This window comes from Lissotriton helveticus, chromosome 6 (genome assembly GCF_964261635.1).
Source record: "Lissotriton helveticus chromosome 6, aLisHel1.1, whole genome shotgun sequence".
NCBI lineage: Eukaryota > Metazoa > Chordata > Amphibia > Caudata > Salamandridae > Lissotriton > Lissotriton helveticus.
The window spans coordinates 1182198416-1182775131 of NC_136067.1; the positions used below are offsets into that span (position 1 = coordinate 1182198416).

At 44.5% G+C, this 576716-nt stretch overlaps 2 protein-coding genes across 3 annotated transcripts; both read right to left on the bottom strand.

Moving 5' to 3' along the window:
* Positions 1 to 37754: 37754 nt before the first annotated feature.
* On the bottom strand, positions 37755 to 150968 carry KIAA0408 (KIAA0408 ortholog). The gene is made up of 6 exons (XM_078648899.1): positions 150838 to 150968; positions 142804 to 143055; positions 83279 to 83575; positions 83110 to 83189; positions 77828 to 79121; positions 37755 to 38857 (listed from the first exon to the last, which is right to left on the bottom strand). Exons 2-6 carry the CDS (start codon positions 142936 to 142938, stop codon positions 38684 to 38686), a joined length of 1980 nt encoding a protein of 659 aa, XP_078505025.1. The 5' UTR covers positions 142939 to 143055; positions 150838 to 150968; the 3' UTR covers positions 37755 to 38683.
* Positions 150874 to 426586, bottom strand: MTCL3 (MTCL family member 3). Of its 2 annotated transcripts, none has more exons than XM_078648897.1 (8): positions 425786 to 426586; positions 424177 to 424401; positions 363853 to 364011; positions 306975 to 307046; positions 303580 to 304755; positions 229404 to 229675; positions 153263 to 153378; positions 150874 to 151005 (listed from the first exon to the last, which is right to left on the bottom strand). In XM_078648897.1, the coding sequence occupies exons 1-6, from the start codon at positions 426584 to 426586 to the stop codon at positions 229565 to 229567; spliced, it is 2544 nt and encodes an 847-aa protein (XP_078505023.1). In that variant the 3' UTR covers positions 150874 to 151005; positions 153263 to 153378; positions 229404 to 229564. The 2 variants fall into 2 exon arrangements, with proteins under 2 accessions (XP_078505023.1, XP_078505024.1); XM_078648898.1 differs by having other exon boundaries at positions 303580 to 304752; positions 425786 to 425989.
* Between the last annotated feature and the right edge of the window lie 150130 nt (positions 426587 to 576716).

The window sequence follows — 576716 nt, forward strand, 5'->3', positions numbered from 1 at the left end:
CCGAGGAGAATACAGGTGCACCATCTAATATTGCGATCCATATAATTTTTCTTTTAACAATTATATTTGAAGACCTGGGTGGGTGGGTTGGCTCCCAACTTAGAAGATATGAACATTTAGATATCTGTTCATTTGAGTCTCAGGGAAAAAGGACTGTTTGCAATGCATTTAACTGTACTCTGTCATACTCATTCCTTCGTTTCCTTCCACAACAGATTGATGACGAATGGTGTGCTGCTCATTTCTCAGATGAATTTTGTCCTTGTGTAGTGCTTGTCTTTATCAAACCTTTCCCCAAATCACCTTTCCCATCCATTAATCTAACCCCTAGCCCTCTTCCTTTAGGCTGTATTATTTATTGAGGTTGGGTTTAATTGATGCCAGCAATGGACCACTCACTTGGTTGGGCGGATGTGGAGTAAGCAATCTTCTAAGCAATAGCCCACACTGGCCCCATTTACTCACCCGTGCATAAAAAGTGGTCCTTATCTTAGATACAGAATGAAGAATTTCATTGTCTGCATCATTTTGGCCTTGTGTTGCGTAACTGTAAACACCTAACCTAAGCTTGTCCACTTCAGACTTTGAGTCCATTTTGTATGGCTCAATGATTTTGTAAGTTACTAGTAGCTCCCCATTAGCCCAATTACTGTTATTGCTATTTTTGGTTATTGTATCACTATCAGGAATTCTTGTTGTGTCACCATGTAGTAGTCTGGTGTAAATTCTTTGTAAAGCTTTGATCCAACCCACTAACTCAATGTTTTTATTTCCATTTAGTTGCCTACAATGGGTAATCCTTCCCTATTAATCCTACAGTTGCAGCTCACCTAGGGGAAAGTGGGACCTCACTTGTGAAGTTGTGATGCCTTCCCTGTTATTCCTTCATCTATATTTAGGTAAGACAACTTTAGAGGGAAGTGAACTAGTTACGTTTCCAAGTAAGTAACTAACTGCTACTACAAGTAATCTTTTATCTAGGTTGTTGTAGACATTATAGGTCATAGCAGTCTCCCCCCTAATGGTAAAGATTGTTAGAGAGGTATAACTCTATAACTTTGCAGTACACTCTCTTTTACAAGGATATAAACATGCTGCGAAAAAACCCTCAAGGCAGCAGTGGAAAGTAAAAGTAAAACAAACTACTTCAGGCATATATTTTGATAATATAGAGTTTCTCCTTTATTTGTTTACAAAGGAACCTACCCTCTCCACTCACACAACAGGCCCACCCCTCTCCCCAAACAAACTGGACCAAGCCCCAATGTCCCAAAATCTCAAATGTCCTAAGAAACCTAGTCCTAACTACCTTCCCATCCTCTCCCCCCAGCCACAAGAAGTCCGTCCCACCAAAACAAAAAATTAAAAAAGGGCTAAAACAGGGCATTTTGCAATTGGGTCCGAGGCTGGTCCAGGTTCTGCTCGATCATGGTGAGCGGCTCTCTATGGTGTCCAGCTGCTGCAGGATGCACCACAGCAATGGCCTGCTTTTGTCAGTGTGAGAGGGGGTGACAGAAATTGATGTCAGCTAGCTGCAACACCTCCTATGGGATGGCTGGGAGGCTGGAGGGTGAGGGGGACTGGCTGTACTGGGGCCCGACTGCAAGGAATCCATTTCATCCTCCTCTTCCAGGACCACCAGCTGCCGGTATTCTGGTTATATGCAGTCCAGACTCTGTCACCGCAGATAGGCCGCTATCTCCGCCTGTCGGGTCCTACAGGTGGACCAGCAGGATTAGCTATATTGAGAGAAACAAAAAGAAAAAAGATTTTTAAATAATGCTCTGTGCAAACAATTGTTTTAAATCAGTGGGTGGCACAGTAGCAGTACATTGCTGGTCCCCTAGGGTCATTGGAATTTGATGTGTCTATGATTAGGAGAGTCACAAGATCAATTTTGTTTTACCCACACATGCCTTGCTTAAAAAGCACTGACTGTGTGTCAGAAAAGTATTAAGGCAGAATAATACTGGATATAAAAAATGGTGATTTTATGTTTTTTTTCTTCTAAAGGATTTTTGAGTAACTATAAACAGACACCGAGTGGCAAAATAAATTACCTATCCTGAATGACTACGGCATTATGCACTATGGAGTACAAGTTGCGTGTTGTGCTAAAATAATGGAGCTAATGCTTATTGCTAGCCAGCGCATTGGGTATTTTGCTACTGTCTGCAACTGGGGCCGCTGTAGTTGACAATTATCTATTTTTAATTCCAATGGCCCTGCTCTTCTCCAAATGCATTTCTCTTTCAACCTGACTCCAAAGAGGCAGATGAATAATAAATAAAATACAACGTCCTACACCTTACATATGGAATGAAGATATTATCCTGTCTGCCATAAGTAGACTTTAGGGAAAATGATGGACTGCACTATAGGGAAAGGAATGGGCTATATAGCTTATATTTGGCACGTTCATCACAGTTTAGCCCATACGCCAAACTTTACATCAAATCATGCACTACACTTTACTCACTGCACTCGCCCACCACCACATATTATTTCTAAAAAATGCGAATGAGGTGAGCAGCGTGCCTCTCTCAATGGGGACTATCTTGCTTAGTCATTCAAACAATCCAAATATTAATTCATAATTTTACCCATAGCCACTATGATTAAGCTTTACTTTCTCTCATCCAGTCTATCACCAAAATGACAAATACTTTATCTATTCAATATCCCCTCTTTCTTCCAACTATCCTTTCACCCATCCATCCCTTTACCCACCCACGCACCAATTCACCTACCCACCCTATTACTCATTTACAATCTTCCTTTCTTTTAACCTTCTGGTCTTTCATTTTTCCCTCAAACCATCAATGCCCATTATGTGAGTTTCTGGTGAGTTGCAAAAAAAAAAAAAGAAGAGGCCATAATAACTCAACCACCGCTGCAGTAGGAAAAGCTGGGAGGTTCACGGTCATGAATTGACGATGCCCTGGTACTAGCTAGTGAGTATAATAGTAATTGTCAAAAAGCAAGCAATTATGTGACTTGCTAGTGCCCGCCCCTGCTGCCACTTCTCCCCCTACAACTGACTCTCCTCCTGCAGCGGCACTAAAGCCAGCGTCACTGATGGTCTGTAAGGCTAGAATAAAACATTATATATATTTTAGATGCCAGATATGCCACCCCGTAATTTTCTCAATAAAAAATACAACCAAATACATCACTACCATTCAGTTAGCACTGTAGTATCTTCTAACAAAAATATCATTCTGGGCATTTGGTTGGTTCACAATGTTAGCCAAGACAGGGGTGGAAAGCGGGATCAGACTGCGAGGTTCAACGATGACGCAGAGTCTGCATCGTGAAGGGGGTTGACGCTACAGGCCTCCCCACCGGCATGGATCAGAACTGACACATCGCCTACATCCACGAGATTGACGACAAGGCATTGCCTCCTCTGCTCCTCGCATCGAGTCTTCGACGTTGACGAGTGCTCAGTCCAAGGTACATTGTTAGCGGGAACTGTGTGATTCCTGTAGCCGGACTGCCCTCCATTGCAGTTAGCCTGAACTTTGAATTTACCCAGGTCCAGCGCATGCTCAAGTAACACCTCAATGATAGTGACTTCAAAGCACTATTTTTGGTTTATTCTTTAAAAATTAATAACTCTGATTCTACTTATTGGATGTGTAATATTTTGGTCTTGATTTTCTCTTAAAAATATTATATATTTTATAAACCTGTGTTGGAGTATTTTTGTGGTGTTTTCATTGTGTTACTGTGTGTAGCACAAATACTTTACACCTTGCCTCTTTATATAAGCTTGACGGCTCTGTCCCAAGTTACGGGGGTGAGCACAGATTATCTTTTAGTGCGTATCTAAGCTGACTCAGACTAGAGTGATGGTTCCTGCTTAGACAGCACCTCTGACAACAAGAAACCCCAGTTCTAACAATGGGTTTCTGGAAAGAAAATCACAATGGCTCCTATGCAGCTCCTGGTGCTTCGTGAAGCTTTCTGTGTTGCTGCTTCTGAGTCATCCCCAACAGCAATATGCACATTTTAAATGACCGCCATAAGTTTATAGGATGCGCCTTTGCCATTGGGCTATTTTATGTTTTATCCAGCAATCTTTGGTGTGGCTGTTAGTTTGCCTGATTAATATCTACTCAACCATTAAATCAGTGTCCCCATCAAGTTTGCTCATTATTGGCCCTAAGACAGCTTTTATGCCACCAGCTGTGAAGCTAGAGGCCGACGAAAGTCCCAGGAATGCACGTCCAGAGTAGGTCTTACACACTCTAGACAGAGCTTCACCTGTTTACCAGTTCTTCTTCTACTTTTTCGCTACTGCTATTTCTCTGAGAGAATTTAATTTAAAAATGAAGGTGGGTGGTTGTCCAAAATGTAGGAGTCCCTACCCTATACAGAGATGTCTCCACTCCTAACTGGCACTTCTGCAGATCAGCCCCGTGGCTATGCAACACGCCTGCAAGATATTCTTGGAATATTGAAATGGCAGCTTGAAGGAAAATTGGACAGACCCCTCTCTCCATCTAGGCTCTGTCCACTCAGGCCTGGTTCTTCTTTCCAAGCTTCAAAGAAATTCCCCTGTGGAAATTAGAGCCAGAGGGCCTGCCCTCCCATTGACCCATGTAGGAACATCCTAACAGTACAGACAGTACTTGTCAGGGAGGTGCAGCTAACGAGCTTGTGAACATTTCACCATACTCCCTTCATTGCCTAGGAGAAGTCTAGCACCCCCTTGCCCCCAGGATGGGCCTAACGTTCCAAGGGGGACGTTTAACTGCCAACCGGACAGCAAAAGAATTAATTGGTCAAAAAGGGTAGCTCATAGCATGAATTTCATGAAGGCTTGCCTATGGAAATATGGCCAATTTTTTAAGCACATAAACAAACTCAAATAGAGTGAATCTAACTCTTGATATGAGGTCATAACCATGAAATGTAAAAATAAAGATTCTCTATGACTTTTCTGCCTAATGGTAGTCAAAATGTATAGTATAGGAAGACGTTACCCAAACTGTAAAGTCTGTTTAAAAACTACAGATTTTACCCTTCGGCCAAGAAGAAAGGAAAGGTTTCTTTTTGTATTGCGAATTGATGTATAAAGCCACATAGGCCTTTATGCAATTTCATTCATTTTTAGGAGAAGTTCATAGTGGGTGATTTTCAATCACTAAACATAAAATTACACATTACGTAGACTCACTCACAACAAAGGTGTAAAAACCAGAGGTCCAAATGTAACACAAATGGCATGGAGGACTGCTTTCCTACAGTTATATCTATCTAACCTTCATATGCTCCTCATCAAATTCTAACAGAATATGATCTAGCATCCTGAGACAAATGGCACACACAGAATTCAAATTGCCATAATTTGCTAAACAAAAATATCAACTCACTCCAGGGGCAACAAATTGAACCTAACTTGGGCCGCAGGATGATCTAGTATGGATGGATAGTATCCTCCCACTACCTGAACAGATCAATGCCTCTCCAGTTCAGAGTAACGTCCCAGCTAAATAGGCAATGCTGAACGTTCACTCTTACCAGCAGCCTTCAGGAGAAAATGAATCTTCGAACTAGCCTTGTGGATCTTTCCTCTCATTTAAATGCTCAATGCAGTGTTTGTGACAATAATGTATAGTTGGCTATCATTTTAATTCCCTTAAATAGGGTCCATAACACTTAAGGCTTACAATTAGTAATTTACAGACACTGCCAAACTGCAGATCAGACAGGCAAAGAGTGCCTGTAGAAGATCCTATGCTAAATCAGACAAAAAATATAGAAGCTCCAACTTAAAATGTACAAAAGGGTATTGTTGCGTGTCACATGACATTTTCGGAGTGCTAAGGTCCAGAATGCACTGCAGTAACTGTCCTCAATCTTGAAGTCCTTTAACAATCCAAAGTGCTTGACCAGGAGGGTGCCATTGGATGAAGCTTTTACTCACATACATCTTCAATCGAGTAGAATTTGCAAGAGCATGACTTTTATTCAAGAGACTGTTATATTCATCATGGTCTTAATGAGAAAATTTCATTTCCACCACAGTCAAAGCTGCCATCTTGAACTCTAAATCAATCTCTATGAATAGTACTGCCCTGTAGCTGTGCTAAGGACTCTCACCTCCTGGAGAGTCAGTCAGTCAGTCAGTCAGAATATCTTTATTCGACTTTTCCAAGTCATACAAAGAAACAAACACACAAAACATCACATAAAATACATGTTCCATGATTATCTTAAAAGCGACAGACATGCTGCACAATTAGAAAAGCTATATACGTGGTTAAAATATATTTACATTTCATATCAAAAGGAACATTGTAAAACCATTACTTTTAAGGCGAGATTTGGCCGGCAGCTTTCGCCCTTGCTGCGGCCACCAAAAAATTAGCAGTGCAGAAGGAAATGCGAGGGTTTGACAGGAGTTGTAAAAAGAGCAGCGCCGGGCGCACCTGTGTGAAGCCGGCTTCTTTCAGGATTGGCAACAGATATTTTTTCCTCTGCTCATGATACAAACTGCAAAACATTACGAAATGCATTGTGTCCTGCATTGAGAAATGATCGCAGCTACAAGGGGGGGCTAAGTCTGGTTTCTGCCAGCTCTTAAAAGAACCTAAACAAAGATGTAACAGGTTAAATCTAAACTTAGTTAATAAAAACCTGTGGTAAGGGAAAGTAACGAAACTAAGGTAAGGTGCCAGCGAGGATGTGCTAACCAGGAGGCTATGAGCCCACACTGTTGGTTTCATCAATTCGTGAGCCTCACGGCGCACTTCCTTCCTTTCCTTAAAGGACTTTTTTATGTAGTCTATGTCCTGGGCCCTAATTTTCTCAGGGGATGAAAAAAGTTCAGGGCGACCCAGATCTGAGAAAGATTTGGCCAAATACGACAGCCAAGGAATGCTGCTGTGTTTATCAAGGGCTAGGACGTCATGTAAAATTCTATGGTTTAAAGGCAGGTCTTCGTTCAACCACATTTTCAACCACAGGGTCAAAGGGGCTAGGCTCAATATATCAGACAGATAGGGTAAGCCCACCTCTTTGTGGATAGAGTACGTTGGGGTTGACTGCGGTACAGAGAGCAGAGATCTAATAAATCTATTTTCTGCTCTCTGGATAGGGTCAAGATTAACGTACCCCCACAAGGGGGACCCATACAGTGCAATAGCCACCGGCTTACTCTTGTAGATTTTTAAAAGAGCCTCCATGGGCCTAGCTCCTAGCTTGCCAGCGAAGCCCAAGAGCGCTGAGGAAGATCTGATTACAGCCAACCTCTTTGCTCTTATCTGTGGGCCCCATGATCCTTTCTGATCGAACAAAACGCCCAAATAGGGGAATGTGGTTACCTTAGAGACAGGGACCCCTCTGCAGAAAAATGTTTTGTGCCTTTTTTTAGTGCACTCGCGCCCCATTACCATCGTGTGAGACTTAGAGACGTTAACCTTGAGGTCCAAATTATCCATATAAGAACCAAAGGCATCCAAAAGGAGCTGAAGGCCAACGCCAGTTCAAGCGATCAACACGGCGTCGTCCGCGTACAGGAGTGCCGGTATTTGGACACCTCCTGCACGCGGAACATCCGCTACCTGAGACCGCAGATGTTCTCCCAAGCCATTAATGTAGATGGTAAAGAGCAAGGGGGCTAAGATACAGCCTTGCCGTACCCCCTTTAAAGATTTAAACAATGGGGTGCATCTGCCATAATTTGACACTCTAACAGCTGCAAAAAGCTCCTGGTGCATAGTCGCCATGAACATAACCAGGGCTTCATCAATACCCATCTCCAGCAAAATCAACCATAGTTTTGTTCTATTGACCAGGTCGAAGGCCGAGGAGAGGTCCATGAAAGCGAGAAACACGGAACCCTCCTTGGCCACAGTGTATTTAGAGATAAGTAGATGCAGATTGATACATTGTTCAATAGTCCCTTTTCTCTCTCTAAAGCCATATTGTAATTCAGACAACCCGCCACAGCCCTCGACATTTCTCCCTCAATCTGGATAAAAGTACTCTGCCCAAGATTTTAATGGTTGAGTCCAGGAGAGATATGGGCCTATAACACGCGGGATCATCCCGCTGACCTTTGTTTTTAAAAATAGGGACGATGGTAGATATGGCCCACGAGGCGGGGGCATGGTTGCCATTAACTGCATTAAACACATTTGACATGACCTCCGCCCACAAATTTGGAGAATACATATAAAAGTCAGCGGGGACTCCGTCAGGGCCAGGTGCCTTGTGTTTTGTGGTTGCCAAAAGAGCTTTTTTCACTTCTTCGGGGTTAAAGATGATAGGTTGAACCTCCACGGTGGGCAGTGGGACCTCTTTAATTTCTTCTTCCACGCCTCCATAGACGTTTTTAAAGTGAGACAGCCATTTTTCGTCAGTAATCACACAGTCCATGGGTGCATTATTGTCATCAGAGAAAAAGGGCTGTTTGATGATATCCCAAAATCTCCTACTATCCTTCAACACTGCCGCTAAAAGAAGATTGTCCCAGGCCTCGCGTTTGATGGTATCCTTGCGATTCTTTATGGCTGCCTTATAATTTTTCCTTAATCTGGAAATATCATCTTTAACCCTGGGAACATTTTTTAAAGCTACCAACAATTCTCTATGGGCATTCGAACATACGGAGTCAAACCAGCGCTTAGTTCCTGGGCATCCCTTTATAGGTTTTGCTTGAAGGTCCTTTGCCACCTGGACACATATTGCCTCATATGCTGATACTATTTCTTTCCCTTGAGCGCCAGGGTTTTTACAGAGCTCTACATTATCTTTAATTTTTGGGAAGTTTAGTGCATAAAAGTTTTCCGGGATCACTTTGGCCCATTTCACTCGTCTGTCCTTATCAGTGGTCCTCAGGGGTTGTGCAGATATTGCTGAGGTTGGGGGTGCCCCCATCTGAGCTCCCCAGGCCACTTCGAGTAATACGGGGTTATGGTCGCTATGATGACTTGACACAGTGCGATAGTCTGTGGTCCGGCCTAAGATGCCTTGTGAGACAAAGATGTAGTCTATCACTGTTCCATATTGGATACCAAAAAAGGTTGGCATTCTTCGGCCCCATTCGGGTTCGTACAGGTCATAGTTAGCGAGTAGTTCTTCAAGCTCCTGCCCCTCTACAGAATGTTCAAAGTGAGGACCCTTTAAGGCTGCATCGTCATCCTCATTGACGCTACTTCCCTTACATGCTAGGTTACATAAATGAATATTAAAATCGCCTAATAAAATAAACTCATAAGTAAACTGGATATTCTGAGATACTGAGTATAAAATACTGTCTAGGTTAGCAATATTACGACCTCCATAGTCGCTATTCCCAGAGTTATAAAAATTAACATATAGGGTCCTGCTGATATTATTAATCACCCTTTCAACCATTAAGATGTTATCAGAGTCGGTACTGATCTGCCTATAGCTGCCTTTTAGGTCTAAGGAGAACAAGATAACCAAGCCGCCTTTGGCTCTACCCGCTCTGCTGGGAACTGCAGGTTTGGTGAAACTGGTGAACCCATCCCACCAAAGATTGGCGGATGTGTCCCAAGTTTCTTGCAGGGCAATGATGTGATGGTTTGAGATAAAACTCAACCAGGCGTTATCCTGGCGTTTCGCATTTAGCCCTGCTATGTTCCAGCTTATGATCTTACAGGAGTCGGTGGATAGCCTAGGTTCTTTTATCCCCTCCAAATCCCCTTCTGCTATGCGTAGCGTTAATGGTCCCTCATTGATTTCCCCTTGAAGGGGGCTCTGCACCTTCTCACTATTTGGAGTCGTCGCGGCACAAACCTCCATCCGATTTAAAGACGAGGGCTGGTCGAATTTTGACAGCTCTTGAGACCCCAAAGCTTCCTTGAAGTTAGGGTTACTATGGGGTTTGATGATGTTATATCGACCACTTTTTGTTAATGGCGTGATCAGTGCCTCATTTACTAAATCGGCTCCTACATTGAGTCAATCACAGGTGTTTAGGTCAGATAGAGGGCCATACCTATTTCTCGTGCCAAATCCCCACCCAAGGGGGGTAGCTACCTGGCCCTGGCCAAAAGCTGGCATATTCCACATGGGTTGAGGTGTATTTGGGCGTAACCTAAACTGATCATTTCTCATCGGATATATAAACCTATTGCCCTGTCCACGATGATCATAACCCGGGAGGCTAGTGCCCCAGCCAATTATACTAGGTTCATGTAGTATGGTAGGCCTGGTGTATGGCTCATTCGAGTAGTTAGATCTGACTAAATCTGGGTTAGTTGTGGACTGGAAATGATCGTTAGGATATCGAGGTCTAAAATCCCCTCCCCAGCTAGTGATGTTAGATGGTCTCTTAAGGTTGGGGATATTGTGAGTAGTTGCAGACTGCGATTTGCTATAGAAAAATTTAAGAGTGAGCGGGATTATGGAGCCACTACGGCGTTGGGGTGGAAAGATATTAGCCAGAATATCTGGGAGAACCTCTACGTTGGCGAAATTTAAGATAACACAATCCCCCTTAAACTTTTTTGGGTTGCTCCCAATCCAGGGTACCCTCCTGGTCATAATGATATCCCCAGCCAGTTTGTCGATCCCTTGCTGTGCCATATGCATGTTATTAGTGAGCCAATGTAACGCTTTGTCTTTCAGGCCCTGGTTGGACTCTATTTTATCTTGTGTTAAAACAGGAATGTTTGCTAGTACCAGTACCACTGGTGAGGCTTCCAAGATGAATTGGGCTGAGACATCCTCTGGATGCAGATCCACTTTAGCAGCAGTTATGCTAATGGGTAGATCTACAGCTTCTGCATCCTGTCTGGGTACAGGTAGAGATGGGGATAATAGCGACGGCTCTTGTGAGATGGGCAGTGGGTTGCTTTCTATTGGGGTAACCGCCACATCCAAAGCCGCCATGTTTGTGACACAAGAGGATAAGTTCTCCACCTCTTCAACCAACTTGCTGTGTACACCTCCCAACTTTTTAACCTCGGAAGTTAGTTTGTCCAGTTTCCCAATCAGGGGTTTAATTATGGGCCTGATTTTAATGTCTATCATGTCTTGGATCCTGTTGAATAGGTCGTCATCAACCATGCGTCTTGACTCTACATCAATGTCGGGCTCGTCGTTTTTCCCATCACGACGTGGCGGGGGGGTGGCTGGCTTTTTCCTGCCTTGTTGTTTCCCTCCCCGCTTTGCTTGATTTTTTCTACAGGCTCTAACCGCCCGTTTTGCGGGCTGTGGGGGTGATAGAACTTCGTCCGCTATAGCTGCCTGATGATCTTGTTCCGCAGCGGTGTTATCTGAGAGATCTATTAGATCAATTTGTGGGTCCGAGTCGTCAACCTCATTGCCATTAACTTGAGAGGTAGAGTCTGCAAGATTTATAGGGGAATTTTCAGGCGGAATGTCCGCTGATGCTGTACTTAAAACACTTGTGGAAGGGCTTTCTGGGGCAAAATAGGCGACTGGCTCAAGTCTAAAGATTGCCTTCTCTCGGTGTTGATTTTGCTGACCACTTGTACCAGATATGAGTCTAAGGTGTTGAGTGACTCGGTGGGGACAGGTGCCAGTTTCTTCCCCATATTTGCTGCCGTCTATTGAAGGCTGTCTGAGGCTATACGGACTAGCAAAAATTTAGCTCAGCGGCAACAAGTTAACAGACTAAACTCGTCGGCGCGATATTATATGCTAAAATATCAGGCTGTACACAGTACCTTATCGACGCCAAACGGTGGATGACAGAAGGGTGGCCTAGCCTGGCCTTTTCGTGCCTCTGAGGGCCACAGAGGGCCCGCCCTTTGCCCGGGCTAGGCCCGGCGTCCCGCACGCGTCCCGCTTAGCGTCAAGGGTGTGTCTTTGTAGGAGGAGCAGGGGGCGGGAAGAGACTCCAGGTGCGCTCCGGTGATCCTGCGCAGAACCCTGGGTCTCGCAGTCCCGGCCCCTGTTAGAGCAGCCTCACTCACGGTTCAAATGCAATCTTCCGCCCTCAGGGAACAGCAGGCAAGGAGACAAAAACCAAAGTCACGGCTTTAGAAAGGAGCTGCGAGCGGCTCCCGCGAAGCGGGGGCTGCGAGCTGTTGAATGGGCAGGCAGCCAATCAGGGAGGAGCAGGGGCGGGAAGAGACTCCAGGTGCGCTCCGGTGATCCTGCGCAGAACCCTGGGTCTCGCAGTCCCGGCCCCTGTTAGAGCAGCCTCACTCACGGTTCAAATGCAATCTTCCGCCCTCAGGGAACAGCAGGCAAGGAGACAAAAACCAAAGTCACGGCTTTAGAAAGGAGCTGCGAGTCATTAGGGCTTTACTCTTGAATAACTCCACCCGACTATTGTGTGAACAGTGGAAGTGAGAGTGGTTACCCTGCCCCTGAAAAGGATAATAACTTCAACCTAAGTGATATCAATAATGGCCATCACACTTCTCGGATTGCTGGACTAAACACTGGAAATGACGATAGCAAGCTAACTGTCTGACTTCCGTCAGAGGTCCTTCAGGAGTCTGGTAATATGCATTCTTGGCAGTCCGGTTTTTTCCTGAGCCACAGTGCCAATTCAACGCTAGTATATTCTCTTGATAAAATTAGGTCTGTTCTTCCTAGAGATTCGGCCGGAGTGATCCTTCTGAATCTCTACTGCTTTTTATACTATGAGCCATGGGGCAGATTCATCACTTAGAAGAAATTTGGACAGGTGGCACAGGGATAAAAAAATCATTTACTCTCCAGAGTGGCTCCAGACCCTCAGCTTTGCCTTTTCAGGTCAGTTATGTTGGCTGTGTAATGTGGCATGCCACAGGGTACTGTTCCCTGAGATGTGGAAGATTTTGCTCATTACATTGTTTTCTTTTTTTTTAATTCCGAAATTCTTTATTGTATATAGAAAAATATAATTTTACATACAGGGAAGAGGCTTATACATGAGTGGAAGAAGAAAGAGAAAAGAAAATAGGCTGAAGAGGAGAAAGAAAGGGGGAAATAAGGAAAGAAAAGAAAAGGGGGGGGGGCGGTAGTCCGTACTCTTGAGATCATTCGCCAGTTCGTAGTCTCATAGTCTCATAGTTCATATTGCGTCCATTGGTGTTCCATGGCATTTGTACGTCTCTGTGATCAATCATCTTGTGCCCCGCGCCGCCCCGGGGGGACAGTGGAGAGAGATATAGATAAAGTAGGAGATGTGCACGTTGTTCTGTTAGCACTAACCTATTTCAGCAAGCGCCCTCAGATGTGTCTCGTTCACGCCTACGGTGGCTTGTGTGATGACAGGTAGTGGTCTAAGGATCCCCACATGGTCGACTGCTTGTGCGTCTTCGGTGTGTGTTTTGCTGTTATGTTGTCCGCCCCCCTAAGGAACGTGACCCAGTTGAGCCACGCCTGTGGAGCCGCCTTTGATGTGTCCTTCCAGTTAGTTAGGACTATTTTGACTGCGGCTGTCAGCAGGAGATCTATGAGGTCCCGGTCCTCTGTCTTTGTGATTGCCTGGGACGTGAACCCTAGGGCCAGGCTTGTGAGGTCTGTTTGTATGTCTATGCCTGTGATCTCGTGGATAAGTGTTCTGATCTTCCCCCAGAAGTCCTTGATTTTTGGGCATTTTAGTAGGAGGTGTTCTAAGTCTCCCCTTTCTTTATCACAGTTCCAGCACACGTCGCTGTCTCTAATGCCTACGGTGGCTAATCGGGCTGGTGTCCAGTATGCCTTGTGTATCAGCCAGAATTTTGTCTGGTTCAGCGTGGCCGTCACTTTTTTCCGACTAGTGGACCTCCATAGCTCTGCTTTAGCTTCCTCACTGAGTGCTTGACCTGCTGCCTCCCCCCAGAAGTTTATGACCTTGTCATTGAGTTTGGTGTGTTTGGGGCCTAGGATCTTGTAGAGGTGTGCTAGCTGGTGTCCTAGCGTGTTCAGGCTGTTAGCCAGCTGTATTATCGAGGGTGTCTGGGTGTTGAGGTTCGCCTTCCTTATTGCGACTTTTATCTTCAGGAAGTTGTATAGTTCTACGCTGTTTAGGTTGTACTCTCCTTTCAGGGTGTCGAATGTTACATCAGCGCCCTTGTTCTTAAGGTCCCTGGCTGTGGATATCCCTTGGCTATACCAGTCGTGCATGTCTAGGACCGTACCCCTGTATTTTAGGGATGGGTTGTGCCAGATTGATTCAAAGGGCCCTCCTTTGATGCTCGTGTTTAGAAGTTTGTCAATTTTCAGCAGAGCTCGTTTTGTGTTTCTGAGTACCGGGTTGTCTTTGATTGCCGGGTGTTTGGTGGCCGTGAGGAGGGTGATGGGTTTCATGCCTTTTAGCAACCCCTGTTCTAGTGTTAGCCATGCCGGTGTGTAGTCCTGTCTTGGGTCCAGCCAGTGCAGTCCCTGTCTAGCTAAGCACGCCTCGTGGAATCGTTTGAAGTTTGTTATGTTTAGCCCCCCCTGTTCCTTTGATAATCTGAGTTTTTGCAAGCTTATTCTGGCCCTCTTCCCTCTCCATAGGAAATCGTTCAGTATCTTGTCTATCTTTTTGTGGAAGTCATCTGTGTTGGTTAGGGGTAGCATGGCTAGCATATAGTTCACCATTGGTGTGAGCATCATTTTTATTGTTTCTACCCTCCCCCACCATGTTGTGAACTTGGGCGACCATCCGTCTACTTTGGCCTTGATTTTCTGGATTATAACCTGTTCATTATGTTCTAGTGTCGTGCTCAAGTTTCTCTCGAAGAGAATGCCTAGATACTTAATAGGTTTATTTTGCCACGCTAGGCCTGACGTTCCTAGTACTGTACTTGTTGTGTGGATGTTTAGGGGCTTGCATTCTGATTTGTCCTTGTTGAGTTTGTACCCTGAGACCTGGGCGTACCTCTCAATTGTGTCTGTCAGTGCCTTGATAGATCTCTCAGGGTCTTCTGTCATTATTAACACATCATCTGCATACGCCGCTAGCTTAAATTTTTCTCCTCCTATTGGCACCCCAGCTATATCTTCGTTAGTTTGTATCATTGTTAGGAGCGGTTCTATTGCCAATAGGAAGAGGCCAGGTGAGAGTGGACAGCCTTGTCGCGTACCTCTGCCCAGGTTTAGTATGTTTGAGGTGCCGCCGTTCACTACCACTCGCGCCTTGGGGCTGTTGTAAAGCGCCATCACCATCCTCCTGTAGTTGGGTCCTAGCCCGAATTTCCCCATGCAGTGATCTAGATAGGGCCATGAGACTCTGTCAAACGCTTTTTCGGCGTCCAGGGCTATCATTACGGCAGCTTTACTACTCTGGGCCGAGTGGTTGATTATATGGCATAGTAGTCTGGTGTTGTCATGGGACATGCGGTTTTTGAGGTATCCTACCTGGGAGTTGTGTATGAGTTTAGGTAGGTAGGCATTAAGTCTGTTGGCTAGTATCTTCGCGTATATCTTGCAGTCTACATTTATGAGTGAGATCGGCCTGAAGTTCTTCGCCTCTGTCGTGTCCTTCCCTTCCTTTGGTATGACTATTATATTTGCCTCAGCCATTGATGGGGTCATGCGACCTTTGCGGACGCACTCCTCAAATACCTGTTTCAAAGTGGGTTGGAGTGTGGTCAGGTATTGTTTATAGAACCCTGCTGTAAAGCCGTCAGGCCCTGGTGCCTTGTTTTCTTTGAGGCTGGCCGTGGCTTTCCTTATCTCATCCTCTGTGACTGTTAGCTCTAGGACGTCTCGTTCTCGGTCTGTTAGTGTGGGTGTGGCTATGCTGTTAAGGAGTTCCTCGCCCCCGTCCTCTTTTAGCGTGTCGTCTCTTGTGTATAGACCCTCATAGAAGTCCCTGAATACCTCCAGGATGTCCTTATTGGCAGTCTGGGCCTTGTTGTGTTTGTCTTTGATTGCCCCAATTGTGTGCTGCTTTTGTTTCCCTTTCAGATAGGTTGCTAGGTTTTTCCCCGCTTTGTTGGCAGTGCATAGGTTGATTGATTTGTATTTGTTGATCCAGGTCCCTGCTCTTTCGCTTAATATTCTGTTGAGCTCATACTTCAGTTTGGTTAGCTTTGTGAGTGTGTTGTTGTCTTCTAGGCTGGCTATGTGGCTGTTCTCTAATGTTTTGATCTCTTTCTCCAGGTCGGCTATCCTTTTGTTCCTTGCTTTGTTCATTTTCCCTTTTATTGTCATTACTATCCCCCATATGGTCGCTTTAAGGGCGTCCCATAGTACCTCTCTAGGTGTTTCTGGTGTGTCGTTGATTGTCAGATACTCTCTAATTGCTGTGTCTATCTCTGCCTTCGCCGATGTGTGTTGAAGAAGGCCGTCATCGAATCGCCACCTGCGTGTTGGCTTTTCGTTGTGTCTGCCTGATAGGGATAGGCTTATATGTGCGTGATCTGATATTGTTCTGGGTCCTATCTCTGTATGGTCTATGAGGTGTGTGTGTGTTTCTGACATTAGTATATAGTCTATCCGACTATAGGAGTTGTGGGGGTTGGAGTAGAATGTATATTCTCTGGCGTCCGGGTTGCTTAGGCGCCACGGGTCCTTAATCCTCAGTTTTGTGCACAGGTTCCTAAGGATGTTAGGGCTAGTAGTTGGGTAGCGTCTGCAGGGGTGCTTGTCTATTGCTGGGTCCAAGACTTGGTTAAAGTCTCCGGCGACGATCAATAGATCTTCCATTGGTAGGTTGTGTAGCTGGGCACCTATCCCCTCCCAAAATTGTTTATCCTCACTGTTAGGGCCGTATATGTTTGCGACATGGTAGGTCTCTCCTGCTCGCTTGAGACTGGTCACTAGTGTCCTGCCCTGGGTATCTGCTTGGTAGCTTGTAAGAGACAGGTTCGAGTTTTTGCTGATTAGTGTTATTACCCCATTCTTTTTGTTCTGGGCTGGCGATCCCACCACCTCCCCTATCCAGTTAGCTCTTAATCGCGGGATGTCTGCCTCTTCTAGTCTGGTCTCTTGGAGCACATAGATGTCGCTTTTAAGTTTCCTTAGGTGTTCGAGCACCTTCCTTCTTTTTACCGGGCTATTCAGCCCCTTGACATTTAGGGAGACTATTTTGATATCTGACCCTATGCTATTCTGGCCGTTATGTGTCATTAATGCTGCTTTGTGTTCGCTGTGCTGGTGGGCTACCATTAGGCTCTTTTGCTCTCCTCGTCATGTGCCTAATCATGTCTTCATGTTTCCTTTTGCTCCTACTTGGTGCGAGTGTGAAAGAGAAATAAAAGATGCAAGAGTTGCAGAGAAATGAAAGATAGTCAGTAAGCCCATGTACAGAACCCCCCCCTCCCCTTTTCCCCCCCTCCCCACTCCCCCATTCTCGCCTTCCCGCCCCCCTCCCTCCCTTACTTGTAAAAAGGGTGTGCGACGACAAAGTTCCTCTGCTCGCATCATCCCTGAGGTAGAGTTGGTTTCTTCTTTGGCTGTTGGTGTGCCTCTTTACTTCCTTGTCCTTACATTCTGAGGTAGATACGCTGTTCTGTGTTCCCCTGCTGAAGCTTGACGTGTGTCTCTTACTCCGACTGTTCGTTCAGCGGCGACGCGCTCCTCTTTGCTGCCCCTGGGCTTTTGTTCTCCTCCATGTCCTCCACTGCTGGACCTTGCAGGTATCGTTTTAGAGCCTCTGGGCATTCAAAAAACATCGTCTTCCATTTGTCTGTTACCTTGAATTTTGTTGGGCTGACGAAGCTGAACGTGGCTCCTCTTCTCCGCAGGGTGTCTCTTTGTGCCAGGAAGCCTTTCCTTAGCTCCACTGTCGGCTTTGAATAGTCCTGGGTCAATACTATCTTGTTGCCGGCCCACGTTAGATTCTGATTTTTCCTGGCGAAGGCAAATATGGCCTCCGTCTGATTTAGTCTCAGCGGGTTGCAGATTATCGCTCTTGGGCCTCTGCCTGTGGCTGGTTTCCCCGCTGGTACCCTGTATGCCTTTTGTACCTCGCAACTAACTAGACAACTGGAAAGCCAATACTGTGACTTCTACTCAACTGAATTAAACTAACCTGCGCGCAAAGAATTAAACTTAGTGCAGGGAAGTGAAACAAATCACTGATTTAATCTCTTTTATTTTGAGGATTTTTTGAAAGAATAGGTTGGTTGAAATTTTACCAAAAACTTGTACAAATACTACACCATACAGAGGACAATATTCATAAAAATGACATTTTGCTTAAAACAAACAATGAAACCACAACAATTAGTGAAATTGCAATCTTTCATACTAAGTTGATCAACATATGCATACATCACTCACTCTCTCATACACCTCATACATACCAGACTCACTATATAAATGAAATGTCATAAACAGATTGTAGGAAAAATACAAACAATGGAAAAACAGTTTGAGTTATTCAAAAGAAAAAATACCCTTCTTGGATGTATTAGTATACCCGGAAAATGGAGGACTCGTGACTACCCTATATAAAAAAGAGACCGATAAGAATAAGTCGCTCCATTATAAGAGCAATCATCCAAAGAGTTTGAAGGATAACCTGCCCTACGGGCAGTACCTACGAATTAGACGGAACTGTCATTCCAAAGAGGAATTTATGAACAACGCAGCAAAACTGACAGACAATCTGTCAAATAAAGGGTATCCAAAAAAACTCCTCAAGAGATCAGTTAAACGTGCATGGTGGACACCACGGGAGAGTCTATTAGAGAGGAAAACCAAAAAAGAAACAGACAGGATAGTTTTTGTTTCAACCTTCTGCCCAAATTCGAACCCCCTAAAAAAAGTGGTCTCAAACAATTGGCATTTAATTAAAAATTTACATACATCCTTTAATGCCAAACCCTTATTTGCCTTTAAGAAAAATAGGTCAATAAGCAACCACTTAGTGAGAGCGGCCCTCCCCCAAAAAGAGGCCATTTCAATGAGAAGCTACCTAGGACTCCCTCCAGTAGTGGGACATAGAAAATGCGGGACATGCACATGTTGCTCATCCACAGAAGAAGGCTCATTATTTCAACATGGAAAAACCTTTTGGAAACACACTGCTTTCACTAATTGCAAATCACGCAACGTGGTATATGGGATCATATGCCCGTGCAATTTGCTTTATATCGGGAAAACCAACCAAGAAGTAAGATCGCGTATAACGCAGCATAAGTCCCGAATAAAAATGAAAGTGTTGACAGCGCCATTGGTCAATCACTGGATCATGATGGACCACAAAGAAATTGATCTAAAATGGACAGTCATCCTCAAAGTCGACAAAGACCAAAGAGGAGGCGACCTTGACAAGAAATTAATGCAAAGAGAAGCAATGCTAATACTTAAATTTGATACTGTCACCAAAGGATTGAATGAATTATCGGAATTACACAAATTGTTTTAAGCAGAAAAGGCAATCCACAGCTCCGAATCAACCAGGACAGGACACACGTCCAAGAACACTAACTGTAACACCCACCTCTAAAAAACTGAGACCATCGTCTCTAGTTTAATCCATATAGAAATTAATATTTTCATTCACAAACAATCATGTAATTTGAGATGGAGAAGATACGCTCGCAATTTCATCACCTCAGTGGACGTTCCGATCTAAAGATTCCGATGGAAATGACACCGTGAAGACACGACTTCCTACAGTGGGATCAGGGGAACTACATTTCCCAGACACCCAGAGACCAGGAAGCAGAAGAGAAATATCGCTTCCGTCTTCCACCGGCACACAGAGACGGTGTCCCGCGGACAATACAGAGATGGCCGGTGCTGCATACTGAAGGTAAGCCCGACTGAAGCCACGCACTATCGGAAAGTTTTTTCAAAAACGGTTCCAAACTAGACCCGCGAGTAACGAGCGTCTAATGTCTCCGTTTTTTTTTTTTTTTTTAAGCTTCAACCCTGTGATTCAATTCCCACCCGAGGAGCGTGAGACAAGGGTCCCCCTCGAAGGAAGCAGTTGACCAAAATCTTACAAGTAAGCCAGGCACCGCATATGTAAAAAAAGTTTTCAAATAGCAGTTCTAAATTAGACTCGCGAGTAACGAGTCTTTCATGTTTCCGTTTTTTTTAAGCTTCAAATCTGTGATTTAATTTCAACCCGAGGAGCGTGAGACAAGGGTCCCCCCTCGAAGAAAGCAGTCGACCAAAACCTCACAAGTAAGCCAGGCGCCGCACTTGTACAAATTATGGGGTCCACGTTCAGAATACGGGCGCACATTCACCCTCTCACTCATGGTTATGTTTCCACAGAAAAAATCCGGCTATATTACCCCCGTCCACCTTGTGAGTATAACACAAGCAAATTGACGTTAAGCAGCTTTTTCTGGTGTGACAGGTGACTGACGTAGTTCTTTGTCTAAATGTGTATTTCAGCTGGTCATCGTCCGGTTGGTGCATGTGGAGCTCTCGTGCAAGGTAGGAAGCAAGGGCAGGCTAGGGCAGCCAGATTAGACCCTTTTTTAACTTAATGGACTCTGACCCAGTTCTTCTTTTTCTCTCCTTCCAGTTCTGAGGTCCTGATGAGAACCCCACTTAATAGTTAAGGGTTCGAAACGCGTAGACCATCCTTCCGCACCATAAGAACAAATTATTTGTTGTGTTATTTTTGCTAAAAGAAACTGAGTAATAGTTGCGAAAATCTATTTTCTATGGTGTTTTTCCATTGTTTGTATTTTTCCTACAATCTGTTTATGACATTTCATTTATATAGTGAGTCTGGTATGTATGAGGTGTATGAGAGAGTGAGTGATGTATGCATATGTTGATCAACTTAGTATGAAAGATTGCAATTTCACTAATTGTTGTGGTTTCATTGTTTGTTTTAAGCAAAATGTCATTTTTATGAATATTGTCCTCTGTATGGTGTAGTATTTGTACAAGTTTTTGGTAAAATTTCAACCAACCTATTCTTTCAAAAAATCCTCAAAATAAAAGAGATTAAATCAGTGATTTGTTTCACTTCCCTGCACTAAGTTTAATTCTTTGCGCGCAGGTTAGTTTAATTCAGTTGAGTAGAAGTCACAGTATTGGCTTTCCAGTTGTCTAGTTATTTGCATGAGGCTTGGCCTTACTGTGGGAAGCCCACACCCAGTGTTGTTTTCTCATTTTGTACCTCGCAGCCTCTCTGGAAGGTGATACCTGTAAGTTGTGGGATCATCTCCTCCTGCATGACGGCACAGGAGCCTGCCTTATCTTCAGCCCCTTCCGGCACTCCTAGTATTCTTACATTGCCCCTTCTTGCCCTGTCGTCCTTCTCCGCTAGCTGTTTTTGTACAGCATTTGTGGCTGTTCTCAGCTCTGCTATAGCCTTGGTGTGCCTACTTGTCTCATCTTCTACCGAGCTTATTCGGCTTTCTGCAGCTTCTATTCTTGTGTTTGTTTTGTGGAGGTCCGCTCTAATGGCTGCCATCTCAAGTTGCATGTTCTCCAGCTTGAGTTTTGTCTCTCTTCCCACCTCATTGCCTTCGCTCACTTTCCGCAGGATGGTCTCCAGTGTGACAGGCTCGCCTCTTGCTTTGGACGGGGACCCTTGATTGTCAAATTTTGGTTTCTTCTGCTGCTCACTTGTTGGTTTCCCATCACTGCCCGCCATTGTTCTGATGCCCCTTCTTGACAGGATGTTGACCAGCCTCCCTCCCGCTTGTGCAACCTTTGGTGTGCTCGTTAATTTTGGAGTAGGCGGTTGGGCAGCTTGTCTGTATCTGCTCGGTTCCCTGATGTGTCTTGTTCTTGTTTTTGCCTTCGGTCCTGCCAGCGTGCAGGCTGCCCTGTTCACAGGGCTCTTTGCTCTTTTGCGTCTCTGCCTTCGTCGAGGCGATGTACAAGGAGCGCCCGTGGGCTGTTTTGGCGCAGTGGTGGCGTTTCGCACTACAGCTGAGACTTTTAGCACTCCCTTCGCTCTGTGCACTCTGTGCACTCTCTGTGGTGCATGTTTGCTGCCTGGGCTGGTTTTGGCTGTTTCTGTTTATGTTTATGGCTGTTTTAAGGCCGATTTGGCTATGGTTGTTCTGGGGAGGGGGTGCTCGCTCTGCCCGTTCTGACTCCCTGCTGTAGGTGCTCGCTCTGCCCGTTCCGACTCCCTCTGCCTGTTGTCTCACAGGAGTGGCCGATTCAGCTAAAGTTCAGCAAGCTCAGTGTCTCGTGCCTTTGCTGGGGCGCTGTCCCCATTCTCTGACCCCTCTTTGCGTCTAGCGTGTGCTCGGGGGTGTCAAATATCGTGCCGTCCCCTGTTGCTCTGTGCAGCCCCCCTTGTTTCCCCCTTGTCCAGTGTCCGTGAATGAAAATATGCCACGTTTGCTGTTCGCACTAGGTCGCACTAGTTCCTTGCCCCTGCCGGCCCCGTCTGATAATGGACGCGCTGACTGGGCTCCTCTCCGTCTTGCCCTCGCTAGGCTCTCGCCTTACGCTCTCGGCGCGCCTCTCTTCTCAGGCGGCGGTCTCTCTCCTCAGCCCTTCCAGCTCCTAGCGTCAGTCGCGCACCTCTCTTCAGCCTCCGATGGTCGCGCGTCTCCGTCTCCTTGTCCGCTGTCGCTTTCTTGCTGCCTTGTGCCTCCCCTTCCGCTTCCGGGTCACTCGGTCGCCTACCCTCCGTCTTCCGCTTAAAATCGGGGAAGACTTCCGGCAATGGCGCCTTGTAGCCACTTACTTCCGGTTCTCTTGGTTTTGGTCGCCCGACGCTGGAGGCAGCTTGGCTTCAGGATAGGTTGGGGTCGCTTGCTTCCGCTCCTTTCCCTTTGTGCCACGATCTTCCTCTTCTTTTTATTGTTGCTGTGACTAGTCGTCCGCTTGGGCTCATCAGACTTGCCTTATAGTGGCTGGAACCGTTTTTTTAGCCTGTCCTGACAGGTCTCCAGGCGCCGCTGCCTTGCTTCAGAGGTGGGGGCCTCTTTCCTGTCTCTCGCTCCGTGCCTCCGTGGCCTTCCCTTTCTTGCCTCACACCGCCATCTTGCTTCTTTGCGCTGTTTGTGGGTGCTCGGTGGGTTCAGGCGCTCATTTCTCTTCCTGTGGTTGCGCTCTTCACCTCTTGCTCATCTATCAGTTGCACCGATCTTTCCCATGCCTCGTGCTGTCTCTTTTGTTCTTCTCTGTCCGGTTTGGCTGGTTGTTTACCCCTCAGGGATGTGGAGCTGACGGACCTAGACGACCGTCTCCATTGCCGTCCAAGCGACGCCCCCATTACATTGTTTTCAATCGATGTTTTAGCCTGATTTAAGAGCCACATTTAAGAAGACAGTATACCTTGTATAGGTGACACCCCTGTGTGAGTTCAAGTTATAATTATAAGGATTATTCAACAAGCTTTTTTAATTAAACAGGTAGACACATTGGAATAGCCAAATCTAGTTTTACGGTTTTAAGATACACAGCATTTCTTCCACTTGTTATAAACCCTACATGTAAGTTAATAGGCATCACGTAAAATACACCTTTTTAGCATTGGAAATCCTAACACTACCAATGCAACATGTGTAACTTTCATGTAATAAACAGTGTTGAAAATTCATTGGCACTTGCTTGTTAGTACCCAAGCTCACTACAAGGCCTTCATTATGAGTTAGCAGAGCAGTATCCCCGAGGACTGGGGCAGGAGGCCTCTGGCTTTGTTTTGGATCCATGCTCTGGTTTTCTTTGTACAAAAACCCCATAATCAAGTTCAATATTTAATTAGAGTAATGCTGTGAAATGTGGTTCCTCTTTCCATACACACTGTCCAAGTATCATTTCTTTCGAGAAACAGTCTAAAAATCTGGTGGTTCTCAATTTGAGGCCCCCCACGTTGAAACATCAGTTGTCTCAGCGTTAAGAGGTCACTATCAGGGCAAAAGAAATATTAATGTAACATGATGTTACAGACCAATGTGAAAATGACCACACTTGAATTACACGCTACTAGAGTGGTTATGGAGTCTTATGCCCTGCCCAATCAATATGACTTCTGACTTCAATACTAATGCATTTCCAGAAGGTCTCTTCACCACTGTGAAAATCATTTAGATGACCCCAGCCGGAGCATAAGTAACTATCTCCTAAAGTGGAGGAAAGTAACTATCTCTTAAAGTGGAGGACAGTTTGTTGGCTTAAGGGGTCAGTCCAACTGTGATATACCCCTTGTAGACAGCAGTAGGGAATCACTCCTCCCAAACAACTTACCACTGGAACTGATTGCAGCCATCCAAATCAAGGAAAGGGAGGGAAGAAATCACTCGTCAGCACTGCAGACAAAAACAATATGCCAAAAGCCTAAGTACTGAGAATGATAAAAAATTCCACAAGAAAAAGCCTCTGGAAGCCAAAGGCCACACCATATAAAAGGCTGTCACATAGTAATCCCAACTTGCATGCTGCTATTTGCCCATGTCCCTGTAATCATGACAACCACAGGAGTGAACTCTTTCTTTTTTTAAATTCAGATCTGTGCACAGTACAAGGATAGTAATATTCATGTCCAAAGGTACACACATAGGGCCCAAATAGGTATTTAGAATTATTATGCTGTGTAGAGCCACTGTCACATTATGTGAATGGGCAGAAACCACTGGCCGATTGAGGCATTACACATTTATGTTATTGAGCTTCAAAAGAGTAAGTCAAACAACTTTTATTTTATCTGGTGCTGGTAGCTTTTTGTAGAAAGCTGACTGTGTCAGTGGTTTGAAAGATAGCTGCGTTAGGGAACTTGATATGTCGCCTGAAGGGGACTGTGTGCACCTGGAGATTTTAATGGCGACATGGGTTTAGTTAATTTGTGAACATACTTTTTAGGCATTTTGCCCATCATTTGGTTGTTATTGAGAGTTGGGGATTGTGATAGTTTGTAATTTCTTGTCCTTATTTTATATGTTATACTGTATACAAAGTACCAAAAACATTGTTCACTCCATGTCGACTTGCAAGACATTTACATCGTTGTTACCTAACACCAATCAATACAGTCAGCAGGTAGCAAGCATTCATTCATATGTTTTCTAATAAATGCATACTCCAACAATATTTAAGTACTTATATTATCCATGTGCTGTGTCTGAATGATGCACTCTTTAGCACTTGACTTGTCATGTATGATAAAAACCATTTTTGGATGTAATTGATATGTTTGTCAATGTTTTGTCCTTTTGATACATTTGATTGTTAATTAAAGTAGCAAACATTAGGTAGAAAAGTTTGGACATGAGTTTAGTATCTGTATGACTCCCATCCAATTATACCATGTGTTATAGTGACATTTTATATTAGAGGACTACAAATATCTCTGCAATGGTCCCATATCAAGGACAAGTTAACTTTGAAGCCCTCCATATTAGTCATAAGGCAAAAAACATGACATGGTGTCTATCTTATCAATGTGTTCAACGCTTACCTGTCAATGAGGTAACTTACCTTCACTCCATAAAATTAGACAGAAGTTTAGTGGGGAAGATTCCTACATTCCAGATGCTTTTCCCTATTGAACTTTGTCACCTCCTCTCTGACTGGGTTCTGATACACTAAGAGCCCGATTATGATGCCGTAGAAAATTATGGCATCGTAATTGGCTGTTCGGATTCCTCTCCAACCAACCCATTTTGATGGGGTCGGTCGGAAAGGAATCCGAACCGGATTTCCCAATGGCCTCTGACGGACTCGGAGAGCCCATGTGCCATCTGGAAAGCCTCCAGTAATCCCTCGGGCGGCTCTTTCTGCCCAAGGGGTTACAATGGCAGATTCCCACAGCCTTTCTGTGCCAGCCTTTCAGACACAGAAAGGCTGTAGGAATCCAACTCTGGGGGCCCCCAGCAGGGCCCCATGGGTGCAAGGCCGCTGTTGATCCCTTCACCCGGCTGCTGGCACCTTGAGGTGCCTGCCACGGGGTGCAAGGATGAACTGCACCTCAGCTCTTTACAATGAGAGCATGCATTCCGATCGGAATGCATACTCCCAAAATAAAAACAGTGTTTGGTTGCATCGTTAATTGTTGGGTTGGGACCGACGATAGGAGGTCATTCGTTCCCAGTTCCCAAATGATGTCGACGGACTAAGGTCTGTCCAACTTCGTAATCGGGGCCTAAGTTCTAAAGAGCCTTGAGAAGTCATCAGTTCAGCTGTGTCTAGAATTATCCAGTGACTTAAGCATGTGGCAGCTTGGGTCTGTTCTTCAGACTCTATCCTCCCCTTACTGCTCTAATATGACCTTAAATAGGGATGAACACTTTCTTTAAAAATATGTGAAATACATAAAATATTATTTTGGTGTTATTCCACACCACATGCTTTGTTATTCTTGTAGTTTCTAACAAAAGTCTTGGTTAGTTAAATAAAGGTCTTGCTGATACTGGTATTGTTACATTTAATACACCTATGAAAGTACTGTATTTATATAGGTTTGATATTGTGATATTGAAAATGTTCTTCTTTGTGGTGTACATTTTCATGATGTGTGAAAAATGCTACATGAAATTTAATGAGAATAGATCCTTTAATAGTTCAGGTCTATCACTGAAGGAGTTAGAGTAATAGCAGACCCTGTTGATGGTGTGCACTTAAAACTATTTGCAGCATTTAAATGAAATGCAGATTAGATGAGTTAATCAAAGGAAATGTTCAGTTATACAAGCACTGTAAAACAATCATCTTACGCACATTATCACAGATCTGTTTTTAATAACCTTTAGATTAGATCTTTGACTCTTTCTCCAAAGTCTTCTTTTAAAACGTTCAAAGTTTACAGCTTTCAATAGATGGTACACATCAGTATGCTGCAGAACAATCTTATTTAAAGGCCACACGCAAGTTGTTTGCAAAGGTAAAACAAAAAATATGACTCAAACCATTTTTAATTTGTTTATTTTACACATTCTTAACAAGTTTTTAACACACTGTTATGACTTTTGCCCACAGACTACCTTTCATCCAACACCAGACTGTCATCCACCACACTAAGACTATAGTAGAAAAAAGTAATTCAATACAGAATGAAGAAGAGCATGAATGTATGAAGCTCCTAAAGCCACGATAGTCCTAACAATGCTTAAAAATAACATAGTTCTTGCCATATGTGACAGTACTGACCATGTCTTGCAAGATGGTAGGCATCACAATGCCATTCAGCTGTACTGAAAATTATTTGAATCAGAAACTGATGAAAGTTCCCTTTTTATAAATACTGATTGCCTGATTTAGAGTTTGACGGACAGGGTACTCTGTTGCAACTTCGCAAACTAAAAGTCTGCCTGCATCATTTAGAATCAGGTGGAACTTAAGTATGTCAACGGCAGAGACTACACAGTCTTCACCAACAACATACAGCTCCAAAGGTCTGAAACTGTAAGGGCGGTTGGAAGTTATCCCATTTGTCCGCCTCCCCTATTTAGAGAGGGTAGACAAATGACAAGCTTTCCCTGTCCATGATCGCTAGATAAACCATGGCAGTACGGGACAGTCAAAACTTTTTTTTTTTTTAAACACAACACAGGAGAAATCTCCCATGATAAGGAGGTCATTGTTTTTTTTTTCTTTCAAAAAGAAAAGCCTGCTTTTGGATTTTCTTTTTGAAAGTGCAAAAAACCATAGGAATTGTGCCTTATGGCTCCATCATGTTGACAAAACCATCCGTCAAGCTTTCAATGCATTGACAGGAACCGTTGTGAATCCTGTTAATGCATGAGATTTCCGCCAGGCCGCTGGGTGCTCCCTCAATAAAGAACTTTTCCCGGACGCCCGAATGAAAAAATACCCTAACGCCAAACTCGAAATCAGGCCCTGAGTCTCTTACAAAATCATGTAAGAATATTTATTTGCCAGAAAATGGTTAAAAGTGTACACACGCACACACACCTTACTATAAGTGTTTTTTGTTCAGCAAAGGACCCTATGAGTGTGAAGCTGTAAAGAAATAACCTCATAATGAATGGTCAGGAATGACTACATAGACCAAGAATTTACAAGCAACTCCTCATGAATACTACAAGTTGTACTCTTCTACCAATGTAAAACTGGCAAAATCTGACAGGCAGTATAAGTACAGAGGACACATATCAATTCACATAGAATAAATCTACTATCAGCGACAAAGCTGCCACATATCTTCGTAAAGTGTAGGTGTATCAAACAGGAGTATGCAATTCATTGTGTGAACTTTAATAACCACAGTTGCAAAGTGTGGTAGAGCTATACAAAATGGATTTTAGCAGGCCTTTCAAATCTACCATAGACTTGATGTAGTGCCATGGATGCAGAGCGTTAAGGTGTTACTGAGGAATGCTAAGTGCAGAAAGACATTATTTTAGATCTGACAGAACATAACAGTTTAAAGAATTTTGTATTTTGAGTTTGAAAAAGAACCACGTCCTTAAAGAAGAACCCATAACTATTCTGTTTATGAGATAAACTAATATATGTTACTATTTCTTCTTCTTATTATTATTAATGACATAATAGCATGATTCCTAATAATGTGAATATAATATAATATTCATACCACTACTTCTGCCAGTACCAGTACTACAACTAATTACACTACTTTTAATATTACTCGTAATACTACTAAAAATAATAATGATGACCTAAGGAATGTGTCTAAGGACGGGACAAATCCTCTAAGAAATGCAGAGGTTCATGGTCTGTGTTTTAGGTGAAGAAACACAATAAAAATGTATTAAAGCATACTCTTATGTTCTGCAAAATCAACTAAACTAGTAAAATTTTAAAGAAGGAATTGCAGAAATCAGTAATTGAAAGTGTGATTGATATGGTACACCACTGGTACCTAGAAATCCAAACCACACCTTTTCCTATAGGGTCTCAGATAGACACAAGTCTTTTTCAATAATCTGATCTTTGTTGAGCAGAGAGGCGCCACAACAGTTGCTCCAAGATGACAATTGTATATTGTATTTCCTTAGAATGTGAAATTCTTCTACTCCATTGCCAGCTATAAATTAAATGAATCTCGAGTATGTCACTACTTGTGGTTTTTCAGCTCAGATCGTCCTTTCATGGCACCTATATGTCTGCACTAGTCTAGGGTGATAAGCTTATGAGGTATACTTCATAGAAATTGTGGTGTAGAATAAACACAAGACTGAAATTGAAAAATAGAAAAAGGGACTAATATGTAAGAGTTGGTAGAGAGGGAAGGGACACAAGGGAGATCAATGTACAATTTTGAATTACAAAAATACTGCAATACCTAAATGAAACTAGGCAGCATACAGAAATAAAACCTTGAAAGATTTAGAGAGAGAAAAACAAAAACAAAAGCAGACTAACATCAGGAGAAATGGGTTTCCACAGCTCACAACCAATAACGTCAGACAACACTAATGGCATTGCAATTTTCAATATTCGCATATATTTCTGTAATTTTCAGGTAAGTGTACCCATTTTGCTGATACTTCTGGCAATTGCATATACTTGTTTTATCTGCAACATATACAACTCAAAGAATGAGTTACTATCTAGACAAATTCAACATTTAGTGGCTTCAGTTATTTTATCTTTAGTTATATTCTAGTGCAAATATAACGATTAAAATAAAGAGTAAGCAGGACGTTTTCACTCTTATCTTTCCTAGTGTTAACTCAGATGATAAACATGCACTGGTCTTATATCATCATTTAACTTATTTTATTTTTCAGTTTTAGCAGCTTATTAAAACCACTGTACCTGTGAGCACCTAATTCAAATATCAAATCAGCAAACGATGTTAGAAATTAAAGCTCAAAAAGTTAGTGTTTCCACAAATAAACTCAATTTTTTTTATTTTATTGAAATTCTTTTTGATTCATTTTCAACATCATGCAATAATAAATGTTCAGGTTACTTGTACATATGAATTGATTTGATTTGTGTTCTGTAAAAATATTGATTTTAATGTAACGTATGCAATAAAAACGAGTTTAAATGGAAGGAAGATTAATGTAAACTATCTGCAGCAAACTTTCACTTGGGAACGTTTTTGAATGGTTCCACGTTTTGTGAAGAAAACAAATGCCCACTCAATTCCTACTTAATTATTATGTTCTCTTTCCCTTGCCCCAATGCTTTTTAATCCATCCCTTCTTATCCCTATCCCTTCACTCTTTCATCTCTATCTTTCTCACTCTCCTTCCCTCTTTACTTACTTCTCTCACTCCATCTACCGGTCTTCTATCTAACCTCTTCTTTCCTTCTTGATTTTACTTCCTCTTCCTTTTCTACTTACCTTTCCTTCACTAACCCAGGGGCAACATATTGTATCTTGTTGTGGACTTCACACTAATAAACACTGCCGCCAGAATCAACTTTCACAACGAATGAAGCCAGTTGCTACCTGGATGCAAGACAGCTGCCTCAATCTCAACTCGGACAAAACCGAAATAACTCATCCTGGGACCCTCCCCCTCAGCCTAGGATGACTCCTGGTGGCTCGCTGCACTAGGAACCCCTCCCACCCCTATGGACCATGCACGCAACCGTGGCATCATACTGGACTCCATATTTCAATGAACCGCCAAATCAACGCAGTATCCTCATCCTGCTTCCACATGCTCTGCCTGCTTCGAAAGATATTCAGATGGCTCCCCACAAAATCCAGAAAGGCGGTAACCCACACACTCATCACCAATAGACTGGACTACGGCAATGCACTCTACGCCAATGCACTCTACGGCGACGTAACCCAGAAACAGTTCAGGAAACTACAGAACGTCCAAAACACAGCAGCTAGACTGGTCCTCGACATCCTCTGCCGCAGCCCCATGACACAACACCTCTGACAACTTCAATGGCTCCCTCAGCCACATGACACAACACCTCTGACAACTTCACTGGCTCCCTATCAAAAGGAGAATCACTTTCAAGGTCCTGACACAGGCCTATAAGGCCCTATACGACACAGGACCACAATATCTAAACCACTGCCCCACTTTCCACACACCCGCCAGACACCTCCTCTCCACCCAACTCGCCCTGGCTTCCGTCCCACGGATCCACAAGACCAGAACCGGAGGAAGATCCTTCTCCTATCTCGCCGCCAAGACCTGGAACACCCTGCCCCTCCACCTCAGGCAATGCCTGTCGATGACCCAGTTCAGGAAAGACCTCAAGACCTGGCTCTTCGACTGAACCTTCTGTATTTCATTTGTGACCTGGCCGCACAGCTCTAAAATTCTAACAGGCAATGTATGTATCCATAATTCGCAACTTATCTGTTCATATTCATTTTTAATGCAAATCCTCAGTAATCTATACACGTCACTTGAAATACGGAATATTACATGAGGTGTGGTTTAGGCAGTCACACAACTCTGTCCAGCACGCTAAACATCCCCAGAGTTTAGACAACCATTAGTATATCATTGTTCAATAAACACAGAACTCCCCCTCCCCTCAGCGTCTTTAGACCCTCACAGGTGAGTAGCCCTGCTTTACAAACCACCGATTGATCGAATAAACCATTGCTCTCCTTCATGTAAGTCCAGTTTCTTTAATTGGTCCCAGAATGCACTGTTTTGTTAAATGAAAGTTCTTATTGGGACGCAATGTGGTGCGCCCTTGTCAAACACCAAACTAGGAACCTTATTGTAATCCCTTCTCCCGGGTTACACTAATCGTTGCTGCAACACATTTTAAAACAGAACATGCGTTTTTGCACATTTTAGATGCACTTTGTGTGGATGGAGATATCTGCAAACAGCCACCATGTGCTCCCTTATTCAAGGTTGTATTCAATGCCAATAGCTTGAAATGGCACACAGCATGAAAACCCATTTGGATTTAACATTGGCACTAGGCATTCACTGGCCCTTATAATATGCAAGTGAAAGACCCAGTGGTATGATCTTAAAGCAAACTAGCAATTGTAAATCACTATTGAACGATATGCTGGTTCACAAAAAGAGAAGACATAGGAAGCAGGGCGACAGTCTAACGAACAATCCAACTTCTACCACTACATTGGAGGCCAATCACAAAACGAAGGATGCTCACGATCCTTACAGGAATGTTCATAACACAAAAAATAAATCTCCAGGATTTATACATACGGAATCTCTCACTATGAACCCATGGACAGCCAAGCATATTGTTGTAGTACCGCCCAAACAAGTCAGCTCCTTATGTAAAGGAAAGTCAGTGCTGCAACTGGCAGTGGCCCTTTCAATCAGGTGGGGGTAGAGTAACCAACGGTCAGCTGCTCCAAAGACTGTAATGTTTCCGTTTGTTGTACGTTTACTCCATTTTAGCCAACAATCGTTAAGGTCCATGAGAGACACTGGCCAAAGATTAAATTCCTGCAGAGTCTTCATGGGCTATACAATTTTGAGTAGGAAAAGCTACATGCTGAAAATGCACAAAAAACCCACACAAAACACTATTTGGTCAGAGGTTTAAGATGGTGCTGATTTACAAAATCAGGCCACCAGCACTGCTGCACTCCACTGTTATGGGATAATGTACAACAGAAACCACTGTAGGTGCAGCATCCTGTCAGTATGCAAACACTTCAGATATCATGGGGACAGTTAATAGTTAGGGCCATAACGAGCTTGTTCTAAAAAGGGCCTGCATTACCCTTGCATCACACAAAGTGGAGCAAGTCAACTCAAAACCTATAGTGGGGTTTACTAAGCCACCTAAAGCCACCTTGCCTGACTCTGCATGGCTTATTAAATCCAGAATAATGCAAGGCAGCGCAAATTGCTGCTTTGCATTATACTATGCGTTGGGAAGGCATTGTATGGGTGGAGCATGAGCGTTCCCATGCATCCACCCCTAGATTTTTCCGCAATCCCAAATTTATTAAGGTAAGTAAACCTGGGATTGATTCAAAATGGTACGCCTTCTCAAAAAATGCCTAACAAGGAAAAATATTGTTATTTCTCCTCCTTATTTCCTCTTTCTACATGTGCTGTATTATGCAGCACACATAATAAGAGGAAGATGCCTCAAAAAATAGTTTTTGCGCAGGAAGTTGTCCCCTCCTGCACAAAAACAATCATGCTTGTAAAGCAGGCACCCTTTCACCCTGGTGCAAGGGTACCTGTGTTGGCACTAGTCAGCACTCAGTTCGCAAACGAAGGGAGAGAGCACAAATGTGTCATATCTTAGTATGTAAAGCACATTCCTGCTCTCTCCCTGTCACACAACATAGATCAGCAAGTTGTCTTGCTGCGTTGCGTGACTTTTTGATACATTTACCGGCTAGTGGTTAGTTAAACATCATCCTTTCCTCTAACATGTTTACACTCATCCTCAAAATGTACTAAATAGCAATCTTGTGATGTATACCTTTTTTCTTAATTGTTTTCGGCCTGCTAAATCCCGACTCCTAGTCTTCTAAACCAGATTCTTGCTTGGCATGTAAAACATCTACAAGCCATGACACATGTAGCCTCAATTCGATTTGTACATGAGGTACATATTTACCACAGAAGTGTTTAGGGCTTGTTAAGTTGCCAATAGCCAAATAACCCCAAAGAAAAAACTTTCTTCTGCTCTGTAAGAGTTTTCATATTTTAGTTTTTAGTGATTTGTCAACTACATAAGAGTGTCTTCTTTATTTCTATTTTATCCAGTGATTTGCGTTTTGTATCAGGGGTGTGACGATTCTTTATGACCAGTTTACTAGTATACCACATCACAGTGAATTGGTGAGCTTTGAGGCTATGGTTAGGTGGCACGACCTATCGCATGCAAGGGCATTACTGATAAAGGAGTAAGAAGACTGTTTTCTGCACTGTTCATGGTATAAATAATAACGTTCTGAGTGTTCTTATGCTGGTAGCACCTTGGAGCTTGGAAATAAATATCAGCTTCTAATTGATACAAAAAACAGTCCATGTGTCAGCTATATATGTATTATCACAATACTATCAGTGTTTTTAAGAGGTACCTAACTGTATCAAGATAAGAAATCACTGACACCGGGTACAGCTTACAAGTGAAATGATTTCATGAAAATAAACTGCATTTTAACATATTCCAGTATATCCATGGTAATATACATCTTCGATGTATTTGTAGATCTTTCACGTAGGAGAGGTACAAAAAGGAGCTTTTCATGTTTGAAGGCAGCAGCTGTCATTTTATAATCATGGACTTGTAAGGTAAAATGAAATAGTGCAAACCTTTTGTGAACTGTCGCAGCTATGTTACAAATGAGCTTGGCAATGCCTGTGAGCTCTTCCGGCACCATGTATTGGGTGTGAGTAAACACAGTGGAGAATGTATTCCACATGTGCCATTTTATAGCTTCTGTCAGCAAGTGATGAACATGGAAAAAATATAAGTGCATGGCCCAAAGTGTTTCCTAAATGCATGCCACAAGTGCTGCCAAATGCTGGAGCTTCCATGGACCAAGGTGGCTGTCTCCTTTTTACTCCACCTCAAGGCTCTTTCCTTAAGCCTCCTACATGTTTCTCTTTATCTCACTCTTGCAGGTTTTTTTCATCACTGATGTCCTACTGTCTGTGTTTTCTCATATTTCTGTGACTCCTTCTTTCTCCTTTTTGCCTTTGTCTGTCTTGCCTGGGTAAAAAGCCTGAAGATGAAAAACACGTTTCGGTTCACCAGAATGAGTTCTGGTGCCCATCTCCTGCAACCACTGGTACAAATATGCACAAATTACTACAAAATCATGATAGAGGCAGTAAAGCACACAAGAGCAGGAAGAGTAGTTATACATATGAACTTAAATAAAGCAATGATACAAGCAGCACATCAAGATGTAAAAACTGTTTTGAAAGAGAAGGGGTCTTCATAAGAACTTCTTAAACATTTTTGACCACGGACAGTGATTTTGTATTAACTTATCGACAGTGAAAACTTCCCTGATGTTTTGTTGCTTGCAACAGCTGGGTATGCACAACCTTTCCACACGCCAATGCTTTGTGGGAATAACCCCCAGCAGCAAAACTTGCAGTGTCCAAGCTCCTACGAAACCCCAAAAACAGCAGAACTGCTGTAGCTTATTTACTGCAAGTTACCAGCGCAGATTACATTGTGTCTTACTATATGTATGGTAAATGGTGCTGTTACCTAAGAATGTAAGCGTGATACAATGATTGCCCACAAAAATTCTGAAAACAGCCTCTTTATTTAGCAGATCAATATATCCTGCTCACCCGAGAAGAGACAACTTAAGTTCAGAATAAGACCAGTTCTTCAATTTCACAGAAGTCATATGGATCTCTTTTTCTTTCCAGTGAATAAGTAACTGATGTTTTTGTCTAAAAGAGTGTTTAATATCCAGGGGGATATATTAAGGCTTCCTGACTCTGTGAAATTGACCAATAAACTCAAGGTGACATTTGGTCTAGTCAAACGAGCATCTCTTTTTAATTCTGGCCAAACAAGGCAAGATTGATCTATTTTTGCTCAGACTGATATAAATGGCACTCACACTCATGTCCACCTATGTTGTGAAGATTACATCTAAACTACTATCATTTTAAAATATGTAATTTTATTTACATGGTACTGCTGAGACAGTGCAATGAATGTCATTATCGTAAATGACTACAAATATGCATCTACCTAATCAATGCTGACAATTGGTTTTGTCTTACTTTGAGAAAGGGAGAGAAATGTGATTACTACAATAAATGGTTGGATAAAGCATGATTATCAAGTCCCAAAAAACTATAGAAAAAGTAGCAAAACATTAAACTTGTTTCCTATACAATCAGGATTTCCTTGTACAAGTGCACCTTCAATAATACAATTGTTCCACTTGAGTAAATTAAACTGTAGAGTATCACAACAGCACAGAAAGATATCCACTGAAAGGTTACAAGGCAGATTGTTACCATGGCGGACATAGTGTTCCCACCATTTCGAGTATCAGAAGCAATGTATAATTTTAATGCCATACAACACTGAATCCCATTGACTTTGTGTGTGTTGCTTGCAGTTGTAATAAGGCATCTCCTAGAGTGAGTTATCACAGGTTAGGATCCCAAAAGCAGGAATCGAAAGGCACCAATTTACAAGGCTGTTTCCCAACCCACCTTCTGTTATGCTTTGCAGCTTACACTAATGCATGCTTACACTGCAATAAAAGGAAAACTACAGAGATATTTGCATACACAGGCAAGGTAGGTTAGTTAGCAAAAAAGTGCTGTCAATATGTTTTATTTTAAATAATGTCCTTAGTGTTGTAATATTGCAGTTAGAAAGGATTCAATATGGTGTGAAATGGAGTTTATTTTTAAGGTGAGCCATTGTCTATCAGTTAAGAATATGATGACCCTTGCTACTGCTAATTCTGTAAGCAATTTCTGGTTAAAAGGGGCACATAAAAAACGAAAACTAATTAGAGCCTCTTATGTTCCCAGTGGACGAAAGAATCAGGGCGCTTGGCACATGTGGGATAGGTCTCAAAAGAAGACAAGCATAAAAAAAACAGGGTGCTATGAGATGAGCACCAAAATATTCCAATCGTTTGATGCTGATTGTATGTGGAATTATGTAGAAAGAGTCACAGGGTACATGTTTGAGTATGGGGTATAAGCATAGTATGAAACTGCTGAAAAGTAGCAAAGCGCTACACTGGGTCAAAGGCAAAGATATAGTCAATGAGTGATTGGAGAGGTAGCTGGGTGCTAGGGGCAGAAGAGGAAAGTTGATAGGGCTTGTAGTTTTCTTTATAATCGTTAAAAGGCAAATTCTTGCTAGAATTAAAATCCAAATTCTTACTAGAACACATAAGAAGGATGTGCTTAGACGGCATTTAGAGTTCCTGCACTATTTACGACTACTGGTAGCCCCATCATACCAGCTGACAGTAGAGCAATACAGACAGGGTCACCTTGGAATCATCAATAATCATCTCACGCCCCCTCGGGTTGTACTGGATTGTAATTAAGGCAAGCGCGCTGCTTTACATACTGGGACAGTGATAAAGAGGGCCAACATCGCTGTAATGCCTGCGGTCTAGGATTTCTGGCACCACAGCTATCATATGTCCTCCAGCCGGTGATGCAATATTTGTATGTGCTTGCCAGTGCCTCAACGCAAGCTTCCCTCGTTACAGGACTGCTAATTTTACATCATGAGGCAGGGGCATCTCTTGGCTTCTGTATGCTGAATATCAAGGCAGGAGATACACAGACATTGCTGCATTTCGTGTTGATGGCATTCCTAACACTGCAGCTTTCTTTCGAGGCAATGCCCATCTGTCCCCATCTTCATCGCCCATCAAGCTATTGAACGACTGTATTTTTGTGTAGGATTACCTACGGCATCAAGGATACTTTGCTTGCTGCTCTCTGTTTCACAAAACAGATCAAAGAGAACTTGAAAATATATAAACCTGAACACACAAAGAGGCCCAAGCTAAGCCTTAACTCGTTTAAAGGAATGTCTTGCTTCTGAAAAAGGTTAGCATAGCGTAAATAAGACAACTGCCTTCTGGGGATACATATGTTTTTTTTTTTTACGCAATATAGCAGTGTCTCCCTGTGGGTTGAATGCTCACCGCAAATATGTTATGGTCTCAGGTTATTTTTCTGAAACCTGCAAAGATCTACTTAAGCCTTTCACCAAAAGTAAATGACATTAGGCAACAGTAACATCCGTTATTTACAGCACTAAAAAATGGCAGCAGTGCGGTATGAATCGTTACATAAAAAACACAAGCGGTAAGCATTATTCTAACGTATGCAGATTTACATCACTCCTAGACAAGTGCAAATTGACTTTCTTTGGCAGCATAATATTTGCCAAGTCCAAAAAGTTAAAACAAAATTCAACATGTCTCACAATATTATGACTATATTTTACTTTGAGAGATTCGAGTGCAACCAGTATAGTGGCATCAGCCAAGCGCCGATTCTGTATAAGCCACCATCAATAATTGTCCACTGAGCATACACTGCGATAAAGATTTTCAATCAAATGTCTGATTTACCAACAGGAAATAGGAAAACAACATAATAGTTAATCTTTTTTAAATTAGGTTACCTCTCGAAATAGCCGCATTTTAAGAAAATAAAATTTAGAGACAATGGTAGGCAGATTTTGGCGATTAAATTCCCTGTCCAAGAGTCTGTATAAAACACAAAGCAATAGTGTGCACACTGTTGAGAGGAGGCTTAGCACATTAAATCTTGTATTCTATTAGAAGTCTTTTTTTCAAGAATATGACGTCAAGGTGAAAGGTCATCTATCAAACTGCCATCCCCAAAGGGATGGCAACAGAAAGGTGATCAGACCTCTCATATTTGATTATAGTTAAAATCACTGCATTGATTATACAAAATTACTGAGGAAAAATGTGTTGTGGAAAAGGAGGAAGGATAAACGTACTGTCAGGTGTAAACCCACTGAGCAATAGTTGCAGTAAGACAGAGAAGTGATGTTGTTGTGTTATGTAACAGATGCGTCTCTTCGTAAAATCTTACAGAAATTCATTCATGTTGGTAGTGTTATAAATTTGCACCCTGTCATAATATAATACAAAGAGGAAGAATTATTTTTCTAATACGTGCACCTACAATACACACAAACACATTCACATGCATACAAATGGCTAAGCTTCCTGCGCCATGCAGGAACGTCCCAAGATCCTGAACTGGTCAAGAGTCTATTATAATACGATTTTACTCATGTTTACATCTACTCTGAAAAGTTCAATTATTAAACATCGATGAAGTTTACATAATATGGGCAACTCTACATAAAATGTACAGAAGTATAAGAATTCTGCTGATCTTAAAACACTGAAGACTTCTGACTGAAGATTGTGGAGGCCAGGTGTGCGGCCTCACCACCGATTAATCGAACTCCGCGGGAGAGAACGGAGCATGCGCAGCTCAAGGACACAGCGTACATACTGAGGAAAGATTGGCGAAGTCTGCACAGCAGCCGAGGCGTCAGCGTGCTGGAATCACACCACAGAAGTTTGTGACAGGAAGGCGAAAGAGCTGCTGTGTTCACATCCACCGAATGAAAGGGGCGCAGAAGAAGATCTCGGTGCCCATCTCGAAGGCAGGCGTCGGTTGGCAGGACAAGCTGGACGGGAGAACCCTTTCTGGTTGAGCGATTTACTTGGCGAGGGCATCTAAAACATAAATAAATGTAAATGATTTCAACCAATTTCAATATTATGTATTCTGCTGAGATAAAATTCAACCACTGTTTTTTTTTTAAACTTGTGAAGCCAATAAAACGTTCAAGTCTTCAAATAACTGCCATTTCTACATTCCACGATTAGCACATTATTTTGAAGTAATTTGAAGTAAATATATTGTTACAATTCCTGGTTTTACCAGTGGTGGAAGGCAGGGAAAAAAGTAGGGGAACTGTGGGCGGAGAATTAGAGGGCGGGAATAACCCATGGATTGAGTCTGTGGGCGGAGTCAGAGGTGTGGCAGAAAGAGCAAAATATCCCAATTTTTAGTATTTGTTTCCTATTTCGCTCACCGGTTACAGCTTATTACGTTATTTAATTTACCCATTGGATGCACATGTTTAAGGTTTAATATGAGATATTGACATTAAAATACATTCACAAAGTGGGCTACGTTTCCAATCACAGAATGTCCCAAATATCCTTAAAAGTGGAATTGCAAGCCCTTTGTATTCCCGCCATGGAGTTTCTGTCATTAGCACTTCTCCTCCCTTTTTCCACAAGAGCAAAATATCCTAGTTTGCAAATGTTTTCCACATAATTATGGCTCTGCCATATTTGCCACATAATACATCATCTGCTGCATAATCTGACAATTTTAAGTAATAAATTGTTTATAGCTCAAACGGATCAAAAGTTACTAAAAATGTGACTTGTGCTGCTGTGAAGTGGAGGGCCCTTTGCAAAGGTTGAATGGTCACCTTTCTCACTGCTGGGGTTGTATGTTGCACTGGAACTAACAAGGAACAATATTTGCAGAGACTGTTAGCATATGTAAAAATGTCAACATAATAAAGTATCAGAAAATGTACAGCACCACTAATACCACTGTAGGGTGTCAGAGCACTCTACATCACACATATCACACAGAGACAATTAATGATATGTGTGTAAATCACTGTATAGGAAATGTTAAATAAGGCAAAGGACTACAAGGTGGTGGAGTCACATGACAACCATACTAGTAGGCAGCATAGTTTAATAGAAAATTGGTCTGGAGAAACACCAACTCAGAATTTAAAACGTAATACCATGGTTGGGGGTTCTCTTTAATAATCAGAATTGATTTCTACCAAAATGAACCCTTTTTTGCAACATTAGGATAATCAAAGACTGGGGAAAAACCCATAACCCTCTAATTTATACCTTGCAGTTTGCATGCAGCTCTTACATGACAATTAATAGCTCACTGTTCTATGTGAGGAATTTAACTTATTAACTGCAAGTAACAATAGGGTCTCTCTGACAAAAGCAGTAACCCACCGACCTATTTACATTATGTGCACTTTGTGATCTGCATGGTACATGTTATTAGCAGTAGGCTCAGTGACCATCTGTGCTTCCTTTCCTTCCACTAGACAAAACTCCATCGCTCTCTACTGAGAAAATTAATCACTGGAGATATCATGACATTTTTATTGTTGTCAACACATTTTGGAGGCCAGGAAGGAGGCAGCAAGTGCTTTTAAAAGCTTATTATACTTGCAAACACAACGCCCCCACCTGAAGTCATCGCCCGGTGCGGTTGCACTGCCCTAGAGCCACCCTGCTCAAGGGTCCTGTGACCTCAGTGACTGTTGGTGTGCTGCTTCATAGGACTGACTGCAAAACTGGAGGTGAACTTCAGAATTAATTGTGGCGGACAGGCCTTCAATGTCAACCCACACTTGCCACTGCTAGGGTCCACCTGCTGGTGCTAAGACAGCAGGACTTTTAAGATCTTGCGGGGCCTTCTAAGGTCTAGCATGGAAATGTTCTCCCTCAGGGGGAGTGGTCTGGTGGACTGGACATGAAGGCTGAACCTGGTTCCCCGTTCCAAATTCAGCAGCTCTGACCATAGTGCTACATCCTCTTCCCCACTGAACACCATACTGCCCCACTGAGAGGAACTTGCACTGCATTGACCCGCTATAAACACCTGGATGTGACTCATTTCAAATTACGCACTAGACAAGACCAATAGGATGCCTAAAAACAAAATTAACAACATCCTAGATAAAGCAAACACTCATAGGGAATGAAAGATTAAGTAAAGATTGTGAGATGTAAGCAGGAACAACATGGTTACCTTTTTCCTTTTACACTCATTATTCCGAAATTAGTGAGTGCTTTTGTCTGAAAAGTTAAGGCCATGACTACAGGGCCCAGAAGGAGCCCGTTTCAATGCCCATTGCTTATATCCTTACAAAACATAAGCAGTATGGTTTAACAAGCATTTACAATGCAACGGTTTCGCCTTTGCAAAAGTTAGAGCTATTGGCATTGTAAATGACAACATTTTTATTTATGTGTTGGTTTTGAAAACAGATAAATAAATGGCATTGTCATTTACAATGTCAATCTCTCGCAAATGCCACACACACACACACACACACAGAACGCCAGGCGAAACCTAAAAAACATTCCTAATTGTGTGCATGCTTGCTTACCTCTACCGGCCATGTTGCAAGTTTGGAAACAAACGTTCACAAAAACAACAACTCTATGCCTCATCATAAAAGGCGACAGTAGGCTTTGTTGACTGTCATGCACACGTTTAAAAACCGGTAACATGGCAACTTATAGGTGTTGTGGTGACACGTTCACGGTTGGGGGCAAGTATAGTTGTGCACGTGGGGAGCGCAGCAGAAAAATAGGACATACTGACATATGCACATTCGTGACAGTGGCATGTACACATGTAGGATCAGGTGACCAGCACGGATACAGCAGTGTGGCTGACAGGTACATGCAAAGAGACTGTGCCCTACTCTTATGCAAAGACACTAGACTCTGACGTCTAAATATTTAGGAGCCAGTGGCGTGTGATCTGGTAGCACGTGTGGTGAAAGAAGAAATATGAGGCATTTCCATGCGCACAGGAGATGCAGGTACACCAGATGTAAAGAATATGTTGATGAATCGGCATGTATATAGCTGGCAGAGAACAGTACACATAAAGGAGAGGCGGGCTGCACATATATGCACGTGCCCGTTCAGTAGACCTAGGTGAAGGCAGGCTGCATGCAGACACGTGGGGATCTGTGAGACAATGACATGTGCACACACAGGTCAGAGAGTGCCAGCACTCACAGAGGAGACAGTGACATGTGTCCACTTATGCCTCTGGGAGATGGTTACCTATGCACACGAAACAAAGATAAATGAGCATCTATAAGAAGGAAACGTATACCTGTGGCAGGTGCACACTTATGACATACGATTTACTAGCATGCACAGACATAGTAGCAAAGGAAGTAGTGGAGTGCCGTGTGCATGCATAGGAACATCTGAAACAGTGACATGAACAGGAAATGGTCAGGGGCGTGGCTATGGATGGTGCAGCAGGTGCAGTGGCACCGAGGCACGTAGGTGTTATGGGTCCACCGCTCCCAAATTATACTAGTTTTTAATACCAGACCAAGGAAGAGGGGATACATTTACTTTTTGTATTATGGGTCATATCAACGCTCTGCGCGACAAAGCGTGTACATATGTAGGACAGTAGCGTATGAACATACAGAAATATAAAAGACGGTACACGTGCGCTCAGGAGTAAGTAACATGTCCACATACAGGAGACACTGATATGCGCATGTATAGTGGGAAGTGTGCTCATATAGCGGTTCGCGTAAAGGTGAGGTATGCACAGATGGATATAAGAGGTGCACACATGAGAGCATAGGAAGTGTTGACGTGCACATACAGGAGTGTAGAAGTTAATGACGTGTACATTTGGGAGTATAGGGCGTGGTGAAGAGAGCACCGAGAAATACAGTAATCAGGAGCATGTATATACGTAGGAGGCAGTGGTTTGTGAACGTGTACGCATGAAAAAAGCGGTCCGACATGCAAAAAGTAGAGAGGCGCGCGCACACAATACGAGTATGAGAAAAGCGACGTGCACATATCGGGAAACAGACAGGAGCACACACGACAGTCGTGAGCAAATGAATCTTTTGGGGGTGTTTCAGACGGAATGTAGCGCACAGCTCCTGGAGGGGGACAGGCTTTGGCACAGACTAAGCACAGGTCCCTCGCATGTGCACACACACAAACACGTCCTTCTAGTGTTTACAGTGCAATGAAATCCATTCACACACATTGCAGGCCAAGTATAAAGTCATAAGAAGTTTTTATGTTTGTCAATGTACCCATGTCAAATCGTTCTCCTTCATAACTACTCATCAATCTATCTATCCATTCACCCGTCCCTGCTTTTATCTCCCCATCTATCTATCTCTCTCTTAAGCCCGAAGTGAACGTACTCACCGTGAGACCGCGGCGGGAGGGAGGAGGCACGGACAGTGGGCGGGCGGGAGGGAGGGAGAAGGCACGGACAACGGGAGGGAGGGCGGGGAATAAACAAAGGTTGGACAGCATCGAACACGGACAGTGGGCGGGCGGTAGGGAGGAGGCACGGACAGTGGGCGGGTGGGAGGGAGAAGGCACGGACAACGGGAGGGAGGGCGGGGAATAAACAAAGGTTGGACAGCATCGAACACGGACAGTGGGCGGGCGGGCGGGAGGGAGGAGGCACGGACAGTGGGCGGGCGGGAGGGAGAACTTCGAGAAGGCAGGGACAACGGGACGGCGAGAGGGAGGGTGTGGGGGGCGGGACTTAAAAAAAGACCAAGAAACACCCCCGAATCGCGTTTTCACGGGGAAAGCGTGATTGACAGCCAATCTCTTCCAATGGCTAGCCTCCATTTATGGAGCTAGCCAATGGAAGACAGAGGCGGGACCAAAGCCCCATATGTGGGACATAAGATTTCACCCTGGGCGGAGCACCTGCTTCGCAGGTGCTACGGCCAGGGCGAAACCTAAAAAAAGGCATTGTCATTTACAATGCCAATAGCTTAAACTCACGTAAATGCAAGACCTATTGCATTGCAAATGCTCGTTTTTGCAGCAGTGATTCCAGTGTAGCACTCTGTAGCACTTCTCCAGTTCTGGCGCTACGAGGGAGACTGAATCCGTGTAGCAGGGAGTTCAGTCATTCCAGACTCACAGCTGTCCCAGGTGTGTAGTGAAGGAGAACGGACTCCACTCTGCAGCTGCAGTAAGCAGTGATCGCAACACCCTCCACTCGGCGGGACTCGCTGCTGTGGTGCTCTGGATGCCGTAAGAGGCAGCGGGAAGCATCTCGGTTTCTGGGCCGAAACAGATGCGGAGGACTGAGGTCTGGCTGCAGGGGCCCGGCTGTGACTGAATCTGGGGAATTAAGTGCCGCCAAGTGACTGGCTCCAGGAGTACTGATCGCAGTGCCCTCCCTCGATGACTTGGATGTCTGTGCGCAGGGCAGATACCCCCTCCTCTTGTCTTCTGTATTGCACAGCGCCAATGCAGACACTCTCTTGTCTGTGAGCAGTAGAGTCCTGAGAGTAGCACTCAGCCACCCGGTCTGTGCACAGTACACAGAGAAGCTGTTGTATGTGAGCACTAAGAACCTCTTCTGTTTGTGAGTGGTGCATGGAACGGACCCTTGCTGTCTGTGTAGTACAGACTCCTTCTCTGGGCCAGTACACAGTACACAGCGCCTCCTGCCTCTCCGTAGTGCGCAGAGCTACTGTCCGACAGTGAGCAGTGCACAGACTCGCTCTACTCCCAGTCTCTGGGAAGTATTTAGCCCTCTCGTATCTGTGCAGAGTACACAGACTCTCACCCTCCCTCCTTGTGGGCAGTACACCCCCGTGTCGGCGCAGAGTACACAGAGTACCCTGTCCCTGTCTGTGCATAGTACGCAGACACCCCAGTCTGTATAGAGTACATAGAGTCCCCTCTCCCTGTCTGTGGGCAGTACACAGCCCCCACCACCCCCTCAGCCTGTGCAGACTACACCGAGCCCCCTCCTGGGTGACCACGCGGCTCCTCGTCACCTCCTGCAGACGAGCAGCACGCCGCCACTCTCCCCGGCCACGCCGGACTGCTAACCTTCAACCTGGACATTGAGAAGGCCATGGTCTACAGCGGGCCCCTGGGCAGCTACTTCGTGGACTTCCACCTTCCTGACCGGAACACTTAAGTGAGGAAAGGCTGAGCGCGGCTGAGGTAAAGTGATATGTGAACATGAGCGCGGTGGGAGCGTGAGAGTAGACGCCACGCACATCGCCTGTCCGTGAGCACACATGGTTTGTCTCCCTTCGCTACCAAAAGCCACAATAATAGACTCACCAAGGAAAAGCAGCGCATGCGCTGCATACGCTAGGCGAGACCTAAAAATATGTAACACCTAAAACTCTTGTCCTTATGGATTCCATTCATTACAGCTAGCCAAACCGGATTTCAAACAGAGTTACCCCTGCGTACCTCCTAAACGTACACCATCTTCCTGTAGAACTCCCAGTCAGGTGGCTAAAAAGAAGGCCGCCTAGATCTACTGTGAAATCATTTACAGGTTCAGATTACCACTCAAACTTCATAGGCTCATTTTCCCAGTGGACTCATTCATTCACAGTTCCTTTTACGGACTGCTGCATCAAGTGCCTACATGCTGTATACATTAACACCAGACTGTGGATATCACGTACGATAAATGCTAGTACCCCAGATAAGGATTTACCTAATATCCTGAAAAAACAAGTACCACAACAACTACAATTTTAACCGTCCCTTGACTAGGATTTCAGCGGTCTCTTTTGCTCACATTTTCAAGTGCCTCCTACAGTATTCAGAGAGATTTACACACTTTTCTCTTGGGTCAGAATTGACCTCTTAGATTCCCTTGATGACAAAAGCAGTTGAAGGAACGTTCATCGTTAAAGAAAGCAACTAACTGCTTGCAACATATGGCGCAGAATGACCAACAGAAGAAGTCTACCACGGTCAACATCTCTACAAAGCGTGATATTTTTCATGGATGGGAAGGGGCAGGAGGAAACCTGTGTGTGTTGGCGAAACAAACTTCAGTGCACAGCGGCAGATCCTACAATTGTATGAATGTATGTGAAATGCCTGCTAAAAGGCCATGGAAAGAATCAGCACACCAGTGATGCACTACACCTACTAGCCCCTTCTACAAAACAGGCTCAGTCCCTCTCCTGCAGTAACCTGATGCGGTAATTCGGCACCTGACACAAGGTGGTCAAATTCCAGCAGGTTTCATGTAGGAGGGAGGTGGGGGAACAAATTTAAGGCCCCTACTTTGAGTACAGGGCTAAATTCCGATACATGTAGGGATCGGAAATACGAGTTGTGTGACTATTAAAACGCCCAATCCACGTAAAAGACCGTAAAAATTAAGAATTTCATATTTTTTAAACGTAATAAGTGCTTAATTTGATGTGTTAACTACAGATTCTGTGTGTTATGCCCCATATGCAAGGTAGAGCGTAGTACGACGTCCAATGTACTCCATTCTACTTCAAAGGGCCAAGAGGACTGCATACTGTCAGCAAGCAGTGGTCAATAGGAGAATCATCTAAAGCAAATTTCTGCAAGATCAATAGGTAAAAGACGTTCCTACCTTATAACCCCAAGCATGATTTTTTTCTCCGCTTAACTAGCACTGAAAACAAAGAATGCTTTTTTAGACTGGCAAATTCCTTTCCTGTCAGGTGCACAAAGAGACTGCTTTATCTGTTCCCCTACAGGTATGCATTCTTTAAAGACAAGTCTCCGCCCCGCCAGGATCCGTCATACAGGTCTCATATTCCACCACACTGCACAGTCTTCGTGTAAAGACTCAATGCAATTTATGCTTGGTGAGCTGTGCTCTAACCGGTGTATTTACATCACCACTTCTAACTGTGGCAAAATACTGCTTCTACCCCACCTCTTAGAACAGTCTCCTCAAGTCCAGAACAGAACCTTTTTTAATAAAGAACTGCTTTCATAGCTTGTGACCATCACTGCTTTAAGACTGCCATCATTGTCACATCACAAGGGACTGCCCAATGTAATTGTGCCACGTTTGACAACCATGGAAGGCTGAGTTAGCGTTCCCAAATCGCAATCTGCAGCTCAAAGTCATTATCTCACTGAGCTATTATGCAACAGCAACAATAAAACGTGGAGAACTTAGAAAATCAAGAAAAATTAGTGGGTGGCAACTGATTTACCACTGTTTCAACTGCATCGTTTTTACTTCATAACAGGCATAAAAACAAATAGTAGGACTGCAAGAAAGACAAAAAAATAAAACTAGAGAAAAACAACAACCCGACAGCCCCCACAATATACACAAGCGGCATTATCCACCCCAGAAATATCATATATATATATATATATATATATCTATCTATATATATATATATATATATATAATATATATATATATCTATATATATATATATATATATATATATATATATATATATATATATATATATATACACACATATACATACATACATACATATACATACATATATACACACACACACACGGTGGATGTCTTTCACAGATTTCACAGATACATGCTGCACTGCACGTATAAAATGTGAACGCCCAGAAGTCGAGGAATTGCCTACCAAAGATATTGTAGTTTTTGTCCACGATACCGAAGTTAACCACAGACTTCACAACTACTCAATAACTCAAAGTTGGTGGTACCAGCAACCACTCCGGATAGACTCCAGAGCATCAAAAAGTCACATCCCACCACCGCCAACCGGAAATGATACCTTACCCATCTATGAAACGCGCAGTACCAGAAGATCTTGACTCTGGGACCTACCACCCTCCTGCTTAGCTAACAGAACACTGCCCCCTGAAGTGGTCCGTCAAATAGTGGATAAAGTATTCATTAACACCCCCATTCCTAACAATACTCTGTCAACCATGAATCGTGCGAGTCTATTTAAATATTCGCAAAACCATAAGTAAGTGCAACTTAAAGACCGCCATTCCCATATTAGTAAGGCGGCCTACCAAAAAGAACACTGGATAAAGAAATAGCTCATATAATATTCTTCTAAACTGGGAAACTACAGAAACATGGTTTGTCTAATGAATCCAGCCACACGTTGTTGTAATCAGTGACAAAAAGGCAAATAAGTGAAAACTAAAGCAGGGCTAGTAGAGCAGGAATTGCTACCAGGGTGCCTTTAAAGTCGAATAATGGCTCCACACGAGGACGGATTAGCCAGCTGTTGATGTTCCATTCGGTCCTCAAACTGGTGTGAAAGATTAATGTACAATTTTTCAGTAGTAACCATGTGTCAAACCGAGCTAATGATAGCGCGCTTGTGCAAAGAACAATGCAAGCAAGAATAATAAAGGCAGCAGCCATTCTTGTGCATTTTGCACACAACCCACCTTTCCACACACAAAAAGGGGTATTAAGCATATAATATATCTTTTTTTAATACAATCTATCCGCACTTTTAAACTTTCGCCACTGTGTATTGTATGTGCTTTTCTATCTGGCTACGACCCACATCAAGAAATGTGCCTTTAATGTGTTACAACCATATGAAATCAGACCATGCTTTTGGGGTTTACTGTATTTGCAGCCATTAGTCAATTTCGTTCCCATTTCATGCAGTTTGCATCTTAACTGCAATTACAAATTTTGTGGTAATACTACGCTTTCCTGCTACACATTTTGTAAGGTAGAGCCTGGCCGAATTGGTGCACAGAAAATTACCACATAAATAGGGCACGTGGCAGTACCACGTGATCCTCGATCCATGTTACTAAACTGAATGAGCAGGTTACACCCCACTTAATAAACATAGAAGAAAGCAGTATCCGTATTAAACCAAGCTACAAAGGGCCATTTGCTTTGAATGTGACCAGCAGGTCCTTCAAGACGGCTTCAAAAGCAAACAATAAGAGCTATTTCACACACTAACTCGGTGCCTAAGAGGTCCGCCAGGCCAGCCTGCTAAATTACGATGGTCACTCTAGATGCGCCGTTCCTTCATCAGATAATAAAATAAAACTAGGAAAAGTAGGCCTGAGGGAGCATTTTCGGACTTTATTTAGCCGATGCCTTTTTACAAATGCAGATGGGTACGGACTTATACACGGAAACCTATTCCCTTACAGCTCCTAAGAGAGTAGGCCTGCGTATCCCTGCTCGCACCATGTAACAAATTACACGGCTTCTAGGAACTCATCACGCGACAGCACGCTTCGTATGCTGGGCACGGTGCACAGACATAATATCGACTCCAAAATATCGACTGGAAAGAATATCGAGTTTTAAATATCGTTTGGAGAAAATATCGACTAGACAGAATATCGACAGTCAAAATATCGTTTTTAAGGTAAGTGAAGTAATATCGACTGTAAATAATATAGACAGTGAAAATATCCAAGTATATAATCTAGATAGTAAAAAATATAGTTTTTTCAATAATATTTAATTATTTATAGTGTTTTTATGTTATAATATATGTGAAAAGTGTCATTTTTTTAAATAATTATTTTTAATTAATAATTTTTTTTAATTATTGTGTAATTTTATTCTGTAGCGGGTTGTGGGTTTATAGGGGAATAGGGTGGGAAGTAATTTAATTATAATAAATTAAATATGTAAATTTATTAATTGGTAGTAATAATTAATTAATTGGTAATTAAATAATATATGTTAATTATTTACAATTTAATTGGTAATTAATTTAATTTAATTGATTAATTGCTAATTATGTTAAATTAAAGGGGTATTTTTAGGGTTCAGGGTCAGTTTTCAGTTTTTGGGCAAAGGGGTATTTTTAGGGTTCAGGGTCAGTTTTCAGTTTTTGGGTAAAGGGGTATTTTTAGAGTTCAGGGTCAGTTTTCAGTTTTTGGGCAAAGGGGTATTTTTAGGGTTCAGGGTCAGTTTTCAGTTTTTGGGCAAAGGGGTATTTTTAGGGTTCAGGGTCAGTTTTCAGTTTTTGGGTAAAGGGGTCTTTTTAGGGTTCAGGGTCAGTTTTCAGTTTTTGGGTAAAGGGGTATTTTTAGGGTTCAGGGTCAGTTTTCAGTTTTTGGGTAAAGGGGTATTTTTAGGGTGTAGGGTCAGTTTTCAGTTTTTGGGTAAAGGGGTATTTTTAGGGTTCAGGGTCAGTTTTCAGTTTTTGGGCAAAGGGGTATTTTTAGGGTTCAGGGTCAGTTTTCAGTTTTTGGGCAAAGGGGTATTTTTAGGGTTCAGGGTCAGTTTTCAGTTTTTGGGTAAAGGGGTATTTTTAGGGTTCAGGGTCAGTTTTCAGTTTTTGGGTAAAGGGGTATTTTTAGGATTCAGGGTCAGTTTGGGGTTTTTGGGGTATATATACAATATTGCCTATTATTTAATTAAATTTTGTTACTATATATATATGTTTTAAGAAATATGATGAAAAAAAAATATTTTTTTACTTTCATTAATTATTTAATTATTAAAAGTTATTTTAAGTATTGTTAATTATATTTTAGTAATTAATTTTTTATATTAATGTAATTAAACATTGTTTTTAGTAAAGTCGATATTTTTAACAACGATATTTTTGTAAACGATATTTTGTACTCGATATTTTTGTACTTACCTGTTTGTAGATAGAAACTCGATATTTTGTACTCGATATTTTCTCAACGATATTTTGGGTAGTCGATATTCTTTCAGTCGATATTCTTTCAGTGATCCGCTGGGCACCAATGAAAGGCTGCAGGAAATTCCATTTGTTTTTATTCAGCAGTTCATCACCCTCCTGCCATTTCTAAGCGCTGGAAACAGCAAGTGTAACTATCACCCAAACTCGAGTTACAAATTAACGGTTTTGCCATCTTCGGGTTTTGTGCAGCGCTTTGCTACCCCTGCGGCGAGTCTCGGTATGCAAGTGCCTTATGAAGTAATTACAGCTGGCTTTGCTAACCAGCTCCTCCCACCTTTCTACCCGAGGACGGTCACACACAAGCTCCGCTGCCCTGCAGTCCGCCGAAACAGCGAGCCGGGGAGAAGGAGAACAAACACGCCCAAAGAACGATAGGTTTTTCCATTGTCGCAAAAAAAACCAAAAAACAAGTCAGGTCCCGGGCCGGCAGCCAATCACAGCGCGGCCCGGGGAATGACGTCACGGGGGTGTCCCGGGCCGGCAGATTCGGGGGCGTGTTTTTCGTGCTCTCCCCTTCCCATTGGCTGGAAGGTAAAATTCCAGCCAATGGGAAGAGGAGAGGGTGGGACTTTAAAAAAGACCCAGAAACGCCCCCGAATCGCGTTCCGAAGGGGTAATAGTGACTGACAGCCAATCTCTTCCAATGGCTAGCCTCCATTTATTGAGCTAGCCAATGGAAGACAGAGGCGGGACCAAAGCCCCATATGTAGGACATAAGATTTCGCCCTGGGCGGAGCAACTGCTACGCAGTTGCTACGGCCAGGGCGAAACCTAAAAAGATCCCATTCGTGATCGAACAGGTGTTGTACACATTTTGTTTTCCAATTCACCCATCAAGCAGGTATTTCAGTCCCTTCTGGAATGGTGCACTTTCCCACCCAGGGAAAACAACGTTGTTCAAAGAGAGACAAGAAAACAAAAGTAGTGCTCTACTGGCAAACACTGTAAAGTGGCGCCAATGTGTTTAGGTGTGAATAAATCAATATGGCAACCTTGCAATCACTATGTTTTGCTTTAGTTAGTTAGTTAGTTATTTTCCATATTTTGAATGTTTTATTTCTCTCATCCTGAGGCTGCACTTAGAAATTGAAAAATGGCAGAAAAGAGACGTTTCCAGAAAAAGTGTTTTTCTTGTTTGGATCCATTTCACAGGGGAGCAAATAAGCGAAAGGAGGAAAGAGAAGGTAATACCTGTTTCTTGAAGTCTCGGTTTTCACTAAATGAGGAGGAGCGAGACAGGAAGAGAGGGAAGAGGGGGAACAAAGAGAAGGGGCAGGAGAACTGGACACCTTCCTTGTCTTCTCTGGGCTCGTTTCCTTCTCTGCCTGCTCCGCCAGTCCCCAAAAGCCGAGCCTTAACTATCGGCCTTGGCGATTTCTACCGTCGGGGACTCATGTTTAAAATAATAAGGTAGGGGAATGGAATCTTTGAAATTATAGAAGTAGGGGCATGCCGTGCCCTGGCGTTCCCGCCCACTTCGACCACTGGGTGTTACCATTTAGTAATGAAATATCACAATTTATTTACAAGAGTCAACATACTGATACTACAGATGTGACCCCAAAAAAGAAAACATTTTGTAAAGCAGCACCTGTCCTTTTAATTGAGACAACCTGCTTAAAAAAAAAAACGATTCAGAAAGCAAACGCTAGGATAATGGTGCGCTGTTCCTTGCAGGCCACCATTCCTGCATTCACAGCCATTTGCTGGGGTGTCGGAAATTACGACCTGCCAGTTAAAATTAATTAGGCAGGTTGTTTTGCAACCCTCTGCAAATGGGCATATTGCATTGTGACCGTAAAGTACATAGGTCACATCAAGAACTACATACCCTTTGGCTATGGGTTTTCAAATGGGCCATAGTACATAGGTCCCTATCTTCCCTAAAGTTGTGTATCACAACATGGATCACAACACAGGCTTTTCCAGCTCCAGTCGCCTGTTTTAGTACTAATAACCACTGTGTGACAAATTGCATATCTTTAAACGTAAAGGAATATATCTTTTTTTAACTTAGCTGTATATACACACAGTGCTGATGCTTTTTCACATGCCCTGAAACTGCAAGGGTGTGTTGGTAATAGATTGTCAATTCATACATTGTGTAGCATTTCCACAATATTTTGCAAAATCACCATTACGTTGTTGGTGATAATAAAAACGCAACTGCATGGGTTTGTACAGCATGTTGAATCACCCATCTGTTGAAAGTGGGTGTGACCCAGGAAAGCCAATAGGTCTGTCTTTAATCTGCTATGACACACACACATTATTTGTGTGGGACTGTTTTTCAAATGAATACCATATTAACGCCAGAGCTAATTGTAGTATTCTGGGTTTAGTATTTATGTTACTGCACTTCTCTGCATCTAGCTACTCAGCCAGTGTGAGTGTTCCAGGTTAGAATGTGAGTGTGATTGACATGAATGGAATGCTTGTGTGACTGGTATGAGGGTTGGCAGTTGGAGTATGGGTTGAGTAGCTAAGAGGCTGCTCCTGGTGGGGCTGCTTGTTCCAGCATAATACTTCCTGTAAATCTACTTATGGTTAAATAAACATACTTCTCAACTCTACCTCATCTGCCTCGGCTACATCTCTTCATGTATGTATGGACCCAAATACTACATTATTCTTGGCGACGATCTGGAGACTTTCCTGCGCAAAATATGCCTATTTACAAGAGTTGGGAGTACCCTGCAACTGAAGTGGAACAAGCATCTATCATCACAAAGTAACGAACCGCTACAAGCACATAAAGTAGCCCCACCAGTGCCGAACATCTGGAAGCCCTAGTCAAGTTGTGCTGTCAAGTCATCTCAAACAAGGTTTCTGCGTAAAAATCAACGACAAAACTGCCTACATGACGCAGAAGAAACAACATCTGACATAGCACCTTGGAGACAACAACCTTAAGCAAGCATTGTCAAAATTGAACTTAATCTGGAGCCAAGGTAATTGGTGTCTGTCTGGACTAGTGCGTGGAAAATGACTCTTTTTAAAAGACGTTGGATGTGTTACGATCTTCGTGTGCGTGTGGTCATCCGTTCTAGCGCTGACTTTGACAGAGATTTGAACCATGTGCCAGCATTTCCGCTACTTCAGGATAAAAAACGTTTTTTTTTGTGTGTGTGGAAATAATTGACTGCTTTCCTCAGTGACCGTGCTTTCTGTAATTCAGCGGCCGGAAAAAGGGTACTAAATTTTCAAGAAAGACACTTTCAATGTCAAGTAATGTGAATGTACCTGATTATGTCAGCAAGCTAACTGTTTACTTGGAAGCCAGTATTTCCGTTAGTCAGGAGCTCCTTTCCCCTCCTCTGCCGATTTCAAATGGTGACGCAATCGAACCTTGCAAGAGGGTTCAGTGAAGAGTATGCGTCATGTCAGCTGAGCAGCATGTTTCCTCAGTGTTCCACTGTGAGCCACCCAGAGCTACGTGATCAGCGTGCCGTCATTTTCTCGGCACTGTCTAGAAGAGGCTCTTTATACCGAACTTGCACGAGCAGGTTCGCAACATCTGGTGTCTCTGGAAATCGTTTTTATTTTGATGACAAGCTTTTCACTCGGCAGCTCTGGATTCTCCGCTTATTCCTGAAGCGGAATTGAAGGAAGTAAAAGAGAGCTCATGTCAGGTATTTTCCTCACGTTTTCAACTGTGGCGTTCCCATTATGACAGATACATTTAGACATTATGAAAGAGTATATGGAAGGGATTTACAAATTGACAATACACATTTTTGAAGGTGCGAAGCTTTTTGGAGCCGATGTCATTTTAACATGAACCTATTTACTTTATTTCAATGCTCTTCTCATTGGTTACGTTGCCATCTAGTGTCCAAAGTTGGTATTTTCCTTTTGAATTTGAGATCAACTATCTTCTGTGGTTTCTTTCCTTCTCTTCTTCAAGAAATGATTCAAGTCATGCTTGTCTATCAACCCAGTGACAGGCACACCTATGACTGTGATAAATTTTTTTACATCTTTTTTAAGATATAGTATGTTCATTTTTGAAATGTACAAGAAATGTATTGTTTAATTTATGATGGGTTCTCTCACCCTTATGTCTACACTGCATTATGCTTGTGTCACTTTTCATGTGTTTGCGCATAAGTTGTTTAGGGTTCTCTCACCCTCATTTCACTGCTTTAGTTTGGTACATGTGTTCTCCTACACATATTTGCGCAAGTTTTTGTTAAGGGTTCTCTCACCCTCATTTGCAATTTTGTATCCCTATTCTTGGGATGGGTTTGGGTTGTAGTCCCATTTCCCCTCATGGTTTTACCGTTAGTTAACCCTCATGTCTGGGTTATTGGGTTCTTGTCTTTGTTTAGGACTTTTACCTTCTCTACCTGTGTTGGACACCTTGTAGTACGTCTTGCATGCATGTCGCACTGTGCGAATTTCTCTTTTGTGTCCAGTGTGTAAGACGCCATGTGCATCACATTTTCGTTTGTGTGTAGTCATTATTTGGCTCACTTTGTCTTGTGTAAGCTGGTTGTGCTTAACTTCTTACCTATGTGTTGGTTGACACATGGTACTGCACCTGTTCGTGCCGCGTGTGTGCTTGGGTCCTGTCCCTTGTTACACCTCCTTTTGTTTGGTTATGGGTAACCCCATATTTTCTCAGTTCCTCTCATGAGGAGTGGAAATTTTGCCACATTGTGCTGCACCTTCTAGTGCCGCAAGTGTTCTCAGGTCTGTCCTTTGCAACACCTTCGTCTATGGGTAGCCCCATATTTTCAGTGTTCCTCACATGAGGAGTGGAATTGTTTTGCCACATTGTGTTCCTCACATGAGGAGTGGAATTGTTTTGCCACATTGTGCTGCACCTTTACGTGCTGCGTGTGTTTTCTTGGGTTTGTCCCTTGTTACACCTTCGCTTATGGGTTAGTCCCATGTCTTCTTAGTTCCTCTCTTGAGGAGTGGCTTTTATTTGCCACTGTCTACCTTCGTGAAGACGTTTTCTTCATGTTAGGTCTTACTCACTTGTTGTTTGTGAGTTCGTCTCTCATATATAATTTTTCTTTTTCTTCAGTATTTAAGGAGGAGGATGGTGTCAGTGTTAGTGTTTACTGTCTCTTTCTTCCTTCTTTCTTGGTTTTTGTCTGTTTACCCTCTCGTGGTGTGAAGTCCTTCTCATCCCTGGGTTCACGGATAAATATTACTACTGTATACTTTGATTGTGAATACTTTTCTTCTCCGCTCTCAGGTTCCTTTTTGTTTTCCATTTCGAGAGGGAGAGGATGTGTAGTATTCTGGGTTTAGTATTTATGTTACTGCACTTCTCTGCATCTAGCTACTCAGCCAGTGTGAGTGTTCCAGGTTAGAATGTGAGTGTGATTGACATGAATGGAATGCTTGTGTGACTGGTATGAGGGTTGGCAGTTGGAGTATGGGTTGAGTAGCTAAGAGGCTGCTCCTGGTGGGGCTGCTTGTTCCAGCATAATACTTCCTGTAAATCTACTTATGGTTAAATAAACCTACTTCACAACTCTACTACATCTGCCTCGGCTACATCTCTTCATGTATGTATGGACTCAAATACTACATTAATGCTGTAGCAAATGCTCATTATGCTTGCTTCTGCTACGTGACAGAAAGGCCTGATTGCTCTTTGATGACTAGGCAAGTTATCTTCAGTTAGCTTCATAGTGGTGTGAGCATCTAAAAACAGAATAACCCTATTGTAAAATGTACAGGGGTCGGCGGACAGCATACTAGTTGAAACAGTGCTTACATGACAGATGGGGAAAGCCTCATGAAGTGAGTCGCATTACCCATATTTTTAGGCAGCAGTACAGTCTCAGACAGGTTATATGGTGGATTACATGAATAGAACATGCAGAGATGCTCATTGGAACCTTCAACATCAAACCATGGAATATAGTTTAAACAACTAGTAAGCAAGGAAATGTACTGAAAAGACCCTTTACCGACAGTTTATTCATCATTAATTAGAGGTTTTCTCAAACTTGCAGGGGGATCTATATTCCCCATTGACTATTCAATGGAATCCAGGCCATTAGGAGATCCCCATTTGACTAATTTTGAGCACCTTTAAAAAGTAATCAAAAAAGGAATTTTTAGAAGAGAAATGTTTGAACTGTGGGCTTCAGCCCACTCACAGGCCTCATGTTTGCTTGCCCCATCATCTGTCTCATATTCATTGTCATCATTTGTCCCTGGCATGCATGGTCATGCCTCTTCTTGTGTTTAGCCCTCCCCACAGAGCATGGATCAAGTACTTGTAAACATCCACTGCTCCAGTTTTTACGACTATTTTAGGACCAACTTTTTTCTTTCTTTTTCAGTAATCTACAGTGCACATGCTTTTACCTGCTCCATCTCCTCCCACCCGCCCTCATGCCATGTCTTCTAGATCCTTCAATCTTTCCCGATCATTGCTGCTTTTCATTGCCTCCACATCCACCCTTGCATCACTGCTTTCTCCCTCGCACCACCGGTGCTTGCCCCATCCACAAATTACCCCTCTCATGTCACTGCTTTTCCCTTGGTTGCTGCTTTCCATTTACCCCACCTCCTCCCTCCCATCTCTGCTTGCCCCCTTCACTACTTTAAACCTCCATTGTAGTCTGTTTTGTTCTAGTGAGTGGTGGTGTTCTGCCTTTTGTTAGTGTATAGCTGATGTGTTGATTGGAGCCTGTGTGCATGGCTGCTATTATTTGGCACACGTGTAGTCTCTGTTTATTTTCTGAGCGTGTGAGTACTAAGTGTGTTTGTGTTTGCACCAAATGTGGTCGTTCGTCAATGGTGTTTAAGGCTGGAAAATCAGATCTCAAATGAATCAAGTATGTCAGAACTTCTAAAGAACCTGAGCCGTCTGTTGTAATTGCATATTCATGTTTCTCACCTTGCTGCTTCTCATTTCATAGGGTGGTATTCTATTTTCTCACATTTCTCCCATCAGAACACTTTCTTATTTTTTTCGCATTCACCAGTGAAGTGTTTCTGTGCACCATTGAGGCTTAACTTGAATTCTCACACAAAAACCAGACTGAGTCTGGATGTCATCAAGGTCTGCCTGCCCGTCAGTGTCCTTGGCAAAAGTAGTCCTTTTAAAGTGGGTGCAGGTGTGATGTATTTCCTCATGTTCACTACTGTAAACTAGCTTAACACTGTGATTCGTTCTGTTTTTTGTGTGCAGTTTTATATAAAATACCCAAAGGTAGTGGAGCGCTTTACATTAGCACCAGATAATTTTTTTGCAGTTTTATATACTGCCATCACCACCCGAAAGGTGTTGGAGTGCTTTGCAATAGCACCAGTTCCTTTACACAAGGACACATTCATTTTTGTAGGCACAGGGAGATTAAGTGATTTGCCCAGAATCAAGGATGTTAAGCTGATACAGAAACTTAAACCCGGTTTCCCAGCTCCATAGTTGGCAGCTCTGGTTCTTGCGCCACATCCTCTCCCAAGAGGATGTCAGATGGTCTCCCAAGCCTCGGCCTCAAAACCAGATTTTTGAGATTCCGGGCAAATCTCCCAGTGGCTGACTGCATTTGCTATTTGTTGCCTGTCCATTTCCCACCAGTCACTGCTTGCCCTCGCTGAACTCTGTTGCACTGATCCCCTCCTCCGCCGACTTTGTTTTTCAAATGTTTATGTGCAGTTTTATGTAGTGCCAACACCACTTTAAGGGTATTGGAGCACTTTACATAAGCACCAGTTACTGTTTTCGTGAAGTCTTATATAGCTTCAACATCACACAAAGGTATTAGAATGCTTTACATTTGCATCAGTTACTTTTTTTGTGTGCAGCTTTGTCTAGCACCAACACCACCCAAAGGTATTGGAGCGCTTTACATTAGCACCGGTACTTTACACAATGGAACATTCATTTTTGTAGGCATGGCAAGATTAACTGATTTGCCCAAAATCAAGGATGTTAAGCCTGCGCCGAAACTCAAACCAAGTTTATTAGCCCTATAGTATTCAGCTCTGGCCCATACGACAAATCCTCTCCCAAAAGGACGCCAAATAATCTTCCTAGCCTCGGCCGGAGTTCCACTTGGCTAGACAGCGCATGTGCTGCTCGGCTGTCTTGAAGAGACGATTTGTGTTCTATCTGTGGGCTAAAATGCCACTCATCTCCAACGTTAGCATTGCTCTCATATTCTTTGATGCCATTCGTCATGACATATGGGTGTCATTACCTGCTCTTGTGTTCGGCCCTCCCACAGTGTAAGACAAATAGTTGTCTCCTTACACTGCTCCAGGCTTGAGCAGCTATTTTTTCTTTGTTTTCAAGCACTCCATAGGAGTACTTATGTTTTCAGGCCGTCTCCCTTGTACACATACACACATACCACAAAAGTGTATCCGTGTGTACATAAACTAATGCATTTCTTAAAAAGTTGCTGAAACATGAACAGAACATGTTTATTTTTTTACTGCATGATTCGATGGTACTGGAGCGCTTGCTCCGTCTTGCCAGAGCGTGTAAAAGGCCAATGTTTTTGGAGCACTTTAAGTGCTCACCAGTTACATGCTACAATGCTAACCTGCTAACCCAGAGGCTCAATCCTCTACAATGCTACCATGCTAACCCAGAGGCTCAATCCTCTACGGAGGGATTACTAGCTACCCTACTCACGGAAATCAGAGAAAAATTTGCAGTTTCAGAAAGTAACCAGACGAAAATTCAAGCAGTCTGTGAAAAGTTAGAAATTAGAATTAATGACATTATGGAAAAAAAAGGGCTACGGAGACGGCCATGGAGGATTTCACGAAACAAGTAGAAAAAAACGCATCCGAAATTTCAAGATTAAAGGATAACGATAAAGTTTAGAAAATAATGCAAGAAGAAACATCAGGTTCTTGAATGCACCAGAAGATGCGGAGGGAGGAGATGTAGGATCTTTCCTAATAAACCTTCTTAGAGAGTTGCACCCCGACATAGATAAACAGTCCCTAGAGGACGACATACAAAGAGTTCACCGGGACCCCTTTACCAAAAGACCTGTAGAAAAAAAATCTGAGAAGGATTCTAGTTAACTTTACGTCTTATGCACTAAAGGAAAAGATCCTGGCAGGGGGTCTAAAAGTAGGAGTGTATAACAAAGGGGGCTGTCATTCCGCATCAGATCAAACTTTTTGCGCATCACACAGGACAAACAATGGGAATCAGGGAAATCTATGCAAGAATTAAGGAGCTTGGGTGCCACAGCAAATCTACGATTCCCCGCCTCTCTAATAGTGATGTGGAATAACAAAATGTTTAACTTAAAGGATCCCGCAGAGGCAAATGCCCCGATTGCCCAGATAAAAAGCACATGCACATGAGAAACGCTAAAATCCTGCCTGGTTAGAGACAGAGTCTGAAACCTAGAGGTATTTTCGTTATACCTCTAGCATCAAGGGAGGGTTCTCCGGGGCGTGGGGATAGGGTCACAAACAAAATGCAATTTTTTTTTATTTTTGGTTTATACACAGGGTGAGGGAGCATGTGGGAAAAAAGAAAAAAAAATGTCCTCATTTGTGAATAACAGTCAAAGATTTCAAATTGGTCTTGATAGACTTGCGATTTCCTCTTTAAATGTAAGCAGCATTCTTAAAACGCATTCCTTTAATACTTCTGTCTTCTAGGATAGACGCAGTTAGGACAGGATTAGCTAAAAGCATGAAAATTATGTTGTGCAATGTTAATGGTATTAGGGTCCCTTCCAAAAGAGAGAGAATCCTAGAATATTTAAGTCTCCCTGATAGCAATGTATTCTTTATTCAAGAATCACATTTGCTTAAAGAAGAATGGACATCAATTTAAAAAAATCAAAAATGGTTAGAACATTGTATTTGCACAACTCAAACGTGTACAATAAAAGGGGTTGCTCTTTTGTTTAGAAAACCTGCCCAAGCTATGCTTGGGGAGCGCATGGTTGATCTCCTAGGTAGGTGGGCAATCGCTAGGGCTAAAATAAAAGGTTCCTGGCTGACTTTTGTAGGTATTATGGACCTTATTTAGACGACTCAGCTTCATTATACACTCTACTCCTTCAGTTAACTAGTACAAATGACCCTATCATATTTGGGGGTGATTTTAACTTGGTTTTAGACCCTAGCCAAGACTCAACCTCAAGCAGAGCAGTGGTAAATACACAAAATATGAGAGTTGCCTTTGCGTGGAAAACCAAAGCTGACTAGTCTAGAAAGTGGATAAAGGACCTCCGATGTTCAAACACCGGTAACATCATTACGGATGACTCTGGGTTTGAGGAGGCCTTTGTACAATTTTTCCAAAATCTGTATACAGAAGAGAAGGTATTTGATGAAGATTATATGGATGATTTACTTTCAGAGTTAGATCTTCCTTCTCTTCAAAGTAACGAAAAAAGTCAACTAAACCGCCCCATAACTCTGGAGGAAGTTGCTCAAACCATTAGCACTTTAAAAAAGAGGAAAGCTGACGGCCCTGACTCTATTCCAAATGAGATTTATGTTATTTTAAAGGAAGAACTTGTGCCTTTTCTTTCTCAATTGTTGAGTTTGGCCTTTATAGAGGGTCATAACATCCCCATGTCATGGGAAGAAGCTACCATAACTATTCCATTAAAACCAAACAAGAACCCGAGATCCTGTAAATATTACAGGCCTATTTCGCTTTTAAATAGTGACCGCAAATTATACATCCAGATTATAACGAAACACCTGGATAAGGTAATAGGACCACTTATACACCTAGACCAGAAAGGGTTTATGAAAGGGAGGCAGCTTTGCGAATTAATGCATGACTTAAATGGGGCAATAGACATGGCGCAGATGTATAAGATCCCATTAGCAGTAATGACCTTCGATGCTGCTAAAGCATTTGACCGGGTTAGCTGGTCTTTCCTATTTAAAATGATTCAGCGCCTTAATCTAGGGGAAACCTTCTTAACAGCAATTAAAGCCATATATAATAACCCCTCTGCTAAAATCCTCATTAACAGTAATCTTACAAGATCAATAAAAATAGGTAGGGGGACTAGACAGGGCTGCCCCTTTTCTCCTTTACTATATATATTGAACCCCTTGCAAGCAAATTGAGAGCCTGTCAGAATATCATTCCCTTCAAATGTAATGGTTGGGAAAAAACAAAATTGGTCTATATGTCGATGATCTTATAATTTTAACTGGTGACCTAGAGAAATCACTCCCTGTGATATGAGGTGAGTTAGAGAGTTTTGGGGGGGCATCTGGATATCTGATCAATCAACATAAAACAGAATTGATGAAATGGAATACCCTCTTTAGGAGTGATTTCACAAAGAAGGAAATGAGATAGCTTGGTGTTCAAATAGTCCATAATATTGAAAATATAGCCCAGGTTAATTTCGAAAAAGTCACAAAGAAGGTCACATCACAATTGCAATCATGGGGTGCTCTCTCTCTTTCTTTTTTGGGTGAGTCGAACCTCCTAAAGATGTCAATCCTCCCTAAATACACTTTCTTGTTCAATTTTATCCCGTTCGATTTTCCAAAAACCTGGTTTAAGAAGGTGCAAGGGATCGTCTCCAGTTTTATTTGGGGAAATAAATGTCCAAGAATAGCCCTAAAGAAATTTAGAAGGAAAAAAGCCCATGGAGGTATTGCTACTCCTGATCTATACTTGTATTTTTGTGCCTTTCATATAAAGAACTTTAGACAATTGTTGATGGAAAGTTCAACTTTCTCCCCACTTTCTCCCCACTATATAAGGCCCTTGCAACTAACCTCTATCACCAGGCAGGGTTTTTTCTCTTAATATTTGGCCCCCCAACATTTTTTAATTGAAGATTTTGGTGGCAGCAACTAAGCTTTGGTCTCAGGTGAGACGATTCCTGAACATTCCTTATTACAAAGATGCCGCACCGATTTCGGACTCTCCAGGCATGCCGGTCTGTTTGGAGGATGCCCTCGCCGTTCCCCTTCGCTCTTGTGGCATTAATACATGGGGCAACTTGACGCCAAATTATTTTCTTGGCCACATTTCTCTGCGATTTGACAGAATTCGGTTTCAAAATGTAAATATTACCAATTGTCAAGCTGGGTAAAATCCATAAGAAAAGAGTTAGAAGGGAAAACGGACTTGGCGTCAAAGATCTCCACACGCCAAACAACACTGAAAGAAGTGGCAGAGTGGTATTGACTGTTTGTCCAAAATGGAGAAGAGATGCAGGCCTCATTTACAGAGATATGGAAGAAGGACCTGCTGAATGAAGATCTTGAAAAACTAGGGCAAGTATCTATGTCTCTTCTATGGTCTTACACGAATTCTGCACCTTTAAAAAAGAACCATCTCTTCACAGTACATTATTGGACACCACAGAAACTGTCAAGAATGGGGAGTCAGGGGACCAAGAAATGCCCGAAATGTGGAGAAGATAGTGCAAATGAGGTGCATATGTTTTGGCGCTGTCCTGCAATACTTTCTTTTTGGCAGAGTTGGATAGATCATGTCAGGTATTATGGGTCACGAAATAAAATTAACTATACCTTCTATAATTTTTGGGGTACTACCGGGGGATTTAGATAATCGATCACAAACAAAAATTCACAAAGCACTTTTCTTCACATTGATCTTGCTTGCTCGTAGAGAGCTCTGTATTAAATGGTTTTTACCCTGCTACCCTACGGAAGAAGAATGAATCTATTCCATTCAGAGGGTAGCCTCATTAGATCAATCTAGTAAACAGATTAGGAAAACCAAATACTGGAAAATTTGGGATAAATGGGTGGAGATTAATACGCCAAATGTATCACACTAGAACCGTACAGAATATGCACATTTTTGCTCTTCTCCTTTTTGTCTCTTGTTGTTTTTCTCTTCTTCTATTTTAAATCTTCTTTTCCCCTTATATGTGTTCTTGGTCCAATGATTAAGAATATGCTTCATAGGTTGCTTAGGCGGCAGGGCTGCCATCATCTCAAAAAAGAAGAAAGCACCTGTCTAAAGGTAGAATCAGGATTAGGTGTCATTCTCCAACCAAGAGGCTAAAGTTGTTGACCCGGAGATTTATGTTATCTCTCCCTTGTTGAGTGACCAGGGATATACAATACCTTGCTACTTGGGTTGGTTGATGCACTCTTTTCTTGAACTCAAAGCATATTGTGGGTAAATGAGGACTAAAAAAAAACCACAAAAAAAAGGTAAAGATGCAGTCCCATGAACAGAACGCTTTCACAGCATACCTCCGGTTCTTCGGTCGAAATTGCCTGGCGCGTTTCAAAGAACATTCTTCTTTCTCAAAGGCTCGACTTGTTGTGGAATTAGAGATACACCCTTCTTTTAAACAGATACCATGTTTCTAGCTGAGTGTTAAATTATGGTCCATGTAGTGTGCCTCCATTCAAACACTGTATGGATGCACTCCGTAATATGCTGCTGCCTCAAATTAAAGTCCACGGATGGACCTCTATCCATGGGTGCATCATTAATCCAGTTTGTCAATGCCCCTCAAGCAGGTAAGGTCAATCCATCACCATGTGGCGCCCTCGTCCGGGCTGGTGCGTTCACTCGCGGCAAGGGCGGCTGAGTTAAATATAAAGCTCCCAGTGCCCCTAGGGCAGGAACGCACTCGAGTCATTGACTTTTGACAATTTAATGGTAAAGATGCAGTCCCATTAACAGAACGCTTTCACAGCATACCTCTGGTTCTTCTGTCGAAATTGCCTGACACGTTTCAAAGAAACATTCTTCTTTCTCAAAGGTTCACCTCGTTGTGCTATTGGGGACACACCCTTCTTTTAAACAGATACCACGCCTCTAGATGGGTGTTGAATTATGGTCCATATAGTGTGCCTCCATTCAAACCCTGTACCCATCCGAAGACTTTAATTGAGGCAGCGGCATATAACGGAGTGCACCCATACAGGGTTTGAATGAAGGGTAAGAGGTGCAGAAATAGAGAAGAAGGGTGCAGAAAGAGGCAATAGGAGAGAAGAAAGAAGGAAGTGAGGTGAGAAAGAGCCAAGAAAGGTACAGAAACAGGCAAGAGAAGTGCTAAAAGAAGCAAAAGAGGTGTGAAAGAAGAAAGAGAAGTGATGAAAGAGACAACAGAGTTGCAGTAAAACAAGAGACATGCAGACAAAATCAAGAGGTGCAGAAAGAGGCACATGGGGTGCAGAAAGAGGCAAGAGAAGTGCAGAAAGAGGCAAGAGAAGTGCAGAAAGAAGCAACAGAGGTGCAGAAACAGGCAACAGAGGTGCAGGAAGAAGGGTGCAGAAAGAGGAAAGAGAGGTGAAGGAAGAGGGGTACAGAAAGAAGCAAGAGAGGTGAGGAAAAAGGCAAGAGAAGTACAGACAGAGGCAGGAGGCACACAGAAAGAGGCAAGAGAGGTGTAGAAAGAGGGAAAGCGAGTGCAGAAAGAGGTAACAGGTGTACAGAAAGAAGCAAGAGAGGTGGTCCAGGCCATGCCCCTTTCTGCAACTGTACTGGAGGTACCTGGTGGGCTAGTTGGACCCCAGGGACCCTCAGGATTCGAGGGGACTTAATCCCCCAACTTACAACGCGCCAGGGGACACCTTTGCAGAGGGGTGGAGAAAGGGGGCATGGCCTTTGTCTACCTCTCAACAACCCCACTGCGTAGGGCTTACTGGAGGTAAAAGGTAGGCTAGTTGCCCCCTAAAGGACCCCCAACAGTGAAGGGGACTTCAATCCCCATCCAAGAGCGTGCCAGGGAGCGCGTTTGTACAGTGGTGGGCAAAGTGGGCGTGGCCTGGTACGAGTACTTACCAATGCTGCTGTGTGGGACTCACTGGAGGTAATCGTTTGGGAAGTTGGCCCCCGAGGATGTTCTCGGGGACCAACTACCCCTCTTGTTACCTCCAGTAAGTCCCACACAGTGGGATTGCTAAGACGTCTTCAGAGGCCATAGCTCCCTTTCTCTAGCACTCTGCAAACGTGCCTCGTGGAAGACTACGGGATGAAGTCCAATTTAGTCCTGAGGGAGTTTGGAGGCCAAGAATCCCTCCTGGTACCTCCTGTAAGTGCTACGCAGCGGAATTCCTAAACGTTGGTTGGACGCCCAGCACCCTTTCTCCACCACTCTGCAAACGCGACTACTAGTTAAAGTAGCATATTTCTGCACCTCTGATTTAGAGGTAGTTTTAATCCCCCTGCCCTATTATGCACTGGGCCAGGGACAGACTAATTTGCATATAGCCAGATTCTGAGCTGGGATGGGGCAGTGAGCTAAATAACGGTGATGGATCAAGCCCTGATCTTTGAACTGGGTAAGAGTGGTCTGCTTAATTCAGACACCCTGTTCATCACCACCCCCTTTTCTGAATCGTTTTTGGCCACTATAGGTATGGCAGGGTATACTCAGACATGAGTCCCTTGCTCACTGCTCCATCAGGATTCAAGCAAGCCGGGCCGACGAGGCTGAAATGCCAGAAACCGGTCCCCGGTAGCTTGTATCCTTTCTGGTGAAGAATTGGCTTGGTAGTTTGGTCTGCCCTGTTCCCATGATGCACTGGGCCAGGGACAGACTAATTTGCATATAGCCAGGTTCTGAGCTGGGATGGGGCAGTGAGCTAAATAACGGTGATGGATCAAGCCCTGATCTTTGGACTGGGTAAGAGTGGTCTGCTTAATTCAGACACTCTGTTCATCACCACCCCCTTTTCTGAATCGTTTTTGGCCACTATAGGTGTGGCAGGGTATACTCAGACATGAGTCCCTTGCTCACTGCTCCATCAGGATTCAAGCAAGCCGGGCCGACGAGGCTGAAATGCCAGAAACCGGTCCCCGGTAGCTTGTATCCTTTCTGGTGAAGAATTGGCTTGGTAGTTTGGTCTGCCCTGTTCCCATGATGCACTGGGCCAGGGACAGACTAATTTGCATATAGCCAGGTTCTGAGCTGGGATGGGGCAGTGAGCTAAATAACGGTGATGGATCAAGCCCTGATCTTTGGACTGGGTAAGAGTGGTCTGCTTAATTCAGACACACTGTTCATCACCACCCCCTTTTCTGAATCTATTATGTACTAGGGCCTTACAGAGGAGGTCATGCTAATCACAGGGGTACCCCAACGCATAGTGTTCCCAAGTGTATGTATGTGTTTTCACTGTGCTCTAAGTGTCTTTTAGCATAGCACTGGCTCTAGGCCTGGTTAGTCAGAGTCAGTTACCACCAGTACCCGTCTGAAACAGTTGTAGGCACAGGATGATTTTGAAACAAGGCCTCTATCTGCTCCTCTGTTCGTTCTTTCTGCACATGTCTTGCTTCTTCCTGCACTTTTTTCGTCTTTGTGGACTTCCGTTGCTTCTTTCTGCATTTCTTTTTTTTCTTTCTGTGCGTTTTTTCTTCTTTCTTCACATGTCCTACCTCTGTAGGCATAGTTAGAAACTAGCATTTAAAAAACCTTAGAAATTCACTTAAAAAACCATAGGTTTCAGGCATGTTATAGTTAGAAATGAGCATTTAAAAAACCTTTGAAATTCACTGAAAAAACCATAGGTTTCAGGCATGTTATAGTTAGAAATTAGCATTTAACTGATATTGTCATGAGTGATGTAATATGTGGCGTCATCAGCAGTGCACTGCGGGGGCGCGAGTTATAGTTAGCTGAACTAACTATAACGGGGGAATTTCTATGGTTTTGTACAAGTCAAATGTCCAACTAACTATAACGCCCCTGAAACCTATGTTTTTTTTCAGTGAATTTCTAAGGTTTTTGAAATGCTAATTTCTAACTATAAAGTGCCTGAAACCTATGGTTTTTTCAGTGAATTTCAAAGGTTTTTAAATGCTAGTTTCTAACTATGAAAAACCAAAGGTGATGATGGACGGAGCGTTGACAATACAAACACTCACCCCCAGTCAACTGATCTGGGTTTAATCCATCACCGTTCTTTAGCTCACTCCGCCACCCCAGTTCAGACATGGCTATATGCAAATCAGTCTGACCCTGTGCCTTCTGGGAACAGTCCAGCCCGAACTGCCAAGCCATGTCTTCCCTGGACCGGAATCAAGCTTCCCAGGACCGGTTTCTGGCATTACAGCCGTCTTCAGCCGGGCTTGCTTGACTCCAGTGGCAAAGTGAGCAAGGGACTCACGTCTGAGCATACCCTGCCAACTTAGGGCGAACAAAGAAAAACCAAAGGTGATGATGGACGGAGCGTTGACAATACAAACACTCACCCCCAGTCAACTGATCTGGGTTTAATCCATCACCGTTCTTTAGCTCACTCCGCCACCCCAGTTCAGACATGGCTATATGCAAATCAGTCTGACCCTGTGCCTTCTGGGAACAGTCCAGCCCGAACTGCCAAGCCATGTCTTCCCTGGACCGGAATCAAGCTTCCCAGGACCGGTTTCTGATCAGTTGACTGGGGGTGAGTGTTTGTATTGTCAACGCTCCGTCCATCATCACCTTTGGTTTTTCTTTGTTCGCCCTAAGTTGGCAGGGTATGCTCAGACGTGAGTCCCTTGCTCACTTTGCCACTGGAGTCAAGCAAGCCCGGCTGAAGACGGCTGTAATGCCAGAAACCGGTCCTGGGAAGCTTGATTCCGGTCCAGGGAAGACATGGCTTGGCAGTTCGGGCTGGACTGTTCCCAGAAGGCACAGGGTCAGACTGATTTGCATATAGCCATGTCTGAACTGGGGTGGCGGAGTGAGCTAAAGAACGGTGATGGATTAAACCCAGATCAGTTGACTGGGGGTGAGTGTTTGTATTGTCAACGCTCCGTCCATCATCACCTTTGGTTTTTCTTTGTTCGCCCTAAGTTGGCAGGGTATGCTCAGACGTGAGTCCCTTGCTCACTTTGCCACTGGAGTCAAGCAAGCCCGGCTGAAGACGGCTGTAATGCCAGAAACCGGTCCTGGGAAGCTTGATTCCGGTCCAGGGAAGACATGGCTTGGCAGTTCGGGCTGGACTGTTCCCAGAAGGCACAGGGTCAGACTGATTTGCATATAGCCATGTCTGAACTGGGGTGGCGGAGTGAGCTAAAGAACGGTGATGGATTAAACCCAGATCAGTTGACTGGGGGTGAGTGTTTGTATTGTCAACGCTCCGTCCATCATCACCTTTGGTTTTTCTTAGTTTCTAACTATAACAGGCCTGAAACCTATGTTTTTTCAGTGAATATGCACATATACATATATATATATATATATATATATATATATATATATATATATATATATATACATATATATATATATATATACATATATATATATATATATATATATATATATATATATGTGCATGGGCATGGTAAAGACTTGCATTGTAAAATCATGCATGGTAAAGATATGATTGTTGTAATGACCGTATTGTTGAGGCATGCATTGTTATAGGTTGCATGGTTCGGTCACACACCCTGAACAGCAGATGTGCTGCTAAGAAGACATGGCTAAAAGACATTCAAATTGACAAGGATAATAGCTCGGGCGTTGCCGAGACCTATTGACTTTGCCAATGCTTGTTTAAACTCTGTATCCATTAATATTGAATTTGATTCAGCACATGATCTCCTCCTAATTCTGTTGGGTGTGGAGAGGCACTGCAGGATGTCTGTTCATAATGTTTTGCCTTCCTCCCACATACATTCTAGCATGCTTCCATAAGAATTTTATTCACTACTGGTTCGAGAAATAAGGCAAATAAAACTGAAAGGGGCAACTCTGTTGAGTTCTTCTAGCAACAGAGACTTTGCTCACTTGTGAATAATTGATTATATCACTTGCCATGGTTTAGAATACTATTTCATTAAGATTGCTACAGATACTTTAAGCATACCAAATCTCTCTGATAGAAAAAAAGAGTATCCCAGCTTACTAAATGAAAAGCCTTTTCAGCATCGACAATAATCAAAGCTGTTTTATCGGAGTCTGATAAAATATAGTCTTCTGCTTCAATCAAGAGTCTTGTATTACCCGTTATCTGTCTACCTGGTAAATACCACCTTTGATCTGCATGCATCACATCTTGGCCAACCTGAATAAGATGACTGGTTAAAATTTTGGCCAACAGTCTCTAATCAGTATTTAGTAGACTTTTACCTCTACAGGCGGTTTCTGTTAGGTTTTTATCTTGTTTTACATTTTTTACAAAAATGAGTTCAGTATAAGAAATTGAGAATTGGTTTGAGGAACCACTGTGTCTTTATAAAGCTGAAAGAAGGGCTCTTGTATAGTTAATGCCTGGAGTTACCAAACCTCCTCATTGAAGTTATTGCTATGAGGAAAGCAACTATCCATGAGAGGAATTGTGATTGACACCTGTGCATTGGTTCAAATGGTAGACCCATAAGTCTTGTAAGGACTATGTTTAAGTTCCACGCTGGTGCAGGTGGGACTCCTGGTGGTATCACTCTTTTTATTCCTTCCATAAAGGCTTTAATCACTGGCACTGTGACTAGAGATAAGTACTATTGCTTTGTAAGTGTGCAGCTACTGCTGCTAGATGCAAGCAAATGGATGTGTAGGCTAGTCCAGATTGCTGTAAATGTAACAGCAGATGATATTCTGTACAGAAGCATCAAGAGGATTGATATTGTTACAATAGATAACAAATTGTTTCCATTTTGCTGTATAACATGCCCAAGTAGTAGGCTTTCTAGCCTCTTTTAGGATATTCATACAGTCTGGTGGTAATTGTAAATGACAGAACTATATGACTTCAGGAGCCAGATCGCTAGGTTGAGCTCTTTGGATTTGGATGCCTGATTTCTCCATGTCTCTGAGTGAGGAGATTGGAGGTGAGATGCAGCTTTTGGTGTGGAACTACTGACCGCTCCAGCAGGGTGGTGAACCATGGTTGACATGCCCAGGTGGGAGCTATGAGAATCAGTGTGAGCGATGTTTGCCTGAGCTTCTGAACTACCAATGGAACGAATGGGAGAGGCAGAAAAGCGTAAGCAAATATTCCTGACCAGTTCATCCATACAGCATTGCCTTTGGAGAGTGGGTGTGGCAACCTTGAGGCAAAGCTTGGGCATTTTGCCTTTTGCTTTGTGGCGAACAGGTCTATGTGAGGAACACCCACTTCCTGAAAGTATGGGAGGAGAACCCGCGGATGAAGTTCCTACTCATTTATTTGCTGCTTCTGTGTGCTGAGAAGGTCTCTAATCTGATTGTTTATTCCTAGAAGGTGCTCTGCCAGGAGATAAATCATGTGCTAGGCATGACAATTGGAGTGAGTGTGTCCCCCCCTGTTTTTGTATGTAGTACATAGCTGTCATGTTGTCTGGGCGGACTAAGACAGCTTTGCCTATGAGGTGAGTTTGAAAGGCTCTGCGAGCTAGAAACAATGCTAGTAGTTCTAGGTGATTTATATGAAGCCTTTTGTGCTTTAGACTCCACAATCCTTGGATTGTGTGATTGAGCAAGTGAGCACCCCAACCAGTGAGCGTTGCATCTGCTGTTAGAACTATTTGTGGAACAGGGTCGAAGAAGGGCTGCCCTTTTGATACATTTTGTGGGTTCCACCACTGTAGAGAGCGATGGGTGCGGCCATTTACCAACACTAGAACAGTCAATTGACCCTGCGACTGGTTCCACTGATTTGCAAAGCATTCTTGGAGGGGACGCATGTGAAGTCTTGCATGGGAAACAATTACTATGGAATATGCCATCATTCCTAGCAGTTGCATGAAGACTCTAGCTGGTAATGGTTGGTTGTGCTGAAACTCAGTGAGAAGAGACTGAATACTGAGAATTCTAGTTGCATTGGGAGAGGCTAAAGCTTTTTGAGTGTTTATGGTGGCTCCCAGGTAAGTCTGTATGTTGAAAGGATGCAAATGGAACTTAAGGGCATTCACTGCAAACCCTAGTTGGTGTAGCAACTGGATTGTGGTTTGAGAGTGTTGGAGGCACCTCTGGTAAGTGCTGGCTTTGATGATCCAGTCATCAAGGTATGGGAAGGCATGGGTGTACTGTCTTCTCAGATGAGCTATGACTACTGCCAAGTATTTTGTAAATACTCTGGGAGCAGTGGTGACTCCAAAAGTTAGTACCTTGAATTGGTAATGTTGGCCCTCTATCACAAATCTGAGATATTTGCAATGATCAGGGTGAATTTGAATGTGGAAATATGCGTCTTTCAAGTCTAGAGTAGACATGAAGTCGCACTGTTGTAGTAGTGGTAGCACTTGTTGAAGTGTCGCCGTGTGGAAATGTTCCGACAAGATGTATAGGCTTAGTTCTCTGAGATCCAGAATAGGTCTCAGGGAGCCGTCCTTTTTGGGAATTTGAAAATACAGGGAATATACGCCTGAACCTTGATATTGTAATGGTACAGGTTCTATAACTCCTCTCAATAAAAGAGACTGTGCTTTTGTCTGAGTAGGTGTAAATGTTCTGGTGACATCTTGTGAAAACGAGGTGGAATGTTTGGAGGATTGGTGGTAAGCTCCAGGCAATAAACATGTTGGATAATTCCTAACACCCATTTGTCTGTAGTTATAGACCGCCCAATGGGGAGGAATAGTTGCAGTCTTCCCCAGCAGCTGTGGTATAGTCAGGACGAAATGTGGGAAAGTCACTGTTTATTTGGGGAAGGGAATTCCGTGGCGTGCTGCCTTTTCCTCTACAATTGGAATTGTTCCCTCTGCAACCTCCCCAAAAGAATCCTCTTGAAGGGGACAACTGGGTTTTACCCTTGTAGGTGGGTGTATTTTGGTATGAGGGTGTGGTCTTAGACCCTGCTCGGTAAAAGGACCACAGAAAGGAACCTCTATTGGAAGGGAACTGGAGAGCGCCCATGGATTTGGCGACTTCAGTGCCCTTTTTCATTTTTTCTAAAGCCATGTCAAGATCACGCCCAAAAAGATGTTTTTTGTCAAAGGGTGTGTTCAGAATAAATTGTTGGACCTTGGGCTTAAATCCTGAGATCCTTCACCATGCATGTCTTCTAAGAAGAATGTTGGTGTTGACCTCTCTAGCTGGGGTATCAGCAGCATCCAACGCACACCTTATTGACTAACTGGAAATTAGTTTCTCATTGTCTACTAAGTCCTAGGGTCTGTTTCTATGCTCATCTGGAAGATACTGAAGCAGCTGCTCCATTTCATCCCAGTGGGCCTCGTCGTATCTGGCTAAAAGGCATTGCGTATTTGCAATGAGCCAGTGATTGGCCGCCTTTGCTGTTACACGTTTGCCAGAAGCATCTATTAATTTGGAATCCTCATCCGGACATGGCACCTTCCCAGATGTTTGGGAATTAGATCTTTTAAGAGCATTAGATACAACTAGTGAATCTAATTGTAATTGACCCTTTATAAAAACTGGATCAGTGGGGGTAGCCTTATATTTTTTATCAACTCTAGAAGTTAATATGCGAGCACATGCAGGATCCTTAAAAATGTCATCTGCATGCCTCATTATGCCCTTAAGCATGGGAAATGTTTGCAAGGACCTATGTGTGGACACTGAGGTTTCAAACAAAAAATCTTCCTCTAATGTCTCTTTATTTAGTGCCACTCCATGATATTGTGCTGCCCTAGCAATGAGTTCTTGGTAGGCTACATTGTCATCTGGGGGCGATGGCTTGGCAGGGTAAAGGTCCGGGTCGTTATCTGTTTGGGGGATCAATAGTATAGTCAGGCCATGGGTCCACTGGTAAATGTGTACACTCTTCATCAATACCATAATTATCATAGTGAGATTGTGGAGAATCCTGAGGTGTAATATGTAGAGGATCAGAAGGAGGAGAGGGTGATGGTGGAGTGTATGACAGTGGTATATGAAAAGGACTGGTGGCGAAGGATTTCCTCTTTAAAGTAATTTTCTAAGGAGTGTCCTCATCTGGAAGTTTGTATTTTTTAGGTAGTTTGGTGTGTATACAACCTGTATCTGGGTTAATATAGAGTTCTCTTTGTTTCTGATCCTTTTTTGGTGAGACAACGTCTCAATTCGGATCGGACGAAGTATGTTTTATTTTCGTCACCACTGTTTTTGGTGCCGATATATGATGCTCTTCAGATGAGGAAGATTTCGGTTCCTACGGTTGTTTCGCTTTTTTGCATGGAAAGTTTCGGTTCCGAGCCAAATTTTTGCTTCGATACGGATGGTTTTGGATCCAAAGAGTAGGTACGGAACCGCAAGGCTTGACAGTGTGTTTTGGAGCTGAGGGGAGGAGTCGGAAAAGTAGTCTCGGTACGGACCTTGGCCAGATGGCAGAGGTGGTGCCGAAGCCTAGCCTTTATTCTGGGGACATTGACGGGCAGGGGGGTCTTCGGTACTCAGGTGACCCCGTCCTTGTGGCAAATCTTCGACTTCGAGGTCTATCTCGATGTCCGAGCCGGATTCCTGACCAGAGAAGATTTCTTCTTCCTCCACCGCTGATGTCCCCACATCTTCTTCATCAGAATGTTCACCGAAGAGGTTTGTTGTATATTTGATGCTTTGACGCAGCATTTCAGGCCCGACGATCATTGAGAGTTTTCTTTGATCTCAATGATTTGCAGGCATCACAGTCTTTCTCCTTGTGCTCTGGAGACAAGCACAAGTTACACACTTTGTGTGAATCAGTGCACGGAAAGTTCACGTGGCACTGAGGGCACATTTTTTACATGTCCGTTCCATTGACAGAAAGCTGACCCTAAGCGGTTAGGCTCGAAGGCCGTCCACAAAGCTTTCCGATCAAAAGTAGTTTTCGGTGACCGAAACGAAACATGGAGAAGTGGGAACTTGTACGAGAACAACACCGTCGAGATAGACAGGGTTGTGCGTAGAGGGGAACCGAAGAACAGTTTCAAACTGGAGCGCAGCAACACACGTCCGAGCCCGATGGTGGAAAAAACAATCTAACAATGGAGTCGATGCCCATGCGCACTATCACCGAAAGAAGGAGTCACCTCACCTCGTGACTGGAAAGACTTCTTAGAAGAAAAACAACTTGTAAACATGCGGACCCAACACTAGGTGGCAGGAGTATGCAAAGCACATGATCTACAGCTCACATGCCTTGAACATCAATTTATCACCTTACAACAGCGCCAAAATATCGTCTTAAAGATTGAAACAAGAGTGCTTAAAAGATGAGAAGATGCTGTTTTTTTATGGATTTCAGATGTTTAGAATTCCTGAGCATGTAAATGCTGGAAGGAAACTCAGAATTCATTTAATAAGAATTGTATATTGGTTTTTATCACCTACCACGAGGCTCTTTACAGCTTTACCGTATCAAAGTCAGACCATATCCTTATGAAAGAGCTAAAGCAATTTTTGAGACGCCTACTTTTGCAATTGGCAAATGGTATCGTATTAATTACTAAGCTCTTTGCTGAACAGCATAGGGAATATGGGATTAAACTGACTGATACAATGTGGGAGGAAATATCCCAATTCAGTAAATAATCTTTTCATGGTGCCTAATATCGTCAAAATAATTTCTACATGAGTTGGACACATTTTTATACGCCAAAGTTGCAGTCTAAGCTCTTTCTCAACAATTCACCTTATTATTTTTTATGACAAAACAATTCAATAGGTGATTGGTGGCAGAAACTATGAGGCCTAAACTACAAACATTTTGGATCCAGGTCTTTGATGACATCGGTAAAAAAAACAGGTAGAGCTATTAGACATTATCCTTACATAATCTTATTAGGTACCTCTCTTCAAGGTAAGGTCTTTCGAGTCACAATAAAATATGTATAATTATAGATATCTCTTGATCTTTCATTAATTATGCAAAGATGGAGGTCTCTCCTTGTACCATTTATTTGTTGACTGGGAGGGGGAAAATGAATTCAATAATCGTTTATGAATCATTTTATGCATTGAGACTAAACTCTATCCATCAATTTTAAAAGGTTACGAGATATTTCTGTGAATGAAATAACTATTTTTTGCACCTGCTACTATTCTCCATAATATGCTGGTTTGCATTATTTATATATGTTTTAGATTGTGAATAATGCATATTTTCTCCACCAAGATAATAAAAAAACATTGAAGCATGGTTTTCATAAAGGGCCACAGTTGCTGTTGAAACTCTGCTCCTCAATTTAAAGTGAACAAGCGGTTGGAACAGGCACCAGACATGAGTTGTGTGGTATATCAGTAATGAGCTGTGGAGTGCACTTAAGAAATCAGAGATTAGAAGAGTAACAAATTGCATAAGTATAATGCAAATGGTTATAAAGCTAAGTGGGGGAGAAGTTAGCAAACTAAAATTCTGATGAGACTATTTTTCAGAGTAAAAAAAGTTTAAATCAAACATAGCTTAGCATCCACTTGCAGTAGAAATGAAGGCCGGAAAGAGGTGCCTAAGAAAATCCACATGACATGAAACTCCAGGCTGAGACTATATGCATCTAACCTTCAGGGCACTAGGGCTCTGGAATAGAAGAACACATCAATTATGCCAGCCTTACTATAGCCAGCAATTTAGAACAATCACCTGAAGCCATTGCATTAGAATAAGGTTTGTTGTAAAAACATTTGAAAGACTTTAAGGCCAACAGGTTATAGTAGCATCTCCATTACTCCAAGCCCTGGGCATAATAATACATATTGGAATTGATGAAGGAATGTTTCCAAAAAAGAAGAGTACACAGGTGGCTCAGTGAGAATTACATAAGTCTCAGGACAAACAACTGGTCTAGTGCTGATCCACACTGGTGGCTAGTTCAACAGATGAACGGACAATGGGGATGAAAGGTAGCCAGGAGACTTACTGTAATTGCCATCAGAAAGAACATCTTCGCACTGATGCTTCGGAAAAGAGAATAGATGGATCAAGGCCTCTTTGATGAAAATGAAAAAGGGACAGAAGGCCCTCAACAAGATGAGGACAGATGTATTCAATGTTCCTGATTCCATTTATATGGACAAACAAACAAGAGCCAGCGGTTCAACCTTGGTCTAACACAAAAGTCCAAAAGACTCTCATCTTCGCCTTCTCTGACTGAGGCATTGATCACAAATGGCAATTTGGTTTATCAAGCTGCAGATAATTTAATTATGCTGCCATACGAGGATTTGAGCAGTGGCAGTTAAAAGTGAAATTGAGAGACTGCAGGAGGTGAAATGAAGAGGGTCTGTTTGTCAACAGATGCCCACCCTCAACTCTGAATGTGATCCCCAAAACACAGACTGCTTTGGCTTAGTGCAGAAAACGAAGAAATGATGGGATTGTTGATGCCATAGACCCCTCCATACATTCATCATCAACAGAAAGAGGCAAATCAACCTTACTCCAGTGCCCAATACACAGTGCAGCTACTGAAACACAAAACGTTTACCCTGAGCTGCTCACAGACTTTAACTGACCATTATAGGTAAAACCGCTGTGATATTTTCTGTGAATAAGAGGAAAATGAGCAGATGCCACCTTGGTATTTCCACCAATACTCTAGTTATCTGTTCCAAACCACTGAAAAAGTTTGACTTCTCAAAATCAAATGCTAGAGGTCAAAAACATAAAACTCTCAAAATTCATAAAGGTAGCACTTACAATTATCGTTTTAAATGTACCAGAAGTTAACATGCATACACCTCTTAAAGCATTGGGCAATACAATGTTAGCATGGCTACATGACAAAGGTAGGCAGGAGGATTTAAGAAAACTGAACATATTTTTTTATTGAGGAGTGTGAGCCACCCAGAGATAGAAAATATGGATGGAATAATTAAGAAAAAGTCAAGAAGTGGCAAAGAACATTGTTCCTAATTATTAGTAATATATCCACCTTACGCAACAAATCTCTCTCTAGGCCTACCTTTAAATCTCCAAGCGGTGTCCACCCATTTTTCACCCTTTACTTTGCTTTTCTTGTCACGTCTGCTAGCATCCATCCCGATTAACACGGCAGGACCAGCTCCTTAGCCTTCAAAATTATTTTTGCCCACTCACGTATGTACTTGGTACACTTGGACTCACAGCCTACTCAAAACTTGGAGCATGTGCCCCTCCTCTTACCAGGACTCCACCATCCTTGTAGTTATTTCTTCATATTAATTTAAAATGTTGAGGTTGTCCGATGGATGTTATTATATGTATGAAGTGATGCTGGAGGCTCATAGTAAACATTATGTTTTAATGAAAGTGGAAATCTACTTTGAGATTCAAAGAGCATTCCCCTTGCAGGTGGTTTGTTTTTGTCTGAGGAGCCATTTAGCAATGAGGCCAGACGATGTAAACAAACATGCCGGATTTCAGTTATCAAAATTAAAAATTCTGGTTTACCATCAGTTTCAATACACAAATCTCAAATGCTCTGCACATTAACCTAAATTATTTTACTTCTTAGATAGAAATGTAAGGAAATATTCCAGACTTGCTGTATCAACTTTTAAAAAAGCAAACTCTAATGTATCAAACAAGTTTTCTAAAATAAATCAATATTTCGCAATCGTGAATCAGTTAGCAAATTAATAAAATCACAGGCAAAGTAGTTTGACTTATGAATCCCATTACATGGGACCTACATTTTTAATTAAAAGTCAAAATAGAGTTATTTGAATCATACCTCTGGGAAGTTGATTTTTTCGGTTTCTTGCTCACATGGATTCCTGGCAGGTTTGGGTGTGTTTTGAGGAACCTCTTTTGTTGGGTGCTCTGTCTGAAGCATTTCCAGATACTGGTTCAATGTCTCTGTACCTCTGACTCTGAACTCAAAATCCGATTGTGTCCACTTATCGTCAACACCTTTAAAGTGACAGAAAGTAGGACCTGCTGATTTTTCAAAGTTTTTTAAAAGTTTCTCCACTACACCATAATTGGACCTGGAATCAGCAGATCGTGGACGACCAGATAAATTGGTTGGTCTCCAATCATGCTCATGAAGCATCTGTCGATAGCTGCTGCTGCCTTGGAAGCCATTAATTTGCTTTTGATGCCTTGATGCTGTTATAATACCTTTAGAACAAGCTGTCTCCCTCTCCTTACATGATAGCAAGCTAGGATCAGACAATCTAACTGTACCATCAATGCCAAAAGAGTTATCTCTGCAGCTACACAATGGATTGCTGGACATTTCCTTATTAGCCATTAACGTTAAGCACTGTGGACTGTCTGGCAAAGCAATGGTGCATTTTCTAGTTTTAAACACTATCCTGTTAAACTCGTCAGTCTTTGCTGATAGTGTCCCATTACTTAAGAACTCCTCAACATTATTCAGGCACTTCCTGTCTGTGCTACAAGGTGAGCCCCTATTAGCACTCCAGCCATTGATGTGATGCGGACTCACATCACAGATCTTAGTGTCTTTTTCAAACTTGCCTCCACTATGCACCAACTTTCTTTGAGAGACATTTGCATGGCATACAGAAGTAGTACCCTTTTTCTCCGAAAAAGGTGAAACAGAACCCTTTGTAGACTTTTTTGAAGGCATCCCTTGATTTGCCTGTGAACTGGCTTTACATTTGGTGACAAGGTCACTGCTGCCGATGCTAGTCCCTGATATACCCTGTTGAGCAACCCAGTTGGCGTCTAACACTTGTGTGGATACATTATAAGCTTGAGGGGACACTGTGAGCGAGTTTGATAAATGCCAGGATGTGCTCCTCGGTGGAACAGGTGGGGCTTCTTTGTCTCTAAAAGTAGGCTTATCCATGTGGACTGCATCTCCATTGATAGAACTGCAAGGAATGGTTTTCAATTCCGATATGGTAGCTTTCTGGTTCTTCCTGTTGTTGAGTTCTTCTCTTTGAGACATTACTGAAGACAGGCGTTGGACATTGGGAGGCACACAGCTCATCTCACTTTTAATAGGCGTATTTTCAGGTTCTTCATATTCACCCAAAAGTGGATAGGATTTCATTCTGTGTACAAACAAAATGTATATTTTAGGTGTCAACAGTGCAATCATAATTGAATCAACAACACTGTTACAATTAAGGCCATTGCTCATATTAAAAGAACAAATAAACAAGGAGGAGATGAGCAAATATCACATCACAAAATGACAAGAAAGCTTATTTAGTATTTATTACTTTGTGTCACAATATTTTTAAGCATGTCATTTTAATGTGTCTTTCTATAAAGATGGGTTTGATTATGTAGCCAATGTACACTTCATTTTCACAATAACTAATTCCACCAAGAACCCACACATTCCTGAAACTGGATTAAAATACTTTATGTGTATTAAAAGTAAATATGCACTTGTTCATTATACTTTTCAAGAAACACCTTTAACAGTAAATATTATTTCTTGGAAGATAGGTAATATCCCATAACTCACCACAAGCATGACCTGTTATTTCAGCACACAAGAGATCCACTCATATAATAGTGTCATCAGTACAGATGCACATATACACACACACACACACACACATACCTGTGTGTAAATGCGAACACATGCAGAGATTTCCACACCCACCACTGCTGCAACATTCTAGGATTTCTCGAATAGTGAAATCATGAGTTCTTAATAATATGGGATGGAAACGGAGTATGGCACTACAGATGAGATGTACATATCCTCTGCAGAATGATTTGGTAAAACCTCAAAAGTAAACCAGACACAACAGGTCTTCGAACATTAGGAACTCTCATTACTTCTTTTACAAGCATGGTAAATCCTACATAAATTACTATCTAAGATAAAAAGTGATTTAAATTCTCATCTGAAAAGTAATTCTATGTTTTTACACTGAGATGTAATAATTTGGCCCCTTTGGTGTTCTTGACATACGTCTTTAGGAAGCAGTAGCTAGGAACTATCAAGAAGGCTTATGTGTATGTATGACTATATAAAGTGAGTTTCCTTGTGCAAGTAAATAACAATCAGTGTCGACAACTACTCATGGATAGTTTTTTCCTTCACATTTACCAGATAAGATAGGCCTTTAATGTATTTAAATCTTACAGACAAATATTTCTGTTTGTAATGTAGTGGAAATATTAATCTTGGTAGGTAAATATTTAAAAATGAGGATGAGTCACCCAATCACAATAGCTTCGAACCTCAACTTATGCAATTTAAAAATCATTCAAGGGGCCATGACTATCAGCCAATAAGGACAGGGTCGTCATTTGACCTCTGCAGCCCTGCTGACAATGACGAGCACAGGAAGGATAAGGATGACAAAAGCATGTTTTTCTTTAAGTAAAAGAGCACTACAACTACCTAATTGCAATCAACTATCTCTTTATGAAATGAATACACAAGTTAGCCAATCTTATCCTCGCTTACAAAAATCCTTACAGGAAATAATTGTGTTAGTATACATCTCTAAAACACAGCATGACATACATCACATGACCCTCTTCCACACAGGCAGGTCACAATACATGATTACCTTCATACCAATCACATTACTTGCATCTTCCTCGGAAAACAAAACTTTGAGCCTTTCTAACCTCACATCAGCATGCTTTCTGTAAATATGTAGTCAATCAATCTATTGTCTTGGAAGTCACGTTATTCAGATGTTTTCTCTATGATTTGCACATTTCTATTTGAGGTAGGGAATGATCAATATAAATAGAAAACATTCGGGCTTTCTTAGTTGAATGTTCACAATAACTAACTCCCCCTACAAACCACACAACCGTGAAACTGGATTTTAATACTTTATGATTATTTAAAGTAACTACGCCCTTGCTTATATACTTTTCATGAAACACCTGTAATAATAATTATTATTTCTCTTTAGAAAGGTAACCTCCCATAATTCACCATAAGCAAAACAAACTGACCACTTATTTCAGCACACGAGAGACTCACTTGTATTAGAGTGCCACCAGCACAGATGCACATATATGCATATACACAAATACATGCCTATGCTCTTCATACGTCGTTGTCAAAATCCCAGAGTTATAATTCAGGAAGTGCCTTTTGAAACATCTGTATAATTAATTATCCGACGCTGCCTCCTCCTTCTACCTCTTCTTTCAGACCGTAATCATTCAAATCATAACATCTCATGCAATATTATAGCTCCTTGTTCCTATTAACTAGGTAGTTCCGTAGAACTGGTGCTCAGCAGTAGCCTCAAAATGTGTGTCCGCAGGTCCTTCCTCTAAATAAAACCTGCTATAGCCTTTAAAGTTGTCCATTGCCTGATATACATTATTCATCAGTATTGCAGTGGGCCTCCTTTAGTTTAAGATCAATCTCCCACACAGCTTTGCCCAAAATATTTTTGTTTTGTAGGGACCAAATAGAAAGTCTTATTTAGTGGAGGTTGATAGTTGAAATTATTCAGATCCATTCAGCATTTTTCATGTCAGTTAATCATTCCTGAATACAATTCCTTAGAGGGTTGGACAACTGAGTGTTGTTAGAGCAGGTGGTTTTTTAAAGCTATCTTATTTATGCACATTTATACATTTTCATCTTCAATGTTTTTTTCAGATTCAGTTTAGGAGTCTGGGGCTTCCTCTCAATGTTCCTACAGTAAACGAGGTAGTGCCATCATCATCTATGCTAATCTCACCTAATTTTTTGTGAGATCCTAGACAGGCCAGGGAAGTGATAACAATTTTTGTGACTTTATGAACATAACAGTCGCCCCCTCCAATCCTTTTAATCAGGGTGGGTTCCCAACAGAATAAAGTCATCACCAAGGGTTCCCTGACCTGTTTTGCCTTCACTCCCTACATCTACACAATACTAGGCCCCTCACACCCACGGCACCAATACGGTGAGGAACAAAAGATCTCCGATAAAGAGCCCCTTTGTGGGTGCCCGTTGAGCATTGCAGCACCGGCTCGACGAGGAGCAGACCCATGTGATGAGGCATAACACCTAGCTTGCTGGGTGTGTGAGGGTCCTAGTTCCGAAAGGAGGAATTCCCCTCCTCCCCTCCACATAGAGTACACTTTTAGCGGCCTTAATATACCACTAACAAGGAACTCCGTACCTTTCTGTCTTCAAGCCTACATGGAACTCATTGAGCCCCCGTTCGCCAGGTCTCTGATCATTAAATTTCAGATCGGGACGTTGCCGCTCTGCACCATTACTGCGAAGTGGCATCGTCCTTTTTAAGAAGTTACCAAGAATTGCCGATTTTGCAGAGACCACTGAATGTATTGATCATGTATTATTCTTCTGCTCCCAATATCATGCCTCTAGGAGGGCATTTATCTTGCCATTGTGCCACAACCTGAGCGTTGGGGACATCAGAATTGCTACAAGAAAACTCAAGTCCAATCCCTCCCAATTGATTGCTTTAGCTGTCTACCACTTTTTATCCACAATGTGGAGATCTCGACTGAAAAGTACTTTCAATGGTACTCCTACCCTCCCAACCTAAAGGTATTATTTTTACCTCTTGTATGCCTCCTCCAAAACTGCTTTTGTATGCACCTTGCCTGGTTTAAATATGGACCAATCATTAGCACAACACATGAAGTTTAACTGTTTTTAACTTTGTATGGCACTTGTATGTTTGTTTTATCTCTGCCTTTTTCGCCTATTATTATTCCTTGTAGATCTTGTACTGTATTGCATGCGCTTTTTTGGGAATCGCAGAAATAACGTTTCTTTGCTTGCAATGTGCTAGTTTCTAATGCTGACGTGACATAAGGGGAATCCATGTTATTATGCTTACATGATATTGTGTCCTGTGCCTCGCCATATTTCATATGTGCAACTATACTCAATACCACTCGTAGGGTACCGCCATTGGTAAAAAGTGTATCTGGATAAAAGCATCAGAAATAAGTAAATAATAAATCTAAGAATGGTGTGTCATCAACACAAGATAATTCCGCACACAGCACAGCTATTGCCCTTCAGCTCAATAATATCATTCAGAATGCAAACAACAAATACACAGATGATGAAATATGTACCTTCTGCGATTAGATTTCTTTCGAATTTCCTCTTGATAGCTGCATAATTCCTTGCTTACTTTGGCAATTTCACTGAGTGCCTATACAAGAAAGGAGAGGTTATCACCTACGAATAGTAACATTTTGAAAAGTACAAAAGCACTTCAATCCAACAAAGGATCGTACTTACTTGATTCAGTGTTCCATTTTCCTTTTTGGATGCCTTTGAATCACTGCAGCTTTCAGATACTTCATGGCTTTCACAGACCAGGTAGTCCACAGAGAGCTCATGCGTTTCATTTTTTGATACAGTTGGGAGATTTTTGTAGTCCGTGTTGGATAAACGACTGCCTTCGTCGGCGGTGCCACCTTGCAATGTGAATTCTAAACACGGGGAACGTACCGAAAACTCCAATATTTTAGCCTGAATTGAATCATCTCGATTCTTTGCATTGCTCTCCCGCCTTAACTTTACTTCCTGATAAAGCTGCAAAAGTACAAAGTAATTATGACATTAGGAAGAAGAACGAATAAAAGCAAAATTACAAAGTAACAATCATTCAACTCAATGTGGTTCTTGCAGGAATTGGAGCATTCTCGCTGCTTTTAACTGTTAGATTATCATTGCATAGTTGTTGGTGTTCCAAGCAAAGTTGGATTTATCATTTAGAAACAGTGCTTAATTTGAGCCGGTGCTCAGCACCGGCACCTAATTGTCAACACCATACTTAGAACAGTCCACCACCTGGTGGTGCTGCTCATCTAATTTAGAGATGAGCAGATGAACTGTAGTTAAGGAATACATTATTCTTTAAAAATGCTAATACCTGCCTCCCCAGCCATTCCTTTAGCTTTGGGCACCTAGAATAATCTGAAGTGTCGCATTTACCTGCGAGGGAGATGGTTAGTAGTTGTTTGGCAGGGATGACAAGGGCGATGGGTGGTGCAAGCTGCAGTGGCCTCCTGGTCAGAGCCCTGGTACTTAATATTTTACAAATTAAGCCCTGTTTAGAAAATATATATGCCTGGCCCAAGTAAAAAGTTTCCGTTGGGATTGTACAAAACATATTCTGGCAGATGCATCAAGCAAATTACCTCCCGGTAAAATAGCGAATCGGTATAACAGGCCGATACCGAACGCAAAACCAGAAAATGCAATGCATCAACCCCAAATCGGTAAAAAATAAAGAATCGCCAAAAAATCCCCTTGGTAAATTACCGAATCGCAATTCAGACAATCGGAAATAACGAACAACAAAGCTGACCTCGGAAATAACGAATCGCTAATAAAGAATCGCAATGGAATGCATGAAAAATCGCAAATACCGAAAATGCCAAAAATCGCAATTTAGCATGAGCAAAATAAGGGGAATCTCAAACTGGAGGTAAAGTTATTTGAAGGAATGAAGATTTTTATTTTTTTATTTTCCAGGTGCTGACAATCAGTAACGCTTTAAAAATGCCCCTGGAAACCCTGTAAGCCTATCAAAATGGCTGCCCCCTGCGTGCTTGCTAGGAGGAGGATGATCAACGCCCAGGCTCAGCGCAGGAGGATGATCCAGGACAGGGTCTTCAGGGTGCGCATCACATTGCTGGGGCAGACAGAGGAACAGGTGTACGATAAGTACAGACTCAACCGTGCCATGATCATGCGCCTAATAGCAGATCTGGAACCAATACTGCAGCACCAGACCCGTAGGACCAACGCCATACCAGCCCATGTCCAGGTCCTATGCAGCCTGCACCTGCTGGCGTCTGGAAGCTTCCAGGGGGTAATAGCAGAGGCCGGAGGCGTGTCGCAAAGTGCACTATCACGCTTCTTCCACCGGTTCCTAGAGGCCATGCTGACATTCATACATCGCCACACATCACCTTCCCTACAACCCCCCAGCAGCTGACCCGCACCAAACGGGAGTTCTACCAGGTGGCACAATTCCCCCATGTGATAGGGTGTGTTGACTGCACGCATGTCCCCATCTGTCCCCCCTCAGCCATCGAATACATCTTCCGCAACCGGAAGTCATATCATTCTATCAATGTGCAGGTGGTGTGCAATGCTAAGCACATCATAACGGACCTCGTAGCCCAATTCCCAGGGCGCACACATGACGCATACATCTTCCGTCACAGTGGCATCCACAGGCGCCTGATCAACAGTGATTTTGGAGAGGGACACCTACTAGGTACATATTGATGCATCATCGTTTACTCCCTATCTCAACCCAGCAACACCTCAAGAGCAGTGCTACAACAGAGCACACATCAGAACAAGGAATGTGGTGGAGCGTACATTCGGCATCCTAAAGAGTCGCTTCCGAATACTGCACAAGACAGGAGGTGCCTTGCAGTACGACCCAGTGACCTGCTGCCAGATCTTAGCTGTCTGTGCCATCCTGCACAACATCTCCACCCGTAGGGGGATACCCATAGAGGTGGACGGAGAGGATGAACTATGTGCACAGCAACCCCCCCAACACCAACAGGCACATGTGCCCAACACAGCAGAAGGGCAACGGAGGCGGACATATATCACATAGCATCATTTCTGAGACAGGTAAGAAAGAGCCTTCACAACATGATCTGGTTTGCAAGGGTTTAATGGACATGAACACCTGACTGGTGCAGAGAAATGTAACACAAACATGAAGCAGCTGAAATAAATGCAAAACTTAAATTGTCCGTTGTCAACACGGGTGCTGCATGTGGCACTATAGTTGGCCCATGGTTACGTCACCATGGATAGGGAGCCATTGCCACATGGCTACTTGCGTTTGCCACGTACCCCCAGTCTCCTGTCCCGTGACTCCTCCACATCTCCACGATGAGTGTCAGTGGCTGTTGCGCTGCGCTCACTGCGCCTCCTCCTGCTGGTCTCCGGCAAGGAGACACTGCTCACACTTGAGGCTGCCTCACTCCCCTCATCCACTCCCACACTGCTGACACTTACAGTTCCTGACTGCAGATGCTCCACTGCAGTGGTCACTCTCTCGAGGACCCTTGCCACATCCCCACAATAATGCCCTAAGTCCACCTGCAGGGACACGGACCTGCGGGAGAGCACAGCTGTGCTGTTGCACAGCTTAGTGATGGCCCTAATAGTGGAATTTGTATGGAGCATGTTCTGCCTGTGCCTCTGGCGCTCACTTGGTTGGCCTGTAACAACAGCACGTGTCAGTTCCTGCAGGCATAGATTAATGTCATTGTTGCCCTCAGCTACGGCTGTGGTGAGCTCACACACAGCGTCAGTCATGGTGCCAATTCTGTTGGACAGTTTTGTCATGGTAAGATTAATTGCACCCATGTGTCTCCCCTGCAGGCGCTGGACACGCAGCATCCGGGTCTCAACGACTCCGTACACATCTGCCGGATACACTGGTCTAGCTGCAGCCCTACCCAGGGGCACGGCCCTCTGTCTGACACGCTGACGTGCTGCTGTTAGGGTGGTTGGAGTGACGACAGCCTGCCGTGGGACATTTGGGGCTGCTGTACTCTGCTCCGTATCCATCTCGTGCAGGGAGGGGACATCTGCCTTGCGGCTCTGCGGAGTTGTCCGCAATGGTGGTGGTGGAGGTGGGTTTCTTGTCCGCACTGGTGGTGGTGGAGGTGGTGTTATTGTCCGCATTGATGGCGGTGGTGGAGGTGTTGTTCGCGCTGGTGGTGAAGGGGAGGACATGGCTTCATGTCCCTGTGGGTACTCAGCATCGGTCACCACTGGGGTCTCAGAGATGACGAGGCGGCCGCTGTCATCAGATTCCATGGGGGATGCATCTGTGTGTGAAACAGTGCATTGTTATTATTTTGTCATTATATGTGGGTATTGCATTCTTTTGTCTATATAATGTACATATTTGGACTGACATTTGGCCTTTTGCTGCTGTTTTCATATCATTCACCTCTGGGGTCAGACATGCACTCATTCATGTTATGACTACAACTCCCATGATGCAACACTATGGTGTGGGTATGTGCTTTAGGCACGGCTACATGTGCACTGTGTCTGGCATGGGGGAGTGGGCAGGGATTGACAACACGCTGCATATCTACGCTGCCATGCATCTTACCTCCTCCTTCCGCAGCACCAGAGGTGTCCAGTTGGGTGACCCCCACAACAGCTTCAGGTTCAATTGTTGACTCCACAAGGTCCTCCAGGGCTGTGTTTGGTGTCACATTGGCTGACCCCCCACCTGTGCCTGCTGCATCCTTGACCCTTTCAGCAATCTTCTCCTTTGCCCTTTTATGGAGGTCATACCAACGTTTCTTCAAATCGTCAATGCTGCGGTGGGTGACTCCGACAGCATTGACCCTGTCCTTGATGCGCAGCCACATCTTTCTTTTTTCTGCCTCAGGCACCTTCAGGGACAGTTTCCCAAACAGCCTCTCATGTTTGCTGCTGACACACTCAATGAGTATTTTAAGTTCCTTATCAGAGAACTTGCGCTTTCTCTTCCTGGGTGTGTCCTTTCCCTGCTGGGGTGCCTCCTTCTCCATGATCAAATGCTTGGCAGGTCCTGGTTGCTGCTGGTTCTGTGTAGCTCCTCAGCTCCTGTGCTCTGCCTCCTCCTCTGAGATCCTCGGGCACTGAATGGAGCATGGGCTGTCCAACTTCCTGGTTGTGATGTCATCAGCCTGCTTCCGATGCGTCGCGTCTTTTTGCGAGTTCGCAAATACCGAAATCGCATTTACCGATTCGGTATTTGCTAATTCGGTATTTGCTAATGGTGTCTCGCAATCGTAGTTTCGCTGTGGAATAACGATTTTAAGCGATTCGGTAATTATTACCGATTCTCTTGATGCATCGCGGTTTGCATGTCCTTATTAGCGATTCCTTATTTTTCACTAATAAGGACATGGAATACCGATTTTTGATGCATATGCCCCATTGTGGCCTGCAGCAAATGTAGGATCATACATACATATGTTCAGACAAAACATACACTTCATACTAGGTCAGTGTCATATACCACGTTTATCAACACACCCAACGCCCCCTGCTCTGCCATCTGAGAATGGGTGTGTGAAATTTATGTCATTCGTTTTCACATAATTGCATTATATAGTGTACAAATGACAGCACAATTCTGAGAAATTATACTTAATAGCCCAAAGTGCATTTGCTCTTATTTTTAGCGTGAAATGAGTCCTTGGGTCAGTTTTCGGTATGAGGAAGCACTTAAGCCGAATGTGTACTGTTGTTCCCGTGAAATCACTACTTTTTTTACCATGAATTGCACAATTCACTGTAAATTGATACTGTAAAAGGAGTGTAAATACAAAAAGTGACATAATGGCGTCATTTTGGAAGTTTCATATATGAAATGTAATATGAAATTTCCAAAATTACGCAAGAAATGCCAGCATAATTTAAATTTCACAAAGGCCTAGTACGGAAGTAGCTCTTTAAGCCTGTTTTGACAGTGCAGACCGATGCGATCAAAAACGTGACAACAAAAAAAAGCTTTTAGGGGTACTACAGAGAGGGGCTCTGGTTCCACCTAAATGTTGGTTCACCGGAATATAGCATTTTACTTTGGCCCAAAGTTGGGGCTTCCACAGAAGGAGTGCTTAGGTGCTAAGCATCTGTGAGCATTTGCTTATCAAGCTGTGTGAGTCTGGGTTCTTCTTCAAGTCAAGCTTTCGTGTTATGATGCAGGTTTACGTTCAGGTCACCCACAAGCTAGTGTAATGCCACATGTCTCCTATATAATTACAGTATTTGTTCTTCTCTGGCAGCAGAGAAGATGGAAGGAGGGCAGTCAAGAGGAATGTGTAGCTGTTCTGTAGTCTCAGCCCTTCCATTTCCCTATCCCTTTCCATCATCAACTTCAGAGATACCTTAACGAAGAACTCTTTGAGAGAATTGTGTTTTTTCTTTCTAATTCAACCATTAAAGGCTTTTGGGCTGAGAGATGGGCACGTAGAGGCTATCTTTTAGGCTCCTCAGGTCCCATTTGCTTATTTTCTCCCTATACGTTACTGTTCACGGTCCTGTCAATTGTTACTTTGTCAACCCTTATATCAGGAGTAATTACATCACGATAATTACATTGGGAGTACCTTTCCATTACATTGTTTAAGATACGAGGTGCCTTTACTTTGTATTTAAGTTTGTAAGTATTTTTTAATAATTTTCCAATTTCAAAAAGGTTATTTATTTATTAATTTAAAACTATGATTTCTTTTTAAAAATGACAGTGCTAAAATTATGTTTACATTACTTTCAATCTAAAATCACCTTTCTTGAACTCTAAAAACCCCGTACTAACTAACTCTTAGCCCTAACCCTTCCCTGCACCTAATACCCCCATAATACACCTTAATGTTACCCATCTCTGAAGCCTACAAACCTCTTCCTACCCATTACACCCTTCAGTGAACCACTAAAGCCATTACTAACCCTAAACACTACCCATCTCTGAACATTAAAAGATCCTTACAATCCCTTAATACTCACTTACGGATTCAGCCTGCTGAAAGCAGGTGGGAGCTTACGGTAAAAAAACTGTCCCACTTTATGATACTTGTTATTTCTGTTGCCAACTTCCTCCTTGCAGTTATCAATGCTCCTGGTATTGCTGAATCGGGGAAGGAGTTACTGGGTGATACTAGAGTTGTCATTAAAAGCCCTAGTGGTGTCAAGCAACACAACAAATATTACCTTTCGAAGGAGATGAAGAAGAACAGTTTTAGCGACTCAGTGGAAGCACTTTCAGGATTCTGATGGGATACATTCAACTATTTATGCACAGCCAAGCCCTGTTGCATTGTCATTTGAGAGGAATGAGAACAACTACATTAAGGGAGTCATTTACACAATGATGGAGTTTTTTGCTGTTATACCGCGATTCACCTGTAGCATTACCATAACCCATAACCATGTTATCGCCACAAACTTGGATATGGGCAAGCAATGTTTCTGTCTGTTTTTCCGTAACAATTGTATAACATTAGCAAAAGCTTTTTGTGTGTGCTCTAGTAAGTAATAATAGGCACATAAAGCATTACTTTCGTCTACAATAGCATCAATTGTACTGAAAAGCACTTTCCACACAATCACCAGATTGTTTACAAATTCCCACATACTCTATATGACCACCACAGTAGCACACCTGTGACTGTCAAAATACACCAAATATTGGTCCATGACTATTCAAATGTTCATAATAATGGCCTATCTGTGAAGGGTACACTTCCCTTTAAATGTCTGGCTTGACAGCACAGCTGTATGGATGACATGTTTATTACCATATCTTTAAAATAAGCTTTGAGTGGGCTTTGGCTTGGTCTCACTCAGAGGAGCATTACCCTCTCACCTCATGCCTCAAGGAATTCCTTCCATTGGAATATATGAGGGGCTATTCTAGCTTTGAAACGTATTCTCAACTATGCTGTTTGTCACATTCAGTTCTTTTCATCCCATAGGAGTTATACAGAGAAAGTATTATGTTGGCCAAGACAGCACAACAGTCTTTAATGTGATAAACCACATCTATGCATACAGTGTTTGCAAACAGCATTCATGAATACCTGTATTTACATTTGTTGGTACATTACAGCCATAATTAAACCTTGTATTATATTTTATTGATGCCCAGATTTGGTAACTACCTTATACAGTGAAGAAAGTGCATTATGTATGATGACAAGATACTCTCCTATTGGGAATTGTTTCAAGGGCTTTAATGGAAACTGAAACAATCAACAAAAACAAGCCAAAGGGGGAGCACGTAGCTGAGAGAAAGCAATTAGACATTTTCTGGAATTATTGGTTGCCAGCAAGTAGTGAAAGAGGAGGTTGTCTTAATTGAAATTGCACTATCATCTTGAGTGTGACTGGGAAATAAAACAAAGTAATAATGGGGGATGGTGTGCATATTATGGCATGTGTGCTTTGAAAATTACCCACAAGCATGAAACATACTCCCAGATTGTGTGTTTAAGTTATTTTGCATGTAACCTTCCCTGCATAAAGGCCACATTTTTGAGCATCAAATGATTTGAGGACTTCTTAAATTGGAGCTCTCCTAACTGAAATCGAAACTCTACTTTTTGGAAGTTCCATGAACTAGAGAATTGAGCCCCAGAAACAACTACCCCTAGGCTAGCACTCTTGAAGCACGAAACCAGAATATGTTTTTTAAACAAGTCCTAATAAGAGAGAAGGTGAATAGTGAGTGACTCTGATCAGCAGGAACAATAGACCCATACCACCCTAATGTTTGATAATGGAAGCTTAGGGTCTACATAGAGGACCAGTTTCCGACAGGAAAGTAACATGAGTTTTTCATATAGGATGTTCTATTCTCTCTTCTCCTGGTGGGTACATGCTGAAAGTTCTAAAGCAATCTCGTTAATTGACCCTGGAGATACAAACATACAAACCCATAAGGAGACAATCACTTACTGCAGAAAAGGTTGATGAGGGGAAGCAGACATACAAAAACAAAAGCTCAACACATTGCTTGTCTCATCCTAATGCATGATAAAACACATTTTCACTGGAAGAAAATGAATGGATGCAATTTTAGGGTAAGGAGCACAAAACACTGGTCCCCAAAGGGTGAATGTTCTCACGTATTATGCTCCCTCTTTTCAATCGATTCAACTTTGCCTGGTGTGCATGTAGTAGTGTTCTGAATGAAGGTAGAAAATCAGCAGTGCGGCTGAGGAACTCAACCTTCAATTCAATCTGGCCCCACAAGATAAACTTGGAAAATTATCTGGCTGCTGCCTTCAAGAAACAAGCATTTGCAATGCAATAGGTCTCGCATTTACATTATTTTGAGCTATTGACATTGTAAATGACAATGCTTTTTCTGTTTTAAAAAAAAACATAAATAAAAGTAATTTTCACTTACAATGCCAATAGCTTAAACTCTTGTAAATACACAACTGTGACGTCACTACTTTCGCGTTAACCATGTTTATCAGCTGTACAACAAATAAGACAAAACAGCACTCTTTCTGGTAATATACATCTGTACATTCCACTTCTATACGGGCAAGAGCTCCCACTCACCAGATGAATGCGTGTAGCAGATAGCAAGTACTACCATGCCAGCGTGAGTAACTCTTCCAAGCGAAAGTTATACTCTGCGTGTAGTTGCATAGGAAAACTACAAGTCCCAGAATGCAAAGAACAAATCAACATGGGACTGAATGAACTCCCTGTATCTGATATGGGATGAGTATGTTTCATAATAAAGTCAATGAGCAATATATACCAAAGCCTCCATGCTAACAGGTGTGCCTGTCTACACAAACAAAAAGCTACATTTGAATGTGAAACTCTGATCCACTAGTTAACAGCAAAGCTGCAGATACATAAGGCTACAGAAAGAAACAAACACTGTGCACACAACACAAGGGCATATTGGCAAAACTTTTAACTGATCTTCGCGACCCAAAATAGTTTTACTGACATGGATTATCAGTATATACAATTTGCATATAATCTGTTGATGGATTACCATATACATTTTATTAAACACGCCACTCATCCTTAAACGTGGTTTAAAAGTCAAAACTAAGGAAGAGTCAATCGTTTACCAATTCAGCTACAGATGAAAGAAGTTTCATAAACAATTTGGAGACCTGTTGCGCCTCGCCCTCTTTACTTTTATGCTCATTAGCAGAACGCTTCTAAATACACCAAACCCCACTTGACTGAGCCCATCCAATCCCAGAACGGCTTGCAGGTACCGGTACTCACGTTTAACTTTTCACGCAGTTGTAGAACATGTTTGTAGCCCCGCAGCGGCTGGCATGCCCCCGGCGCTGCGCTGCCCTTATTGCTGCCCTGCACGCGCTGGCAGGCGCAGACACCGCATCTCGAGCGCTAGCACGCGCCCTGCAGAGCGCGCGCGCCGATGCAAGTACAGGCCAGATAGCAATCCTGTTGTCAGGCCCGGGCCTCAGCTAAGGTGCTGGTGGCAGCCCTTCATGGGCACGCCCCCTCCCTCTCGGCCCTGGGCAGGACGAAAAGGAGACAGGGTGTAAACAAAAAAGCCCAGTTTCAATCGGAGGCCACCGTTTCACATAAATGATGACGCCAGCCAACGGAAATGAGGGGCGGGGCTTCAAGTCCCCTCCTCAAATCTCATCAATCACAATAGCGCTCGCAGAGCGAGCAGCGCATGCAAACTGCTACGCTAGGTGAGACCTAAAAATGAAAGACATCTATAGCACCATACTTAAAGGAGATCCTGAAGCACCTCACGTTCAGCTTTACTTCTCATCATGCCCCAATATTTACACTAACCATGGACAGACAAAGGTTTTTTTTTGTTGTAAAATGTCTGTGAGATTATAGTGTTATTTATTATTTCACAAAGTTTTTATTGAGAGAGATTGGCAATGATATGAACAGTACATACATGAGCAGATAAAGTTCGTGGTACAAGTACAAATAAAATCGAGCAAGCGATGAAATAACATAAGAGGGGGAGAAAGTAAATAAATATAGAAAAGTGACAATTAGGCATCATATCAGTACAACACGAGAGACTTATTACAGCAAGCAATTATATCAGACTTGCAGCACAGTAGGGTGTATCACGTTCATCCTTTAACACATTGAGAAGATGATTGGGAAAGCAGAATTTAGACATTTCACAGGGGTTTGAAGAGATCAAAGTGAGAGTCAAGTGAGGACCATAGTTTTCTATGTTGTGGTCGCCAGGGGTTAGAAGCAAGGGTAATGTTATCGGCACCCCTGAGATTCGAAACCCAGTTGAGCCAATGGGGGAAGGAGGCTTTGGCTGTGTTTTTCCAGTTGGTCGTTATGATTTTAACCGCCGCTGTCAGTAGAAGATCAAGTAGGGCTTTGTCATTTTCATCTAGAGTGACAGCTTTGGAGGAACCCATAACTATAGTAGCAAATTCTCTCGGGAGAGAAATGTGTAGGGCTTTGTTAATAAATTCAAATATTCTGTCCCAGTAGGTGGTAACCCGGGGGCATTTAAATATTAGGTGTTCAAGGTCTCCTCCCGATTCCAAGCAGTTCCAGCAGGAGTCAGTATCCTTGATGTTGTGAAGGAAGAGTCTTCTAGGGGTCCAAAAGGCTTTGTGTAGGAGCCAGAATTTAGTTTGGGACAGAGTCGGACTAATTTTGTGTCTTGTGGTTGACTCCCAAATTTTGGCCCATTCATGTTCCGAAGTGGGAGTGGAAGAATACGATTCTCAGTAAGATTGTATTGCAGAGACCAGGTTAGATTTCTGTGGTCTTATCATTTTGTACATTCTGGATACCTGATGTCCAAGTTTATCAAGGGCGGATAAAAGGCTAGGGAGTGAGGGGGAAGTGTTGCCCAAGTTTGCTTTTGTTAGAGCGACCTTAACGTGTAGAAAGTAGTAGAAGTCAATGCTCTCGAGTTGGAATCTGTCTTGTAAATCTTTGAATGAAAGTGGTGTTGAACCCTCATAAAGTTGGTGAGGGAAGTGTATTCCCTTTCTGATCCAATAAGGGTTATACAGTGGTTTTCCTCTGTATGTAAGAGTGTTGTTCTGGCAGAGTGATTCCCATTTTGAGTTATGAAATTGATGGGGTAGGGACTTGCTTACATGGAGGAGGGAGTTTTTTGTGTTCTTAAATATGATCCCAGAGTCGATGTTGGGGCTTAGTTTAATGGTGAGGAGGGCGGAGGGGTCAAGACCTTCCACTAGAGATTTTTCTACATGTAACCACACAGGCGTGTAATCAGACTGTGATGTGAACCAAATCGTACCTTGCTTTGCCAGGAAGGCGGTCTGGTACAGTCAAAAGTCAGCCAGATTGACACCCCCCAAGGATTTATCAAGTCGTAGCTTTTTCATGCTGATTCTGGCTTTTTTCCCTTGCCAGAGGAAGGAGGAGATCATCTTATCTAATTTAGAATGGAAGTCGTTAGAAAGTGTAAGGGGAAGCATTGAACCTAGGTAGTTGACCAAAGGGGAAATCATCCTTTTTATAGTCACTAACCGGCCCCACCATGTGATGAACCGCGGTGACCAGCCATCCAGGATTTTTTTGATTTTCGCTAGTGTGGTCGATTCATTATGTTTGAGTGTACTTAATATGTTGTCAGTGAATTCTATGCCTAAATACTTTATGACATCCGGTTGCCAGGCTAGTCCCGAATCACCAAGGACTTCTTTGGTAGTGTGTACATTAAGTGGTTTGACTTCGGACTTGTCCTTGTTTAATTTATAACCGGACAATGCAGAGTATTTGCTGATTGAGGACATAAGACCCTTAATTGATACAGTTGGGTTTTCTGTGGCGATTAAGATGTCGTCGGCATATGCCGCTAGTTTTACCCTGGTGTTTCCGAAGGCGACACCTGTGATGTCCTCATTATTTTTCATGTCGGTTAGTAGGGGTTCAAGTGCCAGTAGGAATAGAGCCGGAGAGAGCGGGCAACCCTGTCTAGTACCTTGGAACAGGCGGAACGGACTGGAAAGTGTCCCATTAATTGCTATACGGGCAGAGGGGGAGGAGTATAAGGCCATCACCATTTTAATGAATGAATTACCCAGGTTGAATGAGCCCATACATTGTTGAAGGAAGGGCCATGAGACTTTGTCGAATGCTTTCTCAGCATCAAGGGTTATTGCAATCATCGGCGTTCTGCAGGATTTCGCTTTTTCAAGTATGTGGCATAGGAGTCTGGTGTTGTCATTCGACATCCTATTTTTCAAGAAACTCACTTGTGATGGACTTATCAATTTGGGTAGCACAGAGTTTAATCTAGTAGCTAAGATCTTGGCATAGATCTTGCAGTCAATATTAATTAGCGAAATGGGGCGGTAGTTTTTGGTCTGTGGGGGGTCTTTCCCTTCCTTGGGTATAACAATTATTGTGGCTTCGCTCATCGAGGGAGAGATACTCCCGCTAGAGGCGGAAGAGTTGAACACAGTTTGGAGTATAGGTGAAAGTTGGTTGTCAAAGGCTTTGTAGAAGGATGCCGAGAATCCGTCAGGACCTGGGGCTTTGTTGTTTTTGAGTGTTTTGATGGCTGTCGAGATTTCTGTGATACTGATGGGGGACCCTAGGTGTAATTTGTCAGTCTCCGAAAGTTTGGGGAGGTCGAGGGCCTCCAGGTAATCCGAGCATGCCTTTAAGTCCAGAGACTTATCGTTCCTATATAACTCTTCGTAAAATGATTTAAAGGTATCAAGAATCTTGGACTGCTTAGTGTGTATGTTATTTGCGGGGTCTTTTATAGAGGAAATGGTTGCTAGTTTCTGCTTGTGTTTAAGATAGGAGGCTAGTAGCTTCCCGGCCTTGTTTCCCTCACATAGTTTCAAGGCTTTGAAGCGGTTGATCCACACCCCTGCCCTTTTACTTGTGATGGAATTATACTCGTATTTCTTTTTTATGAGCTGGTCAAGGGGCTTGGAGTCTTGGGGGTTGGTTTTGTGTAAGGCTTCTAGTGATCTGATCTCCTCCTATAGTTGCTCCAATTCCTTGTTTATCGCTTTGTTGGCTTTGGCTCTTATGTTGATAATAACTCCACGGACCGTGGGTTTGAGTGCGTCCCAGAGGGTGTTTGGGTCCGTGTCAGGGACATTATTTAAGAGTAAGTACTCTTCGATGGCATTAGTAATCAGGAGTTTGTCTTCAGGGTTGGTTAGTGTTTCATCATTGAATCGCCATCTTCTGGGCGGTCTGATTGAGCGGGAACCTGCAAGTTTGGTGTGAATGCAGGCATGGTCGGAAATCAGTTTAGGGGCGATGTCAGTTTCTTCGATTAAGTGTGCAAACGTGGAAGATATTAGGATAAAGTCAATACGCGAGTAGGAGTTGTGGGGAATGGAGTAAAAGGTGTAGTCTCTCCCCTCAGGGTTTTGGAGACGCCACGAGTCTCTAAGGCAGTATCGTTCGCATAATCGCAGGAGGGCCTCATGCGAGCATGAGGGATGAAATGCGCATTTGGATTGCCTGTCTAGTAAGGGGTCTAGGGGGAGATTGAAATCGCCCCCCACAATCAGAAGGTCGTCCAGAGGGATATGTTCCATCGAGCGAGACACTGAGTCCCAGAACCCGGGGTCGTCTGAGTTGGGGCCGTATATGTTCACTACGTGTATGGGGTCTTCATCCCTGCGCAGATGGAGAAGCGTGGCTCAGTGGTTAGAGGCGGCAGACCCGGAAGCTGAGATCGACTGTGGACCAGGGTTCGATTCCCCGCCTCGGCGGGTCTCGGGCTCAAAAAATTCCACGGACTCGACAATTCTCGCTCTGGTGCCTACTCAACTCACGGGGTCACACTCTGCGACTCTGGGCAATAGCTTGCTTAATCTCCACAACGGGCCCTCGCGGCGGGATGCCTGGCTTTCACCTTGTGGACACCCTGCCGGGGTTTCTCACAGGGGAATACCAGGACGGGTTCCCTAAGCAAGCGCCGGGACGCTTACGGGCAGCTGTGCGCTTTACAAGTCTAGCACATTTACATTTACATTTACCAATACCCTCCCTTCCGCGTCGTGAGTGTGTGATACCAGTGTTATGTTCGCTTTCTTTGCTATCAGGGTAATTACACCCCCTTTTTTGTGTGGTGCAGGAGACAACAGTATATGGGAGGACCAGTGGACGTTTAGCAATCGTGTGTCCTCTTCCGATAGTTTAGATTCCTGCAGAAGGATAATATCCCCCTTAGTTTTGGCGATGTAATCAAGCACTTTCCTTCTTTTTACAGGGTGGTTAAGACCCTTAACATTTAGCGATACAATCTTGAGGTCATCTGCTATAGAATTAGTGTTAGACATTGACAGGCAAGATTATCGCTAAGCGATGATCTGGCGGGGGGCAATGTATTGAGTCAATTATCCCTGTGGGAGTCTGTGTGCTTTTGCGACAACGCGGGGACAGATTTATTGACATGTCTACGGACAAATCTAGCGTGCGCGTGTTGTACCTGTAGGGAACAGACATAAAAAGGGACCAAAAATAACATATGGTGATGTATAAAGCTCTAAAGTACTGACAATTTATATCTGCAGAATGCTCTCTCTTTTTCCCATTACCCATGCAAAACCTCCCATTCCCCCCTCCCCTCCCCCTCCCCCCCAAATACGTACGTAGGGAGTACGACGACAGTACCCAGCTAGGCAAAACAGGAGTATTATCATTAACAAACATTGCTCAGCATTTCCCATGCTAGAACGTATGTGGGTTGAGATGTCGAGCTTAAATGTGGCAGTGGGTATTATTTTCTGCAGCAGATAACAGGAACAATAACAATACAATAACAGACCAGGAGCAACTGGTAGAATTGTGCCTACGAACATTGTAAATAAGAGTAGATCCAGCTAAACATTGTGCTAAAACTACTAAAACCGATATACTGGCACTAAGCTTCCCTTAGCAATGGCAATTATATGGCACAGAAACATATAATACTAAACCAGGAGCGAGTGTTTGCGTTGCGTACTAGAAAAGCTGTAAATAGGGGTAGAACCATCTAGCTATTGTGCTCATAACTTCCACTACCTTGTAGAACGGAGGAGAATATCTAACAACATTGTCAACATTGTCAATATGCATGGAAGCGATAGGACGATAATGGATAATGGATAATATGACATGTACTTGGTATTGTGAGTGGTCGGTTAGCAACAGAAGGGACCAAAGGAAAGCAGTTACGACGTAGCATAAAATACACAGTGGTACGACCTGGAGAGGACAAAGTGTCGGTTGACAAAGTGTCGGTTGATCTGCACCTTGACCGGATTGTCACGTGGTCTTCCTTTTATTGGATGGGGCATTTGATTGGTCCATTTCCTGAGGTGGGCCATTTTTCAGGTAGTCTTTCAAATCCCTCGGGTCTGTAAAGAACTTCGGGTAGCCATTTAGTATGACTCTGAACTTGGCGGGTCCTGCAAAGGAGCAGGGTATGCTCTTGGATCTGAGTATGTTGCGGAGTTCGAGGAACCCCTTGCGAACTTCCACTGTGTCCTTAGAGTAGTCCTGCGTAAAGATGATCTTCTGCCCTTCCCACATGATGGAGTGGTTCTTTCTTGCGTATTGTAGGATCATTTCGACATGCTGATATCTGAGTGGCTTACAGATCATTGGCCTGGGACCCCTCTCGCGGTTAGTAGTGAATGTGGGGATTCTGTGCGCCCGGTCTAGCTCCAGACCGTGCGGGAATACAATTTTGGTGATCGTGGGGATCCATGCTTCCAGGAAAGCCACGCAGGAGTCCGCATCTTTTTTCGCGTTTTCCGGTATCCCAAAAATTCTAACGTTCCCTCGCCTGTTGCGGTCTTCCAACTCAGCATTTTGGCGCCTGAGGATATCAGTGGTGGATACAAGGCGTTGTATTCTAGCAGCTGACTGGCGTGAGAGGTCCTCTACATCGCTGATGCGTTGCTCCGCTGTTCCCAGCCCTGATTTTAGGTCATTCATATCAGCTCTAATAGCTGTTAACTCTAGCTGCATAGAGTCCGTGTTCGCTTTGGTTGATTTGGAGATATCGGTAAGGTCTCCCAACTTTTTCAATATCATTTCCATCGTGGCCGCCATGTCAGCTCTACTTTTAATGGGGGAATCGGAAGTCTGTGGTTCAGGTTTCACTTTCTTCGGATTGTTCTTGTCATCTCTGCCCGCCATTTTGAGAGTGAGGACTGAGGAGAATCTTCTAGTTACCCTGTCCAGGAGTCTTGTCAGGGGTTATCGTCGGTGGGCTCAGACAGAGAGGTAGATACAGGCTGCGGCTGCGTGGCAAGCAGTGATGGCTAACACCAGGGGGTGAGTTGGCCAGGTGATATCACAGGGGGATCCTCAAGGACCCACAAGGAGATCCACTCAGAACCAGGCGGGCACGAATAAGCAGATGACCCCCTTAGTGCTGGCAAACTGGTTGGCTCTGTGTCTGTAGGTGAGTTGTCCCCTGATCCAAGGCCTGTCAGCTTGCCAGTGTTGCAGTTGAAAATAGGGATTTTAGATGAGCAAGCCTGAAACAGAGACAGAGTGAGGTACTGGCTAAGGACACACTACCAGTATGCTTTAAAATCGTGATCCCTAAAGATCGATGAAGCCTCACAAAAAGCAGGCAGGAGGTCTTCTCCTTGATATTAGAGGAGAACCGCTTCCCCCAACAGATGTTTAGTGGCTATTAAAGTTAAAATAAAGTTCGGATCGTTTTCCGATGATGGCCGCCATCTTGAGGTCAGGCGAGACGGGCAGGAATCAGCATTAAAATGCTAGGTTTGCGCTGATGTAATCGCCTCTTACCGGCATGTGAGGGATTCCAGCGTTGTTATTAACATCCCCGGTGGTGTTGGATTTGATCCGTTGTGGCGGGGTAATAGAGCCCGAGGTGGTAGTCAGGCACCGCTGATGTGACGGGGCGCCGCCATTTTGAAGGGCACCGATGTCGGCGCGTGGGCGCTCTAAAAGGCAGCAAAAGTCCTCGTGAGGTGCGTTAAGAGTGGCGATCAGGGCACCGGAGGGCTCCGCGAGGCATGAGGCATCGGGTCCGTCGCTTCTCCCGCTGTTCAGGACGGTGAGTCAGCTGGGAACCGATGAAGTCGCTCTCCCGAGTTGCGGAGCTCGAGGTTAGGCGGCCATTCACACTGCCGTCCAAGCCACGCCCCCCGATTATAGTGTTATTTAAAGGCACAAGTCTGCTGTGTCCCTCCTTTGTACCATCTAGCAAAGAATGCCACAAACTGATCAAAAAGAAGCATAGACTTGGCTTCACAATCAGTACACACTTACCATCTTATTACACGTTATATTCATAATTACAATAAAATTGCTTTCTAATGTTTAATGCACGGAGGCATGCAACAATAAATGAACATGAAAATGGAACCTATGTGTACTACTCTGTCTTCCTTCTCTGGGTCGAATTGTGAGTGCCCTGCAGGGGAGGTTCATCCTAATGGGCAGAGGTGCGTCTGCGAGCACGGCAGGTAAACACAGATTAATAAAATGTCCATTACCATTTTATTATTCTGTGTGCCGTTGGACTGTGTTGTAGCGCAATTGTGAAGGAGGGGGCAGGGCTGATTCCTCCGGATTGCAGGATGACATGGCAGGTGTTGAGTGCAATGTCAGAATGTCCGGCTGTCTACAGCTGGACAATCTGACATGCGCACTTCAGAGCCAGTAATACAAGCACTGTAAAACAGCTGAGGGATTGCAGGCACAGACCCCTAGCCTCAAAATGAGCAATGGGTTAGCCTGCTCTAACCAAGCCCGGTGCTGCTCCAATGCTGAGATTAGCTCCAAAATTGGTTGGATTTGCTGCAGAAAGATAACCAGCTTCCTTCCCTTTCTGGCTCGTCTGAGAGAGACTCCAGCCAGCAGCATCACAGTGAGTTTTCCGTGCCTCACCAATTTAAAAACTTTGCCCCTGAAGAAATGTTTCTGCATTTTACACGTTTCTAATTTAAATTTGATTGGATTTCAGACCCTCTGTGATCCACAACGCTTCACATTTAGGGAACACATTCATGATTCAGACAAGCCTGGTTTTGAAACCTAAGTCGTCCCTCATTGCGGTGACAGTGCCTGCTTTGTACACCAAACATCTTTGTTTGCGGTCCACTTCAAAATGCTACTCCCTGTAGACTTAAAACGTGACATAAAACATTCCGTCAAAGGAGCTAATCCCTCATTTGCTATCGAATATACCCGCACATTTTACCCCAAACATGCTGTAGCAGCCGGACCACTTTATGCCCAAGATTTGTGGCACTGTTTGCCCCCCACCCATCCCCTCAGTCTCCAGTTGAGAATATCTAGTGGCCATAGTTATCCGGGTCCCCACTGAAGTCCATAGAGATGCTTCACATTGCTCCTCAAAACCATGGGAAGGACTTGGCGTACAAGAAGAGTCCACTGGCAGGGGGCCCCTCACTGCACCCTAAAAATAGCACCTGACCTGCAAATTTCCTACTAAAACAGATATCCCACTGAGTGGACACGGTTAGACTGGTGACCTTTAAAAGTTGACCACCGAGGGCTGCGACTTCCCTGGGGTTGGAGATGAATGAGGGCTGCACGCTTCTGAGAATAAAGCTCCTCGCAACAGACTGACCCTCTGAGTAAACACCGCTATATCTCTCTCTGTACTATATCTCTGTACATATATTTTAAAACTCTGCTCTGAGTATATAATAAGCTAGTAGCCGTTAATCCTGGAAGTCAGATTACTCATTGGCGCAGCATTTAGTGGAATGTGAGACATGTAGAAGATCGGCGAACAACTGCGGGACCCGAAAAATACGCAGCCCGGGAGTTCAGAGATTGGAGAGTCCCTCCCACTAACGGTACCAATCTGTGACATGGATCCCCGGAAGCAAAAACAGGATGGGATGATTGGCAGAGCGGGGATGCATGCCTCTTGTAGGGAGTGGGAGATTGTGCAGCAGGTATCAAAGGCAGGTGCTCCTGGTCAAGGACCCCCTCTAGTAGCAGGCACTCCAAAGTCAAGGTGTATCAAGGAGGACAGAAGTGTGTAAAAGTGGCACCCGAGGAGATTTGCTCATCATTGAACCTCTGCACAAAATGCATTGGTAGAGACATATTTTATTGTTTTAATTGCCGGGATATGGAGGACGTTGGGGGGAGGAGGGGGTTGCAAGTGAGGGCAGGTGTTGTCTCAAAAGTGACAGAAGGTGTCACCTCTCACTCAAGACAGAGCCAGAAGGAACCACAGGTCCGGGGTAGTCAATGACAGCGGTGTCCCTCTGGAGAGGGCGAGAAACAGGTGGGCGCTAGATGAATGTCTTTGGTGTGAACCTCTGGGTCCGCTCCGCCAGCATGCATGAGATCATCCACAGAAGCACCTGTGGAGTATTCTACACTCAAGAGCTGGTCTTATGCCCTGGGCACAGGTGCCGCTCTGGTCCCAGACACCGGCCACGAGGTAGCACAACTTTATATAGTACCAAACCCGCAGCCAGGGCCGGATTACAGGATGCTGACTTCGGATGCAGTTTTTGGTTTTAAAAGCACCAGCTTCCGCGTTCCTGGCCTCCGGCAATTTCCAGGCAACAATAAAAATGTCAAGATAACTCTGGTGATTAATACTATTCCTGGAAAGAGATTGGAGTTGTATGTAGTGGAGATTTTGAATCATGGTAAAGTAGTGCAGAAGGTTAATATGCCTGCTGCAAAGAATGTTTACCAAGCAGATCACAAATTGAATATAATGTAAATAGGTCAGTGGGTTACTGCTTTTGTCAGAGAGAACCTTATGTTATTTGCAGTTTATAAGTAAAAAGTCTAATACAGAACTGTGAGGTATTAACTGCCATTGAAGAGCTGCATGCAAACATGTTGTTATGTTTAAAATTCTGAGTTTGTGCTTCTTCAGACCTAGCACGCACACAATACTGCCTACCAGTATAGATGGCATGTAACTCCTACACCCTGTAGTCTTCTGTCTTACGTAACATTTCCTATACACTGATTTACACATGTATGCTGCATTGACTCTGCATGTGTTTGTGTGATGTAAAGTGCTTGTACACCCTACACTGGTATGAGTGGTATAATAAAACTAATCAAATGCATCTAAGAGAGAGTAGTTTTGAATACTTGAGGGGTACTGTTAAAGGTTGGTAGTGAAGGAATCAGTGGCGGTGGTGGTCATCGGGGGGCGCCAACAAACACTGCCGCACCGGGCGCCACCAGTGCTAAAGCCGGCCCTTCCAGCATCAGCCAGTCTACAACACAGCCTGGGATGCCCCTGCCGGCGAGCACCTATCCAGCACCACGACTTGGGACAATTAATGCATTTTAAAGCCTGTAAAAGACCTAGCCCAGCTCGAGGGAGTGTGTGTGTGTGAATTAATGCACTTAACATTAAGAAACCAGCACAGTTTAGTCACAACACATCAACCCACAATGGCTATTTGAGACAGCTCTTCTGTCATTGCCCTATTCCCAGACAGGTCAGCCCAAGAGAGACTGTTAGTTTTAGGCTCAGTGTTCTACAGTGTAAAACTGATTTTTTTTCCCACATGCGTCACAATTGAGTGCTTCTGGAGCGGCGCGAGTGGCATTAGATTATCAAGGATTTGGTTTGCTCTACACCAGTTAAGCTGGGGCAGTGCCAGCAGATTCATTGGCAGGCTTGGGAGTGTGAAAGGGAGGACTGGGTGTTTGAAAGGAAAGTTATGATGGGGCAGTGCCAGTAGATTTATTGGCAGGCTTGGGAGTCTGAAAAGACACGTTCACAATGCTTTATTAACCTTCTTGCTTTCTCAAATATGCTTGAAAATGCGCCACTTGCCCACCTGTGATAGACCTTAAGACCAATCCTTATCTGATCGTAAAACCTATCAATAAGGGTGGAGGAATCGTCCAGATGAAAAAACTTGATTATCAAAAACAATGAACAAATTTACTTTCTAATGTCAGACAATGTGGACCTTTAACTGAAGGCCCTATACCTGACTAATACTAACTAATGTCTCTTACAGATATATTGTTACACAAGTAGTAACTTGTGCATCTGAAAGAGACACGTTAGTATTAGATTCCCTACCTTAGAATAGATACCCCAGCAATACCAACCCCGGTGGTGGGTCTGCGAACCAATAATCACACCAGAAAGTCCTGGAGGACAGAACGGCCAAAGAAGCCATCCCTCCGGACTTGGCTGTCCAGGCAGTAGTGTCTCGCAAACGTGTGGAGCGATGCCCACGTAGCTGCCTGACAGATGTCTTGTAAGGGCACTCCCCGGCCCAGGGCAGTTGTAGTCGCCGTGGCTCGGGTAGAGTGAGCCCGCAATCCAACAGGGGGCTCCTTTTTAGCCAAGGAGTAGCATGCCTGGATACACAAGATGATCCACCGAGAGATGGTCCTCTTGTGCACCGCTTTCCACTTCTTCGCGCCCACGTAACCAACAAAGAGTTGGTCATCCACCCGGAACTGGCGTGTGCGATCCAAGTAAAATGAGAGCGCACGTTTTGGGTCCAGACGGTGGAGCCGCTCTTCCTCTTTAGAGGGATGCGGTGGCGGGAAGAAGGTTGGCAAGGTGAAAGACTGCCCGATGTGGAAGGCCGTGACAACCTTGGGCAGGAAAGATGGCTTAGTACGCAACACCACTTTGTCCGGATGGACAGAAAGGAAAGGTGGAGTACAAGAAAGGGCCTGGAGCTCAATCGCTCTCCTGGCAGAGGTGATGGCAACCAGGAAACCAGTCTTCAGAGTTAGAAGGCGTAGAGGACAGTTGTGAAGTGGCTCAAAGGGAGCGCACATCAGAAATGTAAGAACCAGGTTCAAGTCCCACTGAGGCATCACAAAGGGAACAGGAGAAAACGTGTGTGTTATGCCCTTAAGAAATCAATTTACAATAGGGGACTTGAACAAAGAAGGTTGATCAGGCAGCCTCAGAAAGGCTGAAAGGGTAGAAAGGTAGCCCTTGATAGTGCCCAGAGCAGAGCCCTGCTGGGCAAGAGAAAGAAGGAAGAGAAGAACCTCAGAAAGAGGGGCAGCAAGAGGATCCACAGCCTTTGCTGTGCACCATGCCACAAATCTGTTCCACCTGCAGGCGTATACCGAGTTTGTGGAGGGACGCCTGGCTGCCAGAATGACGTTACAGACTTCAGGAGGCAAGTCAAATGGCCTCAACTGTCGCCGCTCAATCTCCAAGCATGGAGGTGGAGACTGGACAGGTTCGGGTGGAGGACCGTCCCCTGCTGCTGCGACAGAAGGTCCTCCTGAAGAGGCAGACGAACCGGGGGATCGACTGACATACTGAGTAGCTCTGGATACCAGTACCTTCGAGCCCAGTCCGGAGCCACAAGGATGACATGGGCCCGGTCGTGCTTGATCTTCTTCAGCACTCTGGGCAGAAGTGGTATAGGCGGAAAGGCGTACAGTAGACCGCAGCTCCACTCGCGATGAAAAGCGTCTCAGAGCGAGCGCCGCCTTGGAAATTCCAATGCGCAGAACTGATGACATTGCGCGTTCTCTTCGGTGGCGAATAGATCTAACCAAGGCTCTCCCCATTGCTGAAAGAGGCCTTGCGCCACATCCGAGTTCAGACGCCATTCGTGATCCATCATGCACCGACGGCAGAGCTCGTCCGCCCTGGCGTTCAGAGAACCTGCCAGGTGTTGAGCCACCAGGGTCACGCCCTGGCGTTCCAGCCATTGCCAGAGGCGCAGAGCCTCCTGGCAAAGGGTCCACGACCCCACCCCGCCCTGTTTGTTGCAGTACCACATGGCGGTGGTGTTGTCCGTGAACACCTGCACTACACGCCCCCGAACAGAGGGGAGGAATGCTTTCAGTGCTAGACGAATCGCCCGTAACTCCAACAGGTTGATGTGGAGCCGGGCCTCCGCCGGAGACCAGAGTCCTCTGATCTCCGCCTCCCCCATGTGGCCTCCCCAGCCGAGGAGGGATGCATCCGTCACAACTACGTGCTCCGGTTGGGGAAGGGAGAGGGATCTGCCGCTGACCCAATCGCGGTCCGTGAGCCACCACTGCAGCTGTCTCGCAGTGCCCTCCGAGATCAGGACGTGGTCGGATAGGTTGCCCTGATGCTGGGCCCACTGAAACTTCAGGTCCCACTGCAGATCCCGCATCCGCCACCTGGCGTGATGCACCAGCAGGATGCAGGAGGCCATCAGCCCCAGAAGCCGCAGCGTCAACCTGACCGAGACCCGGAATAACGGCCGAAAGATGGGAATCAGAGCCTGAATATCCCAGACCCGCTGTTCGGGTGGATAAACCCGAAACCGCGCCGAGTCGAGAACCGCTCCGATGAAAAGGAGCTTCTGAGAGGGGCACAGGTGTGACTTCGGCACATTGATCGAGAACCCCAGCCGGTGCAGGAGATCTGCCGTAGTCTGGAGGTGGCTGACGACTGTCTGGGGCGAGCCCGCCTTCAACAACAAGTCGTCGAGGTAGGGGAAGATTGAAACCCCTAACCTGCGCAGATGAGCTGCGACCACCGCCATCACCTTTGTGAACACCCGTGGGGCGCTGGTAAGGCCGGAGGGGAGCACGGTATACTGAAAGTGCTCGTGGCCAACCGTGAACCGCAAGTAGCGCCGGTGGGCCGGCAGGACGGGGATGTTGAATTAAGCGTCCTGCAAGTCCAACGCTACCATCCAGTCTCCTGGGTCCAGGGCAGCTAGGACCTGAGCCAGTGTCAGCATTTTGAACTTCTCCTTCCGGAGGAAGCCGTTGTCGTTCCTTAGGTCCAAGATAGGGCGTAGGCCCCCTTTGCCCTTCTTGGGTACCAGAAAGTAGTGGGAGTAGCAACCACACCCTACTTCTGGCCCAGGAATGCGCTCGATGGCCCCCTTGGCCAAGAGGGCCGTAACTTCCTCCTGCAGAAGTCGCAAATGATCCCCCGATACACGGTGGTTCTGCGGTGGCATGGCTGGAGGAGTCGCCTTGAAGGGGAGGGAGTAGCCCCTTCGGACGATTTGCAGCACCCACCTGTCCGAAGTGACAGTGCGCCAGTGGAGGTGGTGATGGCGAACCCTGCCCCCCACTGGCGTCACATGGGCCTGAAAGCACGGACTAGGAGGGTTTTGAGGCGGATGCTGCGGGGTAAGGTGAGGACTGACCTCGCCGTTGTCCCAGACCGCCGGGACGGCGGTTCCCATGGCCGCCACCGCGTTGGGTATTACCCTGCGGAGCGTGGCTGGCAGCACGTGTGGGTACACCCCTTCCGTGTCCACGAAAGGAATGAAAGGCAGCCGATTGCTGGCGTGGGGCCGAGAGGCCCAAGGACTTGGCTGTAGCCCTGGAGTCCTTAAAGCGCTCGAGCGCATGGTCTGCCATCAAACGGCATGTCCATCAACGTGTTCTGGACATCGGCCGAAAAGTTGGCGGACCTCAACCAGGCGTGATGTCTGACCGCCAACCTCGTTGTCATCGCTCTACCCAGTGAGTCGGTGGTATCCAGCCCACACCGTATAGAATATTTGGCTGCATTCCGGCCCTCCACAAGGGCTTGGCCGAGTTTGACCCGTACCTCCAACGGACACTCTGGCAGCACTTCCGCAACCGTATCCCACAGAGAGTGGGTGTAGCGGCCCAAGAGGCATGCGGTGTTCGAAGACCGCAGTCCGAGACTAAGGGACGAGAAGGTCTTTTTGCCGTACTGCTCGTACCTCTTGGATTCCCTGTCCAGCGGTGCCGACGGGAATGCGGTCTGGGAATTGGAGGCCTGGATGACCAGACTCTCGTGGGTAGGGTGGGTGGACAGGAAACATGGGTCGCCCGGTGCTGGGCGGTGGCGTCTGGCCGCGTTCCTATCTACGGGCGAACCCGTAGCGGGCTTGGACAAGTGCCCAGAAGAACGTCGGTCAAGGCCTCATTAAAGGGCAGCAGAGGCTCGGCCGAGCTTGACTGCGGTTTAAGGACCTCAGTGAGGAGATTAGTCCTCACGGCCGCGACGGGGAACTCAAGGCCCAAGGCCTTGGCAGCCCTCATCAACACCACACTGTAGGTTGCCCCCTCCTCCGAAGCCACGGTAGGTGGGGAGACAAAACCAGTGTCTGGAGAGGTGTCCAGGCCACTGGCCTCCCCAAGGTCTTCTGCCCAGTCCTCATGAGACTGACACTCTCGGGTCAGAGGGTCCTCAGACCCCTCCCAATCCCCTTCATCACCCATCTCCTGAAACTCAGGGTTCTCAGCTAATGGGGCCTGCTCATAGAAGTGAAACTCCCCAAACGACGTCTGGAGCGGCGCCCATCGGGGCCGTCCCGACGTCGGAACAGGAATGAAGGGGGCATCGGGGACGGCGCCGCCCGAGGACGGCGCCGGAGGCGACACCTGATGGTCTGATGCCGGGGAGGTCGTAAGGTCCACCGGCGACGAACCAGATCCCGAAGAAGGTCTAGCGGCGTCCCGGGGCGCCGGGCCCGAAGGCGCCGGTGGCGCCGGGACAGCTGTACCCTGCGGCGCCGGGCTTGAAGGCACCGGCGGCGTCGGGATAGCGGGAGCCTGCGGCGCCGGGCCCGAAGGCGTCGGCGGCGTCGGGGCAGAAGCACCCGATGGCGTCGGGGCCGAAGCACCCGACCCGCTAGAGGCCCCAGACGGGTCCGCTGGGCCCGAAGGCGCCGCGGAGCCCGTCGGAGGAGAGAGTTTCCTCATGGCCATGAGGAAACGCTCGATCTCCTCCGGCGTCGCGTTGAACCCAGGGACCGGAGGGTGTGGAGCTGAACGCGGCGCCCGCGACTCCGACGGAGCCGCGTGGGCGGTGTCACCCGAACCCCCTGTAGTGTAGTTCCTATCTTCCCAATAGGCTCTGCGCATTGGAATAGTACCTACAGCAGTAAAGGCCTAGGCCAGACGTTAACTAGGTCTACTACTGTCGATGCTAGACTTAATTTTTGGGTTTGCCAGCTAAGCTCAGAGTTCGCTAGAAACTTTCTCGAATGTTCAAGGAAGGATTAACTTCCCTGATTAGACAAGAAGGGATTTAGTTTCTGACAACCATAGAACATGACAACTTTGCTCTCCCCTAATCAAGAGTCAATCTCGAGAGTCGTGTGAGCACAAGGCAATTATTTCACTCAGTCAGTACGTGCATTCTTAGTCTCATCAGAATGTAGAGAAAAGGAAGAGACGGGCGTGTTCAATAAAAGGTGTTATTTATTGATCAGTCTCTTTTCTCGTACAAGAGAAATGGATCGATATTATTGCGATACTTATAGTTAAGTAAAGTGCATACATTAGAAGCAATAGTATAAAATAATACTGTAAAAACATTGATATGGTTTCTGAGCCATATGATGTTTAAAAATGATTAAAATATATTTACATACACATATACATTTGACTAAACGTACTCAACTGGTGTTTCTAAATACGCCTACCCCGTGTACCTGACCTGAGTCTAATGCGTGGGCGGGAATAGAAAGTTACAGTTTAAGTTAAGTTTGTTTTTGCCAAGTGAATAACTAAAGAATTCTCTAGGAGGGGTTATTCAGTTCTGTACCTGGAATTTAGGATGAATGAGGAATGGTATCTCTTTCTCTGCTCTCGATATTCCAGGCTGCCTGCGAGGGCTACCCGGAAGCGCCGGTGCTGGGTCTCTCGGCTTGAGATAGCAGCGCGTCTCTCAGCGCGTCAGGAAGGCGGGGCTGCTGCCTGCGGGGTCTGCTTCTGCTCTTGGCTTCGGCAAGTGTGGCTGCTCCGTCTTGTCACCACGCGTGTGTTTTGCATAGGGCAAGATCGGCAATATTTATACCTTAAAGGTGCCGGGATTGACGTAAGGATGGACATAGGTACGTCAATAAAGATGTCATACGACTTGCTCGTTAGCACATTCTTTACTAAAGTTCTCTGTGAAATCAAAACAATGGCCGCACGGATTATCCAGGTTGTCATAGGTTTGATTTGTTATGAGAACGTCGTATGCCTTATCAGGGGCTGGAGGAATATCGCTTGTCTAATTAGATCTCAAGCGTTATGACCTAATCAGATAACACGTTCCTGTGCCGTAGTGTGACTGCGTCAGATAACGGTATCTGCATCATGGGGAATTTCTTGCCTCATGGGCTGACTGATAGTTAACTAGCTAGGTAGTTTAACCAGAATAGGGTCAGGAATAGGGGGATCGATTCAGAACCTATAGAAATACACGACACCCACTCCACGCTAACTATGGTCATATCTACTAATCTATGCATAGTATAACATAGTACAACATACTATAGAGTATAGTGTATACCTTACCACCCCAAAATACATAAATGCATTTTGAAATTTTCAAATATACTGAAAAATTGCAGTCATATATATTGTATGCACTTAAGCTATGAATCAAATGCAAAAGTAAACACGCATTGTTATGCATTATTGTTTGTTGGTATATGATAAATACACATGAAATGGCTCTTAATATGGCTATACAGAAAAAAAGTCGAAACCATTTCATCACATAAAATATATTGTGAACATACCAGCGGGCAGCTAAAGTCTATATAAAGTCTATAAAGAATTAAAAAAAATAGAAATCTTAGTTCTCTAGGAATAGTTTCTTACTTTAAGCAGAAGATCAGTGTCCCGGGAAAAAATATATAGAAAAATATTTTAGGGGCTTGCTGAAAAAAGTTGCTGTCCGTGAACTGGATTGTAATTGTTCATGTGACTTTATTTTTAAAGTTGAAGGCCGAATTCAGGGAACGCCGTGTGCGAGTTTACTCAAAAGTCTCTATTTCTGTTCCGGAGAGAACATCATATCATTCAGGCTTTCGAAAAAACTGTCAACAGCTTCATGGGAAAGTTCCACTAAGTCGGAAATAGGGGTAACCATGCATTCATGCGCATGATTGTCTCCATTGACATTCTGATTTGCATTGCTGACAGAAGGTCGTACCTGTTCGATGCTGCTTTCATCTTGAACTTCACTACTCTTCAATCGCAGTGGTGAAGATTCCAGGAATGCCGTCATCAGAATTGGCAGCCTTTGAGGGCAGCACAGTGCGTGAACCTTGGTAGGAACCAACAGTGTATCTGCATCCACTGGCGCATCCGATTGTAGCGTCAGACAGGTGTCTAACACGCATTCTTCTCCGCATAGCAGACACCTTAGTACAGGTAAAACACATCTTTGCCACATTGGTCGAAATGATAGAAACCAAGTCATGTTTAGGTCTCTAAGCCGGGAGAGTCCCAGGATTTTTGATATCCGGTCCCGGTATCCAATGGCTAGGATCGTATCTTCCATTGTCGTGAGATTTTGTTCTGTGACATGGGTTGCCATAACGAAAAATAAGGACTAGGAATAGGATTCCTGCAATTAGTCCTAGGATCAGGGGAAGTCCGCCAAAAATCGAATGAACGAAGTCTGGAAAAATACCCAGTATGGCTTTGAATGGTGTTAATGCCATCGAAAATACTGTCTTAAATACCTTTGAGACCCCTGTGGTATCAGAAATATTTAAGATTTCGCTCAGGATTTCCGCGAAATGTACGGGGGAATTGGTTGATAATAATGTATGTATCTCTGCAGTCGTCCTTGCGACTTGTAGATCATACGTTTCTTTAGATGACGTGAGCCTTGTAGGCGTCTGAAGAAGCACTGTTTTCATTCTGCTTAAAGTGTCTATTCGAATAGAAGTAATTTTCAGACCGGGCCATGCCCTTGCCTCCCTGTCTGGAAAGGAGCTGGGGAACAAAGAACGTCCACAGCACTTGACCTTCGCCGTCGTAGTGACGAGATAAGGAGTCCCGGGCATAAGACTACAGCATCTGCGGTCTACAATAAGAATGTAACTCCCATTATAGAGTCTTTGAAAGAATGGTTCTATTTCAGTTGCAGGTGCGCCTTGCTGGTGACATGAAAGGTTGTATGAATTCCCTTCACAGGCTCCGTGCAAACTAATACCGTTACACAGAAGCGTGCCGCTCAGTGACATAGCACAATTGTTGCCACTAAGAAACACTCTCTGTCCTTTGTTACTGACACATGCATGTGAATAGGGCAGGTTCCAAGTTGTTTTAAGGTACCCTTTTCCCAATTTCTCGTACATGCCAGCCTGTATATATTTTTGGCAGTATTGAAACCTGAAGGTTGAGATTGGAATATTTATGATTCCGTGTATTATCCATTCACTGACAGGTCGTTCTGACATTGTCATTGGTAATCTTTCTAGTTTTTCAATGCTCAAGATTGTATAATCAGCACCCTTCTGCGCCATACCGATTTGTCTATCAGTAAGGTTAAAGATTTGGAATAGTGACGTTGTGTTGATTAAACGCCAAGGCACATAGCCTGAACGCAGATTTTGTAACGTCCAACCAAGCTGTACAATAGAACGCAATTGTGACTGACCATGTTGTAATAATAGTAAGTCTTGCGATAATATATCGATTGCTGAAGACACAATGCTGTCCAATGAAAAAATTCTGGAGGACAGAGTCATTAACCCATTGTCCACTACAGAAAGTGATTTTTCCAAATTAATACGGTCAATTTCCCGTATTCTTTCTGCTGTCTCAATTTGAGTAACCTTCCAGGCCTCATTGTATGCTGCATATACAGAGGCTGCTATGAAACGCTTATGACGCTGTTTGCGTGGTCCCAGTATGAAATCACGCAAGTCAGCACCATCAGTAAGTAAAGTTAGGTGTTGCTTAATTTCAGGCAGTGTGGAAGTTTGTAGCCATTGAAGGCATAATTTGCCCACACTGTAGGTTGTTATTATCCCTGGGTGATGTCTTTGGGGATATCTAGGGTCTGGCCTGGTCATTTTGAAACCCTGTGTTTTATTCAGGAATCTATCTTGACAGTTATTTGTATCTGTGGGCCAGATCAACCATTGTTTCCAATCAGGATGTGTTCTGTTTTGGTTAAGTATATGGTTTATGTCTATTCCTTCATCTGTATCAGAGTTATTGCTAAACATTGTTGGCTTTGGAATAGATAGGTTATTTAAATCTTTGATTTTTGCTAGGCCAAGACAGGTGGTTTGTTGGACGGTGTCATTTAAAAATATCATTTGTTCTGGGATCATTCAGGCTCTAAACAAAGCTTCTAAACCCTGTACTTGCCATTCTTTTGTACCCCAAACACTTTTCAAATCAACATGTTTGTCCCAATAATCAAATCCAAAAGTATTCATTTTTTCAAAGAAAGAATCCGAATATATCAATTTTGTGTTGGTTATCATGGTTTTCATCCCTGTCTTGTTTGACAATTTGTAATAAAATGTTTCAGCATTAGTTATGTTAAAACCTGAAAAATATGAATATTTGTCATATACGGTTCTAGAGCTCCCTCTTGGAGGTGTAGCACAATGTTCCCATTGATTATAACTTAAAACATTTCTAGGTTGTGCAGATTTATGCAAGAAATGGTTACCATAGTGGTTATAGCAATACATACTATCATAATTTGTAGAACCCTGCAAATAATCATGTTTTGTAAATTTAGCAGACATTACTAAGTCAGACATCATATTGTTAATACTTTCAAAGTCCCAATCATCAGCAAATGAGTTTGGTTTTGCAAAGTCACTCAAAGAGATCTTGATTTGGTGTGGATATTTCAGGATCTCGACCGGACCATAAATTTCATAGTCAGTGTTGTCCCAGGCTACCCCACCAGGTATTGGAATTGCTGTGAAGTTGGCTGAAGAAAGTTCTGAAGAAAGTTCTCGTTTCTCGACGTGTGAAGATGTGTGTGGTTTGAGGACCAAGTTGATGTTCTGACTTGCTGTGTCCATTTTAGCATATTTTCCCTCAATGAAGCGTCCCAAGGTAAATACCATGATGAGCCAAAGTATGAGGATAAATGCACCAAAACCCACCCAAAATTCAATCCATGGAGAAATCAGATATGTTTCTTTTAGTTGTTTCAAAAGTTCCTTCGCTTTGTCTTTAAAGGATTTTGATGATGGCTGTGTCTTTTGTTCGCTGAAACCGTCAGAGGAATCATCGAAGTTGATGAAGTAACCGGATGCAGTTCTGTCAATTGTTCCAATTGGTTCAGGATTTTTGTTTCTTGCATTTTCACTTGGTACTTCTGTATAGATTGGTGTGTCTTTACTAAATGTCTTTATTTGGGTTTTCAGAGGTCTAAGTTCTATTGCATTGTTGCATAGTCCTTGTTGTTCTTCTGTAGGCGTTTCGAATGTGATGAGCCTCTTTGATAGGACCTCTGTACTGGTAGCAAACCTTGGTGTTCTGCTACTTATTGGGAGTCCACTTGGCCTACTGTTTGTTATCGGCCACATGTTGTGGTTTTACCAGGTCGATGGATACAACTCGGTTCTCCTTTTTTCCAGCAAGTGGCGGTAGTACAACTGATCTTGTCCCGTTGACAGACAAGACAGGAACTGCTTTTCTGTAAGAAGGCCCAAATTCCTTCTTTACCGCGATCTTTTCCCTGACTAGATCCCCGACTTTTGGAATCCAGACAGGTCTTGCTGGGACCGGTGGTGATTCTTCAGTGGTTGTTGGCTGTTGTTTCAACTGTATGTTGCTCAGGTCTTTTCTTGTTTTGTTTAAGTCCTGCAAAGTAGCCAAACGGTCTTTGACATCAAAGGTTTTTTCTATTACCACTGAAGTCTGACTATCAAGGTCAGAGATCAACATCCTAGTTCCGAATAATAATTCGTACGGACTGAATCCCTTCAGAGAATTTCTTGGCAAGTTATTTAGACTACGTTGGACACTTATTAGATGTTTGACCCACCCAGCTCCCGAACCTAATACCTTTGCCGTTATAGATTGCTTTATGTCACGGTTTTTTCTTTCAACAATTCCGTTCCCCTCAGGGTGAAATGGACAAGAGTACCGCAATTGCACGCCCATGCTGACCATGGCCTCCTTATAAGCCCGAGAGCTAAAAGCAGGACCATTGTCCGAATGCAGAATGCCAATTGCGTATGTGCCGATAAAGACCCGCAAATCTTTTATAACAGTTCTGGCGTCAGCCGTTCGCTGGGGCCACATCCATATGAATCTCGTGCATGAGTCCACTGCGACCAAGATATATTTATAGTTACCGTCCCTTTGTAAGGGACCGCAGTGGTCTAGATAAACACAGGCTAATGGTTTATCCGAGATTAGAAGGGGCGTCTGTGCTGGACGTCTCACAGTTGATACTTTCATTTTTTGACATATTTCACATGCTAGAACATAGTTCCTTGTTTGTCTTCTCATTTGCGGCCACCAGTATCTCTGTTTTAATAATGATACTGTGGCTGAGACGCCAGCATGGGTAGAAGCAAGCCCTTCGTGTGCCGCTATTATTAGTCCTAATCTGTGTTCCATGTTTGGAATTGCCCTATCCCCCACTCCAGGGATTTGAGCAAAAGGAACATTGTTTTCATCTGTTATGTATGAGTACTTTAATGGAAAGCCTTTAGGGAGTGGTTCTATCGAATCCTTTTCAGAAGCGCTGACAGCTTGTAATATTTCGCTGTCTATTTTTGTTTTTGACCGGGTGATGGCAGCTACGGAAGCCGTTTGCACAGCTGCCTTCGCGGCCTCATCAGCCAATGAATTCCCTGCAACGTGAACGCCATCACGTTGATGACTCAGTGTATGTATCACGTGAGTCTTTGGTAGTTCTTTTTGTAAAAGAGCTACTTGTTCCCATAGCATTTTATGCTTGATTGTGCCTCCTTTCGCATCCTTGAAACCATTTTGAAGCCAGATCTGCAAGTATTCATTATAAGATTGAACGCAATAATACGAATCGCACACTATGAGTGTGGGGAATTCTCGATCGGTATTTTCAAGCGCCATCTTGAATGCTAGTAATTCAGCTCGCTGAGCTGTGCAATCTCCTAGAGATTGGGTCTTAGTCAGGGTTGGTTTAAATTTCCCTTCGTGCCAACGACCTTTAACAATCGCGCACGCAGCACTGTAAGCTTGTTTACCCCCTACTGCGGGTTGTGCTGATCCGTCTGTATATATTATACAGCCGTATTGGTCTAGAGGCAGAATTTTGGTTGGCAGAGGACATTCGAATTCATATTGTAGAAATTCTTGTGTTTTTAAGTAAGGATCAAATTCGTACACCACGTCTGTTGCAGCAAGAGAGTTAGCCCATTGTATCCATCTCGGATGGAGTGCTTTCGCATTTGGAATGCTTGCCTTTGTTACTGCCTCTAAGGCTGGTATTGGTGTCACGATTATTATTCGTTTACCTTGTGCCAGGGCTCGTTCTTTTGCTATAGCTGTCTGTGTTGCTGTAAGAATTTTTTCCGTTGGGCTAAATTTCATTTCAGCCTTAGTGTACAAGTGCGATTTAAATGCAATTGGTACCTTATCTCCCTCATTAGAGGTTAGGTATGTGAATCCGCATCTCCCTGGGATGACTCGGATCACAAGGTTGCGTGTATTATCACGGGTTTCTAATTTTGTTTTAATTAGCATGTCTGTTTGTAAGGATCTCAAAATTTCTGTGTGAGTTTGAGTCCAACTGGATCTTTTAAAGTCTGGTTTAATTAGATCGTAAAGGGGCTTGACCCTTTCTGCGTAATTAGCAATGTAAGTTCTTCCGAAATTTAGGAAGCCTAGAATTGACTGTAGGTTTTTTAGTGTTTTAGGAGCTTGGATTACGGCACATTTCTCTAGGAAATTGTCTGCCAGGCTTTTGCCTTCACTTGATAACTCATATCCTAAGAATAGGACCGTCAGATGGGCAATTCTGGACTTTTTGAAGTTGAATTTGTAACCCTCTGCAGCGAAACCAAGTATTATGGTGTTCACTCTTTTCAAGTGAGTTTCCAAGTCATCATCTGTTAAGTAAATGTCATCGACATAAGATAATGCTTCATCATCATATTGTTGTAGTAATTCTGTTACTCTCGCTGAGAATACCCCCGGGCTATTCTTGTACCCCTGGGCTAACCGACAGAATTGTTTTTGAGTGCCATTTACTGAGAATGCAGTTAAATATCTGCTCTCTGGTGCTATGTTTTGACAAAAGAATCCGTTGGAGATGTCCAAGGTTGTTTTGTATTTTTTGCGCACTATGTTATTCATTAGTGCAGCACTGTGTGAGTTTTGCACTGCAAAAGTTTTGCAACATGTGTTAAGGTGTCGGTAATCCAAAACTAGACGGTACGAATTGTCTGGTTTGGAGACCGGAAACAAAGGATTGTTCATTTGTGAGGTGCAAGTTTCAATCACCCCCTGGTATTCTAGCTGATCTAGTATTTCATTTACTTGTTTTTTAGCTTCTTGCTTAATTGGGTACTGCCTTTGTGCAGTAGGTTGTGATTTTAACTGGACTTTGTGAGGAGGAGAATCCTCATCCCATCCTACGTGATTTTTATATAAAGCAGGTGCTAAGGCCACTGCCCACTTTCTAGCAAGTGTGTATTTTTTATGAATCGGTATTTGATTCGAGAAGGCAGGCATAATTACTTCTTCGCCATGAGGGCACTCCCTGACAAACTCTGGTGGCCAGTCTTTTTCAGCTAGAAGGATGTCATAGCCCTTGGATAGGTTATCCCAAAATAGTCCCCTTATTTTCCTAGTCTTATCTCCCTCTATACGTAATGTTATCTCGTATATCTTGTGGGGCTTGCTAACTCTGGTATCTGCAGTTTCCACTTGAAGATATTCATTCGTGTCCACTGTCTCCAGATGATTCATAAGGACTTTGCGAGCTATGCTCACCTCTGCTGCGCTGTCTAGCATTGTCTGAGCCCACTCTCCGTTTTTCAGTTGTGTCCTCAGTATTCTCGGCATTGTTAACTACCTTGATACTGGCTACCTTCTTTTTTGGAAATTGTGATTTCTTTTTCAGTTGAGCAGGTTCCTTGTCTTTGGACTTGGCGTGCTCTTCTGATCGTCCTCTTCTTTCCGATTTCTGCGAGGAATTCTGAAAAGATTGAGAGGGACGTGTATCAATGTCTTGATATCTATCAGGTTTTTTAATATTATCCCTATTTCTAAGGTTATATCTATTCCCAGAGGGTTCACTCTGAGGTGACCTTTGTCTCGGGTTTGGAGATTTCTCTCTTCGCCTAGGAGACCTTCCTCTGGACTGGAATTTCTTTTCTTTAGGATTGGATTGTTTGTTCCCATCCCAGTTCTTTTTTGGTGAATTATTATTATTATTAAAAAACATTTTTTCTGGACTTGTAGTCAGTTGCGGTTTTACTGGTATTCCACCTAGACTATCTCTGCCTAGTTCTTCATAGGATTTTTCTATGATTCTGGCAATTTCAGCTGGTTGGTCTGCTATATCTGTCTCTTTTAACCTCTGGCGGATCGCCACGTTTGCTGCTTCACCCTTTATGTTGGCTAGTAATATAGCCGAGACCTGCTTGAAGTCTTTCAGTAATTTCATACCAAGAGTTAAAGCAGGTTCTGGACCATATTCATCTTGAATTTGTTTTAGCACATCTGGTATTACCGAAATGGATGGAACACCGTGCGTTTTTGTGTAGATGGAAGCAAAGACTGTACCCCAAGTGTCACAGTCCTCAATGTGTGGTGCGATTCCCATTGGGAGACATATAGTCAGAATCCTGTGTTTTTCTAGCGGGGTGGTGTCAGGAAACACCGCCTCTATTTGGGTGATTTTCTGTGCCAACCAGAATGGTATCTGTTCCCTTTTAGCTGGAACCTTACCTAGGCAGGATTGGATGTTCTGTGGTGTAATTTTATTTGTGTTCCCCTGGTGAGGGGTCAGCTGTGGAAGTTTAATCGCTGGCTGAATTGTTGAAGTCCGCATTACATACTGAACTAATTGTCTGTGAATTTTTAGTAGTTGTTTTAGCTGTATTAATAGCTCTGGTGCAGTCATCTCGTCGATGTCTGGATGTGGTGTGTATCCGGCTAAGACCGGCCACGTTGCTCCTGGTCTTCCTAAAGGACCGAGCCTTGTAATGTGATTATTATGTTTTAGGGCGCCATCAAATAAGAGCAAATGCTCTTGGAATTTGAGTGGTACTTCCACCTCCTCGAAAGGAGTGTACGTTTCAGGAGGTTCCTCTACTTTGTAATAGTGGAAGTACTTTGTTACAGCATTTGCTGCTGGAAAATGTATCCATGTATAGTATACCTCTGTCTGCCGATATTCGTGTGCCTCAATTACGAATATGACTGTGCCACCTCTAGGTGTCAGTCCATTTTCTATAAGTTTTAAGGTTATAGATCTCCTTTTGGCGACCTGGATGAGTATTATATCCGGGTCTGCTGTTTGCATGGTAGCATCAGCATCTGCTATTTCAGTAGCTAATCTAATTGCCTCTCTTTCTCCATCACTGTCTCCCATTCTACTGACAGGATGGTATTATTTTTGTTTGCAGATCAGGTTTCTTTATGGAAACAGAGATTAGATGCACAATATTCTGGAACTGTTTTATCCTTCAACGTTGACTAGACCAAGAACCATACATAGGAGTTCCCTCCTGCGAGGTTTTGGAGGATATAATAACCTTTCACCCACTCCAGACGTCTTTGGAGTATTTGGGAAAAGGGGTCTGAGTGAGAAAGCACGACTGAGTTACTCTAAATGTCTTACGTTAGTTTTATCGCCCTTTCCAAACGCGTTGGGCGCCATGTAGTGTAGTTCCTATCTTCCCAATAGGCTCTGCGCATTGGAATAGTACCTACAGCAGTAAAGGCCTAGGCCAGACGTTAACTAGGTCTACTACTGTCGATGCTAGACTTAATTTTTGGGTTTGCCAGCTAAGCTCAGAGTTCGCTAGAAACTTTCTCGAATGTTCAAGGAAGGATTAACTTCCCTGATTAGACAAGAAGGGATTTAGTTTCTGACAACCATAGAACATGACAACTTTGCTCTCCCCTAATCAAGAGTCAATCTCGAGAGTCGTGTGAGCACAAGGCAATTATTTCACTCAGTCAGTACGTGCATTCTTAGTCTCATCAGAATGTAGAGAAAAGGAAGAGACGGGCGTGTTCAATAAAAGGTGTTATTTATTGATCAGTCTCTTTTCTCGTACAAGAGAAATGGATCGATATTATTGCGATACTTATAGTTAAGTAAAGTGCATACATTAGAAGCAATAGTATAAAATAATACTGTAAAAACATTGATATGGTTTCTGAGCCATATGATGTTTAAAAATGATTAAAATATATTTACATACACATATACATTTGACTAAACGTACTCAACTGGTGTTTCTAAATACGCCTACCCCGTGTACCTGACCTGAGTCTAATGCGTGGGCGGGAATAGAAAGTTACAGTTTAAGTTAAGTTTGTTTTTGCCAAGTGAATAACTAAAGAATTCTCTAGGAGGGGTTATTCAGTTCTGTACCTGGAATTTAGGATGAATGAGGAATGGTATCTCTTTCTCTGCTCTCGATATTCCAGGCTGCCTGCGAGGGCTACCCGGAAGCGCCGGTGCTGGGTCTCTCGGCTTGAGATAGCAGCGCGTCTCTCAGCGCGTCAGGAAGGCGGGGCTGCTGCCTGCGGGGTCTGCTTCTGCTCTTGGCTTCGGCAAGTGTGGCTGCTCCGTCTTGTCACCACGCGTGTGTTTTGCATAGGGCAAGATCGGCAATATTTATACCTTAAAGGTGCCGGGATTGACGTAAGGATGGACATAGGTACGTCAATAAAGATGTCATACGACTTGCTCGTTAGCACATTCTTTACTAAAGTTCTCTGTGAAATCAAAACAATGGCCGCACGGATTATCCAGGTTGTCATAGGTTTGATTTGTTATGAGAACGTCGTATGCCTTATCAGGGGCTGGAGGAATATCGCTTGTCTAATTAGATCTCAAGCGTTATGACCTAATCAGATAACACGTTCCTGTGCCGTAGTGTGACTGCGTCAGATAACGGTATCTGCATCATGGGGAATTTCTTGCCTCATGGGCTGACTGATAGTTAACTAGCTAGGTAGTTTAACCAGAATAGGGTCAGGAATAGGGGGATCGATTCAGAACCTATAGAAATACACGACACCCCGTCCGCATCGCGCGAGCGTCGGGGGGAGTCCGCAGAGCGATGACGCCTCTTGGACTTCTTGTGCTTCTTACCTGATGACGACTTCGACCCGGAGGAGTGCGGCCTACTCTCGGAGCTGTGGTGGCTCCGAGCCCGCGACCTGTCCCTCGACCTCCCGTGGGTCCGAGACCTCTCGCGGCGCGGGACCGACTGCCGGAGTTCGAGTCGCCTGCGGGACCGCTCCCGCCTGGCTTTCGAAGAGAGGGCCCGGCAGTCGGAGCAGGCCTTGTCGTCGTGATCGACGCCGAGACAAGTTAAACACAGGTGGTGAGGATCCGTGACCGACATCGTGCGGTCGCAATCCTCGCAGTGCTTAAAGCCGGGCATCCCTACTGGCACCAATCGGAGTCGAAAGACTTCGAGAAATGATCAAAAAACGATCAAAAAGTTAGCCAAAAATTGACTAGGGTTACTGCTTTTTCCAGATCTGCGCTTGCTGGCGCGGAAAAAAGAAGAACTGACGTCAGCACGCGGAGGCGGCGTCTAAGTACTCCGACGACGTCATCACGGCGCCCACGACGCCGACGACGGACGCGGAGCCGCAGACGACGCCTACCGACGCGCAAGGGTACTGCTACGCAAAAGTTTCCGGATCCAGTCTGACGCCTGGGGATATTCTAAGGTAAGGAATCTAATACTAACGTGTCTATTTCAGATACTATGCCACCCAGTTACTAGAAGATCTTAAGGCATGGTCTGACAATCTTAACCTAATCCCGGCTAACCAGACGGGTTTCAGGCAAGGCTTAGGGACGACGACGAACATCTTAGGTCTATCACTAATTGCGAACAAGTGCAAGCAGAGGAAATCACATCTTTACCTCTGCTTTGTAGACCTAAAAGCAGCCTTTGATAGTGTCGATCGTCACCTCCTGTGGAAAAAGCTGCGAGCCTGGGACATCCCTGACAGGGTATTAAAAGGCATATTGCTATTTTATTCAAATACCTGGCTAAGGATCAAGGTGATGGGTCCAGGCTATCGAGGAAGCTGCCGACCACCAGAGGCTTAAAACAAGGGTGCGTCCTGGCCCCACACCTTTTCAATCTGTTTCTATCAGACCTCTCTCAAAGGCTGGACAGTATTAACTCCCATCCACCAAAGCTTGGTGAATTGAGGCTTTCGCATCTTTCATATGCGGACGACGTGGTGTTAATAAGCTAAACAAAGATCGGTCTACAAAGATGCCTTAATGAAATGTCATCTTATATCTCAGAAAATAAACTTGAAATAAACACATCCAAAACTAAAACTATGGAGATTGGTAGCAAAAAGCTAAGAAACAGACAATTTGGCTTAATGGAACCCAGCTAGAGGAGGTAAAAAAATACAAATACCTAGGCCTCTATATTGACAACTCTAAAAACCTCACGGAGCAAAAAAAGTATGTGTCTCAGAGAAAAAGTGCCCTAACAGTTGCCTTCAGTTTACTGGCTAAAAAGCTGAAGGTCCCTCCTATAAACCCTTGCTCGCTGTAATGAAGGCAAAAATCCTGCCAACTCCAGCATAAGCCAGCGCTGCCTTCCATGGCGAGGATGGAGAGCTAATAAATAAACTAATAGCTTCCATCTACAAAAAAGTATTCCACATACAAAGGTCGGTCCCTCCAGCCCAGGTCCGCCTTGAATTTGGTCTAATAAATGAAGAAATAGGAAGAATGTATGTGACTGTGAAAACCTGGTATCGCCTGAAACTAAATGCAGCCACTTCAAAAATCAACGAAGCCCTTTGGTGTGAATTAAATAAGGATAAAACTTCTCCTTTTAATCAATACCTCTGCAAATCCCTCTCCACTACATGCACAATGGAATTATGGAACAAAAATTTGCCGTACCAATCTTTTAAGCAAGCTGTAAATAAGGCGTCAAAAATCCATTCATCTCTATTGGATAAAAATACTTTTAGATCAAGGTCGCATGCCAGGATGGTGTTAAACCACTATAAGTCCCTTGCACCGGCGGCATACCTGAGCAAAACATTTTCAATTAACGTAAAAATGCAACTTATGACACTACGTTTTGGAACCTTACCATCCTTGGCTGACCAGCCCGTTTGGTTGCATACAGGCCCCAAATCATGCCGGTTGTGCAACTTCTACAAAGAAGATTTTATCCACGTAATCTGCACATGCAAGAAACTACAGGAGGAGCGAGCGATCTTTTTAAAAAAATGCTTCAATGAGAGGGGCATTAGATCTTGCAGAGCTGCAATAATGGCGTACCTAAACCCCTCTGATCCCCCATTGAATGGCAGATTGATTAAATTTCTCAAAGCGTTTACAAAGCTGTGCTAAAAGGGTCGGAAGCAAGGCCAAATGAGGGCTAACTCACGGCACTGACTTTTTTTCTTATTCTACTAACAATGGACATTTTAGATACCCTATGTAGAGATGAAGTGACTGTACATCTAAATTCTTGTCTTTTTAACCTTTAGTACAATACTATCTTTTATTCGCTTTTTGGTTCTTGTTTTAAAATTGTTATGGTTTTAATTAACTAAACAATAAACATTACTTACTTACTTACTGCCTCTCTAATTACTATAAGTATGGAATAATTTTCAAAATGCCCCTATTACTCAGTCTTATTTCTTATTCAAGTTAAAACAGTATTTTTGTGTTTTCAGGTTGCCCCTATTAACCAGTCCCATGCTTCTCTCAAGTTAAGACCATTTCGTACAGTATTGAGGTAGGAAATATACCACTGTTCTGCATACCAGGATTTATTGAATGGCTGAACACCCGTAACAATTAGCTGAAATTCACATCTACAATATATAAAACCACACTTGACTTTCTCAATGTGATGATTTTTGAGGAAGACATGACCCTAAAAACAAAGACCTATTACAAACCTACAGCCAAGAACAGTCTCCTTCCATTGAATATCTTTCATTCACAAACTTTACAAGAAATCCTAAAGTAGAGTCAATTCCTTAGGATACATCGGAACTGCAGTAATCTAAAGGATTACAAGACACAAGCACAAGAGCCAACACAGAAATTGTCAGAAAAAGAATATCCCTAGTGGATGATTTGAAACTGTTGTAAAAGAGGGAAGACCCGGGGTCAAGATAGTCTTCTCGAACCATCACACAGACCACAGGATGAAAAGGTCCTTACCTGTGTTACCATACCACTTATTGTTCAGCCTCGAACCTGTTTCATCTGCTTTTTTTTTTTACAAGGGGCACACTGATCAGACTTGAGTTTGGCCTGGTCCAACAAAAACTTGAGTGCATGGCTGCCCTGGCAAAGTATTTTTTCCTGAAAACAATAGCTGCTGACAACACCATGAAGACACTTAGAAAATTGATTTTCTTAAAATCCAATAACTCTAGGTCAATAAATCTGAACGCTGCAAGAGAGTGCTTGCAACTCGCAGTGGAAAACTGGAATACAAATTTTATCAGCTACCAAAGCATTAGATCAGCAATAAAAAAGCAATGCATGAACGCTCAAATGAGTTGGACATGGAAGCTCTTCACGTAAAGTCCCTACATGCCACTCTAAAAATGCCTCACAGAAACCACACAGCCAAGATCCATCTACAACAGGAGGTGGGGAAATGGGCTCTAAATCAAATCTTATCAGCAAGATTAGTGGCACTCCCAATTAAAGAACTGAACCTGACTTGGAGATCCCTTGATAACATCATAAAATGCAGATTAAGCAAGTAAAGAAAGGAATTCTTGGCACATATATAACTGTTGTCCAGCACTATAATTCGCCCGCCGAACCATACTGAGGCCAATTTTTTACAACAGGGCACCAGTTTGACTGGAGACGCAGTCCGCCTCTTATATTCCCTGAAATCTGTGTCAGATGTAGGCACATTTGGGAAATTCATATCTTATGCCCACTTTGTGTTAAAGGAAAAAAACACGAATCTGTCCCTCTCCATCCTTGGCCACAGAGCAATAAACTGTTTGAAGCAACTGTCTGCCACAAAGTATCTTGCATTTTAACCTTTGTATTCGCAAACACAGATATCAGTCCCTTTTCAGTCCTGGCCTCTGCCCAATGAGCTGTACAAAGTAACAGCCTGCCACAAAGTGCCTCGCACCTTAAGCCTGGTTTTTGCACTAAAGATCCAAACTGCTAAGGATATTAACCACTAATATAGGTGCCTTCATTCACTATACACTCTGAACTTATTCCTCTATGCACCATCTAGTGGCCCGTATTTTATATAATCTTCTTTTATGCAGTCAACACACTAACAGTTTTGGCATTTTACTATATCCTTTTATTATGAATTGCACATATATTGTCCTGTTTTTATAATCACAGGGTATTTTAATTGTATGTTTTTTTTATTATTTGTACTTCACAAACTTGTAATGGTTTTAAGTAATCACACAATAAACTATTCATTCATTCCTCTTCTATACCCTATTCTGTGAACAATTTATAGCAATAGTACAGGCCAATTATGGCACTCCATAGAAAGCAGGATGAGACGGGGTGTCCTCTCTCCCCACTTGTATTTGTGCGAAGTACTGAACCCCTGGCAGCCAAGGTGCGTGCAACTCATTCCATCCAAGGACAACCATTTGGATCAGTAAAACGCAAAATCTCGCTATTTGCAGATGATGTGTTGTTGCCACTTACCTTCCTGCAGTCCTCCCTAGCCGCCAAGACTGAACTTGCAAATTATGAGAAAGTGGCCGGTTTCCGCATCATTCTACATAAGTTCTTCCTTTTAAATTTGACAGTGCCCTGGCAGGCTCTGTTAGTTTCCACTGGGCCAAAAATGAAATCACCCCTAGAGTGGCTGACTTGTACCATGCAAACTATCCCCAAATTGTACAACAACTAAAATCATTCTTTAAGAAATGGGCACCCATGTACATTTCATGGCTTGGATGAATCCATGGGATCAAAATACGTGTCTTACCAAAGCTACTATACATCTTCCATGGGCTCCCCTTTGAAGTAGACCTCAGCTTTCTCCCTGCTCTATGATCTCTAGTAGCCTGCTTTATCTGGCAAGACCACAGGGCCCATCTACCCTACAAGTTGATACGGCTCCTGAAAGATTCCGGTGCTTTGGACCTTCTCGACTTTCATCTGTACTATAGAGCAACACAGTTAAGGGTGAATTCTGGATGGTCTTTAAGAGGATCCGACAAACATTGGCTACACATGGATAGAGCAATGGTGGGTAGATACATATGGGATGTCCTGTAGAAACCGAGGGATGGATTGACCCACTAATGCATATCTTAGTACACCGACTAGAATGACTCTTAAGGTGTGGGATAACGTGAACCGAGCATCGGGGTGGGCAACATTCTCCTCCCCCTTTACCCCATACACTTTAATCCAGCCTTTCCACCTGTGCTTACACCAGGGCCCTTTGACCTCTGGATTGTGTGACAGGGATATCTTATCTAGGTGCACTGTTTAAGCCAAAGATACAGCTACATGGCAGACACTGTATATAATAATAGCATTTTTTGTATGTATATCACTGGAATCCTTTGTTGACTTACAGTCATTGTTTTGGAAAATGCTCTTTAAGCTCAATAAAGAAAGTTTGACAAAAAAGGTTTGACAGGAAAAAAAGGAAGGAATAGGGGCGAAAAAGGAAGGTAGGCAAAAAGGTAAGGAATGAAGGCAAAAAGGAAGAAAGGAAGGAAGAAGGAAAGAAGGCAAAAAGATGAAGAAGGAAAGCAAAGAAGGAAAGAAGGCAAAAAAGAAAGAAGAAACTAAAGTAATAAAGAAACAAGTCAAAAAAAGAAAGAATAAAAGAAAGAGGGAAAGAAGGCAAAATAGAAAAAGGAAAGAAAAAGGGAAGAATAACAGAACGAAGACAAGAAAGAATAAAGGAAAGAAGGCAAAAAGAAAGAAAACCGGAAACAAATACAAAAGAAGGCAAAATAAATAAAGGAGGAAAGAAAGACACAAAGTAGGAAGAAAGAATAAATGAAAGAAAGCCATAGAGAAAGAAAGGACAAAAGAAAGAACGAAAAGATAGAAAAAATGAAGGAAAGAAAAAGAGGGAAAAAGACAAAAAGAAAGAAAAAGAAAGGAAGAAAGAAAGAATGAAAGGTAAAAAAAGAAAGAAACAAAGAAAGAATGGAAGGAAAGGAGGAAAGAAAATGAAAGCAAAAAAGAAAAAATGAAAGTCAAAATACAGAAAAGGAAAGGAAGAAAAAAAGAAAGGCGAGAAGGAAGGAAAAAAGATGAGAAAAAGGAAGGAAAGAAAATGGTAAGGCAAAAAAAGAAAAAATAAGGAACAAAAAAAGGAAAGCCAAAAAAGAGAGAAGGAAAGAAAGAAAGAAAAAGGAAAGACAAGGAAGAAAGAAAGATGGAAAGAAGGAATAAAAAAAGGAAAGGCTGCAAAAAAGGAAAAAGGAAAAAAGGAAAAAAAGAAAGAAGGAAAGAAAAAAAGAAAGAAGATAAAAAGAAGTAGCCAAAAAGGGTTCACAGTATAAAATATTGGATACTAACACCCAATCTATGTTTAAATAAAACTATTGCAAGTGTGCTGCAAACATAACACCATTAAGTTTGGTTTTCTTCCTGGGCAAAGTTTATCAAAGAACCATTGATGAAACCGAGCAGCAGTGGCTCCTCCTCTATGGCGGAGGAGTGTCGCACCCCCTGCCAGCAACCTCAAAACTTGAAAAATAAAACAATAATAAACCAGGTTTATTACCGTTTTATTTTTCAAGTTCTATGGACTGTGTCTTGTGGGCGGGGCAATTGAGGAGTTTGGCCGGCCATCTTAGGACGGCCAAACCGACATGGGCACTGAGATGTCTCCAACCCAAGCTGCGTTGCCGAAACAGAGAGAGAAGGCAAATGCTCCCAGTCTCTTTGGGAGTGCAAATAGAGGGTGCTCAGGCCAGTACTGATGCTACTCTCATGCTTCCAGCAGCATGAGAGCAGCATCTGAGTTCGCTGCAGAGAAGTCTGAGAGCCTGTGCTGCAGTGGAGCCAGAAAAGAGCGGCGATGCAGCGGGCGGCAGGAAAGTTCTTTTTGTGTGGTTTTTTTTTGTTGCATTTTCTGGTCTTCCACCCCCTCTCCCCCACCTGCCCTGACCCTCTGCCCTGACACTAGCCGCTATTGAAACTGAGTCCATGTACACACACAATACAATATGCTGTCAACAGTAGGAGTCCACTTTAAAAGGAATTTACAATAGCATTGGAAAGAGTCAGGAACTAAGCTGGAATGTGCCTTGTGCTCACTTCAAATGCTTCCTCCTATAACATCTGGCACCAATCGCACTAATGGAAACTCCTTGTGCATGGAAGTGCATCTTATGAAGGAGCAAAATGCAGTCACTCAAAGTGGCGTTAACCAGAGGCTTAAGTAGGCTGACCCATTGCCCCATGCTGTACACCGTAGTGGGCGGAAGCAAAAGGGGAATGACACAACGACAGACCAATGGGTGAAGAGAGGTGGCTGAATGCCCCTTTAAGTATATTATGCTTATTATTTTAGTAAAATCAAAAGTTCTTGGCTAACATCAGGCCTAAACAAGCATTTGCAATGCAATAGGTCTCGCATTTGCGAGAGTTAGAGCTATTGGTGTTGTAAATGGTAATGTATTTTACCTATGTGGTGTTGTGAATGTGTGTGGTGTAGAGTGGAAATATGTGTGTTGGCTTGAAATTGTTAGTTGTGGAATTGTGTGGGGTGGTATTGTGCGGTGTCTAGTGTATTTATGTTGTGGAATTATGTGGCATGGTGAACAGATAGTGGTGAGTGGTGCAGAGAATAGATAGACAGGAAGACATAGAGTGATACGTAGTTTGTGCACAAAGTGGTGAACAAACACCAGATAGAGGAACAGAAAGAGTGTGTGAGAAAGAGAGAAAGAAGGGGAGAACAGGCCGCAGACATATAAAGAGGGAGCGTGTATATACGGAAAAGACACTCTAAGAGGAAGAGGAGAGCGTGGTATTTGTGGGACAAAAACGTTAAAAAGGCACAGGAAAGATATTGTGCTCGAAGACCTTAAGAGAACCACATGAGGGGGCGGAAGGAGTGTGGGAGAGAGTGAAAGAGAGTGGTGAGAGATGGCACGAGAGAAAGAGTTAGAGAGGGACAGGTGGAAGGGGCACTCGGGGGGGTGAAAGTTGAGCTATCGCACAGCCCGAGGAGGTATAGGAAGGCAGCATGTATCAGCAGGCTGTATACAAAGGAGATAGAGAGGGAGGGATAAGAGGGGGCAGTGGGATTGCGGGATGAGTGGGGGTATTTGGAGTGGGAGGAAGAGATGAGAAGGGCAGTGGGTGTGTTGTGGAGAGATGATAGGTTTGGTGGAAGTGCGAGGGAGAGATGTGTTGTATTGGAATTATTTGTAGTGGCATTTTGTGTGGTATGGAATTGTGTGGTGTGGAGTTGTGGAAATATGTGGCATGGTGCGCTGTAGAATTATGTGGATAGTAATTGAATAGCATTAAGTGTAATGGAATGATGTACAGTTAGATTGTGAGTTATGGAGTTAATTATGTGGGATGGTATTGTGTGTTGAGTTTTGACATGTTGTGGAGTTGAATTATGTGGTGTGCTGTGAAATTGTGTGGCAAGATGTCGAAAACTGTTGTGGATTGGAGGTATACGGTGAAGTCTGTGCTGTTGTCTATACATAGGAATTTGTGCTGGAGGATGTATAGCGAGTACAAATGCTACACTAGGCACTACTGGCTTACTGTTGTGCAATTGTGCGCTGCTAAATACCATGGAGAACATTAATAATTATTGAGAGGATAAAGAAGCCGTTAAATGGGATTACTCAACTTCCAATATAAAATGTATACTAAAATCATGAAATGCATTTCCAAAGAGTGGCATAGATGTTCACCTTATCCGTTTTACAAATGTAGGTGTAAGCAGTGCTTACCCTCTGTCCTGTTGGCGCACAATGTGTGTAGAGGCAGGATAGTGCAAAATTAGACACACATCCGGTGTAATGCAAGTAAAGGCCTAGGGACGCTTGCTGACACACCCAGTGCTTGTAAGTATATCAGCAGTGTGCACTCACCTACATGTATGCATCTGTTGTGGCTGAATGTATACTCCCAACTAGTGCAGTGTTGGGATGGTGTACACTTAGGCACCTACTTAGTATGAACAGAACTTAGTCAGTACACACGGAATGACATACGCCTGCTGTTTGTAATTTATTTGACTGTCTACACACCCCTACTGCGAGCAAATCTTGTGGCTCTGTTCACACGCTTACAGACACACACAATAAGTGACGCATCCCTGCATATCATCAGGGATGCGCCACTTATTGTGCGCAATGCCTCCGCCACCATGGATGCGCCGCATTTACAATGTGGCGCACCATGGGGCAAAAACAGCACAGATGCGTCACGCATCTGTGCTGTAAAGGTGGCGCGTTGGTGGAGTTGCGTCGCAAGCGCGAAGCAGCTCCAGCAATGCTCTGGGGGGCCCTATTCTTACAATGCTTCGTCAATCCTTACGCCTGCTTCAAGCAGGAGCAGGGTTTTGACGCAGCATGGGCCCCAAAGTGACTGAGTGAAATCTTGTAGATTTCACTCAGCCACTCTTAGGAAGCATTCCTGCGCTGGTACCCCCCCCCCCTCCCCCTGTGCAGGAACGCCTCATTCTGGCGCAGGATCTCCCAGATGCGTCACGTTGTAAATACCCCGCAGCATGGCGCATCTTTTGCGCCGCCGCTGCGTCACAAAAGTGACGCAACGGTGGCGTAAAAGAGGTGCAAGGGGCTTGTAAATCTGCCCCGTAGTGTGTGCATGTTTCATAGACACTCAGCGTACACAGAGCTAAAGAGGTGTTAACTTGTGCCAGTGTCGGGCTGTGTGCACTCTCACGTTCTTAAACACAGTGCATGTAGGTATTCTGAATGGGTGCAAATCAAGCACCCAGTATGCCCCGCAATGACAGGTACACCCACCTTGTGTTATACACAGTTATACACACATTATTCCCAGAGGACTGGAGAGGTGTTAACTCACAAGCACAAATTGATTTGTGCCAGTGTTGTGACTCTATGCATCATCATATTCGCACACCCAGTGTATGCAGTTATCGTGACTGTGTGCAAATCAAACACCCACTGTGCAATTGCAATGGCAGGTACACTCACAGTGCCAGCATTTTTCCTGCTAGTGTAAACACTTGGGGCAGCGAACCATTACTAGCCACACAGGTATTATACACACAAAGCACTCTGAGAAATCTGCCTCTTCTAAAACTTTGTAAATCAGTGTACTTGCATAATAATTTGCATTTAGCTTCCATTTATTTTTACACTGAACACGCTAATTATTGCAGCCGAGAGAGTGATCAGGATGCAGGGTTTCTGTTTAGAGTGCTTCTGTGACAAGTCTGTGCAGCAGAGAGAAGGGGGCCCAGAGGTTAGGCAAATGTGTGTTGTTTTTCAGGGGCGAATGGAGCGCGACTAAACTTGCAATGTCACCATACTCTGACACCCGCATAAAATACCTGTGTATATTTCACAAAGCAAACAATTTTCATCAAAATGATATTTTACTGCATTCTGTTACACTTCAAGTGTTTATTTTAACCACTTCTTCCCCAATGTCGTGCGGGATGTCTGAGCCTCGTGTGACGTAAATCTCTGATCTCTGTCGGGACAGATGGGTTCTTGAGGCGGCAGTCACGCGAGGCTGGAAGCGCTGGAATGTTTGCGCCGTCTGCTGCGGTGGAGGGCAAGCCGGAGCACACAGCAGTAAATGTTGTTGACTAGGCAGTACTGCCCGCATTGCATTTAACCAAGTCTTTCCCAAAGAGCAGCCAGGGATGGGTTCAGGGAGCAGGGCGCCACAAAGTGCCAAGAAGTACTGTGCATGGAACAGGGGGAGGTGCAGGGTACGGGAGTAGGTCTGATAGCAGGGAACGGAAAAGGGAGCAGTGACATTAGCTGGGTATAAAAGAGGTGCAGGGGCTGCAGGGTACAGGAGTAGGGTGGAACAGCAGGGACTATGGAGCAGACAAATTAATCAGGGTATAGAGCATGTTGCAGGGAGGGCTGCATGGCCCGTGAATACGGTCTGATCGCAGGGGAGGGGAGCAGGATATGAAGCAAGCGGGCTGCTGGGTAGGAGTACGGTCGGGCAGCAGGGGATACAGAGAGAAGAAGGGCAGAGGAGTATTTTATTTATTTATTTTATTTATGTGTTTTTATATAACGCGGACTTTACCCGGAGGCGTCAGAGCGCTTCACAATAGGAACAGAATTGATACATGAAGAGGGCATAAAGCATGTGCGCGGTCTTCTTGCCAGTGCTCCCTCATGGTCCCCGTGATTTCTGTGCATTGGACACTGCTGGGATTTCACCTTCGTGCTTTGGCAAAACGCTGCCATCATTGGGCGCATCCATCACCAGCAGCCTTCAGCGCCGAGAGTAAGTGAAAGTGCGCCGAACCGTTGTGGCCACGTGGAGGCACGGGAAAGAGGAGTCCAGGCGACAGGCGCGTGCACATGCCCTGTCCTGGCAGGCATGCCGGAGAAAGACAGGGAGGGAACCAAACAGGCTTCCCTCCCAATTGAAAGCAGGGATTTGGCAAGCGCGCCTATCCGACACCTAAAAAGACAAGCACGGGCTGCAGCCAGTAGGCCGGAGCAACTGCGGGACGGCTTTCATGGTAAACAACAAGACGTGCGCGTGAAGAACACTGCCGTGGGGCGGGACTTTCGTTTTCTGCTGGAAGCTCGCGCCCACGGAGTGGCTGGCCAGGAGAGGAGCAGTGGTGATGCGGGCGGGGCTCCCATGCCCGAGGGTGAGCCCCGTGGTGGCGGCTGAAGTCCGGAGTTGCGCCCATGCGGTAAGTTGGGCTTAGATGTAGTGGGGGTGGCAGCAGTGGGTGGCGGCAGGGGAGGGGGGGTGGGTGTGTGTGCGCGTGTGTGGGTGTAGCTGTGTGTGTGCGCGTGTGTAGCTGTGCGTGTGTATGTATATTGTGACTGTATGTCTGTTAGCTGTGCTTGTGTATATGTGGGGCTGTGTGTCTGTAAGTGCGTCGTGATGCATTGTGCCTGCATGTGTGTTTGTGCGCATGCGTGAGTGTGGCTGTGTGTGATTGAGAGAGGCTGTGAATGTGAGACAGGAGATGGGCACTGCGCCGTGCGCGCCCACGAGGAGAAATCGGCGCTCGTGCCCATCCCCTGTCTCAGATTCCCAGGAGACGGGCGGCTATAGTTGTCGAGCTGGACTCTAGCATGCTTCGCATGCTTTCTCCAGCTCGACCTAAAAAGTGTAACATAAGCAATGCACGGAATGGGCACACACATGGATAAAACACATCATAGCACAACAAAAGCAGCATACATAAATGTTGAGCTATTGGCTAAAGACTATACATTTTGCACTTTCTCCCTGCAAAACAGTTCAAGGACAGAAAACGCATAATCACAACAACTGTCTGAGGGCCACAGGAGTATGTGAGCTTAGTATGCTAAGAGATGAAGAGACATGAACAAAATTGAAGTCCATATCTTCAGAAGCAGATGTCATTTTCTATGAACAACACTGTATATGTACCATAAAGGTATTTTAGCTTGATTTCGTCGCACATACAGTAATTTAAATCACAGGGGTTGGACCAAAACTTGGGTTGTTTGTAAATAGATATCTAGACTATTATAATGATATAGATCTTACCTTTCTGAATGTGCATTAACTCATTCAACATAATTTATGCTTTCAATATTTACAACTTATTTTGAATGATTTTGTATACATGCATATTATTCCAAAAGTAGAACAAATTGTTTAAAACTAATAGAGATTATAATCATGAACATATGTATCACCATCCCATTAATACCACATTATCCACTTGCATACCAAAGATATTTCTCTTTCATTCACATTCAAATCACACACTTGGGTTCACATCGTCAGTGAACATTTTTTGTTAATATAGCTGCGCTTGAAAATTGTTCTGTAAATTTCTCAACTAGGACATTTATGTACTAAGTGTTTCCTAGCTTAAAACTTCACAGGATGTTAGTTCTTTCTCAACTAACATATTTTAATAATAATAATAATAAGGGAGTTTTATAAAGCGCGCGGTTACGCTCAGGTAGCGTGTCCCTGCGCTAAGACAGACAAAAACTCATACAAGCAGGCCGCAGAGTCAGCTAGAGTTATCGTGTGTAAAGATGTGTTTTTAGCTTCTTCCTGAAGTCGGCTTCAGACACTTCTAAGCGAAGGTCCAAGGGTAGAGCATTCCAGCCCTTCGCCACCAAGTAGCGAAAGGATCTGCCTCCCATGCGAGCCCTTCTCGTCCTGGGGACCTTTAATAGGCCACCATGGGAGGAGCGCAGCGCTCGCGTAGGTTCGTATCTGGAGACCAGACTCTGGAGTGGTGCTGTTGCCCTCCCATTACGTATACGGTGACAGGTACAGAGGGCCTTAAACTCCACCCTGCTCTTCACTGGAAGCCAGTGAAGAGTCTGAAGGGCTGCTTTAGAGGCCGATCTTTTAGGAAGCTTCAGAATGAGGCGAGCTGCCGCATTCTGCAGTACCTGGAGACGATTTAATACCTTACTGGTTGCTCCTAGGTACAGAAGGTTGCCGTAATCTAGGCGCGATGTGACGAGGGCATGTACCAGCGTCCTGCGGGCAGACATGGGAAGTAGATCTAAGACCTTCCGCAAACTTTTTAGGACGCTGAAACAGACACCCACCACACGGCCTACCTGAGGTTCAAAGGACAGATCAGCATCAAGCCAAACTCCAAGATTCTTGGCTTTCCGACAGGGGGTTGGAACCTCACCTAGACAAGAGGGTCACCACGCCGACGACCACACAGATGGGCCACCCCCCACCACGAGCACCTCGGTCTTATTGCCATTCAATTTGAGGCAATTGGCGGACATCCAGGTTGCCAACTCCTGCATACAGGTTCTGAATTGGTCCGCCGCAAGACCGGGTGCACGCGATAGGGAGATAGCCAGCTGCGTATCGTCGGCGTAGGATACTATGTGCAAGCCATGACCCTCCACAATAGAGGCCACCGGGGAGACATATAGATTAAACAGGGTGGGACTCAGGGACGAGCCCTGGGGCACGCCCTGTCCCAAACAGATCTCCCCGGAATAGCATTCACCCTGGCGGACCTGGAAGCCTCTCCCCGTCAGGAAGGACTGGAACCATCTAAGTGCAGTACCCGATATTCCTCCATTATTCAGACACTGTAGCAAGGTGGTATGTGCTACAGTGTCGAATGCCGCACTTAGGTCCAGTAGGATGAGGGCCATGGTCTGCCCTTCATCCACCCCTCCACTGCCATCAGGAGCGCCAACTCCGTAGAGTGACGGAGACGGAAACCAAACTGGGTGTCATGCAGGAGGACAGCCTCCTCCACGAAATCCATCAGTTGTACATTCATCACTTTCTCCGCCACTTTAGCCAGGTAGGGTAAAAGGGAGCTAGGTCCTCTAATTTTTCGAAACTGATGTTGGATTTCTTTCTCAGGGGTAGAACCACCGCCTGCTTCCAGTCTCTAGGCACTATCCCAGTCTTAAATGACAGGTCTAACAGGTGCCTGATGTAAGGTTCCAACACTGGCAAGCTGTCGGCTAGCCGTTTAGGCGTAGTGGGGTCCCGAGGGGATCCGGACTTGATAGATTTACATATCTTTAGGAGGTCCTCCGGGGGCGGGGTAACGAAGTTAGTCAATCTGTATCTATTCCCCCAATCCCTCGGGATTTCCACAAACTCAGTCCCTGCCATGAGATGACTAGAAAATGACGAGTAGATTTTAGTTACCTTCTCGGCGAAAAAGTTTGCGATCTTATCGCAAGATTCCGCCGAGCACTCATCTGGGGCAGTCGCTAGTGTCCCACACGAGAGAGATTTATAAAGCAGAAAAAGCTCCCTCATGGAGTTGCCAGCCTCACTGATTCTGGTGGCATAGTGTACAGTTTTAGACTTCCTAATTAGTCCATGATAGAGTTGCCTCTTAGTTAGATAAATCTCCCTGGTTTCCGTTGAAAAGGCCACTCGCCATTGCCTTTCCAATCGCTTCAGTGCTGCCTTTGCAGCCCGCAGCTCATCACTGTACCACGGGGGTGGTTTTCTGAGTGCGACCACCTACTTTAGCACGCGAGAGTGGAGCTGTGCAATCAAGTGCCTCAGTGATACGTTTGCAAAGGTTGGAGTTAGCGGTGTCCGCATCATCCCCCCCTGGACTCCCTCCTTTGATGAGTACCGCACAGAACTTAGCCTGGGAGAAGTTTGCCCATCTCCTCCTAGAGTGGTATAGTGGTGCTGGCACCAGTGATCTTGTCCCGGGAATGCGTACGGAGAATGGTACCAGATAGTGGTCCGACCATGGGATAGGGATGGGAGTCATAGCTTCTACATCCCCCAGTTGACAAATATAGGGTCTAACAAATGTCCCAGCTGGTGAGTGGGACCACCTACTATCTGATTCAGTTGGAGGTTTCCTAGCGCCTGGCAGAGGTCCTTGGTGGCGTTGTCAGTGGGGTTAATCAAATGAAGATTAAGATCCCCTAGTACCAAGATTTTGTCTCTGCGCAGCGCAGCCTCCATAATGCCTTCTACTAAACTCTCCCCAAACCGAGCCATAGGGCCAGGGGGTCTGTAGATAAGGAACCCCTTCAACGTACAGCCTTCTTTTACTTTAACGGTGAAGCTCCCCGTCTCACTATCTAAGATGGGGGAAGTATCCAGTTGACATCGTAAGCTATGCTTAGCTATAATGGCGATACCCCTCCTCTACCAGTGGATCTATCCTGCCTATGCATGGTGTAGCCCTCCGGTAGTGCTTCTAAAGCATCAGGAGTCGAATCTTCATCCAACCATGTCTTAGTGAGGAACAAAAGATCCCACTGTCTCTCAGTGAGTAGGTCGTAAAGGTCTAGTCTGTGCTTTCGCAGGGAGCGTACGTTGAGCAGACCACACGTCAGGGTAAGATCTCCCGATGCCAACTTTCTACCTAAGTCATAGGAGAAGTGGCAGTATTCACAGGCTGTACTATCCTCTACTCGCATCGTATGTAAGCATGTGTTAACAGTGGTATTGCGGAAGTCCAACAGCTCCTGTCTGCTCCACCGTATGTGTCCCACCTGATGGACATAAGGTCTGGCCCTGGACCGCGCCCAATCGCGGACGGGCGCAGACGGGCTTGCCTTTGGCGCGCCTTCGGCGCACCGCCGGCGCGCCCGTCCGCTGCGCGGCCGGAAAAGGCACATGACTTAAGTAGCAAATGGAAGGGGCATGGCCTGGTGCAGAGTGGGCGTGGCCTGGCCGGGGGGGGCTTCCCCGGAATGGCGTCGGTGTTAGTAGCAGCCCCGCAGCAGCGTTAAGATCGGCTGCGCGGGAGGATAATGTGGCAAGAATGGGAGGTAAAGTGCAAATGCAATCACAGGTAAAAACACAACAATATAGTTAAAACCTTTGTTGCTCCCGGCTTTCCGCCTCAGGAGTTCGTGCTATCTGGCTACACGATGTATTAAGCGCGCTTTAAAGGCTCGGGGGCGTGGCCTGGCGCAGAGTGGGCATGGCCTGGCCGGGGGGGCTTCCCCGGAATGGCGTCGGTGTTAGTAGCGGCCCCGCAGCAGCGTTAAGATCGGCTGCGCGGGAGGATAATGTGGCAAGAATGGGAAGTAAAGTGCAAATGCAATCACAGGTAAAAACACAACAATATAGTTAAAACCTTCGTTGCTCCCGGCTCTCCGCCTCAGGAGTTCGTGCTATTTTATGTTCCAAAACAACATAGGAACTCAATCACACCTTAATTTTCATATGTTGACTTTCCAGAAATAGAGATATCCACTAATACTGTTTGTTTATAAAGCAAATGTTATATTTTATTACAACATGACTATTTATAGTTCTGCCTCATGGAATGCTGAATCTCTACACTATCTTCCATCTCCACTGATCTGAAAGAGAGGCTGCCTTATTCTCTGGTTTATTTATTGGGTGTTAATAGCTTCCAGTAGTGATGGATTGTCTGAATTCACCTCTGTACTGGTTATACCTATGGAGGGGGACAGTGTTCCCTGATTCGATTAGTTTTAATTCGGGTCTAGTAAACTGGATAAACCACATCCATTTACAGATAAGAGAATACCCCCTTTACATTTAGAGAGAGTAAAATGTGTGCCAGTGCAATGGATACTGCATAAGGGTTATAGAAGTTGCTGCTAATATTACCATTATTAATTAGGAATATGTGCAATCCAAACAGCTATTAACACATATTTTAATAAATAAATTAATTTATATTAATTATGTTAAATATAATACTGACCCTAACCAAGCAAAATTAATTTTGATATCTACTTCTACAGTATATTTGTGGTTTGGCATGAATACATGCACTCCTCTCTATTGGAACAAGCTCCTCCTGCAAATAAGGATGTGTCAAGATTTGTGTACATTTAAAAAAACTCATAAAAACATGGTTGCTTTAACCTGTTTTTGCACTTGTCTTTTTGGTTGCCAAGCACGAGATACACCTTGGGGTGTGAGTCGTGCGCTTATAATAAATAACATAACACAACATGGGGAGAGGAGTTGGCCTAACGGCTAGGGCGGTTGACCTTGAATCTGGGGAACTGGGATCAAGTCTCCACAATGACGCTGAACATCCTGTGATTCTGGGCAATCGCTTAATTTGCCAGTGCCTAACAAAAATTAATGTGTCCTCATGTAACGCAACTAGCGTTATGTAAAGCGCTTTAAAACCCGATACCTTCGGGTCAAGTTTGCGCTATATAATACTCTGTAAAGTAAAAAATAAAATTAATACCTAATGCATTTGCCACTAATTTAACTGTAGTAGGACCATTGATTAACTCAAGGTTAGACTGTGTTAAACTCTATCCTAAGCTGCTCTAATCAACCTTGTTGCCCTCAATGCAAAGGTATGAACTGACAACATTTTATTTATCTAAAACTTCCCCCGCTAGCCCATTAGTGTGGAAATATCTCGCTTATAATTTCAGAAACTTCTAAAAGACTTCATATTCCATTTCTAAACTTCCTGGTCCTCAGATGACAAGGTGCTTAGTGCCAAGAGGCAGTTATGTTTGTGGTAAGTGTATCATATGAAACTGTCAAACTAACTTGCTTATTCAGCTTAGACTTACTTTTTGTTTTACTAATATTTGTCAAAGCAAGGTGTTTGTTGGTTGCCCTGTTTCCGATTTATTGATCAATGCTAAATTCCCATCTGTTGATTGGCATTACCTATCAAATGTAGATCAAATTATGTTTTTGGAATGTGTATTATAGGAAAACAATGTTAATTTGTTGTTTGTTTATGTGTGTTTTCAAGAGTTTACCATAAGTCTATATAGTTGTTTTCAGGAAAAATATCCCAATATAATTGCCAACCGAGCTTCAGACCTTCAAGGGGTTCAAATGTGTTTCAGTCAACACAAGGGAAGGTCTTTTTTCTCCAACACACACAGGCAAACTGGAATTCCTCCTTGTCTTCAGCATTCGTCACAGAAGGGTTATGTTACTTAACCTGTAAGCATCTGTTCTTAGCATGTAGAGCTGTAGATTCACATGCTTTGCATACTCCTGCCACCTAGTGTCTAGATGTTTGCAAGTTGTTTTTCTACCAAGAAGTATTTTCCAGTCACGAGGTAAGGTGATTCTTCCTTTCTGTGATAGTGTGCATGGGCATTGAATCCACTGTTAGATGAGGGTGAGAATAGACTAAACAAGTATAGTATAGTGATGTCCATGCATGCAGAATATGAATAGTAGTAACAATTGCAACAACCATAGGTGTCACAGGCTGAGGGAGGGCGCATGTGAATCTATAGACCAGTTGCTAGGAGTGCTGCAGAGGGACTGAAATCGACAAGCATAAAGATACACTATGTACATTTCGTAACTGGGCTAGAACACGCCCATAGTGTAATTTTCCAGGCAGGTGCTGCTAAGCAATGGAATACAAGAAAAAAAAAACAATCTCAGTGCTCATATCTTACAGAAAGTTGCAAAATCCAAGGTTGTTCCAGTTGGGTCCGTCACCAGACAAGTGGCAGAATGCCTTTATCTAGTCAGAAAGGTATGCGCTAATAAGAACAGGCTATTTATTAGTTAAGCAAAACCCAACCTAGCAGAGGCCTTTTCTCAGAAATAGCAAAGGATTTGTTTCAATCATGATTCAAAATGGCATCTGAGGAAAAAAAAGCACCTTACCTCAAACCTTCTCACTCAGAACCATGGAGAAATCAGACATCCAAACCCCAAAGAGCTCAACCTAGCGATTTGGCTCATGAAGTCATAGAATGTGGATACCTAAATCTACCATCAGATTGCATGAAGCAAGAAAAACCATGTCTAGAGCATGCTATACAGAAAAGTAACAAGGTTTGCTATATTTTGCAATAACCAACTAATTGAACCACTCGATGCTTCTATACAACAAATCATTTGGTATCTATTGCATCTGCAACGTGCATGCCTTGCATACACATCCATACGCGTACACCTCGCAGCAGTGGCTGTATATCTTCAAAACAGACAACTCTTATCATTGTTCAGAGGGCCAGTAATTAAAGCCTTTTTGGAAGGCCTTAAAAGAGAGATACCACCAAAGGTTCCACCTGCACCTGCACTGAACCTTAATATTGTTCTAACAAGAGTGATGGGTCTACCTTTTGAACCATTGCACAATTAGCCAATGCAGTTCCTATCTTGGAAGATTGCTTTCCTAATTGCAATCAGGTCACTAAGATGTGTCAGTGAGCTTCAGGCATTAACATTAGAAGAACCATTCTTCCAACTCCATTGAGAAAAAGTGGTTCTTCGCACTAACCCAAAGTTCCTTCCAAAAGTAGTCTCTGATTTTATTATCAACTTGTGTCAGACCATCATAAGTGCCAGTGTTGACAATTAACTACATCAGATCATCACACAGCAATATGGCTGTCCATGTCTATAAACGATGATACCCAGATTCATGGTAGCACACCAGATTTGTGCCTTAAAATTACAAGCTTGAAACACACACTTTACTGGATTAAGTAGACCTATCCATGCAGCAGCAGCAGCATCTGCAATAATTCCTCTTTCCAATTACAGACAAACTAGTTTAAGGGACAAAGTATTGCAAGTCAAACTAATTTTAAGTTGAGCTTCAGAGGAGCACACTCTCTATCCGGTGGCCTGGAGAACAGGAAACTCTCTCCTTATGCATTTTAGTCAAAACACAAGGACTTTGGTTCATGCCACAGTTGTGTTTTCTTTCAGACAACAGATTACAGCAATAACACAAAGCATTAGCTCTTCAACAAAAGTCCTACAGCTCATGCCGTTAAACTGATGAACTATGTCCTCAACTGGACCATTGTGATTCCATTTATGCGGATGACAAAAAAGAAATGTATTCAAAAGCTGCAGAGGATGCAGAACCGAGCTGCCAGACTCTGTATGAATATAACGTTTTTTGACTATATTAGTCTAGGCTTCAAAGCTCTCCACTGCCTTCTAGTGGCACAAAGGTGCACCTTTAAAATAACATGCACTGTCCAAGAGGCAATGGAAGAAATTCCCCAAGAAAAAAATTTAAAGTATTTTTCTTTGATTTCCCGCTTGGGGCACTCTGAGAGATCAAGTTCAGTAGGGCTGATTAGTCAAAGGAGAGTGAATTTTAAGAAGTAGGGAGGCAAAATCATAAGAATTCTTGGCTCTTGTTTTAGGAATATCTTGAAACCACAAGAAGGGAATAAATCCAATCTGCCATTATTTAGAAGATATTTTAGAAGTTTGCTCTTGAGTGAAGCTACCTGCAAATACGGAAACTGTTGTGGGGCCACCCATGGATCACTTGCAGGCCGTAACTACCGCTGAGGTCCAAGGTGGGCATTCTTCTAACTTATGTTAACATCTCAGCTGCCTGAAGGAATCACACCAGGTCCTCAAACTTGGAGTCCTGAATGCTGCACAATGGCTTTGGCAAAGTACTTTCTCTACAGGAAACCATTAAATATATATACACAGTAATGCTACATTCAGCAATTTCTTTGGTTCAGTTGATCTTCTAAAATATTTCAGAATGACTCTGAAAGGCAAATGTGGCCTGAAGTATTTTACTATTTCTGCAGGTCTATTAACAGACATGCTCTTAAGATGCTCTCCCAAACAGCTTTTTAGCCCATTCCTTGTAGTTTCATTGTTTCATTGCATTCATTGTTCAGTAGGCAATTCATTAGAGTCAATCTGATGTATACTAAGTTATGTTACAGAGGATTTGTAGTCCATGCATATGGCTTCAAGAACGCCTCCAGGATGAGCGTGAAAATTAAAACTGTGTTATGCTAGATTAGCAACCTGCAGCCTCAAAGGTGTGCCTTCTCTAAATCTGCAGTTTACTTTTTGTACATACCTCTTCTATCTTCTTCTGCATGACCTTCCACTGGCATTCCCATTCCTTCCTCTCACTGTCAAATCGTTCTAGCAATTCCATCTTTTCCATTTTCCAGTTCCTTTCAGTACTCTCCAGTTGCTTATGCAGGTCCATGGCTGCAGAGTGGGTGTCTGGTAGTAAAAGCTTCTGCTCTTCTATCTCTGTCTTGAATGTTTCCTGAAGGTTTGGCGTAGTCTTATCTTCACATGTCCTGCTGACCTTTGATTCCAGCTTCAGAAAACAAAAGAAAGGAAAATGTTGCATTGACAAGAAGGTAACATTTAGAAATATACAATAGAAATGACAAAAGTAAACCTAATTCATGAACAGTTTGAAAGGGAAATAAGTTTATATTTGGTGATCGGGGAACAACATTCTTTCACAAAAAGTGAATTCAGGTGGTTTTGTTTTTATTTACATGGGTGTTACTTAGTGTTTATCAGTAGTATTGGGTTGTGCATATTTTGCATAATTGTGTTTTTTTGTTACTCTTTTTTGCACACATTTTGTTTGCGGGTGACTGGTTTGAATAGAAAATATGAAGCAGACGACCTCTCAATATAATGAGTAGATGTCTTGTTCAAATTCTGTTACCAAGGACATACCTCGAGTATAATTTTCATGCAGACAATTTCCCAGCAACATTGAGTAGATACCTCATGTGACTTCTGTATCCGAGAGAGGTTGTACATCAGAATATCATGTACATAAATAAAGGCTGACAAAAATAGCTTGCTTTGAATATTGTTTACAAAAATACTGTGCAATTTGAAAGCAATATGTACGCCATAATATTTCAGTCAGACCATATTCTGACCACAATATTCCAGTATGATTCCTCTGAGGGCAAACCAGAAGCACAATTTTCACTGACACTCACTCTACCTGCCAGACAGCTATCTAGAGTGACTTTGTATGCAGGGTCATATTTTGCGTACCATTTTCATGCTGGCAACTGCCCATGGGTAATTTGCATAATACGTGCCACTTTTATATCAATTTATGCGTATTACAACATGGAAAAAACTGTAATTTCACCCACCCACAGTACTTATATGGTGGCATGTCCTACACCTTCTATCTCTTATACCCACCAAACGTTGTGTTCGGAGGACACCCCAACAGTGCTAATTCTAGCTCAAGTTCGTCCATGGCAGAGCGAGTATCGCAGTTTCAGGCATACATGAATCCTACTTTAAGGTTTATAACCGTTTGCCCTCTCACTGCCTCCCTCTTCCTGCATTGTTTCGCTTTTCTAATAGTTACCTGAACATTAAAGCTCAGACGGCAACATAGTCCCATGGTGAATGCTCCCTGTGTAGACTTGATGTACATTTACTTATGGTATCCATTATTTCAATTGCACTTTGGAGTAAGACTGCCCATTTTAGCAATGAAGGAATGAATGGATGGGTGGACTGAATAATAAACCAACCAATGAAAACACATATATATATCAGAGATATGTGAACTGAAGTGTCTTTAAGGTGTTTTCTGGTTAGGATTGGGACCAAGAAAGATTCAGAAAATTATGGGAAAAGCCTATTTGTTTGTGTAACAAGAGAGGTTGTACAAAGTTCCCCTAGATTAAAGCCTGTAACGGAGTCTCTCTCTCAGTGGGGATAGTGGAGGGAAAGGAGGTATGGGAAGCCAACAGGTCCCTTGTCGGAACTAAGAAACCTCATACAACTACAGGACTGGATGACATGTCTCATTCAGCCCTTTGTGATGTTGTTTGCATCATCGGCTTCCTGCTCCTGCGTCAAGCCGGCGCTGCAATGCTTGACGGGTAACAACGTGTGTTACTCTCTGACGGAGATCTTTTGTTCCTTGCCGTGATTTACTGGTGTGTGAGGTACAAAAACAGGTGAAGTAGTGAGCAAAATGTGGGTTTAAAAAAAGTTGGATAGTCCACTAAGAGACCTTTATTGGTGTGGCTAGCCACTTTGTTAAAAAGTGCAAAGAGGGGTATAGAGGCCCAGGGTAACCATTAGTATGGCCTCATTTCAACCCTCCGACATGGTCAACATGTTTCATGCCCATAAAAGGCAATTCTTCAGGACCAGAAAGTGCTCATATACTTATCAAGTGCCCTAAGGTGAGCTCAGGAGTATGGTTTATACAACCTGGTTGGTCTATGACCGGAGTTAGCCAAAAGTACTGTCACACCGTCAGACCATTGCCAATGCTGTCTCGGTCAGCGCGGCTGTTTCAGGTGGGGCGTGCGCTGGAGATAGTACCCTTAGCGACGGAGTGTCTGCGCCATTCGTAACCTACCCCCACTCACTCAGGCGTGTAGTGAAACGCGAAAAAAAAAAAAAGCCTATTTGTTCACATTGTTGTCATTCATCTTCAAATACAGTTGACAACACATAGTCTCACATGAAGTAATATTTCAGTGATTTGCTATAAAGTTAAAATGTCAAGGGAAAGATCAATATTAGATAACGTGCCCTCTACTTAAAAAAGTACCAAATCATTTCTGGTTCGTAAATGTTTCTAGATTTCTATTCAAACTGAATCTACAAAATTCTGTCTGTGTGATTAGTAAGGCACTTCATGAATGGATACACAGTTCCAAACTTGGGCGAGGATTACTCATGCAATGGAGACTGTCAGAGACATTAATGCCTTACATATTCCCTGTGGTAAGTCAGACAGTCCCAAAGCAAAGGATTTTCAAATACCGAGCAGGTGAACATGTATCTATCATAAAGAAGAGACTCCTGCCAAAAAAGGGTGGTTCTAAGATAAGCACAGGGGAAATCAACATTGAAGGTAACTCCTTTCTGAAAGCAACTAAAAGTAAATGTTTGTCCAACATTTTAAATGTTTTGCTACTTAATGTGTTGTGGCAATAGTTTTGTGATTTCTAATATGTATTCCCATGGTTTGCATTGTCCTCCCATCTAGATATTAAAGATGCTTAAGACATTAAGTGTTTCAGGGGAAATAACTAGACTAATGTGTGTCAACCAAAGGGTATGTTTGTAAACAAACTCCTTGTTTAGGTAGACTGAATCCCCACAAGGCCCATTGTCAGGTTACTTTTCTGTGCCTTTTTAGAAGAAAGATGCTCCTTCCATGGCCGCTTTGATATAATTTCAAGGCAGGATGGGCCTATAGTACAGCCTTATAGCCCACTGCCGAGACCTATACCACTTGTTACAGACCCTGTATCTGAGTTAGAGGCCTGAGCCGCAGGAAAGGGCTTATCATGAGGGAGAAGGCCTTTATCAACCGGAATAGCCTGAGGCAAAATGGCTATAAGGCTATTAGAAAATTCCACCTACTAAGGGAAGAATGTTCTGAATGAAAAAGGGAGAAACAGAAAGACAAACATAGGGAAATGTTGGAGCAGAAGGCTTATATCTGCTATTATGAGCCCAGAGCTACTCCATTGTCTTCAATTGGGCTCTCAACATTCCAATGTTTTAATATAGCCGTATAGCCCGCCGTAGAGGGCTATACCGGCTATTAAAGGCCCTCTCCAGCGTTAAAGGCCAGAGCCGAAGGCGAGGGCCTTTAACAAGGGAGAGGGACTTTAATAGCCGGTATAGCCCAGCTACGAAGGGCTATAAGGCTATTAGAATATTCTGCCACTAGAGGGCAGAATGTTCTAACAAAAAAAACAAAGCTTTATGGGAGCGTGAAGGGATTGGAATCCCTCAAGCTCCCTGAAGACTTTGTTCACAGCCAGAGCTGTGAACAAAGAAAGATTGGAATGTTGGAGCTCCAGGCTTATACCAGCCATTATAAGCCCGAAGCACTCCATTGTCTTCAATGGATCTCCCAACATTCCGTATAGCCTGCCGTAGAGTGCTATACCGGCTATTAAAGGCCCGGGCCTTTAACAAGGGAGAGGGACTTTAATAGCCGGTATAGCCCAGCTACGAAGGGCTATAAGGCTATTAGAACATTCTGCCACTAGAGGGTAGAATTTTCTAACAAAAAAGAACAAAGTCTTAAGGGAGCGTGAGGGGATTGGAATCCTCTTAGGCTCCTTGAAGCCTTTGTTCATAGCCAGAGCTGTGAACAAAGAAACATTGGAATGTAGGAGCTCCAGGATTATACCAGCCATTATAAGCCCAGAGCACTCCATTGTTTTCATTGGAGCTTCCAACATTCCAATGTTCTAATAGCTATTATGGTGCAACACTATTGTCACAAATAGGGTTAAATAAAGTATCTCATCTTTGCACACAGTCTTACATAGGACCCCTTCACATAATATTTCAATACTGATACACAACATTCTTAAAGACCCTGAATATCCCCTTGCTCGAACTGTTGACAGCTGAGGCCTTAGATGCTCGAACAGACTTTGAAGAGATTTAGATCCGCATTGAGTATACTCCTGTGAGCTAAGGCACTGGGAGGAGACCGCTACCCACCCAAATGCTATCAGGCGCTCACAGCCAAAACTATGCAGGGACTCTTGGAAGTTTTCCTTGAGGCATGCGATAGAGGGATACTGCCACCATCTACGAGGGAGGGAGTTGTATGTATGCTCCTTAAACCAGGAGGCAACAAGGCTGACCCCGCTGTTTACGGCCTCTCACGATGATTAACTCGGATATAAAGGTACTTTGTAAATTATTTGCAAACGGAATGGCTACCCACATGTTTCAACTGGTATATAAGGACCAGTGCAAGTGTATACCTGGCCAAAATCCCAGAATGAACTTGAGACCCTTAGCCCACTTCCTCCACAAAGTCGAACATCATGATGAAGATCTAGCATTGGTTTCTATTGACCTAAAAAAAAAAGCCTTTGACACAGTAGAATAGGGTTACTTCCTTGAGGTGCTGAGAGTCATGGGCTTTGGCCCTCACCTTTGCGGGTGTGTCCCGCTGTTATACATTGAACCCAGTGCTGCAGTGTGCCCAGGATGCAGCCGATTAGACACGTGGAACTTGGAACGAGAGGTGCGACAAGGCTGCCCTCTTTCACCACTCCTATCCACGCTTGCAATGGAACTCCTCGCGGAATGGCCATGCCAGGAGCTGCGGAATTGAGGAATATGCCTAGGGGATGTCTGCCACATTATATCGCTGTATGCGAACGATGCACTATTCTATTTCACCTCCCCTCGCGTTGCTTTGCCTATATTGCTATGGCTATGGATGAGTTTGAAGACCTCTCCGGCCTCTGGCTCAACCAAAACAAGTTGCTGCTGTTTCCCCTTGCGTCCCTGGTTAGAACGCCCATGGCCCATCCCTGGAGCATTGGCCTGTGATGGAAGCAGTGGCGGCTGTCACAAAATGAAAACGAGGAGGCGAGGGATGGGTGGGAATTTAGTGGAAAAAAAGAATTTTTAAAACGTACCTTTCGCTGCCTCCGACGGCCGCCTCACTGCTTCTCTACCAGTAGTCTTTGAGAAAGAAACAGGCTCCCCATCCAGTCCATGCGCGTCTCTCATGCTATGAGTAGTGCCGGGATTGGTCTGAGCGGGCCGCACAGACAGTGCCTGGGAGCCTGCGACTTTTCTCCAACCCAGCTGTGCAACACATCTAGGTTGAAGAAATAGAAGTGCGCATGTCTGTTTGGCCGGCCTAAGACAGCCGACCAAACAGACACATGCACTTCTAAGTGCCCACCACTCCTCCCTGTCATGGCATTTACTCTTGACAGTCACAAAGGGAGAGCTGAGCTGTGCCCCGCATATCCTGATGGTTCTCTCTGAGCTAGCGTGGTGGGAGGAGTTGTCACTGACACCCGAATAGAGCTGTGCCTGCCTTTCACAATGCTGTCTCTGCCCCCCTGTAGTGTGTCTGCAGCCAGGGCTGGGGATTATATGACCCCATATTGCACTTCTAAAGTTTGTAGGATCTTGACTCCAGATCAAAGACATGTTGAATATAAGTACAGGGGCTCTGACCCCATGATTTTAGGCACTGCTTGAGTACCCACACACTACTGGCTCTTCATACAGCACCCAAAGATTGCTGTGCTGCCAGGAAGACCACCACTTGGAATGTGCTGTGTTGTGCTGACCTGCTTGGCTGCTGGAGAGACTGCCATTTTGCTGAGGAAACAAGTGTGCTGGCCTGCTCCCTGCTCATGCTCCTTGTGGGTTATTTGCAACTTTGACTCTATAGAATACACTTCATAGGCAGCCGAATTAATGTTGACTTTGAACCACAGATAAAATGGTAACCTATAGTGCACATGGTGTTCAAACTGTATACAACTGTTCAGGGAAAACTAAGTTCCTTCAGATACTCAAGCCCTGTTACTTAACTAATTCCCTACTATGGACGGTCTTTACCGGTATCAAACCCCTGACAGGCACTGAACCTTCATTGAGAAATTAAGTGTATATGAGTAGAAAAGTGGTAACTGTTTACACTGTTTACTCTATGGAGAGATTTTACTCTGTACCACACTGTTTGCAGACAGTAAAACTCTCACGAGAAATACACCACAGAGTATTAAAAGTATGTACTAAGAACAGAGTACACTCAATGCAGAACTTATCCAAAGAGTGACTATTCACTTAAAATAACCAAGATCTGAAGGTTCTAAAGAGCATACTACCCACAGCCTTCATACTGTGGTGAAAACATTACAGATAGCCCTTCTTCTGAAGCAAAAGAAACACATGTACACAGGTTAGCTCCTGTTGCATACAGTCTTCTGTGTCAATTGGAAATTGTCATTCTGAGACAATTCTGTCCAATACCTTAACGCTGCTTACAATACTTAGTATGTAGTATATAGAATCTTTGCCCTGCTGGAAACTTTTTTTGCAGTACCAAAAAAGGTGTGTGGAACATAATGAAAACATGTCAGCTGTCACCTGCAGACAGAATTAGTCTTCAATACAAAGATTTATAATGTGTTGAATACCTCTACACACCTGTGCCGCATTAGGTGCACATGCGTTTTGTAAACACTTACACCCATTAGCTGGACACAGGTTGCACAAAATTATGTAGAAATGTAATATGGTACTTATCTGCCATATGTAACCTATAAAACCAAACTTGTGAACTTATTGGATGATGTCATCAGTGAAGTCATCAATGATGCCATAGAACATGTCATCAGTGATGTCATATATTAGGTCATAAGCGGGGGTGCAAGTTATATTTAGAGCTGCTAACTATAACTGCTGAATGTATGTTTTTTTTTCCATCTAAACGTGTATATATATATATATATATATATATATATATATATATATATATATTGATCGTGCGGACAATCCTATAATTTCCATTACCCACTGATGTCTACTGGTATGCCTGTGTAACGGGTTATTTTTTTATTGCATAACTGTGGGGGGTCCAAATGTGTGCGACACAGCTGCTGCCTTTTCATCAAGACTGCCTTTCAGTGCCTGCCCTGATCGAGCGTCACAAGCTGAGCTTACACTCAATTGGGAAACGGTTTCATGTACAAAGGAGCAACATGGTCAACTGAGGTCCAATGGTTGCGGTACACACCTTCTCTCCCCTCAATCCCAACCCTCCCACCAACCATACTAGCAATAATGTAACCAGTGAGGATAGCAGCAAAATAAACCTACAAGGACCGGCTTCCCTGGCGAAGAAAGCCCTGGAAGGGGAGGGGGGTGGGGGGGAGTTATTTGGCCCTGGCCCCAGGACATAGTGGAACTCAGATTTAGATACATTGACATGTTTTTCAAGCTACAATTGTGGATGGGGCGTAGAAAGCTAGAAATGGCCATGCCCTCCTGTGACCCCCCCGAAAGTGCCGGCAGTTCCTCGTGCTGCAGGCCTCCTCCACAGGAACTGAACCCGTCCCTGTTTCTCTCAAAGCAGAATAATAACCAGTGCTTTAAATGGGCCGGTACTGTCCGGTACGGAGTACCGGCACTTTTTTATTTTGAGGAGGAGAGTACTGGCACTTCTCAAGAGAAATGCAATACCTTTAATTGGAGAGTAGCGGCACTACTCAGAAACAAGCAGGTACTCTGCTACAGAGTACCTGCACTTTTATTTTTCCACTTCAAGCACTGATAATAACACAAGGCACGTCTTTACCTGAGCGATGTAGTACTTCAGCTCTGCTCTTTCAAGCTCCCAGGCACACCGGTCCTTGGCGTACTGCAGCTGCGCGCTGCTGTGCTTCCTCTCCTCCTTCCTCAGCTGGATCTGGACGACTTGCAGAAGAGATTTCAAATCTAACAAGATTCTCCGGTTTTCACCTGCCTGAAACGGGAGAGGAGGTCTCGCATCAGAGGGGGCAAGTTATGAGAACACGACTGCGCGCAGATCAGATTCGGTGCCAATTCAAGTGAGCGGCCAGATATCGGGCTTACTATAGAAGGCAGCCAACGCTGGGGAGCTTTATACCGCCCCCACCTCACTGCAACCGCCCCCCCCTCCCCCAACCGCCTTTTCCACTGCTCCACACTCTACTTTCTCTTGCGCCACAGCTGTGCTGCTGAATCTTAAAATGTTCACTTAGAGAGCTGTTGTATACTGAATGTCACTGAAGAGAACAAGCATGCCTCGCCTGCCATTTACGTGTGCTGAGGTCAGGCTCTGTGTTCTCGCTACTTAATTTCAGCTGTTATGATTATATCCAGTAGCTCATTTGTTCCATGGGCAGAATATGTTGGTTCTCTTATAAGCCCACCTTAAAGAATGCTTCAACATACACGGCACCGCGCCCCCCCCCCCCCCCAAAAAAACAAGTTGGAACTACAATTGCATTGCCTATTTTTACTATTATTTAAGCCCCCTTTGGAGCCCAGGCATCTCACATTGATATGTCTGTAACTTATCGAACACGTTTATAAAGTGCATACAGTTACCATCCCAGGATCAGTGTGTGATAATGCCCCTGAAAACCATGACTCCATAAATTACCTCTGCAAAGAGACTGAGGTGCTGCTCAGTGCTTGAAATGGAAACCTAGAAGTTCAGGTACTTCATAGCAGATTACCTGCTTGTTTCTTAGAAGTGCCGGTACTCTCCCTCTCAAAACAAAAAAGTGCCGGTACTCCGTACCGGGCAGTACCGGCCAATTTAAAGCACTGGTGTTCCTAATATTTAACGAATCTCTTAATGTTGCTATTTGTGACCTCGTTCACCAATGTGCCCAGGGTCCCTTTAGCTGAAGCTAGTATGTGAAGTGAAGCCTGGCGACGGAGAGGTGGGCAATGGTAAAATGCGGCATTTACTTGCATTTCCAGGACTTCTCTCAGGAGCGCTTCTTTCTCTTTCACCCACGCTTCTTTTTCCTGTTCATATCTTTTTTTGCGCTCCTCAAATTTCCTCCTCAGGCGCAGGTGTTGGTGTTGAAGTTCGTATTTACCACTGTTGAATCCAATGACCTGGTCCCCGTGGGGGTTTGCTTCAGTTGCCCCGCAGGGTGCATTCCTCACAGGACTGCGGCTCCTCTCCCTGGCTCGTTCACCGACTCTCTCCCTTGGGGCGCCCGGGGAATGGTCCCGGCTGCGGATGGTGGCTGTGCACCCAGTGCCCTGGGAGCTCCCCGAACCGCTCCCGACAGAATTCCACATTTCGGGGAAAAGCGAGGCAGGTGGGAACGGCCGACAAATAGACTCCTCTGATTCGGTGGCGCTTGAAGTCACAACATTTCTCACACAAAGCCAGCCATGACTTTCCTCTGCGCTGATCAGTCCCTTCCCTGCTGCCGCTGCCCTGACGCTCTCGAAGCGCCCCCGGCAAGGTCAGGCAATCCGAGTAGGTTCCACGTTTGAGTAAAACACAACAATTGCTGCTGCTCTCCCATCTTCTGCTCCTTCCCAACTAACTCCCGTACCCACTGCACAGGCCCCAAAACAAATCGGCCAACCTCTCATTTTTATCGTTTCTTCCCCTTTCGGAAAAATGTAAACGATGCCGAACGAAGCGAGCCTCTGACAGGGTTAGGGCAGATTCTAAATATAATCTGCCTGTGACGTAAGGAAAGGAGCTGGTAAATTTAGTTTGGGCCATTACATTTTTATGTGCGTTTCCTTGTGTCTCCGCGTTCCTTTAACAAAACAGGCCAAGGGGCGATTGTAAAATAGTACCTTTTAACAGGACACTGAATGTGCACCCTTCGTCCCAACTGGTAGCGCTTATTTTAAATCCGTGCTCGGGAATATCCCAGTCAGCTCCTCGCCCCCTGCCTGCCTGCCCCAACCTGGCGCCTGGAAAGGATCAACTGGCATGAGGGCGGCAGGACAGCGCTGTCAGCTCAGGCCTCGTTAATAAATCACGGCGGTGTTTGAAAACACTGCCCGAACAGCTGAGGCGTTATTACGAGATGGGAGCCCAGCCACTGGCACGTCTATTTACTTCGAGGCACGCAATGTACGCCCAAACCCAGCCCTCTTTCCTCCCCAACCCATCACACCTATAGCATTGTTTACAGGGGTCGAAACAGATACGCACGCCCCTCAGCTAATGCAACAAGGATAAATACTTTTTCTGTAAAGGAATAAAAACATACCTTTTGGGCATGTAGGGACCGCTTCCAGCACGGCAGTGTATTATTGAGTCCTGCAGCACGATGTAAAATGACGTAATTAGAAAACGCGCCCAGCACCTTCAGCCTTCAGATGGTTCCTGAGAAAAGGACGCGACAACAAAATGCTTGTTTAGTCAGGCGGCACTTCGGGAGGCTCTGTCAACATCACAACATCCCCAAATCTATGAACGCTCCAGCTTTAACATCATGCGCGCCAGCTGGGTCACATGTTATGTAAGCTGCACATAGGATGGCTTGGAATCCTCCTCTATCCAGCCCCCGTGCTCTGTAACTTTAGATCTGCCAGTGTTCCCTGTAAACAGATTCGAGCCCGGGACATTTTTAGACTTCACAGCGGAGAATCTTGGCATTTGCGGCTCAAAGAGTCGAAGGAAGTGGGATTGTGAAATTAAGGAAAAGCCCTCCCAGCTCTGGTGCCCCGCACAACTCTATGGGCCACACTCCCTATTTTAAGAGGACAAGGGACAATTATTGCGCGGTTCAAATCATTCACTGGCATATTGTGTAGTTTGTCATTGGGTTAAAGAACTTTTGTTTCCACAGCAGTGACCCAGTGGCATAGCACGGGAGGGGGGGGGGAGGAGGGAGGGTGTGGTGGGGTCGAGGGGACTGTTCGCCCCAGGCGGCATTAGTTTTGGGGTATTACCTCCAGCCGCGTGGGGCGTCAAACGCAGAATTCGATCGCCAGCAACACCCCCCCTCCCCATAGCTACGCCACTGCGTGGACCTGTGCCCCATCGTAAGCAGCAAGAGGCCGAACGTTTTTGCCATTCCTGGCACTTCCAGACATGTCTCCATGAACTGGGGCAGTTTCTCCCATTTCGTAAATCGCTTGTTCATAACTTTCCCTGGAATGGACATATAACTGCATAAACACTGATCCACAGTTCCCTGCAGGGTCATCATATAAACATATTGAGAATGGCAAATGCAATTCATTTAAAAGAGGTAACACTTATTTATATTATGCTTCTATTATGTTGTGCATGGAAAAATGATCAGAGGTCTGACTGGTAAGTGAAGTGACAACAAAATCTTCAAAAACATTTTGAAATCATGAGTATAAATATCACCAGTGGTAATATATAGAATTATAGATGAGTACTGTTAGACGGGAACCCAGAGCGTCGGCCGAATACTGGGGGAGAGGCCTCCGATGAGGGCCGTCTCCGGCGATCGTACAGACAAGTCACTTCCCTCCCCACAGATAGACACCACACAAGGATGAGATCAACACTCTTTATATATAGTTCTTGCGGCAAGGTTATCAGCGGTACAGGAGATTCAGGACTCGAGGGTCCTCTCAATTCTAGTCTCTGTAGGGAAAGGGGGTAGCGGGACAGTCTTGGTACCGGATCGGTACAGGAGGTGGCAGGAGGGAAGCTCACAATCCTCGAGCTTAGGAGTCTGCGGGGTCGGGCCGCGGCAGCGCCGGCAGGCCGAGGCGATGGTTCAATTGGCGTAGGGCCGCGGCAGCGCCGGCAGGCCAAGATGATGGTTCAAGTTACAGAGGGCCGCGGCAGCGCCAGCAGGCCAAAATGATGGCTCACGTTGCAGAGGGCCGCGGCAGCGCCAGCAGGCCAAGATGATGGTTCACGTTGCAGAGGGCCGCGGCAGCGCCAGCAGGCCAAGATAATGGTTCACGTTGCAGAGGGCCGCGGCAGCGCCAGCAGGCCAAGATAATGGTTCACGTTGCAGAGGGCCGCGGCAGCGCCAGCAGGCCAAGACGAAGGGTTCACAGAGCAGGGCTGCGGCAGCGCCAGCAGTCCGCCAAGGGTGGGTTCTTCTCGGTGTCTCTCGACTCCAGGATACAACTGCCCTCCTGGTCTGGGGCTTCCCCAGTTATAGGTCTGGTTCCCTTTGATGTCCGGACCCTCGCGCCTTGAGGTCGGGAGGTCCGGAAGGAGGGGGTCCAGGAGCCAGCGCCCAGGGAGGCCGGGGGTGATCGACACCCAGCGGAGGAGAGCCGTTGACGCCCTCTTCTTCCATTGACCTGCCAAGTGGTCTCTTTACCTCCTGGGTGGAGGTTGGTGCCTCGATGTCGGGGCCGGGCCAGGCCCATGGTTGGGGTCGAGTCGAGGCCACGTGGCCTCGTGTTGCAGTGTCCAAAGATGGCTGCCGGGCCGGGGCCATGGGGCTGACGGGGACCCGGCCAGCCGGTACGGGAGGGTTCAGGAGCTGGAGTCCCGGTGTGGCCGGGCTGTGGATTACCTCGGAGGGTTGCCGGGGTGGCTCTTGCTGGGGATTCAGGGAGAGCCGGGGTCCGGGCCCTGTTGTGCGTAGGGGGTGACGGCCCGGCTACGAGGCCTGTCCAACAGGTACCAGTAAATTAAAGTGATGTTTTTCACTGAGGGGTTCAAGGTGACACCAAATAGACAACAAGAGCGAAGTTCGAGTTGTGTATGATTCAGAGCCCTGAAGTGCCATGGTAGGAATGGGGGAGCCAGGGCTTTAAGTGGGCCGGCTCTGAACACCAACAGTTTTTTCCAGGGGGCCTCAAAACGGGTCTCTATCGGGCTCTGTTTTGTGCCCTGGCACAAGCGGTCCATTTTTAGGTTTTGCCTAGCCAATGCGTACGAAGTACGCATGCGCTAGCAAAATCTTATGTTTTTCTCTGTGGGGTCGGGTATCCACCCCCTCCTCCCATTGGCTAGCTCCATAAATGGAGTCTAGCCATTGGGAGAAGGCTCTGTCCGTCAATCTCGGACCAGATTCGGGGGCGTTCCCGAGAATTTTTCCCTTTTGGCTACATCAGCCGAAAGCCTGTTCTCGGGAACGCCCCCGAATCTGGGCCGGCATTGACGGCACAAGGGAAGAAGTCCAGGTGAGTGCTTAGGAGTTACCGAGGCCGAGATCGTTCTCCTTAGCCCCCGCTTTTGTGGCCTAAAAACTCCTGGCTGTGAGCGCCCCTGCCGTGAGGTAACCCTGCTGTGTTCCACCGCCGCGGCCCGGGGCCTGAGACTGCCCTAGAAATCGCCGCCCGCATCTCCAGAGCAATGGAGACCAAACCGAAGGGGCAGCTAGCTGATTGGTGGCTGGCACGCAGGAGCCGTGCTCTGATAGGCTGCTGGCACGAGGGAGCCGCCCTCCGATTGGTCAAGGAGCTCTGACGTCATCGGGGGCTCGCCTCAGGGCCGCGCTGGGATTGGCCCATCGCTCGCAGAGGCCATGTGAAGCCGTCCGTGATCCCTGAAGCACCGAGGGTTCGCCTTTTACATTGGCTTGTTCTAAAAGCTGCAGAATTTCTGCACATAATTACACTAACAAATTAAAGTGTTTCACATTGATGCCCAACCATTGCAGCAGTCTTGGAGTCGATGATCCTTTATTAGCAAATTCTTCATGCAGTGGGCTTTGTCTTGAAATCTCGTGGGAGTGTAAGTGTGGCATGCATGAATTTTGTTTGTGAAAAAAGTTTTAGTAGAATTATTTTTCTCTGTGAAATGTGTTATATTGCCTCCTGTTAATAAGAAGTTTAAGGCAGTAAGGAGACTTGCTGCAGGCAGAGAACCTAATTTAGAATCATAAATCTGCAGGGTGGCATGCGACCCCTCTGATAGCACAGGGGTACACTTGGGTGAAGTGCTCTGCGAATCATCGAGGTCAGTGACCCAGATAGAGCAGTGACTAAAGCTGCGCAAAGGTGACACCGCCTCAGGGATTGTGTCTAAACTCCTGCTGTGTAACAGTCACTACTTGATGCTCTCAAAATGTACCAGTGACCCTTGGTCCTCTGGTCTAGGTCTCTGTGTGGAGCAAGAGTCATAACCATTTAATGTAATAGGACCATTTGAGTCATCCGATGCGCTCTCTCTGCTACCAGGGTATACCAAGGTGTTTGGAGCACATATCTAACCCTGTGTGGGAAGCATGAACCAGAGCTCCACGGAAGTATTTGGAATCATGTGGGCAACCTTCACCAACCCTTTGTAGGAATCATGTACCTGGGCTGTACACAAGTATTTGACACCTGTGGCTGCCTATCTTCAACCCTGTGTGGGAAGCATGAACCAGGGCTGTTGAAAAGGTTTTGGAATCTATGATTACCCAGCTCTAGCCCTCTGTGTGAACCATGAACCACGGCTGTACTAAAGTATTTGGAACCTATGAATACCCAGCTCCAGCCCTCTGTGTGAAGCATGAACTAGGGCTGTATTAAAGTATGTGGAACCTGTGAATACCCAGTTCTAGTCTTCTGTGTGAAGCATTAACCAGGACTGTACTAAGGTATTTGGGACCTGTGAATACTCAGCTCCAGCCCTCTGTGTGAAGCATGAACTAGGGCTGTATTAAAGTATTTGGAACCTGTGGATATGAGTAGATGTACTGCAAGAGTCACATAGGAATGTTAGAGTAGAAAGGTCTACTGCATATTCTAGTGAATACAGTCATCTCTATATACAGAAAAAATGAGTTATATTTAGAGGGGTCGGAGTGGGACGCAGTGGGTGGATGGATGCATGATGGATGGATGGATGTATGCATGATGCATGGATGTATGGGTGGATACATGGATGGGTTGTTGGTTGAATGGGTTGGTGGATTGCATAAATTGTTGAGGGATTGGCTGTATATATGCATCTATCCATCCACCCATTCATGCATCTATCCATACACCCATCCATACACCCATCCATGCATCCACCAACTCATCCATGCAAGCATTACAACAAAAGCCCGCAGCTCTCCTTCGTCTCTCCTCGCCCCCCCTTCCCTGAGCCGCAGCTCTCCTTTGTCTCTCCTCGCCCCCCCTCCTTTCCTGAGCCCGCAGCTCTCCTTCGTCTCTCCTCGCCCCCCCTTCCCTGGGCCCTGCCCTGCTATTGTAAATGACAATGCCATTTATTTATGTTTAAAAAAAACATAAATAAAAATAATGTCAAGAGCAATGCCAATAGCTCTAACTTTAACAAAGGCAAAACCATTGCATTGTAAATGCTTGTTTAGGTTTCGACCTGGCGACCTGCGCAAGCAGTTCGCGCAGGCGAAATCTATTGTTTACATATATTGGCTTCAGGAACGTCCCCCGGCTCCGATTGGCTAGCTCCATAAATGGAGGCTAGCCATTGGGAGCCGGATCTGTCCGCCAAGGCCGGACCAGATTCGGGGGCGTCCCGGCGATTTTTTCCCTCTTCGCCTCTGCGATGTCGTCATCGCGACGGTGGGCGGAGTTTCGTTTTTTTTTCTTATGTGTTTGTTTTGGTCATTCCATGCCTGCCGACCACGGCCGCCGGAGGAAGCCCAGGTGAGTGCTTGTTTTTTAGTGGTGGAGCACGTGAATTCAGTGTACGTTGGTTAAAAATACATGATGAAGACACAGGCCACGATCTGGCTGTTCATCAAGTGCATGGGTGCTAAAACTAGTTTTTGCCCCTTTATTTGTAGTGAGGACTCCGCAGTGGTTTGTCTGATGTGAAATCGCTCGGCTGATCCCCTTTGTTGCAGCATGCATAACTTTTCATTCTTTCAGTTCGACTTTACAGTCCGTTTTAATAATGTCCTGCGGGTGTTCAGTACCCAAACGGCCTAAATAGACTCGTATGGGCTAAGCATCTCGTGCCCCTCGTGAGACACTTGTAAAACTGCTCATAAGATTTGCAACAGGGAGTTTTTTCATGGTTTGGCATTTTTCGTAATGCATTACAGTTGAATTTATATAGCGCTGAAGAGCATCAGAGGCCATAAAGTACGTGCTGCAAAGGTGATAAACAGCAAATGGGTAAAACGTCCAATACAGTCCAAGATTTGGCAAAACAATTAAATTTAAAAAAACAAAATAAGATCTTGAACGGATAAAAATGTTTAACATGATGCAACCTGGCGGATTTTTGCTTTCATGTGCCTTTGTGTGCTTGATTGCAAATTCAGGAAACAAAAGCTAGAGGTACTTGCAGTCCAAACCGAGGAAGAGTACATAGCAACCGTTGACGCACACAGAGCCCTAAGCAAATGGGCAGTAAAGTACTGTGATGGTTTATCGTATTGTTTAAACAACTGAATAGAAAAAACCATCAACTTTAAGCAGGGTCGGACTGGCTTATAGAGCAAATCGGGCAGTGCCCGGTGGTCTGGCCGGACAGTGCATTCATCGTGTGTGGGGTTTTACTGCTGGTGTCCCTGATATTAAAACAAATATTGCCTGCAGCAACTTCAAATTAGAGTGGAGAGTGCATAGGGAGTGCAGAGTGGATAGGGAGTGCAGAGTGGATAGGGAGTGCAGAGTGGATAGGGAGTGCAGAGTGAATAGGGAGTGGAGAGTGCATAGGGAGTGGAGAGTGCATAGGGAGTGGAGAGTGCATCGAGAGTGCAGAGTGGAGAGTGCATAGGGAGTGCAGAGTGGAGAGTGCATAGGGAGTGCAGAGTGGAGAGTGCATAGGGAGTGGAGAGTGGAGAGTGCATAGGGAGTGCAGAGTGCATAGGGAGTGAAGAGTGGAGAGTGCATAGGGAGTGGAGAGTGCATAGGGAGTGGAGAGTGCATAGCGAGTGGAGAGTGCATAGGGAGTGAAGAGTGCATAGGGAGTGCAGAGTGCATAGGGAGTGGAGAGTGCAGAGTGGAGAGTGCATAGGGAGTGCAGAGTGGAGAGTGCATAGGGAGTGGAGAGTGGAGAGTGCATAGGGAGTGCAGAGTGCATAGGGAGTGGAGAGTGCATAGGGAGTGGAGAGTGGAGAGTGCATAGGGAGTAGAGAGTGGAGAGTGCATAGGGAGTGGAGAGTGCATAGGGAGTGGAGAGTGCATAGGGAGTGCAGAGTGCATAGGGAGTGCAGAGTGCATAGGGAGTGGAGAGTGCATAGGGAGTGGAGAGTGGAGAGTGCATAGGGAGTGCAGAGTGCATAGAGAGTGCAGAGTGGAGAGTGCATAGGGAGTGCAGAGTGCATGGAAAGTGCAGAGTGGAGAGTGCATAGGGAGTGGAGAGTGGAGAGTGCATAGGGAGTGGAGAGTGCATAGGGAGTGGAGAGTGCATAGGGAGTGGAGAGTGCATAGGGAGTGGAGAGTGCATAGAGAGTGCAGAGTGGAGAGTGCATAGGGAGTGCAGAGTGCATGGAGAGTGCATAGGGAGTGGAGAGTGCATAGGGAGTGGAGAGTGGAGAGTGCATATGGAGTGCATAGGGAGTGGAGAGTGCATAGGGAGTGGAGAGTGCATAGGGAGTGGAGAGTGCATAGGGAGTGGAGAGTGCATAGGGAGTGGAGAGTGCATAGGGACTGCAGAGTGCATAGGGAGTGCAGAGTGGGGAGTGCAGAGTGCATAGGGAGTGGAGAGTGCATAGGGAGTGCAGAGTGGAGAGTGCATAGGGAGTGGAGAGTGCAGAGTGCATAGGGAGTGCACAGGGAGTGCAGAGTGCATAGGGAGTGCAGAGTGCATAGGGAGTGCAGAGTGGAGAGTGCATAGGGAGTGCAGAGTGCATAGGGAGTGCAGAGTGGAGAGTGGAGAGTGCATAGGGAGTGCAGAGTGCATAGGGAGTGGAGAGTGCATAGGGAGTGGAGAGTGCATAGGGAGTGGAGAGTGCATAGGGAGTGGAGAGTGCATAGGGAGTGGAGAGTGCATAGGGAGTGCAGAGTGCATAAGGAGTGGAGAGTGCATAGGGAGTGGAGAGTGGAGAGTGCATAGGGAGTGCAGAGTGCATAGAGAGTGCAGAGTGGAGAGTGCATAGGGAGTGCAGAGTGCATGGAGAGTGCAGAGTGGAGAGTGCATAGGGAGTGGAGAGTGGAGAGTGCATAGGGACTGCAGAGTGCATAGGGAGTGCAGAGTGGGGAGTGCAGAGTGCATAGGGAGTGGAGAGTGCATAGGGAGTGCAGAGTGGAGAGTGCATAGGGAGTGGAGAGTGCAGAGTGCATAGGGAGTGCAGAGTGCATAGGGAGTGCAGAGTGCATAGGGAGTGCAGAGTGGAGAGTGCATAGGGAGTGCAGAGTGCATAGGGAGTGCAGAGTGGAGAGTGCATAGGGAGTGCAGAGTGCATATGGAGTGGAGAGTGCATAGGGAGTGGAGAGTGCATAGGGAGTGGAGAGTGCATAGGGAGTGGAGAGTGCATAGGGAGTGCAGAGTGCATAGGGAGTGGAGAGTGCATAGGGAGTGGAGAGTGGAGAGTGCATAGGGAGTGCAGAGTGCATAGAGAGTGCAGAGTGGAGAGTGCATAGGGAGTGCAGAGTGCATGGAGAGTGCAGAGTGGAGAGTGCATAGGGAGTGGAGAGTGGAGAGTGCATAGGGAGTGGAGAGTGCATAGGGAGTGGAGAGTGCATAGGGAGTGGAGAGTGCAAAGGGAGTGGAGAGTGCATGGAGAGTGCAGAGTGGAGAGTGCATAGGGAGTGGAGAGTGGAGAGTGCATAGGGAGTGGAGAGTGCATAGGGAGTGGAGAGTGCATAGGGAGTGGAGAGTGCACAGGGAGTGGAGAGTGCATAGGGAGTGGAGAGTGCATAGGGAGTGGAGAGTGCATAGGGAGTGCAGAGTGCATAGAGAGTGCAGAGTGGAGAGTGCATAGGGAGTGCAGAGTGCATGGAGAGTGCAGAGTGGAGAGTGCATAGGGAGTGGAGAGTGCATAGGGAGTGCAGAGTGCATAGGGAGTGGAGAGTGGAGAGTGCATAGGGAGTGAACAGTGCATAGGGAGTGGAGAGTGCATAGGGAGTGGAGAGTGCATAGGGACTGCAGAGCGGGGAGTGCAGAGTGCATAGGGAGTGGAGAGTGCATAGGGAGTGGAGAGTGCATAGAGTGCAGAGTGGAGAGTGCATAGGGAGTGGAGAGTGCAGAGTGCATAGGGAGTGCATAGGGAGTGCAGAGTGCATAGGGAGTGCATAGGGAGTGCAGAGTGCATAGGGAGTGCAGAGTGGAGAGTGCATAGGGAGTGGAGAGTGCATAGGGAGTGGAGAGTGCATAGGGAGTGGAGAGTGCATAGGGAGTGGAGAGTGCATAGGGAGTGCAGAGTGCATAGAGAGTGCAGAGTGGAGAGTGCACAGGGAGTGCAGAGTGCATGGAGAGTGCAGAGTGGAGAGTGCATAGGGAGTGGAGAGTGGAGAGTGCATAGGGAGTGGAGAGTGCATAGGGAGTGGAGAGTGCATAGGGAGTGGAGAGTGCATAGGGAGTGGAGAGCGCATAGGGAGTGGAGAGTGCATAGGGAGTGGAGAGTGGAGAGTGCATAGGGAGTGGAGAGTGCATATGGAGTGGAGAGTGCATAGGGAGTGGAGAGTGCATAGGGAGTGGAGAGTGGAGAGTGCATAGGGACTGCAGAGTGCATAGGGAGTGCAGAGTGGGGAGTGCAGAGTGCATAGGGAGTGCAGAGTGCATAGGGAGTGGAGAGTGCATAGGGAGTGGAAAGTGCATAGGGAGTGGAGAGTGCATAGGGAGTGGAGAGTGCATAGGGAGTGCAGAGTGCATAGGGAGTGGAGAGTGCAGAGTGCATAGGGAGTGCAGAGTGCATAGGGAGTGCAGAGTGCATAGGGAGTGCAGAGTGGAGAGTGCATAGGGAGTGCAGAGTGGAGAGTGCATAGGGAGTGGAGAGTGCATAGGGAGTGGAGAGTGCATAGGGAGTGCAGAGTGCATAGGGAGTGCAGAGTGGAGAGTGCATAGGGAGTGGAGAGTGCATAGGGAGTGGAGAGTGCATAGGGAGTGGAGAGTGCATAGGGAGTGGAGAGTGCATAGGGAGTGGAGAGTGGAGAGTGCATAGGGACTGCAGAGTGCATAGGGAGTGCAGAGTGGGGAGTGCAGAGTGCATAGGGAGTGGAGAGTGCATAGGGAGTGGAGAGTGCATAGGGAGTGGAGAGTGGAGAGTGCATAGGGAGTGGAGAGTGCAGAGTGCATAGGGAGTGGAGAGTGCAGAGTGCATAGGGAGTGCATAGGGAGTGCAGAGTGCATAGGGAGTGCAGAGTGGAGAGTGAATAGGGAGTGCAGAGTGCATAGGGAGTGCAGAGTGCATAGGGAGTGCAGAGTGGAGAGTGCATAGGGAGTGCAGAGTGCATAGGGAGTGGAGAGTGCATAGGGAGTGCAGAGTGGATAGGGAGTGCAGAGTGGAGAGTGCATAGGGAGTGCAGAGTGGATAGGGAGTGGAGAGTGCATAGGGAGTGGAGAGTGCATAGGGAGTGGAGAGTGCATAGGGAGTGGAGAGTGGAGAGTGCATAGGGAGTGGAGAGTGCATAGGGAGTGGAGAGTGCATAGGGAGTGCAGAGTGCATAGGGAATGGAGAGTGCATCCCCTCTACTTCTCTTCTATGGACACTTGTACTTCTTCTACTTCTCCACCAGGACAGTGTGTGTTTCCACTCGCCCGTGGCACTGGAGACTGAAGCACATCCTTCTTAGGGTGACAACCGTCTTGCTGGTCATTATGGACACTCTTTCCAGTTCTGTACGAGCGTGACTGAGGGCAGACGCCAACTGAAATGTCCAACCCTTAAAAAGGAAAGATTTAATGACGGTATTTTTTGTGGAACTGGTGGCGAGCTTCCTGTTTCAAGATGAGTGAGTGGACCATGTCCAAAAAGACTGACACTCCAGTAGGGTAGTGTAGTGCTTTCAGCAAGCGTCGCCTTAATGTGCCACCCCAGCACGGTTTAACCCCCTCAGCTGTCAATTGGCCATCTGTCACGTGACACCTGCAGACCAGACTCTGAATTTCTTCAGTGAAATCCAGTAGGGTACAATAGGTCTTACATTTGCAAGAGATTAAGCTGTTGGCAATGTAAATGAAAATGCCATTTATTTATCTGTTTTCAAAACCAACACATAAATAAAAATGTTGTCATTTACAATGCCAATAGCTCTAACTTTGGCAAAGGCGAAACCGTTGCATTGTAAATGCTTGTTTTCTGGACTGCAGTGACAGCAGGCACACCCATGTATGCGTGGTGAGCGTTGTAGAAAAAGGGAAATCCTTTAAAGAGAGTCATTTGCTCTCTGAATTTCCCTTCTCTTTTTGAAACGCAGGAGCAGCAACATTGTCGTGATGTCACCAAGGCTTTAAGTGGAAGTTTTTTCAAAATTATATATAAGCCATAGTTGCTGTTTATTTATATTATGCAGCTAGAGACCATTGACAAAGCCAATAGTCGTGACTTGTAGGTATGATGTCGCTTGTGTCATATATCTGGACGCAATGACAGGAAAAGCAAAATACAAGTCAAGCGGCACACTGTGCTAAACAGATTTTTAGCTTACGTGTTTTTAAGCCATGCCCTCAATTACATTGACCACGCCCCTTTGAGAGCCCCCCAGTTTTTTCATCCCACTTAAAGCCCAGGGGAGACCCATATATAACATGACTTTTCCTCCTAATCCAAATGTAAAAAAAACAAGCATTTGCAATGCAATGGTCTCGGCATCATTAAAGGTAGAGCTATTGTCATTGCTCATGACATTTTTTTTCTTTAAATCAAAAATAAATGGGCATTGTCATTAACATTGCCAATACACAGCACTCTGCACTCAACAGCACACAATGCTCTGCACACTTGCTCTGCACTCACTGCTCTGCACACTCACTACTCTGCACACTCACTACTCTGCACACTCACTACTCTGCACACTCACCACTCTGCACACTCACCACTCTGCACACTCACCACTCTGCACACTCACCATTCTGCACTCACCACTCTGCCCTCACCACTCTGCCCTCACCACTCTGCCCTCACCACTCTGCCCTCACCACTCTGCCCTCACCACTCTGCACTCACCACTCTGCCCTCACCACTCTGCCCTCACCACTCTGCCCTCACCACTCTGCACTCACCACTCTGCACTCACCACTCTGCCCTCACCACTCTGCACTCACCACTCTGCACTCACCACTCTGCACTCACCACGCTGCACTCACCACTCTGCCCTCACCACTCTGCACTCACCACTCACCACTCTGCACTCACCACTCTGCACTCACCACTCTGCACTCTGCACCGTGCACTCTGCACTCTGCACTCACCACTCTGCACTCACCACTCTGCACTCACCACTCTGCACTCACCACTCTGCACTCACCACTCTGCACTCACCACTCTGCACTCACCACTCTGCACTCACCACTCACCACTCTGCACTCACCACTCTGCACTCACCACTCTGCACTCACCACTCTGCACTCACCACTCTGCCCTCACCACTCTGCCCTCACCACTCTGCACTCACCACTCTGCACTCACCACTCTGCACTCACCACTCTGCACTCACCACTCTGCACTCACCACTCTGCACTCTGCACTGTGCACTGTGCACTCTGCACTCACCACTCTGCACTCACCACTCTGCACTCACCACTCTGCACTCACCACTTCCCTTGGTGCAGCAGGTGTAGTGGCACCGGGACCCAGAAGCCTATGGGAGTGGGTGGCACGTCGTTCCTTGCACTAAGGCTTATGCCACATTGTCAACGCTACTGCCTTGTATTCTGAATGTTGCCCTTTATCAGACTGGCGGTGGTATGATTGGGGGAGGGGCTGGGGGGCGGGGGGAGGGTGTTATTAAAGATGAATTCTGGAACTAATCCGTATAATATCGACCACCCATCCCCGAACTGGTAAACCATTCACTGCAGCCAAGTCAACCCTGCGTCCCGAGCACACCCGCTTCGACTGGCCTTTTTCTTTAGTCGCTGTGTGTGATCTTGGGCAGGTGTTGTCAGCACTGATCTGCTGAATGAGCTTCCGCTGCTCGATGCGCGTTGTCACAGCCCGGCCGGATTCACAGCCCAGCTCTGTCTTCCCCTTAAAGTAGGCCAACAGCGGACACAGCCGGGCGTCGCCCCGTGTCCTGCGCTCAGCATGAGGCGGAATATGGATTTTCTTTCTTGTTTAAACCGGAAGCGGCGCCGTTCCGCAGGCGAGCGTGAGATTGACCTTTGAGAGAGTCTGGCACGTCTCCTCCGATGCCAAACACGGCGTGTGCTGTGCCCAGGAACAGCAGTGAAGGGTTCAAAGCGAGCTCGAGCCTGCCACCCCCCCCCCCCCTCATCCCCGTACCCCACCTCCGTTGTAATGCATCCCTTTATTAAATGTATAGTTAAATGCGTTTATACTGTCTACGCAAAGAAAGCACGTTTGCGTTCCAAGCGGATTTTGACTGTTCCTTTCTGCTCTGCTCATCCTAGGCCGTGAACACACAAACACTTCAGTGTAAACACCGGCCTCATTGTTGACACCTCCTCCTGCTGGGTCAGAAGGTAAATAAGGTCGGCACTTTCACACTCACCCCTTGCATGCAACCATTGTAACTCCACAGACCACACTTTGTCCCCAGCAGTCTCTTAGTATCGCGGCCGCCCCGGAAGTCAGGCACGGTCGCCTGTGACGGGGGCGGGGCCACGTTCAGACCGGAAGAGGAGGCAGGCGGAGTCGTTGCGTCTCGCGGCCCGGGGCTCCTGTGAGCGGTGTAGAGCCCCTGGGCCGCGCCAGCAGGAGTTTGGGCGCCGCGTGCTGAGGTAAGGTAAGTTCCAAAAGGCTGGAGCGGGATTGGTGCACTTGTGTGTGTGTGTGTATGCTCGTGTGTGTGTGTGTATGTATGTGTGCGACGGTGACGGCGGGGGGCGGGGGGGGCCTGGGTGCACTTGTGTATGTGCGCGCGTGTGTGTATGTGTCAGGGGTGGTGTCTGTATGTATGTATGTGCGTGCGTGCATGGGCGCTTGTGTGTGTGTGTATGCGCATGCGTGTGTGGTGCTTGCGCTTCCCAGGAGACAGCGCCTGGCCACAGCGCGCGTTCCAGTTACAAATCGCCTCGAAGGATGCGCGCGGCCGGGACTGTCTCCTGGGAAGCACGCTCGGTGACATAAGATCTCGGCGGAGACGCGCTTCCGCGCGTCTTTAGCCGAGACCTAAAAATACCTATCCTTAACCAACCCTGATCACCTTCCCTGTCGTCCTTCCCCCTCCTGAAGCTATGCTTTCTGCTTTGAAACAAAGCAGACAAGCAGTCCAGCTCTGGCAGGCTTTCCGAGAACCCAGTCAGCATAGCCTGTAAGGCCTTTATGACTGTTAGAAATGGGGGTCTCTAGTTGGCAGTGGCTGGCCACTGTCCAAGTAGGGACCCTTCTTCCTAAGTCAGAGTAAGGGGGCTACACGCTTTGATAACCCCTGCTCAACCCTGTGGTAACGTAGCACGAGCAGCTAGGCTCATCTCAGAGGCAGTTTGTAAAGCATTTATGATCATACACAGTAACACAGTCAAGGACACTACAAAGGGACACCACACAAGTAGTTATAAAAAATAAGTATCTTTATATATAGACTTAACACAAGAACAATAACGGTAAAAAGCCACAATACTGAAAAATAGGGGTACTCTTGAAATGCTGTAAAAATAGTTAAAAGTGTTCAAATAGGGGTTCAGTTCAAGGCAGTGGTCCCTGCGACCCTTTTACTTACAAAGTACCTGGATTTCGTAGCAAAACAAGCAAAATGTCGCAAACGAGCTGTAGCGAAGATTTTCCTCACATGAGGCAGGCGATGCGTTGAATCCTTGCCGCAAGGGAGGATAATGCGCCGATCTGCGGATGCGTGCAGGACAAAGCGTCAGACTTCTCCAAGCTAGGCCAGCGATGCGTTGAATCCTTGCCGCAAGGGAGGATGATGTCCTGGTCCGGTTGCATGTGCGACCTTGTTGCGATGAAAGAAAATGGCGCCCGCGAGGGAGCGACAATCCGGGTGCGATGCGATCAAAATGACAGACGCACTGCGATGTCGTGATGCGATGATCTCGATGCGATGATCCGGGGTTAGCGAGCCTTCGGAAAGCCCGCAAGCGTGTGATGCGATGACTTTTGGTTTGCGAGCGCTCGGCGGCAGCAGCGCGATGATTTTTCTAATGCTCTTCGGCTGCGGCGGCTCGCAAATGGGCGTTAGGGACGATTTCAGCACTCTCTTCTCTGTAGTAGAAAAAGAGGCCCTGGAACTCACAGGGGCCTCACCTGCTGATAGAAATCCTCGCTGGGAGGAATCAGGAGGCTGGTGGGGGAGTCAAATGTGCCTGTGACTCCAGCATGAGGCTAGCTCACTTCTAGCCCTTGGGTGATTGCTTTAGCAAAATAAAAGTTCTCTCAAAGTTTTTTTCCCTCTTCTTCCAAGTCCAGGGGGAACTACTGCAGGCCATTCCAAGAAATAGCACACAAGCACAAGGACAGTCCTCTCCTGCAGATTCTTCCAGTGCAACGGACACAGATTCTTCTTGATATCCAGGAACAATACAAAAATCAGGGGTTTGGGCACAGATATTTATACCCCAAAAGTCTTTGTTCTAAAAAGTCACTAGTTACTGAACCCAGCCAAAACCAGTTCTGCTCAGGCCTGGAGCACTTTGTTTACCAGGCTGCATCCTTCCTTTCAGAAAGAGGGGGTCTGCCATCAGACGCACAGTAGGAGGTGGAGGCAGCATTAACCTTGCCAGGCACAGCCCTTTTAAGGTCAAGGAGCTACCCCTCCCCAATACTCAATGCAGATCTCTTTATTCAACCCAGGTCTGACTCAGCCTGTCATGCCCCTCTAAACCCAGACAGCCAATACACATAACGGCAGAGCACACTGGAAGGCTTAGGCAATAAAATACCCACTTTCTAAAAGTGGTATTTTCAAACACAGAATGTTAAAACCAACTTCGCTAAAAGATGTATTTTATCATTCTGAGTTCAGGCATACTAAACTCTAATTTCTACCATGTTCCCTGAGTCAGTTAGGACTAAATATGTAATAGCCAAACTGCCCATTCTAGCCTATGGAGAACAGGTAGCCTTGCAGTAGTGAAAAACGAAAAGGGGTGTAATTCACTACCAGGAAATGCTACACATATCAAGCCATGTCCTACCTTACACACCCAATGCACCCTACCATAGGGGTGACTGATAAGATGCCAAGGGAAGGTTCAGGGGCTGGGAAGTGTGGCACTTCACAGCCAAGATGGCAGTTCTGGACTGCACACAGACACTGCAGTGGTAGGGTAGAGGTGCACTTTACAAGCTGCTTCTGTGGGTGGCGCAAACCAGCGCTGCAGGCCCACCAGCAGCATTTGGGTTACCAGCCATAGGGAAGACACAGGCCACACTACTAGGGACTAACATGTAAACCAAGTAAGCCAATCAGGGATATACCAATTCACAGTCATATTTACACAGGGAGCATTTGCGCTGTGGCACTGAATGGCAGTGGCACAGTGCCCAGAGCATCTAATACCAGCAAAAACAGAGGAGACAACAGCGAAAAATGGAAGGGAGACCCACGCCAATGGTGCCAGGTCTAACAATGACGTAGCAACAGTGGGAAACAAGTTTTGTTAACAACTGCTTCTAGGTTATATCAGTGCATTACCAAATCTAGGATCTGTTGTAAACAATAGAGGCTTTCTATCGAAGCTGTGCATGACATATATGACTATAGATGGGAAACTGAATTACTGGAATGTTTTTCACCAAGGGGTTTTGAGGGACGTCATATAATCAATGAGAGCGAAGGCTGTGTTGTCATGTCACTCAGAATCCTGAGGTGAAAAACATCCCTGTAATTCACTTTTTACCCATCTATACTGTTATGTTATGCATGGCCCCTAAAAATCATTTGCCTCGCCTTCAGCTACAGAGCAGGGCAGAGGATAATGGGATAGCTATACATAACATGACCTCTCCTCCCTGACACAAATGTGAAAAATAAATATTTTACCTGCTATACTTAATCAAAACCCACTACCTTCCCTGCTTTCTTTCCTCCTTCTGCAGCTATGCTTTTTGCTTTCAGTCAAAGCTGACAAGAAGCTCCGCTGACAGGCTCTCAGGCAGCCCTGTCGCATGGCCTGAAAGAGTTTTATGACACCACAACAGTTGATAACCAGTTTTGTTACCAACTGTTGTATATTATAGCAAGGAGTTATAACATTCAGAAACTGAAATAAAGGCTGGAGGTGCTCTATGAGAGCCATTCATAACAAGGGAAAGAATAAGAAGACAAAGGGCATACAAAGTGTACATGAAGGCAACACTGGATTTCATAGACCGAGCAATATAGCCAAAAGCATGTACCCAAGACTACATTGTCGAACAATACAGCTATTCATATACACTGGTGCTCTAACATGACAACACCCAATCCGAACAGCGCTAAACAAACTCCCATGGATGAAATCTAGCTTGAAGCCCAGTACTGCCTTATGCATAACTAAATGAAAACAGACAAGTGCAATGGAAAGGTCGTATTGGTGTAGCAAAGAAAAACACAAAACAACAGTAATTGGATATGGATAGCACCAACACTATCAGGCAAACAAAACAGCAACCAATCAATGACCTAACCAGCAGTATACTTGTTGAGACACATACAAGAAACCAACGGGGAGCTACATTAGAATTGACAACTATGTCCCCGTTGGTTGTCATCAGCAACCAGAACTCTGCAAAAGAAAGCACTAGTGACACAAGCTGCACAAGAAGTAATAACCTCATGTAAGAGTCCAAAAATAAAAATCCAAAAATTCAGGCATTGGCTGGTGCAAGATTAAAGATACTTACATCCATTAGCCTGTGATAGTAACAAAATGCCCTTTTTAGGTTTCTCCCGCACATCACTTGCACTGTGCTTGTGAAATCTATAGTATTTAATATAAATCTTAAAAGGGGCTTACATCCCGCCCTCACTTTTGATTGGTTAGTGTGCTTGCCACTAACTTTTACACTGTTTCTATTGGCTGAAGCACGCGATTTCCTGTTGTTCCTCGTGTGCTTGCTTCTCTTATCAGAGTCCCAGGGCCCAAGTACTGTTTTCATCCGCTTAGTCAAATTTCCTAATCTCCTGTGGCTGCACGAATTTCATGAGAAAGCATGTCTCCCAACCCCCTCCCCGCTGTTCGTTCTTTTATTTTATCAATTTAAGATAGCGCGAAGGTATAAGAGCGCTTTACATGAGCACCAGCTGAATTAAGTGATTTACCCAAAATTACAGGATGTTGAGCCCCCAGCCCATACTTGAACCTTGTTCTTGAGCTTCAAGGTCTCCGCTCTAGCCCTTACACTTCATTCTCTGCTCGAATAGAGATGATCAGCATATAAGATGGCTGCGACTCCTTTGAAACGCACAATTAAAAGGAATTTCCATCATGAATTCTAAAGCAGCACCGGCCATCTTTTTTGGCCATCTTTTTTGTGTACCACACTGTTTTCACTTGCTTCCAAACACATATGAGTGCATGTGTTTGCACTGCAATGACTTTGAAATTTTTCTTTTTCTGGTCAGGTAGCAAATGACTCGCACTTTACACTTGCTCTCCTTTGACGCTCGTAATCCCTTCTGCTTCCTGCCATGCGCTTGCTCTTAGATCGCTGCATGCCTGCGAGGAACGACCACGCAGACCAGCTCAGCTGCAACACACATGACACTGAATGAGGCATTTTAGTTATTCTGTCTTTTTCCTCTTCACTCCAAACGGGACAAGGAAATCGGGTCATCATCAGTGGCACCTTATTTTAGCCTGCAAAGGCAACAAGGTCACTGATTAAGTAAGGGAACATGGAGAAAAGCTGGCCAGGCCTTAATGGGCCTGCTTGCCAGTACAGATACCATTGCTGACAGAGCCAACCGTGTTGCTGTAATTGCTTACAGTACCACATGCATGGATATGTGCTGTGCTGCTCTGGTTTCCAGTCCATCAGCTTCTGTCATATAAGCAGCAGGGGGTTTCAAATGATGAGATCATCAGACGACACATGCAACCAGCCCACATAAACAAGCTTATCTTCAAAAACTATCCTTGCAAAGGTACACAAAACATGATACATGCCACAATTTGTATTAAATACGTTTTGTTTTAAAAATCTTAGCCGTGAATAAAATGTGCTCATTTTGCAAGTTTGCATTCACTACTACAAACAAGGCAATATCTGCCAGAGAACGTTTCTTCTTAGGAGCCAAGGCAACAAAACAGGCGAGCAACTATAAATTACCTGTAGCATGGAGATGTGGTGTGGTGTAGTACATGCACACAGAGACATAGAACTCAAGGCACCGTTACACACACACACATGCATAAGCACAGAAAAACAAAGGCATGTGCTCAGGCACTCATGCATGTGTGCACACATATCAAGCAAAACCAAAGGGGATGATGGACGGAGTGTTGAACATTGCAAGCACTCACCCCCAGTCAACTGATCTGGGTTTAATCCATCATATTTCTTTAGCTCACTCCGCCACCCCAGTTCAGACATGGCCATATGCAAATTAGTCTGACCCTGTGCCTCATGGGAACAGTCCAGCCCGAACTGCCAAGCCAAGTCTTCCCTGGACCGGAAACAAGAATCCTGGGAACGGTTTCTGGCTAATCAGCCATCATCAGCCAGGCTAGCTTGAATCCAGTGGCTAAGTGAGCAAGGGACCCACGTCTGGGCATACCCTGCCAACTTAGGGCGAACAAAGCAAAACCAAAGGGGATGATGGACGGAGTGTTGAACATTGCAAGCACTCACCCCCAGTCAATGATCTGGGTTTAAATAATCATAATTCTTTAGCTCACTCCGCCACCCCAGTTTAGACATGGCCATATGCAAATCAGTCTGACCTTGTGCCTCATGGGAACAGTCCAGCCCGAACTGCCAAGCCATGTCTTCCCTGGACTGGCAACAAGCATCCTGGAACCTGCACACACATATACACACACTACAAGACACCAAATACCATACAGGCATAAATGCACATACATGAAAATGCATGCACCCATGACACTTAATTTTGCTGCATCAGTAGCCAGATATGCGGAGTGAGCAGGGCAGAGAGAAGTGGAAGGTCTGGCCAGGGTCCCCAACAATGGGGGCTTGGGGTTTTGAGATTCCTAGTTGTGGGGGGAGGCGCCATTCAGCATAGGATACAGGCTTTAGGAGATTCAGACTGTGGAGATATCTCATCAAAGAGAGATGAGAGGGCCTGCCTTCTGGAAATGCAGTTCCCCCCTACCCAGCAGACGTCCGCACTGGTATCAGACCACTGACTCATGCTCTTAGACCTCAGTCTACATCATCAGACCCACAATCTGCCCAATGAACCCCCACTATTTCTCCAGTTAGACCCTCTGGGCCTCATCAGACTGATTGCCCTGTCCTATTAGAACCCTTCCCCACCAGCCTGACCTCTCCAAGCTCATTCTACACTGCTTAATTTGTAAAAAAAAAAATAAGTGCCAGGGCTCCCGTCAGGAGGCCACTGCAGTGTGCACCACGCATTGCCCCTGCCATGCTGTCAATGATAGTAACAACACAACTACTAACCATCACACTCCTACAGGCCTGACAATTCGGACTATTTCAGGCCCCCAAAGCTGCAAGAATGGCTTGGGCACTAGGTAGTAGTAATTGTTAATATATATTGAATTAGGCAGATAGCAACGTGCTACTCACCAAAAAGTGCTTTGACGCCTTGTCAGGGGTAGTAAGCGCTATATAAATATAATTACAATTACACTAAATTCACAAGAGTGCTGGGGTGGCAGTCGTGCACGGTGTACTTTGCCTGCCAGTGCACTCATTTTCGGCCCTTCATCCATCATTGTTATATGTTCTCACACCCCCAGATAGGAAGTCATCTGATTTATTGTCATGTCTTTGCATGACACTTTTTTGTTACTCAGTCCTACTTGAACGTTTCACAGAAAAAGCCCGACATGCTTGGGAGTCATTACCGTGGGCTGAGCATGAATACACTTACCACATTCACACCCATGGGAGGATTTATACGATACAATGCTGTGCGCATCTTAAGTTAGCACTGTGTGTTGCATGTGCTGCTATTGTTTTATCGCATTCATGTCTGTCTCATTTTATTCAATGCAGGGGAGTAAGCGCAGGCCCCAGCAATGCAGAGTGCAACTACCTTTCAGCCAAAATCATATGAACATCCATGAGATTATGGGAGTGTCAGGGGCCTTTGACCACATTCTGCAGGGAAGCTGTAACATTTTGTGTTACACCACTGTCCCATCAATACTGTGGATTAGTTATTCAGAGAGCACACCAGCTGTCATAGTGCACCACCTGAACTAATGTTTAAATCATCTGTAACAGCTTGTAAAAATAGTTGTTCAGAACCATGCAACAACCTCAACCACTGCAGTAACATATTCAGACTACATGCCCTGATAGAAGTTTGCTGGCTCTGGTTCTGGAAAGAGGCCTGTTTAAGGTACACTGTACGGTTCACAAGATAGTCTATGGCTGCAGCCCTAACTACCACAGGAAGATGTTTATATATTTTCACCAAAGCACCTGTGGCCACTGCATTCTTCTTACTATTCACAGACCCGACAATATAAAAATATTTTTCACCATGTAGGTGTGCAGGGAGAAAAGGGCCTAAAGTGTCCTCGCAGCTTTGAGGATGCTGTGCATTGCAGTATTACATTTCACAGGCTTTGGGGCACAGCAAAGGTTAGTCAAAGAAAACGTTATGATATGTTTGGTGAACGTTGATGGCTGCATTTCATTTTCGCTCACCCAGCTAAAATTTACTAAAAAGAAACTTATTATTTACACATAGGCGAAAATATTGCATTTGCCAGTGCTTGTTTACTTGGTTACCCCCATTTTTTGCTAGATTTTTCTGATCGTTTTTGGACTATGCACACTGGGACATTGCAGTTGAGTGTCTAGTGTAGATGCTTTGACCCCCAAAAGCAGGTCAGGTTTCAGGTTTTAAAGTCTTTATTTCGATTTTTTAACAAATCATAAAAGACACAAATATAAATACAAAAAAATATATATAACTGAATCAATTCAATTAAAACATCCAACAAAAACAATACTGTAAAAGAAATTTAAACACTAACACAAAAATATAAAAAATAAGTATACAAATAAGAGTAAAAAACATTTCATAACAAATTGATAAAACAGGATTAAATTACAATTAATGAGTAAAGAAACCTGAATAAAGAAACCTGAATAATTTTGTATAAGAATAAATAACAGTGGATTAAAAAGTCAACATTACATTTCAAAAGTTACAGTTCAAAATCATTGTGGACAAATCCTTATTATGGCAGAAAGGAAAGAGAAACAAGGGATGCGAATGATGGAACAAAGTCGTGAAATGATTATCAAATACATAATCAAACAGATTGTGGCCATTTGCAAATCACCTTTGTACTTGGTACTAAGTCATGCTGGTTTTTAGTCTTAGGAGCCAAGCCCATCCCAAATACTTTGCCAAAGTTACCACAAAGAGTTCTGAGGTGTTAGTCCTAAGCACCCGTATGGCCTCCATTGCTGTTTTGAATGGAAGTTTTTGGAACAAAGGTTTTAACCATTTCTTTCGGGGTGCACAATACCTTGGGCAGGCAAAAAGGAAGTGACCTTCAGATTCAATATGACCTGGACAACATGTACAGTAGGGCGATATCCCTGTAGACCGTTTATTTAGAAAGATGTTTAAGGGCAGAGCGCCCACTCTAAATTGATGGTACAACTTCTTATCTAACGGTCGAGATATAACATCCCAATATGGCTCTCTTGCTAGGTCAAGTTTGAATGTTAGAAATCTGCCTGTAAGGCCGTTTTTGTTGGAAAGCAAGACTCTTTTTAGGCGAGATGTAGCCCAGTATAATGATTTGAACTCATCTTTAGGTGGGAAAACATTAGATTGCGGGGATGTCCAGAGTTGTTCTAAGCCCATATCTGTAAGGATTGATTTAACAGCAGAAAACCAGGGTATTTTCCCTGAACCCCTAATAGACCTGACTTCCAACAATTCTTTTGCAAAGAGGGATAAATCTGGGGATGTCCATATCCGTCTCCACAATGCCACTAACCTAAATCTTGCCATCTCATTAATGGGTGGGGAACCAAGGTCCAAACAGAGAGGGACCAAGGGTGTGGACTGTGGGAGGCCCACAAGATTTCGAAGGAATCTACATTGAGTTTTAAACAGGTTAAGCAAGTCCATGTGGCCCCACAAGCAGGTCAACTTGATATACACCTAGTTGGCATACTTAACATACTATAAGTCTATAGAATATTGTACAACATTGTACAAGCCTGTATTTGAAATTATTAGAGATTATCTGCACATGTGGTGCCGTCACTAAAGTGACAATGCAATGTATGTCTCCAGGCCAGGCCCTGCAGCCTGGGTATGTAGTTTGAAAACTGCCAATCCAATCTGGCAATTTAAAGCTCTTGCCAGACCTAAATATTCCTTTTTAGGTCGAGCCTATAGCAGCGCACATGCGTTACTCTGGCGAGACTTATAGTAAGGGAATTTCAAAAGCTCAACACAAGCTTGTGTGTGTGTGGCCTATTGCTTGCGGTTACCCGCACGGGCGCCATATGTTTTGAATTATCGTGCCCAGACAGTGGCGCGATAATTCAAAACACATGGCTCGCTGTGGGTATACACCCGTTACGACGCAACTTTTACTCCGCACTACCATTACAACGCGGGCATTACAACGCATGACATTACAACGCATTGCGCTGGGGGGCGCTCTAGGATAAGAGGTAAGTTTAATTTACTATCCAACACCTTCCCTAGGGTCCACGGGGACTGGAGTTAGAATAGTAAATTATACTTACCACTATCCAGCACCCCAAAGCGCTATGCGTTGTAACGGTATTCGTTGTAAATACCGCGTTGTAATGGTATGCGGAGTAAAAGTATGCGTTGTAACGTCATACATTCCTCGCTGTGGCGCATGTGCGCGCACCACTCGCGTGCTTTTTTAAAATTTCCTTCGAAATAGCTGCATTCCAGTATAGGGTTACGTCGCTTTCACTTTCGCGACCGCAGTAAAGTGTTCTAGTTCCTCGGTACTCGGTTGATAAGAAAATGTCACCTTAAATCATCGTCAAAACTTTTGGTATTAAAACGTACGACACCAATGAAAGATTTTAATGTCTGACTTTCTTCGCTTGTCTTGCTTTAAAAGCCCTCCATAGGAGCACTGGTGTTTGCACTCACGCTGATTGCCATTTCTGTGAACAGGCCTGTAAATAATGTTCTAATCTTGTTCAACTACCGGTTTTTGGCTGTTCCCGAACAGCAAAACATAACCAAATGGTCGGCGTGTTTGTTCCTGTCCCATCCCCCAATCATTATCTTCCTGCTTGCTCCTCCTATACCCTCATGATTGCAATGCCGTCCAAACAACGGACGCATTGGAAGACCGAGATACAACCAATGTTTTTCTCTGTGCTAGTACTCTTTGAGACTCAGCGGTATCAGCCGATGCTCTGAAATTAGTCTTCAAAAATCCAGTAAGCAAGAGACGAATGAATGGGCAAGATTCAGATGAAGTAAGTGTGATTGACTGAATATTGTGAAAGAAGCTTTTATTTTTTTAAATAGCATAGACTAGAGTGTGACTTATAATCAATATTTGGCACTAGTCTTGCAGAAGCATATTTACTTCTTATATTAACCTTCCACCGGGAATATATGGCTTCTCAAGTGTATGTATTCATTTGTTTTTAAACTACATTACATAAACTATTGAATTTCTCCTTAAACAGCTGGAAATATGTGTCCTCCGGGACGACAGTGATATTTGCGCTCCGTTGGTCTGCTTTATTCAATCATCAGTCTACCCAGTTATCTGATAGGTTGGACAATGTTTCTAGACAGGCAATGCAGCAACAGGCATAGCAGTAGCTGGTGCAAATTGCTGGAGCTTGTTGCTCAGTTAAAAGGAAAAACAAGGGAACCCTACTCACTGAGGAACCAGGGTGCATACTTTATATAGGAAACAATGGTTCCAGTGGAGCAATGTATGTACGGTCATTAATTAGTACAAAACATAATATCAATAACAATTTGAGGGTTCAAAGGGGATATTCGAGAGAGAGAGGCAAAGCTCATGACAACAAGGCTCATATCGTAGTTGAATATGTATTTTTTTCAATTGAAAATAAATCACATATATATTACACACATAATGTTTTCAACAGTGCGAAGTGCCCCAAGCGTATTATGAGAACCAAAAAAACAGTTAAGTGACATCAAGTGAGATATACAAGGTTTCTACAGAATGTATTTTTCAAGGAAAACGACCATTAGAGCGATAAATATAACAGAATGTTTCAGCGACTATATACATTCATAGACACTGTTGAACCATACAAACAGTGTCTATGAATGTATATAGTCGCTGAAACATACTGTTATATTTATCGCTCTAATGGTCGTTTTCCTTGAAAAATACATTCTGTAGAAACCTTGTATATATCTCACTTGATGTCACTTAACTGTTGTTTTGTGTTTTTGGTTCTCATAATACACTTGGGACACTTCGCACTGTTGAAAACATTATGTGTGTAATATATATGTGATTTATTTTCAATTGAAAACATTACAAATTCAACAACGATATGAGCCTTGTTGTCATGAGCTTTGTCTCTCTCTCGAATATCCCCTTTGAACCCTCAAATTGTTATTGATATTATGCAGCTTGTTGCTCAGTGGAGTGGGCTGATGCTGATCTCGGGCTTCAGGGCTTGGCATCAGGTGAACTTTGTAACTGGAATAGTGGGGTGGAGGTGTTACTGTACATTCGTGGTGACCTGGCTCTGATGTGAGCACACTGTAAAAACTCCTTAGAAGGGTAAAGTAACCTTTCAATTACTAGCGCCATGGCGGCCAAATTGAATCCCGCTATTTATATTGTGCTAACTACTACACCTAAGTCGGGCACTGAAAAACTTGCCTGCTGTACCATGTAGGGTGCATGATTGGAAAAGTGATTTAAGTGCAAATATAGGAATGCTGCTACTCACTATACAGTGTAATTCTCTGCTTAGAAAGTGCTGGTATTGGCACAGCCACAGTCAGAAATGCCAAGATGATGGACTTGTGTAACTCCCTGTAACACCCCCCCACCCCCTCCCCCAGGGCACTCTATATCTGCGTTTTCTGTAAATGACCTCCCATGAATACGTGATGCACCATGTAAATATAATTTTCAATAAAAATTTTACTGAAATTAAAAAAAAAAAAAGAAAGTGCTGGTATTTTAAACGTATTGCAGCATACCTCAAAGGCCTGCTTCTCTTCCATTCAGATTCAGGAAGTGGAGGAAATCCCCTGACAGAGTCTGTCTACTTAAAGCACTGGTTTGGAATTTGTAAGAACCACACACATACGTGTTGAGGCAAGTTCCTTTTATTGGCATGATATTTATCTCTTACATAGAACACAACAGAAGTATTTGTTTTTAATCCTGTGTGAGGAGTGTTTCTATGATGTGTTTGTCAGATAAAACGCAAGTACAATAAGTAAGTGCTTCACCTCAACCACTAATATTGGAATCTTCTTCATTTTCTCAAAGAACTCTAAACGAAGTTTGAGTTTTCCAATGATGAAAATCATGAAGTGCGGGTGGGCGCATAAAAAACGGGTTCCTGATCAAAAGTAACTCTTTAGCACTTTTCTTTTGTAACATTTACAGCACCTCCCTCAGGTGTTTCTGCTCTCCATTTCTTGAAATTATTCTTAAATCACTTCTTGTTGTGTTCCCCTTCCTATGCCAAAAAATACCTGATGTCAGGCCACCCATCCAGAGTAGGGTTGCCACCTTTCCAAAAGAAAAATATCTGCCTTTTTGTTTTTGTTTTAAGAATATGCAAATGTCCAGACTTCATACTAAATAGGACCATCAGCATTTGTGTATGTATTCATTTACAACAGCTCATTGATTAAGCGAGCAAGAGTACAGTGCTCCATATAAATATCTAAGCACTGTTTTTCTTTTTAGGGAAGCGCACATAGCAGTCTTTTCAGCAAGCAACAGCAGCTACTTCTTTACACCAAGAAGTTAAAAGATTGCAATATTAGGATTCCTGCTGCAAGCTCCTCTGTAAACAGGCTTGTAAATCATGTTCTTATCTGGTCAGATTTGCTGTGTATTCAAAGAAGAGGTCAAATGACAGATACTGTTTTCCGAGGGGCCTGTTTACTTTCATTCACTGACATCAAAGGGAGACGTGTTTGTGCAAGCTTTGCTTCTTTTGTTCCTTGTGCTTTTGTGGCATATGGACGGCAGCGGGACCCATAAATGGCAATCATTTTTTATCGGCTTTAAAAGTACACGTTTGTAAAAATAATTAATTAAATAAATAAAATATGCTGGTTTGCCAGTGCCACTGTTTAACCCCTGACTGCACAGCACCCAGGATAATGTGTAGCATGGCTAAACACTTATAAGGTCCAAAAGGCAAGACCTATTGGCTATGCCAATGCTTGTTAATACTTCTGACTCACCATTGAGGTAGACCCTAAATGCCCATAAGACAGGGTGCATGGTATTTGAAAAGTATGGTATGTATATTTTATGATTTACATGTTCTGGCAGTGAAAACCCTCCAGAGTCGGTTTTCACTGTGGCAAGGCTGGCTCTTCCATAGGAAAGCACAGGGAGCTCTGCACAGGACAAGAATGGTTCTGCTATGTTGGTGTTCAGTAGAGTGGGGATCTGTGGAATAGTTTACAGTAAAACACTCAGGAAGTGCAGCAAAAATGGGTAGGCCCACCCCTTGAAACGTTTACCCCTATGGTTAGGAAGTGTCCAGGAGTTTCCCCCACCTACAGGCATGCACTGGGCATAAATGTGGCTTCTTGGTACCCTCTTCAGGACACTGTTAGACTTTTGGAAGACATAAGAAGGACTGCATCTGATGTTGGAAAAAGCTACCAAAAGCCCTCTTTCCTGGGAGAGCCCAGCTGACCAGGTAGAACTAGACCAGCCTAGACACTGCTGGTGAATTCTGCTGGATTTAGTCATGGCCGCTATGTGGTGTACCTAGATAGGTGTACAGTACATTTTTTGATCTTTTGTTCTTTAATGCAAGTCCTTGACTCGTGCTTTTAGTTCCAATTTTATGTCCCCTTAATTTTAGATCATACAAAAAGGACTTCTTGTACTTACAGCAGTTAGGTTCGGTTAAAGTTTGCTGTGCTGTTATTAGCTTTATCAGATGTTTATTAATTCTTAGAAAAATATATTTTTAACCAGCACCTGTTTAGATTTTGTTATGTTTCTCATCTCTCTGTATTTTACAGAGTAAGCTGAACATTTTTAGGACGGTTTGATCTGTTTTTGACTGTTTTACCTAACCATGAATTATGGATCGTGCATTTTGTAGACAATTTAATCTTTATTTTCATTCTTAATTTGCACTGTTCGTTGGAAATTCTTCTGTGATGCACTTTTATGGCACTACTGCCATATAATATTTAATTGACTGACTGACTAGGTGTATTTGCAGTAGGCCTTTGTGTATTTCTCGTAGACAGCATCACAATATAGGGTCTGGATGTTGGCAGGATGAGCCATCCTGGCTTAATGAGGGGGCAGAGCTTTCACCTACTACACTTGTAGTACAAAGGAACTGGCCCAATACACTCACAAAGGAGTTCACACTAGCATATTGTGTAACTAGACAGACTGGGACTAGGGCAAGGAGGCAGGCCATTCCGAACCCCTCTGTGTTGGGAAGCTCCAGAAGCTTCTTCCAGTTCAAAGTGGCCAACAAGTATAAATATTGGACATCAAACCCAACTCTTCAAGTTACATCTGGACCTGTGGAATACTCAGAAGAGGGGCTGCCCTGATGCATGGAGGACTGCCCAGCTGCTCTGCTGCCTGAGGAAGAAGGACTGGACCTGCCCATTGAACTCAGGACCACCAAAGTGACTCTAAGGGCTCCAACACCTAGACTCTGCCTACTGTGAAGCTCAACCCCCCAAGCGCTGCCTCCCCTGTTCTGGACCCACGGAAGTGGGGATGAAGGTATTTTCCAGCCCAGCTGTGGTCTCTTTCAGAACAGAAGCAGTGCAACCTAACCTGAAGCAGCCATTGCAGCTTTCCATCTGAACCAACACAGGGTGACAAAACTCGATGCAGGAATCTACATTGCTCCTCGCTGCACGGTCCAAAGCCCCACATCTAGGACAAAAGGTACAATTCTCAGTGGGTCTAACCAGGTTCCTGTATCCGGCCCATGCTCGAACTTGTGACTTTGCCCTAGACCGGCTCGACCAGATTACTCTAGTTGGCACTTTGTGCTTCTAGGCACTTTTTTTAAACTAAATCTTAAAAATTGCATATCTTCTTTTTGGTGGGAAATAGCTTATTACATTTTACTCTATTTTATTCTAAATTGGTGTGGGATCTTTCTTGTGTTGTGTCATCACTTTATTACTGTTGAAGTGCTGCATAAATACTTTACACATTGCCTCTTAGTTAAGCCTGACTGAGTTGTGCACTGGTTAAACACAGGTTTATTTAGTGACTTTTTGTGTTTCATCCTGAAAGATTGTGGTTGGTGCTTGAGAAGGGCTCACACTTCCCTCTAACAATAACCCAGAGGTAAGAAACCTCTAAATTAACATGGACTCAAAGCAGTCAATGAATGAACAAGTGGATAAGGTATGTACATCAAGCTTTCTCACAATGAAAACACTGTGGCACATATAGCTGCACCTAGAATGTCCCCACAAGGTTCAAGCTACCATCTCAATAGCCTATCAAAATGTAATGATGCTAATGATCTATAGCACAGCTCAACTTTGTAAACTATGAGAAGATTATAGAGAATTCAGAATGCTGCTGCTAGACTCCACCTACATGTAAAGCCACAAGCACACATATCCCTGCACCAGTTACCAGTTCCTAACAGACCTACCTTAAAGCTGCTTTGTATCACACACAAAGCAAAACATGGCAAGGACCCCTCTTCATTAGGAAGATAATCAACAAACACATAAAACAAAGAAACCTTAGCTAGAACATAGCTATTCGCCTCAAAATTCCTACAAACAAGAAAAACATGGGTGGAACATCTTTCTCTGTTTAAGCACCAAAATGATGTAATTCACTACCCAAAAACATATGTTCTACTGAAAACCATCTACATTTTAGAATATTAATCAAGAGCTGGCTGTTTCCCACATCACTATACACAACACAACAGTGTACCACAAAAGTATACACAGACAAGATAAACCGTGCTTATCACAGTATGGAGATGAGTTTGTCATTATACACGTCTTTATGAAGTGCACTATGCTCCTAATATAAGCATTTATATAAGGGGATAAAATGTATATTACATCACATGTTACATGTGCAGATCAAATCTCCTGGGTACACTCTGAGGCAATATTCCAAAGCTACCTCTCTGTGGGTCTGGAGTTCACACACAACACCTTAGCTAGATGAACACTGGAGATGGCTACTTCATGGGAAGAGGCGGAGGGAGGGGGTGCTACTTCAGGAAATATGCATTGTGAGTACTATGAGCTCAGGTATGAAAATAAGGAAAATGCAACTTACCAGTATTCATCTCTTCTTGGCATGTAGAGCTGCAGATTTGTATACTTTTGCGTAGATCGCCATCTGGTGTTGGGCTCGGATGTTTGCACTTTGTCTTTGCCTGGGAAGAAGTCTTTTTAGCCACAAGGTATAGATGTATATGCTAGGTTACATTGTTGTAGATGCAAGAGGTAGCAGATAATATTCTGAATAGAAGCATCTAATGGATTGATTTTGTTGTTTGTGCAATAATGACAAATCTTTCCATTTTGCTGCATATCATGCTCTGGTGGTTGGGAGTCTAGCTTCTTTAATGATATTCATACAGTCTGGCGGAAGATTTAGGTAGCCAAACTCTAAGCCCCCAGGTGCCAGATAGCAAGGTTGAATTGATTGGGATCTGGATGTCTTATCTCTCCATGGTTCTGAGTGAGAAGCTTGGGTGAGAGACGTCATTTTTGATGAGGACCTACTGATAGTTCCAATAGGGTTGTGAACAATGTTCCCTCTAATTTTTTTTCTCTGTGTGTGGCAGTGTGAGGTCTCTGAGCGCTCCAGCCACGGCAATGTGCGCCAAGAACCCAACCGCGTGTGTGGGTGCAGCGACAGTGGATCTGCCTCGGGGTTCCTGCTTTATTGTGCAGATAACTCACTTAGTTACTGGAACAGAGGAGGCCTGTTTGATGGGGCAGGCAGAGCCTGACTGTGAACCCTAAGTAGCCCTGGCAATTTTGCCGCACTGGCTCCCACCCTCCAGTAACAAAACTGACCCCCACCCTTCCAGCCTCCAAGGGCAAATGCCTGATGCCTGTTAAGGCCAGTCCGGCCAGGGGAATGGCCTTCGTATTGGTGACTGGAGTACAATGGTTGTGTCATGTTCAAAATGAGAAAGTGCAGTGCAGAGCATATGCAACCACGACAAAGCTGAAACACAAGCAAACCCCAAATTAACCTGTGCTTAACCCTCTGGGAGCGTGGCAAAAAGCAGCCAGGCTTAACTTAGAGGCAATGTGTAAGGTATCTATGGAGCACTTCGAACTGTATTAAAGTCAAGACACAACACAAACCTCTCATTTAGGGAAATAGAGTAAACCGTAATACTAATTTGACCCCAAAATGTCCAACATCCTATCAGTAGTAACAGAGATACGCATGTTTAAAGATTTGAGTAAAACAGTGCCTATAAGCACTAAGCGCCAACTATAGATATCCAGTCACATCAGACTGGGAAAAAGTCACAGGTTCAGGCCAACCGCGATGCAACGCTGGTCAGATACAGGGACCCAGTTAGACCCGCTGAACAAGAGTACCTTAAATCATGGTTGTAGAGCGTTGCGAGATCCCGCGCTGAGGATCAGTCGTATAGTGGAGGAGATATGAGGTTCTGATGTGGACATGCGTCGCTCAGCAGCGGTTCCTGTAAGCTGCAATGCTGCAAAGCAAGGTCCTGCATCGTTCATCGAGGATGCAGCTAACGAGGGGCATGCAATGGGAAGTCCTGTGTCGGAGATGCGTCACATAACGGCTGATTTCAAGGACATTGCAGGCAGTCAATGAGATCAGGATGCAGAACATCAGTGTAAACTCTAGGGCCTCTCTGTCACACGTAGGACCAAGTCCACAGCAGAAAGATGTGAGGCCCAAACATGAACAACAATGGATCTATCCTCAGCTGCCTAATTAAGAGTCAACACACAGGGACATCTTAAGGATTTTGGCGGCCCTGACCCAAACGTATTTTGGGAGACCCTGTTCTGAACAGATTTGAATGTATTATCCTATTTCAGCTCTTTCATGAACTCTTTGGCCAGGCCATTGACAGTGCAAAGGAACACTCGTCCAAATGATAAAGTTGTTACATCTAATACTCAGGGATAGTGACGTGTGTTTTCAATATTGTAACACAGCAGCTCAACAATATTACTGCAAATAATCTCTGTGACACCCTCCCATTTCTCATATGTGAGGTCCTGTTTTGATGTAAAAGAGACTTTTTTATGGATGCTGCATGAAACATAAATGCAACATTTCTCTGCAAAATGTCTGTAGTAGACTCTCACACATAACTCACATTAAAAATAAATTGATGGGGAACAGTATTCAGGCAATTTGTTTAAGGATTATTAAAGGGCATCATGTAAAGACCTTATGCAGAACAGAGCTGGCTCTATCAGGGGGACCCCTGAAAGGCTGCGGCCCTGGGCCAGAGCCCATTTTGCCTATCCCTTAAAACATCTCTGTCAACACATTCAGCCGACTGGTGGCTCCGGGCATGCCTCAGGCAGAGGCGCAGACAGTCCCCCATATGTCATAGATAGCAGCCAGAGCTTTGTAGTTTTGTATTTCAAAAACTACTCAGTCTAACACTTGATGCGTGGTATTTGGCATAGCTGTGTGTGCGATTTAGCCAGTTTCATACAAATAGCTTGTAACTGTCCTGATCACCGATACTGGAAAACAATTGCTCAGACAAGTGAATATAGTTTCTGCGGAAACAGACAGCACAGCCCAAACACTGATGTTAGGATATGTAGCAGAGGTGTTGTGTAGCTAATATTACTAGTGAAGCTTAGGCCAGGTAAAATATAGGTTTAGGGTTCTGCTCCAAAAGTTCAAGAAAAGCTGAGATACATATATGCAGGCGCTTGTCGTGAAATGGCAGCAACACACGCACAATATTGCAACAGATTAGAGTCGGATCTAATGATGGGGCCCGTTCAGCAACAATTTGGCGGATAGTATAAAAGCTGAAGCAGGCCCTACTGGAACAAAAGGGGATTTTTCTTAATATCTGTTATCCTTCCCTGCATTTTAGGTATGATATTTGATTTAAAAAAAAGCCTTGTCTGCATTTTAGGTATGATGTTTGATTTAAAAAAGAACCTAAGTAAGAAAGGGCGATACTACTCATGCACTTTCAACTTCTGACATGCACCTGAAAGTTTTACCTTACCTCAGCCCTTAAGTGCCTTAGCCGGCTTATTTGAAAGTCAAAATCAAATCCCAAAGCTCAGCACACAGTGTAGTGTATGTCTCACACTCATCCAAGGCTCACTGAAGCCAGCCCTTGCTAATTCTGGAAATTGTGTTTGTCAAGCGCGGTGGAAACAGTTCAGAAATTCATGCCTTCCGATCCTTGCACTCGCACCACACACTTGACATTCTGAAAACACCTAAATAAATTATGCCTCTGAATACCTTTCTAAAAAATGTATGCGCGTTATCTTGCTATTAAAGATCACTGCCTTTCTATCTCCTTGATGAATCCGCTCCTCTGCCAGCTCCCCTTTCCTTATTTACATTTACTGAGTTTGTTTATGCCTTTTTTTCTCTTTTCTTTTGATACGTATATCTTCTTTTTCACCATGCAAGTCCAAAAGCACGACGTGTGCTTTACAAGTTGGTTTTTTGCGCTTTCTGCATTTATTTTCTTAATAGAGCACGGCTGCAATCTGATTGTGGGCATTTAGGAAAGTATTCTTGTTCATTGCAGCACCATCATGCGCTGAAATTAACAAATATGTTCACAATGGCCCACATTCAGGCCGCAGCCCTGCTCCATTAAGAAAAGACATGCATCAAGTTCAAAAGAACGATGTGTAAAGCACACGTCGTGCATTTGGACTTGCTGCATTTCTTTTCTTAAAGAAGCGAGGCTGCGGGCTGATTGTGGGCCATTGTGAAAATATTTATGTTAATTGCAACGCATGATGGTGCTGCATTTAACAAACATTTTTACAAAGGGCCACAAACAGCCCCCAGCTGCGCTTTATTAAGAAGGAAATGCAGCAAGTGCAGGAGCCGCCACAACCAGGAAATTACCATTTTACGCGCTGCTCGCATTTTAAAAGCGGTGGCGCATATTCTCTCTCGGGATGTGCTGTGGGTGCGCGCTCCATTCGTGGATCTGCTGTGTTTGATGACTGAGCAGATCTGCTATCTACTTGTGCACACCTGGGAGGTGTTCTGCAAGGAGATATATGCTTTGCGGAATGGCCCATCTCCATATGCTCTGAGCTAGTTGTGAAAGCTGCAGAGAGTGTGTTGCCTCCTGTTTCTGTATGTAGTACATTGCTGCTCTGTACGGACCAGGACAGCTTTGCAAGGAATTTAACGCTAGGATGATTGCTAACAATTCCAGGTACTTTATGTTGAAATGTCTTTATTGAGGGGTCCACATGCCCTGGATAGCATGGGTTTGAAGATGAGTTCCCCAGCCGGTGAGCACTGTCTGTGGAACCGGGTCGAGGAACAGCCGCCCTTTGGAAAGGTTTTGTGTGCTCCACCACTGCAGTGATGGGTGTGGGCGTCTACCAACACCAGATCTGTCAACTGACCTTGAGCCTGGTTCCACTGACGTGCCAAACATTCCTATAAGGAATGCATTTGGAGTCTTGCATAAGGGACGAGGAGAATGCAGGAGGCCATCATCCCGATTAACTGCATGAACACTTGCGCTGGTAGTGAGTGTTGAGGCTGGAATGTTTGGATTAGAGCCTGTATGGTTCTTATCCTGACTAGATTGGGATATGTTAGAGCTTTTGAAGTGTCTATTGTAGCCCCTAGGTATTGATGTATGCTGGACGGTTGGAGATGGGATTTGGGGAGGTTTACTGTGAATCCCAAGCTGTGAAGCAGCTGAATTGGGTTGTGTGTGTGTTGCACACAGCTGCTGTGTGATTTGGCTTTTATGAGCCAGTCGTCCAGATAAGGGAAGACATAAATATGCTGTCTCCTTAAGTGGGCTGCAACTACAGCGAAGCATTTGGTGAAGACCCTGGGTGCTGTAGTGATCCCGAATAGGAGGACTTTGAATTGGTAGTGTTGACCATCTACCAGAAACCTGAGCTATTTCTTGTGAGCGGGGTGAATGGGACTATGGAAGTAGGCGTCCTTTAGATCCAGAGTGCAGAGAAAGTCGTCCTGTTGAAGTAGTGGGAGCACCTGTTGGAGAGTGACCATGTGAAAGTGGGCTGACTGAATGTAGAGGTTTAGCGGTCTGAGGTCCAGTATGGGCCTGAGGGAGCCGTCCTTTTTTGGGATTAGGAAATACAGCGAGTAAACCCCTTGGCCTTGATGAGGCAAGGGGACTGGTTCTATTGCATGTTTTTGTAATAGAGAGAGAACCTCTTGTGTGAGAAGTGTTAGATGTTCCGAGGACATGGCACGCTGTCTGGGAGAAATGTTTGGGGGGGTGTAGAAGTGAGTTACAGGCAATAACCCTACTGGATAATTTGTCTTACCCACTTGTCTGTTGTGATGAAATTTCAGACTGCGGGCCCAAAAACATGTTCCTGATCAAACAGTTGATTTAAAATAGCAGTTTGAACCTCCTGCTTGAATCCGGAAACCCGGAGACAAGCGTTTCTACGCAACAAGACGCTAGTGTTAATTGCGTGAGATGTGGTATAGGCCACATCGAGCGCACATTTTATTGAGGTGTTGGTAATGAGTTTGCCCTCCTGGATAAGGGCATTGGCTTTTTGTTTGTACTGGTCAGGAAGGTGTTCCATGAGCTTTTCAAGCTTGTCGTAGTAAGCCCTGTCGTACTTGGCCATAAAGCTTGGGCATTGGCGATTCGCCAAGGTTTGTAGCCTATGACGCAATACGTTTTCCCGGATGCGTCATTTAATTTGGATTCTTTATCAGAAGGGGGTGTTGTCGCCTGTACTCTGTGAGTCTGCATGCTTGTGTGCGTTAGTTACCACAAGGGAATCCAAGGGAATCTGACCTTTAATGTAAATTCGATCATTGGGAGCTACCTTGTATTTTTTATCCACCCTGGGATTGAGAACCCTGGTTCTGACTGGGTCCTTAAAAACTTTTGGGCATGTTTTAGCAAGTCTTTTAACATTGGCAGGGTGCTTGTTGATTTTTGCGAGGGCGCAAAGGTTTCCAGAAAAAAATCTTCATCTAAGGGGTCAGAATGTAAGGGGAGCCTGTGGCATCGGGCAGCCCTGTTGATTAGTTGAGCGAACCAAGTGTTGTCATCTGGGGGTGATGGCTTAGATGGATAGAGATCCAGATCATTATGTGGGTCAGGATCTGTATTGTAGTCACCCCGAGTGTTTACGTCAGGTGGGATGTTATGTGAATCATCATCCCCATGTGGATCTGTTAGACCTGACATCATTGGCGTGACTCTCCCTTCCATTTTTGACAGATTGCCTCATCTGTTTTGATATGTTTTTTCTGGTTATATGTGTTGGGCACTGTGCCACTGCTAATCAGTGCCACAGTGCAAGTGCTCCCTATGTCAAATTGATGTACTAATTAGTGATTCCATGATTGGGTTATTTGATTTACTTGTCAGACCCTAGTACAGTGCACCATGTGTGCCCAAGGCTTGTAAATCAAATGCTGCTGGTGGGCTTGCAGCACTGGTTGTGCCACCCAGAGAAGCAGCTTGTAAAGTGTGTTTCTGGCCTGCCATTGCAAGGCCTGTGTGCAGTCTGTGACTGCCATGTCGACTTGGCCAGTGCAACCACTTACCAGTCCCTAAACCTTCCCTGTGCTTCATATCAGACACCCTTATGGTAGGCCCAAGGGCAGGATGCATTGTACGTATAATGTAGGACATGCCGTGATGTGTGTAGCATGTCCTAAAAGTGAATTACAGCCATTTTCGTTTTTCACTATTGCAAGGCTACCTGTTCTCCATAGGTTAGAATGGGCAGTTAGATGATTACATTCTTATAATCCTAACTGACTCAGGGAACATGGTAGAAATTCGACTTTAGTATGTCTGAACTCAGAATAATAAAATACATCTTTTAGTAAAGTTGGTTTTAATATTCTGTGTTTGAAAATACCAATTTTAGAAAGTAGGTATTTTGTTGCCTAACTGTCCAGGCCTGCCTCTGCTAGGTTGTGTATTCCTTGTGTGGGTTTGTGAGTGACAGGGCTGGAGATTCCAAGAGCCAGGCTGGGGAAGCCCAGTGGTAAATAGAGAGATCTGCATCTAGATGGGAGGGAGGAGTTGCACCTGGGACCTGAATAGAGCTGAGCCTTCCCTCTACAATGCTGGCACCACCTCCTGTGGTGTGTCTGATGTCTCTGCCCTGCACTGTGAAAGGAGAGAAGGAATCATATCAACAAAGTGCTCCAGAGCTGTGCCTTCCCTCCCCTGTGCTGGCTCCATCTCCTGTGGGGCGGCTGATGTCTCTGCCCTGCACAGTGAATAGAAAGAAGGAGTCATGTAAACAAAGTGCTCAGGAACTGGTTTGGACTAGGCAGGGGCCTCTCTGCCTTCAGAGAACAAAGGATTTTGGGGTATAAATATTGGGACCCTGATCCTAAGAAATTACATCACTTCTGGAACAAGAAACCTTTCTGCCAAGGAGAAGAACCAAGGAAGCTGCAGGAGTTTGGACTGCCCCTCCGCCAGTGTGCTGTTTGCTGGGTTGGCCTGCAGTGGTTGCTTCATTGCCAAGGGAAAGGAGAAGGAACTTTTTAAGGACTTTCATCATCTACAGAATATTCTTCAAGGGCTTGAACTGTGCTTGCCTCCTGCTGAAGTCTCAGAGACAAAAGACTTCACCTCCAGCTCTCCCTGTGAATTTCCTTGCTGGGAATTCTATCTACAGCCATTTGCATGTCGCTGGGAGCTGGAAGGCAACACACCGAGAGGAAGCGTGTCGCCGCCGCAGCTGAGAGCATCGCATCGCCGGAGAAGCGTGCCGCCGCCGCATCTCCCTGGAAGCGTGTGTTCATCGAAGCTGCCTGTTGTCGCATCACTGGAGAAGCGTGACACCATCGAGAGAGTTGCCATCGCATCACCGGAGAAGCGTGTTGCAGGGCCTGTCGCGGCTCCAAAGTACAGAGTCGTCGCAAGGCTGCCAGGGCGTCATCGCATCGTCATCTTGTCACCGCATCAAGGGCGATATCTTCTCGCATCGCAACTGGTTCATCGCATTGCATCAAGATGCCATTTTGCGTACCGCAACGGGCCCGGAGGCCGAGAACCTACGCATCACCCCCGCACCGGTAAGGATCACGTCGCATCCCCTACTCTGCGCACGCATTGAGGCAGGTCGCAACCTGTTCCCCGGATCACGGAACCAACGCATCTCCCCTTTTGTAAGCCTTTTGTTCACCTTGCGTTACGGATCCAGGTACTTTGTTGAGAACTTTGTCTCATTTATCATCAACTTGCACTAAGCAACTTTAATCATCTTTAAGTCAACTTTAAGTATAGTATTGTGGATTTTTGTTGTTTGTGGTCTTGTGTTAAGTCTATATAAAGAATACTTATTTTTATAAAACCTGTGTTGCGTCCATCTGTAGTGTTTTCACTGTATTACTGTGTATATTCACAAATGCTTAACACACTGCCTCTGAGATAAGCCTGTCTGCTCGTGCCAAGCTACCAAGGGAGTGAGCAGGGGTTATCTAGGAGTGTAATCCCCTTATCCTGACTTAGAGGTAAGGGTCCCTATTTGGACAAAGGTGAATACCATTGCCAACTAGAGACCCCCAGATCTAACAGGATCTATATCTCTACCTATGTCATCCTCACTATCTGATGGTTGAGGTGAAAATATAGGTTGTGGGTAGTGTGGTGGAGAAATCAATAGATGTGGATTAACTGGAGGGGGAGAAGGAGGTGGGGACGTGTTAGTGCCTATGTCCTGTTGTTTGAGAGTTATTTCATGTTGTTATGCAGTGTCCAGTTTCCTCTTTTTTGACTAATTTGCCCGTGTTTGGATCAATAAACAGAGTTTTTTGCTTTGGATCTGCCAAATCAGGTGCAGGCTGTGTGGGCAAAATGTCCTTGGTGTCAAAGATTTTGGGTCCGAATCTTCTTTGGAGGGAGTTTGTGAGGCTTTCCATGGGGTCTTAGACTCTTTAGGTTTTTGCAGCTCAGAAACTTTTTTGGGCTCCGACGATTTTTTGGAGTCAGAAGCCTTTTTCGGCTCTGAAGATTTCTTCGGTTCTGAGTGTTTGCCCTTGCTATGCTTCTATACCGAGGGCTCCGGCGTCGAGGCTGTCTTCGGCGTAGGCAAGTGTTTGACTTGTTGCTTTGGTGCAGAGGAGGACTTTTCGGCACCAGAATGGGATTGGCTCGAGCCCGAGCCGGAATGATTATGTTTAGGTTTCATAGCCGGGGACGAGCGCGGGGCGTCTGAAACATGTTGCTGGTGTTGACCCGAACCGGAGGGCGAGGGTGTTACTGGAGCCTTTGGTTTATTTTTCGGGAGGGGGGTTTCCGTACTCACGGACCGCTGAGCTGGAGTGACTGTCTCCTGTTCGGTGTTGGAGTCGTCGGCCTCGGAGACGGAGACGTGTTCTTCATCACCTGATTGTTCCGGCTGGAGATCGGGGTCTGCTTCGAAGATGTCCGGAATCAAACTGCTTCCACAAGACATTTCATGACGTCGAGGCCGACGACCACGGATGGTTTTCTTTGACCTGAACGATGCACAGGCCTAGCAGTTTTTATCTTCATGCTCTGGGGAGAGGCAGAGATTGTGCGTGGGAACTTAGCACCACACCTGGGGCATTTTTTGAAAGAACTCCTGTCCACTGACTGCAGGCGTGGTCAGTGCGGAGATGCCCAATGGCCCGCGTCGAAAATCAAGGTCCAGTAGTTTGTTTTAAGATGCAAGTCCAAAAAGGAAACGCGATCGAGACAATACCATCGAGTGGAAGCGAATCGTCAAAGGGGGATTTGAAAATGATATCGACCCGGAGCGCAGCAATTCACATCTGAACTCAATGGCGGAAAAAAAACAATCTAAGGATGGAGTCGATGCCCGTGCGCACTATCGTCCTAGGGAGGAGTCACCTAGCTTGTGATTACAAAGACATCTTCCAAGACAAAAACAAAGTGCAAACATTCAAACCCAACACCAGATGGCGATCTATGCAGAAGTATACAATTTGGAGCTCATATGCCTCGAACACTAATTTTAGGCCAAAGGAAGAGAAACAACCAAGAAAAATTATGGGCAGATTTGAACCGGGCAGTAGATTTAGAAGACTCCACATTATTTCGGCAGGTAATAAACTCTCAGTTCCTGAAAGGTGATTTAGAACCAAGGGTTGAGACTATAGTTGCACCGACGGATTGGGTAACACATTTTGGAATTATAGTTTCCATTCTGGGATCGAGCACTCAAATAGAAGTGAAGGCAACCAAATTCACTTTCCTGGTTTTGAATACTAAACCAATATTGAATGTGCCCCAATCTCTAACAGCCTCCTTCAGTCGGTCAGCATTGAGGTTACATTAACCATAGAAAAGTCCACTAACGGGAAAGCCCTGGGCCCTGATGGGGTCCCTTTAGATGATTTTAAGTCTTACACAACATTATGGGCCCCACTACTAACACAGGTATGCAATGATGCCGCCCGAAGGTACATAACATTATAGCCAGGAACTAATACAATCTCCTGAAGGCAAATTTTAGTCTACAGCCGCAATATCAGCTGACCTGATGCACAAACTATCAATTCACTTACAGAAGATAAAGTTTTACTTAACTTATTCAGCTTTAGAAATTCAATGGGATGTGGCAACCATGGCCTACTGATAGAATTTTACATGCAATTAATTTAATTATTGCAAGACAGGCTCTGTATTTTATACAATGATATTCTGAAAAATTGCAAAGTTCCCAACTCATTTTAAGAGGCAACTTTAGAGAGTTTAAAGATAAAAATCCAATCATAAATGGGATTTACAGACTTATAAAACCACAATTATAAACTCTTTGCAAAAATGCTGGCTTTACACGCTCCCTAAGATATGATACACAAGGACCAAACTGTTGTTTTTACCTGGCAGACAGATAACGGCCAACACAATTTACTTGGACGCTTTACTATATGCCCATGTTGCCCCATAATCTCTATCCTAACTCTTCTCCATATTGCATTCATTTTTTAAATGATTCTATGGATGCCTGGTGGAATATGATACAGTCCTGTCCTAAATCGCAATTTTCTGGACACAGGTCATTTACCTTATTAGTCAAATGATAGGTAAAAACATTCAATGGGACCCTTATTTAATGTTACTTGGCATCTCACTACATCTAGAAGATCTTATATTTCCATAAATTAAGTTTATATTTATTACAATCTCTCTTGCAAGATCACTACTTTTGCTGATTACTTCGACCAACTGACGAGTTTATACCTATAGGGAAATAGGATTTCTTTTTCCAATGACATCGCCCCTATGTCAGCTTTTGGAACTAACAAATTGAATATATTCTCCTAGCATTTGCAAAAGTTATTCCTCAAATGTGATTGTGGTGACTGCATCCGAATTTCTTTTTGTGGCTTGGTTTATTAACTACAAACTGTTTTTTCGACTTTGAAGACTCTATGGGGCATAATTACGAGAAAATGTCGGCGCAAGGAGCTGTAGCAAATTTGGCAGAGCCAAGCTCCGACAGTTTCAAAACAGAGTGATGCGCAGCATTCACAAGAATATGGTGCACCCCTGTGTTTTTCCTAACGCAGGTACTCAATTTAGCTGCCTAGTGCCAACACAGCCACCCTTGCACCATAGTGCAAGGGTGCCTGCATTGCAGGGAATTATTGTTTATGTGCAGCAAGGTGTCCTTTCCAGCACATAAGCAATCACTTATGGTGATTTGTTATTTCTATGTGTCCTGCAGAAAGCAAATCGTCATTATTTAATGATTGTTTATGTGCAGTAAGGGACATCTTCCTACACTTCAACAATAATTAATGGCATTTTGCTCTTTCTATGTGTGCTCCAGAATGCAGCACACATAGAAAAAGCAAAAACGAGCAGAAATAAAAGTCTTTTTCCTCGTTGCGCCATTCTAATGCCTGCTCTTGCTGGGTGTGAGTTTTTGTCGCTGCCTAGGATTCACACCTCCTTGTAAATCATCAAAAGCAATGGGTGGAACACCCACAGCAACACCCATTATACGCCCCTTCCAGGCTAAGTGATGCGTGTACAAGGGCCTTATTTACAAGGCAACGTTAAGCCCCCAAAATGTGTCTTAATGTTGCTTTGTAAATATGGGAAGGGCATATCGCCACCAGAACGTCACTAAAAGTGATGTTCAGGTGGCACTATCCCCTTGTAAATATGCCCGTATGTGCGATGGGACCACACATGCAGTTTTTTCAGGAACTTTTAAACATCTTTTACTAGTGTTTAATTGATGTATGTGTTGGAATTGTTGGTGTTTATCTACCTTGATATTGATTTTAAGATGTATTTTTGACAGCTGTTTCTTTATGTCTTGAGGATGAAATACTTTTTTGATCTGTCAATAAACTTCAATACTTTCAAACTGCCATATCAAAACTGGAATATGTGCTCTCTGTTAGCGAATGCATGTTGCCTAGTTCATAGAGGGAGATTCTGTAGGAGGGGAAACGAGTTGACCCCCTCATCCAGCATGACAATTATCCTATTGGTTCTCCCCTCTTCACAAAGGATCAAGGCTCACATCTAAATAAGCACAGTACATCGCTCTTCCTCATTAAGACACTGTTAAGGTTATTTTGCCCCTTCTATATCCTCCAAAGTCTTCAGTCTGTTCTGTTTTGGCGGTGCTTGCACTCGGAAGTATGGTGACACCATCTTGTGTCTCTGGAGCAGAAAATTTGATACAACTCCTGCTTCATCACTTTCAATGAACCTATACATTTTGCAGATACCTTGACCATAGGAAGCCTATGACGTTGGTGGTATGGGCAGTAAAAACATGTTCCTCCTCAAAATACTCACTTCCTCCACCATCTGCCATAAGAATGTTCAAACCCATTAGCCCCTTTCTAAATGTGATCTTTTCCACTATTTTCAAAGCTGTTCAGTTACTTGATCTTACCCAATGTCTTCAGAAGAAACCAACTTCAAAAACTCGACTGGAGACACTAGTGTATGCTTTATAGATGAGACCTTTGTGCTTTCAGTAATGGTGAAAAGTACTGTGCACAATGCTAGAGCTTATGATAGTGTGGTCAAATCTAAAGATGCCATCTCTATAAATTGTAAACCTAGTCTGCCTCTTGATGAGGCAGTCATCAACAAGAGTTGTCCCGTTGCGGGGAAGGTCATTGATTGATGTGGTCGTTGCTACACTGATGAAGATCTCATGGATGGGGGCTTGTTAACTTGGTTGCCAATGATGATCTTGAGGCTGCAAAGGTCATATTTGTGGATGATATGGTCATCAAAGACAGTTTACAAAGCAACTTTGTTTTGAGGCATGCTGGGAGACATGGTTACATTTGTTCGAATGGAGGACAGAATCTCGATACTGGAAGCCTAGATCAAGTCAAGTCAAGTCAAACAAGCTTTATTCGGATCATACAAAATGTCCACAAAAATATACTATACAAAAATTCTAAAATCCATTTATAGTTAAAAAGGAAACACATCTAAATTAAAAAACATCAGGAGACGCCAATTCATCACATAGATTAAATGAGCACAACGCTAAACAGGTGCGCTTACATTACTTCATAATTCAATCTTTCTAAGTGAACAAGTTCATTCCTTGTTTCATTGCCATCATTATATAACAAATAACTGTGTTACATACTGAAATGTTTCCAAGTTCCGCAGATGATTAAAAGCAGTTTTATAGGAAAACAGGCTGTTAATTTAAAAAATGGGACGGAGATACATTTTTCTAATTACTGTATAAACTTACAAAACAATAAAAAGTGAAGGGTACTTTGTTTAGACCTGCCATCACACGGACAATTGGGCATGATGGCGCACCACTTACCCCTTTTTGGAAATGCAAATAAGAAATGTAAAGTGCACAGTCTTAATCTGGTTAGGTAGAATCTATGTTATACATTGGTTACAAAAACGAGGTATGGTAGTAAACCAGTAACCATGGGACCCTCCTGGTAAAAAGTAACTGTTTTCTTAGAATTTAAGGCCTCGTCTCTACGGGCGGCCCTTACACTCAGGAGACTCCTTTTTAATTCAGCCTTACTAGGGTGTTGTGCATCTCCCGATAAAAAATCATTTACAGTTAAACTGCAATCCTCTAGAAGATTGGCAATATAGCTTAACCAGGGATTTTTTTTACTACCATCTTGAGACAAACAATCTAAGATAATATCCCTCGTAGAGTTTCTTCCCTAACCCAGATACGATACCACAAATTTAATGCGGCCATACTAATTAAATCATATATGTACGGAGTTCCAGTTTCCCTGTGCACAATAATTGAGGGTGTAGCAACAGGGACAGCTAGCAAGCTTCTTAAGAAGTTGTTTTCAGGGATTTATAAGGACGAGGTATCAATCTGACCCCATAAGGCCCCCCGTAACAACTCCCTGTAATGCTTCTTCGCTCCGTACAATTTAAGAATCTCCCGGACAGGTTTATTACCAATTTTTTGGGAGATTCTAAAAATGGCCTCCACTATTTTCACGTATTTCAACTTACATAGGGTTAGGTGTTTATTCCAATTACCCTTAATTAAAAAGGATTCCTAAGTAAGAACATGTAAAGGTTCTCTCTATCAATGTCCCGTTGATAAAATGGGATTTTGTTTTAATATTCTTTTTATCACAGGACATTACCAACGTCTTACTCAGGTTAATTTTCAAATGTTTCTCCGTCATAAAACTAGTAAAATTATCCATCAGGCTCTGTAACCATTTGCTGTCCTAGAAATCACGACAGCATCATCGGCATACAGTAATAGGGGTGTGGCCCGCTTACCAATCATTAGGACATCTACCCCACTGTTCTGTAATAAAATGTCAACACCATTTATATAAAGTGAAAACAGTAGGGGGGCAAGAATACAGCCCTGTCTTACTCCACGGGTGATTTTAAAGTGCTTCGTGCATTCCCCATGTATTCCGTAGCGTATCCTTACGGACAGCTGAGCATAGATCTGAGATAGTAAACTAACAATATCATCCGGGGGGCCCATCCCTCTCAGTGTCTCCCATAGCTTTGAGTGGTTCACCAAGTCAAAAGCGCTTGATAAATCCACAAAGCAAAGATGGAGGGAGCCCTCCCTCGCAAGGGTATATTTTCCTATTATTAGATCCAGATTCAGGCACTACTCAATTGTACCAACACCACTTCTAAAGCCATACTGTGCATTTGATAAAATATTATTTTCATTTGACCATTGCTCTAACCTGGCCAGCAATATTCGGCCCATGACTTTAGACGTTGAGTCAAGCAAAGATATTGGGCGATAGCAACTAGTGCTACTTCTATCACCCTTTTTAAAAATGGGGGCTATCAGGCTCTCCGCTCATGTAACCGGTATCACCCCGTAAGTTGTTGCATTGAAGAATCTAAACAAAACAGGTACCCAAAGGTCCATATTGTGCTTAAATACATCAATTGGGACTCCGTCGGGGCCTGCGGCCTTACCACTGGAGCTATTTTTAAGGGCTGTTCTAATTTATTCTTGAGTTCCCCGCCCTACGTTAGTTTTATTTATGGATATGACAATGTTGTCCTGGATGTTTAAAATACCCTGTTTGGACTCATTAAAAATTGCTTCGAAGTGGGTTAACCATTCCTCTGGGGTCACTACTGTATCAATCTTTACTGATTGCACCTCTTTAAAGAAAGGTTGATCCAGAGTTTTCCAAAAAAGGACCGAATCTTTGAGCTCGGCTGCTTTAATTAGATTCTCCCACGCATTTTCCCTTATCTCCATTTTTCTCTGTTTAAGGGCTTCTTTATATAGTTTTCGTAGCGTGCTAATCACCTCCCTATTACGTGGGATCATTTTTAGTGCCGACTTTAATTCTCTATTTAATCTAGAAAAAAGGTTGTCAAACCATCTTGGGGAATTTGATATAGTTTTCTTACTTTTCCTTCGTAAGTTATCTGAAATTACAGTAGAAATAGATTGAAAGGCCTTAACAATATCAAAGCTACTTGTGGAATCATCCAAACAAGTACCAATATGATCTTTTATTTTTAATAGGATTCTGTTTGTCAATACTTCTGGGTCCACGCCTGCCCATTTAATTGAGATCCCATTTTCCCCATGCGAGCCTGACGCCTAGATCATTTTTTAGGTTTTCACCCTTTAATCCATTTCAGCTCCACATCTGAATGTTTCATATTCTGAAGGTCTTTGTTTAGTGCAAATCGAGGTACATAGGGAGAGTGTTCATAAGGGAGGAAGGGCTAATCATCGCTCCTGACATTCTAATAAAAAAAAAAAAAAACTTAGATGTCACAGTGAATGCAATGTAAGTTTGGGTTGTCAGCAAAATGTATCTCAGCACCACAGGGTATGAGGAGAATATTGACTTTTGCTGGTCTATGCTTGTTGTAAATTAAATGAAGAAGCAAAAGAGGACAAGTTTTACCCTCGACCAACTGCTTTTGGACAGAACAAGGGAAGTTGCTTCGGAGCCCTTCAACTGAGAGTGGTTAAGATTAACATCCACTGCAGGAAATCAAACAATTAAAGGATAATGTTACTTACCCTGTAATGCTGTCCATACTCCTGATATCTAGTGTTGGTCTTGGACATTTGCAACTTGTTTTTCTTTGAATTAGACTTTTGAGTCATGAGGTAATGTGGCTTTTCCTCTACGTGGCAATGCACATCGCAAAAAAACAGTATCCGAGACAACCAATGACTTACCGGGAGTTGGGTGGGTGCATTTGAATCTACAGCACTATATGATATGAAATCTACGGCTTACATAGTAATTAACATAACAGATTTGTAGCATGTGTGTCTGTAGATACACATGTTGTGAATAGACTGTAAAGCAGTTCTTCCATAGCGGTTGCGGTCATTTCATGGTGCAAATGTTTGATATAAAGTTCTACGTACGCTCTGTCCAAAAAAGTGCTGGTTTGTGTGCCAGGGCATCCATACACTAGTGTTTAGTAAACATGTGTTAAGTTGACCATGTGGCTGCTTTGCAGATGTCAGGAACTGGAATGTTACCCAGAAAAGCCACAGAAGCTAGTAATGTCCTTCCCACCTTGATGTAACAAGTCTGGATATATTTAACTATGCATCTAGCGATACCTACCTTAGATATTGCATGCACCTTACTTGGTTTTAAGAAGGCACAAAACAATTTTTGCGTTTTATGGAAGGATTTAGTCCTGGCAATGTAGTAAACTAGTATTCTTTTTACATCTAGTGTATGCAAAGCTCTTTCTGCCACAGAGTCTAGATTGGGCAAGAAAATTGGTATCTCAACAGCTTAGTTCAGTGAAAAGAGGATACTAATTTTGGCAAGAATTTAGGGTTGCTTCTAAGGACTACCTTATCTTGGTGTATCTGAAAGAAAGGTTCTTCTAATGTCGAGGCATGTATTTCACTGCCTTTCTTAAGGAAGTTATTGCTACAAAAAAGCAACTTTCGATGTTTTATGCCCCCAATGTGGATCAGAACTCCTTCCTCTGTAAACTCTCCAGGGAATTAGCACATTGGAGTGGTTTGCTCTGGCTTATTTGTGGCGACTTCAATTCTAACCTTGATGTTTCATTAGACAGCTCCTTCCCACCTCTGACACATACCCCTGCGACATCCAATGCACAAGCACTGCACACATGGCTCATTCACTGGTCCCTAACAGGTATATGGAGCACTCGCAACCCTGACGCCCGCATATATTCCTTCTATTCACCAGTACACAAGCTACATGTATGGTTGGATCGCATAGTTGGTTCTCCCTCCCTGCTGCTCCCGATTCAAGACACTGAATATCTAGGCTGCATGCATTCTGACCACAACCCGCAACTTTTGCAGCTTAGCTGGGACATAGGACCCCCGCCAGTGCCCACCTTGCATCTTCAACCGGCAGCGCTGGAGGACCAGGCTTTCTGTGAATCCTCAATGATGGCTCCACTGGCTCTTCGCCACTAGAATGGGAGACTTTCAAGGTTACGATCATAGGGCACTGCCTAGGTCTTACATGGAATATCCATAAGTAACTGAGTGACTCTCTCATTGCAATTGAGCGCAAACTCCTTCGACATGAAACTACCTCTGTCACACAGACCGAGGCCCACAGTCGCTCGGAGGAGATGGGTAGCGAGCACGCCGGGCTGCTGGACAGACTGCACGGCCACAACTACCTGGCACACTCAGCACGCACACATGCCACATCAGACAGGTCAGGTAAACTACTAGCCTGGCTATTGTGCCAGGAATACCCTCACCAACCAATCCATACCATACGCGATGACATAGGCCACAACACTACACGCAACTTGATATACATACAGCTATGACCAAACATTATTCAGCACTTTACAAATCCAATGGCCGTGGTGACCATCAACAAGTCAGTGCCTTTTTGTGCTTGATAGAACTGCCCATGATAAGCCCCAATCAGCACATGACGCTTGAATCCCCCATCGTTATTGATGAAATACACAATGCTATAGCGGCACTGGTGTCAGAGAAGGCGCCTGGCCCTGATGGGCTCCCAGCAGAGTTCTATAATATGTACGCCCCCTACACTGATCCCATACTTACATACCCTTTAAACCTCTCTAGAAGAATCTCTGTTGCCAGCTTCAATGCGCGCATCCAGCTTAGTCTCCTTATTAATATACATTTGGGTCCTCACTCATTTCTGCAGAACCTGGATGTACTGCCGTTAATTATCTCTTACACACTCAGTCAGTGCCTACACATGTAACACTTAACCATTGATGTAGATGGTGCAACAAGGGTGGATTATGTGGGTAGGTGGGGTGGCAGGACTAAAATCCAATTTTTTCACTATTTTCATTAATAGTTAACCCTATATTATGTTTTCTTTGTCCCCGATTTATGCACCCCATTCCCTCTGTTCAGAATCTATTACATAATAACTGTTCACTGTATGCATTGACATGTGATACTCAGGGGAATTATGTTGTTATTGGCACCTGTATCTTGTCACAGTATACTACTGCTCTTTTTACCCTTGTATCTTTATTGCAATGTCCAACAGATACAATTCACCCCTAAATACTGGGGTTATTCAATGTGTTACTCTGTGCATGTCTCTGTTATCTCCCAACTGAAAACCAATGAACAGATTTCACAAAAATAAAGCAACTTTCGATGAGAGAAATTGCTGTGGGAATGAGTGTAAAGATTCAAAAGGATGGCCCATGAGCCTGGTTAGTACCACACTAAGATTGCAGTTTGGAGCAGGTGGTAACTTTGGAGGTATTATCCAGAGTGGTTGCTGTTCCCTGTTGTGTAGATACGCAGCAATAGCTGCTAAGTGCTGCTATGAAGAGGTGTGAGGTAACCCTCCTTTTTAGGTCTCGCCTACACAGCGCACATGCGTTGAATAGGCAAAAAGACCTTTAGCAATCGCTTTGGCTTGTCAGGCAAAAAAGTGCACACGTTCCATTGCCTTAAATGGCAATGCGTGCACGTGTGGCGATTCACTTGCAGGAGGGCGCGGCGTCATATGGTAGCAATTATCGCTACTGGTGCTGCTCGCTCTCGCAAGTGAAACGCTTCAGCACTCGCCCCCTCCTCTCGCCCCTCCCCCTGCTGCCTCCTTTTAGCATGAGGAAGGCGCTTGTTTTCTATGGGAGTCGTGTCCACCTCCAGACTGGATGTTTACACAGCTCAAAGGAAATTAAATACAGGTGAGCATGAGGCCCTTGAGCAAGTGACGCTACTCAGGGTGACTGATATGGAGGACGGGTTATTGTTGTGTGAGAAGTGTGAAGTGCCGTGACCTTGAATTTGGCCGTTTTAGCTGCCCGCTTGCGGTTTGTAATCAAACTGAGTCTCCTTTGTCACAAATATCCATCTTCTCTGCTCACCCCCCCTCCCACCGAAATGACAGCAGTGGCTTTCCTTCCAGATCTGCATCATCTGCCCTTGTGCACAGTCCCCGTTCTCTCATGCCGAGAGGGACGACCCCCCTTCTCTGCTGCCTCAAGGCTCTGACCGTGAGTGCGCGATTGTCTTGGACTGTTTTAGTGAAAGCTCTTCTCCTGAGGCGAAAGTAGACCTACCGTGGCCCCACAATCGGCCTCTAGCAAACTTTGATTAATACAAAACTTGTGGCTGTCCCGCCCCGAGATGAACTTTGCTTTCCCCTTTAGTTGAATGAATCTCCTGATAGAGTCGCTACTTTGTAATACATCATGAACAAGTAATTTACTCTCTGTGCTAATCCCGGGCTCTCTACCCCAAATGTGCCTTTCTAGGGAAAAGGATTGATCCCAGTAGAAGTCTTCTACGTTCAGTAAAAATGCTACTGGCATCAAAAGACGTCAGAACCCTCTTGCCATGACATCTCTCAAAGTGCAATGTTCTGTAGTGCTTACTTTGCTAATAATGATCCTGCTACTGCCGTATAGTGGCGGAAGTGGAGCTGCTATCCCGTCCTCAATTTCTTTTCCGAGAACCCTAGCTTCATAAAACTTAATGCTACATTTCTCTGTGTCTTGCTTATGCATGTTTAATCACCTCGTTTCCCAGCTGCGGCCTACCTTGATGCTCCTCTGGTGACCCAAATCAATGCAGACTGCTTTAATCCTGCTGCGTTATTGGGTACATCTGGTAGTTGTGATGTGGATTTTTCACTCAGTGATGGCGTCTTAGCACTGATCCAAAGAAGTGTACCTACGTCACTGAAGGGAAGTGTGACTGGATTTGACCTGGTTTGCACACTTAGCTCAGTTTATCATATGTGCTTACTGTCTATTTAAACGTGCTGCGTGGTCAGTAAGCTGCAACTCTTAACCTGGGTTGTGGGTGTGACTTTCCTTTCTCAATTAACACATGGTGCAATACAGTGGACCAATGGGATTTTTCAGAAGGCCACATCAAACATCTGTTGATGGTACCTAAGCACTGTTTGCACAATGTTCCGAATTTGAGCAGCATTGCTAATTTCCGTTTTCTCATTCAAGACATTTAACATCTTGATGTATGGTGCAAATGAAAAATTTGCATTCTCAGATGCACATCACATTTTACAAATATTCCTGAAGTATTTAGAGTGAAATAAAACTGGTGTGTGGTTAACCCAGCTGGGGACTGGTTGCATGATTGTTTTGACATTAGTTTGCTTTGCTTCACTAGCATGCCTAGTTTACACCAATACCAGTATTTGTGAGAAGGTTCATGTTGCTTTCATAAATAAAACATTATTTTGTATATTTGAGTTTTATATTAAGTTACAATAAACGCAACTTATTTTGAAACATGGAGCAAAATGAGTTTCTAGATACTAAATGGTTTTGAATCACTGGGTTGTGTTCCAGGCCATAAATATATATTTAGGCCAACTCATGCAGGTTTGTTGGTCTACATAGTTAGACATCGAAAAGTTGAGAAGCGTTGGCATAGCTAATAGGTCTCACTTTTGGGACCTTATAAGTATTTAGTTATGCAGCACAATATCCTTGGTGCAACAACATCAACTGTTGTATGGCTAAACACTTATAAGGTCCCCAAGGCGAGACCTATTGGCTATGCCAATGCTTGTTGTAAGTGTAGGAGGTAGCATACCAGGTTTGAACTGAAGGTTTTTTGGGATCAATGTGCTGTGTACTACTTTACTGGCCAAATCTCTTACACTTGGCTGCATAACATGCTCTAATGGTAGGTCATCTTGCCCCATTTGAGGAGGTTCATACATTCCAATGGTAATTTTAGGTAAACAAACTCTAGGACTCAGGAGCCAGATTGCAAGATTGAGCGGTCTGGTATTTCAATGTCTGACTCTCACTTGTTCCTGCTTGAGACGGTCCTGACTGTTGGGAAGCCTCTTGTGAGGGACTGCATATAACTCTAGTAAAATTGTGTACCATATCTGTCTTGCTCATGTGGGAGCTATTAAAATCATGGTGGGAGACGACTGTCTGAGCTTCCTCACTACATATGTATAGTGTATAGCCCTTGGTGGCGAAATTTTGGCATTTTGTGTTCTGCGCCTAGGGGGAATATATATATGTCTGGTATTTCCCAAAGTTTAAATTATGGGAGTATGAATTGTGGGTAGAGTCTCCATTCATGAACTTGTTGCTGCGTCCTGCTTAGGAAGTCAGCAAAGTCTTTGTCCACTCCTGGTAGATACTCTGCAAAGAGGTGAATGTGATGTTGACTTGCCTAGCTCCGTAAACTCAGTGCTAGCTGAAGATAGCGAGTGCCTCTCAGCTTCTGTAGGTAGTACATGGATGTCAAGTTGTCTCTTTTTATGAAAACAACTGTTTGCTGAACGATTTTGATGAAAATTTCAGCACAAGTTGTATTGCTAGTAGTTCCAATAAGTTGATGTGGAGGGCCTTTTGCTGACAGTGACAGTTTCCCTTCTATTTAGATTGATCTTCTTAACTTGTCTATGTGTCGAGCTACTGTTCGTGCTTCCTGAAAGCTTACCACGACTATTCTGCTGCTTATAAAGCCGCCTTTAGATATGGCAAAGTCTGAAACTTTTCGTCTTATTTCACTTATGCCAACCTAGACAAAAATGCTTCAAAAACATATAAACTCTCGTATCTTCCCATCAAGAATCAAAAACTCTTGATGGTTCTCAGTGTGGTTTCTGTCCCGTCATAACACCGAGTTAATTCTTTTAGGGGTCACTGGGCACCTTAGAGCAACTTTTGATGCTGGAGGGACTGCTCGCTGATTCTTCTGGACTCAAATGCAGCATCTGATACACATTCTCATTCCATACATTGCATACTTCTCTCAGACAGTGGCATCCGGAGCACAGCCATGCAATGGTTTTGCTCTTTTTTGCAGGGTTGTACCTTTCAGGTCATTTCTCATTTCACTTCATCCTTTGTTCGCCAAATGACGTTTACAGAAATGTGCTTTACGTAGATGTTTCAAAGGCACTGCTGAAAAGACGACAGCCAGGGCCGAATGCAGCTGCCAGACTCCTGTGTAATGGTCCTCGGCATGTCTAGGTCCCAACCTACATGTGCAAGTTTCACTGACTACTGAAAAGCGTACCAAGTTTAAAGAGTTGTGCTTTATGTACACAGCTAAGACCAAAACTGCCCCAAATTATCTTAACACCTTGTTTCACGTATGTCCAAACGTGACTTGGGCCTTGCTGTCACCCCTCGATTGAATTTGGTCGATGGGGGAGGGTGCGGGGTTGGGGGAGGGTTTGAGTTAATTTAATTATTAGGGCCTAAACTGTAAAATGCGCTGCCGCTCAGATTAAGAACATGCACCTCTATGTAGGCTTTGTTTTTTGAAGAACTGTCTGCATTTTATCTGGTCTGAGTTAGTGTGCGCTGGGAAGCCCTGTCTGGGCACTCGTGCGCCCTATAAATTCAATTATAATAATAATAATGTCACCAAAACAAAACTGCTGTTTATTTATGTATATATATATATATATATATATATATATATATATATATATATATATATATATATATATATATATTCCGCTAGATGGCAGTATTTGGCTGTGGAAGTACACTCACTAACTTGACAGAAACAATCACAGAGCGAACATCCATGATGCATACAGAAAGTTGATCACACACGTTCCAAACGTGAGGACTGGTCTAATTCCAAATGTCAGAAACAACTTGCTTTTGAGATTCCTTCACACACGAAACACTTCCATTGATATCAGCACTCAGGGGCAGCTGGTAGTCTTAGAAAATGATGGGACGAGCGGAGTGCCTTACCGCTTCCCAAAAACCTAAGTGAAACAACTCCTCCCTCCAAAAGTTAAAAACAACCAACCCCTCCACCAACAATACCGACTAAAAACAAACCCATCCACCCAAAACCCTTAACAAATATAAGCATTAACGTAATCACTGCTCTTACATGCATTACACATTCCTAATAAATAAAATAAAATAAAATTGTACTTACCTACGTGCTCCACGTCCTCCTGTCCCTCTGCAGTCTGATGCACTAAGGATGATCCCCTACAGAGTGAGCGTTACCCCACTGGCTCAGAGCCAGCAGCAAAAACATAAAATGATATTTCAGTATTGCTTTATTTTTAAGCCGCTGGATCAGCCAGCATGTGCAAGGGAGGGGCGGGGCTGAGGCATGGGAAGGGGAAGGAGGAGTGATTGTGCACTCCCTAAGTGAGTGTAAGTAAGTAATTCTTTATTGTTTTAGGTTAATAAAAACGTTACAAAAAGAGCAATAAAACAATCTCATAAGAAATTTAAAAGACCTTAAAAGCAGAAATTCATGATTAATCGAATAGTAAAGATAAAAAACAGTAAAGCCCAGCGGGAAAAAATGTTCAAGGCACTTGGTCCTGTCCTGGGTTTCCACTTAGCCAAGTGCCTGGGTTATTTGTTTCCGTTCCGCTAGTTTCAGGAATTTCACTAGCTTCCCGTTTAGTGGCGGGAGACCAGGATCAAAACAAGCGAGGACAGCTTGTCTGCGTGAGCGGACTCCTAGTTCGTTGAAAGCTGTTTTCAACAGAGCTACTCTTTCCTCGTTCAGCCTCGGGCAAGTGCACAATAGATGTTCCAAATCTTCAATTCCTGTTCCGCAGAGCCGGCATTTGGTCCCATAGTTCTGCCTCAACCATGGTGGTAGGTGAAGAATGGCGGGTAGAATCCCCAGCCTGTGTTTGAAAAAGGCCTCTTTTGTTTTCCAGTCATACCCCAGACCAACATATGCTTGGAGCCCCGGTGTTCTGTATGTGCACAAGGTCATCCAGGCATGGCGCCTATGAGAGAGCAAAGCTTTGTCCTCCACATGCGATTGTCTCTTTAGACTCTTGTTCACTATGCGCTTAAATTGCGCAGGTGATAAAGGGGTCTCCCAAAGGTCTTTCAGTCCTGTGATGGACAAGGACTCCTCTAGGTATTTTTTCGCCGGCATTCGCGGTGTGGTAAGCATGTCTTGCCAGAGCTGTCGGTTCAGGGTGTTTTCTTGAGAATTCTTTAATTTGTGCCAGCACTTGATGTATGAACCTCTTCGAGCAAGCGTTTGGCACGTCAGCCCGAATTCCAACCGAATCTGGGCCTGCGAAGTATAGGATGGTAGATTAAAAAGAAATCTGTAGGCCTTTGAGATGGTTGTGTCCAGAAGTTTAGCATCAATTCCTCTTAGAGCCTCACTGTCATACGTGATTGATGACTCTATTTTGATTTTGGCTACTCGTAATAGTGGAAGTAGAGTCTCACCGGTCAGGTTTGTCTTTAGCTGTTTCAATGTCACGGCTATTAGCATGCCTTTCCTCTTGATGGCCTCTAATTGGTTTTGGTAGCGGCCACCTTTATCGACTTGGATCCCAACATATTTATATTCAGAGCAGTTTGAGATTGCATCCGAACCAAGCATCCAATTGTGCGACTTTTTGCTTCTAGTTATAGAAAGAACTTTTGTTTTACTAATGTTCACTTCTAGTTGGTTTTCAACGGCATAACCATGAAGCGTGTTGATAAGGTTTTGAAGGCCAACTTTCGTGTGACTGACCAGGACCACGTCGTCTGCGTAGGAGATGCTGGACAGCCCTTTGCCTCCTAACCGCGGAGCATGCGAATTGCAGGCATCTAAGGCGGGTGGCAGGTCGGCTGTAAAAAGATTGAAAAGAGTTGGAGCTAACACGCACCCCTGTTTTAGGCCCTTTGTGTTCGGAATGCGCCTAGAGAGGTGCGAGCCGTTCACAAGCTTTACCTTGACCCATGTGTTTGTATGCAACTCAATCAAAAGGTTTAGTAGAGGCAAGGGAATCCCCAGGAGGCCAGTTTTTGCCATAGGATTTCTCGGTTGACATTGTCAAAGGCCGCTTTAAAGTCCACAAAGCAGATGTGGAGAGCCTGCTTGGTTGCTCTTGCCTTGTCAATGAGCAACGAGATGGCGATCAAGTTGGTTGTTGTCCCCATGTCTTTGCAGAACCCCGTTTGGGTGGATGGTATTAAGCTTTGGTTTGCAGCCCATCCTCGCAGATGGATCAATAGGAGTCCTGCAAAGAATTTGGCCTCAACGTCGAGGAGTGCAATCAGTCGGTAGTTTTTTGGAAGAAGTCTGTCTGTCCCCAGCCTTATAGATCGGTGAGATGATTGAGCCCCTCCATGAGACGGGAAGGCACCCAGAGTTGGTGACAGATGAATAGAGGGGGATGGCCATAAATTCTGGTGGGAGGTTTAGGTAAAACTGAACTCTATAACCTCAGGAGCCAAATCACTAGGTTCAGTTCCTTGGGGTTTAGGCACCAGATTTCTCCATGGTTCTGAGTGAGAAGATCCGGCTTGAGGGGAAGCTTCTTGTGCAAAGCTACTGATAGGTAGCGTAGTGTTGTGAACCATAGATGTCTTTCCCATGTGGAGGCTACTCGTATTAGTGTGAGGAATGTTTGCCTGCACTAAAAGCGGAAGAGGTGGAAAACCTTAGGCAAATATCCCTGACAATTAATTTATAGAGTATGGCCCTTAGATAGCAGGTGTGGGTATCTGGATGCAAAGCTTGGGCATTTTGTGTGGTTTGAAGTGGCGAACAGATCTATGTGTGGGATCATCCACCTGTGAACTTGGGAAGGAGGACTTTGGGGTGGAGTTCCCACTCGTGAACCTGTTGCAGCATTCTGCTGAGTAGGTCGGCAAAGTCGATGTCTGTTCCCGGAAGGTGTTCCACTAAGAGATGAATGTTATGATGTAGAGCCCAAAGCTAAATAGTATGAGATAGGCATGAAAACTGGAGAGAGTGTGCCCTCCCTGTTTTTGTATTTAGTACATGGTTACCAAATTATCCGTCTGGACTAGGACAACTTTGCCTATCAGGTGGGGTAGGTATGCTCTCAATGCTAGGTGAACAGCTTGAAGCTCTAGGTAGTTGATGTGGAGACCCTGGTGTTTGGTGGTCCAGAGACCCTGAACTGTGAGATTTTGTAAGTGAGCACCCCAGCCTGCGAGTCATGCATCTGTTGTCAGGATGATTTGGGGAACAGGGTTGATGAAAAGCAACCCTTTTGCCAGGTTGTATGTGTTACTCCACAGCAGAGAGCGATGAGTGCTGCTGCTACCAATATTAGCTCATCCAAGTGACCCAGTGACTGAGACCACTATTGTGCTAAACATTCCTGAAGTGGACACATGTGCAGGAATACTTGTGGTACTATGGCGATGCATGATGCCATCATCCTAAGGAGACGCATGACAGTTCTGACAGTCAATGGTTGATTGGGTTGGAAATGTGGTTGCAGTGTCGGAAAAGTATGGATCCTGGCTGCATTGGGATAAGCTAGTCCCTGCTGTGTGTTCAGGATAGCTCCTAGATATGGCTGAATTTGTAAAGACTGAAGATGCGATTTTTTTAATTGATGGTGAAGCCTAGTTGATGAAGCATGTCAATAGTGTTTTGAGTGTGTAGTATGTATATTAACAATGGGGTGACCCTGTGGCCCTCAGAACCTGGGTATCTTTACATAAAGCAACAATTGGATTTGTAGGGTAAGGACAATTGCTTCAAAGTTAATGAGCTTAATCAAAAAACATAAAATTCGTCTTGTAGCAATAATGCTTAAGTGGTTAAGCTGACATACACAGACAGACAATTTTATGCTGCGTCAAGAGTATTTACTTCTTGTTCTGAGATACAGTATTTTTATGCATTTTTCAATGAGGCTGTCAACAATTCAATTAAAGATTTAAGTGACATTAAATATAGTGAAAAGAGTGCTCTGTGACATGGGTGCAATAAGTGTCATTTATACATGGGTGAGAAAAACATATAATATATACAAATTATACAAGAAGGACATATTTTAAAATGGTCAGTATAACAAGGAATCAAGTGTCTCTGGTAGGTTGCACAGTTGCTTACTAATTTAAAACCAGAAGACCTGTGGAACTGAACCCCAAGTGAATGTCATCGTTTTGATCCTGATGTAAGCGTTATTTAAGAAAGCATCATGGTGGGTCTTCTTCAGGACAAGGTGAAAAGGGAAGACAGCCTAAAATGAAATTAATTCATATGTTCATATGTATCAGGCATGTTCCCTCTAAGAAAAAAATGGAATATTTGGAGGTGGTACCTATGTCATGATACTCACCAATTCATGGGGAAAAAATCCTATATCTGCCTTAAAGGATACCGGAGACTGACCAGTAATCTGAAGAGGTTAAAGGGGGCGGGGGGGGATTTACATTACTCACAGCATAGTTATGTTAGGGGGAGGAAATGTATTGGAGGGTAAGGAATGATAGTTTTACCTGAAGAATTCAGGAAGACTTCAACATGTATACCATCTCAATTTAATTGTAGAGGTTAGAGCTGTTTTAGATCTAGAAGTAAAGTTCATGAAAATTACTAGATGAAATAATTGTAGGGTGCCATGAATGAACATGGTTTTTCGGGGGCGAATGAGGGCCAAATCTTACCTGATCTTAAAATAGTTCTAAGGGAGGGCTGCTGCCGTAATCGGTCTGCCCCGTGGAGGAACTTTGATCTTTATTTTTATTTAATAGTCCTCCGTGCTCGTCCATAATTTCAAACGGATTCCTGTCAGACAAGATTAATAAAGACAATGGACTTAGGCGGCCTGATGAGAAAAATGTTGAAAGAATCAACAGCGGGCAGATGTACAGCGCACCCGCTTACCTGCGTTAGGATTGCTTTCGAGTCGTGTCTAGGAGTCTCAAGTGAGGCTGCTTGAGTGCCGGTGATATATACGGAACTCGGTAAGCCGGACGTCAACTTGACGTACAGGTAAACATGCACGAGGCTCTGCAGCAGCTATATATTATCTATTATTATATACTATACATTATCTTGTGCAGATATATACCTGCAAGGGTTTTGTTTTTATTTATTAATTTGAATTTGTTCATGTGTGAAATCTCTGAAAGTATATCAGAAAAAGAAACAATGTCCTACAGGGAAGATTATATTAACAAACTGATACAGGAACAAGGTGAATTTAATTTCTTGGAGGCAACCACAATATCGGTTGACACTACCCTCAATGAGAAACTAGCCAAGCTAGAGACACTTGAAAAGAAACTGATTCACTCACGCCTACATGGCCATGTACTAACAGAGTACTTGCAAGCATTTATAATACCAAAAGGCTTGCAGGTAAGAAATGAGCCGGCAATATTTATAGACACTCTAAAGTTTAGAGAGGGTTTCAGTTTCGTTGCAAACAACTGCTCCACACATTGGATGGTGCTTGGGGTAGAGACTGCAATAGAATACGTCAAAAATCTGACACAGGAAACAGCTGAGCTTAAAAAGGAAATTCTTGATGATAAGGCCTTTACCTATGCAAAAGAAGCCCTAGAACGAGCTGAGAAAGCACTGGCTGAGTTCAACACAATAATACTAAACAGAAAACTTGATAAGTTGTCAAAAGACATGAGAAACTATGACAAAAAGGTGACACCCTTACCTGGCCGACGAGAACTATCAGCTGATAGCCAAGGTTTTGTCACAAATAGGTGTAGGCAGGGCCCCAGGAGGTTTGCAACCTTTTCTGACTCACACAAAGGCAGTGGCTCAGAAAGTGAATGTGACAGACCCCCGACAAGTCATCAAACTAATCAGGGTCACAGAACCCCAGAAGATGGCCTAATCCCTGCAGACGAGGGGTAAATACCCCGAAACACGTGTACAGGGATATCGAAGACTTGAAGATACTCGAGAATTCGAAAGAAGATACATCGCAGAAAACGGTACTACAATTACCATGGTCCTTAGGGGCGATCCCGCTGGTGTATAAGCAGTGTGCGACCCCATTTTGGGAATGTTTATGCTCCTTGGAGCCGTGGGCTGACGAGCTCGGGACCCCGCACCTGCGTGCCTTGTGTGGTACTATACCTGCTAATATTTGGCAGCACACAGCAACCCCAGAAGATGGCCTAATCCCTGCTGACGAGGGGTAAATACCCCGAAACACGTGTACAGGGATGGCGAGGACTTGAAGATACTCGAGAATTCGAAAGAAGATGCATCGCAGAAAACTGTACTACAATTACCATGGTCCTTAGGGGCGGTCCTGCTAGTGTATAAGCAGTGTGCGACCCCATTTTGTGAATGTTTATGCTCCTTGGAGCCGTGGGTTGACGAGCTCAGGACCCCGCACCTGCGTGCCTTGTGTGGTACTATACCTGGTAATATTTGGCAGCACACAGCAACCCCAGAAGATGGCCTAATCCCTGCTGACGAGGGGTAAATACCCCGAAACACATGTACAGGGATGGCGAAGACTTGAAGATACTCGAGAATTCGAAAGAAGATGCATCGCAGAAAACGGTACTACAATAACCATGGTCCTTAGGGGCGATCCCGCTGGTGTATAAGAAGTGTGCGACCCCATTTTGTGAACAGATACCAAGAAACCCAGAATTTTTTAGGGGAAGGCAATCGGATGCCCAACAGGAGAGGGGGCAAGAAAATATTTGGGAAAGACCGAGGGGCTGGAACAGTGGCAGGACCAACCAGAGAGGCAAATCTATACAACCACTGAAGAATAGATCACTTGATCAGGTGACTGATGTTGCACTAACTAGTAACATCTCTGATGACATGCCTTAATTAGCTACTGTCCTGGCCGACACACCCTTAGTACCCATTGTCGAGGTGCTAGAACAGACAAGGAATTGTCCCACTGAATCTACAGGAGCAACCGCCGATACTACTATGGGCCCAATCATAAACCTCTGAAATTACACACTGTCTGATACTGAAAAACTGATCCTTTCCAAGGGTCTTACATTCATACCCACTGACTCCAACATTAAACTTGAATTGCAAAGATTTTTCTGGAAGATAAGACTGAAGTACCACTTTACCAATAGAGAATATACCCCTCCTTCCTCAGCCACCTCCTTCCGACCACCTTGGCATATGAACAAATAGTCCTAAATGAAATTATGGACCTTTTAAGCAACAGGAGTTACATTAAATATAATATCACAAAAGATGAGAGACTGGCCCTTGACACCCTTGGAGCCAACAACACTATTGTCATCAAGGCAGCCGATAAGGGGGAGCGGTAGTCATACAAAACACAGCGGACTACGTAGAAGAAATACAACATCCGGGAGAGTTACCTCCCAATACCGAGGGACCCCACACCGGAAGTCAGAAAACTGATCTATGACCTTACCAAGAAAGGCCCTACTAAGGGTTTCCTGAGTGAACAAGAACATAATTTTCTGAACAAGAAGGTGTCCAGGATCTCTAGGATCTACACATTACCAAAAGTACACAAGCGCCTGGATAAACCACCAGGTAGACCCATCATTTCGGGCTGTGGATCAATCCTGGTACCACTGAATCAATATATAGATAACATTTTGCAACCATGGGTGGCTGAAACCAAGTCATTTGTAAGAGATACAATACATATCATCCAGCTGGTGGAAGGGCAATCCTTTGATAGAACCACCCAACTCATGGTTACTCTCGATGTCTCATCCCTCTATACCAGCATTCCACAGAAAAAGGCTTTGGAGGTGACCAGAGAAACATTAGAGAGACACCCAAAGCCACACTGGGTACCTACTGAGTTCTTAGTGGCCTTGTTGGAGATTGCCATGTTCAGGAACTACTTTGTTATGCAAAACCAGTATTTCTACCAATGTAAGGGCATGGTGATGGGTGCGGGATTCGCGTCCAGCTTGGCGAACCTTTTCATGGATTCTTATGAAGAGGAACATCTCTACAACCTCAATAATCCAATTATAGACAACATCGCCGATTGGAAGAGGTATATTGATGATGTGATAATGATTTGGTTGGGTACCGAAACCAACCTGAATGACTTCAAAGACTCGTTGAACAATAGATCTGCGGATATCCAGTTTACGATGGCCTACAGTAATGAATCCATCAATTTCCTGGACCTTACCTTCAAAGTAGAAGAGGGACTGATATACACAGATTTATACAGGAAACCTACTGAGCGCAATACGTTACTTAAATATGATTCACATCATCCAGGAGTCTCAGGGACAATTTGCCCTATGGGCAATTCTTATGACTAAGAAACTGCACCCGCAGGGTTGACTTTTTCAAATAAACCGAGACTCTTACTCAACAACTGAAAGAGAGAGGATATCCCATTGGGTTACTCAAACAGGCCAGGAAACTAGCCTGATACTGTCCTCGGAACTCCCTGTTGGAAGTGAAACCCCAAAAAACAGGAAAAGATGACATCGTATTTGTCACCACTTTTAACCACAGAAGCAACAAAATCAAACAGATTGTGAAGAAATATTGGAATTTAGTGGCCAGTGAACTTGGAACCACGGAGGAGCCAATTTTTGCGTTCAAGAGAGGCAAAAATGTCAAGGACTTTGTTGTGAAGGCCTATCTTGAGACACCAAGACCACCAGATATTAGGAGCCAGTTGAACTTACCACCCCTCATTGGACATTATAAATGTGGCCATTGCAAAGCATGTACCCTAACTATTGAGGGTATCTCATTCTCACACCAGAGCAGGACATACGACCTATCACAGCAGATGAACTGCAACAGTGCAAATGTAATATATGCCATCAAGTGCCCATGCTGCAAGTGATATGTGGGGCAGACAACTCAGAAGGTGAAGGCTAGAATTTTGCAACACCTCAGCAGACTTTAATGTAAAGTACAGGGTGCTCCCTTAGTCAAACACTTCAACACCCAATGTCACTCGCCTGACAGCCTCAGATGATGGTTGTTGGAAAAAATCCACCATCACCCCAGAGGTGGTAATATTGGGAAGACCCTGAACCTCAAGGAGTGTAGGTGGATACACTCCTTGGACACAGTTGGGAACGAATTAAATGAAATGGAGGAGACCTTCCGGCAGATGGGCCAACTACTGTATGGCTGACACATGTTGAACCATATGCACTAATAGCCTGAACTGTCTCTGTCCAATACAAACCACCACACCCCCCTTTAGTGACGTTTGCAGCCTTATGTCCTTCACATGCATGGAATGTTTCGGTAATGCACAACATGACACAAACACTGTTTTCTTTTGGGTTGTCATAACTGCTTTACTACAAATATTTAATCTCAATGAACTGTTTTATAATGCTATGGACCATGTTACCTATTATTGGGTCTGGTATTTTCAATCTTCTGCACAATATGTTATACCCTACTGGAAAGAAAAGTGGGTTTATGTTGGACCAATCAATTGTGGCGAACAAATATCCTCTATGATGAAGTGCCCTTTTGATCTCATTGAACTGTTTTGTTATGCTATGGACAATGTTACCTTTTATTTGGTCGGATATGTTCAATCTTCTGCACAATATTTTATACCCTACTCGCAAGAAAAGTGGGCCTATGTTGGACCAATCAATTGTGACGAACAAATGTCCTCTATGAGGAAGTGACCCTCCTTTGTATGTTGTTCTTCCACAAACAAGGCTATTGAATACCTTGCTTTTACCTTGATTATTGAACAGCTAATGTTCCTCCACAAAGTAGGTTTTAATGAGCACTGTTATCCTTCCAAAACACTTTCGACTTTAAATCAGAAATACTAGTTATTAAGGGTGTGGAAATACCGTGACATCATGCCTTCTTTTATTGCGCAATGTGTTTTTATTAAGGCAGTATCAACTAACACGATTTCCAATGCGCCCTGTGGTTTCCGAATATACAATGAGAATTACGTATTGGAGTATGCGTTCGCATCTCAGGCAGTTGACACTGAGGCTTCACAGACAGCATCCAGCTGCTGCAGAGCCTCGTGCACGTTTACCTGTACGTCAAGTTGACGTCAGGCTTAACAGGTTCCCTATATCCCCGGCACTCAAGCAGCCTCACTCGAGAATGCTAGACGCGACTCAAAGGCAATCCTAACACAGGTAAGCGGGTGCTGTGTACATCTGCTCGATGTTGATTCTTTCAGCATTTTCTCATCATCAGCCTAAGTCCATTGTCTTTATTAATCATGTCCGACACAAATCCATTCAAAATTATGGACCGGGCACGGAGGACTATTAAATAAAAATAAAGATGAAAGTTCCTCCACAGGGCAGACTGATTACGGCAGCAGCCCCCCCTTAGAACTATTCTTACATCAGGTAAGACTTGGCCCACATCCGGCCCTGAAATACCTTGTTCATTTATGGCACCCTACACTTATTTCATTAAGGAATTATCATGAACTTTACTTCTAGATCTAAAACGGTTCTAACCTCTACAATTAATTTGAGATTGTATACATGTTGGACTCTTCCTGAATTCTTCAGGTAAAACTATAATTCCTTTCCCTGCAATACAATGCCTCCCCCTAACAAACTATGCTGGGAGTAATGTAAAACATCCCCCCCCCCTTTTTAATGTCTTCAGATTACCGGTCAGTCTCCGGCATCCTTTAAGGCAGATATAGGATATTTTCCCCATATATTGGTGAGTATCATGACATAGGTACCACCTCCAAACTTTCAGTTTTTTTCTTAGCTGGAACATGCCTGATACATATGAATTAATTTCATTTTAGCCTGTCTTCCCTTTTCACCTTGTCCTGACGCTTTCTTAAATAACGCTTATGTCAGGGTTGAAACGTCAATGTTCGCTTGGGGTTCAGTTCTATCAGGTCTTCCGGTTCTAAATTAGCAAGCAATTGCGCAACCTACCAGAGACACTTGATTCCTTGTTATAATGACCATTTTAATATATGTCCTTCTTGTATAATTTGTATATATTATATGTTTATCTCACCCATGCATAAATGACACTTATTTCACCCATGTCACTGAGCACTTTTTTCACTACATTTAATGTCACTTCAATCTTTAATTGAATTGTTGACAGCCTCATTGCAAACGCATAAAAATACTGTCTCTCAGAACAAGAAGTAAATACTCTTGATGCAGCGTAAAATTGTCTGTCTCTTGTGTTTCAGCGTAACCACTTAAGCATTATTGCTACAATCCGAAATGTATGTTTTTTGATTAAGCTCATTGACTTTGAAGCAATTGTCCTTACCCTACAGGACCAATTGTAGCTTTATGTTGAGTGTGCTCTAGGCATGTAGACAGAGTAATGGCTTATATGAGCCAGTTTTCCAGATATGAGAAGACATGGATATTTTGTCTGTGTAAGTGCGCTGCTACCATTGATAGGCACTTGGCGAATATGCGAGGGGCTGTAGTCACTCCAAATGGGAAGACTTTGAATTGGTAATATTTACCAACTATGACAAATCTTAAATATTTGTGATGAGCAGGATGTATTGGAATATGGAAGTAGGCATCTTTTAAGTCTAGGGCTGAGACAAAGGCGCCTTTTTGAAGAAGATGAAGTGACCATATGAAAATGCTCAGACGGGATGCAACGGTTCAGAGTCCTTAGATCTGATATAGGCCATAGAAGTCCGTCCTTTTTGGGGATTAGGAAGTAGAGTGAGTATACTCCTAACCCCTGGTGCTGTAGAGGGACAGGTTATATTGCTCCTTTGAGCAGGAGGGCTTGCACTTCCTGTGTGAGCAGTGTTTGGTGTTCCAAAGAGATCTTGTGACTGCGAGTTAAAATGTATGGAGGTGTGTTGAGGAGCTCTGAACAATAGCCATGCTAGATAATGTCCAACACCCATTGGGCCGATACTATGGACAGCCAATTTTAAAGAAAGCTTTGTAATCGTCCCCTGACAGGTGTTGTGTGATTGGGGGGGGGAGGAGAAGGGAGTCACTGTTTGGTGGCGGGGGCAGCACCATGAGGGGAGGCACCATTGCCTCTACTCTTTGCATTATTTTCCCTGTATGTGCCTCTGTAGTATCCTCACTGGGAAGAGGGGTGACTCTGGCCGTAGTGGTACAAGGAAGTTGCTTCAGATGCTGTTGTTTTGGCACCAACTCTATATGGGGAGCGGCGAAAGGAGCCACAGGGATTTGGGGTTTGAAGTGTGCCCATGGATTTGGCGATCTTTATATCCTTTTTAATTTTCTCTTATGCCCCATCAACTTGTGGGCCAAAGAGAGGTTCCTTGTTGAATGGGACATTGAGAAAGGGTTGCTGGACTTCTGGCTAAAAGCCATAAACGAAGCAAAACCAAAGGGGATGATGGACGGAGTGTTAAACAATGCAAGCACTCACCCCCAGTCAACTGATCTGGGTTTAATACATCATCATTCTTTAGCTCACTCCGCCAACCGAGTTCAGACATGGCCATACGCAAATCAGACTGACCCTGTCCCTCATGGGAACAGTCCCTCCCGGACTGCCAAGCCATGTCTTCCCAGGACCGGAAACAAGCATCTTGGGATCCGTTTCACCCCCAGTCAACTGATCTGGGTTTAATCCATCATCATTCTTTAGCTCACTCCGCAAACCCAGTTCAGACATGGCAATATGCAAATCAGTCTGACCCTGTGCCTCATGGGAACAGTCCAGCCCAAACTGCCAAGCCATGTCTTCCCTGGACCGGAAACAAGCATCCTGGGACCTGTTTCTGGCTAATCAGCCGTCATCAGCCAGGCTAGCTTGAATCCAGTGGCAAAGTGAGCAAGGGACCCACGTCTGGGCATACCCTGCCAACTTAGGACGAACAAAGCAAAACCAAAGGGGATGATGGACGGAGTGTTGAACAATGCAAGCACTCACCCCAAGTCAACTGATCTGGGTTTAATCCATCATCATTCTTTAGCTCACTCCGCCACCCCAGTTCAGACATGGCCATATGCAAATCATTCTGACCCTGTGCCTCATGGGAACAGTCCAGCCCGAACTGCCGAGCCATGTCTTCCCTGGACCGGAAACAAGCATCCTGGGACTGGTTTCTGTCTAATCAGTCGTCATCAGCCAGGCTAGCTTGAATCCAGTGGCAAAGTGAGCAAGAGACCCACGTCTGGGCATACCCTGCCAACTTAGGGCAAACAAAGCAAAACCAAAGGGGATGATGGACGGAGTGTTGAAGCCATATATGTGCAGCCAAGCATGGCAGAGCAATAGAACACTGGTTTGAATGCCCTGTGCAGCATTATCTGCAGATTCAAAGGAGCATCTGACTGAAGTATTGGAGATGAGCTTGCCCTCAGCCACTATCTCTTGCCCTCTCTTTTTGTACTCTTCTTGAAGGTACTGGAGTTCCTCCATTTGAGGAGGGCACAATCTTATCTTAGGAGGAGTCCTTGTGTATTAGTAATGCGCCAGTGGCTGTAAGATTGTGCAGCAGCTCTTCTGTTTGAGCGTTGATAAGTTTACTTTCGTTATCAGGAGGGGGCGAGTCACTCTGTGCTTGTGAGTTGGCCCTTTTCCTTGCATTGAGAATCCACTAGTGAATCTGGTGGAATCTTCCCTCTAACATAAATTGGGTCTGAGGGTGATCAATATATATCTTAATGACCCTGGTAGTAATCATGTGTGCTTACTTAGGGTCTTTGAAAATGACATGATTATGACAAAGCGTACCCTTAAGCATAGGGAGATATTGGGTCCCACTATGGGTGGTGGAGAGGGTCTCAAAGAGGTAATCCTCATCAAAGGATTCCTTATGTAAGGGTACCTGATGGTATGTGGCAGCCCTCCTGATAAGCTCCTGATAGGAGGTGATGTCATCAGGAGGTGACAGTCTAGCCAGTTATAGTTCTGGATCCGTGTCCTCTGGAGGGTCCACGTCCTATGCTGAACCCGGGTCTTGTGCCTGCGGTGCGTCAAATATATGGGGACCCTTGAGGAGTGACATCAAGTGGATCACCCTGTGGATGTAAAGGAGAGGGTGAAGATTGTAGAGGAGGGGGCTAGAGGGTGGTGAAGGAGGGGGAGGATGAGGAAAAGGAGGAAATAAAGGACTGGTTGCTTTATCAGTCCTTGTCTTAGGTGGCACAGGCTGACCAATTACTTCCCCAAAGGAGAGTTGTTGCTTGTATGGCTGCGAAGCTGGGGCTGGGACCACAGCTTTAGCCAGAATACACCCAGTGGGATGAATATATCTGTTTTTGCTTGCCATTAAGATTTTCCTTCATCCTATGGAGGATTAGCACCGAAGAGGAGCCTGAGTCCTTATGTGCCATATTTTGAGTTTTCAATGCCAACATATGTTTCAGAGCCAAAGTGGTATGTGCCGGAGAGGCTGGAGCTGTTCAACATCTTAAGCCAAGATGTCAGATTCCTCATGGAAGTCTGTTGCTGCATTTCTCTGCAGAAAGCTTTTTGATCCCGAAGAGTTCTCTTTGACTGAAAGGATTTGCAGACCTCACAGTCTTCTTACCAGTGGTCGGGGGATAGGCTGAGATTGCAGACCTGATGTTGGTCGGTTCGCGGGTAATTGGAATGGCAATTCAGGCAGAAATGGAAGGGAGTCTGTTCCATCAGCAGGACATCATTGATAGAGCTGAATAAAGAGAAGCGAAGCCCCAAAGGACGAGGCCAAGCTGGCCAAGATCGAAGCGTGCCGGACTGATGGGAGATGGTTTTCTTTGTTCGAAACACGCAGGTGATACCCCATTCAAGAACAATATAGACGAGGGTTCAGGTGAGAAATTACAAACCAAAAGGAGTCCGAAGTGGTCTCGAGCCGGAGCGATTGAGCACACGACTGAACCCGGCAGCAGAAAGAAAACAATCTAAGAGAGAGACAATACCCATGCACAGTATTACCAAAAGGAGGAGTCACTCTACCTTGTGACTCAAAACACTTCTTCCAAGAAAAAAAAACTGCACACATTTGTACCCAACTCTAAATGGTGGTGGTATTGAAAGCATGCGTATCTGCAGGCACACATGCCTTGAACAGTCTCTACCATAAAGTTATCATCTTCAGGTGTTATATGTAAATGTACTTTATGATATGCTGCTGCTCGTTGGATGACACTATTGTAGTTTGTAGTGTCATTAGGCACGTATGGCTCATTAGGTACAAGTTTTAGGTCAGTGTCGTCTTGAGGGTCGACATCATAATCCTCCCAAGGTTTGTCATGATCATGGGGGTGGTACATGAGCTCTCAGAAGACTTTTGCAGGTGAATATTGGTTTAGACATCATCTGTCTGACTGCACGTATGTAGACCCTGTGGGAGACTTTGGTGGTGAACGGTGTTGCGAAATTTGTGGTGAAGGAGTCTAAAATGGCCGGAGGTGGTGGTGAACTGATGCCTCTGTGTGCCACAAGAATGGATTTAGGCCGCCCAGATCTCTGTACTGGGGTGAATGTATGACATTGTTCTGCATTCTGTCCATCAACTGTTGTTTTTGCATTTGTCACCCCGAGTGGGTCGGGTATGCTCAGACGTGAGTCCTGTACTCTCTATGCCACTGGACTCAAGCTATCCTGGCTGGTGAGGGCTGAAAGCCCGTAACCAGTCCTAGGAAGCTTGTTTCCAGTCCAGGGCGGACCTGGCTTGGCAGTTCGGGCTGGACTGTGCCCATGGGGTACAGGGTCAAGACTGATTTGCATATGGCTAGGTTCAAACTGGAATGGCATGGTTAGCAAAAAAACGATGGATTTAGGCCCAGATCTTTGTACTGGGGTGAATGTATGACATTGTTCTGCATTCTGTCCATCAACTGTTGTTTTTGCATTTGTCATCCCGAGTGGGAGGGGTATGCTCAGACTTGAATCCTGTGCTCTCCATGCCACTGGACTCAAGCTATCCTGGCTGATGAGGGCTGAAAGCCCGAAACCGCTCCTAGGATGCTTGTTTCCAATCCTGGCTTGGCAGTTCGGGCTGGACTGTTCCCATGGGGCACAGAGTCAAGACTGATTTGCATATGGCTAGGTTCAAACTGGAATGGCATGGTTTTGTAAAAATATGTGTTACTAAAATACATGTGTTACTAAAAAAGAAAAACAAGCTTTAACTGGCAATAAATAGCTTCAATTTTTCCACTTTGAGTGATTGGCATAACCTCAAGTTACATAGGAAAACAAGTTCTTTTGATTTAATTTTGATTTAATTTTGTATGACCATTATTACAGGTAAGGAAAGGACAATTAGTGGTGTCTTTTCTATAACTAAGTTATACTGTTCAAAACCTTTACCATAGGCATTGTTTTTGTTATAGTTGCTTTATTCCCAGATGCCTTTGGGTTATTCGGGTTCCCCTGTTTATAGATAGGACTGTTCCCATGGGGCACAGAGTCAAGACTGATTTGCATATGGCTAGGTTCAAACTGGAATGGCATGGTGAGCATAAAAACAATGGATTTAGGCCCAGATCTCTGTACTGGGGGGAATGTATGACATTGTTCTGCATTCTGTCCATCAACTGTTGTTTTTGCACAAGTTTCTTTTTGGTGGCAATATGGTAGGCTCCTCCAACTCATGCCTTCTCTTTGCAGAGGTGGTGAGTCTTCCAGTCTGAGGGTTAATAACGATTGTCCTTTAGAATTTTGCCCGGGACTTACTGCAACTTCTCAAGGATAGACCTTGCTGTTCCTCAGTAGCCCAGTAGTTACCCTGATTATTTTTTCACAACTGGCTTGCTTCTTAATGCAGATAGTTCCTTGGAACCAATGTGTGCTTTTATCTGTACCTTTTCCTTCGGTGCAGGCGTTTTTGGCACCGAGGATTTTGGCTCCAAAGGCTTTGTTGGCAGTGAGTGGCTTTGGCCTGGAGTCTTTGGCTTCAAGTGTTGTTTCTTGGTGCAGTGCTTGGTCTTTTGGGATCCTGATCAGGATCAGCCGTCGACCTGTACTTTCTTGGCTCTGAAACCCCCTTTCTATGTTGACTGAAACCAGCTGGTTGTGGAGCACCAAAACGTGTGCTGAGCAGCCAAGGGGCTGCCCTGCTGGCCTGATTCAGGGCATGTCTGTGGCGCCTTCTGTGGTCCTTTAGGGTGTATTTGTGCTGACTGGTTCCTATTCTCCTTAGAACTCTGCCTCGGCCGCAATCTCTATGTTGTGAGTGAGGCGTTGATCTCTTTGATACCTCAGAGTCTTTTTTGGTTTAAAATGCAGGCATGCCAGACAGCCTTTCTCGTTCTGCTCGGGGGAAAGACACAGCTTACACACTTGATGGTGATGGATATTTCACGTTGCACTGAGGGCACTTTAGGAATGGTATCTGAACTATCACTCCTAAAGGCACATTCTCTAGTCAGGAGTGGAAGGTGATTGGGCCCACCCCAAGGCAGATGGTCCGTGGGTGAATAACCTACTAATGGATGTTGAGTTAGCAATGTCTTTTTGGAGATTCATTAGAATCTGTCTCTTCTTCAAAAAATCTTTTTGGCTCCACAGTTGTTAGTCGCCAAACAGGCATAGAAAACTGGAGGTTCAGCGAAACCATTCAAAGCTCATTGGCGGAGAAATACAATCTAACAATGGAGCCGATAACCATGCACATTGCCACGGAGAGGAGGAGCCACAATACCTTGTGACTCAAAAGACTTCTTTGAAGAAAAACAAGCTGCAAATGTCTGAGCCCAATACCAGATTGCAAGAATATGGACAGATAGTGTATCTAGACACATATTACCATGTTCTTATCTGACTGCTGTACACAAAGTGTCTCAAAAGGATTATTTTCATTCAAATGTTGATTCTGAATAAGAGCTCTGTGAAAATTACCCTTTCACTTGACATGTAGTAGAAAATCTATGTTATGATGTCTCTAATGGGAACAGAGCTCAAAGCTACTGCACAACCTGATTGGCTGCCTAGCAAACCAAACAACGGGTTGAATAAGACTTAGAAAGTACCATGCTGAATATGTCCTCTGTTGATTTGACTCCGCTTCCAGGGCCTGTATTACAGAAGTGCCCCGGGGGCATAACAGGTGCTTTCAGTGCGCCTCCTAAAGGCATACTTCTGGGGGAAATGGGGTTCCGTGGACCCCTCACACATCCGCCTGCAGGTGGGTGCAGTCGCTCACTGCACCTGCCTGTAAGGGGATCGTGCGCTGCCCTAGGGGCAGTGCATTTATTCTAATACAGCACACTTTTCCTGTTTGCTCAGGGTTTACCTTTTGAAAGCTACGCCATGGAGAAAAAAAGGAAAGGGCACCGTATTTGTAAAACGGCCCCTGGAATTCCTGACAATGGGATTTTGTGTCAAACAAGACATTGGCATCATCTGATATGAGGCTGTTCATACCACAGAAACGTTTGGGAAGAAAGGATGGAGGAAGAATCTTTCCGGAATAGGTTCCCTGGAAATATGAGATTTTCAGGAAATTCTTGAAGCTCGTGTATTAAGGACGAGAGCTATTCAGCAATCTTTTTCCGTAATATAATGTTCTGTAATGTTTAGTACTCTCAATGGTCATGATTGATTAACCGAGTGACTGGCTGGACTCTACAATTCAGGTATGCAAATCTTTGAAACATCTAGTGCTGCACAACATGTTGCATGTGGCAGAAAACCTAAAACAGGGACAGCATATCAGCTTCAGCTTTGTTTCCAATTTCTTCAGCCTAAGCATGTTCTCTATTGGTAGTGGTGTTTGCTTCAGGATGCATCCCGCATGTGTAAGAGGTGCCTTCTGGGTGTGTGTATATATTTATGCACGTGGTATTTGTACAGCAAGAATCAAAACATCTTGATTCTTGCTGTACAACTACAACGTACATAAGCTTGATTTTGGGGCAGTAGTATTTCTTAGCTATTCCTGTGTCTTTTGACACAGTTCAGTGATTTAAAATCACTGAGAATACTGAATACAATTTAGTAATCTAACAAGCTGCATGTCCATACATCACTGTTAACCACATATTGAAAGCCTCAGACCTTTGTGTAGTATTTACCGTACCATAGGCTTTGGTAAATAGCATCACACTCCTAATCGTGGTCTTAGTAGGCAGCAGGTGGCTTTAAACCACTACTTAACTCCACATTACCTCTTTTCCCCACACTTTTATCCAATCTTAGCTCATGAGAAGACAACCCTGCCATGGCACTGACTCTTCTTACCAATGTGATAAAACCAAAGGCCAAAACAGCAATGTCCCAACAGGCTTTTCATTATTTGTTATATTTTTATATAATGCTTGGTATATTATTATTTGCAACCCATTTACAGGAATATAATGTTGTTGTTTATTCAATTCAGATCACTTCCTATGTTTATATAGAGCTACACTGTACAATGATAGCATTTTTTATTCACATTCCTAAGGTACCCTGCTGTTTTCCTCATGCTTACGATAGTATCTAAGTTACAGCACACGTACTACCTCTCTCGCTTTTAGAGTTTATTGACACCAACCATGGTTGAATTCTAATGTCTTCTGTCCAATAACATCCCTCCTGCTAATGTTTTTAAGTTAGTCACAGATATTTTTTGGGGGATTTCAAAGTATTTTTATTAGTTTTTACAAAACAGGTACATTTGCATTTTCGTTGAGGCTTTCCACTTAAACGTAGTTGGTATTACAGAAATTACATGATACTTTTTTGTACACGTCCAGCTGGTGCCCTCTGCGTTGACTAGCTGGAAAGATTAGAGACAAGATAGCAAGAAGAGAGAAGAAAGAAGAGAAAGATTAGAGGTAGGGTACAAGAAGTGTTCTCTCGCTAAGAGCGTAGTCTGGGGCTGTTTCACTGTCTCTAGGCTGAACCCCCGAGGGTCCCAATGGGCTCACTGGGGTTCGTAGAAGTCCAGGAGTATGTCTAGCGACTTCCACTTCCCCCTAGTAGCTGGTCTCCAGGGTGAGTTTTGCAGGGCAGTGCTATCTGCGCCTCTGAGGTATGTCACCCAGTTAAACCAGCATTTGTATGATGTCCTAGCAGTATCCTTCCAGTTGGACAGGACCAATTTAACTGCCGTGGTCAATAGGACGTCTAGAAGGTCCCTGTCCTGCTGTGCAGGAAGTTCTGCGGTTATGAATTCTGTGGTGAGGGAGAAGAATTCTGGTCTTAGTGGACACCCCAGCGCCCTTTTTATGAAGTCAAAGATTTCCTCCCAGAACTTTTTGAGTTTTGGGCAATAAAAGATGAGGTGTGCTAGATCCCCTTTTTCACTGCCGCAGTTCCAGCACAGGTCGTTCTCTCTGAGGCCTAGCGAGGCTAACCAGGCGGGCGTCCAGAAGGTCTTGTGGAGTAGCCAGAATTTTGTTTGTGATAGTGCAGGTGAAATTATATACCATGTGTGCGATTGTTCAAAGTCTATTACGTCAGCTTATTTTGGCAGTAGACAGAGCTAAAGGCCTGAACAACAACCCGAGGTGCGAATGGTGGTCTTGCAAATCTGTGACTTTTCATTTAAGGAACCTGATTTCTTGGTCATAATCTCGACATTCATCCAGATATTTAATTCACTAAATTCATCCTTTCCCCTGTCTATTCCTGTTGTATATGGAATGACGAAATGTTGGCAATTTCTGAAGGTGTATCTGATTTTTTAGAATCCAGTCTGGTCATTGTGGAGCTCATCATCATTCTTTCCTTCATAACGAACTAACATAACATGTATTTGTAAATTACACGTTCACCCAGAAGGGTGTTTTGGCTCTGAATAACAGATGTTTATTATTACCCAACGGTATTCATTCTATCAACCTCACAAGGATGAAAGGCTGAGTCGACCCGCCAGAGTTTTAACCTGTGCCCAAGAGTTCAAACACAGGCCCCTACAGTGGGTGCTTTAGTTCACTAAGCCACCAGACCCAACCAAAGAGATTGTTTCAATATTTTGATAGCTTATTTTCTTGAAGTGTGTTTGGATATAGTAAGTGCCACAGAGCGCAATGAAGACATGCGTCTAATAGCTAAAACATGTGTAACCAGCGCGAACCTTTGTACATTTGGCCAAAAGATACTTGAGCTCATGTTAGCAATATAGCAGCAGTCTGGGAGTGAAGTGACAGGTATGATCTGCCATGCCTGCAAAGGAAATAGAGCTAGGTCAGGTATGGCTAATAAGGCATGGTTCTATTGGAAACACTATGGGCCCGATTCACAAAGGTAAACTGAGACGAAAGTCTAACTTTACTACTTTAGGTATTCACAAAGGGTATTATCACTGGGATATAAGCCATCAGGAAATCACTAATACGTTTTCAGATAGTGTATAGTGCTGAAATTAAATAAATAAGGGTAACCTTTGTTGGGAAATGTAGCCTGGGGTTCTCTCCTCAGAGTCTGAGGAGCAAGAATATACACTACTGTGTGTTCTGGAGTGTTTTCCCCGAAACAATAAAAGTGTCTTGTTTTCATGAGGATCCCTTTTTGGAAAATGAAAGGGTAATAAGTTCCTTCTGAGGGTTAGGGTAAAATGTGACAATTGAACATAGTAATATGAAGCATTCACTCAATGTGATAAACTTTTAAGAAGACTCTATAAAACGTTTAGGTAAGTTATCAATAAAAGTACCTCTCCCTATTAGACTCGCAGTGACCATTCAGGTGTTAAAAAAGCATACCCTTTGTAATGGGGTATTCTGTCTAGATTGTGGGGGTTCATACCCCAGAGCAATCTGTTTGTTTTTTTTGTGCTTGATTTTGCAAAGACAGAGCTTGTCATCAGTGTGTATTGCTTCTAGGACATCTCATGTCCCTCTTGTGTCCTATAGGCAGTGCAGATATATCCACATGCTGAAGACTAACATCAGGACATTTCCCCACTAAGAAAAGCAGTAACTTCAAAAGAATTAAGAAAAAATACAAAGATGTATATATAGTTTTTCAGAATTCTAAATACATCATGGGGCGTATTCTAAGCACCCCTGGTAATCCTGATGGGGCTGGACACAGGAATTACTGGTCTGATCGGGATTAAGATATGTGATGTTTCATCCAGGCACTACGGCATTTGGAAGCAGCCAAAATCTCTGGGTGAGATACCAGGCAAAAACATGAGAGCAGAAACACAAATATCTGCATGTTATTCCCAGAAATCCTTAATTAGGAATATTTTCTCCATTACCGGAGAAATCGGTCTACCTGTTATCGGTAACTGTAGGAGAGGTCTACACAAGGAATACCAGGAAGAGATTGGATTAATTTATAAACGGTGTGACGGGCCATAAGCACTAAATGCAACAAAGCAAATCACAGATCAACAGGCAGTTTTTATTTATAATAAAGGTAAGGGGCATCATAAAAAAACATTGCAATACTTTTATTATATCAAGGGAGACATTTGCAAAAATTAAGAAAATAGCTTACCAGAACAGAACATCACACGGCGCATCCGTTTCTCATATAAATAGTAGTCTTCAGTGTTTTCAATCGCAGTAAATATATATTCTGTACTTCTTATCTTGGCAAGCGGACAAAATGAAACAAACTGAAAATAACACTACGGTGAATGGTAAATGAGGAAAAAATTACAGTACAAAAAACAATGTGAATAGGAAGACAAGTTTAAAGATGGTAGTGTAAGAAAGGGAGGAAAATAACACAAGGATGAGAATAAGTAAAATGATAGGCTGGAACATCTGGGAAGGTAAATACAAAGACAGAATGAGTTACATTTGAGCAGTCAAGCCAAACAAGTTAAGTTAAAGCAGCAAGAAACTAACCATTGCCAATGCCAGCTTAATGATCATGTGAACTCATCAAAGGAGCTACAGGACTTTGGCAACTTCACAATGAAGAAGAATAGAAAGAAATCAACATTCATTGCCGAATTTCGATATTTCATTTACTCAGAATGCAGTTATTTCAAGCTTGGCACGTATGTTATTAAAATCAAAACAGTACTAAGAATGTGCATTATACTGCACCCCAAAATTATTGTTTTGACCAAAATGAGGAAAAAACGAAATGCTAGGCAAAGTGTTATGAATGTATAATGCCATGAGGGGGTTCTGTTTAATAAATAAACCATTTTATTTTTTGAAAAATTATGTATCGTGTAAACACATGCTCACCTGCCCTCCCAAATGGAATCTAGTCCACTACTAGATTGAGCAGTCGACCACTCGGACCCACATTTATTAAGGGTCTGCGCCGTGTCGAAGTCATGGAAAGCGACTCAAGCAAGGGTATTGTGTTCTGGGCCCCGGGTGCTGTTTGTGACTGGGAGAATACTGCGTAGGCAGCCCGCTGCTTGATAGTAAATGGCCCACGCACTCAAGTCAGGATCTAACGCAGTCATCAAAACACCAAATGTCCTAGTTCTCAAGGCAATTTAAATACAAGTCTGTGAACATCACTGGTACGTCAAATAATCACCCCAGCACACCTCTAGCTCTAGAGATTGTTACGATGTCCCAGTCTATTGCCATAATAAAAGGCAGCCCAACTCTGATCAAAACATTAAGAACAACACAGGACTCACATTCACCAAAAAGGACAACGAAAAAATGTGTGAATAGCTAGGTGGCACCTCACGGGCGCACCACCAATGGGACCCCTGGTTGGTACTCACCAGGATGGCCCTGTTCTCATCATCGGTGCCAACTAGCTTTAACGTAAACGTGTCCGAGACCCAAAAAAAAGAGACAGTGAATGGTGCAGTGAACACAAACTTATATGTGACAAGGACTAACAACGTTCAACATATAACAAAAAAGTTACTGTGCAAACAGGACAATAAACTTTTACTCGCGTTCCTTTTTTTGCAAACAGTAAACACATACACATAAAAAAGAGAGATGTGAATACTACCTATCGATTCACACCCTGCTTACAGCCAACATGTTTCATTGCCATGGTCTTTATCAGGCAATTTCCTCAGGGCAAAATAATTAGCTGCCACTGCCAAAAACACTGTGCTTTGAGTGCCCTTTGGCCAGTTTTTCTCTCATACCATCCAAGAGGAAAACATTCAACATAGGATCGGAGCCCCCATCGGTGAGCGTGATCCTTTCTCCCTTCAGTTCTATGTCGGTGGAGAATAGTCGTTCGGCGACTGGTAGTGCCGAGAAGACGCCGAACGACTATTCTCCACCGACATTTGGTGTTTTGATGACTTTTTGAGTGGAGGGCGTCCTAGTTCTGTCGTTCCCTCTTGACTCCTACTGTATGTGAGGATCTAACGCAGCCCAGGGGCGGCCTTAGGCATGTGCAAGCTGTTCACCTGCACAGGGCCACCAAACCCCAGGGGCCACCACGCCAATATATAGCCTTAATATAATAATCCTCTGAGGATGGATACATATTTGCGTGGCGGCCCCTGGCAGGGATTTGGCGGCCTCCGGCTCTGTTCCACTTACAAACACCCTGACCCCCTCCCCCCCCCCCTCTTCACTGGCCTCCGCGCTCCGCACCGCCTGGAACCCCTCTTCTGGGGCCCTCTACCTACGCTCCCTGCCCAGGGCTGCCTAGAGCTGCCCCTGCGCAGCCCTGCCCGTTTATTTAAGGCGAAACCAAACAGGTGGCTTTAATTCACAAATGTGACATCATTCTAATGGGAAGCCAAACCATTTTTAAATAAGTTATTTAAACAATACAGAAGGGTAACCTGTGTGCAATGGTGCTACAGTTTCATATCAGATTTCTGGTGGCATTTAGAAACTATCAGGCCTTCCGCCAGGGGTTTATGGTACACCTGCATGCATGTTACACCGACCCTCTTTTTAGGTTGCTGCTTATGTTGATGGGTAACTAAACACTCCTTTCTATTGCTGTTTAAGTTAGGTACTTTATAAGTTCTGCTATTTGTTCTTTACGTTTTGAATTAAATATACGCTGGACGGGTGTGTTAGGCAGGCACGCTTAAAATATAGAAGAAAATAATCATAGTCAGGGAAGTATCCAAGGACTGACAAAAGACAGGCAACAAAATGCCATTTTACACCCAGTAAGCAGCAAGGTCAAACGAGGTTTGATGATTCACAAAATAAAAGTTCAACATTTTATCCTATTTTTCTTGATAATAAAGTGCTCCTGATTCAATCTGGTTTAAGCAAGCGAATGCACCTTGGCAAGTAGAGCAAACAAAAGTGTATATGTTTGAATTCGTTTTTCCCAACAGCGAAACTCTTGCCCCACTGGAAAGAAACACATTTGCATGTGCTGGAAAATGAACATAATAGGTTTTCAAATTTACAGTCCGACTTGCACAGGAACTGTGAGCAAACTCTTCTGTTTTTATAAGCAGCATACATCTGTGTGAGAAATGTAGGTAATATATGCATGAAACTAGGGGAGATGCAGGTGGATTAGCAAAAATAACGAGTTCATGCATAGATGCAAGCATAACTAATGCAAATTTCAATTAAACCTTTTATGAATCAGTTCTAATAATACTCATCTTTGTAAGTCCATTTCTTCTACTTAAATTCAGATGGGGTGAGGAGTAGAGGAATACGATTAAGTGCCACTTCAGTATTTGTCCCAAACTAGGGCGTGGGCAAGGTTAGATGCCATCGAATTTTACAAACACATGATCTACTCTGTGAAACAGCGGCATACGATACATGCCAACATATTAGAAGAGGAAAGTGGTTGATTTAATAAATTTTTTTTTTTTTTAAAGAATCGAGAGAATGTTTTCTCCTATTGACTTCTAGGGAGAGGGTATTTTATGCGGGAGACAGGCAAATAAAGCCATTTTTGGCTACAAAAATCAGGAGTGTCCGTCCTGAATCGGTTATATTAAAATATATGTCGTAACCCAAACCAGTAAAAACATGTGCAAGACAAGCAACGGTACTTGCATGTTTCACTATACTAATTCAACACTAATCCTCTATGGGTCCCGGAGTAGCGTGTTACTTGCCGAAAAAGCGCATCGACGCCTCGTCAGGGGTAGTAAGCTCTATATATATATATGTAATTACAATACAATACAATACAATTCACGTATTAGTCCTTTGTGACCTACTGTGACTTTTCAGAGACTTGGGCTGCTTAAACATGAAGGTGGGACCTTGTAGAGATTGAGAATACATACACACAAAGGCAGAGACTGATACAACTTTATGTAAAGGTATAAATGTAAAGATAGGGCCTTGCAGAAACTGTTAATACTTAAAAATAAAGGCGGCGCTTCCAGAGGCTGAGACTGCTTAAATATGAAGGTGGGGCCTGCAGAGATGGACACCATGTAAACATGAAGGCACGGTCTGAGACTGATACTTCTTAAACATGAAGTATGTTTTCAAGTACACACCGACACACATTCAGATCCTATGCTCTGCGATACACATTATGGTCTAGCTCCCCCTTCATATGTAGCAGGTCCACGCACCCGTCCTCAAATCAGAAGGGGTGTTTTCTCTCATCTCCCTCTTGCTATGCGCTTTGCTACTTGCACTAATGATTACGTCTTTTCACACTATACCCGGTCCAAGAGGCCAGTAGCGTTCCAGGACAAAGTGCACTGTGGTCCTAACCTTTGCTCACTGCTATCTTCTCGTCGTTCTCTTGCTCCAGGAGACTCAGCTCTTAGAGAATTGTTTCGCCTTCATAGCATGTAAAGGATATGTTAGGGTCTTCCATTCAGGGTGTTCCCATGGTTCCTACAGGGTGGCCATTCTGCTTCTGCAATCCTTTCCCCTCACGGTCTCCCAGGAAATTCGTGATCCACCGGGTCGCCTCCTTGCACTTTCAGGGAGGGTTGACGGCCAACTTATCAACCTGGTGAATGTCTATGCTACACCTACAACTCACATTACTTTATTTCCTGATCTGTCTAAAGACCTCTTGGACCTCCCGCACGGTTTGATGATAATATGCGGGTATTTTAATGTGGTCCCCATCCCCAAAACTGATGCCACCGGACCTCCCTCGGTATTCAGGCGGTCCGGTGCCCGTTGCTGAGGCCATTTTATTGGGACTCTGCGATGTGTGGAGAACCCGGCAGCCAAGATGTCGCCAATTCACACACACGCACATCAGCTGCTCACCACTCACACTCCCATATAGACCTTGTCTTCCTGCCAGCCCCAACTGCAGGGCCGGACTGGCCGGACTGGCCGCAGCGGGCACCGGGCAATCCCCCGATGCGCCGCACAGGTGGGGGCTGGTATGGGGCCCCTGGGGGCCGTTGTTATTACAGGGCCGTTTAAAACCGGCCCCGGCAAAGAGCTCGGCGGCACCCCTAACCCCCCGGGGGGGGGGGGCGGCCGAGCACTTTGCCAGGGCCGGTTTTGGTTCCCAGTCCGGCCCTGCCCAACTGTCGCAAAATCTCCCACTTCCAGCTTCTTGTTTGTGGCATTTCTGATGACACTCCAATCCTTCTCCACCTTGATTCTTCCAGGGAGGGTCCACGTCCTATGTTGTAGTGTAGTTCCTATATTCCCAATAGGCTCTGCGCATTGGAATAATATAGTTTCTTTTTGCCAAGAATCTATCCAAGATTTCTCTTAGGGTCTAATCAGCTCCGTACCTTGGTTTATAATGAAGGAGGTCTAGTATCTCTCTGTCTCAGGACTTGATTTCCCAACAACCCGCAAGGGTAGCTTGGAAACACTGGAGCTGGAGTTCTCAACAAGAGAAAAGACAGCGTCTCTCTCAGTGCGTCTGCTGGAGGGTCGGCTTCCTTCGGCACTTGCTGCAGCGAGATGCGTCGGGCAAGTAGATAGTCGAAACTGCTCCAAACCACCATGTGTTTGCTTGGACAAGTGTGGGCATATTTATACCTTGAAGGTGCCGAGTTTGAAGTAAGGTTGGACATAATAACGTCATCAAAGAGTCTCAGTTCTTTGAAAACTCCTTGAGTTCTTGGATAAATCAATATTCAAGCAAGGGGAAGTCCCTAGCTGCTGAAGGCGAGTTTTCCAAGAAATCGTTGTGGATTTTCGGAACTAGTGGAAGTAGCCATGCCGTATTTGGACTACATGAGCTATGTCTAAATATGGTTATGGTTTATACATATATAAGGGCATGAATCGGGAAATTTACACTAGGGTCCTAAAATGCTATACAACAATGTGGCGTCTCATTGCCTGGTACCTGCAAGACAAAGACTACGTCCAAGCCCTGAGTAATGAACTGGAAACATGTTCATAATAATAAGGGCTCGGTTGCCACCACTGGTACTCTCCGGGCGTGCCAGTAAAGGTACGATGCGAGGGTTTGCCAAGGCGCAAATTTGTGCACAGGAACGCACCCGTTGCCTGCACATAACTAAGTTAGAGGCCCGTGCCCTCTGCCTAGAGACTAAGCTCGAGACAGATCCTGTTGGCGATACCTCCCGACTACTTTCTCTCCTCCATGAGGAGATTCAAATCCAATCCCTATAGGCTGTGAAACATTTATGGTGTGCCACAACGGCCAGGGTATATGGATGAGGGTGACAGAATAGGGAAGCTGCTATACTGGTTGGCCTCCCACTACTTTGTGAACAGGATTGTGCCAGAGATTATTGACGAATACGGTGCTACCCTCCAATGTTTCCCTGCTGTCAGGTAGGCTCTTGCCCGTTACTACTATCACTTACCACTATCCCTGCTCCCTTATGCACTTGGGATTGAGCCTGTGGCACAACTCATCCAAGTAGATGCGCAGACCCATGGATGGATATGGAGCGATGGTCATGAAGATCGCATAGCCTTATACACTGACAATGTTCTGCTTTATTTGGGGAACCCCGTGCAAAGCAGGCCTCTCTGTCTCCACCTCTTTCATTGCTTTGTGGCTGCATCGAGGCTTAGAGTAAACCCCGCTAAATCGGTACTGGTGCCCCTGGCCCCCTCCAAAGGCTGTTTTGACCGGCAGGATAACATACCCATCTGTCGTCTTAGCTTCAAATACGTAGGCATCTGGGTTGCACTCACCCCAAACTAGCCTGGTCTCTCAACATAGAGCTCCTGACGTAAAAAACTCAAGCCATCCTTATTGAGTGGCAGTCTCTCCCGCTAAATGTAATGGGACATATAACCATACATAAAATGATAACACTGCCTTGTTTTCTTTACATCTTACAAAACATGCCACTCCTCATAACACGGAGATGTGTCCCGACCCTGGATAGGATTGCAGTCTCCTTTCTGTGACGTGGTTCTAGAGCTTGCAATGCATTTGTACATTGCCAACGGGGCCCCTAGGACAGCGGGCTGGGAATGGCCAACCTCTTCTGTATCATCTAGCATCACACCTCCTGGTTTTCCATGATTGGTTTAATGGGGGATGGTCGGACCCCCATATCATCTAGAGCTCAGCCTTATGGGGTCCCACCGACTTTTATCCATGCTTGATGGTTCTCCCATCCCTCCCCCTATGCCGTCAGTAACCAAATTGGCCCTATGTGCATGAAAGGCAGATCTACGGCAAACCCACTGGGGCACTAAATTCACAAAGCAAACACGTCTCTGGCATGGTACTTGTTTGAGGGAGGTGGCATCTTTACAAGGTTTTGTATGATGGGAATTAATTGGGATCTCCCATCCTGGAGACGTCTAGTCAAGGATACCCATGAGATCATACCAGTAACTTCAGACCATGTATGCATTGTCACACACACAATTTTATAAATATCTTCAAGTGAGACACACATCAACGTATCTCTCTCAGACAGCCTGACTCTCTGAATTCAGCCCACTGGAGGCCGAGGTTTTGATGGGTGATTTGGCCAAAGGTAGGCTCTCAAATATATACCAAACCTTGATAATTAATACACTAGGTACCCTGGATCACCTCAGGGCCCAATGGGAGGTATGACTGGGGCCTCTCATCGATGATGATTGTGAGCGATGCACTGATGGCGCCAAGAGTGATTGCAATCTCTTCTAGGCTATGCCTGGTCCAAACGTATCACTTGTTCGGGGCTAAATCTCCCCAGCTGGGCTCAATCGAGCGAGACAACTTCCCGAGCCCTCCTGCTCTCGTTGCGGCGATGCTCCTGCTAATTTTTGCCATGTGGTCTGGCTAAGCCCCATACTTCAGAGGTTCTGGGCTGCAGTGGTGGGAGAGTTACGCGAGGTACTGGAATAGGAGGCTCCCCTTTCTTCCCTAATACTTCTGCTGGGTGTCCTTGAGGGCTCTGGGGCTACAAGGGCTGACCGATCACTCTTAGGGACGGCTCTTATGGTCACTAAACAAGATATAGCGGCCTGATGGAGGTCCACTTCTCCTCCCACTCTTTTACAATGGGACCGGGGTATTGATATGGGTGCGCTGCAGGAGAAACTGGCTTACAAGGCTTGGGTTGCCCCCTTAAACACGGCAGAGTGTGGGGGAGGTGGGTGGTCCGATAAATCTATGGTACTGCCCGAAGGCGGAGATGCTGCTGTTGTTGCTGCTTAGTAATGATGTACTGAATCGAATGAGTGTTGTTTGATCTTTGCCGCATCGCCAGCCCGCATCTCGCAAGGAGGGGGACTGCAACATCCAGAGCCCCAGGTGCTAGGGGAGGAGCTGACACACCTGCAAAGCGACAGGAAGCGCATAAGAGGCGGCTAGGGCTCCCGCAGCCCGGGAACCGGTGTTGTTTGATCTTTGCCTCATCGCCAGCGCGCATCTTGCAAGGAGGGGGACTGCAACATCCAGAGTTGCATGCACCAGGGGAGGAGCAGACACACCTGCAAAGCGCCAGGAGGCGCATAAGAGATGGCTGGGGCTCCCGCAGCGCAGGAGCCCGTGTTGTTTGATCTTTGCCGCATCGCCAGCCCGCATCTTGCAAGGAGGGGGACTGCAACATCCAGAGTCCCACATGCCAGGGGAGGAGCAGACACACCTGCAAAGCGCCAGGAGGCGCATAAGAGGAGGCTGGGGCTCCCACAGCGCGGGAGCCCGTGTAGTTTGATCTTTGCCGCATCGCCAATCCGCATCTTGCAAGGAGGAGGACTGCAACAACCAGAGTCCCACGTGCCAGGGGAGGAGCAGACACATCTGCAAAGCGCCAGAAGGCGCATAAGAGGTGGCTGGGGCTCCCGCAGCGTGGCAGCCTGTGTTGTTTGATCTTTGCGGCATTGCCAGCCCGCATCTTGCAAGGAGGGAGACTGCAACATCCAGAGTTCCACGCACCAGGGGAGGAGCAGACACACCTGCAAAGCGCCAAGAGGCGCATAAGAGGTGGCTGGGGCTCCTGCAGCACGGGACGCAAGCGGGCCAAGGGTGGGCCCATCCACACCCGTCGGGGCCCGGAAGAGACTGGGCTGGGCCTACCCTCTAAAATTCTGGACTATATAACTCATTAAAAAGGTACTGTCACAAGATTTACAACTAATTGTAGAAATTAAATGCTGACTGTCCTTTTTACATATTGTATATCTATTTAAAATTAAGTTGAAAGTAATGGCAAAAAGGAAGACCCGCGCCAATCAGACAGTAGGGAGTGTGGCAGGAACTTTAGATGTTTTTTCGACTAGGGCAGAATAGGTACTGACGCATGAGATTGCTTTAACAGAGAGACGCCTTACCTTGGACTCGTTAACTGCGTGAAAGCGTTCCTCAATGGGTACATTTACCTCACTAACACCGCTATTGGCCTCACCTTCTACTCAGTCAATATCATCGGCGTCACCTGTACAAACTGCTGCACCAGTGGGCTTGCACCCATTCCATCCACCTGATGAGCCTATTACTAGCTCTAAGCCATTAATAGCAAGACAGGGGCCAATAGTAGTACCTGATAAAGGCAACAAGCCCCCAGTGAAGCGCAGAAGGGGTGGTGCACTAGTAAAGCAACCGGTTGAAGAAAAAAACGCAATCCACAAGATGTAAAGGGAAAGAAGTAACTGAAAGAACTGATCCTGGCCCAAATGACACTTTCCCTCATGCTATAAATAAGTACTCTGCTCCCTTCCCACTAACTGAGGTTGTGGAAGAGGTTCGAGACAATGATTACTGTATTGCTAAAACCTCTACAAATACAGTTGAATAGGATTGAGGAGCGTATGTCGCATATTGCGGGCCTGGTAACTTCCTTTTGTAAATCACCCACTTGGCTTTTCCATCAGCGCCACAGGTTGGGCCCCCGCCCCTGGCCCCGGCCAAGCCATATCTAAGTAATGGCACTGCACAGGGGAATCAACCTAGCCAGAGAAGAGATGGAGGGTTGGAGCCCTCTAATATAAAGGAGGGGAACACAAATAGTCTTCTTTCTCTGAGGCGTCTGCCATCTACTGCTCAAACTGAATCGCAAACCCAAATGGCTTACGAGGTACAGCAACACCAACATGATCAGAGCAATAAAGGTCACTATCATAAACGACCCAGTTAATAATATTCGCCCAACATTACAGGGCCAGAAGGGGAGGGCCGCTTAATTGAATAAACAAAGCCTGTCAGGGGGGTCCTTACTAAATCCTAGAAGTCTTTGTACCTTCCTAAGGCCTCAGAGCCTCTTGTCATGATTCTGGCCAATGTCCCGACCTTAGGGAAAGATCAGTTGGAAAGCACTATTCAACTGCTAAGCAAATCTCTCCACTGGCTTTCCCGTCAGGTCCCTAGAGGGGTAGCTGGGGCTGTCCCACTCGCAAAACAGATCAATATGGTGAGAAGGGTGGAGTGGTTGGGTCCAACAAATAAATCAATGGACGGGGATTGTGCTATCCTGAATTTTAACAATCATTACAGCCCTAGACTCCTTGTGGACTACCTGCAGTGGGGTTTACGTAGGGATACTCAGATAAAAGTTCTACCTTATGGGTTTTTCTTTCTTAGACACTCCCCAACACCGATTAACGAGCGGACATTACTGGGGAAAGGAGGACCAATTAAATCTACTGTCCCGATGGAGGGGGGACCTACAGAATTAGCAACTCAGAATAACTAGGAAGAGTGTGATTGACTGAGGTCACCGTTATATAGAGAGCAGCAAGGGCCACCCGCTTCCCTCTCTAATGATAGCCAATCAAGTAAATTGGGGCCCGGTGAGGGCACTCATTTAATAAAGATCACTATTAGGGTGGGAGGGTTAAAAATATGGCGTCTGATGCAGGGGAGACATCTGAGGGGCCAGAAAGGGATCAACCTAGAAATAGAGTGATGTGAAAAGGGTTATCTTGTCAACATCATTGGGAAGGGTTTGTTTTAGCAACCTGGAATGTAAACGGGTTGAAAAATAAGGTCAAGAACATCGACTGGGTTAACTTTATTTCCTGTTATGATATTGTATGCTTTCAGGAAACCTGGTGTGTAAATTCTGCAAATATTGAGGGTTTTTTCCCCATTTCCTTCCAGCAACTGGCTCGAAATCAGGTCGAGCAAAGGGGGGCTTGCAGATACTTATTTCCAATAAAATACCTATAATGGTTAAAAAAGTTGTATTAGTGGGACCTCATGCCCAGATTTTATGGCTAAGCAAGAAGGGAGGGAAAGACCTTATCTTAGTACATTTTTATAATAATATTCTAGACTCTAAACGTATTAATGTGGTAAAAGCCCTTTATTGGCAACTAGAAACTTTTTTGGCAACAATTAGTACAGATTATGTCCTACTACGGACAGAAATTTTAATATACAGGCATGTAATGCCTCAAACCCCCAGACATGCTGCCCGGTTCGTGGTGACAGGAACAAAATTGACCACTTTTGCCATAGTGAGTATGGGGGAGCCATAAACCATATGGTATCCAAATACGATCTCCTCTTACTTAGGGGAGACTGCGGCCAAGACGGGGTGTATTCCCAACTTTTTTAGGGGGAAATATGTACTCAGCTATTGACCACATATTAGAGTCTACCTCCGATATATTAAGGTGTGGAAACCCCATCGTCGTCCCCTCCATTCTGAGTGACCACAACCTACTGACTTCACCTTTGTTCTTTTGTGGCACAAAGGGAGAAGCTTTTTCCATAGCGGACAATATTACCCCATTTAGGAATACTAGAACTAGAATAAAGTGGACGGGCGTTGACCCCAGTAGGACACTAAAGCAAATAATAATACATAACCAGGGTGAAATCGCCTATTGCCCTCAGGACGATATTTCCCCAATTGTATTAATAAGTAATTTTAACTGCATCACCATGTATATTAAAGGACTTTTAACTAGGCAACCTGGTAACGCAGCTAAAAACAAGAAGGGGTCAAGAAGGGGTGGTTTGACAATACCTGTACCAAAGCACTCCAGGTGCTCAAATATGCACTATCCTAAACACTGTGAAATGCATTGGAGATCAAATCCCTAAGATAAGAATATAAAATAGCTCTAATAACTAGGAAAAAGATACTACAGAAAGAAGTATGGGATAACCTGATAACCTCAACTGAAACAAGGAACAGCAAACTCTTTTGGGACACTGTAAATGCCCCTTTTTTAGAAGAATGTGATGTATCAGAGTTTGGTTCATTTATCCTGGCAGAAAAATGGGTGGCACACTTTTCTGGAAACTTCAACAACACCGAGGTGATAGTGGGGGGATTAGGTAGGGATGTTCATGAAGATAGGATTGGCTTCTTAGATATCACATGTGCAGAGGTCGTATTGGCAATGCAGGAGGGTGCTGGGGGACAGGCACAATGTCCTGAAGCAGTCCCAGTATAAGTCTATAAATCGGAACCGGAATTATGGGGACCTATTCTAACTAGAGTGTTCAATTCAGCCGCAAAAGAAACAGTTTTACTATATTGATTTAACATGTCCAGCCAGACAGAGATCTGATATTTACTTGTAAGAAATAGAGAAAGGGTATTTACACAGCAATACACAAGGTGGGGCACAAGGCTGTGCCCTACTTAACATATGAACAGCATACAGTAAAGGACAAAACAGGGAACAAAGGGCTTTTAAAGGCGTTAAAGCATTGACTATCCATCCCTGGCTCACTTGCTGACGCTCTTTCCAGGTACCTATTAGGCAATTGAGGCTTCCTATTGTTAGGCATATTATCTATGACCTGATGATGATCCGCGTAACGCTTTAACGGATCGAAACGCCGTTGACAATTGTATACAACTTATACAGTGCAAAACTTATGTGTACTTTAAGTGTAAAGGTGTAGGGTGTGTCTATTATTGTCCCGATATATAAAAAGTGGGACAAAACAGACCCAAAAAATTATCACCCGATTTCCCTCCTGGATACCTCTTTAAAAGTCATGAGTAGGGTTTTACTTAAAAGGTTGGAGGAATGAGCTGAAGAGCATCGCATCCTAACACCTGTGCAGTAAGGGTTCCGGAAATGTCTGGGGACAATTGAACAATGCCTTAATCTGGAGCTACTCATCGGCAAATACACCAAGGCAAAGACGGGCTCCCTTTATCTATGTTTTGCCGATTTGAGTAGTGCCTTCGATTTAGTGGCCCACAACTTACTATGGCAAACCTTGATGGACTTGGGAGAACCTTGGGCAATTGTTAACTAATTGTTAACCTCTCACGCTTATACGAAAAGCTAACTAGCATGAATGTACCCCTAAATTTAAAGTGGGACAAGGATGCGTGCTAGCCCCAATTTTATTCTCCCTTTTTCTTAACGAGGTTGATACTTATCTACAGAAAATTCAAGTTGATGTACCCAGAGTGGCTAGTTGTCCGATACCTGTATTATTATATGCGGACGACGCAGTACTATTGGCACGGACCCCAGTAGGCCTCTAAAGATTGATGGATTTTTTTTAGGATTTAAGGAACAACAGAGAATGGTAATCAACAAATTCAAAACATTTACCATGATATGTGGGCCTAAAAAGAAACCTTGTAGAACCTTTCATATAGATGGTACCCCAATTTGTACAGTAAACTCTTTGTCCTACCTTGGTATACTGTTTTCAGTTAACAGTACATGGTCCCAACATATCATAAATACAAAGGTTAAAATGTGTAGGGCCAACCAAAGGATTTTAAAATTTGCAGCCAAATTGGGCACTTGACCAATTAAGGAGATGGTTACCATTTATAAAGCTAAAGGAGTAAGTACTGCTATATATGGGGCAGGATTTTGGGGCTACACAAATAGCGTTGTGTTACAAACTGAAGAAAATTGCTTGATGAAACGCTTGATGGCAGGACCCTTATTATTATGGGCTCAAATCTGGAAACATGAAGAAACTGCTTTTACCAGATCCATCATTTTGGACTGCTTAAACCTGGATGATGCCCCGGAAATTTCCTGGTTGTCTTATATTAACCCTACACTGTGCGATTTATTTAATATGTCTGTATGGTCGGACCCTGAAAATCAGCTATTAAAAAGAAAGATCTTAAGGCCTCCTTCCTGTTATGTAGACAAAACTGTAGAGCAAAACTGGAATTGAGTAAACCAACTGTGGCTCTATACAAAACATATGTGTTAGTAGAGGGAATTAATGGTTACCTGTTGCGTGTGACTCATGCCCAGCATCGGTTTGTTTTATTGAGGCCGAGATGTGGTGTTGTACACTACTGTCTCGCTTTCCCAAAAATGAACACACGTCCTTTAGATAAGGTACCCTGCCTGTGTGATAATAAGAGTAAACAAAGCACGCTGTATATATTGTTCTGCATATTTTATTGTTATTTTAGGAATTTTTATTTGAAGCCCCTGTTTGTTAACCATGGTATCAGGTCCCATAAATTGGCTATGAAATTCCTTGTAAGCCTAGAGGATCCTTTGACATGTTATAACACTGCCCTGTTATTTTAAAATCAATTACCGCAAGGGAAAGCTTTGTGTTATAAACTAGTAATCGATGACACCAATGGCTGTACCTTTTAATATGTGCCAATTTTTATGTATCATATTGTCTGTGCTTTTACGGCTGTTTTTTAATAGTCGAATAAAGATTTTGATGATGATGATGAGTGTCAATGCTTTGCAATCGCACAGTCATTTTCTTTCCTGAACAAAATGTGTCATATTGTTCTTCTGTGCACAAAATCATTAAAACCTGTTGATCAAAAAAAACATGAAGGTGGGGCCTTTAAAAATGCTTGCAGAATTTTCAAAATGCCATTAATAAGTAAAGCTCACAATAATACAGTGTGGGACACCATCTCTATTTTGAGGGGCGTATCAATGTATAGAGAAACTGCTGGCTGTATGGTGCAACCTTAAATCCCGCAGAATGTGGAGGTAGCTCAGTGGTGCACAATATACCTAAATTATGGTGTTGCCACATAGAATGTTTAACTTGACTATGTAAAAGTAACAACATAAAATTCAAAACATTATTTAATGAAACAATGCTATGCACGGTTTATGAATGCAGAGTTCCCTTTAAAGTAAATTTCAACTTTAACCTAAAACTTGACGTAAACAATTATTAACAATTACTATTAAGAAGATATAGAGAGCCACCAGCCTTGTAAAAATGCATAATTTCTCCTGCAAGTTGTGCTTCCTACTAGGGGCATTTTTAAGTCTCGCATTCTGACAGCTGTAGCTGTCTGCTGACAACAGACCTAGAGCGTAAGGGGCACTTGGCGGGGCCCGCGTGGTGGTGTGGACCTTCACCAAGATGGCGGCCGGAGCCGCGAAGTAGTGCCCGAGAGTACCCCGGACTTGCTCCTGGCCCCGCCGCCGTGCCTATGCCATGCAGCCATACAAACTCTCCACAGTCGCCCGTCTGGTGCTGCTCTCAGACCCCCCCGGTCCTGCATTGCCCCTGCCTATGAGGGGGTCTACCAGTGGTGTCCCCGCTGCCCTGTATCCTGCTGGGGAGCCCTTGCCCCCCCTGAGAGAGACCTTTGGTAACGTCGGGGGTCGAAAACACGGAGAGTTCTTCATTCGGCGATCCCCGGACCCCACGACAGAGCGGCAGCCCTAGACATTGGGTGGGGCAGCAGACGCGGCCTGTAATCCTGAGCTGAGGCAGGCGGAGGAATGCTGTCCGGGACTGGCACTCAGCTAAACACATGAGTCGGGGCCTCCGGGGAGCGGGAAAAAGACGCAAGTGGCCCACGGCGACCGCAGCGAGAGGAGGCTGGACTGCCCTAACTTGTAGCGGACTGAGGAGGTCGCTGGCCCCCGACTGCGGCCAGAGTATCAGAGACGACATGATACACAAGCTGCCCCGCGGGCTCAACGTCACAGTAACGCAAGCCATGGGGAAGAAGGACACACTTCCCAAACCCTCCAAACAGGGGCCTATGGACAATTTCGCCACGCCTAGACAGTCGGCAGATGTTCTCCCCGCTGCCTCTGGCGTGCGCTCGGACACTGACCTGCTAATGGGAGTCATTCAGGCGTCACGGGCCGACATCCAGGAATCCCGGGCGGTACTAGAGGTCAAGATTGGCGAAGTGGGATCCGAGGTGACACTACTGAGGCAAAACTTCAGAAAATTATTAGACAGGGTGACTACAGCTGAGACACGGATAGGCGAGGCCGAGGATTCGATCTCCACCCTGAGAAAAGACATGGCTGAACTCAAAGCATCCCATCGCCAACTGATGTGGAAGGTGGACGATGCCGAGAATAGGGCATGACGCAACAACCTGCGCTTTGTAGGTTTTAGAGAGGGAATTGAAGGGACGAACATTGCAGCATTCCTCCACTCCTGGCTGACTAAAACCTTCCAGACGGTGCAGTTCTCAACTTGCTTCATCATCGAAAGGGCGCACAGGGCCCTCCTGGTAAAGCCTCCGGAGGGTGCGAGACCCAGACCGGTTATCGCACGCTTTCTCAACTTCGTGGACCGGGACCTGATTCCACGAGAAGCCAGAAAGTTGGGGGAGATCCGACTGGAAAACACGAACATTATGATATTCCCGGACTACAGCCAGGAGGTGCAGAAACAACGCCGTTCCTTCGATGCAGTGAAGGCGAAACTAAGGGATTTACATATCTCCTACATGCTCCTCTTCCCTGCGAAACTGAAGGTAATCTACAAGGAAAAGTCAATTTTCTTTAACCATCCGGAAGATGCCTGGCAATGGCTAGAGGAACGCCCTATACTCCATGGCAGAGAGGCCGTTGGTCGCGGAATGATAGACAGGTCACCATCACACAGACCCCAATGGGAACTACCGAAAGCACAGAGACTGAAGTCCCGAAGGGCAAAGAGACAAACCCCGGCTACACCTTACCAGGGACATGGCTCAGGCGGCACACGGCATGGACGATCGGCCTCACCGAGAGGGAGCGCCACGGCGGGATCCAGATACAGCTGTCTACGAAGCCATGCTCGATCAGAGGGAGATGACGAGGACGAGGTTGGGAGCCGTACTTCTGGGGGAGAAGAAGAGGAGGGGGGATCGCACTCCATCCACCCGCTGGTAGAGGCGATCCGGGACCTGGAACACGACACGTCGGGGCGAAACAGTGTCCCTGAAACAGACACTCAAGACTCTCACTCATGATCAATGGTGGAACTGGCTATGGCTACTGCAGCTCGTTGCTGGGGAGTACGCAAGTTGACACGCCCTTTTATAACTACACTTATTGTTCTCATTAGCTTTTGTTCTTAACCATACGACTTTCCAGATTGTTGATAACAGTGTTTGTTTGTGGAAAGTAGTGCTGCATGTTTTGAGAGTAGTTGGTTAAAGCAGACTAAAGGGGGGGCTGTACGGGAGGGAGACAGGCCTTCTCCTACTGCCAGTTCTATCTTGTGAGGGGATGGGACTGGAAGGGGAGGGAGGGGTAGGGGAGTTCCACGTTCACTTAAGTTGGGGAAGGGGGGAGAGTTGGGGTGAGGGGGTAACAGTCGAAGAAATGCAGTTGTGCACCTCGGTGCTTCACGCCATACATCCAAACCAGAGACCGACTTCCTTACGGTATCCCCATCTTGAATGGCAAGTGACATAGCGGCTTCGCAGGTGTGTGACAGGGGAGTTAGCGTCCTGTCATGGAATGTGAACGGATTGGGCTCTAAAGTTAAAAGAGGTCTAGTGAACTCATACCTTAAGAGGCTAGATCCAGATATAACCCTACTGCAGGAAACCCATCCTAATGGAAAACACTGTGCCTTCATAGCCAGGGGCCGCCATAAAGTTCTGGCTCATGCGGGCTATACGACAGATTCCAGAGGGGTAGCTGTCATTATTAAAAAAAACACCCCATTCTGTACCACACCTACCTGGATAGATCCACTGGGGACATATGCTGGGGTCCAGGGGACATGGAATAGGCGTACATACACGATCATATCAGTCTATGCACCGCCCAAGCTACAGGCGAACACGCTAAAGGCTCTCGCACATATCCTCTTAGAAACGGCTGACACTATCCAAATCATGGGAGGGAATTTTAACGACGTGATGCATATAAGTCAGGATCGTTCAGGGACTGCAGGTAGAGGGGGGAACCTGACTACTCTATCCCAACAGATTGCTAATATAGGGCTTACTGATATCTGGAGATGGCTGCATCCTACTCAGATAGCCTATTCCTACTACTCAGGGGCCCATAAGGTGTTCTCGAGGTTAGATTATATATTTATGTCTAGACAGTACTTGAAGGTAGACAACACTGCAGACTATAAGGCTAGGGGCATCTCTGACCATTCACCTTTGTTAGTGAGAATAGGACACTCCCGGGGCACTCTGGGGACCACTTGGCGCCTTGCAGCCTGGGATCTTCAAAATGCAACTATTCTGCGAGGCCTGAGAGCGGACATTAAGGTTTATGTTGCCGTAAACGAGGGAACAGTAGAGTCAAATGTCACCTTCTGGGAAGGCCTGAAACCGGTATTGAGAGATAGAATACAAAGCAGACTGGGCGAGGAAAGACGAAAACTCCAAGCCGAGGTCACGGCATCAGAACAGACTATACTGGGTTTAGAGAGGGACTACCAGAGCCTGAAACACGCTGAGACCCTAAGAAGACTGCTAGATGCCCAGAGACAGTACAGAGAGCTGGTTACTAATGAGGCGAAAATTCAATCCATGGCCACCCTTCACCGGCTTTACGATGTGGGGGATAAGTCAGGCAAACTACTAGCTTGGCTAAGTAAAAAGGAGCGCGCAACTAGATGGGTGGATCACGTTAGGAATGCAGACGGGGTGCCTGTCAGTGCTGATGCACACATAGCTGAAATATTCGCAACACACTACGAACTCTTCTACGCAGCCAGGTACCTGAGGACACGAGAGGAAGCTATACACTATATGGCATAGACGGACCTGACCACGCTGTCTCCCGAGGCCCTTCTGGTGCTGGAGGCAGACATCACAGTAGACGACATATCTGAAGCTGTAGCCAGACTGAGACTGGGTAAAACACCAGGGCTGAACGGTTACCCGGCTGAGTTTTTTAAACGCACGGCGGACCTATTGACTCGCCACTTAAAAGGTCTCTTTACCGGGGCTTACCAGGAGGGGGGCTCCCCCAGACCTTTCCCTGGCTATGATCGTCCCGATATATAAAGAGGGCAAACCGCGAGAGGACTGTGCATCCTACCGCCCCATCTCCCTCCTGAACACGGAAGTGAAAATTCTAGCGACTATTTTGGCGCTTCGCCTGAGGTCGGTGATCCCAGACCTTATACATCTGGACCAAACAGGCTTCCTACCGGACAGAGCTACCAGACTGAACCTTAGGCGTACCCATAATTGGCTACAGGAAGTACAGGGAAGGAAAGACCCACACTGGTTTCTTTCCCTCGACGCGGAGAAAGCCTTCGATGCGGTCCATTGGCCGTTCCTTTATGCCGTGCTGCATAAATTTGGTTTTGGCCCTAAATTCCAGAGGTGGGTACAGCTCCTCTACACTGCACCAAGAGCCAGGGTGAGGGTAAATGGAAGGCTATCGCGTGAATTCCAGATCCAGAGAGGGACCCGTCAGGGCTGCCCCCTATCTCCCCTCCTCTTTGCACTTACCATCGAGGTACTTGCAGCCAGGATCCGACAAAATGAGGGCATCTCCGGATTTGAAAGAACGGACGCAGACCCCCGCACAAGAAAAGATATTCCTCTATGCAGATGATGTCCTTTTGTATATTACGAAACCAGAGACTACGGTCCCAGAGCTATTCCGGGAATTAGAGCACTATGGTAGGCGAGCGGGATACACAATAAATTGGCACAAATCTATTTTGTACGACCCTGGGGGACGAGATAGCTGGGGGAGCCTGCAGGGGCAACTACTGACGACGAAGGAGGGCTTCCAGTATCTTGGAATATACATCACCCTCGATAAAATGATATAATTCCAAAAGAACCTGGAACGAATCATAATGAACTCCGTGGCGGAGATGGACCGCTGGAGACAGCTTCCACTCACGCTTCTAGGCCGAGCGGCCATGTATAAGTTGATCATCCTACCTAAATATCTCTATGCCCTGCAGAACGAATACTACCCGCTTCCGACAACGTTAATAGCTAAAATCCACTCAGACCTGAGAACCTTTCTTTGGCTTGGTAAGCAACCCAGAGTGGCCCTGACTACACTCCAAAGACACCAATATAGTGGGGGGATCTCACTCCCTAACCTGGAGGCCTACTCTTGGCCGGAACACATGGCACCGATTAACGATTGGCTACATGCCCCGGCGGACCACCCCACTTATGCACTAGAGAGACTTAAACTATCGCCCCAGAACTTACTGTACTATCTTTATGGGGGCACGAGACGGGCATCGCTCCTCCCAGCGACGACTCTTACATTAAATGCGTGGACTAAGGCCACACGGCGTATGGGATGGGATAAGAAGCCCAACCGGCAGACGCCGCTATGGCTCTGTCAGTGGTTAACGGAGCTCAATAAACTACGAGGCTTCCGTAGATGGGACGACATAGGTATCTCCACTATAGGGGATGTGATTGCCAAAGGGGAACTGCAATCCCTCGTGGCCCTAAAGTCCTGAATTTGGGCTTCACCACTCACATCTTTTCAAATACACACAGCTACGGCATGCGTGGCGGGCCCAGAACCTCCAACTAAGCGATATCCCAGAATATGCACCATTGGAGGGACGGCTCCTCCAAGAACGGATCCAAGGGAAGACGGTCTCCCTAACATACAAAATCTTAACTAACAATATGCTAGGTGACCTGGCGAGGCTTAGACATACGTGGGAGGCAGAGGTGGGAGGTATGGACGACCTAGACTAGGATATAGTATTAATGCATCCCGGGAGGTGGCAATTAAATCAAGACTACGCCTTATTCAGTTCAAAGTGCTTCATAGAACCTACTACGATAGAATGCGACTCCATAGAATGGGGAAAATAGAAGACTCGCGCTGACTTAGATGATGTCAACACGACGGAGACTTTTATCACACCATCTGGGCATGCGACAAGATACAAAATTACTGGACGCACATATTCACGGAACTGGGAGAGGTTTTGGGGGTCCCGCTCCAACAGGAACCCAAGCTGGCATTATTGGGTATGACTAATGAGGTAGACTTGCCACGCCCACTCCTCACCTTCCTAGTTCTTGCACTAGTAGTAGCGAAAAGGGATATTGCAAAGTACTGGGGGTCACCGGAGCTGCCAGGGATAGAGGAATGGAGAAGAGGGTTGGACCTTTACATGGCAGCCGAGAGAGTGACATATAAAGCAAGGGGGTGCCCGAAAAAATTTCGAAGGGTCTGGACCAAATGGCGGCAGTACCATGGGTTGGATGGGGGTGTGAACTTGAAAATCTGGCTATTCAGTCGCAGGAGCACTGACAATAGAGCTCCGGGTGGGATACAATGTGATAATTGTACCTTATATCAGTTGACGTTGAACTGGGATGTTGCATATTGTGACAGAAATTTGTGGCTTTGAGGTGGGTGGGTGTGGGAGTAGAGGTATATATACTGCTGATTGCACGACTGTAATGTTGAGTTTTGATAAAATGCAAATAAAAATATTAAAAAAAAAAAAAATGGTGCGAATTTGAATTAAGTTTGCACTCTAAATTTGCCAGGTGTTAAAGAATCCTGGAATTGCATTGAATAGGCTGGCGTACCTGACCCGTTGAAGTTGTTGGGAGTTGCAGTATGTGAGTATAAATAGTAGGGCTTTTAGTGTAGTGAGTTATCTTGCATGTTGAGTTGTCTTATGTGGATTGTAACAACCATTTTGTTTTTCTTGTGAAGTGATTTGGAGTGAGTTAATTGTTTTGATGTGTGCAAACTGCAGACGTGTTATGTCAAAGGTGCATGGGGTTCTGTGTTGCGTATGCGCTGAAATCCACATTGCAGTGTAATGTTTTACGCAAATTACTGACATTGTTTAAAATCATACTCTTGTTGAAAAGACATTGTGATTTTATGTGACTGGTGTGCAAAGTTTTTGGATTTATGTTTAGGGTTATGGACAGACCCCCAGGACATCGTGGAATGGTTTGTCAAATTTAGAGGTCACAAAACAACAAAATAGGGGTTAAAAAAAAGCTAAATTTGAGGTATTTTTTGCAACAGGCACCTACTGTGCCTGTGATAAAAATACTGTGGCCCAACCAACAAATCAGCACTGCGCTGGAAAGAGGGCTGTCTAATGCCAGAAAAAGAGCTAATTTCAGTCTAAAATTTGAGCTCTCTTTGACACCAGTCTGACATGTCTCTTACCGGCGTGAAATTAATTCTGGTGGAGGGAGCTGTTAATGTGGCTCCCTCCACCCACCTCCCATTTTAATGTAAGGTAGGAGAGGGTGGAGGGATCACCCAACAGCTTCTTGCAGCAGCATGTATTTCAGGCTGCTTGAAGCCTGAGGCTAGTGCAGGGGGGAGGAGGCAGGGGGCTAGAATAGGTGACAAGGAAGGTAAGGAATAGTTAACTGCAGGGGAGGCGGCAGACTGGAAAAAAACGGTGCCAGTGGAAGAGTGATAAAGATTTAAAACGCAAATGGGTGGGAGCGGCGAATGCCAGTCAATGGCAGTTTATTTTGAGCTTCTTGGAGGCTGGGTTACCTCCAGGAAGCTTTCATACGCCACACCCAGCAGGATAGAGAATGAGAACACCTCTCTCCTGCCCATCTGCCTTTTACTGACCCGGAGCTGCAGTGCAGGGTCAGTCAAAGGACTTTATAAAGATTTTGAGGGGAGTTATGTAAAAATCACTGGATTTGTCCAAAGGTCCCAATTTTGTAAGATTTGTTCAAATCACGAAAATGCTAAATCCTGAAGCATCTGTATGGATTTATGGAAATCTAAGATCTTAAGATAAAATATTAAGGCTGTCTGCTAAAAGGCGTGTGGATAAGGTTACAGGTTAAAGTCCTATAGGTTACAGTTCTATGAAGCTCTTCATAGTCTAGCTGTGTGTGAACTAATATGGGTAGTTTAGTTAGTGTATTGCTTTGTGCAAAGGGAATAGACACACTTACTCTAAAGGTGGTTAACTGATGTTCGTGAATGTGGCAGAACCATGGCCCTCAACAAGCATATCGTTAAGCTACATTGACATTTGATTTTATAGACTTTATCTTTTATATAGTAGTGTCAATATCCGTTTTTTAAAAACTGTGGTATTTTTTTGTAATGGTTTTAATTAACTAAACAATAAAGAATTACTCGTGAATATATCAATAGTGTGATTGAAAGGGTTTTTCCCCTCTCTGTAGTGGCCCGATGTAGGTAGCCCTTTACCGATCGGAATCGGCCGAAAATACCGATTTTCGGCCGTTTTCGATCGGTAAAGGGCTATCGAGATGTAGGGGCACATTTTCGGTAATTTTACCGAATCGTTATCATTTCCGAATCGGTAAAGTTACCCAATCGGTAATATTTACCGATTCGGTAATGATGACGATTCGGTAGAACTACCGAAAATGCAATGTAGGTAGCCAATGTTCCATCAGCACATGGCCTACAGAATCGGTATTTTACCATGGAATACAAATCCATGGTAAAAAACCGATTCCTGTGTACATGCACATCTGTGCATGTACACATGTGCCATGTGACAGACAGACGTGCCCTTAGGGCATGTCTGTGTGCCACATTGCACACATGCCCGTTTTGGGGGTGCTAGAGGGTGTCAAAGTGACACCCCCTGCACCCTTGTGAATTCCTTAATTACCGATTCGGTAAATACCGAATCGGTAATGCCTAAGAACAATAGTTACTTACCTGTAATCTGTGGTTCTCCAGTATTGGTGTCTTTCATAGATTCACATGCCTGAATCATTCCCCGTCGTCGGAGTGGGAGTCCCACGGTATATAAAAAAGCAATAATATGCTATAAATACATAGTAAATACCAATAAAAAACAAACCAGGAAGTAAAGTAGCCAAGCTACAGAAGAAAAAACTTCCACATTAGTGACTATCCCTGTCATTTTGTGTAGCCCAAACTGCAGCCAATCAGGCGACAGCACCCACCAGAAGGTTCCCCCCAGAGGCTCAGGCTGTCAGATTTTGTCGCACGGAGTGATAGTAAACCAAAGTATGCTAAGAGCCTCTGAAGGGGAGGTGGGCGGGTGCATGTGAATCTATGAAAGACACCAATACTGGAGAACCACAGATTACAGGTAAGTAACTATTGTTCTTCTCCAGTATTAGGGGTGTCTTTCATAGATTCACATGCCTGAATCAGAGTAGATAGCAGTAAATATCCTTGCTAGGCAGACGCCATAGTAACCCAGCTTGTCAAACTGTGCACATTATATGAATTATATATAAAATGCCTTAACCTAGCCTGGAGCATGATAAAATGCATCTAGTGAAGAATGTGCACTCTGAAAACGGTAGGAGAAGCGTCTGACTGCAGGAAAAAAGGAGGTGGGAACAGAGGCTCCCCTTAGCTGAAAAGATTACATAGAACTGCTGGACACATGGAAATATCGGTCCTACTGGCTGCAGCAAACAGTAGTGATTGGAGAAAGCAAGGCTGCTAACCTAGGTTGCCGCTCTGCCGAGGTGCTGGAGAAGAACTCCATCAAACAGAGCAGTTGAGGAAGACCTTGGCCTGGTAGAGTGCGTTCTAGGGGCTGTTAGCAAAGCTGTTCAACTTGTGCATGGCAAATATCGATCGGAGCAAAAGATCAATAATGCAACTGTTCGCCCGGACCTTGTTGGGTTTTAACAAATCGTACCTAGTAATAAATTGATCAGATCTGCGAAAACCGAACTATCCCTTGTAAACAGAACATTTGAAACCTTTTCTATTATCAAGTGTATGGAAAAAACCACATTGTTGATAGTGGTGGAGGCAAAGATGCAGTTGAATTTACCGGCTCGATCCGAAAGAAATTCCGGAGGCACGTTAAGTAGGAATTCCAGAGTAACTCGAACCACCATAGAGTTATAGAGAACTGTATGAAAAGGCTAAAGAATCGAAAGATCTGAACCTAACTGACTCTAATAGAGGACTGTTAAAGCCAAGAAAAAGAAAATGACACCTTTCTAAGTCATCGTAGATCATCACTGAGGAAAAGTTGAAAGGATATCACATGAACTGCCCTATTACCACACTGAGATGTCTCGATGGTAATGGACGAACTGGCGGAGAAAAAACAATCTGAAATTTTCTTGAAGGATTGAGTTATATTTTTTGAGGAATAAAAAGATGTGATCCCCTCTTGTCGGCATCTGGAGCCGCTGCCAGGTAAGGCACTAGTAGAATTATGAGGCAATCCTGAACATGACAGCTAAATGAGAACAAACTGGAAGATCCTTTCCATTAAGAGTAAAAGGATGAACTCTAGCCGAACAATATCAGATACCGCAAAAACATTTGCGTTGGAGACCGTGTCCCTGTTATGGCGAACACTCCCTTGCAAACCGCAGGGATGTTTAGATAGGCGAACCAAAGGTAATCAGGGGCTAGGCCACTGACCTCAAAAATGGCTGTTCCGAGTGATAAATCTGGCCGCTCTGGAAGAAAATAGATCCGGAGGTGGACATGTCCGGATTGATTCGCACTCCGACTGGAAAAAGGAGAAACTCAGTAAACCAGTCTTGGCGAAGCCATGAGGGGTGAAGAGGGACACTCGACACCACTCCATTTTGTTCTTTCGGAGAACTCTGGGACCCAAAGGTATCGGTGGAAAATGGAATCAGATTGAGATCAGTTGGACGACAAGCGCATTTCCCTGTAAATTCTTGTGGTGATGCCAACTTGAAAAGCACCAGTATGTGCTGTTCTTCTTGGTCGCGAAAAGACCAGGTCTGGAAGCACCCTACTGCCGAAATTTGAATCCACATTCCGTAGAGGAAAAACTCAATCGAGAGTGGAAATTGTCGTCCTGCTGAGAGTGCCTGCCAGACTGTGTCTTGTACCAGGAACGTGGAATCGCCAGAAAGTTGTGTGCGTTCTATCGCTCATGCACATAGATCACCGGCTTCCTGAGGCAACAAAGCTGATCTAGCCCCTTGTTTTTAGTGACATAGAGTACACCAGTTGTATTGTCTATGCGCCACAATACAGTTGTCTCCTCGAAATTATTGCGTAACAAAATTGGAGGGCAAGGAAGATGGCTCTTCGCTCAGCAGGATGATGTACCAACCTCATATGAGGGGTCATTTCTCTAAGACCTTCAGCCCCTAAATAGTGCTCCCCAATTCCTGAGGGATGTGTCCATGGTGATTGTGCAATTTGATACCTTTTTGAGGGAAAAAACACACCTTGTGTATAAATTTCTGTCTTGGATTCACCCAAGAAAAAACCTCTCGCATCGAGGAGGGATTGTAATGAGATCTTCAAATGAATCAGAGACGTGAAACCAATGTTTATGCAGTTGCTGTAGCAGCGTTGTCCTGTGCAGAAGGACACTCACAGGAAGCAGGTGGAGGTCACGGCCAGCTGAAATTTGGAGAATGTAATGAAATAGACTAATGTACTCAAAAGAAACAGCAAGAAAGAGCTGCAGGCTTCTCATTCGTAAGAGACAAACACCCTTGCTGAATTAGCATGGACTGTTGTTCCTAGAAAATCCTGTGTCGTAACTAGGAATAATTGGGACTGGACATGGTATATAGATAAAAACCAGGCATTGAAACAGTGACTACAAAGTCTGGGTGTACTGGATTGCTTATTAAGAAGAGTGATCCTCTGTAAATAAATCTGTCTCAGAAATGATGAATGCGTATGTATTGCAGACACAGATAGGCTGCCAGAATCTACATAAGAATCACGTGGAGTGGACCGAGAGTCCTGACAAGATAGGCCTGTGATATAACTTAGAGTAAGATCAACCACGTTCCGTGCTGTGGAAGCATTGTTACCTAAACCTTGACACTCTGGAGGTCGAGTGCACATGTTAGGTCCCTGGCAGTAACATTTGAAAGACTTTCTGGAGGTACAACCTTTGAAAAATGTTTGTGCAGAGATGACAAAAATCCGGCGCTACATATCTGACCAGCTAGTTGAAGAGGATCTGAGAGGAAAAAACCTAACTCCTTATTAGATTCAGAACCACTCCGACGGTCCCTGATGTATCCATAAGTCAATTTGTAAATGACTCGCGCAGATGAGTTGAATGCGGTCACTATGAAGGCGTAGCATACAGGAAATTGCCAAATTCTAGAGCATGCTCTTTTGACATCACAATTAGAATTTTCCATAGATAAATAGCAGTGGTGACCAAATGAAATCTTAGAGATATGCCACCCTTATCCCACTTGGAATGGAGTCATGATGGGCTTTAAAGTAAGTCGTAGTGTCCTGGAAAAATGACGTCCTGTATACGATTTAGAGTCGAATCATACAGTTGCATATCAGGTACTGGGTGGAACTTCTTGGATTAAATGCGAAAACTGTCCTCGGGCACCCCGAAAGAGTTGATCCCCGTACTGTGGAGAATCGAAGGCGCGGTATTGTCTGGTCAATATGATGGCCCAGAAGTAACAACTATAAAAAGGTACGGCCATTATCTCAGTATGGACTTGTGGGCGAGGAACTAAGGGTTCCTCCAACCTTAACTCCGCAACACAATACTGCAAAATTTGGAGATGTAATGTACACTGCACGGTGTTTTGTTGATGATTATCTTTTGTCCATCCTTTTTGTTAAAAATTCTAGAAACGCCAGTTTAGGGGTATTCAAGGATACGCACATTCTGTGCCCCTATGTTAAAATTGATCCTGTCCAGAGAGCTAAAAAATTGCCCGAGAGTCACCAGCGTCGATCTTTTGGCTTAAGCAGAGCTCAAAATCACTGTCAATACAATATTGAAAGAGAAAGAAACCGTCCGCCTCTATCCTGATGACAAGGGCTTGACGAAAGCGCGTCACCGTTCCTTACATGAGGAGGTTAAATCCGTCAACATCCGCCGGAGGATAGAAGAATAAAGAATCATGCAAGATCCCGTAACTTGCTGAAAGGAGGCTGCGACTAATAAGTAGGGTAAAGTAACACTGTAATAAGCCCAACTGGACCAAGCGTCGACTAACCTGACCATGGACTGGGTCCAGCATCAGAGAGGTCAACAAGAAAACGTGACCCTCAGTGTCCGCATAGGAAAACTGTTGCAGACTTAAACTACTGTGGAGGTGACTGCTGACGCTGTCAGTCTACAAGTCCTCCGTAGACGTACTTCTTGTTGGCAACGAAAACTGATCCTTAACTTGGCCAACGTTCCACAATAAAACTCACCATCACTGAGGATGATTGATGAATCAAGTAGTTTGTCAACTTTGAAAGTCGTCGACGAGCCTGCTAGTGAGTAAGAGAACTGTCGTCAATGGGCCAACTGTGTACGGACCTAAAGCCTGCGTGGCCATTGCCGATGTGCCCGCTGTTAATGGCCCCAACTGCACTGTTTATAGGCCCACTGTTGATAGCCTAGAGATGCCAGGTCCACTGCCAATGACCAAGTGCCGATGGATCACATGTCAGAAGGGCCACTGTCAGTGGCCCACTGCTATTGAGCCAACCGTCGCCCAAGCTTTCAGTTGACTATGTCAGCTTGTGGTATATAAATAAATAATACCGGATCTATTTTTGAATGAATGAATGAATAACAGATAGCTCAATAAAATAAGAGTCAAGATTCGAGGTAGTGGGAGTTTTGCAGGTTTATTACAGCATAAAGGACAGGGACAGGATAACCTGCATAGGAACAGGATGACAGGGCCCAGCAGCTGCTGGGGCTGGGTCTGGGATGAGCGCGCTCTCACTTTTAATAACAATACATGAGCATATATACATAACGCAGACACATAGCATTACATTGTAGTAGGCGTAGCAGTGGGTGGAGCAGAAGGCGTGACGCGTAGCAGTCGCGAAAGATAAGAGTAAAAAGAAGGTGTAACTCAGACATGTGATGCAAACGTAACAGAATATGTCATGAATGGGCGGAAACATAGGAGGGGGCTACCTAAGGAGCCGGGACCTCTAACCTGATGGTGTGCGTAAACTGGCAATGACGTGTTACGAGGAGAAGCTGGGGGCTATGAACTCTGTGCTAGGAGCAGAGACTAAAGTCTGGAGGGTCGGAGCGACATGTACCTAGACCCTATCTGGTATCTAATGTTTAGGGAACATGTTGATATAAACTAGAAATCATGAGGGGAGAAGCTAACTGACTCTAAGGCTAGAGCATGCATTTATTCTACATGTAGTACGTGATGAAGAATATTAAATGACCATTAAATCCAGTATTTCTCTTAACATGGAGCCGAATAGGCTAGACAATGACGGAAACTATTGATGCAGTTCAGTAGCTTAGGAATGCAGAGAAGGAGGACTAAACTGATAGCTGGAATCATAACATAGTCTTGGCAGACTCGGAGGCAGAGCCAAGCTGCACCGGGCACTGCGAGGCAGGAAGTAAGTGAAGGGTCGAGGATACAGGTGGGGGCTGTATCGCTCCTCAGCGAGGCTTCAGGAGACAGGGGCTGAATCTGATGTCCGGGCCCTGTTGAGGCCTAGAAACGGGGACTTTATAATGAAATAACGTGCACACTAAGAAACGTGGCAACATAACTTTACATAGGCCTGACACTCATATTACTCATGAGGACTAGGAAATGGCATATCAGAGGTGGACACAACTATAATTGCGTCTTGAATCGGACATGGGGAATAACATATGCATATTGGTCATGCACACATAACATATGATGGATGACTCGTAGGGACACAGAACATGGCAAAATTTACTTTTCCACATTCCCTCCTTGTCACTACGTTTCCATCAGGAAACATTAATATTCATGATACCATCTATCATTTCATACAGTACCATTTGTTCATCTCGAATTGTCTTGGAACGAGATTTAGAACGGGGCTTGGGACTAGAAATACAAGAGGTAGCACACATGCCGCAAATCGCAGGGCCACATTGTATACAGAGGCAGCAGCTGAATATGATCGCTACTGCGATACCTAGAAAGGACAGGACTTTCCATCCCCAGGCGGAAATTATATTCCAGAACCAACCGGACCATGTCCAGGTGCCTGGATCTTGGTGTAACATATGGGCAATTTTATGAAGTCTGGTTATAGCTGAATAAACAGACGGCGCGTTATTTGGAATGAAAATGCAGCAACTGGATCCGATGAGTCTACAGGCCCCGCCCCTATCGGCCAGTATGACGTCAAGGACGAGACGATTCTGGAGCACAACAATTCTCATAAAGGATTGCTCTTCGGTTAAGTTACCTAGAGCGGAGGCAGTCTCATCTACTACAGCTTCAAGGGTTCTTGTTAACCTACGAATTAGCTTACTATTTACAACTGTACCTAAATAAGGGAACACACCTTTATCAATATCAATGAATTGCTCTGCAGCAGTTTCAGTATAGTCGACAATCGGGAGGTTTCTCTTGTGTCTAGTGTGTACTAGGTAGGAATTCCTATGGTAGTCAGGTGGTGCTAGAAAAACAGGTGGCAGTAGGAAGGCAATGTAACAGGTTCCCTCCCAATCGAGGGGCAGACGAGCATATGCAGTTTGACCACAAACGAAATAAGAATGACGTGAAGCTTTAAAAATAGATTTCCCACTGTCACTATACTTGATATACTTGATATACTTGATAATAGTAGTACAATCACTATGTCCTACGTGTACAGAACCATGACTACGAACACATAATTCGCCTTTGACTGGTAATACTGAAATAGCAGGTGAATCCATAGAATCTGGAGTAGTATCAGACTGAACATTCAAGACCATGAAATTCGAAGAATAGTTACCTAAATTATACACTTCATTTTCTAGATCTAAACCTGTTCTGTGGGGGAGACCTTGCTTGTCTGGGAAGCATGTCTGATTCAGAAGGGACATATCATTTGAGGATGACGTTAACGTGGACCATGCTCCACACGAACCATTATGGGAAACATGTGCTGTTAAGAAAAGACATATCTGTTGAGGATGACGTTAACGTGGACCATGCTCCACACGAACCATTATGGGAAAAAGGATAAGGAAAGAGTGGCAGAACTCCCTTCGGTGTCTGGAAAGGGGGGAGTCGACCACACACCCAACAATTAGTGGCATTGCTGGTCTGGTGTGAATAATGTAACATGCGGATAAATGTATTGTTACGCATCGCGAGGCGGTATGAATATTCATGAGGAGGCAGATCACTAAACGTGTGCTCTACTGTAACATTAGAATGCTTATTTACATGAGGAACTGGAAAACACAGGAAAAATGCGTAACTAGTGCAGGAAATCATTATGCTGAAAAATAATATGAAACTTAGAAAAACGATACATCGGTTTGAGTTTTGACTAACTCTCTCACTATGGGGGTCTATTTTATACATGTCAGAAACAGTCTAACCGTTTCACCTAGGGGAGGACTTATACAATCAAACTGACTGACTTATTTTACTAGACCGGAGTTTTTGCTTATACTCCTGCTGCGGAGTTTTCTCTACCAAGGGAGGGGTTGTATCAATGTCATTTGCGGGACAGTCCTTAGGAACAATGTTTTGACAAGTCTTGATATCCTGGGAAATGTTTTTAAAGACCGGCTTTAATCCGTAGAATTTCTTGACGTGCGAAAGGTGCACCCAGCCGCGGCGTCCTTCCAATTTCACGGCTGTACGGGTGGTGAGGAGGACCTGACGGGGCTCCTTCCAACGTGGCTCCAGCGGACTTGATCTGTCAAAGTTCCGGACGAGCACCATCGAACCTGGAACGATCTCATGCGGGGCCACCTCGGTATTGTCTGGAAATGCGGCGGCAACCTGTGAACGACATGAGTTGAGGGCAGACATCAAGGAAGCTAGGTAATCTGTCAGCATATTACATGAAACATCAGTAACACTTCGGGGTCTAGGAGTACCCCACATGTTAGGGGGGCGGCCGAATACGACCTCATACGGGGACAGACCTGATCTGGAATGTGCGACCATGCGCATATAAAACAAAGCGACTGGCAGAGCTACTAGCCAGTCCACACCCTTATCTTTACATATTTTGGCAATTCGAATTTTCAGAGTCTGATTATGTCTCTCGACTAGACCGGCTGCTTCAGGATGGCGTACACAATGAAACTTCCACTGGTACCCTAACAACAGGGAAACGTGCTTCATCAACTCAGATGAGAATGGCTGACCGTTATCAGAATATACGACTCTAGGGAGTCCATATCGAGGGAAAAACTCACGAACCAACTGCTTGGCAGTGGTCGCGGCTGTGTAATCTGGGACTGGATATGCTTCTGTCCATCTGGACAAAGCGCATACAACTACAAGGACATACTTGAAACCTCGACATCGCTCCATCTGAATATAATCCATCTGGAGGACTTCAAAAGGGTGGTCAGGGGGCTGGAAACCACCTTGTTCCACCGGGACACTTTTACCTGGATTAAACTGACAACATATCATACAGGTACGGACTTTCTGCTTGGCTGCAGCTCGTAAATGCTTGTTAAACCAAATGTTCTGGATACTGTCTAACATTGCTTTTTCTCCTAAATGTGCTGGGCTATGTGCGGTATTAATAATGACTTGAACCATAGAGTCGGGGAGAAACCATGCGGTTCTACCCTTTGTTAACCATCCTTGATCTGTCTGGACCCCTCCTTGTTCAGACCATTTCTTGATTTCATCGGGAGTAGCATGTAACTGGATATCTATGACATCTTGGGTGGGGTCCTTAACTGTCATACATGTAGTCGGATCTGGGGTTTGTGTCTGTGTCGGATTAACTTGAATGTCTAGAGTCTGTGCTGTAAGCTTGGCTGTGCGATCTGCTAGATCATTACCCTGGGAAATAATGTCAGTAACTTTCGTATGTGCTTTGCATTTCATAATAGCAATGGAGGTCGGTAAATGTATGGCATCTAACAGAGCCTGAATAAGGAGACCATGCTGAATCTTGGTTCCATGAGAAGTCATGAAACCTCTCTCCTGCCAGAGCACTCCAAAGTCGTGTACAACTCCAAATGCGTAACGTGAATCTGTGTAAACATTAACTTTCAGGTTCTTGGCGTGTATGCAGGCTTGTGTCAGAGCAACTAGCTCTGCTGCTTGAGCGGACAGAGTGTCAATGCGGTGTGTCTCAATAACCTCAGTGTCAGTAGTCACTGCATACGCGGCAACTAAATCTCCTGTACTAGTTCTCATACATGAACCGTCCACATAAAGTGTCAGGTCAGGGTCTGGTAACGGAATATCTGTCAGATCTTGTCTTGGCTTTGTCGTAACGTTGACTACTTCCACACAGTCGTGTGTGGCTGGATTTGAACTAGCTGATGGTAACAGTGTAGCAGGGTTCAGAACGTTGCAGCGTCTGATTTCTATGTGTGGCTGAAACAATGTCAATTCATAACCTGTTAAACGTGCAATTGTCAAGTGCTGTGTTTGTGTTCTATTTAAAAGAACTTCCACGGAGTGTGGAACTTGTACTGTCAGGGAGTGTCCTAAAACTATGGAATCACTTTGTCTGATAGCTAGTGCTGTGGCTGCAACTGACTTGAGGCACGCAGGCAAAGCCTGGGCGACCGGATCTAGTGTGCTAGAAAAGTAAGCACACGGCTTGTACTGTCCTGCTTGATCTTGTGTGAGAACAGATAATGCTGTACCTTCGCGTTCAGTGACGAAAAGTGTAAAAGACTTACTGTAGTTCGGTGTAGCTAGGACTGGAGCTTGACATAAAGCTTTCTTTAACTCGTTGAAACTAAGTGTATGTTCAGATGTCCAAGGGAGGACAGTCATTGCGGCTGCCTCCTGTGTCGTTAACTGTATCAGTGGCTTGGCTAGAAATGCATACTGGGGAATCCATTGTCTGCAATAAGAAGTAAGGCCAATAAAGGCACGTACCTCCTTCTGGGTTCTGGGCTGGGGAAGACTCGCTATCAATTGGATACGGTCTGGTGTCAACTGCCTACCCCTCTTGGACAGTAAGTGTCCTAAGTAGACCACTTGCTGGACACAGAATTGAAGCTTCGAAGGGGATACCTTGTGCCCCATCTCGGCTAGGAAATACAGAACCGTCAGTGACGCTCGCTCGCAGTCACGTTCAGAACGGGCTGTGATCAATAGATCATCGACATACTGGAGCAGGGCAGTGTCAGTTGGCATGTGAATGTTGTCTAGTTGTCTCTTGAGTGCTTGACTGTAAATACTAGGACTTTCTGTGAAACCTTGAGGAGCGCGTGTAAACATATAGCTCCTTCCATTTAAACAGAATCCGAAAAGGAACTGGCTGTCTGGATGAATTGGAACACTGAAAAATGCATTCTTGAGGTCTATGACAGTGAAGAACATGGCTTCGGAATCAATAGCAGTTAACAGGGAAGAGATGTCCGGGACAACTGGGTACTGAGGAATAATACATTTATTAAGCTCTCGTAAATCAATCACTAATCGATATACTGGGGGTACATTTGGATCAGTACGTTTCATGACTGGAATGATCGGAGAGTTACATACATTGGAGTCAGTTTCTACAACTACTCCTTGAGCCATGAGCTCGTCTATAATTTTGGATAAGGCTGCTACAGCCTCAGGTGGCAATCTGTACTGTCTGATTCGTGGTAACACTACACCTGGTTTGAGAGTCACACGATGGGGTGTGATTTGCATATAACCTACATCAGTTGGACCTTGCGCCCATAAATGCTGCGGAACATTGGACAGTCTGGGATCAAAATCTCGTAATACATAGTGACCCTTAAAGTCACGTAGGAACAGACGTATTCCCTCTGGGGAACAACATATAACTGCACCTAACTCTTTCAGTGTTTTAATGCCTAATGGATTTTCTGGACATGACTTAGTAAGTAACAGATCAGTAGTGCGGGACAATGGACCTACTTCTAGAGTGACTGGCTTTGAAATCTCATTAACGATAGGCTTTCCTGAAAATCCAAGGGAAACATTTCTTGAGCCTGAGAGCGGAGCCCCTGGAACTTCGGCATGACTAATTGTGGTCCTACTTGCCCCTGTATCAATCAAAAACTTTCTGTCTTTCCCTAATACTTGACTGTGAACATAGGGACCTTCTTGATCTACAGGTATCTCGATGAGAGGCAAGCCTACCTCCCTCTCTAGGCTGTTTCATGAATATGGCTGGTACTCTGGATACTCAGACTGTGCATACTGGTACATCTGCGATGTAACATGCTGTGTTGCAGCAATAGGCTGCGGTGCTGTAACTGTCTGTGGTGCATTCTGTGACTGAGGAGTCTGTGAAACTTGTTCTTGTCTAGGCGGACGTGGTCTTTCTTTAGTCTTACCAGTGGCTATGTTATGTTTCAGAACCGTACACTCGTTTATAAAATGACCTGGTTGTTTACAATAATTGCAGTTCCCTTTAACGGGTGCTGCAGGATGACTGGCTTGATTCGGACCCCTCTTCTGACTGTCTTGAGGAACAGATTGTGCAACTAGCACTTTCATGTTCGTGTCTTTCATACGTTTTCTCTCGTGTTCTTGTTCTTCCCTGATTCTATTCTGGTGATACTGGAGCATCTGGAGCATCTGGGACGGAGTATTTGCTTGCCAGGTGCTTTCGACTTTCAAAACTCGGTTTTTAATTTGTGGGCTTGAATTCTCGACTAATTTAGTAACAAACAGGTGAGGATATGACTCACTACTTGTCTTGAGGCCACTGTTGATACTAAAGCACTTTTCAAACCTAGAATAAAAATCACTAATATCTTCATCTTGTTTCTGTTTACAGGCTGAGATTGCATCCCAGTCTTCTTTTCTAGTTGTCAATAATCTGGGTAAAACTTGAATCAATAATTCTGGTAATTCTTTACATTTCTCTCCTAGACCAGTACCTGGTACACGTATCTTATCTTCTGCTTCTAGGACTGCCCAATCTATCTTTTTCTCTCCCACCTCCCATTCTTTTTCCTTTAGCTTTTCATACACCCCTGCGGGCAGCAGAACCTTTAACATTTTAATGATATCTGGGTAAGTGTATTCTCCCATACGGAGCATGTCTTTTAATTCTCTATGGAACCCCGCTGGATCTTTGTCATGACAGGGAATTAATTTCTTCATTTCGAGGAGTTCCATCTTTGTGATTGGAGTGTATACAAACACTTGCTGCATTTCGCCACCCGCTCCTCTGACTGGGTGGACTTCTCGTAACGGATTCTGTCTGTCTATGTAGAATGATTTACTTTCTGGGGGTGAGACATGAACAAAATGCGGGTTCAAGAATGTCCTATATTTATGACGTTGTTCTAGAATGACACTAATTAAATCGGTACCTAGACCTCTCCATCTGTACTGGAGTAACTCGTTCAAGATATCATGTAACGGGCCTGGATCAGAATGTTGACCCTCATACAGAGTAATGAGGTACTGAATCATATACATACCCACCAGTCGCTGCTCGGCTGGGGGCATTTTCAGAAACATTTGTGCCACTATTTCGTCTGGAAAAGTGGTAGAATCAGTAATCCATCTGACTGCTGATCGGACTAGTTCCTGTTCATGCATAGTACTTAACTCACTGTAACCGATTCGTGATTTCAGAATGTGATCGGTAGCTTGAAATACTTGTTCTAGGGAACCTTGTTCTGGTGCTGAATGATGGAAAGTAGACTTGGGTTCTAGACGTAAATGGCGATCTGGAAATCTAGGTTTTCCTACATACGCTATTCTGGCGGTATTCTCCTCATCTTCCTCTTCAGGATCAGAGGTACTTTCTTTCTCGCTTACTTGTGCTGCTTTACGCTGTTCGTGTATCTTTATTATCTCTCTACGGATTTTCTTGTACATACTTTCCATGGCACCAATAGTATTGTGCTTTCCTTCGGCTATATTATCACTCCACTTTGTCAGAGTTTTCATTTCTTCCGGGTCTTTAGACGGGTAATCTTGTTCTCTTATTAGACAGTTAATTAAGAACTTCAATATCATGCGCTGAATCTCGGCTTTCCTTTGAGACATGGCATCACTAATACTTTGTGGGTCATCCCCTGTACGGATGAAACGATATATCCTGTCTAGGTCTTCTTTCATATTCGGCAGGGTGACTAGATACTCGGTCACTCTCCTTACGCGTACGGAATATAAAACCATATTAAACTCGCCTGGAACTGGGTCATAGACACATTCGCCAAGGGTTTGCCTGATTTCTGCAACAGACTTATTACTCTTAGGAGTACGCTGTGATGCTTGAGCATGTAATTCGAGTGCTGATAAACGCTTGTGTGGCGGCGGGGTTTGAGGAAGACTTCCTCCTGCGGCCCCTAAACTAGAATCATCAACTGATGCTTTTCGTCCTGGCAGGGTCGGTAATTGTAACGTGGGCTGGACTTGTATGGCGGGCTGACCTGGGGGAGCTGTTAAGGGCACCCCGGTGTCTGGAGGAGCAGGAATTACCTGATTTACAGGGACTGGCGGAGTGCGAACAGGATTTGCATATTCAGGGACTGTGTCGTCCAAATAGGACGAGATGAAAATATCAGCTGCGGTCGGTTTGGGACGTAGCTTGGTCGGAACTAACGGTGGCGGGAAATTACTGGATGCCTCTGGGGTCGCTTTTGGCAAGCCCTCAGCAAGAAGAGGATACATACCCTTAATGAGGGCATTCCTCTGTCTGTCTGATTGCTCAGTTCTAACTCGTTCACCTATCTCGATTAATTCTCTTTCTTGGGCTCGTTCTAAGGATTCTCTACTTAATTCTGACTTTCTGATTTCTTTTTCGGTTCTCTTATGAGCTTCTTTGCGCCATAACTCGATGGCATCTTTCTGTGATTGTCTGGCTTTCTTTTTCCATAATGCCTCCTCTACTCTCATGATGCATTCGGCATCCCATGTACCCGATACGGGCCATCTATACTTTTCTTCTAACTGTTTGGTATACTCTACCCATAAATCTAGATACAATATGGCACTTATGCCATGTTTCTGATACATAAAGTGACCTGGACTGTCCCTAGGCGGGACGGGAACTGCTGCTTCCAGCAGACCCTTTCTAGTTTTTAACTGACGTAACTTGGAAAATATGGGCATGACTGAACTGTAATCTAGACACAATACAATACACAATAAACACGATACTTATACCCCATTCATACCACGACATTGAAATACATGAAAAACATTTAAAATAACAGTTCGAACAGAATACTACCGGGAATACGGAACACAGAATACATGAATTTTCTCGAGAACAGAACTGACTAGAACAGGAACTAGATGCACTGCTGAAACAGTACGAAACTTACCGGTCTCTTAATGAGACACGTCAGGACCCGTATCCACCGAAGTGAACACTTCGTTTGTGGGACTGTGTACCACCAACCCACAGACCAGAGTCAATTAGATTGACCCTGTCTAGATACCACCCCAGTAACGGTACTCACCGGGCAGCAAGAACGGAAGGCCTCGGACTGGACTGCACTGCTACGACGACGGACGACGAACTTCGGACCTCGGACTTCAGTTACGGGTGGACCTCCGGATACCTCGGACCTTGGACTCTTGGCTTGGGCTCTGGTCGGGACTCGCCGCGTTCCTCCACCGTCTCGTCTGGATGCTGGACCGCCTCCTCCGTCTCCTCCGTGGGCCTGAGGGATACTTGAGCAGAAATATCTGCCACTGCGCAGAAGAGTTCCGTCACGACTGCAGAGGGTCAGGGGGTCGGCGTGGCTTCACCGACGCGTGGGGAAAGGGCAAGTCCCTGTTCGGGCGCCATTATGTGGTATATAAATAAATAATACCGGATCTATTTTTGAATGAATGAATGAATAACAGATAGCTCAATAAAATAAGAGTCAAGATTCGAGGTAGTGGGAGTTTTGCAGGTTTATTACAGCATAAAGGACAGGGACAGGATAACCTGCATAGGAACAGGATGACAGGGCCCAGCAGCTGCTGGGGCTGGGTCTGGGATGAGCGCGCTCTCACTTTTAATAACAATACATGAGCATATATACATAACGCAGACACATAGCATTACATTGTAGTAGGCGTAGCAGTGGGTGGAGCAGAAGGCGTGACGCGTAGCAGTCGCGAAAGATAAGAGTAAAAAGAAGGTGTAACTCAGACATGTGATGCAAACGTAACAGAATATGTCATGAATGGGCGGAAACATAGGAGGGGGCTACCTAAGGAGCCGGGACCTCTAACCTGATGGTGTGCGTAAACTGGCAATGACGTGTTACGAGGAGAAGCTGGGGGCTATGAACTCTGTGCTAGGAGCAGAGACTAAAGTCTGGAGGGTCGGAGCGACATGTACCTAGACCCTATCTGGTATCTAATGTTTAGGGAACATGTTGATATAAACTAGAAATCATGAGGGGAGAAGCTAACTGACTCTAAGGCTAGAGCATGCATTTATTCTACATGTAGTACGTGATGAAGAATATTAAATGACCATTAAATCCAGTATTTCTCTTAACATGGAGCCGAATAGGCTAGACAATGACGGAAACTATTGATGCAGTTCAGTAGCTTAGGAATGCAGAGAAGGAGGACTAAACTGATAGCTGGAATCATAACATAGTCTTGGCAGACTCGGAGGCAGAGCCAAGCTGCACCGGGCACTGCGAGGCAGGAAGTAAGTGAAGGGTCGAGGATACAGGTGGGGGCTGTATCGCTCCTCAGCGAGGCTTCAGGAGACAGGGGCTGAATCTGATGTCCGGGCCCTGTTGAGGCCTAGAAACGGGGACTTTATAATGAAATAACGTGCACACTAAGAAACGTGGCAACATAACTTTACATAGGCCTGACACTCATATTACTCATGAGGACTAGGAAATGGCATATCAGAGGTGGACACAACTATAATTGCGTCTTGAATCGGACATGGGGAATAACATATGCATATTGGTCATGCACACATAACATATGATGGATGACTCGTAGGGACACAGAACATGGCAAAATTTACTTTTCCACAAGCTGAATAGGCTCACAAACTCCGACGAGACTCTTCACCGTCTATGACTGCTCTTCAGCGTCGACGAGGGACACTCTGCTCCGTCGACGAGGCACCTCATCTCACCGTCGACGAGGCACCCCTCCGTCGACGAGGCTCCTCCGTCGACGAGGCACCCCTCCGTCGACGAGGCTCCTCACCGTCGACGGGGCACTCCTCCGTCGACGAGGCCCCTCACCGTCGACGGGGCTCCCCACCGTCGACGATTGCTCTTCAGCGTCGACGAGGGACACCCTGCATCGTCGACGATGTTCCCCACCGTCGACGAGGCATCTCACCGTCGACGAGGTCCTTCACCGTCGACGAGGCACCCCTCCGTCGACGAGGCTCTCCACCGTCGACGATTGCTCTTCAGCGTCGACGAGGGACACCTCTCACCGTCGACGAGGCTCGCCGTCAACGCGGCTCGCCGTCGACGGAGCTCCCTCGTCGTCGACGAGGCTCGTCGTCGACGCAGCCCCCTCGTCGTGGACGAAAGGTTCCTGTCGACGATGCCACCATCACAGTCGACGTTGCTCGTCGTCGACGCGGCAAAACTCGTCGTCGAGGCTCAGCATTGACGAGGCAAAAGTGCATTTTGTGAAAAAGCTGTTGGTCAATGAAGCTCTTTGTCGGCTGCGCAGCATCCTGCGACTTACAACCAGTGCATTTGAGGGCTCTGTCAACAGGATCCTGTAGCCCTGTGACACCGTAGATCACCAGTGACGGCAGAGATTGCCGTCGTAGAATACCAAGAGCGTCTAGTCAACAAGCTGGCATCCTCAGAAGAAAAATGCACAGAACGAGTCTAAACGCCTGAGAGTAAATCTCGTGGGCGTAGATGTGGGAGGCAGACTCGTAGCAGGTCAAAGACCCTTACCTTAGAAGCAACCTCAGCTGGTGAAGTAAAGCCAAAAACATCACTGCACAGAAAGGCGCCATATAAACATTGAAAATCCTCCCACATCAGAAGGGGGGTAGTCCAAATCACAAGAACATCCCCTTCTATCCTACCATGTCAGCAACAGCCAGACAAAATGATCCATGGAAACGGTCTCAGCTTTCCACCAGTGACACAGGGTCAACAAATAGACTTCGTGTGAGAAAATATCACAAAATTTAATAGATATATATAATATAAATGAAGGAACTGAGCAGAGCTCAGGGAGACTCCCTGCACACGACGTGCGGTAAAAAATCTGACAGCCTGAGCCTCTGGGGGGAACCTTCTGGTGGGTGCTGTCGCCTGATTGGCTGCAGTTTGGGCTACACAAAATGACAGGGATAGTCACTAATGTGGAAGTTTTTTCTTCTGTAGCTTGGCTACTTTACTTCCTGGTTTGTTTTTTATTGGTATTTACTATGTATTTATAGCATATTATTGCTTTTTTATATACCGTGGGACTCCCACTCCGACGACGGGGAATGATTCAGGCATGTGAATCTATGAAAGACACCCCTAATACTGGAGAATCATTCCTATGGGCTTCAAAGCCCATAGGAATGAATGGGCATTACCGATTCGGTATTTACCGAATCGGTAATTAAAGAATTGTTAAGGATTCGGTAACAAATCCAGATGTTGGGACCTACATCCCATTTACCTATTTTTGAATACCGAATCGGTAGGATTCGGTATTTCAAAATCGGTAAATGGGATTTACCTACATCGGGCCCTTGATTTTTTCCATCCCGTATTCAAGTAGGCAGACAAGGTATTTTTTTGTTTACTTATTGCGTTGCAAGTCTTAATTTGAAACAGTGTTGTGATTGGTTGTATCAGTACTGCATGCATGTGAGCTAGATCGAGACTACAATGTGTGCGCTTTTAAATAAATCTTCAATTCTAACTAATGGAGGAGATTCTATGCCCTCGTTGATAACCCCATGTAAGAGATGCTTATAGACCATGGTCTACATGGTGGAAATAATAGAACATAATTGCTGAGATTACTGATGAAACAAACAAAGAGAAAACAAAATATGACAAAATTAGGAACAAGAAAGAGATGGAAAAATGCGAGTGACTCAGAGGGAGGATGAGTTTATGGACAGATTGTCGACTGAAGTGAGACCACGTTCATGTAATGAGGCTCATAAGCAAGCACACTCAGAAAAGATAGGGGCAGGAGAGCAGAGTGTTAGAGGAGAAGAGGCGGTGACTAGTTCTTCACATAATGGTACGAAAGCGGGGGAATTAACACTTGCAAACTAAGAGAACATTTGGAATTAATGGAAGAAATGGGAATAATTAAAGACAAAAGTTTAAAGTAGGTTAAAGATAAATTGGGATATTTGAGCGCAGAAGCAGGAAAAAGTGCTTATCAAGCATATGAGAAAGTCCAGGAATTGGCTAGCGATCCTAAAGTGGATTTGAGGCAAAAGAAAATTGTGAGTCATATACAATAGAGATGTCTGTTAAAGAATGAATGAATCATGATTCAAAAACATTGCTAGATACTCTCATAGAATTATTAGAGACCATTGACATTTGGGAAGATGTGACAGTTTCAAGAAGAATGGACAGAACCACCTCATAAAACTGGGTTATCACAAAGGAGTAAAAAGAACAATGTGAGTGTGATGAATTCACAGGGTGAAGAGGTGATGGAAAAATGTAATTATTTATTTATTTATTTATGCATTTTATAGCGCGCACAACTACCCAAGGGTGTAGACTAACAAAAAGCAACGATGACATGATGGATCATTGAAAAGCCAGGTCTTTATCTGTTTCCTAATAGTGAGTAGGGTAGGGCTGGTCTTGATGTGGGAGGGAAGCCTGTTCCAGAGTTTGGTGGTGGCACATAGGAACGATCAGTCACCCCAGGACCCTTTTTTGTGGGGGTGACGGTGAGAAGATTGGTGTTGGAGGAGCGCAGTTGTCTGGGGGGATTGTAGGGACGAAGGGACTGCTTGAGGAAATCAGAACCAGCGGTGTGCATTGCCTTGTAAGCGATGCAGAGCGCCTTGAACCTGGCTCTGCGTCCGACTGGTAACCAATGAAGTTGGCGAATTACTTTGGAAATGGGTTTAAATTTGGGAGTGCCTGTCGGGAGCCTGGCTGCTGCATTTTGAATCAGCTGGAGAACTTTTTTCATGTGCATTGACAAATAGTCCATTGCAGTAGTCCACTTTGGACATAACAAGTGTACTAATCAATGTGTTGCCGGCTGACGATGGAAGGTATGGGAGAAGTTTCTTAATGATTTTGATGGTGTGGAAGGCTGATGATACTACCAAATTCGCATGGTACATGAAAGATAGTTTAGTGTCGAAGATGACACCAAGGTTTCTAACTTCTGTAACTGGGGAAGGGGGTATTCCCAGGCCCACTGGCCACCAGAGAGATGACCAGGTCGGAGTGAGGTTACCGAAGATCATACCTTCTGTCTTACTGGAGTTCTGTCTTAGGGAGTTGTCCACCATCCAGGAACTTATGGCAAGCATTCCCTTCTGGAAGTTGGCTGCAACCTTAGCGCTATCGTTGTTTATTGCTTACACTAGTTGGGTATCGTCAGCGTATGAGGTTAGGCCCAGATTGCAGGATTTGATGACCCTCACCAAGTCCGACACATAGATGTTGAATAGTGTCGGGCTTAGCGAGGATCCTTGGGGAACCCCGCATGGGAAAGAAAATGGTGGGGAGGTGAAAGTGCCAAGCGTGTCTGATTGTGAACGATTGGCCAGGAATGATGAAAGAAGGGCCCTGGCCTTGTGACAGATACCTAGTGCAGTGACATGGTAGATCAGAGTAACGTGATCGACCGTGTCAAATGCCGCGGAGAGGTCCAGCAGGACGAGAACCGCGGCTCCTCCAGCATCCATGATTATTTTGATCTCATCCGATGCTTTGATGAGGACGGTTTCTGTGTTGTGTCCCTTTCTAAAACCAAATTGGGTGTCATCTAGTAGGTGATGTTGCTCGATGAAATGCGCCAATTGGGTGTTCATCACCTTCTCCGCAATTTTTGCTGGCAGGGGCAGAGATGCAATGGGTCTATAACTGGCTGTGTCTGCTGGGTCTAGATTGGCCTTTTTTGATGAGGGGCTTGATGACTGTCTTTTTCCAGATGGCAGGCTAAATGCCAGTTTTGAACATTGAATTAAGTATATTAGCCAGATTGGATCCAATGATGTCAGGGTTAAGTTTAAGGGTAGCAGGAGGACAAGGATCTTCAGGGGATCCTGATTTTGAAGATGAGATGTGAGATGAGGTCGGGGGAGACTTGGTTGAATTCTTCAAATGTGCTGGGATCATTTGAGTCCGCTAGGGGTGTGGTTGAGGAATTATTAAGTGCAAAGTTATTGTAGATGGTGCAAACTTTCTCTTGGAAATATGTATCCAATGTGTTACAGAGTTTCTGAGTGGCGGTGATAGGGGGTGTTGATTTCTGCCCCTCAAGTTTGGATACCACTTGGAACAATTGTTTGATAGAGTTTTTTGCAGAGTTGATTTTGGTTGCAGTAAAAGTTACTTTTAGCTGCAATCAGAAGGCGTTTGTAGTTACCAAGGGATTGTTTGTAGATGGCTTTTTTGGAGGGATCATAGTTTAAGTGCCAGCTATGTTCTAGGTGTCGACACTTTTGTTTTTCGCACCTTAGGGACTCATTGAGCCATGGCGCAGAGAGCATGATTCTAATATTTTACCTGCGTTTGATGGGTACCACCTTGTTAACCGCATCATTTATCCAGCGCGTGTAAAGGATAGCCGCTGAGTCAGGATCATTAGGGGGATGGTCAGGCTGATTTGTGAGTAAAGAGGAATGGAATTCAAAGGGATCGATGTTACTCCAAGCTCTGAACTGTCTAGGGAGTGAGGTGTTAGGGAGGAGGGAAGGATTATTCTTGTATTGAATGTCAAAAAGGACTGCGTGATGGTCAGTCCAAGGTAAAGGTAGAACATTTCCCAGGTCGAGGCGTTGGTTATTGGAGAAGATTCCATCTAGGGTGTGTCCGGCGGAATGGGTGGGGGAGGTGAAAATTTGTGTAAGGCCTACTGCCTCTAGTTCGGCCAATAATGCTGTGCTGTCTTGATCGTCTTGTGACTCCAGGTGAAAGTTAAAGTCTCCTAAAATGGAGAAATTATTTTCATCACCTGCAACTAACTCTGGTAGGTCGCCTAAAGAGGACAGGAATTCTGAGCGGGATCCTGGGGGTCGATATAGAAAAATACCTTTAAAAGGAGGGAATTGTGGGATTATAATGGAGAAGCAGCAAGCTTTACAGGTATTGGAGGGGGCAAGTTCTGCTTTGATGAGATATCTTTCCCGGTAGATGATTGCAAGACCTCCACCTTTTTTATTTTGTCTGTCAAATCTGCAGACTGTGTATCCATCTGGTGTAGCTGTGTGGAAATCGAGCCCAAAAGAGTTTCTGTTTAGAGAAGTGCAAGGAGGAGAGTAAGTGAACGTATCCTGGTCAAGAAGTGACCTCTATACATTTACAAACAATTTCCCTAAGCCAGAAAAGTGGTATACAGAGGTGGAAACGATTGAGTCTATTTAAAAAGTGCTTTGGACAGATTTAGATGTTTTATTTTTGATTGTTGTGTCTCAAGATTTATGAACTGAATGTAAGACCACAGTACAGGGGCCCGTAGAAGAACCCCCCAAGAGAAACCTCTCAAAATAAGCCTTCTCCAGTTGGTATGGAAAAATATAAGCAGGTTAATAAGCATTTGTAGACAAAGGTTCCTCAGATACATGAAAATTGAGCAAAGATTTGTGAGCAATGTAATATCCAGGTAAATAGGAGCATGCATATTTTGAGAGACTGATGCAGATTCACAGACAGTTTAGTGGAGCTGAAGACTCCATGAAAGAAGGTATTTCTGGATTCTTTTCAACTTTTGTGTTGGTATTGCATCCGGGAATTAGTTTGCATAATCAACGAAGTGTGAGGTGTTGACAGGCTGAATCATTAGATGAGATTCTGGCACACACAAAGTACTGTTGTAATTGTTGCAATGCTAAGAGGAAAATGATGAAAGACAAACTGATGGTGGCTCAAATTACATTTTTCCAGGAGGGTGGTCAAGATGGTTTTCAGGTGCCTGGCTTTGGTTTTGGTGCTGGTGTGCAAAGTGTTAATGCAAAAGGTAAGGGTGCCCAATTAGTGCAAAGTGGAAATAGTGGTCCTTGTAGCAGAGGTTGAGGCTTTACTAACAACATGCCTAAGCAAAATATTAACAATGCACAGATGAGATATGGTGGGAAAAGGGATCACTACAAACTGGTTTGCAATTTTAATCCAAATGATTTTAAGAATGAGCCACAAATGATTCCCCAAATGCAGCAAAAAATGAATCAGATGTCACACAATAGGATGGACCAGTCAACTTCCCCAGCCCAATCGGCCGGCGTGTAAAATATGCAAAATCAAAGGCAGTTCAATGGGAATATGCCTTGCGCTCCAGTCATGCAACAGTGTTTGCAAAATAATATGTAAGGTTTCTAACAGTTTTAGATTCAGCAGAAACATTCAGAGATTAAGGATGAGTTTTTCATAATTTTCAGGAACACTCAGAATTTCTATAGGACCGAGTTTTGCATAATGACGGTGCCTGAGGGGGGAGGAGGAATGCATGCTTGGTGCACACCTAGAGATAGGAAGGCTCTTTTGTTGAAGTAGAAGAGAATGGCCATCCATTATAATTTTTGATTGATACAGGTCGCATCACGGTTTGACCATTGTAGGTTGCTAACTTACCCCTCTTGGGAAAAGAAGTCCAAGTTGTAGGCATTTCAGATTCAGATTGCTGCAGAAGCCCAGTGGTTTACATTGATATAATTGTGTCAAGAATTTTTCTAAATTCCTCTTCATGTGAATAATAAATATAATCGCATTAAGATTTCACAATAGAATTCTGGTTTGGTGCGGGATCCCACAAGGATACAATGGCTGCCATGCCTAAAGAGTGTTGCAGCTACTTCTCAAGCAATTGCACAAAGTTGGAAAATAGCGATGGGACTCATACAAATTGTGCTAGATCAACATTCATTAGCAACACTGTTGACATGTACACATACTTAGCAGCTTACAAATAGTTGTTTGTCTAAATATTAGCAGATTATTCTAACAGCAGAGATTATTTCAATTAAACGCTGCAATACCCTGAATACTGCAATGCTGTTGCCATTATCAAGGGGGAGGCTGATGATGAAATTTATGAAGTGACCACAATTGTTTTGATGTGACATAATAATGCACTAAACTAAGACCACATATTCAATATATTCCACTTGAATAGGATAATATGGTTTTATTTCTGGATGTTTTTTGTCTGAGAGACCATTATAGAACTCTTCGAGCAACATATGCAGTTTGAAAAAGAATGAAAAAGAATGAATATTCATACTTAATAAATCAGCTTTTATAATATAACTTCCTCATAAGTGGAAGAATTATTCCAAACGCAAGAGCGTGCTGCATTTCTAATTGATCGAGCGTTACAATCCATAAGGATAGTCAGTATGAAGTGGTCCGCAAATTCTGGATTAATTAGAACCTCTACAATCCCTAAAGAAAATTGCTGTTTTAAAATGTGCAGCATCCAAGAGTGGAGTTGATAGTAGGGAATAACTTTACAAAGGAGGTGCAAAGAACTGCTCTTTTGCAAATGGTACATTGGGAACTAAGGAAACATCAGAATGTGAAATGTAGAATGTCAATAGTTTCTTGCCCATGGATGCTCAATCACGTGAGGAGCTGATAGAATTGGAGAATGAGGGGCTTGAGGATGAAAGGAAAACATGGGAAAAAGCAGGATATTTAAAAGACAAAGAGGAGGTCTGGTAGTCAAGTTATGGGAGGATTGTATTATGAGATTCTATTCTGTTGTATATGGCAAGATATGTTCATGAGCCTACACATGTGATGGTATGTTCAGGAGAAAGTGGTTGAATCCACATTGCTGAAAAGTTTTAGAACAATTATGTAAGAGATGTGTCACTTGCCATTAAATCATTATCAGCAAAAGGATGTGTCCCTGAGTTTGAGAGGGAATTCAGAAGGTCCATTCACATGATTACAAACAGATTTTGTTGAGATGCCACTATCCAATGGTACGAGGTATATTTTAGTGGTTGTTTGTCTGTTCTGCAGGTGGGTCGAGGTCTCACGAGGTGTGATGCTCTCTCAGTAGACATGCTGTTATTGTGGGATTTAATCCCTAGATTTGATTTGCCAACTTATTTGAAATGAGATAAGCTGCCTCATTTTAAGAATGAGGTTGGGAGCCCCTTGCATGACACTGAAGATGGAACACAAAATTAATTGTGGATTTCATCCAGAAGCATCAGGAATCATATAGTACGACAATGGGGTACTGAAAGCAAAGCTAGCCAAAGTGTGTGCATCAATGACACTGAAAGGCCAGATGCCTTTCCCTTAGTGATGTTGAGTAAGAAGAGCACACTCAACAAAACTACAGGCTTGTCACCTCACAAAATCTTATTGGGCTGAGCTATAAGGATTCCTGGTATTCCTTCAGCGGCACTTCTGAATGTCACTGATGATCTGGTTTTGTATTATTGTAAGAGTTAGGCTAGTCTGTATGCTCTGTCTCTCACCACGTAAATTTGGCTACACCTTCAGCAAATGAAGAACCCTCCCACAACCTAATCAATGACGACTGACTAGCGGTGGGGAAGCAAGTTAGGAAAGAGGTCTTGAACCTCAATAGAAAGGACCTTATCAAGTGATTTTGTGACGGATGCTGCTGTGAAGTGTGGAGGTTTGCCACACTGGATCCACACATCTCACACAAAGAGAGTGAAGATTGTAGATTAAGAAGTGGTGCCACAAATCACTAATTCACAGAATCAAACTCGAGTTTGCTACGTGGATCCAGAGGGAGAACAACAGAGAGTTCAGTGAGTACAAGCATAACAACAATTAGAGAAATGAACAGAACAAGAATATCACTTTAAAAAGTTAAATTCTGACACCTCCAAGAGCAAGTCAAGGTGTTTCAGTTGAAATTTCTGCAACTCGTGAGACAAATGAAGATGTAAAGTAGGTAAAGAGAACAGATAAAAGTGAAGATAGGAGACTCATACAACCTGATTGGTCTGAAGGTTTGAGAGAAGAAGAAATAGTGTTGCAAAGAGTTGAGAGTCTGAAGAAAGGTGGAGAAAATAAGCTTGAACAGTAACAGATCAAAATGAAGAAGATGCTGAAAAGCCTGAACTCAGGAGATCAATAAGAGCAAGAGTGACAAACAAGAAGTATGCAGTACCTGAATGGGAATATTTGTCAAACATTGATCTAGAAGAAGGGACATTCACCAGATAGACTACTGATTTCTGTCGAAGGAGCCTCCATGCACAGACCAAATTTAGAATGAACACAATAAGTATTGAATAATTTCCTGATGAAGTAATAAACTGAATTTTCTTAAAAGAAATTTAGATTTTTGGGGGTTTTTCATAATGTTTCTGCATAATTCTTAGATACAAAATTTAGTTAGATTTCATGCCAGCAATTTCAATAGCAATGCCCATGTTGAGGAATATTAATATTGTACCTTAGATATCCTGCTGAGATAGTTTTATTTCTTTATTGAACAGAACTTCTAACATTTTAAAAGCCTTTAATTTTGACACTTATACACCTTGTTGAGAGGTTTAGCTTTTGTTTTTTAAGGTTTTAATAGAAAGTAGATGGCTACAAGAAACAAATTCTGCTTGGCTCAAAAAAATGTTTTCATGATTCTCATTTTATTAATTATTAAATAATGATTGAGCAGGCCATTCTAAAAGAAATACTAGGAGTCTATGTCACTCTCTGATCATAGGAATAAGGAAACCTAGCGGAATATGGAGTGTAGTATACGATCTGTGCAAAATGAATCATATTGGGCCAGATGTACGACCGTTTTTTGCAGTCACAAAGGGGCATTTTGCCCTTTAACGACCGCAAAAAACGGTAGCACAATGTACCAACCCTATTTTGCGAGTCACTAATGTAATTGCGACTTGCAAAATAGGGTTACGGACTCGCTATTAGGAAGGGGCCTTCCAAGGGCGTCCCTTCCTAATAGCAGCCCAGAACGGGAAACAGCCATCACATCGCATGCGTTACAACGCATTGGATGACAACGCGGTTGTTACGACTGCATTGTTATATCGCAGTACCATAACAAAGCAAGTCGTTACAACAAATTGCTCTAGGGGGGGCTCTAAACTAAGGAATAGTATAATTTACTATGCCATCACCTTCCCTATTGTGCACACACTGGAGTTGGAATAGTGAAGTATACTATTCCTAAGACCAGAGCGCCCCCTAGAGAAAGTTGTTGTAACTACTTGCATTGTAATGGTACTGTGATGCAACAACGCGGTTGTTGTAATCGCTTGCGTTGTATATGCATGCGATGTAAAGGGATATATTCCTCTGCAACCGTATGTAAGAGTGTTTTGAGTCTGCATTTGCGGTCGCAAAATACCTGCATTTTACCACCCTCTTCAAGAGGGTGGTAAACCATTTGTGAATGGGTGCATACAAATTTTCCAGAGCAGGCAGTGGTCCCAGGGACCACTATCTGCCCATAAAAAAGTCAACAAAAATGTTTCATTTCTTTTTTTAAAAAAATGCATCCTGTTTTCCTTAAAGGAAATGGGCTGCATTAAAAAAACAGCTTTCTTGACAAAGCAGACCCAGACATTTTGGTCTGCTGACCAATTGTGACAGCCTCATTATTATGCATGAGGCATGAAATTTGCAACCCCATTGGGAATCTCAAACAGTGTCTCTGACACTGTTGTACATTGATGTTTGCGACTCACAAATTGCGACTCGCAATTTAATGTAATTTGCAAACATCAATGGTCATACTTCTGGCCCATAGTGATTCTTTGTTGCCCCGTGCTACCGAATCCTGTGGTAACACGGTTTCAGATTCCCGCTGAAGCCCAGTGGTTTACAGTGATAGTTTTGTGTCAAACATTTTTCTTAATTCCAGTTCATGAAAATAATCAATATCTCTTTGCATTCAGATTTCATCACAATAGCATTCGGGTTTGGTGAAATTTTGCATGTTTGGTGCCAGATTATAGTATGCTATTTAATTAATATATTAATTACATAATTAATGTTTCACATGAAGCTAAAACTTTGGGAGAGTCTGGTGCATGGGAACGGATTGGTTTATAGTTTAGTACAATTGAAAAAGGAATTGCAAGTTTGGTGAATGCCTTGGTGATGTGCTTGTTAGCTTATTAAAGATGATAACTCCTACTATTATAAATATTCCTAGCCTAATTGGTCTATTCTTCTACTAAAACTTTTAGGGGTTGCTTGAGGAACAAATGGAAAGTGATTGTGGAAAGAAGATATCAACCAGAAAAAGAATGAGAGAAGACGTTAAAATTGATGACATCAAATCCAGGGTAAACGATTAAATGAAAGCCTTGGTGCAACAAAGTTGAAGGAACCAAAAGTGATGAATGATTTGTTGAAGAGTATTGTAGTGTGGTTTGTGATGATTCAAAAAGTGTCAGAGGGGGCATTTGAGAAACCTATTGTATCAATTAAAAAATATTTTGTGTGTGTTGTTATTTGTGTATGTGTAAGTTAGCATTTGTAAACCCCAAAATACATGTTCTAGTCATTTTCTCTATTTACATGGACAGCTGAAGTCAAAGTGTTTATTTAAGTTGCATGAAAACCTTCCAATGTGCACATGTTACTCTCTTATGTGTTTTTCCAGCTCCATAAAAAAGTTAAGATGGGGATTATTTCATGGTGAAGGGTCTTGAGCTGTATCTAATTTTGTAACTTCAAAGGAAGTCATGCCAGACATGTTCTGTATTCTTGCAATAATAAAAGCTCTTGCTGCCTGCACCCACAACTGTATTCTTATTCATTTTGAATGGTTTATTGTTTAGCAATGCAATGTAATTTCCCTTTGTATCTAGTTTAAAGAGAATCACTCCTGATTAGATATTTAGACAGTCTCGAAACTAGCCTGTTTTACGTAAAACAAATTTTGCAATGTTGATTGTTTTGTCATGTAGCATTATTAATTAAGCACTACGCTGAAAGTGTGGACTATGAACTCATTTTCTGGGATGTGTGCCAGACTTTGGGCTCGCTTTCAAAAAGGAAGACTCTATGATAGTCTGTCATTTGACTTTATACTCAGAAACATTTCTTGATTTATGATCTGTACTGATGATGATTTATTATGACTAACTACCTATTTGCTTTCTTTAATGATCCTTCATGTTGAATACACTTTCAGGGTTTTGACTCTTATTATTGTCCTGCATAGGTTTTTTATTTGCCTTAGACCATTGCCTTTGGTCTGATCCTGCGTGTCAGTCCTTTACAATTTATTGGTGCAAATCACCGACACATAGAAGATAATGGGTGGTAGAAGGCCAATAATTGCTGATACAGAAATTCTATGCAAGTATTCCAATGATTGTTTTTCTTTTCCCCTTCTTAATCCTTGAGCCATACCAGCCATTAAGTTCCTCTTCATTGTGAAAGCCCTGCTCTTTGGCTCAGGTCAATAGCTCCTTCTTTAATGACTGCCCCCAGCAGCTGGATATAACACTACATTAGAACACATGAATGTTGAGAATTCAAATGAAGAGTGGTAGCAGGCTTTAAAATATGGTATAGACTAACTCCACCTACATGTTGCCTCTATCTCTCCTTCTTCTCAGCCACTCCTCGGGATATGTGAAGTTGTGTAAGTTGTGTCTCTCTGAGAGACAGACAAAATCTGTGGCTGAGAAAAAAAGAGTGCAATATTCCACCACCCATCTGTTGTATGGCGTTTTAGGATACGAGCGCAATTAACCCGATTCATGCCCTTATATAGGTACAATTCATATTGCCCTAATATAGGCATAGAAATCATACCCATATTTAGACATAGCCTATGCAGCCCAAATACAGGCATGGCTACTTCCACCCGTACCGAAAACGTCACAACGATTTCTTGGAAAATCGGCTTAAGCAGTCAGGGACACTCCCTTGCTTGAATATTGATTTTTCCAAGAACTCATGGAGTTTTCAAAGAACTACCATTCCCTTGGGGTTCTTTACTGACGTTATTATGCCCGACTTTACGTCAAACTAGGCACCTTCAAGGTATAAATATGCCTTCACTTGCTCTGGCAAAGACACAGTGGTTTGGAGCAGTTCGACTATCTACTTGCCCGACGCAGCTCGCTACAGCAAGTGCCGAAGGAAGCCGACCCTCCAGCTGACGCACTGATCGAGAAGCTGTCTTTTCTCTCGCTGAGAATCCAGCTCCAGTGTTTCCAAGCTCCCCTTGCGGGGTGTTGGGAAATCAAGTCTGAGACAGAGATAGCAGACCTTCTTCATTCTAAACTAAGGTATGGAGCTGATTAGACCCTAAGAGAAATCTTGGATAGATTCTTGGCAAAGAAACCAATCCTATACTACACCATACTTACTTCTTCCCGCGTACAGGACTTAGGTTAGGTACATTGGGGTAGGCGTATTTTAGAAACACCAGTTGAGTACTTTCAGCCATTGTTATTTATGTATGTACTTTTATATGGCTTAGAAACCATACAATTTATTTATTTATAAAGTGTTATATAGCGCAAACTTGATCCCGGTTTTACAGTATTATTTTATAATACTCTTCTCGCTGTACACATTATACTTTACAGCCTGTATTACGATTGTAGCAGTTCACTTTACTTGCATGAGAATGAAGACTGTTCAATAAATCCTTTTATTGAAAACACCTGTCTCTCTGTTTCTCTGCACCTCTTTAGAAACGAAGCATGCACGATTGACTGAGTAAAATACTTATCTATTGTTTCCACGACTCTGAAGATACTTTTGTTCTTGGGAAAATAAAGTTGTCATGTTTATGCGGTTGCCAGAAACTAATCCCTTCTTGTTTATTCGAGAAAGTTTCTAGCAACCTCTGAGCTAGCTGGCACTCACTATTAAGTCTAATATATTCGATAGAGACCTTAGTCGACCTAAGTCCTACGTCTAAATCTATAGGATATATTATTCCAATGCGCAGAGCCTATTGGGAATATAGGAACTACACTACATGGCGCCCAACGTTTAGTAAGACACTAATTTAATGCTAGATACTAGAGTAACTCAGTCGTGCTTTTCACAGAGACCCCTTGTTCCCGTAAAATACTCCAATAGACATCTGGAGTGGGTAAAAGGATAATATCCGCCATAACTGAGTAGGACGAAAATCCTATGTATTAGTTTTTGGTTTGTTCAACGTTGAAGGATACAGTGTTCCAAAATATTGTGCACCTTATCTTTGTTTCCTTGAAACTTGCTCAGCAAACTTTCATTTAAACAATGTCGCTTAACGGCGATAATAACGCAACCGGTGGAGCTGCAGCAGCTGCAACCCAACCAGGCTTAGATTTTACAGGCTTCCAAGAAGCTGATGCTATAATCATCCCACAAAATGTAAGGAAAACCATCACTATAAAGCTTATAACAAAAGGCCTATCATCAAGAGGTGGTAGGGTGATTTTTGTCATAGAGGCACACGAATATCGGAAGACAGGGGTATTCTATTAATGGATTGTCTTCCCAGAAGCAAATCCAGTAACACATGTGTTTCACTTCTACAAAGAAGAGGAACCTCCAACGAAATACACTTCTTTCGAGGATGTTGAAATTCCATTCACATACCAAGAGCATGCACTCTGGTTTAAAGGCGCCCTATAACATCAAAATCACATTACCAGAATCGGTCCACTAGGAAGACCAGGAGCAACATGGCCGGTACTAGCCAGCTATACAACGCATCCGGTCATTGAAGGAACGACAGATGCAGAACTATTAGTTCAACTAAAACAATTAATCAAAATACATAGACAATTGGTTCAATATGTCATGCGGACACTAACAGTCCAACCTCCTATAAGGATTCAACAACATACCCCTCAACAGGGGAACACAAATAAAATTACACATCAGACTATACAATTAGTCATTGGTAAATTGCCCGCAAAAAGGTAACACATTTCATTATGGATAGCTCAAAAAATTACTCAAATCGAGGCAGTATTTCCTGATAGAACACCTCATGAGAAACACAGAATTCTTACAATCTGTTTACCAATGGGGATCGCACCACACCTGGAGGACTGTGACACTTGGGGTACAGTCTTTGCTGCAATCTACACAAAATCTCATGGTATTCCGTCTATGGCGGTAACACCAGACGTCCTGAAACATATTTAAAATGAATACGGGTAGAGCCTGCTTTAATTCTGTGTATGAAACTACTGAGAGATTTCCAACAGGTCTCAGCTATAATACTAGCTAACATTAAAGGTGAGGCAGCATCCGTGGCGATCCGCCAAAAGAGAATTTGATGTAACTGAGCAACCATATGAACTGGCCAGAATAATTGAAAAATCCTATGAAGAACTAGGTAGAGATAGTTTAGGTGGGAAACCAGTTAAGCCCCAACTAACAGAGAGTCCTGAAAAGGTCTTTATTGAAAACAATCTCACTACTCCTAAAAAGAAGTGGGAGAATACTAAACAAACTTCTAAAGAAAAGCGTTCTCAGTCCCGAGGAAAGTCTCCTCAAAAGGAGCCCTCTGAAAAGAGATATAACCTCAGGAACAGGGATAATTTGAAAAAAACCTGATAGATATCAAGATACTGATACATGTTCCTCACAGAAATTGGAAAGTAGAGGACGGTCAGAACACAAGAAAGAACGTGTGAAGTTCAAAGACATGTTCCAAAAAAAAAGAAAACCCAATTCACCAAGAAGAAGGTAGCAGGTCTAAAAATCAGACATGCCGATGATCTTGAGGACACAATTCAAGAACGGGGAGTGGGCCCAGACAATGCTAGACAGCGCAGCAGAAGTCACCATAGCTCGCAAGATCTTGAGGGATCATCTGGAGACAGTGGACTTGAATGAGTACATCCAAGTTGAAACTGTCGATACCAGAGTTAGTGTACCCCATAAGTTATATGAAGTAACGCTCCGGATGGAGGGCGACATAACTAGGAAAATAAGAGCACACTTTTGGGAGGAGCTCTCTAAGGGTTATGACATTATTCTAGCTGAAAAAGACTGGCCACCAAAATTTGTCAGGGAGTGCTCACATGACGAAGACATCATTATGCCAGCCTTCTCAAATCATATTCCAATACACTTAAAATACACATATGCCAGAAAATGGGCTGTAGCCCAAGCTCCAGCATTATATAAAAATCATGTAGGATGGGACGAGGATTCTCCTCACCATAAAATCAAGTTAAAAACTCATTCTACTGCTCAGAGGTAGTATCCAGTTAAGCAAGAAGCTAAAAAACAGGTCAGGGAGATCTTAGATCAACTTGAATACCAAGGGGTGATTGAAACATGCACCTCGTCAATGAACAATCCTTTGTTTCCTGTCTCCAAACCAGACAATACATATCGTCTATTTTTGGGCTACAGACATTTAAACTCCTGTTGCAAAACATTTGCAGTACAAAATGCACACAGTGCAGCACTGCTGAATAACATTGTGCGTAAAAAATATAAAACCACATTAGATATTTCTAACGCTTTCTTCTGTCAAAATATTGCACCTGAAAGCAGGTACTTGACCGCTTTCTCAATTATGGGAACACAGCGTCACTTCTGTCATTTCCCCCGGGTTTTCAAGACTAGTCCAGGGTTATTTTCAGCCTGAGTGACTAAGTTACTACAAACGTATGATGATGAGGCATTATCTTATGTCGATGACATCTATCTAACAGACGACGACTTGGATAGGCACTTGAACAGAGTGAATACCATAATATTGAGATTCGCCTCTGAAGGGTATAAATTCAATTTTAAGGAATCTCGAATTGCCCACCTCAACGTCCTTTTTCTAGGATACGAGTTATCGAGTGAAGGCAAAAGCCTGGCAGCAAACTTTCTAGAGAAATGTGCGCTGCTCCAACCTCCAAAACACTGAAAAACTTACAGTCAATTCTAGGTTTCCTGAATTTCGGAAGAGCTTACATTTTAAATTACGCAGAAAGGGTTAAACCTCTCTACGAATTAATCAAACCTGATTTCAAAACAGTTACTTGGACTCAAAAACACACTGAAATTTTGCGTTCAGTACAAACAGACATGTTAGCAACAACACATTTGAAAGCTCGTGTAAACGTACGAAACCTTGTAATCTGAATCCCTCCAGGAAGATGAGGATTCACGTACTTAACCTTTAATGAAGGAGAAAAAGTACCAATAGCTTGTAAATCACACTTGTACACACAAGCTGAAATGAAATTCACCTCTCCAGAAAAAATTCTGACAGCGGTTCAAACTGCAGTAGCAAAAAAGAGAGCCCTCACACATGGAAAACGCATAATGGTCGTTACACCTGTACCTGTCTTGGAGGCAGTGACAAAATCAAGCATTCCAAATGCATAGGCTTTACATCCAAGATGGATACAATGGGTTCATTCACTTGCTGTAACAGACGTTGAAAACGTTTTTGACCCATACTTGAAAACACAAGAATTTCTACAATACGAACAAGAATGTTCACTGCCCACTGAAATTCTGCCTCTAGAACAATACAAATGTATAATTTATACAGACGGATCAGCACAGCCCACAATTGGGGGAGAGCAGGCTTATAGTGCTGCGTGCGCGATCGTTAAAGGTCGCGGGCGCGATGGTAAATTCCGACCTATGGTCACAAAAACTCAATCTCTCGGAGATTGTACAGCTCAGTGAGCTGAACTACAGGCATTCAAGATGTCGCTCGAAAATACTGATCGCGAATTCCCCATACTCAAAGTGTGCGATTCCTATTAGTGCGTCCAATCTTAAAATGAATATTTGCAGAACTGGGTTCAAAATGGTTTCAAAGATGCAAAAGGTGGCACAATCATGCATAAGTTGCTTTGGGAACAAGTAGTTCAATTACAGAAAGAACAACAAAAAACTCACGTGATCCATACACTGAGTCATCAACGTGATGGCGTTCACGTTGCAGGGAATTTATTGGCTATTGAAGCCGCAAAGGCAGCTGTGGAAACGGCTTCCATAGCTGCAATCACTCGTTCAAAAACGAAAATAGACGGCGAAATAATGCAGGCTGTCACCGCTTCCAACAAAGATAGCGGTAAAACATTGCCAAAAGGTTTTCCACTCAAATACTCGTATATAACTGATGCAAATAATGTTCCTTTTGCTCAAATCCCTGGAGTGGGGGATAGAGTAATTCCAAACATGGAACATAGATTAGGACTAATCTTAGCAGCACATGAAGGGCTCGCCTCTGCACACGCAGGTGTTTCCGCCACAGTGTCGTTATTAAAATAGAGATACTGGTGGCTGCGCATGAGGAAACAAACCAGAAACTATGTTTTGGAATGTGAAATGTGTCAAAAGATAAAAGTCTCTACAGTGAAGCGTTCTGCGCAGACACCCTAGCTAATTTCAGATAAACCATTGGCTTGCGTTTATCTGGACCACTCCGGTCCCTTACAGAGGGATGGCAACTATAAATATATCATGGTCGCAGTGGATTCGTGCTCAAGATTCATTTGGATGTGGCCTCAGCGCTCGGCTGACGCTCGAACTGTTATGAAAGATTTGCGAGTCTTTATTGGCACATACGCAGTCGGCACGCTACATTCTGACCAGGGTCCTGCATTTAGCTCTCGAGCTTACAAAGAGGCCATGGCCAATCTGGGCGTTGCATTGCGGTAATCTAGTCCATTCCATCCTGAGGGAAATTCTGTAGTGGAAAGAAAAAACCGGGACATAAAGCAATCTATAACAGCTAGGGTATTAGGCTCGGGTGAAGGGCGGGTCAAACATCTAATAAGTGTCCAACGTAGTCTAAATAATCTGCCAAGAAGTTCTCTGGGTGGAATCACTCCATATGAAATCCTTTTTGGTACTAGAATGATTGTCCAGGGCCTTGATCGTCACACTTCAATGGTAGAACAAAAACCTTTTGATATCAAATAACGTGTGGCTGTTTTGCAGGACTTAAATGAAACAAGAAGAAGTTTAAGTAACACATTGCAGAAGCCAACGACCACTGAAGGAGAACCACCTGTCCCAGCAAGGCTTGCCTGGATTCCGAAGATTGGGGATCTGGTCAGAGAAAAAATTGCGGCTAAGAAGGAATTTGGGCCCTCTTACAGACAACCAGTACCTGTGCTAGCAATCCAAGGATCAAGAACAGTGTTACTTCCGCCCCTTGCTGGAAGAAAGGAGAACAGGTCTCGACCTGGTAAAACCACATCATGTGGATCATAAGTAGTAGGCCGAGTGGACTCCAAAGATGTAGCAGACAACCAAATCTGGCTAAAATCCAAGAGGTTCAAACTGAGAGACTCATCACCTTTGAAGAATCTGCAGTGCAAAAAGAAGGACTATGCAACAAAGCCATGGAACTTGTGCCTCTTGAAACCCAAATAACAGTTCGTCAAGAATCTCCTGTCTACAATGATATAACATCTGACTATACTAATATGACAAAAGATCCGGTAACTCCAGTGATTTCAAGTAATCCTGATGCAATACCAACAATTGACAGAACTGCCTCTGGCTATTTCATTAACTTTGATACGTTTTCCGAGGATCCCAGTGAGCCTGAAACGACGCCAGCAAATAAGACTTTTAAAGAACAAGCAACAGAACTTTTTCATCAGCTGGAAAAGACTTATCTGGTTTCACCGTGGGTTGAACTTTGGATTGTGCTAGGCGTATTTTTCCTCGTACTTTGGCTGACTCTTGTACTAACTTTGGGAATGCTAATAAATAGAAGATATAGTAAAAAGGACACAGCAAGTCAGAAAATCAACTTACTCCTTAAACCACACAAATCATCTCATTGTGAACAAAGAGACTTGTCATCAGTGAACATCATAGCCGTTCCTATACCTGGTGGTATAGCATGGGACAGAACTGATTATGACATCTTTGGTCCTGCAGAGCTGTTGAAGATTCCACACCAATTCAAGGTTTCCTTGAGTGACTTTGTTTCACCCAGCACATTTTCTGATGATTGGGACTTTGAGAGTGTTAATAATATGATGTCAGACTTAGAGATGTCTGCAAAATTTACAAAACATAAATACTTAAAAGGTTCATCAGATTATGAACAAATGTACTGTTATAATCACTATGGTCATCATTATTTGCACAAATCTGCAAACCCTAGAAATGTTTATACTTAAAATTAATGGGAACATTGTCCAACGCCACCAAAGGGTAGGTCAAACACATTCTATGAAAAATGACCATACTTCTCAGGCCTTTTATGCTCAGCTGTCCACATTAGGTTTTGACTTTTGGAAAGACAACAGTGAGCCAAAAACTGTCTGGGGCACAAAAGACTAGCAAGTGCAGGGACTAGAAGCTTTATTTAGAGCCTGCATCATCCCTGAACAAATAATGTTTTTAAATGACACTGTTCAACAGACATCTTGTCTTGGCTTAGCTAAGATAAAAGATTTAAACAAACCGCCAATACCTACACCTACACCTGATAGTAAGAACACTTCAGAGGGGGTAGTCGATGTAAAAACAATTTTACTTAGAAACAGAACTGATCCTGATTGGAAGAAAATGGTTAATCTGGTCCACAGACACAAATAACTGTCAAGATAGATTCCTGAACAAAACACAAGGGTTTATATTCACTAGGTCAGATCCAAGATATGTCCAGAAACAACATCCAGGGATAGTAACAACATACAGTGTAGGAAAACTGTGCCTTGAGTGGCTACAAAAGTCCACACTTACAGAGGTAAAACAACACTTATCTTTACTCAAAGATGGCATTGATTTAAGGGGCTTCTTACAAGGACCTGTAAAGCCGCGTCATAAACGTTTTATATACGCCGGTATATATGCCATTTATAATGAAGCTTGGAAGGCGACACAAGCAGAGACTGCAGAACGAATACGAGAAATTGATCGTATTAATTTAGAGAAATCTCGCTCTGCAGTTGACAATGGGTTAACGTCTCTGTCATCCAGAATTTATTCTTTGGACAGCATAGTATCCTCTGCCTTTGACATAATGGTACAGGACTTGCTCATGCTACAGCATGGACAGTCACAATAGCGTTCTATAATGCTTTTAGGATGGACGTTACAAAATCTTTGTTCTGGCTATGTGCCATTAGACCCTAAGAGAAATCTTGGATAGATTCTTGGCAAAGAAACTAAACCTATACTACACCAAACTTACTTCTTCCCACATACTAGACTTAGGTTAGGTACATTGGGGTAGGCGTATTTTAGAAACACCAGTTGAGTACTTTTAGCCATTGTTATTTATGTATGTACTTTTATATGGCTTAGAAACCATACAATGCTTTTACAGTATTAGTTTATAATACTCTTCTTGCTGTACGCATTATACTTTACAGCCTGTATTACGATTGTAGCAGTTCACTTTACTTGCATGAGAAAGAAGACTGTTCAATGAATCCTTTTATTGAAAACGCCGGTCTCTCTGTTTCTCTGCACCTCTGTAGAAACGAAGCATGCATGATTGACTGAGTGAAATACTTATCTATTGTTTCCACGACTCTGAAGATACGTTTATTCTTGGGGAAACAAAGTTGTGATGTTTATGCGGTTGTCAGAAACTATTCCCTTCTTGTTTATTCGAGAAAGTTTCTAGTGACCTCTGAGCTAGCTGGCACTCACTATTAGTCTAATATATTCGATAGAGACCTAGTCGACCTAAGTCCTACGTCTGAATCTATAGGATATATTATTATAATGCACAGAGCCTATTGGGAATATAGGAACTGCACTACACACCTCCCATGGCTCACACAGTGATTATACGGAATGTAGTGATTGCCAGGGACACAGAGGGAGGTAGGGAGAATTCCCCACATGTCCTGTGCCTCCCTCTTCTTTGCCATATAAAGTTAATCAATTTAGAAAAGCTAGGGATGAGGGGTGTCTTTCTAACCTTGTTTGGCAGCCCCTGCAGTCATATTTTGTCAGTTACTGCAAGGCCAAAAACACTGATGTGGGACAGCAAGAACAGTCAAAGAACGGAGGGAGAAGCTGCTAAGGAGCGTAGCGGTTTTAAAAACCTCTAGGTTACCTTGTAGGCTTTTTATTATCAGGAAATTCAACAGAGATTGGAAGAATGTTGTAATAGACTTATAGACTGCTGCAGTGTATTCAGCGTATGCTACCAACACTGGAGAAGCCTTTAAAGGCCACCACTGCAGGCTATGAAGTGATCCTATAGTCTCCTAGCACTTCCCTGAACCAATGCTGCACAGCAGCTGCAATTCAAGCACCAACCCAATGCTAATCTATCCATTAAGAAGGATCTTTAGAAGCCACAAGATCTCAAGGCTCTTTCAGTACTCAACTTCAATAGCCATCAATTCGTTATAATTTAAAAGCATTAATTCCTTTAGAAGTATGCATTACCTTTTATAAATATCTTTCTACCTGATTATTACACTTCTTTCAATACTTTTAATGGTACCATACTCAAAAAAGTGTTCTGCCAGTGCTCTTCTATTTACCCTTGTCTAGCAAAACCTTTTGCAATACTAGTTGGCCCTACATTTCCTTTCCAACTAAGCTGCATTTCTAGTGTGTTGCCGACTAATATGGCCACAACCTTCCCTGTGTTACTAAAATGAGGTTATTCAATGCTCATTTTTATTTAGTTTCATTTTGATTGCCCTTTCTCCACTTTTTTTTTTTTTACAAAAGATGAGGGGATGGGGGGACGGGCGACTGCAACTGTTAATTAAATTGCTTTCTTGAAACAACTGCTAACTTTCCCTGCTGTGTAAAACATAAGAAAACATCTTCCACCGTTTTCAGTCGACCCTCTCCAAAAACGGGGACATGAGCTAATTTCTTGAAATTTGCTGGGACAGCTGGTTAAAAACAGGGACCTTCCTGGCAAAACGGGGACACCTGGTCACCCTAAATTAACCGCTCTTTATGGAATATTGCTGATCAATTGAATAAGCTCACAGCGCCCCAACAGAATCCCCTCGGCTGGACCAGCTGTAGCTCTCAGCGCGACCAGACCATGTACACAATGAATCCAGCGGCGATTGGATGGATCCTTTAATGCCTAACACTGTTTGATGAAACATACAGCTGTACTCATACTCTCACCTCCTAGCTTAAACCCTACACCGGGCTAGGGGCCCGCAACATGTTATTTCCCCAAAGCCTTGTCAAACCTCTAAAGAAACTGAAGCACTTTTGAGGATCCTACACCGGGCTAGGGGCCCGCAAGTGTTATTTCCCCTTTGCGCTCCAGTCTCTCCTGCAACAGTGATTACATTGTTCGTTTCACACCGGGCTAGGGGCCCGCAACGTGTTATTTCCCCTTTGCGCTCCAGTCTCTCCTGCAACAGTGAGTACATTGTTTGTTTCACCCCTTGTACACCTGACCTCCCAGATTCCTGCCCTCCTATTTATAGTACACCTGGCACCCCAGTTACCCCCCCCTACCTGCAGCGCACCAAGGAGGTACAGATCGTCCTGCCCAGACCCAACCATGAGGAACATACTGCCCCGAAAGGCCCGGCGCGCTCCTTGTACGAGTTGAACATGTGCTCATGTTGGATACGTGAGACACGGTAGGGCATCATCGTAGCCTGTCGAACAGTCACCAAAGAAGTAATGCTAGCCTTTCCACAATCTGTGGCCCAACGCTGGCACTATGACTGCTTTAAACGTTCAAACTCTGCCCTCTAACAAAGCTGGCGCCTCAGCTCCATACCTTCTAGCCCACCTCTAAGCAAGGAAGTGCAGCCTGACTCACGCTATCGGAAAGCAGGGACTGTCCGCCCGATCACATGTTAACGTGATCGATGCTCCCTTGCCTTCCCGTGACCCCAGGAAACCTCCAGAGCGAAACTTACAGATACCGGAGCCACCTTCAGCCGTCAGCATCCCGCTCCCCGCAATCCTCTAGTTGATGTTGGATCATCTACAATTTGGCTGTCTTCAAGGCCTCTCCGGCTCGCGGTCACCAGATACAACCTTGGTGAGGCGCGTCACCTAGCGCAACACCGTAACTAAACTAGGTACTCTCACGCCCTTCACTACCGTCAGGATGGCTCGAGACCGACCTTCCCCTTCCCCTCAAGTATTATCTACCCACCTGAAACCCCACAGCCGTAACTCCTTCACCATCATCTTCCCCCCCCCTCTCTACTAAATCGAGACGCTCTTTCAAACAGAAACTTATCCGCCAACATAGGGAAACCCTAATCACAGACATCTACCACTCGTCTGCAAATGGTCCGACTAAGATGGACCTTATATTCCATACTGAGAGACCTGATTACTGGATCTCTGTGATCAGAACGCAACTATTTATCGCCAAAACCACATCCACTCCCCATAGTTGCAAACTTACCACTATACTCCCTTTTAGATCGGTCGGTAGAGGCTACACTACGGTGACCATCTACACCAACAGCACGGTCCTTATCCAGGCCAATAACGAGAACCTTGAAGCCTTCGACGTCCTTTTCCCCACATTAAGCTCAACCTCCCCAACCCTACCTCACCACGCCGTAACCTCCTATCCACCCTCCCTCACTACTAACAGAGAAGACTATGATCCTCTCCTCCGTGACATCTTTCCTACCTGATACGCCCCCCCTCGCCCCGTTGTCTCACAACGGGCATTTACTACAAATCAGCCACAACAGGAAACTCCAACCCCTCCTTCAATCCCCTCTTCCAACAGCCACACCTCCCCCAGTTACCGCCTCCCTCATCCCCCTACTGACAATACTTTCTTGCCTCCAGGAACCACACGCCCCACAAACTTCATCCCAACTCACAGTCACTCAAAGCCTCCCCCTGACCCTTCCCCTCCCCGTCCTCCGTCTTCAGTAACCCCCCTCCCCTCGAGTCTCATCCCTGCTCAGTCACTCAAAGCCCTCCCCTGTCCCTTCCCCTCCCTCCCCTTCCCCCGCCTTCTCCCCTGATCCCTCAACCTGATCCCATCAACCGCACCGTGATCCCTCAACCTGATCCCATGAGCCTCATCCCAGCGCACAGTCATTCAAAGCCTCCTCCTGTCCCTTCCCCTCCCCTTCCTCCGCCTTCAGGAACCCCCCTCCCCTTCGAGTCCCATCCCAGCTCACAGTCACTAAAAGTCCTCCCCTGCACCTTCCCCCGTCCTCTCCCCGGACCCCTCAACCCCCCAACCCGAACCACAACACACCTGGCGCTACCCCAGATACCCCCATCCCCTCCCTCAACTCTGTGTCACAACGCCTCGCGGCTCTAGAAAACCAGATTGTCACAATCACCCAGGGCCTACTGGAGATCCTCTCTAACCTAGGTATAGCCCGCAGACCCTCCAAATGCCCCCCGCTGACGGCTCACTCCGGCAACGCTAACAGCTCTCCTAGGCCCACAGAAACCTCTAGTACCCAGCTTCACTATCCCCCCCTCAAGATCTCGGAATCCTGCCTACAGCAGACTGCAAAAACCGGAGACCCCTTCCCCAGGTCCAAGACTCATACTCCTTCCCACACTCCTCCAAACCCCCTATCAGACACAAAACACTTGACTTCAAGGCCTTTAAGATCAGCAGCACCTATGTCAGACAGCGAAGCAGCCCTACTAGCCGCCACATACAACACCCCCGCATTAGATTCTCCCAAATCCAAAATCCAAGTAATCACTGGTCACCGGAAAGTCCCTCCCAGCACTAAACCTCAGAGATACCCGGTCCTCACCGCCATACCAAGGGAGATCAAAGATAAATTGGCCAGCAATCAAGAGCAATTCTCCAATTGCTAGTTAATCAACTGTAGATCGGCCTCATTGCACGCAACAGAACTAGCTGAAGCCATCCTCACTCACGATATTGACATTGCGTTCCTCACAGAGACCTGGCTAAATAAGATATCCCCTCCCTGCCTTGACTTGCTGGTACCACCTGGCTTCTCCCTCATTACCAAAGACAGGATAGAGCATAGGGGAGGAGGGGTGGCTATCATCTACAAGGACAGCCTGGAAATCTCGGAAACCACCTCTTTTGACTACGATTCTTTCGAATGCCTATCCACCATCATCAAGACCAATGACAAAGACTCTCTACGGTGTCACCTGCTCTACCACCCCCCAGGTAAAAACAACCCTTTTGGAGAACAACTTTCCGACCTGATTGCACAAGGCGCACTCGGTGACTCCAATAACCTAATTCTTGGGGATCTGAATCTTCGCTGGAATGAGACGCACAATCCCCTAATCCAATCGCTATCCAGCCTCCTTCATGATAACAACCTGCAACAACATTGCACCGAGGAGAATCATTACAAAGGAGCCACACTGGATGCTATCATCTCACAAAAGAAATCAATCACGATCAACCACATTCTTCCCGTCGACTGGTCAGACCACCACATGATCCTCTTTCATATCAATCACCCCATTACCTCACATAAACCCCCCCAAGACCCCCCCAAATGGACAAGAAACATCTCTCAAATACCCCTGGATATCCTGGATGATCAGTTAAGCTCTCTTCTTCCGGCCAACAAAGCGCACCTTTCCACCAATGAGCTCATCGACTGCTACAACTCCGAGCTAGTGTCCATACTCGACAAACTTGCGCCACTAAAGCTCAAAAGAAGCAGAGTTAACCCTTCCAGAGCGTGGTTCAATGCTGACCTCAACGCAAAAAGGAGAACTCTAAGAGCCAAGGAAAGAAAGTGGAGAAACAACCCAACAGCCATTCTTCGTGATCAACTGAAAGCAGCCCGAAGGAAATACCACAACCACATCAAAAACAAAAAATCCAGCTTCTTCCGCGAGGCACTGGACAAAGCCAAAAATAGACCGAAGGAACTTTACAGCATCATCAGGCACCACACGTCCAAACCACTGTCTTCTTCTGTGCTAGCGTCCAAAGATCTTTGCGACAATTTCGCCAATTTCTTCAACGAAAAGATCACATAAATTGAACTTTCACTTGGCCCCAACAATTCACACCCCAAGAAGACCAGCTCAGCTGCTCCTCAGGCTCTCTCTCCCGGCTCTTTGAGCACCCCCTGGCTTAGCTTCCGCCCCGTCCCAGACGCAGAGATAATCTCGCTGATCTCGTCCTCCAAACCATCAGCTCATATCTCTGACCCCATCCCTCCCTCACTAATCATGAAAATGAAATACTCTCTTGCACCTATATGGGGCACCATCATAAACAGCTCCCTAAAAACGGAGTGGTCCCTGACTGCCTAAAAATTGGGCAAGTTACCCCCCTGCTGAAAAAAACAGGTCTTGACTCAACAGACCTGAACAACTTCAGACCAATATCTAACCTCCCTCTACTAGCCAAAACATTGGAACGCTGTGTACTCCTGCAACTGACTCATCATCTGGACAACATCAATCTCCTAGACCCCCTCCAGTCTGGCTTCAGACAAGGATGCAGCACAGAAACAGCAATGCTGAACATCATAGACGATATCCACGGATCTCTGGATTCAGACAAATGCTGCCTCCTCATTCTCCTTGACCTTTCTGCAGCATTCGATACGGTGGATCACAAACTCCTCACCAAGGCTCTTCAAGAAAGAGCTGGCCTCGGCGAAGTAGTTCTCAAATGGTTCTCCTCATTCATACACAACCGAACACAAATAATACAAATCAAGAATTTCACCACCGAAATCCAACAGGTCAATAAGGGCGTCCCCCAAGGTTCGTGCTCTCACCTCAGCTTTTTAACATCTATATGGAACCACTCTCCAAGCTACTCAGAAAAGCCAACATCCGCTTTCACCTCTACGCGGACGATACACAAATCTATCTGGAAACTTCCTCTCTCACTGACATACATAGACTAAATGATGTCCTGAAAGATGTTCAACAATGGCTGACAAACAATCACTTGAAACTGAATCCAGACAAAACTGAGACACTCCTCATCTCGAACAAGGAAGACAACCCTCAAATCACCGAATGGCTAAAAGCAATCGATGCGCTTAAAGGAAATCTTACTCTAGCCGACTCTGTTAAATCCCTTGACATCATCATAGACCCCAAACTAAACATGGTAAAACACATCAAGAATGCAGCCAAAGGTGCTTTCTTTAACCTCAGATTGTTGAACAAGATCAAACCCTACATCCCTAACAAGGATCTCAAACTGGCCACTCAATCTCTGGTACTGTCAAGACTAGACTATGGGAACGCAATCCTAACAGGCATCCCGAAATCGAACTTGGCACCGATCAAAACAACACTACATGCTGCAGCTAGAATGATTACCGGCATCAAAAAATCGGATCACATCTCCCCAGCACTCAAGGAACTCAAATGGCTCCCAGTAGAAATGCGTAGTAACTTCAGAACGGCCTGCCTAACCCACAAAGCCCTCCATACCGGCAAACCCGAATACCTGGCAAATGAACTCAAAAAAGCAGGCCAAGCCAGGAATCTGAGAAGCTCGAACTCCTTCCTGCTCATCCTACCCAAAACCAGAAAGAAAAGAACAGCGGACTGCTCCTTCACTGGAAACGCCCCCAAAATCTGGAACTCCATCCCCCCGCACATCAGAACTATTCCTTCTTTTGTGGAATTCAAAAGGCAACTCAAATCCTTGTTCCTGATCCGCTCCCTTGGCTGTGGATAACCGGGGTCAGCAAGCAACCCCTGAACTAAGTGACCACAGTGAATCCCATAACCAAAGAAGCTCGGCAACTCACCCATGTTCCGCTTACAATGTCACACATTGAATGCTTATACCTTACATATGTTATGTTCATGTTCATGTTTATGTTATGTATATGTTTATACAGATTTTGTCATTCTATTACTGTAAAGCGCTCTGCTACCTCCGGGTCTTGACAGCGCTATAGAAAACTTCCTAAATAAAAAAAATAAAAATAAATACTTTGAACTATATTGTATACTATAGACATCAACCTATGTCTAGTCCCTTCTGGGCCTTCTTGTGGTTTATCATTTCTATTCTTTAGCGCTAACATTTTCTTAGTTGTATCCTATTAACACATTTTACAAGAGAGCTATGTATTTTCACATAAACACTTACACTACCTCTAGTGTGCTCCTACTATCTTACAGCAAACTAAGCTCCATTCACTAATGCTCATAGACAGACAGCAGGGATTAGTTATTAGGGGTTATTTAGAATTTGGCAGAGGTGGGACACATGTCAAAAAAACCTTTGTATACACTCTTGACATCCAACAATTTTTTGTGTATCATGGGCATCTGCCAAACTCTAAATATCTCTCGTAGTCTCTACCACAATATCCAAGGTCCAGCTACACTTTACCAGTTGAATTTTCTGACTTTATGTTAGTTTTTAAGAACTTGGTCTACATTTGAAGTTAGACATACTAGATGTAAATACATGGGTATTATTACTTTTGGATGTATGCACAGTACCAAATTTCTCAACTGGTTCAACCCTGTGACATCACCATTCCTTTTTTTTTTGTTAACTTTTTTTTTCAGTTTATACATCATAAACAATAACACACAACTGGCATCTATTCAGTGTATGTACGGAGATCAATGACCTCATTAGTGGCACGTAGGACTACAGGCGGCATCAGGGAGGGAACGGACTCATGGGAAAGGGATACAAAAGCATACAATAATAGTACTGTGAGAAGGAATCAGGCACGGCGCTGATACAGATGATGAATATCACTGGGGTCCACCCCCCTGCTCCCCATCAGATCCAAACCCAACAGGCGTGTCCAACCCACTGCTCCCACTTTCAGTTGTGTCATGTGAGGAGAGCTCCTCTTCTGCCAGCCCGGTCACACACATAACGTGCCAGGCCATTAAATCATCCTGCAGCTTCTCATCTCTCTGAGTGAGTTGCAAGTGAGTTTCCTCGGCCAGGGACCACTCCGGTACGTCTCTGAGCCAAGTGGACATCTCCGGGGCCCTCTGCTCCATCCAAGTTATCGCCACCCTGCGCCTGGCTAGCACCAACATTAATTGCAGGAATTTATATGAAAGTTTCTTTTTCTTGGGCTTCCGGACCAGTGCAAACAGACAATGCAGGGGTTCGAGTGCCATCTGAAGGCCAGTGGCTGCGACTATTCTCTCCACCACCCCCTCCCAGAATTGCCGAAACAAAGGGCAGTCCCAGGCTAAGTGCAGGAAGCCCGCTTTCTCAGCGTTACATCTAGGGCATGCGTCTCCCCTATACTCAGAGATACGCTTCAGTGACACCGGGGTAAGGTAGGTGCGGTGTAAGAAATTGAAGTGAGTCAGTTTAAACCTTGTGTTCCATGAGACCTTGCGCGTGAGGGAACCCATGCGCGTCCATTGTCCCAGGTCCAGTGGGGCGCCGAGATCCACCTCCCAGGCTGCCCGGGACGGTGGCACCGGGTGGGTTGAATCCTGTTTCATGGTCTTATAGAGAAGTGAAATCAGCCTACGCCCCTTGTCGCAGGAAAGGAGGATGTCCAAGGTGTGGCTTAGAGGTGGTGCGTCTGGGTCCTGGGGCCAGGTGACCTTCGCCACCTCACGGAGTCCCCGGAAGTGTAGATATTGTCCCTGTCCAAGGCCAAAGGCCTCTTCTGCCTGCTCATAAGTAAGGAAGGACTCGTTAGGGTAAAGGTCAGTCAGAACTTCACAGCCCCCCTCCTTCCAAGAATGAAAGTATCCAAATCGGGAGCTCCCTGTGAAAGGGTGCCCTCCGTAATACTCTCTCAACAAACCGCTGCCATATAGCGGCCGTGTGTCGCACAACATAAGGAAGGGACGTGTCCGCACCTACCTTGCATAAGTGCAACCTGCAGCGTTTGGATATCTACCCTACCAGAGAGGAGGCGTGTCTCCCAATTGTCAGTGTCGGTAAACCAACGGGCCGCATGTTGTAACTGGGCCGCTTAATAATATAGATCGAAGCGTGGGGCTTCAAGGCCCCCCTCCTCCTAGCTGCGGAGAACGGTGTGAAGAGCCACCCTACTGCGTCGGCCCGCCCAGAGCAGGGACGTGAGAAGCGTATTGAGAGTGCAGAAGACTCGTGGTGGGAGCGGACACAGTGAGTTCTGGAGGACATATAACGTCCTAGGAAGCATCACCATCTTGGCGATGGCCAGTCTTCCCATCAACGAGAGTGGTAAAGAATTCCAGAAAGGCACTGACTGCTGTAAGGACGCGATTATACGATCCACATTCTGGGATAACGCCTGCGCGTCCGTCAGAGCCACCCGTATACCAAGATAACGGAACCCCTCCGGTTCCCAGTGCAGCCCGAGGTCCGGTAGGTCTCCCAGGGGCACCGAATCCAACCCCGCCTGTGGAAAGATCAGGGACTTATGGCGGTTGAGTCGTAGCCCCGACACCTCCCCAAATGGGTCTAAGTGTTGCAGCAGTATCGGCAATGCATCCCGGGAGCAGTCAAATAGAATAAGGCATTGTCCGCATACAGGGAAATGACATTGCACGTGTCCCCCACCCTGACACCCCACTGCTCCATGTCTGTTCGGACGCGAACAGCGAGGGGCTCTATGGCTAGGGCAAATAGTAGCGGCGAGAGGGGACATCCCTGGCGTGTACCTCATCCCAGCTGCCAATCCTCGGATCGCGCGCCCCCAAGTTTCGCCCTGGCACGAGGGACTGTATACAAGATGCGAATCCAGCGACAAAAATTGGGGCCTAGCCCCATGGCACGGAGGACCTCGAGGAGATGATCCCAATAGACTGTGTCAAACACCTTGGCGAGGTCAATGGATATCAACACCATCTGCTCTTCCCGACCACGCACCTCATGTAGAATGTGATTCAACCTCCGCAGATTCATAGCCGTATTACGTCCCGGTATGAAACCGCACTGGTCCTCGTGGACCAAGTGAGTCATGTATGGCGCTAAGCGAATGGCCAGTAGCTTGCACAAGATCTTAACATCCGTATTGATAATCGTGGGAAACATCCTTTACAACAAAACTTTTACAACGCAATGCTTTTACAACGCAGGTTTTACAACAAAAACCATTACAACGCATTGCGCTGGGGGGCGCTCTAGGATAGGGAATAGTTTTAATTTACTATCCAACACCTTCCCTACTAACCACGGGGACTGGAGTTGGAATAGTAAATTAAACTATTCACTATCCAGCACCCCAAAGCGCTATGCGTTGTAACAGCATGCGTTGTAAAAACTGCGTTGTAACAGCATGCGTGGTAAAAGCATGCGTTGTAATGTCATACATGCGATAATCGTGATTGGGCGATATGATGAAGGCTCGTGAGCTCCCCCCCCCCCCCCCGGCTTCAGGATCATGCATATTTCCCCCAGCGTCATGCTCGGACATCACCGTTCCTGAACTATTTTTCAAAACACTCTGGTATGCATTTAGATAATATCTCATATAGTTTTCTACGGACTGTATGTGGAGCGATTTGTTTATTTTTCCTTACTTTAAGTTGCCTTACTTTCCTGGGTTCTGGCTTTACCTCAGTTCCTCAACATTAGTCTAACCCACTGCCCACAGTAAAACAACTTGAGAGCGTTGACTGCTTCTAATCTCGTCTTTGTAATTTGAGTTCTTTTCTGATTAAAGATTTAACCCCTTCCACACTCATGACGAGCTGGGCTCGTCATGAGGTAGCCTCCTCGCACGCTCATGACGAGCCCAGCTCGTCATGAAACAATGGGAATCAACAAATCTCAGCACAGAAGGGGAATATGCTGAGCATCGATGTGGTTAACTGTCACCTACCTCTTGGTATTCTATTTAGTATGTATGGGGGTTTTGTCCTGCATTCATCTTCAATGCTATAACATATTTGTTTATTCTTCCTTGCCATTTTGATGAATACATTTTGATATATTAGTTAACATGTGTCCGTAAACTATGAATGAAACCAATTTGGATACCTGGCTGTAATGTGTTTCTTTCTTGATGGAATAGAAACATTTTCTTTGCTCATTGAGCAGGTTTGGGAAAATACCTGAATCTATTTGAAATTTTCAATGCACATTTTTGCTTGTTCCAGATATTGTTAGATAAAATATCTTGATTTTACATGCTTTTCAATTCTCTCTTGAGATTCATAGCCAATAGTCCCTACAACATCAAATCTGTAGTTTAGTGTTGGTTTAGCAAGTATGAGGTATTAAGTAACAACACTCGCTCTGTAATGTTTAATGTGCAGAATTTGCCTCTATGCAGCAGAACATCGTTTTAGGTAGTTTGCACTGAACAGTGTCACTCTAAAAGATTGGCATCCAATACTGACATTTGTTGACGCTTGTTCCTACCCTTGGTAGTCAACAGAACATCCTAGTTTTTTTAGGTATCCAGTTTAAGCCATATGGCATCAAAGTTACTCTCCCTTTGTCTAGATGAGCTTGCCCTACTGGGTGATTTTGGTAGCATGAAATACTAACGTCATAATGTTTTCTTGACATGCCTCTTAAATGTAGTTAATATATTTCTAGATTCAAATAGTTTGACATTGCTCACAAGGTTCACGTTAGCTCCTTATTGCCCCGGTTCTCCTTTTCACCAATACACTTGCAATCAAAAGCTTATTATAAATATTTCCATTCAGTCACAGAATATTCATGCCATTAACATGAAAATATGTCCTCATTTTTTAATCATGAAAAACTCACTTTTTCATGCATGTCCATTTCTCCCACAGATTTCAAAGAGAAGCCTCCTGTTGAATATTTTTAAAGTCATGAAATTCAAGATTCCGGTCAAATTATGGTTCAGATCAAATGTTTTTCTATAGGTTTGCCTTTTTGGAGTTTGTAACTGTCTTCCATTGTTTACACTTTCAAGTTCATGTAAGGGGTAGTTTATTTTGTCATCCGTACCCTTTTTTTGAACTTCACTTTTTCTGACTGCTGTAACCCAAACAAGCCCTGATAGACATCCGCAGCAGCGACCTCTGGGGAAAAGAAAAATGGGGGACTGATTTGTGTGTGGTGACTCCTGAAAGACTTTGACAAGATAAAAAGAAAATCTACTTGTAAAAGAACCCTTTGACTGTACAAATCAGTGTTCACACATTTATTGTCTGAAATATAAATATACAACTGAAGACCATATTGAACACTTTCTAAACTTTGTTCCTTTTTGTTCATATCTGAAAAAAACAATTTGACATTCTCTATTTTTACCTGACAGGCGAATATGGCAAAAAGCAATTCAAAGTTCACGAGGTATGCTAATGCATTTCTATGACGTTTTTTAAACAGAGCAAAGCCAAGTTTGTACTGTACATGGTTAGCCAAGCACTTGAAAGCAGTTCAGCCAAAACATAGATGTTTGTTTGCCTACATACAGACATTATGAGAAAGTAGCACTCATTCTTACTATGTTTAGAGATGTGTGAAAATATATATACATTTCATTATACTGGGACTTCATTACTAGATGGATAAACACGTGTCAAGAGGAAAAATGTAAAATATAAACACTGCATTCAGACCCCAGGTTGCTGCAACATACATTCATCCCGACACACAACTGCTTTTCTAACTCACCTGGCTGACTGATAATGGATCATCTGCACTTTGGTCATCCGCTGACTTTGGAATTTCTAATCTGTCAATGAAGGTCTGCAGTTCTTTCCTGAATGCCTTCATCTGGGCATTAATACGATAAAGCAGCTCATGTTCTCTTATTCTGCTGCCCTCATCCTCTTCATCCATCAGTCCAAAGAGATCTCCATTAGCCACATAAATTCTTGCCTCCGTGATGATTGTGCTGGTGTCCGAAATCAGACGATCTATCGTCTTTCCCAGACGCTCCGCCTCCGAGCGGATGTCCTTCATTTGCTGCCTGTCAGCATAATTCTTTTGCCACCCTGATGCTGGAGGATAAAAAGATCGGGTCGGAGTCAAGCAACGGATGTTACGGACCTCCTCTGAGTCACTTTCACCACCAATTGGACCTTCTCGTTTTCTGTGAGGTGGGCGTGAATCATCATCACTTTCCTTCTTCCCTGTGTCGCTTTCAGCATCACTGTCCCGGGGGCTGCCACGGATTCCCAGGTGGGAGGCCAGGTCATAGCGCTGCATATTGGACATGAGCACTCTGTTCTCATACTGTAGCTGCATGACCTTGCCACTCAGCTCATTGATCTGCATTCGGGCAGCTTTTAGTTCTTCTTGCAAGGCCTCAGTTTTGGCACTGTCAGTATGCCTAGAGCTCTCATGGCTTGCAGATTTGTACTTGTACTTGTTCATTTCAGCAGTAATGCGTTTATTCTGCTCCTCCATGTCAGACAGGTTCCGTCTAAGCAGTTCTGCCTCATCTTCAACCAGCTGCAGGTGCTGACGCAGTTCTGAGAGAGACTCATTTTGCTCCCCTAAGAGAGGGTTGGTGTTCCCTGAGTAATCATCTCCCCTTAGGTCATCAAGCTCTGCTTTCAGGCCCCTGTTTTCCACCTCCAGTTCTACTATTTTCCTGCCCAGTATGTTAGCTTCTTCTTCCACCAGCCTCAAGCGGAGTTTGAGTTCTGCTTCTCTGGTGGTTGGAGGTCCCCCAGCCTCACCTTTTGGCAGAGGGCTATCCAGGTCTCCATAGAATGACCTGTATTTCTGTAGCTCATGTTCAATTCGGTCTTTCTCTTTGTCTATCTTGGCCATTTTCTTTCTCATGAGGGTTGCTTCTTCCTTGACAAACTGAAGTTGACATTTCAAATCGTCACTGTCCTCCTCAGAAGTAAAGGAGAAAGGCAAGATTAGGAAAATAAAATAGGAAATGGGATAGTAAAGTAGGGTTTGATTTAGAGAAGGTTGGTCATATATGTGAAAAATAGTGGTAATGTAATTTCCTCTATACAGGTAATGTTAATTTCAAATGAACCAATGCATTCCGAAAGCACTAAGGGTCTTATTAAAATTATAGCAGGCATCTCACTGTTACTTAGAGATACTAGCCTGCCTAGTGGGGATCTTTGAGCCTTAAGTGCACTGACTGCTGGGGCAGATTACTTGAGATTCAAATGAATAACAAGAGAAATGGCATGTTTTTGCAGCCCACTCTGCATTAATTCTATTTTCCATAAATCATCTGCCACAGTGAGAGCTACTCTGTGGAACAAAAATGCATCAATGACCCTCATACACAGGATGTTTTTCTGTGTAGGGGTCAGTGGTTGCCTTCTTTGCCATAATTAGGACAGAAAGTCCATCACAGTGACCAGTTGTCCCTGTGGCAGATGGGCTTCCAGAATAAGAGCTTCTAACGGTAGAGCCAGCTAATGGCCCAACCATTCAAAACCCTGCGGTTTTCCCACTTGTGTGTGAAGCAGAGAAACCACAAGTTTGGCGAGGCGAGAACACCCAAAATATGGAAGTGCTCCCGATCTGCCAAACTCTAACTGATAGACCAGGCACTACATTGGAGGATTCTAGACTGGTGAAAAATCTGTCAGTGCTGGCTCCTTTGACAAAGGTAATTCTGTGAGTGGGAGCTCCATCAATGGGTAATAGGATGACATAGAATTTACCATTTCCTTCACAAAATGGCCAGATCACTTACAACCTTACTATGCCACTTTTATTCTGTAACAGGGTGCTGAAACTTTCACTGGCAGAAGAATGTGTTGTTGGAAATTAAACTGGTGCAGCAAATCTTACAACCTTTGCTTTTCAGAGGATTATATGTTACTACACTTCTCCAATTCAGACTACTATTGTTTTACATTTTTGAGACAACTTAGCACAATATTACATATTTGCTTGAAAAAGAAAGTCATTTCAGACTTCTAGAGAGGTGAGGAAAAATACATGAAAGAAATGTTTTCTTATAAAATGTTTTGAGCACATATATATATCAAAATTTACACACGTATTTTCTGCACATTTTTCACATTTAAGCTGATTCTAGTTAATGTAGACCGGAAGTTTTTAGAAAAATGCCTCTCATTAGTTGTTACTTACTTTGCTTGTAAAACAAACTTTTATTTTTGTCGAAAAGCTGAAGCAACATTGAAAACGTGTAAAGATTACTTTTTCGTTTCACATGAAGAAAATTATATTTTTTCGTTGAGATTGTGGTGGAATAGCAGCTTGTATGTCTTATATTCTAGCTTCAAGGTAAAAGTAGTGCTTGAGAGAAAGTCTTCTATATTTTAATTAGACTGAACTTGTATCTTTGCTCCTTTTCTTTATTGGTTGGCTGTCTGAGAAATTATGTCTTACTGATAATTTTTGAATTCTGTCGTTTTATGAATGTGTTGGCAGCATTTTAGATTCAAATTCCCTTATAGCTTCCTTTAGACCAGGTTCCCTTCTAGCTTCTTTTACAGGAGATACCTTTCAAACTTACTGTATAGGAGAGGTCTTTGTGCAGCGAATAGAACAGATTTCCATCCAGACTTTCTCTCTCTCACACACTAGAGATTTGGATGAATTTTTCCACTGCCAGAAGGAGTTTAACTTGACTCGTGGGCTTTCCACAATGACACCTTCTGCATGACTTTTCACCAAATTTCCAACTTTTTCCTAGATAAGCTGACTACGGTTTTCCCTTCATGGGAAACTGAATCTTCTTTTTATTTAATTTGAGACTACTTTATAAAAGTTAGTCTTTGCATTTATGATTTTTAATTAGCTTGAACGATATTGATTCATGCATTGGCAATTGAATTTCAATTAATGTGATGATCTGAACTTTTATCTTTGCTAATCTTTTAATCAAGCCGTATGGTTTGCAAATCCAATACACTATGTCAATATTTGTGGGGCTACACGTGCTTCGCGTTATTGAAATATATTGATTGTTGTGACAGCCTCGGTCCAGAACAAAAGATCAGTTGGAGTACAGCATGAACCTGAATTTGCACCAGATAGTTTGTCAAGTTCTGTATTAAAACACATGACTAGGGACTTAAAATAGTAGCTAATGAAGACTTTGATACTGGACATACCTCTGGTGGTGTCTGCTGTGACTTTTTGTCCGACTTTTGAGAGTCTTTACTTCCTCTTCTTTTCAGAGAAAGCTGCAAAGCAAATACATAAAATGTCATTATGCTGAATGGAGTTGGTAGACTTTACATTTAAGTTAAACATATGACCTTTTGAGATAGCCAGATATCTTGGTTCCCAACAGACTAATATTACTTTAATTCATTTGTGTTAGTTACAAATTCTGGAATGGTACTTGAAGTGACATCCTGAAACCATCATGGCATCACAACAAGTGGTATGACACAGCATTCTCCTATTGTACGAAATAACTTCAAAATGTCATAGAAACCAATAAGGCAATTGCAACAGCAGAGGGGTTTGCACTGGAATCACTTAAGTGACAGCCTGCCACTTGCTCCTCACAGACAAATATGTGATCATCAATTTCTGGCTAGTTGATAGTGTAGAAAAGCACTCACACGTCCATTCCCTTGGTTAGGAAAGATGCCATAGGGGATCACGTTTTAGAATCGTGGCAATACTTAAACAAGTATTAGCAAAGTGGTCTGCCTTGCGTTTTGAGTGCTGAATTAACCATTAAAACAGACTCCTGCAGTGGAAAATAGAACAAACATTGCCAACGTCAGTAGGTCTAGCTTGCATTTTCATTCTGGTCTAAAGTACTGTAAAAAAGTGAACTGCAATAAACAAAACAGAAAAAAAAACCAGCCAATGATTGTTTTCTTATACAATGCATCTATGAGATAAAAATATGTGCATGATGACTCCATGTATTTTTGAGCTAGAAAATAGGCCCCCAGCATTGCAATGCAAGTCCTATATAGGAGGTAAAATTAGACACGAAACAGCCAATAGCATGCTGTGAGAGTTTAATACTCCTCCGGGGTGGAGCCAAATCCGAATCTATGTATATTTTAAAACCTGATAAAAATAGGACTGCAGAGAGCTCAAGCTCGACCTGTACGTGTTTATATGTAATATGTGACAATTAAGTGTACTCTTGAGGAATAAAACTGTGTCTCATTAATTGCAAAAAAGCACTTCATGTAAGGTGGAAAGATGTACCAAACAGCCAACAATGTGTTGGGAGAGATAGATGCTCCTCTGGGAGGAACCAAAGTCCAGTCTGTGTTTTGTTTAAGGAATTTATAACAATAGGTCATGCGAATAAGTCAGCTGTCATGCCATAAAGGATGGAGACACAACAAGTGCATAAAAGAGGGATGATTTCGCCAAAAAGGGGGCCAAGAGAGCAGAAGACAAGAGAGAAAACAAAAGGAGAAAGGAACACCATGAAAGGGGCGCAGACAAAGTAAAATGGGGAACAGAATGATTGATGGAGAGCTTAACAAGCAGGAGGCAGAAAAAGACCGTGATGGGGCGCTATAGTGTCCTGCCGGACATTTCATGAGGAAGACCCTCCGTAGGGGCTGTGCTTATGTCTATGTCTATGTAGGAGTATTTAGAACGCACAATGTTACTCAGAGTGTGTCCTGGCGCTGACTGACTGGTAGCAAGACACCCACTCCACACCCATCCAACACAGGCGTCATCGATCAGGTGACCCCGCTAATAACAGGGGTGAGTGCATGTGCTCAGACCAGTTATACCCACAAAGTAATGGTGTCTGTGTCATTCATAATTCACCACGTGGGCCTAGGGCCCCTGACACTGGCGATGAGGATGGTGGATCGCACTGTGCCCGGATACTGCCTCTTTATCCTTGTTGTGCGTATCCAGCAGTCACAGGGAGGTGAAAGTGAGAGATGCGCCCTCCAGAGAGGACATCAGGGAGAGGAACAGACAAGTAAGGCAGCCTGTGGAGAGGCAGGGCACTGGATACGCCAGAGAGTAAGAGAATCCCTGCTGCGCCAGTTCACCACGCCCGCAAAGATGAAGGTGCAGGGTTGATTGGGCTCAGCAAAAGGCCCCTGACTCATGCCCCATGGCAGAGTGGCTAACAATAATAAATAAGAACCCCCAGATCTGCACCCTCACACAACTTAACTGAGTCCATGCAGTAGAGGGTACACCCTTGCATCCCTCAATGTGGTGGTGGCAGAGGTCTTGGAGGAGAAACTGAGGCGGGCACAGTGAGCACAGAGCACCCTCAGTGGCTGCATGCCACCGCCGAGGAGAAGAGTGAAGAGTGATCATTTCCTGCAGTGGCCCACGAGTCGACACCCAATTGCAGGAAAAAAGAGAGGCTGTGCGAGGGTAGTGGCATGAGCTTGCTGCGGGGCCAGCGCTGCTACACCGGGGCACAAAACGGCCCCACACCTCGAGTAGCCCGATGCTTCTGCCAAAAAGAAGAGACCCTTCGTCTCCTGCAGCAGCCCTGCTGCACCAGCAATCCGCTGCCTGAACACAAAAGGAAGCAGCGAGGTACTGCAGCCAGTGGAAGTCACATAAAGACACCATGTGGCTTGGTTCCATCAGCATTGGGAAGGAGAAACGTGTGCCTGCCTACCGTACTCTGAGGGAGGTCTCCACGTCGAATACACCGGGGAGAAAGAGCCAGCGCGGAGTCTACGAGGTGAGCACATCCACCTCTGGATGAAGGGGCCACAGTTTACCAGCGTTGAGGCAGCAAACTGTCGAGGGCACGGGAAGTGCTGCACGCCTCTTTGTGATTGCCTGCCGCCACCATCACCTAGAGGAAAAGAAGCTTACTCCCACAAGTGGACAGCATCAGCGGAAAGCAAGTTAAAGGAGAGCGGTGGACTGTCCGCTCCCAGCAGTGACGGCACGAACCATAGAGAGCAGTTGCAAGAAAGCATGAGCCTTCAGTGAAATTCGGCCCTGCTAAGCCGTACCCAAACAACCACCCTGGCAGCACTGTCTAGGTGACACTGAAAGATGCCCAGAAGAGCAGCAGTACCGAGACAACAAGTTCAGGATATAGGGGACGCACGTGTCCAGAGCTGCACATCTGCATCAGACACTCATCCAGCCCAGAAACTACTGGATCACAACACTCAAAGAGGACCCTGCACCATCACAGGCCACACTGCCTCCAGCACAACCTTGTATCGCCATGCTGGCCGTTCATGGGGAAAACTCTGCTGACTGCATCACTGTCACATTGGTAGTGGTACTACACCAGTTCATCAGTACGGACAGAGGCCCTGTGAGGAGAAAGGCCTCAGAGGGAGAGATCAGGTAGAACAAAAGCAAAACACAGAGGAGGCATCCAAATGCTAACCTGTTGGCCCCTGGAGGACAATCAGGCACTGCACACAGCAAGCGGACAAACTTTGCTGAGGCAAGCACGCCGGGAAGCACAACAGACATTGCCAAAGGGAGACAGTAACACGTTGGTGACAGTCAGCCAGGCCAGACAGGTGAACCAGAGGATCAAAGCCTACAGCACCACCCTGCCAAGAACAGGACACAGCTGCCAGTCACAAAAACTTACAGATATGGTCTGACGACCAAGAAGAAGAGGCCCTGTACGATGCTGCACTCAGAACAACTGCCACAGAGCTCAAAGACAGTATTTGGCTGCACAGCATGAATGACGTCCCAGCGGGACGCCAAAGGTACTGGACGGTCACCGCCAGCCCTGCCACAAACCTGCTTGAAGGCTGTTGCCCTTGAAGTGAGAAGGGAATTCAAGGAGAACAGTGAAAGGGAGGAGAGCACGGTGACCCTGCCTCCGGGTTAAGGAGCAGAGACTTCACGAGAAGACACCTGGAACACGAGGTGCAACCAACCCAGTGCAACCCACTAAAGAGACTGAACGTTCACACCCCAGAAACACCATTGTGACATCCCTATCTGCCAGGTGACCCTATGAGGTTGGATGGCCAAGGAAAGCAATGTCAGACTAGAAGGTGGATGGAAGCATGCGAAACCGCAACTGTGGCCCCAACACTAGGGACCCAATCAACCATGACTGAAGCCAGCAGATCCTCAAATCCTGCTCCACACAGAGAAGAGTGGGCAGAACCATGGCTTGGAGTGATAGCCCCGAATATGTCCCGAAAGAATTAAAAGGCACCACACAGTACTCAAGGAGACCCCACACTTGAAGCTAGTGGCTGAACTACAGTGACAGTTGATGACTACCAAGTCCCAGTTGGCCGTTCCTGACTAAAATGTGTACTGCTGCATTAAGAGAACAAAAGCTGCTGGTTCACACTGGGAAACCTGACAACCAACCAACACCAGAAGGAGGGAAGATCAAGAGTAACTAAGCCAAAAAGACATGCTTGAAAAGACTTGAGCTGCTGACAAAGCACATCTATCCACATGATGAGCCACAGTGGTGAAACAAGAAAAACCTGGCAACAGCATAGCGGAAGAACTGAGAGTGAGCCACACGCACAAGCAAATCGAGTCTATGTCCCATACTTCCACGTACAACCATCCAGACACAGTAACTGACGGCTCACAGACCCAAGGCATCCAGGTTGAAGGCTGTAGATACCTCTACAAAGGAAGGATGTAAACACATACTGACCATCACTCCAAGTTGTTGATGATGACCCAAGAGAGAAGGCTTGCGACCATGAAGGCAAGTCGTCATCACCTATCATACAAGTTCATCAAGCGGCTGGCAACCCCATCATGCCAGCCCCTGTCTAGTGCAGCATCACTACCACCCCAGGAGCATCGAACAACCAGAGTGGAGCCCAAAACCATCATAATACCGACATTCAAAAAGCACCAGTGACGCCCTGAAGAACAAGTCAACGAGCGACTACCTGATCACCCCACCTGCATCATGATCCCAGTGGCAACAGTATGCCTCAGCCATGACCCATCTATCCCAGCAGTTGCATGAGTGACGACACAGTTGCTCCTCAGCAGTCTTTCAATAGCCCAGATGCTGCACAGATGCAGCACCAGTGCCGACCACACATAGTCTAGTGGCAACGTATCCAAAGGGTATCCACAAGCGTGAGAGATGGACTTCACACTTCTCCACCAACAGATGGCAGGAAATAGTGAGACCTTAGTCGGGAGACTTCAACAGGCAGAAACATGTCCCGGCGGTCTTCAGCGAGTCAAGCAACACCACCAAGGCAGGCTTTGCAATGGACTCCACCAACACGTTTGAAGTACCCTGTTTTCTGAATTGATTAAACCAAACACAAATCATCCAGAGCATCAGCAAAGTGGACGAACTCCCGACTAGGGGCATGATTCCATCTGGTATACTTCCAGAAGGGCCCGGACAGCTATGAACCAGTGTTCTTGTCATGAACCCCTCAGGTTACACTAATAATTTAAGGCGCAGATATACCGTGGCATCCAGTATCCTCAGTCCATATATTCCCTGCTATTCTGTTGATTGACTCTAAAGAGTAATGGACTACAGTGTATCCAGTTTGTTGTGTTTTTGCTTTTAATCGTTGGACTCGTCCTTTCTATTGGATTTTGGGAGGAATGTACTGTCCTGCTGGACACGTCATGAGACAATCACTCCCTAGGGACTATGCTACACCCATTCCACAGCCATCCAACTCGGCTTTGAGACCTACAGGCTTTTCCAATGCTTTTTGGCAATGCTATAGAGTATTGGTAAAACGTCCTTTTCGGTGATGCTGTGCAGCTTCTGCAAAATAAATAAAAGGGAAAAATGCGTCATAGCGTAACACACATACCGCGCATGCACATCATGATGCTACTGGAGCCCCCACCATTCAGTAAGCATGCATGTGCATGATGCCTTATGTGCGCACCTGCATCACCACACAAGGGAATGCCTACTAAAAGACACAGGTGCTATTTTTAAATGTTTTTTTATTTATCATTCCAAAATGGATAAAGCACATTTCGGCAAGCAGAAGGGCCCAGCAGGTAAATAGAGCTTCCAGGCCCTGCATAAAATGTTAACATTTTTCACAAAAAATTTTGAAAGGAGCGCAGTGGGTGTGAGAGCAAAAGGAAGAATAGGTGGAGGTGCAGGTATGGGGAGTGGGTGGAAAAATAGACTGAAATAAAAATAAACCTGCATGGTAGAGAAGGAATATAGGAATTATAAAGCAGCACATGAGGGAGACAGCAACATGGAGAGCAGGGTGAGTTTGGTGGAGAGGCACGCGAAAGAGGAAGACATGAGGGAGGGAGCAACAGAGAGCACGGGGTAGGTATCTGACGGGAAGAGAACCGCACATGGGAATGACAACAGATGCACTCTCTTAAAGTGCTTACTGAAAAAGAATAGTTTAGTTCCCTAAAAGTGGGCAGTTCAAAGATACAAATCAGCCAATCAAAAGGATGCCTGTTACAACCCCTTTTCAGAAAACCATGGGGCAAGCAGGATCTACTGAGCCCAACTGTGGGTGTTGAGGCCTTTTACTCCTGATGTCCCAGAGCCCGACTCACTATGGGCACAGAGCAAGTGCAGTAAGTACCCTTCAGCACTTGACTCTCAGTAGTAGTGTAGGTCAAGCGATCCAAGGCTTCTCGGGGAGGAGGTAGATGCAGGGGATGAACACAGGCTCACAAGTCAAAACATATTTAGTAGCAGAAATAAATGATTGTCCAGTCAAATACTTGCCTTCATGAAAAAAAGAGTATTAATGCACGACCACAAGATAAAATCTGGCATACACAGACAATACACACAGTTCCCTGAGGCCAGGGAACTAGTGTTCGGCAGGCAGTTCCCTGAGAACCATTTCCCTCTTACTAGTGGAAGTGTTTATTCTCCATTCACTAGAGGTGACATTCAAGTTAAGCCCCACTAGTAGTCCAAGTCTCAGGAGTCCCACTCCGACTTTTCCAAAAGTCAAAGTGCACTATATGGCAGAACAAGTTCCCCAAGGACCTTTGGGCTCTGCCATCAGTCTTACCCGCTCTTGCAGGGGTTGCAGGATGGTGTCCCTGGGACCGTTCCTCTCCTGGATATTTCAGAGGGCCGCAGAGGCTGCTGACGGTGAGTAGCACCCAGGGCTCTACAGGGGCAGAGGCTGGGTTTCCTTGCACTTCCTATGGTGAGATAGTAAGTTCTTCTGATCCTCCTCATAGGTGGGAGAAGATCCCTTAGGTTCCAATCCTCAGTTGGAGCTCAGGCATACCCAGGTCACCATGGTGTTCTCTCTTGATGACGACTGAACCAGGTAACGTTCCTTGTTCTTCCCTGTGGCTCCCTCTGGCATACAGGGTCACTGACCTTACTCTACAGATGAGCGATGGCCCAATCAGCACTGCAGTAACTTCCTCTTCACAACAGCGCCATCTAGCATATGGTGTTGCTGACTTTACACTGCACACGGGCTATGGCCCAATGGCACAGCAGCAATCTTCACAGCAGCCTACTCTTGCAAACAGGGTTGTAGACTTCAATCCGAGCACGGTCTACAGCTCGATTGGAGTGGCAGTAATATTCATGTGGCCCCCTCTGGCATACGAGGCCACCAACTTCACCACGCACGTGGTCTACCACCCGATTGGCACAACAGTAATCTTCATAGCAGCCCCCCCCCACCCCCCCCCCCCCGGCATCATACAGGTTTACCAAAGTCACTTTGCACAAGTGGTACATTCATGGCTAACTTAATGGCATCCCCTCTGGTATACTGGGTTGCCGACTGGGATCAGAACACAGGTGAGAGCCCTTATAGTGTATCAGCCGTCTCCTCCCAACTCCCTGGGAGGATCCATTTGCTAGGATCGCACACCGGACCTTGCTCCCTTCACGCACTCTTCTCTACGTCGCAGGGCACACTGGTCTTGGCAAGCAGGTAGGAGCTGCTGCTCCAGGCTCTAGGGGAAGATTGTCTTGGATTTCCCTGGGTGATGTCCCCTCACTCACCTGGGAGACTGGCAGGACCCCAGTCTTGATCACAGACAGAAGTCTTGCAGATCTTCGCCTCCTCACACAGCTCCTTGATAGGTTTTGTTTTTTAGTATAGGTTTTTATTGGCATTTAGTAATCATCGAGATACAGTATGGAAGATCAACAAACTGAAACAGGAAATGGATCACAAAGTAGCCAAGCTGACAGCGTTATAAGTGCAATGGTCCCCCACAAAAACCTTCCCCCCCATAGAAATAGGACCTGACAGCAATAACCTTGGTGATATAGAGAAAACAGTACTCTCCTGCGTACCTCCACGACCAGGAGACATACCCCATCCCAACAGCCCTCTATCTCAGTTGGGCTTAACCTCATTCACACCATCTAGATCATGGTGGATGCGTATCAGGAGGGCCCAACAAGTCAGAAAGCATTGCTGCCCAGGCCCGCAAATGAACCAACAACGTGTCATCCATCCAGGATATGCATATATGGCACTCGTCAGCAGTCGCCCATTCAGTCTCATCCCTTTTTCCAGTCAATATGCTTGGGGGTAATGGGGGACAGCCAGTGAATAGCCATCCTATGCTTCGCCAGCATGAGACCCAGAATAAGGAACCGTCTGCTTAACTTCTTCTTTTTCATAGGAACCTGTCCCAACAGGCACTGTCTTACGTCCCGGTGAGAATACCATCCCATGGCCTCCTTCAGAGGGACAAGCACCTTGTCCCAATATGCCAGGACATTCCCAAATCCTGTGACTGAAATAAAATCTGCCTTAACCACGATAGCATCTGGGGCATGTCGCAGCCCGGTCTGGGTAAAGAGCGTGCAATGTGATTGGGATAAGGTAGACCTAGCGGACGAAATAGGATTGTGTCCATTTAAAGCGAATGTTAGATGCTGAAGTCCGGACCCCGTCATGTATGGCTACCTAGTCCTTAGCCTTTAGGGGCGCCAGCAAGATGTCATGCCATCTGGCGTGCACTGGGAGATCAGTGTATGGCAGGTCCTCCTTCAGGGCTCTATAAAGGTGTGAGATCAGTCTGCCACCCCCTCCCAGTGTCAGCAATGCTACAATGGTACGAGACTCAGATAGAGCCTCAGGGAAAGATGGCCAAATACTACGGGCTGTGGCTGCTATTTTGGAGTACTGAAGGAGGTGCCCCGCACCTAGGTTAAAAGAAGACACAGAACCGACAAGCGTAATGAATCAATCATCTGGGTATAGATCCTGCAGAGTTTCACATCCCACCTCACGCCATTTGCTGGTGGAGATTAACCATGCAAACATCGAAAAGGGACGAAGGACCCACACTGGCATATCAAATGCGAAAGGGGCCCTCCACAAAACCATCTTGATCGCCTGCTCCCAGGCAATGCTAGACCCACTATAACTGGCACAGTGGGCGAAACACTAGCCCACATCATCAGAAATCCTGGGAGGGATTTAGCTCCACATGTGCTTCTTAGCAATCTGGTTTCCCAGGTTTCACCATCTGCCATTCAAAGCACTGTGTGTTGAAGTTGGACTGTGAGACAGTATAATGTGAGAGGCTGTAGCTTGAGGCCTACTCCCTACTCCAAGTGTGCCGGAGGGTGGAAAGGCTTACTATCCCTCCCTGAGGCTCGCAGTAGTTCAGTGATTTGTTTGTTGAGCTCCTAGAACACTATCCTAGGGATCTCATATAAGGTGCCCTGGAAGACGTATAGACAATGAGGTAGTATAACCAATTGTACTATGGCTAGTTTCCCAATCAGGGACAGTTGCAAAATGTTGTAAAACTTTATGGATGGTTTAAACCTGTCCACCACTCAACCCATATTGACTGCCCCAGACTCAGTCTCATCATACATCAGTCTAATCCCCAGGTACCTAACAGTTCCCATCTTCCACGTCAGAGCCATCCGAGGAAGGGTCTCCACAGGCATATCAGCCTATCCTCCCATTGGGAACAGTTTGGATTTAGTGTGATTAATGGAATGCCCAGATATCTCCCCAAACTCACTGAGAAGAGATAACAAAATGGGGACTGAATACTCAGGCTGCCGTAGGTAAAGCAAAGCATCTTTGGCATACAGGGAGAACATGTGAGTGTTCCCCCTATTGGTATGTCCCAGCCATGCATGATGTCCTTTAGTCTACATGCCAGCGGCTCCATTGCAATTGAAAACAATAGAGAGGATAGGGGACAGCACTGCCTAGTCCCACGATGCAGAGAGAATTGTTGAGAAACCAAGCCTCCTACCCTCACTCTCACCCTTGGTTGCAAGAATAACAGTTAAAACCATCTCAGAAAGTTCTCTCCAATGCCTAGCGGGTGAAGTACCCCCTGCAAGTACTCCCATGAGAGGGAGTTAAATGCTTGTTCAGAGTTGAGGAGGGTCAATGCATGGGGTCATTCTCAGGAACAAGGCAAGCCATATCAGCGAGAGTCGCCGTAAGTTGCAGAGGGTATTCCTCCATGGAATAAAGCCACATTGGTCCTCATGTATAAGGCAAGACATATATGGCAGAAGTTGGGTCGCAAGTACCTTGCTCAATATCTTTACATCCACATTCAACATGGAGAGAGGACAATAGGAGGTAACCTCCACTTCGTCTTTCTCTGGCTTGGACAACATGACTATGAGGGCCTCCCTCATAGTGGCCTGGCTGCTTGACAGTTAACAATTGTTGGGGGCTTGAGCTCCCCTGCTTATAGTCCATTTCCAGACACAAAATGGGATTTAGTGTCTGAGTCTGTGGAGTTTGTCTTGGAGGTCTGCCTCCTTTTGAAGTGCCCACTCCTCTGTTCTGCCCTTCCTCCAGAAAGTCTTCTATCACACCAGAAGCAACTCCAAATCTGATAGCCACACAACACAGGTCATTGCAGAGACTAGAGGTTCGCAGCTGGATGTCAGTCACAGTGATTTGTGCATCAAAAGGTTCCCCCAGGGCTCTAACCCTATTCTTTATAGTTCTCTTGGCAGCTGCATCTCCCCCCTGAAATGTGCACAGGCCCATTTCCAGTGACCACTCTTTGAATCAAAGAGCGCTCTTGGAAGGGTACTGAAGAGCCTGGCTCTACTTCCGCCGGTGTGTGTCCCACCCAGCTCACAGGAATGCAGAAATCTACAAATCTGTCTGGGGGTATTCCTCTAACTCCGCATGCTCCTCCAGTTAGCCTTGGGTCTCCCAACATGGAACACAATGTCTTCCATGTATTGTACCATTCAGGGGCACAAGTACACTCGGCACACAAATGCAACCAATGAGAAATATAGATGCCTTTAAATGTTGTAATTATCTTCTCAAATTTGCTATGAATTTAAAGGCAGAGATCAAATGTCAGGCTTATTCTTTTAACTTGCAGATTTGTGTTGACTTTTTTATCTATAAGTACAAAGTTAGAGCATTTTATAAAGTGACATATTTGACAATCTTTCTGTAGTACAGGAAATGTGAAATGAAGGGCTGTAGGAGGTCACATTAAAATGAACTGTACAAATATTTCGAGGCATGGTAGTTAGGAAAGTACAAACGGAGCACAATTTATTTTGCAATTTCGAAGAGTGATGGAAGCAAAGATTTTATTAGGATCAAAACAAGATGCTATATCTGGTGAAATTCCGATTTCCACACCTTATAGTTTGTGGGATACATAGCTATATCCGTAAAACTACATGTCAGTGCGAATTTTGTGACCACTTCTAAGAAAAAGTGCTGTCTATAAATGACAGTGCGCTACCACACCATGTTTTAGTGATACATTTGTGACAGTGTGCTCCAAAATGCAATACCAGCGCCATACCACCCTTTTCCACTCTATATTTGTCCTATATGTGATGCTTGAATTTCTCACAACTCCTTTGACTTTAGTGATGCAACATTGATGGCAGTAACCCTACTCCGAAAGTTGTTCCAGCACCACTGTAAGCCATCGAATAACAAGCAAGCAAAAAGGAGTTGCAATAAAGCCAACCAAGGGTAAGCAATGGGCAGGCTTTGAGACAATGTATCTTTTTGGTGTGGTAGGCAAGGTCTAAAATGATGTTAGCCCCTGCTTCTTCTCATCATGTTGTTCTTCAAGCTGTCAACAAGGATTACTTTTTGTTCCCAATTCAAATCTGTTTTATTTAACTGGATAAGAACAAGGCACCAGGCCAGATACACACAGCGTTATGCTCACAACCCTATTCAGGGCCCGCCACGTAGTAGATAGCTAAAAAGGAGCAATAGAGCGGTAGTGTATACACAGCATGTCGTCTACAACCCGTGTTGGGCCGACCGCGTAGTAAACATTAAAAGGCAGAAGAGAAGGAAGCGAGAGGAGCAGAAAGAAGGAAGACAGATAGAGAGTGAGTGATAGCGTTGAGAAAGTAGTAGAGGCAAAGATCGTGTGAGTGGGCGGGAGGGGGGAGGAAGGAAAGCAGGGCCACTAATCTAAGCCAGTGGGGAGCCTATGATCTATACAAGGAGGTCACGCGCTGGGTTGAGCCAGTTGCGGGAGCAGTTCGTCGGGATCAGGTGGAAGGATAGCATCTTCGAAAAGGCTAAGCGCTCTAAGCTTAGCAAGAAGATAACGTGCATGCTCTAGCTTACAAAGATAATGAATTAGGGGCAGCCAAACTGCAGTGAAGCGAGTATCACATGTTTGTAGTCGCGCTGAAAGGAGCTCCATGGTTATTACAAGCCATAGGCGTGTGTACCAAGCGGGGATAGGGGGCGCCTCCGTCTTCTTCCAATATTGCGCTATAAGCTGCTTGGGCGCTCCAAGCATATGCAATGCTATAGTCCAATCGCTCCGGGTGACAGCCTTTAAGGTGGTCGGTTTGATGCCCAGCAAGATTGTGTTGGTAGACTCAGGCAGGGGGAAACCAAGTACCCGTTTGACATGACTAAGGACTTCCTTCCAGAACAAGGTCAGGAGCTGGCAAGCCCACCAGATGTGTATGAAATCGCCAGATGCAGTTGAAGACCTCCAGCACTTGGGGGAGGAGGCAGGGAACATTTTGTGCAAACGATCCAGTGTGTAATACCATTGCGTCATGATTTTATACGCATTTTCCCTTTGTGGGATACTGCGGAAAACTCTAGGTATGTCACGCCATAAACGATCCCACTGTGCGGGTGAGATTTCTGTGTCAGACGTCAGCTGCCATTTGCGCTGATATGGGTGGGTAGGTATCAAGGGGGGGTGTTGTAAAATCTGATATGTGCGGGAAATGAGGCCCTTCGACTCGTCAAAGGAGCGGACCAGCCGCTCAAAGAGGGTGAATGGACGGGTAGCTGCCTCCTGCATCTCTACCGAGGCGACCCAATGTCGTAGCTATGCATACTGTAACTCAGTTCCCAGTGTGAGGTTAAATTCTTCTCTGCACTGCACAAAGGTTTTGAGTGCTCCCCCCTCATAAAGGTCACAAATCACTCTGCATCCCCCCTGCACCAATCGAACAAAAGTCTGGGAGCGGTATGCCTGGGGGAATAGGGGATTGCCCGCTATGGGCGTGTGGGGAGAGGGAAAGGTTGTAAGACCCCTGCGCACCGCCACTGTATCCCAAATGTCTAATACCGTTTTAGTGGGTACCGCCATGTAGGCGCTTCTAGATCGCGCTGTTCGGTGGAGCCACGCGAGTGCCCAAATGGTGAGCCCAGTGACCATCCTATCCATAGGAAGCCAGATCTTTTCACTTTCAGTGGTTGTCCACTCCGACACAAAGTGGAGATGAGAGGCCCAGTAATAGTCTAAGAGGTTGGGACAGGCTAACCCTCCCCTATCGCGCGGCAGCATAAGGATCTTTTGTGAAAATCTCGATCTGCGCCCACCCCATATGAACGTGGTAAGATACGCTGTAGGCCCTGTATCTGATGATGTGGGATCGGGGTGGGTAGGCAATGGAATAAGTACAATATTTTAGGGAGGACCGACATTTTGATGGCGTGGAGCCTGCCCAGCCAAGATATCGTCAAAGGTTTCCATCGTCGTAAGTCCTCCAGCACTGCCCTTCTACATTCCTGCCAGTTAATTTGGGTACATGTACCTAAGGAGGGAGTGGGCTTAAGACCTAGGTATTGGATATGTCGGTAGCTCACTAAATCGGCGCGAGTCGCTCCAAAATAGGTATCTCCTCCTTAGGAATTGTGAGGTTCAAAGCCCAGGATTTGCCATGATTGATTTTGAGTCCCAAGGCCCGTTCAAAAGTCTGTAGAAGGGAGTGTAGAGCCTGGAGCGATGTATTCGGTCGTGAGAGTGTGAGGATGAGGTCGTCCGCGAATAGCGCCACCTTGTTCTGCCGACCCCCATGGAGATGCCATGGATGTCTGCCCGCTGCCTAATCATCTCTGCTAGGGGCTCCACCACAAGGGCAAAGAGCAGGGGCGACAGAGGGCACGGCACCACTGCCGGGTTACCCTGTAAATGCGGAAAGGGTCAGTGAGGTGTCCATTAACCCTGACCCTGGCCTGTGGGGACATATACGGTGCCATGATCCGAGGGATCATATTCTGGCCTAGCCCGACTCTCTGCAGTATCGCCCGGAGAAAAGGCCAATCTACCCGATCAAACGCCTTTTCCGCGTTGAGCGATAGAAGGCAAGCCGGTATGTTCCAGGCGTGTGCCTTCCCCACCAAGTGCGCGAGCCTACATACATTGTCCGCCCCTTGATGGTTGCAGATGAAGCCGACTTGGTCCGGCTCCACCAAACCAGGCATGTGGGGGTCCAGACTTTTGGCAAGAATTTTGGTGTAAATTTTAAGGTCAGTGTTGAGGAGCGCTATGGAGCGGTAGGAGGCGCATAGGGCAAGATCCTTCCCGGGTTTAGGTATGAGCTCTATTTCCGCTATACCCATGGAAGGTGACGTCAGTGTCCGAGAAAGAGTTGTACAATCGTAAGTAGTGAGGTACGAGCTGCACCTGAAACATGCGGTAGAAGGCCAGCGGCAAACCATCCAGACCCGGAGTCCATCCAAGAGGGAGGTCCCTTAGTGTGGCCACCATCTCCTCCGCAGTTAAAGGCCCCTACAGAGCCTGGGCGTGGTGGGGATGCAACGGGTCCCAGGCACATTGGTTTAGGGCATCCACAATGAGATCTGGGGACTCTGGTTCCGCCATGTAGAGTGCAGCATAGTAATCCCGAAAGGCCTCGCACTTGGCCCGCTCCGAGGTGACTTGAGGGCAGTCCGGGAGTTTAGTATTATCTATGTGAGCTTTCGCTGCCTGCGCCCTCAGACGCCTCGCTAATTGCTTACCCACCTTGTCCCCCCCCCTCATAGTACCGCTTCTTGAAGGCTAAAAGGGATCTTTTCACTGTATTAGTGCGTAGAATGCGCAGTTGCCCCCGGAGGTTCGCAAGATGCTTCCGAGATGCAAACGAAGTACGGGCCTGATCCTGTTTTTCTGCTGCCTTGATGTCTGCAGAGAGGCTATCCTCCAGCCAGGTCTCGCGAATACTCTCTATCGAGAGCGAGGTGATGTGTCCTTGATTCGCGGACTTAATGGTATCCCGCGCCACTGGGAAGGGCGTCTCAGGGATATCATTGCTTGCGAAGTAAGAGTCAATGGCAACCCATATGCTTTCCACATCAGCGCCACCGCGGCGCATGAGGGAGGGGCAAGTGGCTGGGTCCTGCAGGAGAAGTTCGACATGGGCATGATCAGAGAGTGATATGGCAGACATAGATGGCACCAGCATGTCTTGCACCATGGCATGAGAGATAAATAGATAATCAATTCGAATACGAATGATGTACATGCGAGTAGAACGAGAAATCCAGTATCTCCGGTGAGTGGTATTGCCATGCGTCCGTCAAGCCCAGGTCCGCTAATTGTGCACGAAGCGTAGAAGACATTGCACCCACTCCGGTCCAAGATGTTCCACTGCGGTCCGCCCCAGGGTCCCATACTAGGGTAAAGTCACCCAATTCACCCCCTAGGATCAGCGAGGGGTCACCCGGTGGGACGTGGTCCCTCAAGAGTGCTCGGAGGTAAGAGTCCGGCATCTCGTTTGGTGCGTACACATTACACAGCGTATATATGCACCTCCCAATTCCAACACCCACCTTAACGAAGCGCCCATCTGAACTTCGTAAAGCTTTGATCTCCCCCTGCCTGACACCACTTCTGCAGAGAAATGCCACCCCAGCCGTTTTAGTGGTTGCCATGGCCCATAATTGGAGGGGATATTTAGGATGTGCCATGAGCTGAACATCTTTTTTTAAAAGATGAGTTTCTTGGAGGAATATGATGTTGGGGTCGTGCTGGAGAAGGTAGCGCCACACCTGCCGCCGCTTGTTCGGAGAATTAAGCCCCTTAACATTAAGGGAAAGCACCTTTAAAGGGCAGGGAAGGGCCATAATCAGTTCTTATCGTAAGCTAGTCCTTTAAGCCACCGGAGGGAGCAGCGCAGTTTGAGGGGAGGGGCGCGCAGGGACTTTCCGGCACGCCAGGGTACATTCGCCAGCACCACAAGGGTACCTGCCCGCCACACTCAGGAGGGTAAAGAAAGAAGAAGGAGAATGGGAGGAAAGAAGGAAAGCACAACAATGAAGAATAGGAAACCAACAATGGCCAACGGGGCCATACTATTCTGTTCCCTTCGCAGGGCATCCTACACCCTAGGGTTTGGATGGTCCCAGAGATGTCACTCCCTCATGAACAATTGTGGGTAGGTTTGCAGTCGTCCTCAAGTTCGTCTAATGGGAAAGCCCCAGTGTCCCCCACCCTATAGACAAGGAACTGGGGTGCAATTCAAGATGATGCAGTAACCAACAAACCTAGTGAGAAGGGCGCATTTCAACAAGAACATGGTCCATAGTCCAGAGCAGGCGTACGCTTAGTCCATCATGGAGTTGATGGGCGCGAGGCAGATTCTTCCTTACCCCTTCAAGGGATCATATATGCGCGATGATATCCTGCTTAGATTGCTGATCCATGGGTGGCGACCGTCGGCGACAGGGAACAGTAGTCCAAGATGATTTGGCAGGCACTCGCTCCTGGTGCTGGGGGCGGGAAGGGCTGGCCGGTGGCGATGATGGCAGTCGGAGCAACTGTGCTCCCTCTGTATAGGACCGTAACACTCTGTGCTTGGATTCCCACCCCGCATAGTATTGGGTGCCAAGTCTTGGAAGATCTGGATCCTGTGCCCATCGTAGCTGAGATCTGGTTTAGCACGTGCCGCCCGGAGGATAGCCTCTTTCTCCGTAAAAAAGTGGACCCTGGTTAGGATGTCCGGGTGTAGACCCGGCCTCCACGTGGGCCCGGACACCCGGTGGGCTCGATCCAAAGCCGGCAGAGAAGCGTCCTCATCCCCCCAGACCTCGTGAAGGAGTTGCGCCACATAGGTCATAATGTCCTTCCCTTCTGCGCCAAGAGGAACCCCCCAAATGCGGAGGTTATTCCGGCGACTACGGTTCTCCAAATCCTCCTGCTTGACTTGCAGCTCTATGTGTTGCTCCACTAGTGCAGCCAGACGTTACCACAGTTGTGCCTGGTACTCCGTGCGGGCATCAACTGTCTTTTCCAGCCCATCCACCCGGTCGCCTAGTTCGGTAACCTCTTTCCTAAGTTCTCGCACACACGAGTGAACCTCTGTGCGCAGGGACCCAATTTCCATCTTGAGTTCTGACATAAAGGAGGTCATGAACGCCTGCGTTACTGGCGTCAAGTCCCCCGCGGCCTGCGGTGCCACCTCAGTAGGAGCCAATGTTCCCGCCCCACATTGCCACCACGGAGTTGTCCCTGGGGGCGGCAGCCGGATCTGCCTTGCCCCCTCTGGACCGCGTCATCGCCAGACCCTAAGCCTCCCGTTGGCAACCAGGTAGAGTGGTCCATGTGGGTCTCTGTGAAGTATACTAAGAGCTCCACCTCCCAAACAGAGCCGCTATAGGCCCTATCTTGCAATGTCCGAAACTGCTGCGGGGGGATCCGATGCGCAGGGCCCTCCACCCTGATCCTGATCCACCAAGACGTGGGTGATATCGTGCTTAGGCCCATCGCCTCTCCGACCTCTCTACAACCGTACTTGCCGACAGGTCACCTCAGGCACTGAAGAGCCCTCAACACTGGGCCAGGGAGCTCGAGTGTCTGTTCCAAGGGTCCCCGCAATTCCAGGATAGTCCACACACACCGCGCTCCCGTCCTGTGGCAAGCAGGCTTGAAGTCCTTTGGGGCTAGTATCACACTCTGACCAGCTGGGAGAAATCTATCACCCCTTTCTGTGACCAGTGCACCGCCTCTGGTACCAGTCGTTGCACTGGCGTGGTGAGGTCAGCACCCCCACCTCCACCTCCACTGCAGACCACCTCGCGCAACTCTTGACCGCCAGCGCGCTGTCCCCTTGCGACGGGCTTCTTGCTATCCCCAGCCGGCCCAGGGCAAATCACGAGTACTCCAGGCCCAAGAGCAGGCAACCCAGTTCATTCAAGCCGCCCCTCACTGATGGCACCAGGGGCCAAGCTGGCCACGCTGCACTGTGCTTCTCAGCCATTCCCCGATCTCTCACTTGCTGCAACTCAAGCGTCCCGGCCTCCCCCCGCCTTCCCAACCAGTACGATGTGTGTTCCAGGCCTCTTTAGTGTTGGTCAGCTCGCCGCCTTCCTCGAGTCCAACGGTTCCCTCGACCCCTCACAGTCCGGTTTCCGAGCCAACCACAGCACCTAGACCGCCCTCACCGCAGCCACAGATGACATCCGAACCCTACTCGACAATGGGGAAACAGTGGCCCTCATCCTCCTGGACCTCTCCGCAGCGTTTCGACATGGTCTGTCACCAAACCTTAATTCAACGCCTCAGCAACATCGAGATACAAGATAAGGCACTGGACTGGATCATCTCGTTCCTCGCCGGAAGAACCCAGAGAGTCCGCCTCCCCCCGTTCAGATCAGAGGCCACCAAAGTCATCTGCGGCGTACCACAAGGTTCATCGCTCAGCCCCACCCTCTTCAACGTCTACATGAGCCCCCTCGCATCCATCGCACGCCAACACAACCTCAACATCATCTCCTACGCCGACGACACCCAGCTGATCCTCTCCCTCACCAAAGATCCAACCACCGCCAGAACCAGCCTACACGAAGCGATGAAAGAAGTAGCCGAGTGGATGAAGAACAGCCGCCTAAAACTGAACTCAGACAAGACGGAAGTCTTCATCCTGGGATCATCCCCCTCTGCCTGGGACGACTCCTGGTGGCCCCCGGCCCTAGGCAGCGCACCCAAACCAACGGACCATGCACGAAACCTGAGCTTCATCCTAGACTCCTCCCTCTCGATGACCAGACAAGTCAACGCCGTCTCATCATCATGTTTTAACATCCTACGCATGCTCCGAAAGATCTTCCGATGGATCCCCATCGAAACAAGGAAGACGGTCACCCAAGCACTGGTCACCAGCCGCCTGGACTACGGAAACACCCTCTACACCGGAACCACAGCCAAACTGCAGGAAAGACTTCAACGCATTCAGAACGCCTCCGCACGACTCATCCTGGACATACCTCGACACAACCACATATCCGGACACCTGAGAGACCTGCACTGGCTCCCCGTCAGCAAGAGGATCACGTTCCGCCTCCTCACTCACGCACACAAGGCCCTCCACGACCTAGGACCCAGATACCTTAACAACCGCCTGACCTTCTACACCCCCACCCGCCAACTGCGCTCGTCCAACCAAGCCCTCGCCGCGATTTCACGCATTCGAAGATCCACCATGGGAGGTAGATCCTTCTCCTACCTGGCGGCTAAGACCTGGAATTCCCTCCCCTCCCACCTCCGTCGTACCCAGAACCACCTCTCCTTCAGGAAGCAACTCAAGACCTGGTTGTTCGATCAGTAGCAAACTCCTCTCCCCTAAGCGCCTTGAGACCCTCTGGGTGAGTAGAGCGCTATACAAATTTCTGATTGGATTGGATTGGATTGGTGCAGCCCGCCCAATGCCTCCTGGTCGCCCCGCTCCACAGCCACAAAATGGTGGGTCGTCCACCCTGAGCCAGGCTCCCCCCCGCAATCACCCGGGTGCCGGTAAGTAGCCGCTGTCCGCCGCGTCCCTCTGCACCCCCCGAGGCAATGTTACGGGGTAGGGACGTCTCGTAGGGGACAGGCTCCCTGGGTGCAGCAACACGCATGGTCAAATTCCTCAGGGCCGCCCGGTGGGAGAGTCTCAAAATGGCGGGGAAGCGCGTGTCCTGCCGCGCCGCTCACCTGCAGTCCCCAGTCCCAGCCGCGATGTACCTGTTGCAGCCTCTAGTAGCCGGGTGAGGTGGTGGCAGCATTCAGCCTCGTCAGGAACGTCACCACTACTAGCCGCCAGGCGAGTGTCGCAGGGGAGATTCTACCAGGCCGCTTAGGCGTTCTCTCCGCCAGCCCCGATGCAGGCCCCGTCGACGCGACCTTCAAAGCGTCGCCGGCCCGTCTGTCCCAGCCACCACCAGTTGTCAGTCGCTCAAGGGAAACGGCGCTGCCATGTCCGTGGCCGCCGCTCTGCTCGGCCCCCAATGTGCAGGGGTCCCGAGGAGTCACCAGGCTGCGGGGAAGGCTCCACCAAAGACCTCGCAAGATGGCGGTCAGCTCCATCAGGCCGCCCATTCCCCGTGGCACTCCACTCCTCAAACCGCTGCCGGATAGTGTGCAGCCCCTCAGCTGTCCCCTCTGGTCGCCACGATCAATGTCCTCTCCAGGGGCGGTAGCCACAGCTACCAGGCGAGTGCCGCAGGGCAGGCCCCGCCAGCCTGCTCAGTCATCTCCCGCCTCTGCTAGCTTCGGGGCGGGCTCCGCCGGTGCGATTGGTAAAGTTGTCGCCAGACCTCCCACTGCAGCCGCCACCAGTCCACCAGAAGTCACAGCGTCGCCAGCCGTCCCCGACTCACAGGGACTCTGAGGTGTCGGCCGAGTACAGGGTGGGCTCCGCCAGAGATCTCCCAAGATGGCGGGTCACTCCACCGGGCCTCCAACTCCCCTCCGTCGTCTGCTCTGCAGGCCACTGCCGGGCAAAGTGCAGCCCATCTACAGGCGCCTCAGGTCACAGCGGTCAACGTCCACCCACAGGACAGCAATTACAGCACCCCAGCTCCGCTTTAATTGCGTATGATGGTAGCGGACCGCCGGAGCGCCCCGGAGACAAGTCTCACTGCATCGCTGGCAAGACCATGCCCCCAACAAGGATTAGTTTTAATGCATAATCTGGGGCCTCAATGACTCAAAGAGGGAGCTGGAAAGAAAGGATCCCAGGTACAGAAGCTGTATACTATTTAAAAAGAGGTTTAACCAAGATACTACTAATTCTATGATTACGATTATATGTACTGGCACTGGTTCATGAAGGTTTGCCCTAAACAAAATTAAGAGAAGCCCAAATCACGTATCAAACCATGGCCACTTTACAGAACTTGGAATTTTTTTGGCCAGAAGGCGTCAGACGTCAATAGGTGGGCTCAGAGATTTCGTCAGAGATACCATGAACCTCCTGGTACCTGAGAATGTTCTATTTGGAGGTGGAGGTGGAGGTACCTCCAGTGTGCTCCTAAGGAAGCAAATGTGTTTGTGGAAGTGGTTGAAATTCATAATGTGCCCCCTGGTAAATGAGGAGAATTATCTTGTGGGGGCCGGTCCCTATGGGGACAAATTAGTGGCCACATATTGGTGTTCAAAGAGCTAAGCAATCTCTTAACCACATCGCTGCTTGCTACTTTCCCCTCCTGTGCTGGACAGCAACGAAAATGGGTGTGGTCATGACAAGCTCAGCTCGTCATGAGCACCTGAGAGGTATATGCCATGACGAGCTGAGCTCGTCATGAGCATGGAAGGGGTTAAACAGGTAATGTTTTAAGTTGTTCCTGAATAGACAGTAAGTCCGGTTGTGAGTGACACCAGAAGCCAGTCATGTTTGCTCAGAAAGAATCTGCTTTGAATACTGAGTCTTTTTGCTGTTTTGTTACTCACTTCAATCTTGAGTGATAGATAACTAAGGTACATCTGGGCTGTCGGCTCCTAGTAGTAGCCTTATAAATGGCACACCCTCTGAAGGTGGTTGGGTTTCTGTTCTAGAAAGCTTAGTGCAGGATGAATACTTTTTATTACACTTATTACCACTGGGAGGGCAGTAAAATGAGTTTAAAGCAAATGTGATGTAAGTTGAAAGTGCTACATACTGGGTGCCTGGTTTGGAAATCTATGGGTCTGAGACAGGTGTAACCTTGTACAGAGGAAGTCTGATAGTGGCAGAGTCTGTGCCTGGAGTCAGAAGCAGGAAGAGAGCATTCAGGAGCATTTTAAGGCAGGAGTTGTTTTCCTAACCCAGTGCTTAATTTGCAAAACTGTAAGTGATGGGACCCCAAGTGTTGCTCAGAAGTCCGCTGCTGCCACTACGAATATCAGGGGGCTGAATACCAAGGCGGCATAGTATTGGATCAACCTCATACCTCTTAAATCCATCAATAGACACTGCTTACCCATTTATCGCATCCTTGGAGATTGATTGTTATCTTTCTTTCTTTCTTTCTTTCTCACTGTCTTTCTCTTCCTCTTTTTTCCCCCCTTTTGTGTTTCCCTCTCTTGTATTCTGGGTGAAATGAGATGAGAAAAAATAAGTATTGTTCTCCAAATATGAGGGCCGGGGGGCCCAGATGTAACCGCTGGCTCTAATTAAACACTGCCCCAGATATTGAGTTTACCTGGTGGGTAAAGAATAACACAATGCATATATTTGGTACTTTTTGGCTATAGGATGTGCCCAACTGCAGTGAGAAGGACCATGAAAAAGGAAGAGCAGAAAAAAAAAATTGTTCCGTAACTAAAAATACAGGGTTAGTTCAATAATATTAATGCAGACCTCATCGAGATACCAGTCACATGTAAATCTGGAAGTCAAAGTTGGGTCTGGTCTCCCTCTACCCAGATTAGCCTCATACCTAAAAACTAATACCTTTGACAATTGGCTAAAGATAATCGACAAGAATACACCACTTAGGGCCTGATTATGAGTTTGGTGGACGGGTTACTCCATCACAAACATGACGGATATCCCGTCTGACATATTAAGAGTTCCATTATATTCCACTGGATATAATGAAACAAATAATACGGCGGATGCGATATCCGTCACATTTGTGATGGAGTAACCTGTCCGCCAAACTCGTAATCAGGCCCTTAGAGTCACATGGGAGTAATAAATTGCTTCTTGCTAACTTTCTGCAATAAGGCACAAGCTCAGCTGGTAGAAAAGAAGTAAAACCAGATCTAAAGGTAATCCGTCAATCTCAAAAGAAATTTAGTGCAGGAGTAGGGGCCACTTTTTTTAGACTTAACAGTTCCTTTACAACAGTCATAACTTGATTCTTTCAAGGTAACTAAACACTTGTAGCTTCTTTTAGCATTTTAATGCACAATGCAAAAGGGGAAATATATCACGAAGTAGTGGAGTTTACTGCTACCAGCATGTTTACAATATTTAATATGTATGGCTGTTGATTTCAATGAAGAAAACCTTTGGTGAGTCGCCGCAATTAGTTTTCAGGACCACTAAGCAAACGTATCTGCTTTGCAGAAACATACTCCCAAAGTAGGAGTTTGTTTCTATAAAAACAAAAAACCAATCAACTCCACATTCTGGGAGTTTGTTTCCAGTGGTGTGGAGTTCATTTTTTTTGTCCTGGTGACGGAGAGGAAAAACAGACTTTACACTATCAACTGTAAATGGGCCAGGGGATGAGATGGGGCTGTCAGACCGAAGGTTTGGCAGATAAAGCACTCTGTCACATTTGTGATGGAAAACCCTGTCCACCAAACTCTAAATCAGGGCATAGTTCAGCTAAGTCACTCCACAGTTAACAACCTGTTTTTAGACGATAGCTCATCCTAATTTCAGGAAGGTTGGGCAATGGGGAAACCTGTCACTGCCTGAAAGTGAATACAATCTGTTCTAGCATTCTATCCAAAAGGAAGCTTACCCAGGAATTTCTATGTGCATACTACTTGGCTTTTCTGATATCCTTGTTATGGTTAATATAGTGCCTATATGTTGACCTTTTTATGCATAAGCAACATGTTGGACAAGTCTAATTTCACATTTGAAATAAAACTGAAGCAGCTCTAGTTCTAAAATAAAGTTGCTATGGTTCTATGTTGTGTTTTAAATGTATTTATTCATTTGATTTACGCAGTATGTTGACAAAAAGACGCCTGTTATTATGGAACTATTGTTGTTTATAAATGACTAAAAGTTTTTAACTGTCTTAAATCCCAATAACTGGCAAAATCAAAATCCTGATGGAACCTTGAGGTGTATCTGATGCTCGTCACTTGATGTTTTGGACGGATAAACATTCAAGCGCTGAAGGAGGATAGTCAGAATTCCACTGCATATTATTTCTTTCATTTTTCAAGGAAGACTGGGTTTTGTCTTTCCAGATATCTTCTGTGCAATTCCAATTGGGAAAACTACAATGTGCAGTGGGTCAATCAGAACTACCTCGTAAATAAAAATGAGGTAGGTTGTACATTTTCACTTCCTACAATTAAGATCCATCATAAGGATGGAGGTTGCTGGGCTCAACAGAACACGATTTCTGTGATCTCTTTTAAACATAGCAAACTTTTTTTTCTAAATGCAGCTTGCTTTCCTTACAAGAAAGCTTTTTGTGTCCGAGAGGTGGCAGTGGTCCAATGGACCACTGCCTATTCTCCAACAAAACTTTTCTTTTTAATTCACAAAGGGTAAGGGGTCCCCTTGAAATGCCTTTATTTTTGCACTTAGGTTATAACCGCCTTTGAGGTCTCGTTAACTTTTCAATGTTTTGCAACTGGATTTCATTCGGATAACATTGATACATAGCATGTTGGTATTTGGAAGGGGCATCTACAACACGCCCCTTTTATATACAATATCAGTATCTATTTACAATCCCATTTTAGGACACACTTTTCCAACTCCTAAAATGATATTAGCACATCTGAAAAGTATCTAATTTAGTACAGATGGCCCTTGATGCCTTCTCTTTAGGAGACCCATTTACTGGGGTTGACACTCCTGGCCTTCTGCTAATACTTTCTTAAAGCTGCAATACCAAGTTTAGACTCACAAAAGCAGCCAGCATAATTTGAGTAATACCACATGTGACTGTGGCATGGGGGTTGTCAGATTTATTGCAATCCAGGGTAGGTTTTTTCCCACCTGAAATTGCAACTTGTCTTCACCTTCTTTGCAGTTTCTCATCCCCCATTGCAGAATGCTTCTGCATCCTTTAAGACAGCTATTTCCTGCTCTCTCTACTCCCTTCAGTGGTTCATCTATGCACAATCTGTCTCGTTTCACTCTCACTGTAGTTAGTCGCATCCTCCAATGCCAGGGGCGGTTCTCCGTTTGAGCAGAGGGGCATCATCCCACTAAGAAAATCCCTAGGCCAGAGCTGAAAAATAAAATGGTAATAAAGTTTATTTATTATTGTTTTTCTTTTTCAGCAACTAACCCACCGTGCACGGAGTGTTAAGATGGGGTGGGACCAGTGCTGCTGTTCTGAGTTGCAGCAGCAGGGAGGTGTGCACTTAAAATGTGCATATCTGTTTGGCCGGAAGTCTTGTGCCGGCCAGCCAGACATGCACATTTTAAACTCCTCTAACCCAGCTGTCTTAGACAGCTGGGTGAGAGTAAGTGGAGACCTCCAGTGCTCTTACGTTGAGTAAAACTGCTCCCTCCAATCCTGGTGCTGCTCTCATGCTGGTACGAGCAGCGCCAGGATTGGCTAGGGGAGTTTGCTGCTGGGTGCAGCGTTGGAGCCTACCAGAAAAGTGAAAGAGGACGTCATGTCGCGGTGGAAGGTAAGTCGGTTTTCTTTTCTTTGTTATTTAGTTATTGTTACCCGCCCTCCCTACATGGTAGCCGCCACTGTCCAATGGTGACCTCTCTCATAACCAAGCGAGTAACTTAAGTGTCTTCTGACGCTGCTTCTTTCCACTTACTCAGCATTTTTTCCCTTACGTTTGTGAGATACTTATTTGTTAACTAGCCAATCAATTTCTGCCAACTCTCCCGGAGTCAATGGCTCACTGGAACACTCTTGAATATTTCTATCATGTCCAGTATTGTGTATCATCCTACAAATTAGTAGTGTCTAGTTTCTTGAAGTATTAGTTATTTGTGAAGAATCCCAGAGTTTTCAATTCCATAATCAGGAATTTTGCTTTTTCATTCCTCGTAAATACAGATCCAATCTATTCATCCTAGTTTATTCCATTTCATGTATTATTTTGGGATTAGCATTCTAATGAGTGTTACTTCTATACTATTTTCCCAACTCATCATTGTGGATATTCACTTCCTGTTCTTGATTGTTCCTCTTCAAGGTATTCAGTTATTTCAAAATGTAAATGGAGGTTGGTGGAAACTAGTTGGTTGGTCTCAACTTCGCTTGGTGCTATGTTGCCCGCTCACTACTTCTAGTTCCTTGGAGGCTTCGCTGTCTTAAACTTGCTTTTTAGATTAAGCTGATTCTCTAGACCTGTTTGAATGCTTACAATGGAACCTAGGGGCACATGCATCAAGCCTTTTTCCCGTTCGCAAACGGGCAGATTCGAATGGAAAAAGGCCTTTTCCTATGCATGTAGTATGTGGCATTGGCAATTTAGGTAATCACAATTATTTGCGATTACCTAAATTGCGAATGCCTTTAGGGAATCGCAATTTGCGATTCCCTAATGCCGATGCATGCAGCCTTTCCTAAATGTGAACTGTGCATTTATGAAATGCTAATTACCATCAACTTCAAGTTGATGGCAATATGTGCATGCTTTGAAAAATGCACAAAAATGCATTTTTCAAAGTGCCATGTAGCGCAAACATGCACTTAGGGCATGTGTGTGCTTTACATGTGCACACTTACCTTATTTTGTGGGGTGCTTCAGGGAGGGCCTTAGGCCCCGAAGCGCCACTGGATTTGCATTCGCTATTTGCGATTACCAATTTGGCCCATGCTGTCCTACTTAATACATAATTTTCCCAACCACTTCTGCATGCTATATCACCCAAGGTTTTGACATTCAAGCTAGCCACCATCGAGGAGGTGGAAGGTACCACTATCTACAGGGAAGCACCTTCCAAAAACCTTAGTAGGGGCAAGAAATGGCACTTTCTGAATTAGGAAATAACACTAAACTGATTATCATGCCTGCAGACAAAGGCAGTGCCATAGTGCCATCTGTTTCTGCATATAGACAGGGATATCTATGATTACTTGGGGATACAACTAACTACCTGAATCTGCATAATGATCGAACTTATGAATTATTAAGTATTATCAAAACATCAGTGCCAGGATACCCATGGGGTGGTAGAGCGCTTTATAAATTACGGTTACATTACATTACAAGAGGTGACAGCAGAGGACTGGATCACTCAAACCAGCCAGATGTTTTAGTGGCAAACAATCAGAAGCTCTTGTACCTCTATATGCAACCAAAAATACTAAACTCCAATCTCACCCCAATACGTCCCTACCCTCTGACCTCCCATAGTTTACTGGATAGGTTCTGCGTTGGAACATTTATCAAGGCTCTTTGATTGGTTGTCTGGACCCCTAGTATCTAAAATGCTTTCCAACGTAAAGGACACAAAAGATATGTTGAACTTGCTTGAAGATCTTACTTTTAATCTAGAGAGGCAAGTTTTGAGGAGTCTTGACACAGAGACAATGTGTACTAGTATAACCCAAGAAGAGACCTTATGGGTAATTCAAGATCTTTTGAACAATTCACAATTGGAATATAAGAGTCTGGTATTCTTTGTGATAGACAGTGCTCGTCTAGCACTGACAAAAAATATTTTTGAGTTTGAGGAACTTTCTATGAACAAATTCACTGCATATTGATGTTATAGTCTAGCTAGTTTATATGTATATACATTTGAAAATGAGTTCATCCTTACTGATAACAATCTTTTTAGGAAACATCTACAATGATGGTATTTTTTATTAACTAAAAGGAATAAACATTGGAAACCTTTATTTTGATGAAACTGTTTGGGAATCCTCTTGTGTCCATAAAGGAAAATATGGTGTTCCCTCAGGGATGGTTCCAGTGATTCACTGGCACCACATGTATGACTGATTTAAAAGGGCGTCGGAGGGGTTTTTGACGCCACCTGCGGAGAACCTAAAAATCAAACTAACAAATAAGCAAATACCAAAGCTGTTCACCCGTCCAATTCAATTAGTTAAAATTTTGTGAACTACTTAATAACCTGCCATTGTAAACTCAGAGACTTTGAGATGAGGACCAGAAAGATCTGAATAATTATCAATGAGCATTGCAATACTGTTCAACACAGATGACTGGTCATTATCCTGGGAAGGGCTACAAAGTTTGTGACATGGAATGTTTAAGCAAGTGGGTTGTTGATTGAGGTGGATGGTAGTACACCACAAGAGGTCCAGGCAAAGGATTAAGTAATTTCAACCTGAGATCAACCCCTAGTAGGTATGGCACAGAGCAAACAGGCTTAACTTAGAGAAAATGCGTAATGCATTCCGAAGTACCAAAACAGTTAAAATACAACAGAATAAACATCACTCTCCAATTTATAAACAGAGAAAAATTTAATAAACAAAATGACTCAAAATTACAAAAATCTAATTAAGGGAACCATAGAAATTAATTTTTAAAGATTTAGGGGGAAAGTTCCAAGAAACAACAAAGAGCCAACCAGGAGTCACTGTTCGCGGTTGACTTCGACCCACATGCAATTTTAAACTGACCATGATGTAGCATAGGTTGGATACACCAAGCAGGTTCATCTTGGTGAAATATTTCAACTTTGGACTTACTGCCTAATGTAGTGTCTGTCAGACTGGTGCTAAATGTATTGGATATTCTGTCTGCTTTATTACATGAGGATTCGGATATAATGCACTTGCAATAAGGAAGATGGGATATCAGTCACCTTTGTGACAGAGTATCTCTGAAATGAAACTCAAAATCCTCCAGTGTGGCTAAGTTGCAGAAGTCCTCTCGAAGCCAGACAGCCATTCGTTGAGGTCCCGCTGAAGCCATTGGTTTTACACCTAGCACATCCATCCAAACCAATGTAGGGTAAGGGTGAGTTAAGCCCAAAGCAGCAGAACTTAAAATAAGTGAGCCTATAGGCTTCCCTCCAGTGACACAGGTAAAGAGGCCTGTTCCCTTCTACTGGTCACTACAGTGTATGCTGTAAACCACACTTGTGTTGCTTAACTCCTGGCAAAGGAAGTAGTCTTTCACCACTAGGAGGGTAGAGCTTTGGGTGCCCCTCCTGGTCCAAAACAACAGCAATCCGTGAGACAGGCCTATATCATGGCACACATGCATGATCTGTATTCACCAATAACAGCAAAAATCTGCATCAGCGATCCAGACATCATTACATTTGGGGCACTCAGGGCAGGGTTGCACATCCATCACCATGTGAGGGACGTTTCTGTCCCAACAAGGAAAGATACCCCCATAACCAGTTTTGATTGCTCACAAAGGAGGGGCCAACTCATTTCCTTAGGCACACAACAGGCCGGGCAAAAGGCTATGCACAAGGGAGAAAAGTTTTCCACATCTTGGATTGCCAGAGTAAGGGCCACTGTGGGATGTTTTCAGTAGGGCGAACAGGAACTGCTGCAAGAGTGGGCAGGATTGCCCCTGAGAACCTTTACCCCATTGGTTCAGGAGGAACCCAGAGTCACCCCCACCCATTAGCTACTGTCAACTAAAAATAGGGTACCCCAAAGCAACCTCCTTAGAACACTTGCTGGGCCTGGGGAAGAACAAATGAATGACTGCACTTGTGGTTTGAGACTTGTGCAGAGACCCGGAGGGCAGAACCTGCTACCACTTGTACCCAGGACAAAAAGTGGACTCCAAGGGTCACTTGGCATATCTCCTGTGTGTGTGAATGCAGGGGTACAACCAGCAGCAAGAGGCCTTTTTCCTGTAGTGAACAGTAACCAGGTACAGCTGGACTAGGACTGCATGCTACTAGTAGCATCTTCTGGAGTGAGTCCTGATACCTAAGTGCTGTCCCTGAGGACCTGGGAGCCTTAGTGGTGCGCAGAAGATTTTATTCTGAAATCTCTGAAAAATATAAACTTAGATACATTTTGGATTTCCAGACCTGCAGAAGACTGGGACAAACCACCCAAGTCAATTCCCTGAAGGCTCGACCTTGCAGGACCAGAAAATAAAGTTGGTCCTTCGTGAAGCTGCTCCAAATCAGCAAATCCATTTCAGCAGGCTATCGGCAAGAAGGTATCCGGTTTTGAGGAAGTTAATGTTGGATATAGCCGCAGACTTTTCCCGCTTGAGGATGCTGAGCTCCAAAAATGAGACTAAATCTGAACATAGAAATCTTGACTGAACAAAGGTGCAGAAAGTATCTGGCAATAAGAGAGCTTTACATGTAGTATATATAGGGTTTTACTGGACAGCTGCAAACAGGCACATGTCGCAGCTTGTATTATTCTACAATTACAGATCTCAAATCAAACTATTGTGGAAAAAAGCATCTTCCCAGGTGTTAGATGGTTTTTGACCCCATAAAAGTAGTTTGGGGGCATAATCACTGAACTGTTTTTATTTGCCTTCACTCAGAATCTCGGTTTTGGACATTAGAAATGATAAGCATTTCAATCAAAATGTGTGTCTTTTAACAAGCCAGTCGAACAGACATGGACGCAGCACCCTAAATGATATGGAAGCAGGTCTAAATGTCTTTCCCATCGTATTTAATTGCCAAAATCAGTGCATAGCTCCTAACATCCTGAGTGGCATTGACAGGCTAGATACACTACACAATACCTCATTTGACAAAAAGGAAATACCTTCTTTTCTATCTCATCCTTAAGCTATCGTTGTGTAATGAAGTTCCTGGATCACTAATGGCCTGCCATTTTACTTTTACCCCTATTTTGATAACAGTGTGTGATTACAGGGAGCTACTCCCAAACCCACCTCTATCGGCCAAATCGCCTACATTTATGGGGTTTGATAGAAATACTGACGGATATATGATAACCTTTGTGTGTTCTTTATTTCCATCTACTTTACAAAGGCATCCTAACACTACCTATGATGATACTGCAAATAAACCCATAGATGTTGACTGTATATCACATCTTTCTCTGCCTTTGCAGTATTCAAAATGAATTACATTACAACAGGGACAGTGCTAGGGATCCCGGGCCTGGAAAATGCCACTGACCCATGTTGGGCTTCATTCATGGCTGAAACATGTTGACCACCAGATGTGGGAATGACAGGTATTTCTAACATGACTTTTTGTATTTAGCCTGTCAGTGGCTACTATATGAAAGTTATTGGGCATACCATTATTTAATATTAAAGTTTAGCAAGACCTGCAAATATTCATTTTACTTCCTGACTTGTGCTTTCAACATGGTTGATCTATCTCTTGTGCAATGTTTTGTATTGTGCACAGGAGGGATTTCTATGATGCAGCATGCCACCATTAGTGGGTCAGGATGTTATGACTTAAATAAAAAATTGCACAAACATGTAGGTCTGCTACAAGACGATAATATAATTGGTTCACTATACTCTTTAGGTTCTAGTCTACTTTGATGGAAAGACGTATCTTGTGAATCACATTCTTCTCTTACTCCCACTCTTCTTGAGTATGTTTCTAGTTTGCTTTTGTTCACTTCCTATCCAGGATTCAGAAGTGAATTTAGGAAGTAGCAGTCCATTAACTCGCCTCAAGAAGTATTCTTCTGTCTCTGCAGGAAGACCAGCCCTTGACATGGGGTAGGAGCTCAGTAACATGCAAATAAACTATCCAAAGCACTACCAAAGCACATGTGCTGTCACATGATAATGAAGCCGGGACTCTCAGTTACATTCTATAAAACAAACATTTTCTTGGAGAAAAGTCTGTTGAAATAAAGATTTTGCACAGGTTTACGAGCCTGACACTTCTTTGTATAACAGTCAAATTGTTTACCAAATCAAGTTTATTTATTTATTTATTTATTTTAAAGGTGTTATGTAGCGCTGGCTAGACCCAGAGCTATCAGAGCCCTTGACATGAGTATCATACCATAATTGCAGGTTACATTGTTACAAAGGTTACACAGTTATTAGAGCCTGGCAGATAGTGACAAGTAAGGTCGAGACAAACAAAAAGGACATATACGTAAGGGTAAAAGCAGGCAAGGGGAGAGATTCAGGGGAGGAGGGGGTAAGAGAAGGGGAGGTAGACAGAGAAGGAGGAGGGAAGAGGAGGGGAGGGTGAGAGACACATCATGCAAAGAGGAGGGAGGGGTGACGGGGACACAAACCGGTATACGAGTCAGAGCTGCGTCCAAAGTCCAGTAAGCTGTGATCCCATGGGAAGTGGTATCATTTCCCCATCTCTGTTGCGAGAGGCTCCCTATACACAGTGGACTCTCTCAGAGGGGTCTCTGAGACTCCAAGGCCTGCATACTGGATCCTTCCCCAAAAAGGGGAGAGGGAGTGCTTTGGCAAGGGGTGCCATACCATACCTCAACTGTGAGTGGCTCCCTAGGCGCTGTGGACTCTCTCAGTGGGTTCGCTGAGACTCCAGAGTATAAATATTGGATCTTTCCCCAACAAGGGGAGAAGGAGTGCTTAGTCAAAGGGAACAAAAGGACAGGGGGCTAGGCGGTGTAGCGGGCAAGGGGAAAGAATCAGGTGAGAGGGGATAGGAGTTAAGGAAGTAGGACAAAGAAAGAGTGCGAAATGGGAACATATAGATAGATAGGAGACAAGGAAAAAAAGCAGAGTTACATAAATACGATGAGGGGGGAGCGCGAGACAGGGAGATAGAGAGAAAAACTGTGCCCAAAGTCCAGATGGGTAGGTGACGGTTAGGGGATGAACCAAGGCCGATCTTCCCAATAGCTGAACAGAGCAGCTCCACCGGGGGGAACATCCTTTACAACGCAACTTTTACAACGCACTACCATTACGACGCAACTTTTACAAAGTAAGTTATTACAACGCATTGTTCTGGGGGGCGCTCTAGGATAGGGAATAGTTTAATTACTATCCAACACCTTCCCTACTATCCACGGGGACTGGAGTTGGAATAGTAAATTAAACTATTCACTATCCAGGGCCCCCCAACGCAAGTCGTTGTAACGACTTGCGTTGTTAAACCTGCGTCGTAATGGCATGCGTTGTAAAAGCATGCGTTAAAACTTCATACATCCCTCCACCGGGCGTCGGACACAGCCGCGGTGCATCCATTGGGGCGTATGGGCGTAGCCCCACCAGCCACCATGGACCCGCATCGCGGCCGCCGGCCGTATCTCTAAATAAAATACATTGCGCTGAATTGCGCAGGGGGTGGCCTGCTGCAGCTTGAGTGATAGTCCTCACACTCAGGCTGCAGCAGACCGTAGTGCGCAGTCCCGCTGGGGAACTTACAGTGCGCATGCTTGAGAAAGTTGGCAACTTTCTCAAGCATGCGCACTGTAAGTTCCCCAGTGGGACCCAGGGGTGCTTCACCGTGCTGTTCGCCTGCCACAGCCCGGGTTTCCTAAGGGCGACAGGGCGAGCAGCAAATGTGCCCCCCTAGCCAATCCTGGCGCTGCATGCAGCGCCAGGATTGGCTGGTCCACCGGCGCAGCATCCCATTGGATGCTGCGCGTGGAGGTGGCCCGGCATTTGTCTCAGGCCAGACGCCACGCTCTTTCCATCTCCGCCCTATGCTCTTCTCCTCTTTCTTCTAGTTTGCGGCCTGTCCGGACTACCTGGTGGTGCTCTTCTGTGACACGGCGGGCGCCAGTGGCAGCGGGATGGGCTCCGACGAGAAGGAGGTGACCCTGCTGCTGTGGAAGGCGGTGAACCTGGCCAACGGGACGGCAGGCGCCAGCTGCTCTCATTTTAATAATTATGAGATTAGGTCCAGGGTGGCTGGGGGAGGGGGCTTAACCACAATTTTGGTCTAAATTCTTTAACATAAGCACATCGCGATGCCAGCTTAGGTTCTCGGTTTTACGATTTTACCAATTCTGCTTTCTGGTCAGCAGTGCGCATTGTGTGTTTATCTTGAAACGCATACGTGGTTTTGCTAAAGTAAAACTACAAGTCCCAGAATGCAAAGTGCTCATGGGAAACGCGCCAAAGACCGACTGTATATTTCACACTTAACTTATAACCACTTGGCAACTGTGTAAGAAGCGCGTTACTTACAGAACTCATTCAATGTGCACGCCCCGATGAAACCGAAACATGCCACTCACAAGAAATTGCCCATGTTTAAAGTAATTGCGGCGCAAGTGGCGGAGCATCTGTACTTTGGAAATTGCAATCTTCTGGTAATTCTCGAAACGTCTCTTATTTTTTCAAGCCAAATAAGAAGTGCGGTAACTTCATTTGGTTAAAGTTGTTAGCCTTTTCCTTACTGGAGCGGATTAAAACTGATTTAACTGGACCTCCACCCATATACACTTACTTAGGATAAAGACACCCAGTTCTTAATTGGAGGTTTTGGTGTAGCCGCCGCGCCCTCGGTAACCTTGCCGGCTTCGCCCCCGCCTGAAGAGGTCAGGGCCACGCCAGGAGACACGCTGGAGCAGGGACAGAAGCCAGCAGCCACCGTGCAGGTGAGCGCCCGCGGCAGAGGCTGCTGCTGGGGGAGGGAGGTGGGGTGGATGGAGCAGAAGGGACTTCTGTGCTTGAGGCGTGCACTGATTGTAGTGTGTTATAGGAGTATTGGTCGGATGTGAAAGGGAACAGGTATTCGTGCGTTTAGGTGAAGATCTGAAGGGGGGTGTACTGCCCTTTTTGCCTGGCTAAAGGGTTGTTACATTCTATGCGTGACATTTCTCTGCCAAATGTGTGACACCCTGAGTGACACTTAATTGCAAGCAAAACCAATGGGTGAAGTCCACGTACAGAGATTCATATCAGAATGTCTGTAATGAGAGGCTCTAGAAAAGGACTTGTAGTTGCCTCACCGGAGTGTAAAGCCTCTCTGACCTTCCATGGGTGGGCGCCGGGGCTTCACAGGGCGGCAGAGAGCTATGCACAGGTTAGGCATAAGTGGCCATCCTCAGCCTCTGACTCTTAGAATGTCCCCGCGGCCGAGCCCATCACTAGGAAACAGACAGGTTATGTAGATATGTAGAGGCACTATCACCAGGAGCGTACCCAGGGGCGTAGCTTGGTAAGTAAGATTTGAGGGCGGGGGGGAGGGGGCTTCTGATAACCAGGCTGGCATATAATGTTTCGATACATTAGTCGACAGGCAGGGTGCATGAGAGGGGGCCTAACGGGCAATGGAAACGGAGAGGCATATTGTGCAGTCACTTCAATTTGTCTTTAGGTGACTACCTGGCTTGATGGTGGTTTTCTATTTGATTTCATGTAACTCCTTGTCTTGATGAGTTTTAGTTTGTTTGAGGTAACTGCTTCACATGCTGGTTTCATCACACAGCTGACAAGCGCCTGGACGCCTCAGGGCAACTGCTGCGCTTTATAAATATTATTTTCATTTCATTTCATTTCATTTCACCCTGAGAAAGCCAGAGCTGCCCTGTTAGTGGTATCCACACCAGTGCGCTTAGGTTCCTTAGAGCCCATGGCTGTCTTGTGCCTCCAGAAAGGGTATGACAGTAGGACTTGCCATGAATAGCCACCGTTAGAAAATGCATTCCACTGAACATCAAACTAGAGAATAGACCTTTGTATTCAACATTTTCTATGCCATACCTACTGTAGGATAAGAGAGTTTTGTTTTCTGATAAGATACCTCCTTAAGAAGAGAGAGACATTTAACATGCTGTTCTTTTCTACAAAGTTCTTGATTGCTGAGAAGTTGAACCACAGCAGGGCTGTAATGGCATATTGCAGGAATAATTTTGGAAAAGATTCAGAGCTGCATAGAGGATTTGTGCCATGGTAACTGTCAGTTCTGAATTGGCACAACCCCATTTTGTAACGTAAAAATAGCATTTGATAGCTTGCCTCATTTGTGTAAAACAAATATGCCTATACAAGCCTCATTGTCTACACAAATTGGTAATGTCAACGGAGCTGCAGAGTACCCAAAGTCAACCAAAATGAATTTCTATTTGCCGTCACAAGAACATTGCAGGAGGAAACAGAGGCATAGATGCATTCTCACTTTTACAACATTGCATTCTGAGCTATGTAGTTTCAGGCACACAGCTGTTCCATACACCGACTGTCACGTGTGTTGTGGGGGTAGGTGTGAGAGGCGATGACCGCACGCCGCCAAGGTACCTAACCAGACCGTGCAGGTCCCACAGGAACAGTCTACGAGGCCCGATAGGGTATCCCTAGGGGTCATCATACCAGAGTAGGACCTTAAGCCTGCCAATTACCGATCTAGTGAGGTTGTAGTTTTTGTTTTTCTTTCTCACAATTTGTTCACTGTGTAGTACTGTCACTATAGGTCCTGAAGAATTGCCCGTTAGGCAAGAAACATGTCAACCTCACTAGAGGGTCGAGATAGCTAGCCACTACCCTCCCTGTCTCTCTATCTCCCCTCCCACTTTTTAACTAAGGGAACCAGCCACATCAATAAAGGTCATTGTGGACTGTTTCACCTTGTTTTAATTCACCACTCCCGCACGACTACACGAGTTTTTTGAACCCCTCACACGCACTCACCAACTGCCAGAACAGAAGAACTCCGACAAAAAGCACCTATAAGGTGCCCGTCAGACATTGCAGCGTCAGTCTGACGAGGAGCAGAAGGCCAGTGACGAAGCATGACATCTAGCTTGCTGGGTGTGTGAGGCTTTCTAGTTCCAATAAGGGAACCCCCTATTCCCTGTGCAGATACTCTCCACTCCTCAACACATACTTCGTTGTCATCTCACTCCCCTTGGGGAACTTTGTACCCTGTGTTGCTTTCACATAGCTGATGCCCACCTCATGAACATTAATGGGAACTGCAATATGTAACTGACTCTGAACAGCGGGTCTATTCAGTGCTAATATGTGCTTGTTGCTGTACAACAGAAAAAAGTCACAACCCGAGTTATGCTGCCACCAGCAACTATCTGGTCAGAAGTATTTTAAGACAAACTATCAAAAACAGCCACATTCCCTTGAGTATATTTTTGCAAAAATGTTTACAGACTGCAAGTAGTCACTATAGCCAGATAGCTATTAACAGAAATCTTCGACCCAGTGGTGGCTGCTATAATTTTAGGGTGGTGGGGAAATGCGGGAAACACTTACCTGTCTCTGCACCTGCCACCTCAGTGCTCCTCTCAAGACGCTGATCACGCTACATAGACTCCCAGGGGGTAGAACCATCATGAGATCAGCACCATGATTGGTCTGAGCGGGCTGCGTTGATACTCGCTCAGGCCAGGGATCCTGGGGCTTTTCTCCAAAATGGCTGTTGCAACACAGCTAGGTTGGAGAAACATGAGTAGACATGTCTGTCTGGCCGGTCTAAGGTGACCAGCCAAACAGACATGCCTAAAGCGTGACGCTCTGCAGGTTGACCCCGCCCCTGCCCTAACCTCCGCTGGCAGTAATGAAAAATATGATAATAAAATGCTTTTATCATTATTTTATTTTTCCGTGGGGAGATGCTCCTCTGCCATAACGGAGCAGCCGCACCTGCTTCGATCTCAATGGGATTATAAGAGAAACTTGTGGAATTTCCATTTCTAAAGTAAGCCAAGCAGTTTAATAGGCTAGTCAAATCTTAATCATAGCACAACAGAAACATAATGAAAGACCGTAGCTATTAAAGACAAATAGGATTTCGAAGGCTACTCAAAACAAGCTAGTGGTGTTGGTGGTCCTTCAAGCTAGTTTAGAAACAATGGATGTTTTTCTACAGTATGCATGAAACAAAGACACTAAATGGGTGAAGACTAATGCTTCCAAAATTGTCTAATAATGTTTTTAAACAGCAAAATAAGATTAGATTCTACATTCTGGCACAATTTTATGCTTAAAACACATGGGGCCCGATTCACAAAGGTGAACTTAGACGTTTGGTCTAGACTTAAACCGAACATCTAAATTTTTTACTTTGGGAATCGGGCCGGTGGTTGTTAATAACAGTGATATGTTAAGACATGGGCAAAATTAGTAACTGCCCAGCCCCCCCCTCCTTCTATTTTCCAAACCCCCCCGCCCCCCCACTTGGGAAAGTGGTTAGGCCAGTGGTGTTTATTTAAAAAAGTTATTGGCTTCTTTTGCTTCATATGTGTACTTTTGCGAGCATTGCGACCTGGATTTGAGTGAAAACTTTATAAATATCTAGTGTTACACTTAGCCTTAAAACACTTATTTTTGCTAAGTTAGCTACTTTAAACAGTCACTCTCATGATACGAAATGCAACATAAATGTGAGGGTTTCGCAATAACAACTCTTGGAGTCGTGATACAACTTGTGATTAGGTAAGGAGAGATTTGGTTAGGGTTATTGGTGCAGTTTCCCATGAACCAACACAAAGTGCTTAGTTAAGGAGTTTTTGCACCCCCACTGTTGTCCCACCTGCTCCCAGATATCCAGATTCCCATTGCTGAGCCATGGCCTGGCCTCAGCTTCACTCTGTGAGGGAACAGAACGCCTGGGTCGTTCTGGCTGCAGTTTTCAATCACAATCAGGTAGGTGCGGCCAATCGCTGGCGATGGAACTATTTTTACAGTGGGGTGCCAACAAACAACATCACTTCAGTAAAGTATAGGGGATATATGGCACTCTGACTTTGAAAACACAATAAATACTGCCAGAATTTAAACATTTAAAGGGAACCTTATTATTCATTCTGTAGCTAAACTCTTTCATGTTTTATGGGGTGCTGCAGCACCTCCAGCACCCCTAGTTTCAGAGGCACTTCTTCCCTGGTTCTTCTGTATCTTTACTTCCCTGGTCAGCGAAGGTGCGGCTTTGTCTCCTCCTGCACATCCATGGGGTCAGATGGCCCTTTTTTAGTTACAGTGCTCCCTGGCAGGAAGTGGTCGTTGGCTTCCGAGGTTTCTCTTCCGTGTGGACATTTCATGGTATTTTTAAAGGGTCTTTTGATGGTGTTCCTGGCTAAAAATATCAAACGGTTGACCGCATGTACATTTCTTTTCAGATAGCTGGCTATCTTTTTCATAGCTCGCGCTGGGAGTGTAAACTGGATCAAGATATTCCGTATGTAAAGACATTATAGGTGTAAAGACACAGACAGCAGGATCTTTTTTCCACTTTCTTTTCAATTAGAGCTGATTATTGAAAACCATGTCTATTTGTAAAGAAAGTTAGTCCTCTGTGTCAATTTCCGCATGTGTCACTATCATATTTTAGATTGGAGACAGACTTGTGTACTCCTTCATCTACAAGTTGCCTTGGCATCATTTACTATTCTTCTAGATTTTAGAGCCACTTGTATGAGCTGTGCCAATTTAAGGGTCATTATACAATCCATAGGGAAAACCAGGACACACATTGCATCTATTTCTGCCTTTGGTTGTCCTTCCTTCTCATGGCTGGCACTGCTCTCCTTTAGCTATCTTCAATGTAAAGGTGCACTGCAGCAGTAAATGTGCAAGTTCTTCTCTGAAGTTCTTGTCCATTGTGAATGCTTCGCAGTGGGCTTGTTTCCATTTCTTTGAGATGATACAGATGGATTGGATATTGGGCCTTGTTCTGTGAAGAACCTCCTCTCCCCCTCACAAGGAAGTGAGAAGGTGCATTTTGTAATATCGATATAGATGGAAGGGCAGAAATTAACTTCGGATTTTGGATTCATCATTTGTGTTGTAGGTATATTTTCTTGATTACCAATGTGATTGAAAACACACAAAGCAGTTGCTTTTGGAAACTCCATGTCGTTTCTCTGTTCAGCGCTCATGCTCTGTTGTACTGGGTTCTGGGTTCTGTATTCAGTGCATTTAGAATGGTAACAATTAGTATGGAATTGTATTACCATTGTTCTGAGTGAGCTGCTGTGCCACCGCCCTCGCGCTGTGCAGCCACCCCCTCGGAATTGTTAAGATGTCACCAGAAAATATAATTATGCTCACGTTCATAAACAAGGCACTAGTCAAGTAATACCATTATCTTGGCTTGTTGAGTGAGGGTCGGCTATTAATGGAAACTCTTCAGACACCTAGAAAGTTTATGGCTAAAGCCATCATGAACACCAAGGGGAGGGGGGAGGGGCAGCTGAAATTTAGTGGATTAGAGGGACATATTTCCTTAGAGCCCTTTCATTTCATGTAGAGTACAAAAGGCATTCCCTGTGTATTAGCATCTGCAATGAGTAACAAAACAATTAGCTTGGCTTGAATTGATGGAAGGTCCAATGCTGACATTCCGCTTCATGTCTTTGGTTAAGATGCAGCAATTGTTCCAGGACCTTCTTCAGACGTGGAGGTGGAGACTCAGCTCTTACTATGAGACACTCTGGATAACAGCACCATCAACAGTTCTGTAAAAAAATACTTAAAAGCTGTTCGGATGTGGTTGCATAATGTCAATATCAGTATGAGAGCCTTGAACGCAAGCTTTTGGTAATGATGCCATTTTTCATGAATATATTACTGTAAACGTACATGGACCCTGAACTGAAGAGACTGCCCACTAGTGAATCGGCTTCCTTTTCAGTCTTTGGAAGGCAGATTCCAGGACCTCCCCAGGCTACAATGTTGTTTGCGTTTCTGCTTCCAGGTACAGAACACAGAGAACGCTGCAGCTGAGGACACATGGATGCTGTAAGGCTACCGGAGTACAAGGCCCAGTACACACAATCTGATCGGCTAACATTCGGTGAATATGCGGTAGTCTAGTGGCTCCCATTGTCAACCTCTAGCGCTTTATGCAACACGCTCCAGACCGTACGGCAGGCCCAGCTAAAGACTGCTGCATATCGGAGCCACGTGGGGGGGCGCCAGGTTTCTAGTCGCAGTAAGTGAGGCACTCTGCTGGAAGGAGTAGGGGCAGGGGGCTCTCATAGTGCCATAGGGTCTATGGGCAGGCTCCCCTAGACAGAGTCCCTCACCTAAAAATCTAAATTTAAATCCCATATTTCTAAAGCTCAACTTATCACCCCTAAGGGTACCCAGGAGCTGGGGTCTATTCAAAAGATTAAGTGAGCTATTGCCTAGAGCCACATGATGCGGTGCTGAGCTGTCGCCAAGGATCAAACCGCGAGCTATGGCCATTGCGCCACACTAGCGATAGGTGTTATTTAACTAAACAGCGCAGCACTGGGGAAAAACATCATCTGCTGTACTAAATATGGTCTCATATGCAAGCGGGGCTTCGCAAAAGGATTTTAGTATTGTAGGACTAACATGAGGCGGTTTCATTATTGTGGAGCGATAACTACAGCCACGGGCTCGTCGCCTCTCCTGCAGAAAGTCAAGAGACCCGCTGCGAAAACACGTCTTACTGCAGTCCGCAAAGAGAAAAATCTGGTGTATAGAGGCAGCGTGCTTAATGCAAATATGAAGAAAAATGTCATGATGGATGCTTTAGAGCTTTCAACTCAACAAGGAAAAACAGTGAAATGCCACTAAGTGCTTCCCCAATTTATGGCAAAGGGGGGGGGGTGCATCCTCAGCCAGGGATCATTAGCCCCAGGAGTGTAGTGTCCAGTAACAGCTCCATGGAAGAGGGAGAAGGAGAAGGCAGTTCAGGAGAGAACTATGTAACTCTATAGCAGGCCGGCCCTAGTTTGGAGAATACACAAAGGATTGCTAAAGGGCTAATTTTCAAGGCATCAAAAGGGCAACACTCTCTCCCAGGGCCTGCAGTTGTATCAACATGTAAGGAAGAATCTAGGGATATCCTTGATCAGTCTTCCACTCAGGCCCTATTAAGTGATTCCTCGAATGTGGTGAGTCAGGTCTAGGAACAGTCCTCTTTGCTGTAGCCAACTACCTCACAGGGAACTAAGGGGGTGCAGTTTTGTGATCAGAGAAAAGAAGTGGGAGATCAACACTTTTTACTGTCAAGTGTTGGCACTGTTTCAACTACTGGGCCTATAAGCTCCACTAATCTGAATCAACCAATCTTGCTTCAGCCTCTATTAGAGACTATTTAGATAGAAATGTGTGATCTCAAGGCAATCTAAGCCCAAGAAGATGCACTGATCATCAAAGTTAAATAAATTAGAAGAAATTGTGCTGCAAATACCAGAACGATTGCAGGACATCGACAAAGATTGTCAGAACTTGAGGATCACTCCCTCACCTGGGATAGGAACATTAGCAATATTTTTAGAAAGCTACTGGACTCACAGGATGAGATCAAGGAGATGAAAAATTATGTTAGAAGATCCAATCTATGCTTCTTGGGGGTGTCAAACGGGGCAGAATATACAGGGAGTCACCAGAATGCTCTCCAGTTAATGGAATCCCTGACTCAATCATGTATTTTTGAAGATGCTCCATCAGATCTCTCCATCACGACGGTCCATTAGGTCCATATTCAACTTCCCGCAAAGTCAAAGTTTCCTCGTACCATCATCATGAATTTTGCAGACTATTATATAAAGGAGTGTATTCTCTCAATGGCTATTCAGAAAAGAATATTTATGATGGATGACAAGGTGCAGATTTGAGTCTTTTCAGACATGTCCACTGTAGCTGTTCGCAGGCGGAGGGACTTAGCAAGGCTGCTGGACCAATTTAAAGCTGCTGGGGCTCGAAGCTCAATAGCTCAAAAGTCAAAACTGAAAGTCCTGTTTAAAGGTCACTTTCATTTGTGCAACACCCTAGAAGGGGCCACGGTCTACTACAAGGTCTGCTACAAACAGTACAAGGTTGATATGGCTCTGTTTGTTTTCTGTCACTAATGTGGTTCTTATACGATTTTGTTGCTTTTTTAAAAAGTTTTTATGCGGGGTGGGCATTTCAGGAGTGCAGCCAGGTCTGGCAACTTGGCACCAAAAAAGAGGCAAGGGATACGAGGGAGCATGGTGGCCAATTCTACCTTTCAGGACTGGTGGGTTATGCTGCAAGTAGAATGCACTAGAGGTTTGAGTTTTTTTGAGGGGAGACGACGGGTCACGGGGTTGCAATTTATAAGAAAAAGAGCGGATACTTCAGGAAGAGCATAGACCTAGGTATATCAAAGGCTGGAGGTGAATGCCAGCTCAGAGATTTGTATTGATCAGGGTTTCCGGTAGAGGCTGTGAGATTTTTTGGGATTCTCAGATTGTTAAATTTAATGGGAGAGTTAATACAGGAAACAGCAAGATTGTTTAATGCTCTGTAATGTTAGAATAATCTCTTGCTATACCAATGGTGTTCTAAATAAGCAGAAATATGGGGCCATTTTGAACTGGCTGTCTATGTTTAATCCAGAAATATGTTTTTACAGGAGACACATCTCAAAGAGATTAGCCCTAAGCTTTTCATACCTAAGAAATATTCACATGCATATTTTGCATTGGATGGACTAGCTATGCATGGGTGGCAAAATACTGAGATAGGTCTATAGACGGGTTGGTGCGTGACATGATAAGGGATACGCATGGGAAGATTAAAGGTGCTAGTCCAAGATCTTGCCCTGAATCTTGTGAACTATTATGATCCAATATTAGACGATGTGAGCACTTTAAGGCAAGGGCATGTGAAAATGCTGGGATAAAAGAGCAGCTCATATCAGTTCAGTGCAACATCAAGGACTGTTTTATGTTAGAGGAAATTAATAACTCTAGGACTTATCAGCAAAAACAGTATGAGGACAGTCAGTTAATAGGAAGACTTCTTGCATCGTCCACGCAGATCAAGCAGGACACACAGCACATTTTTTAAATTGAAAATCCCACTACTCATGTAGTTCAGACAGATAATAATAAAATTGTAGAAGTGTTGCTGCAACATTATAGGAACTTACATGAGAGGGCCCATTCAGTCCCAATACTGAGTCTTGAGCAATTTTTTAGTTTAATTAGACTCCCTCAACTATCTGACGACCAAAAAGATAGCTTACTGGAGCATATTTCAGTACAGGAGGTGGCAGCTGTCCCTCAGAAAATACCCAATGCCAAAGCAAGTGGTAGCGATGGAATACCAAGAGGTGTACAAGGTTTTTGCAAAAGATTTGCTCCCATTCCTGATGGATTTATTTAATGTTATTAGGGAAGGTGGGGATGCACCATCTACCTTAAGGAGTTGTGATAGTTAGAATTCTGAAAAAAGTTAAATCCCCCTAAAATGTGAATTCATATTGTCCAATAAGTCTCTTTAATGCAGACTACAAGCTGTTCGCCAAGGGATGGGCATCACAAGTTATTATTTAAGGCCAAATCTTGCTCATAAAGATCAGAATGGCTTCTTGCCTGAAAGGCTGATGGCTGCGAATACGTAATTTCTGATCCGAACTATAGAATATTTTTCTAGCCATCAAGAGGGAGCAGCAATGGTTATGCTAGATGCCAAGAAGGCATTTCATCTGGTTAATTGGGATGACTTGTTTTTTATACTGAGCAAGTCTGGGCTTCCAGATCCTATTATTAAAATGCTCTGGAATCTACATCAAGATGCAGAGGAATGAATCATTATAAATACCAAAATAGGTGTCTCGGTTAAAATCAATGGAGGCACCCGCCAAGGATGCACAATGTCACCTATACTCTTCACTCTCTTTATTGAACCGCTGACGGCCAGAATTCGCAGCGCTTCCTTTATAAGGGATGCTTAAGATCAAATTGTTTGCAGATTATAAGATTTCATATTTAAAGGCCGATATTGAAGGGGCTATAAATATAATTTAAGGCTATAAAAATGTACCTGGTTACAAGATCAACCAAGGCAAAACAGAGTCTCGTTTTTGAGTGCCCCGCCTACAGTACTGCCTCTAGACCTTCAGCTTCAGTATAATGTCCAGCATCCAATTTGCTATCTAGGAATATTTGTAACAAATAAGTATTCAGAACTTTTTTATATGAACTATAAAATTATGCTTGGTAAGGGAAACTTAATTAACAAGATGAGCTCTTCTCCGGCTAACACTGATTGGCAGAGTTTTGCTAATTAAGATGTCCATCTTACCTGTACTTCATTTTCTCTTTTCTAACCTCCCTGTTAAGCTAAATGAGGCATTTTTTCAGAAATGACATTCAGTTATTATCTGATTTGTGTGGAATGGCAACGCTTTGTGGGTTAAATATTCAATTCTCCAGCTAGATAAGAACCAGGGCAGGCTTGCTTTACCCGATTCTTTTTCTTATCATCAGGCAACGTTGCTGGATATCACAGTCCGCAGAGGCAATGACTCTGGCAGGTTTGAGATTTTTTTTTAAGCAGAACAGTGCAAGTATTGGAAATCGATCTTATGGCATTTCTAAAGACGGCCAAGATATGGCAAAAAGAAAAGTATGAAGAAACAACACTGAAAGATAATTGTAATTAAAAAATATGAACAATCTCAAGATTTTACCACATAAAACTAGACCAGTATCCTGATAACATAATACATGTAGTGAGACCTGAGTTTAATAGTATCCTGCCATCATAAATATTCAAACAATTGTATTCACTTTGGTAAGTGTATAGTTACATTTTCTTAAATTAACTGCCCAACTATATTTCTTGCCTTCAATATATAATTTTGTTATGAAGGGGGTGCGTTGTGGGGGCCGCAGTGCAGAAAAGTGAGATAAAGTGTGGAGAGAACAACCGTTTTTTTCCCAGACCCAACCCTAATACATAGGGGAGGAGAAGAAGGCACTGATAGGGCACCAAACAATCCATGATAGCTAAGGATCTATGGATCTATGGATTTCACATTGAGACTGCGATTAGACTAAGGCGCAAGAAATATATGTTTTCTCAGGTGGATTTGGCAAAAGCCTTCATGGGTGATTTTATTTCCGCTATGGGTTGAAGTTGGACAGGGGCTGGGAGGATTTTCTGGGTCGGGCCATTTTCACATCCCTGTGATTTGCGGTCTGGGGCTTCTCAGCAGTTATGGGTGGCAGAGTTGTTAAGTTCTTGGTTTACATTTTTGTTGCTCTTCTGTCACTGCTGTCCTTTTCACCTGGGCTGTTAAAGAAGCAGCTGAGATATTTTCACTAGACTTAGACCAGCCTGAGATTGATCAAAAAAAAGGTTTTCTGCATTTTGAACGTTGTGGTTGTTTTCCAACCTTCTTGAAGGGGTAGAGAAGTCTGTCTGATGATCTTGTAGTACTCTCTGTTTGGTCGCTGTTTTCGTTTGTTTAATATGCATTTATAAACCTAAAAATGCCAGACCTATTTTAGCCTGTCTAGAAATGAATAGCTAGATACTTCTGTTGAGGGGGTATTATCTGTTGTTAACTACCAAGAGGGGTAGATTCATATGTTACAAAAGTAGAAGAAAATCGTGAGCTTTTCGAGGTTCAGAAGAAACCAGATTAGCGTATTTACCACTTATCTGCAGGTCATGCTGACAGGCAATTTGCAACTGCATTCTGGCCTGGTCAGGCCTTTAAATGTGGTCTTTAACATTCGTTTGGCCAGGAAGCCAGCAATGCACCATCAACACAAAGAGATTAAACTTCACAATGCAAATGATTCTGATGTGAGCCTCGTCCCACTTAACATGTCATTTCACTATTACTACAAGAGTTATTTTTACTTAAGGCTGTTTGTTATGTATTTCACCTTCTGTTGATTGTCAGTCTGTATCTGGGAGGCTGGCAAGTCAGGAGAAGATTTATTTCCATTTGCCACATTCTCTTTTATACCCAAGATTATGAATCTTTGCATTAAAGTCAATTGGCCCCATTGGACAAGGTGAGACACAGAAAGTTGCGCAAAATATTATTATTATTATTATTTCTTACATTTATAGGGCGCACAGCTACCCAACAAAGGGTTTCCCGGCGCAGTAGATCCAATTGTTAATATGGCTTCAGAATACTAAATATTAAACAGCCACGTTTTTAAGGCCTTTCTGAATTTAATGTAGCTCAGCTCAGACCGCAGTGTATGTGGCATTGAATTCCAAAGTGAAATTAGAAGGATTTGCCACCCATGCGTGACAACTTGATCTTTGGAATTTCAAAGTGGTTGGCCGTGGAAGACTGGAGGAGCCTGGAGGGACGATAGGGGCGCACCAGGTTTTGCAGATATTTTGGAGCGGTATTGGTGGCAATCCTGTGCATAAAGCATAGAGATTTAAACTTGACTCGGTTTTCAATTTTTAACCAATGTAGCTTCCTGATATATTTAGTAGTTGGAGTGGAGATGGGAATTTTCCATAGTAGTCTAGCTGCTGCATTTTGTACTGTCTGTAGCCTGCGGACAGTGGCTTTATTTGCCCCCAGGTACAGAACGTTGCCATAGTCTAGCCTCGATGTTATTAGAGCATTGACAACAGTTTTCTTGGTGTTTTCAGGCAGCATCGAACAGATTTTTTTTTAGCCATTTTAATATGGCGAAACAGGTAGCCGAGGTTTTTACTGCTTGCTGATGCAAATTGAGCGAGTCATCAATGATGACGCACAAATTGCGAGCGTGCGTGACAGGGGTAGAGGGAATGCCCATTTCAGATTGCCAATGTTGGGGTCCCCAGAGTTCTTTATTTTTTCCCAGCACGATTAGCTCGGTTTTTTCGCCGTTGAGTTTTAAAACGTTTTTATGCATCCATTCATCGATTTTACTGAGTCCGAGTTGTAGAGAAGAGGAGTTGTCGGAGTCTGCAGCTGATAAAGAAAAGAGCAGCCGAGAATCATCAGCGTAAGAAAACATTAGGAGTCCTGTTTCCTCCACTATTTTGGCAAGGGGACACATATAAACGTTGAAGAGCAACGGGCTGAGAATAGAGCCTTGTGGTACTCCGTGTTTAAATGTCATAGTGTCAGAACATGCGGTTTGTGAGAAGACTTGGAACGTGCGATTTTTCAGTAGTGACTTGATCCAATTGAGAGCCGCACCCCGGATGCCTATGGAGTGGAGTGTCTGGGCGAGGACCGCATGCGACACGGTGTCGAATGCCGCACTGAGGTCGAGCAGAACAAGTGCCACTGTTTCGCCCTGATCCACCATACAACGGATATTTTCAGTTACGCCCAGCAAGGTGGTCTCTGTAGAGAAGCCTGCGCGGAATCCCGACTGGTGGGAAGGTAACAGGTCGTGAATGGTAATAAAATCAGTAAGGCAACGGTGTACGTGCTTCTCTAAAATCTTTGCAAAGGTGGGCAGCAAGGAGATAGGGCGGAAGTTAGCTGGCAGCTTGGGGTCTGCGCCGGCTTTCTTTAAGAGTGGATGGATCATCGCATGCTTCCATTCACTGGGTACAGATTCTTCCAATAGCGAAGCATTTAGAAGATCAGTGATGGTTGCAAGGACATTGCTGTTAAGTTGCTTTAAAACTGAGCATGGCAGTGGGTCTTTTGGTGAGACTGATTTAATTGTGTTGAGCAACCTTTGAACCATGTCAGGGTTCAGTAAGGGCCATTCATCAAGTGTGACGAGAGAAGCATCGGACAGGATGGAGCAGTCAGGAATACTTGTATCATTGTCTGGAATAAATGATGCACAGTTGGATGTAGCTTCAGAGGCTGAGTGGTGTTTGTTAGAAGCTTGATTAATGTCTTGGTGGATTTTGTCAACTTTGTTAATAAAGAAGGCGGCTAAGAGGTCACATTGTATTTTATTAAGTTCAGGCGGAGGTTGTAACGTATTAGAACCAGCCATCTCTTTTACTAATTTAAAAAGCGTTTTGGAGTGGTCTAAGGCATTCGTGATTTTAGTGCAGATAAACTCTGCTTTAGCTTTGCCACACAGCTTTTGATAGCTTATTAACTGAGTTTTATATTTTTTCTTGTCTGCTGGTGAGTAATTCCTTCTCCATTGTCGTTCAAAATATTTACATCTGGTCTTTTCATTTTTTTAGAGTTTCATTGAACCAGGGGGCAGGGCAACGGTGGGTATTTTGTTTTAGCTTTGTTTTAGGTAGGGTGGAATCAATGGCTGCCAAGAGCCAATTTTGAACTGTAGAGGAAAGCTGTTGGACTGTTGTCTTGGTGCAAGGGCTATGCTCTTCCAGGAAAGCATTAAGACTTTCCGTGTCAAGTTGTTTCCATTTCCTTATGTACTGAGTAGGTATAGATGTATTGTCTTTGTTTGTTAAATCGACCTGAAGGGTGAATTTAACCAAGTAGTGGTCAGACCAGGGCAGGGGCAGGGCAGGATGCGTGACAATGTTGTTGAGATTAGAAAATATAGGATCTAACAGGTGACCAGCACGATGTGTTGGCCCTAAGTTCTTTAGAATCAGATTAAGAGATGCTAAGTCAGTTGTAAAATCTTTGGCCAGGGAACAGTCCTCATCCTCTAGATGTAAGTTTATATCACCTAAGATTGTGAAGTTGGCAGTTCTCATAACTAGCGGTCCAATGAGTTCTGACATATTTGTCATCCATTTGGATGGTGCCCCCGGAGGCCTATAAATAAGGACTCCGGATAGAGTGAAGTTAGGGGCTAGCGTAAGTTTGAAGGTCGCGGCTTCACAACCACCACATAAGAGAGGTTTAAATTCGCAGCTAAAGTTTTTTTTAAAAATAATTGCTATTCCGCCACCGGGTTTCTTATCACGATCGAGTCTAGTGATAGCGTAAGTGTCCGGAAGTGCCATGGCTACGTCTGGACCCGAGCTCTCTTTAAGCCATGTTTCAGTTAGAAACAGTGCATCGGGTGTCTCATCTAGTAATAAGTTGAATATTTCTGTTCTATGCATTGGTAAAGAGCGACTATTGAGGCTGAGGAATGAGAAAGATTTTGACTTTAATTTCAGATGGTTCTTATTGGATTCAATCCGAGTGGATTTTATTCCTACAGGGCCAATATGTAATTGGCAGGTTTGACAGGTGTCCTTCTCCCACCCCAACTTTAGCAACCTGCAGGAGGGAAGTGTCGCCGGTTGTAAAGCCTTCAAATATGCAGACGAGTATTTAATATGTGAGGAGGCTATTGAATTTATTGTTGCATCCGCTGTAGGTGGTACCTGTGTAGTGTCGGTGATTGGACCATATGGTGATGCCATGGCCCTGAGGCACGTCCGAGGCGCAGACGGGCTGACTCAGGCGTGACTCCGGCGCTGATGAGGCGCGACCGCTAACGCGGAGAGCAACCGTTTCCTTAAATACAGGACACTAGAGCGCTCTCACCGCTCTCGCCCCCCCACTCAAGATGGCCGCCGTAGGGGATGTTATCCCTAACACTCGGTCTACAGCCCTAAGATCGGCTGGGACCGTCTGAATAAGGCGAAAGTGATGGCAAGTGAGTGCCAAGTATGCTGAGTGCAAGCAGAGTGTAAATTTACAATTTAAAATCCGTCGTTTAAAATTATACCAAGTTGCACGCTAGTAGCTCGAAAATGCTTCTTGCGTGATCAGAGGTCTGAGCAGAATGTTGGTGGAAGCGCTAGGATCTCGCGCCTGCTTTCCCTGGGGCTCCCTAAATACAGGACACTAGAGCGCTCTCACCGCTCTCGCCCCCCACTCAAGATGGCCGCCGTAGGGGATGTTATCCCTAACACTCGGTCTACAGCCCTAAGATCGGCTGGGACCGTCTGAATAAGGCGAAAGTGATGGCAAGTGAGTGCCAAGTATGCTGAGTGCAAGCAGAGTGTAAATTTACAATTTAAAATCCGTTGTTTAAAATTATACCAAGTTGCACGCTAGTAGCTCGAAAATGCTTCTTGCGTGATCAGAGGTCTGAGCAGAATGTTGGTAGAAGCGCTAGGATCTCACGCCTGCTTTCCCTGGGGCTCCTTAAATACAGGACACTAGAGCGCTCTCACCGCTCTCGCCCCCCACTCAAGATGGCCGCCGTAGGGGATGTTATCCCTAACACTCGGTCTACAGCCCTAAGATCGGCTGGGACCGTCTGAATAAGGCGAAAGTGATGGCAAGTGAGTGCCAAGTATGCTGAGTGCAAGCAGAGTGTAAATTTACAATTTAAAATCCGTCGTTTAAAATTATACCAAGTTGCACGCTAGTAGCTCGAAAATGCTTCTTGCGTGATCAGAGGTCTGAGCAGAATGTTGGTAGAAGCGCTAGGATCTCGCGCCTGCTTTCCCTGGGGCTCCTTAAATACAGGACACTAGAGCGCTCTCACCGCTCTCGCCCCCCACTCAAGATGGCCGCCGTAGGGGATGTTATCCCTAACACTCGGTCTACAGCCCTAAGATCGGCTGGGACCGTCTGAATAAGGCGAAAGTGATGGCAAGTGAGTGCCAAGTATGCTGAGTGCAAGCAGAGTGTAAATTTACAATTTAAAATCCGTTGTTTAAAATTATACCAAGTTGCACGCTAGTAGCTCGAAAATGCTTCTTGCGTGATCAGAGGTCTGAGCAGAATGTTGGTAGAAGCGCTAGGATCTCGCGCCTGCTTTCCCGGGGCTCCTTAAATACAGGACACTAGAGCGCTCTCACCGCTCTCGCCCCCCACTCAAGATGGCCGCCGTAGGGGATGTTATCCCTAACACTCGGTCTACAGCCCTAAGATCGGCTGGGACCGTCTAAATAAGGCGAAAGTGATGGCAAGTGAGTGCCAAGTATGCTTGGCTTTGTTAAAGCTTCAGCTAATGGAACAGAAAACTGAACTCTGAGCATCAAAATACTTACTGATGCACACCCTTAGTAGTTTCTGAATAACAGAACTTTGAACCTGTTCGCTAAATAATGTATTGATGTCAGCACATGAGCTAACTCTGGGAGGGACGCTGGAGACAATGCAGACAAACCTCCACTCTGTATTTCTTTACAGGAGGCTCCGAGAATGCTGGGGTTTGCCCTTAGATGCTCCAGGAGACTGGAGCAGCCGACAACTGTATCTACCATTATGGCGGCCACATGGCCATTCTCAGAGGCTAGGGTCTAAGACGCTGCTGCAGGAGAAAAACCAACAGCACTGCTTGTGCCCACTGTAAATGTCTTTGCAGGTGCACTGGTGGCCTCCCTTCGGTAGGAGATGCAATCCTCACTGGGGAATGCAGTCAGGGACTACACTTGTGCATAGGGGTTTCTCTGTAAAGTTGGTTACCACCTTCATGCCCCTACCAAAAGATGTTTCTGGGGCACGCTAATGCTCCTCCACCTGCTGTATGCCCAACAATTAGCCCTCCTTTGAGGAATCTTTGCCTATGTGCTTGCATTTGTATTATGGTGTAGGCACACAGGCAAGATATTCTCAGGGATGTAGGTACCACTGGTGCAGCCGGTGCAATGCACCAGGGCCCAGAGGTGGGATCTGGCCAAACTACAAGACCCCCCTGAGCTCTGAGAGGGCACCTCTATCATAAATGCTGGAAGTTGGAGTGTTGCAGCACCCCTCTAAAATGACCATGCTGGAGTGCTAAAGGTAAATGACTATTAAAGATGACTATACATTTAGTTTTTATGTTGTCACATTTAGTGTGTGTTCAAAGACAAAGGTCAAATGTCAGTCTAGCCTTCTGATAAACTACTGCTTATTCTTTTAACTTGGAGACTGGTGTTTACTTTCTGTTACTGTAAAGTGGGATAATTTTATAAAGTGAACTACGTGTCGATCACGTGGATTATGAAAGGAAAGGTTGTAGGATGTTGTTTTCTTCTAACACACAACATAATTTAAATGCCTATAAATAGACTGTTCAAATGTTTCAAAATAAATAAACTGTTAGAAAAGCACAAATAGATTGCTTTTTACCTAATTCTGAAGTGTGATGGAAACCAAGATTTTAATAAGATCAAAACAAATCAAGACACTTTTCATAGTGATGGGCAAATTACAAATATTCGCTGAAAACCAATTTCCACAAGTCATCTTTTGTGTGCTACAAAGTTTTAGCAGTAAATCTGTATGGCTGTGCAAATATAGTGGTCACTTCAACTGAAAATGTGCTGTGCCGTCAGTAAATAATAGAGTGCTACCCCACCTTGCTTTAGTGATATATTTGTGACACTGTGCTCCTAAATGCAACCGCTACATACGATAACCTTACCACTAACCTGTTGAATGGGCGTGGCTCATTTGTGACACTTGTTCTTTGTGTGATTCTTGGATTTTTCAGAATCCCTTTGAGTTCAGTGATGCAACATTGATGCCAAAACCCCAATCTGAAAATTGCTTCAGCATCACTGTCTACTATGCACACAGGAACTCTTGCAGCACTAAGAGCTTGCTCTTAGCTCCTTCCAATTCCCTAAGCTGCACATGTCAGACTTCGAGCAGCAGAATCCACTGTATAACCAGTGGTGGCACTGCAATGGTCTATTTGCGCACCTTTGAAATTGCAGAATATGCCATACATGCCGCAAGCATATGGCAAAGAAGAAGTTATGCCTAAGCTGCTGCATGGTCTCTGAAGAAAAGGCAGTCACAGTCATCAATCACTGCGATCAGCTAGGTTAGTGGAGGGCACATGATGGCAGCTAGTAAAGGAACATAGACTTGCTTAGGAAAGAGCTCCGGAACTAAGAAAATGAATTATTTGAGCATTGCTTGTTTCATTTTATGGTAATGTTGGTACGGAAAGGTTGTCAGCGTGATAATGGAGAAACACCCCTGCCCTAAGTGCCCCAATTGTATGGATGTCTGGAGCCCTATTGCTGATTTTTGTTGTCATAGGCAAACACGGATCATGAAAGTACGTCATCCCAGATTACAGTCTGGCTGGATTGGGAGAAGCTCCCAAAACGCTTCTCTTTTTTTTAAACTTATTTTTTTATTGAGCAGGGTTGAGCGGAAACAATCATTATTTACACAACACAAAAAGGAAAAAAAACAACAAACATTTTTGGGCTGTAAACCAAAAACATCATTATCACATTAACAGTCAGCAAAGAAATACCAGACCCTCGAAAATTTCTTAATTGCCCCCACCCGCTTAGCATAAGCTCCTTCAAAACATTTTGTACGTTTCATTTTACTCAGCCATTTCTCAAACAAAGGTATTTCCAGTGACCTCCAGTTTTGTAGAATCAATGAACAGGCAACTAACATAGTGATAGCAAGAAAACGTCCCTGAATGTCAGAAAGAATACCCTCTCTAATACCTATGCCAAACAAAGCAGCTTCTACTGAAGGTGTATACGTTTTCATGATCACACCACTAAAATATGCAAAAAAAAGTTCCCACAAAATGTTTAACTTAGGACAAGAAAAAAAGATATATCGCCATCCCCCTTCTGCTAAAGTTCCACAACGAAAACAGCTATTTATCACCTCTGGATATATTTTATTTAATACTTCTGGGGTGTAATAAACCATCCAGTTGGCAAAAAATGGCATTATTTTATAATTAGCGGCTCTCAAAACCTTGTTACCTAAAAATTAGATCCTTTGCCAATCATGATAAGAAAAATCGCATTGTGTATGAGCTTCGACTTTCTCCAACATCTTTAATACCAAAGGAGATTCATCTTAATAAATCAATAGTTGATACCAATTGCCTACTCCAGACAATCTTGATACGTAAAGTGCGGAAGCCATTTTTCCAAGAGGGATGTTAAAAATAAAATTATATTTTTTCAAGAAACTAATAATTTGGATAAATTAAAAAAAAAAGAGGGCCACAACTTCTAGCCTGGACTTCTTCCCAGGTAATCAGCCTACCCTGTACGCCCAATTGATTCACAACTCCTAAACCTGAGTCATTCAATTTTTTCAATTGAATAGAGGGAATATATAAACCTAAATCACAACACTCGATTAATTTTAAGGAAAAGAACCCAGAGATCCTTTTGCTTAAAAACCCTACACAGCCGATTAGAAAAATCTAGTAATGTTTTGGAAGATTTGCAGTCTTCAACAAAAAATTGTGGGGAGTTGAGTTCCGGCCTCTTGGATCATCTTGCTGATGACATTTTTTTGGGCCTGGTAAGGTTTAGACAACAGACCTGCCACATAATCAAAAAATGATGCATCATAATAAAGACGAAAATTTGGAAGTGCCAGCCCAGCCAACTGAGTATCTAATTGCAGAATTGAAAGCTTAACTCTAGCATTATTTTTATTCCACACAAATGATCTGATCATAGCATCGATTCCTTTAAAAAACTAACGTTAACCTTGACCGGGATATTTATAAACAAATAAATCAAAAGAGGTAAAATAGACATCTTAATTAATGCCACTCGTCCTATCACAGTCAAAGGAAGATTGGACCATTTATTCAGCAAATTCTGAATCTTAATACTAGTGGCTTCGTAATTGTTCTTAACTAATTCCCCATAATGAGCCGTAACGTAAATTCCCAAATACCTAATGGGATCAGTTTTTCTTGCTTGTTGTTTAACTCTTCTGGAAGGCACACCGGTCCAGAGTTTAAAATTAAAATTTCAGTTTTAACAGGATTGACTTTGTAATCCCATATTTGTTCGAATTTCCTAAACTCAGCCATAGTTGACTGCAAATTTACCTTTTCTGGATCTAGATACAAAATAGCGTCATCAGCAAAAAGTTTCAGTTTTGCCTTTCCTGCAATTGGGGCTCTAATGTTGCTATTAGTTCGTAATCTAATTGCAAGAGGTACAATAAAAAAGTAAACAAAAGAGGTGATAAGGGACAACCTTGCCTGGTCCCGTGGTTAATCTTAATTAACCCTACTTGATCCCCATTAATTATAATCTGAGCCTGTGCCCCCTGGTAAATAGTTTTAATCATAGTTATTACAAATTGTGGAAAACCAAACCTAGAAAGTGCAAAAAATAATGAATCCCAGTTAACTAAATCAAAGGCTTTTTCTGCATCTACCATCATGATACAGGCAGGAGTCTTATTCAAACTAAAAAAATCAAGAGCTTGAATCAAAAAATGGGGATAAGTCAACATCATTCGGCACGCAATAAACCCTGTTTGATCACCATGTATCACTTCTTTAGCTGCAGAAGTAAACCGCTGTGCCCAAATTTTCATGAAAATGTTATAATCGATGTTCAATAAACTAATTGGACAGTAAGAATTCAGATTATTAGAGGGTTTACCCTTTTTTACAAAGCTAACTACTATTGCTTTTTTAAATTTAGGGGGCACCGCCCTACTCATTTTAATAAACTCAAATAACTTTACCAAAAAAGGGGTCAACTCTTTCACAAAACATTTATATAGTTCACTCAGGAACCCATCCTCACCACAAGCTTTTGCGTCCGCCAGAGATTTAATAACGGTCGAGATCTCAACTTCTGTAATTTTCATCTGTAGCATCGTCACTACATTCTGCGATATTTTAGGAATTTGAAGTGAGGCAAAATACTCCTCAATCAACTCGAGATTGACCAAGTGATGATTAGTAGTATAAATTTGTTGAACGTGATTGAGAAATATTCAAGGAATATCAACTCTATCCGTTACCACAGTATTAGATTGGGGGTCTATTATTTCTAGGATACAGACGTATTCTTGTCGAGCCCGAGTTGACCAAGCAAGCATCTTACCCACAATTTGGCTTTCTTCATAAACCTCTGACAATAAGTCTGGAAGCTGTTTATTTCTTCCAAAACAAAAAAATCTCATAAAGCCTTTCTAGCCTGATTCAGCTGAGTCTGATTTAAGGGGCCCACCGGATTGGCAGCATTTATTAGTGACTGCTGAAGCTGGACTATTTTATCTAGACGTTCCCTGGTTTTCTTAGCGGAGGCAGCAACCATCGGTCCACGGGCTGCAGCCTTAAAACCCCCCAGAGAAGAAAACATATCAGCAGTCCCTTCAGACTGAAGGATTTAGGGAACTGGATTCATGGCCATCACATACAACTTTTTATCCCCTGCTGTTGTCGAACAGCAGTTCATTTTCACCTTCTAGGTAGAATATAATCAGTAGTGGACAGTTCAAACAAACCTTTAATTTACAGATCCTTCAATAAACAGATACAACTTCTGTGGGCTAAGAGAATATATCAGATCTTATGTAAGGGTGCTCTCTGGATTGAAGCTGTAAAAATACTTTTTGCTCACTTGTAACACCTACTTTTTAGGCATTTAAAGAACACAAGAACTCGTTAAACATACAATTTTGTATAATCCGAAACTAGCCATTTTAAAACCTTTCAGGAACTAGGAAAAAACACAGCATTAAATATGAGCCTGTTGGTCAAAAGAGGATCTTTTCTAAGCAAGGTCCCTATTCCAATTTCCACCTGGTTGTTAAAAGTGTACTCATACATGGATTTAAGTGCTAGGATAAATAGTAAAAAAAAGTACAAATATTCTTAAACAAGTCTTATACATGAAAATGCCTCTTACCTCTTTCACCCGTTCCAGTTCATTTTGCAAAGCTTGCTTAGTTATTTCCACCTCGATAAGCTGCTGCCTCAGCTTCTCATTTTCCTCTTCTGTCTTTGTGCGCTTTTCTTCTACATTTTCAAGTTCATGGTGAAGTCTCACGGACACATCCTTTGCAACCTAAGGGAATGAAATATATTATAAAATAAGCCACTGCTTGGGTAAAATATAGTTATTATTTAGATAGAGTGTTCAATGATTCCATATTCAAGTTGTTAAGAAATATCTATCTTCAACTATACACTCTGGGGTCTTATTCAAATGAAAAGGTAACAATGTTTTAAGGATAGCTTCGCCCATTATTGGCTACTGCAGTAATAAAGCCCCCCACTAGCTCACCACACAAATATAAAATACCAAAACGGTGATTTCTAACATGGAGTACCTTAATATGATAATACGGAGTTGGGCACAGGGAAAGAGTGGCAAATAGACAGTTTTTATTTTCCCTCCTGTACATTGTCAGAAGACACATGCAAAGATTTAAAGGTGTGTTGGAATGGGAATGTCCCTGCATATTGAACAGTCCTATCCCCTGCCCTGCATGCTAAAACTGCATACCTTTGATCCTGGTTTACTGATTTTTTCAAACGGAACACACAAACCCTGCATCTGTGTAGTGAACTAGTCCCATAATGATGACAATGCTAAGTTCCAGACCTACTGCTGAACCAAGGGCATCCTCATAGTGATAAGAGTACTACCGTTGCTGTCACTGGTTTCATATATGTAGGGCGGTGGTGGCAAAATACCGTTTAGGTGAATCATAGTGACAGGCTTTTTACCTGTGAGATTTGAATACTCGCCTGCTCTCCCATTCATCTAATGTTCTGCTACTCGGAATGAACCCATGATCCTAAAAGTGACATCATGTGCACTGTTTGTGCGTGCATGCTTGACGTAGACGTGCTCCATGCACTATGTTTGCATGTGCATGTATGCTAGAAGCAGTAGTGTGCATGCAGGAGCACTGCGGACCTGTGGGTTCCATTTCTGAAGCGCATAACCTGGACCAGAATACAAGATGGAGAAGAAGTTGCTTTTCTCCAGACAGCATATGTATATTGCTGGGATCTCCTTGCTGGGAGTGGAGCACTAACAAAATGGTGAGGAAAGAGGAGAAAGGAATTCCTTAGAAGTGCCAGAATCCTTCCTGATACATGGGTCTGGACAGGACTCTAGCTGCAGCTTCCATTGGGTGCATAGGAGAGTATACAGGGTGAGGGGTGGTTGGATAAAAAATCTGATAAAAAATATTGGGAGACAGAAATAGTAGCAATTAAATATCGGGAAACACAAATATTGTGATGCACAAATATTGACAAGAATATCGTTTTTTGAGGTAAGTAATATTGTTGCAAATAATATTGATTTTTTTTATATAAACAGAGTTTATTGATTTTGACATAGTACAGCCCATGAAGGCAAATATGAAAATAACAGAAACATAAACAAATCCACCAATATAGAACAAAGCATATCTAGAAACCGCATCAAGTGTCCGGTTCCCCGCACCCAACTCACCTTTTACACGTCTGAATTTCGGCGTTCAATACTTGACACATAGAGCGTACAGGCTCTAACACAATGCCCCTGCTATCTGTCAATATTGATGCTTTTATCATTTTCACTAATATTGTGGTTAAAAAAATGTTTTTTAATGATTTTATTGTGTTTTAGTTGATATATTAATTTTATGTATTACTATTGTTTAGATATAAATGTTATTAATTGTTTTCAAAATATAGCTTATAATTTTAAGTGATTCAGAATGTATTATTAATATACACTTTCCCTCCTGTTGCACAGACTGCATGGGAATAGTAAATGTTACCCCTCCAAAGTTCAACACTTTCCCTACTGTTGTGCTGTTTGGAGTAGGAATACTAAATCCCCTCCCTGAAATCCAACGTTTTTCCTACTTTTGCTCTGTTTGGGTGAACATATTAAATTTCACTCCTCCAACATCAAATGCTTTCCCTTACTGTTGCACACACTGGAGTGGGAATAGTAAATTTCACCCCTCCAATGTCCAACACTTTCCCTACTTATCTCAGATTAGAGTGGGAACAGTACATTTTACCCCTCCAAATTCCAATATTTCCGTACTGTTGTACTGTTTGGAGTGGATATGGTAAATGTTACCCATCAGAAATCCATTTCTTTCCCTACTGTTCTGCGGTTTGGAGTGGAAATGGTAAATTTACCCTTCCAACGTCCATCACTTTCACTACTGTGTAGACTGGAGTGTGAATAGAAAATTTCACCATTAGGAAGTCCAATGCTTTCCCTAATCTGACTGGAGTAGGAATAGTTCAGTTCAAAAAACGTTATTTGATTAATGTCAGACCATAAACTCATACACACAAAATAAGAGCATTAAAATCAAAGATAAGAACATTTAATATAAAAGCACATCAAAAATATAAAATCTTCAAAAGGATATGTAAGATGTCTGTGTGTTTAAACAGAGCAGTCCATTTCGTCTCTTCCGGTTACAGTACATAATACATAGCTTTTGTACCATGGCAATATAGTGTGGGCAAAGAAAGGGCTTCAGACTTAAACGGGAAAGGTGAACACAGAATTATGCATTTTGTGCACTTTCATTTCCCAACGAGTCTCCTGAGTTTGACTGCAGTGACAAGAAATCTGTAAATAGTATGACACACATTATCTATCAGTCTGCAGCAATTGCAAATACTCTAGTGCCTCTTTAGTTTTCCGAATATTTAAACTTAGCAGTAAAGGCCTCAGAATGCGGGTTTGTTGTTCTCTATTCAATTCACAAAAAAAAAAAAATGGAGTTGTGACTGCAATGCTTTTGAATTGTATGGGCAAGGAGGAAGATCATAATACATAACACTGATCTTTTTCCTTGCCCATGCAATTCAACAGCTCACAGTCATAACTCCATTTGTGGAGGGATATGATACTAAAAAATGAGCCATTCCCAGCCTAAATCTTGTAAGGTAAAACCTTTAATTGCATGGGATTTTAAGCAGGTATGGCTCAATAGATGGGTTGTGCTTAAGAAGGTATGACTCAACAAACATCTTCATTTCAGCCTCTCACCTCTTGATTTTATGGGTATGATTGATTGCTGATGGATTGTCAAACAAATCCCTTCTGTTATTTAGGTGGAGATCTTTTCTAATATGGGTTAGCCAGTTGATATTGTAAATGCTGTCTGTTTGAGACAGTGACTACAACCTGCATCATAGCAGCTGCTGGTGCGGCCCATACTGACAACCATAGCAGGGTGGGTCCCAGCGTCAGTATATCCCCCAGGTACTGAAGACCTAAGGCCTGATTAAGAATCTGGCAGTCTTGCGACGGTCAGACTCGCGGTGGCGCAGGAGTGGTGATCCACAAGTTTTGCCGATTATGACTTTGTAAGTCGTATCAGCGGTGGACCGCCAGCTGCGCCAGGGAACACATGTTCGATGGTGGTTGGGCAGGAGCACCACAATACATTATACTGAGCAGGGACCGGCGCTGTCTTATTCAGCATATTTTGTTTTTCTGGCCCACCAGCCTTTTCTTGGCGGAGCCCCGCCATGAAAAGGCTGGTCGGCCAGGAACAAAGTGTGCCCTAGAGAGCCCCTGTGTCCCCCCGCCATGGGAATACATTCAGGGGGGCACAACATGTCCCCCCTGTCTGTATTCTCCCCAGGTTCAGCACGGCATAGACGTCACCGTCCATGCCGTGCTGGAACTTTTTGGCCGTTCCCATTGCAGTGCCTGTTTTCAAGGCACCGTCATGGGAAAGGCCAAAGGACTGCTTACCATATTGCGAGTTGTACTTTTGCAACTCGTAATACAGCCAGCTGTATATGCGCTGGTTTGGTGCAGCGGAGCCGTAGTTGAGCCAGCGCCACTGCATTAACTCATAATCAGGCCCCTAGTTCTTTGTGCGCTAAAGTAGATGGAACAGAATTGGTAAGTGACAATATTTTACGAAGAAATCTATTTTCACTTATTTGCGATTGGCAGTTATCAATGAATCCTCACACTCCCGTGCCATAGGAGACAATCTGCGCAGGGCTTGCTTTATAAATAGTAATAACAGCTTTAAGAGGCATAGACCTTAACCAAGCAATAATTTGAACAAGGATGCAGAGGCTATTGGGTTACTTTCAAACTTCTCTGGTTCCCCTAAGTGTTTCTTATTGTCGAACAGGATCCCCAAACAGTTAGAGAAGTTTATACACTTATGTGTGTTCCCGCCAACCTAAGAATGCATCAATCTGCTCTGGGGCGATAACAGACCATGGCGTTTGATTTGGATGTATTTGTTGTTAGACCCCAGTCAAACATAATGTTTACAAAATTGTCTAGGAGTTTTTGGAGTCCCAGGCCCGCCCTGGCCATAAGGATGCAATTATCTGCATACATACGAAGGTACAGGGAGGGGTGAAATTCAAGAAAAGAAAGATGAAACAAGTGATAGTGACTCCATTGATGACTTTATGGATGGTCTATGAGCTTTCCACCCTCTCCATGCAATGTTGTTCATTACAATGGAGTAAATCAGCAAGTAGGATTCGAGTTCCCCTGCTGATCAAGGTCTCTCTGTAGGAGGTTTGCCCTTAGTTGTACCAGCTCCAAAATCAGGAGCTCCAAGTACTCCTATTACTACCCCTGCCAAGTGGCATCCACAATTAAAACTGTCCAAGCACTGATACTACTTTAGATCAAGAAACGAGAAACCAAATGAAAACAACTCCCATTGTGAGTAGAGGTTGAGAAAATCACAGAGATGGAGACCCCGAGAGACGATGCTCCAGTACGAGTGATGGATGTTTTAAGGTCAAAGACAGAATTTAAAGAAATTATTACAGGAAGCAAGGAGTTGGAGATTAAAAATGGGTACAAAAAGGCGAAACCTTTGGTACTGTGCAGAGAAGCGCTTCGCTAGGCATAAATGTGAGGCTCGTGAGGTTCTAGAAGGAATAGCAGCAGAGTTTGGGGGATCATTTGTCCAAGAGCCAGAATCAGAAGAAGAATTTTAAGATGTTCATGAGTGGGTAACTTCTTAAGAACATGTGAATGCCAAGACTAAAATAACATCTCAGGGAATTAGTTGGTAACATCCAAAGGTGGAGTGATAATCAAAAGATTAGAGATCAGTGAGCTTCAAAAGAATGGTAAAAAGAAAAAGACAGACAATACTGGATGGCCCGAAGATAAAAACAGGAAAAGTGAGTCAGGGTCTAAGGCTTACCCATTGAGAAAAATGAATGGGAGTGGATATGTGATTGTACTTTAGAATCACAGTGATCATTTTACATTTACATACCAATTTTGAAAAACTGAGCGAGAATCCTGACCTTTGGTACACACAGGGTGACCGGTTAGTGAAAATTTCAAAAGTGCTTAGGGAAGATTTAAACACCTTCTTATATATTGTTATTCAAAATCACCTGTATGCTGAGTGCAAAGAGTCAGTACAGCAGCCAACTGAGGAACCGCTAAGAGTGGCTCAAACAAATGTCCCTTTCTCCTACTGTTATGATCAAACACAATCAAGTGATTACATTTTTTAAATGTAAGGTTCACCAGAGAGTGACTGGTCGGTTGAAAATAGCAAACCACCAGAGTCTTAAGAATCTGGGCATGCTTATTATGAATGCAGGCTTTTCCGTCATCATAGAAGTATCAAAAAACCTGAACGAGGAACGCTGGATTATTTTGTGTCTCAGTATATTCTTGCCTAGTACCAGGAGTTTAGCTCACATAGTCAGCAGACTGTGATTTGTTTGCAATCAAAGCCTTTGGATGAAATATTGCATAATTCAAACTACTGTAGTGATGATTTGGAAGCAAGACAGAAAAAGATCAGAGAGAAATTTATGTTGGCTGAGATGAAGTGAGCACAGAAAGGATTTGGCAGACTTTGGTTATGGTCCTAGTGGTGATGCAAAAATGCGGGCCGTTGGATACCAAGATGGTGGTCATATGATGCATAATGGGAATGGTGTTAAACACAAAGTAGGGAAAGAGGAATGCCAGTGGACCCATTTCAGCGAAGGACATAACAAAATTGAAAAAGACAACTCAATGTCAATATTGTAACAAGGTAGGCTAGTGAAAACCTGAATGTAGGTTGAATCTGAATTTAATGCGTATTGAGGGCCAAATGCCAAAATGAACAGGATGCCAACTCAAAATATGCAAAAACGAAGACCCCACAACCTTATCTTGCCAAAGCCCAGTTAATGCAGCACAGTATGAATGGCCTGAGGTTTAATATGAACCTGAACCCCAGAGTTCAGCAAAATCCCTCCACCAGTTCTGACAATCTACAGCAGCTCCCAGTCTTCGACAGTTTCGGAGGTCCAGGTTCTGATCAATCACAATGAAGGTGCCTGAGATTGGAGGTAGATTGTATGCTTGGTGCAGTTTTTGAGGTAGTTCCGAGTGGCCCATATGTGGGTGGATAGGTGAATGGTCATCTGTGTCATTTCTTATCGACACAGAGGCTAACCGCTCTAGTGTAAAATCGGTAGTAGTCCCAAACCTACCCCTTTCAGGAACACACGTTCAAGTAGTAAGCATTTCAAGCAAGCAGGTCCAGGTTCAGCTACAGTCCTTGTAAAGAAAGGTCCCCTTGAAGAGGAATATCACTATGTAATATGGGATTCGAGCCCAGTCAATCTGTTGGGCATGGATCTTCTTGCAAATTAAATTATGTGATCTATTGTACACCGGATCGTGTCGATCTTCAGACACAATGAGGATGCAGACTTTAAACAGAGGACACAAAAGTCAGCCATTGGATTGTTTTTGGTTTTGACAAAAGAAGACTTAACCCCTGACTTGCAGCACTCTACGAAGAAGAAGTCTGGGGTTATACTGGTAAAGACATTGACGAGATCAAAGGTGCTAAATCTGAGAGAATAACAATCAAACAGAATGCAGAGTATTCATGAATGCCTAAATACAACCTCTCACCAGAGACGTTAGCTGAAATATTTCCTGTAATTGTGATGATATTAGAGCAAGGTATCTTAAAAGAGATACTAGGGAGTTACTGAAATTCTCTTACAATGGGCAGCCAGAACTCAAATAAAAAGTGGTGGATTGTGCAGGACCTGCAAAAGGTCAAGAATATTGCTGTCTTGTTGTACTGTGGTACCAAATCCCTTGTGATGCTGAATGGAACATGGTCATTGACCTGTGCCACACATTCTTTTCTATTCCATTACACGAATACAACCAGTTGCTCATTGCATTTTGCTTCGATAATAACATTCTTGCAGGGTACCGAGTTCCACAGGGGTATACAGAAAGCTCCTCAATCTTCAATCAGGTACTGAATATGAATTTGGAGACCTTGCCTTAGCTATGCAATTTCAATCCTGGTCTAGTACAGCAACGACCTTTGGCTTGTACAGCCAAGATGCATGCAAGACACCGTCGCCATGTTGAACCATTTGCCCGAAAATGGATATGAAGTGCCTCCAACTAAAGTTTGATACTTTCAGAAAGGCGTCTTGTATCAAGAACACAATATTGATAAAGGAGGTAAGAACGTTTATCAAGAGAGAATCTCTGGCATTCCATAAAGCATCCCTCCCACAAGGCAAAGAGAAGGCAGAACGTTTATGGGAATGGTGGGCTACTGCCACCAGTGGATTCCTACTATTCCCCTAGTAGCAAAGCCTTTACAGATGCTTACACACAAAGATGTGTCTGGTCCTCTATCATGGGACAGCAACTGCATAAGTGCCTTCCTCAAACTGAGAGAAAGTCTATGCCACGTCCCACCTCTAGGAATGCCAGACTAAAAAACAACGTCAATTTTTCCTGCAATGAAACGGATGTGTGCTCCCTCCTAGGTTTTGGTGTGGTCGATGTTTTCAGACAGTTGTGGTCCGAGAAGGATTTAATCACGTCCTCTGGCTCCGCCATCTGAAATGGAAATTATGTATGAACCTACTTGAAGCTTTGCCGTTGCCCACTGAAAAAGCTGTTGTGAAATGTGCAGCACACACAAGAAGATGTGATTGAGACTGCTAGCAACCGCTATACGGATGTAGTAGCCAGATACTGAACATTGCACATTCAGTGGAGACTATAAACATGATTCTGAAATTTATGTTGCTGCGAGCCTCTTGCTGACTGTTGCTGATACATGGGAAGAGTTCAGGCTTCCACAGGAGGAAGTCCCTGAAAGTGAACAGGAGGTATGGGTCAAAGCAGGGTGGATGAAGAATCAGGATGAGATCTGAGTTTCAGCAGATGGAAGACCTGTCTTGCCAGATGCCATATTGTCCCCCTATGGCCAAACATTGTCATGGCCCAACCCACATAGGGAGAGATTAAATGGTGCACTTGTTTAAGATGAACTGTTTCAATACTTGTGTCTGTCATTGCTGAGAACCTGTGCCACAGAAGTGTCACCTGTCAGTAGTTAAATGTGAGCAGGAGGACTGTGGTCACCATGAGCCATATAGGGAGATCAAGTGGCCCTGTCAATAGCATGCAACTAGATTTTGGTGTCAAAATGCCTGCGTGATATGGTCTCTGCTACATCTGCTACATTGAGTGTATTTTCTCAAGCTGGGTGGAACCAACTAGGAGGAATGACAGTCTCCCTATGGCTAAACTGTTGTTGTTGAGGGAGTTGGTCCCTCGGTTCAGCCTTCCAGTTTCTCTGGAGTCAGATCGTGGGAGTCATTTCAACAAAGCATTTATGTGCATGTTGTGTGTAGCCCTTCAAGCGTATCAGAGACTTCACTGTAGTTATCATCCTGACGTATCCAACATCTTTGAACAGCCAAAGGAACACTGAAGTCCCAACTTGCCAATGTGTGTGCATCCACATCTTTTAAGTGGCCTGATGCCCTTCCCTTGATGCTGATGAGCCTTCAAAGCGCTCCTGATCAGATGACAGGACTGTCTCTCCATGAAATCTTTATGAAGGGAGCCATGAGACTTCCTGCTGTGCCTGCATCTTTGCTTGTGAATATTACTGATAAAATAGTTGTGGACTACTGCGAGGGATTGGCTGATGTGGTGCGTTCTGTCACTCAAAGGGTCTAAGTGGTGATTTCCCTTCCGAGCCAAGTGCAGTGCTACGACCTTAGTCCTGGAGATTGGGTCCTGATAAGGAAATACATCAGAAAGTCGTGTTTTGAGGCCCGCTGGCGTGGCCCTTTTTAAGTCATCCTGGTGACCAACACTGTTCTGAAGTGCGGTGACCTTCAAAACTGGGTACAATCGTCTCACACATGAAGAGTGAGACAAGCTGGTAAAGAAGTGGCGACCACAACCACTAATTTACAGAGCACCCCGAATGAGCAGAGGGGGGAAAAGAGTGGGCCCCAGTGTCTCAAAGACAACCTGAGACAAGCGCTGAGTCTGTGGTGAAAGCTAAGAGTAGTCACAATGAGCCAAGCTGAACAATTTGCAAAAGATAACCTTTGATCCTGAAGAATGGCCAACCAGTGTAGCCAGAGGGGCACAGTGATAAGAAAAGTGGCGAGGGAAGGATGAAACACTGGGAGCGTTGTGCCAGAGGAGCGCAGCCCATAGACCGTTAACGAAGAAACAGAGACAAGTGAGCATAGTGCCAGTGAGGAGAAAAGGCCAGTGCATAGGAGTTCAAAGTCAACATGAGTGCATACTCGGAGGTACTCTGCTCCCGATTGGACATACTTTGCTGAGAGTGGCTTTGACTTAAGAACACAAGATTAAGGCTCAACAAAAAAGTGCTTGGAAACCCTCCATGAATAGAGCTACAATAATGAAGATTGACTGATTCTCCTATGGCATTCCATATGGAGAAGAGATACAGTGAACCTCCTCCAACAGTTTATTGCGGACTATCTGGCACTAGAACACGCACAGAGGATACCATGGCTAACGTATGTCAAAAACACCCTATACTCACTGGACTTGGGGACTCTGTTCGAAACCCCATAAAAAGGTTTGATCATATCGAAAAAAGCCCTAAAAACTCACTTCCTAAAATTTACGGCCGAAACTAGACTCACTGCCCAGATCAATAAAGTAACAGTCCGAGAATATCTTGAGGGCCCAATGCATAGTGAGGGGGTACAATCTTATCTGTCATTTGTAACAAACCCCACCATAGATTTATTTTAATTAGGTTTCACCTAAGCCTCATTCCGTGCATGTTGGTTTCCCCACTGGCACCTATTCTACCAATGATCTCTCGTGCTGTCCATGCGATGGTACCTCGTCCCAATCTGACTTGCACATGTTCTTTTTTGTAAATTTTATTGTGAACATCGTAAAAGATATTTACTTCCAATCATGCGCAAGCACAACTTCAGACTTCGGCCCTGTATTTTATTTCTAATGTTGCCGGACCCTCTAACCTGCTTCTGTGATACCTCCTTTTTATGTCGGTCGTTAAAAACAAGGAAATTGCACAATTGTTGAGATGAATTGTTTTTAAATGCTTTTTAACTTGTTTATTTGGTGTTTTATTGTATATATCTGTGATTTACATATGAACTTTTATGATTAATTTGTATTAATCGAATAAAGGAATTTTGACTTGACTGATTTTTTTATGAATTCAATTAAAGTGTTACAAATGAACTGAACCCTTCCTGAAACATGTAAAACGTCTTATGGCCCAGGCGCAGGATAAAGAGTAGGATTGTCATATTAGAGGAAACTGGTGTAAGGATAGGGATACTTTCTGAAGATACTCAAACTCATATACTCATCTTTGAACTAATCAACAGCTTGCTGATTTGCAGAAGATGACAAATAGAGTTTGCTTTGTTTTAGATTTTTGTTTTCTTTGTAGTCTGACTCTGAAGAAACCATGGTGTCTAATTCACCAAAACATGTAGGGTGATACTAACTGTAGTAGCAATTGCCATAGTCGATCTCATGATTTGTCTATTAGTGGCCTTAAATTCTCCAGTTGAGCATGCTTCCACGTAGCTAAGCCCAATTTAACTAACCTAGATGAACAGTATAGATTTATTATGATGATTTTAAATAGAGATGGGAACTATACCAATAATGTTTTCGTTAACCTGTCGCAAGAATACTCGAGTCATGCACACGCATGATTGTTATATCTGCACTTACTTGCCTGTATCTACTGAGGGAGTGATCTACCATTATTTACCGCGTACACTCCTTGTCTTTAGTATAAGACATAGTCTTCTTTATCATCAGGGTCGTTTTGAATAGAATTTCTCAAAATTTGATATGTCCTTGAACAGGTACTAATGTACAAACCATATTATATCGCTAGATACATGGATTCAGTATGGCTTTTCATTAGATCTCTGGCAAAGATTGATCCTTCTAGTGCACAGAAAGACAGGTTGGCATGTAAGACGACTAAGGGCTAGATGTAGGTAATCCAGATTTACCGAATCTAAAATACTGAATTTTACCGATTCGGTATTTTAGAATCGGTAAATGGGATGTAGGTATTCATTCGGTAAATTTTACCGAATCGGTAAGATTTGGTAAATACCGAATCGGTATTTACCGATTCGGTATTTCCCATTCATACCTATGGGCCTCCAGGCCCATAGGTATGAATGAGAATTACTGAATTAGTAAATACTGATTCGGTAAAATGGGGAACACATTCAAGGGTGGCAGGGTGTCACTTTGACACCCTGTTGCACCCCTGAATAGTGCATGGGTGCACATGTGGCACACATACATGCCCTAAGGGCATGTATGTCTGCCACATGGCACTGTTATAATTTGCAAAAATGTGCTTTTTGTAGGGTTTTCGATATTTACCACCAACTTGTAGTTGGTGGTAAATAACGAATCCTGAAATGGGAAAAGCACTCATTTGAGTGCTCCCTACATTAAGGATTCGGTAATTTACCGAATGCATATTTTAAGGAATCGGTAATTTACCGATTCCTTAAAATACCGATTCGGTTAATTAGCGAATCCGTAAAATGGTCACCTACATCTCAAAAGCCTAATACCGGTCGGTAACGGCCGAAATTCGGTAATTTCGGCCGTTACCGATTGGTATTGGGCGACCTACATCTGGCCCTAAATCTGGGAAAGAGTTTATTGAAGAAATGGAGGACAGAGGGCAAGGACTTGAAAACTAGACAAAGAGGATCTCAGGGTGAGTGCGAAAAGAAGGAAGAAAAATTAAAGGATGCTGGCATACACCCAACATTGAGTTTGGATTGGCAAAAGCAAAGAAAACTTTGTTTTATGGGAAAAAAGGAAAAGATTCAAAATCCTCAGATTACGGGTTGGAGGGAATGCCCTCATAGATTCGAAGTCCTGAGAGAACAAGTGTTTGGTGGAAGGGAGCCAGTCATTGGTGGAGTTTATTATGTGTGGGAAGAATACTATTTCCGGCTACTGTGTATTGGATAGGCAGTTTCTATTCTAGCTTTAGTGTTTCCTAAGGTGTATCATATAGATAATAAGGATGATAAGAAAATGGTGTTTCATGGATGACATACGCGTAGTGTTTTGTAAACATAAGATGACATTATTAGAACTATTATTCCTTCTCTAGGAGTAATTTAGAATGGCTTGAAGACTAAAAAGCTATCTACATTGGTTGACCATCTTGCATCCAACACAGCAGGGGCAATGTCTGCTATTAATTCAGAACCAGTTGCTATTAGGCCCATGGTTGTATAGAACACGCTGGCTTTAGGCATGTTACTCAAAAAACAGGACGGAATATGTTGTATGTTATGCATCCAGCAGTGCAGCTTGTACGTGCCTGACAAGAGAAAAGAAATTGACAAGTTTGCAAATAACATGACTGGAGTTTGTAAGGATTTGAATCCGTTGTAAGCAACTGGGAGGCAATTGGGAAAGGTGTCATTGCAGCTGATAGCTGACTTCATGGCGCTGGGAGTGGGATATTGGGGTTCATTTTGACACCCATATTAATAATTATCTTCGCTATTTGCTCATTATTATGTGTGAGGTGGATTGGAGGAATGACTGGAAGTTTGTGTCAAAGTGTAAAGAAAGACAAAAAGTGATGAAGGGAGATGGGAGAAAGCAAGACATGGAAGAGATGTATCTTGAGGAGTTGCAGTATCATCTTTATAGTGAGACTAAAGGACTTGAGAAGTCTAGACGTAAACAGCAGATGTTGTCAACTGGCATTTGAAATAAAGTCATGAGGGGAATTTATGAATGTTTTAAATGATCACTTTGTGAGCCATTAGAGCGGGGAATCGTTGACGTCATCTCATTATTTTCGGCTTAAAATGCATATTAAACTACATTCATTTTTCATATATAAAGTGTGATTTCCATGTTAAGTAGACCTTTGTTAGTAATCCTAACATTATGGTTGGCAATAGTTAAAGTGCGTTCACTTTAAGTTAGCCAAAGTTAATGTAGGCCTCAGTTAAAAAATTCATTCTAACGTTTAAAATGTTTATTGGCTGCTGTGGTTCTAATTTTTTGCTCGTTTCTGGAGCCAGGCTACATTAATTTCAGTGCAATATGTTGTTTCAAATGTTTAGTTTATATGAGAACTGTTTTTCTTTGTGAGATTCACTGTCCTGAATAATGAGTTTCTTGCACCTGAGCTGGGGACGGAATGACCATGATGTACCATCCTCTACGAGATCTCTCCTGAAGGTCCTGCAGCTGTACGCTTCCTTTGTGCTAGTCCTGTGAAGGAGAGCAAAGTCAAACTATGAGAAAATGATGGATTTTGATTGGTCCCCATCTCTTGGGAACCATAGAGAGCTGTCCTGCATTGAAGAAACTGTATGTTTAATTATGAAGAGTAGGTTAGATTCAGATATGGTTTCCCACTTGCATGAAAGCATATGCTCCTTTCCATGCTCCTGGGACTTACTCGGTTCTATCCCTGCTCACAGAGTTAACCTCAGGAGCAAATTCTTTCCCATTTATACAATTGAACCTTCAATGTGTTCTACTTTAGAGGTGTTACTTTCCGACACCTGCAGCTTAACTTTCCCGACCTCATTTGAATCTTTTGCTTGTCATTGGAGAATTTCATTTCAGGGAAAACTGAACCTTACTCGATTTGCTTATAAAAACCTTAAAATAACCTGCCTTTGTATTTGCTATGATTTATTTGTTTTGGATTATGTCGAACACCACTTTATAGTGTGATTATTGATTTATGACTAACTTGAATGATTTGAGTTTGTAACTATGCTAATCTGCTAATAAACCTTGATAGTTTGCAAATCTACTACACTCTGCAGGCTTTATGGTGCCAAATGGTTCACTGTTATTAATGCATCACTGATTTGTTAAAGTTAAGCTTCAATTCAAGACAAAGGACCCTCCAGTCGAGTGCAGCTTGCATTTGAATTTACACTCAGAATTTGCATGGTGCAAACCCTTTCCTGTGTTTCCACAGCACATAGGAATACTGTGTGCCTGCATGAGTACGGGAAACAGGTATGTACCTGTCTTTAAGCTGGGATGCACAACGTTTCAGGCCAGCGCCGGAACTGCTCCAGCTTTTATGAACTCAGAAATTAAAAACTATAGTCCCGTTAGAGAACTGCGCTCCTTTTTGTACCGCGGTTCAGGAAGAATACATTGGGGGGCATGAAATTCTCTGTTCTTGGCCCCACTTTCTGGAACTCCCTCCCTCCCACTATCAGATTTACACCCTCGTATCCTGAGTTCCGCAAGGCGCTCAAAACTTTTCTTTTTCTGCAAGCTTTCTCGCCCTAGCCCCCGCACCTCTGCCTCCCAGGTTTTGCATCCCTCAGCGCCAAGAAACCGCCTGGTATACGTGCGCTTAACAAATACTTTTAAATTCAAATTCAATTCAGGAGAATGCCTTTATGTGCAATTGGTGAGAAGAGTGCTTATGTGAGTGCAGGCTGTGGAGTGTGGCTCTTAGCACAGGTGCAGAATGTGCTCTGAATGCAGCAGCATGAGCATGCCTATGTGAGTGCAGGCTGCTGATTGTGCTTCTGCACGTGCAGATTGAAGAGCGTTCCTCCGCAAGTGAAGGGTGAGAAACAACCCTCCAACTGTATGTTAAGCTGTAGGTCATTGTGAGGTCAGGGTCAGCATTGTTCCTCTGTGGTTGCAGGATGAGAGGTATACCTGTGTGAAAGCAGAGTGAGGAGTGTGCCTGTGTGAACTGCGAGTGGGGTGTGTGGATGTGTGCCTGCATGGGTGTACAGTAAGCAGTAAACTTGCATGATTGCAAGGTGAGGGCTGTATCTCTGATGAGATGAAAGATATGTCAGAATGTGGGTGGGGTGAGAGGCATGCCTGCATGACTGCAGGGTGAGGACTGCATCGCTATACCTGCGGGGGGACTCCTGTGCACTTAGGCCTAGATGTATCAAGCCTTTTGCGAATCGCAAAGGCCGAAATTCGCCGAATTTCGGCCTTTGCGAGTCGCAAACGGTATTTTTGCATATGTTGGCATGCATCAAAAATTTGCAAAATAAGGAATCGCAAAAATTTGCGATTCCTTATTTTGCCATAGTATTTAAGGAATCGCAAATTTTGCGATTCCTTAAATGCTATGTATGTTAAATTTTTTAATTGCGAATTTTAGTTAAGAAATCGCAAATTAACACCAACTTGTAGTTGACATTAATTTGCGAATTCTTTTAAAAATGCACAATTTGGCATTTTTGAAGGTGGCATGTGACGCACACACATGCTCCATAGGGCATGTATGTGCGCCATATGCACACACATGTACATTTCAGAGGTGCAGCAGGGTGTCTTTGAGACACCCCTGCACCCTTGAAATAATTCTCAAATTGCGATTAGCAAATTGCGAATTTGCAATTTGAGAATTATTTCACAATCATTCCTATGGGCCTCCTGGCCCATAGGAATGCATGGGAAATTATTCCTTATTTGCGAATTCGCAAAATGTGAATTCGCAAATAAGGAAGATTAAGGAATCGCAAAAAATTTGCGATTTTTTACATACATTCCATTTTGAGAATTCTAAATAGTGATTCCTTAAAAATCGCTATTTAGGAATCGCAAAATGGAATCTTGATTCATCTGCCCCTAGTATTTCAAGTTCTGCAGTGAGAGTACAAGGTGTGTGGTCTGCTTAGAGTTCTGGTTAAGCACTGTGCCTAGGTGAGCGTACAGTGTGCCTCTATCGATACACGTGACAGGTGTGAGTGTACTGCGAGTGGTGATCAAGTATTACTGCATTGTGAGTGATAATCCGCTGAGTGTGGGGAAGGACTATCCCTTTGTGACTAAAGGGCTAGATGTATGACTCCCTGAGGGAAGGCTGCTAGTTGTGCCTGTGTTAGTCAATGCTGCACTTGTACGAGTGCATGGTGAGCAGCGTGACTGTCGGAATACAGCAAAAAAAGTCTGCTTATGTGAGTGTACTATGATTGGTGTAACATGGTAAAAATTGTGTATTAATGGGTGGCCAGGGAAAGCAATGTGCCTCAGCACATGCAGACTGAGTGGTTAGCATGGACTGCAGGATGAGAGGTGGCTCCGTGTCAGTTTACACTGTAACTGTATGAGTGCAATGTGACAAGTGAATGTATGATGAATAGTGAGGTTGTCTACGTGCAAGGAAAGCAGTGTGCTGGAGTGTAGGGGAAGAGTGTGATGAAGCAGTGTCCCTGAGTAAGAGCATCTGAGCAGCATGACTTCAAGAATGAGACCTGAGCCTTTGTGAGTGTGAAGTGAGCAGTGAACTTGTATGTGTCATGGTTGTGCCCAAGCCTGAGTTAAAGCCGCAGTAAAGGGGGAGGTGAAGCCGGAGTCTCCGCCCATATAAAACGCGACACGTCGAGAATACAAACGCTTCGCGTTCTAGTTGTTGCCTTCATGCGTCGTCACTTCCGGGTCTCTTCCTTCTCTTCCGGGTCCCGAGTTCCAGCGTTGGTGTGTCGCGTCTGGTTCCTGTTTACCCGTCTGGAGTTGTTGTGTGCCTTCTTCTGTTCCCGATCACTGAATCCTTGAAGGCGGCACAGGGACCTCCATTGGCGCTCCTCGCTTCTCTCGTCCCATTCGTGAAGAAGTTTCTCTTGTTTGGCAGTAACGTGCTAGCTCTAGTCGGGTGGCCCTGCCCCCCTAAGGCTCCCTTGGCTTGCTGTGTAAGGGCTCCTTAAAGTGACGTTCTGGCATCTGCATTTTCCTTATATTCTTGACTCGTGCACAGTGTCCTCACACATTATTTTGCATTATTTCTGTTGTGTAGTTTATGTGTCATACGGACAGCTACCTCGGCTCCTGAGACTTGGATCTGTGTGTCTGTTACTTTTCTCCTGAAAAAGCATATCCAAAGCACTACCCTATTTCTCATCCTGTGCCTCTATCAATATATTTATTCTAAATCTAAATATACTTACTTCCTTTATGTATCTATATACTTTCAATGTACTTATGGATCTATATATTTATCACTTTCTTCTAATTTAGCATTTCCAATGCACTAGCCTATTTCTCAGCCTATACTTCGCTCAATATATCTTCTAGCCCAACCTTCTGACTCATCTCAAACTTCTTTCTACTACTCCTTCTAATGCACTACCCTATCTCTCATCCTATACATCTATCAATATATCCTCTACATCCACTCTCTCATTTATCCCAAACCCTATACCACTACTATGATCGCCAAAATAACCGTTTCTAGACTCTCTCCTGCTCTACCCCTTCTTCCATCATCTGACACCTCTTTTTACTACACCGATCCCCTAAAACAAACCTTTTTAAACTCTACCCTCTGACTCCTTCCCTCCAAAACTCATTTTTACTCATCCAAAAGCCTCTTCCTACTGCTAAGACCTAAAAAAAAATTAAAAATGAAAATCCTTCACTCTTTTATCCCTCCACTATCCTTTTCAATCAAAATTAACAGACTAACATGTTCACTTCTCAAATTCCATATTCCATATTCAACTATACTAATATACTGCCCAAATAACTGAATAACATATCTACTACTCAAATTACTTCATAGTTATACTATACTAATTTTCAACACTAATCCTTTATGGGTTCCGGAGTGGCGTGCTACTCGCCAGAAAAGCGCTTCAACACCCATCAGGGGTAAAAGTGCTATATGAATGCAAATCTTTTTTCCCCTTTTATCCATCTGCTATCCTTCTCACTCCAAGTAACAGACTAATATCCACCACTGAAATTACCTCATATTTCACCATATTAATTCACCACTAATCCTTTAAAGGCTTCCTGAATAGCATGCATCAACAAGCGAGCGATAAATAAATACAAACCTTTGTCCTCCTCTATCCTTCTGCTATCATTCCAAATCCAAATAACTGACTAACCTGTCCACCACTTAAAATGTACTTGCATGTTTCACTATACTAATTCAACACTAATCCTCTATGGGTCCCGGAGTAGAGTGCTACCCGCCGAAAAAACGCTTTGACGCCTCGTCAGGGGTAGTAAGCGCTATATAAATGCAATTACAATACAATACAATATAATAGCTGCAAATTTAAGGAGCTCACAGTCATTAGGAGTTGGCAGTCATTTATACTCCTTCTTTGAGCACTATACAAAACTGCTGGCTTAATTGTTAGGTGGCTGCATATTACATTTACGTTGGTCATTAGGAAGGTTGTGCTGTTAACAACCCATATATGCATACTTTCTTTTTAAGCCACCATGCATTACATGTTCCTCACATGTTTTAGGGGGTTAGATACGCAACTACTATACTACATAAGTATCCTACTATGATGAAGAGTGATTAGGTGTTAACATTATCTTTATCTATGTTTAGGAACATTGCACCTGTTGCCCTATTCTTTTAATTGTAACTGTGGACACAAGCGGAAGAGGGGAGATTTCCAAGTAGAATATTTAACAGACCATTAGTTCTGTATGCTTGATCCTAGCCTATACAACTGCTAATGTAACTTTCTGTTCGTAGGAATTCTTCTGGATCCCAGTGGAGCTTTCATGGTGTTGGACGTGTGCTGGACCTGCCCTGTCTCTCCTTCCCTTGTCTCCCCTCTTCCCCCTATTCACTGGCACTGCTTTGACTTTGTTGGGCGGGCAAGTGGTAGAGGGAAGTTGGGATCTATTCATCCGACTCCTGCCCCTGCGGAGACCTCAGGTGAGACTGACAGTATGAGTGTAGAGTGCAAGTTCTGCCTGGATGCCTGTGTGCAGCTCTGTGAGTTTAGGGAGAAGGATGCATCTGTATGAGTGTAGGGTGAGAGTTGGGTCTGTATGAGTGAGCCTTATGCTTGTATAGGTGCAAGGGGAGCAGTGTGCTTGTGGGTACCATGAGTAGTGTGCCTGGGTAAGTGTAGGGTGAGGGTGTGTCTGTGTGACAATTCAGTGAAAGTCAATGAATGCATGGTAAGAGATGTGAGTGAGAGAAAGTGGGACAAGACTGTATGAGTGTATGTGAGAGTTGAGCCTGTACGAGTGACCACTGGGCTTGCCTGGCGTGAGGAGTGTCCCTCTGGTAGTGCAGGGAGGGGGTCTATCAGTGAAGGAGGGTGGGTCTACGGGTTGTGCCTTTGTAGATATGTAGAATGGGAAGTTTGATTTTATGAAGGGTGACTAGAGTATACAGAATGTAGAGTGAGTGGTATGCCTGAGTGAACGCAGATAGTGGTGTGCTTGTAGAGTAGTCTATTTGTGAGTGCAGGACACAATGGGCCCAATTCGCCAAGGGGCTCTGGACTAGAGGTGGAGGTCCGGAGTCATGAAGGAGGGGCCCACACTCATAGCAGCGGACCCACACTAGTGGCGGGACCTCTGTACTGCAGTCACCCATTGAAGACAACCCACCCTAAGTGCGGGGCCACATGACTGCAGGCCTCACCCCTGAAATGACTGTGGGGTCTCCACCACAACTGCAGAGGCAATGTGCACTTGTCTGACAGCAGGGTAAGAGACGTACCTGTGTGAGTGTAGGTGAAGAGGTTGCCAGGATAAATGGTGTGAAAGCGTTGTGCATTGAGAGGTGTATCTGAGCGTGATGGCTGTAACTATGTGTTTGCAGGGGGTGGAATATGCTTGTGTGTGTTGACACTCAGTCAGTCTGACTGGGATGCTCCCGTTCCCAATTTAGAACATGGGCTATGATCCCCTAGGCATCGAACCTCCACTCCCTTAGGGAGTTATTCCTTTTTTGTGTGTGAGAGTGTTTCAGACAATGTGTTTGTGGCCCTATTATTACCTGCATGTCCCTGCATATCCTCGGATGCCAGCCATTTGCCTCCTTTTATGTCCTTGTTGTATTTTCTTTTTGTTGCTAAAAGCGAGGTCTTGCGAAATATAAGCATAGCATCTCGGAAAACATCACGTGGTATGGGGGAGCAGCCTATAGCAGCGTGTTTCCTGTTGCCACAATGCTTGGCTTTGTCTTTACTCCAATCAAGAGAAGAATTACTTTCTGGGAAAATACTTGGATTTCCTGGTCATTTCTGCTCAGCATCTGTTAAAGTGTTTTTTCCAGATCATTCCTTTGGGCAGCAGTTTGAGAATTTGTACTCTAGCGGATACTCCTTCTATGATCCTATGTACCTGGACCATGAGTAGTATACCCCTACAAGTGCATCTTGAGTGGTGTGATTGAATAAGTCAGGGGAGAGTTCTGCCCAGTGTGTAAAGGGGGAGGGGTATGTTTGTATGAGCACATTAAATCCATACCTACTGGCTTTGCCAATGCTTGTTGATCTTAACTATAGCTTACAGTTATGTACGGTGCAGCATTTATTTCAACGCTGTATGGGCTAACACTTTATAGTTGGTGGCACTTCTGAGGCTGCAGTCATTACTATTGTTTTCTTTTCTTATTTCTTACTATTGTTTGCTTTTTTCAGATCTCTCTGTTACAGTAGGTGCAAGCCATGCAATCAACCTTTGTTTGACCATGCCTTGAATGCAGGACCTGAGTCAGATATTGATGGAGGGTTACTCCATGAAAAATATCCTTTTGACCATATTATAAGTGCCAGGGGATATAATGTACTTGTGATAAAGCAGAAGGTATATCCAATACTTTTGTAATGAAGTAACCCACCTGCCAAACTCTAGATCACGCCCATAACCTCCATGCCACTCTAGTTTAAGTTCATGATTTTTTCTTTTCACAAATTAATTTTACGAGTAGTGTCTTTACAAATGCGGAGTAAACACACTCATAGAGGATACTCCACACATAAAAAGATAGGACAGAGAAATTTCATAGTCAGATGGAACTTTCCTAAGTTTAAGAAAATAGGATACTTTGAGTGCCAGTGAGTTTAAACCATTTGAAAGTATTCAACTGAAGAATGTGTGAGGGAAACTTCGATTTCCATATATTTTGATCTCATTTGCTCGTCACCACATCTCAAAGCAATATATAATTCAAAATATGTAGCCTTACGAAGGGGAGGGAACCAAAACAGAGGTACTGCTGACTATGGAGTTTAGCTCAGAAAATCCTACTTTTTATACTTGCTAAATGGAAACACTGTGAATGGCTGAGCATGACATTTCTAGTTCAGTTAGATAAAGGGGCAGGGTCCAGAGTGAAAGCTGGTCTTTCTACGGATATTTGTTGTCCACACTAGTGTCAGCATGTTTTACATGTTAGAAAATAATGCATGATTTAAACTGGTTTCGTTTAGCATGACTTGGTTGCAGTCTGATTACATTGTCAGGTATTTATATTTGCAGAATAATGGTGCACGTATATTTTTTAAGAACGAACCTTAATCTCTCTCTGCTTGTGTGTTTTTCCAGTCCCGGAAAATAATCTAAATGAAGCCTCAACTGTGGTGTATGTACAAACATAAAATGTTTTATTTGTGTTTCCTTGCTGATGCAATGCTCAGGATGTTCCTTTATTTTGCAACTTTGCAATGTTTCTTGCCGCTGTCCTGCGTATGTCATTCATTAGCTGAACAAGCCATTGCATTGCTGTGTAACAAAAAACGTCAATTTGTTCCCTTAGTTATGCATGACCTAACCAATGAAATGCATTAGGAAGTAGATGTCTTTAAAAGTATATTGTTTACTAGAGCATTCATTTGTTTATGTTTTTAAGCCTGGGAGTGAGACTCGGCTTTTCTGATCGACACATTTGCCTGCTTTCTGCTACCTCTCGCGGCCCACGCTTCGCGGGAGCCGCTCGTACAGGCGAACTCAGCCCGTTTTGTTGCCGCTTTCAGGGGAGGTGAGCAGACACCCGGGAGGCGAACATTAACATCGGAGGCGCCCCACGGGACTGCGAGGACCAGCCTGCATTGCGGCGCTTCATCAGCCGCAGCTGGTCCTCTTCCCGCCAACGCCCGACTGCTATTTATGTTACTTCCTTTCCGCGCCCGGGCTAAGCCCGGGCAAAGGGCGGGCCGTTTGAGGCCGTTCGAGAACGGTCGAGACCGGGACCGGCCCTCCCCCCTGCCCGGCTCGCCCTACCCCCCCATCTCTCCAAAATAGGGACACCATGAACGGAGAAATGTGTTCCAGGGAAACTAGGAGCAAAACATTGCTGGCAGCGGCTGGAGCCGCCAAAGGTAAAATCGACAACTACTTTGTTAAAGCTGGATCACTTTTGATCGAGGATATCACGGTGCTGGAGAGACGCATCTCTCAGGAAATTGACTGGGTGAGAAGATCGTCAATGGGACCATTGGCATTGGCTAAGACCCCAGAGTGCAGGCTTGAGCACATAGAGCCCACTAACGGGGTATCTGGTATCAACCAGTCCTCTGTGAAATTAGATCTAACAAACTCCTTGGTAAACAATAGCGCGAAGGACCTAAGTGATCTTGTGGACATGAGCCTATTGACCTTACCAACGGTCCAAACCAATCAAATCCCACTCCCCATCTCTGGCCAACTATCTGACATAGTTAGTATCACTAATATAGATAGTAACCACTTACGGGGGTGAGGGAAGGAGCAGTCCAGAAAGGGAAAAGAGGGGGGCATAACAAAGGGGGGCGGAAAGTAAAAACGCCAAAACTCAACCCCACACCAGTTCTTGACAACCCCGGAGAGAGCAGATTGGGGCAGACACTTTTGGACAGTGCAGAGGCCCCACCCATGGTCATTCCACCCATTGACTCACCAGTACACAAAAATGTTAACTTACTGGAGACGTCCTGTGAGGACATCACACTCGCAGACATAGGCGCTCTCTTGAGGTCCCTTTTAAGCCCCCTAGAAGCACGCCTAATTAAGATCGAAGCCAGGCTGGTCATCATCAAGAAATCCACGGTGCAGTTAGCAGACAGCCTGAAAATAGAGAGTAAGGCAGGCAGAGGGGTGGCGGAACCAAAGACAAAGAAGGGCGCCACACCCACGACTATGACAAAGCCAAATGGCACAGAAACCCTCCAATCCAGACAATCCAAGCCCCACCAAATTACAACCTCCCTCCCCACGGTTAATGTACCCATGCAAAAATCACCCGCAGACATGCAAACACAACCACTTTTAGTCCCAAATACAACTACTCACCCAAAGGACAACGTTATTCTCTCAAAAAAGTCGATGAAAGAGGCGCTACCTGTAAATAACACTCAAACTAAAACATATAAAGCAAGAGTAGTGAACTTACCACCGGAGGCGAGTCCCTATACTGTAATCTTGGCGGGGGTACCAGAGTTAAATCCTGCTGCCAAAGAGTCGACTGCCTCTTTAAAAAATAAGGTGGTTAGTTGGTTGTCTACATATAGACCCCTGCCGCGAGGCATTACTAGCGACATCCTCATGGTAAGATGGGTCCCATGGGTGGGAAACTTGAGGAAATCAATCAGTGGAGATTGCGTCCTGACTAGTTTCAGAGATCCCAGGACAGTCTCCTATATTTGTGGTTGGGCACCCGAAGATCATGGGAATAACATCCAGTCCCTCCCCCTCTCATTCTTCTACCCATCGCGGATTTATACAACGGAAGAACAGAGATGGGGGCATCCCACGGAAACGGGGGGAGGGTGGGAGAGTAGCTGCGGTGGGAGGGAGGACCCTTATTACCTTGGGAGACAAGTCCAAGATTATCTGCCATCTCTTAGTGACGAGGAAGGGTGGGAGGTCAGTCGCAGGAGGGGTGGTGTATGGGGGGGAAGAGAGAGAGGAGTACCTCGCCCCTACAGAAACCAACATCAAGCATATTTTCCAGCATATTTTCCTACTTTCAATAGGTATAGCAGCCTTGAAATGGTGGATTAACAGTCCAAGTCAATAGGCAGGGAGCATCCTCAAAACCAACACAGAGAGGCCAACGAGGAATGTATCACTCCTCGTGGGCAAACTTCGGCCTCTAGGGTAGGGATAGCCAAAGTTCGAGTGCCCCCGCATCATCTAAAGTTCGCATCTACCCACGGTGAGTTACCGGGAGAGGGTAGGAATTCAGGGAATGGGAAGGGTGCATTGATTAATAAACATATAGTAATGGCTGGCTCATCTGAGAATCAACCCTCTGGTATTATGATCCCAACTACAAGGTCCTCACCTGTGAAGCTGATATCGTGGAATGTAGCCGGGTTGGCTAACAAGATGGACTCTCAGGAATGGGTCTCTTTTATTGACTCTAAAAGCATATGCCTCTTCCAGGAAACGTGGGCAAGACAGGAGCAAACCCGCCAGGGTTTTGCAGTATTCTCTATTCCTGCGAAATGGGGGGGGGGGGCGTCCGTCAGGAGGGCTCGCAACTTGAGTAGCTTCCCATTTGTGTTGTCAGGCTACACGCCTTCCCCTAGCTTCAGAGGACATTCTAGCTGCCTTGCTGGAATGGCCGAACTCCTGCAAAATTGCAGTAATAAATGTCTATTTTAGACCGGTAGCCATTGCACGAGAGTCGTCCACCATCGAGGAACTTTCTGTATTTTTGAGTGAAATCTCCAATGAGTTCCCTTTTCTAGTGGGAGGGGACCTCAATTCGCATTTTGAGCCCTTACGAGGCCTTCTCGATGGACCCTCCCTGGAGGAGGATGCAAGATGGCTGGTACCCGCGACGGAGGCCCCCCGCCTAGTGCTTGGACCCCCCCTAGCTCTCCAGATCACAGCTCTTACTCTAAAACATGGCCTCAGGGTGTGTAATGGGCGTATCCGATCGGACATCCCAAGCAAGCACACTTTCAACAAGCTGGGGAAGGAATCAAGACTGGATTACGTCCTAGTCCAACTGTCATCTTGGTCATGTATTATTGACTTCAGGGTGATAGATAGACTAGACAGTGATCATAACCCCTTTGAACTGGATTATGACCTCCCTTGTAAGGTGGGCAAAGGGCTGGGGGAGTCAAGGCCCAAGTCAGGGCTCCTCCTCGAGAATAACAGAAGGAGAGTCAGATGGGAAAAATTGGCCACAAGTCGAGAAAAGCTTCCCAGGCTTTATGCCAGAATTGTTCCAGTATTGGAAAAAGTTAATATACTTAGGGAGAAACCTAGCAACGAAAAAACTCGAAACCAGTTATGGCTGACACATGAGGAGCTAATAGTAACAATGGATCTAGATCTTTTCGCTAAGGGCACTGGCAGAGGTGGTGGAACACATCACAAGACCTGGTATAACGCCTCATGCCAGGTTGCCAAAAGAGAACTCCTACTTGCCATTAAGGTGGGGAAAAGTAGAGAGGAGATACAGGCCAGAAGACGGGCATACAAGAAATTGCTCGCAAACGCTAAGATCGAATGGGATCAACACCACTGGGAGGAACTCGCTGGTGCACTTGCTACCAGGGATTCGCATAGATTTTGGCGGGTAGTCAATACTGGATCAGATGAGCTTCCGTCGGCCATAGAACCAAATATTGCCCCGAGTGTATGGCAAGAACATTATCAGTCCCTATATGCAACAGAGGAGGAGGATCCGAGTTCCAACCCCCGTATTTTAAATAATGAGGCAGAGTGTGAGCCCTTTACAGAAAAAGAAGTACGGGCAGCTATTGCAGAACTGTCAACAGGCAAAGCCCCGGGGTTGGATGGGCTCCCGGGCGACTTATTCAAACAAGAGCCAGGAGTGTGGGCACCCTACCTTTTGATAATTTTCAATGCTGTCCTCAAGGGCATGGAGATTCCCGGTACTTGGCTGGGTGCAGAGGTGGTCCCCATATTCAAAAAGGGCTCGCCTCTGCTCCCAGCCAACTACCGACCAATTAGTCTCATTGACGTGTCACAGAAGCTTTTTGGTAGACTAATATTAGATCGGCTACAGAACTGGCTTGAGGAAATGGCTACCCTGAGCCCATACCAGGCGGGATTTAGAAGGGGGGTGTCCACAACCGACCAGATATTCTGCTTAAATCTCATTTATTGGAGGACTGCACGGATCGAGGGCGGCACCTTGTACACGGTTTTCGTGGACTTGCGTGCCGCCTTCGATTTGGTGCCAAGATCTAAGCTGTGGAGTGTATTGGCTGAGTTAGGTGTTCCTCGAGACATCCTTTCCATCCTGATAAAATTACATCAGAACAATTTTGCTCGTGTCAGATGTGGGAGGAGTGGTAACTTAACGGAAAGATTCCCTGTTTGCAGAGGGGTGAGACAGGGTTGTGTGCTCGCACCGACCCTGTTCTGCCTCTTTGTGAACGGGGTAATCGCTCACCTGACAAGGATCGCCAATATTGACGCTCCTAAACTGAACGGCAGCAGGGTGCCCGCTATAATGTTTGCAGACGACACCCTGCTGCTGTCCAAATCCCCTATGGGAATACAGCGGGTACTGGAAGGGTTTCTCGAATTCTGCACCAAAAGGGGTCTAGAGATCAATCCACAGAAAACCAAATTTATGATCCTAAACCCCACACCTTCTAAACGCCCCAATCCCTTGCTAGGTTCTGTGCGGCTGGAGAGGGTCTTCACAGTTGAGTATTTGGGGGTAACCCTAAACCAAAACATGACGTGGGGAGCACACCGGACTAAAGCCAATATGAAATTAGCCCAGATAGCGGGTGGCATTTCCAGGATTGCGAGTAAATCACCGTATCGACCACTTGGCCCTGCCATCCAAATATACAAATCCCAGGCGCGGGGTGCAGTCACCTACGGGGGGAGCTGTGGGGGCACATTTCATCCCAGAACCTGATGATAACAGAAAACAAATTTATCAGGCAGCTGGTAGCTCTCCCTTCTAGCACCCCGCTCCTGCCCCTGAGACTGGACCTCGGTTTGAGGCCAATAGCAGAAGAACTCGGCCTCAAACCATTAACTTTTTGGTGAAGACTCTGGAGTAGCCAAGATCTGATTATCTACAGATTAGAGCTACAGGAATTTATGTCCCTACCAAACGCCACCAACGTGCCCTGGTTAAGTTATATAAAGAGAACCTGTGAGAGTCTGGGACTACCCGAATTATGGACTGACCCGGAAGGAGCAAGTCGTAGGATCCCACGAAAAGTGTTGTCCAAAGTTTATTATGACTATATGCTTTTTCTTGCCCTGGACACCACCCGTGATGGATCCCTAACAAATCTTTTCATCAAAAACAAAGACTCTTATAACCTGGAATGCGTATTGGATGGCATGACTCCTGCTTTAACAAGGAAGTTATTTTTACAGTGGAGGTATGGGACACTTCCTCTCAGGTCATTCACTAAATCATGGTCCCGCAGTTCTTCTGCAGAAGAATGCCCAGCTTGCGCCTATCACAAGGAGAACGATCTGCATGTGGTTTTTTTCTGTGAAGCCTATCGGAACATTAGAAAATACTGGCTGTCCCCCTCCTTAAAAACTTGGGATTTAGACGGTTTTCTCCTGCGTACAGACTTTTAAAGACTGAACTATCTCCGCCGAGTGTTTTTGCCATGGCAAAATACCTATCAGCAATGTGGCACGTTCGCACTCGCCTGTTGCAGGTGGATGGAGATACTTGATAACTATTCACTTTACTGTTGGCTAGAAATACGTTAGAAATGAATCTTTTTTAATAATAATGTAACTTTTTAGATTAATGTTGCAGTGTTACTTCAATCTTTTTTAACTGGATTAATAATTTTTGTACATCTTTTATGATCGTGTAGATCGAAATAAAGATTGATGATGATTATGTTTTTACAGTAGTGGAAGTCCACTCTATTATGTCATATCATACAATGAAATGCATGTGACTTCTGTACCCTGAAATATTATAAAAGCGGCTTTATTCTGGAGAAGAGCCAGCTCTTTCTGCACCTTCTTTTCGAGCGTGTCACTCTGTCTATTTGATTTACACTTAGATGTTTGCAACTGCTTATCAAGCAGACTCTAGGGCCTTAATTATGAGTCTGATGGTTCGAGGACCGCCAGACTAGTGGAGGTGGAGGTCCAGCCACTACCGCACCGGCAGGCAAACTGCCCCATTAAGAGTTGGGCAGTCGGACCGCCCTGGGACCGCTGCCGCCAACAGGGAACCGATTTTCCCCTGGCAGTGGTGTGGCAGTCTCAAGGCCACAATATGCTTGGCGAGTCCGCCGCGGTCCTTCCAAGCATAAAGCATATTACAAGTTTCCGCTCTGCCACAGTTTTCATGTCGACTCCACCACCATGAAAAGGGTGGCAGAGAGGAAACAAAGGGGGCCCTGCAGGGCCCCCTGGTGCCTCAAGCCATGTGGATGCATGCAGGGGGGAACTACACAGGCCCCTTGCACGGATGCACCCCAGTTCCTGCATGGCATGGACTTTACAGACCATGCCATGAAGGAACTGGTTTTGGAGTTCTCATTGCGGTGCCCATTTTTTGATGCACTGCTTGGGGAACGCCAAAAAAACAGTCCACCAGACAGGAGGAAACTCCTAATCTGGTGAGTGGCCCGACCACAGCTTTGGCGTAGCAGGAGCATGACGGTGGTGTCCCAATCTTGTGCATCAACTCTCTTAATTAATGAGATAATCAACAAGGTAATAATGGATACCAGAAAGTCAGTGCAATGTTCTAATTCAGTAGTGACAATAATTAGGATTCACCAACCGGAATAAAGTTTTGCTATTAAAAACAATGCTGTGCCATTATAGGACCTTTAATATCAATGGGGTTACCCAGTATGTGTACAGAACCTGGGGGATAATGCAATAAGCGAACAGTGGTTCTGCTACTATGTCTTCAGGAATTTCTTAAGTGTTTATATCTAACCCATTCAATGGGAAAATAGCAATTTACACAAATCTCCCGATTAACTCAAATAATCATACATGAACAATTCAAAACATTCATATGTATTAAAGGCATAGTATGTACACACACAAACACAAATATGTTTCACAATCGATACAAAAAACAATTCCGATACGGTTTATAAATGATTACATATATGAATCACAACACTTTGAAATACACAAAAAATAATAATCACATATAAAAAGTATTATTGATACATATAACTTCAAATCCCTACAAGGTAGTCTAGTGCCAAATATGACAATTAATTCCAATCTCCTATTTTGACACTGACTAAGACGTTTCGTTTATTCCTATACGTCGCCGTTTCGACCCCTACTTGTCATGCAAAATATTTGTTTCGTAAAAATGTGGTCTTCATCAGGACTATACAGAGTGTGTATAGCTGTAAAAATTGATGTAGCTTCTTGGATAGCTTATAAACCAAGGGGCGGGGTCTCATAAATGAACTCCACGTTCAATAACCTCCTGCGTCTATAGGTCAGAGATCCAATATGTTCACTAAACGGGACAATAATGAAACATCTCTCCGTGGTGTAACGCCACTACCAAAGTCAGGGAAATGGACTTATCTCTACATCCAAAATCTACGGAGATCCAGTGGTCGAATCAAATCTGAAGCCACGCTCAATTCAAATTTCAATTGTAACACCTTACTGACTATAGCAATTGAGCTACAGAGAAGGTACACAGCACAGGAGCCTCACTAACAGGAAAGCACAAACTTCACCGCCACACAAAATCCCTTCCTGATTTTAGAAACAAGCGTACAGCACATCCGTCGCTTCTACGCGCTTATTCGTAAAGCAGAGCAAACGTGGGACGACGCATTCTTTTCTCAGCAGCAGTAGGTGCCTACGAGGCTTGCTGCAGTAGTTAGGAAGACACCGCGAGTGTTGTGGGAAGAAGCCGAGGACCAGCTTTCCTTTAGCTGCTGAGTGTTTCCCTAGTGACAAGCTATCTACATCCTTGGCAGGCTTCCGAGAGTGTGTCCAACATGATCAACGACTTCCTGTTCCCAGATGTCAGACTCGCTTCAGCCTCCGTAATGTTTCTGCACAGAGGACGCCCTGTCCAGGCCTTGCCCTGTAAAAACTGCTCTACGTGGACTTAAAACATGAACGGGACACCTCAATGTTCCATGCGCGAGTGACTCCTCTAGAGCAGGTTTTTTCTTTGTATCTTGCATTATAGGACTCGCAGTCCTGACTCTACAATGGGACTGTCCGCACTACAAATCCCAGACTGGAAAGAAAAACATCTGCTGTGAACGACCTTCTCACGCATGAAACTAGCACCCCGAGAGTTCTACTGCTGTCAGGCTGACACCCCAATCTCCCACGGACCCGTACCCCAGACCTCTGAAAGTGTGCTTCTATTATGGGCTACAGAGAAGGTACCCAGCACAGGAGCATCACTAACAGGAAAGCACAAACTTCACTACCACACAAAATCCCTTCCTGGTTTTAGAAACAAGCGTACAGCACATCTACGTTGCCCAATAAACCCATATCTGTTGAAGATGTGTTCGACAACCTGCACATTCCACACTATGTTGGGGCAACACCTGAAGGGCTTGCCCTGCCTCTGTGTGGCCTACAAGAAGCAGATTCTGATGAACTTGCTGTCCTAGATTCTCAGCTCCGTATAAGACCGAAGGCGAGCTATCGGAGCTGTATTTGGAAAAGTGACCGACATTATGCGACTTAACACTGCCCCCAAAAGATGAAAGTGGAGTTCTTGAAGGAGTCTGGACCCCAAAACAAGTCCAGGTTTCCAGAAAACGCAGCTCCATGGGCAGAAGATAGAGGACAGCCCCAGCCTGTGTGCTCACAGTCCCAGGGCAAGCACACGGTCTGGGAGCGATCCGGGAGCGCCATACAACTGTAAATGTTTTACGAGAGCCAGGCACATGTGAGCCGAAGCTGGGCGCTTTTATGAACAAAACAGGCGTCCTCCTTTTTTTAATGTTCACATTTCCAGAGAAGGTTTGCCAATTTTGTAAATACCTGAACTTGACTTCACCCTGCACTCAGGACACTTTATACCTAAAGGTTGTAGCTGCCATGCCTGCCTAGCGACGGCGCATATGGGGAGTTGACAACTTTTTACACAGTATGAGGCTGTACTTGAAAAACAAGCAAAGACTAGAAATCGGAGGAATGGTGGACACGGGGACGAAACGAAATGCGGGAGCTGCTGGTGTGCGCTCGTAGTTGCCACACCAAGACATGTGTTTTCAATTATCGCACACGCAACAGTGCTTGATAATTGAAACCACATGGCGGCCGGGCAGGTAACCAACACCAATAGGCCGTGGGCAGAGCAATGCGCCCGCCTTTGGCCAATTGCATGCTGTATATGTGAAAAAGACGCATGCAAAGGCCAAAGGCCAATAGCCTGGGGCAAAAGTAAAAGCACACACGCTGCGTGTGCGAGCATCTGAAGCGATTTCGGAAAGCCCCTACATGAAGTCTTCGCCAGAACAGCGCATGTGCGCTGTTACAGGCTCGACTTAAAAAGGAGTATGATTTTTCATGGTTGATGGCAAGTCCTGCTATATGTTCAAACTGCATAAACTTTTTTGCCACTGTGTGTAAGTTTTTCAGTAAGTCATTGTAATACCAAATGATATCATCTGCATAGAGGGATATCGCATGGAGTGTGCGGTTAATTTCAATTCCCCAATTGGTGGAGTCGGTGCAAGTTTCCGAGATAAAGGTTAGAGCGATAGCATGGGCGAAAGGGGGCAACTCTGTCTCGTTCCTCGCCGAATAGAATATGCTGGTGCTATGTGTGTCCCAGTGCGCACATGGGCCGTGGGGGCTTGATAGAGTATTCTAATCCATCGTATGTACTCGGGAGAGATTCCATATTTCTTAGGAGTGATTAACATATACTTCCAGTCCAATGTGTCAAAGGCTTGACAAATGTCTAATGAGATGCACCCAGCATGACCAGGTTCACAGGACATGAGAACATAATGCTGCACAATCGGGGAATATTGAGTGACGTATTTCGCGCAGGTCAAAACCCACATTGATCATGATGGATTAATTTAGGTAGAAGGGGCTGAAGGTGGCTGGCTAAGATTTTGCTAAGTATTTTGTAGTCTGTATTTAATAACGAGAGCGGTCGGCAGGAAGAGAGGTTAGTGTGATTCCTACCGGGTTTGGGAAGGGATGTAATCAAGGCCTGTACCATTATGGGAGAGAGGGCTCCGGTTTTGAATGTCTCTAAATATAGTTTTTCAAGTCTAGGGACTAACAGATGGGCATATGTGGCATATAGTTCTGCCGGCATTCTGTCTAAGCCATGGAGTTTTGTTTTTTGGGGAGATCTTTTATCGCCATGCTTATCGCAGCAGTGCAGATTGGCGATGCTAAATTCTCCTGTGCCTCTGCTGATACCTGTGGTAGCTGCATCGTACTAACTCCTCTATCTCCTCTCCTGTGGGTCCCCCCACTGTGGGGCGGTGTAGAGTTCTTTATAGTGTGCGTAAAAAGCTTAATTATTCTATGGGTTGTTACGCAGGTTTGCTTGGGAGTGATCATTTCTAGTATTGGTGCTGGACAGGGGGCATCTCTGAGTATCCGGGCTAATAGGGTGCCTGACCTATCTGCTTCCATATGTATTTTTTGTGTATATGCAAGATAGTCAATTGTGCACAGTTGTTCTAAGAGTTCCACATATTTGATATGGGCCTTGTGTAGGCATCTTTTGGCCGCTTCATTTTGGGTTCCTTCTCACTCGAGTGCGGCTAGCGTATCTTCTACTTGCTTGAGTTCCCTATTTACGGCCTGGCCGAGCCCTACCACAGAGCTGATTGCATTCTGCGCATTACCACCTTGAGCGCCTCCCACTCTATCCCTACTGAGGAGATTATTCCAGCATTGTTGGTAAAGTATGTGTCAAATGTGGAGGCCATAGTGGTGTGAAATACCCCGTCCTCCAAAAGAAAAGGGTTAGGCCTCCAGGTGGGTACAGGCGCTGGGATCAGTCCCCAGAAAATAGTAACTTCTAATGAGCTATGGTCTGAGATTGTTTTCCTGGTGTATGTAATGCGTGTTACTTGTGCAAGCAGCTGCATGATGCAGAAAAGATTATCTATTCTGGTATGCAAGTTGTGCATGGGTGAATAGAATGAGTATTCCAGCATTCTCTCATTGTGACTGCGCCAAATCTCACTCAGTGACCAGTCCTGTGCCCAGTCCTTTAGTGACTTTGCAAATCTTATGGAGTATGATCCCCGGAGAGGGGGGTGGGACCTGTCCAATATCGTATTTAAGACCGCATTAAAGTCGCTGCCTAATATCCAGGGAAATATGGTCCAATCAGCCAGCCTAGTCTCCACCTGCGTGTAGAATGTTTCTTGGTTTATGTTGGGGGCGTATAAACTTCCCAGCACTAATAGGTTACCATCTAGGTTGCATCGCACTAAAATGTATCTACCCTCCTTTCCTATATGTGTCTTGAGAGCCAGAAAGGGAATCCCGACTCTTATCCATATCGCTGCCCCTCTCGCAAACGCAGAATAGGTTATGTTAAATAATTGACCTCTCCACTTCTGCTGTAGTCTATTATCCATCAGCTTACCTGTGAAACAACCCAATACTCGGTCCAACCGAAGAACTGTGTTCGACCAAACATTTTTAGCAACTTTAAGTAGATGACTGTCTGCAACTAGTGTAATTGCAATAGGGGTCATTGTGGCTGGGCTGACTGAGACCGCTCCCCGGTTATCATGAGCCAAACTCCTTTCAGTGGTGTGTGTAGCTCACCTGGACCCCCCCTCCCCCCACCGGCCCTAAGTGTAGCAGTCCTAAAGTATTCACAAACTATTCGACACGATCCCACTGTTCCTTCTCCATGTGGAGTGTCTTTTGGGTGAATTACAAGGATGCTGGGGTATCAGAGGTAGATGTGCATGGTTGTCTGCTGCCCCTCCACCCAGTAGTCAGTATTGCTAAGGGGCTCAGTAACACAAACCAGATTTCTCACCTCTGCTTAGAGTATCCATCTCATTGCTGGTCACTTACAGGTCTAGAGTGGTGACGTCTCTGTGTCCTGCTGTACAGTGGTGGAAGCAATTTGGGACAGATTGCATCTGATATGTTGGTTCCGCTACCTGTTAGTTCAGTAAGTTATTTGTAGTTTGTGGCATTATTGATGTGAAAAGCAGCTGACTGTTGTCGGACTCTGAGTGAGCAGTGTCTCCGTTGGAGGATTCATAATCGGGACTCAGCCGTGATTCCCGAAGTGAGGCGGCTGATCGTCTAGCTGATTTTTGTCCCTCTAGCATTTCTTCCACCTTTCTTTGTGGTTTTGGGCGCAAACGTTTTGGTGGGTGGTTTGTGTTTCTAGGTTCCTTGTCGTGCTTGAGGGCTGCTTCTATTGCCATATCAAGAAAGGTGTGCTCCTGCCAATCCAAGGCTTCTGCAGGGGTGTCAAAAAAGTGAGTTTTGGTCTTGGATTATCTTGAGCTTGGCGGGTAATAGAAAGGCATATTTCAAATTAAGGGATCTGAGATGCTGCTTGATACCCTGGTAGGATCCTGGAACCTTTGTTTTTTTTTAGTGAATTTCTGTTTTTCATGCTACTTCCTTACTATAACATCCCTGCAACCTCAGTGTGAAAGGGTGTGTGAGTGGGTGTGTGAGTGTGTGTGTGACTGGTTCTGTGAGTGGGTGTAGGACAGTCTGTAGGCATGTGAGTGGCATGTGGGTGTGTGAGTGGTTTTGTGGGTCTGTGAATGGGTGTGCAGGTGACTGTATGGGTGTGTGTGTAGTTGAGTGGGTGTGTAAAAGCTGTGTGGGTATGTGAGTGGGTGTGTGTGTGGCTGTATGGTGTCCGAGTGGGTTTGTGGGTGTATACGTGGTTTTGTGAGTTTCTGAGTGGCTATGTGAGTCTGTGAGTGGGTACGTGAGTGGTTTTGTGGGTATTTGAGTAGGTATTCGAGTGAGTGGCTGTATGGGTGTGTGAGTGATTGTATGGGTAGTTGTATAGGGGTGTAAGTGGGCGTGTGAGTGAGTAGGTTGTAGATCATTGAGTGAGAATGTTTTTTTTATTGGGGTCTGGATCCCCGGATCCTTCCCGAATCTGTGAGGATCCAAAGAGGATCCACGACTCCTGGCATTGTAAATAAAAAAAGGTTTTTGATTTATTTCCTCACAGACCCCTCTCCATTAGTCTCATGGGGTCAAAGTACCTCTACTCTGACCTTTTCTGTCACTTTTTATTTTTTTTTCCCCCAAAGGGAACCGAGTCCCGATGAACAAAATGGCAACCACAACTTTCCTCTCAGGTTATGACCAGCCATTCATGGCATTGCTGTTGGCTCGTGGATTTGTGAATCTGAGGAGGATCCAAGGAGGATCGGGCCCCTAGATGCACTGATTCTTTTTTTTTTAAGTGAGTCTGGAGGGATGAGACTGAGTGACCGGAAAGGTGGATGGGTGAATCTGAACAGGTGCTTTCCATGTCACACTGACTGAATGAAGGTTTGCAGGCTCTGTGTGTTCTGGGGTCATACAGAGGATGTTCTGAGGTATGGGAAAAGTGCAGTTTGACAAATAACTGCACAGGCAAAGGGCCAAAATGAAAATGCTGAGTGCAGGTCACCCAGTCCTGTAGCAAGGCATAATTCACAATAAAGAGAAGGAGGAAAGTGAACCAGGGGGCGGTGTGGGTGTGCAAAGGAAGTCACAGAGTTGAAAATTGGGAGTCAATTTGAAACCTGGGAGTACACAGAGTTCTGGTCACTTCCATGCCCTTCCCTTTTTCCCTCCTACCCCAAGATCATTAAAGAAACAGCAGATGATAAAAGAAACACAGCTGTAATGAGATAATCTGATAGGGAGCTGAGGCAGCTCTGAGTCCGTTTGCCCTATGAGAGAGGCATCAGTCTCCAAGACACAAGTTGATATACTTCAAGATCAATCAGCCTTAATAATACTGAGATAAGGGGGTGGAAGATTGCTGTGATACCTAGGTGAACAGAGTTTTAACAAGTAAAGCATCCTGCCAGTAATGGCCCATCCAGGCACACCTAAGCTCTCTACAGTGTGTGGGTGTCTCTGGGATATACACAAAGCCCAACTGCCAACTAAAGCTGGTCATGTGACCCAAAGATAGTCTGCAGGCACTTAATGGGTAAGGCAGGAAAGTACCAATTTTTTTAAAGTGGCAATTTCAAAATTGTAATCAAAAATCCAACTTTGCCATGAGACTGAATTTGTCATTACATTTCCAAAGACATCACACATGTACTAGTTACCCGCTCCCATTTGGAAATTATCACTTATTTGATGTAATAAGGTAACCCCAATGTTAGCCTATGGGAGAGGCAGGCCCTCTAGTAGTGAAAAATCAATGTAAGAGTTTTTCACAAACAGGACATGTGAAACCAAAAAGGACATGTCCTACTTTTTAAACTCAATTCACACTCCCTTCTGAGCTGTCCAGGGCTTACCCTAAGGGTGACTTACATGTATTAACAAGCATTTGTAATGCAATAGGTATCGCATTGTTAAAGTTTGAGCTATGGGTGTTGCATTATTTAGCAATGCCAATAGCTCAAACTTTAATAATGCGAGACCTATTGCATTGCAAATGCTTGTTTACATTACTGCTGGCTACCCTGCCTTCTGCACTGAGGTTAATATGGCTAGTTTTTGTTTAATGATTTGGCTACTAATGTAATCATTTTGCTGTCACTATTACAACACTAATACTATCAGTAGCGCAAGATGTTTTTCGATGATCATAGGTAGCTCGTATTACAGAAAGGGTTGGAGACTCTTGAGATAGACCCGGCAGGTGTCTGCGTGCTGGACAAGGATTGCCTTTGCAGGGGTGCCTCAGGTGAGGGGCGTGGTCACATCAGGTGGGTGTATCGAGCATTAGCTGCATATCTGTGCAGGACATGCCAGGCAACGTCTTTACAGAGAGCCCCAGTGTTAGGGTAAGGGGGCGTGGCAGGCTACAGAGGACAGGTTGGGAAGGGGTGGGTGTGTGAGAAGGGGGCGTGGCCAGCGGGGATGCCAAAAAGGCTTGAAGTGAATGGGGTTGAGCTATGGAGGTGGCGGGTGTGGCTTAGAGGTGCGGGGCCGGCCTGCTTTCAAGCTGCGCTGCCAAAAACGTGCCTTTTATTGCCCGGTCCAGCATCTGGCGCAGGACGAGCCGCGGTCGGAGGAAGGAGTACGGGCTGCATTTTGGGGAGCACAGCTGTCGACAGAGGCGAGAAACCCAGGACGAGGTGAACATGCTAACCCGGCGCTGCCTCCTCGGCGGCTTGAAGCTCTTCCTCCTCTGTCAGATGGGTGAGTGCTTTTCAGATGAATGAATCCTATATTGTAACAAAGAACCCCCCGCTAAGGATGGTACCTCAAATCAGCGGTGCCCACTCCTGTTTTACATATATGACCAGCGAGCGAGGGGTATATTGCTGTGGCATGTCCATGTGTGTGTAATACAATGAGCCTGTACAGCCGTATAATATGTATTGCATTCTATTATCTTAATGGTACTTATCTAACGCTTACTACTTCCGACGAGGCGTCGTAGTGCTTTAAGCGGGGCAGTACGCTCCTCCAGACCCCAGTTAATTGTGTGTATGTTCAGCGAGCCAGGGATGCACATATATGTTTGTAAATGGATGCGTAGCGTGGGGCATGTGTAGTATACAGAGTCCGCCGGGCACAGCCGTGCATATGTGTACATGCGCTGTTAGCTCACAGTGCACCGCTGTGGGATATTTACATGTGGGCATTGACTTTGCGGTGCACACATGTGGGATGTGTAGTACAATCAGTCCGCTGTGCATAGCCGTGGCACATGTGTGCATGTGCTGCTAGCTTGCGGTGCACCGTTGTGGGGTTGTGTATATATGGGCATCGAGCCTGCGGTGCATTGCTGTTCACACGTGGGCATGTGCAGTAAGCGTGCGATGCACAGCTCTTCTCATCATGTCATATCCAGTAAGCCTGTGGTGTACGGTGGAACATGTGTGCATGTGCAGTGCACCCCTTCTCACGGGTCTCCCCATCCCTCTCCCTCTGAGATCGGCTAGCCTACTCATCTCGTCTACCCCCGCCCATACCGGTTACATTTCCCCCAGACTGGCTGGTTGAGAAGAGGTTCTTTTGCATGATCTGTCAGGCTTCTAGCACATTCCTCGCCGTGCAGTGGCAGGCTCGAGCTGGAGCTGTCCGCCCGATCTCCTGCACGCTCACTCACTCTCCGCTGCTGTCCATAGACACTGTGCTGCCCTCGGCATGCATTCCACACGGCGACGATCGCCAAGAGTTAGGGAGCGGACGGATTATCCGTATAGTGGTGGGGAGGGGGGCCGCGAGAGCCACTGTGGCGTGTATCCATCCAGGTGTGATGGTAGCAGGAGGCGCCCTTTCAGGTTGTTCACCTTTCATGCACACTCTGGACCATGTACAGGTGAGCTCCTGCGATAGATTGCCCTACTCGCTGCCATGGTACGCGAGCTTCCTTCGAGAAGACTGGGTACTCCCAAAGGCGCCGTTCAGTGTTTAAATGAAGCAGGCACTCGTGGCCTGTAACCGGATTATTTAATTAGAAACGGTGCCTCTCTCGTGGTTCGGTGTGGGGAGGGAGGAGGAAGGCGATTGCGAAACCGAAAGCGATCGCTTTTGGAAAAAAACAAAGCCGCGAGTGGTGCGCGCACGCCCATATGCTTTCAATTATCGCGCCCGTGTCTGGGCACAATATTTGAAACCATATGGCAGGAAATGCACGTAATAGACACCAATAGGCCAGGGGCAGAGCTATGTGCCCACCTCTGGCCTATTGTGTGCTATTTTTAAATAGAACACACAGGGAAAGGCCAATAGCAGGCCATAGAAGTAAAAACACACGCCCGAGTGTGTGCAGTTCCAGGGTTCATTTCTGAACCCCGGAAAAAAGGACTCTCGTCTGCGCGAGCACTGCTGCGCAGTGCAATGCGGGGCGAGAGACCTAAAAAGGAAGGTTTGGGCCTGGCAAAAGGTGTATTTTGCCAGGTCACCATGGCAGTTTAAAAACTGCACACACAGGCTGCAATGGAAGACCTGAGACATGTTTAAAGTGCTACTTAGGTGGGTGGCACAATCAGTGTTGCAGGCCCACCAGTATTATTTAATTTACAGGCCCTGGCACAGGCATCGCCACTTTACTAGAGACTTACAAGTAAATTAAACGTGCCTACAGGATATCAGCCAATTCTACCATGTTTTAAAGGGAGAGCACATGCACTTTAGCACTGGCTAGCAGTGGTAAAGTGCACAGAGTCCTAAAGTCAGCAAAAATGAAGTCAACAAAACCGGGTTGTAGGCTAAAAGTCAGGGGCAAACCATACCAAGGATGCCAGGTCTAACACTATAAGACACTCCTTTGAAGATGTTAACAGGAGTCTCTCACAGCTGGGGTGGCATAAATGCTTATTTTCCCTGCAAGACTTAAAATTAGAAAATTATGAACAATTAGACCTTTTTTTTTTACTGGCTCTAGTGAGACAGCGGAATGGCAACAAAGTAGGCTGCAGACAATGATAAAACATTGGAATAGCTGCACCCATAAAGAGTAAGCTTGTTGGTAACACCGAAAGGAGGCAGGCAGATAAGGATTTCCCGAACCATGGAAGATAAACTAACTGCAGCCACAGAAGAAGTACTTAAAACAGCGAGTAAACGGGAAGCAGGAAGTACATAGCTCCAACTTGGATCATGAGTCAGAAGCAGCAGGCTTTTAAAGCAAACAAGAGGACAAAAATACCTAAGGTTATGGCAAAGATTTTTGAAAATACTATAGACTGAACTATGGTGGTTGATCTATAAGACCTGAAATATGGTCAATATGGTTGCTACACAAGCGAGACATAAGGTATAAATTGAAAAACAAATGATGATAGAAACAAATGGGAAACTCAATAAACATAAATATGACAGTTGGGTGGCTTTGTGGGGATGGGAGGGGAGAACACGAATACTAATTTGCAATGATCAGTTAGACTGCCTGCAATATAAGACATCTGGAAGTGCTAGGCTATCTCTGCTGGCACACTCCTCACTCAGTATCTCGACACTGAGCGGAATCAGAGATATTTTCTTTCATTCTTGTTGTGTTATTACTCAGTATATGGGTGTAGATAGTAGAATGCTAGGCACTGTGGCGAATTAAGAGTTGCAGGTAATTATGTCAGTCATAAAACAGACGTCAACACTAATCAGTATTCCTATGGCTTAAGCAGCAACATTGGGAAGGGCACAATACAATCAGGTAATGGGTGGGTTGGACTACGATGAAAGACACCATTTTGTTGAGAATAATGTGCAAATACTGTACAAGGAATGTAAGAGGACAGACACAACGTTTACACATATAAAAGGAAGGAAAGTATCTGTTTTTCTCCAGGAAACACGTTTGACAAAGCTGGAGAGGGAGAATTCAAAGAGAAAGTGAATGTAACACCTGCATCACACAAGCTACTCTTCATACACAAGATGTCCATGTGTTTATCTCCGGGCACAACAGATTGACTCAGGAAGGAGCATAAATGGCCCAGCAGGAAGGTATTCAATACTTGAGTGCTGGCTTGATGGTGATTCACTGCAGTTGGTAAATGTGTTCCCAATATGGCTCAAGATGAACTCGTCGATAAAGTGGCAATTATATTAGTCGACCAAGACATTCCAACAATTTAGGGAGGTGACAGTAACTATTTAACAGATATAGATATAGAAGTCAAATCGCACCCACTGTTGCTGGAAACTGCAACTGGACAGGCTTCTAAAAAATTGCAAGTAAGTCTGAGGAACTGGGGACTTCATGACACAAGGAGATGGGTGAATCCTGGAGTTGTAAACTACCCATATTACTTGTGTAACTACACTACATACTAGAATATACCACGAGCTTAATATCTCACTGATGAGTAAATTATTAATGGCGCAATAGGTTTGCAAGTAAGTCTGAGGAACTGGGGACTTCATGACACAAGGAGATGGGTGAATCCTGGAGTTGTAAACTACCCATATTACTTGTGTAATTACACTACATACTAGAATATACCACGAGCTTAATATCTCACTGATGAGTAAATTATTAATGGCGCAATAGGTTTGCAAGTAAGTCTGAGGAACTGGGGACTTCATGACACAAGGAGAGGGGTGAATCCTGGAGTTGTAAACTACCCATATTACTTGTGTAACTACACTACATACTAGAATATACCACGAGCTTAATATCTCACTGGTGAGTAAATTATTATTGGCGCAATAGGTTTGCAAGTAAGTCTGAGGAACTGGGGACTTTTTACACAAGGAGATGGGTGAATCCTGGAGTTATAAACCACCCATATTACTTTTGTAACTACACTACATACTAGAATACACCACATGCTTAGTATCTCACTGATGAGAAATTATTAATGACGCAGAACACTTCAGTAAATAACTGTCTGACCAGAACCCACTTCAGCTTACTTTACCCTAGTGGAAACATAATTCAAGAATATTAACATTGAACCTTCATCCAGTAACACGTTTGAAACTCCATAGAGAGAACCACTAAAAAGCTCAATTACACAGTTTTTGCAGAGAATGTGGTACAGTATAATTAACCGAGAACATAGGAGGCTTTCAAAGTCAACTTATGAAGGCTCTGGCAGGGGTGTTATATGGGGTTAGAAAACAGTTGAGTCGGATGTTACCAAACTTAAAGGAACGATTAAGGAATTAGAAATTGCTGCAATAGCCTCAATTGGCAATTGCTCACAACTAACACATTCGAGCAAAGAGTATAGGGAACGACTGAAAATGCCTGGTAAGCCTACCTATAGGGAATACATAACCAGAAAGTCCTTGAACGGAACAAGGTTGGCCATATATTAGCCTGGTTGGTAATAAGTGACAATTCATGCATCTAGATAAAGGCAATCTGAAATGTAGATAGTGTGATCATACATACTCAGATAGAGCATTTTAACAATCACTGTATTAGAGGAATACAGACCACATTCACAAAGCCCATTTGAAGAAATTCAGTGAAGATGTAAAAGCCTGACTGGTTAGGCATCTAAATCTAGAGGTAATGAAAGTGGCAATAGAAGAACTGTCCAGGGAGAAAATACCTGGTAACAATGGGCTGCCAGTGGACTTTTATAACCCATTTCAAGGTATATTATCACAACATCTGCTGGAGTTGTGCTTGGCACCCAGACACAGAGGAGCACTGCTACAGTCAACCAAAGAGGCTTTATAGGGGTCCTCCCAAACCCTAGTAAGGAACCCCAGGAATGGGGTTCCTACTGGCTGTTACCAATGTTAAATATGTATTAATATATATTGGCCAAAATGTTGGCAAAGAGAATATATGGTATTATCCAAGAATCTATTCATTCAGATCAATCAGGAATTGAGGCTGACAGAAATACTTCACCTAACATTAGACAACTGTATCACTAAATTATAAGCTATTGAGAGGAATTGTAGTCTCTATGGGGCTATTGTTACGCCACTGGGAGGATCTGTTACTAGTACTACCAGTGCATAAGGCCAATGGAACTTAGAGATACTTAGATATTCAAGTGTTCCATGATGATGATGACACTAATGAGAGAAGATTAGGTAAGATCATAAGACCAACAAGAGCATCTATACAATTTTGGAATAAATTGCATCTATTAGTTATGGGGAGGGTAGCATAATAAATGGTGACCATATCACCCTGACTACTTTATATCTTGCAGATCTACTACTTGTAATATCTGAATACATATTTAAAACGTTAAACACTCTACTGGTAGAACAGGCATGGGTGGCGGGGGAGGTGTTCTATAGGGCTGTAGAAATTGCAGATGGATATATTAGAGGGACACCCCAAAACCCCATATGAAGAGAATTCCTACATGGCCACACAGCTTCAGTGGTCTGCTTGATTGATTGCTAATCCTGAAGCTGGAGAATCGAAATACATGGAGGGCCCTGCTAGGAGGGACTCTTGTCTCAGAAGGGTTGAGTGATGGGAGTCGTGAAACACAGCCGGCCCAGACTCTTGATGGTGACCAGGCATTGTTGGAAGAAATGTTTACTCCAAACAAAACCACCAGTCGCATATGTCCTCAAAAACCCCAATGTGGCTTTTGCCAGAGTTGCTGAACATATGTTACTGATATCTGATAAGCAGAATGGTGTTTATGATCTACCCATAAGTCAGAAGCTGACCTAAGGTACCATGACTCAACCAATAATAAAAATCTAGAAAGGTGGGGATACTGAACCAGAAATGCATAAAACACTGCATACAATCTGGAAACATGGAAAAGACTGGAAAGCTATCACTATATGTTATTTGCTGATGCAGAAAAGACTAAAGCCAGTCTCAGCACATAAAGAGAGAAATGGGAAATGGTAATGAAAAGAAAATTCACTGTCAGGAAATGGCCGTTAATACTTAAGTTTCCCTCAAAAACCTACAGAAATGCAAGGTTTGATTAATTAAATATAACTTACTTCATAGAGCTTACTTAATCCACATCAACAACATAAAATGTACCTAGAGTTGGTAGCAAATGTCTGAGATTACTTTGGTGTAACAGAGGACTTAATACACATGTTTTGGAACTCCCTAACTTTGAGCACGCACTGGGCAAAAGTTACAGATTTGGTAAGAGAGATCACTGGGAAATCTAGATAATGAAAACCTGAAACCTGTATTCAGGGGCTCTGACAGAGACCTAAAAAGGAGAAATAAGAGACTAGGTTTATAGAACTAGTGCTACTGATGGTCAGGAAGGAACTGCTATGATATGGAAATCTTCACATTCTGCTTAGTTAGATTAAATGGGCAGATCCAGAAAGTGAAGCATAAAGAAAAATGTAAAAGAAACTAGTAGATGGACCAATCAACATAACAGGGTGGAATTAATAAATAATGGTGGTGAAGAGGAAAAGCAGAAAGGGACCGCTGTAGGTTGACATAACCACAAAGCAGTACTACTAGTTCAGCAGTGGATCATTGCAGTCTGAAAGGATGATGAACTCAACATAGGTAGATTGTAATAAAACATGTAAAATAGAGAAGGCATGTTAGGCAAATGGTGGGATATATGGACCACCAAACTATACCCCACATGGGAAAATACATTATTATTACATCTGTGAAACCTGGGCCTGCCAGGCCAATAATAAAAAAGAGCATTTATCACTTATGATGGTGAATGCAATATGGCATATGCTTTGTTTTATCTTTAAGTTTCTATTTGATTAGTTGGGTGGTCATGGAACTATGTGATGTGAACATGTAACAATGAAACTTAGAAACGTGATAATGGATAGGTAAATAAAGATGCGAGTTAAGTGACTCACTTAAAAAAACAATTATGTTTATTTATATTATCCATTTGTTATAATGTATAGTTTAAGTGTATTTATTTTTAATTGAACAATTTTACTGAGTTATCTGTATTTATTTTTAAATGTAATGTGTTTATGTTACTTTCTTGCTATGTAGTTTTAATTTAGTAATATAAAAAATTATTTATTTTTATTTTAAATTATAATAATGTCAAATATGACTACACACATATTCTTGCCACTATAATGTTGATATTTTGGAACATAATAGTTTGGTAGTTCATATGTTTGCACACTTGTGGTCGATGTTTTGATGATGTTTGGTGATATTTTTGTATCATGATATTTTAGTTATAGATGTTTTGTCATACAATCAAGCAGTCATCCCAAAAGAGCATTCTGTGGGATTTTCCTTTTAGTTCCAGGTCATTAAACAGCTGCCCTGGTGTCCTGTTCATCTCTGCTGTCATCTGGCTGGCATCTATTTATCCCACATAAAGAATAGGGCATGGAGGAGCAAATAAGGATAATCACCTGTGAACAGGGCAATGAGGCAGTTTGAGTTAGCCTGCTCCTCCTTCACCTTCATTTTTTAGGGTGTGAAGAAGGACGAGGAGGAGACAATTGCCCTGGTACCCTGTTCACTACTACTATCAGAAGCCTAACATTTAATTATCCTGAAGAGCGTGATGGCATGGTGGCGATCACTGACAGAATATTGATAACAGAAATACAGTGTGGACAGAATATCGTGTCAAAAATATTGAGGACCAAAATATCGAGAAGGTAAGTATAATAGGTAAGTAGAGATTTACTATTCTTAACTCCACATCTACATAATGGAGTTATATACGGTAAACCTTTGCTTACCTAAAAAACCTTACCTTCACTATTTTGTTTGTCCTCAATAATCTTGACAGAATATTTTGGCCACACTGTTTTTCTGTGATATTTTGTCTAAACACCCATGGTGGGCAGGACAGCTAACAGATTTGACACATTTCACCTTGTTTGCAATTCTAAACAGTGTACCAGGGCAGATGTCAACTATCTTGCTCCTTCTTAATTAACACTTTTGTAAGGTACAAAGTGGGCCTCAACAGGTTAACATTACAGCTCTACCCTCACACATTTTGGTTGGCCTCAGAAAACAGAGGTGGCCAAAATTGCAGCATCTGATTCGGATAAGCCAGATAAAGTTGATTCAAATCATCCTTAAGTACAAAAATGATCATGAGGTTTTGTTTTTAAAGTAGAAGTAAATAGGTATTTTCTGCTTAGAATGAAATTACAAGATATTGTCAAAAATATCCACCCAATTAGGATGCCAGACGGACCGCCACCGACAGCCTGTCCGTGACAGTTCATCTGACATCTGGTGCAATAGTCCGACCACCGCATTATAATGCAGAGCGTCGGAGGCAACCGGGGGGCGGACCGACACTTCCAACGGGCTCCAGGAGTCCGTCAGACCAATGGTCGGAACATAATACCCAAAAATAATGGCCATATGGTTTACGATGGCCCATTCCAATTGCCTTTTCATGGCGGTCCCACTTCCATGAAAAGTCAGCCAGAATGAGAATTTGGGGGCACGAAGCAGGGCCCCCGTCCCCCGAGGGCCTCCGCTATGGGCCCAGAGGGGCACCTATGGTCCCACTCAAACATCCATGCACTGTGTGCCATGCACCAAATGGTGCCTAGCACACAGGTATGGATGTTTGAAAACATCAGTTTTTCCATTGTGGCTTGTGCTGTAGCCCATTTCGGGCCAAAGCACAAGCCACAATGGAAACAGTTATGATTCTGACTACCTACATAGCGAGTACATCAAAATTTGGCAGGTGGGACCTCCAACTACTTGTCAGTCGGTCCCAATTCTGCTACAATGTCGGTCCGACACCGATTCGACCAGGATCGTAATGAAGCTCTATGTGTCAAGTCAAGAATGCACAGGGAGTAACTTCATTATCAATTTTCAGTGCAGTCGTATATGAGGCTCTCACAACACCAGTCATAAGAAAAAGTGCCCATCATTTACACAAGACGATAAGAAGCTTTGTAAATGGTGAGGATTTTGTTGAGCTTTTCCCAGAGACTTAAGATACAGATCTTAAATGGTGACAGACATAATACAAAAGATGCAAGCTGTAAAATGTAGCAATGCTTGTAGGTAATCACATAGTTGGACTTTAGGTACTTTAAACAAGAACCTCTTCTGTTACTTCGGATGTATGACGGTACAACGCGTGGTATTACCACGCGTACCGTTAGAACGCAGGTTTTTCAACGCAAGTCGTTACAACGACTGGGGTTGGGGGGCGCTGGATAGTGAATAGTTTAATTTACTATTCCAACTCCAGTCCCCGTGGATAGCAGGGAAGGTGTTGGATAGTAAATTAAACTATTCCCTATCCTTGAGCGCCGTCCAGCGAAAGTCGTTGTAACGACTCTTGTTCTAAAACCTGGGTTGTAATGGTACCGCGTTATTAGGGTTTCGTTGAAAAGGATGTTCCCCGTTACTTCAGTACCTATGGTTCTGTATTTCAAGTGATGGCTGATAATCATATCAAAAAGAAAAACTTTAATTTTTCAGTCTCGGAAAATATCCCTTGGCCTTGGAAAAGGGCTGGCTAAGCTGTTGCATCTTTTCAGGTACCAGTATGATTAAATCTGACCAAGAGACTCCTAATGGACAACATCAGATTATGGCATCTTGGCGTTAATGTAAAAATAACAGTTCTCTCCTAAATCCCATTGTTCCCTGTTGCAAAGTCATCCTGTGCCCTGGGCACCCCCCAACTTTTTGCTGACTGGAACTGGTGGTAAATGACTCTGACTGACCAAGGGCTCTGTTTACCCAGGGCCAGTGCCAAGCTGAAAAGAACACATTAGAATACAGTTAAGACATCCAACATACACTAGAGTACACTATGGTATGGTGGGGTACCCCTGTAATTGGCATGACCTACCCCATAAGCCCCTAGTATATAATAGGGCAGGGGATTGAAACTACCTAGAAGTCCCCAGTATCCTGGGGCATGGCAGCTTAGAGGCCAGCAGATTTTCTGCACTTTCATGTGTGCAATGCTGAAGCCTGGGGTCAGTATAAAAACAGCCCTGGCTGCCAGGACTGCTTTTAAAAAGTAAATTGTGCCCAAACTCGACTTTGGTGGTAGGGGCACTTAAATAATGGAAAACCTACAATGTTTTGCATATAAGGGACCCCCAGGGTCTCCCCTAGGTATCCCAAGGGTGGGGGGTCAGTTATCTATAAGGTACACCCTTATACAATGAGTTTTTATATGCCTGGGTAAAGTGAAATTTTACATTTCACTCCCCATATTGTATTAAAGTGCTGCTCAAATTCAACTTTGATGCTGGGAGCACTGGGTAAGGAGGATCTGCAATATTTCTGCAGATTCAGAACCCCGAAAGTCTCCCTTAGTTGCACAGGGGGTGGGGGTCCTGTAGAAATTAGGGAAATACTTATAAAATATGTTTTAAGCCCTGGTGCTAGAAAACTGGCCCAAGTCATTTTCCCCATTGCAAACACATGGCCCATAGGTTAACACGGTAGGAAGTTATTGATTAATAAATATTGATTTGAGAGGACTAGCTGGACAATTCAAAGACTTACCAGAATGGTAGTAGTAAATCCAACAATAATATATTGTTGAATTTCTCCTAAAGTGTACACACTAGAAGTTATAAGACTTTCTTGTTTGTAAGTCCAAATTCAGGCTTCCAGTTGTCGGCCCTGACTGGTTAGAGTTAAGTGGATTAGCCAGGCTGCTTTGACGAGGTGATAAGGAACCCCTAGGGTTAACAACTCTGCTGGAAGGGCAATGTGCTGGTCTATAGGAATGCCAGGCCAGGGGGTGGAGTCATAAACCATGCTCTTGAAAGGCAGAGGGGAGGCCTGGGTTTCAGTTTCACTCTTACACTCTTGACCCAGAGTCAGGGCTAGGCTTAAGGAAGGTATGCGCAGATGGTAGGGGGTGAGGCCATGGAAATAAGCCATCCTAGGGGGTGTGTTTAGCCAGCTCTTACCTCCTTGCTGGAAAATCAGCCATTATGGATTTGGAGGAATGGTGCACGCTGGGACAAAATAATGCCACACTCTACAGGATGTGGTCATAATTAGGAGGAGTTACCACGCTTTCATTGGTCAGACGTGACCTGGTGCTTGACCCAGAGAATTTTGAATAAGTATCTGAGAGGGGCAGAACCCTCCAGATCTGCTGCTTGAAACTTACTGAAGCAAGAAGTGCCCTGCTGAAAAGATGTTGCTGTGCAAGGAACTCTAAGGCCTGACCTATGAAGACTGCACCATCTGAAACTACAGCCCCGTGGATTATCTTGCTGGAAAAGAACTAAGGAGTGGACTCCCTGAAAGCTACAGGTTAAAAGAAGCTGAACTAGAACATCACCAACTAAATCTACACCTTGGAGACCCATCAGTGGATTTGTCAGGGTTTTGTTCAAGTGGATTGCTGAATTGAAGTTTCACGCTTTCAAGGACCCTCTTGGAGCTAACAGAACCTTAGACTGTGTGTTGGATACTTTGGGACCCGCAAGCAGAACTTCAGGAAGGAGTTCTGACTGGACCCCGCTTGCTGAAGAAGGCGGCACAACACAGGGGGTGAGAAAATTCTTCAGAACAATTTCTAAAGGTGTGTCCCTGTCAGAGAAAATGAAATGACTGAAAGGGGCACTGTTGGTTTCTAAGCACTAGAAAGTGACTAATCTTTAAAAATTCATATCTCTGGTTCCCTAAAGTGGATTATTTTCGTTTTGGTGTCATTTAAAAGATAAAAATATTACCTATTTATATAAATTGGTGTTGGATTTTTATTTTGTGTTGTGTCTTAATTATTTACTGAAATTGTGTTTTTAAATGATTTACATACCTGTCTTTGAAGTTAAGCCTGTCTGTTCGCAGCCACGTTACCAAGGGTTGAGCATAGGAATAATTTTCTAAGACCTATGCTGGGTCCTATCATGTGTTAGTGGCCTTATTGCCAGTGGCAGACCTACATTTTTCCCCTACCAATAACCCACTTTCCATCATTACCATATACTGCCTGCAGTTTTCTAGCAAAGTAGATAACAGATGCTACATGTGGCTAACACAGTTAAGGCACTAACTAAATCAACTTTGGAGGAGCCCATGGCTGAGTCAACCAGATGATATTCAAAGTATTGATTATCAGCTGCACATCAATCTCTATAACGGTAACATTTATTGACCTATTGATTCAGTGCATCATCTTGTGCTATGCTTAGAAGCAGCTCTTACCTGTCATAGGCAGCTTTATAGTTTTAGAGTGAATTTTCACTTGCCATTGGAGCAGATTCCTCCCCTCTACCAAGGTAGCAGATTAGCATCCATCATATTTTGAATATTATGCCAGAGAGGAGAACCAGTGCAGGGTACATCTGTGACAAAAGGTGCAATTTAAGCAACCCAATGATAGCCCTGGAAATGTACTAATTGGACGTGCATGGTCAGTGCCCACATATTTAGTATCCAGAAATACCCTAGGGTATTTCCCAGCATGTTCGGGACACAAACCCTTAAAGCTCTGCCATCCTTTCCATTAGTACTTTCACTTACACCTATCCACCAGACATAGTAAGCAGCATGTTAGCTTCTCCAGTCTGAGAGATGGATCATTTTTTGCAGAGTTGTACTGGTACCTTGCCAAATAAAATGCAAGAGTCTGAACATTTCTTCTCATTTGGGACCTCTAACTGTAGCAGACATAGAGAGAGTGGTTAATGGTTGATCAGCTGTTTGCCTGAATTGCTGTTACCTCGACTTCCCTAAATTAAAGTCTTCCTTCAGAAAGTGTTTTGGAAGCAGTGTTCATGGATTTTTTTGTTTTAAAAGTAGTAGTATGTTAAGACTATGATATAGAGTTTAGGTTGTAGCATTTATTTGGATCTCACTGAAGAAGAAAACAGCTGATAGGTAGCAGCAGTACCAATGTCCTTCATGTGAAAATGCCATATTTTGCCATTCAGGGTCTATTAGAGAAAATATTAACCTACATTGTTATTTAGTTAGTCTCCTTTATCTTTTATCCTTTTGTACTGTTCCATTATCTTTGGCTTGAGTTTTTACTTATTAGGACTGCCTTCCCTACGGTATGTGTGAAGTCTGTAGGACTTATTTGCAGCAGGCGCATTGCTTCTGCAGACAGCTGAGCAGGTGCCATTAGTGGGTCCTGAACAAAACTGTACCTCAAGACAGAAAGAAGAATAAGGTCATAAGGTAAGCCTGGGCTGAGTTTAGAATTTGTCTTGGTAACTATAGAAAGGTAATACATGTGGCGACTTTTACATTTATTTTTTTGTGTAAAAGATTTAAGTTGTACTAGACTGACTTGTGTTGTATTTTTACGTACCCCTGGAAGATGGCATCTGCTTCCTTATTTTGGCATTATATTATGTAGTTTTGACCTACTGCTAAGATGACGCCTAGGTGGTTGAGGGCCTAGTGGCTGTGTTGAAATGACGTACGTAGCCTGAGCCTTTTGTACTTGCCTTGCGGAGCCGGCTGGGGTTGTGCGTTTTTGATGCGGTCTGCCAGCACCAGAGGTAAGACTCAGATAGGCATGTGTTGTCATGATTGTCATGAGGGTGGATGATTTAGAGTTGTGATGCTTATTCCCTGTGGGCCTGAACTGCACACATATGTGAGTGTGTATAGGGAATTACCGAGATTTGGACATCTGTCCTCAGCGGTTGTGTGAGGCTGACGGTTGGGGCCCATTACATCATATTTTAGTATGGAGGTGGTGCACAAGTTACTTACCTTCGGTAACGATATATCTGTAAGAAACAGTAGTTAGTATTAGATTCCTTACCTTAGAATATCCCCAGGCGTCAGACTGGATCCGGAAATGTTTGCGTAGCAGTACCCTTGCGCGTCGGTAGGTGTCGTCTGTGGCTCCGCGTCCGTCGTCGGCATCGTGGGCACCGGAATGACATCGCCGGAGTACTTAGACGCCGCCCTCGCTCGCTGACGTCAGTTCTTATACACAGCTTTTCTGCGCCAGAAAAGCAGAGCCATGATAAAAACCAACCATGAAACTAGGGCCCTGAAAGGGGATGACCTTAACCCTAGATATCGGTTCGCAGAACGGGGAGGATGGGTGGGTCGGTGAGGAATATAATACTAACTACTGTTTCTTACAGATATTTCGTTACCGAAGGTAAGTAACTTGTGCATCTGAAAGAAACAGGTTAGTATTAGATTCCTTACCTTAGAATAGATACCCCAGCAATACCAACCCTGGAGGTGGGTCTGCGAACCAATAATCACACCAGAAAGTCCTGGAGGATGAAACGGCCAAAGAAGCCATCCCTCCGGACTTGGTTGTCCAGGCATTAGTGCCTAGCAAACGTGTGCAGCGAGGCCCACGTAGCTGCCTGACATATGTCCTGCAAGGGGTCTCCGAGGCCCAGGGCAGTAGTAGCCGCCGTGGCCCGAGTGGAATGGGCCCTCAGCCCAACAGGAGGCTCCTTTTTAGCCAAGGAGTAGCATACTTTGATGCACAAGACGACCCACCGAGAGATGGTCCGCTTGTGCACCGCCCAACCTTTCTTAGCGCCCACCTAACCAACAAAGAGTTGGTCATCCACCCGGAACTGGCGAGTGCGATCCAGATAGAAGGAGAGCGCACGTTTTGGGTCCAGACGGTGGAGCCTCTCTTCCTCTTTCGAGGGATGCGGAGGCGGAAAGAAGGTGGGCAAAGTGATGGACTGCCCGATGTGGAAGGCTGTGACTACCTTGGGCAGGAAAGAAGGTCTTGTCCGCAACACAACTTTGTCCGGATGGACAGAAAGGAAAGGAGGTTTAGAGGAAAGAGCCTGGAGCTCACTCACCCTCCTGGCAGAGGTGATGGCAACCAGGAAAGCAGTCTTCAGAGTAAGAAGGCGGAGAGGACAGTTATGAAGTGGCTCAAAGGGAGCGCACATCAAAACAGTAAGTACAAGGTTCAAGTCCCACTGAGGCATCACGAATTGAACAGGAGGAAACATGTGTGTGATGCCCTTCAAAAACCTATTTACAATGGGGGACTTGAACAAAGATGGCTGATCAGGTAGCCTCAAGAAGGCTGAAAAGGCAGAAAGGTAGCCCTTGATAGTGCCCAGAGCAGAGCCCTGCTGGGCAAGAGAAAGAAGGAAGAGGAGAACCTCAGAAAGGGGTGTAGAGAGAGGATCCACAGCCTTTGCTGTGCATCATGCCACAAATTTATTCCACCTGCAGGCATATACCGACTTTGTGGAGGGACGCCTGGCTGCCAGAATCACAGTACAAACTTCAGGAGGCATGTCAAATGGCCTCAACTGTCGCCGTTCAATCTCCAAGCATGGAGGTGGAGACTGGACAGGTTCGGGTGGAGGACCGTCCCCTGCTTCTGCGACAGAAGGTCCTCCTGAAGAGGCAGACGAATCGGGGGATCGACAGACATACTGAGTAGCTCGAGATACCTGTACCTTCGTGCCCAGTCCGCAGACACAAGGATAACTTGGGCCTGGTCGCGCCTGATCTTCTTCAGCACTCTGGGCAGAAGTGGTATTGGCGGAAAGCCGTACAACAGACCGCAGCTCCACTCGCGACGAAAAGCGTCGCCGAGCGAGTGATGCCTTGGAAATTCCAATGCGCAGAACTGATGACATTGCGCGTTCTCTTCGGTGGCGAATAGATCTAACCAAGGCTCTCCCCACTGCTGAAAGAGGCCTTGCGCCACGTCCGAGTTCAGACGCCATTCGTGATCCATCATGCACCGACGGCTGAGTTCGTCCGCCCTGGCGTTCAGAGAACCTGCCAGGTGTTGAACCACCAGGGTCACGCCTGATGGTCCAGCAACTGCCAGAGGCGCAGGGCCTCCTGGCATAGGGTCCACGACCCCACCCCGCCCTGTTTGTTGCAGTACCACATGGCGGTGGTGTTGTCTGTGAACACCTGCACTACACTCCCCTGGACAGAGGGGAGGAATGCCTTCATTGCAAGTCGGATCGCCCGCAGCTCCAGAAGGTTGATGTGGAGCTGCGACTCCGACGGAGATCAGAGTCCTCTGATCTCCGCCTCTCCCATGTGGCCCACCAACCCTGGAGGGACGCGTCCATCACAACTACGTGCTCCGGTTGGGGTAGGGAGAGGGATCTGCCGCTGACCCAATCGCGGCCCGTGAGCCACCACTGCAACTGTTTTGCAGTGCCCTCCGAGATCAAGACGAGGTCGGACAAGTTGCCCTGATGCTGGGCCCACTGAAACTTCAGGTCCTACTGCAGAGCCCGCATCCGCCACCTGGCGTGATGCACCAGAAGGATGCAGGAGGCCATCAGCCCCAGAAGCCGCAGCGTCAACCTGACCGAGACTCGGGATAACGGCTGAAAGATCGGAATCATAGCCTGAATATCCTGAACCCGCTGTTCGGGAGGATGAACCCGAAACTGCGCTGAGTCTAGAACCGCTCCAATGAAGAGGAGCTTCTGAGAGGCACACAGGTGTGACTTCGACACATTGATGGAGAACCCCAGCAGGTGCAGGAGGTCGGCCGTAGTCTAGAGGTGGCTGACGACTGTCTGGGGCGAGCCCGCCTTCAACAACCAGTCGTCGAGGTAGGGGAAGACTGAAACCCCTAACCTGCGCAGATGAGCTGCGACCACCGCCATCACTTTCGTGAACACCCGTGGGGCGCTGGTAAGGCCGAAGGGGAGCATGGTAAACTGAAAGTGCTCGTGGCCTACCGTGAACCTCAGGTAACGCCGGTGGGCCGGCAGGACGGGGATATGAAAATAAGCGTCCTGCAAGTCCAACGCTACCATCCAGTCTCCCGGGTCCAGGGCAACTAGGACCTGAGCTAGCGTCAGCATCTTGAACTTCTCCTGCCGGAGGAAGCCGTTGACATTCCATAGGTCCAAGATAGGGCATAGGACCCCTTTGCCCTTCTCGGGGACCAGAAAGTAGTGGGAGTAACAACCACACCCTACTTCTGGCCCAGGAACGCGCTCGATGGCCCCCTTGGCCAAGAGGGCCGTAACTTCCTCCCTGAGAAGTGTTAAGTGATCCCCCGACACGCGGTGGTACTGCGGTGGCATGGCTGGAGGGGTCGCCTCGAAGGGGAGGGAGTAGCCCCTTTGGACGATTTGCAGCACCCACCTGTCCGATGTAACAGTGCGCCAGTGGAGGTGGTGATGGCGAACCCTGCCTCCCACTAGCGTCACATGGGCCTGGTGCCCAGAAGAACGCCAGACAAGGCCTCATTAAACGGCAGCAGAGGCTCGGCCGAGCTTGCCTGCGGTTTAAGGACCTCAGTGAGGAGGTTAGTCCTCACGGCCATGACGGGGAGCTCAAGGTGTAAGGCATTGACTGCCCGCGTCAACACCACACTATAAGCAGCCCCATCCTCCGTAGCCACGGTAGGAGGGGAGACAAAACCAGTGTCTGGCGAGGTATCCAGACCACTGGCGTCCCCTAGCTCCCCTGACCAGTCCTGGTAAGACTGACACTCCTGTGCCAGAGGGTCTTCATACCCCTCCCAATACCCCTCACCACCCATCTCCTGATACTTAGGACCAAAGGATGGGGCCGGGTCATAGAAGTAGAAATCGCCCATCGGCGTCGGATACGGCACCGAGCGGCGCCGGTCCGGCGCCGGACCTGAATCGAGGGAGGGATCGGTGACGGCACCGCCCGAAAGCGGAGCCGGGGGAGACACCCTAGGGGCCGGCGCTGGCGAGGTCGTGAGGTCGACCGGCGGTGACCCGGATCCGGAACCGGATCCTGCGGGAGCCTGCGGCGCCGGGACCGAAGTCACGGCAGTGTCTGGAACGAAGCACCCGACGGTGTCGGGGCCGAAGCACCCGACCTGCTGGGACTCCCAGTCGGAGCCCGAAGGCGCCGCAGAGCCCGACGGAGGAGTGAGCGACCTCATGGCCGAGAGGAAGGCCTCGATCTCCTCCGGCGTCGCTTGCTGCCCAGGGACTATCAGGTATGGAGCAGGCTGCGACGCCCGTGGCTCCGGCGGAGCCGCGTGGGCGGTGTCGCCCGTACCCCCGGCTTCATCGCGCGAGCGTCGGGGGGAGTCGGAAGAGCGATGACATCTTTTCGACTTCTTGTGCTTACCTGAGGAGCCTGAAGACCGTGGACGACTCCCGGAGCCATGGTGGCTCCGACCACGCGACCGGTCCCTCGACCTCCTCACGGACCGGGACCTCGAACGGCGCGGGGCAGACTGCCGGAGCTCGAGCCGCTTGTTGGACCGCTCCCGCCTAGCCTTAGACGTCAGGGCTCGACAGTCGGAACGGGCCTTGTCATCGTGGTCGAGGCCTAGGCAAAGAAGACACCGGCGATGGGGAGTCGGTAACCGACATCAGTCGGTCGCAGTCTGCGCAGGGTTTGAACCCGGGCATCCCTACCGGCACCGTCGGAGTCGTACAGACTTCAAAGTAGACCAAAATTGATCGAAAAAGTTTAGTCAAAAATTGACTAAGGGTACCACTTTTTCCGAATCGGCGCTTGCTGGCGCGGAAAAAAGAAGAACTGACGTCAGCAAGCGAGGGCGGCGTCTAAGTACTCCGGCGACGTCATTCCGGCGCCCACGACCCCGACGATGGACGCGGAGCCGCAGACGACGCCTACCGACGCGCAAGGGTACTGCTACGCAAAAATTTCCTCATCCAGTCTGACGCCAGGGGATATTCTAAGGTAAGGAATCTAATACTAACATGTTTCTTTCAGATATGGCTGTTTGGCAGCCCTGTGTAATATCAGAGAGATATGTGTCGGTGTGGTCCCTTGTATAAACCCAATCAATCAAAATGTTTATTTCGGATCCACAGATCCACAATACACAACCCAGCAGATAAAAGGTAAAACAATGATTTAAAACAATAAATACCAGATAAGCAGAACAATAACACAGCCACTACAAATGTATCATAAAATTAGAAAAGTGAAACCCCTGCAGAAATATAACAGCAAGTAGCATGAACAGCAGAAGAAAATGCAGTAATAAAAGTTAACGCTTGCATGCTTGCATATTGCGCATACGGATAAACCAAGCAGCATTAGGATATTCCGTCATCACAACAACAATTACTTCCACTCGTATCTGATCGTAGGGTGCGTAGTGCTCACTTATAATGACGGAGGCCAAAAAGTTAACACACTGGCCTAATCCATGCTCTGCGTGGTCTGATATGAGCAGGACAAAAGAAGACAAAGGGATGTAGGGTTTCCACTGCTAGATCATAAGAAGGACATACATTGGAACTATAGTACTTTGTACCCCACTTGAAACAGAAACTATTCAACGGCAGAACCCCATACCGCCATTTTTTTTAAAGCTGCAAGGGGATGGGAGCTGAAAGAATATTTAAAAACACTTTATAAACAGGACCAAGCCTAATATCTACAAAATGGTTGGTTAAGCTACATGCTTTAACAGATTTCAGTACCCTCAACCACATATAATCTTTTAATCGCTCTTTAACAAGAGAGCGGGGTACTTTTGTGGCTGTAGCAGGTGTATCCCAAAGTAAAGGAAGGCCTATCTCATACCATGTTGACTTAATATTGGTAAACCAGGCAATCTTTTCACAACCCATGGATTTTAAAAGCACCATAATCGCAATTCTATATGATTTTAATTCATCAGTGGACCATAGATAGTCTATGCCAATATAATATGGGATCAGACATAATGAAGTAATTTATGGGGACAATCCCCAGATCCAGGAGTTGAGGGAGGCACGAGACACCCATCTTTTCCATACCTTCACATAGTTTTGCCCCAGGGATGGAGTAAAAAAAAATCTTTAGTTCGACAAAGACCACATACAACTGGCCCTTGTCAATCATTACTGTTTTCCAGCATAGGGCAGAGAAACAGAGGATTTGATCCACCGTGCTGACTCTATTCCTGAACCCCACCAGCAGCTCAGAAAAGAGGGAGTTGTCCTTAGCCCAGACAATCAGATGCCCCAGAATCAAGCGAAAGAAGAGTTTCTGGGATGTATCAATAAGGCTGATGGGCGGATATTTCCCTGGGTCCCCTGTAGGCCCTTTTTTTGTGAATAAGGACAATCTCTGCAGTCTGCCAAGAGGTAGGAATCAAGCCACCTGCTAAAATAGATTGGAATAAAAACTAGAAGTATGTGGCCCAAATCAAAGGCTCTGATCTAAAAAGGTCCCCTGGGATGGAATCAGGACCAGGCGCTTTATGTGCCAGGAGTGCTATAACGGCTGCCAAGATATCTTCATGCTGGAAGAATAGCAGGGGCCTTCAACTGAAGGTAGACAAGGAACTTTGCTAAGGTGGGTATTCTCAGGGTCAGACTTGAGTGCATAGATTTATTAAAAATAATTCACCCAGGTCTGTGGTTGTAAATTATAATCAACACTAGTAGTGGCACTTCGCTTGCCATGAACCACTATTCCGCAGAAAGACTTGGGATCTTGGAAGCCCTGACAGCTGCTGCCAAATATTCCTACATCTCATGCTTCCAGTTAATTTTGGCCTGGCAGAGCGCCTCTTTGTACTCCAACCTTATATTAACAATATCATACCTGACTCCAGATTTTAAACTCTTCATAAGAACGCCCCTCAAATTCCTGCACTTAGTATTAAACCATGCACAACTGGACTTCACCCTAGAGACCTTGCTAACATCTCTACAAATTGTGATTTTGAGAGATGTAAAAAGAGCTTCATGGGAAATGACAATAAAATCCAGGTCTTAAATTTGAGGCCCCCATTAACTAATGTATCAGTGTGTCATCCACCTCTGCATAAATCTGAGCCACAAGATAGGGATCTCTGCTTACAGACTCCCATTTTAGAGCATTTTTATTGTTCGATAATGACAGGGCAGCCCCAGGATTCAGGGTACCCGTCTGATGGACAATGGGACCCAGATCACTATGGGACAGATGGAAAGCATTGTGGTGGTATGAAGGAGCTCTACAACCACTATATCTATGAGAGATGGCCACAGCAGTAATGACAAAGATATATTGTCAATGCGACTCTTCTGTTACCCACACTTAAAACATACAAGCACCTCTAAGGTACAAAGGGGACCTGCTATTAGAGGCCTGAGGCCAAAGAGAAGAGATAAGCTCATCAATTAATCTGCAGTGGGAGCATATCTCTTAAGGGGGCTCAAATCTAATTAAGGGAGACCCCAAACAGCATCCTCCTCTTCTGTATGCTTAAGGGGCCCAGGGCATATGGTTCAAAAGCGACACTAAAGTCACCAGCAACAATTACCTTATCTGTACATGAGAGGGCACCCAAGGCATTCGCTAGAACATGCAGCGAATCAGATATCCTTCTTGCCCCATTGGCCTGTTATAAACATTAAAAACATTTCATGAAAGTTCATCCCCAACAAGAGACAGCCCCAAAACATACAGAGAGCTTATAGCAATGTTTGCAATACAAAAAGCCAGTGTATTTTTGATCCGCACAATTAAACCTCCAGCCGCTTGGCAAATGTCACCTTGAGACAGAAATATACAGATTCTGTAAAATATAGGCCCCCTACATCTCAATCACCAAATACTGGTCGGTGACCGGTATTTGGTGACCTACATTTGGCCTATATTTTCCAAAAACAAAGCGCTCCTGCGTAGTTTCAGCACGCCTCAATCTGCAGCAGATTGAGAGGGCCCCAATGATGAAGCATACCACCTAGGGGTAACCCTGGTGGATGAGGGGACTCTAGAAAAGAATGTTTCTTTCTTTAAAGAGGGTTTTTCACACATATTCAGTGGAATCCCTGTTCTTCCTATGGTTAGGTTTCTAATTCCGGTATTTCAGATGTTGTGGAGCTGCCATTATAGACCCAGCAGTCCTTCTGCACAAGGTGCAAGGCACAGATGATAGAGAAGTGCTTAAGACATTTGGACTTAACGACTTCTGACGAAATGATTTGTGGGCAATGCACTGCGAGTCATCACTGATATTATCACTACCGTGGAGCAGTAAGGGCACTAATTCGGACTTTGCTGTACTGTCCACCTGTGGGCCTTGCTTTACCTCAACCCACAGAGAAGCCTGTAAGTCATAGGTCTCCGAACCAGAGAATCCAGTGTTAAATTAAAATTATACTGACTGTTAAGAGCATAACCTCCTGTAGTGATCGTTGTTACACTATTAACCAGAAGATCTTGTTTTGCAGCTGGACAGATTGCTAACTTGGCACCGGGAGCGTAACGTTTAAATATGGATGGCTGTGTTTGTGGAACTCTCATACCTATGTAGACAATTCTGAACACCACTTGCTCCGTATTTGTTTTACATCTATGCCCTGCTGTTTATTTCCCAGATGAGTAGTGACATGTAGCAGGTTACACAGTGACAAAGCATGACTAGTCTGTACATACTTACATGTCTGTGTTTGCATGTGTTAATACATTAAAGCTACACCTGTTGCCTTTGCAAATAAATTCTCATCTTTGTTTGCTGTGTAACATTCATGCCTGCCTTTCTCTTGTATTTTTGTTTCTCTTAACTACTTATCTTTTATATTTCACTATTTTCACTCTTCTTTACTCCCTACTGTTCTCCCTGCTATTTCTTTTTAAACCGTCCTACAGGCATCTCCATTTTTGTGTCTGAAAGTATATATCAAGGGATAGTCCGTGTAGAGCTGAGATAAATGAGAAACATGAAAGTGGAAGGTTGAAATCTTAGGGAGTTGCTACAGACTTTCATCCAATGAGGTTCATGAACATGACTAAGCAACAGTAATTGTAACAGATCTTCGTACAAGCTACAAGCAAGTAGCGTCATTCTGGTTACACTTATCACAATCCATGTATTACAGCCCTGTCAGCTCAGGTGGGGGCCTTCTTACCTTGAGGTCCTGCTCGATGCTCCTGAGCAGCTCGCCGTCGATCTCCCCCGTCTGGGCGTAGCGCAGCCTCTTGCGCTCCGCCTTCCGGAGGCGGTACTGAAGGATACGGCAGTTCTTGTTTGCCCTCTCCAGATCATGGCGCATCTCTTGTAGCTGGCAGGCGTCTTCCTCGAAAAAGCTGTCCCTCATCTCGTCCATTTCAGTCCTCATCTCTTCAATTTCACACTGAAGTTCAAGGGAAAACAAAGTTAAACACAGTTGCAGAGAAAGTTGTGGAGAAACATTTGAGGGACTTGTTTATAACTCTCTCAATTGTCCATACTGTAATTGATGCTGATAACATTCTTCAGATTTCAAAAAATACACGCAATCTCTCAAAGGATACCTTTATTAGACTTGTCCACCGTTTTTAGGTCGAGCCTGGGAAGCACACGCGCTGCTCTGCGAGGCATGCTGTATTCGGGTATTGAGTTGAAGCTCGGCCCACTCTCCTCCCATATTTTTCATGGGCCTGTGTCACTGTCCTTTGTAAATGTTGGCTTCTGTTTCGTTAATAGGATTGTTAGTCCCTTCTTAGTACTGCCTTGTCTTCATTTGTAACCTTCCATGAAGACTGGCCTTTTCCTTCTGTTGTTACACTGTATGTCTTATTTACTCTGTAAGCACTGTTTTCTTTAATGTGTCTCCTACCGCAGGCACGACATGCTTTCCTGCAACATTCAGCGAGCCATGTGAGCTTTCACTTTCCAAGCAGGCCGGAACAATGGTGGCCGCTTCTTTGAAATGAAATAGGTCTCGCATTTACAAGAGTTTCAGCTATTGGCATTGCAAATGCCAATGCCCTTTATTTATGTGCTAATTATCAAAACAAATAAATAAAAGGAATTGTCATTAACAATGCCAATAGCTTAGACTCTCACAAATGCGAGACCCATTGCATTGCAAATGCATGTTGTTACCAGCTTTCAATGCCAAATAGGCCCTTGCTCAGTTATCAGTCAGACATTTTGTAATTTAGGAGCAATGCTAAAGCGCAGCGCAAGAGGCACCAGGCAGTACGTTGAGGGATGTCCCTCTTGCGCCACTGTACCGAATTACTGCACCAGCACGGGCCCCACTGATGGGACATCTTGTTGCATCATCGACAGTGGACAAGTCCTCCCAGTCGCTAGCCACAGCACCGCCTGACCTTTGTGAGCAGCATCGCATTGCAGGCCTCCCCTCCCCTTTTCGCAGACATCATTTCCCAGGGATGAAATCCTGAGTCATGCACAGACAAAAGAGCCGCTCGCAAAGCCGCGGCCTCGCAAGTCGCACGCCCAGTCGGCGTTTGAAGCCCCTACAGCTCCCAGGAGTTTCTCTTTTCCCAAATAAGATAGGTGTTCTCTTTTGTTTTTGAACCGTACTGAACAACAGCCGGAATTATATAGACCAGGTTAACACCTTTCTCAAATATGGCAGAATAAAAACCGTTGTGGCAAAAGCGGGGTGCACATTCTAATAAAAATATGCGCATGTAAATGGAATAGGGCTATCGGGTGAACGCGCTCCTCTCATCCATCGCTTCGTGCCCCTACCGGCCTCCGCCGTTCATCCTGCCTCCGCTTACCTTGAGATTCTCATTTTCCTCCTGCAGCTTCTCCACTTCTTCCTGCAGCTGGAGCTCTTGCTGGCTCGGGCTGGGGGTTTCCGGTGGGGCCCCGGCGGGTGCCGCCGCGCCCTCGGGGGGCTCGGGCCCGGCTCCCTTGGGGAGCATGCCTCCGACCCCCAGCCCCTTCTTCAGGTGGAACTGGATAAGCTCAGACTGCAGACATCCCTCCTTCCAGTATCCCCCGCCCACGGCAGCCTGCTGCTGCTGCGGGGTCCCTTTCCCCGCCGAGCCCCCCTCTCCCTGCGTCCAGGCGTTACCCCGCTGCTTCCAAGCTTTCGGAGAAGCGCCGCTCCCCGCGGCCTCGCCCTTCGCCTCCTCCACCGGTCCCTCTTGAGACTGTCCCCGCGGGTCTGGGCGGCGGGGGTCCGCCCGAGAAGGGGAGGCCGCCACCGGGTCGGGGTGTGCAGGCTGCCCCTCCAGCTCTGCCCCGGTGCCGCCCTGAGCTTCAGAACCACCGCGGCCCTGGACAGCTCCCTGCGTGTGGGGCGGCCTCGGACTTGCTCCCTGCTGCGCCTGGCCTGGGAGAGCGCGGCTGAGCCGGGAGGACGAGGAGAGCGCCTGCTGCTGCTGCTTGCCTCCGCCCCGAGGGATGGTCAGGGGTCTGCTGCTTGCCGTCGCTTGCCTACGGGAAGGGCCCTCTCTGCTGCCGCTGCCGAGGCTGGTCTTCGCCGGTGACGAGGCTCGTTGTTTTCTGCTGCTGCTGCCCTCGGGATGCAGGCGGGGCTCGGCAGCACCGCCACCTGCAGGCGGCAGGCTCATGGTGCGGTCCAGAGATGTGACTGATGGGCGAGGGAGGGAGGAAAGCAGGGGTCACCCATCTCACAGAGCAGCCAATCTTGCGCAGCTGGAACGTCTGCAAAATAAAGAAAACACATTTTAGAGGCATCCCTGCCAAATACATCCCCTCTTTAAACCGAGGTCAACTCACATACCTCATTTCTACATCACATCTCTCTCACCTATTTCTGAAATGACTTCATTTTCGTCTTTCGCCTTCATAAGACGCAATCGCATTGCTATCCGAAGAAAAACTCGTTTGAACACATTTATATCGCACCCTACAAGACTACGCTGCTAAATTCCTCCTACACAAACAGCCCACGTGCTGTCATCTCAGAATAATGGAATTACAGTTTGTGCGTGTCTCCTGCCTTCCCCATCTTCTGATAGCTCCCTCGCTCTTGAAGTGTGAGTGCGCCAACGACTCAGAAGTGAGTTTTTTAGAGTTTGAGCATGAGGTGCCTGTCCAGGAATACAGCAAAGCCCAAGCAATAATCAGATAGCTGCCAAGGCTTCAGATTGCTATGTGTGACATTTTCATAATTTCGGTGTAATTATGAGTGACATTTCAACGACTATGAGTGACACTATCTCGCGAGCAAAATCAAACAATGCAGACAAGGTAAACATATAAATATCAGAAATTCCATCCATTTGAGCATTGAGAATCTCTAAGAAGATCTTAAAACACCTTCACAGCTTCAGAAATGAAAGGGCACTACCTTAGTGCCCAGGTATTGGGGGGTGGGAGGAGGGTTTTCTACTTATTCACTGTGTCTCACCTTGGTCTGTTTTTTATGTTTTTGCATTTTGGTACGGATAATAACAAACATCACAATGAAAAGAAAATTCAAAGCCAGGGTGAAACACTCATAACCGACAATAAATATATAGCGGTCTCTTGTGCACTGTTTCTCCCACAACAGACATTCGATGAAGTGAGTATATTTTATTGGAGAGCTACACATAATTTCTGGGTACCACTGTTAGATTTATTAACGGATGTTTTAATTCAAACAGGCATGTCAAACTTCCATTGCAAACTAAAAAGACTCCTGGGCCTGCAAATATGCACATGTCCCTACTTATGTAGCACGAACATACCCTTATTAGTCTTAGTCTTTAGCTAGACTACCCTACCTCATATAACTTTTTAGGAGTTCAATACCGTACAAGTCAGTTAGTAACAGAGAGGCCTCATCCAAAATAACTCTGCGCGATGTTAGCAGGACGCAGTCCTGCCAAGTATCACGCATTAGGCGTTAGACTAACGCATTTCAGCTTGAACCTGAAGATACCTTAATGTTGAGTAGAGGACTGTCATGTGTGCCCTGCACCCAGTTGAATTAATTCAAATTACATGAAGATTTGTTCGCGTTTTTTAGGAAAGTCAGACTGAATACGTTTTTCACAGACAGACCACCCTTAGAAGAGGAGAATAATCTGTCCAATTGCAAACCTCCATCTTCCTTCACACCCAGCTTGGACATGGTAGGGCCAAAAGTCCGTATTTTTGAACATAATGTACTGCAAGATATTGCTCGCATTACCAAACACCCCTATAAGCCTCAGTTTAATTTAACCGAATCTGAACACAGGTCATTGGAAAAAATCAAGAATGATTCCAATTTGGTTATTAAACCCTGTGATAAGGGTAGGGGGATTGCTATTTTCAAAAAGAATCAATACGATCAGAGAATGTTAGATATGCTCTCTGTCACTGAACATTATAGGCCAGCACACCCAAGAGAACTAACTAGACTTAACATACAGATCCAGGAAATGACCCAAGCAGCTTTAGTGGAGGGCTACATTTGTGACAAAGAATATGAATTCTTAAATAAATTGTGTCCAATCACCTCAGCGCTATATGGCTTACCTAAAACCCATAAATCTGAGACCAATCCTCCGATGCGACCTATTATATCGACAATTGGCTCAAGTACGGAACCTCTTTCAAAATATGTAGACTCCTTTCTATGTCTGCTGACACAAAGATATGCATCCTATATACGCGATACGGGGGCATCATTAATAAAATAAAGGGGCTACCTTTTCACCCAGAGACTGACACCCTGGTGACGCTTGACATTGAGGCGTTATACACCAATATCCCTCAGTGTCAGGCGTTACTTGCGGTGTCAGCTCTCTTGGAGTGATTCCAGGACAATCGTCCAGACAATTTCATCTTACAGTGTCTTGAAGTTGTCCTTTTAAATAACTTCTTTGAATTTAATGGCTCACTCTATAAATAGATAAAAGGGCCATCGATGGGCGCTTCTTGTGCCCCTAGTGTGGCAAATACATTTATGGGAGAATGGGAGCTACAAAACATCTATAATGAAGCAGCTCCGTTTTTTGAAAATGTGTCTCTTTGGAGACGCTTTGATGACAATATCTTTTTTATTAGGAGAGGTCCTGTCGATACCTTACAGGAATTTATTCTTTGGCGTAATGCTAGCAACACTAATCTAAAATTCACAGCTAATTTTAGTCAGTCTAGGGTCGAATTTTTGGACATTACTATCGATGGCACGAGTGGTCAACTTAAAGTAAGTCTATACAGAAAGCCAATAGCTAAGAATACTATTCTCCAGTTCGAAAGTTATCACCCGAACTGTCAAAGAGATTCAATCCCCTTTGGGGAATTTCTACGCATTCGGCGTAACTGTACTGATATCACATCGTTCCATGAACATGGAGATACGCTGAAGGAAAGACTACTGAGTAGAGGCTACCCCCATCGTTTGGTACGTCAAGCATATAAGAGAGCCAAATACGATAATAGAGAGGCACTACTACAAGGCTCCACACGTGCTCCTTAAGACCGTATCACCTGCGTAATCAATCACTCGACCCTTAACTTCAAAATTAAAAATGTGATCAACAAAAATTGGAGAATACTAAACACAGATGAAAATATATCTCCGTTACCACTCCCCCTAGTGGCTTATCGCAGGAATAAGAACCATAGGGATCTGTTGGTTCACACGCAGAATAGTAAAAAGCCAGACCATTAAACCCAGAGGTCGTTGACGGGTTTACCCATTATTGACGGCAATCATAGATGTGGCTCATGTCACGCCTGTGAGGCGGCCATAGTTTATTTTAATTTAAAGCCATTTGTAAAGCGCCTGGTTACTCAGAGAACAGAGTGTCCCCGCGCTGAATACTGAAAAGATGCTTAGAGGGAGGAGCACGGGTACGCCTACTCATGGGAAGATTATGGAAAGGGATTAAGTACGTGGAAAAAGAAACATTTTAAGTTTTCCCCGAAACCTAATTTCAGAGGGTTCCATACGGATCTCTAGTGGGAGCTCGTTCCAGCATTTAGCAGCCAGATATCTAAATGAACGGCCACCCATCCTAGCTCTGGTAATTTTAGGAATTTTTTATTTTTTTATTTTTTTAAAACCTTTATTGAGGAATAGAAGGAGATACATGCGCAGGCCCACAACCATCAAGGCCGGCCGCAAAGACATCATTAGAATCAGGAGAATCGCCAACATTAGACCAACCTTCAAACAGGAAATTTCAAAGTGCACTATACAGGAGTACGGGGCGCGCGACGTAGGATAAGAGGTTTTCGTTTTAAATTTTAGAAGAAAGGAGGGGGCTGCAGCAACAAGGACTGTACACCATACAAAAGGAACACAAAAGAGACAGGGGGGACGTATCACAGATAGGAACATAAAGAGGCAAGTCCATAGCAACTATACCAGTGAAGCAACCGTAATGACAAAACGGAATGATAAGCAACGATACAGAAATCAACATTTCCAAGTCTGATCCCCGCGAGCCCACCCCCAGGAACTGGAACAAGAGGCGCATTCAAATCCCGGAAAAAGAAAAAAAGGTACAAGACCCATGGACAGTCAGCCCCAAAGAAACAGAAAAGGGAAGGAAAGCCAAAAATAAGAAAAAAGGAAGGCCCATAGAAACTGAAACGGACAAAAATAAAGAACCCCATCCCCCTACCCCCACCCTACACGCATGCAGAGGCTACGGCCTACCCCCCCCCCTAGCAGTGTGTCTGTCGCCCTAAAAGAGTACCCGAAATACAGATAAAGAAAAAGGGAAAAAGGAAGAAAGGTTATCACAAAAGTGCGGAGGAGGGCCATATACGTAAGCTCAAAACAGTCAGCATGGAAATCCTCGGCCGCCCATCCCCGGATCCCGACCCAAAGCAACAATATTCAACTCCACCGTCTATCTCCCGCAGCCCCAGCAGTATAAGCTACCGCAGTCAATGATAAGGGAGCGGCCTCAACCCTGGCCCCTTCGAACGGGGGTATCGACGTAGTCCAGCCGCACGGTCGCCATCTTGAACAGCACAATTAAACGGAGCAGCCCCAGCAAAGAAGGATACTGTCCAACAAAGTCTGTCCATCTCAATGCCATGCATGCGACGATGATAGAAGGGGGGGCAATGCACTGTAACGGACCACCAAAGTCCGCCGGCCAAAGCGGTAGCATCCGAGTCAGGAGAAAGTCGTAAGCGTTGCCAGTAGAACACAAGGGAATAGCCAGGCATAGCTTCCAAGGACGATTCTTCGGCCATTTCACAAACCCACCTTCCTCAAACCACTCCGCCAACTTCTCAATCCACACGGAAGTATCAGCGGGTGGACGCACCCGCAATGCCCCCGAGATCGCCCGGGCAGGCACTCCACTGCAGTCGGGAATCGGATGTGGCGCATTGTCCTGCATTCGAAAGACAACTCTGCCCACCGGGGGCATGTAGGGGAAAATAGAGTCCAGCCGGTCCCCTAAGTCTCGAGCAGCATCTCGTAGATCAGATCTCAAAGTACCCAAGGCGCATAGGATGTCTCCAATCCCCAGTGGTGCGGCAGAAGGAAGAGGGGCAGCCGGTCCCCGCACACGGGATCCTCGAAGGCGCTGTGGGTCCAGAGGCAGGTCTCCATCGTAAGTGCCGCATAGCCGGTGGCCCAATCCGGGTTCCGAATAACATGGCCTGGCTGAGGGTACAGGAGTAGCACAAACCATGCCTACACCATGCACGGTACCATAGCAATCTGGGCGGTCAGACATCTCACCGGCAGCAACCTGGAGGAATCACAGGAGTCGGGGAGACAGCCAACAATATGGCGTCCACCGCAATGCTGGAAAGGATAAGCGATCAGTCAGTGCCTGTCGCAGATCGGAGCGGAGACACAATGTTGCACTTCAAACACAACAGTCCCCAAGCGCGAAAATGAGCAAAGCCAGGCAAATCTCCGCAGTAGTTAACACAGCATAGTAGCCGTTCTCGCTGGTCGTCTCCGCCCCGCTTCAGTATCAGATGAGATTGCAAATATGGCCGGCCATTACGAAACAAAGACCCGATCAGCTTCAGCCAGCGCCGGACAGGGAGTGAGGGCGCCCCGGCACTTCCACCGCATGGGGCACGCAAAGAGACACACCGGCGGAGTCAGAATCGCCTCCCGGTCCCGAGAAGTCAACTTAGAAACAGGATCGGTGACATAAGGAGGTGCGGGCCGGGAGGAAGACGGAAAGGTCGGCGGAGCCGAGAGATCAAGCGGCCATCATGGATCTCCGTTAAGCCCCTCCCAATTTTAGGAATTTTAAACAGCATAGCTCCAGAAGATCTCAAATTTCTGGTGGGGCAGTATGTTTTAAGAAGGCCCTTTAGATATTCTGGCCCCGTGTCATGGGCGATGCGATGGGCATAGCATAAGGACATAAATTTGATTCGTTCCTCAATGGGGAGCCAGTGGAGATTGGACAAGGCAGATTTCCCTGAGGCTCTACGAGGAAGCTTGAGCACCAGTCGTGCAGCGGCATTCTGAACACGCTGAAGTTGATGGAGTCCTTTTTTGCTCAGACCTAGTAGCAGGGCATTCCCATAGTCCAGATGGAGAGTTACTAGGGCATGGACAATGGTCTTCCTAGAATCCATGGGGAGGAGGTCTAATACCTTCCGGAGAACCTTCAGCACGCTGAAGCACCTCGCCGTGACTTTGCTGACATGAGGCATGTAAGAAAGATTAGAGTCAAGAGTTAGGCCCAAGTTACGCACCACAACCGCAGGACAGGGAAGCTGCCTAATTCCGCAGGCCACCACAAAGGGGACAATGCAGAAGAGGATTTTCCTACCACCAACAGCTCGGTTTTGTCACCGTTAAGGCGGAGACAGTTATTGTTCATCCAAGCAGCCACAGAAGAGAGGCAGTTGGAGAAATTGGTGGCATCCTCTCTGCGGTCGGGTGTAAGCTTGAATATCAGCTGGGTGTCGTCAGCGTAACTGACAATGCCCACCCCATAAGTCTCTACTATGCGAGCCAGGGGTTCCATATAGATATTAAATAGAGTAGGGCTCAGACTTGAGCCCTGAGGAACCCCATGGCTCGCCTTCCTGAGAGAAGACTTAAAGGGGGGGCAGTGAATCTGGAAGTTCCTGTTGACCAAGAAGGACTCCATCCATGCAAGGGTATGCCCCTTTACTCCCATGTCAGATAGCCGAGACAGCAGCGTTGAGTGCAGCACGGTGTCAAAGGCTGCACTAAGATCTAAAAGAACCAACGCTGCTGTCTCTCCATCGTCCACTATGTGTCTCAAACTTTCAGTGGAAAAAAGTAGGGCAGACTCCGTAGAGTGCCCCGCTCTGAACCCCGATTGTGTGGGGTGCAGTAGAGAATGTTCTTTCAGATAGCTCATGAGCTGTCTGTTAACTACTTTTTCCACAAGTTTAGCGCAAAAAGGGAGGAGGGAAATAGGGCGAAGGTTTTGAAATTGGGAGGTGTGGATGTTGGCCTTCTTCTTAAGAGGGATTACTTGAGCTGTTTTCCAAGCATCTAATACCTGGCATTCTTGAAAGGAGAGAGACACAATAAGACTGATGTAATCAATTATTGTGGTCTCCATGACTCCTTTGCAGCGAGTCGGTGGGCACACGTCGCTCGGAGACCCCGATTGTATACTATTTGCGATGCTCAGTAACTCTTGTTTCTCCGGAGTGATAAAACACGTGAGACCAGAAATCCCCGTATTGCTAGTATTGGCTATTGCAAGTTTACTCGAGCTGGCCTCATCCTTCGTGAAGGTAGCATGTATTTTATCTATCTTATTAACGAAGAAGTCAGCAATGGAGTCACATAGTTCTTTCGTGTGGGTGTCTTGAGCTTCCAACCTCGTTGGAATCGTGAGTTCCTTATATATAGAGAAGAGTTCTTTTGTGGGATTGTTTGCTGAATCAATTCTACTTTTGAGGTGGCAGCTTTTTTCAACTCTCACTAGTTTATGGTATTTGTTTTATTCACCCTTATATAGTAGTTTGTCCTCAGGTTTATAGAATTTTCTCCAGCTGCGTTCTAACATTTTGCATCTTGTTCTGGCAATTTTTAGTATCGGATATAGTGAATTACAACAGCGTGGAGATCAAACTACATCTTACCAACTGTCGCAGCAGCAATATTGTCTATATCCTTTTTTGTCCCTGTGGCCTCGTCTACGTAGGGGAAACTGGTCGTGAATTTTGCTTACGTTTTAGCAAACACAAATCGGCAATTAGAACAAAGAGAGCAGCAGCCCCCATGGTTCAACATAGTTTGGAGATGAATCATAGTGAAACAGATTTAAAATGGCCGATTTTAGAAAAAGTACAAACTAGGATGGGGCAATCCAGCAAGATAACACGCAAAAAACGTGAAACGTTTTGGGTGTTCCATCTGAACTGTGTTCGCAAAGGTCTGAACGAGAAAATTGCGTAGTATGTCACTAAATGATTATCCTCCCTTTTGTATATCCATTCAACATATGATATATTGGAATCTGACCTTGGTCCCTTGATACATCTTACATCAAATATATATGATTTGTGACCTTATTAAGAAATGTTACTGTCTACAATGATCCCTGTATGTTATACTTAGGCAGGTGAATGCCATATCAGTTAGGTGTAACATGTTTCGCACGTTGGCCACTTTGATCTATTTATATGAGGCACGATTGACTTCTTGGCTACTCTTGTTGAGGGTCTCCAAGTTTTGCTTAAAGCGTGATTTTTCTTTTTTTTCTTTTTTTGATGTTTACATTTATAGTCAGATGTTTTCAATTGTAAACCCATATTTATCGCGATTTCGCCTGTCCTATTGCCATATTACCTTGGCTGTAAACGCGTTCATTTCTTAATTTTTTGTTTAGTAGTTTCCGACTCATTTAAGATGGCCGCGAGTTAAGTCCTATTTTCATGTCTACACTGTATATGGTTCGACTTCACAGGGTTGTAGTTATCGTGAGGCTTTGCGTGATTGACAGTGGCATTTAAAAGCGGATACATCCCTCGCCTCGCGTTATCTTCGATTTTTACCGTACTACTTGTCTAGAGGACGGCCCACACGACGGAGCGCATTAGAATTGTCTAAAGTAAGTACCGTAGAGGCTATCCTTTGTTAGCTACATTTGTAGCTTCATTTCTTAGACAATAGTTAATTTTGTATCTGTTGGGGGTTTTATGCGTTCAATCTGCTATATATACCTCTATGGGCCCTCGCTATCGAGTCCATTCGTACAACAGGCAGACATTTCATGCTAGCCAGTATATAATCTAAGTTGACGGCAGGTATTATTTGCCTGTCAGTTTCAAGTGCCCCATACTTCGATATATATTAGTATGGACTTGTTTATCGCAAGAAGGTGACATATATCAATCAAGTTCACAAGTTATACTGATCGGAGATACACGTTTGTTGTCGGTTTACCATTATTAGTTCGCTTATCAAAATGCACATGAGTATTCTTCTGCTCTTGGAGATGTGGAAACTCTGAACTTTTACCTTTGACTATAGTATTAGAATTAGTGAATATACAGAACCCTCCTTAGTAGCGCGACCTAAATCATTCTTATATCGCAATTTACTAGTGTTTAATTTTATATCATTTTTGCAGCTAGTTGGTCGACATGCTGGGGGGAAAAAAATCTTTTTAAATGTGGTAGCCATACGCATGTACCTGTAGGTTACCCGGCAGCATGTAGCTTGCTTTATATCTTATATAATCTTTGACAGGCATATCGGTTACACCTGTGTAACTGGGTACTACACCATTGGTCCGTGTAAGATGACTAGGCTACATTCTTAAAAGATGAAGAGGATTGAGAAGATCTGCCCTTAAGTAAAAGTTAGTATGGCGCTTACATCGATCTAGTGGGCAAGTCTTTCTCCACATATGGAACCTTGAAGTAGACAATGCTCCTTCTTCTGTTGTATTATGGGCTCCTTCTTTATGTTTTATCTCCAGTGTATATGATTCATGCTCCAGTGTGCTGTATTGATGGATATTACCATTGAGAAAATATTTTGAATACGATTGTGTGACAACTTTGGGTAAGGTATCCTTCCCACTATTGGTGGTTATGGCTATATATAATAGTTATCATTATCGGTAATTACTCAATTTCCCTTTTCAGATAACCCATATAAAGGCTTTCTAAGCTGACAGGTTTTATCCTGTACGTAGACTCTGTGGCGGTGTCTTGTATCTGACTTTGGAGAAAGGACTTATTGCCTTTTTTGATGTGAGTAATTCCTTGATTAAGAACTAGAAATGGGATGGTTAGATGACATGAAGGGCTACTATAAGTTGTTGTAGATCAACTTAACTACTGTGCTACTCACAAAATGTTATTTCTTTCCCTTTTTTTAAATTTTCCCTTTTTTTCGCTTTCTCTTAAGTATTGTATGATGATGTATATGCTGGGAGGTCACATAGGCAGGACTATGTTGGATGGTTATAAGTATTTGTATCTTGTATTTATGGTTTCCTTGAAGTGCAGTGTTTGTGACATGTACCTTGTATATTTTTAGGTCCCCTGGGAATTGTATGATAAAATCTGGAGAGGTCCTGAGGAAGGCGGCTTTTGTCCCACCGAAACGCGCGTCGACCTAGTGTGGAATCCCATCTTGTGTATTGAGATTCACTTTTTGGCATATAAAATCTTTGTCAATCAGTTCCCATCCTTGTACAGATTTTGTTGGAAAGCGTATAGTGAGGGTGTAAGTGTGTTAGTATGACTGGTGTGAGAATGGTGTGCATCCAGGGGGGTTTTATACATTTGTGTTAATGTTTTTTTGGGTGAATTGTGAATTTTTGGCAATTATCCTTATTTTTTTGTACATTGTGTGATGATTTCTTACTTGTCAATTACGTAATAATGGACTCATGTCATGAAAATTAATATCAATCTGTGGACAATCTATTTGAGATAAAATGAATTGCTCCGAAGAAAAATAATGAAATATAAAGTATAAAATGTTTTTAAAAAAAGGAAAAAAAAAGTATCTGAATAAATAATAAACTATAATATGAATCATTTGTGACTGTCACCTATGTATTTCTGAGATGGATTGCAAAAAAGAAAAGGAAGTATTTCACTCTTGAATTGTTACGGTCGAAGAGGGGAATACTTGTTGTTTATGTTTTGCCCCAGCTTATCAATCTTGTGTTTGTCACCCCGCCCTCAACTGAGCATTGCCTCTCTTTACAATATGTTTTATTGACTAGCACCACTTCTTGCTTTTCAAGAGCTACTTTTTTTGGGTATGAAGCAATTCTGTAGAGTACGATTGTTTTCAAGCCATCTTCCTTGTGTACGTCTCACCCCTTGCACTTAATGTTGCTCTCTGTTGCCCAACTGCTTGTCTTTACCCTCCTCTTTCTTACACTCGTCCATGTGCTTCTGCACATTACTTTCCTCCACCCATGCCTTCCATGTTGCTTCCCCCAAACCTCCCTTGTTGCTTTTATACCTGCCCTCCCCTGTTGCGTTTGCATACTTTTCAACAACCCCCATAAACGGTTTAACGTTCCCTTGTGTTGCTTCGACATTTCCAACCACTATCCCCTGTGTTGTTTTGCCGTAAGCCCCCCCACAACCCTTATGCTGTTTTGACTGTTTTGACTGTCTCACCCACCCTCCCCAAAATTCCGTCTGCTTCCACCACCCACTTTAAAAAAAACTTTTGCAAGTTTTATTTTCTTCTTGGTTACCAATTCAACAAGGATTGTGTAGCAGGGTGGCGATGCACGCCCCACCAAGTACTGATACAGAGACTGTGCGAAAGGACGTTCACCGCTTACGCCCTGCTTGTTCCCCAGTACAGAAGGAACTCCCCTCTATCGACTACGAGGTTGCCAGGGAAACCGAGGACGACGAAGATCACTGGCCCTTTAACTGGCAGCCCTCGGACGAGTGGGCGGGGCCTCCCAGGGACGCGGCGGCGTCAAATGCGGAAGCAGAGTCCGAGAGTGTGTGCTTGTACACCGGAGGTTGGAGAACGGAGGAGGCGAGAGAAGAGAGCAGCGAGGAGAAGAGTGATAGACCGGAGGAGAACATCGGAAGAGAGAGAGCCGTACCATCGACGAAGGAGACGCCTGGAGGCCACCGACACGGCGCTTCGCCCAGCCACTCACCCAGGGGAGGTGTGTGGCTAGCCCAGGTACGGAGGAGAGTTGCGGGTTGGGTTGGAAGGAAGGGCGGGTCTGACGAGTGATTGGGATTCCAGCTCAATCCCGGTGGCCCTATCCTTGAGCACTGCCCCTCACCGCCTGAGAGCCCTGTGTGTTGCACTGCGGATACTCCCTCACTCCCTATTCCTTGCACTGTTGTGTTTGAGAACACTCCCCTGACACTTCCCTTCTCTTTCTTTTGGTTATCGGTGATCGGGTGCCATCACGGACGTCGACAAGCCCTTGTCGAGGAAGAGCCCGGAGGGACTAAGGAGAGCCGAGGCACCCAAGTCAAGAGTCCGAAGACGTAGCAGGAGCCGATCCCCACGCCGACCTCTACACAACCGAAAAACCTGTACTGACTTACTATTTGCGTCATTAAAACCATCTTTGACCAGAACCCGACTCCTGCCCTTTCCTCCTGAGCCCGTTACAGATGGATAACTAAAAAGAAAAAAAAGTGCTGGTATTATTTTGTCTTTGCCTACATGTGGCATGTGGCCGAGTCAAAGGGTCTTTTGTTTTTTAACTTTAGCCATGAACAACACTTGCAAGTGGTGGGCAGTGTATCGGGAAACCTTTGACAATAGATCACAAAGGTGATACCTATACGCTATGCCAATGCTTGTTAACAAGACTATGCTGTCTTTTTCAACTTTAATTAGCAAATTCAAAAAGAGGGGGGAGGTAGAGGGATATTCTAGGTTTATTCTCCTATTCTAGTAGTAGACACAAAAAATCAGAGATCAGGGATAAAGAACCTAGCTGTAGAGGTAGATTATCATCAATGTGATGAATGTAATCTACAAAGGAAAAAAGTCCTTTCTTGAATCCCCTCACTCACCGGGGTTTCCCCATGGTGACATGCTTCATCATAGGTGCCATCCCAACCCGCTGCGGGTTGAGGCGTGCTGCGACTTGCGAGGATACCAAGGAGCACTGTAGTGAGGAACTATGTGTAGTGCAGTGGTGTATGTGGAGTGGAGTAATTTAAAAATACCTAACTAGTGGGCAAAATTATTTTTATGTTTGCTCCTAGTTGATATATTAAAAACGGGGTGGGTCTCTAGGTCAGCCTGGTTTGCAATGAGTCAGGGGCCCTAGTAGAGGGTCAACATGTTTCGAGCTTTCCCCAAAGCTCATCTTCAGGACGCCACAGGGACCAGCCCTGCGTGTACAACTCCAAAGGTGCAGTGATAAAGTGATATTACAAATGTGGTCTAATAAGCATTAGATGAAAAATATACATATGACATTTAATAATGTTCAGTAGGTATCTGAAATGAAGGAAAACAACAATGTTAAGAATAAACATCCTGCCTATAGCAGGTCCGATAAGAAATACTTCAGTACCCCAATTGTAGTGCCTAGAAGGGAAAAAAAACGTGTCATGCGCCAAGCTGTACATGAACTGTAGAAATGCCTGTTGAAACAAAACACCCATCGCCTGTAATCCTGAATAGGAAAAAGCGCTGTGATTCAGTGCACGGTGTCCCAGTAGTTGTTTAAAAGTAAGCTTTTTTCAGCAAAAGATCGATCCTCGTGATAGTGCCACACAATAAATACAAGGCGTTAACAAACATCAAACATGACGAACATACTTTTCCAAAGGCAGTGCTATGCCTCATGGTTAAACGAGGGGGCAAGAGAGTTCCACTGGAATTCTAAAAAAAATAGAAGAGAAATGCTGATTACCATTCCGTAGGTAGTGGGCTCCTCTCGTGTGTCAGCCCGGGCGGTACTGTGTTTGGGAAGACACCGTTTGCCCCGGGTCTGTTTTCCTGAAAAGGAACGGTCTTACTTGAATAGTTTCTCTCCTGGCTGGATTCCTGCTTGGGTTCCCTCGAGACCGCATGTTAGCGTCTCACTGACGGGAACCTGTATAAGAGGTAGTGCTACTGCTCAGTCATGTTAGAATGACTAGAGCGGTGACTTCACAAAATGGCCGCAGCTAAATGGGCTAATGAAGAGTCCCTGTCGGGGGTCTCGTTTGTGAAACAAAAATCAACAACAGACAGCAGCCTTAACTAAAAAGTGAATGAGTGATGTAAAAACGGAGAATGCAATACCTGAGATATATGTGGGAAATAAAATCAATACGTAGTCATGAAAATGGTGCTGTTTACCCTGCAGATGGAATTTGCACAGGACACTTATTTGGGTTTTGGGACAGCAATAAAAAGTTAAATAGTTATCTTTGTTTTAAGCGCAATATATATTTGCTATGTTGCTACCCGTGGTGATAGATCAGTAGCTTATGGTTTGCGCAGACCCTATTCAATGTTAATATCTCAAAATTGAAATTAAAAAAGGGGTCATCAAAACTGAGAGGACAAGGTGTGCCCTCTGGTTGTTAAAGGGTGCTTTTTACCCTGCAGATGGAATGCACAGGTCACTTATTGGGGTTTCTGACAGCTACAAAAAGTTTTTGGAGCGTGTTTGGTTTGTACTGAAAAGGTTTCATTTAGAGAAGTGTCCCCATGAAATAGTATCATTAAGACCCTGGCTGTCAGTGCGTAACTTGAACACCCAACATTGCTCCTTTTCCAGGAGTCGTTGTTCAAGGTTGTCAATGTTCTTTATATGTTTTAGGATCACCCATTTCATGTCATTAGGAGTGTGTTGTTTTTCAATGAAATGTGATGTCATTTTGGTGATGTTCTTTTTGCACCTAATGTTGCTACGATGTTCGACAATCCTCGTGCTTGCTTTTCTTGTGGTCATCCCTATGTAATGTAGGTTGCAGGTACACGTGATCATGTATACCACCCTGATATACTGCAATTGGTGAAGATGCAAATTTCCCAAGTCATTTTGTTATTGATTTCAACTTTCTTTTTGGCTGTGGTCAGGTGGCAAACACTGAAGTTGCTGCAGGGGTAGTGTCCGTGTGGCAAAGTTTGTAGGGTTCTTTGTCCATTTCCTTTCGGTTCATTCTTGGGGCGAGTGTGAACCAGGTAGTCCCTTAGGTTTTTCCCTTTCCTGTGGCTGAACATTGGCTTTTGAATGTCTAAGTTCCCGCTGTTCAGATTTCACCAATGTTTTTTTATGATCTTTGTTACTTTATCAGTTGCGATGTTGTAGGTGGTGATACATATTGGTCTTTTTTCTGTTATCATCCTTTGTTTATTCTTAGGTTCTAAGAGAGCCTCTCTGTGATTGTTGGTGGCTCTTTTTTTGGCTTTGGAGACTAGCTGTTTGGGATAGTGCTGTGCTATAGGTTTCTCTGAGAGGTCTTTAGCTTGGATGTTGTAGTCTTCTCTTGCTGTGTAGTTGCATCTCAATCTCAAAAATTGGCAGATTTTCTTTCAGTTGTCTGGGGTGGAAGCTGTTGTAGATTAGTAGACTGTTCCTGGCTGTTGGTTTAAAATGAATGGTTGTACTCAACATTCTGTCAGCGGCTATGATGTTGAGGTCCAAGAAGACCAATGGGGACCTACTCATAGTGTAAGTGAATTTGAGAAAGGGGTCTTGGAGGTTTAACCAATCGATGAAGTTTTTGGTTCCTATTTCAGTCCCTTCCCAGATCAGTAATACATCGTCGATGTATCGTTTCCAGAGTCTCAGATGTTTACTGTGTGGGTTGGATTCATTAAGGATTTTCAGTTTTTCCAAGTGGTGGACATAAAGTCCCGCTACACTCTGCGCAAAAGTGCTGCTCATGCTGGTACCATGCACTTGGCGGAACAGTGTATCTTCAAATTTGAAATAATTTTCAGTCAGGGCCAGGTGGCAGCATTCAAGGATCACATGTCTTGGTGTATGATACACCCACGGGTTTCCAAAAAGGACATCTTCGAGGATTTGTAGTGTTTCCTTGTGAGGTAAGCTTGTAAGCCAATCAAGATGTTACTAGTTGGGTCAAATTGTAGGTCCTGGAGAAGGCATAAGACTGCCTTGGTGTCCTGTAGGTATGTGCTAGTGCTTTGAATGATGGGTCACAGTTAAGCGTCCGCAAATTTGGACAGTGGCTCCAGGATTGAACCTATACCCGATACTATGGGCCTACCTGGGGTTTTTTCCATGGATCTGTGAATTTTGGGTATGGTATAAAAGTATGGTATGGTTGGATTAGTATTTTCTAGGAAGTCAGCTTCCTTTTTGGTCATCCAGTTATTTGCTGTAGATTCCTCTGCCAAGTATGCAATTTCTATGTGTAGGCGATCTGTTGGGTCCTCCTTGATTCTGATGTAATTCCTCTCATCTGCCAGGCGGTTCAGGCATACCTCTCGGTAAGTGGTGGTATTTTGTAGTACTATTGCGCCCCCTTTATCTGCTGGTTTTATAGTGATTTTCTTCTCCATCGCCAGCTCTTGTAAGGCCTTGTGTTCTTTTCTACTTGTGTTGTGAAAGACCTTTATAGCTCTTGGGTCTATTTCTGAAACTTCCTTCATTACTGTCTTTTCAAAAGCTAGTAATTCTACAGGTAGACTTGTGGCTGGAGGTGTGAAACTAGACTTACTGTGAAGGCCTGTGTCACTCTCATTGTTTGTAGTAAGGGGTTTGTCCTTGAAAAAACTTCTAGTTTTATTTTTCGTATGAACTCATTGAGTTTACAACATAGTTGGAATTTGTCGATGCTAGGTGTTGGCACAAACCCTAGTCCCTTTTCCAGGACTGTTTTTTGAGTCTTGGTGATGATGGTGTCTGAGAAGTTCACCACTAGGCTGACGGCTTGCTGGTTGTCGGGTAGTCTGGGGGGCCCATGCTCCTGGTGTGACTCCTCGATGTCTCTAGGAGTTGCGCCCATTGGACTTGTTGTCCTCTTCTGGACTTTCCCCTCTGTAGTCCTCTGCCGCGACCTAAAAAAGAATAGTTTTGTTGTTCATGTGCTTGGGTTTGATCCCAGTAGGTGTTGGGTTGTTGTTGATATGGTTGTTGTTGAAACATAGGTGGGCCATAGAAGAAAGGTGGTGGGCCACCGTATGGTGGTGGTCCTTGATATCCGGGCCAGCCAAAGCCTTGGCCTCCTTGGTTCCTGAAGCGTCCTCCTCTTGGTCGTCTAGATCTATTTCGGTTATTGTTGTTGTAGCTGCCATCTGAGTGTTCTGAACCAGTCTCAGATGCTTCACTGTCAGTATTGTATCCTGGATTCCTTCCAGATGCAACATAGTCTTCCCTCGTGTAGGGGTACACTTTATCATGTGAGAGTTTTTTTTGGTCTGTCTTGAATTTGGTTTATGTGGTGTCTTTTAGATTGATTTCAAAAGGCAGTAATGAAAGAAGTTTCGGAAATAGACCCAAGAGCTATAAAGTTCTTTCACAACACCAGTAGAAAAGAACACAAGGCCTTAGAAGAGCTGGCGATGGAGAAGAAAATCACTATAAAACAAGCAGATAAAGAGGGCGCAATAGTACTACAAAATACCACCACTTACCGAGAGGTATGCCTGAACCTCCTGGCAGACGAGAGGAATTACATCAGAATCAAGGAGGACCCAACAGATCGCCTACAAATAGAAATTGCATACTTGGCAGAGGAATGTACAGCAAATAACTGGATGACCAAAAAGGAAGCTGACTTCCTAGAAAACACTAATCCAACCATACCATACTTTTATACCATACCCAAAATTCACAAATCCAAGAAAAAAAAAACAGGTAGGCCCATAGTATCAGGTATAGGTTCAATGCTGGAGCCACTGTCCAAATTCGCCGGATGCTTACCTGCGACCCATCATTCAAAGCACTAGCACATACCTACAGGACACCAAGTCAGTCTTATGCCTTCTCCAGGACCTACAATTTGACCCAACTAGTAATATCTTGATTGGCTTAGATGTAGAAAGCTTTTATACAAGCCTACCTCACAAGGAAACACTACAAATCCTGGAAGATGTCCATTTTGAAAACCCATGGGTGTATCATACACCAAGACATGTGATACTTGAATGCTGCCGCCTGGCCCGGACTGAAAATTATTTCAAATTTGAAGACACACTGTTCCGCCAAGTGCATGGTACCAGCATGGGCAGCACTTTCGCGCCGAATGTAGCAGGTCTTTATGTCCACCACTTGGAAAAACAGAAAATCCTCAATGAATCCAACCCACACAGTAAACATCTGAGACTCTGGAAACGATACACCGACGATGTATTACTGATCTAGGAAGGGACTGAAATAGAAGCCAAAAACTTCATAGTTTGGTTAAACCTCCAAGACCCCTTTCTCAAATTCATTTACACTATGAGTAGGTCCCAATTGGCCTTCTTGGATCTCAACATCACAGCCACTGATGGCATGTTGAGTACAACCACTCATTTTAAACCAACAGCCAGGAACTGTCTACTAATCTACGACAGCTTCCACCCAGACAACTGAAAGAAAATCTGCCTTTCGGCTGATTTTTGAAACTGATACGCAACTGCACAGCAAGAGAAGACTACAACATCCAAGCTAAAGCCCTATCAGAGAAACTTATAGCAAGGCACTATCTCAAACAGCTAGTCTCCAAAGCTAAAAAAAGAGCTGCCAACAATTACAGAGAGGCTCTCTTAGAACCTAAGAATAAACAAGGGGTGATAACAGAAAAAAGACAAATATGTTTAACCACCTACAGCATTGCATCTGACAAAGTAACAAAGATCATAAAGAAACATTGGCGGACTCTGAACAGCAGCAACCTAGACATTCCGAAGCCAATGTTCAGCCACAGCAAAGGAAAAAACCTAAGGGACTAGCTGGTTCAACATCGACCCAAGAATGAACCGAAAGGAAATGGATAAAGAACCCTACAAACTTGGCCAAACGACCACTACCCCTGCAGAAACTGCAGTATTTGCCACCTGACTACAGCCACAAAGAAAGTTGAATTCAATATCAAAATGACTTGGGAAATTCGCAACTGCACCAATTGCAATACATCGTGGTGGTATACAGGATCATGTGTACCTGCAACCTACATTACATAGGGATGACCACAAGAAAAGCAAGCAGGAGGATTGTCAAACACCGCAGCCACATTAGGTGCAAAAGGAACACCACCAAAATGACATCACATTTCATTGAAAAACAACACACTCCAAATGACATGAAATGGGTGATCCTCGAACATATAGGGAACATTGACAACCTTGAACAACGACTCCAGGAAAAAGAGCAACGTTCGGTGTTCAAGTTGCGCACTGACAGCCAGGGTCTTAATGATACCATTCCATGGGGACACTTCTCTAAATGAAACCTTTTCCATACAAACCAAACATGCTCCAAAAACTTTTTGTAGCTGTCAGAAACCCCAATACGTGACCTGTGCATTCCAACTGCAGGGTAAACAGCACCCTTTGACAACTAGAGGGCACACCTTGTCCTCTCAGTTTTGATTACCCCTTTTTTAATTTCAATTTTGAGATATTAACATTGAGTAGGGTCTGCGCAACACATAAGCTACTGATCTGTCACCACGGGTAGCTAGATAGCAAATATACATTGCGCTTAAAACAAAGATAACTATTTAAATTATTATTGCTGTCACAAAACCCCATTAAGTGCCCTGTGCAAATTCCATCTGCAGGGTAACCAGAACCCTTTCATGACAACGTATTGATTTTATTTCCCACATATATCTCAGGTATTGCCTTCTCCGTTTTTACATCACTCATTCACTGTTTAGTTATGTCTGGTGTCTGTTGTTGTTTTTTGTTTCACAAACGAGACCCCCGACAGGGACTCTCCATTAGCCCATTTAGCTGCGGCCATTTTGTGAAGTCACCGCTCTAGTCATTCTAACATGACTAAGCAGTAGCATTTCCTCTTATACCGGTTCCCGTCAGTGAGACGCTAACATGCGGTCTCGAGGGAACCGAAGCAGGAATCCAGCCAGGAGAGAAACTATTCAAGTAAGTCTGTTTCTTTTCAGGAAAACAGGCCCAAGGCAAACTGTGTCTTCCCAAACACAGTACTGCCCGGAGTGACACACGAGAGGAGCCCACTACCTACGGAATGGTAATCAGCCTTTCTCTTCCATTTTTTTTTAGAATTCCAGTGGAACTCTCTTGCCCCCTCTTTCGACCATGTGGCGTAGCACTGCCTTTTGAAAAGCATGTTTGTCATGTTTGATGTTTGGTAATGTGTTGTATTTATTGTGTGGCACTATCACGAGGATCGATCTTTTGCTAAAAAAGCTTACTTTTAAACAACTACTGGGACATCGTGCACTGAATCACAGCGCTTTTTCCTATTCAGGATTACAGGCGTACGGTGTTTTGTTTCAACAGGCATTTCTACAGTTCATGTACAGCCTGGCGCATGACACGTTTTTTGTCCCTTCTAGGCACTACAATTGGGGAATTGGAGTATTTCTTATAGGACCTGCTATAGGCAGGATTTTTATTCTTAACATTGTTGTTTTCCTTCATTTCAGATACCTACTGAACATTATTAAATGTCGTATGTATATTTTTCAGCTAATGCTTATTAGACAGCATTTGTATTATCACTTCATCACTGCACCTTTGAAGTGGTACACGCAGGGCTGGTCCCTGTGGCATCTTGAAGAAGAGCTTTGGGGAAACCTCGAAACATGTTGATCCTCTACTAGGACCCCTGACTCATTGCAAACCAGGCTAACCTAGAGACCCATCCCGTTTTTAATATATCAAATAGGAGCAAGAATAAAAAAAAATCGCCAACTAGTTAGGTATTTTTAAATCACTCCACACCCACAATTCACCACTGCACTACACATAGTTCCTCACTACAGTGCTCCTACGTATCCTCACAAGTCGCAGCACGCCTCAACCCGCAGCGGGTTTGGATGGCCCCTATGATGAAGCATGTCACCGTGGGGAAACCCCGGTGAGTGAGGTGACTCAAGATAGGACATTGTTCCATTCTAGATACATTCATCACATTAATGATAATCTACCATTACTGTTAGGTTCTTTATCCGTGATCCCAACTTTAATTAGCAGTCATTGATCACTAAGGCAGGTGTAGAAAACATTTTTAAAAACTTCTATTTTATATTGCTTTTTTAAGTATGTACAGAAAAAAAGGAAAGAAATACTGAATGTATGTGATTTTCCTACATTTTCACAAAAAACCAGGTCATGCCGGTAAAAAATGGCTAGGTGTCATGTCAACCCTACTCAGGAATGAACAAGGGGCTTGTAAACCTGGGGTTGCTCCGCTGAAACAAAATCAGAGATCTGTAACATGTGTCCATTTTACATTGAGGTTGACTGATCAATTGAGGCTGGGTCATCAAGACTACTGGTCTGAAGAAGGTCAAAGTTTGGGACTTTCAGGTCACTTTTGGCAGAAGTCATTTAATCTGCGAATGGTCATCGGGAAGGTACCTGGCAACCTTCCATGTTGCATTGGTCTTTTACTTGGCATTACAGTTGCTTTACTGTTGCTTCGTTCCTCAACTGTATTACTTTCTTCCCCTTCAAGTTCCTCAGGTATTTGACTTCTGGCCTGCCTTTCACTCTGATTCTTGATCCTGTTTTGGCTTTGATGCTTTCTCTTTGCTTGTTCCTGTTAATAGTAATTCCAGAAGTATCCCTAAAAGAGCTAATGAAACCTATTGGCCCAGCTTCCACTTGTGTTGGCTTAGGTTCACAGTGGACCACTATTCTGCAGTCCATAAGCAACATCTCTAGTAACATCCTAACCGCTATGGACATAATGATGTTTAATGCTAAATATATCTGTGCTTTATTTATACTTAGTGCACGTCTAACCTGCCTGAAAGTCTGTGACCACACTACTGTGAAAGATCTTTTCCCTGTGAGAGTTTTGCTTGAGAAGACTGAAGTAATGCCTGTCTCTTCTCTCCCTCTTTCCCATCCCCCTTCCGTCCACTTTTTCGTTCTGTTCTCCATAATCTCATTCTAACAGGGAGAAACATATTCTGCTCATTGTTATCAAAATCTGCATTTGCAAATCCTGATAAGGAGCGCATTTGATGGGATCAGTTCCTGCTTGTTGTTCATTTTCTTGTGCCGCTCGTGGCCCCTCCTAATAACTTCTTATGGGCATTTAGTGACAGCCGTATTCTGCAGGGCAAATGGTATGCATTCTGTGATGTTATCAATCCGGACACTTTATAGCTTTCAATATCTTTAAGATTTGGTTTTGTGTTCTGCTTCACTTGGATGGGGTTGACCTGTGTGTATTTGTTAGGGTGCTTAATAACCAAGACAGAAGAAGGGTTCCACAAGAATCTATTTATCATGAAGAGAAGCTAGTTGCAAGGAATCTTTATTCTTTTCTTGATAACCCAATATCAAAATCTGCACGGAAGGCAGTGCCATCAAAATTTAAGTCAATTGCTTCCGAAATTGGCACCTTATTAGCTACAAGTTATATCAGATACTTTAACTTAGACTGCTAGTGGTAGGGGGATATGTCATTTGCATGAAACCTCGTGATGAGCAGGAGAGGTTTGGCAAATAATGTCAGACAACTTTAGTCTGCACACATTGTTAAGTACATGACCAAACTGAAGAATGTCTCTCTTGCACAGTCTCCTTCCAACTGATCTCTGAGTCAGTCTTTGTGATGGCCAGAGACTCTCAGTTGCTGCATGAGTTTGACCATAGGTCAAGTAAGTGGTACCCTAACTCAGATATATTGAGTGGAGCTAGGCAACGCCCAGCCGTGTTACTGAGTGAACAATATTCTGATGATGATGATGAATATGATGATGATGATAACAAGGGCCAAGACACATCCTTTATTATTGACACCAAGTTTGATTTGGTCTGAAAGGAATTTCATCCTTGTGGTTGGTCCCATCCCCCTAAAAGGCAAATAGTCTACATTTCATAGAGAAAGAGAAAAAAGTCAGTGAAATTCAGGTGGAAATACTTGATGCAAATAGTCGGCCAATATTTGATCTTATCATTGCTTCAATATCTCAATTCATCTGAATGGGATTATCTGGAATGTGATATATTATATCCATAGTAAACATGAGGTTGGCTTCACAGAAAAGTATATGATTTAAATTGGTTGCTGAATGCCTTTTGCCTTTAATTCTAGACAAGGTAGCAGTTGCACCAGCCCTAGACCCCAAGATGACCTCCTTCTTATCCACAAATAGATAGGCATGGGTGTCCTCTCCAGACCGGCTCTTCTACACTGTGAGTCTCCTTGCTAAGATCCTTACTTAGACAACACAATCCGTGACCTTGCCAGAAAATACAGGTTTCCTAGCCAGAATAGTGAATTAAAGTCTTGCTTTTATTAAAGAAATAAAGGTGAATATTATCCATCCTCTGTTGCTATGTTCCCCCATCCACGTTTAAAAGTATATGAGTAAATGTTTCATTTGTTTTTTCCTAGTCCCTGTTTCCAAGACTGAATGCCTCCTAAGGACTTAGCAGTAGATCACCGAGAATCTTGCATGATGATTTATTGTACAGGTAGATGTGGAGAATTCAGTCTAAATGCATGAAGCAGTTTTCTCCAATTTTGTTTATATTTGGATCCATAATTTGCATTACAAATACATATATTCAAGTAATGTTAGCTGTTTTCTCCTTGTTGAGATTCGCGTTGTTTTCTTCGCAGACTATGATTATGCTTCTGCTTTAAGAAAAGAGGAAGTGAATACAATAAAACTGTGAGAAATGCATACTGTGTAAAACTGATTGGTTGCCTCTTTCATAGGTCCGTAAGAGTCATAGGATATGCAGTTTTGTGTTGCATATTGCTGCTATTAATGAAATAGCAACTTAAGAGAAAATATACTATTCACCTCTGTGTCTTTCATAAAATCAGGATATCCTTCGCTACTCTAGCTAGGAATATATTTTTATTTAAATACATCAGTAACTAGATATAATAAATATGCGAATCAGTGCACCTTAAACGTCATTAGCAATAGTTTCCTGTTTTTTAATACATTAATTATGCTCCATGTGTCACTGGTTTACAGGGCTCTCTGTCAAAGTCAGAAGAGCCATCTTGAAAGGGTAGTGTGTGCCTGTTTTTTGGTACTATGAGCTGGGATGGGACCAGAAAACCCAGCCTGCACACACTGACCCTTTCAAACCGAGCCACCAGGCTTTGCCCAGGTGTCTAACAGGCCAGACAACACAGATAATTCTAGGGAGAAAAATTCAACGTCCACACTATTCAGTTACCAGAAGACACTTATAAAGTATGAATTGGGCAACCTATCGTTTGAGCAAACGTTCTTATCTGTGCAATACAAACAAGTTATGTCATATACATGCTGCCCCACTTTGTAGAGTCCGTTCTCTAATAAAAGTGAAATATATATTTTTGTGTGTGTGTGTGTGTTTTATATAGCACGAACTAGACCCGGAGGTATGAGGGCGCTGTACCTGATCACCAGTTACCTTACATACAGACGCATATATTTTTTTTACTAGGCACAGGGAGATTAAGTGACTTGTCCAGAACCACAGAATGTTGAGCGTCCCTGCCGAGACTCGAGCCCTGTTCCCCACCTCTGAGATCTGCCACCCTGGCCGTTAGGCCACATTCTCTCCCAATGTTTTAGGAAATTCTTTTTTTCTATCATTATGAACAATGTCTCACTTCCGGGACACAGCCTGTGCACTAGCCCTCATCCCCCCACACTCAACGTTCTACTCTATTAACCTGCCATGCTACTTCTATTCGCGTAGCTCACTTCTTTCACTGAGGTAGCTTCTTAGCGCCAGCAGGCTGCGCAGGCTGCACGTGTGGCACCTGGGGCCTCATTTATGAGGCTGTGCGTCACTTTTACGCTGCCGGTGCGTCACTTTTTTTACGCACCAGCAGCGTAAAAAATGTGCCTTGTTGCACCATATTTACAAAGTGACGCATCTAGGTAGATGCGTCACTTTGTAAACCCCTGCGCTACATTATAGCTACGCCAGGTATAATGTATGCAGGGGTGGGCGTTCCGACGCAAGAAAGGGTCATAGAAGTGATGCAGTGAAATCTATAAGATTTCACTGCGCCACTTCTAGGACACAAATGTGTCAATTTCTTACGCCTGCCTCACAGTAGGCGTAAGACTGACGCAGGCCCTTTCACATGGGGCTTGCCTCATGTGAAAGGACACATTGCTGGAGTTGCGTCACTTTTGTGACACACTCCAGCAATGCTTCACTTTTGCGCCATACAGATACGTCAGAAATACTGACGTATCTGTAACTCCTTGCGCCATGATGCGTCCTACTGTAATTATGACGCATCATTGGTGTCGCAAGGAGGGCGCAGTGAAAAGTGACGCATCGCTGTTTTCACCCAGCGGTGCGTCACTTTTCATAAATGAGGCCCCTGGAGTGTGGCCTCAATCGATGAAAGTAAAATGTAGAAAAACAACCAGTTCATCAGTTTGGCGAGCAACGCCCATTGGGCTGAAAGGGCATCAGCCCCCTAACACCCTCCCTCCCTGTGTGGCAGCCCGGGATGAGACAGCTTCCCGGGCACATACACAGCCGCACCCGAGCACTTCACAGGTCTTTAAAAGACCATTTGTTTGTTAATGAGACGTTGTTGTTCTTTCACCCCTGCCCCTCCATCTCTACTCTGCATATTGCTGGAAGAGTCAGCCCCCCCCCCCCCCCAAAAAAAAAAAAATCTGCGCAACCGCCCCCCCCACCCCGAAATGTGGCTCTAGTTGCGCCTCTGATCAGAATGCTAATATATAAGTTCAAACCTGAATTAGTCAAGTAAAGCTGCCGTTCCCAGAATCCCGATCAACACGTTCTCCGACTCTTTAATGGCATAAAAAGAAAGGGCCAGAAATAAAATCTGAGGTCGCTACTACTCCTACGCCGACGTCCCCATCTCTAAGTGGCAGCATCTGCCAGCATCATCCCCAGATCTCTGCAGCTGCTCCCATGGGGTCACGTGGCCTCGCCGTGGGACAGGACGCCGCATCCCGACACCGACCCCAGCGCAGACTGCTGTCCGAGCAGAAAAGAATCATCAGATGCGAAGCGCGCCGCCTCGCGCCGGTCTGACCGAGCAGCAGCTGCGGCATTCCTGCCTCATCTTACCGTTGAAATCAAGTTTACCACCGCCGGCTGCGAGGAGAGAGGGGTTGGCTGAGCAGCGCCCGGGCCACATGCACCTTGCACCCGCGCGCGCCCTGTTCGAGTGCAGAGAGACTCGCCTTCCCCTGCATCAACATTGCAGAGCTGCGGTGCATGCTAGTGGCAGTGAGACGTATGTGTTTCACTTCTGCAGACGACGGACACTGGCAGCGGTCCACGCTCACAGGAGGCTGCACGCGCTGAGCGGGAGGCAGGCCGCCCCACAGAGGTGCCATTGTGTGACGGTGTTATCAAGTTAACACTTGACGCATATCAATTAGCTGGCGAGGCGCTGTTCTGTGACGAGGAAGCACGGTGTCGCTTAAAGAGTGTGCCACAGTTTGGATGTTGGTTTACACAATTGCTGTTCCCCGACCGGTGATGTATATAGTAAAGCCCTGTACTCACCCCATCCTTGCACTCGGTGCCGCCCTGGCGCTGCAGCTCACTGCGCGAGGTCCCGGCCGGGAGTGGCCGGCCCGCGTGAGTGAGAGATCAGCACAGCACCGACGTATATTATTCATGAGCTGACCTCATTAGCCTGGGAGGAGGTCCCGGGCAGCTCGAGGGGGCAGCCGGGGTCAGGAAACAGAAAGGATCGAGTCTGGGAGACTGGCGGCTCCGGTGCCACCCCTTGAGACCAGAGCGGGTAAGCGGCATTATGCAAGCAGGCAGGAATGCTGCGACTGGGAAGCCCGGCCTCACTTGGGACCTGTGAACGATTGCCTACAATGTATCAATAGCAGGTCCCTCGTTTTAACTGAAATTGCCTTTTGCTTCAATTGTACTGCGAGAAGGCAGTCTGGGAGCAGGTGTATGTATATATATATATACATTCGTGTGATAAAAACATGTTTCTGTGGCCCTCTTTCATCATCAAGGCCAAACATTAAAGAAAAGGGACACACATTCAGGACATGCGACATGCATTATGGGTAGTACTAGGCGGCACTGTCTTTGAAAAGAAAAAATGGTGCGAACTGCATCTTAAAGCATGGTGGGCCAAGAACAATGTTTAAATATGCACATAATTTAAAGGTCACATTTAAGGGGTATCTGGTTTTTCTCTACGAATTTTGGCAACGTTAGTAGCAAATCAAATATGATCTATGTGGGTTCCCTGACATCCTATTAGGTTAACTGCACAGTCGGAGTTTTTGTGCATTTTTAAATTTGTGCATTATTAACAAGGTGCAGAATGTGTATCTGCACTCGAATCTATTTGTTTACACTTATCTGATGTTATTGTTTTTGCTAAGGGTTTGCTGTGACTAGGTAAAGATCCCTTTCCTGGCTTATGGTAAATAGGCCTCAGTTAAGCCTCAAAACCATCTTGTTGAAAATGGATATCTCACCCTGTGTGTTCACTCTTTATTATTTCTGCTGCACACAGTCAAGCAGAGTCATGTTTGTTTATTTCTATTGACGTTGTTCTTGCTGCTATCAAAGAAAACTTTCCAACATGGGCACAGTAATGTTGCAGATGTTCAAGGTATCTTCCACTACCTTCTATATTCCATTAATTTACTATGATACAATGTTCTTTTGGTAACTATTGTTTTCTGCCATCTCCGGATGATTTCAGCTTCTCTACTTGATATTCATGTAGTTGGATAGTGCTTAGATTTAGCTCGTAGTTGTGTGGCGTTGTGTGGCAAGGACAGTGGTGTTTGGTTGTCTCCCTGGGCAGCATTGGACCAGCATTTTGGGCGCAAACAGACGGAGTGGGACTGCGAGTCCCAGGAGTGATTGCGGCGTTCTCACCAGCCGCACCTGGAGACTCTTCCCGCCCGACTCCGCCTGCCAGGTGCTCTTAACCACGACTCGCGGCCCCCGCTTCGCGGGAGCCACTCGTAGTTGTGTGGCGTTGTGTGGCAAGGACAGTGGTGTTTGGTTGTCTCCCTGGGAAGCATTGGACCAGCATTTTGGGCGCAAACAGACGGAGTGCGACTGCGAGTCCCAGGAGTGATTGCGGCGTTCTCACCAGCCGCACCTGGAGACTCTTCCCGCCCGACTCCGCCTCCCAGGTGCTCTTAACCACGACTCGCGGCCCCCGCTTCGCGGGAGCCACTCGTAGTTGTGTGGCGTTGTGTGGCAAGGACAGTGGTGTTTGGTTGTCTCCCTGGGAAGCATTGGACCAACATTTTGGGCGCAAACAGACGGAGTGCGACTGCGAGTCCCAGGAGTGATTGCGGCGTTCTCACCAGCCGCACCTGGAGACTCTTCCCGCCCGACCCCGCCTCCCAAGTGCTCCTCCCGCTCATCGGCTATAAGATCACGCCCCCTGATGCGCATCGCGGAACGCGCGCGGGGCTGCGCCGGGCAAAGCCCGGGCCAAGGGCGGGCCCGTTGTAGCCCGTTTGAGCCCGGGAGAGACCGGACCGGGCCACCCCTCTGGGTCCTCCTTTGTTGGAATAGCACACTTAGTATCTGAGTGTTCCGTCTCGCCGGTGATCCAGACACGCCAGGATTAATGTACCATGACATCAAGGGAGACAAGGAGTAAAGCTACGGCTACGTCCATCATGGCTACAGGTACTTTGGATAGCTTTCTTATCAAAGCTAACCCTGCAGTAAATAATGAACTGTCGGCCTTAGAAAGACAGTTAGCTGATGGTATTGAAAGCACTAGCCACCCCACAGCATTAATTTTAAATACCACATCCCCGAGATACTGGATGTTTCTCATCTATCCCTTTTGGATAGTATTGATCAAACAATTGAGTCTGTTCTACAACAGTTAAGGTCTTCCTCAATTTCCCAACGTGACTCTCACCAGTCTGCACTTGAAGTCACCCCACCTTTATTATCTGATCCAGCCCTGATTCAGAGTGAGGGGAGCGAACCAAACCTATCTCATGTACGGGGCCTTCGAGAAGGTGCTATTCCTAAAAGGAAAAGAACTAGACAATCCAAGGCGGTTAAAAGGGCGAAATTGGTCCATGTCTCTAGCACTGTTGTTAACATCCCTGATATAATGGAACCCCCTTCTCTCACGACTGTTAATGAAACTGTGACTTCAATACAGCCTTCCCAATTGCCGGTGTCAGGGGGGGCTGGTCCATTCATCTTTGGTGAGGGGTCCTGTGGAGGGGGGATCAGTCTATATCACTTATTGCCAATGTTTTGCAGAAGCTTCTAGAACCATTTTTGTGCGACTTGATTGTATTGACACTAGACTGCAAGCAATTGAAAATGTCACTGGGGGTATGAAGGAACAAGTAAGAACTTTGGGTAATAGCTTCGGTGCAACAATAACGAATGTGGGGAGTTCTTCTCACTCTAATCTAGCTAGTATCCCAGCTACAGGACTTACTAAATCACCTACGACAATAACAGTACCTATAGTTAGTCCACCTACCCCTGCCAACGTGCCCCTTCTGAAACAAGTTCTGCCAGTGCCCTTAGTGCGGAAATTAAAGTTACCTGTGACAACAATCCCACCAAGGCAAGAAAAAACGCAAACTAAGATCGGTGAACGCCCCGCCCAGAACGTCCCCACCTTAAATCGGTTACATATAGTTAACCTTCCTCCAGAGGCGGCAGACCACACTGTAATCTTGGCCGGAGTACCGGAACTCTCTAGCTCTGTACCAGAACCCTTTGATTCCTTAAGAAACAAGGTGATTAGCTGGTTAAATATCCGTAGGCCTTTGCCGCCAAACTTGAGAGAGGAAATACTAATGGTCAGGCGGGTTCCTTGGGTGGGAAATACAAGAAAGGAGATCAAGGGAGATTGTATTCTGGTAACTTTTAGAGATTCTCAGATCGCTCCTCACATTAGCAACTGGCTGGGCAGTTTGGGAAATACTACTATCCAACTGCTACCATTGTCCTTTTTTTATCCGCCTAGAAACCATAATTTGCATCCTAGGGTCAATGATGGTTGGACAAGGGTGGGATTTGCCATTGATGGTACTAGGTATAGGCCCACACGGCAGGACACGCCAATGCAGAGTAACTATTTGCATTCTAATAGGTATAGTTGTCTCGAAGAGGTGGATTGACTGCACCGAGATGTATGCAAGGGAGGAAGCGATTGGGCGGTGCTTTCTGCAGCTGTGCTAGGGACAGCTCCGGAATTTCACTGATACTGAAAACTCTCCCGGTGCCCTTGTGTCTAATGGTCAGCCGAGTACTACTACTTTAGAATCCCCCACACCTTTTTCTAAAACCGCTTATCCCCTGGAAACACATAGTGGGGCTAAAGGAAGTGAACATTTGGGTCTGGTAGGCTCCTACCCTATGAGAGTGATTGATCTAGATAGCCCTGGAGGTGGGAGGGAACCCGGAATAACTAGCAAAGAGACAACAGTAGATAGCGTTTCCCTGAGCATAGGTGGCCCAGTGAACCCTCCATTAACTATCTTAACATCAGGGTATAAACCCAGTGGCAGGGTTGGTAGCATAGTCTCATGGAACATCGCAGGATTGGCCCCAGACTGCATTCACCAGAATGGGTATCATTCATAAATGGCCATGATGTATGCATCTTCCAAGAGACATGGGCCTGTGAGCCCCTGTTTCTCTTGGGTTTCCTCAACTTTTTTGTTCCTGCTGTGAAGGGCCCAAAGGGCAGACCAAAAGGGGGATTGACGATTTGGGCTCGACAGGCACTATTTGAAAAAATAGTAGAACTCCCCACAGGTAATAATGACATCTAGCATATAAGATTAAATGTGACCAAGGGGGAACCGCTAGACATTTATAATTTGTATAGAAGAGGTTCAAACGGGGGGAAATCTCCAGTTTTAGTAGTACTGGACCAGCTGATTGAAGCCCAACCAAGTGCCAACAATATGTTAATTACATGGGACATGAATATGACCTTTGAGCCTCTCTCTATAGAAGACTGGCATCCCGGAGAGCAGGCAAGCATAGGTATCGAGACTGCAGCTGAACAGATCCAACTAATTGCAGCTGAAATTGAAACACTGAAGGCAAAAATATCAGCAGATGCTAATTTTGCTAGTGCCAAGGATACCTTAAGTAATCTCCAAGCATCCCTGAAAGACTTTGATTTGACCACACAGAACAAAAAATTGGAGAAACTTGCACGTGATATACGCCTATATGACAAGAAAAAACCTACCCCTACCTGCAAGACGACTACTACCGCCAAGATAGTCAGGGGCGTTTCACTAACAGAGGGCGTGGATCCTATCGCGGTAGACGCAACTATACCACCTTTTCTGATTCATCGTATAGTTCAGAGGGCGAACAAGAACAAGCCGGCTCTAGTCACCCCTACAACTATCCTGAGTACGGGTACCATCAAAATCAAAATCAATACTATCCATTTTTAGGCCAACGACAAGCATCATGGAGACCCCCGAGAGGCAGGACCAACAATTGGCCCAGAGGCCAACAACGCGGTCACCAACAGAATACCACCAGTTGGGATGGAGGCCGCGGCCAGACTCAGAAGCAGGTTCATTTTCCGCAGGAGCAACATGGCGAGAGGGTCACACGCAACAAGACGTACCGGTGGTGAATCCTACATCCACTCCAAGTCCGGTAGTCAATATATCCCAGTACAACCTGAGTAATGAGGAAATAAAAGTATTAAGTAAAGGACTATCCTATGTCCCTACTAATACACCAGACAATTTCACGGTACGGACCGAACTCTTTAAATTCTTCAGAAAGATCCGTTTGAAATATTTCTTTCGTAACTCTGCACCCCTTCGGAATTCATCATATACGGGTCTTAGGATACCATCCACCTTTGTTCCTCCCTCCAGTGCCATGTCACACAAGATCTTGGCATATGAAGCCGTGGTGTGGAGAGATGTTCAACAAACCCTGCAAGATAGAGCATATATTAAGTACAACTTCAGCAGAAACGAGAAAGCTGCACTTCAATCCCTTGCTCGGAATAACGAGGTTATCATCAAGCCAGCTGACAAAGGTGGGGCCATTGTGGTCCAAGATGCGTCCAAATATGAACTAGAGATCTTACGACAATTGAATGATGGTGTCAGCTATCAACAACTAAGAGTGGATCCATCGAAAGCACTGGCCTTGGAAATTTTGGAAGTGACCCAGGAAGGACGTGACCAAGGGTTCCTTTCGGAGAATGAATTCCAGTATCTCAACCAAAAAAGTCCAAGGTTAGCTACCATATATACGATACCGAAAATTCATAAACGTATGGTTGACCCCCCGGGACGTCCCATCGTTTCAGGGCTGTGGCTCCATGCTTGAGCCACTTGGGAGATACATCGACTGTTTTCTGAAACCTCTCGCAGAATCTACACAATCATACTTTCGGGACACTATGCACACCATAAACATCGTTGAGAATTTACCCTTTGATCCACAACATCAAATGCTGGCTACATGTGATGTCGTGGCACTTATTAACTCCAAGGATAGAGATTAACAACAAGACAGAATTGTATGTGTGACCACTTTCTCCACGAAAAGCAACAAAATAAAGCGCATTGTGAACCAACACTGGGGATTGGTTTCAGATGATGTCAACCAAAAGAATACACAATTACACGCCTTCAAGAAGGCAAAGAGTGTAAAAGACTATGTGGTACGTTCTTTCCTACCAACTCAAGAGGACCCAACCATAACCTCCTTATGGAATCTCCCACCGGTCATTGGCCATTTCAGATGTGGACAGTGTAAGGCCTGCAATACCACAATACAAACCAAAGAGTTCGAACACAACCGTCGGAAAGTCCTGCTCAAGTGTCACAGTAATTGCAATACCTCCAATATAATATATGCGATAGCATGTCCATGCAATCTGATTTATATTGGACAGACACAACAGAAGGTGAAGGTGCGGATTCTCCAACATATGAGCCGCATCAGATGCGAAGTACATGGCGCACCACTCGTTGATCACTTCAAAGTATGTGCACATCCCCCTGATAGCCTCAAGTGGATTGTGCTAGAGAGAGCCTGTTTGGGACCTCGGGGAGGTGACATCTGCAGTATTCTAAATACTCGCGAACTGAAATGGATGCTATTTTTTGATTCAATTCAAAATGACCTAAATGAACATGACACTTCTTTTTCCCAATTAGCTACTCTACCCTAACTCAGTCATCTGGACCTTTAAGTGGTTAATAAGTCTGAGGTCTATTTGATTGTACTGTATGATGTTAGAATATGGCTTTTACCATTGTCAGTCTGGGATAGCGTACTAAAGAATTCCTTTGCGTATATTGGCTTTAGAATAATGTACCTCACTTTTGATATGGTTAATATCCCATCATTATTGACATGCCTGAAAGACTGTGCACGTTCATTTCTGATAAGTTGTACTTGGATTCACCAAAACTGTCTCCCCACCTCTGTGGTCTTTACCATCATGTGATAGGTACAACACGGGGGACCGGCATCTGTACTAATTAGGTGAATTTATTATGTGAGATCCCTGCAATCTCGCCTTCTCTGCACAATGACGAATTAAATGTATATTTAATTAATTTTTAAAAAATATTCTGATAATTGGCCTTATTACAATACTCCCTTAAGGTGTACGCCTGTTTATGAAATAGTCCGGCAACATTTTCTTTATTGCCGAGTGTTCGAATTACTCCCATTAAAAAACTACACTGTAGGAAGTCTGTCTACCACTTCTACACGCAACCCCGTGGTCACGTGTCGTGGTTGCCTGAGTAACAATCCTAACTTGCTGTCCGCTCGCCATTGCCAGTTGCGAGCAGTTCAAGAGCAAGGATTCACTCTGCCTCCGATAAGCGTTCGGCGGTTCCCCCGACTTGACCATTTCTGTAGCCCACCCCTCATGATTGGCGCTTACAATTGATGGCCCTTTATTTCTTTCCCCAGATGCTGCATTAGTGCGGTGTTTCTCGATGGTATACACGAACGGGGATTTACCAAGTTAAAATCTACATACGGGTAAGCGTGTTTCCAATACCCTCATGTTGCAACAGCTTGCCACTGCTCCCTGCTCTTAAATAATGACATCTCGCCTGTCCGTTCTGTCTCTTTAGACGCCCCGGCAACAGCCAGTCCTTGGGACACAACGTGATTGCTTAACTCTCTGTAAGTTATCAATCTCTCTTACATATGATAATTCACGGTTCATTACCTGTATTCTCAACAAAATTAAGACCAGTTGTAATGACGCCATGTTCGTTCCACCATTTTTAGACTTGTGGGCCACACAGCATCGACACACCATGTAAGTGCTATTTCAGTTAACACTTCAATTAATGGTGCAACTTAATGCCGTGTTTTATTCCTTAGTATTTAATACTCTCTCATCCCTAGGATTTGAAGTTTAAACATCTCCCGATGTATCCCACCATGTTTCCCATCAATCTGACGACGAGCAACAATTAATCTGGAATGCTTTGTCATGAAGAGTGTGCTTTAAAGTAGTATATACTGAGAATCATTCCAAAATTGAAACTGATTTCAATTAATTATCGATATGTGTTAAATAGGTCGCCTGCCCCCATCCCGTCCTGATGAAGACCCCACAGCAAGGGTACAATTAATTCCTGCAAATTTAGAGGGTCGAAACGTCGACAACTGCCTCTTGTTCTTCAGCTTCACCCCATGATTGATACACATTGTTGTTTTTGTGAAGTATGAAATTAATCAAATGATGCACTGAACCCATGGTCCTGTTTGGTTTATATCTAAATTGACATATAATTGCGGACACGCCAGTTGGTTGTATTTTACAGTCACTATTCCCTATTCACACCATCCTCACCTTATCACTTCCCTCTCCCCCTGGGGCACTGTACAGTTCATAATTGTCCATTCAATGATATGATATTGAATACGCACTTACATTGTGAATAAATACAGTGTAAGTTTATCTTTCATCTATTGTTTCTTTAATTGTTCTTATGTTTATGAATTGAATGTTCGCCACTGGGACCCTCTTTCTCTCAATCCCGGAGAGGAGGCAGACATAGAGTGGGGGATTCCCAAGCTGGGTTTAAATCCCGTGAGTAGATGGTCAGCTGAAGTAATCCAGATAAATGCCTTATGTATTGAAAGGGGGGTAAGAGCTCTGAATAGAAGGTCAGTAAGTGATGGACAAGGGGCTAACACATTTGACAATGGACGATGGCAAAGTCGAATTGATTAAGTCATCTGTAACTTGGCGATCTGGCACCTAATGACTGACATGAGGGTGGTCTGTAGGCAGGAGAGTGACCATAATCCCCTATGTATCACCCACAAATTATGGGGTGGGGTGGTGGAGGGCCCAAACACTATAGAAGAGGGGATACCAGAGATCGTTCCAACGCACGACATGAGAAGAGTAAAGTGGCCCAAAGTAGTGGTGAACCAAGAGGCTTTAGATAGCATTAACAAGGAACTGGAGACCACCACTGAAGCCTTGGAAGCTATGTTGAAGATGGGAACGGAGGGAGGTATAGAAATGGATGAGATCACCAACCTCCACTGTGCATGCTTTAGCCTAATAAAAGGTCACTTCTGTAGGGCAGTACGGGTGCAACCTGGCAAGAAAACTCCCCCATATCAAGCAGGGTGGTATATCGCCCAGTGTAGGGCAGCAAGAAGTTCACTGGGGATGGCTATTAAGAGTAAAGTTCCAGCTGCTGTGAGGGAGGCGAGGCGGGTGTATAAGGCCAGTGTTCTCCAGGCTAAGAAGGACTGGGATGAGCAGCATTGGTTAGATCTTAAGGCCGCCAGTTCAGCCAAAGATTCCAGACTATTCTGGAATATAGTCAAGTGGGGGAAAGGTGGCATCCCTGAACCACCCTCAAACTATGTCTCACAGAGTAGCTGGTTGGACTACTTTGGGCCCCAATATAAATGTCGCCCGCAGGACATCTTGGGAGAACCTGTGGCAACTACAGTTTTTAAAATACCGCCTTTTTTTAAAACTGATGTAGTAATGGCCCTAGATTCAGTGGCGCGGGGCAAAGTCCTGGGTCCAGACGGGGTGCCCGCTGATGTCTTTCTACGCGAAAAAACTTGTTGGGGGAAGTATATCTTGAACCTGGCGAACGCGGCAGCTTTAGGGGCACCAGTGCCAAAATCGTGGCTGGGGGCAGTAATAATACCCGTATTTAAAAAGGGAGATAAAACTATACCGGGGAATTACAGGCCCATCAGCCTAATAGATACGGTCCAGAAGGTTGTAGGAAAAATGATCCTAACAAAGATCATGAACTGGGTGGAAGAATCAAATGTACTATCTCCCTACCAAGCCGGATTTCGTAAATTGACCAGCACAATAGACCAGATCTTTAGGTTTACTTTGCTACATTGGAAAACAGTGCAGCTGGAGAAGGGAAGTCTGTACGCAGCTTTCATCGATCTGTGTGCAGCTTTCGATTTAGTCCCCCGCTCCTTGTTATGGAAAGTCCTAAGTGAGATGGGTATGCCAGCTGAGATTCTATCCCTGGTCCTGAGATTACAGGATGCCAACTATGCAAAGATCCAATTGGGGTAGGCATGGCCAGGTAACTGAGGAGTTCCCAGTGGAAAGAGGGGTATGTCAAGGCTGTGCCATGGCGCCAACACTTTTTTCCCTATATATTAATGGTGTTGTCGAGCGCATGCTGTCTGCGTCTGTCGATGCTCCAGTCTTGGATGGTTTGAAAACCCCAATATTACTTTTTGCAGACGACACAATGATAGTATCTAAAACCCCTAGTGGCCTTCAGCGTACCCTGAACATTTTTGCAGGGATCGCGGCCTCGAAGTAAATGTGGCAAAAACAAAGCTCATGACTTTTAACACTCACCCCAGCTTCAGAGGGAACTTCTTCTTGGATGGCCAGAAGGTGGAAATAGTATCAGACTTTGTCTACCTGTGAGTCCATATAGACAAGGGTGCTAAGTGGAAGAAACATATGGAATTGGCGGCCCTTAAATTCCGCCAAAACATAGGTGTCATAAGTGCTGAGCATAAAAAACATTGACCAGACCAATCAAGCCAGCACTCCAGGTATATGAGGCCAAAGCAGTTAGCTCTGCGCTATACGGCGCTGAGCTTTGGGGCTATGACAACCTGGTACCACTAACACTCACAGAAAACAAGTTCCTCCGAAGCCTTACCGCATTACCTAAAAGTACACCCTTGAAGCCGCTACGTTGCGAGTTGGGCAGGAAAGCCATATCTGATATGGCCAGATTGCGACCCATTCTATACTGGCGTCGCATCTGGGTCACTCCTGAACTCGCACACTACGCAAGGGGCTTCCTGGATGTAATCAACCGGGATAAATTCCATAAGATAGGTTGGTTAGGGGATTTGCGTAGATCTTTTGGGTCTTTGGGTTTGAATGAGCTTTGGGAGAAACCAGAGGAGGTGCAGTTTCCTGCTAAAGAAATTATAAAAACAAAGTACTGGGAAACAGTAAACCATAGGAATTGGAATGGTGCTGACGCTTCCACTTTGGAGGGCCAGTATCTTGAATGGAAATCCTGCCCTTCCCTCGAGCTTTACTGGGACATTATAACCAAGCCCCAGGAAAGGAAGTTATACTTCCAGCTCAAGGTGGGGTCCATTCCTATTAGATCGCTAACTGGGAGATGGGCTGAAGGTAACTCTTATTTTTGTTCATCTTGTAAAGTCTGCATAGAGACCATTGCCCATCTACTGTTTGTATGTGCGGCCTACTGTCTACCCCGACGTGTCTGGTTGAGGGCCATGTGTAAACAGCTTGGCACAAGGGATAGTGTTGTGGCCCTTAGAATAATACGTACTAGTTCTTCCCCCACTATTGCTGTGGCTGTTGCGAAATACCTAGGCTGGGCATGGGCAATTAGAAGAACTTTCCTGGTACAACAATAGGATGTACAGAGAAATGTAGTCCTTTTCCTGCCCTTCCAATTAGCTATTGAGAATCTGATTATACATTGGTGTTGTACTTTTGTATGAACTTTGTGGTTCTAAAGTGAATTTTAAATGGAAGTCTTGAAGCTTTATTTTTTAACTTTTCTGTGATTGTAAATAGGTTTTTAATATTATTGTTATGAATGTAAGGTCTTATAGGTGCTCTGCTTTTATGAGTTTTTTTTACCTCGAATAAAGCATACTTGACTGACTGACTGACTGGCTTAGATTTAGAGGCAATATGACATTTAATAAAACCGTGCTCTGATTTCCTGACAGAATACATCTTTTGCTCACACAATGATGAAGTTACAGTTTTTCGTATGTTCTATGAAAAGATTTCTTATATAAACCCTCACACTTTTGAGTGAGCCAGAAATACTCTTTTAAACTTTTCTGATGTTATAGCGGTGCTGTCGGATTTCTTATGATTTCTCGGCTCATTTGGGACTTAAAATAGTTTTTGACTTTGCCTATTTTTCTGTATTACCTTATTACTGAGAGTCTTCATGCCAATGATATATTACATCTGCATTTATAAATTCTGTCTCGTACCTTTTGCATTTTTGTAATAAATCCTCCTAATTTTTTTCCCCTAGAACTCATTTATTGAGTCTGTCCTTACTTCATTGCTGTATTTTATATGCTAAGTGATGCCTTATCTGGAGAACACATTACATCATGAATAGGGTGCCAAAGAGCGGGCGCTCAAGGGAGACTCCGGCGCTTGGAGGAAACAATCTGATATCATCCTGCCCTGCCTCTGGCTGGTGACTCGCCAATGCTGTGGGGGGCTGCTCACGTACAGACACCCCTTTTGGTTTCGCTGATACCCTGGGGGAGCCCAGTGATTATCATCTGGGATACAATATTGTAGTAAACTGGCTCTATATATACTAAATATTAATACACAGACCCTGCTATAAATCGGGATAAACATCATGAGCATACCCTAATCTTGGTTCAACTGTTTAGGTATCAGCTAATGATTTCTGTACACACTGGGTGCTCCTATCCCTTACTTAAAAGAATTCTCACGTGTGTCTATCTCCCGTAAAAATTAAGTTGTGTACGTTTCTCACACCCAACATTTTTGCACATCATATCCAACAAAAAATGTGTGAAGGAAGTGAAGGCACCTCACGGAAGATTAGGTTTTGGGTATGCTCATGATGTTTATCCTGATTTATAGCAGGTTCTGTTTATGATTATAGAGTTTCGAGTGGAGGGCGACCTGTGTTATTTCCCTCTGTAGCTCCTTTTGTGAAGGGTCTGTGTATACTATGCCAAAATGAGGTATAGTGTGTACATAGTTCATTGGAACCCCAAAGGTAGGCAGAAGTAAAAATAGATAGCACCTTACTCTTTATTTGTAGTAGTGTGGGAGAGCAGTAAGGCTTTGTCAGAGGGTAGTGTTAAAACATTTTGTACACACTCAGGCAGCAAATGATGTCACACAGTCAAAGACAACTCAGACCAATTTGTTTCTATCCAACATATTATTTAGTTATTTTATTTATAGAACCAAGACAACCCTGGTGCAGGTGAGTGAAATAAATGCTTTGAAAAATCTTTTGCAGTGCTTTACAATTGAATGCAGGTTCAAATGCAGTTGGTTGAAATACAGGTAAGTCAATATGTCGAAATTACTTTTCAGATTACTTTGTACGTTACTTTTTAGATAACTTTTTAAGTTACTTGTTCTACTCAGTGTTGTGTGCCTAGATATCACACTGGGACATTTCCTAGAGAAAGGATAAGTAAATCAGGTTTTGAATATTTGCAGTTTTTCAGTGTTTCATACAAACCAACCCCACGCTTAGGACAATTTTCAAGGAAAAACAGTTCATGTATTCCTGTGGAGAGTAATTAATTAAACAGTTTGCAGGTAAGTACACATTTGTGGGAGTTGGTATTCTGGGGTTAGAGCCAGGGCTCCCTCAGGATCAAAGATGCACTCTCAAAGCACCCTCAGCAGCACTAGGGCGGCCGAGTGCAGAGTGCTGGGACCCTATGCTATCCAATTGGGGATAGAGGGCCTCCAGTTGGTGGCTGCTCACGAACAAGCCACAGGGTTGTGGGAGCAAAGCTCCTGGTGTTAGGCTCAGGGCAAAGGGGGATCTGAGTTAGCACCCAAGGTACACCCACAGCAGCGCAGAGGTGGCTGAGTGCAGGGTGCTGTGTTGGCATCGGGTGTCCTGTTTTCAATGGGGATTCTCCGGTTGCAACAAAGACTGCAGGCTCTGGGACAAAGATCTTCTGGAGGTGACCACCAGTTGAAGAGGTAAGTTGGGATACGGGGACACCATCGGCTGGGCCACCCAAGGTCATGGGACATCGGGTGCAGGTATCAGGTCTTCTTACCAGCTCCCGTCACGGTCGTGGAGGTCCTCCAGAAACAGGCTGCAGGCATTATTTGGAGTGTCATGGTAGGTCAGAGATCACCAGATCTCAGGCCAGGATTGCAGGGGAGACCTCTTCTTGTTGTTGGGCCTTTCGAACTCAGGCCGTAGGCGTCGGGTGTAGAATGGTGCAAACTCAGGGTTTTGGCTGGGGCCAGAGTCTGTTGGTGAGCAAATCCGGTGCTCACTGGAGACAAAGTCTTAGGTTTAGAAGGTCCTTCAGGTTCTTGAGGCTGCTGGCTGCAGGACACATCAGGATTTTGCTGTTGGAGGTTCGAGGTGGGGACAGACCAGTAGAGCTGAGGTCAAGTCAGTGGGTGTCCTCCTCTTCTTAGCTTCAGCATGGCTGTTTCGGTCCTTGTTCTTTGTTTCTTCTTGGTCGGTTCTTGTCTGAGGAGGCAAGGTTCGTGGTTGCCCCAAAATACTAGGTAAGTTAAGGTTAGGACCAATTGGTCCCTTCCTTGGGGTGGGCACACCTCCTATTATGCCACCCTGCAGTGGGACGGGGGGCATATGCCTCTCTGGTTGGCTGGGTGCCCCCATCTGCAAGATGGCAGGGACTGAGAGTTGTGCTTCACACAACCACCCCCACCTGAGCGGTGGGGTTGGCAAAGGTGGACACACCTCCCTCCCTCACTTGGTTTTACCGCCGATTCTCCCACCCAAAGTGGGGGTCAGAACCAGTGGGAGCCACTTGCCGGATGCAGCAAAGGGCTGGGGTAGCTCACAAAGGCTGCTCGCCTTTGAAGCTTCCCTTTCGTGGATCCTGCCCATCCCCGGAAGGAGGCTTGTCACCTCGTCCCAGGATGTGCATTGCTTCAGACCCCCGAAAGCAGCCGGCTCTCAACCCAGTGGTCCAGAAACATGTCTGGTGGTGGCAGCTGGTGAGCAGCCACTCAGCCAGGACACTAGTGTTAGGTCATTTGTCAGAGGGCATCTCTAAGATGCCCTCTGTGTGCATTTTCCATTAAATACCACACTGGCATCAGTGTGGGTTTAAGGTACTGAGAAGTTTGATATCAAACTTCCCAGTTGTCAGACAAAGTCATTATGGTGCTGTGGAGTTCGGAATGACAAACTCCCAGGACCCTATACTCTTAATGGCATTATTGCACTTACAATTTATTTATTTATAAAGGTTTATATAGCGCGAACTTGATCCCGAAGAATATCAGAGCGCTTTACAATTTGAGGGAAAGGAAGGTAACAGTTCAGTACATGAGTCAAAGGGGGAATATACATAGGCATTGAATCAAATAGTGCTCACATAAGGACACTATTAGCTCCACCTACTTTATAAGCCTCCCTTTTGTAATGCCTAAGAATTGGCCTCGATAGTGTAGGGGTACAGAGCTCCTGCACCCTCACCACTGATATAGTGCACCCAGCTAGAGGGATGGCTGACCTGTGCCAGGGCAGTAGGTTGTATGCATGGCGCACATGTCGACTCTTTACTTTGTTCTGCACCAAAACACACAGCCTGCAAAAGCAGTGTGTGTGTGTTTGTGTGTGTGTGTGTAATGTAAAGGTACAGGGCATCTAAGGGTGGCACAATGAGTGCTGCAGCCCTTAGAGGCTTACCCTGGCCACAGTGCCCTTGGTACCTATGGTACCAATTACAAGGGACAGACCTGTGGCCAAATATGGGGTTTGTCTCAATGCAGTTTAGGGAAAGAACATAGGCCCTGGGCACCTGTTTGGCAGGAACCCAGGGCACACTCAGTCAAAGTACATCAGCAGTTTGGCAAAAAGTGTGAGCAACCACGCAAAATGAGGGCACTTTCCTACAAATACCCCCTGCAGCCTCCTACCACCACTGGTGGCCTAACATGGTTCGAGTCTGGGCGTTGTAGCTGAGGGGAAGATTGGCTCACAGTATTGCGTATGGAATCATCTTTGGTAGCAGATGGTGTGGCTGAGGAGACTATGTGAAGATATCCGAGCCTGCTGCCCTGCAATGCCATGCTAACGTGAGGGTCCGTGGCCACAACCTAATATAGTACCACTGAGTCCGGATGGTGGGAAGTTGTCCCAAGTGCTAGACCTCATATTAATGGACTATATGAACATAAGACTGCCCTGGTTGATCATCGTCAAAGGATATTTTCTTTTGAGGCGGTAGTTTTGCTCATGCCAGCCACTCTCTGCAGTGTATATTGTGGGGTGTGGCGGGACCTGCACCAATCTCAGAGGACTGTCGTATCCCCTCCTATGGACTCTGCTGGGCTTTCAAGGAGGTTGAACACTGCATTTCCAACATGGAAGATGACCTTGCAACCAAAAGCAAATCCCTTCTAAAAATGGAAAATGTGCTTAGAGTGATTGCTGCAAAAAATGATGACTTTGAGGCATGCTCACTCCACAATAACAGTAATATACTGGAGTACAGAAATCCACAATCACCAGCAGATTGGAGGACTATTTGGAAGGCATGTGAGTAGCTGTGTTTGGGGCAAAGGCGTTTTCTAGAATGTTTAGTAGTAGTGAGAGCGCACAGATCACTTGCCAGTAAACTGCCACTTCGTGCACCCGACATGCCCATTATCACCCACCTCCTAACTTTCAGGGTCCACAACACTGCTCTCCATCTGGCCTGGGAAAAGTACACTCTGTTCATTGATGGTAATACTCTCTCACTTTTTATGGATTTCACCATCACAATGCAGGAGGTGGGCCATAAATTCATCCCTGTTAAGCAGAAGTTTAAGCAAGCAAGCATTCATTGTCCAATGCTCTATCCAGCTTGCTTCGGATCTCGTTCGAAGGGAAGGCAAGACATCTTTTAAACCCCACAATAGATGGCTAAATTCCTGCGGAAGAAATCAACTTAGGACTTGTGGAACAGGTGGCTGCTGACAACTTCGTGATCATCATCTCCAGTAGCCGACCTGCATTGAGAATATTATGGAACTGCCCTGCTACACACTAAGAAGGCTGTGATGCTTGGGTCATACTGACTAATACAACTCTGCCGTTCATAAATAATTTTTCTCAATGGCTACAATTGTTGCTACTGACTGTTTCTCTGAACAGCAATTTATGTTTCTCACTGTTTACTTGTGCTGTTGGATTAAATGCATCATATTTTTTGTATGAATGGTGGTTGGCTGCCTGATCATTGCCATATGCCTGCTTCTCTGGAGTTAGGGAGTGATTCTTCTGTCTCCTTCAAGACTCTCAACACTGATTAATCTGAAGAGCTAAGCCCCTGAATGGGTTTGTTGGTTGATACAAAAAAGAGAGATTTTTTGCTTCTTCAGTTCTGCAGTTTCAAATTTAGTGGGAGGGCCTACTCTCCTGGTGGGGTTGAGCTACCAGTGAGTATGAGGGGGGTCCGGATATAGGGCTTGTTCTTGCAAATAGCAGAATTATACATTGGCATTGCATGCTTGTCGAACCCAAGAGCACTGAGCTACACTTTGTTTTACATTTATTGTCTAATTGATGCTCTATCTAGCTATATAATGTGCATAGTGAGCATATATGAAGCATGTTCAACTAAAGAGGAGTATCACCAAATAAGAACCTAGGAAGGTTCTGAATGGGATGTCAAAGAACGATATTATCTTTTTGTTTAGAAACCCCTCACTCACCAACCTGGTTGGTGACATGCTTCATCATCGGAGTCCACCCAGATGGCCGAGTGCCATCCGGGTGTGCTGCAACACCTGACTACAGTGGAGCTGGTTTTTGGGTGTGGAGTGTAAACAAAAATAATGTTAAAAATTGTCTTGGTATGACTTGTAGAAAAAACTTTATTCAAAAGCTACTGGACAATAGTAAAAACAAAGTGTAGATATTGATAGGTAATAATGACCAGTAGTATCTATGTGTGTGTTTAAAAAATGGGTCTACATGTTTCAACCTGTCAGCGGTAATCCCAGGTTTTCGTCAGGACCAAGCTAGGAAAATGGTTGGTGTACACACACTAACGTGTACCCAGACTTAAAATCCTAAAGACTTGCTGCAAAATTGTGCAGCAAGCTGTCTCAAACCCGAATGGGAGAGAAAAAAGCAGAGAAACCTGTTGAAGGAAAAGGAAACAATCACAAACAAATAGAATACATGCCTGTAACGTAGTGTAGGTTCTCATAGTTCTGCATGCTTCATGCGAATCCCATTTGTGAATTGAATGGTAATCAATAGTGTGCCAGGAACGTGGAAAACCAGCGAGGGTGATAGCTGGTATCAAGTGCGTATACTGGCCATAGCATGGTAGTGAGTGGTTCTAGATTGTAGCCATGAATCCATGCTCACTCATTCACACAGATCAATAAACGTGTGCATGGTGGCTATGAAACAATGTTAAATGTGTCACTTGTATACAGAAAATTATTCGTAGCTTGACTGATCTTAACTCACTCAAACATACGTGAGTTAAAATGAACATGCATGCATATATAAATGAATGTATCCAAGTCTTAAGTTAACTGTCAAGGGGGTCTTACTATATTCAAGGGTCTCTATTGCTCCAGGGGGCAGAGGGAGGCTTGTTCAAGAGGAAACCTAATCTGAGGTTAAAACAATGGAAAAAGCCGTGAATAGATGGAAGGCTTCGAAAACGCCCGTGGACGCCGCTGCCGTATGGTGATATAGTGGCAGCGTCTGGCTATTCTAAAAACTTACAGTTTCGTTGAAATCCGTGGACCGGAATACCTACATGCCTCTTCGTTGACCCCGTAGCAAAGCGGCATTGCCGGCGATGGGATTAACCGGGGGTGGCGGGGTCACGTGGGGCGCTTGATTGGCGCAGTTGCTCGGCAACCGCTCGGCGACCCAGTACGGTGGTCGAGCGGTGCCAAAAGGCTGACCTGTAAATGCGAGGACAGATTTTCAAATTTGAAAGGCGCGTAAGCTGCCAAAAGGATAGGTGCGCAAGCGTCATTCATCGGCAGCCGCTCAGCATCCAGTAAGATGCATCTCCTGATTTCTAGGCAGGGTATTAAGGATGTGAAATGCACAAGTGCGGTTGAGTGCGCTAAACTGATGGTGAATAAAAGATCAGGTCAGTGGACCTGTCTTATCGGGCATGGAATAATGGAACCTGACTATTGGGCATGGAATATGGGAGCGACGCTGAATATAGCGTATTGTGAAATAAACTCCACGGCATAAATTCAATGGGGGACCATAAAAAGAGTGGGACCTACTGGTAATTATAAAAGGGGTAACTACAGGTGGCAAAATTAAGCGATCTGCACAGCTGGATTATCTTTGAAGGACATTGCCCCAGGGAATATTATCATTGAATCCGGTGATATGTGTGGATAATCTATAAATCCAGCGTTGCTCCTTTTCAAATCATCTTTTTTGTAGATTGGGCCCAGCCTTCACATGTTCAATCACTGACCATCAAAAACATAACAGTGAAGTAGGACCCAAGGGAATGTTTAAAGACCAGCTCTGTGAACAATCCCCAAGACTATACAACCAAATCCAAAGTTCCAGAGGGTCTAAGAAAAGAAAAAAGTGAGAACGCGGTGGGTAGAAATTAATTAATCGACAGACCAAAGGACTGACTATAGAGAGGTACGCAATGACAACTCAGTGGATGGTCACAGGTACCCATCAGTCACCACTCGAGACCGCCCTTCATCATTTGGAATTTCTTTGTGGAACCATCGATGCAAGTTGGTAATGCATAGGCAAAAGGAGACTAGATGGTTAATAGTTCTCCTTTCCTAAATAGCAAAAGTATGGTTCAATCACTCAATGAGACTGATGAGTGATAGAAGTGTGGTATGACTGAAGGAGTGCAGTGCAAAAAATAAAATGAATGTGAAAAATAATTAGAAAAAGGTGTCTAAAATTAGATCAGGGAGCATATAACTAATTTTATTAGGATGATGCTCGCCTTTCCAAATTTAAAAGCATTTTTTATGTGTAGAGACAGTTTGAAAAATACGCTGTCTGAGATGGAATTAGGTCAACATGTTTCAGCAATTATCGGACATAATGATCCTTGCTTTCTTCAGGACCTCTTAACACTAAATTGCTACTGCAAAACGTAAATCAAAAGTGAATATAAATGGACAGATACTTGGAATCACCTGCAGTCTCCAGGCAAAACTGTCTTGTCCTCGCTCACAGCTCGTGTCATTCACTGTAGAGTCAGAATAGACAAAGGTCAGTAGTTCGACCACATTATTGCCCACCGCGAATCTCTAATACTAGGCAATCATCGTTTAAACCTTAGGTTTAGTCAAACATGATGACTAAGGTATACCCAAACAGTGGTATGATTAAATGATCAATATTAGGATATACAACTTATATGCCCAATAGTAAATGATAACACATCTTACCATAGTCTGCGAGATGTGAAAGCCTCACCTCACCTGGCAGTGGCTCAGGGGCAATGTGAAGCACCGCTCTATAAAGCATATAAAGGAGAAAACATGTTCGCCATAGTATACATTTACCCTTTATCATAGACCCTCAATGCCTCAGTGTATCATTCGATGAAAAATCGGGATAATGTTCTTTGCACCCCCTTTGAAAACGATGTCGTTTCAGCCTATTTGGTCAATAAAATTTATATGGGATCAAATACCACCTTCAATAGAAGGCTCTATTCGTATTGCAGTCATCCCAAAGCTGCTCCTACCAAGAAGCAAACTAAAATAATACTGTGCCTCGATTGAAATGTTCAAAATAGGCGCGTTTGCTAGGGGTAAGGCAGGGAGAAACAGGAGAAACCACACGACACACTCACCTATCCGTCGGTACTCCGTAGCCGGCATCTGAACCGACTGGGGAGGCACCGAACGGACAGTGAGCGTGTGGTTAAGAAGATTGGACAGCTGTTCACGTGATCGGCACCCTCTGCACAATCATTGGCCCAGCCGGCGTCTGTGAGGACTCTCCTGATTGGTTGTCCGTGGTTGTTTACAAAAACGCCTGAACGAAGTATAGAGAGTGTGGCCATGAAAAGAAAGAAAGAAAAAGCGCCGATAGAATTATAATCGGCATCTGTTATTTCCTAATGACAAAGTCGGCATACAATCTCAGTATTTGCTGTTAAATGTGTAATAACAGCTCGTTGTCTTTTTGTAGTTCGTCAGAATGAAAAGGACACGGCCGACAGATTTTGGAGTCCATTGTGAACCACTACCAAAATAGGCGGAATAATTTGTATCTAGTGGAGGAAGGTGTAAATAAACCTCTCATTCTGGATACACAGGATCCTAGTGGTCTATGTGTTTAATTAGCTGAGAAGTCAGATAACATCCAATCAATGGATACAATGTAAGTTGACATTAAAGATACAGCAATCATGCGTATAACACCCTCATAGCAGATGTTCTAACAGATGTTCTAATTCAAAGCAGACCACGGAATATCATCATTTAATCCCTGACTATGGGTATTAAGTTTCAGAACCCATTTCTGTTCCTTTATCAAAAGGAATTTGGCTATATCTGCAGTATGAGATGGAATGAAAGGTTGTTCTAAAACAGTCCAAATGAAATCAGTGGACAAATGATTGACTTCTAAGAAGTGTGCAGTCAGTTTGGTAGCCTGTCTTTTACACCGGATGGTGCTTTTGTGTTCTGATATTCGTATGCGTATCTTTCGGGTAGTCATCCCTACATACTTGAGTCCACAGGGACAAGTAATGAGATAAACCAATCGATCGCTATTACAGTTAGTAAATTTCAATTGTCTCCAGGGTCTTGATGTTCCAATGTCCACTTCTGATGTTTTCTTTGTTTGTGGACAAGCCTGACACGCTCCGCAGGGATGGTGTCCTGCAACTGGAGGGAGGTTCCATATAGTTCCAACTGCTCTGGGTTGGGCCTCGAGGGGTCTAGTTTGCACTAATCTGTCTCTCAGGTTAGAACCCCTTTTAAAAGAAAACAGAGGTTGTTGTACGTTCAAAAGTCCGGAGTTTAAAATGGGCCAGTGTTTCTTGACCAATTTCTGGATTTTATTTGACATGGTCCCAAAGGTTTGCACGAACGTCATCCGTTCCAAAGGTGCTTTGGGAGTTGCAGGCTCCAACAGGGCCAAGCGGTTGTTGTTCCTGGCCCGTTTCATGGATTGTCTTACCAGCTTTGGAGGATAATTCCGTGCAATTAACTGGTCATGCAGAGTGCTCAAGTGTTCCTTAAAGGCAGCAGGCGTAGAGCAGTTTCTTTGGACCCGTAAGAACTGTCCAAAGGGGAGATTCTCCCTTAGGGATCTCGGATGATGACTGTCGAATAGTAGTAGTGAATTTCTTGAGGTAGGCTTCCTATACAGTTCTGACTGTAGGCCCTCTGGTGTTGCTTTTATCAGAAGGTCCAGAAATGCCAATTGGCACCCTCCTATTTCGATGGTGAACTTAAGAAAGGAGTTCCTGGTGTACAACCATTCGAGAAAGTCAAGACATCTCTCTCTTGTACCTCGCCAGACCACCACGATGTCATCGATATACCTTTTCCAGGTTTTAAGGTTATCGATATAGGGGTTCAGATCGCTAAAAATATGCGCTTGCTCAAAGGAGTGCACATATAAATTTGCTAAGCTGGGGGCATAAATACTCCCCATACTCGTGCCCGACACTTGTAGGTCGATTTTGACCTTACCACTGATCTTCTTGTTTCTTTCGATGTCGAGGCTCTATACACCTCCATCCCTCAAGATGAGACTTTGGAAGTAATTCATTCTCTGCTTGACTCTCAAGACCTCAACAGTATAACACCTGTTCCCTTCATCATGGCCTGTGCCACACTGGCCATGAAACACAATTTCTTTCAATTTGAGGACAAAATCTACCTACAAGAGATCTGAACCCCTATATCGATAACCTTAAAACCTGGAAAAGGTATATCGATGACATCGTGGTGGTCTGGCGAGGTACAAGAGAGAGATGTCTTGACTTTCTCGAATGGTTGAACACCAGGAACTCCTTTCTTAAGTTCACCATCGAAATAGGAGGGTGCCAATTGGCATTTCTGGACCTTCTGATAAAAGCAACACCAGAGGGCCTACAGTCAGAACTGTATAGGAAGCCTACCTCAAGAAATTCACTACTACTATTCGACAGTCATCATCCGAGATCCCTAAGGGAGACTCTCCCCTTTGGACAGTTCTTACGGGTCCAAAGAAACTGCTCTACGCCTGCTGCCTTTAAGGAACACTCGAGCACTCTGCATGAGCAGTTAATTGCACGGAATTATCCTCCAAAGCTGGTAAGACAATCCATGAAACGGGCCAGGAACAACAACCGCTTGGCCCTGTTGGAGCCTGCAACTCCCAAAGCACCTTTGGAACGGATGACGTTCGTGCAAACCTTTGGGACCATGTCAAATAAAATCCAGAAATTGATCAAGAAACACTGGCCCATTTTAAACTCCGGACTTTTGAACGTACAACAACCTCTGTTTTCTTTTAAAAGGGGTTCTAACCTGAGAGACAGATTAGTGCACACTAGACCCCTCGAGGCCCAACCCAGAGCAGTTGGAACTATATGGAACCTCCCTCCAGTTGCAGGACACCATCCCTGCGGAGCGTGTCAGGCTTGTCCACAAACAAAGAAAACATCAGAAGTGGACATTGGAACATCAAGACCCTGGAGACAATTGAAATTTACTAACTGTAATAGCGATCGATTGGTTTATCTCATTACTTGTCCCTGTGGACTCAAGTATGTAGGGATGACTACCCGAAAGATACGCATACGAATATCAGAACACAAAAGCACCATCCGGTGTAAAAGACAGGCTACCAAACTGACTGCACACTTCTTAGAAGTCAATCATTTGTCCACTGATTTCATTTGGACTGTTTTAGAACAACCTTTCATTCCATCTCATACTGCAGATATAGCCAAATTCCTTTTGATAAAGGAACAGAAATGGGTTCTGAAACTTAATACCCATAGTCAGGGATTAAATGATGATATTCCGTGGTCTGCTTTGAATTAGAACATCTGTTAGAACATCTCCTATGAGGGTGTTATACGCATGATTGCTGTATCTTTAATGTCAACTTACATTGTATCCATTGATTGGATGTTATCTGACTTCTCAGCTAATTAAACACATAGACCACTAGGATCCTGTGTATCCAGAATGAGAGGTTTATTTACACTTTCCTCCACTAGATACAAATTATTCCGCCTATTTTGGTAGTGGTTCACAATGGACTCCAAAATCTGTCGGCCGTGTCCTTTTCATTCTGACGAACTACAAAAAGACAACGAGCTGTTATTACACATTTAACAGCAAATACTGAGATTGTATGCCAACTTTGTCATTAGGAAATAACAGATGCCGATTATAATTCTATCAGCGCTTTTTCTTTCTTTCTTTTCATGGCCACACTCTCTAACCTTCGTTCAGGCGTTTTTGTAAACAACCACGGACAACCAATCAGGAGAGTCCTCACAGACGCCGGCTGGGCCAATGATTGTGCAGAGGGTGCCGATCACGTGAACAGCTGTCCAATCGGCTCCCTCTTCTTAACCACACGCTCACTGTCCGTTCGGTGCCTCCCCAGTCGGTTCAGATGCCGGCTACGGAGTACCAACAGATAGGTGAGTGTGTTGGTGGTTTCTCCTGTTTCTCCCTGCCTTACCCCTAACAAACGCGCCTATTTTGAACATTTCAATCGAGGCACAGTATTATTTTAGTTTGCTTCTTGGTAGGAGCAGCTTTGGGGTGACTGCAATATGAATAGAGCCTTCTATTGAAGGTGGTATTTGATCCCATATAAATTTTATTGACCAAATAGGCTGAAACGACATCGTTTTCAAAGGGGGTGCAAAGAACATAATCCCGATTTTTCATCGAATGATACACTGAGGCATTGAGGGTCTATGATAAAGGGTAAATGTATACTAAGGCAAACATGTTTTCTCCTTTATATGCTTTATAGATCGGTGCTTCACATTGCCCATGAGCCACTGCCAGGTGAGGTGAGGCTTTCACATCTCGCAGACTATGGTAAGATGTGTTATCATTTACTATTGGGCATATAAGTTGTATATCCTAATATTGATCATTTAATCATACCACTGTTTGGGTATACCTTAGTCATCATGTTTGACTAAACCTAAGGTTTAAACGATGATTGCCTAGTATTAGAGATTCGCGGTGGGCAATAATGTGGTCGAACTACATACCTTTGTCTATTCTGACTCTACAGTGAATGACACGAGCTGTGAGCGAGGACAAGATAGTTTTGCCTGGAGACTGCAGGTGATTCCAAGTATCTGTCCATTTATATTCACTTTTGATTTACGTTTTGCAATAGCAATTTAGTGATAAGAGGTCCTGAAGAAAGCAAGGATCATTATGTCCGATAATTGCTGAAACATGTTGACCTAATTCCATCTCAGACAGCGTATTTTTCAAACTGTCTCTACACATAAAAAATGCTTTTAAATTTGGAAAGGCGAGCATCATCCTAATAAAATTTGTTATATGCTCCCTGATCTAATTTTAGACACCTTTTTCTAATTATTTTTCACATTCATTTTATTTTTTGCACTGCACTCCTTCTGTCATACCACACTTCTATCACTCATCAGTCTCATTGAGTGATTGAACCATACTTTTGCTATTTAGGAAAGGAGAACTATTAACCATCTAGTCTCCTTTTGCCTATGCATTACCAACTTGCATCGATGGTTCCACAAAGAAATCCCAAATGATGAAGGGCGGTCTCGAGTGGTGACTGATGGGTACCTGTGACCATCCACTGAGTTGTCATTGCGTACCTCTCTATAGTCAGTCCTTTGGTCTGTCGATTAATTAATTTCTACCCACCGCGTTCTCACTTTTTTCTTTTCTTAGACCCTCTGGAACTTTGGATTTGGTTGTACAATCACTGACCATCTCATGTCATTGGGGGTGTGGTTAGCTTCCAAGAAATGGTCTGTTAGTCCAGTTGCAGTCTTCTTGCAGCACATAGTGCTGCGGTGTTCGCAGATCCTTTGTTTTACCTTTCTCGTTGTCATCCCTATGTATGTTTTCTCACATGTACAAGTGATAAGGTAAACCACATTGGTACTGTTACAGTTAGTATGTGATTGCTGCTTCCAGATTTTCCCTTCTTCTAGGTTTAAGGTTTTTGTGTTGTCGGTAAGATGACACACGCTACAGTTTCCGCAGCGAAAATGTCCAGTGACCGTGGGGAGGCCCCAAGCCCTCGTGATTGATTTTTCTTCGTTGTTGGTGGCCAATTTAGGTCTGGTGTTTATCATCATATCCTTCAGACTGCGTGATTTTCTGAAAGAGAATAAAGGTTTCTCCCAATGTAAATTGCCAGTATTCAATATCGACCAATGTTTATTCACGTATCTGCTCATTTGATTAGATATGGCATTGAAAGTTGTGAAACAAGTCAGTGGTATAGTCTTGTCATTGCTGCCCTCTTTTTCTTCTAATAGAGCTTCCCTGGGTTGGTTTCTAGCTCGTTTTTGGCATTTCGTGATGATATTTTTGGGATACCCTCTGGCTGTGAGTTTTTCAGTCAATTCAGCCGCTTGATTGCAATAGTCAGGGGTATTGCTGCAGTTGCGTCGAAGACTCAAAAATTGTCCGTAAGGGAGGTTTTTCCTAAGGGGTCGAGGGTGAAAACTTTCAAAGGGTAGGAGGTTGTTTTTGGCCGTTGGTTTCTGATATGTTTTTGTTACAAGACAATTGTTGTTTTTAGTTATTGTGATATCAAGAAACACCATAGTTTCTTTATCATAGCTGTTGGCGAGCCTGAGGTTCTGGTCACGTGTATTGATCCATGCAATGAATTCCTGTAGAGTTTCAAGCGGTCCTTGCCAAATTGCCAAGACGTCATCAATGTAATGTTTCCAAAAGGTCAGGTAGTTGGAAAAAGGGTTCTGTTCGTGAAGAATAAATCTTTCTTCAAAATCAAAAACGTTGAGACCTGCTACACTAGGAGTAAAGACACTGCCCATCGATGTACCCCCTATTTGCAGATAGAGGGAGCCCTCAAACTTAAAGTAATTTCTTTTTAGGGCGAGTTTGGCGCATTCTAAAATGAATGCCTTGGGTGTGTTGAAAGTCCAGGTGCTGTTGTTCAGAGTTTTCTCTAGCACCGTGATGGTATCATCCTGGGGTATACTTGTATATAGGCTTTCAATATCAAAGCTCAATAGTATGGTGTTATCATCCACTGTGATATCTTGCAGTAGTCTCAATAGGCTCTTGGTGTCCTGTAAGTACGTTGAGGTTGATTGTACGATTGTCTTTAAGAAAAAATCACAGAACCTAGAGAGTGGTTCCAGGAGGGAGTCTATCCCTGAAACTATTGGTCTACCAGGGGGAGGGATCTTTCCTTTGTGCATTTTCGGTAGAATATAGAAATATGGGATTTTTCCTTCCGATTTACACAGATAGTCTGCTTCCTGTTTGGAGATTTTTCCAGATAACTCAGCTGTTTCAACAAGTTGTTGAATTTCTATCCTGAGGTCGTCTGTGGGGTCTGTATGTAGGGGTTTGTAGTTCCTGGTATCATTCAGAAGTCTGAGGCATTCGTCTCGATACATCTTTTTTTTAATTTATTTTTTAGTAGTGTTGGTGCTCAATCTTTCACACTAAAGAAATGTAGGTACTCAGTACCTGACCATACCTGTTAATTTAGGCACTGGCAAATACTGGCACACAGACAGCGCCCCCCCTCTCCATTGTTCTTCTCCACATCAAACATCTGGATTTACACCATTTACTTTTTACATGCCCACTTGTTCATGGTTTTTGGGAAAAGGTGTGGGCCCAGATCAATTAAATTTTTTATTCTGACTATCTTTTCTCTGTTTCTAACGTATTTCTGGGAAGTTTATTTCTGGTGTGGTCAATATGCAATTCTAACACGAAAATAGTGGACCTATTGCTGGCAGTGGCCTTTCAGCAGATCACTAAGAACTGGAAAGACTTATTATCTTATCAAGCTTGGTGGTACGCTATTTGTTATAACCACAGATTAGATAAAGCTCTTGTGTATCATAATGCTTGTGCTAAACGTTCCTCTAGTTTAACTCCCGTACAACAAGAAGTTTCCAAACCTCCATGACTTTTTTTTTTAAACAATCTTTATTGTGATTTTACGTTATTGAAGCAACCCATCCCCGCTCCCCCCACCCCACCCTAACACAAGCATAATATTTAAATGAATATATAAACATAAACATAAACATCAACATCAACATAAACATAGGTCAGAATAAGCGGATAATTATACAAAAAATTATAATTTGAGCAAATTTAGAAAATAATGACTTCATGTACATCCCTGTTTAATCAGTATGTTGGATCCATTGTGCTAAGGCCTTCCAAATTTCTAACCCTATCTTTTTCTTATTTCGGCCCTTCCGACTATATATAGCAATTTCCAAACTATAGGTTGCTAACAAACGGGCTTGCCACTGTTGGAATGTAGGTGGGTATAGGTCAAGCCAGGCTGATGCAAGACATATTTTAAATACTGCCATTGCAACAAATATCAATCCCCTTATGTGCGTCGGTCGTGTATCAGCATCTACCCCAATACTATTTCAGCAGTAGTTATCTCTATCTTAATTTGAACAATTCTAGAAAGAAAAGTGGATATCTCCTGTTTTATAATAAAGAGTCCAATAGAAGTGGCTGAGCACAGGCTTTTTCAAAGTTTCAAAGTTAAATTTTGTCGCGTGCCCTTGAGGTATCACTCTCTCGACCTTAGAGTGTGTAACCAAATAACCAAAAAAGCGACCCTGTGCTTCAGGGGCGACCCTCAAGGCACTGCACAGTCTTGCCTGATGGCGTTAAATCCTTAATGGAAAATAAAGTTGTATTGACCATGCTGCATGAATATCTGTAGTTATTTATTTCACTACTTTCATCATTTAATTTCAGTTTGAATCTTGAAATGTTAACAAGTATATCATTCAATTCATCCTTCACATGGAAAGAAAACGTGAATACATTTTCATATGATCCCAATGCATTTCGTGCGTGCAAGCGCACTTCATCAGGGGAATCTGCAATTCAAGAAACGAAGTGTATTAGGGGCACACACCGAATTCTCATTGAATACATAGGACAATAATGATTACCAAAGTAACATTTAAATATAATTATTTAAACGCTATAGGTTCATTGCTTGATGGACAAGTAGCTAATGTTGAGAATCAAAAAGTTGTCGACATCCCTCATAAACCACAAACTCTCTGAATATCGAATAACATTGTGAAAAAATAATAATAAATAAATGATAATGCCATGATGTTAGCGCTATATCTATATTGAAAAACGGGTTCAAAAATATATATCTAAAACATTCTGTGACGCTGTAGTGGTTGAAAGGCAACCCTCCTGTTGACTAAGGCTGTACTTGTTATCTTGTAAGAAAGGCGTGAAATCCGTCTTTTATTACAACACACTAGAGCTCTCAAATCCCGTGTACGTTAATCATTAAAGTATAACATTTCGCCATCTCACTACCAGCGGTAGTGTTTTAAGCATACAGCATTATGTCTCACCTTTCTGTAATGTATCGAATCCTAAATGGATGACCTCGGTTTACCACGACCGATGTCTAATGTTGTTCATTTAAACGAACAAGGTAAAATGGAAATGAACAAAGGACTCGAGTGAATCCAGATGGTAACGCCATCTTGGAAAGGTGAAATGAACTCAAGGGTATCATGATGAAGCATAGCCTAAAGTGAGCGCCATCTTGGATGAATGTGTAGTGTGATATGTACAATGAAAATCAAAAACAATAATAATATTAATCGTTCTGATAGAACAAAATTAGATGCAGTTCAATATTTTGAGTTCATAGATAGCAAGCGAATTCCAGCCGATCATTTAGTCCGTTCGGCTTCATAGATTTGAGGAAATAAATCCCAAAGTTCTCTCTTTGTAATAACAGTTTGTTATTGTTGATACCTGGTGTTTTATTAATGATTTCCAAAATCACAAATCTGAGTTGAGCTACACTGTGATGATTGTCTTTGAAATGTAATGCTATGGCTGATTTCTCATTAGCAGTGCGTATATTGCTTTTATGTTCCAGTATGCGAGTTTTTATTTTGCGCATTGTTTTTCCCACATATACCAATCCACATGGGCATTTTATCAAATATATAACATTGGCAGTGTCGCAAGATGCGTTTACTTTCGGTTTGATGGGAAAACCTTTCATTGGGTGTGTGATGGTGGAACCTTGTATTACGTTGTGGCAGTTGCTACAATTGTGGCAGGGGACAGTGCCTTTATAATCCACTTGTACTTCTGATTTGATGGGCTTGATCATTTCTTGGATATTTTTGCTTCTGGTATATCCAAAGATCGGCTCACTGGAAAAGATCCCATTGAAGTCAGGTTCATTCTGTAATAGAGGCCAGTGTTTTTTGATTATTTTTTTTATATTGTTGGCTCATTGTAGAGAATTTAGATATCACTACTGTACGAGTCTGTGTGGATTTTTTGGATTGTTTCAACAGTTCTGATCTGGTACGTGAGTTGCATTTCTCTTTTGCTTGTTCCAGGATCTGTCTGGGATATCCTCGTTCTGTAAATCTTGCCACCATGTTATTGAGTTGAGTGGGAATTTCTGCAGGATTCGAAACTATCCTTTTAACTCTGTACAGTTGGGATACAGGTAGATTGTTTTTTAAAGAAAGTTGATGAAAGCTTCTGAAATGAAGCAAATTGTTGCGATCTGTCTTTTTCTTAAAGAGTGTGGTTTCAATTTTTGAGCCTTTTCTTGTGAGTTGTACATCTAAGTAAGCGATGGTGGTATTATCTATAGTATAGGTAAATTGGATCCGTTCATTAATTTGATTAAGACCATCGAGTGCTTGAAGTAGTTTCGTGTATGTTCCCTGCCATAAGACAAAAATGTCGTCTATATACCGCAAAAAAAGTAAGCCGTGTTCTTTCCAGATAGTTTCGCTCAAAATGTTTTTAGACTCAAAAATGTTCATAAAAGTGTTAGCATAGACTGGGGCCGCACAGTTGCCCATTGAGGTCCCAGTGAGTTGTAAGTAGTATTCGTTGTCCCATATGAAGTAGCTTTGGTACAGGGTAAATGTAAGCAATTCCATCAAGAATATTTGAAATTCGGTGTCAATGTTTGAGTTCAACAAAGTTTCTTCAACTGCTTCAATCCCGAGGTTATGGGGGATTGATGGGTACAAAGATTTAATATCTATGGTACATACCCAGATTTCTTCATCAATAGGTAGCACCATCTGATCAATTTTGTTTAGGAAATCTGTTGTGTCTTTCACAAAAGTGTTCGCTTTGACCACAAACGGTTGCAGGTGAGTATCAAGAAATTTACCAATAGGTTCGTGTAAACTTCCCATAGTAGTGACAATTGGCCTAAGTGGAGGGTTGTGCAGATCCTTATGGACTTTGGGAAGCATGTACAAAGTCGGAATCCGAGGATGTTCAGTAGTAAGGAATCTCTTGGTTTTTTCAGCAATTGTACCTAAATCTCTAGCTTTGGTAAGTATCTGTTGTAAGATTTGTTGGAATGATTCTGTTGGATCATAACCTAAAGCCAAATAGGTATCCTTGTCTCTCACATGTTCATCCACCTTCCTATTATAGAATTCCGCATCCATAATAACCAGGGCCCCACCTTTGTCGGCACGTTGACAGATGATTTCAGAGTTTTGAGCTAGTTTCTGAAGTATGTTTCTTTCTGATTTGGATAGGTTTACATGTTTAGAGCGTTGTTGAAAATTAAGTTTCGTGATGTCGTTCTTAACAAGGTTTTCAAACAGATCTAAAGCTTTGTGGCTCAATGGAGCCTGATAAGTGCTGGTTGGTCTCAGTTCTTTAAGTTCTTTGTCAGGTTCTTTCTCTCCAGGTTTAAGAATGTTCTCAAAGAAATGGCGCAATTGAAGGTTGCGCATCAATTTAAAGACACTAATGTCTAGTTCCAGTTGATTAGTATGATGTGTCGGTACGAATGACGTGCCTTTTTGTAAAGTTTTAATTTCAGGGGTGGTTAAGGTAGCAACTGCCACAACGTAATACAAGGTTCCACCATCACACACCCAATGAAAGGTTTTCCCATCAAACTGAAAGTAAACGCATCTTGCGACACTGCCAAAGTTATATATTTGATAAAATGCCCATGTGGATTGGTATATGTGGGAAAAACAATGCGCAAAATAAAAACTCGCATACTGGAACATAAAAGCAATATACGCACTGCTAATGAGAAATCAGCCATAGCATTACATTTCAAAGACAATCATCACAGTGTAGCTCAACTCAGATTTGTGATTTTGGAAATCATTAATAAAACACCAGGTATCAACAATAACAAACTGTTATTACAAAGAGAGAACTTTTGGATTTATTTCCTCAAATCTATGAAGCCGAACGGACTAAATGATCGGCTGGAATTCGCTTGCTATCTATGAACTCAAAATATTGAACTGCATCTAATTTTGTTCTATCAGAACGATTAATATTATTATTGTTTTTGATTTTCATTGTACATATCACACTACACATTCATCCAAGATGGCGCTCACTTTAGGCTATGCTTCATCATGATACCCTTGAGTTCATTTCACCTTTCCAAGATGGCGTTACCATCTGGATTCACTCGAGTCCTTTGTTCATTTCCATTTCACCTTGTTCGTTTAAATGAACAACATTAGACATCGGTCGTGGTAAACCGAGGTCATCCATTTAGGATTCGATACATTACAGAAAGGTGAGACATAATGCTGTATGCTTAAAACACTACCGCTGGTAGTGAGATGGCGAAATTTTATACTTTAATGATTAACGTACACGGGATTTGAGAGCTCTAGTGTGTTTTAATAAAAGACGGATTTCACGCCTTTCTTACAAGATAACAAGTACAGCCTTAGTCAACACGAGGGTTGCCTTTCAACCACTACAGCGTCACAGAATGTTTTAGATATATATATTTTTGAACCCGTTTTTCAATATAGATATAGCGCTAACATCATGGCATTATCATTTAATTATTATTATTTTTTCACAATGTTATTCGATATTCAGAGAGTTTGTGGTTTATGAGGGATGTTGACAACTTTTTGGTTCTCAACATTAGCTACTTGTCCATGAAGCAATGAACCTATAGCGTTTAAATAATTATATTTAAATGTTACTTTGGTAATCATTATTGTCATATGTATTCAATGAGAATACAGTGTGTGCCCCTAATACACTTCGTTTCTTGAATTGCAGATTCCCCTGATGAAGTGCGCTTGCACGCACGAAATGCATTGGGATCATATGAACATGTATTCACGTTTTGTTTCCATGTGAAGGATGAATTGAATGATATACTTGTTAACATTTCAAGATTCAAACTGAAATTAAATGATGAAAGTAGTGAAATAAATAACTACAGATATTCATGCAACGTGGTCAATACAACTTTATTTTCCATTAAGGATTTAACGCCATCAGGCAAGACTGTGCAGTGCCTTGAGGGTCGCCCCTGAAGCACAGGGTCGGTTTTTTGGTTATAATAAAGAGTTCCTTACAAGTGGCAAACATGTGTATTAAATCGACTTCCGGTAGTGAACATCTAGGACATTGAGTCCCCTTGCCTGTACTCCACTTTGCTATTCTTTTAGGCGTATAATATAATTGGAAAAAAGTCTTATAGTATTGTGACTGTAGTTTAGTTGAAATTAGGATTGATTGACAATAACCAAAGCCCATCTGAATAGAGGTTTCTGGAATATCTAATAGATTCTGCCAAATTTGAATATGTTTATCTAAATCGTCAGGCAACATGGTAATCAGATTAATATATATTTCCCCAATTTTAATTGTGTTATTTTGGGTAATCGTTTCGAATAATTGTATTTTCCGGAATGCGGAGTTACCGCCACCCTTTTTTAATATGAAATCTCTAATTTGTAGGTATTTGAAGAAGTCACGATGATCCAGACCAAATTTCTTTTTTAATAGATCGAATGTACTGAACCCAGTTGAATTATAAAATGAGCCAAGTCTCGTGATACCAAGCCTAACCCACCGTTCCATACATGAATCGGAGAAAATCTCAGGGAGATTTCGATTTCGATATATAGTCGTATAGTGCGAAAATCTACCAATCCCGAGGATTTTACGTATATTACCCCATGCAATATAGATACCCTTTAAAGTTTTAAAACAAACCTTTTTAAAATGACAATCATAAGTCAAGCGCCAAAGATGATTTCCTGTCTCTTCGCCTAAAATAAGTTCCTGTGGAGTCGGGACCCCACTCACTTGATCTAACTGCAAGCTTGGGGTTAAGAGTGCTCTACTATAATTAAGAATAGTCACCCACCAATAAAGTTTAAAATTTGGAAGGGCAAGTCCTCCCCTATCTTTAGGGAGATTAATGAATTTTATGGCTCTACACGACCTACTGTACCCCCAAATAAAGCGAGAACACATTCCATCAATTTCTTTAAAAATTTGTTGGTCAAACATTAGACAGATAGTTCTGAAAAAATATAAGAATTTGGGGAAAAATACCATTTTAATAAGGTTACATCTACTGATAATAATTAGTTGTAGATTATGCAGTTTCTTCAAAGCTTGGTCTGTTTGTTTCAATAGTGGATTAAGATTAAGTTTAACCAAGTTGTCAAGATTTGAAGTGATATTAACTCCTAGATAAACTGCATTTGTTACTACCCTGATATCACAATACTTAAGTTGGTTATTAATTATAATTTGAGTTTTATTGGAATTTACTTTATAAACCGAAACTGCTCCAAAATCCCCAGCCTCTTGTTCAATTAGTTTTATTGCCTCCTTTGGGTTAATTGTTGTTATAGCAATATCATCGGCATATGCCAATATTTTGGTGGCTCCATTGGGGGTCGTTATTGGTCTTATAGCTTAATTGAATCCTAGTCTCCGAATAAACGGATCTATAAATAAGGCAAATAATAGGGGGGAGCACGGGCAACTCTGCCTTGTCCCTCTTGTCACTTTAAAATTTTCCGATGTCTTCCCATTTATCATGACCGTTGCTTCCGGTTTAACATACAACATACGTATTGCCCTGATGAAAGTTTCCCCTATCCCACTCCTTGACATAGTCGTCCATAAATATTGCCAGGAGACCCAATTGAACGCTTTTTCAGTGTCTAGCAGTATAAGTGCCATAGGGTCCCCTGCAATTTCAGCTATTTCAATGAGTGTGATAACCCTCTGAATGTGATCGGTGGTTGATCGGCTCGGAACAAAACCGTGTTGCCTGGCTGAAATGATTTTATGAACTAGTGGAGCAAGCCGGATGGCCAATAATTTGGAAAAGATTTTGAGTCATTATTAATTAGGGTAATAGGACGGTAGGCCCCTAGCTCGGTGGGGTCTTTATTCTTCTTGGGGAATACAATAATTTTTGCCTGTGCCCAGGATCCTGGCGGTTGACCACCCTGAAACACTTGGGTCAGTAGCTTGGTAAGAATCCCTTTCAGTTGTTTACTAAATCTGGCATAAAATTCTGATGGAATACCATCGAGCCCGGCTGCTTTACCAGGTGAGAGGCTATTTATTGAGAGAAGTATCTCGACCCATTGTGGTTCCTCAGCCAAAATTTCTTGATCAGTTTGGGAAAGTACTGTCCATGTTACCAAATCCAGATATTCCTCAATTTGAGATTGGGTTTTACATGTTTCGGTATATAATTCCTCATAATAACTTTTGAATGATTCTCTAATAGTGTTAGTATCTTGTATAAGGCCATTAATATGATCTCTGGTCTCTTTAATTGTATTGTCGGTATAATCCTGTCTTGTACGTACAGCTAATTGGTGCCCCACTTTTTCTCCAAGCTCATAGACCTTTTCCTTATTTTGGGCGGATTTACAAACAGCTTTTAATGTAAATATTTCTACAATTTGGTTTTTAGTGATGGCAACTTCTCTTATCGCTTCATCAACATTAGTATTTCCCTGAATCGCCCTTACTAAATCTTCCTCTTTTTTAGCTAATTTATTTTGTAACGTTTTTATCAGCAATTTTTCATTTTGGTTACTTTTGATAGAGAATCTGATGGTTTCTCCCCTAATTCCCGCTTTAAGAGCATCCCATACAATTTCCAGCGGGGCGTTGCCGAGATTAAATTCTAAAAATTCAGGAATCCAATTTTCTATAAGCTGACAATATTCTTTGTTGAGCAGTAAAGCCCTTTCAAAAGTCCACTTCTTATGATTCGATTGTATCTTTCCAATATCAATACTTATAATTAAATGGTTATGAACAGACAGCACTTTTGGTAGTTTATCTATAGTACAGTTTGTAGCTATGCAATGTGAAGCAAATATATAGTCCAGTCTCGCAAATTTGTAATGTGGGTTGGAAAAGAAGGTATAACCCGGGTTATTTGAAAAGTGCATTTGCCAACAGTCGAGAATCCCATGTGTACTACAAAGTTCTTCAAGGGCTTTATACACTCTCAGTTTCCTACCTTGATAAATGAAATTATTTGGCCCTTGCGCCCGATCTGCTGGAAGATTCAGGTTAAAATCACCGCAGATAATCAATGGTAATAGCCAATGTGCTAATTTGTTGTTCAAAAATATAAAAGGATCAGGATCATCATCTACGCACCCATATACCGAGCAAATAGTTCGTTTTTCCCTGCACTATATTGACATTCGGTAATGGCCCCATTTTCCAAATTTATCTGCCGTTGATTTAACAAATTGGAGACCCCCACTACGTGCCAAAATTGTTACTCCCCGTGTTTTATTTGCCTGAGTAGTTGCCGTGATCACCCTATAACCTAGAGTTTTTAAAATTGATATTTGGGACCCTTCAACATGAGTTTCCTGAACGCAAACTATTCCCGCTCCGGATGCATTAAGATATACAGCCGTTCTTTGCTGTTTTTTCGGGTCGTTTAATCCACAAATATTAATTGTTAATATTTTTAATTGACTCATTAATACAAAAAAAAGTGATCTTTCCCCAAGCAAATGGATTCTTACAAATACCACAACTTCTGACCTGATTTTATGCCTGTGACCCCACCCCCACACTTTTCCCCCTAGTGCCCCTTTAAAAAACCTACTTCCCCCTCCCAATAAACCTTACCACCCCCCACTACCCCTTACTGAGGCTTCCTGGTTCAAGATGAACCAAGTTGTGGGCACCAGTGGGATTAGTAGCTCCAAGCGGCCACTCACCCAAACCCCCGTGTCTGCTGAAAGAACGGGATTATTCTTAAGCATAGTGTGTTCGGTTTTCATCAATTATTTAACAAATATACAAGTTAGTGACAATTTTGCTTGTGATTGTTACTAAGTAATCTATTTATTATTCTTGCTTTTATCTGACTTAGTGATTTCTTTTAAGTACGCTTCGGCCTGCAATTCACTGGTAAAGATTCTCGTAGTGCCATTAGTTATGATTTTTAATCGTGCCGGGTTCTGCAAATACACAGTGGCACCCTTTTGTTCAAATGGAGTAATTAACTGTCTCAACCTCCACCTTCTTTCTACAGTCGCATGGGCGAAGTCAGGTCTGCAAAAAAACGAGAAGCCCTTATATTCTCTTTTGTTTGTGGGGCGAGCTAAGTCAAAAAGGGCTTCACGAAGTAGAAAGTTACCAAAATTTACCAAGAGCGCCCGAGGATACTGCACAGTTGTCTGAGATTTTTTTGAGAGAGTCAGAGGAAAGCGATGGACCCGTTGTATTTCTTTAGTAAAGTCCCACATGTGTAACTCTGGAAACGCTTCTTTCAACAACGCTATCATGTAGCCCCTGGGATCATTCCCCTCTGCATTCTCCGGTATCCCCAGAAAACGTAAATTATTCCATCTTGCTCTGTTCTCCTGGTCTTCAACCTTCTGCATTAAATCTTTAACAATACCATCCTGCTCTTTCCCAAGTGTTTGTAGAGCCGATACATCTTGCTCAATACTTTCCATTCGTGTTTCCACTGATGCCATTCTGTCCGAGATCTCAAGACACCTGGCTCCCACTTTTTGTACAGCTCCCTGAAGTTTCTAGATGGCAGTGTGAACGATAGTATGTTTTTTTTTGTTATCCTGCTTAACGTTTTCTTTAAGACTCTTGATTGATTTTATAATGGCACACAAAGAAGGTTCTGATTGTGATCTCCTACCATCCCTCACTCACTGAGATCTCTGTTGGTGCCTAGCCTTGCCTTGCCTTGCCAACGGAAGCCGCAGCCTGAGCAATCGAGCGCAGAGCCGATTCACAGCGATCTACAGCGTGTGAACGCCAGACGCCGGTCACTGGGAACAAACGGCACGAGAAGCGGCGTGTGATCTGCGGGGGGATACTGAGCCCCGGACAAGTTTGAGACGATTAGATACGTGGTTCTCGTATGTCCCAGCCACCCCTCAGCCTCGCGAAGAAAGAGGAGCGGGAGAGCTCACACGGGCATTGATAGGAGCTACCGGCGTTACCAGGATTTATCAAAGGCACGCTAGACAGTGGTCCTGCAGCCGGGGGGGGGGGGCAGGTACAGTTTGGGAACAGTTTGGGAAGGCGAGACAGCATTCGAGGAGCCAGGAGCCAAGGAAGGAAGGTGCCATTTAGGCTACGAAATCTGGGCTTATAATCATCATAGTAAGAAGGAGATTAATTGCCCGGAACACAGGGAAAAGCAGGAAAGCCACCCTGGGAGAGGATAACAAGTGTGGCAAGGCAGGCTGGTGGACACAAGGCACAACAGAGGTAAGTGAAAGAGTTAGCATATTTACAAGTCACTTTTGAGCTGTGAAATTAATTACAGCAGCATCAGAGATAAGCATCAGAGATAAGTGTACTACAAATCTAATAGATGGCCCCGAAAAGAAAGCAAAAATTGCGCAAAGACGAAAGCCCAGGGAGGAGTGAGTTAATGGAGGGCTCAGTGTCATTGGAAGAGAGCCAGGAAAGCCAGGCCTCCGCCATAGACAACAGCAAGGGGCGACGCAAGAAAAGAAAAGTAAAAAGGGCAGTTAAAAACGTCCCGCAAGCCAAAAGGGATTGCACTTCAAAGCGGAAAGATAACACTGCAGTCTCCAAGTCTATAAAGGACTTTGTAGGGAAACACTACAAAACTACAGAGCCGGTAATAAATTTGGAATACGGGGAAGATGAGGAGGAGAATGGCGCGGAGGTCAGAGAAAACATGGGGGTAGAGAAGGAGAATCAGTTAAGGAAAGAAGTGGGAGAATATCCCGAAGAAGAAATAGAGGAAGGAAGGGAGGACCCTATACTGATAAACCTCACCCTTTTGAGTCAAAATCTTCAAATAGCAGCACCTCGTCTTTCATCATCGCCAAAAATGTGTTCGCTGCAATCCTCAGAAAATGAAGGGCAAAAAGGAAATGAAAGCCAGAGCCCGAGCTTTGTCTGGGGAGGTGCGCCAGATCAAGCTCTGCAGCATCTAAATGGCCAAAAAAAACAAACCGAGCAGGACGCTATAAGAACTGGAAGTCAAGCGAATTCAGAAAGGAATAACCCACAGGACTCGGTCCTCTCTGTAACGCCCTCTTCCTTGTTGATGGATCTAATATTGATGTTACAGAAGACATTACAAGGAATTCTAGAAGTAACATTGTCAAATAATGGAGTGTTGAAAGCTCAGAAACTGTTTTTAAAAAAGATTGAAGAGAAATTGGTGTGGATTAAGAGCCAAATGCCAAATAAGTTAAGTCCAGTAGTTACCCCCCAGCCTATAGAAGAACGCGTAGAGAATGAACCTGCAGAGGCAAACGTGGTAAAACTAGTAGCTTCCTCTCAGCACATAGAACAAAGTATAGTGAATGAATCTGTAGAGGCATTAGATAATGTATATATCTCCAGACGCCCAATGTTGATAAAAAGGCGTGGTGTGTATGTAGTGGCCCCCACTAGAAATAGGGTAGGCAAGAAGCGGGTCCCGAACATATCAACAAAGAGAAAAGGGAAGAAACTGGAGGGGGAGGCTCAGTCAGGCCTAAATGCATTTGCTCCGACCTATGTACCGATTGGACCCTCGCAATCGGAGAATAAAATAACTAAGACCCCAATAGTATTGAGGAAAAGGCGGAGTAGTAAGGAGTTGAGGGAGAAACCCCTAACAACCCACACCGTAAACCAGAAAGTAAAGATATCTTCAGGACAACCCAAAAGTCGCCAAAGAGTTGACAGCTCACAACCTCGAGAACCAGCAGGAGGGGAAAGTAAAGGGATGGCCCCAGGGAGATCAAAGGGTAGTCAGTTAAAACATGAAACTCCCAAGAAATTATTGGAGGTGGATAACAATAAATGGGTATACCTGGAACAGATACAGGCTGTGCAAAGGGGAAAGATGGTTAGAAAAATAAACCCCCTAAATAGGGCGCAGATTCTGACCGCATTCGCCAAATGCAGTAGCCTGAGTGGGATCAGCACAAACGATCTGAGGCAGGTAGGCTTTGTTGAAAATAAAAAGGGTAAGGAAATAACAAAAGTGTCACTTCACTCGGACCTGGTAAAAATCGTCATTCTAAAAGCTACTAGTGAGATAACCCAAGTGGGAATAAGGGTAATACCAGAGAGGGAAGTAAAAGTCCTCTCAGGCAGTACTTTTTAAAATTGCCACGCAGGTCTAGGGAGGAGACAAGTGAAGTTATTAAGAGATAACGAAAAAGACTGTAGCCGCATGAATATAGTGATAAATAATACAGGAAATGATGCCTCATGGGATAATTGGAGTCTAAGTAGAAGCTATGTGGGAGACCCCAACGAGAGATATACGGAGGAAGGGGCTGAAGAGGGTGGCTTAAGTGAGGTAGAATAGGATGGGGGTGCCGCAATGAGTAAGTCTCTTAACATGGAATGTAAATGGCCTAGGCAATGAGTTAAAGCGAGAATATATAAAGGAAGTAGTAAACAAAGTGGAAATTGCCTGCCTACAAGAGACTTGGACATGCGACGAAACCCCACTCATCTAGGGATATCTACAATTGAGCCGTCCGGCCACGAGAAAAAGATTTGGTCGCCCATCGGGGGGGGTAATGACTCTAGTCTCAACAAAAGTATTGAGAGAAGTAACATCGTTAAAAATGAAATGTAAATGGTTACAGGCTTGTAGACTAGAATTATTGACCTTGGAAACGAAATACAAAATGTTGACTGTGATAAATGTTTATATGCAGTGGGATAATGCAGCAGAATATGAGAGTGAGATGGGATATTTTAAAGAGGATGTCGACCTTTTATTAGAAAAATATGCATCAGATGTACTGATAATTATGGGGGATTTTATTCACAAGCTAAACCCAAAGAAGGCCGATCTCTGGAATAGAGAATTGCTAGATGTATATGGAATAAACCACACTAGCTTTCCAGTCTGTGAGCCCTCGAAACAGGAGACGGAATTAGTAAACTTTCTAGGAGGTAAGGGTCTCCTATGTCTGAATGGCAGAATGAAGACAGATTGCCCAGCAGGGAAGATCTTTAAAATAGGTTTACAGAATTGTCCAATTGATTACATGTTTATGCCAGCTTAGAATTTCCCTCTAGTACGGGAATTCAAGATAGACCAAAATGATTTTAGTGACCACAATCCACTGCACTTAATGATATTTGGGGGAAGAAAGATGCCTAGAGACAAAGTGATCCCACAGGATGTCGAGTACCCTAAACGTGTAACGACACAACTCACTGAGGAATACCAGGAAAAACTGAAGGCTCTGCAAATTAAAGTTGAATCAGAAGATTTAGAGAGAAGAAACTTGGAATGGTTTAAAGAGAAGATAGCCCAAGTAGTTCAGTGTCTAAGAATAGAATTAAAAAAGTATAAAAAGAATAGCACAAAACCCCCGGTCAGTCGAGTAAAATGGTTCTCTGTCGAGTGCCAATCAAAAAAAAGGGAGATACGGGCAGCATAAAGAAGGCAAAAAAAGAATTTCACCCAAGAGAGAAATAAATGTATAAACAAGCTAAAAACAGAATTAAAAAAAATGGTAAATGATGCAAAAAGGTCATATAAAGAGAAATGCTGGTCAAACCTGTTAGAAGCAATTGAAGATAAAAATCTAGGACAATTCTGGAAAATGGTAAAGGCAGCGTCTGGTCCAATAGACGGAGAAATGAAATGTGTCGTCAGTGAGGCAGCCTGGAAATGAAAAAATGAAATGAAAAATTCCATTTATATAGCGCATAACCACCCGGAGGCCTCGCAGCGCTTTGGGAGGAGTACATAAGGGAATTGTATGGGGCACGAGTCCCTCGAGGACAGATAGAGCCCCGAAAGTGGCAGGAAATATCTGAAGATCTTAAATCAGAGTTTAACGAAAAGCAAGTAGAGCATATAATAAGAGAACTGAAGCTAACTCGTGCGGCAGGCCCAGACAACCTTCCCGCAATAATATTATAGTCAGAGGTAAAGTGCTGGGCGAAAATCTTCGCCCAGATGTTCCATTTAATACTATCAGTTGGCATAATGCCACCATATTGGAAGGGCGCAGTAATCAGGCCAATCCATAAGAAAGGGAGTATGGATGCACCACAAAACTACAGACTGATTAATCTCCTTGACATAGGAGAGAAGGTATTTTCAAAAATCGTGTTAAATTGACTTAACGCATGGGTTAAGGAGTTTCAAAACGTACCCATAGAACAGGGAGGATTTAGGGAGGGGCACTCCATGATAGACCACGACTTCGCATTGTGGGCAATGGCAAAGAAGTCAACGGAACAAAACGGCAAGTTAAGCTGTTGTTTCGTTGACTTCCGAGCAGCTTTCGATTCAGTAGATCGGGACTGCCTATGGGAAACATTAATGAAGGAAAAAATTCCCAAAGACCTACTGACAATAATAAAAGAACTACACCGAGGAAACTGGGCCCAAGTAATCAGGGATACTGTGGGGTCATTGACACAAAAAATACCCATTGCAAACGGCTTGAGACAGGGTTGTGTTCTGGCCCCACAGTTATTCTCCATATTCCTGCCAGACCTACCTGCCTACTTAGAGGTTGAGGGTAGCGCAAGTCCCAGAATGGACAGAAAAAAGGTGCCCTGTCTACTTTATGCAGACGATCTGGTAATAGTAGACCAGGCCGAGATAGGCCTCCAAAGAAAGTTGAACTCATTTAATGTATACTGTGCTAGCAAATTTTTAACAGTAAACCTAGACAAAACAAAGATTTTATGCTTTGGTAAAAAGGCAAGTAAGTTTAATTGGTATTTAGGTGATCTTAAACTGGAAACGGTCAAAGAATACCGTTACCTAGGGATATGGTTCGATAAGACACTAAACTGGCGTACACATCTGGAAGCCCAAAAAGCAAAAGCTCATACTTCAATCTGTGGACTAAAAATGTTTAATCGGGATTATGGGGATCTGTCACACCGTCCACTATTAAAAGCTTTTAACGCAATGATACCCCCACAAGTCCTTTATGGAGCAGAAATCCTTTATTTGAGCGGTAAGGGAGTCTGGGACTTGGTGGAAGGGAAATGCCTGAAAAGCCTCTTATCTCTCCCTCAATCATCCATGGCCCAAGCAATAAGAATAGAAATAGGAACAAAGTCTTGGGAGGTACAAGTACAAACTGCGGTAATCAGACTCTGGAAACGATTGGAAGATACAGAAGGTCAAAAAGTTGCACAATGGTGTAGGAAAGAAATTCCAAATAGTGACCTAAAATGGGCAAAAGCTTGTAGGGAAAGAATGGTGCAGGTTTGTGAAAGGCTAAAGGTGAGCCAGGAAACGCAACAAATCGTCTGTACTAAGAGTGAGCTGAAATTTAATGGGAAGGAAGTATCCAGAAAGACTGATATGGGCTATCTGGCAAAGAAAAAATCAGTAGAATTTATGATGAACTCTTGGTCAAATGAAAACTGGTTTCCCTACTTAGATATCCTTCCAAATCGCTGTTATAGGCAGGAGATATTAAGATTGCAGATTGGGATCAATCCATGGTTGATAAATAAAGACCTTAAATCAAAAATGTTAGATCATAAAGAGTGCTGCAGGTGTAACCTGGGCACCAAAGGAGACCTTTTGCATACCCTTCTAGACTGCCTAACATTATTAGAACAGCGGAAACTGTGGCTGCGCCCAATATTTTTAAAATACGATATAAGAACAAGGGCACAGGCGGCCAACCTCCTAACAGAAATGCCCACTATCGAGATTGCTATTGCCCTACGAAAATATATAAAGGCGGTCCAGAGCCTTCTAAGAAGCCAGGAGTAATTTTTAGGATTTTATGAATTTTAAACCAATGAATTATATACCTGATCTAAAGAAAAGGAAAAGTGGTTTAATGTGATAATAAGTTTTATTATAAGTGCCATTTTATTGGTGTTGGTTTGTAATGTATAAGGGTGTGTAAGAGTTTTAACCTATAATGGAATATTTTGTACATGTTTTATCACCTTTTATGAGAATATTTTAAACTTGTGGTATTGCCTCTTGCTCTTGTTTAAAGATTACGATCATAATAAACATATCTTTGACTTGACTTGACTTCTGCATTAAATCTTTAACAATACCATCCTGCTCTTTCCCAAGTGTTTGTAGAGCCGATACATCTTGCTCAATACTTTCCATTCGTGTTTCTACTGATGCCATTCTGTCCGAGATCTCAAGACACGTGGCTCCCACTTTTTGTACAGCCCCCTGAAGTTTCTGGATGGCAGTGTGAACGATAGTATGTTTTTTTTTGTTATCCTGCTTAACGTTTTCTTTAAGACTCTTGATTGATTTTAAAACGTCACACAAAGAAGGTTCTGATTGTGATCTCCTACCATCCCAAAGTTCAGGTTGCGAAGTCTTAAATGTTTTGGATTCTCCGGAAAGACATAGTTTAGGATCCAAACAGGTAATATCTTGTAATGGACTATTCCTTGATCTGTGACTAGTCTGTTCGGTGTTGCTCCCTTGATCAGTTGTATCCTCATAGGTTAGTTTATTTTGTCTTTTTTGTCTTCTTTTTCTTCTTTCCTGAGTCTTTCTTGACGCACTATCCTTTGAAGCTATACTCAATCTCTTTAATTCAGACTCTTGTTCTGGCTCTGGCTCTGGTTCTAGTTCGAGCTCTGGTTCTGATAAATCGGATTCACGATCTGATGGTTCAGGGGACCCAACACTTGTCTGTTCTAGCTGCTGCAACTCACTAGAGGTTGAGGCGCCAGTTTCATAAATTTCAGAACCCGAATCAGACTCCACAAGACCATCATGGGCCAGACATTGATTGTGCATGACAGAATTTTGATCTAGATTGGCGTCTTCCCCGATGTCACTATCAATAATTAGCTCCGGTAAGTGCTGAATCATTTGTATCTGTTGTATCTGTTGTCTCTGTTGTACCGCACCTTCATCCTGATCCAAGATTTGAGTCGGTTGGATGCTGGGTAGCACTGAGGCATGGCCAGTATTAGAGTCTATTTTTGTAATCAGCTAATACTCCGCCATTCCAGCTGTGACTGTGTTTTTCCCAACCCTAACTGGTGCCATTATTTGTTCAGGTACTGTTGTTAAATTAACCATTTTGATGGTTTTGCTCGTTTTAGTCAGTTCAGTTCAGTTATTCTTTATTTCGATGATTAAAAACCATCATAAAAATACATAATACAAATCCACAATTGACATAGTACATAAAATTTCTGAACTTTACAATATTAAAATTTAAAATTATTATTCATATAATTTTTAAAAAGCTCATGATAGAACACAGAGTACGCATGTCAGTTGCTTTTTGCAAGAATAATAAAGCAGATTTAGCATGAACGATTTTAGACTCTCTTAAAATATCCACAAGGAACCTTTGGCGCGGGGTTCTATAAAAAGTACATAGTAATACAAAATGAAGGGTGTCCTGCGGAGACCTATTGTCGCAGCCGCAGGCACCCTTCTGTTCAATTGTTAAAGTAAAACCAGACGGATAAGCTAAAATATTAGATAACAAATTGAGCCTAAAACAACACATTAAAAACCTCTCATGTTGACTGTGCATTAAAAAATGATATGGTTCCATACCCATTTCATTACTCACAAGAGAATACGCTACTACAGATGTTTTAGTGGAATCAAGTTGTTTCCTACTACAATCATATTTGTCAAGTAGCTGCCTGTGGATACGATGTTTTCAAGAGATGTCAATCATTACCGGGTCAGTAAATAATATTTGCTGGTCTATACACTCTAAGGTTTCTTTGATGTATTTAAGCCATGGGATTTGTAGACACCTGTCTCTCCGGAGGCAATCTTTAATTATTTGTCTCGAAAGTTCGGCGTTTGGATTTAACCAGATTTGAAGCCAAGTCAGGATTGGTCTCACTTTAATAAGGTCAGAAATATACGGGGTGCCAAGCTCTTTATGTGTGATTGCTGCTGGGATGCTCTGTGGTAACTTCAGCAATTTCTTTAGGAATTTATCTTCCTCTGCTTGTATCTGGTGCGCTTCCCTAAAACCCCACACCTCTGCCCCGTACATGGCCTTGGTGGTACTGACCGCTCTGTACAACGTCATTACTTGTTCAGGAGACCACCGGCCCAACCTACGTGCAAAGTTTAAAATGGCACCATTTGCTTGAACAAGTTTCCTGCACCTTTCCTCCATCAGTGGGGCAAACCCGATATTTACGTCAAACAAGAGTCCCAAATATGAAAAGGTGTTTACAGTGTCTAGGGTGTGTGTTCCTATTTTGAACACAAATCTCTTGGACGGTTTCTTCCCTGCCACCATGACAAATGACTTGGTCAGGTTTACCGAGAGATCTAAATTCTCCATAAACCTGACAAAGCCACTAATTAGCTGCTGCAAGCTCACTGCTGTTCGTGCGAGCAGGACCGCGTCATCCGCGTACAGGAGTACCGGTATGTGACGCAATCCTACTCTTGGGCAATCAGTCCCCAACGACGTCAGTGAGCTCTCCAGGTCATTTATGTAAAGGGAGAATAGGAAGGGGGCCAGGATACACCCCTGCCTCACCCCGCCAGAGCACGGGAAGGGATCGGTACTCACCCCTCCCGCGCTATAGCGGACTTTGGCAGTGGTGTTCCAATGAAGGTCCTTTAAGATGTTAATTAGGTCCGGGTCAATTCCCAATCTAAACATAAGTGCCCAGAGTTTAGTTCTGTTTACATTGTCGAATGCAGCTGCCAAGTCCATAAATCCCATATATATTGTTCCTTTATCCGCTTTGGTGTATTTTACAGCTAAGAGATATAGATTGAGGCATTGGTCACTAGTTGACTTGCCTACTCTAAATCCATACTGGGTGTCTGCTATGGTGTTATGTACTTCCGTCCACTCCGCGAGGCGATTTAAAATTGCCCTGCCTAATAATTTGGCTGAGACATCAATCAGTGAGATTGGTCTATAGCATTGAGGATTATCCCTACAGCCTTTCTTGTATATAGGAACAATCAATGCAGTTGACCAGGATCGTGGGAGACCAGATTTAATTGCAGCGTTGAGTACTCTGGTCATAATTGGTGCCCATAAGTCAAGGTTGCTTAGAAAGAGGTCTGGGAGAGCGCCATATTACGCGTCAGCCCTTGCATTGCCTTTGAGACTTCCAGTAAAGAGAATTCTAAATCGGTTGCTCTAGGGCCCTCCCACACTCCATCCCTGACTTCTACCTCCTGTTGATTATCCATTGTTCGGGGAGTATGTTGGTGCTAAGTACAGGGGAGCTAGAGTCTTGGTAACAGAGTCTATTTATAATTCTCCAAAATTGGGTATAGTCCCTATTTTCTCCTGCTTCTCTTAAGTCTGCCCAAACTTCCTTTTGGAGTGTACTCTTTCTTTGCTTAACCTGCATTTGTAATTTCGTCTACAGTGGGCGATTTCATTCTTTTCTCTCGGGGACTTCTTAAGACTCTGTTTTAGTTCTCTCAGTGCCCGTGAACAGTTTGAATCAAACCCTCCTGGGGTTGGTAGTTCCTTTATGGGCCGCTTAGTTTTTAATAATCCCTCAATTACCCTAGTTAAGGACTCAAATGCCAGGACCACTTCTCTACCCTCTATTGCAAGGTCAAGGCAAATTTCTATATGTTCTTTCCCTCTTTCCACTAGGGTGCTATAGAAGTCTTGTTGATTAATCTTTGCCCATCTTATGTGCCTCCCCTGATCAGTTGGACGCATTACAATATCATCCCCGTGATGTTCTGCTGGTGGATCATTGTATACTATTTCTAAGGTTAGGGGGTTATTGTCGCTAAAAGGGCTCCACACCGTTCTTACCTCTTTGATCTGCTCTTTGGCAAATGCAGATATTACTATAAAATCTATAATAGAAGAAAAGCCTCTTCCTTTAAATGTGGGTGTTAGGGTCTCCCCTGTTTCCATTGGCAGTAGATCCATTGTATGGGTGAGGGCGAAGCTCTCTAGTAGCTTCATTAAGAGTGTACCTTCTCTATTATGTTCGAAGTGCGGTCCACTTTCTGCAGGGCAGGATGACCAATCAGGGTACATGAGAAGTAATTTTGGACACAAGTGACAATTAAAGTCACCCATCAGTAAAACAGTTGGTTCGGGCCCCCCCTGCCTGAGATCTGTTTCATCGTTCAGTATACTCTCTATTCCCTCAGTTGGGCCCAAATTGTAAAAATTAAAAATTAAAAATCGCTGTCCTTGACCCTGAAATGCCACTGCTTGTATGGTATCTGGCTCCCATGTGGGTTGTGACTAAGTGCCTTTTAGATCTAGGTCTACATATATCGCTAACCCTCCCTTCGCCCTCCCTGATCTCGTTTCCTGGGCTGGCCTGAAAAAACATTTGTACCCCTCCAATTGAAAGGAGTCGGGTTCTCGGGCCCATGTTTCTTGTAAGGCTATAATGTGGAAGCCCCTTATATACTCCCTCCACTCCTTGTTTTCAAACTTACCCCCCAGACCTGCTATGTTCCATGACAGAAAGGCTAGCCCTGACTTGTTTGCTTTCCTTCCTGTTGAGCTGTGGGCATTTAATCTACACTCTCCTTTGTTACGGGTCTCTAAGACACTGTCAATCTCCTCCCTCCGCTTTGGGGGGTCCTCTATCCTCAACGCTAACCCATTTGTGTTATGAACAATTCCATCCACTGGTACGGGACTTGCTTGCTCACCTCCTTCGGTACTTGCTTGCTCCTGAACTATAGGGAGTAGTCAATCATTTTCGTCAAGCGACTGCAGGGGGGCAAATCTATTTCTCCACTGGGGGTGGTCTCGGGGAGGTAAGAATTGATCTGGGTTGTGCATGGCTCTATCTCTTTGAGTGCATTGTAACCTTCCAGAGTTCCGCATTGAGTAATCAAAATTATTGCTGTTCTGTCTCCATGGGTAAAAGTACCCCAGGGGGAGTGCGCAAATTGTGCTGGTGTGATTTCTGTTAGAGTTTCTCAATATATACTCCACTAATCTTACATCTCTGAAATTTGCCACAATGCAATCCCCTCTTATATCTTTTTTCCTGCCTCCTAACCAGTTAACTCTTCTTACATGCAGTATCTCCCCCCTTTCCCCATTGCTCAAAGGTCTATGGATATCCAACCACTTTGAGATTTTTGAGTGTAGTTGGGGAAGTGATTCTTTTTCTGAGGCCCTAAGTTCCGGAATCCCTGCAAATACTATAACATAAGGGCTGGCTTCTGGTGGTAAGTTTATATGTGGGGGAGGGCATTCTGAGCTGTAGAATGGATCAAAGTCCATATTGGCTGAGCTAGAAGGGCCATTAATTGAATGGTGGTCTTCCTGGCCCCTTTGTGTAGGTGGCTGCTGGGGGCCTTTCTCTATGTTCTTAATGCTCATTTTTTGATTTACTCCCCTTCCATGATCTTGGGGTACCTTCGGGATGTCATGTACCTGGGTAATCGTGTGCTGAATGTTGCTAACACAGTTAATATTAGTCACTATATTATCAGTTGCCACATCTATGGGTTGATTCGGACCTGGAGAGGGTTTCTTACTCATCAGGTCCATTATCTTGCCTTTTTGGTAATTTCGTTGGCTATTTTGTCTACCCTACTTACAATGGGTTTCAACTGGGCGACAATTAAGGTTTCCATGTGTTTCTTTAGTTCTCCTATAACCTCTTCTATCCAACCTGTGGGATTTACTTTTGTATGCACTCTATTGTCTACCAATGTGACCTCTTGTCTCTCTTTGGATCAGCCCACTCCTAAAAGTGATTTATTTTTCCTCTGCTGTCCCTTCGTCTTCCCCCGTTGTTTCGGCTTGGTGTGGGTGGTAAGGTCACTGTGACCTGAGTGTTCTGCCTCTGAGAGAGATATGTGTTGCGCGCAGGGAACGCCCTCTAGTGGATTACTTGCTGATACTATATTTTCAGACATGGTGGGACTGTCCGCTAATGTTTGATCCCTAGATGGCGTTGTAGTGACTACTATAGGGATAGGTGAGGCTGATAAACTCCTTTCCATGCATTCTATCTCCCCAGAGACCTTTCTCAGCATCAGATCAATTGCAGTGTTTTTTTTACTTTATTAGGAGGTGCAATATTTTTTTCGGCCATAGTTTGTTTAGGGGTTTCAACTGGGTGTGCTCTGTTCGTGGCCGAGCGTGTTTTTGGGGCGTTGGACATGTTAAATGTATTCTGAGCTAGCTCTTTCTCTCCCCCCTCAGTGCAAACCCAACTTCCTTCTTATGGCTGACAGGATAGACCTATAGCGCTCTATCATAATATTTGCCCCTCACCCCCTTGTCCAATATAAACAACTTGAAGTCAATAAGTTCAATTGCCCCGTCAGGCACCAGTGGCCAGTCCAAGTTTAAAAATACCAGTCACAGGAGCCAGAATCAAGGGGGGTGGCCCGTCCCGTCCCTGGTCGTCCCCGGACGGCCACAGACGGCCCGCCCTTTGCCCGGGCTTAGCCCCGCACAGTCCCGCGCCGGTCCCGCGACGCGGGGGCTGACCGCCTTTAATGCGCCTCCTGGCGCCGCAGATAGCGGTGGGTGCGGCTTCTGCTGCGGGGCCTCTGGGAAATGCAGTCCCTGGTGCCCCCTGAGCCCCCTCCTCTCTGTGGCCGCTGGCGGGAAGCAGCGGCGGCGGGAGGGAGGCAGAAAGCTGCTAGTAGGGTGGAGAGGTGGCAGAAGGTAAGGCTCCAAACACGCAAAGGTCCCCCCGCTCCACCGGGGCTGACCTCCTTTTAATGCGCCTCCTGGCTTGGCAGATAGCGGTGGGTGCGGCTTCCGCTGCGGGGCGTCTGGGAAATGCAGTCCCTGGTGCCCCCTGAGCCCCCTCCTCTCTGCGGCCGCTGGCGGGAAGTAGCGGCGGCGGGAGGGAGGCAGAAAGCTGCTAGTAGGGTGGAGAGGTGGCAGCAGGTAAGGCTCCAAACACGCAAAGGTCCCCCCGCTCCACCGGGGCTGACCTCTTTTTAATGCGCCTCCTGGCTTGGCAGATAGCAGTGGGTGCGGCTTCCGCTGCGGGGAGTCTGGGAAATGTAGTCCCTGGTGCCCTCTGAGCCCCCTCCTCTCTGCGACCGCTGGCGGGAAGTAGCGGCGGCGGGAGGGAGGCAGAAAGCTGCTAGTAGGGTGGAGAGGTGGCAGCAGGTAAGGCTCCAAACACGGATTAGGATTTTAGGTCTGGGTACACGTTAGTGTGTGTACACCAACCATTTTCCTAGCTTGGTCCTGACAAAAACCAGGGATTTCCGCTGACAGGTTGAAACATGTAGACCCATTTTTTAAACACACACATCGATACTACTGGTCATTATTACCTATCAGTATCTACACTTTGTTTTTACTATTGTCCAGTAGCTTTTGAATAAAGTTTTTAGGTCTCGCGACCTATCGATGCGCGCATGCGCATCGAGCGGAGCGAGAATTCAAGTGGCCAAAATCCTTGTGAAACCACCAGCTTTTTGCTGGCGGTTTTCATGAAGTTCACGTGAACCACGTGATCAAACACGAACGCGCATCAGCCTCCCTCCCTCCTAATTGCATTTGCCGCACAGCACATCAAAGGGCTTCGCCCAGCGTGCGCTCTGCGGCTTCTCGGCTTCTCCTCCCCTAATTATTCTTGCATTTCTCCTCCCCCTCCCCAGCCAGCTTCCCCCAGGCCGTGTTCCCTCATCCCTCGCACCCCCTCCGCCTTCAGGCCCCCACCATTTGCTTCCATTTGTTTTGCAATGTTCCCAATGTTCGTGTTTCTCAAAGTCATTTGCCTTTTACACACTGTGCTTTAAAGCAGGTCCGTTAAAACTATTTTATAATGGGTGAAACCAATGACTAATCTGCACACAGATCCCAGAGTTATATTATCCCTACTATCCAATGAAACATGCTAGGCAACCACGTACATGCCGCCGCAACTGGTGTCTGACCCCCTTCAGGTATTTTAAAATGCAGTGGGTTTGTGCGAATTAAATAAACCTGCACCAACTTACAATCACATGAGCCTTTGTGCCAATTTCTTTTCGGATATATAGATATATATCATTTTTTATTTTAGTTTTTACAGCACGGGTTGCCACGACCCAAAAAACAAGTATTTGTTGGACGTGTTTGATGCGCGACAGCACTATTGGAGCCGAGCACTTTCGAGAGCTCGTAGCATTTCTTGCTCACTTTCTCTGTCAGCTGTAAACCAGGTTTCCAGTTTCGCTGCGTGGGAATTACGAAGAGCGCATGCGTGTTTGCAAGACACCTTAAATGAACTATACTCAGCGAAAGCTTCGGGTCTAAACAACTGGCACATTATCTTTTACGGTGTCAGTACTACAACTCACTATGTGTAATGAAAAGTTTCATACAGAATCGAGAATCCACAGTAAGGACTGGTGCCAGTGCCAATTAAGGACATTTTATTTAACAGCCGTTCGCCGTCGGTTTGAGGATCGGGTTAGTTTGCGGCTTCTTTCGGGACTGGGTTCGTCTGCAAAACTAAATACTTATAAGGTCCCACAAGCGAGACCTATTGGCAATGCCAATGCTTGTTTCTACAAGTCATACCAGGACAATTTTTAACATTATTTTTGTTTGCACTCCACACCCAAAAACCAGCTCCACTGTAGTCAGGTGTCGCAGCACACCCGGATGGCACTCGGCCATCTGGGTGGATCCCGATGATGAAGCATGTCACCAACCAGGTTGGTGAGTGAGGGGTTTCTAAACAAAAAGATAATATCCTTTTGTTTCCTTCTTTGACATCCCATTCAGAACCTTCCTAGGTTCTTATTTGGTGATACTCCTCTTTTGTTTATACCACATTTCAGTCCTGGGGACAAGGAGTACCTTCCGCTCACTACGGTGAAGAATCCCTCACTCTCTCTTTTTGTTGTTACGCATGTTCAACTAAACCACTTAATTGTATAACATTGAATGTGAGGGGTCTTAACTACACCCATAAGCAGAGGAAGCTCCTTTCATATCTGGACCTTCACCATATTCACTTATCACTATTGCAGAAGTCTCACCTTGCCCCACATACAGAATGCGTTTTTGCTTTCCTAGATAGACTGCTATCATCATATTCTACCCATGCCCACAGGGTAGCTATTTTATTTCAATAAATGGGTCCCGAGGGGGCGTGGCCAGGCAAGAAGGCCGGACAGATGTAATTCACCTCGGCTTCATCTTCCCCATAGCTGTCTTTGATGCACTGGGCAGCAAAATCGCACCAGGTCACATCAATCTGCGGGGGCAGAGGCCTGGAGAAACTGGAGACTGGGAGGACTGAGGAAGTGGGCTGCTTCATGTCTCTTGAGGCACCGAGGGCTGGGACGAGGAGGAGCGGCCAGTGTTCAAGATGGCGAGGTGCTCCGGTCCTTCGTACAGCATAGGAGCGCCTCCTAGCGGGGTAGTACATTTGATACAAAAGAAGGGTGCGGTGAGCGGTGAGGGTCCTTGGGGCACTGAAGGCTCCCCAGTTGAAGGGCAGAGGCGGCTGGCAAGCCAATTTAGACTGGTGACGGGCGGCCATTGAGTCGGGGGTCGCCTACGTTGAATGCCTCGCACTGGACGTTGGTAGGAGGCACCTGCCTTTGGAGATTGGGGGCCTAGTGGGCCCCTCTGCATAGTGGGAATATTCCCTCTGAAGCACCCGGCATGCAGGGATACACCCTGGGGGCAACAGAGCTCTGACACCTGACCTCAAGATGGCAGCTGGCGCTGTCGTCCCCTTCCAGCAGGAATGAAACTGAGGTCCCATGGTGGATCAAAGGAGATGGCCTGCCTCCAGATTTATATACAGAGGGACATCTCATTAGCGGCCCACCATATGAGAAGTGTAGCGTGGATGACTGGATGCCAAAGTCACCTTACAAAACGCCCAGAGATCCTTGGGAGAGTCAGAGGAGCCATAGTCATACATTGTTGGGTGGAATCAGCAAGTGGGCCACGTGGCCAGTGGGGCGCAACAACACAAGGTTCCCCCCAATCCAGAGAACAAAAGGTCTCTAGCCAGAAGCAGTGCCTAGAACTAGGCCTTCTGCGGAGTGGGGTGGGGGGCTGGTCAGCACCAATGCCCCCGAAAAAGGGGCCAGCCATGGTGTCAAACTACTTCCCTGCAGTAGAGAAGAAGCAAGCGCAGGAGCCAGGGACCAGCACAGACACGATAGCCCTTACAATAGAAGAGCCCCTATCGTCCCTCAGGGAGTTCAAATCAAAACTCAGAGATGAATTGAAAGGAGATATTAAGACTTCCCTGGACCAGCTGAAAGAGGACCTGATGGAGTAGATGACGGCGCTCCAGCAATATGTGCACTCAGTGGGTGCGCGCGTCCTAGAAGTAGAATCTCAGGCCCAAGAACTAGAGAAAAAATTAGAAGCAACGCAAGATCACATACAGGACTTACAAACTCAGCTACAGGCGGCCCTATTGTAGACAGAAGACCTGGAAAATAGATCATGAATAAGGCTCCCGGTTTTATGGTATTTATTTTTTTAACATTTCCGTCTGTATTTATCCATATTTATTTTTATGTAATGTTATCTGTATATATCTGTATTTATTTTTGACGCAAGCAAAAAAAGACGTTACAGCTAGTATTTTTCCACATTTATTTAATTAGACAGAGCAAATGGTTGTTATAGGTTTAGCTATATGTATATATGCGCCAAATATGTTTCCTGCAACATTCACCCAAAAACTTTTCTGTTAGATCAAAACAGGAACTCACATATGAGAAATGGGAGTGGTGTCACAGAGATTACTTGCAGTAATATTAGTGATCTCATGCTGTGTTACAATATTGAAAACACTGTCACTAGCCATTTTTATTAAATGTAAATACATTTAGAATTTAGACTAGTGCACTTGTGCACTTTCAGTGACCTGGCCAAAGACGGCAGTAAGCTCTCAATTCAGAAAAAAAGAAAGGCCCTTGCATTAGTCCTGCCAGGCTCTATTTCCCTCATAATCCTGAAGCATGAAGCCTAAAATATCCAACAACACCCACGTGAGCTGGCAGCTTTTGATTTACATTTTTTAAACTAAGTCCTTCGCTAATGCAAAACGCTTTTTCCATAAGTTAGTTAACCAGTCTCCGCTTTGAAGACGGGCGTGTATCACTTCCCTTTTACTTTGTACAGCCACGTAGCATTTGAACAATTTACTTTAATGCTGTAATCCCACACAGTGTAGCTGCAGCCACAGTTCTTCCACACACGTGGAGAAAAAAAACAATTTAACTTGAAAAGGGGCTTACAGATATGACCCGGCTGTCTCTGAGGAATGTTGCTGCACCAAGTCACGGAGGAAAGTTTCAATATAAGGCCTGATAGTGAATGCAACCTAATTTTCTTAATGTGTTTATACTGTTGGTCTATCTGACCTCTTTGGGTCACACATTTCTGCCGGTCTTACATTAGCTCCAAGTTTTCGAACTACTAACAACGCCACAGCCTCCTCAAATTTTAACACCTGTAGTAGTGCAAACAGTGAAATACAGGTCCACCCCCACCCTTTCATTAACCTGTGACCTAAAACTCACTGGGGTGCAGGCTCAGCACCGGAGCTCTGGAGATGTCAAAGGAACAGCTGAAGGAATTTCCCACGCCTACCATAGATTAATGGCCCAGCAGGTGCTAATGTAGGCAGCCATACACGGCAATCAGGAAGAGGGTTGTGGCAGGCAACCCTGGCTGGACCACTGATTGCCAAACAATTCTCGGAATCCGCGAATCCAATTTGGTTGTATTTTTCCGCTTCTATTTATTATTACAGACGGAAGAAAAATATTTTTCCGTCTGTATTTATATGTAACAATCCGTTTAAACGGAAAACCGGGAGCCTTAATCATGAAGCAAGATCATTAGAATTAGGGACCTTGAAGAGGGTGCAGAAGGACCGGACCTGGAGGCATTCATCGAGGGGCTCTTTGCCGAGGTTTTGGGGTCAAACCAGACGTAGGTCAAGATTGCGAGAGTGCATCGTATGAGGGTCCAGCGAGGAGGAGAACGGCAACAGACCCACGATATCCCTGTCAAAATGCACTCATTTAAAGCTAAAGAGGCAATCCTCCAGGGAGCTAGAAATAAAAATTAGGATAGCTTCCAGGGATTTTGTTGCAGCCTCTTCCAAGATCTGGCACCGGCGACACTTCTCAGGCGACAGCAATCCCGGTCCACCACCACAAAATTAGGAGGAGATAAAATTAAATATAGGTGGACATTTCCCTTTGGCCTGGCCTTCGAACTGAGCAATAAAACAAAATATATTACGGACCTGAAAGAAGGTCTGAGACTGCTGAGCCTGCCCCCAACGAGGAGGACAGAGAAGAGTCGTTCTCAAGTGGGAAAGAGAGAGAAAACACTTCGCGATGGCATACAGGTATAAAGGGAAGACAGTCCAAAGAATGAGTTTGACCCACAATGGGAGACACGACTATAAGGGGCAATTCTGCTGAACTGAGGTGCATAAGGCCACAATATTCGATATGGGGGCAGAGGTGCCCCGAGTCTCCTTTTGCTAAGTGGGGAATTGATTTCTGTTTGATCACTTGAGTTCCAACTTTAGACAGTGTGATTGACTGTCTAGCTGATGCGATGATCATATAGAAAAGACAGGGGAAGAAGTGGATCTGTGCCATTCTCCCCACACCACAAACTTTCTCTTTCATGAGGATATGGCCGGGAGCACTGGAGCAGACCGGCGAAAGTTATGTTTCTACAATTTTCTTTACTGTTGGGGGGTGGGGAGGTTCCAGGGGGTGGTTTCCACACCAGTGATATTCTGAATATATATTGCTGATGGCTCAGAATTAGCTTAAGAACGCTGTTGGGGCTGGGGGTTCGCTTGGGGTGGTCGGTCGAAATGGGAGAGCATTGGGCGTCACTCCGGGGCTAATGCAGAGGTTTAATTGTAACAACCTTTCTCACAGCCTTGCTAAACATCATTGGAGGATTCGTAGAAGGCCCGATGATATTAATGGGTAATGTTAACCTCGCATGGGAAGGGAATATGGATAGTACATATTCTCACCGGTCCACCACAGGTAGTTTCCCAAGGGGCTTTAAACAATCGTCACAAACTTTGCGCCTGGTTGATACATGGTGGCATATGTACCGAACACTAAGGATTATACATTCTTTTCCCACATCCATTGACATATTCGACCCTCGATTATATTTTTATGAGTTAAAGTCTTGTAGGGACTCTCCAGGAAGCAAAAATCCTCCCAATCTCCATCTCGGATCACAGTTTGATTATAATTTGTCTCACCTGGGTGGGGGGCTCCTCTAAGATGACCAGGTGGCAGTTCCCGGTTGCCCTAACAAGAGATAAAGTACTAAGGGAGGAACTCCGGGGGCCATCACTGAGTTATTTTGATTAAACTGCCTCAGGATATGTCACCCCTGAATAACTGGGATGCGTTTAAACCACCTTCAATCATGGGGGGAAAGGATCGCTTGTCCTGCATAACCAGGGTGTGCAGGTCGAGTATCTGTGTGTCCCAAATAAAAAACCCTCATGCACGTGTACAAAGAGTCGGAATTAGCGGTATATCTTGGTTCTCCGCTATTTAGACACGTGTGTGCATAATCATCGGGTTAGTGTGATATGCATCCTCCACCTGGAGGTTCTTACCCAAGGTTAAAAGCAGTAGTGATCAGTGATGTGGACAGTGCTCGATTAGAATACCCGGACAGCCAGATTTTCTAATGTTATTTGGTCTGGTTTCAGGTAGCCTGTGAGCAACTTGACAGAATGGTGTGTCTAATGAATAATTATGAACACTATTACCACATTTTTTCTTCTCTACAGGTACAATGAGACCTTCCTGATATAAAGGACAAACAGGTCCCTTTATTCTCACCTTGATTATAACAAGATACACCACTCACCTTTTTCTCCACTGTCCTGAAGAAAGCCCGCTTGACCTAACAAGGCTATACAGGGCAGAAACATGTCGACCACCTCTTTTAACAATTTAGAGTGCGTATGAATCCATAATTATTCATTAGACGCACCATTCTGTCAAGTTGTTCACAGGCTACCTGAATCCAGACCAAATACCATCACTCTAGCACAGGGGGTGCCGCAGGGTTAAGTTTTGAGCCCAACTCTTTTAATTTGTACGTAGCCCCCTTAGCTGATATTGTAGAAAAACATGGAGTATCAATTGTGTCCTATGCTGACGATACCCAGCTGGTGGTCAAGCTGGCACCCAACAGCCTGCCTGAAAGATCTGGCTGGGTGGTTGTCAGCTAATTGCTTACGTCTAAATGGCAACAAGACGGAGGTGATGATAGTAGGAAATGGTCACCGGCATGGTGACCAACTATGCTTGGCCCAGTTCCAACCCCAAGTCGGAGGTAAAAAACCTGGGAATATGGATGGATTCAAAACTATCCTTTGATGCACAGATCAATAGAACAAGAGGGAAATGTTTCTGAATCTTTAAAATTCTCCGGAAACTCCTAGACATTCTTCCTATATCCTCAAGAAAAACCCTGATCCATGCTCTGGTTACAGCAATACTGGATTATGGGAATGTGCTGTTGCTGGGAGCAACAAAAAGAGGATTGCAAAAGTTGCAATCCATCCAGAATGCAGCCGCACGTCTAACCCTGAACCTGCCAAGAAGGGCACCCTCAGAAAACGCACTAAAGACACTACACTGGCTACCTGTTCAAAAACGTATCACATTTAAGGCACTATGTTTAGCCAACATATCTTGCAAGGGAAAGGCCCTACCTATTTGCATAACCTACTTTCTATATACAAACCAGAATGTCAGTTAGGATCTACCGGAACACATCTGGTAAAAGTCCCTAGAATAAAAAGAGCTCGTATGGGCGCAAGATCATTTAGCTATCTAGCAGCTAAGAGCTGGAATGAGCTACCCATGTCCCTCCGGAAAGAACCTTTAGAGAAGATCTTCCGTAAGAAGCTGAAAACATGGCTCTTTTCACAATAGATGCACAACTACCTATGAACTGCAGATCAATAATTGTTCTGAGAATTATCAGTGGAAATCAGCAGCGTGGGGACACACCAGCTGGTGTAACCAGGTGCTCTATAAATCTAAAATAAATTAAATTATTAAATTATTATTATTATTATTAATTTTTTTTATAAAGCGCGTAGTCACCCGTGAGTATCCCAGCGCTAAGATCCATACAACTGCAGGTCAGTGGGGGCAGGGGGGGAGGTTAGGATTAAGGGAAGAGGTGGGTTTTCAGCCGCTTTCTGAATCGTAGATAGTTAGGTTCTGTTCTCAGGTCGCGGGGTAAGGCGTTCCAGAGGCGTGCAGTGTGAACTGATAAGCGCCTTCCACCTGTGCGTGCCTTCTTGACTCTGGGAATAATGAGGAGATGTTCCTGATCGGATCGGAGGGATCTTGGGGCTTTATATGGTTTGATGAATTTTCTTAAGATCGGGGGGCCTTTGTTTTGAAGCAGTCTGTGAGCCAGGCAGAGGGCTTTGAACTTCACTCGTTCTCTTACCGGGAGCCAATGGAGAAGCTTCAAGGCTGATTTGGCCGAGGCTCTGGCAGGAGTGTTGGTGAGGATCCGGGCAGCTGCGTTTTGGATCCTTTGTAGCTTGTTCAAGGTTGCCTCAGGAGCAAATAAACTAAAGGAGTAAATAAACTATCAACTAAACGAGATCCTGCAATACAGCACAACCTATAGAACTCCCTCAGGTCCCGATGAACGAGAGTTTAAACGCTCACATTTCGGAGGAAGAGGTAGGGAGGGCAATCACGGCTATCAAATCTAACAAGTTGCTGGGTCCCGATAGCTTGACAGCCTACTTTTATAAAACCTTTGCACCAGATATCACCCCACACCCTAACAACTCTTTTTAACGCGATAGCGGAAGGCCAGACACTCTCCCAATCAATGGCGGAGGCCGTTATCATGGTTATTCACAAACCTGGGAAAAATCCCTGAGAATGTGCCTCTTACAGGCCTATCGCGCTTATGAATTTGGATGCTAAACTCTATTCCTCAATCCTGGCAAAGTGGCTGGAGGATCTAATGCCAAACCTAATTCACCCTGATCAATCGGGCTTCATTAAAAGCAGACAGATCCACAACAACATCCGTAGAACCATTCATCTAATTGAGAAAGCCACCAAATTTATGATTCCGGCGATACTGGTGGGCCTCGACGCTGAAAAGGCTTTTGACAGGGTTGATTGGGCATTCCTTTTCAGCACTCTAGAACACTTTGGGTTTGGAAAGCCATTTATAGAAATGCTTAAAGCTAACTATGCATGCCCGCTTTCTAGAGTTCAGGTTAACGGGACCAGCTCCACCCTCTTTCTCTTACAGAGAGGCACTAGGCAGGGTTGCCCGCTCTCCCCACTACTTTTCACCTCAAGCATTGAGCCATTGTAGGCCAGTCTTTGTTCTGATGTATCATTCGAACCAGACAAGGTGTGCGTTAGGAAATGATGGAGGGCTGCGCACTTCCCGCTTACTAAAGAAACTGTAACTTCATTAGATAAAGTGTACCTTTTCACCCACTAGCCTCTATTATAGATACTCTGGGTGTTATTCAGTGGCCTGGGGGAGATAGGGATCATTGAAATTCACATTTGTGAACTGCAATGGACCCAATGTAGATGACCTTGTTTTTTTATTATTTGTGACGTAAGGTTCTCTCCTCTAACTCATATGTTAAAAACATATTATTATTAGTTATTTTGAACATCAGTTCTTTCATTTGTATTCTCCTGAGCTATTGAATCATAAACGTTGGTGCCTTTCTGACGTGTTTCAAGTCAGCACAAACAGACTTGTTCTTCAGATGTCTCCACACACACCTGGGGGTCGATTCCGACTCGGTAAAAAGCGCTCCGAATTGCCGTTCGGAGCGCTTTTCCCGTACGAATCGTACCGTGCAACGTCCCCCGTACGAACGACGAAGTACGATCCGTACCAGGAGCCGTACTCCGTACGAATCGTACCGGGACCGTACAAATGAAATCCCCGTACGACTCTTCCTTGGAACCCGCTGTACGCAACATCTGTACGGTTCGCGGCCGATTTTTCCGACCCGGCAAGTACGATTCGTGTTGGGTACGCACCGTACGACCCTTTTCCTACGGGAGCTGAAAACAGCCGTTAAAGCAGAGTTTGCCCCGAAACATGTACGGAACGGCCCTCCTGGGTACGGCACGTACACCCCATGATCACAGGGGTACGCGCCGTTCCCCTGCGATCATGGGGGGTACGTGCCGTAAACACAGCGTACATGGGGTACGCACCGTACCCCATGTACGCTGGGTGTACGGCACGTACCCCATGTACGCTGGGTGTAAGGCACGTACCCCCCATGATCGCAGGGGTACGGCGCGTACCCCTGCGATCATGGGGTGTACGCGCCGTACGGTGTGTGTGTGAATGTGCGCTTTTCTGTACGGATCGCTCTTACCTGACGTAGACCGTACGACTTGCGTCCTGGTACCCCGGTCGGGATCGTACTCATCGGGTCATACGGCGTCTGTACGAGTCGTACGGAAACAGCTCCGAATGCGAGTCGTACCGATGGTGATTTTACCGGATCGGAATCGACCCCCTGGTGTTGATATAGCTGCTCCTTGCCGGTCTGAGGATAACCTAGCAATGTTTGTACTTGATTGTCCAATTGTCTGCAGTTCTAGAAGAAGGAACAAGAACACTCAACTTGTAATGTTTATGACAGTTTGTTTCTCTGTCAATGTATTAAGGAACAAGCAATGTCCACTAATAATGTTTGTTCTTGTTTGTTCGATTGTCTGTTAGTAATTGAGGACCTGAAACAAACCTTAACCTTGTTACCTAGTTAGGGATTGTTCCTTCTGTAAATATTTTGCACAGCCCCAGCTTGTGCCACATGTATAAATAACCTCACAGATCTATGTATGATTTCCACTCTTGTCAAAGCCATTTTAGTGCTGTGATTATGTGCACCCACACGTAATATTAAATGCAAGTTACTTTGGCAGACCTCCGGTTACTGGCCTCTTTAATTTGCAAGTGGAGACTAAAAGAGAGCAATTTTCACAATTGCCGTCCATGAAGAGGGCCTCACAGAGAGATTCCAACAGGTTTAAAGACTGTGGTCATGAAGGTGCGACCTGGGACTGACTGATCGTGAGGAGCCCTTCAATTTAAAGAGACTGAGTTTGTCAAGCAGCTGCCATCTGAAGTTCCTAACAGGCCTCCGGACAACAGGATTTCCCCAGCTGAGGTCCCCGGATGGACCCTTTTGGAGTAGGCATTTTATCTAAAGACCAGTGGCCAGACATCATCAACAGATTGTACAACACAAAGGAACACAGGGGATCTAAATACCAGCTAATCTGGCTGGGCCGCCAATCCAGACTATCAAAGTCTCAGGGTGCCTAGGTCACCAAAGGACAGCCTCTACAACAGGGGTGAACAACTACCAACATGTACGAAAACAATAGACACTATACAGACACCAAAACTGTTTAAAGATTGGTTGACAAAATCCAAACCATTGAGTGATGGGTTACCATCAAAACGACTTGGTGATCAGTCATATCATCTGGCTATCCCAGGTGTGAATTAGCTAGTCCCCTGATCATTGGGACAAAGGCGCCACACCGTTAGTTGCTGGTCTTGGATTTGGTCCACCAACACAAATGAGCTGCCATCAGATAGCTAATCTTTGATGGTTAAGAAATTGTAGTGCAACACAAAACAAAAAGTGGTGGATTAAAATAGGATGATGTGTCCTCCATACATAAATTTTATTCTTAAGCCGAACAACATCCCCTAATTAAAAATCAGAACAGTGCAAAGGAGACAATCAACAAATATCTGTCTAATAACGGGGCAACATGTTTCTGCCTAGTGGACAACCTGTCCCATGGCTTTCATCAGGGCCTCTGCTCTATAGATAGTTGCACTTGTTATTGAATGAACAGTGATTAAATGAGAAAAACATACCAAAAATTATAAGGGTTGGAAACGATACAACCTGAACCAACCGAAAACACTAATCCTCCATGTCAATCGGAACATATGTTTCTATGGAGGAAATATATATATATTGATTAGTGTCCTGTAACAATATCTACCATTCCAACATACAGGTGTGTCACCCTAAACACTTCAATTTAAATAAACCATTTTTGCTCACCCGTCGTGACAGGGGAAGGGACCTCACCTCACCTGGACCATGCTCAGGTTCTACGAGGCCCCGCACTATAGAAATAAAAGAAGTAGAACAGAGAGTAGAGACACAGTGAGGCAAGTATATAAGCAATTCACCTAATGTCCCTTAACCCACTCTGTTTTCCATATCAACTTTTATCCATTATTAACAGAAAGAACTCAGTCACATAGTAGAATGCATGACCAGTCTCAAAATGTCCCCTTTTAATCATATTATTTCTCTTCTTAATACTTTGCTGAAAAACAAGTGTCTTAATCCTCTCTTATCGCTCCCAGTAACTACTAGTATTCTCTCATTGAAAACATTGTTTCTGAAACCCTAGAGTATACATGTGCAGCTCTAGACTGATAAGAAAGACTATAGGGCTTCTAGGAAGTCGTGCCTTACCTCTTCGTCGGTACCTCAAGCTCAATCCTGAGTCTTGGGGGAGGTACCGATCGGGAGAGGCCAGGCAATTTATGTTAGATGTTAATTAGGGACTACTTTTTACCAGCATCGAACCTGTGGTGTATAAATGAGCGCTACTCTGCGTATTGCGCATATACAAAAACGAGAAACAACACCGCACCTGTTATATCAAGAAGCATATTAGTCTCCCAATTGTGCGCATAACGTTCGTCTCCTCCGAAGATTCAGATGCACTCTGTTTCGTTAGACCAGTGCTGCGAGCTAACGCGATCACTCTCGCGAGACGGACTACAAAGTGACGTCATACCGTCATCATTTGTAGTTCCGCCGCGGAGTCGATTATTCTGTCTTTGTCAAGATAGAAAAGGACTATTCAGTACCAAATGATCAGGGGACTAGCCAATTCACACCTGGGATAGCCAGATGATATGACTGATCACCAAGCCGTTTTGATGGTAACCCATCACTCAATGGTTTGGATTTTGTCAACCAATCTTTAAACAGTTTTGGTGTCTGTATAGTGTCTATTGTTGTCGTACATGTTGATAGTTGTTCACCCCTGTTGTAGAGGCTGTCCTTTGGTGACCTAGGCACCCTGAGACATTGATAGTCTGGATTGGGGGCCCAGCCAGATTAGCTGGCATTTAGACCCCCTGTGTTCCTTTGTGTTGTACATACAGTGTAGCTGGGGATATGAACCAGGCACGGGTCTCTAAACTTTGAAATCCCTCTGACCCTCCCTCCACGGTTCGTTTTTGATATCATCAACAGATTGAAAACAATTGGTGAGATTGTTCTATTGGGTTGGTATTAGAACTTTTGATATTGGAACTTTTGGTACTGGTATTGAAACCATTGGTATTGCAATATTTGATATTGGTTTGGATTGTCGACAAATTTGGGTACTAGTTGCACCAAATTGGAGAAATGCATTTCGAAGTGTTGTGTATAAATTCAGGGAATAAGTTAGATGAAGAAGTCCCCGCTCCATTTGAAGATAGCTCAGGTCGGATACTAATGGTAAAGAAAGGAGTGTACAACAAATTATGGGCCACGTATACTAAGGAGAATGAGGAATTACAGTTTCCTTGCAATGGAACTTTTGTTCTTGCAAAATTGCAGTACTTCAAAGAATGTTTGATGCAAAGAAAAGTACACCATGCAATGTTGGAAGTTTTCAAAATATGCGAAAATTATGCACACACTCTAGCAATGAAAGAAAAACTAGATAGAGAGAAACAATTGAAAATGTTTCTCTCTATGAATACGACGCCAGGATAATGCAGGAAAACCTAGAACAAAAGATAGGGGTCTTAAAATGAAGACATTTTTATTGTATCGCAAATGGAGAAAAGGGGCCAAAATGAAGAAGACCCTTTCCTCACAGAGCTTTTGAATAAACCACCCCATACAATATGGCCCAACAATGTGCACCCCCATCACCACCGCAACAAACCCCCTCTGATGCAGATAGTTCCAAACGCACCTCTTGCACCTTTTCTCCCTTTTTCCAGGTGTCTAATATTATCCAGTAAATGCCTAGTACGGGGACATCAGCGAGTCCACAGATAGGGTCCAATTTTATAAATACCCCCATAGTGCAGGCAGTTGGAGGGTCTGTCCCCTCCCAGTCTGATATTACTGAATGGTCACCGCATTTCAGTGGTCAAATACATATAAAACGCCCATGTGACGTTCCTTGTTGGATACAGGCACACCAATGAGTACACGTACGCAGTTAGACAAACACGAAAAGAAAATAATTCGGGCAATGACCTATGAATGGATGGAAAAAGGGGAAGCAACAAAGGAAAATGAACTTAATACATTCCACCCCCTGTCCCCAAGGATTAAATATGATGTTCTACAATGTATGGTACATTGCCTAATTGATTCATTTAGAGAAATATAAAGAAAAACAGAGGCCAATGCAATGCTCCCACAAGAATTAAGACAGTTATGGAGGAATACCAATGATTCCTCCTTCTCTAAGTGTGATTGTGAAGATTGGTTCAAACAGTACCCAGTTTTGAACAAATCTATTCATCATCTATTCATTATTTATTATCAGTGGTCAAAGGGGACAACCTCTCATACAGGAAGCGCTTGGAATTAGCTGAAAGTCTTTGACGTGGAACTATAGTAAAGTTGAGAAGTGGAGCATTGCTTTTGAAAAGCTAAAGTTCACTTTCAAATTCAAAAGAATACATTGTTGTGGCAGGGACTTGCATAACATGTTTCTGAGGTGCAAGACATCCATGATCCGACAGCCCTGGAAGGCAGACAGACCAGAACAAAGGCATTTTTAAAGGTTTAGGAGGATTCTCGTGCAGCCCTTAATACACCGTGACTGGATTGGGTTGACCCGAACGTGCAGAGAGCTCAGGGCATCGGGCGCTTAGACACAGATTGAAAACCGTATGGCCACCATCACCAGAACAATAAGAGTGACATCTCAGTCCTGTCTCCTCGTCACAGATGGCATTCGCTTGCATGCATAAGCGGAATGCACACAAAGCATGATCGGCAGTTACCCGGAGCCTCAGCACTGCAAGCCCCTTCCCAAACAGGATACTTTCTGCGCGTCTGGGCCCTTGAAGGGGCCTCAACAGGGCGTTCCCCATGCAGACCAGAAAACGCACCTGAGGTATTCCCCGTTCACTTTGAGGCGTGAAGTGACAGTGGTGAATCCTAGCCAGGCTGCTTACCTGCACACTGCCGGCGTGTGGCGAGCCTGGCTTATCCTGTTGTTATGCTACTGCCTTTGGGGACAGACACCTCCATGATGTGCACCGCGCCGTCAGTCGTTCGTGGTGCTGTGTCTGTGTGTGGTTTTATAGTGCGGCACATAACGCTGCGCGATTTCATTCCCATGCAGGCCTGGTCTGGTTTGAGGGAGGCACTGACAGAGCAGGCACGCTCGCTCCCGCATCAGGGTGAAGTGAAGCATTTGTGCTTCCGCGCAGCCCAGCCACTATCCAAGAAACCTGACAATGCAAATATCCTGATATCAAGGTTTTCTTGTCTGCATAAAGGTCATGAACGCTGGTTGCCATAAGCCATAAATAGCACCACGTTGCCCGCTGCCTTGACGCTGTGCAGGGACCCCAAACCTTCCAACCCCCAACACTTCCGAGCTCCCCAACTTACACCACCGCCCGGAAGAAGTCTTCATAACCCTCTTCATGTGACTAACTGGGCGTGGAGAGAAGGAAGTGGAGGGTCAGTACGTCGGCAACCTGCATGGCAAAATAGAAGAACCGTAGATTGAATGACGCGGAAAGAGTACTACAGAAAACTTGCTACGACGAATGAGGAGTTGCTACACGAATGAGGAGTCTGAAAAGTTAAAACGTCATCCATCATACAAAACACATTTTCGAAGCCAAAGTGCACAATTGACGTGTTCTTGCCAAACACAATTTCAAGAAAATTATAGCTTTCGAGTGAATGATGGAAGGGAAACAGGACACAACGTGAAGAGAAGCAGCGGGCATGCGCTGCAACGCTAGGTGAGTGGGCGGGGCCTAAGGGAGACAGGGAGGACACAAACCCCACTTCCGAAGAAGCCTGACATAAAACCAACAATAGATCTCGCTAAGGCGAGCAATGCATGAGCTGCAACGCAGGCGAGACCTAAAAAAGAGAGCACCAAAGTAACTGATTTCTTTTGTGGACTGAAAGAAATTTTCAAGGCTCACAGTCGGCAGGATTTGACAACAATGGCAGGGCAATGCATATTTGACATTCAGTTCATCAATAATGTATTCACTGATTTGGGACACTGCATTAAGACATGTACGTGGACAGTAAGGAGTACAGCAGAATTGTTAACAATGGCTTGTTATTACGAGAATAAAAGAAATGCTGAAATGGGGAAAACAGAAAATAAAATAAAATAATTAAAAACAAAAGCATTGATGCAGCAGACATTTCCAGAAAAGGGCAGATTGCTGACATTTGGAAGTAATATTAGGGGAAGAGGAAGTATTGGGGGGGGGCTGAGCGCAATCAGATCCGTCCACAGAGAATTGGGATATGCTATAATACTTGTGCCTATTGTTTTCAAGAAGGGCACTGGAAGAGTGAATGTCCTTCTCTTAAGGGAAGAGGACAATGGCTGCAAACAGAATTAATGAGAGGTAGGGGCATAGGTAGAGGCTGAGGATAGACAAGGACAGAAAATGCAGGGTACATGCAAGTGCTAAATATTTTGATAGACGTAATACTTTTCATGAACAGGATTATTGGGATAATAAGGATTGTGCTGAGCACACTGAACAGAGAGGCCAGAGAGAGAGAGAGGGAGAAGCGAGTGCCACTATATTTAGACCAGTCTGGTCCATATGTGAAACATTGCAGTTGATGGCTAAGAGCATACATTTCTAATAGATCAGGCACTACTAATACCTCTATTTACCACCGCTCGCTCCCTCATTCATCTCTCTCGGGAAAAATAGATAAGTAGGACGGATTATCTAATATTGAGTTGACAAGCCCCATATCATAACCACTTGATTTTACTATAAGTCTTTTGACAGGACAAATGCCATTCATATTACCTGACAAATGTTCCCTTAATTTGCTGGGCCTGAAAGCGTTAAAAAATGATGTATGCCAACATATGTTTTTCATCATATGTCATATACCGACATGCAAAAAAAGACACTAACTCAGAACTATATGGTGACAGGAAGAAATTGTTTGCCCCAATAATTGTTGTCCATAGATCCAAAATTATAGACCCAAGGGCCAAATTACACTGCTTAAATGCATATAGACCCCGTACATATTCAAGTAAAAAATAATGCTTTGATGCCTTGCATACCTCAATACAAAATACCAATGGAAGGTGAACAATGACCAAAATAGGTTATATTGGATTTAATGGATAAGGGAATAATTTGAGGTGTATCTGGAAATGTATGTAACAGCCCTATTTTACCAGTGGTCAAAAGAGATAATGGTACAGGACAAATTAAATGTCGTATGTAAGTTGATTTGCGAGCCATTAAGAAAATAGGTCAGCCTCAATATCCAGTGGTCCCAGATATTACTGTGATGTTGTCTTCTATCCCAGCTAATGCAAAATGGTTCACAATAACAGATCTAAAAAAACGTGTTTTTCAGTTTTCTCATTCATGAAGATAGCCAATAGTTGTTTGGCTTCAGTTTCCAAGGTAAATCATATGTCTTCTGTTGTGCACCACAGATCTATACTGAAAGTCCAAATATATATAGTCAAGCACTTAAAAAACAGCTAGATAATTGTATACTGCCAGCAGGTCCAATGTCATTGCAGTATGTAGATGACATACTAATAACAGCAGAATGTGGAGAGGATTGCAAAAAGGCTTCACATAAAGTACAATCTTTTTTGGCTTCAAACGTACATAAGGTATTGCTATCAAAATTGAAATATTATCGAAAGGAGGTCACCACCATAGGTCACCTCCAGCCGAAAGGGGAGAGAAGATAGTCACATGATCGCATTAAGATAATCCGAAACATACCTCAACCTACCACACAAAGAGACGTACATGCCTTTCTATGCATGGTTTCATTCTGTAGACAATGGGCACCAAATATATACTAGATAGCGAAACCTTTACTGTCCTTAATGCATAAAGTCATATCTGACCCAGTTCCAAGGTATGCTGAACATCAACATAGCTTTCCTGTGTAGTGTATCAAGGACCCCCTGATTGGGATATGACTCCTGGGTCAGGGAAACATATTTTTGTGCAAGGTATATACCCAGGCATACTTACAAAAAAACAGTCTGGCTTTTCCTTAGACCATATTATATATTATTCATTTCATTTCATTTCAATCTTTATTCGGTTTAAAAAACCTTGTAAGATACAATACATTAAAAAAAAACATAACACGCCATTATAATACATAGCAAATAACAGCAGTGGGTAAAAATATCATCACATCTTATTTGTGCAAAGTACGCAGAAATCATCTAAACAGGGATTAGCTAGGTCCTTGTCGAACCCCCTTCTATGGAGAACACTAAATAAATATACACAATAGTAAAATAATAAATAAAATTTCTGTTTTGTTTAAAAAGTAATATACACCATAACAATAAGACAGGCAGCACTATAGCTAATAAACAGTTAGTAACATGTTAAAATAGCCCATTACATTCAGGTTTTCTGATTTTTCTTTCTCCTAATCAAGGCGACACACAGGAGAAAACGACTTAGGCTGAACACAATCGGTTGTGCAGTATCTCCTTTGAATATTCTAAGTCCAAACTTAATTTGTCTAAGGCCTAACGTATTACAAATTGGCTTAAGCCATTTTTTCCTTGCTTTAAGGTATGCTGGGCATATGAATAAGACATGGGACTCATCTTCTTTCATCCCCATTTCACAGAACTCGCATATATTAGAGCCAACAACCCCGGTCAACCCCTTATTACGGTTCCAGCTAGATGTTCTATCCTTTAATAGCAGAATGCTATACCGGAACTTTAAATATAGGCTTTTAGCCAATGGAGGGTAGATTTCATCCATGAGGGGCTCTAATTGCATATTCATTTTGATTTCAAAGAATTTCGAGGTCAGAGTCCCTGTTCTGGGATTTGCAAGCACTGAGTCTCTGATATAGTCCCAGTACCTTTGCTTCAAGATATTTTTTGAACTGTTTGTAAGAGAATCAGGGTCAAACCAAAAGTCACTTAGACCTAATTTTTCAAGCCATTTTTTAACATATTCTAACCATGGCAAGTGCGTAGTATTCTTTATAGCCAATATTTCTTGCAATGCTTCTCTATAGTCGGCCAGCTCTTCAGTGGACCATAAGCGGACCCAATAGAGTAGCGGGCGAAGAGAAGCATAGTCGTCAGTACGCCTAAAGTTAAGGTCCCATAATACGGGTGTCAGTGGTGTTGACCCAGGTATCCCTAGCAGTTGCCTGATGAAGGAATTTTCCCTCACTCGGAAGGTATCCTTTAAAGCATACGCCCAGAGGTCCGCACCATAAAGTGAAGAAGATTGCACTTTATATTTGAATAATTCAATAGCTGGTGAGACTGCTTTGAAATGGCTGTTCTTGTGCTTTTTTAAGATTGGTACCTGATTTTGGGTGAGCCTTAGTTTTGAATTCTCCAATTGTGTCTTCCATGTTACATCACTGTCTAAAATAATACCCAGGTATTTAAAATTAGAAACTTGTTCAATAGGTTCATTGTTTATTTTAAAAACCTTATTAAAACCTTTATGGGGGTTGATTGTCATAACTTTTGTTTTTGAGGAGTTAATTTCTAATTCCTTGTCATGACAATACAGACTAAATGTGTTTAAAAGATTTTGGAGCCCCCTAGGTGTCTGAGAAATTAAAATTGTGTCGTCTGCAAATAATAGTGCCGGAACGGCTTGCCCACTCAATTTGGGAGAGTCATGCTCGCAGCCCAAAAGAGTATCGGGGATGTCATTAACGTACAAAGAAAATAAGGTAGGTGCCATTACACATCCTTGCTTTACCCCTTTTGCTATTGTTATTTTCTCAGTGACTTCTCCATTCGGTCCCCATCTAACACGTGCATAATTGTTCTCATGGAGTCTAATTAAGATTTGAAGGATATTACCAGGGACGCCCATTTTATTTAATGTCTTCCATAGTGCTATCCTGGGAATCATATCAAAAGCTGCCTTCAAATCAACAAAGGCCACGTATATATGGGAACTCCTTATAATGGTATATTTCCAGACTAAACATAAAAATCTAAAAACCTGGTCTACAGTGCTTATCTTACATCTAAAACCAGCCTGATATTTTGTGTAAATAGAGTGCTCTTCAATCCAAGAGGTGAGCCGACCAAGAACCTGCCGTGCAAAAATTTTTTGTAACACGTCAATAAGGCTGATAGGTCGATAATGCGAAGGATTTGACCTATCACCCTTCTTGAACAGAGCCACAATCTCTGCCCCCTTCCAGGTTTCCGGAATAGGAGCTCCTTGAGCAATTTCATTGGATAATAGATTGATGTAAGGAGCCCAGATGTAATTTTCATGTTTCCAAAGGTCACCTGGTATTCTGTCAGGGCCTGGGGCTTTCCCTGACTTAACTGCCTTGATTGCGGAGATAGTTTCTGTTAGAGAAAAAACAAGAGGTGCATCATGTGCTGCCATAGGGGCCTGCAGCCTATCCCAGCCTCCACTCTCACATGAACTTGTACAGGAATATAGCATAGTAAAGTGCTCGACCCATGTCTTTTCCTCTAGAAATTTGTCTTTACATTCTGTCGTCCCCCTGGTGCCTCTAGCAATGAGGCTCCAAAAAGTGGTCTGATCTTTGCACTTACATGCGTCCAGTAGATCAGACCAAACCCTTTCGTCCCACTCTTTCTTGGCCTTTAATAAAATTCTTTTATACTGTACTCTCCTAGTTCTCACAATATCCATTGAACCCCCCCTGACCGCTATAATTAGATCTGTCTTGGCTTTCCGGCAATCCTGGTTAAACCAGGTAATCCCGGTTTGTTTGTTTTTTTGGGCATTATGTGGTCCTTTTATTGCCCTGGTCAGGATCCCGCCAAGTTGGTTAGTTAAATGTTCATGGGATTCTATCAGACTAAGATTTTGGATATCAGTGCTGTTGTCTAAGAGTGAAGACATATGACTCACAAATACATTATAGATTTGACTAATGATTTTGGAGTTATCTAGTACTACTGGCCATTTCAGGGATCTGCGATTATTTGCCACTAGAGGATCTTGTGGCAAGGACATAGTGCTATTAGCACTTTTGTCGAGGGTTTTAAAAATCTGGGTTTGAACAGATAAAATCAGAGGATAATGGTCGCTTTCTGTGCGATCATCCACTGTTAGATCGATGATCATAGGCCACAAGTTCAGGGAGACTAGTAAATAATCTAGATGGCTGAAGTGTGCCCCTCTGGTAAACGTTGGTCTACTAGGGCTGTCTGATGGCAACCGCCCATTGCATGCACGTAAGCCTAATTCTAATGTCAAGTTCAGTAATTGTAAGGCACTCACTGAGCAAGGTGCTTTATAATTTGTATCTACTAGGGGAATATTGTTGGCACTGTCCTCATCCTTATAGATGTCATCTAGACCTATTATAGGTTCGAAGCCTCTGTTAAAGTCACCACCTATAATTATTTGTGCATTTTGATCAAATCCCGCCAAAAGACTATTCAAGTGGGTTACAACTGTTGATTCTTTACATGATCGATGTGGTCTATTATAGATATTGATCACATAAGTGCTACAACCCTTAGTATTTTTTAGCTTAAGTAATAGAATGTCGGGATTATTTATATCAATTTGCTCAAAGGACATGCCTCCTGTAATTTTCACCCAAGTTGTTAACCCGCCAGAGGGTCTCCCTCCATTTATATTTACTGCGGGTATAAAGAAAGATCTATAGTCCACCTTAAAGTAGTTTTCGAGCCCCCATGTCTCCTGGAACATGATTAGATCCCCACTCGTCAGGTAATCGTGCCAAGACGGGTCTGGAAGTTTTTTTTTCAGACCCGCTATGTTCCAGCAGATAATTTTCATACTTCCTAAAACCCCTCGAGTTTCTACTACCTGACATGGTACGGTTGCCCTAGATGTCTCTAAATGTAGTTGTTTTACTGTTGTTTCAGCTGGGTGTAATAGCTGTTGCGAGATTTCAGTAGGTGCAATCTGGTTTGATTCGACATTAGGATACAACCTAGGATGTGTGCAGTTTATACTGCACGGCGTTGTCTGGGCCCTTCCCTCAAGTCAGTCGCAGTCAGCTAAGCCGGCTAAGGCTTCAAACCTATTTGAAGTGCTAACTCCCCAGTTGTAAGGTGGGGCTCTGAAGCCCCAACCATTTGTGGGGGCATTCCATCTGGGTACAGGAGTAATGGGGAAGGGTGGGTTCTGATAAGAGCCCAGCCATCCTCCATTAAAGTCAACATTACCTATAGGTACTGGGGTGTTAGGATACATTACATTCTGCTGCATACCTGACCATCCTCCATTATATTTAGCATTTCCTGTGGGCCCACAATTGTTGGTTACTATACCGGGCCCTCGTCTGCCCATTTGATTCCAATTTTGCCCTGAGATAGTGTTTTGAAAAATATTGTGTTGGTTTGGTAGCCATGGGCCTGCCCTATTTTGGGGAGCGGAATTCGTGTCAAAAGCTGATGGTCCCCCTCCCCAACCATGTGCTCTCGCTGACCAAACTGGCTTCCGGGGTTTTTGATTGTTGGCCTTTTGTGATTCATTATAAAAAAATTCTAATGTGAGAGGGATTATAGAGCTACTTCTATTTTGTGGTGGAAGGATATTTGATAAAATATCCGGAAGAGCAGCTGCAGACGAAAAGTTTAATATCACACAGTCGCCCTTCCATTTTTTTTGCTTGTTTCCTATCCAACCAACCCTCCTTGCTGTTTTAATTTCGTCCGCCAACCGCTGTTCACCCCCCTGTGCTATCCGCATATTATTAGAGAGCCAGTATAATGCCTTGCTTTTTAATGATGAGGCTGACTCAGTTTGGTCCGGTAATAGGGTTGGTGTATTGGCTAACACTAGCACCAACGGTGCTGCTTCAACTACAAATTGTGTTTGGTTTTCTTCAAGACAGGAGTGCACTATAGCGTGTGTTGCATCAATTGGTCGGACAGTTGGGGCTTCTAATGGCAAGTTGATAATATTTTGGCCAGAAATTTGTGGGCATTCTGCAGGAATCACTACTTGAGGGGTAGCCTCTGATGTTACCTTGGATTCGTTATCTTTCTCTGGGGGATCGCTACCTTTATTGACATTACTAAGGACATTGCCTATTGCATCTGCTAAGACATTTTGTGTGCTTCCAAGTTTCTTTATCTCTGCAGAAAGTTTGTCAATCTTACTAATAAGTGGCTTAATAATTGTCTGTATTTTTATTTCCAACAGCTCCGCTATTTTAGACATTAAATCCTCGTCCAATGTGTCCCTCAGATTATTTTCCTCATTGTTCTTGCATGTATTTTTTTCCTTTGGTGGTGATGATATGGCCTTATTTTTTCCCGAACGTGCCCCCCCACGTTTGCATTGCAGTCTGCGACTGGCTCTAACTGCCCTTGAGGTCAGTTTAGCCGGTGGATCATCCTCCACGTCTTCTTTATAATTATTTCCTTCAACCTCAATGACAACCTGTGCATCTGAGTCATTAACCACGTGTTGGTCAGTATCCCCCACATTCAATATGCTCACATCAATATTGACAGTTTCTGGGGAAGCTGGTTCGTGGAGATCGTTGTTCAAGTCTATTAACAAGGACTCATTGGTTTGTGAGGTGGTGGGTGGGCTCATGGGCTGAAGAATAGGTGATTGGGACAGACCTAGCGATTGTCTACGTTTGCTGTTTATTTTGCTAACCACTTGAACAAGGTAGTTCTCCATGGTGTTCTTTGGTGTTTCGGATGCCGTGTGATGGTTCTTTTTACGCATAATTTTGCAAAGCTATGTGAAAGTCTTATACCCACTGCTCAGATAATTGACAAGTGTCGCTCCCAAGATTAAAACAAAAAGTCTTACTTCAAACTTGTGCAGATATCCAGCTGACTCCTTTACAAAATCGTCAGTATAATTGTCTGTTGTTGGAGTTTCCACGTGGGCCTCCTCCGTATCCCTGGCTCCTGGGATATTCGATAGAAGCTGAGTAGCCTGCTTGCCGACCCCCGTCTGGATGGCTAGGGCTCAGGAGGCGGTCAACCAGCGTTTGAAACACCACTACTTGCTGTAGACAATTATAAAAAAAGATGCCCTGTTGCACAAAGGGATAATATTAGAGGGGTGGCCTAGCCTGGCCGACTTGTGCCGATGAGGGCCGTAGAGGGCCCGCCCTTTGCCCGGGCATAGCCCCGGGCGTCCCGCTCGCGTCCCTCGCCGCAGGTGTGTGCTCTCTTTATGCCTGTCTCGCGCTCTCCGTGCGCGTCACCCAGCGCGCCGCCGCGTGGCCTGCCGGGTGTTGTGGTTCCCGGAGCGGTGGCGCGGTTTCAATGGCGGATTGACTCTTGGCGGTGTCGGCTTCTCCGTGAGCAGGGCGGCGTGGCAGGTAAGATTAGAACAGGCTCCCCCCGCTTTGCCGGTGTGTGCTCTCTTTATGCCTGTCTCGTGCTCTCCGTGCGCGTCACCCAGCGCGCCGCCGCGTGGCCTGCCGGGTGTTGTGGTTCCCGGAGCGGCGGCGCGATTTCAATGGCGGATTGACTCTTGGCGGTGTTGGCTTCTCCGTGAGCAGGGCGGCGTGGCAGGTAGGATTAGAACAGGCTCCCCCCGCTTTGCCGGTGTGTGCTCTCTTTATGCCTGTCTCGCGCTCTCCGTGCGCGTCACCCAGCGCGCCGCCGCGTGGCCTGCCGGGTGTTGTGGTTCCCGGAGCGGCGGCGCGGTTTCAATGGCGGATTGACTCTTGGCGGTGTCGGCTTCTCCGTGAGCAGGGCGGCGTGGCAGGTAAGATTAGAACAGGCTCCCCCCCGCTTTGCCGGTGTGTGCTCTCTTTATGCCTGTCTCGCACTCTCCGTGCGCGTCACCCAGCGCGCCGCCGCGTGGCCTGCCGGGTGTTGTGGTTCCCGGAGCGGCGGCGCGGTTTCAATGGCGGATTGACTCTTGGCGGTGTCGGCTTCTCCGTGAGCAGGGCGGCGTGGCAGGTAAGATTAGAACAGGCTATATTATTCAGAATTCACAAACAAAAACATAGAAATGGAGCAAAGAAATGTAATGATATCAAGATTAATCTTTAATTATGGTAAAAAATAAATAAATCCATATAGATAAATAAATATACATGGTGTACCCAAACAAATGTTAAAAAATCATTGATATAATCCTTTTTTATGGGAGAATCACAAGATGTCATCAACAATTATCATTAAAAAAATTACATAATCCTGATACAGGCGGACTTGGCTGTGTCTGTCTACGCGTTTCGACAATCTATTTTGTCTTCCTCAGGACAAGTGGTTTATCCAGCCATTTTTCTAAATAAAACAAAACATCGTTTTAATTGGCATCCAGATTACAGTGCATTACATCTTTGCTACTACCATTCCTAAAAGTTCTGTTCGGATATCGGATGTTCAAGGGAAAGAATTTCCTTTAGCCAGACATATATTATAGACAGCTAACAATTGATAAAAGGTTGGAAACAATCATTTTTCATTTTTGTATCTAATGCTTGATTCTTCGGATAATTCATGATGTACTCAAAACATTTCAAGATAATCTAAATGATAAAACATAACGGTCTCAGAACAATTTAAACCAATCTAAGCGATAAGACATATGTTTAATGTTATTATCACAGCAATGACGTAACATCTATAACACCAAAGTACCTATGTTCGAACTTACGTTACAATAGTATAGTCCATTTTTCTAAAATGGTACCATATTGGACTATTTATTCTTTTGTGTCTCACACTCGTGTGACAAATTATATGTTCCATAAGCTATTAATATTATCGCACCCTTACTTTTTATAACTGTTATAAAGAAAAATAACACCAAGTAAGTCTTACCTAAAAATCTTTATGTTTTCAACATATTGAAACTTTATTGAAACTTTTTTTGAAGGGAGTGAGGCACCTTTCTTTAAATTTTGGAGTAGGTATGTGAAATCTGTATAGGGAGAGAGTTGTATTCATAGAAAAGGGTTTTCACAATATTTTCATCCTAAGCTTTTCTAGGTCTTTTTTCCATACTCATTTATTTTTACCTGTTTAGATGTAATTCACTGCTCCCATCTCACTTCTACCTTCTTCTTTCAATCATCCTCCCAATGGTTTTCTTAAAAATTCTGAAATAGGGTTTGTTAGATATTAGCTACACAGGTATTTAGCCTCAATTTTTTGGCAGAGAGTGATGTTTCATTTACTGCACCTAGTCATAAGTCCGTTTTCTCTAAAACTCTTCGGAGGACACCTCATACGTATACCACTTATTTCACACTGTTATCCGTAAATCTCTACTATATATGTGACCTATTTTTAATAAATACAATATTTGTTTATTTAGTAAGCAAAAAGGCTACTCTGTTCTCATTCTTTTTTATCAATATCCGCTTGTTCAGATAGCAAAGCAGCTCCTCCGTTCTCATTATTTTTATCAATATTCATTAGTTTTACCTTTAAAAAGTAGTCCACTCCATAACACAGATATTGAGTGGTTCTGTATATTCTTTACGCGCACCGTTAAACTTCCTCGCAATGACGGACCGTGTTGGATATCAGGTAGCACACCAGTGTGATGGGCGTTGTTTTTTTTTTATATTCTGTTTTTATAAAAACAGACAACATCAGAATAGATGGAATTTTTTAGTAAATAGTTTTCGTTTACAGAAAAAGGGGGGTATCGACAGATGTCAGCCTTTCTAAATGATTTTTTACTTTGTAAAGGTCTTTAGAATTATCACAGAGCTCAAACAGGTTACTACGTTTTCTCTTTATCTTGATAACTTCGACCTGGCGGTTACGTTGGGCGGGGTCATTGGCTTGTATTCGAAAGCGATCCTGTCGGCTCTACAAAGGTATAGCGAATGTGCATCAGAAATTAGGCGCCAAACACCCACTACGTTTGGAATCGGGCATCCAACAATCGCTAAGTAACTTAACCGCACTGAACTTAGTAATTACATATTTCCCCGTTCTTACCGGTTTGCTGCTTTGCGGTTCACACGCGTGCGGTCCCGTCAGTAATTCGTACAGAATCGAAGGATTACCATTAGTCCCTTTTCTACCGCTATTTATATCATGGGATTCGCTGGTCGTTCTGAATAAGCCCTGCCCCTATTTAAAGTGGTACTCATGATTTTAGCTCGGAATGATGTAGCATGGTGATACTTTCCATTATATTTATCCTTTATTATCAGTATGTACTTCCCAAGTATTCTTTGTGAGTTGTTTTTTTTGGCTATATCTCTTATTAAGACTATTTTCGGGTATAATTATTCATAATGGCAGTTGGGAATGCAATCAACTGAAATTAGTCTTGTTTTTTTCCTCCTTTTTTCCTCCCTTATGTTATTGCATTTTCCCATGGTAAATCCTGATTTAATCCATGGTTGAATGTACCAAGGATAAAAATCTAAAAGACTTCTCTTTTTTTACGTATTTCATCTCCTCCTTGTGTTTTCTGAATGTGGATTCTCTCCAAAATACGCCACTTAAGGTCTTCTGGTACATGCTTGTATTCCATGAAATGGTTCACAAGCGGTGTTGATAGCTTCTGTGTTTTAATTGCTGATCTATGGTCTGTCAGCCTAGTTTTTATCATGCGGGATGTCTCTCCGACATACCCTAAACCACAAGGGCATGTAATCAGATAAATTACATTTTTGGTATTGCAGGTCCATAGCTCTTTCGCATGAATATTTACATTATTAAAGATCATATTCTCACCAATAATGATGGTATCACAGGACTGACAGGATCCACAACGTGAAGTACCTCTACATGCATTGGTTCCCTCAATTGACTTTTGGATAAAGGGATCCTTTCTTGTATTACTTTTATGTCGAGAGTGTACAATTTGGTCTTTTAGGTTTTTGTTTCGCCTGTGGGCGAACATCGGTTTTGATAGTTTTTGTTGATTGTCAACTACATTCAACAAATGCCAGTTGGAATTGATTATTTGTTTAACCGTTGAATCCATAGTAGAGTGCTTGGTAATACACACCAGTTTAGGGTCAGATTTTTGCTTGTTGGAATTCAGAAGGGCATCTCGGTCATAAAACCGGGCCCTCTTATAGGCCTCTCTGACGAGACGGTGAGGGTATCCTCTTTGGATGAATTTCTGAACAGAATACCTGCAATACCAAAAATGTAATTTATCTGATTACATGACCTTGTGGTTTAGGGTATGTCGGAGAGACATCCCGCATGATAAAAACTAGGCTGACAGAGCATAGATCAGCAATTAAAACACAGAAGCTATCAGCACCGCTTGTGAACCATTTCATGGAATACAAGCATGTACCAGAAGACCTTAAGTGGCGTATTTTGGAGAGAATTCACCTTCAGAAAACACAAGGAGGAGATGAAATACGTAAAAAAAGAGAAGTCTTTTGGATTTTTATCCTTGGTACATTCAACCATGGATTAAATCAGGATTTACCATGGGAAAATGCAATAACATAAGGGAGGAAAAAAGGAGGAAAAAAACAAGACTAATTTCAGTTGATTGCATTCCCAACTGCCATTATGAATAATTATACCCGAAAATAGTCTTAATAAGAGATATAGCCAAAAAAAACAACTCACAAAGAATACTTGGGAAGTACATACTGATAATAAAGGATAAATATAATGGAAAGTATCACCATGCTACATCGTTCCGAGCTAAAATCATGAGTACCACTTTAAATAGGGGCAGGGCTTATTCAGAACGACCAGCGAATCCCATGATATAAATAGCGGTAGAAAAGGGACTAATGGTAATCCTTCGATTCTGTACGAATTACTGACGGGACCGCACACGTGTGAACGGCAAAGCAGCAAACCGGTAAGAACGGGGAAATATGTAATTACTAAGTTCAGTGCGGTTAAGTTACTTAGCGATTGTTGGATGCCCGATTCCAAACGTAGTGGGTGTTTGGCGCCTAATTTCTGATGCACATTCGCTATACCTTTGTAGAGCCGACAGGATCGCTTTCGAATACAAGCCAACGACCCCGCCCAACGTAACCGCCAGGTCGAAGTTATCAAGATAAAGAGAAAACGTAGTAACCTGTTTGAGCTCTGTGATAATTCTAAAGATCTTTACAAGGTAAAAAATCATTTAGAAAGGCTGACATCTGTCAATACCCCCCTTTTTCTGTAAACGAAAACTATTTACTAAAAAATTCCATCTATTCTGATGTTGTCTGTTTTTATAAAAACAGAATATTCAAAAAAAACAACGCCCATCACACTGGTGTGCTACCTGATATCCAACACGGTCCGTCATTGCGAGGAAGTTTAACGGTGCTCGTAAAGAATATACAGAACCACTCAATATCTGTGTTAAGGAGTGGACTACTTTTTAAAGGTAAAACTAATGAATATTGATAAAAATAATGAGAACGGAGGAGCTGCTTTGCTATCTGAACAAGCGGATATTGATAAAAAGAATGAGAACAGAGTAGCCTTTTTGCTTACTAAATAAACAACTATTGTATTTATTAAAAATAGGTCACATATATAGTAGAGATTTACGGATAACAGTGTGAAATAAGTGGTATACGTATGAGGTGTCCTCTGAAGAGTTTTAGAGAAAACGGACTTATGACTAGGTGCAGTAAATGAAACATCACTCTCTGCCAAAAAATTGAGGCTAAATACCTGTGTAGCTAATATCTAACAAACCCTATTTCAGAATTTTTAAGGAAACCATTGGGAGGATGATTGAAAGAAGAAGGTAGAAGTGAGATGGGAGCAGTGAATTACATCTAAACAGGTAAAAATAAATGAGTATGGAAAAAAGACCTAGAAAAGCTTAGGATGAAAATATTGTGAAAACCCGTTTCTATGAATACAACTCTCTCCCTATACAGATTTCACATACCTACTCCAAAATTTAAAGAAAGGTGCCTCACTCCCTTCAAAAAAAGTTTCAATAAAGTTTCAATATGTTGAAAACATAAAGATTTTTAGGTAAGACTTACTTGGTGTTATTTTTCTTTATAACAGTTATAAAAAGTAAGGGTGCGATAATATTAATAGCTTATGGAACATATAATTTGTCACACGAGTGTGAGACACAAAAGAATAAATAGTCCAATATGGTACCATTTTAGAAAAATGGACTATACTATTGTAACGTAAGTTCGAACATAGGTACTTTGGTGTTATAGATGTTACGTCATTGCTGTGATAATAACATTAAACATATGTCTTATCGCTTAGATTGGTTTAAATTGTTCTGAGACCGTTATGTTTTATCATTTAGATTATCTTGAAATGTTTTGAGTACATCATGAATTATCCGAAGAATCAAGCATTAGATACAAAAATGAAAAATGATTGTTTCCAACCTTTTATCAATTGTTAGCTGTCTATAATATATGTCTGGCTAAAGGAAATTCTTTCCCTTGAACATCCGATATCCGAACAGAACTTTTAGGAATGGTAGTAGCAAAGATGTAATGCACTGTAATCTGGATGCCAATTAAAATGATGTTTTGTTTTATTTAGAAAAATGGCTGGATAAACCACTTGTCCTGAGGAAGACAAAATAGATTGTCGAAACGCGTAGACAGACACAGCCAAGTCCGCCTGTATCAGGATTATGTAATTTTTTTAATGATAATTGTTGATGACATCTTGTGATTCTCCCAAAAAAAAGGATTATATCAATGATTTTTTAACATTTTTTTGGGTACACCATGTATATTTATTTATCTATATGGATTTATTTATTTTTTACCATAATTAAAGGTTAATCTTGATATCATTACATTTCTTTGCTCCATTTCTATGTTTTTGTTTGTGAATTCTGAATAATATATAATATGGTCTAAGGAAAAGCCAGACTGTTTTTTTGTAAGTCTTCCTGGGTATATACCTTGCATCAACATAGCTTTAACACCCTGACAGAAGCTCTATGTAATGCACCTGCATTGTGTACCCCTGACTATACAAAGGCTTTGCTTTTTTTTGCATGAAAAAGATGGCTGTGCTTTTTATTTATTTGTTTTTTATTTATTTTGAAGGTTTTATATAGTGCGAACGACTCTTGCGAGTAACAGAGCGCTTCACAGGTCATACATGGGAAGAACGAAATAACATCACACTATCTGAGAGAAAACAGTAATATAAAGCAAATAGTAGCATAGATTAAGCTGACCGAAGGTCAAACTATTGAGCGTAGAAAACAGGATACGAATACAATACAGAAAAACAGTTATAGAGTTCACATGAATTTAGCCATGAGGATCGCTTTCACTTCTATTTTGAATGCGGCAGAGGGAGGGTTAATTCTTGTTTCAATAGGCAAAGCATTCCAGATCCTAGGAGCCATACCAGAGAAGGATCGGTAATAGGTTGTTTTCTTGGCAAATCGTTGGGGTTTTAGCAGAAGAGTCTTGGCACTCCTTGAGGCTCTGCTGCCCGCAGAGAGCACTCGTTTCTGAGCTAGATAGAGTGGGGCGTTGTGGTAGAGGGCCTTGTGCGTCATACAAGCTATTTTTAGATGGATTCTGGCTTCAAATGGTAGCCAGTTGAGGGCTCTCAAGTCTGGGGATATGTGGGAGTTTCTCTCAGAGTCCATGATAAGTCTTGCAGCTGAGTTGATTGTGGCTCTTAGCAGTACTGTCGATGTCCTTGGGATGCCGCATAAGGTTACCTCCCATATTCCACGAGAGGGATTACAAGGGCTTGAACTGCTTGTTTGAAATAGTGTGCGGGCAGAAAGGGTTTCAGTTTTCGTAGGGTCTTCAGGTGGAAGTTAGCTCCTTTGGTTTAGGCACTGATATGTTTCTGCATGGTTAGGTTACTGTCAAGCGTTACCCCTAGCGATTTTGCTGAGTCCACAACGAGAGGTTGACCATGGAGGGCTGTTAAGTGTTTCATCCACTCCAGGATAGTGGGAGTTTTGTTAGGGGGAGCGATTAAGAGGAATTCCGTTTTGAGGGAGTTTAGTTTCAAATTGTTTTCGGCCAACCATGTTTGTGTTTTTTGTAGGGTGGAGTTGAGCGATTTGATGTCATCAAGTGAGTGGATCTTGATGTTGATTTGGGTGTCGTCTGCATACATGTGGAAGTAAATCTTGGCGAGGCTGAGAAGATAGTAAGTGGTTCCATAAAAAGGTTGAAAAGGGTGGGAGAGAGGGAGGAGCCTTGCGGAACTCCTAAAGTGACTGGCATTGGGTTGGACAGGGATTGGCTGACCTTGAAACTTTGTGATCTATTATGGAGGAAGGAGGCGAACCATTTAAATACTGTTCCAGACATTCCCATTCGGTGCTTCATGAGATCGAGCAGGTTGCCGTATTTGACGGTGTCTAAGTCGAGTAGGATTAGTAGACAGGCTTTGTTTCGGTCTAGGATTTGTACTAACAAAAAACAAAGAGAGAAGAACAGACGATGTCCCTATTTTTCCTCGACATTGGATCCGGTAGCAAGAGGCCTACCAAACTGCCTTCGAAATCTAGCTGCAGCTGCATTCAAACAGGCAGATTCTAATATTTTGCTACATGAGGTTACAGTATATGTGCTTCACTCCATTGACACACCATTGAACTAAACAAAACGCAACATTTAACTAATGCCAGATTGACGCAATACGAACTGACTCTTATGGCGCCACATGTCACTCTGGAACGATGTACCACAATAAACCTATCCACTCTGATGCCTCTTCCTTTGATAAAGGATGAAGTACACCATGACTGTGTGATTGTTATTCTGAAACTGAGCCAAAGGGTCGAGTGGACCTGGAGAATGTACCAATGGTAATTCATGATGGCACTTTATTAGTAGATAGTTCTAGCCTAGAGAAACCGGATGGGACTATGTCAGATGCCTATGCAATCAGCACTAATTGTACTGTAGTTGAGATGCAGAATAGAACAAACATCAGCGCAGGCTGCAGAGTTAAAAGCCCTGACTAGAGCATGTGACTTGTTCAGAAGGGTTAAAGGTAAACATATACACTGATAGTACGCCTTTGGTGTGGCCCATATCTGTGTCCGCCTATTGACTGAAAGAGGATTTATTACCTCTAGTGGAGCTAAGATACAGCATGGCATGGACATCTCATTTCTAGGCTTCCGAATGCTATCACTCTCCCCAAAAGCTGAGCTATTAATAAATGCAGTGCACACAAGAAAGTAACAGATGAGGTAGGTGAAGGAAATGCTTTTCCAGACAAGATAGCCTGGACTCAGCTTTGGCAGAACAGTCCCTGATGTATGTGTTAGAGAAGACCGATGATAAAGGACAGGAATATGATCTTTATGCAGAAGTGAAGGAAATTGACAGATAAGGAAGAAAGAAAAAGTGGCAGAATGAAGTAAAAGTGTTTGACCAACCCTATCAGGCATGGATGGAAGGTCCAAGTGGAAATAGATGGATTCTACCCGACAGTTTTATTTTGCCTATGGTCCAAATGACACATGCATCAGCTCATGTTGGTGCAGATGGGATAGTAAACACAATCTCAGGAATATGGAAAAACAATACAGTCAGAAAGGTGGCTATAAAGTTTTGTAAAATGTGTATCATGTGTGCCCAGCAGAACATGGGAAAAGGAATTGCACTCTCAACAGGTCCTTTTTGCATGCCAGAATATCCCTTTGAATGCTTGCAGATGAATTTTATCCAGATGACTCCAAGCAGTAGGAAATGTTATGTGCTAGTTGTGATATGCAGTTTTGGCAATTGGGTTGAGGCCTTCCCTTTGAAAGATAACGCAGCTTTGAGTACGGCAAAGGTACTATTAAAAGAATATTTTCCAAGGTTTGGCTTGCCTTGGACCATTTGGAGTGACAATGGAGTACATTTTTTTAATGAAATAATGGATTTGATGTGTCAAGGTTTAGGTATAGGACACAAATTCTATTCAGTTTATCACCCTGCAGGTGCAAGGTTAGTTAAATGGTGTAACGGGACATTGATGAACACATTGTCAAAAATATGTGCATCTAGTGAACAAAGTTGGATGGATGCCATGCCTCTAGTCTTGCTCTCCAGGAGAACAAACGTAACAGCAAAGAAAAGATTATAACCCTATGAATTAGTGGTGGGTAGGCCGGCCCATGTCTATGGGTTTGCATCTCCATCAAGATTGTACGATATGCCACATCCTGTATTGTTGGACTACTGTAAAGAGCAAACTAACAGACTATCTGAAATTCTCCAACAGGTCAGAGACACCTGTTCCCCACCCCTGGAAGGACAAGTGCATGGCATCAAGGACTGGGTGCTGACCAGGAATTTCCTAAAAAGAATAGCATGTAACCAGGGTGGAATGGCCCAGTCCAGTTCTTGCTGACAACCCAGACTGTAGTACGGTGCGAGGGACACGAGAACTGGGTTCACCAGCCCCATGTAAAAAGGGCTCCACCAGTCTCACCGGAGCAGCTTTTGCTTCAAGAAAGTGCCCATTCCTGGAATAACACACAACACAACTACTGCTCCCTGCTCCGATTTGGGACCAAGAAAAATGAAGGATGTAGATAGGATAGTGCTTAGGAGGGAACAAGCACCAACTGCCAGGCACTTAAGAGTGCCATCTTTAAGAGACTAACTTGTGCAGTGAAGTTAGTAAAATAAGGAAACTGTAAACTTTAGTTAGCTTGGAGATGCTTCCCTATGGGCGACCCGTCACTAAGGCAGATCTGGAAAAAGGAAATATAACAGGAACTGTTGTAAATAGAAATATGAAGAAAAATAAATTAATAATTATTTTTATAGTATTTATTATCTGCATTTTGATATTTGCCTTGACCTGGTACCTTGATGTATACCACCCTGTACATGTAATATTGGCTAAAACTACTTCTAGTCCTACTAGTTCCACGTTAGAGCAACAACATTGTTTTGCTGAATATCATAACAATGGAATTGTTCAAATGGTTCACACCTAATACAAACAAATGAATATCTCACTAAAATGTTGGGTATGTATGAAACTGCCAGCACACATTACAACAGATATGCCTTTCTGTCTCTGTCATTAGCTTATAATGATTCCTGTTTTATCCTTTTCCGAACAGTAGTGCAGTGGTACATTACAGACGGAATAGATTTTGTGTGTGATTTTAGTGATAAAATTATGGTCCCCCCATCATGTAATATTAGGGGAAGAATTCACCTTATAAGAGCCTTTTCAATAAATCTGTTATGTTTATTTATTTATTTATTTTGAAAGTTTTGTATAGCGCGAACAAGATCTTCGCAGATATCAGAGCGCTTTACAGAGGAGGGGAGCATGTATACGCAGATACATCAATCATGTTAACAGTACATTGAAGTGATATCATAAAACAATCAAGTAAGTCAATTTCAAAGTCAAGAATAAAAATATAAGGGTTCGAACAATTAGTACAGATGAGTATCGAGTCTTTGTAGTTATTCCTCAGTAGTCGTTCAAGTGTATTTAGCCATGAGGATCGCTTTTACTTCTCTCTTGAAAAGTATGGTAGAGGTGATAAGCCTTGTTTCAGGGGGGAGCGAGTTCCAAATCCTGGGAGCCATTCCTGAGAAAGAGCGTTTAAAGGTTTTTTCCTTGCGGAATCTTTTAGGCTTTAGCAAAAGGTTGTTTGTGCCTCTAGTGTTTCTGGAGCCTCCAGAAATCGTCAGCTTCTGAGCGAGGTATCTAGGTGAGCTCAGGTGGACAGCCTTGTGGGTCAAACAAGCTATTTTCAGGTGTATTCTGGCTTCAAACGGCAGCCAGTTCAATGATTTGAAGTCAGGGGAAATGTGTGAGTGTTTTTTTGATCCAGTGATAAGTCTCGCTGCGGCGTTTAGAGAGGCTCTTATGGGTGCCGTAGTCGCTAGGGGGAGGCCGCAGAGGGCGGTGCTGCCATATTCTATTCGAGGTATGACTAGTGATTGTACCGCAGTCTGGAAGTCTTTGGCTGGAAGGAAAGGTTTAAGTTTCCTAAGGGTGTTGATTTGGTAGTTTGCTCCCTTAGTTGCTTTGTTGATGTGTTCCTGCATGCTGAGATTGGTGTCAAGTGTTATGCCCAAAGATTTCGCTGAGTCCACGATGGTGGGTTGGACATTGAGCGCCGTTAGGTCTTTAAGCCACATTTGTGCGGTAGTGATCTTCGCTGGAGGTGAGATCAGAAGGAACTCTGTTTTTAGGGCATTGAGTTTGAGATGATTAGTGGCCAACCAAGATTGGGTGCTTCTGATCGTTGAGTTCAGGAGTGTGATGTCTTTGGGTGATTGTAGTTTGAGATAAAGTTGGGTGTCATCAGCATACATGTGGAAGTGTACATTAGATTCTTGCAGCAAGGTGGTGAGAGGTTCCATAACTAGGTTGAACAAAGTTGGGGATAGGGAGGATCCTTGTGGTACGCCTAGCGATACGGGTCTTGGTGCAGACATCAGGTTGTTGCTCTTGAATTTCTGCGATCTGTTTTGCAAAAAGGAAGTGAACCATTTGAGCACAGTTCCAGATAGGCCCATTCTTGTGTTTAATAGTTCGAGTAAGCTCTCATGTTTGACGGTGTCAAATGCGGAGGAGAGATCAAGGAGGATGAGGAGGCAGGTATCGTTATGATCTAGGATTTGGAGTCGTCGATTATGTGAATCATGGCAGTTTCCGTACTGTGATTAGCTCGGAAGCCTGATTGATGAGAGTTGAGAAGATCAAATTGAGTAATGTGTTTAGTCAATTGTATTTGTGCGCATTTTTCCAGCAGTTTGGCCAGAGTCGGAATGTTGGTAATGGGACGGTAGTTGTTTAGGTCAGAGGGGTCGGCTGTAGGTTTCTTTAGCAAAGGTGTTACTTGTCCAACTTTGAGGGAGTCGGGAATGATCCCTTGTTGAAGTGAGCTGTTGATAATTTTGGTCCAGAGTGGAAGGAGCGCCGGGGTAAGGACCTTGACAGCGTTAGCAGGAAGGGGGTCCGTGAGGTGATTGGATGGTTTCAGAGTGCTGAGCAGTTTGCCAATTTCTTCTTCCGTGTAGGTGACAAAGGTTGACCAGGTTGCATTGTTTTTTGGTTTAGTGGGTGTTATGCGGTGGGGTTTGGGATAGAGGCTTGCGTCCATGAGGAGATCATTCTTTATGTTGTCAGTTTTTTGGTTAAAGAAAGAGGCGAAGTCTTCGCAGGAGGGAGCTTTGCATATAGTGTTGAGAGGTTGGGGTTGTTCTTTGGTTTGTGTTCGGATAAGCTCAAACAGCTTTCTCGGACGATTTTTGGCTTGGTCGAGCTGACGGCTGAAGAAGTCTGATTTTGATCGTTTTATTTTCCTGAAGTAGGCATTTCTCTTTTTCTTCAGGTTTTTTAAGTTCAGTGCAGAGGGAGCTGATCTCCAGGAGCGCTCTGCCATTCGCATGGCGCGTCTATCGTCATTGAGACTCCCGTCGTACCAGGGATTGGAGATTTTTGTGGTGGCTTTTTTTAGCTGCAAGGGTGCGACTTCATCAATTATTGCGGTCATATTGTTAAGATAGTGATCAGTCAAGGATTGGACGTCCTTAACGCCAGCCGGAGGAAGTAGTAAGTTGCAGCTGTTTGGGGGCAGAGAGTTTGAGTTTAGTTTTTTCATGTCTCTTTTCCAGACTTTGGGCCCGGCGGATTGAATAGGGTTAAATTTAACTTTTTCATTGATGAAGAACGTGATAATATGATGGTCCGACCAGTCACAGGGTTGGATAGATTCGAGTTGGATAGAGGCCTCTTTGGAGATGATAAGGTCGAGGGTAGAGCCTTTCTTGTGTGTTGGACTGTTGCAAATTTGTGTAAGGTCTAGGGCGTTAAGGAAATTCTTCAGGCCTTTTACCACCGCATCATTATGATCATTCCAGTGGAGGTTGAAGTCCCCAAGGTATATTTGTGTGAGTTGCCGCCCTGAGTTGGTTGAGATCATGTCCATGATTTGTTGGGAGAAGGTGAGGTTGTCACCGGGTGGGTGGTAAACGCCGTGAAGAGTGCAGATCGGTTTGCCCTCACTGATAATATCTAGGCTGATGTATTCACAGGACGTTGGGGAGGGTAGGGGAGGGGAAGGTATTTTCAGGACAGAGAGGTTGCTCCTGTATATAACTGCGATTCCGCCACCTTTTTTATTGCCAGACCTGTCAAGTCTAGTGATGTGGTAGTTGGGGGGAACCAGAATGTCCATTATAGGTGTAGAAGATTCTGTTAGCCAAGTTTCAGTCAGGATGATTAAGTCAAGATCCAATTTTAGGATGAGATCGGCGATAGCGGCGAAGTGTCTAGCGGCTGATCTGCAGTTTAGGAGAGTGCATTTGAGACGGGGTGTGTCAAGGGTGGAAGGGTGTTCTAGAGCGAGGGGGACTTTACTCAGGTTACTGTGGATAGCGACTCTGTTGTTCAGTGTGGGGGGTCTAAGGGGATTGGAGTGAATCGTAGGTATGACAGTGAGAGTGTCGGGTGTGTTGCTAAGGGGAGCTGAGTCATAGGAGCGGAGGAGGATGATTGTGTCTAGGTCCGTGAGAGGGTTGCAGGAGCGATGGGGGCGGTTTTCACGATTGAGAGCAGGGATTGAGGTCCAGTGCGGTGGGGGTCGAGTGCGAGAGTTCGCCGCCCGGGTGGGGGACCAGTTGGGAGGGGAAGTGATGGTGGAGACGCGTGAGTGATGTCTGGGGTGTGTTCTGAGCAGTTGTTTGATGATGTGAATGTCTTGTTTGATCTGGTGGAGGGTGTTGGGTGGGGGGTGACTGGAGTGTGATAGACAGAGTAGTTGTTGTTTGATGATGTGCATGTCTTCTTTGAGTTGAAGGAGTGAGGCCGTAATGTGGTCCGCAGTGGGACATGTGTTGGAGGTGGGGATGGGAGGGTCAGGCGTGGATGACATAGGGGAGAGGTTGGTGGTGCGGATGAGAGTATTGGTGGTGGGCGTAGAGTGCAGGGTGGAGGATGGGCGTTTATTAGTGGTGGCGGGGGTGGAGGTTGGGTAATGGGGGGTGAGCCTGGGGGGGGAGTGGGATTGTAGATGGGGTCGAGTTGAGTTGATAGAGGTGGCGTGTTCTGTGTGATTGGTTAGTGGGAGGAAGTGGGGGCTGAGAATGGGTGGGGGTAAAGGGTGGGGTTTGCCTTTGTGTGTGTCGGTCTGATGTTGATCTAGAATAGGCCTGTTGCGGGAGGGAGCTGTGGCATCAGGGGTGAGAGGGACGGGGATGAGAGGAACGGGGATGAGGGCTGGTGTGTAGGTGGAAGGGGTGGGGTGGTTGTTGTAAGAGGGAGAGAGATCTATGTCTGTGCTTGAGGGATGTGGGGTATCTACGGTAGGTGGGAGAGTGACTAAGGTGCCGGGAGTAAAGGGGTGGTGCATGTCTTTTTGGGTGGGGGCTGTGGTATCAGGGGTGGTGAAGGGGATGAGGGCTGGTGTGTGGGGGAAGGGGTGAGGCGGTTGGTGTAAGAGGGTAAGTAATCTATGTCTGTGCTCGACGGGAGGAAGGTAGATACGGTAGATGTGTGAGTCACTGGGGTGTCGGGAGTAGAGAAGAGGTGCATGTTGTTTTGGGGTTGGGCTGGGTTAGAATGAATGTGGTTTGAGGCTGTGGTGTCAGGGGTGACGGGAATGGGTGTGGTATGGGAGGGTGACAAGGTGAGGTTGTAGGGGGGGAGAGGGTAGATGGGTGAGTGACTGGGGTGTCGGGAGTAAAGGAGAGGTGCATGTTGTTTTGGGGTTGGGCTGGGTTAGAATGAATGTGGTTTGAGGCTGTGGTGTCAGGGGTGACGGGAGTGGGTGTGGTATGGGAGGGTGACAAGGTGAGGTTGTAGGAGGGGGAGAGGGTGCCGCTGGAATGTGTGTGTGAGGGATCTATGTCTGTAAATGTGGAGTGCGAGGTAGCTACATTAGGTGGGTGAATGTCTAAGGTGCAGGGGGTGGAGAGAAGGTGCGTGTCGATTTGTGGTTGAGCTAGGTTAGAAGTGTTGTGGTTGGGGGCTGTGAATTCAGGGGTGATAGGCCTGCGGGTGCTATGAGTGGGGGTCCGATGACTGGCGAGGTGCTGTTTGAACGTGGGGAACAGGTTGTCTAGTAGTTCCAGGTTCTTGTCAGTGGATTGAATTAGGATAATTCCGTTATTGTATATAGTTATGGTTGTTCTGCCCGGAAAGAGTTGTGATGGAGTGATGGAGAGTTTTAGGCCATGCGCGAAATTCCTGGAGGTGGCGACGGTGAGTAAGGTGCGGAACGTGTTTCTCCATTGGGCTCTGCGTGTGGTGTGGAAGATAATATCAATGTTCAGTGAACCATTGACTGGTGAGAAGTAGGTGTCTGCACAAGGAGTTTCCGGGTGGGACCTCAGGAGGTTGTGTTTAAAACGTTTAGCGGCTTTTTTAGTGAGTGAAGGTGGGTAGTTGATTTTGTATGTGTGGTTGCCAATAGGTTCCATAATGGGAGGACAATCTAGGTAGGTGTAGGAGGGAGGGTGTAGGGGGGAGGGTGCACTGTCCTAAACAGTTGCAAGGGCCTAAAGTGATACTAGTGCGTGCACCGTAATGTTATGCGCAGAGTACCGCTGCAGACAATAATAGTGAGATAATTGGGAGCGACACTAGTGCGCGTATTTGAGGTAGTAATTGGTGCATACAGGATTGACTGACACTAGTGCGTTGCCAAGGTATTTGAGGTAGTATTCGGTGCATACAAGGTTAACACTTGAGATGGGTGCGAGTTGCACAAGTATAGGGTGCGCAATAAGGATATAAGGGTGCAGAAAAATGCAAGCAGATAACACATATGCGGTAGTAGTCAGTGTATACGGGAAGGGACAATGTAAGTGCAGGTTACATCAGTGACAGGTCTATGTGAGAACAACGATAATACATTTTAGGTATAGGAGTGAGGAGTGACAATATTGAGTAGTCAAAAACTGCGCAAGGTACAGGAGTCTGTGGCAGAATATCATTGCACACACAACTTATATGAACCAACAAGTGACATTAGTGAGCAGCAACGAAAAATATATGAGGTATAAAATGTGAAATGTAGCACTGAGAAAAATACTTGAATAAAGTAAACTAGCTGCGCAGACCATAAAGAATATCTAAATCGAAGGTGCCAATAGTGAGTTAGTCAAAAATCAAAAATATGAAGGTACAGTGAGTCTGTGACAGGGTACCCTTGCACGTACACTTATATGAACCAGCAAGTGACATTAGTGAGCAGCAACGAAAAATATATGAGATATAAAATATGAAATGTAGCACTGAGAAAAATACATGAATAAAATAAACTAACTGTGCAGACCATAAAGAATAACTCAATCGAGGGTGCCAATAGTGAGTAGTCAAAAATAAGTAAGGTACAGTGACAGAATACAATTGCACACATAGATTAGATGACACAGATTAAATGTCACAGCAGGTGGCATTAGTGAGCAGCAAAAGAAAAAGAAAAATGTATGAGGTAGCAAACGGTGCATTACCGTTGACGATAAAGTGGGACGTGCAAGCTACAGTTAGGAATATATAGAATATAATGCTACTGTACGAGGCAGTAATATATGGGTAGCAATTGCGATTGCAATTGGTGCAGAAAAAGTGAAGTGTGCTGGAAACAATTAGGAATATAATAATACATATCACTGCGGCCAGGAAAATAGGAAGTACCAATCGGTGCATTAGCTACAAGTAGCCCTTAGACTAAGCAGGCCACCTCAGTGGATGACTAGTCAAAGATGGTCGTCCGAGTATCCTATATGGAGACAAGCTTCCCTTGTAGTAGTCCTTTGTCTGTTGTGGATGTCTTTTTGAGAGTTTTGTTTCCCTTTCTCTCCTCTGGGGCCGATCTGGTTAGTCCCTCATCTATGTTCGCTGGTGGGGAGGAGAGAGAACATCTCCAGTGTTGCAGGGAGGAGAGGAGAGCGTCTTATCTCTTTTTGTGGTAACCCTTGCCCCTTTGGAATGTAGCCTCATGGACGTCTGGTGGGCAGAGGAGGCGATTTATAGCTCTTCTTTATGGCCCCCGCCATTTTAGTTGGTGAAGAGAGCAGGAACGCTTTGTCCGGAGAGATAAGATCTTGCAGGCATAGAAACTTGCATGTAAAGGACCCCTGTAGTGGTCGGTTTTGCACATTCAATATAATTGTTTGCGTGCAAAAACCTTCACGAGTCTCGGGTTCGTCATGTACATAGGCTACACCACTTTTGCACACAGCAAGTGCCTCGCCGAGGACGCCCTTGTCGCAGGTCTCTCTCATTTCTCACTGCCTACATTGGAGGGGGGGAGGGGGTGACGGGGTGCATCCAGCTGAGGGGTTCGCGAGCTAAATTCCGCGTTGACCCCGAGAGTACCCCCGGGAATGGGGTCGCTCTCCCTTCTCTTCACTTTGCCTCCCCTCGCTTTGCCTCCCCTCTATACAATATACAGCTCACCTTCCTCCAAATGTCGCCGCGTTGTGCAGATTCAGCCCGGGGCAGGATTTAGGCGCCGCGCAGGACCGCCTGGCACCCTGCTTGAGCGGGGGCACCAGCGCTGCTTGCGGCGGTGAGCGTGATTGAGCAAGCGGTAGCTGCAGGCAGGCAGGAGCAGAAGTCAGGCGACCAGCCTGCAGGACAGCAGGCTCCCGCCGTGTACGGGACACCAGGGGTCTCGGCTGTACCTGTAGGCAGTGGAGATGGCTCGTCTGCTCTTCTCCTGCGAGGCTCCGCGCACCAGTGCATGCAGGCTCCCGGAGCCTCAGCCGCTCAGTCCCGGCAGCGCGTTGGGGGTCTGTCGTGTCCAGTCGCAGTGGTGATCCACTGGATAGGAGCCAGTGCCGGCCGGCTCAGTTCAGTATCCGACCGCTTGTGCTCCGGTTTCTTGGAATGGACGGGCGGGCGGGTCCGTTCTCGTGGTCTCGTCCTTTTTGCAGTTCCGGCTTAGCTACTGGCGTCTCCTACCGGCGTCTTCTGCCATGGGAACGGCCAGGAGGGGGTGTCTCTCTAAACCCTCCGATTCCACCGATGTTCCTCTGCTGCAGCGATGATCCGTGGGGAGGTGTAGGCTCAACAGGCTCCAGGATTTTCAGGCGCACAGTCCGGCAGCGCGATGTGGGTACCTGAAGGCGAGTGTTCAGCAGCCGATCTCTGGGCTTTGCATGTTCAAGCTTCCATCGATCAGGTAAACAGGCAGTCCGGGGCAATCCAGTTACTTTTGTATTATTCCAGTTACTTTTATGGTTTTTTCCAGTTACTTTTCGTGAGGGGTGATGGGTGCTGACAGGGATAAAGCCCTAAATGGGATCCCGAGCACTGGGAGCTCTTAACGGGAGCTCCTACCAAGCGGCCATCTTGCAATGATTATGTCTTATTGATATGTTGAATTCCTGACTAGAGTTCACACAACTGTTCCATCAACTGATTCAGCCATTTCCTCCCCCCAGTCTCTCCAGGTATACTGAGGGGTATAGTGTTAGGATGTTGTTTATGCACACAATGACTGCTAATGTGCTGTGGAATATTGGCAACAGCTTGCCGCCCCTCTCCAACACTCAAGCAGCAGACAGTTATAGCAATGGTTCTACAGGAGGAAGTATTCATGTTAATGCAAATCAATGAACACTTATTCTCCAGCAAAATATAGTGAACAATGCAACTAAGTGCACATTGATGTTTTGGGTTAAATGATACTAAAACGTTCAGAACTAATGTTTTAAGGGTCGATTGTGAAAAACATATTTCCATTCATTATTTTGAACATCAATTCTTCCATTTTGTATTCTCCTGAGATATTGGATTACAAACTTTGGTGTCTTTCTGACGTGTTTCAAGTCAGCACAAACAGACTTGTTTTTCTCATGTCTCCACACATACCTGGTATTGACATACCTGCTGCTTGCCTGTCTGAGGCTAATCCAGCAATGTTTATACCTGATTGTCCAATTGTCTGCAGTTGTAGGAGAAGGAACAAGCATTTTTAACCTGTAATGTTTATGACCGTTTGTTCGATTGTCTGCCAGTGTTTTAAGGAACAAGCAATGTCCACTGATAATGTTTGTGCTCCTTTGTTCGATTGTCGGCCAATAGCAGCCCTAAATCCTGAAAACAACAAGCTGAATATTAGGCTCACTAAATTAGTCCTCAAAGCGTAAAAGCAGCTGGAAAAAATGAGCGCCGCCAAATCTCCCGCACCGCAGCAGGGCGGCAGCCAGCCTGCCAGATTAACAACAGAACCTCAAACTGCTAACATCAGCCGTACTGTTCCCGGTCCTCCAGGCGAAGATAATCTGCCCACAATGCACTCGAAGGTTTTAAATAATTTTTAACTTTTGCATTCTATTTTTTTTGTTTACATGTTGACCATCATTTATTGACAATGCTCTAGTGAGTTTCTACTCAGTGGTCCTTTTTACAATGAACTGATCAAGTTTTAAATTGTAATGGTTTTTTAACTAAACAATAAAGAATATATGTACGTTAAAAGATTGTCTGCCAATGTATATAGGAACCAGCCATGTCCACTGAAGATGTTTTTGCTCGTTTGTTCGATTGTCTTTCAGCATTTGAGGATCTGAAACAAACCTTAACATAGTTATCTAGTTAGGGATTGTTCTTTCTGTAAATATTTTGCACAGCCCCACCTTGTGCCACATGTATAAATAACTTCGCAGATCTGTGTACGATGTCGACTCTTGTCGTAGCCATCTTAGCGCTGTGAGTATGTGCATCCGCACGTTAATATGAAAGGCGAGTTACTTTGTCAGACCTCTGACTACTGGCTTCTTTGATTTGCAAGTGGAGACTAAAACATAATGATTTCTACACACAATCTTTAATATGGGGAGGGGATTTTAACTGCATAGTACTGGAGTGCCAAGCCAGGCCTCGTGTTCCCCGTAACGATCGAGGACATAACTCTGTTCACCTGCCAGCAACAATAAATGAGCATGATCTAGTGGACCATTGGAGGGCCAGACATCCCCACCACAGAGAAGGCACCTATTATTCTGGGGTGCACAGTAGTTGGTCAAAGCTGGACTATTGGTTGATATCAAGGAAGGTGTTTGCTTGGGTGCAGGACACTGCACACTTGACGCATACCCTCTCAGACCACTCTCCCATATTGCTGAGTCTAGCAGTACCTGGAGTTGTCCCTGCTTGATTTATCTGGTGGTTCTGAACTAGAATTTTACTCAATACTAGGTTTGCTGATTAACTACAAGGTGAAATAGTATTCTTAACACCTTCAACCTCCTCACCCATGCACACAGAGCACTCCACAACACCGGACCAACCTACCTAAACAACAGACTCAACTTCTACACCCCCGCCCCCCAGCTCCGCTCTGCCAGCCTCGCCGCCGTCCCTCGCATCCAACGAACAACCTACGGCAGCAGATCCTTCTCCTTCCTCGCCGCCAAGACCTGGAACAACCTCCCCGCCCATCTGCGGCAGACCCAAGATCTGCTCACTTTCAGAAAGCTCCTCAAGACCTGGCTCTTCGACCAATAGCGGCACCCCTCCCCTCCGCGCCTTGAGACCCTCACGGGTAAGTTGTGTGCTTTACAAGTTCACTGATTGATTGATTGATTGAGTTTGGTGGCAATATACGAAGCTTTAAAGGCTACTATACGGGGTTACTGTATCGCTCGATATGGTGGGGTCTTACTTATATCTCATAACCACTTGGCGCATTTAGTGGTACAGCTCAAGTGTTTGGAATCACAGCTCACTAAGGACACAATAAGATTACACTAGAGCAGAATAGAACCAAACTTGCGACAAAATAGCAGTTAGGGAGTGTAACGATGGAGGCACATAAGTGTAAGCAAGGGTGTATAGAGATAGGCAGTGGCCTGGGAAATCCTTAGCTGCAATGATTAAGAGTCCATGGACTGCGAAAAACAATATTGAAATTGAGAATGCCCAAAGGGGAAAAGTGTTAGGATCCTCTGCATATCCTTCTGTATGCGCCACTTTCTTCAAGACTTTATATACATCAGCATATCATACTGCCCTGATGATTTTGCTAAAGATCTGGATGATGTCACTTTTAGGTGGCTGAGAGTTACACACAAACAGTTTTTAGACTAACCCTTTAATTTTGATGAGATCCTTGAAGTCATTGGCTCACTCCCCACTTGCAAGGCTCTGGGAACTGATGGTCTTCCGGGCAGAATTCTATTAGCAATAGGACCGCTACAAGCTCCCTCTTGTAGCCCACTGCTTGCTGTTATGAAGAGTCAAAAGTCCTTCCGCACTCTTTGCATGAAGCTGTTATAATTACATTTGTAAAGACAAGGAAGGCTTCTAATCTATGTGACTCGCACCGCCCCTCTATCAGTTAAACTGTGATGTGGAGATTTTAACCAAACTGGTCTAGAACAGAATAACGCCCCTGCTTGTGTCCCTTAGATGCCCTTTACAGAACTTAAAACCGGACCTTAATGCTTTCACTGTTTTTTAGATTCCACCAGGATATTTGAATCCCTGGAGTGGCACTATCTCTTCTCCATTCTGGTTAGGATGGGTCTACTTTTTAGGGATGCATGACGGAACAACGCTAGTTATTACAAAGCGTGCCGTTACATCGCGGTCGTTACAACGACTGCGATGTTACCACGCTATGCCATTACAACGCAAGTCTTTACATCGACTTGCGCTAGATGGCGCGCTAACATTAGAAAAGTGTAATTTACTATTCCAACTCCAGTCTACTTAACAGTAGGGAAGGTGTTGGGATAGTAATCTACACTGTTTGTAATGTTAGCACGCCATCTACCACAAGTCGATGTAAAGACTTGCGTTGTAATGGCATAGCGTGGTCACATCGCGGTCGTTGTAACGACCGCGATGTAACAGCATTGCGGTGTAGTGACCGCGTTGTTAACGATGTTTCCCACTTTTTAGGTCTCACCTAGCTTGGCAGCGCATGCGCTGTTCGCTCGGCGAGATTTATTGTTAAGGAGGACTTTCAGAAGAGGGTTTGAAGCCCCGCCCCTCATTTCCGTTGGCTGGCATCACCGTTTATGCTAAACGGTGGCCTGCCATTGGAAATTAGGGTTTTTGGTTCATGCCCTTTCGCCTACGATCCGGACTCGGTGGCCTTCTTTGCTGCTGTCGCAAAGCACTTGCTTATCTTTATGGGGTCATGTGTTTCTAACACATGGCCCCAAAAAGACAAGAGATCCCCATGCTCCAGCAGCAGCGCGGTCCTCTTTCACTTTCGGGACCCCGCTTGTTTTTTATAGAGTATGCATACGATGTCATGTCGGCTCGTGATTCAGGATTAACGAACCCTGTGCGTGTGTCAGAATCAAACTTTAATGCTATTACATTGCAGCGTCGATGATTTATTGATCAGGCACAAGCGGCTCACGTGAAAGCATTGCGAATGCTTGTGTTATTGTCTTTCCGACCGTGCAGAGAAACCTAAATTGTGTAAAACGTGCAGCGTTGTAGAAATTAATCTTGCACGCGCACGCTTGTTGTACTAAATAAGGGGGGGTCATGTATTCCGCTTATCCCAATTATGTTGTAAACCCTGTCTTCAGCTCCAGGAGCAGCCTGGGACCGGGGGAGCGGGTACCCGGAAATGCCGCTCTCACTCACGGAGCCCCGTGGAACACTCTAGTCAACTTCATGTTTACTACATGCATCTCCCACTTGGAGATTGCAGCTCACACAGAGACGTTCTATGTGTGCGAGTCTTGATCATCTAGAGACAAAAAGGAAAGGAAACAGGCCATGCAAGAGGCACGGCAGAAGATTACAACAGTAGTACTTCCCACCCTGGCCATCGTCGTTGTTTTGATTGTTGTGTTTGTTTACGTGGCGACGCGTCCAAGCGTCATGCAATGATTCCTACCTACAACTTACCCTTCATCCCTGCTCCAGAAAAAAAGCCAAAACAAAATGCCCTACTTTCCTAATCAATTTGAAATCATGGTAGCGGGTCTCTGTGGTAATCACTTCTCATTTTGATGTTTAAGAAGTTTATCCAACAGATTTGCATTTAGGAAAGAAATCAAAACCTGGCTCTTTCCCCAACATCAGTAGGATGCATACATGTCGGAGTTTTCTACTCTAACACAGAGCCAAGACGCCTCTGCATTAGTGTGCTTTATAAGTACAATCAGTCAGCCAGTCAGTCAGTCAGTAAAGTCTGATCCCTTTAGAAACAGCTGCTTTCTAGCACACCCCCTGATGTGAAAATGAATGCACGTGTGAACTGTGGAATTAAATCTATTCTTGCTCCTTGGATTTCATTTATGTACTGCACACATAATCCGCCCTTGAAGTGCATTGAGGAGAATATTTTACGCTATCAGGGTAAAAGCGTCACTTCTAAGGCCTGACTGCAGGGGTTAAGAGCTGGAAGGTGGCCATGCAGTCCAGTGAGCACACACTCTGCCCTCTGTTCCCCAGAACGGAGCCAAAACTTAGAATGCGTGCTATAATTTACTGTTTATTTTTTAGATGGTACTCGGGTGGGGTTGCACCATGTGAGCAGGCATTTGTCCATTTGACCTTCAAACCTGCAGCACATGGTGGAATATGTAGACAGTGTTACACATTCAAACTTCAGAGACTTCTAGTCATGAACGTTCCCAGGCTATGATGAGGCAGACTCAAGGCATGATGGAGTCCTACTATTCTCATTTTAAGTATGGCCCTGCTAGATCCAGCCTGCTTATGCAGCTTGAAAAATACAGAACTAAAGGTCCAAGAGCGGGCATGGAATCCATTCATGTTGTTCTCCTGTCTCCAAAGACAGCACCCTGATTTCTTTCTGGTTTAGCCATTCCACTGTGAAGGTGTTGTCTGATCTCCTAACTTTGCGTCTCTTTCGTGTGCACTGCATGTATTCTGTGACTGTGGAGAGGACAATGTTTAGTGTAACCATGGGCACCGAGACAGTGACTCTCTGAGGAAATCTGTCATTTCTGGGCTCCCCTTCAATTTTCAAATTTAAAAAATTGGTGAATTAATAAAAGTACCAACAGATTCTCTATCTTTGTTTGATTTTTCCATACAGAGGAAAAACAGGTAGGAGTGTCAGATAGAGGAGAGGGGGATTAATGGGGTAGTGGAGGAGATATTAAAATAGAACACCCCTCGTTGTAATATTGGTCCCTCTGCTACAGGGTGGGCTGAACAGGTGACACCTGGGAAGCAAGGGCCTATGAGAGGCCCCTGAGGGGGGAGGGTCAGCATTCATCTCACCTGGTAAAATCTCATGCCGCTGGATTTATCAGGTGCGATAAATATCACTTATACAAAGTTTTTTTTCTAAAGTATGTGGAACAGGCAGATGTTGGAGCTTACTGAACACTGCACCACTTACAACAGCAACCGCTGCAGAAACGGGTATTTTCTAAGGCCACTGTTTCCAAACTTTTCATGTTTGGGACACACTTTTTGGAGATGCATCATTTTGGGACACACTAAGGCAGTTTAGCGAGCGAGCGTAGCGTAGCAAGCCCGAACCACCTAGGAGGGTTCGGGGGGTTCTCACTCACTCTGTCTGTCTCTCTCTCCCTCTGTCTCCCTCTCTCTGTCTCTATCCCTTTTTCTCTGTATCCCTTCCTCTGTCTGTCTCCCTCTCTCTCTCCCTACCTCTCTCTGTCTCCCTCTCTCTCTCTCTCCCTCTGTCTCCCTCCCTCTCTCTCTGTCTCCCTCTTGCCTATCTCCCTCCCTCTCTCTCTCTCTGTCTCCCTCCCTCTTCCTCCCTCTGTCTCCCTCGTCTGTCTCCCTCCATCTATTCCCCTCCATCTGTTCCCCTCCATCTGTCCCCCTCCATCTGTCTCCCTCTATCTGTCTCCCTCCATCTGTGTCCCTCCCTCTGTCTGTCTCCCTCTGTCTGTCGCCCTCTGTCTCCCTCTCTCTGTCTCCGTCCCTCTGTCTCCCTCCCTCTATCTCCCCCTCTGCCTCTCTCCCTGTCTTCCTCTCTCTGTCTCCTTCTCTCTGTCTCCCTCCCTCTGTCTGTCTCCATCTCTCTCCCTCTATATGTCTCCCTCTCCATCCCTCTGTCTACCCCGGACTCCCTCCCTCTGTCCACCCCGGACTCCCTCCCTCTGTCTTCCTCTCTCTCTGTCTCCCACGGTTTCCCTCTCTCTGTCTCCCTCTGTCTGTCTCCCTCTCTGTCTCCCTCTGTCTCCCTCTCTGTCTCCCTCTGTATCCTTCCCTCTGTCTCCGTCCCACTGTATCCGTCCCTCTGTCTCCCTCTCTCTGTCTCCCTCTCTCTCAGTCTTACTCCCTCTATCTCCCTCCCTCTGTCTCCCTCCCTCTGCCTATCACCCTCTGTCACCTCACCCTAGCTTTTGGTGCAGATGTAATTCGAAGAACACAGATGTCTACTGTTTCTCCTTAATGGAGATAGCTTAAGTCTGACACATTGTTAAGAATCAAATGAGGTTTCATTCAAACTAACATTCCCTTTAACTCCAAAATAATGATTGGCAAAGCCGTGCCAGTTCGGAAAGGTGCCACATTGTGCAAATTGCCCTTAACATCTGATAATATGCTGGCAAGAATAGCATGTACTTTTTCTTTTTAATCTCATGATTAATCACCAGTCCAACAGGATTTATTCAAGGATAAAAGTCACATGCTACATTTTCGAAAAGACTTGTGTCCTACAATGAAACATAAAATAAAAGTTGGAAATACAGCATAAAATCAAGAAGGTGCAAGCACCGCAGCACATGCTATTACACATGGATGATAATAACGTTTCACTTTCCACCATTTACTTGCTAATGGGGCTTTGTTGTGAATCGCCCGGCCACCATAGAGCACAGTGTCTCGGAGTCCGCGCTGCTGCCGCTGACTCCAAGACACTCTTTCAAAGGAATGCCTCTTAGCAGCAGTTATGTGCTAAGTGCCCTTAATACTGGTGTCATCCCGCGACACACCCACCATTTGTAGGCGACACAGCACTGTGTCGGGACACACAGTTTGAAAATCTCTGTTCTAAGGGATAACAATTTCCGGGGCACTCACACTCTGGCCCACAGTGTCTGCAGGCGACCCCCCATCTATGCCACCAGGGACCCACTGCACAGCATACCCAAAAAGTACTGCCGGAGTAACACACACCCTGCGTTTTTAAGAGACAGGAATACTGAAGATACAGACATGGAAGTTTCATTAACTTTATTTGGGCATTGGTCGAAGGAACAATAATACAGATTTGACCTGAACGTCCGATGCTTCTGTCGCAGGAAGGTGACGCTGTCTGCAGAGTTTCCCGTTCTTGGTCGAAGGAACAATAATACAGATTTGACCTGAACGTCCAATGCTTCTGTCGCAGGAAGGTGACGCTGTCTGCAGAGTTTCCCGTTCTCTGAGGTGGGACGAGCCTCTTCACTCGTCCGTCCAGCACACCCATCCCCCAAGAGGCCTCCTGCTCACTCAACGGGTGTAAGCTTCCCAGAAGCAGGACAGAGGGTAAGTACGGCCATTATTTGTTTGTTCTCCCATGTAGCCCAAGCTCCACACAAGGGGGTTTCGTAGAGGAGAAGGCCAGTCGTGAACAGCACCGATCACCCATGCGCTTGCATTTACTGCGGGGCTTCTCGCTATCCTGGGCAGATCAGAACACACCGCATCAGGTTTTTAAGAGTGGCGTCCGCTCTCTTTGGGAAATACTTGTGACTGTTGATGTAGGTAGGGACATGTTTCACTGCGTCTGCCATCCCAGTCCAGTGCCTTCCTTGGGCACACGGATAGAATAAAACGTTACCTTGTCGGTGCATTTAAAAACCACTGTTCCCCGTGAACGTGAGTAGTGTCTTTAATTGTCCGTGGACTTCGCAAAGGCCTTGCACCCATGTCAGCTGTTCATGGTATCAGTGGTCGAAGTGGGGGAAAGAAAGTAGGGGAACTGTGGGCGGAGCATCAGGGGGCGGGAATAATCTGAGGGGGCGGAGTCAAAGGTGTGGCTAGAAAGAGCAAAACATCCTAATTTTTAGTATGTTTGGCATTTCACCGACCAGTTACAGCTTATAAAGATTACTTAATGCAACCAATAGATACACGTTTATTTGAGGTTTAATATGAGTTATTGACATTAAAATACATTTACAATGTGGGATACGTTTTCAATCATAGAATGTCACAAATACGCATATAAGTGGGATCATAAGCGATTTGTGTCCAAGCCATGCAGTTCTTTCATCAGCACTTCTCCTCCCTTTTTCTAACCACTTCTGAACATAAAATGTGACTTTAGGTTCTATGACAGGAGGCCCCACGTGTTGGGGAGCACTGTTGGTTACATCATTCTGTGCCCCTAGGTTAATGCAAAATTGTATTCCTACATTTTTTACATGCGTCATGCAACATGTCATGAAGCCAGCATTAGATGTCTCTTAGTTTCCTGTTATTGTATCTAGACATAAACAACCCAAACCTGGTGGTTTTGCAGATGCTTTTAGCAGTATCAGATGAATGAGATACGAATATTTTATTAGTAGTTTGTGTAATTGCTACTCGAGTTAGTTAGCAATGAGAATTACAAAAGCATCAATTCTGAAATTATGAGACTCAAACATTGGTCGAGTTCAAGACTTGCAAAGTGGCTTTGCTTGGCTTTTAAAATATGACTTGGAGCTTTGCGTTGTGCATGTACCACGTTGCATGGAGCAAGGATGGGGCAAGGCCCTTGTAAACATGCCCCTTAGTCTGGTGTGCATGCAACTCCTGCAATGCCAACCCCTGGTGAGTTGCATCAGTACTGCTAGAACAAAGCCAATGGAGGCACCAATGAGTGAGGGGGACTGGCCTCAAGGGTCATGTGACCTCAGTGACACAGTCACTGCTGCTCTAGGGTATGCTGCTTTTTAAGCCTGCCTGCAAGACTGGAGGTGAACTTCAGTATGGATTGTGGTGGACAGGCCTTCAAGGTGCTAAGATACCAGGGTTTCTAAGGTCTAGCTGGGCCCTTAAAGGTCTAGTAGGGGAATGTGCTCCCTCAGGAGAGTGGTCTTGTCGACTAGTCATGAAGGCCGAACCAGGTTCCCCAGTTGCAAATTCGGTAGCACTGGCCATAGTGCCACATCCTATCCCCCCCGAACACCCTTCTGCCCCACTGAGAGAAACTTGCACTGTCTTCAGCTACAACCCAATTCTGCCCCATTATAAACACCTGGATGTGACTCAATTCAAATTATGCATTGCCTGAAGAAAAATAACATCCTGGAAAAAGCAAACACTCATAGGGAATGCAAGATTATGTAAAGCATGCAAAATATAAGCAGGAACGACATGTTGTTGTGAATCTATCTAGGACCCTAATTAGATATCCCCGATTCATGCCCTTATGCGGTTATAACAAATCATATCCTTATAAAGACATAAGAATCATGTCCATATTTAGTAATAGCCAATGCAGTCCAAATACGGCAAGGCTACTCCCATAGACTCCTAGAAAGTACAACGCGTTCTTTAAGTAAATCAAGCCTCCAGCAGCCCGGGACATACCCCTGCTTTTGTTTTGATTTGAACAAGAACTCCTGGAGTCCAGAAAGAACTGTTAGTTCTTAGTGACGTCTTATGTCCAACCTTACGTCAAACTCGCCACCTTTCAGGTATAAATATACCAACATTGCCTTAAGCAAACCCACGGTGGTTTGGAGCAGAGCGGCTATCTACTTGCCCGACGCCCAGCTGATGCGAGTGCCGAAGGAAGCCGACCCTCCCATTTGACGCACTGAGAGAGACGCTGTCTTTTCTTCAGCCGAGAAATTCCAGCTCCGGTGTTTCCAGTCACCCTTGCGGGTTGCTGGGAGATCGAGTCCCGAGAGAGAGAGATACAAGACCTCCTTCATTCTAGAACCAAGGTACGGAGCTGACTAAAACCTTAAGAGAATTCTTGATTCAGATTCTTGGCAAAAACTAACTTAACTTAAACTGCAACTTACTTACTCCTTCCCACGTATTAGGCTTAGGTCAGGTACACCGGGGTAGGCGTATCTTAGAAGCACCAGTTGAGTACGTTTAGCCAATGATTTTATGTATGTATATATTTTATCCGTTTTAAAGTATCATATGGCTCAGAAACCATATAAATGCTTTTACAGTATTATTTCATAATACTCCTTTTACTGTACGCACTTTACTTCATGATAAGTATTGCATTTGTAGCAATTCACTTCTCTTGCATGAGAAAGAGGACTGCTCAATAAATAACACCTTTTATTGAAAACCCCCGTCTCTCTATTTCTCTGCACTCCTGGTGAAACTAAGTATGCACGATTGACTGAGTGAAATAGTTGTCTATTGTTTTCACACAACTCTAGAGATATACTCTTTATTCTGAGGGAGCAAAGTTGTCATGTTTATGCGGTTGTCTGAAACTAATCCCTTCTTGTCTAATCAGGAAAGTTAACTCCTTCCTGAACATTCGAGAAAGTTTCTAGTGACCTCTGAGCTAGCTGGCAAACCTAATTAAGTCTAACACAGTCAGTAGAGACCTAGATGACCTCAGTCCTACGTCTAAACTGCTGTTTATGTTATTCCAATGCGCAGAGCCTATTGGGAATATAGGAACTACACTACAATGTTACCTTAATGCTTTTACACTCATTGTTCAGAAATCAATGAGTAATTTTTGTCTCAAACGTTGAGGACATGAATACAAGGCTCCTCCTGTACACAGGTGTGCCTTTGTTGCATTCCTGGACAGCAAGGACGTGGTTAAGCAGGGCTCAGAAGAGAAAGGGACTCTTCAGGAGAATCTGATCTGACTCACGGAAACCCACCAGGCGTCCTCCACATTCATGTCAGCCAGCTAGCTGCTCAAAAATAGGCATTATGTATTCAAGTGTCCTGCAAAGGATACCTTTTGAACTGTCTGGCTTTGCTAACTCTTCTACTCACAAAAAACTTGAGAGAGATCTTGACAGTAAAAGGCAAAATTATATTTTCATTCGGGAAGTGAACAAAAAGCAGTTACCCACTGAGCTATCCACATAAATTATTGTTCTTTGATATGCATGGTACACGTTCTTTGCATCAGGCATATTAACCCTCTGCACTACCTTTGATGCGTTAAAACAGCTATTAGACAAAACTCCCTCCCATCTCTCTCTTCAGGTACATTGATCACCAGAGTTATCTTGACACTTTTATTGTTGCCCGGAGCCTGCCAAATATACAAGGAACTTTGCAGTAATTAAAAAAAACTCCAGCACTACTACAAAACCGCCCCCACTAACTAAATCGACCCCCCCTATCCTTCCGGACACCCTGGGAAACGTCTGATGTACGGTACGGCCAGTCTGGCCCAGTTACTGTAAAGCCTTTTTCAATGCACTATTGTAGATATGTATGCTTATTTGATCTAAACGTCATGGATCACTGTTAGTGTAAGACACAGATTCTTTCTGAATATCCTTTGAATTGGGTTACTGTGTGAATGATACACTTGAGCAGTTTTGTACAAAGCTTCCTGCACAACATATAATCACAAGCAGGCCTCTGGGTAGACCTCTGAGGTAAGCACATTAATGTTATTCCTAAGGACCCTCACACAGGACCACTTGCCTTTTTGACCTTCCTGTACATTTCCTGCCTATGCTTTACTATGCAAACATCTTTTTGGCAGAGAAGCCATAATAGTATCCCAATTTCTACCAGTCATCTCTCATATACAAAGGACCAACCGTTGACAAAACTAACCTGCAGTTTAGCTATTGATGCCGATTCTGGTCGGTGCTTGACATTTTTTAAGCAAAAACTGAGAAGTATCAGCAATGGTTAATTTATCTTCAAGCAATAAATAATATGACATTTCTAAATCTTTTGTTTATTTCACAAAAAATTACTATTTTTTGGAGGTCCCTATAAAATATGGGTTTAATCATCAATGAATTAATGACAGCCACAAACTACAGATCCAGCTTTCCCATTATTTACTTAGAACTTTGGAACATTTAATACCTTTCTGCCATCTGTATGGTGCACCTTCTTTGCAGCAGGCATATTACCCCTGTGCGTTACATTAGATGAGTCACACAAAACTGCCAATGAACAAATCTCCAATCTATCTCCAGCAGGAAGATAAACAATCAGAGATATCAGTATTAACACTTTTATAGTTGCAGAAAAACTACTGGGTTTACAAGAAACTCTGCAGTGAGTTATGTTTTTTTAAGAGATAGTCATTTTGCTGCACAGTTCTGCTGGTTAGTTCGAGCCTAGAGCCAGCGCAAATGCGCTGCTCTTCAAGGCTTATTGTAGAGGAGTACGGAGTAGAAGCTCTAGAGTACGGAGTAGAAGCTCCACCCACTATCCGCCCATATTTGCCATTGGCTTATGTCATTGTCCGCCCTAAATGCTGGCTTCCGATTTGTCGATAGGCTTGTTAGTCCCTCCTTAGTACCTCCTCCTCTCCATTTGTCATCTCCTATGGCGACTGGCCCCTTTACTTCAAGTGTTACATGGTAGGTGTTATTTTAGACTAGGAGCACTATTTTCGTTAATGAGGTTCTCCTACTCCACGCAGGACGTGCTTTGCTGCATTCTTTACCCTGCCCCGTCTCACCCTCCGTCCTGTTGTCCGTGCTTTTCACTCCCCCCTCTCTCCCATTGTCTGTGCCTCGCACTCCCCCCTCCCTCCCGTTGTCCGTGCATTGCCCATGGCTTTTACTCCCCCCTGCCGTCCCTCCCGTTGTCCGTGTGCGTTGTCCATGCCTTTCACTCCTCCACCCCCCTCCCGTTTTCCATGCCTTTAACTCCACCCCACCCCCTCCCATTGTCTGTACCTTTCACTCCCCCGCCCTCCATCCCTTTGTCTGTGCCTTTCACTTCCCCATCCCGATTTGTCCATGCCTTTCACTTCCCCGCCCCCTCCCATTGTCCGTGATGCCTCTCCCCTCCAGTTGTTCGTGATGCCTTCCCCCCTCCTATTGTCCGTGATGCCTCCCATTTGTAATGCAATAGGTCTCACGTAAATACGAGACCTATTGCAGTCCAAATGCTTGTATTAAAGAGTTTGCGTCCTGTTTACACGTGGCTATGACCTGCTCACAGCGACAGACACACAACTAGAGGGCTTTAATGCACATTACATGGTCACCAGTTACTTTATTTAAGGGCATATTTCTTTGTAACAAAGACACGTGGGCATTAAATGGTTTCAAGGTCGTTTGAGTTTTTGTTTATGAACTTTAAAATTAACTCTTATTAAGGAGTGTATATTGCCGTAAACTTCAATGACTTACACCCTTTTTGAGAAATTGCGGGTAGCTGTGCAAGCATGATTTTATATTTAACTTGGAGCACATTAGAACAGCTTTGTACAAATTCAATTCGATAAGAAATTTTCTATTTTTTTTCACAGACAGCTGCAAATTCATAGTACAAAACAATCATTTGAGTCTTGGCGTCACTTTTACATATAGTGATCTGGGGCAGTTCACAGTCCTTAGGGTTCATTAACTTTGTCAACTTCAGAATTCTTTATTGCACAAGATAACATCTTTGAGATTAAAGCGCCAAGCAGCCTGGCTGCTACATTCTTGCAACAAAGTTTTGTTTCAGTCTTCTCACCTTGAGGTGGCAACTCTGTGATCTATTAAAACACGAATGTACTGTGTGATCTTGTGTAAACATGAAAGAAATTGACATTTTAAATGCTTTTTAAAAGAATTACATTTATGTGTTTGTTTTCAGTGTCTGCTTTGCGTTTTGGGATCCTGGTATGTTTGTGGTCTACACACATTCTTGGGAGGGCTTTAAACAAGCATTTGCAATGCAATAGGTCTCAGATTTGCAAGACTTTGAGCTACTGGCATTGTAAATGACAAACCTTTTATCTATGTGGTGTTCGTTTTGAAAATAGAGAAATAAAAGGCATTGTCATTTACAATGCCAATAGCTTAAAATTTCATAAATGCGAGAACCTATTGCATTGCAAATGCTTGTTTTGTTACTGGGGGCTGATTTTGCAGCACTGCCGCCAAACCAGTCCCCAGTTACAAAACCAGCCTCTCACCCCTCTAGCCTCTCGTCCCATGCCCGGTATGGCCAGTCTGACCTTACTGCCGGACCTATTCGTTTTTACAGCCAGACCCTGGATGGCGTCTGAAAGGGGCTCTGGTGTTGGGGGTCACAGAACTTGTGCTGCTTATATGCAATTTTTTTTTTAAAAGGTCAACAGTATGGTGCAGATTTACAAGCCCCTTGCCCCTTTTTTACGCTGCTGTTGCGTCACTTTTGTGGCGCAGCGGCGGCGCAAAAGATGCGCCATGGTGTGGGGTATTTACAAAGTGACGCATCTGGGAGATGCGTCACGTTGTAAAGCCCTGTAGTTGAAGTAGGCTTTTCCTGCGTAGTGAGGGGGAGGGGGTGGGGCATTCCAGTGCAGGAAAGCCTCCCAAAATTGGCTGAGTGTAATCTACAATTTTTCACTCAGTCACTTTTGAGCCCATGCTGCGTCAAAACCCTTGACGCAGCATTGTACAGATAGGGACCCCCAGAGAATTGCTGGAGCTGCGTCGCGCTTGCGACGCACCTCCAGCAATGCGCCGCCTTTACGGCACAGATGCGTCACGCATCTGTGCCATTTTTGCCCCATGGTGCGCCTCATTGTAAATGCGGCGCATCCATGGTGGCGGAGCCACGGCGCACAATAACTGGCGCATCCCTGCTGATATGCAGGGATGCGCCAGTTGTTGTAAATCTGCTCCTATGTTTATAAAAGATCACATCCCTGAACATTGACAGAGCAGCCGTACACAATAAATCTAATAACATAAGATACATTAAATAAAATAACATAAGAAAAAAAGCTGAGTAAGACATTAAACGTTTGTAAAAAAAAATGCACCAAGGTATTCTTTAATTTTCCCAACTTAAATAATGTTTATTTATGAGCGAGCATGGAGTTCTGAGGCAGTCCAGGCTCCTCTTGCAGACCCAAGTGCGGAGAAAAGAGAAGAGCTGTAAAGGAGGGGCTGGGGACCTCTGGGCAAGCATGAAGAATAATATCCAGGAGATACTGGTGGGGGTGGGTCAGCTGGGTGCCTGCCTTCCTCCTATTTTCCAGTTCTGGCTGGGTGGAGAGCAAATTTGCAGCCAGCCAGCTGATTCCTCACTGAATCTTCTTTTTCAGGAGGTGGTGTCCGTCAGTCTGGGTGAGCCCGAAAATGAAGGGCATATTAGGTCAGGGCGGGGCCACCGAAGCTTCCTGATGTGACGATTGTTTTGGTCACAGTGGGGGCAGCCAGGTAGCATCGGCGGTAAATGAACTGTTAATCACTGCACCATTAGAGCCATCAGAGGTAGCAGTTTTCCCACTGACGGCCCTTTCAGTGTTGTTTTTCAGGCTCCTGTCCCAAGATACAGAGGGGAAGGGGAAGAAGGTCGTGTGCACTGATGAGGCCTTCCTTGATATGCACCAAACAGGGAACACGGCTGAATGATTAAGGCAGCTGTCATTTTAATATGGCCCATTCCTGGGACGTTTATTTAATAAAAAGAAGCAGGGGAACGGACTGTAACAAATTGAAAAAGTAGGGGCACGCCGTGCCCTTCCGATCCCGCCCCCTTCAACCACTGTATGGTATCCATCTAGCGCGCGCCCACCTTAGAGTAGGTTGATCAGAATTTTAAATCCACAAAAACCGGAACATTTCTTAAACATAGAAGAAGGACAAAAAATTTTTTTCAAGCCAACACACAGAATGACAGTGCACCTCAGCCGAGAGCTACAGAACAGGCAGTAAAAACATACATAAAATACATTTTTAAAACCTAGTAGCTTGGCTGTTAATTACATTGTTTTCTTGAAACAACTGCAAACTATCCCTGCTTTGTAAAACATAAAAAAGCACCTCTGCCGGTTTCATTCGACCCTCTCTAAAAACTGAGACATGATCTAAATTTCCTGAAATCTGCTGGGACAGCTGGCTGAAAACCGGGACCGCACTGGGAAATCTGGGACGCCTGGTCACCCTACCTTGGAGGGCAATAAAACTCCCGCCCTTTTATAAAACGCAGAGAAGAAAACAATTAGCAGCAGTGACAGGGAGCCGGGGTCTGAGCAGAGGGATGCGGAGCCATAGGCACCGAGCACAGTGGGCGCAGAGTGTATGGGCGGCTGGCTCCTGGGCAGCGTGCATAAGGGTGCAAAGCCTTACATACTGAGCTCACGGTACGCCCAGCGCTGAATGTCAAGCACGTGAGGAGGCAGAACCCCAAATAGCGAGCTATGGGGGTGAGAACCCTAGTCAAAGAACATGGGGGGGAGGGGGGAGCACTGAACACCGCTGAGGACAGTGGGTGACCAGAAAAAAATTAACATTAGAGAGTGGAACCCCTGGAAGGCTCTGAGCGCTAAACAGTGGCCACTGAGCACGGGAACAGTGCATTGAAACAGTGAACACAGAGTGGGTAGGATTAGAGACCACCAGGGACACGGAGTTCCCCATACTGAGCACCAGACCTGAGCACAGTGGGGCATGTGCATGTCCGAAAACTTAGCGGGCCCCAGCAAATGTTTGTTTTTCTTTGTTTAAAAAAAAATAAAATTCCTTCAAGGAACGGGAACAGAGCAGATCTAGCTTCTGGCGCCATCTAGTGGTATGAATCATGTTAGCTGATTCGTAAGTATTATATACAGCGTGTTCGCTTTGGACTATCTAAATAAATGTTGCAGCATGAGCAGTGAGGCTCAGCAAATTACCCACTCTTCTGATGGGCGCGCGCAAGAGGAGCAGAACCCTAGAGTCCTGGAAAGAGACTACAGGGGTTGCAGGTCCTAGTGCGCACACAGGGGGGTCAGGTAAAGCGCTCCAATACCTTCCGGTCGAGTTCATCCATCCATACTAATATTATAAAGAGAGAGCCCAAACCTTTGAGGCGGGTAATCTCAGTAACCACAGCACCAATCACAACATCCAATAAAGCGTTGGAAAGGGAAGTTGCAGCAGAAGGACATAGGCTATGCAGACGGCCACCATATTTTTGTTTTTTTTGCAGAGTTTTATATAGCGCGAACTTGACCCGAACTGAAACAGGTATCAGAGAGCTTTACATAGCACCAGTTTCGTTACATGAGGACACACATTAATTTTTGTTAGGCACGGGGAGATTAAGTGATTTCCCCAGAATCACAGGATGTTTGGCGTCGTTACCAAGACTCGAACCCAGATCCCCAGGTCCGAGGTCTAGTGCCTTAGCCGTTAGGCCAACTCCTCTATACCTTTAAAAGTTAAACGAACGTGCCAGCAAAGTAGTCCCTTGTGGGCGTGTCTGCATTGTGCTGTGGGCGTGGGCTGGGGGCGTGACTAACGCTGGGGGCGTGTGGTACGGCCATCACATCGTGGGCTGTGGGCGTGTGCTGGTGCGTGACAAATGCTGGGGGTGTGTGTCCGTCCTTCATGCCATGTGAGTCGTACATACAAGCGCCAATTACGTTGCTGCGCAGCATCAAGGGGCACGCAGGGGGTGTGACATGCTGGGGGCGTGAGAAACGCTGTGGGTGTGTGTCCGGCCTTCATGTTATGAGAACGCAATTGCACCGCATCAAGGGGCACTCTGGGGGCGTGAGAAACGCTGGGGGCGTGTGCTACGTTCCGCCCTTCATGCCATGTGGGTCGTACATTAATCAGAAGATCGTCTGCTGTGGCCGTGTGTTGGGGGCGTGACAAACGCATTCACCTGGAGGCCTGGTAAGTAACGTTATTGCAGCCTCTCCTGCACGCTGTTACTGAACTCTCTCATTCAACGAAATTACACATGCCTGCTACCATCAACCAGGGCTCTAGCCGGGCTCAGGCGGCGGATCACTACACTAATTACACGCACCTGATAACATCAACCAGGGCTGCAGCAGGGCCTCAAGCGGGGGAACACGCGCCTGCTAACATCAAACAGGCATGCATCTGGACCTCAAGCGGGGGAACACGCAAATGAGCGTGTCTGCGGGGACAATTACTGCAGCCTCTCCTACTCGCTGTCACTCAACTCTTTCATTAAACGGATTTACCCGCGGCTGATAACTCTCTCATTCAACGACATTACACGGGCCTGCTAACATCAACCAGGGCTGTAGCCGGGCCTTCTCCGTCCCTATTCTAATGAAACAAAAAATGTTGTCTACCACGAGATTTTAAAATAAATTGCCCTTGCCAAATACACACATTACACACATTCTATTTCATACCCGAACAACGTCGGGATTGGGCTGCTAGTGCTATATAAAACCGCAACAACAAAAACAAGCATTGGCAATTTTTTAAATGTATTTATTTATTTAATGCATTTTTATAAAGCGCAGACTTTACCCGAAGGTGTCAGAGCACTGTACAGTAGAACCAGTTACGTTACATGAGAGAACTGATACAAAAATTGAACAACTAAAAATAGCAGACCATAGAATTAAAACAACTCAGGCAAAAGGAACACAATATCAAACACAGCAAGCACAGAATGTACAAACAAAAATATAAATATATATAAAAAATGTACAATTACTAAAGAAATTCATGGCGAAAAATAGCAGGCCATAAAGTCAAAAAAATGCAGGCAAAAGGAACACAATATCAAACACAGCAAGCACAGAATGTACAAACAAAAATATAAATATATATGACAAATTTACAATGACTAAAGAACTTCCTGGCGCCGTCTGAGAAGGAGGGAATTAGTTCTGAAAGTGTCTTTGGAATAGAACAGATTTGAGGTCTGCTTTGAAGATCTGGATGGAGGTGATGGCATGGAGCAAAGGAGGAAGCAAGTTCCAGATTCTCACTGCATTACCTGAGAACGATTGCGCCATCAATTTTTCCCTTTTGAAGGAGGGGGGCTCAGGCAGGAACTTTTCCGCATTCCGAGAAGGTCTTGAGCCTCCAGACAATTTCAGTTTATTCGCCAGATAGCGAGGGGAGGAAGAGTGCAAAGCTTTGTGGGTAATGCATGCCCTTTTGTAAATAGCTCTAGCCTCGATGAGAAGCCATCGGAGAGAAGACAGGATAGGAGTGATGTGGTCACTTCGTTTGAACCCTGAAATGAAGCGAGCTGCTGAATGGAGGACGGATTTGAGGGGGGAGAGGTGAGATTTGGGGAGGCCAGTCAGAAGAGAATTACAATAAGCCAGTCTAGAGAGAACTAGCGATTGGACCAAGGTTTTTACGTCATTCTCCGGGAAGAACCGACGAATCCACCATAGAGGGCGCAGATGATAACGTGCGCTCTTGGCAATGAAGTTGATGTGTGAGATTAGGTTAAGTCTTTTGTCAAGTATGACACCTAAGGATTCAGCGCAGTCAACAATGACGGGTTAATTGTTAAGTAAATTCAACTGATCCATCCAGGATTGAACAGGAGGCGGGGAGAGAGAGCTAGATAAGAGGAGGAATTCTGTTTTGGTGGATTGATAATGAGTTGGTGAACTAACATCTAGTTGTGAATAGAGTCGAGAGTAGAGTTGAGTAGTGAGAGATCATAAGAGGAAGACACTTTGAGGTAGATTTGGGTGTCATCCTCATAGAGATGGTAGAGGATTCCAGATTTGCTTAGGAGGTTCCTTAATGGTTACAGAAAGAGATTAAACAGAGTGGGAGCAAGGATAGAACCTTGAGGGATGCCTTGACCAACCACCAGTGGAGACGAGAGACTGTTCACAATCTTGATCATTTGGGATCTGTCCGAGAGGAATGAGGCAAACCATTTGAGTACTGTGCCTTCCAAGCCCATTCTCTGTTGAAGAGTGTTAAGGAGGATGTTGTGATTAACAATGTCAAAGGCTGCAGAGAGGTCAAAAAGAAACAGTAGGCACAATTCCCCCGAATCGAGTATATGCAGCTCATCATAGATCACTCGCAGCAGGGCTGTTTCAGTGCTGCAATTTTGAATAAAGCCAGACTGGAACATGTCAAGGAGATAATTGTCCATAATGTGTTGGGAAAGTTGTTTTGCAACACATTTTTCTGTGTTCTTTGAAAGAAAAGGGAGCTTGGTGATGGGGCAGAAGTTATTGAGATCGTTTGCATCTGCAGAGGTTTTTTTTAGAAGGGGGGTAACCTGTCCTGTTTTGAGGACAACTGGGAGGGATCTTTGACTGAGGAACAGATTAACTAGCCTGGTCCAATAGGAGAGAGTGTTGGTATAGAAATCAATGGCGATGACACTGGGTATGGGGTAAGAAGAATGGTTGGAGGGTTTGGTTTCGGGGATGCATTTGAGGAGATCATATTCCGAGATGGCGGAAAAGTTTTGCCAAGTGACTAAAGATTTTTGCTCCTCAATGGAGGTGGGGTGGGTGACCTGTTCCAGCAGAGATTTTACCTTTTGATCAAAGAATGTAGCAAACTCAGTTGCTTTCTTTGAAGCATCCTCAGGTGTTATGGTTTGGGGAGAACAATTTGGGTTTTTGATGAGGTCAAAAAGTTTTTGGGGTCTGTTTTTAGCTGAATCGAGGAGGGATCTGAAATGTGATGTTTTTTCGTGGAAGATGTGCTTGTGGTATTTGGATCTTGCTGAACGTAAAAGAGAGAGGTTGGAGGTGGATGGAGATTGTCTCCAATGTTTCTCCAAGATTGTAAGGTTTTTCCTTTTGTCATAGAGAGCTTTATTAAACCAAGGAGCTGATGGGGTGGGTCTTTTCCTTTAGCTTTGGAGTGGAGCAACCTTGTCGATTTCGACTGCAAGGATTGAGAGGCAATGGGGAGTGAGATCGTTGACATCCGTATTGGGGTCTAGACTAGGAAGTGAACGCATAGCAGAATCACATAGAGTCCCAAGATCAATGTTTTTTGTGTTGCGGAACCAAGTAGAGGCTCTTTTAGGTTGGCCAAGAGTTATGATGTGCGAGCGGTGAAAACGGAAGGGAATGAGGAAATGGTCTGACCAGTCTACACGGATGGGGGAGCAGTGGTAAGCTGGTCTGTTTTAGAAATAACAAGGCCCAGAATTGAGCCCTTGGAGTGTATAATTTCCGAGCAGTGTTGGAGAAGATCGTTAGCTGAGAGAAAGGTTGCAAGCTTGTTGGCAGCCGAGTCTTCCATGGAGCCCCAGTGGAGAAGCAGGGAGAAACCACAAAAATTAGGAAAAATCAACTACCACCCAAATAAAATGAAAAAATGATGGAATAAAAAGTGTTTGAATACAACCATTCCTGTTCCTGAAATCTGGCAGGCAGGTACTCCTAACCCAGCAACGCTTTTGTTTAAGCCATTTTTTAGGAAAGAAAACTATACATTTTCTTGCACAGTACTTTCTCCCCCCCCTTTCAGAAATAAACAACATTTTTCTATACTTTGGCTATTTATTTAGTACCCTGCAGGGGAATCCACAAACTTGGGTACCTTTACAATTCCAACTATTTAGGGAAAAGGATGTAAATTTGGCCTGAATAACTAGTGGGCAAAACATATGAAGACGCAAAAATAAACTGCCCTGTTTTGAGGACAACTGGGAGGGATCCTTGACTGAGGAAGAGATTAACTAGCCTGGTCCAATCGAAGAGAGTGTTGGTATAGAAATCAATGGCGATGACACTGGGTGTGGGGTCAGAAGAATGGTTGGAGGGTTTGGTTTCGAGGATGCAAAGTCAAAGTCAAAAGGCTTTATTTCGATAAAAAAAATTATCATAAAAGCAACACAGAAAATCACAATTGTACAGTTCTAAAAACAGTCATAAAAAAGAACAGTGGATTTTACAATAAATATTTAAAAAGGATTTACACAAACGATACTAGCCTATTAGTTCATTAAGTTTTTACAAATTAGCAACACAGTTCAAAAGGCAGTTCATCGAATTAATACGTTTAAAATAGGATTAAACAATCAATTTTAGCCTTTTGGCTCGAATGGACCAAGCCCATGATAAAAATTTGGCTAAAGCACAAACGTAGGACACACGGCTGTCAGATACTAGTATCCTAATTGCTGCCTCATGGCTCCTAGTGCTCAACTGTCGACATAAGTTTTTAAGCCAGACCCTCCTTGGTATTGCATACTCACTGCACTCAAACATGAAATGTGCCAATGCCTCTGGCTTGGCGAGGCATGCTGGGCAAAGCTCTGTCGTTTCCACGCGAGATTTCCATCGTGAGGTGAAAGAATTAAGAGGAAGAGTTCCTATTCTGAATCTAAAGTACAGGGCCCTATCAAAAGGTTTTCCAATAATGTCAAGCTACAACTCCTGTTTGGGTCGATCCTTGAACCTCAGAAAGTCCTCCGTTAGCCTACCCAAGGTGGTACTAGTATTCCTCCGAAAAAGGATCCAGTCCCAATAGAGCTTTTTAAGAACTAGCTTCGGGGGTGAGGTTCTATTCGACCATGCTTCGTTCAGGCCCAGTTTTGTTAGCAAAATCTTCATGTCCCTCAGCCATTTGATTTTGTGCCAGCCTGGTGATGACAAAATTTCTGCTAAACCTTGGGCATATCCACTAAGTTCCTCCACACGCCAGATACGTGCCCATAACAATAATGGACGGAATTTTGCAACATCATCTATTTGGCGGCAGCCTAGGTCCAGCATTAAGGGGAGTGTAGGGGTGCCCTGCGGGAGGGACATAATTGCTCTACAGAATTTGTTTTCTGATCTCGGCAAAGCGTCAGTAATAGATGAGCCCCAGAGTTCAGCCCCATAGAGGGCAGAACTAACACCTTTAGCTGAATAAATCTCGAGGACTGTAGCTATTGGTCTTGTTGTACAGGATCGTTGCTCTTTCAAAAGGGCTCCTGTAATCCTCTTGTGAGTTAGCAACATTTTGTCCAAGTGTGTGGTCCATTCCATTTTGTGCGAAAGGCGTATCCCAAGATAATCAAAGACCTCTACCCTTTCCAGGAGCACGGCATTCAAGGTGGGAGAGCGAGCTTGTTTTTTAGGGGGATTCAGCACAAGGTACTTAGTTTTACTTGTATTAATTACCAGGCCTCGTTTGGTGCAAAAAGATTGGAAGTTGTCCAAGAGTCTCTGGAGGCCCATCGGGGATTTGGAAATTAAAAGCGTATCATCCGCGAAGAGGAGGGTTGGTATACGTTCGCCGGCCAGGGATGGCTCATCTGAAGGATGTTTCCGAAGGTGCTCAACCACCCCATTGATGTAAAGAGAAAAAAGGGTGGGGGCTAAGACACATCCCTGGCGGACACCTCTCTCAACCGGGATGCTACCCGTTTTCTCCCCCCCAGGGCCCCACCTAACCTGGGCAAAGCTATTGTGGTGCAGCCTAACAAGTAGGGAGAGCAGATAGTGGGGCAACCCCATATCAGACAGGACACTCCATAGAGATTCCCTAGGTACGAGGTCAAAGGCAGTCTTTAAGTCGATAAACGCGAGATAAAGACTGCCCTTGCCTATGACCACGACCTTCCAGTACACCATCATGAGTCTGAAAGCTTGCTCAATCGTCCCGGTACCCACTCTAAAACCTGCCTGATAGTCAGAAAGAATTTTGTTTTATTCTACTCAATTTAAAATTCTGACCAGCAGGACCTTGCCGACTACTTTTTGGCTAATGTCTAACAAGCTGATCGGCCTGTAGTTGGATGGATCGTCCCTGGGGCCTTTTTTGTGGATGGGGACCACCTCAGCCCCTTTCCACGATGAGGGAATAGGGGCACCTTTGCAGATGGCAGCAAGCAGAGAATGGATCAGTTTCCCCCATTTTAAGCTGTCAGACTTTAAAAGGTCGCCAGGAATGCCATCCGGGCCAGCCGCTTTTTGTGGAATAATAGTGCTTATTGCATATTCCACTTCCTTGATCGTAAAGTCAAGGTCAGTAGGCCGGATATCATAAATTTGGGGGAGCAATGGTGGGGCCACCCCCCCCCCCCATCAGAATCACCATGACGGGTGTAAAGTTTGGAGAAGTGTTTGACCCACGCCTGACTTGGGATATTACAGGTTATCAGGTCGCTATCTGGCCTGTTGCGAGCTCTTATGGTATCCCAAAACCATTTCGAATCTTTTTTAGAGCTAGCTTCTTTAAGAGTTGACCAATAGGCATCCTCCCACTCCCTTTTTGCTATCCCCAAAGTTCTCTTATGTTCTTGCCTGGCTATCTGTATTAGGGGTTGGGACTTGCCCTTGACAGCCTCAATTAGCCTTGTCTTGGCTTTCCTGCATAATGCAGTGTACCAGTCATGTCTCCCTTTAGTTTTATTCTGGGGCATGGTTTTCCCTGCAGTGCCTTTTACCCAAAAAACATCCCCTATAGCTTTTATAGCTACTTCATATATGGATGTTACCCTGTCTACTGCCATGAGTGGGTCTATAGAGCTAATCTCCACTTGTGAGGCTTTAAGGATCTCTTCAATAGTGGAGAGTTTATCAGCATTACTCGAGATTTTATTCCACTTAAGGCGCCTTCCACAGGAGGAAACAGTGACCGCATGTGGACAATTGGGTGGTACTAATAACACTCCGGTAGACCAAGGATTCATAATAGATAAGGAAAGTGAGTTATGGTCACTCTCTATGGTCGGTATAATAACCATATCGATGACCGAACTCCAGAGCCCCCGGTCCAACAGAATATAGTCGATCCTCGAGGTATGACCAACTCTGTTGAACATTGGAGCACCCATCCGGTCAGAAGATGTGCGGCCATTGGTGGCTCTTAATCCAAACTCCAGAGTCAATGCATTTAACTGTATTGCACTACAAGTCCAGCGTTTGATAGGAGGGATGGAGAGTGTGGGGATACCCCATCTACTATCTTCTTCTCCTAGATCAGCGATTCCATCCAGGGGAAGTGGCTCGTATGTGCAGTTAAAATCTCCTGCTATTAGGATATGATCGGGTTCTTTATAGTCTCTAAGTTGGGCCTCAAGATCGGATATTACAGGTGAGTTGCACCCATTTTTAGTGCCTCTAGCATAGACGTTGTAAAGATCTAAGGTCAGACCTCTACGATGACTAGACAGAGAGATACCAAGAATATCTGGGTTATCTATCCGCTTAAGGGTTATTCGGCAGTTAAGCGAAATACTTGCCCAAATGAGGAGCCCCCCAGAGGGACGCCCCTTCCCTTGCTTAGGTTTTTCAGCTGGGACAAAAAAGGTGACAAACCCAACTCGGTACAGTGGCTCAATACTCCAGGTCTCCTGAAATACACAGATCTTATGAGCTTCAACCAGGTCATTCCACTCGGGCAGACCTAATTTCCTAGTAATCCCCGCAAGATTCCAGCTAAGAATTTTTATTTCACCCTTAATTGGTTCACCTCTAGTTTTAGTAGTATCTTTGGAGGTGATCAAACCTACACTGTCCCTGTCCGGGGCATGAAGTATTGGTTTGATAGCTGCCACAATTGGAATGTTGGGACAGGGAGGATGAAAAGCGGCTGGGGAAGCCTCCTCCTCACCCCTATTGGTATCAAGGTGTATGGAGGAAGCTTCGATGGATTTAAGTCAATCAACCTCATCTAATGCACCAAATCTATTCCAATGGGCAAACTGTGAAACAAAGGGGTCAGAAGGGGGGGCAGTCCTTGCCAAGGTTGCTGCCACTGATGAGTAATATGTTGTGGGGGTTGTGGAGGTTGCTGCCACTGATGAGTAGTATATTGTGGAGGTTGTGGAGGTTGTGGAGGTTGTTGCCACTGGTAAGTAGTATGTTGTGGAAATTGTGGAGGTTGAGGAGGTTGTTGCCACTGGTAAGTTGTATGTTGTGGAGCGTGTGTGTACCCTCTATTGATTGGGAAGGTAGACCTGGGGGGATTTTGTCTTGGGGGCATGGGTAAGAAGTAAGACAAGGGAAGTGGATTAATTTGAGTGGTAGGTCCACTACTAGGTGTATTACAAATATAATTCGCTGCCCCTGCATCCCTGAAGTTAACAGTAATGACATCTCCTGCTATGGTCTTAGTATTCCTGCCCACCCAATCACCTCTACGTACAGAAAGAATTTCGCCGCTCATATGGATAGGTAGGGGTTTGTGCAGCTGGAGCCACTGGGCACATTTGTTTCTTAATTCAACAAAGGTTTCTCTTACTCCCTCCTTCAATGGCGGAACACCCGTCAGCACAACCACAAAAGGAGAGACTTCCGGCGGCAGGCTGATTGTCTTAAAACGAGCCTGCTTTGTCTTAGGTTCTTGAGGCTTATTTAAGGAAGAAGATAGTGTCGAGTTAGTGGCCAACCCGTTGGGACCCTTAGCTTGTTGATTAACCGCTTTAGTTTGGCCAGCAGATGTTTGTATAGCTGAAGCGAAACCAACCGCGCTAGGGGTAGGTGAGGGTGCAACAGATTTACTCCCTGTTTGGATCGAGTGCTGTATTGCTGTTGCCTTACTAACTAATGGAGTATTGGCATTGGTAGAAGGATCTTTCGAGGGCTTGGTACAGGGTGCATTTTTAGGAGGTACTTCTTTTGGTGCCCCATGCGTCTGTATAGTCACATTCCCACTTGCCTTATTAGCCCATTTCGAGTTGATTAGCGACGTCAATCTATCAAGTTTAGATATTAAGGGCTTGATTTGAGCCGCTATTGTAGCTTCAAGATCCGATTTTAGATCTATTACCATATTTTCAACCCAACAGGGTATGCCTGATACAGAGTTAGGGGTGGGTGAGACCAGGTTATGGTTCCTAATTTTAACTTTGGGTTTTTCCTTGATCTTAGGCACATCCTTAATAGTAATAGTAGCCCTATTCCCTGGGTCAGGCAATACAGGGATCACTCCTGTATCTGGTACGTAGGAATGACTGTCTGCGCTCAACTCTACCTTATCAGATGGATGGCAGGCCTCTAAGTCTGGAGTGGCCTCAAGGTCAACATATGATTGATCGGAGTCTGATTGAGTCACTGATAAATCGACAGCATTTGGAACTGTGTGCGTACCAGCAGCAGTTAGGGGTAGGGGTAAGGAACAGTTAGTTGAGAGTTGCTGGGCAGGTGAGCTTGCAGTTGCAAGAGAACCCAAAGACGAGCGTTTGGCATTCATAAGATCCAAGGAGACTCTTTTTTCCAACAGGATGATGCTTTGGTCGATGGTTTCATTGACCCGTGAAATGAAATGGTCTATAGGTCCAGTGACTTGTGCCACGGCCGAAGCTTTTTTGGTATTACTTCTGGTTCTGTTGCGCATAGTGGACAACTGTTGTGTGGAGCCAAAAACAACGAAATAGGCCTCACATACAGTATATAATGTTCCTTGAGACCGGCCACTCTAAGCTGGGGAATAAGTTATGGTTCACAAATCCGCCTACCTTGCAAAAAATGGAAATCAATGTAGGGGTTATGGGCCAGGGCCGTCCTCTGCCGTCCTCGAACTGCCTCAAACGGCCCGCTCTTAGCCCGGTCTTTGCTCCGGGCTGCGTCCCGCGCTGCGGGAGGTATGTGAGAAGATATAGGGGCGTGGAGGGCGGGGGGCGGGCCAGCAGGGAGAGCGGACCGGAAGCTGGAGGTCGGTCTCGCAGGGACTCCTGGTTCCTGGAGTCCCTGCACGCTCGCAGCCCCGCTAGCACCTTGCGCCCGGAACCGCCTTTCTGCTGTGGATTCTCCTTCAATGCCCCCTGCGCCTCACACGGCGAGATGTGTGCGGAAGAGAAAGGCTGCCGCTGGAGTCTTGGCCGGTAAGAGTATCTGCGTGCAAGTAGTTGGTGTCCCACTGAGAGGGTAGCGAGGGAAGTTTATGAATCCTCTACAGGGCGGGGGGCGGGCCAGCAGGGAGAGCGGACCGGAAGCTGGAGGTCGGTCTCGCAGGGACTCCTGGTTCCTGGAGTCCCTGCACGCTCGCAGCCCCGCTAGCACCTCGCGCCCGGAACCGCCTTTCTGCTGTGGATTCTCCTTCAATGCCCCCTGCGCCTCACACGGCGAGATGTGGGCGGAAGAGAAAGGCTGCCGCTGGAGTCTTGGTCGGTAAGAGTATCTGCGTGCAAGTAGTTGGTGTCCCACTGAGAGGGTAGCGAGGGAAGTTTATGAATCCTCTACAGGGCGGGGGGCGGGCCAGCAGGGAGAGCGGACCGGAAGCTGGAGGTCATTCTCGCAGGGACTCCTGGTTCCTGGAGTCCCTGCACGCTCGCAGCCCCGCTAGCACCTCGCGCCCGGAACCGCCTTTCTGCTGTGGATTCTCCTTCAATGCCCCCTGCACCTCACACGGCGAGATGTGGGCGGAAGAGAAAGGCTGCCGCTGGAGTCTTGGTCGGTAAGAGTATCTGCGTGCAAGTAGTTGGTGTCCCACTGAGAGGGTAGCGAGGGAAGTTTATGAATCCTCTACAGGGCGGGGGGCGGGCCAGCAGGGAGAGCGGACCGGAAGCTGGAGGTCATTCTCGCAGGGACTCCTGGTTCCTGGAGTCCGTGCACGCTCGCAGCCCCGCTAGTACCTCGCGCCCGGAACCGCCTTTCTGCTGTGGATTCTCCTTCAATGCTCCCTGCGCCTCACACGGCGAGATGAGGGCGGAAGAGAAAGGCTGCCGCTGGAGTCTTGGTCGGTAAGAGTATCTGCGTGCAAGTAGTTGGTGTCCCATTGAGAGGGTAGCGAGGGAAGTTTATGAATCCTCTACAGGGCGGGGGGCGGGCCATCAGGGAGAGCGGACCGGAAGCTGGAGGTCGGTCTCGCAGGGACTCCTGGTTCCTGGAGTCCCTGCACGCTCGCAGCCCCGCTAGCACCTCGCGCCCGGAACCGCCTTTCTGCTGTGGATTCTCCTTCAATGCCCCCTGCGCCTCACACGGCGAGATGTGGGCGGAAGAGAAAGGCTGCCGCTGGAGTCTTGGTCGGTAAGAGTATCTGCGTGCAAGTAGTTGGTGTCCCACTGAGAGGGTAGCGAGGGAAGTTTATGAATCCTCTACAGGGCGGGGGGCAGGCCAGCAGGGAGAGCGGACCGGAAGCTGGAGGTCGGTCTTGCAGGGACTCCTGGTTCCTGGAGTCCCTGCACGCTCGCAGCCCTGCTAGCACCTCGCGCCCGGAACCGCCTTTCTGCTGTGGATTCTCCTTCAATGCCCCCTGCGCCTCACACGGCGAGATGTGGGCGGAAGAGAAAGGCTGCCGCTGGAGTCTTGGTCGGTAAGAGTATCTGCGTGCAAGTAGTTGGTGTCCC

Bases quoted from the DNA above. Each gene is read 5' to 3' on its own strand.
- MTCL3 (XM_078648897.1), bottom strand. From the start codon at position 426,586: ATGAGCCTGCCGCCTGCAGGTGGCGGTGCTGCCGAGCCCCGCCTGCAT. The intron at 364,012-424,176 runs GTAAGAAGGCCC...TCATTCCCTTAG, and splicing joins GCATCGAGCAGGACCTCAAG to GTTGCAAAGGATGTGTCCGT. The intron at 307,047-363,852 runs GTAAGAGGCATT...TTTGCTTTGCAG, and splicing joins AACTGGAACGGGTGAAAGAG to CTTTCTCTGAAAAGAAGAGG.
- KIAA0408 (XM_078648899.1), bottom strand. From the start codon at position 142,938: ATGGACCTGCATAAGCAACTGGAGAGTACTGAAAGGAACTGGAAAATG. The intron at 79,122-83,109 runs GTACATATTTCA...GTTTGTACACAG, and splicing joins AAGAAATCTAATCGCAGAAG to AATGAAATCCTATCCACTTT. The intron at 38,858-77,827 runs GTATGATTCAAA...TTTATGTTTTAG, and splicing joins AAAAAATCAACTTCCCAGAG to ATGCCCTCGCCAAGTAAATC.